Below are 576,716 nucleotides of genomic sequence, written 5' to 3'. Positions count from 1 at the left end.
TCTGTATGAAAAAAGTCTTACTATTTAATAAGACAAGACTGTCAGAAGAAGAGATGTAAGAAAATATGGATGATACATAGACACATACACATAGATTCACATAAAACAATCTTACATTTAAAATATCGGATGCTATTAATCAAGTAAATGAAAATGGCATTTTTCGTCTGTTTTTAATTTTGTTTGTTTAAAAAATGAGCTTACCAATGGGACTAAAGTATACTGAACACATAATAATGCTAAAACTGCTATGAGCAAATGGTGGGAGCTGGCAAAATTTTTCTAAAGAGCACTTCGATGATATATATCAAAGGTTTTAAAATAGTTATGCCCAATAATATCTCTCATAAAACTACTTAAAAATGCCAAGGGTGCAGATCCAAGATTTGTATATAAGGCTGCTTCATACAGTATCTTATTATTTCTAATAGTAACAAAAAAGGGCTTTATATGTCTAACAGGAGAGAAATAACTTTGACATACAATAATGTTATTTAATAATTATTAACTATCAGCATTAAAAGTACTTATTCACTAATAAAGTTGCAACTGAAAGTTTTATCACCTTCTACCACTAATTAGATAGAATGGCAGAAAGGTAAACAGTTGAAAGAGTAAAGGCTTTGAAATCAAACAAATGGGAATAATCATAAAAATATTAACATACTCATTGAGGAAACTTAGACAAATAATGCATTTGAAGTGCATTTACAGGGATCAAAACATCATAGTACTCAAACGAAAGGTACTTTGTTATCATTAATCACTATGATTACCAACAACACATACTATAAAAGAATATACTAAATGTGTTTATTTTTATTGTGGTGAATTAAAAAAGCTATAAATACAAAAATAGAGTAAGAAAATGAATCCCATGCACACAGTTCTAAATTTGAATATTTTCAACAAATGGACACTCTTGTTTCATTTCTGTGCCCAACACTAACACACACACTGGATTGTTCTGACGTAACCTAGACAGTATTTTACTTACAAGTGCCTCACAGTGCATCTCTAAAACATGAACATTCTTGTGTTTGTAACGTGGCCGTATCATTACATCTAAAACAATTATCTAAACTCATCTCATGTTCAGTCGGTGTTCAAATTCCCTATTGTCTTGTTTTTAGTTGTTTCTTTGAGTCAGACTCCAAGGATGGTCCATAACATTGACATTTTACCTTGTTTCATTACTTATATATATAAATATATATTCTATATATAATATATATATTCCCACTTACTTCTTCTATGTCTTTGACATTTATTTGAAGAAAATGGATATTTGTTCGAGTTTCCTAGTCAATTTCTTTCTTACTTAAGACATGCGGTGTCCGAAAGATTGCTCCGTCTCCTTATTTCCTGTGTGTATTCAACCTTTTCCTTTGGCAATAGCAGTTCATAGACGGTGTGGTTCTTCCACCAGCAGACATAATGTCTGACTTTCCCTTATTTTATGAAATAAGTGGTCACTAATTATTGCTTAAAGCCATTCTTTCATTTGAGTGGCTGTATTTTAATTCTCATTTTTCCTTACTTATAAGCTAGAATATTATTAAAAAGAAACAAACTTCTCCCATTTGTTTATCCTTTGTTAGAATTGAGAGAAGCAGGCTGAATGCTAGATTCTTTTTTATGTATATTCTAGGATTCCAAATACTGAAATAATTTCTTAATGTTCTCTAAAGGGAGTTGATTCCGTGACAGAGCTTTTTTTCTAATCCTCAGAGACAGACTCTTAATCATGCTCTATCCGATAACAAACCTGCTGGCTGCCCTTCAGCGGAGGTCCAGGCAGCTCTGCGAGACTCCAACCTCAAAGACGCAGGTACCAGCCGTGCAATCAATGCTGGTTCTTCAGAAGCCCAAGAACCATTTCTGCTGACCCCTCTTTATGCGTCTGAGTTTCAATAACTAAAACTTTCCCCTTTTGTTTCCCTTGTCACCGTTGCCTTTTCCTATTACTATGCATGTGATAGGTTAGTGTCTGCATTTTCTTCCACTTCTATGATTTCATTTTTAAAATATGTAAATCTCAGTACAATTTGGAACTGATCCTGTGAAGAGTGCCAGAAACGGAATCAATGTATCTGTTTTTCCTGTGGTTAAATGGTCCAACATTACTTATTAAAACATCCAGGCTTTTCCTAGATGTTGTTTGTTCTTACAAATGAACTGCATAATCAACATGACAAGCTCCTGACAAACGCATTTAGTACGCGATAAAAGGCAGTATTTAAATCAGTGTGGAACAGACTCATAGTTGGAGCAAAAAGTTGCTGCGGTTGAGACTCTCAAAGCGAGCCAAGGTAAGCAGAAAGGTAGACAGCCAGCATCCTTTATTCCCTGTTCAGAGCACCAGTCTCGGGGTACTCGGTAGTGCCACCTGCAGGCGGGGACTAACAGAAGCGAGGAGGCAAACAAGTGTCACTAGAGGCCCAGACTGCAAATCTAGTCAATAAATCAACTAGTGGGTTTTGAAACGGAGAGACAAGAGTTTAGTAACTGGCTATGTACAATATTTACAAAAGAGCATTGCCGTAAGTGGCATTCTGCATATACGTTTTCACATATTTGTCAGTGCATTTTAAGACAGATTTCCAGAAATGAGATTGCTGGGTCAAAGGATAAATGCAGAAGATTGCCAAATTTTCCTCTAGGGAGGTCTACCGTTTTGCATTTCCAATAGCCATGTTTGACGGTGTCTGTTTTCCCTCAGCCTCATCAATATACAGTCAAAGTTTGGGATATTTGCAAGTCTGATTGGTGAGAAAGAGGATCTCAGTTTAGCTTTAACTAGCACATTTCTTTTATTATGGAAAGTTGTGAATATTTTCATATATAGGAGCAATTTGCATCTCATTTTCCGTGAACTCTTTGCTCGTATCTCTTTTGTCCATTGTTCTTTTACTTTTCTCCCATCAAAAGGCTTTTATATATATTAGGAATAGTAACTCTTCACACTGACCTAATTTTGAAACACCTTTTCTGATTAGTCATTGTATTTTTAACTTTGCTTATTGGATTTTTGCAATGCAAAAACTATTTCTTAATATAGTTAAATTTATCAACAATTTTTCCTAAAGCATATAGATTTTAACTCACAATTGGAAAATTTTTCTCTCATTATAAATTTCCCCATGTTTTCTTGTTTTATAATTTAATTTTTAAATTTATAGCTTTAAACCAATTCAAATTTATCTTGTCTACAGTGTTAAAAATGGACACAATTTTGTCTATTTTCTCTATAGTTAGTTATCCCAACACTATTCATTAAAAGTTCATTTCTCCAGTTTAAATAGTGCCTTTATCATTTATTACATTTCTGTACAGAATAAGGTCTATTTATTCCCTACTCTCTCTCATTGGTTTTCCTTCCATTTGTTCACAACAGCATAATGCTTTAGAAACAGAGACTCTGGACAACGTTTTAGTAACTTACAGTCGCTGTCTCTGGAATTTTTATGTGTCCTAATTATTAACTGCTCTGCTAAATGAGTTTTATCTTAACTTGCCAAATTCCAAAAAAACATAGTTTTTAAATATTATCCTTTGGAAGTTTTAATGTTATAAATTACCTGAGGGAAGATTAAATTCTATATGACATTGGGTCTTGCTGTCCAAGAACACGGTATGTGTTTTCATTTGTTCAAATAGACACACACACATTTGTTGGACTTAAGTGTCCATTTATGTTTTCTATGTATTTATTTTCCCTTTCACTCATCCCTATCATCTTTTTGACTATTGATTTTATGTTTGTATAACCTGATATCACCCAAAAATTATTATTTGTAGTTTCCCCATTAATTCTATCAGTTTCCCACATATATCATTTAACCACCTGCAAATGGATGTCAACTCCTGCTTTCCAATTCTTCTGCTTCTAATTGTGCTTTTCTTGACAATTTTTATAAGCTAATAACTGCAATAAAAATGTTAAATAGTAATAGAGTAAAAAAAGGAATTGGAATGAACTTAAGTTTTTTTTCTAGCGCATGCCCCTTATACACATTAGCATTTGAAGGTGTTCTGTTGAGTAAGATGTGTGTGGCCAAATACAGTGCCCTTGCAATTATGACAGAACTGCAAGCTTATCTTAACCTAAAGAAAGATAAGTTCTTAAACAGTTTTGTAATATACCTGAGATAAACATAAGTTGTCATATGGCTCATGAATCTTTAGTTATTTCCTTCAAAACAGTTTGAGAAACTTTGTAATCAATGTAATTTCTATGCTTAAAATACTTTATGAATACATATGGCTTCTTAACCCAGAAAATTTCTTGTTTTCTCTATTTTTGAAAAAATTAAATTCTGAAATCATAGAAATTTGTCATAAATTCATCATTCAGCATGTGCTTCAGCCAAAAAAGTTGCAATGTTGCCTAATACTGCTTACGTGGTAATATGGTGGTAATGGTGATAAAATGCACATCATATATGCATTTAACCTACACAGGCTTGGAGACAGAGACAGAAACAGGGGAAGTACACAGTGACAGGAGCGGGGAGAAACTGAGACTGGATCACAGATACAGAATGACAGAGACAAAAAGGATAACAGGGTGCACACAGGGCAGAACATTCCGTCTGCTGCTCTGCTCAGAGGTTTCTCTTTCCCTTTGTTCTCACAAAAGGGCATGTCCTCACGCTCCGTGGGGGTCTGTGGTCCAACTGTAGGTGTCATGCCTATGTCTTGGTAAATGTATATTGCTGCATACATCCTATACATAACAGGACACTCTGTTAAATGGATACTATTTTATGTGTACTTCAAAATCATTTTGAACATAGGACTTTTACCTTACAGGTTTATTTTAGAGCCCATTCTTACCATACAATGGAACCCCTCCATCAGCCCACTTATGTGACCCAAAGTCCAAACAACTGCAAAAATGGATTTTTTAAGATCCGACTTTTAAACTAAGGTTAGCCTTTGTCTGTATTAGCAAAGGCAAATGACAGTGGCAGCTCTTGACATTAAAGAATGTGCATTCATATTTAGTCTCCTCCACCTAGAATAGTACTATTCTTTAACCATTCAGTAAGCGCTGAAATCACCCGCATCATCAAACTTCCATCACTCATTTATTCATTTTACCAGATACAAATGTATCATTTTAATTAAACACTTAACTCCTTTAATCGTAAATTCTGTATATCAGGTATTCTTTTCCTCAACTTTATCACGAGAAAGTGGGAGAGATGAGCCAGCTAAAAGGGGCAGAGCAACACTCTGAATAGCAACCTTTTTGAATTGGAAGTCCATACTCTTTTAGGAACTTGCTTTTACTGTATACATCAAGGAAGAACAATATTTAAAGAGTGACAGAACATTGTTTCAAAACTGTATCTTTATGTCTGTAGTTGGTATCACACTTACTTACGATTTAAATGTCCTCATTTATGAAGTAGATTTAAAACTCTCCTGCATGCATTATCTAATAAAACATCAGTATATTTCTTTGTTGTTGTTATACTTGTCAGACATCCATCAGTTATGGGTGTGTGTCTGATTGGAAAATCTTTCATTTCAAGAAAATGTGAAATGTTTCCATGGAGATCAGCTTGAGATAGCCCAGTGACGAACTTCTTAGCTATAATTTCACATTGGTTTCTATGGTTTCCAGATAGGGGAAGAAAATGAAGTTGCAGATTTTTTTGTAATGTAAAAGGTTATTGGAAAATAAAAGATACTGCTCAAATTAATGTCAACTCCCCAGGAAAGCAACTGCTGTTACTGCAAAACATGAAAAACTTCATGATGTTGTACAACTATGCACTTTTCCATACTTGTAACGAACAAGGAACTATCATGGTATTTCAACAATTTCCACAATTAGCAGAAACTAATCTCAGAAGGAGTGAATTCATAGTTGAAATCTCTTTTTAACGAGGTTACTAATAACTGGTTTGCAATCTCCTTTGCATTTTTGTATCTCATCTTTAAAGACATCACACAGTGCATCTGTTAAATCAGCTAAGGACATGAGTGAAGACTCACACAGAGATATCTCCTCATTCATTATAGCTGAGATCAGAATTTATAGTTTTTGACAGTTCTTGTCATTGTTATGATCTTATGGTTGTATCATGAAGCAAGAACTAGTAAACACTAGACCTGATATTTAAATCTGACTGAAGTGCCTGCACATATTAGACTGATCACACACACACAGCCCTCTGGCCCTCTTGTGCAGCCCGAGTTTTACTTACCAACCCTTCCCTCAGTTTGCATGGAGCCACCATTTATTCACCAACTGACCATGGACACTTGGGATGAGCTGGCGCCGTCTTATCTTAGAAAGCAGGTGGAATTCTGAGTGGAGCGGCAGCAGACCAAAAGCCTAGCAATGTGGATTCTGTTTCTACTTCATTTTTAAGTGACTTCCATGTTACTGAACCAAACCCATGATAACCTTGGGTAAACATCTATTCTATAGGATATATGAGCAGCCTATGGACTGAACAGAATTACTGTAAGTTTCACATGAGAAAAACATCCAACCCTTAATAACTGTTACAGCACACAGAATAAAAAACTAATTATTCATTCTTCACTTACTTTTTATATATATTCACAGTCCAGTAGGAAAATGTAGCTCTTGTACCTCGGTTTTTCCAAAAAAAGAATAGTATGTGTCAAAATGAAGTTCTTCTTCTCTTCTGACAGCAAGGTAATGTATGCAATTGCCAGATACTATTTTCTTTATAATAATAATATATATTTTTTCCAAGAAGTGTGTACCAAAAGTTAATTTTAAGACACACAGAGAACAAAATACCTTCCATCTGATGTTTTACATATGACTGTGATCAAAATATAATACCCAGTGAGAAAGTTTAGAAATAGTAAAAGATTCAATATCTAAATTTATTATAAGAAAGCAGTGGCCACAAATTTGGTAACAATTTTATGTATATATATGTGTATATATATTCCCTAAAATAATTGTGCTCTTAAAAATATATGTGTGTATAGCTATGTGTTTATCCATATAGATTATACATTACATATACACATATGCATTCTCTCTCTACAAACACGCACACATACTTAAATGTACATACATAAACTTAAACAGGTAGGCCTTAATCCTCATTTCAAATCAGAAAATATTCAGAGGGAAGGTAAGAAAGAAACTGCTCTTTTTAAATACTCATACATACCACATGCATTCCCTATCCCTACTTCATCGCTGACACTCTCTCTTGATGATGTTTTCCCTGCTGTGGTTTTCACAACAATCTCTAATGGCTCCCTATCTTCTCTGGCTTCAGCTTGAATCCTTCTCCAGAATGCCCAGCCTTTGTGCTTGAAGAAAGACTAATAAGACAGTCTGGTTTGGAAGTAAAGTAACAGGCTCTAAAGTGTGACTCTTGGCTCCACTGTTCACAAGTTGTATGTTTGGGAAAGTTTCGTATCACTTTAAACTTACGGTTTATTGGTATATAAACCCCTATGGCCCCACAGAGAGTTTCCTATTAACAGGTGACTGTGGAAGACAGAAATCAGATTTGCATCTACAAAACAGCTGACCTTACCTGAAAGGGAGCAGCTTTCAAAACACAGCCTAATTCCAGGGTGGCCCTGAAGAAGAGGGGAAATCTGCCTGGTGGGCAGTATGTTAAATAGTGTATGTAGTTGCTCATTTGCTTGGAAGAAGAAATGGCCAGAGGTACAATCTACACCACATGATGAACAGCAGCTGAAGGCTTGGCAGGTTGATCAAGGAATGAGAAGAAATGCTATTGGAAAATTGGTGACAAGAAGTCTAGAAAAAAAGACTCCTCTAAATAAACACAGAGTGAAAAGATGTCCATGTATCATCTAAATACTCACCAAAAGGATACTGAGGAGTACTAATCATCATGTGGACAAAATACCTCATGCTATGGCGAACACTCCATCTCAGCCACACTGAGCTTCACAGTTGCTCAGAGACAAAATGCTCTGGACAGCAGGCATGGAGGTTAATGTGTGGGCTCGACAAGGTGGACTTGCACTCGTAAAGACTCGTCACTGTTGAGTGCCCAATCTACCAAATGGACAGACCAATACTGTACCTCCATTTGCAGGATTCCTTGGGGGAGGGAAAGAAAGCAGGTAGGCATCAGTGCCAGGTTGATTTCATTGGACCGTTTCCATCATGGGAAAGGTGTCACTTTGTTCTCATTTGAATACACAGTTACTAACAATGTAGATTTATCTTCTCTCCCTGTGAATCTTCTGTGAATATCATCATCCACAAATTTGCAAAATGATTTATTTAACACCACGGCATACAACAGAGCGGATTCTGACCAAGAGACTTAATTTGCGGCAGTGATGTTCAGTAATGGGCTCATGTTTACGGGAGTCGCTGACCTTACCATGCTTCCCATCACTGACTGAGTAGTATAATGACCTTTCGAAGTTTTAGTTGCAGTAATGGCTGGATAGCATCACCTTGCAAGGCTGAGGCAATGTCTTCTAAGATGCTGGATATGCTCTGAATAACCAACAAATACATGGTACTATTTTTTCCCAAGCCAGATTTATAGGACTCGGATTCAATTGTGGCCAGTCCACAATTACCCCCAGTGATCCACTACAGAAATATTTTATTTTCTGTTCCCATGACTTTGGCCTTTGCTGCTGTACAAGTCTTAGGCTTCCACTGTAGGGACCACAGCGATGGTTCCATTAAACTGAAGTTGGGAGTGTCACCTTTCCATGGGAAAGAGACTTTGTGTCCTCTTTGGGAGATAAAATTAGTAAGCTGTTTTATGAGGAAAAGTTGCACCTTGTTAGGTGAAAGGATTTTTTGTTATCATCTTCATTTGAAATATAAGCATGATTAGAAAAAATATACACTGATGTCAGTTTACATTGACAAAAGGTAGATTACTATGGCTTCTAAGTGTCAACTTAGTTAATTTAAGCATTAGTTCTAATTCCCATAATTAATCCTATATTCTATAATGCTCTACCATAGTAAACCCTAATATAATTCGTACACAGAATATATAAAAAGCTTATACAAATAAGCAAGAAAAACAACTGAATAGAAAAATGTAAAAGAAACAAACAGAAAAGTCACAAAAAATAAAAAAACCTAACAGGATATTCAATCTCTTCAGTAATCAAGGAAATACAAATTAAAGCATAAGCTATTATTGCACACTCATAAAAGTAGCAAATATTAAAATGATTGAAACTTCTAAGACTGGGTTTGGATGTATAGCAAGAGTAAATTGTACACACTGCTTGTGAGAATGTGAACTATTCTACCCATTATAATTAGCAATACTTTTAAAGCTATGCATGGCTGTTCCTTAAGACCTACAAATTCTATTCTTGGGAAGAACCCTAAAGAAATTTTCACATAGTAAAATGGGTAAGAACATGTAATGTCTTTTATCTAGAGAATAATGATAGCAATACATAATATATATGAGATCGAGGAACGACACAATTACCATGAAGTCAGTCATTTAGGAGGAGTTGGTCTTCATTGTGAACTGTGGCTAGTAGTCTATAAAATAATCCCCAAGGATCCTTGCTTTCAGGTAATCAAACCCTTGCATAACCTCCTCCCCTTTTGTATGGCCTTGGTTTAATAATTCACTTCTAGTGGAAAAAGAAAAACTCACTTCTAGTTGTAGAGATGATGAAATGTCAACTGAAAGATTAGGCTACGAAAAGACTGTGGCTTCTTGCTTTGGTACCCACTCTCGCTTTGAGGAGTGCCAGCTGGTACACTGTGAGCTCCCCTATGAAAAGACCCACATAACAAGAAACGGGTATTTCCAGCCAATATCCAGCGAGGTCCTGAGGCCAGTCGATAGCCAGTTAGAGAGTTTGGATGTGGACCCTGCATGAGCTGTGCCTTTAGATGATTGCAGGCCTGTCTGACACACTGACTGCAACAGTGGGAGATCCTGGGCCAGAGACATCCAGCTAAGTCATCCTCAGATTCTTGACAAACAGAAACTCTGAGCTAATGCTTATTGTTTTAATCCACAGAGTTTGGGGTGATTTGTAAAATAGCAGTACGTAACTAACTAATATGCCCTCTTATAATCATTGCAAACCTACCGTGGTAAACAAATTCATCATTTCCAGACTAACAGAGACTCGGAGTTATTTAAAGGCACCCATTAATTCAACCAATAATTACTGAAGGCCTAATCTCTCAGGTTCTGTTATAGGGATGAAGTCGTAAAAAAGACATCCTCAGTCTATGTTTTTATGGAGTTTTGCACACAGACAATAAACAATAAAATATATCTTGTGCCAGCTGATAATAATTTCCATGGCGATAAAGCAAGGAAGCAGGATAGACAAAGCCTGGCCTAGAGTAGGGCCTGCAATTTTAGAACGGGTAGCCAAAGCCTTCTCTAAAAAGATGATGTATGAACAAGACCCTGAGAAGTGTGACAGAGTGTGAGTACTTCTGGAGAAGTGCATTCCAAACAGAAGGAAAAGCAAATGGAAAAGTCTTGATGCAGGAGTGAAACTGACCACCACAGAAATTTAAGGGGCCTGGGTACCTTTTGAAGGATGTTAGCTTTAACTCTGCAGTGAAATAACAGTGGGTTTAGAAAAGAGGAGTGATCATTAAGCTAATATTTTAAATGATCATTCTGGTCACTGTGCTGCTGTGCTTAAAAAAAGACTGTGTGGCAGGGTAGAAGGGGCAGGCTTGGGGGGACATCAAGTATAGAAGCAAGGAGACCAGCTACAAAGTTTTTATACTAATCCCAGTGAGACATGGTGGTTCGGACCAGGAAGAAAAAGATGAAAGATGTGAATAATGGTCAGATCATGAATATGTTTTAAGGAAGATTCAATAGGAATCACCAGGTAATTGACTTAATTCATAAAGTACATGTGTGTATATCCACTGAAGGATACCTAGTATAAATCATTAAGCCAACAGAACACACGCTATATTAATTCTATTTTCACATATTTGTTACTCATAATTCCCTGTGATCTATACCCACTCTTAAAGCATTGTTTCCAGACATAAGGATTGCTTTCAATGACTTTTTAAAGGTTTCAAATGTATTTTAATTTTTAAATTATGCCATAGTTAAATGAACAGCAGACTGCTTAAATGACAGGTTGATTTTGAAACAATTCTGTGTTACGGCAACTGGGATGGTTACTGATCATTCCACTTTTGGGGGGTGACTCTGCCAACAGGGGACAGGTTCCATTCTATTCCAATCTGTGTGGTTGTAAATATCCATATAACAACACAGAAAGTGGTTCCACTGGCTAGTATAGCATTACCATATTTGTCATGAAAATCTGGGGGATGGTTTCCAAGGCTGTGTTTTGCCCTAATTTGCTGAATGCTTTGATTCTTGAGACTTCTTAGTATATTTCTAGTCAAGGGAAACATCATGAAGGTGTGATGGGATTGCAGTTGATTGCAGATACTGGTCGATTTCCTTGTAAAAAGACCTGAAAAAGAAAAGGATGAGCAATGAAATCTGATCTGCATTCTTTTCCTCTTTCCTTGAATGTTTCTCCCAACCACCTCTCCAAGTGTGGCGAGGCATGTGGGTTTTATATCATGATGTCTGCATTTGAGACTCAGCTCTGCCCCTGTGTACTGGGGCAGTTATTTAACCTCTCTTTGCCTTAGTTTCTTCAGCGGCAAACTGAGACAATAATGTTCAACTCCAAGGGGTGTAGTGAGGATTACATGTGATAATCCATAACAAAAATAACCACAAAAGTAAGCACACAATATGTGTTAGCTTTTCTATTCTTTGCAAATAGCCAATGGCTTGCTCCAGAGAAACTCCAAACTCATCAACATGGCTGATAAAATGGCTAACATTCCCAACTTGTCCCACTAATCCAGTAACATGCCTATGTCTACAATAAACACTAACTTCAGTCAGAATTATAAAGCATTCACAGATTATGTCATATTCTGCCTCTTTTTCCTGCTCCTTTTCTCCCTTCCTACTAATCCCTTTCTTCTGTTCTTTGATTCTTCCGTACGTAAAGTTTTTCTTTCCCTGCACCTTCCTGCAGGTAAAATTCTACTTGTCCTTTAAATCCCAGTCTAAAACCATGGCTTCTGTGAATTCTTCTCCAAAACCTCTTTAGGCTAGATAGGCCTCCTCTTTTCTGGACTACTACTCTTCTTAAAACCCTTCTTACATAGAATGATGCACTGGCATATTATTATTATTATTGTATTATTTTAATCTTCACCCTAGGATATGTTTATTGATTTTAAAGAAAAAGGAAGGGGGTGGGGGGGGAGAGAGGAACATAGATGTGAGAGAGAAACGGTGTGGGGTGCCTCCTGTACACACTGCAACCAGGGATCGAATTACAACCTTTTTGTGTACAGGACAATGCACCAACCAACTGAGCCACTCTGCCAGGGTTTATTATTTTTAAATATTTATTTTGTAGATCAGTTTTGGGTTCTCAGCATAGCTGACTGGAAAGGACAGAGAGTCCTCATATACACCCTGACCTCACACATGCATAGCTTCACCCTCCTACACCAGAAGAGCACATTTGTTACAATCAATGAACCTACACAGCAGTCCTTGAACAGATATGTCTTTTGCAATTACTTTCTCCCAGCTTGTGGCTTGTCTTGTCATTCTTTTTAGGAATTATCTTTATATTCTCCTTCAGTAGACTGCAAGGTCTTTGAAAGCAAGAGATCTAAGTTTGCAAAACCAGTCATGGACACGAAGCATGGAAACAACTTTTCTGAATCAATATGAAATATAAATAAATTAGGTATCTTCATGAAAAGTTAAACACTAAGAACAAGTTAAAAACTGCAAAATCAAATGTACATATCATAATAGCCTTAATAATTTTATTTGTAAGCAGATAGTTATATCTGTTTAAAGATACATACAGAGAGAAAGATCTAGAAGCAAAGACATATGGAAGAGATCTGTCAGGGTCTCTTCTTTGTGCAAGCTGTCAGAAAGTGCTCTGTCTCTAGCAATGACATATGTTAACGGCAGCCCAAATGCAAGCAACATGGATACAAAAGGGCCTGAGGTCAGTTCTTGTAAACTTGTAACTGTTCACCACGATTTGCCAACTCAAATGATTTTACTCCCAACTTAGAAAACAAGACCGTGAGGTTCTCTTTTATTTCCCACCAGATGGTAAAATGGTACTCTTCATGAGTAGACCAACAGAGCAAAAACAGAACAAAACAAAACAAAAAACCACAAATGCATTTCTTTTGGGTTTCAAAATATTCAGAGTTTTTCCTGTTAATCACGAATCTCTCCACCAAATGACACCAAGGTTTTAATTTGTACTGAATTCAGAGGGTAGGTCAAAGGCGAAATGGGTCAGTGTATGGCAGGGGTAGGCTTAACCAAATGCAAAAACCCTCATTCCACACATCGCTTTCAGTCTTTAAGGTGACACGTAGCCAGAGAATGATGTGCGGTAACAGGGATCTCTTATGGGTCATTGACTCATGTCCGCTGCTTTATGACAAATTGATTTCATTACGCCTATCCTCAAAATGTTAAGTTGAAACTCATAATTTGTCTCTTGTGACATTGATCACATCCTTTGGCTATTCCCGTATCTGAACATCTTTTCTTTGCTATCTAGCCTGAATTTTCTTGTACCAATAAATGCCCATCGCTTAGAATTTTCCTAAGAACGCTTTCTGACATTTGTAGTTGCCATTTCACTGTATAATAATCAAAATTCAGGCTTTTCTTTCTTTTGTTTTGTTTTTCTTTGCCAGCATCAGCTACATCTGTCTCTGTTGCTTTGATACCTACCTCACATTTTTGTTTTAACACACACTTAAGAGCTAGGAATCCACCAGTTAGAGAAATTTTCCCCATTGCGGAACTCCACATAACTTACCACAACAGTAATTTTTGTGTTATTGGAAAGATCTAAGCCTATTACTAAGAGAACTGAAGCAATAGGTTGTAATAGTCATACGGAAGCATGAAAAGGGGAAATTCACTAAAAAATGCAGATAAAAAAACACTTCCTAAAGTAGATGCTTTCTGATGAAAACAGACTACAAAAAGATAGCAGAAGAGAGATATCTCTAGGTAATAAGAACAAAGTTAAGGTCCTCTCATGACTGTGGCAATAAAATAAAAGAAATATGCACTGAATAAATGTAAACAGTTCAAAGAAGCAGAGTAACCTATGAGGATGAAAAGGAAAGATTGATTGTGTCGTCTATTTTGTACAGTAATTTTGAAGCTCATTTCAGGAAAAATAACTACTACTAGACTTCAATCTAACTGTGATAAGGAGGTTTATAGATATGAAGATTCACCAGTAACAATAGTAATTTCAAATCACTAAAGGCCATAAAAAGAAGTAAAGCAGTAATACAGAAAGAAAAGTAGTATTTATTGAATATATGTCAGACTTTTGCACATCTGCAAAAATGATGTGAAATGACAATTATGTATCTGCACTTTACACAAAAAAGACAGATGACAAAACAAGACAGGGATTCAAGTCCTTTGAATCTAATCCAGTGCACTTGTCAATTAAGTCATGTTTTTTAAAGTATACTCAATTCTGAGTACTGGAAACAAACAAAACAATAAAAAACACCCAGTGGTTGCCAGAGATGGCTCTTTATTTGAAAATGGTTCGGTTCAATTTACTCTACATTTATTGAATAACAACTGTGCATCAGGGCCTGGGGTGGGTGCCACCGGTACCATGCCTGCTCTTGAGAAGCTTGATAGAATGAGGAAAGGAATGGATCCCCTTTCCTAAGGAAATGGGCTAGAGATGGGCATAGTATGCCCTCAGTCCACAGAGGACCAGGTACATTTCCACCTGGTCCTCTAATGCTCCAGTAATGCTTTCAGAGGACATGAAGCTAAGCTGGATTTTGAAGGATAATTAAGAAATAGAAAACATGAAACTGGGAAATATATGTAGAGGATGTAACACAAGCAAAAACGCAGAGACTGAGTTTTAGAATGGGGCAGGCCATCCGGTAAGATCACTAACTCTGGTGGGTTGTAGGTGTTGAAGCAGCAAATGCCCAGGGATGAGCCTGGAGGGATGAGGAAAGGACAGTCCCTTAGGACTCTATATGTCTTGCCATGGCATTTGGACTCAATTCTGTAAGTCAGCTTTTCTCATTGTTGAGAAAACACCACTCAACTGCAGCCTTTTCTATGAATTAACAATGAGAATTCTTAATTGTTTTTACTTTCATTATATACATAAAGAAATATAATGAAATAATGTGAGACCTGGACCATGTAGCTTGTTTCTAGTGCCTGTTTTTATTTTTGTCCTGCATTTTTATTGTACTTAGTGCACAACATTCCCTCGTCCTGGGGCTGTGAGAAGAATGGAGGGAGCTTTTATATTTAAATCGTGTGTCCATGCCAGAGACCAAATGAAGAATTCGACAAGTCAAATCATGCCACAGTTCACTATATGCCCCTGCAGGCAGTGTTACACTTTCGAGACAGTAAGAACTGTCATATTGAGTTAATATTGCGTATTTGAATTTTCTTTGTTGCACGGTTTGGTTCATTTTTCATTTGAAAATATGTTTTGGTTTCATTGTTGTATTAAACATAAATAGAATGAATTTTTTATGTTCACACATATATGTGATTTTATAATATAATAACTTAAAATGGTAAGTGATAGGAAATAATTTGTTTTCCCCTTAAAAACGCACCATATGTAATCCAAGTTTGAGAAACACTCTTACAGATAAGGAGACATTACCAATCAGTTAAATCAGGAAAGGTGTGGGGTGGGGACAAATATGGGAGGAAAAGCACTTTACAAAGATAGTGGAGAATGGGTAGGAAGACAACAAAAGTGGCAGAAAAGTTAATAGGTCAGCTAAGTGTTTGCTTCAAACATTCGTGGAAAAGATGATGAGGATCTGAATTAAGTAATGGTAAAAGACACGGAAAGGAGGCACAGTTATAAAAGTTAGAAAATAAAATCAGACTGATTAGGAAAATGAGTTACTCTAAGTAAACTGAACATTCCATTCACTTAACCTCTGGGCTAAGATTTGGCCAAAAACTCTGTCTCAGATTCTATTAAAAATCAGCAGCATTGACACCATAGCTTGTAGCTAGCTCCAGGGAATTAGAGGTTGGGTGAACTAGGTAGAAACTACGACAAGGTCAAAGCAAACATCGTTGAGGTGCTCCAGGATTAGGTAGGTGTAGATACTTAAGTAGAAGGGTAGGGGATCCTAAAAGTATTTACTAAGGGGAAAAATCAACTTCATCCAATCTAAGTATAGCCTAACATTGACCTGCTTAAGCTTTGATATAAGGCCGTTTATATAACTTCAGGAAGAAAATAACAAACTGTGTCCTACTTCTCAAGTGTGCCCAGATATTACTATGCAGTATGTCACAGGGAGGTGATGGTTAAGAAGGGATCGAGTGAATGTCAGAATTCCCTAGCCTGTGCACTACTGGCATTCGGTCCAGGTTATCCTTTGTTGTGGGTGACTGTGCTCTGCATTGCAGGGTGTGTAGTAACATCCCACCTCTGTGCACTGCATACCAGGAGCACCTAACTCAGTTGTGACACCAAAAATGTATCTTCAGACATTGCCAAACATGATGTGAGAGCAAAGTCATCCCTTGTTAAGAACCACTGTTGTATACAAAACAGTGTCCCCTGTCAACTTTTCCCACAATCTTTGAAATGGGATTGTTCTATTCAATACAGAAGGTTTAAATTCTTAGAGCACACACTTTCCCATTCCCAACCATCAGCATTTTTTTCCTAATCTCAATTCTTAAAAATTTTTGCAGTACAATTTGGATGAATTACTTAATCTATCAGAGCATCTGCTTCCTCATCCACAAAACAAACCAAAAAAGTGGAACTAATTTAGCTTTTCCCAAACCTGTCTGATCCTGCGTCCTCTGGAATCAAAATATAGATTCCTGGGCTTCATGTCAAACTTACTGTAATGGAGAATCCAGGGAAGTAGCCTGAGAAACTATTTAAAAACAAGTTCTCAGGAAAGTCTTCCCATCAGACAAGTTTATGGAATACTTCATCAGATACTCTCTAAGGTCCTATCCGGCTCTTTAACACTCTAGACCTTTCCGAAGATAAAAGAAATATTTTAGGAAGGCCATTTATTCTATTAGGCCACTGAAGAAGTACAGTAATAACTGAATTCACCATCATGGTAATTCAGAAAGCAGTACCTGAGTGACCTGAAAGAGTTACATGGGCCCCTTGGGAATGTTAGTTAACAGAAACATCTGGCAATATTTAAAAGCATTAAAAGCACTACTTATATCGGTATTTGGCTGTATAATGAATGATGCATGTTGGAAGCTAAGGCTCCTATGCTCCATAACTCAATTGTAACACCTTCATTTCCACCTGCTTTTATTTCTACTCTTCTTTTTACAGCTTCTGAATATCGACACAAAATAGAAACAAGAAAAAGGCAATCTTCTTGAAATGAAAAGGCACAAACCTGCAGTGTCTTCCATCCATTTATGTATTTCTCAGAAGACTAGGCTGCTCAAGAAGGGATTAAGTGTACACAGTGCAAAGTGTCTCACATCAGGACTACTTAAGCCTCCAGCCTTTCCATATCAGGAAATATGGGAACCCTGCAAGAAGCAACGCAGCTGGTGGAAATGCCGAACAACGGCTCTATTTCACATGTAACGGCTTCATCTCCTGAGTCAGTAAATTGATGGATGGTGCAGCCATTTGCTTAAGGCTGTGTATTATGTCACTTTATTAAGCCTAAAAAGTTACAAAAATGGACGCTATCTGAACTAATAAAAAGGCAGATTACCGTGGTGAATTGTTATGCTAGGAGGGAGAAATAACAGAATGGACACCTTGGGTCTTGATGTCCTCAGATGGCAAATGTTGCCTGAAAAGTGATGGGACAGGAATGTGTCCTCTCCCTCACATTTCCCCCCCAAAGTCTAAATGAACAGGCCATTTGTATCTTCGGTAGAATGCTGGCAGTAGTCAATAATGCCCACCCTGGGAATAATCACAGCACTCAGTCAGGCAGTGTCTTATATGGACCTGATCACATTAATGTGGATCACTCATTGAGTACCCATTGTATTTTCTTCAGTCACAAAGTGCTTTCAGCTGTACCATTTTCTCCCTCTCCAGACTTTTCTCCCTGTCACATTGCAAGTCAGTGGCATTACTGTGCAATAATTCTTAGTTTGTTTTCTATTAAACTTTAACAGGCCCAGTAAATTTCCTCACGAGAGTAACCACAACAGCCCTCTTTCTAAAAATGAACACATTGCCTGAAATAACAGGGTCGCCAATTCCCAATGTTTGAAATGGATGAGAACGTAAAAATAATATGGACATCTGCTCTGTGGAAATTGGCTGCATTCAGTGGCTCATAGATTGTTGCAAGTCAGGTCCAACTAGAAGGGTGAACCCAGCAAGTCAAAATATCTGGATAAATGCACATTTTTTACAACCTAATTTTGGAAAGGAAAGAGATCATGGATATGGTAAATTCTAGAAACTTTAAAAATTTTATCCAAAAAAATGATACAGAGTCATTGAAAGACATTGAAAATGTGAATTACATGGTCCAATTTGCAGTTCAGACATTACTCTGGTATGAGTGTGGGGAAGGTTTTGCAGGGCAATGCTGCAAATGCTCCACTGAGAAACGGTAAGGACTTGCACTTGAACAGTTCATCCAGCAAGGTCTTAGAATGAGCCAGTCCTTTATTTCTTCAGTTACCGTACTTCTGCATCCAATCCTCAGCTCTGCACAGCCAAACCACATTTCTCTTGTGTGGGCCTCAAATGGTAACAGCCTCAGAGAATCCACCTCATGCCAATGGAACTCTCAGAACCTTATATATCAACTAAAATGTTGGATTTCAGTTTATTAATTAAAAAAGGCTATTCCATTCCAGTGACTGAAATACACAACTCATCTCTCAGCTTTACTAGCTTCACACTCATTCCAATCATAACGTGACCTTTTATCAGTACTCCCCTGGACACATGTCTACCTCACTAGCTCTGTTTGATGTTAACAGGTGTTACTTAAAAAAGAGGGGGCTTCCATGTTATCCAAGTTTGAGAAATATACAGGTAACAAAGTGAAATTTCTTCTTTATTGAACTATTTTTCAAGCCTCTTTGTGTTAACATACACAGTGATTCTCTGAGAAGGATGGCGTGTCCTGCCTTCCAAACTTAGCTGAACATGCCATACTTCCCCCCAACCCCAGGGCATATCTCTGTATTAGTGTTTTCCAGAACACACTTTAGGGAATACCAAAGGGTGTCTGTTCTCAAGGCTGTAACATCACTGTACTCATTTCCAGTGGCTTAATAGTTCCAGGAGGTATTTCACAAACTAATCACGTCCTTGTGGGGACATTTAACGCATGACTCAAGGAGTATAGAGTGGTAACAACACTCATAGGAGAAATTAACTCTGGTCTTCATTATGTGATTCTAATTTCTGCAGTTTTAATATTTGTGCAGATATTTCTCTCCTCTCCACATCTACCTTTACTCATTAAACACTCTATGAATAGAAAGATTGCATAGTTCTTCAGTGGTCATTACATTTGAATCAATGACTTCAAATTGCATAATCTGAAACTTTCATTAAAATCTTGAATTGAAAATGTACAAGCAATTTCTGCCTTTAATCTTAGTATGTCACTGGTAGATTTATGCATCAGCGTTTAAAATTAAAATGTTTAACTTCTAGATATCAGATACATGTTAATTTTGAAAGACACATGTAATATAAAATATTTCCATTTTTCACGAAAACTGTTTGCTGTTTCTAACCAGAAGTTAGGTTAGTAATGATCTACTCCACAGTAACTATTGCTCAGATTCCAAATTCAGATGAAATATTTAGCGCTGCAAAATAATTCTTTTTCTCCTTGTTTCTGAAGTCTACAGATTTTTCATTTCCAACTTGGACTATCTCTCCCTCCTAAACTCTGCTCAAAATATAGCTGTAAATGAAATCTTTATGAGTAAATTTTTTGTTGTTGTCATCACCTGGGCAACTTATGGAGCATTTCCAGAGAAATTCCACTTGATGAGAAGAGCATTTTAGAGCCCTGAAGTAGTAACCGTGATAGCTTTGCAAATTGCTTTAGAAGACAGTTCTGCGTTTCAGTGTAATTGTTTTTCTTTTCACTTTCATAACTTGTAGAAACTTTTAAAAAACTTTTAACAAGATGTTGGTGTTTTACCTTTTTTTTACTTCCGATTTAGAATCATTATCTGGAAGTGAGGAAGATTTGGCTAGTGGGGCTGACTTTGGTAAACTATTTTTTTCTTTGTAGGTACCTCAGAAGAGAAAGAGACAGGATGCACTTTGCCAAACCTTGGGGCAGAGTGCCTACTTTAGTGAACTGATTATTTAATGTTAGTTTTTAGGTTCCTGAGGGAAGGATGTTAAAGAAGAAAGTAAGTCTGAAAAGGTTACCCATCTAAACACATCTGAACAGAAATTCAAAATGCAGATTCTTGTGCTGAAATCCTAAGATTTCCAATTAAAATTCTACTATCAAAGAGGTTATCTTCATTTCTCTTTTTTAAAATGGTGTCTAAAATTTCATAGATGAAAAAGGCATTCTTAAACTAAATTAGCATACTATAACCATTTGAATATTTCTTAATTGGAAAAGTATGATTTCTATGCGAACAGGCCAAAATTTTGATTACACATACAATTTATATAGTTTAGAACCATTGCTGATAATAGAATTTGGGCTTCTTCTTCCTTTTTAATTCCTCACTGAGGATATGTTTACTGATTTTAGTAAGAAAGGGGGGGGAGAGAGAGAGAGAGAGAGAGAGAGAGAGAGAGAGAGAGAGAGAGAGAGAGAGAGAGAGAAACATTGATGTGAAAGAAAAACATCTTCCCATACGTGCCCCAACTGGGGATCAAACCCACATTCCAGGTGAGAATCAAACCCGCAACATTTTGGTGTTCAGGACAATGCTCCAAGCAACAGATCCACCTGGCCAAGGTGCTGGCGACTTCTTTATAGAGTTAATGTACCTTATCACATTCATGTAATCCAAGTCATTAGATCTGAAAGAGCCAGGCATTACTTCAAATTGCCCTTTAACATTTCCAGTCATCTTTTGGTCACCATCCACTGATGACTTGATATTATAAACATATGATGAGCAAGAACATGGGTAGGAATAGAAGGATGGAGAGAAGATAGTGACCATGTAGATCCAACTACTCCTTTTCTAAATTCACTTTCTAATTGAGGGAGAGGTGAAGAACCAAACCCATTCATATATATATAGATGGATTCTTCTAAGGCATATATATATAAAGAATAGGCATAAGTTATAAAAGAGGCACAGAGATCTATATTTAGACACAAGTGAGAGACCTGAATCCTTTCCTTTGCTCTAGAGTCAGGAAAATAATTGAGAATAGAAGATGAATAGCTTCCTAAGAGCAACAGGATGCTCTTGCCAGAAGAAGGAGGAATGCATAGTGAATGGGGAAAGAAGATGCCCATTATACTGAAAGAAAAATTTTATCTAATTTAAGGTCCACTGGGAGTGAAGAAAACAACGATTTACTCCTCAAATGACAGGAGCCAGTGGATTAGATTCTCTCTAGTTATTTCCATCTCCAATGTTTTGTTTCTATATTAACAGTTTCCAATAAATGTGTTGCACTGGCCCAGAGAAGTCAGTGCAAGGAGCAATCAGTATTGTGTGAGGATGGGTTCATGTATATTCTTCTTTCTGCTACTTATTGAAAGGGTAAAACAGTAAGTTACCCTTTCAAGTTTTTTGAATAATGAAAAGACTCTCTAGGAAACCCTAAATACCACTGCAGTTATTTTGTTATTTAAACATGATTCAATTAAACTCCTATTATGTAACTGCATTCTGCTAAAAATGCTAGTGTTCTATCCCAAAATGCTCAATTAGCAGGAGAGACAGACAGATAATCGTAAGGTTTTAGTGTGAAAAACGTTATAACAGATATGGTATCAGGATCCCACCCAAAGAGCTTTTGAGAGCTTCCTTGGAGTAGTGAGTGAATAAGCTAAATTCTTAAACAGGCATAACCAGATAAACAGAAATGGGAGTGGAAAGGTTTATGAAGGGCTTTTCTGCAACTATCAAGGCTGAAATTTAGTTTTTCAAACACTTCATCTTTGAAGATGACCTTCAGGTTCAATCATGTATAAATCAAGAGACTCTAGTGTCAAGTTTGTAACAACAGCACATGTAATGGTAGCATGTAGGCATCACGTTGAAATAAAGCCCCTGGCCTTTTGCCAATTCTATATTTTCCTTATTCTTGAACATCATATTGTAGTCATAAAAACCTCTTTTTAATGTTACCAAGAATAATAGCAGATAATCCACACACTTGTTTGAGAGCAAATGTACCCAATTTTTATGAATGAACAGGCACAAAATAATCAGAGTTGAGTTAGAATCTAATTGTTTTTAGAATTAATAATATACAAAGTGAAGCCATTTCCCACACTTACTTCAGAATTCATAATGTTGCAGTATCACCTATAACTATGTAATTTACATTAAAGAACCAAAGAGAGTAACTAAGAAAATCTTGGAATTCATTACGGGAAAATAAGTAGTAGCCATGCTTCAGCCAGGACTTCTCTTATAAACTGAAAAATGTGCACCTTTTTACCAACACTCCCCCTTCCCCCAACTCCTGCTCCTGGGCAAAAACCAATCTACTCTATTTCTGTAAGTTCAGGTGTTTGTTTGTTTTTTATTCCACATATGAACAAGATCATGATTATTTATCTTTCTCTGTCTGACTTATCATACTTAGCAGAATGCCCCCCAGATTCTTCCAGGTTGTCCCAAGTGGCAGGATTTCCTTTCTTTGCTATGGCTGAATAACATGCTATTGAATATATACACACCACTTTTCTTTATGGACTAATTTGCCAACTGACACCGGTTGTTTCCATGTCTTTGCTATTGTAAACAAATCTAGAGAAGTGGGTCATTGGCATGGCCCTTGGAGAGAGTCTCCCGGTCCTTCTCAATTAGCCATCATCTCAGTCATATCTTGGCAGGTGATGCATGAGAGCCAATTTATGTCTCTGCATCATGGTAAGTGCCAAAATGTACAGATAATCTCTGTCTATTTTTTATTGATGAAAGGTTTATATACTTTTATCCCCATAAGTACAGGTAGTAAAGCTGATAGTACATGGAGAAAAGAATAGACATTTTACCTCAGCAAAATAAATAAATAAATTAGAGTAACAGCTGTATATAAATACAAATCTGTTTCCTAGAGTGTTTCTGATTAAGATTTCAATTTATAATAATGTGGCAGGATACATTAAAGTATATATATTCCCAAAGCAGAGGTTTAGTGATGGAGGAACCCAAGTAAGCATCGTTCAGCCAGTATTTATTCTGAGGTCTCTTCCCCAAAAGATGATTTGGAACGTCAGTGTTCAGGGTTTCACGCTGTGTGAAGACCAGCAACCGAAGTCCAACACTCTCTAAGCAGGAAATTTATCTTCTTACAACAGAGATGCCAAAGGGCTTAAGACAGAGATGTCTTCGGGGAAAGGGTGGGTCAGAAATAACCCATTTTGCGGAAAACAGCAAAAAAAAAAAATCTTTCAAAACTTGAAAATATGTAGAGGACATAGATTTAAAATGATTAATATTTTGGAACCACAAGCTAGCCCTCCTGCAGGCTTGCAACCCACTTCACACTGTCCTGATGGTCTGAAAACCTTCACATTGAGAATATAATCCAAAGACCCTAGAGTCACAGAAGAATGAACTTGTATCTCAAATCTCAGAGGGTTTCACAATTAAAAGTCTAAGGAAAATGCACAGCTCGTGGACAAAAGTACCAAATGCAAAAGAAACAGGTCATCACAAGCAAGAAACCAAACGAAGTAACAGAAGAAACCCACTCATAAGTACATCAGATAATGGAATTATCACAGACCGTCTCCAAATTAAATTACACTTGCCACATTCAAAGACTATTTAAAAACCTTAATATATATTCTGTTAACTAGAAACTGTAAAGAATGACCAGGGATATTTGAAAAGAAACCCACCTGACAGGTGATACCTCAGAGTGGTTTTAATTTGCATTTCTCTGATGATTAGTGACATCGAGCATATTTTCATATGTCTACTGATCATCTGTATGTCCTCTTTGGTAAGTGTTTATTCAGGTCCTTTGCCCAATTTTTAACTGGGTTTTTTTTTTTGATGTTGAGTTTTGTAAGTTCTGTATAAATTTTGGATATTATCTCCTTCTCATGGGTTACATTCTCCCATTCCATGGGTTGTCTTTTTGTTTTGTTCATGTTTTCCTTTGCTGTGCAAAAACTTTTTAGTGTGATATAGTCCCGTTTAGTGTAATATAGTCCCATTTAGTGTGATAGAGTCCCTTTTGTTTCCCTTGCCTAGGGAGATATATCTGATAAAATACTGCTATGAGCAATGTGTTGACTGTTGGTGGGAATGCAGATTACTGCAGTCACCGTGGAAAGCAGTATGGAGATACCTCAAAAAATTAAAAATGGATCTGCCTTTTGACTTAGCAATTCCACTTCTAGGAATGTACCTGAAGGAACCCCAAACGGTAATTCAAAAGAACATAAGAACCTCTATGTTCATTGCAGTGTTATTTACAAGTACAAGTTGCGGAAGCAGCCTGCGTGTCCATCAGCAGATGAGTGGATAAAACAACTATGGGGCATTTACACATCGGAATACTACTTGGCTGTAAAAAAGAAAAATGTACTCTTTGCGACAGTATGGATAGACATGGAGAACGTTATGGTAAGTGAAATAAGCCAGTCAGAGAAAGACAAATACTGTATGATTTCACTCATGTGGAATCTAATGAACAAACTAACAAGGAAAACAAAGACAGACTCATAGAGAGCAGGATGACACCTAAGGTGGGGAGAGGAGGGAAAAGAGAGGGATTGAGCAAAAAGAAAAAAGGATTCATGTGCATGGGCAATGGTGGTGATTGCTGGGGGGAGGGGCGTATAAGGGGACTAAATGACAATGGAAAAATACAAAATAATAAAATTAAATTAAATTTTATAAAAGAAAAAAACAACAAGAATTTCTATAAATATTAAAATTAAAAATACAGCAAATGCACTTAATGGCAGTAAGTCACAACTAAAGAGAGAGTTAGGCCCGCCTTGCAGACACTGCTCCGGCCTCGGACCTTTCAGCGTCCAGCCATGATCAACCCCACCGTGTTTTTCGACATCGCTGCCCACGGTGAGCCTTTGGGTCGCATCTCCTTCAAGCTGTTTGCAGACAAAGTTCCAAAAACAGCAGAAAACTTTTGTGCTCTGAGCACTGGGGAGAAAGGATTTGGCTATAAAGGCTCCTGCTTTCACAGAATTATTCCGGGATTTATGTGCCAGGGTGGTGACTTCACATGCCACAATGGCACAGGCGGCAAGTCCATCTATGGGGAGAAATTTGATGATGACAATTTCGTTCTGAAGCACACAGGTCCTGGCATCTTGTCCATGGCAAATGCTGGACTCAACACAAACGGTTCCCAGTTTTTCATCTGCACTGCCGAGACTGAGTGGCTGGATAGCAAGCATGTGGTCTTCGGCCAGGTGACAAATGGCATGGATGTTGTCATAGCCATGGAGCACTATAATACATTTGACTTATGCTTTATCTTCACCACCAGACCATTCCTTCTGTAGCTCAAGAGAGCACCCCTTCACCTCCATCTGCTTGAAATGTTCTATAATCTTCGTGCTCTCTCTGCAGTTCATTTGGTTCCATGTTTTCCCTACCCCTTCCAAGTCTAGCTGGTTTGCAGAGTTAGGTTCATGATTATGAAATAAAAACTAAATAACAACAACAAAAAAGAGAGAGTTAGTGAAAAAGAGGGTAACCAAGAAGAAATTCCTCAAAATTCAGCAGAGAGAAACAAAGAAAAAATATGAAAAAAGGGTTTTGATGTGTTCAGACGCCGAGGAGAAAACTCAGAATCACACTGGTGAGTGTAAATGGTAGCAAATTACAGTAAAATATGTCTTCCAACAGGGCCTCCTAGATATTTCTTCCTTGTTTTGACCCTTACAACCACTCTGGCTTAATTTCTCAGTCACTCAAGCTGGCTGCAAATCAAACACAAGAAAACTGCTTGGAAGGCAGGTGAGTTACTTACAGAGCAAGCTAAGTGTTCTCTTAGCAAGGCCTCAGCTCTTCCTCAATCAGAGTCTTCTAAGTGAGTAGGAAAAACTTTCAAAAGGATGCTGTGACAGCAGAAGCCAGAGCTCCCTAAAAAATAGCCCTTGCTTCTATGTGTTCAACTGGCTTGTCAGCAGAACCAGTAGCAGGGGGCCACCTAAATGGCAGCATCTGGAGTGCAGTATAGTTTCCTGCTGTTTCCCTGCTGCCAAGGTGTCCATTAAAGAGCTGGCACAAATTCCAGATGCACATTAGAAATGGCCTTTACTAAACACACAGTCTCCTCTTCCTTCCATGTATAGATTATATTGCTTTAATTGGCCAATCACTCCTACTGTGTCCTCCTTGTCCCAGGACAGGGGAGAGAGCTGAACTGTTCCTGGATGTGTTATGGCACTACTGTTTCTTACTAAGAAATTGTGAAAAGAATTACAGTTGAAAATGCATTTTCCGAGGGCTCTTAGTTCCTTTTAGTTTTATGTCTGAAATTTGAATGTTTAGACTCAATATCCTAGATGTTTGAAACTCAAAGGTTCATTGCTTTGCTTCAGGGAAATAATGGATCTCTGCTGGCCAGTATGATGAATTGCTTTTTGTTACGCCCTTCTCAGACCTTTGGATGTATTAGGGATTAAAAATCAAGAGAGCCCAGGAGAAATCAGAAATTCTAACTATAGGTCAGAATTTTTTGAGAAGAGTGAATTATAAGAGACCTAAAAATTTCATCATCCATTAAGGCACTTTACTGATCTCTTTAATCACAACTGTCATCTATTCATCTATTGTCTGTATCTTTTAAAACACTTTTGCAAGACTACAAATAACCACGTGAACATGGTTGATCCTGGACGTAGACCCAGGAAATTCTGGTCTCAGCTCTGCAATTAGTATGTGACCATGGGCAGGATGCAAACTCTTTTAGCTTCATTTTCATCGTATGTAAATAAGGATAATAACAATTATTGTAGTCTAAGAATAAATGGTTTATAAGAGGTTTCATAGGAGTAGGAATACAACAGGTAACAGAGGAATACAGTGTCCAGGAGAGAAGAACAAAAGGGCTCTTAGCTATATAATTGTGTGCACTACACTTTATTAACAATGCTGACCCTCTGATTTTTTTCCATTTAATCATAAACTTATTGAGAATAGGGACTCTTTCATTCATATTTGAATTCCTAACATCTATGGTGTATCTTATAAATAAAAGTTCTCAATAAATGTTTGCTGAGTGAATACATTCTGATAGAGTTAAGTCAAGATAGATTTCCAGCTATAGGGCCATAATAGAGAAGACAAGGGAATGGAGGAGTACAAGGAGAGTTATACAGTTTCAATTGTCATATCAGTTAAAGGGAAACATACTTTTGCCCACCCCGTATATATAAACTGACTGTTTCAATTTCCCTTTCTATAAAGGATATAACTTCATAAAGAGGGAAGGGAAGACATTTCCCATTCTTTTTTATTTTGTGTGTGTGTGTGTGTTGTCTTTATGTCAGATGGTCTTAGAGCAGACTCAAGGTAGAATCCTCTCCCTACTAATGGTAACCCCAGTGGTCTAGTTGGTCTTAACATTTTTCTTTAATATATTTTCCAGAGGACTACAACATTTAAATTGTCATGCATTAAGTGAGGCCTCTCGTATTGCTTCTATCAGAGCTCATGAATATGATCATTATTCAGCCAAATTTAGCCCCTATTTAAATATACTTGATATGCGCTTACATAGTAATCTCCCAACCCTTGCCAAGTCTATGAACTTAAGAGGCAAGAGATACAGCACAAGGCAGGTGTGGAGTGTATGTTCTATATGGTCTCTTAGGTGGAAACCCAAAGCTTCAATTAGATAAACCAAAGATGGAACCATCAGACAATTCAAATATCATTTATATACAAAGTTGCATCCACACATGTGTGTATATATAAACTTATATGCAATTTAAGAACATTTATTTAGAGATTTAAAAAGAAAACACTGCCACATTAAGTATATATGCTGGCTGTCAGATAATTCTGATTCTGAAATGCTGACATGGAAAATTCTGAAACAATACAATGTATTTTTTTCACTTAAAAAAATGCCATAAAGAGTAGTCAGCTACTTTAATTGCTTGAGTGCAGTCATCACATACACACACAAAACAGACAAATGACTGATGACACCAGCAACAAAGGGAGTCTCTGTCCAAGTTTTACTTAAGCAAATATTCCAGTTCCGTGAGGAAGGTAATTCAAACTCTGGCTGTATATTGGGGAAGACGGAAAGTAGTGTGAAATTAAACACATGGCCAATGACAACACACTCGGGTCAGCCTCACGACTGAACTGAAGTGATCCGAAAAGATTACTTTTCCAGACCAGTTTCTCTTCTCAAACTGCTACTATGTCAGAATTATTTAGCATTTTCGGATTTTTAAGTGTATATACTAAGGCAATGAGTATTTCCTAGTTTCCTCTTTGTTTAGATGCTATCCATTTTTTAATTGTTATTCAGGTACAGTTGTCCCTCCTTTCCCCCACTGCTCTCCCTTACCCCGCCCCCCACTCCCACACTCAATACCCCCACATTGCCTGTGCCCATGAGTCATCTGTTTGTGTTCCTTTGCTTGCCCCTTCCCCTTCTTTCCCGTTATCCCTCTCCCCTCTCCCCTCTGGTCACTGAAAGTTGTTCTTCATTTCCAAGTCTTTGCTTCTGTATTTGCTCATTTGCTTGTTTTGTTAATTAGATGCTATCAATTTAATATCATTGATGTAAAGATTTAAAAAGAAAATACTGCCACATTAAATATAGAGAGATTATCAGATAATTTTGATTTCAGAAGTGCTAAAATGAAAAAAATTAAAAACAATAAAGTTTTTTTTTCTTTCACTTAAATGCCAAAGAACAGAATAGTCAGCTACGTTAGGTGTTTGAGTGGAGTGGCCACAGTCCAGTACCTGATCTCTAACCTCACAGAGATTTATTATTTATTTCCAGCAACTTGTGCAAGTTGTTTAGGTTTCAGATGTTCAAATCGTACTGTCCAAACACAGAGCTAACCTGGATTTTTGCTCTCAGTCTCCACATTTTTAGGAATTCATGGACAGCCCATTAACAGTTTCCTTCTAGAAAATCAGATCCAGAATTGGTTATTTTATGCTTGCAGTGTTTAGTTTTCAGTCAAGATGTTCACCCTTTTAATGATTTCAATACTTAAAATAGCCATTATTCCGTTGTAGGAAGGGGCTTGCCATTTTTACAAGTGATTCTCTTGGAAAATATCATCTTCCTTACTTGCCTTGGCAGCAATACACTCATAACGCATTCATGACTCTGTGTTGGATTTTCAATTTGCCTGACCTTTTATTCAAAGTCGGAGAAATTATACTAACTCCCTGTCTGACTACATTCAGCACTATTCCTGTGTTCTAGTGTGGTCATACAACTAGTGGTTACCTCCACTCTTACTGTTGGTAGGTAACGGTGGTAGCTGATTATAAACCTGCTTGTGGCAAAGGAACCATTTTTCCTAGGGCCGATCCCGACTACAAAATAGAAACAATTTAAATATATCAGAAGTTTAACTAAATGTAAAATTTTCATTTTCACCACTCAATTCACACAGCAAGTCATTAATCAGAAACATAAGGAACTATATCCAAAGACAGTTTACATTTACTTTGCAATATAAATAAAGATGCACTATTCAATTTTTCAAATAGATAACTGATGCTTCCATGGCTTTGAAATAAAATTAGGTTTCTATAAATTTTAGTATTGTTTCGATACCTCAACTATATAATTACTGCAACTGTAAACAATATATGTGTCACTGACTGATACTTAAACTTCAAGTTTGAGAATCTGGTTAACCAGATTCTTTAATATTATTTAAGATAATGACTTAAAAAAGATGTTATATTCTTCATAGGGAGGTACAAATATGACTTCCAGTATGTTATGAAAAACATACCTTATAAAACTGAATTTTGCAAACCAGAGCATCAGGCTTTATGAAGCCAAATTTTAGCATTTTAGTTATATATTGTTAAAAGAATCATTTCTATTCAGTTTGGTGTTCTAATGCAAATGCAGAAAGTCATTGTATTTTAGGACAACTTTAAATCTTTCATTACGGAAAGCATAATGCCCAGTTTTCAAAATTTTATATTTCCCTGAAGTATAATGCACATTACTGTGCACTACTTTTATTAGCATAATATTTTACTGTTCAGTGATAAATATGTTGTGTAAATGCTTTTGTCTAATTGGGCAATACTGCAGTGAAGAACCCCTTGCATTAGGTATGGATGTATATTAGGAAGCTCCTGAATGTCTTTTTTCCCCCACATACAAAATAATAGCTGTGATACCAGCAAGATACATAGAGACCAAAAACCTTCCATTATTTATGATGTCTGCAAGAACAGTAGATGAGGTTCAATGGGGCAAAAATAAGACAAGTTATAATAGAACTTTAGAGGTAGATTTTGGCTCAACATGAAGAGGATTATAAATATTAAAGCTGTCTTATAAGGAAACAGCCTTCCTTGGGAAGTAGTGAGATCCCTGTTATGTGAGGTGTTTGAAAGAGGCTTGATAACAGTGGAAAATTCAAATAATAGGCAGGACAATGGTCAATATTATTTCCAAGTTCCCATCAAAAGGTGAGACTGTTATGGTAAAATGAGCAGCCAGAGGGGAACAAAGGCAGGGAGGAAGAGGGATATATGTCTCACCCACTGACTCAGCAGCCCTTGAAATTCTACATATCATTTCCATTATCTTGGAAAGAAAGCCTTTGAAACTGTGCTTTCATCCCAAGGCCTGAAAGGCCCGAAAGCCCACAGTGCCTACAGGGAGAAGTCCATTAATACCTTTGGGTATTCTCGTCCCATCCTGGAAAGCTGGCACCACCTTTACCTGTCAGTCAATGTAACTTCTTCCGCTGCCCCCCTCCTGCCAACTATGTAAGTTCTCAGAACAAAGGCTCTTGCTCTTGCCACCCCTGCTCTTACCTTTCTCCCCTAACTCAGCAAGACCCATTCTCTTCCACAAAAACACATCACCAATACACCCCGTTTGCACCATAAGACACTCACTGGTCTATAATTCTTTACTGCATTGGTGAGAAGAACCGAGTTTCTGGGAGTTTCTCCCATATGACCATAACTGGCAATTTTGTAAAAGATTGTAGAATATTTAAATTTGAAAACATTTATCTGAGCATGTATTTTTTGTGTGTAAGGAATTTTCCTGTGCTCCAGAGATAAAACGGTGAATAAGACATACATACTATTCTTATCTCACAAAGCTTACATTTACGCCCTTTTGGAGAAACCTGACAATAGACAATGACAGACAGGTTGAAAGCACATGCCCTGATGCTAAGAGTGTGGGGCAGTGAAGGATTATCTGCCGGAAAGACAAAAGCTCATGCTTGCAGCATTAGGAAATCTGAGGGGCAGTGGGAAGAGAGAAGATGCTTTTAAAAGAATTTGCATGTGTATAAAATAGCAATGTAGTCATGACCATGACCACAAAAACAACTTCTGGGGACTCATTTCGCCATCTCCTGTTAGGGTGTTTGGACCAGATCCTGCTGGTCGAGAAGGGCCACTACAAAATCTCCAGCTGGAGAGGAGTCTGATAATGTATAAGTGCTACAGAAAGATAACTGTATGCACAACACGAAAAGGGGCAGACCCAGAAGCAGGATGAGCACCGAAGTGAACTCCCACAAAGTGGTTAAGAGTTTAAGGTATTGGCAATGGGAATGAAGAGAAGGGGAAAAGATCAAGAAACATTAACTGCTCCTGAAATCTGGTGACTGGTTAGTTACAGAGAAGAAAGATAAAAGAGTAACTAATAATGTAAGAGGGTTCAGCCAGAGGGGCCCCCAAAGAAGGATTTGTAATGGGGTCTAGAACTCAGGATGTCCAGGAAATATTAAAAATATGGGATGTCCTCACCCACACAAGTCTGAACTAGGGGATAGGATACATGGAGCAGGGCCACTGAGAGTTGTTTTGCATAGCAACAGTTTTGCAAATAACCCCTGGAACAGTCATTTAACATATCTATAACTTTTGACCAGTTTCATGGATATGTTAAATAGCTGTCTCCATGCTTTGAGCCAGGGAGATGGGAGTGACTTCCACCCAGGATGTAACGGGCAGGCAACTTGCCCTGGTTGCAGAGCCTGCGTAAGAGCTTGGAGATGACTGGCTCCACACCACAGGGCCACACCTGCCCGGACTTAGTATGGCAGCCCAGAGAAGCTGGAAAAATATGGGAATGCTGGCAGGTATAGCAGATTGTGGGAGGATTTGGAAATGGGGCAGTAGATGAAGATTGGCACTGGGATTTAAACCCAGGAGCGGCAGCCATGACAACGACCATGCGGCTTTGTCAGGGGAGAACCACGTGGCTTTGGGTCTCCCTTTGACATGCAGCTTAGGAAGCCAGAAAGCAAGATGTAGCAGCTATGCAGAGCTCTCTCTTAGCAGTTTGGAAGAATGCAGGAGAGAAGCTGCGGGAAGGAAAGGGGTGAAAGGACTCTTACTGGTGGGCCATGAGAAGGTACAATGTGGTTTTGGATTAAGAACTAGAGATCCCTATGGCACAGCTGATGGTGCTGGGACCCAAGGGAGGCCTACCAGCCAAGCACGATCTACTGGGAAGAACTGGGGACTACCTGAGCCACGGACCTCTATTTCGTTTCCTGAGATATGGTACCCTGGACCAGAAAAAGGGGGAAAGGAAGGACTGTTTGTGTTTGTGGGTGTTTTAAGGGAATTTGGGATTTTAATGAAGACATTAAGTCATTACTCTTAACTCTGTATAACTTTTGAATAAATAATTCCTTTTCACCAATCTCTGACATTGAGAACTGTAATTCCCTGGTGGCAGTCAAGGTGAGCCTAGTACAGGGGGACCCCAAGAGAAGCGGAGGTCCATTCGGTAACATTGTATGACCCCTTCCCCAGTGGCCAATCAAGGAAAGTCATGGGAGACCACATGTGCAGTAGCTTTAAAGTAATACAACTACTTGTACATGCGCAATAAAAGCCTGCCAAAATTATCCAGGAAATATCCACCCTATAAGAATAGAATCCCTCTAGTCCATGAGGTCAATCTCTGCTTGGAGTTGGCCTGCTTCCATGTTCTTTGCTATAAACTCTGTGTGTTCAGTTCAATTCTTTGTCCCCATCACCAAGAACCCAGTTACCTGTGCCTACCTGTGAAAATAATGCTTCTTGGATTCCTGCCTCCTTTCTTCAGCCAATTCATTTCAGCAGCTGAAGATGGTGCAATTAAACAAGCCCTTGGACTTCTTGCACCAGGAGCAACTCAGTAAAGATGGTAAACCTCACCCTTCACTTCCTCTAGCAAAGCAGAAGAGGATCTCCAAGAATTCTATCCCACAGATCCAGGGTTTTTCCTGAGCACCATACAATTGCTAGTTTAAAATTAAGTACTATACACTGTCTTCCTTTTTTTAACCTTCACATTAAAACAAATAATCTGTAACAAATCACAGTAGGGTAGCCTTAGTCAACCTTATTTTTAAGTTGACACCCCAATTTCCTCTTAGCATTTTGCTCTTCCACTGGATGCATATTAAATACAAATATTTTAAAGGTACGGAAAGACTGCTTCATTGTCTAGAGTGAATATGATGCATATATGTGTTAGTAAGCTTAGCCATGAAGAAAAGGGAGTCCTATATAGAACTAAAGATGCTAAACTATCTTAAAAATGCATTTTATGGCAATAAGAATTTTTTTTTTGGAAAATTTACTCCAAGGGGGAAAAACCATAAATTTTTAATATAATTACCCTACCATTAAAAGATACTTGTTCCAATGCACAAGGATATCCATCTGCTAGTCTGAAAAAAAAGGTTATGTAGTAGCTTACTTGATGTCTACATGATTAAACATCAAGAGTTTCCAGGACCCTCTGCTTAATGTGTCAAAATACACTGATTTGGAAGTGATATTTTCCTGAAGTTTATCCTCAGGCAAGGTAAGAACAAAGTCTGAAAAACATTTTGGTGACTAGAAGATGATGTAGCGTTTCATTATAGTTTAAGAAAATATATGTCTTAGCTTATAACACAACACCATAAATTAGGTGGCTTAAGGTAAGGCATTGATTTCTCACAGTTCTGGAGGCTGGAAAGTCCAAGAACTAGGTGCTGGCTGTCTCACTTTCTGGTGGGAGTCCTCTTTTAGGCCTATCCTCAGTGTGTCTACTGTGGTCTCTCCTCTTCTCAAAAGTATCTTAATCCCATCAGGGAGGCCCCACCCTGATGACGCCATCAAAAGGTCATTAACCTCCCAAAGGCACCCAACCCCAACACTGTCATATTGGGGTTAATGTTTCAACACACGGATTTGGGGGAAATATGAAAATTCAGTCTATTCTGTACCTGGCCCCCCCCAAATTTATGTCCTTCTCACATGAAGTATATATTCATTCCAACCAAACAGCCCACAAGTCTTAAACTGTTCTACTATCAACTCTAAAGTCTTCAGTCTGAAGTTTTATCTAAAGATCCCCTAAATCACATATGAATGAAACTTGAGTTGTAACTTATCCTGAAGCAAAATTCCTCTCTGGCTGTAAAACTGTAAAATCAGACAAGTTATGTACTTTCCAAATATAATTGTGGGACAGATATTGGATAGATATTCTCACTCTAAAAGAAAGAAATAATAATGAAGACAAGGGAAGATGGGTTCCAAGAAAGTCTAAAACCTAGCAAGGTGATTCCAGCAGATTTTAAAGCTCTAGAATAATCCTCTTTGATTTGATGCTCTGCCCTGAGGGCCCACACTGGAGCCGTAGTAATCCTGTCTCCACGGTCTGCCCTAAGGTTATCCAGGGTGGTCCTTGCCCCAGGGCTTGGACTGAAGGTCATTTGGTCTGTTGAAACCAAGGCAGTAGCCCATCTCTGAAATACTTTTGGGACATTTTTCCTTCTTCTTGAAGAATACTGCCCCTTAGCAGGAGAATAACTTAATCATATCATCCTGTCAAATCCAAGGAGCCTGACAGTTTTCCTTCATTTCATCCCATCTCTGGCCCCTTTAATTCAAATTAGTGTCTTTGTCATTTTAAAGATTTTTGTCTACTTCTGAATGAGATGCGGAGCTAATGAATAGTAAGGGCAAAAGAATGACAATCTCACACTATACTGCTCTGTGAAAAGTTGAGGAATAAAGATAGAACGAAGGGGGTTCTTTTAAACCCAGGAAATAAATAATTGTGGTTTAGACTAGGATAGTTAAGAAGTGGCAGGATTATGAATACACTTTCAAAGTAGAGCTAACAGTGTTTCTTGATTGGAAGGTGGGGGTGATGATAAAGAGAAGAATCAAGGATAAGCTCATGTTTCAGCCTGAACAAGTGAAAGGGTGGTATCCATGGGAGAGGGGCTGGGAAAATGCTGAGGAAAGGGCAGGAATTTGTTTTTGGATATGTTAAGTTTGAGACGTCTATTAGTCATCCTATTAAAAAATGCTGAGTAAATGTTTGAATGTGTAGGTGGGGAGAAAAGAAAGTTTCAGCTAAAGATAGGAATTAGGGAGCTCTGCTACAGTGACAACCCTGTGCCCCAAACCTCATTGGGTTAAAACAACAAATATTTATTTCTCACTCACATTACTTCTTGATAGCTTTATGGGCTTCATGCTGCACTTCTGTTTCTGTTTTCTCCTTCAGCATCCTGGCAGAAGGATATACTAATCTTATTTTTTATGAAAAACACAAGAGTGCAAATTGTTTACACAAAATGTTTCTGCTTAAAACTCGCCTATTGTTGCTTCCATTCACATTTCTTTGGCCTAACCCAGTCAATCACATTATCAAGCCAGAGAAAGGACATATACTCCACCTACAGGGAGACAATGTTCAGTGCTAGTCACACTGCAGGAGAAAAGAATGCAGTCTTGTTACAGGGACACAGGGGATGAATGACTGAGTACAATGATGTAATCTATCAGATATTGTATAAAAAGTATTTAAAACCCAAAACTAGATGAAATCACTAAATAGGTGAATATAGCAAAACAGACATTATCAAGCACTGGGCTCTGCATTATTCTGTCATTAGAAGAGTGACTAGATGAGGAAACACTGATGAAGGGGGTTGAGAGGAACCTATTGGTAAAATAAAAAAGAATAATGGGGTCAACTGGAAGGTAAATATAGAAAGAATTCAAGGAGAAAAGTGTTGTTATTTGTGTAAACTATTAATAAGTTAATAGGAACAAATGACTGATGGGTTTAGCAATATGGAATCCCTTCGACGTAGACAAGGAAATTTCAGTGGAGAAAAGGGGAAAAGTAGTCTAAATACAATGGTTTTAAGAAAAAAAATTGAAGTACAATTAGATAAAGTCAGTATAGCTAGCTCGTGAAGTATTTCACTTTGAACAAAGAGGAGATAAACAGGTCAGAAACTGAAGGGGGAGAGAAAAGCAGGGAAGGGGGGAGAGAGAGATGGACTGATTGATTTCAGTAATAAGGGATAATAACATGTATGTCCTCTGATTGGGAATGACTCAGTAGAGAAGAAAAACTAATGCAGAAGATAAATGGAGAAAATTGCTAGAACAAGGTCCTTGACTAGACAAGAAGAAAGGGATCCAAGGTACAAATGGAGGGGGGCTCTCCCCAGAGTGGTATACAGAGAATTCATCTGTATTATAATCGTGAAGGTATACTACGTGGGTACAAATGCTAGCAGGCAGATAGCTTGAGTTTTCTGAAGAAATTAAGAAGCAGTATACTAGGAAAAGCAGAATAGCTTGGTAGACCAAGATATTGTAGGGTGTTATCTAGCCATATGACTGAAAGCAAATTACTGCACTTCTCCATGTCTCAATTTCTTTAATGGTAGATGGAGATAATACTGGAGCCAACAAAAGTTGAAAAGGTTAAAATGACATGATGTTATCTACCTTCCCCCAATAAAATATAAGCTCCATGAGGACACTGATTTCCACCCTTTCTTCTTCTTTTTTATGTTATGTCTTTAGGGTTTAAGTAGTCAAGACTAAGGAGGCACATAACTAATAAATAAACATGAAAAGTACTTACATGGTACCTGGAATATAGTGCGTGCTCAATAAATGTGACCTATTATTATTGTTACCACTTACTAATTTTGACACCATTGTCATTCATTGATTTTGTGGGCAAAAGATCTCTCCCAAGGAACACTTCCTTGTGGATAAAGTGGGTATCCAATGGGGGAAAGGCATGTGTGAGAGATGTGATTTAAAAATCGAATTCTCTAACACTTACTTTGACTACTTCCAGATTCTTTCTGAAGACTATCCGTGAACAATTCTAGAACCTTTCCTGTCTCTATCACTTCTGTTTATATTTCTCCTAAAATGATTTACAATGTCTCTTACTCTCATTAATTTTCCTTTCTTGGTGCACAATAGCCATGCATTTGGCAAATCAGGTTATTTTCTGAATTCTCTATGGTATCAGTATTTTCTCCTGTTAAGACCACAACTATAGGTAAAGGCATGCAGACCTTGAGTTTCATTATTTGTCATAACTACCCAACCAAAATGTCTGGTGACTAGAACAAAAAAAATAAACAAACACAGTATATCAAGTTCAATTATGAGTGACCTACTTAAACAGTTTCCTACTGTTACACTCAAATTAAAAAATGTGCTTTTTATGCTAATGCATTAAATGAAGCATATAGAATCAGTAGACATTTTTAAATATAACTTATGTCTTGCATATTTAATCACATCAGCTGATGATCCATTGAATAAGTTGATGTATCAATTAGTTCCATCAGCATTAAAATATTTGCTAGTATTTTTAGCATCGGATAGTTCAGCCAATAATCAATGGAACTAAATTTTCACTGTAATATTTCAATAGCACCTTTACCTAGTTTATTTATTTGTTATACTCCCATTCTTTTCAAATAATATTTAAGGTAGCATGTATGTGTTCTGATTGTACTAAGTTTTCATAATTGCATATATTAAAACACATATCAGATGTTACTCTTGGATTGTAAATGCTGGAAATATGTATACTCATTGATATAACTCTTTTGACAAAAAGGATGACTTTTACCATGAAGAGCCTAGAAGTCATTCACATAACAACCCAGAAACAACAGCTGAATAACAGATGTTACTATCTGCAATTCATTTAAAATTTATATGCCACAGACTGTTATTAGAAATTTACTTACATCACTACACGTAATTCTTCACCCTACCCAAGTAAGAATTTAATAAGTTGGATTAGATTCAATGAGTACCCATGGTTATATGGCTTGAATATGGTAAATCCAAAAACAAAACTCGGCTGTGACTAAAGCCAAAAAGCTTTCCCTAAGTCTGTGATTATCGTGTCCTATGTATTCACACCCCAACTACAGAGCAGGTTGTGTGATGCAGAAATGAACGGCGCAGTCCCTGCCTCACAGTCTGGTTGGGGGACAGAACATGAAACCACATACTGTGTGTGAGTAGCTCTTCTAGATGGCAGTACAGATAAGGCTACGTAGTCAACACTTACTGGTGAACACCTACTGAGTCAGGGGAATCACCACCTGTCATGACACAACTGTCACAAAAAATAAGCATTAAAATTAAAGCAAAACCAATACTAAATTAATATTTTCCTGGTTAATGAAATACTGTAGAAAACTAAGAAATTCACAGAAAACATGATTTATCTATCTTAGTGCAAAGCAAAGAAGTGTGTTGACCTAAGTCAGCCCATGAATGACCCATAGAACAAAATTCTTTATCCTCAGACCTGTAGAGAGACTTAGGTCTTAGGTGTGGAGGCGACCATATCTAACAAGCACCATGCTGACTCAGCTAAGTCACCCCTGGGGTGTGTTCTTAGTATGTGGATTCTAAACTTCACAAGGTGTTTTCTTTTTTAAACTGGGAAGCAAAATTAAGTTGAGGCTTATACAGAAAAACCTTACAAGACTCCATTTCATGACCTGTAAATCCAATCAATGCTCAAAAATTAGGAGGTTGGTTACCTAGTGTACAGATTATTGAAGCCATTTACTTCTATTCTTTTGGTTGCTTGCTTCTCCTCTGAGTAGTCAATTGTCTACCTGCACTTCTACCGGATAAGACCCAGCTATATAGAAAAGTTCAAAAGCAAACAACTAAACAAGACTACTGAATCATAGAATGTAACAGATGGATATCGTGCCTCTCCAACTTGTTATGTTAGTGCTGGTTAAAACCAACTATTACAAAAAAAAAAATCTCAAAACAAAAATCAGTTAAAAATGTGTACTCTCAAAGAATGCTAAAATTGTTTACAGAATGAACAAATTACACTGCATTATCTGTCAATTTCATTAATCTACCACTGCTTACCATTGCTACAGAAATCGCAGAATGAGCTGTCTCTGGTGGGCATTTCACTGTAATGCTATGATCTTGGAACACTGAAGAAAAGTACATAAAATGATGTAGGATTATAAGTTTATCCCAACCAAAGGGGGAAAAAATCAATTGTCATCCAAAGGAACCACTAAAGCTTCTTCATTCCTGTCTTTCTCTACTAAGCATTAAGAGAAGACATCACTGTCAGACTTTTATTTTTTCTCTCTGTAAATCCTGAATTGGTGTCTGTAAACTGGCCAGAGTATACTCTTTGGAGAATTACTTCTATTGATCCAATTAAAGTGTATCCTACTACCATTCTGAAAGTTCAGGTTTAGTAAACATATCCAATGCAGGTGACACTTGCTGAAATTTTAAAGAAAATAAGATTATTGTACATTTTTCATCAAAAGATTTTTTTAAGTCTGTCTTTAAAAGGATGGCAAAAGACAATTCTGATTTTGACAGTGACATCTTAAAATCGAAGTAACTTTATGTGAAAAGACATGGTGTCTATAATTTTTATATCTATCATCTAATCAACAACATGAGTTTACAATAAAGAAACAGGGATATTTGAGGCAGGAAGAGGGTATGCAATTTCTCAGTGTTAGGTCTGTTCTTTGTGATTCTACTAACTGGGCAAGTATTTATTAAGCCCTAGCCTAAAGGATAGGTTCTGTAGATGATTCATAGCTTGTACCCTAAAGGTACGGGTTTTATTTCATTTGGAGGGGGACAGCTAAATAGCTCCTGAAGAATCAGACTCTTGAGTCTTTTATTCATACATATAACATTTGAAGTGTTTTAAATGATACTTTTATCAATAATTTGGATCACTTAACTTTCAAAACTCAAATTTATGTGCATAGGTAATTTATCACTTTATCATTGCTATGTTTATCTTATTTTTGTTCCTCTTTCATTGTCAATACTACTGCAGTTCAAGAATGAGCTGTGTCAGATAAAGATGCTCTGAGTCATCCCAACCTACCCTAGTTCCCTATATCCTCGGGGTACTTCCAAGCTAAGCCTCTTACTACTCCTGAGACAAATCTTTTTAAAAGAAAACAATACATTAACAATCTCCTGGGCTCTGCTGAGGTACACACTACTTGGTGACCTCTGCACACACACCTGACCATCATTTGGAACCATTTATCAACCCCATACTCTGTTAAAACCCCTGATTCTTTTTGCCTATGAGTCAAATTCTAGCCTATTCTCAGTTTTCTGATTCTTTTTTCCTCCAGAACTTCCTTAGTGGGAGTGGAATTCCATTGTAAACTTTGTATTAGCCTCAGCTAATGTCTGAAGTCTTAATATTTTGTACTAATTAATTATCCAGGTTTTGAATAGAAATAGTATCAGGAAATACACGACATCTTATAATTCTAATGTTAACAAAATAATGTTATTTTGAACAATGGTGATGGTTTTAAATAGATTTGTGGGTAACTCTTGACTAACCTTCAAATTTCCATTTGTCTCTTTTACTTCACATTGGATAGAACTGTCTAGGAAACGGCCTTGGGACCTTCCTCAGGATTCCTTTCAGTTTGTTAGCTAGGACCAAGCACTCTCTTTCTTCAAAACTAAACTCCCCAAGGGACTGGGACTCTCAAAGATCTCCAAGTGCTGGACAACAGGTTTTCTAATGCTAACTAAGTAACAGCACCTAAGCCCAAACTGTCCACTTCTTCCTACAAAACGTCACTTTCACATTCGCTCCATTTAAAGAAAGCAACAAGTGTTGGAATCCCTCTCCTGGAGTCCAAACCCATGGAGCAAATAGCTGCACTATTATTCAAGTGTTCCTTTCCACAGGACACTGAAAGAACAGGGGACCTCTCTATCTGCTGGCCCTCCCGCCTTCAAGTTCCAGCTTATTGGTTACACCCAACTCTTTACTAAGCACTATGAAAAAAGAAGGTATTATAATTAACAGCTGTTTTCAATTCTGCCTTTATTATATACTGATGAAATATAATATAGTACAAATGTGTACAGAACCAAAGAGCATCTTAAATTCCTGAAATATTTAAGTTTGCACAAAGATCGAAGTAAACATGCCTAACTAATTTCCAGAATTAGGTTTCCACCTCTGTAGTAAGAATTCCTATTGTGTCCTTGAAAGATCAAGGATGCTTTAAGATGGTAAATACTTTTGTTCAGATTATTCCAGGTTGTCAACTAGATTACCTAAGACCTTGACCTTCAGATGCTAACCAAGAATCTAATAAGGGGTCCACACTGACCCAGACTAAATGTAAATTACTTCTATTATTTGAACCAGGTATTTTTGCAAGATGTTCTCAAAATCGATTACTCCCATTTCAGATTCCAGGAAGCCAAGGAGAATATGATTCATTAGGCATTGGTATAACGGGATTGCATAACCCAAGTGAAGTATTTGGCAGTGAAGTCACCCAAACCAGATCGTAAATGCTCTCTTTAACATTCATTGCTCTCATTTATCAATGAGTTAGATTCACCTTGGAAATCTAGTTTAGTGAATTTTCTAATTTCCCCCACTCCATCTGACAGATAAGATTGAAAATGAGTAAGTGTGAGCAGACTGAGGAACAACCGAGGCCCCAAATTATGGACCTAATACTAACACACAGAAGCACCTTTGCCAGGAAGATCGAGGGACTTACACGAAATTTGCCTCAGGAAGCTCTAAATGCAAGATTTGTAAGCATAGGTCATTAGAGCTTACAGCAGATATAGTTACACTCAGAAAAGTGAGCTCCAGGCCCAATGTCAACAGAGTATAGACTGCACTTTCCTGGAAACCTTTTAATAGCCAACAACCATCTGCGAAGGAACCTCTGTAAAGAAAGTTCAGTCTGAGGTGGTTTCCATTTTGTGACTAGAATAAACCAGGCAGGTGTGGTATGTCAGTGTCAGCCTAAAGCAGGGGTGTCAAACTCATTTTCACCGGGGGCCACATCAGCCTCACGGTTGCCTTCAAAGGGCCGAATGTAATTTCAACTCCTTAAAAATTAAGGAGTAGTTACATCTGTACAGTCCTAAAGTTATTTTGGCCCTTTGAAGGCAACCATGAGGCTTATGTGGCCCCCAGTGAAAATGAGCTTGACACCCCTGGTCTAAAGGGCCAGTGCTTAGGTGAGGAGCAGCACCCCAGGAGCCCAAACAATTGTTGGGGTTATAGTAAGTTGTTTAGTCTGCATGTTCCATGAAGCAGGTCTACTAGTCTGAAGGAGATATACAGGACTAGACAAGAAACTTAGGCTGAATATGCAGGACATTTCTTGGAAAGGTGTCCTTCATTATGACAAGAACATGTTTATTTAGCTAGTTTTTATGGCTTCTTTCATAAAATGTCAAATGAACACCGGTTTTACAAAAGTGCTGATGTTGAGAAAATCATGCATACTAGAGAGTTTTCCAGGTTTTCATCCATGGTCTTTTTGGGCACAAAACTCTAATTAATTATCAGTCAGGTAATCACCAACTCCATTATTGTCATTTCATGTAAGTTACTCAAGAAACGATCTATTTGAGAGATTCCTACTTTGAGTCAGTTCTCCAAAGGCTAGCCACAACAGTTTCTAACCACAGGAGAGGCTGAAAACTAGGCTGTCACATTTGCAAAGTGCCTCATGCTTGAGTTATTTTGTAGAGAAATTGTGGAAAAGGAAATTGGAGGACTATGGGGCTTGCTTAAATTATCCCCACAACTATCTGTAGTGAAATTACTGGAACATCAGGGACTGATGAGCTGAAGAACTTAGTCTTATAAATTTGGGAAAGGATTATGCAATACTTGGGGGAGGGGTGGTTCTGGTAGGGCAAAACATTAGGTTTCCAGAATTAAAAGGTACCTGCAATAGTCTACCTTCCACTCCTTCATGCATTGGTAGGATTACTTTTATCCTACCAATAGGATAGGTATAGTATAGTGGTTTTGAATGACCTATAATAAAGAAGATTCCATAAACTTCTTTTGTGCGACAAATAACTTTCTATTTCATTATGTTCCATCTTAGAGAAAAGGTAAATAGTCCGTTTCGCTCCTAAAATGAAGAAATTGCCCAGATGTCACAGAGGGGTTTCTTTCAGTCTTGTGATTCTATGGATTCTAGCACTTAATAATCTTGACAACGCCACTGAAGTCAGGTCTCTGAGGAGATTGGGCTCTGCTGGTAATTTCTTCATTCACTATTCCTTACATCCTTAAGAAAAAGTGCAAATCAAGCCAGAGAGTTATCGAAAAAATGTCATGTTGCCCTCTAGAAAATCGCTGCCAGATAAAATATTTTGGATACATTTATACTAAAAAATTATTCATTGCTTATCTAACATTCCGATTTAATCAGGTATCCTGTATTTTTCCTTGATAAATCTGGCAAAACTACTCTAGAATAAACTGACCTTAATCTCAACCAGAACTGCATAATCTTAGTATTGGCAGGGAATTTAGATAAACTCCAACTCAAGCTTCCACTCAGTTATATTGAATAAAATTAACAATAAGACTATAAACACAACCTTTACTTGGGCACTTCTAGGAACGGAGGTTTTAATACCTCCTGAGCCAAAGCATCAGATTTTCAATTACAAATTTCTAGCATGTTCCACCTTTCCTTTTACCTATATCTGCATAGAAGTAATTTTTTCTAGTGGTTCCAAATATGCTAAGTGGAGTTAAGAGAATCTGACTTTCAACCCATTTCTACTTACTAGAGATGATGCAGTTCATATAAGACCACAGCATGCATCTAACTTCTTGTTTTCATATGTTAACATCATGATATCCTTACCTAGCTAGGATCCTGTCCAACCTTTCTTATTACAGATAAAAATTCTCTACTTTTTTGTATTTAGCACTTTGCTCAAATTGCAGCTCATTCTGGGCTGTTTGCTTCCTTCGTGATACTTTGTGGTAACTGAGTCTCCTTTCTTCTTTTCTTTAAACTTTTTAAAGAAAAAACTGTCATTATTTTCACATAACTTGGACACATTTTTTCATGTTCCCAGTGCTTTGATATAACAATGTTCTTGTTTATTGGCCAAAATTAAACATGTGTTACTTACTTTTAAAAAAGATTTTATTTATTCATTTTTAGAAAGGAGAAGGGAGGGAGAAAGAGAGGGAGAGAAACATCAGTACTTGCTTCTTTTATGTGACCCACAGGGAACAGAACCCACAACCCAGGCTTGTGCCCCTGGAGTTGAACCGGTGACCTTTCACTTTTCGGGACAATGAGTAACCAATGGAGACACACCAGTCAGGGCAGTTACTTTTTCTGCTCTCCAAGAGATAAAGTTGTTCCCAAAGAAATTTGAGTATTTATTAGAGTTTATACCCCCCTCATTTAAAAAAAAATCAGAATGAGATGAATGAGACTTTCTAAAGCTACCTTCCCTATTGAACCTTTTGCTACTTTTGAGCTCTCTGTTAAAAAAAATATCATCAACAGACTCCTTCTAAAAAGACTCAAAATACTAATTAAATAATATAATTCCAAAACTGCTTATGTGTATGTGAGACTGTTTTATCAGCTGCAAAGTTATTTCACATCTTTTATTCCATATGCTATACAATTCCATAAGGTAAATACATCAAGAATACTTATTCTTTTTTCATAGATGGGTATTCTAAAATTAAGACTGGTGAAGTGCACTGTTACGTGGCGAGCAAATGGGAAATATATGGGTTGAACCCAGATTTTAAAAACTTGCAAATCTAATACGTTAATGATGTTAATTTTTGTTTTATTCTTCTTTTTGTCCTGTTTGGTTCTCCATTTACCTTCACACAATGTTTTCCTTTCTCCCATATTCTCAGGCACTTTGTGGATTTTCATAGTTAATAGGATGTTTTATATACTGTCACTCCTTTCTGCTTCTAATACATGTTACTTTAAGAAAATATATCGGAAGGATATCCTTCCATGTCTCCATGTAACCTCGAAGTATTTCAGTGGATGGGAAGACATAAGCCCGTAACTATCCTTGTAATTTGTTCACCTGGGGTCCAGGTCTTTTTATCCATCTCCATCTTCCTAGTCCTTGGCAGAGCATATATGTGTAACCCATACATTCACATGGACATGCACGTGTGCATGCACACACGCGTATCAGAGGCATTGTCAGTGCCTTTGTAATTTGCCTAAGAAATAACTGTTTGGTTCAAATTCATTTTTCTTGTGGCTGTGTATTCACCTTATTTCTTTTGTTGCTACTGTTTGTTACTTGAATTCATACTGGCTTTTAACGTATTAGTCTTTAATTATCCCCCTTTAATTCATGCTTATATTCATATAGCCAACAAAGTCCAGTAACAATAAGCATGACTGAGGGCCTCTAAATGGAAGGGCAAAGTCACAATGCTAAAGACTGACTTCCATAGGATAAAAAATAAAATCAAATAAATACCCTTCCATAGCTTCATGTAACCAGCATGAGTTGGTTTCATTTTTTTGTTTTTTTTTCTTATTTTTAATAAATGTTTACCTAAATTATACAGATTCCCTCTTTTCAGTATTGAATCAGGATAGCATTCTGTCCAATTATTATAATAAACATTTATGTTAGTTAGGGTAGCCTATTGGTTATAACCAAACACTCCAAAATATGGTATGAATTAAACACATTAGCAACTTATTTCTTACCCAGTTGAATGCACTGGGGGGTAAACAGTGAGACTGACCTACCCCGTGCAAAATATAGTCTCAATTCCAGGCCACCGAAAGGACCAACGAGCATGGAGGCACACACATAAGAAGCATTATTTCTCTTTTAGGTCTGTGAGTAGCATGAATCACTTTTGTTCCCATTCCATTTGCTGGCACTCAGTCACACGGCCATGCTTTTTAGTTAAGACAGCTTGGCAAATATCTACCAGTATAACCAGAAAGAAGATTAGAACATGAATTTTGGTCAGCAACCAGCAATCTCCATTAACAAATAATTGGTTGAATCTGAATTTTGAAATCAATTTGATGATATTTCCTTAGTCGTATGACAAACTTAAAAAAATACTCCGTATTTGCCTACCTCTTGGTCTGTCATTTGATACCACACTTGTGAAGCACTGCTTACTTCAGAATTAGACTTCCATACTGCTTTCTCCCATTCACTGGGTAAGTTTCCCTGTGTGAGGTAATATTGGATTCTACTTTCTTCTAGGTGGATCAACCAGGGAAAAGTGATCTGTAATGGGTCTCTTTAACCGTTTCTTCCCTGGATGCAATTATCTTGTGTGAAAGTTAATAAATGCATAGTTGACTTGAGCGCAAACTATAGAACATTTCTAAAACAAAATGTTCCCTTTAGGAAATGAACTATTTTTTTTAATCAAAGCACCTTAGAAAAGCTTCCCTCTTTAAAGATGTGTATGTGAAGTAAGAGTTATGACTCATACTAATAAATGATGATGTGTTATAATAAGGTTCTTGACAATTAATGGTTTTGCAATGGGATGCTGAGCTAGAGTTCCCCCAAAATGGAGAAAATCTACATAGCTATCTCTTGGGGGATGAAGGAAGCGACCAGAGCCATTGAGACTAATTTTGCATATCTGAAGAACTTAGCCAGTGTTTTAGTAATGTTAAAAGCTGTGCCTCTCAGAACCAAGGAGATGGGCGTGACTCTAACCCATAATGCTATGTAGCTGGAGGGGCTTGTAGCACTTGCAAAGCGACTTTGAGGTTGCTTCTGCATCAAGGGGCCACATTTGCCCAGACAAACAATGGCAACCGAGAAAGGAAGAAGAAACCAGACTGCTGGCAGGTGTAACCCAGGGTGGGAGGAGTCACAGATGGGGTTACACAGGGAGACTCATGGCTGTATTTAAAACCCAGGCATGGCAGCCATGCTGGAGCTGAACCATGCAGTTTGGGGGTGGATAGGGAACTCTCTCTCTTAGCCACGCTCTCTCTCTCAGCCATGCTGGAGCTCTGGTTCATGAGGGAAGGAGAGTAGGAGAGCCATGAGAGGTTCTCTCTCTCATGCACTCGCTTCACCATGCAGCTAGGGAACAAGTCTCTTGACCATGTAGCAGCAATGCAAAGGTCTTGGCCACACAGTTTGAAAGGATGCAGAAGGATTCCCCCACCTACCACGAGGATACAGTTTGGGATTAAAAGCAGGAGCCTAGCTATCTAAGCACAGATGACTGGAGGAAACCAGGATACAGATGGGAATCCACCCAGCTAAGCTGCTGACTTCTCTTATTTTCCTGATAGTACCTCTGACTGGCCTGGTTTGGCAAGATGGGGCAAGACTGTGTGATTGTGGGTGTTTTTTTTTTGTTTCTAAAGCGAGTGAGATTTAATGGCAGAATTCTGCCATTCTTCTAAACCTGTATAACTTTTGGATAAATAATTTCCTTTCCTTTTCATATGACTCTGGTATTGGGGATCACAGTTCTTATCGGCGGCAAGCACTGGAACCCAGAACAACAGAACCCAGTGGTTCTGTTACAGTTTCATAGAACACAATGTAAGATTTGTCAATATTTTACATCATGTATTACTGATGAGATAAATGAGATAAATACTATTAGCATTCGTTATAAATGCACAGTAGTTTAACATTTTAGATGCTAGTGAATTTGTATGTGTTGGTAACAAAAAATTCTAACAATCCTATCATTCTTTTTTCAGTATATTCCAAGAAATTGTATTTGCTTTAGAAAATGTCACTCAGAAGCACACAAATTATTCCAATAGTAAATATTGCCTGCACTGTTAATTATTAATTAACAATCCCACTTGTTAATAATTCTACTATAGCCTCTCTCTTGTTATAACGTACATTTTGTGAATCTCCTATCTGCCTTCTAAGTGCTTGTCCTCAGTGATAAGAAAAGCCTTGGAAATTAAAGACTGTCTTAACTGCTGATAAAATCAATCTCAGCAAATTAAGGAGACTATGTTCTGCCTTCACCTCTAACTACAGAAATGTGGATTTAATTCTGCTCAAGTGGTGAATTAAGAATTTACTAATCTAGCCCTGGCCAAGTAGCTCATTGGTTAGAGTGTCATCCCATACACCAGGGTTATGGGTTCAATCCCCAGTCGGGGAACATGGAAGAATCAACCAATTAATGCATAAATAAGAGATCAACAAATTGATCTCTCTCTCTCTCTCTCTCTTTCTCTCTCAAAAACCAAAAGAATAAGAACTTACAAATCTGCCTTTCTTGTTCAGGAAGGATGAAATATATAATCTTTATATTTTCTTTTTTTTCTTTTTAATTGTTAATAGTCTTGATTTGTCTGTTAACTTTTATTCAGAAATTTTTTTAATTGTTATTCTATTACAGTTGTCCCAATTTTTCCTTCTTTGCCCTTCTCCACCTAGCCTATTCCACATTCACACAATCTCCACACCATTGTCCATGTCCATGGGTTATTCATATATGTTTTTTGAATAGTCCCTTCCCCTTCTTTCTACCATTATCACCCTCTCCCTCCCCCTCCCCTCTAGCTGCTGTCATTCTGTTCCCTGTTTCTATGTCTCTGGTTATATTTTGCTAAAGGGAAGCCTAGTGCACTGCTGCTGGGAACGCAGACTGGTACGGCCACTGCGGAAATAGTATGGAATTTCCTCAAACAATTAAAAGTGAGACTGCCTTTTGACCCATCAATTCCACAGCTGGGAATATATCCCAAGCATCCTGAAACACCAATTTAGAAGATCTTGTGCACCCAATGTTAATAGCACCATTTAAAATAGCCAAGTGCTAGAAACAGCCTAGTGACCATCAGTAGATGAGTAGATCAAAAAAATTGTAGTACATTTACACAATGGAATACTACGCAGCAAAAAGAAAGAACTCCAACCTTTTCTGACAGCATGTATGAAATCAGAGAATATTATGTTAAGTCAAATAAGCCAGCTGGTAATCTTTTCATTTTCTATTACTAAAACTGTCCTTGCAAGAGTTATTTCAACAAGTGTCTTGTGATATCACAGCTTCTGAAAATATTTCAATGACCTGTGAAAATAGGCTTTTACCTCTAAAATGTCTGTAATACAGACTAGTTATCTTATTAGATAACACTTCCTTTCCCTAGTAAAAATATTTAAATTGACATTTGTGTTTGGGAAAGGTAACAAATAAATACTTGTAAGTTTTGTCAAACCACAAGAAGATCAGTGACACTTTCCTCTTCTGTCATGCAATGGAGTAAAGTCAGACTCGTGACTGTTAGATTTTTGATATAAGTAAAAGTCTGAGAGTCTGTCTCACTGAAAACAAAAAGTTGATGCCACCAAAGTGGATATGGAGGCTCTCCTTATGTCCTCTACCAGTGTTGACCACCACCGGTCAGTCCACTGTACAATAAAATGTATATACCGCATACAAGGCTAAAATGACATTCCGCAATTACAACAATATGTAGAATTACTGCAGTCATAAATGCATGTGACAAAAACCACAGCTTGATACTCAATGTCCTTATGATATAGTCAAACCTTAGATCATATTCTTCCATTAAGCTTCATGCTTAATCTCTGCCTTTGTTAGCAAAAGCTTCATCATCTCTAGCCTCCAGTTTTTTGCTTTGGTTGTTCCCTTGCCCAGAATGCCATTTTTGTCCTATTCCTTTCTCTATATCTACTACACTTTAATGGCCATCTTAAATGTCACCATTTTCAAAAAATCCACCCTTCCTTAAGTAATCATGTTCTGAGTTCTCACAGTGTATTAGAAATTCTTAAAATGATCTCTCTGTGTTATAATTTAGTATTTATTATATCTATTATTATATTGTAATCACTTTGACTAGATGATTACTGTTTGGTTCTTTTTCAGCCCCCTGCAATTCCTAACAAAATATACTATCCACAGTAGGAACTCAATCAAATGTTGAAAACATTATTTTATTTTGAAAAATATTTAATTTTAAAATAATATTCTATTTGCATTAGGATGGCTTTTCACAGGCAGAAAATAATACACTGTGTAGTTTGGTAAAGAAATCATAAATTGTCACAGTATTCACTTGAAGAGAATATTACATATCTCACCGATTTGTTTCACTATAATCCCACTGCATGCGGACAAGAACCACTGTGTACAGTAGGAGGCATCCAGATAATAAGAAGTTGCCGCGCTGTCACAATTTAGTGGTTGAGATCCTCCTCTGAAGGCCTTGTAGCTTGTTTTTGAACCTTTTAAAAGTGTATGGTAGAATCCAGACTTGGCTTCATTTTGCCTTTTAGATTTAGTGTAATGGAGACAAAGAGTGATTCAACCTTACCTCTGACAGCGGCTCATGAGTGGGAAGTTAAAAGAAAAGACAGACAGGAAAATGGGGATAGAAGGGAAGCAACACATTTTAAACCTCAATTATACAGATTAAATAGTGAACAAATAATACGTTACCTTTCTTTGCTAGAGTCTATTTTGTTTGACATGTGTATGGATGGGAAATAGAAAAGGAAAGGAACCAACACTTATTTAAATGTTTACCAAAAGCCAGGCATTCTCCTAAGTGATTTGCATGAATTATTTTATTTCATTCTAACAACACTTTGTAGTACAGTTAGAATCATGATCCTCTTTCTGTTGATGAGGAAATTGAGACCGAGGATTTAAGTATATAACTACAAGGTCAATAGCCAAGACAAGGTTCACATTTCAGCCCATCAGTCCCCTAAGTCTATGACCTCTCCACTACAACATGCTGAATAAACTCAGTATCGACATTTTCACTGTACATTTTTTTCTTCTGACATTCTTTAATTGGGCAACTTTAATTCACTATATAACTACAGGTTCTAAACATTCTGAATAATTACCTAATCAAGGCATAATCCTTGGTCATAAAGCAAATAGCACTTTATGAAATACTTTTCCCCTCTTGAAGAAACATGATGAAGTTGAAGCAAAAGAGCACAGAAAGCTTAAAGTCTGGTCGCAGAGTCAGGCTCATTTAATTTAAAGAAAAACAAGATGGGAAAAAACCCTCAAACCAGGGCAGCTGGAAGAGGCTGGATTTTCTAATCACGTCCATGGATTGGAGCTTTGCTGTTGAGAAGAGCTGTCACCCTACCAAGACCTCCTTCAAACCCGTTTTCTCCCTCAGCTTCAGAACTTGCTTTGTCTATGAGACATTTGAATAACTCTTTGAAACCTACGCCTTTCTTAGCAGAAAATAGAAAAGACCTGATTAGAAATTTAAATTTCAGAAACATTCAAAATTGCAAAAGAGATTTCTTCACAAAGTACTCTGCAGTGGCTTTGGGGAGTCTTGTTATGCCCCTTAAAAAGGGAAACTGCACCAACATCCGTGCACGAATGGACTGTCTGAAAGCATCCAGAATGGCTGGACAAGTTTGGATGAGTAAAGAGAAAACTTGTATGTCCTTTCTCAATTGTTCAATGCCCCTGCATGCACTCAGTAGCCTTTATTGAATTAACTGATGTATTCATCTTTGGCACATCCAGAAGGCAGAAAGGATCAATTTGTCAACATTTTTTTTGTTGAAGATCCACTATGTTTAGAGTACTGCAGTGAACTTTATAAAGGACGTTGTAAAGAACACTTTGCACAGAAGACAGACTCCTAGATTTTAAGCAACTTTCAGTAGAATGGAAAAGCAAAATAACAAAAATGTGCTCATTACTAGATTCATGTACTCTGACAAGATACACATATCTGTTGTTATCAAAATGTACCACTGATGGCAAATCCGTCTCATCTGTGCCACCAACACAGACCCTCTGCCCTGTGCTAACCACTTCAGACATACCATTGACGTGGACGGCACACATTGTGTTTTAATTACCCACTTGGCTCTCTTTCTTCCCCAAACACTGAAAGTTTCAAAAATAGAGACTGTGATTTCTACCTATTAATGTATATTTGGTGCTTTATATATTACATATATTCAATAACTATTTTTGAATGAATGCCTGATTAAATAAAATGTTTTCAGAGTTACTTGGCATGTTCACAATCACCCCAAAATTTTGTCCTTTTTAAAACAAAGCCTTTTAAAAAACATATTAGCTTCTTTTGGCTGACAAATGATACAGTTTTTTGTAATAATAGGGATTTGAAATGACCATTTGTCACAGAAAAAAAAAATGTAAAATGATGGTGATTCGGGAGCTTCCAGATCCACCTTTGTTCATCAAAAGCCCTTTTTGTGATACCACTTCAGGGTCACACCCCATTCATTCTTTCTTCATATGTTCATTAAGCAGCTGTGCTTAGAGCTGGAAGTGGAGTAGCACATCAATCTCAGGAAGTTTATAGCCCAGAAGGAGACAAATCAATAAAAGCAACAAAGAAAAATTACAAACCATGGTTAAATGCTAAATTAAAGCAGAGTTGTGACAAGAAATCCCAATCTAGTCCCAAATAGGAACTAGGATGATCAGGGCCAAATTCCAGATCTTTTCCATCTTTCCAGATCTTTGCCTTCATTCCAACAGACAATTGCACCATTTTTTCAAGGTTGACTACTAGGTACTCAGACTAAAATAATCCTCTAACAAATCTGATGATTTGCTTCCTGATAAAATATAATAGCATTTAAGCAGTATATCTCAAGGAGTAGTCTAATCTAAGGTAAAAGTTCATTTTATTCAATAGTCTATTACACAAAGTACACCAGAATTAATACAACTGAAGCCTGAAATCTGATTCCTAACAAGTTCTTCAAGTAGGCTTTATGCACACTAAGGTTAGGGCCACTACCTTATTCTGACCTTGTTTACTTAAAACCACCTCTGCATTGCAAAGCTGGTTGTTTAGTTGACATTCTTTTGCTCTGAATTCAACTCATATATGGATTATCAATTATTTTTAACAAAGTGTCACATAACCTCAATAGAAAATCATGAGCTAAAAGCCATGACAGGCACTTTGAACAATGCACTAGAGATAATTCAGCCATTCTCATCAAAGAAAATAATAATCAGATAACATAGATAATTTCTTCTGACAGAAATTACTTTTCTAGAAGAAAACATGAACTATATTTGGCAGCAACAATCTTTGAAGTTTTCAGTAAACCCCAAACTAACCTTAAGTATATTTGCTTTTACATGTGATAATCTATATGTAAACTAAGACAAAACACATTAAGCAGAAAGAGTGATCAAATGCAGTCATGCTTTCAGTGACATGGAACTGGATCTGGAATACGCAGATCCGGTGGGCAGCTCTACCATTTACTTTTTTACATTAAGCAGATCACTTATCCCATTGGAACATCAAGATCCCTCATCCCTGATATCTGGACTATAAACTATACCACACTTGTAGAAAGGAGAATGATTTGAATAATGAGCATAAACAGCATAAACTCTGAAGTGTCCTTCAAATGTATAAGTTCAGAATTAATCATGTGACAAATGTCAAATACTGGGTTTGTAACGGCACATGGGAAGAGTCTTTGTGGATTAACTATATGATAAACTAAGCTTAGGAAACAGAAATCATGTCTTACACTCCTTTTCATTGCCCAGTGTTTAGTGTACTTTAAGTACTTGATTCCTTCAATTGCTTTTAATAAAAAATATGGGAGCTTCTGTTCCTCAAGGACAGGCCATGACCATGAACTGAATTCCTTTCATACACAATATAGAATATGACTCAAAAGTGAGAGGGTTTGACTAAAAGAGCGCAAAATGCAATGTACAAACTATGAGAAAACCCTAAGAAAACAAAATATAACATGAAGAGAATACAGGTGGGATGAGAGCTGTGGGACACAGGGTAGGGGAGAAGTAACTTATTTTCTATTGGTGAATTTTTTTCTCCCTCCATGACGTAGATGAATTTTAGCTCACTCATAGGCACAGGCAGGAAAACAACAGCACCATGCAAATTCACATGGAAATGAAAAAATTAACTAGATAAAAATAAACAAATAAATAAATAAATTGAGATTATATTTAAAAAACTGCCTTCCTTTACCAAAACTGCCTGCCTTTTATTTTCCTTTATAAAGATCTCCAGATTTTTGTAAACAATTGTTTTTTTTTAAAAAAACAGACAATATCTATCTCATATAAATTGCTATAGAAAAAGAAATGATGCTACCCCACTGATTTCATGGGTCTAGTAAAACACAGCCTCTAAAACTAAATGAAGAATGTTCATAAATGCAGAGATAAATTATTAGATAACTGAATACAATGATACATTAAAAATCACAGCTTAGCGATGAATAGAACTGGTGAGATCTTCACTCCTGCTTTTATGTAACAAAAACAAAAGTTGGACAAACAGCACATTAACAATTTTCTTTAACCTATCAGAGAACTGTGGTCTTAATACAAACAACAAATCCAAAACCTGGAGAGAAACAGGTGCCTGCAGGGAGAAACAAAGACCAACATTTGTTTACCTGGTACACATAAGACCCTATGTCACGTAAGCTGGTTAAGAAGGGTCCACCGGAAATATTTAACACATCCTAAAGGCCAGTGGTGGGACAGCATTAAAGTGTGAAGTCCCTGAGGACCTAGAGACATAGGAATGTGCTGCGCTTTTACGGTTTTTGTTCCAGGAAACTCCTGATGCTATTTGGGAAGATCAGGAAAAATCCTCAAAGAGCTTCCCCGTGCTGCTAGCTGGGAGAGGACAGCAGAGCTACTTTGCAAATCCCATCCAGACACCATCATTACTTCTCCTGCAGAACAAAAACCTTGACCTGCAAGGAGAAAATTAAAACAACAACAACAAACGCCTGTACCCTGCGTGACCCTGTACCCTGGTGGAAACCCACTCCAGGTGGCAGAGAGAACTGCAGCCAAACCCAAACTCCACCACACGTCTCATGTCTTCACAGGGACACAAGCCTATTTAATCTACAGGGCGAAGGGCAATAAAATCCAAGCACTGGTGGGAACACACTGAAGCTTGGGGATGGCAAAAGGATTTAAAACAAACAAATAAAAAAAGTTCTATCTCCGGGGTATGGGATGACACAAGAATTTGTGCTATCTCCGTAACTACATGGGGAGAAGGAACAGGAAGAATCGTGAAGACCTAGGTTCAAAGTGCCAGCCTAGAAAAGACTTGACTTAAAGTATACAAAAATCACAAATTTCCCTAATCCTCACCACTACGCTAATGAGCATAAAGTCAAATAACATGAAATACAGCAGGACACTTGATTAGGTTAACGCACCCTCCACACTACAGGCTTAGCAAGAGGAAAGGTGTGTTACTTTCTTGGCTCACAGTAAAAGCAAAACAATACAACAAAGCAAAACAAACAAGACAAACCTTATATCAGTCTCTACTTTCTTATATGATATTTTACTTTCAACAACAATAAAAATCACAACGCATGTGAAAAAGCAATGGAAAAAAATGATACAGATAGAACAATAATTAGATTAAGATTCAGATCTGATATGACAGATTTCTGGACTATCAAACGGAATTTAAAATAATTATAATTAATACATTTCAGGCTAGAAAAGCGAGAAAACAAGCAAGACTGGACAGATAATTTGAGAAGAGGGAAAGAAATAATAAGAAAGAATCAAATAAGCAAGGGTTAGACATATGAATAAAATAATAATAAAAATAAAGCAAATAAAAATTTGCTTCACATATCACCCAAAGAAAGAATCTGTGTAACTGTGTAATTAAGGTAAGATCAATAGAAATTACCTTAATTTAAAGGCAGAGAGAATGAAAATACAAAACAAAGCAACAAAAGAATATAGCTATGACATAAGAGCTGTGAGATAATATCATACAGATTAATATGAGTACCTGGACTCCCTGAAGTAGACGGTGTGAATGAGGTAGAAAAAATATTTGAAGAAATAATAGCTGAGCAATTTCTAAAATTAGTGAAAGATGCCAAATTACAAATCTAAAACCTTGGAGGACACCACCAAGAAAATACAAAAAATGTATTTTTCAAACAGCTAAAAACAAAAGTTACAAAGAAAATCTTGAAGACAGCCAGAGAAATAAAATATTTTACAGAGGAACATGGGTAAGAATTACAGCAGGCTTCCCATTAGAAACTAGGCCAAGAAGATAACCAAGAGTAACACATAAAGGTGAAAAGTATACAAAACAAGCAGACAAAAATTTGTCAACCAAGAATGCTATACCCTCGAAATACAATCTTCAAAAATGAAAACAGGGAGGGAAGAAAGACTTCCTCAACCTAACAAAAACTGACACTCATTGCTAACAGGCCTCTATAAGGAAAAAAAGGAAGTTCTTAAAGTAAAAGAAACATGATACGGGGTCAGAAACTTAGATTTACACAAACACATGAAGAGCACTGAAAATGGAATAAATAATGGTAAAACGTTTATCATGTTTTTATTTGTGTTAAAAGGTAAGTATTTCAGTCAATGATAGTGCAAATATAGTATGTGTTTAATAGTATATGTACAAATAGCACAAGGAATGGGAGGGAGGAACTGGGAATATTCTATTATAAGGTCCTCACACATGAAGTGACATACTGTACTATTTTTAAGTGTATACTATAAATATTAAGAAAAAAACATAACACAGAAAGGAAAGGAAGGAGGAAAGAAAGGAGAAGAAGGAAGGGAAGGGTAAATCATTAAAAAGAGATAAAATCAAACAAAGAACAAATGTAATAAACAGAAAGCAGCTGGCATGATGGTAGATTCTGATCCAACTATATAGAGAGTCACTTGAAATAAGAATGGTTTTTATAAAGCAGTAAAATGACGGGTATTACCAGATTGGGGGAAAAAAGCGAAACCCAGTTAATTGTATGTTATCCACAAGAAAGCCAATTTAAAAATTAAGTCTTAGATAGTCTAAAACTAAAATGATGGAGAAAGGTATACCATGAAAACAAAACACAAAAGAAGCTGTTGTAGCCTTTTTAATTTCAAAATAGTCTTAAGGACAAGGGTAATTATCTGATATGAAGAGAAACATCACATAATTATAAAGGGGTCAATTCTCTGAGAAGATGAAACAATTCTAAATGTACATGAACCTAACAAAAGACTTCAAAATACATAAAATACAGACTAATAAATCTGAAAGGAAAATATTAAAATCCATAATTATGCTTAGAAACTGCAACACTATTCTCTCAGTAATACAGAAAAAAATTAACCAGGACATCTTTAAGTATATAAATAAATTTAAAAGCACTATAAACCACCCAGCCCTAATAGAAATGTATAAAATAATTCACAAAAAAATAGAACATTACACACTTTTCTCAAGAGCACTTGAAACATTAAAAAATATCCTATCCCATATATTAAACTTGAACAAATGTTCAAAAAAATAAGAATAAAACAAAGTACATTTATAGACCATAAGGGAACCAAACTTAACCCTCGTAACAGAAAGATACCTGGAAAATCCCCAAATATTTAGAAATGAAGCAACACATTTACAATAACTAATAAAACAAAAGGGAACTTCCAAGAGAATTTTTTTAAATGATGGACTAAAACATAATAAAAATAGACATATGAAAATACATGAGAGAGCTAAAGCAGGGACTAGAGGGAAATTTAAAACATTAAATGCTTATATTTAAAAAATATATAAAAATACATGAGAGAGCTAAAGCAGGGACTAGAGGGAAATTTAAAACATTAAATGCTTATATTTTAAAAATATATAAAATCAGCCCTGGCTGGATTAAGCTTGGACTGGGAACCAAAGGGTCTCCGGTTCAATTCACGGTCAGGGCACATGCTTGGGTTGCAGGCCAGGTCCCCAGGATGGGGTAAGCCAGAGGCAACCACACTTCTCTCCTTGTCTTCCCCTCCCCTTTCTCTGAAAATGAATTTTAAAAAATCTTAAAAAAAAAAAAATATATATATATATATATATATATATATATATATAAAATCAGCAACCTAACTTTCTACCTTAGGAAACTAAAGAGGAGAAAATTAAATATAAAGCCAGCAGAAGAAATGAAAATATACATATTAAAGCAAAATCCAATAAAATTAAAGCAGAAGACAATAAAAAAAACAAAACAACAAACCACAGGTTCTTAGGGAAAATAGTAAAATAGAAAAACCTATAGTAAGTTTGACAAAGAAAAGAAGAGAGAAGACACAGATTACCAGCACCACAAATGAAAACGGGGACATCAGTACTGACACAACAGTCCATCCAAAGACAGTAAGGAAACACTACAAAAATCTATACCCAGAAATTCAACCACTTCGATGAAATTAATCAATTCCTTAAAATACTCAAACTCAAAACTCACTAAATGCAAAACAGATAACCCAAATAATCCTGTATCTAGTAAACAAATATATAGGTAATAAAACTTCCAAAAAGAAAACTTCAAGCCCAGAAATTTCCACTGGTATGTTCTACCACACTCAAAGAAGAAATAAAAGCAATTATACACCATCTCTTTCAGAAAATGAAAGAGGATTCTAGTTCAATCTATCAGGCCAGCATTATCCTAACACCAAAACAAGACAAATATATTTCAAGAAAATACGATTCTAGACAAATATCTCTCATAAGTATAGACAGGAAAATGATTAACAGGGATTTGTAAATCAAATCCGGCAATATATAAAATGGATCACACATCACAACTAAATAGAGTTCATTCCATTAATTTAAGGTTAATTCAATACTCAAATATTAATCACTGTAGACTAATTATTAGTAGACTAAATATGTAAAAACATATGATTACCTCAATAAATGTCAAAAAATTCAATGAAATTCAACATCCATCCATAACTTTAAAAAAAACTATTTTAAGCAAACTAGGAATAGACAGGAACTTCCTTAATTTAAAAAAATAAACACATGAAAACTTTCAGTTAACCATATAAAATTACGAAGGACTGAATTTTTGTCCTTAAAATCAGGAAAAAGATAAGTATATCTTCTCTCACCACTCCTATTCTTTGTGGATTGGAAATCTTGCTCAATTGCAATAAGACAAAGAAAACGAAGTAAAAGGCATACAGATTGGAAAGGGAGAAATAAAACTGCCTCCATTCACAGACACGTGAGTATCTATGGAGAAATCCCCAAATAACCTAAATACAAGAATCCTAGTACTACTGAGTTTAGCAAGGTTTAAAGACAAAGTTTAATATAAAAAAAGTGAATAGAATGTCTACATAGAATCAATGAAAAACTGAAATTTTAAAAAGAGTATCCCATTTGAAACAATGCCCCAATATTTATATATAAATTAGATTTTCCAGAGAAACAGCGAAAGAGAGAGAGAGAGAGAGAGAGAGAGAGAGAGAGAGAGAGAGAGAGAGAGAGAGAGAAAGGGGGGCGGAGAGCAAGCGCGCGCCAGACAGACAGACACAGTAGGTGAAATTAAGATGCCAGGTTTTGCTTCTAGGCCTGTAAATTGATTTTGCAAAGCAATATAGAAGACTTTTAGTGAAACTGTATGTAACTATGACACACAAAACTCTCTTCTAGTGTTACTTGGTATTAATCATAAGAGATAAGATGAGTAAGATGAGGTATGTGCATGACATGGAAGCCAAGGCAACAATCAGAAAAATAAAAGTAGACTCACAGAGTACAATCAATAAACCATAAGAAAAAACAGTACTGAGTTGAAACCTATTAAAAAGAATGAAATGATTCAATGTGCTTTACTTAAACTAAAAACATATTGACACCTACATATATAGAGTAACATTATAAAATTTTCCAGTGTACATTTAACTCAAAATCTAACAGGAGTATGAGTGGAGAGGAATGTCAGTGGAAAGGAGAAATCAAGTAAAAGAAGTGTTTATGAAAAAATAGAGAGAGAGAGGTCTTGAACAGATTGACATCAGAGAAGTATAATTAATTCTCACAACATAAGGGAAAAATGTGTTTGTATGTGTCCATGCTTCTCAACATTTTTGCAATGTTGTGTCCATATATATTATATCTGAACTATTGCTCCTTCCCCAAGTGACAGTCTGAAATATGAGGACGTCAGCAGTCTTCTGAGCATGTGCTTGGGATTACTGTCTTTCTGCCCATCGAAATGGATACAGCACTCCTTGGGGAACATCAAAGGATCATTTCACCACTATATTTTCCCCTCTAAAGAGAGTATTATTTATTTTTCATGATGTGTGACATATTGCCAAGACACATGTTGTTTTAAATTGAAAAATATGTCAAGGATCATAATTCATTTTTTTGAACATTATGAAGTAACAATGTTTCCTACTTTATAATAACCATTTGGCGACCATGGAGTAAGTGTATCTCCTGGTGTCTGTGAATGAGCTATTTACAAATCCTTTGAAGATCTATTTTCTACCACAACATGCCCCCATTTTTAACTCTTTTGCAAATAAATGTTGACACCTGTATCTGCATGTTCAATTTCTTTCCAGGTAAAATACTATTGGGAATTATTTAAGGGAAGAGTGTCATCATAAAGCTCTTTCTCCAATGGAGGAGGTAAGACATATAAGAGTAACTATAAGAAAAGAGTATGTTATAAATGACATGCCATTTTTTGGAGGATGAATAAATTATTAAAGAGGGGGATCAGAGAAGCTTTTTGAGAGAAATAACATTTGAACTAAAATTTAAAGTTATGGAAGATTCAGATTTTCTGAGATGGAGAGGCAAGACATTCCAAGTAAAGAGAACAACAGGAGATAGGAAAATAAAGAGCATGCAAAGGCAGTGCAAGTACTTTAGTTCACACACTGTACTGTGCAATATGGGAGCTGTATGAAGTAACAGCAAAATTAAGTTGAAGGGCAGATCAAAGAATTTGAACTTGGGTAAAAAGTAATGGCCTATCAGAAACAAGTTAGGAATATTAATCAGTTGCATAGGAAAAACTTGAAAAAACAGAATAAAATGGTTATGATAACAGTCCTATTAAGACTTAATGAAAGCCTGAAATAGAGATGCTAGGAAAATGGAGAGGATGATTTTCTAGGAAATGGGAAGCAATTGGGTGATGGAGATAAGAAATATGTTAAAGTGCCTAATTTTGTTAGTCTAAGTGACTGGTAGTATCCTTTTTTCATTAATAGGAAGACAAACAAGGAGAAAGATCAGGTACAAAATAATATATATATTGGTCTCTACCTCTGGTTCTTGTTTATATTTGGTATTCGACCCCTATTTCTAACACAGAATTTCTAAAATCCTTATATTTTCCTGAGTGATAGGAGTGTCTGACACAGTTCCTAAACCCCTTGGAATGACTGAAAGAAACACCTCTGGTTCTAGAAGTTGATTCTTAGTGGGCTTCTGGATGGGAGGGGTCACAAGACCAAGTTAGATTAAGAATCTTGGAACTTCCATACCAACCCCCCCATTCTCTGGAGAAGGGAGAGGGACTGAAGTTGACTTAATAATGGATCACGGTGAAGCCTCCACAAAAATCTCAAAATTACAGAGTTTGGAGAGTTCCCAGGTTGGTGAGCATATCTGCCTGCCCAGAGGGAGGAACACCCAAAGTCCACAGGGACAGCAGCTACACCCTTCTAGACCTCTCCCTGCATTGCTCTTTGTATCTATTCATCTGGCTGTTCATTTTCATTCTTTATAATGTACTTTGTAATAAAACAGCAATGGTAAGTAAACTATTCCACTCTAGCATATTATCAAACATGAGGAGTGTGTTGTGGGAACCTCTGAGTAGTAGCAAAATCGGACAGAAGCTGTGAGTGACCTGGGGATCTACTACTTTTTAAATCAACTTCTGAAGCTGGGGGCAGTCCTCTGGGACTGAACCTTTAGCCTATGGGGTCTATGCTAACTCTGGTTAGTGTCAGAATTGAATTGAATTACAGGACACTGAGTTTATGCTGAAAAATTAAATCATGCTGGGAAAAAATAGCCCATACATTTGGTATCCAAAACAGTAATAGAGAGGAAACAGGTGAATTTTTCCTTTCCAGAAATCAGGTTGGGCAGAAGATAAACAAATACATTCTGGATATAATGAGTTTGAAGTGCCTAAGATTTAAAAGGAAATGTTCAAAAGGCAATGGTATTTGTTAAAGTAATGCTAACTGCTCTAACAGGAAAACCTTGGCATCTAAGTGGCTTCACACAAAATGTTTATTTCTTGCTCATGAAAAGCCTAGTCAGGGTGCACAATAGACGGGAGGGTCTTTTCTGCAGAACTTTGGGAGCTTTGGCCGAAAAGTTTCTACCGTCTTTAACACATGGCTCCCACTGCTTCTCTGGGCAGTGAGAGGCATACTCTTAAATACAAAGAATTCATAAGAAAAGTTGAAGTTTCAAAAGAGAGTAAAGAAAGAGTGGAGTCAAAATACAGACTACTAGAAATCATATACTTTTTGCACTAAGTTTCAGGAGAAAAACTCAAAAACACTAAACATAATGGAAAGGTTCAAGAAGGAAGAGGCAATAAATCTCATCAAATTATGAAGAGCAGGACAAAGTAGAGGAAGATGGAGAAAAACTGATCAGAATTGATAACTCTGAGATGATTATGTCATTTTATAATCATGTGAATTTAATAGCTCTTGGAGGAGAAACCATATGAAAAATGATGAAAGAATAAGTAAACTGTGAGAAACTTCTGTCCATGTAGATATAATCATTACAGATAACAGTTTAAGAAAAAAGAAGTGTGCACAAAAAAAAAAATGCTGAATGTTGAAGATATGTTGTTTGGTTGGTAAATTGGAATTCCATGAAAATATTTTCAGTTTGAAAATAAAAATCCAGTTCAAAAGAGGGGTAGAGATATGTAGCTATAAACTGTAGTCTAATAAGCAAGGTCCCAGGGAAGGTGAAGAAAAATTGGGAGAATAACAAATAAAATGTCTAAGAAATCTGGAAAAAGCAATTAGTGGACAAGAAAAATATACTCACAAAGAATATGTGACTTGTTTATGAAGAAAATATTAAAATGATTGAAAATAAAAATATGCAAAGATATATACATATTCTGGGATACTCAACATCATAAAAATCATTATTTCTAAGTCAAACTATAATGTAATATTATCCCAATTTTAAAACGCCAACAGGTGTTGTTTTGTTTTGGAGAGTTAGATATGCTGCTTCTAGAGTTCAGATGGTAAAATGAACAAGCCAAAAATTTGGGAAAAAAATTTGGGAAATGTATTTTAAAAGACAAGAAAAAATATGTGAATAGTAGTCTTCTCAAATGTTAAAATGTGTTCAGCTACAATAACTAAATCAGTGTAGTGCTAAGCATGAGTATATAATGTCAACAGCATAAAAAACTCTGAAAGTAAACGATCTGTTTGGAAGCTGTATATATGACAAAGGCGACATTGCAAATTCATGTGGAAAGATGGAATTTTTAAATGAAAGCTGTCAGGACAACTAGGTTGCCGGCCTGTATGCCTTGACCCATCTTTCTTTCAAAGCACTTCACTCTAACTGCTCTTCTAACCTTTTTCTTCTTCACCTTGATTGTGACTCTGCCTCACCAGTTCAGCAGCACAAATTCTCCATAACTCAAAAGACTTGGGTATATAAAATAAATGTCCATAAAGTTTCTAAAAGAAACCAGGAAAAAATTAAATAATCTCACTTAGAAGGATTCTGTTCACTAAACATAGATTTTTTTTTTCAAAAAGAAATGAATGGCAAAGTCCTACAGGCATATAATATCAAATGACAAGCAAAATACAAAAAATTAATGATGACCAATATTACAAGCAATGTACAAATCTCCAAATCCTTCAAAAAATCCGTCAAAAATGGGCAAGTATATAAACAATTAATTCATCAAAATGAAAATATGAATGATTCTTAAACGTGAACAAATTCTCAATCATAATAAGAGAAATAAAAGTCAAAAGTATAATGAAAACATCTGTTTCCCTCCTCAATAGATTGGTAAAGACTCCAGAAATCAAAAATACACTGTGTTGAAGGAGGATGATGTTAGGAAATGGGTGTTTTCACATACTGCTAGTGGAAATGACAGTGTAACTTACAGGAAAATTTGGAAGCATCTATCAAGATTAGAAATGCATGTGATTTCTACCTTAAGGTATATCTGCACACCAACACAATGGTATGTACGAAGCTCTTTGATGCAACATTGTTTATTACAGCAAAATTAGCAAACCAAATGATCCTCGACTTTGTAAACATCCTATGATGAAAGTGGATTCCTTTTACAATCATAAAAAAATGAAGTAACTGTTTTGAGATACACAAATACATCTTTTTTTCTCAACCACAGTTTACATTCAATACCATTCCGCACCAGGTTTTGATGCACATCAAAGTGGCTAGAAACCATGAACTCTACAGAGTGGTCCTGCTGCTGCCTCAAGCACCCACCTGGTCCCATACTCCATATCTCAACATTACTGACTATATCCTGTATGCTGTAATCGCGTCTCTGTGGCTATTCCGCAACTACAAATCTGCGCTGTTTAATACCTTCACCTTGTTCACCTAGACCCCAAAACCCCTCCCCTCTGACAGCTGTCAGTCTGTTCTATGCAACTGTGAGTCTGTTTCCTTTTTGTTTATTTTGTTCATTTAACTTCCACATATGAGTGAAATTATATGGTTTATTTTAGCCTATGTCAATTTCCTAAATTCTGTTTTACATACTTTCCCCAGACTAATGACTATTATGATGAAAGTGTCGATCTCTTCATTGTAAATTGAACTACTGAAAAATACATTTAATGAGTGAGATTTGAAATACACCTGTAGTCTTTTTTTTAATAAAATATGAATTGAAAACTTTGGTTATCTAGAATTTTCTGTATTCCATTAGTGACACAGAATGGCAAATGACACACATGCAAAAAATGGTATTAAAGAATTCTATTGCAAATAAATACACATTTTCATCTTAATCCCTTTATAGTACTATAGAAGGAGCAATCTGCTTCAGAGTAGAAGTTCCCAAATGCAAAAAAGATTCACTTATGATTGGTATTAAGGGAAAGAAGATAAGGACAGCATTACTTGAAGAGCATTTTCAACAATGATTGAATCACAAAGGAAAGTCAGCTCAACTTTGATCAAAGATCCAATTAATTAGAAAACTGTTCTCTAGGCATTCTATTTAACCATGTTTTTACTATGCTGAAATATAGTTATAAAAAATATCTGCACTACATTTTCCAAAACATTTTATTTCTTAACAGATCATATTTTCAGTAATGCCCACCACTGGTTATTTGGTTATCAGCTTTATTGATGCTTGAAGGCAGTTGTGAGTTTAGTAACCAACCTTAGAAAAAGATTTGAAGTTTTTCAAATTGTTCCTGGCTTCTAATTCATACTACATTAATCTGCTCAGCTCACTGTAACAAAATACCATGGGCCGTGTTGCTCAGACAACAGAAATCTCTTTCAGAGTCCTGGAGGCTGAAAGCCTGAGGTCAAAGTGCTGACAGAACCGGCTCCCAGTGAAAGCCCTCTCCCTGGCTTGCTGTGTTTCCTGTCTCATTGTGTCCTCGCACAGAGCTCCAGTCTCATCCTCTTCTTATACTGATTGTAGTTATACTTTTTCTAATAAGAATTTCATGGTGGGAGTTCCAACATCATGATCCCTCTAAAGTTAAGCCCCACCTCCTAATAAATCACACTGGAGGTCAGGATTTTAATACATGAACTTTAAGGAAACAAACATTCATCCCATAACACAGACTCTGCAATTATATTCAATATGAATTCAGCACAGAACTTTAAGCACATTTCCATGCATCATCTCATCATAACAACTGTCACTGTGCACAATATTACTGAATATTTTTTAATGTTCTCATATACTGCTATGCATGGAACTCACCTAGGGGACCCTGTGCAACACAAAAATGAAATATAACCCAAACATACAAGTATAGATATAAATGATTGAAAGCAATTAACTTGGCTTCTCTATATATGAAAACTATTGGCAAAAAAAAAACTCTTCCTGTATAAATAATCTTATGAGGATATTGAAAAGTTAAAAAACACCACTTTAAATCAAATTCCTTTGCAAATGCATAACTAATTCTTGATTATTATATGCCTCTGATCTCTTTTGGATCTCTAATGTAATCATCAAGTCATATTCATCAAATATTAATTGTTCACTGTAACCATACATTGGTTAATAAAAATCAAGAATGTATGATTTTGGGAATACAATTTACCACAAGGATGAGATGGAGCTCTTAGAAAAATAATGACAATTAAATACCCAAAAAGGGTTTTTTTTTTCTTTTGTAACATTCTGTTTCATGTGTTCTTATACTGCCTCATGCTGTTTGTTGTCAAATTTCAGAAATACCAAGTAACAAGGTAATGTATGGAGAAGAACAATAATAATAATAAGCCATTATTATTATTATTAAATGAAGAAAGGTAAAGGAGGTCAGAACTTCTCATTCTGAAAGACTGAGGTGGAAATATTACAAAGAATACACGAATAATGTAAACATGGGTAAATCCTAGAGGGCTAGAAAATAAATCTAGAAAACATTACCCTCTTTGAAAGTACATTACTATGTTTTACAGATGAAGCAAAGCAGCCTGCCAACTATTAGAAAAATAATTTCTAAAAAATTTATATAAATTTATACATACTAGATCAGCATCAAATTATGAAGGAAAGTTAAAAGGTAGAGTCACACCTCGTCAGCTTCAGAACTCGTCAAACACTGTACTGATCGCATTCTGACTAGAAAAAAATGTTTCAGCACTCAGCGCTGGCTTGGGAGTCAGCGCTTGCTAGAACTTGCATGACTCATGATGCTCCCTCCCCCCTCCCTACCCCCTGCAAGAGAAAATGCTTCATCGTTGGGTACTCTTCATTTAGGCACTTGTCACCAGTTCTGGGACAAATTAATGACAAGTACTGAGGTACCACTGTATGTAGGTCACATCTCTATTTTATGGCATTTGATATCATTCAAAATAATTATGCTGCCTTAGAGGTAGCATTTTCAAAATAAAAAATCATGAATGAACTACTTATGTGTCTTACATTGAAAATAACTTAGATAATTTATAATACTATATTATACATTATGTTATAATACATGATCTAACATAGAAAATATGGAAAAATTCAAACAATACAATATTTCAAGAAACCACTCAAGTCAAATTTAGTTAGGTGAGTTAATTAGCATTCCTTATTAGATGAAGAGTGTAAATGGAATATGGTCATAGAAGTCAAAACACCTGTTATCTATGTTAGTTGCTCTCCATTTTATAAGGAAGATCGGACCTGTGTCATAGAAGATTATCTATAATTCTCTATCAGACCTCAGCGGTCATACATTAAAGCATGTCTTAGTTCATTATCCCTGCATAGAGGACAAGTAAGGAGTATCTTGTGATCGCACAGACATGTATTGATGCTTTATTGGTATTCATGGCTTCCCTCAAGTCTGTGGTAGCCTGGAGATGCTAAGCCCTTATCATTCAAACCTGGATCACTGGCAGCTTTCCTTTCATTTCACCTGGGAAAACCCCAAGTGTCACAGCTGGAAGAAATGGTAATATGCTCAAATTTCCCTCTATTCCTTATCCCAAGTGCTGACAATTCTGAATGGCATCTGGCCCAGTCCCAGAAATTTTATTCCACGTTGATTTTTCCTTTCCTTTTTTTTTTTCATTTCAAAATCTGTACCCAAAATATCACAAGATCAAGTACTGAAAGCAATGCCAATGTCCCTGGACCCTCTTTTTGAATCAGGTTTCTAGAGCATTTAGTGCTTTTTTAAAAACATCAACTGATTATAATTTTTATGCTTTATTTTGAGACCACTTTCTCATTTTAACTCCTTTGAGTCTCTATGATTTTATAAATAGTGTCCTTATTACGGTCTGCTTCTGGCTTTCCCCACAGACGCTGTCAAAAGTACAGGAGAAGAGCAGCCTATTTTTGTGCTCTCTTCAAGAGCTTTGTTCCCTAGCCCTCTGTCATTTTGAGTTTGTTTCAGGGCTGCGGGCTGCCGGATGTTTTGATGTCTCTCTCCACTAACTAACTTGCTTTTCCACCTCTGAGCTGCAGTTTCTTGTTTACTGCCTTCCTGGTTACAGTTCTTGGCTTTCTGCTTTAGTCTGTGTGTCAACAGAAATCTCAGCAACTTCCTGTGTCATTTCTTGCCCCTCCTTCTCCACAGATTGCTTTTCACCAATTTGTCTTTTCAAAGACAGCCTGTCAGCAGTTCAAAGTGTGGATTCTATCTCTGGTCTCCTAGGCTGTTCATTTTAATTATTAGTAAGAGGCAGCAAGGCTGACATAAAAGTTAAGGGACCACCTACACTGTGTCATTGAAAAGGCACAAGGATCAAGGCCTGTTCAGAGTGCCTGAAATTCCAAACGAGAGACTTCCGTCTCTGACTTCAAAAATTTTAATATTTTAGGAGAGCTTACTCAAATTGCAAATACTCTTTTCTGGTTACACTTTGATTATCTGCATACACTAGAGTGTTGCTTATCCTATTATATACCTTATTTTGTATTGTACATTGTAATTAATTTTATGTTTCTATGCCCACCGCATGAGACCGTCAGCCATCTACATAGGAATAGTGTTCCAGTCCCTGTATCTTAGGACCTAGGAAAGTACATGGTGACAGCAGGTCTAAATCCATGGTTGTTGAGTCAACAAACATAAAATACAAGTGGAGATGTCAGAAACTTACACTTCTAATGAATTCATTTTAACTGTAATACTAACAAGTAATAATTAGAAAATTGAGTCAGTCAATGAAACAGAAAATCCAAGTAACAATGGCTTAAATATGACATAGTGAATTGTTCTCATGTAATGAGAAGTCCAAAGGAAGGAAATTACTGGTAATCGATTTGGAAGTTCAAGGATATCATCACTGAACTCTCAGTAACATCTTAGCCTTTTAATGCTGCAAGATAGCTGCTCCAGTTCCAGCCACCATGTGTGAGTTTCAAGAATGGGAAAGGGCCAGAAGGACGATAAGGCGACATCTATATCAAGAAAGCAAAACCTTCCCAGATAGTCTATCAGATTTCTCTTTATATTTCACTGGACATAATTATGGTAAATTGTCTCCCATAGCAACAAGAAGGATGAGAAAATGGGGGGTATATATTTTCTCTTTTGCTTTCCCTTTCTCTGTCTTTTCTTTGCCTGCAACAATATCGGGACTTCTCAAATAAGGAGAGGAAAATGAATTATCGAGTGAATCACAATAAATCTGTCACAGAGGGGTACTGAGTATATGAATACTGGGAAAGTCAATGTAAATGAAAATGTAAATGTAAGAGAGTCAGTGTAAATGAGAGAGCATATGATGTCAACTAACGGTTGCCTCACCATCCTGCCCTGTAAGGCTGACAGGGATCAGGCATTTTGATCTATAAACTTCAGAGCCTGATTGAGGCACAGGCTTCACAGGAATTCTAATCCCATCCAGCTTCCTCATGGGCTTCATAAATAAAGTTTTCCCAAGCATTTTCTATGTGGCTGGCACTGTGATACAAAGAGTAATATAACACAATACTTGCCTTCATAGGCCCACTTTAAACCGAGTTTTGCAGTGACAGAACTGAGCACAGGATTTTGCAGTGCTAAAGAGGCACTAACTCGGACTGCATGTGTCCTTGGGGAGTGGGAGTTTGGTTGGGAAAGAATTGTCCTACAAGCAAATGGAGCACACCATGTGTGCAGAAGGATGCTAGTGGCACACAGCATTAGTGCATAAAGGCACAAGAATGGAAAGTAAAAAGAATTCTGGGATGTATAATTTTTTTTAGTGGCACAAATTACAGAATGAAAAGAGTGATGACAATGGTAGTGAGGTAAATTACAAGAGAGGTAAGCAAGAACCAAAGGATTATTTTCAACAAAAAAAGGCACTGAATGGATTTAAGCTGTTATTAGTTCTCAACTTTAGGAAAATTATCCTGTCCCACTGAGAAAAAATTATTGGAGAGAAGTAACATCTCCATTGGATGGAGGTAACATTGGAGAGAGAACTCAGTTAAAGGACTATTCCAATTGTTCAAGTGAAAAATGAAGGCCTAACCCCAAAAATCAGAGGATTTGGAAAAATAGGGACTGATTCCACAGACATTACATAAGTATAAGTTAAAGAACACATTCAAGAAATATTGTTTGTGTGTGGTGGGCAGGCATGGGGAACAAGTGTAGAGATGGGGCAAACAATAAGAGAGGAAATCTAAGATGACTCCTATTGCTTCATTCATTCATTAATTCAATGATAATTGAGCCAACCTTCCTGAGAATAGTGTGTGTTTGGGGTAATGTGCCACCTAAGTAAGATATAATCATACACGTACTTGTTCATATTTATGCCTATACATCTAATCCAAGAATAACAGGAGACAACCTCAACTTTCAAGAAAGCAGTCATTCAGCCATTGAAACTGATGCCGCTGAACCAAGTGGTGCTCAATGTACTCTTGAATCATGGCTGAACAACCTACTTCCTAGAGCAAATCTCAAGCACCAAGGGAATAATATGAAACATCAGACTTTACAAGCAAAACACAGGCCTGATCCTACAATGTTTCCATGAATCATTAACAAAATGAGAAACTTATTACATTGGCCTCTATAGCAATTGAAGAATAAAAGCTATTATCTAAAATATCAGGAAAAATTCTTAAAATCATAAGGAAAATAATGCAGGGTTTACAGAGCCTATGCAAGTAATTGAATATTTGAATAGAATAGCAAGGCAAGTAAGAAGAGAATATGGCTCCAGGTCCAGAGAAAACCAACAGAAATGGTTAGTAGCATGCAACAGTTTCTATAATTAGCCTTTTATTACCCTGCTTTTATATTTTGCATAAAGGTGACTTAAGGTTCACTAACCCAATGGTCCTTGTCACTGCTGTTACCAGCTCAACCACACTACTAACAAGGAATTTCTTAATGCACTGCCTGGAATGAAAAAATTATATAAAATAAATGCCCAAAGTCATTCTGGTTTCTGGACAAAAAGAACATCGCTATTAACGGATCTACCTCCACTTTTTCAAAAGATTTGTTTCTCTGTGTTTATGCATTAGGAAATTATTTGACCTTAAGAACAATGAAAACAACAACCTTGAGTAAGCAGAAGAAATGAGTAAGTATAATTAAAACAAATAAATTGCAGAGTGGTTATGAGTTTACTTTATGTTAGAAAGACCTTGATTAGAATCTTGGCTTTTGCACTTACCAGGTTTCTTAATGTTTCTAAGGCTTATCAATAAAATAGAAATCCTAGCACCTAGTTCACAGAATTGTGAAAGTAAATGTTCATGAGGCACCCAGCCCCAAATCTGACCTAAGGTAAGTCTTAAATACGTATTAACGCAGAGAATGAGTTCACAATATTCTGTGAAGTAGGATTTGCATTTCCGTTTTACAGAAGAGACTGAAGCTCTGAGAAGGTCAGTGACTGGTCCAGGGTCATGGTGCTAGTAACTATGAGAACGAGGAATCAAACACATCTGCTATGATAGGCTCATTGCTCTGATTTTTTGTTTGTTTTCTACATTTTAGAAGATATCCTTTCCACAAGCCAGGATTTAATATAAATATTGTGCTTAATGTGAGGCTTCAGAGTTAAATGAAAGAGCATACAGAAGAAAATGAAAGTAAATTCAGTCTACTGCAAACAGCTCAGTATTATAAATCAGCAAATGATCACGTTTAGAACATAGAACCTATGCTAAACAGTTACAACTATCAAGATAATTCAGTGTGGAGAAGAGACAGCAAAGGGAAATATAATTTCAATAATAAAATTTACAGGAATGTAGTTTAAAATATTATGCACACTTTCACTTTGTAAAGATAGTTTAATGGTTCCTAAAGAACTAAAACTTAAATGCAAGGAAAAATGACAGTTATGAAATAGGTACTCTGCTGCCAGTGTTGAATGAGAATCTGTGGGGGTGGGGGTCATTTACAGGATAGATAAGAACTCTATTTATGATTAAGGAACAGATTACATTATTTTTGCAAGTTCTGTGGCTATGGGGGGCTGCTGGGTTGTAAGAAATCGTCAAAGCTTGAATTATCTTTTTCACACCATGAATATTTCAAAAACAAAATGTAATGTCTGAATTTTCATGTTTAATTATTAAAGTGTCCATGAGTTTACCAAAAAAGAAACCATTCACAGCAATTTGTCACTTAACAACGTTATTACTAAGTTGATTATCCTGTAATATTTTGACTCAGTATATAATTTCACATTTACTATGTAACAGTATTTGTTATTAACTTAAAAAAGATTTGAAACTATGTATTCCCAAATTCTGCTTTCAAGCTGACCATTGATTACAGCTACACCAATGGATAAAGGCAAGAAAAAAATTTACTTATATTTATAGATAGTCACACACCATACTAACCAAATCAAACTAGCATTAACAAAGTGCCCATCACCATCTAACAGCAAAATGAGATTCTAAAAACAATGTCTAAATTTCTCATAAACATGATTTCTCATAAACATATGGTGTGATTGTATTCACACCAGGGGGCGATCTTAACACTGAAATGATGGATGACATTTTACAACACATGGTGTTTCAGCTGGCCAAATTGAAAGGTTTTTCTAAGCATGTAGTACTTTCATCAAGTGCTCATCTCCAAAATATTTGTTAGCAATACACACTCTTTTGCATTCAACTGTTTACCTTAAAACTATCTTTAGGTGTACCAAGTAAAACATTTTCTGCTGATACCAAGTATCTTATTTTGGAAACATTTTCCTATTTAGCCTGGTATCTGTCTTACTCTTTCTGTTGTTGGGATAATTCTGAATAATAGATTGCTTAAGAGTACATACTACTTTTAAAAATGGTCTCATTGTCAATTTTACTTTTTACAAAATTTCCTACCAGAACTTCAACTTTCTTTTTCTTTCATTAAAAAAAAAGGAAGGATTTTGAAAGTCATCCAAAATTGAAATTTATAGTGAAATTCTAATCTGGACAGTATGGGCCTTTTTCATATTTTCTCATTACCTGGTAGAAATTCTGAGGTTCAAATGCTCTCTTCCAAAATTTCAAGATTCGGATTCCTAAAAATATAATTAGAAAATCAGTGTGAGAATTCAAGAAAATAGAAAAAGACAAAAGGTAAGTGTGGGCTAAATTACTCACACATGCTCACACATGCAGGTGAATTACAAATGATGTCTGCTTAATAAACTTAACACATAACAAAGTTGCAAGGAAAGAAGCACAAGTATGTGAAAAGAAGAGGACGGAGCTACGAGTCTGTCTACAGTGGTAAAGAATGAGTTTATAAACTTGTCTCAAGCAATGTAGATGAGATAACTTTTTTTCTATCAACTGCCTCCATGAGATACCCTCTACCTATGCCTAAACTCCAACAGGGATGGTTCTAGCCAAGGTTCACCCCTCTACTGTCTGGGCCCTAAATCAAGTTAACAAGCATATGAATGTCTCAAATCCTGATGATAGAAAAAATACATTTTATAACAAGAGTAATGGTATAAAGTAAAAATGTCCCTAGAGAAAATAATACATTTATGAACTATTTTAGACCAAAATGTACATGAATGATGGAAAGTCATACCTATCTAGAAACATATTTTAACAGTTTTTGAGGATGTAGGGAAAAAGGAAGGAAGAAACACAGGATGAAAAGAAGATGCACCACAGAGGAGAAAACTTCACAGAAAGAGTACAAAGGCTGTCCAGAAAAAGTCCACCCACTGTTAATATAACGGGAACGGTTTGTGCGACATCGATGTAACTTGGCAGCCAAGGAGGGTGGCCTGGAAGGTGCATGTGTGAACAATGATGACTTCACTGTACTAGTTGGTGGAGTTGGTAGATGCCATTGAAATGAGCACTGTGTGGCTGTCACATTCAAAATAACTGAGCAAACAGAGCAACAAATCTGCATCAAATTTTGTGTTAAGCTGAACATTCCTCCACAGAAACTATTAGGATGACTCATAAGGCCACAGCTGTGGGTAACTGGTAACTGGCAGCTATTATCATGGCAATGTGCCTGCTCATACATCACATCTGGTGCAGTTTTTTGGTGAGACCTCAAATCACCCAGGTGACTCAGCCCCACTACAGACCAGATTTGTCACCCTGCGACTTCTGGCTTTTCCCAAAACTAAAATCACCTTTGAAAATGACGAGATTTCAGACTGTAGATGAGATTTAAGAAAATATGACAGGGCAGCTGATGGTGGTTGGGAGAACTGTGTGAGGTCCCAAGGTACCTACTTTGAAGGAGACTGAGGTGTCATTGTCTTATGTACAATGTTTCTTGGATCTTGTGCAATAAATGTCTATTTTTCAAATCGCATGGCTGGATACTTTCTGGACAGACCTCATACGTTAGCAGAAGAGTCTACTGACTACACCATCATCTGTGTTACACCTGGGCCTTTAGAGTGAAACAAGTACTGAGAGGTTCATTAAGGCAAATGCAGCCTTGAATGGTGAGAGGCAACATCTCATAGGAAGCAATTTGGTACATGGTAACAGCTATGTAAGTTTTTATCAACAGCAAACTCAGAGAGCAGTGGTATTTGGTTTCCACGTGATTCATCCTGTTAGAAGCAGGCTCTGAGCCAGTTGCTAAAAATTGCAGATAGACTGTACTCCCCATTAGGACTGGAATGACTGCCAGAGAGCCACCAAGTGACCTATATTTTAAATCAGGTCTAGTGCCACCTGAATGTAAAGACAGTAACCAAGAAATGGCAATTTTTTAAAAAGGTTTGATAAATTGTATGTTGGGTATGAGAGAATAGGAAGAGTCAAGGATGGCACAAAGGTTTTTGATCTGAGCAACTGAAAGGATAGGTTGCCATTAAGCGGGACTGGGAAAATGGAAAAAGCAGATTTCTGGGGTAAATAATTATGTTGACTTTGGATATGTAAATTTGGAGATGTCCATTAGACACACCTAAGTGGAGCATATAAACATTTGAGTGACTGTATTAGTGTGGAGTTTAAATATGGAGATCAAGCTCTAAATATAAAAGTCAAGCATTGTCCACCCATTGATAGTATTTAAATCCATGAGATACAAGTGAGTGCAGACAGAGAAGAGATATAGCAAAAGACTACCCCAGGATAGGTAGACTCCTTGGTGGCTCCATCATTCCTGCCTCCTGGTTGTTGTGTCCTTGTATGAATCACATTCTCTGCTGTGTAGGCAGGACCTGTAACTGGTTTCTGACCAATGGACTATGTGACAGGATACATATGAAATACACTGTGTGATCACATTATTACATAAGACCACAGCATCCATCTTGCTGGAGATTTCCTTCACTAGCTGACTTTTGTGAAGCAAACACCTGTGTTAAAGAATACACTTGGCAAAGAACTAAAGAGCAGTTTCTACCTGGCATCTTGTAACGTCTCCAACCTCCAGCCAACAAGAAAACAAAGGCCTCCCTACTACAGCCACAAGAAAATAAATTCTGCCAACAACCTGAGCAAGCTTGAAAATAAACGCTTCCATAGTCAAGCACTCAAATGATACCCCAAGCACCAGGTGACACCACGACTGCATCTTGGAGAAGACCCAGTTAAGCTGTACCCAGACTTTTAATCCAAAGAAACTCTGAAATAAAAAGTATTATTTGGAATCACCAAACTTGTGGTAAATTGTTATGAACCATCAGAAAAGTAATGCAAGCCCCGGGTTACTACAATATTTAGAGGCCAAGGAGATACGGAAGAGCCAGGAAAAAAGACCAAGAAAGAGAGGCCAGGGAGGTAAGAGGAAAGCCAAAAGGAAGACACTCCTCTGAGAGGCTTGTCTTCAGCTTCCTCAGTGAAATCTGAAAGAGATAATAAAGAGAAAAGGGAAAGTTGAGTCTGCTGACATATAGGTAATATTGATTGAACAGGACTTGAGAAAGCAAGTGGAAACATCCCCATTTCAACCTTTGGGTCCTCAACTGTGCCCCTTCCTAGGAGAAAGCGATAAAAGGCAGTGATTCTGTATGGAAATTACTAGATGCCAGAAAGGGTTCAGTTCTTTCTGCTCTAGATGTCATTCACTAACAATACTAGTCCATGCACTCAAAGAGTTAGAGCCGTTTTTTAGCAAGGATGAATTTCCCTGAAGGTTTTTTTGAGACAGAGGGAACTTGTAATCTAGCCAGCTAACAGGTAATGACCATTAAAACAGAAAAGAGAAGCCAGGTTAGTCACCTTCATTCCAGCCTCCTTAGGAGGAGGAAGAGGTAAAACACGAAGTGAAGTAAGTGACGTACAATGCCGCTAGGCTCCTGGGACACCCAATTAGTGCCAGAGTTGTGTCACTTTACTATTTATAAGATTCTGAAAGTTGGGATTTCAAAACTGTCTAATACTTAATAAAAGTCAGCTCATTTTAATTACTAAATTTTTCATTTGTTATTAGACATGTTTGTATTGGCGTTTAATTCACTTTTTAATCAATGCAACCAAATCTAATAAGCGTGCATTATGTGCAAGGTTCTGAATTGACTAGGTATAACTCAGGGAAAGATGCTGCCCTGCTGCTTTTCACCTATAATTTGTATGCAAATAAAGCACTATGACACAATACAAGACTCTATTATGCCCTAATGTGATTAGTATTCTGCTTTTATCTAGAGTGATCTAGAGTGAGCATTCTCTTTTCCTAAAATGCATTCAAATCGTTTTTCTCCCATTCACTCAATGAAGTTGTATTGAGCATCGAGTTACATAGAGGGGCAAATTGGATAAATAATGGACAAGTATTTAAAGTTCCTGTTTTAGGAATCTATCCATTTTGTCCAGATTGCTCAATTTGTTGATATATAGTTTGTTCATAATATTTTCTTACAATCCTTAGTATATTTGATGTCAGGTGTTACTTCTCTTTCATTTAGGATTTAATTTATTTGGGTCCTCTCTCTTTTTTTCTTGATGAGTCCAATTAAAAGTTCGTCAGCCTTGTTTATCTTCACAAAGAATCAGCTCTTGCTTACTCTAATCTTTTTACTGTGTTTTAGAGCCTATTTGGTTTATTTCTGCTCTGATCTTTATTATTTCCTTCCTTTTATCCACTTTGGGCTTTGTTGTTTTTTTTCAAGTTCCTTTACATATAAAGTTTGATTGTTTATTCTAGATTTTTCTTGTTTCTTGACATAGGCCTATGATGCTATGAATTTCCCTCTTAAGACTGCTTTTGCTGTGTCTACAGATTCTGGCTTGTTGTGTTCTCAACCCAATAAATTCAATAGAAAGGAAAAAATATTTTCCTTTTAATGTTAATTAACCCAAAATTGAAAATAAAATCTTAAATTAAAAATAATAATAAAGTTCCTGTTTTATAAGAATATTATCCAGTATGTGTCCCTTTTCCTTTATGTCCTCAATATTCTTTGTGTGTGTGCGTGAATGTATACAATTGACCTTTGAACAACATAGGGGTAAGGACTGTCAACACCCAAACAGTTGAAAAACTGAGTATAAACTCTGACTCCTCAAAACAGTTAACTGCAGTTGGCTGGCCCTCAGGATCCGCAGGGGACTGGTTCTGGGACTCCCTGCAGTTACACAGATTTGCAGATGTTCAAGTCCCTATATAATATAATGTGGAACAGTGCATATAGGCTGCCCTTCATATCCATGGATTTTGTTTTAGATCAGTGGTTAGTTGAATCCATGAATGAAAACCCCTCAAATACCGACAGCCAATAGTATTTATTTTAAAAATCTACATATAAGTTGACCCATGCAGTTCAAACCTGTGTTGTTCAAGGCTCAGTGTTGTGTGTGTGTGTGTGTGCTTAACCTAGCAACACTGCTCTGCCTCTTGCACCATCAATCAGCTTTTCCCCAATTTTGCTCCATCAAAATGCTAAAAGATAAAATAAATTGCTCTGTTTCAGTTTGTTATGTTTAGCATTATTAATTATTCTCAGTAAAGTCTTGGCATTGTTAGGCAAAGAAAAGTATAAGACTAAATCATGGCATGGAGAAATTTTCAACTTATGTTATTATTAATAGCTTTTCTATTCATCTTTTTCCTGCCTATCCTCACTTGAATATAAACTCCTCCATGAAAGAGATTCTTATTAGCTTTTCACTGATACACCTTTTAGCACACAGTATGTGCTCAATATGCATTATTTGATTGATTAGTCACTACTAAAATAATTGAAGTAGCTTACATAAAAATTAAAATCACAGTAGTTCCTCAAATAGCATCATTTTATTCCAAATCATTTTGTTATAATGTTGGTGAGAAAAAAATTGATTCCAGGCTGGAACCACTGTCTGTGTGGAGTTTGCATGTTCTCCCCATGTCTGTGTGGATTTTCTCTTAGTACTCCACCTTCCTCCCATACCCAAAGAGGTAGGTACACAGGAGAATTAGCATGTTTAAATTGCTCTGTGATGACTGTGTGTGTGTGTGTGAGTGCACCCTGTGATGAAAGGGCATCCTGTCAAGAGTGGGTTCTACTCTGGCTCGGTGGCTCAGTTAATTGGAGCTATATCCCACACACCAAAAGGCTGCATATTTGATTCCTGGTCAGGGTACATAACTAAGTTGTGGGTTCAATCCCCAGTTGTGGCATGTACAAGATGCAACCAATTGATGTTTCTCGCTCACAACAACGTTTTATTCTCTCTCTCTCTCTCAAATCAATGAACATATCCTTGAGTGAGAATTTTTTTAAAAAGCCCTGGCCATTGTGGCTCAGTTGGTTTGAGCATTGTCCTATAACCTAAAGGTTGCAGGTTAGATTCCCAGTCAGAGCACATAACTAGGTTGTGGGTTCCATCCCCACTCAGGGAATGTATGAGAGGCAACCAATTGATGCTTCTCACTCACATTGATGCTTCTCTCTCTCCCTACCTCTTTAAGATGTCCTCAGGTGAGGATTAAAAAAAAGTGGGTATCCTTGTGCCCTAAGCTGCAGGGATAGTCTCTGGCCACCCATGAATAAGTGGGTTGGAAAATATTTATTTTACTTGTATCTTTCTTAAATGTATGTATACCTCACATTTACAGTACTTTGTTCATAAATTTGTTAATGAGTCAACAATATATATTAAATAGATGTCTTTAAACAGAAACACACATTAAACAAGGCTACATATATACTGATTGGTTCATGGAAATACTGTGAACAGAGATTCAAAGGAAGCCAATCCTGTTTTCCCCTAGTGGTAATAATTTGCTTTCTCTAGCTCATTAATGGTGATGACTTCATAGATCACAATTATTTTGAATAACAAAAATAGACTGTATTCTTCATCATTATATATATTAAAACAATGATTTTACATTGATACCTCCGATTCTAATCCAATACCATAGGACTCATTTTAGCCTCCTCACCTTTTCTTACTTATACTTCTTTCTGCAACTGGGACAAACCCGTATCTCATTATCTAAAAGATATTTATTTGTTAAAATGTAGTATATACATAAAAATTTTAGTATACATAGTGTATGTATAAAACATATGCTGTGTTAACCCAATCCTGTTAGAAATACTTTTACTAGCTACATTTATGTACAACATTTTGTCTTTAGCCATAAAGCATTCAGTCAAGTTTGTGTTTTTCATAGTAATTTCAATTAGCTATTTTTATCCCTACTTTATTTAGTGTGGTTACATTATTCATTTATAATACAGTTTTATTTTTTAAACTTTGGATTGTATTATTGCTTTCCCCATTTCCTTAGGTGTTTTAATTGCACATTTGTTTATTTGGGGGATATAGAAAACATTACTATTAATTCCAAAGTCAGAGTTATACAAAAAGTTATAGAAGTGTCCTTAATGATATATTTTATTTCAACTGATTCTGTGTTATTTACAAATTGTGAATTTAAATGTTTTCCATTTCAATTCTAAAACAAGTATGTTACATGAAGTTCTATGTAATTACAGGTTTTCATTCAAATGGAATGAGAAAACTGAAAAATAAAATAATCAAATGCCTTATTTGTAGGTAATTCAAATGAACTTTTCCTCTTTAAAACTATTTTAATCACATAAATCACAAAAAAGCAAGATATGCTGAATAGAATGTAGCGATTATTTTTAAATTTAGACCACTAATTAAAATGTTAGTTCCCGTCAATAGGTATCAACATACAGCTTTTTAGGTTTTTCACATTTACTTTAAGATAACTAGATACCTAAAACATTGAGTTTTTAAAATTATTATTGACCTAATAGGTTGAATTTTTATGATAAAAATTGATTTTTATAAAAGATGTTTGGATGGAAGGAGAAAAAACTATGTTAGTGGTATGTCACCTAAAGTTTAGTCTTGGTTCTTCTTAATTATCAACTCTCAGAGAAATATGTACAAATTAAAACCACAATGAGATATCATCACACCTGTCAGAATGGCTATCATCAACAAATCAACAAACAAGTGTTGGCAAAGATGTGGAGAAAGGGGAACTCTTTTGCACTGTTGGTGGGAATGCAGATTGGTGCAGCCACTGTGGAAAGAAGTATAGAGATACCTCAAAAAATTAAAACTGGATCTGCCCTTTGACCCAGCAATCCCACTTTCAGGAATATATCCAAAGAAACCCAAAACACTAATTCAAAAGAACATAAGCACCCCTATGTTCATTGCAGCATTATTTATAATTGCCAAGATATGGAGGCAGCCCAAGTGTCCATCAGTAGGTGAGTGAATAAAACAACTATGGAATATTTACAGAGTGGAATACTACTCAGCTATAAAAAAGGAGAAAATCTTACCCTTTGCAACAGTATGGATGGACCTACAGAACATTATGCTAAGTGAAAGGAGCCAAAGAAAGACAAATACCAAACGATTTCACTCATATGTGGAATCAAACGAACAAACTGAACCAAACAAGCAAAATGAGACAGACTCAGAGAGAGTAGGATGACAGCTAAGGCAGGCGGGATATTGGGGGTGGAGGGACTAAGCAAAAAGGAAAAAGGACTCATGGGCATGGACAACAGTGTGATGATTATGGGGAGGCACAGAGTATAAAGGGACTAAATGGTAATGGAAAAATACATAATGAAAGACCTATCAGTTTAGTTTTTCTTTCACATAATTGTATCTATAATATTTTAAAAGTATTACTAAATTTAGTAAAATCTCTGCAACAAAATAATACAGGATATTTCTCTTCACAGTATATATGGAAGAATGTCTTAGTATAGATTCTAGGAAAATTCTAACAGTACACAGTAGTCAAGATACCTGGCAGATGTGAGAATATTAACAGGTAAATTCTACGCTTGCTCTATCCAAGATAACGGCCATGAGCCATAAGTGGCTATTTAAATTTAAATTAGTTAAAATAAAATAACTTCATTTAATGAGGCAGGCATTTCCATCATTGCAGAAAGTTCTATTGCATAGTGTTGTTCTACACTGTAAATTCCATGAGGCTAGTGGCTATTTTTCCTGTGCCAGCACAGTGCCTTAACAAACAGTAATCACTCAAAACATATCTGTGAAAGGAACAACTAAGTGTAAGTTAGTATCAGGAACAAAATCTGTCAATAAATAACAACAGATGTTTATTATAAAATTTTATAAGACATTGTAAATAACTTGTATATGCAATAACATGCAGTCATCAAAATAATAATATTCTTACGATGGAATATTATAAAGCCAACTAAGAAGTATAGAGAAAAATTAATTACTTGGAGAGACAGTCATGTTCCATAGTAAAGTCAAATAAGTCATAGTAATATTTTAATAAGAAATAATTATGAAACTATAAATATCAAGAGTTAGTGAAATCTAGTTATTTGATTATATTTTTTCATTTTATCAATTTGCTCTTTTTAAAGCTTTTATATTATTGTGTTCTACTTTTCTCATACGAAAATGAAAGAAAAATGTGTGTTGTTTGTTTTTAAAGTTCATACATGTAACTTATAAAGCCTACATCTAGGATTGATTCCTAAAGAAATTAAGAAATATTGCTTAGCAAAAATAATTATATGTTTTACTTCATTACTAAAAAATCAAAGTTTTCTCTATAAGAATGTTCAATACTTATTCCTAATTAAAATAAATAAAGAATAGGGTAACAGGAGAATAACAAAATATGCTAATCATCACAGAAGAAAACAAAACAAAGGCATTAAAACAGGCTTTTGAACAGTATTAAACATATGGCAAATTAGTCACGTATATTGTGCTACTTTGATTTATGTGCTACTTTGATAATTCAGTGAGAAAAAATAAGCTGAAAATTACCTAGGCAATCTGATCCTAAATCTGTTGAAATTATATCATATAGAGACAACAGAAAGTTTTGTTTGGACAGTAAATACATGGACCCAGAGAAATAGATAATTAACTATATTTATAATGGATTTCTCTAGGTGTCAGAGTAACAATACTTCTGTTCACATTTTTATATAGTTTTGAAACATTCACAGTTATGTTTGGTTTATCAGAGAATATAAAATATTACACCAAAAATAGCCCCAAGATCTGAATTATCTGCTTCTTCCAATTGTCTACAGATCACTGTGTAATCGATGGGCCAGGCAGAGGATGTGACTTCAGGACAGGGATTAGACAGGACTTCTTTCCAAAGCCATTGCCTAACACCACCTGGCTCAAACATGCTTCTTTCCCCGTACTTGCCTCACTCAGCTCCACTGACTTTCACTGCTCAAGGTCACCTTACATGGATTCACTGTTTGCCATGTTCATGTCCCCTTTCAATCACAAAGTCCAATTTCCATTCTTTTTGTCTCCTCCCAATAGTGCTAAAAATGTTGAACAAAAAATTCTTTCTTGAATAGAAAGTAAGTTCAGTTTTTCATACTAGCAGACACCCTTTAAGTAGAAAGGGCAAAATTAATAGTTGAAGACCTAAGTACTGTTAGGGAAAAGAGATATTTTGGATAATTGAGAAACATCTTGAGACAAAGTTATTGAGAATATTTTTTACTAATCCAAAGTCATCATAGCTGCAGTGTGTGTTTATGTATTTGTTTATTTGTTTTTAAGAGGCAAGAATCAGTAAGGGATCTATTCAATGGAAGAAAATCACAACTATAGTAACTCCAGAATTTCACAAATAAGGTGAAATGAAGAAGAAAAATAGAAATAACTTGAACAATGGAGATACAGTTTGCTATAACTGTGTAACCACTAAACTTCAGGCAATCAGAGGTAGAGAGACTGAAAACGTTGTCAACATTATACCAGTTCTTATACATGGGCATGACAAACGTAGAACAGAATATGGGAGATAAGGACATGATGAAAAAGCAGGCAGCCAAGTGGTTAAGGACACGGGAGCAGAAGTACAAGTTATTTCAACATTCTAGACCTCAGATTCCCCTACTGTAAAGCAAGGATAATAACAATACTCACCCCATATGGCTTTAGGGGGGATAAACTTATCCCACATTCTAAGTTTAATAAATAAGTACCGGTTGATTTGGATTGTGAAGTGGAGAACATTATTTCAGTGGAATCCATCTTATTTTGTTTACAAACATCACAAAAACTGAATTTCTATTTAAAATGTAAACATTAATTTGGAGTCACGAATGCTAAGTCCTAATTGAGGTTCTTCTACCTTGAGATAAAACTGTGGGCATACCATTCTCTGTTCTAAGCCTGAGTGGTGTACTGGGTAAGTTTTACACATTCTCTTGCTGCTTTCAAATTCCTATGATCTATACAGCTGGGAGAAAAAACGTGTTTTAATCCTGCTGCTTACAAAATATTTTCACAGCAGGAACTGAAATAGTGGAGCTTTTCAACATATTTATGTAACAGCTAAATTAAACAAAGGGAGAGTACAGTTTCCCAGTGGGAGAGCTACAGAAGTAAAAACTGATCAAAACAAAGAGTTCTCAGAAGGTATGCAGTACAAAAGTTTCAGTGAACAGAAGAAAGGCCCTGAAACACCAATCCTGGAGTGGGAAAGAGCAGAGGGAATAAGAAAGAATAAGAGAAGCTGCTTTTTTTCGCTTCTTTTTCTCTGCATTTTCCCTCCCTTATAGTCTCATTGAGAGATGGAATTTTATTAGAAATACTAATAAAACATAAAGTGAATTCCACTGATACGGTTATACCTTTTCATCTCATAATCTAATTTACTACTATTTATTAACTTAAAATGTGGTATAACTATTAGTAGCTAATGGGGATACTTATAACATTTTTTAAAATCACATGTCTGCCCTTAAGGAGTCTCTTTCTCTGAGGTCTGTCCAGAAAAAGTACAGCCATTGTTACTATAATGAGAATGGTTTGCACAACATCAATGTAACCTGGCAGCTAAGGACAGTGAACTGGAATGCGCATGCGTGAACAATGATGACTTCACTGTAACATTCAGTGGGGGTGGTAGACACACTGTTGAGTGAGCATGTGTACTGTGTGACTGTTGCATTCAAAATGACTGAGCGAATAGAGCAATAATTCTGCACCAAATTTTGTGTTAACCTTGAACATTCCTCCACAGAATCTATTTAGATGATTCAGAAGGCTGCAACTATGGGCAACTGGTGATTGGCAGGTTCATTATGGCAACACACCCGTTCATGAGTCACATCTCCTGCAGAGGTTTTTGGTGAAACATCAAATCATCCAGGTGACTCAGCCCCCATACAGCCCAGATTTGACACCCTACAACTTCTGGCTTTTCCACACACACACACAAAAAAAACCCTTTGAAAAGGAAGAAATTTCAGACTGTTGGAAGATTCAAGAAAATGTGACAGGGCAGCTGATGGAGACTGGGAGAATGTGTGAGGTCCCAAGGTGCCTGCTTTGAAGGGGACTGAAGCATCATTGCCCTGTGTACAATGGTTCTTGTATCTTGTATTTTCTTTAATAAATGTCTCTATTTTTCATAGTACATGGCTGGACACTTTCAGAATAGACCATATATACACACATATACATATATATATTTTTTGTATGTATTCTATCTAGAGAATATAAACATATACAGGTTATATATAGAATGAAATACATGAGATTTACATAATCATAGAATAAGATACACACAGTAAAAAATTAAAAGTAGAAAGTACTCAAATACAAAAATACCCCTTCTAACTCCAGGATCATAAATTCATATAATTAGCAGGTCCAGGAAGGCCAAGTGAATAAATGCAAAAGGCAAGTTAGATACTGTGCCAAAGTGAAGCATGATTCTCAGAAAAGCTGTCTACTCAGCACCCATGATTGTTCTTTATTTGGGAATGGGAGCTCAGGGTTCTAACTTTCTAAACAGAAACCAAAATCTAGATATTTATGTGAAATTCCTTTTTTTTCGGGTTGGAAACTATTTAAAATATTGTGTAAATCAGACAGATACACCACTGAGGTGTATACATTCTATGAGCTGTTAGTTTACAATCTTTGGTTTATTAAATGTTGTAGAAAAACATTTGTTGGCACTTTAAGATACTTCATCTGTTTAACATGCTGTAACATTCTTTTCTCATAAAAACTCCAATTTTGACAATTTTATGGGAAATTTGAGGATCAGGGAAGCTAAATAATGTCTACACAGCCACATAACAAGATTTGTTTTCAATCCAGGTTTATCCAACTCCAATGCCCACACCCTTTCTCATATAAACACTACTTTTATCAAAAAAGGATGTGTGAAAAGAGAACTTTATGTTAGACCTGAGAGAGTAGGTAAGATCCGGGCAACCAAAGAGGTGATAATGGAATGGTTTTAGTTAGAGACAATATATGAAGACCAAAGGAAGGAATGAGCATGATATTTTTAGAGAATAGCTTGGAAACTGGCCTGGTCACAGCAGACATTTCACATCAGGCAGACCAGGGAAAATGAATTATATAAAAGAAATGATAATATTTAATTTAACCTTCACCACAAAACAGAACAATAAAAGCTAGTAACCTTAAAAAAAATTGCTTTTCTCTATTACTTGCTAATCTCCAGTGTCAAACAATGATCAGTAACACCCTTTTTCCTAAGAGAAACTGATTTTGATGATAATTAAAGAGATGAAAGTCATGTGGACACATGAGAAAAATTAATGCACTGGGCTCCTATACAGACATACAAACACAACCCCAAAATACAGCTATTCTCTATTTCAAACAGAAATTGGTGTCCTTTCTAGATAAATTATCCATAAATTACATTCTTAATTTCATCTAAGGATTACTCAGTTTCCCTATAAAATATCTTACTACAGCATCCTAAAGAACATTATCATATTATCTACTCCACAGAGGAGGCAAAAGGGTACCTTGATCACTGTGAAGAAACTAATCCACATTCTTAAATAATGTTTAGTTTCAAACCACAAATAAAGACTGATTCCTTTAAAAATCCAAACTGCACTATCTCCATTAAAACAGTCTTCCTTTGTGGGAAATTTAGAAGTGATGTCAAACATGAGTAAGGTTATTTATCTTTATTTATCTTGAACTAGCCTTGGAGAGATGGCCCTATTGTTAGAACTTCAGATATTTATTTTCTGCAAAAGAAACTAGAAAGCTGGTTTTATTAAATGTAAGTATCTTAAAATGTTTTATTTTAGTTCAATTTTAAAAATAACTTATAAACCAAAAAATAATAATAACCATCTACACATCCTCCCTCCCAACCTGTAGTCTGTAACATCTGGGTAAAGATCGCAACAGTGAGCAAAACACAAGAACCTCCACAAAGACTTAAAGTCCAGTGAAAGACACAGAGACATTATTAGGCAATTGAAGTTGAAATATTAAAAAGTTGTAAAAGATGATTTGAGAACAAGACCTTGGTAAGATCACCTCAGATTTAAGGAAGCAGGGAGACTTCCCAATGCCATTCAACTGCACACTGACGACTAAAGAAAATGTAGGAATCAGCTAAGGTTGGTGTAGAGTTGGGTAGAACTGTAGCAATAATGAAATAGAATAAACGGCCTTTACATGGAGGGGAGGGAAAGAGAATGCTAATTACATTTGGGAACTGGAAATGTCACTTGTTCGTTATCTTTACCATACCTCTCTCCCCTTGCCCCCAATTTCCCAACAAAGTGAAGAACTATAGCAGCATCACAGTCACTGTTAGCTAACTATTGACAAGGAAAAAGAGCAAAGGAAACTAGACATTAAGCTTAATAAACTGGGGATGTGAGCCTGCTCCCAACAGGAAGCTGCAGCTTTTCACACCCCAGGAGATCACAACGTTGCTCTGCCAAGGGGATTAACACTCCTCCCTTCCCACCTCCTGTACGGAGTGTTGGGGAGGCAGGGATAAGTGCTGGACCATTGACCTCTCAGTCTAACTAGTGGGTGTGGACCTATCAAGCCTGTGAAAACTGAGGAAGTAGACTGGCTCTTTTGAAAAAGCACCTGGTTCATTCCAAGCCCAAGCTAATATAATCCCAGAAGAGCAAACAAACTCTGTTTCTTGCCCAATGACCCTCACTCGTACAGTGCACTCACCTGTTCCCTCCATAGTCATGTGGTCCTAGCAGCCACATGGCCCATGGAAACACATAATAAGCTAGCCAGACTCTGTGCTGGACTGTAACATGGAGCAGAGACCCTGGGCAGCAGCCTTTATTCTGGCCCTACTGAAAACAAGACTGGACCGTCTCCATAATGAGACAGACGGAGATGAGACATTGGCAAGTCAGGAAGGGAACTCCCTTAACTTTCCATCATCAATAAAGTTTACCACAAAACTCCATCCTCCCATATGGGTCTTAATTTCTTTCCTCACAACCCTGCAAGAACTCCACTTCCTTTTATAACAGTAACATCACTTATATTTTAAGATATTTTAATATACTAACTCAAGCAGCATGTGGGTTTCGAGCATTTTTATTCATGAAAAGATTAGCTCTATATTAAATACATTCTAAACGTTACAGACGAGGAAAAATATAGAGATTTTTCTAGAGCTTTAAAATACTGCATCTTAAAGTTAAACCTGGCCTAATTATTTGGTTAATGCAGGTTGGCACACCTCAGAAGAATTAGACTATTCTGGGGACAGGAGACTTTTTCAAACAACACAGTTCTGCTTCCCCAATTCCTGAAGACAGGGTGTGAGAGTGTGTGTGTGTGTGTACACAGAGGCATCTGTATGTTTGTCTGGGTTCCAGGGGTTATAAAAACTGATAATCAGAGCCTTAGCCTTTAGCAACTGACACAGAAACGTCTTCCTCTTCAGACATACCAGGAAGAGGCTGGAAATCAAGGTAACTAGTCGAAACAGTAACTAACGTGTAGAACAGGACTGACCCACTTTTATAAAGCCAATTCACAAACATCATTGAGTTTTCCTTATCACAAATTTGAGAGATGAATGCTGCTCACAGTGTTTGTGTGATATTCCTCTATTATTCATCCAGTAGCTGGTGGAGCCAGAACCTCAAATTTAGATCTGCTGACTTAAGGTGGAAAAAATGTTCTTTTGGGGAGAGTAGTGCATTTTCCCTAATGTACGTGGATGAGTGTGATGAGGAATAACACAATATTCAATGAAAGGGCTTCCTAAAAGAGTCAAGGTTGCTAAAGGCTTTTATCTCTTACCAGAAATATGGTCACTTCCTGCCCATGAGCTGTCTTCAGCTTAACACCCAGACCCAGCCCTACCCAGCTTCCTCCTTTCTCTCACTGCCCTCACCACAGTACAGCTTTCCCATTTCTCCCAATCCCGACTCAGCTGCTCCTTCCACTCCTTCTTTTTTTGACTCTTGGGTTCCTATCTGAGAGGAACATAGATTTCAGAAGTCAGAGATCTGTGTTCAAACTATGAATCTGACATTTTAGAAGTGCTGTGATTATGGAGAAGGTTTTTTTCCTTTGGAAAAAGTACTGGGTGACAAGAATGAGCAAAGAACTCTTCATTAACTATGATCATCTAAGAGGTCTGTCTGATAGTTATTATGATAATATTTTATGTGTGAACTGATGCTTTTGTACCCTTGATTCCCATATCTGGCTTTCAGGAATACCTATCCTGGTTTGTTTGTTTGTTTGTTTTCTATCTCGGGAAGGTAATTCTTCATAGACTGTATCAATAGAGCAAGGTATGGGGATCAGGAAATGAACTCAGATGACAATGTCAGAGTCTGAGTCCATGTCTTCATCTTCTCCACTCTGTGTTTAAAGTGAGATAGCAATGCTACCTATCTCACAGAGCTTTGGTGATAACTTAATTAAGTATGAATTAATTAAAGTAGAAACTTGGAATATGGTAGTAGCTCGATAAATTTTGCTATTATTTGTTAGTAGAAGTATTATCATTCCCTTCAATATTTAAGCCATAGCCAATTCTGCTGCTCAAAGTATCAGGGGACTATACTTGATGTTTAGTGGATAAATGCACTGAAATATTAAGGACAATAAAGAGGAAAATGTATTTGTTTCAAATTAAAATCCACTTTGTATTCCAAATCAAATTTAAGCAAGGCTTCTTTTACTCTGTGAACTTCAGCTTCTCCATCTTGGTTTTTTTTTTTATTGAATGTATTGGGGTGACACTGGTCCACAAAACCAGCTCAGATTTCTGTGAAAACTAAAGTCAATCCATAAATGATAACCAAATCCAAGATTCAATTTTATGTTTTATGTAAGTGAGCAACGTAGCTTGGAGGGAGAAAAATGTCAGAATTTGCTTAAATCTGTGATACTTTTAAGATTCACAAAATATACTAAAGGCAAGGCTCAGATATTTTTAGTTACAGTGAAGGCACAAGAAGATCCCGAAGGAATGAAGCGGAGAGTAGAATTCACCCCTGAAATTGTCACTGGCAATGTATTTTTCCAGTTGTAAAATCTAATGTGCAAAACTAAAAAACAACAAGCTGAAACCTATCTGGTCTTCATTTTATATTCCATTTCTGTAACTACCAAATAATATATAACCAATCATATTGATTCTATTTTGTACGGGTTTTTTTGTTCCAAGAGCAAACTGTATCTCAGCTATATTAATCATATTTCAAAATAAAGTTTATGCTTTGATATGTAGGTTTTATATAGTCCCTGATGCATTCGGAAAGCACAGAGTATTTTTTGTCTATGTAGATCTATATATGATGCTTTAAAAATACCAGGAAAATAAATTGGCCAATTGCCTGCAAATCTTGCAAATGTTTTCTGGAAATTTCTCTCAACACTGATATTTGTGTGCATCTTCTATTACTGACACAGGAAGTTCTATACTTTTCTTCTGTTATGTGGTTGTTTATACACAGAAATAACCATACCATTGTTTAACCAAAGTGCTCCCTATCTAATATATATCTGTGGTTACCAGCTGGTCTGAGCATTCCCTGAAAATTACAGGCTCATTTCTGCTTCCCAATACCTCTTATGAAAAGTACTTCAACTCTCTCCTATGCTTCAAGGACTATGGCTGGAACCAAGGCTGCACTGCCTACTAGTAACTACTGTACTGCATATAGAGACATCTGCCAAAAAAGTGTGTTCCTAAGCATTCATTACTAATTCTTCTTTGTAATTTTCCCCTTTGTTTTGCTTTTTTATTGGGCATTTTGTAAATTTTCAGATGTCATGAAACAAGGAAATTAAACAAGGAAACAAAACAAGGAAATTAAAGACAGACATTTTTAAATTCAAAGGCAAATGTAAAATATTAGATTCTATAATGTTTCTTTTGGAGAATACATTGCCCACTCATTTTTCCAAGTTTCTGGAGCCTTTTTAACCTTCTACTTTTTTGTTTCATCTTATTCTCAGCTGTCCCAGGAAAGAGCTCCGACTTGTTCTATCTTTTTAATCCTCAGTATTCTAGCTTAATTCTAGGCCCCAAACACAGGTCATTTTTAACTGCCTACATGACATCACCTTCATCCACAGTCCAAACATCCTCTAGATTAAATTTCCTAAAACACCACTTTCATCATGACACAGTGCTGCTCAAGGTATTTCTGTTGTTCTAGTGACTATGAGAAAAGTCTGCATGTGTTACTCTGATGGGCTTCCAGGCCCAGAAAATAGTGTCACATTTTAGTTAACAATCTAACCCCTATGGCATGCCTATTATTTACGTCAGAATGAGTTCCTTCGCATCCCCCATGCAATACTGCTTATTCTGCCTCAGTGCTTTTCCTGATGTTCACCTCCTCTTTCTCCCATTGCTTCAGCTGTCCAAATCCTATCCATTCTCCAGGGCCAACTGAAGTGTCATGAATCCTATAAAAATTTTCCACTGCTCCAGCCCACAAGTCATAGTACTCCCTGAAATTCTGCTATACTTACCATCTGCTGTACTACACTGTTTCTCCTTTGGAACTAATGCAAGTCCGAGTACAATCATAAACTGTTTGGTATCATGGATATATTCCCTATAGTATTTTTCTTTCCTATTACCTTTTGTTTGTGTTTTTTTTCACTGCTGAAACACACTAGTTATACAAGGACACAAAGCGGACTTAATATGGTAATCTTTAACAAAGGGAGTTTACAAAATACAATTCTGCTAACAGTACTAATGCCCAAAGATAAATTAATGACTGTCTAAGAGATACTAACAGGGCAAATCTATGTGCTGAAAAAAAGGTTAAGACCAAATTTTTATAAGCAAAATAGTAGGTTAAATATACAAACTGCTAATATTGAAATAATCTTTTGGTGACTCTATAAAGAGAAGACCACTTGACTTTCATAGTTTCAAACACAATTTTCTGTCTTGCTGTCTTAAGAAAGCTTTTTTATTTTCTAAAATAGGAATTGAAAAAACAAACAGGTAGAAGACAGCAAAGCAGTCATGTCTGCCAGCTGTGACAGGGGTACCCAGAGTTATTCAGAAAGTATATGAGAGCCCAGGTGAAGTGAGGAGGGTGCCCACAGAGGAAGTCTCCTTATGATGGAGTATCAGAGTCTAAACTCAGTGAAAAGGGCATCAACAGGAAGGAGCAATATGGAGTGAGCTCTGAGTTGGGAAAGCATCCAAACAAGAGAGAGGAGGCAAAGACTAACATAGGTATTCAGAAGCAAGTAGAACAAGTAGTGATCCCTAAGGAAAGGTGGTCTGACATGAGATGCCAGTACTTAAGCAAGATGAAGGAGGAGTCCGTTCATGGGTGTGGCCTAGTGGGAGGTGTCAAGAGCTCCAGGGTGAGAAGGATCTTCTTGCATGTAGTCTGGTCAATCAGGGAGAACCAAGAGTTTAAATGGAGTGAAGAGGACATATGTAAGAGAGAGCAGCCTAGCACTGGATGTCAAAGTCTGAGCAGGGTGAGAAGGTCGTCTCTGGAGAGTGACTTTGAATAGGGTGTAAGACCCCAAGTGGAGTGAAGAGGACATCCAAACATGGGGTGTCAGACTTGGAACAGGGTGAGAAGTACATCTGTGTGGTGGACAAGTCAAAAGAGAAGATGCAACACAGGTGCATTAAAGATAACACACAGGGTCCTGCAGAAGTAAGGCCTGCTTAAGTGCGGTTGGTAGAGGAATAATATCAGTGTAATAATTTATATTTCTAATTTGAACACTTCACCTAAAATATCCTACAGTGTGCTTGAGTGTGATACTGTTGTTACAGAATTATATGCTTATGATTCTGCAATAAAGGATTTTATAATGAAAAAGGAGCATTATTTGTACCAGGCCCTGTATTTCCTAGGAGAAACCAGGAAAACCCAGAGGACATTCTCCTGAGTGAGACAAGCCAGACACAGAAAGAGAAATACTGTTGTGCATGATCTCACTTATATGTGGAATCTAAAAAGTGTCAAATCCACAGAGATGCAGAGTGGAAAAGTAGACCAGACCTGGGGCCGCAGGGAAGATGGGGAGATGTTGGTCAAAGGACAGAGACTTTCAGTTGTAAGTAAGTTCTGGGGATCTACTGTATAAAATGGTGACAATAGTTAATAATATATTTCATACTTGAAATTTGCTATGACAGTAGATATTAAGTTTCACCACAAAAAAGAGGAAAAAATGTTAACTGCAAGGCATGGATATTTTCATTGGCTTAACTGTGGTAATCACTTCACAATACACACGTATAAAATATCATATTGTACAATTTAAATGTACACATTTTTTAAACTTTTCAGTCATACTTCAATAAAGCTGGAAAAGATGTAAAGGATACTACAAAGTAAAGAAATACTCAAATAATGGAACATACCCAAAGAACAGAGAAGCCAGCTTAAGTAGGGTACTGCTGTCAAGTCAGGGACAATTCGAGCACAAAAATACCACTGAAAGCCTTTAGCTTATATAGATAAAACATAACAAATTAAGAAACAGATTTCAGAGGAATAGGATATTTACATAGTTCCAAAGTACTCTTCCACAAAATGTTTATTACTTCCCACAGGGAAAAGCATTGCTTTAGAAGTGAAGAAATCTAGCAGACACCACCTTAATCAAATAATCAAAGTCTATCACTAGTAATAAAATGAATTGAAAGCATGCAACACCTGACAAAATGCAATGAAAACAACAAAGCATTCTTTCTGTGGTTTCCTGTCAAAGATGGCTCCTCTGAGCATAGTCATGAGAAAACATCATACGAATTCCTATTGAGGGAACACTGTGCAAAGTAATTGGCCTGCAATCTTCAAATGTGTCAAGGTCATACAGGTGAAAGAAAAAATTGTGGGAATGTTCCCAACTGAATACATATAAAAAAAGACAAAATAACAAAATGTGGTATGTGATTTTGAACTGGATCGTTTCTTATAAAGAATGCATTTGGGAAAAATGACAAAATGAATAAAATTTGAGACTTCTTAAGAGGTATCAAAGTTGATTTTTTTGGTTTTGATGGTGGTACTGTGATTATGTAAGAGAACATCCTTATTTACAGGGTTTAAAAACTAAAATATTTAGGGATAATAGGGAATCAAATCAGTAACTTACAAATGGTTAAGGGAGAAAATCATTATTTGTACCAGACTTCCAATTTTTCTGTAGGTTTGGTATTCTGTAAGAAAATTATTAACAATAGATAGTTTTAGTCCTTACAAACCCGAAGAGTCATAACATTTTCAAAAAAATAAATAAAACACTACCATAAAAATATACATATTTTTTAACTTTTCACCTTCCATTACATTTCTGACCAAGTTTTTATTCTAAACATGTGTATGATTTTAATAGTTTACTTTTATTGCACTTTTCAATTATCATTTATCTCCCTTTATACCCATTTCCACCATAAAAATACACATTCTTGATGTAAAAAAAATTAGAAAACATGGGAGTACTTCAAAAATTTGGGCCAGCAACCAGACACAACTTTTAATAGTAATTCCACTCCTACTGTATAGAAAGATTCCCTTCTGAGCCCTAGTGCACTATTGGTGGGATTGCAGACTGGTGCAACTACTATGGAAAACAGTATGGGATTTCCTCAGAAAACTAAAAATGGAACTGCCCTTTGACCCAGCAATTCCACTGTCAGCATTATATCCTAAGAACCCTGAAACACTGATCCAAAAAAACCTATGCACCCCAATGTTCATAGCAGCACAATTTATAATAGACAAGTGCTGGAAGTAACCCAAGAGCCCATCAGTAAATGAATGGATCAAAAAACTATGGTACATTTACACAATGGAATTCTATGCAGCAGAAAGAAAGAAGGAGCTCCTACCCTTGCAACAGCATGGATGGAACTGGAGAGCATTATGCTAAGTGAAATAAGCCAGGCAGTGAGGGACAAATACCATATGATCTCACCTTTAACAGGAACCTAATCAACAAAACAAGCAAGCAAGCAAAGTATAGCCAAAGACACTGAAATTGAGAATAGGTTGACAGTGATCAAAAGGGAGAGGGGAGGAGATAATGGGGGAAAAGGGTGAAGGGTTTACAGGAACAATTATAAAGGACTCATGGACAATAACAAGGGGGGATAGAAATGGAGGAGGGAGATGGGGAGGCCTGGGGTGGTGGGGAGGGGTGGGGAAAAAAGACAGAAAACTGTACTTGAACAACAATAAAAAAATAAAAAAGAAAAAAAAAGAAAAAAAGATCCCCTTTCTCTTTCTAGTATCATGGGCACTATTTATCAAGAGAAGTTCTGAAGAAATGATTTATCAAGAGAAGTTCTGAAGAAATGACTGGTACAACTGACTGAAAGCCATACAGAAAAAATTTTATTGTAAGTCCCAAAATAGTAGATGCAAAAAGATCTCTTTGACAATCAAACCTCTCTTCTTTTAAACTTTGTGGATCCTCAGGTCTGGGGCTCACATGGGAAGCAAGCAAGCAATGCTTCTCTCTCACATCAATGTTTCTATCTCTCCCTTCATGTCTCTCCAAAAGCAATGAAAAAAAAAATGCCCTTGGGTGAGGAAAATAAGCAAAGAAGGAAGAAAGGAAAGAGGGAAGGAGGGAGGGAGGGGGGGAAGGAGGAAAGGAAGGAAGGAAGGAGAGGAAGGAAGGAAGGAAGGAAGGAAGGAAGGAAGGAAGGAAGGAAGGAAGGAAAAGGAAATGATTCCCGGCTTGCCTGACTTATCTTCACCACTACTACTGCCACACCTAAAAGGTAAGAGACTAATAGATGACAAAGAGTGACTTCTTTACTCAAGTCCACCTGTATGTCATCTATATGACACCATAAACTCTGCCAATGGATATGTAAATCTGATAAATTACCCTAAACCATAAACCATTTAAATGGGTCCAATTGAACCTGGGTTATAATGAAACTTTTAATTAGGAAACTTTTACAATATCTCAAGAAGAGTCCTGGCAAACATAGTGCCTGGGGCTACTACTTCCTCTGTTTTTACAGTACAGTTTGAGCAAAATATCTTGTGAGCTTAGCTTTTTGCAGTGTAACATGCAGATTTGTAAAGGCCCAAAAGATATTAGGTAGAGCCTAAAATAAAGCAATCTTTGGAATGCCGTTAGATATAGTAGCCTGCAGAGTAGGTAGGATAAGAATCAAATAGTAATTGCTGGGTCAAAGGGCAGTTCCATTTTTAGTTTTCTGAGGAAATTCCATACCGTTTTCCACAGTGGCCTCATCAGTCTGCATTCCACCAACAGTGCATAGGGTTCCCTTTTCTCCGCATCCTCTCCAACATTTGTTTGTGGATTTGTTTATGTTGGCCACTGTGACTGGTTTAACTGGAACATAATAAATAGAAGAAAAAAGGAAACAAAATATAACCAGAGACATTGAAGTTAAGAACAATCTAACAATGGTCAGGGGGGAGTGGGGAGGGGACAGTGAGGAGAGGGGATTACAGGAACTACTATAAAGGACACATGGACAAAATCAAGGGGGAGGGTGGAGGTGGGGGAGGGAGGGGGGTTCAGGTGGGGTGGAGGGATGGGGAGAAAAGGCACACAACTGTAATTGAATAACAATAAAAAATTAAAATTATTTTTTAAAAAAAGAATCCAATAGTAAATCCCAGTCATTTTCTTAAATAGTACCATAGCCATGGGTCTTAACACTACTCTGTCTTCAACCATCATTATTACTGCATACCTATACTATTCCTCATTACTGTAATGAATGTTGCAACAGGAAAGAGACATTTAATGAGCAGAATATTGATTAAATGGGCTTAATTTATTTTGAAGTTCATACTTTTATACAAAATAAGGTAAGGTTCCTCTTATTTTTGATAATCAGTGGAAAAATAAATTCTACCTCAAACTTTTGATTAAAAAAATCATAACATGCATTATATTTTCATACTCAAGGTTGAATCCTAGATAAAGCCGCTACCAATCCTGAGTATAATTAAATCAACATCATATCTGTATTAAACTTTTTGATTCTAGAAAAAGTGTTTAACCATTTGAAGAACATTACTAATTGCTTTAAACTGCTTTAACGATTTCAATCATTTATTTTCCCCATGCTTACTGAAAATTATTTCATAGATTTGATTGTGGTATACATCTAGGTCATTTAATTTTATTTTAAAATAATCTCTCTGATTTGGTCCTTTCAAAATCTGTTATCTTTCCATATTATTTTTGTGCTAAATTTTTCTCTAATATTAATTCTTATTTACCAACTGATATAGTATTAAACATCTAATTACACTGCCTTCAATTTTTTAAATTATTTTCTGGGTCTGCCTTAGTTCTTTTGAGCTGTTACAACAGAACAGCATTATCTGGGTGGCCTGTAAACAACAAACATTTACTTCTCACAGTTCTGGAGGCTGGTTGTCCCTGATCAGGGTGGCAGCATAACTGGGTGAGGGATGTCTTCTGGGGTGCAGACTTCCTGTATCCTTATGTGGGGAAAGGGGCTAGAAAGCTTTCTGGATTCTCTTTTATAAAAGGACTAATCTTATTCATAAGGCCCCACCTCCAAACACCTTCATAGCAGGCACTAGGATATCAACAAATGGATGTGGAGGAGACACAAACATTAAGACATTTAAATCTGCTTTCAGAATGAACTTTCCAGCATTATCTTTTTTCCTTTCCCTATATCACCCTGGAACAGGATTATCACAACTAGTTTGGAGTTTTCTTATCCCTGCCTTTCCTCTTACAAGTACCTAAAGTATAGAATGACAATTTCAGTGTTACACAGTAAAAATCAGAAAAGCTGGGTGTCTTTGTTTTTTGTAATTTAACATTACATAAATGATATAACGTCTTGTCCACAACTGTTGCCATGTATTGATATTCCCATCTCAGTAACTGAGAAATATGAAGCTTCAAAGAGGTTCAATAACTGGCCCAAGGTCAGACAGGTAATAAGAGTCATGATCCAAAACTTTGTCTGCCTATCCTAAATATGTATGTTTATGTTTGGTAATTTTCTGTTCTATAATGACATCCTTAATCATTTTGCTTAATAGAATATTCTAATTTTAGTTATCTCAATTTTTGAAGTGATAAAATACATTCTGTTTAGCTATGCCTCATGATGGACATCAGAAACTAAGATAAATATAAAGATGAATATGATACAACCTTTTCCTTCAAGAAATTTCCTGTGTAGAATAAAAACTGCAAAATTGGGCTTGATAATACAGGAAAGAGATTGTGCTCCCCCTACCTCCCTTTATCTCAACATTTAATTCTTCCACTGTAGGCGGACCATGGGATATAAGAACAGGCAATAAACTGTTGGAGAAATTTGGTTTTGGGTCACGTGCTGTCTTCATTGGCCTGGTCACAGAGAAATAGGTAACAAAAATGTTACCTAAATGAGGCTTTTTCTAAATTGGGTTTCCAAGTCAAGAGATTTCTGTTCCATATTGGAATAAATGTACTGAATCCACCAATAGGAACTTCACCATTCAGACATCCAGTGTCTATAAGGCATGGTGAGATGAAATTTTCAAAGGACTGGAGTGAAAGGTAAGGATTTGGGGACAAAAGAAGATTTGATTCATTCCCTAGAAAGAATCTACAATTGTCCCAGTAGCCATAGAGAAATTGTCAAAACCGACTGCAGGGGAGCCTAGGGATGTAACTAGTTCAGCTGCAGGGACAAGGTTAAAAACTACTCTGCCTTAAAAATGACTGATGTGTCACATTCTTTGTTAAAAAAAAGTATTAAAAAATCACTCCAGAATTATATGAATAATAAAGTCATGGAGACTATGAAACATTTATTTTCACAACAGATATAATTATTAGTCCTTAATGGTCAATATATAATTATATTCATTATAATTATTCACATAATTGTAATACCTTGATGAGCATAAGCTCAGAAATTCGATTTATTTTGAAAGAATCCAATGCAGAATATAAGTTAAGTTACTGCAAAGGAGTGCTGATTTATAAACAAAAATGTTATGATAGAAACTAAAACAAAAATGAAATAAAGCAAAAAAAAAATTAACTAAAGTTTCTTCTCAAACAGGAATAGGCAGTATCCCAGTACCTATTTTCAGCCCTTTGGAACATAAATAGGTGAAACCAAAAGTTCAATATGAGGAAATGCCTTTTCACAGATTTAAGGAACACTTGATTGAAGAAAAAAGAAAACCCCTATGTGTACATAAAGGAGTCCACCTACTGGACAGTACTGTAAACTGGTGTGGAAAAAAATATCACAAACGTGTTTTATACTCAAGGCAAAATTCTTCTCTGCAACTGGAAATTTAATAGGCTTAAAAAAAATCACTTAGCATTACAATCCTAACAAGAGGTAGGAACCATGAAGTCTTTTTAAGTGTGCTTCAAATCTAGGAGGACTAAATACAAATCAAACCTAAGGAAAAAAAGAAGGAAGAAAGGGAAGGAGTGGGGAAATTAATCCCATCTCTTCTTAATCTTCCTGTTGCATTTTGTTCATTGTTTTTCCCTTAGAAGCATTTTCGGGAAGGAATAAATTTTAACATTTTCCATAGAAAAATATTATGTATTCATTATTTAAGGGTATTAGAAAAGAAAATAACACTGATTTAAGAAGCAAAACTTCATTCTAGTCTTAGCCAATTGGACATCAATGAGAAAAGAGAAAAAGGATAAGCCTGCCTATATCCTTCATCTGCACACAACCTACTACCCTACCACCCAGGGTTCAGAGGTTTCATCTAAGATCTGTACACAAACCCACTTCACAAGTATCTTGTACAGATATAAGGCGATCAAGTCTTATCTCATAATCATAAGGAGCAGGCTAGCAGTCTTTCCCGTCTCTTCCCTATTCACCTCACCCCAGCAGAGTTAATCTCTGCCCCCTGCAAGCAGTTTAGAGAATAAAAACAAAGGCAGGACTTGGCCTAATCCAGAGCTTTCTTTGCCACTCCTGGACATGGCTCACTTGTATTTGGAGCTATCTATCAGGCCCGAACCAGTAGGCAGCCAACCCCTGCTGATGGCACTGATGCCCAAAATGGAAGGCCTGCTCGCTGTGCTGACATCACTCTAATGACTCAAACATCTGGAAAACAACATTTCACAGTGATGATCAGCGCTTCCCTGATCAGCAATAACTCACACACTGCATACTCTGCATTAGCAGTCAAGAGCAGCAAAGCGGTGTCCCTTAGAAGGTGCCACCGGAGCTTAGTGCTTTCCTTCGAGACAAAGACTCTGGTATCTTAGAGAGATACCTTCAAGTAATAGATTGTATTCCAGTAAGAATTCAATGCATTTTTCTGGGATTACAGGAAATCAACCATACTTAAATCCTGGTCTATTTCTAGCTTATTAATACTAATTTAAGAATATAAGTAATTAAAAAAATAGATTTGTTTCAAATCATAGAAGTAATTACACTGCAAGTCAAGTAACAGTGATGGAGAGGTTACTATATTTCTAAAGATGACAGACTATTGATTTCTTCTTGAATTATCATATTGAAATGTTATTATCTTCCCTATTTTCTCCTGTTTATACTTCTACCAATTCCCATTGCTATCTCTTCCCCTAATTCCCCTGTAGCAGGCAATCAAGACAGGCATGAGCATAGTAGGAAAGGATAGGCCAGGTAAGAAAGGTCACCAGGACAGAAAGCCCCAGGTGACTAGCAATGGACAAATGCAGAGTGGGGCCTCACCCCAGGGTGACCTTTCCTCCCCTAGCATATCTCTGGTCACGGGGTTTAGATTCCCTGACCTTTCATATTGCTGGTCATGCTGTTCAGATCCTTTCTTGACCTTTCTTCCCCTAGCATGTCGCTAGTCCTATGGTAGACCCCCTTAGAGGAGAAACAAGGGGTTCTGAAAAGAGCCTCAAAGGACTCTCAAACAAGCCCCTGCACCACCCACCACTCCCTTAAGAAGCAAGCCCTCAAGACAATGAGGTTCTGACCCACATCAAATAATCTCAGGAACAAAGCCTCAGGTCTGTTGACCACAGAGACAGAGTTTTGGTCAAACTAGAGATAACATCTAGGCCTCAGTTGTGTTTCAGCTCCAGCCCAGAAAAGCAGCAAAACCAGACACAGCAATGTCATGGATGATATCAGAACCAGATGCAATAACTAATGACTTCCTCTCCTAGTGCCCACCAATCAGTAGAGACCACAACCCTGAAAGGACACACCTGGAAAAGATGATGAATATTCTATTGAGGTCCTCCCCTGGGACCTCTCCTAAGATCTGCACCATTAGAAAGGGGATAAAAACCCTCAAGATGGAGGACCCAGTGCAGCTTTCTCTCTAAAGCACACCAGTGCCTTTCCCCCCTCCTTTCCTCAGGTATGTATATCCTTGCCTTTCTTTTTCCTAAGCTGCAAGGGCCCTTCTTTTGCCTCTGTAATTGTTTCCTGAGCCCATGCACTGCAGCTGGCTCACTTCTTCCACTGCTCACTTCTTCGACCTCTGTGATTTTCTAAATAAACTCTTGCTTGTATTTAAATCTTGGCTCTGAATTCTCTCTTAGCCAGAACTCAAATACTGAGGCTGCTGAACCAAGGTCTAACATCTGGTGCAGTTTTGCCACCAACTCCTCCACCAAAACCAAAAAGCAAGCACCAAAAGATAATCTTTAAGGTAAGTGAACAACTATGTATGTGTACTTTCTGGTGTCCTTACAATGATCATGTATTAATTAATCAAACAAACCCAGGGAGAAAGATCCATCTGGGAGAACTAGTTAAACCACTCATAAAAGTTTCCACATCTCCATTACCTGCTATGCTTATTTTCTGCATTCTCTCCAGCTGGGACTTAACATTCTCCTTTATGAGATCTGGCCTTACACCTGGAAGTGACCTGCTACCTGCCCCCTGGATTTAGATTCCATCACTAACAGTCTTAGCAGTAGACTCCCCCACATCCATCAAGCCTGACACAACAGTACTACTTCACTTCTTCAAGTCAGGGATACTTTGCACAATTTAACTCTCTTGTTTTCACTGATTGAATTCTGTTTTCCAATGTTACTCTGGTGTGTCAGAGCAGGCTTCTCTTCTCTTTGAGAAACTACATAGGTATGACAAAAAGGTCAAATGGACATTCAAGCACAGGGTAATAGTAACAAGGAAAGACTGAAGTTTAATTTCACGTAAAAGGATGCCTTTTGAGGAGTAGTTCATAATGAGGGCTGAAAGTCACATCCCCTTATCTTTTACATTAAGGATATTTAAGACAGGCATAAAGGGGCTCTGAGCACAAATAGTGCTTAGTAAATATTGTTGACTTATCCCAATTCTATAAACACACACATAAAACAAGAAATACATCAAAATGTTAACAATGTTTAATTCTGAGGAGTGAAAATTTGAGTAATTACTTTTCTGCTTTTTTCTATGTTTTTTTCCCCATCGTTTCCTCATTAATCTAGTCTGTGTTACTTTTATTATGAGAGAAAAAATGATTTATACAAAGAAATAAATGCCAGAAGCTTGAACGCTAGGAAATTCACCTAAGCACGGAAACCTCTAATCCACAGGCAACTGAGCTCAGCTCCAGAAACAATGGATCTAGCTGAAGGCAGTAGGACAGCAGACTGAAGCCCACTAAGATCTGAAATGAGTCCTGAAGCTTTAAGTTACTCTGTATGTCTGAGTAGAAAAGTAGCCTAAGTCTAGGCCTTCCTTAGCATAATACATGATACGTTTTCATAATCATAAGGATTTGGCTTCTGTTCTACTACAGATTAGCTACTAAAAGCTGAGTCTGGCAACTGGCTGAGAGCTGTCATGTATTTGACTATGGGTATACTCCCTTTACCTATCCCAACAAAAAGAATGCTGCTCTGAAGCAAATGGAACCCCCAGAACACTAACGATGCCTTAGTCACTCATTTCCTAGATATTTACTCAAATTTATCTTAGACTCTGGATACATAAAAGAAAATTGGACCATGTTGCTTGCCACAGAGATCTTACATTCTGGGAGATGTAGGCAATAAACAAAGAGATAGAGAAAAATAAAGCAGGGGAAAGGCGTTACCTTAAGCAGTAGAGGCAGTGCAATTTTCTCTGACGACCTGTAACTTAAACAGAGACTAAATGAAGAAAAAGAGCAATCCCTGCAGTCATTTGGACAAAAGTCATTCTGACGGAAGGAACAGCAAGGGCAAGGACTCTGAGGTAGTTCTCCCAGCAATAAGTAACAGACCAGCTGGAGAATAGTGAGTAAAGATAAAAACTAGTTAGTCTGGGGGTCAGATAATGTAAGCCTTTGGGTCATATAAGGTTTTTTGATTTTACAAGTGTAATAGAAAATCATCATAGGGTTTCTATTCAGAAAGTAGTAGCATATTTACATTTTTACATTTATTTACATTATCCAGACACCCATGGCTCTTTCTGGCCATGGGTGAATGAATATGAGTAAATGGAGATTAGAGTAGACAGAAGGGGTAGAAGAAGGATAAAGTAAAGTCTATGCTAGGGATGATGGTGGGTTGAATGAAAGGGGTGACAATGAAATGGATAGAGGTTGTCAGATTCCAAATAAGTTTCAAGTCTAGAACCAGCAGTTTTCCTGATGTAAGATGTGAAATGCAGAGTGACATCAGGGGTAATACCCAAGTTTTTGACCTGAACAACTAGGTGTCACCATTTATTTGAAAGGGAAAACTATGGGAGAAACAGATTTGGTTGAGAACAATCTAGAATTCAAGTTTGGATATGTCAGGTTTAGGCAGACAATTAGATATGGATCTCAAGTTCAGGAGAAAGATTCAGGCCAAATACAGAACCTGGGGAGCCTTCAGTATAAGGATGGTAATTAAAAGATCACCAAGGGATCTCCAGGATGTACCTAAAGAAAAGAAGAGGTCAGGGACAGAGTCCTGGGGATACTTCGATTGTAAGGTCAGAATGAGGAAAAGGCTCCAGCAGACAGGACTGAAAGGGAACAGCAATGAGACAAGGAGAAGATGAGAAGAAAAATGTCCCAAAGACAAATGAACGGAGTCTAAAAGAATGCACTTTGAATAACACAGCTATGTAAAGTTTCCTGGTCTTATCTCTGACCTTGAAGTCCAAGAACAAAGACGTCAACTTACATTAAATTTTTTTTCCATTACTTTGAATTCTATGTAGCAACTAGTGAATACTATGCCATCCCATTATGGGTTAATTTGTTTAGCAGAGAGTCCACTCTTGCTTCTTTCCCTTTTCCTTCTGCCTGTGTCACCAGGGAATGACACTGGATTCAACAAAAGCTGAAGAGACCACAGATTTTTCAGGGTAACACATCCTGAAAGCCAAGCTGGATTGTGAGCACTGTGAAAGCAAATTAAACTGCAGGCATATTATTCTGATGCAGTGAAGAGAAAATGCAGCTCAGATGTAAGTAGGTTTCTTTTGTTCCTGCTCTGTGCAATGGATCTCTTACGTATTTGTTTATTTCCTTACTCTTTCACCCTATTCAGTTAAATTTATTTTTAGCTATTGTTGGGCATCCTTCAAGAGAGGCAAATACTCAGGACTATAATGAACACATCCAAAGGTTCCAAAAAACTGCTTACTTAACACATCAATGTCAACACCTTTCCTCCCAAGAGAGTCAAGGACTCCCTCTTGCTAATTCTATAGTATAGACTAAAAAGAAAAAAAAAGCAATGTCACACACGTTGTCAAACTTCACTGATATTTTCAACAACGTTAAAATAAGTTTCTCAGGAATGTCACAGGAGTTAATATATAGGTAGACAGTATAAGTGCACATTTCTAAAATCACTGGCATGTATCTTTGTTTATTATCCATGATGTAATTTTTGATGCATCTTACAAGAAGTATTTACTAGCCTGGCCATAAAACAAGAACTGAAGCACCCAAGTGTTAGTAGGCAGCTAGATATTAATAAATAAGGAAGCAAAGAGAATAAGACATCATTAAGCATAATGACTAGGGAACATAATCTTGCTTCATTAGGAAGCTAAAGCTTCACACACTCAGGGGATCACAGGAGGAAGAGGAGAAGAAATTCTTATGCTGGGCATATGCCCAGTAGAAGTCAAGACGGCACAGGCGGAGATTCTTCTACTATGAGGCATGCACAATAGAAGCCAAGATGGCTACCACAAAGGCCTATTTTTCTGGGCTGAAAAAGGATCAGATTAGATAAGGGGCATAGAACCCACAGAAGATCTAGAAAATGGATTGGTCTGGGGAAGGACCCAGTGAAGGCTTGGGAATTTGACTGGTTAGTTTGAAGAGGGCCTGGTCTACACCAAGTCTGAGATAATATAACCCAAGTTTAACAAAGAGGCTCTCTCTCTTGTGCAGTAACAATCACTTGCCCTGTTCACTTGCATGTTTTCTCCATAGTGGCCCTCTATGTGGCCCTTGCAGCCACCTGGGGCCCGTGGAAGACCACGTGGGCCTAGGAACAGTGCCAGCCAAAACACTGCCAGAAAAAGAGTAAGCTAAGCAGATTGGGACAGAAAAATAGACTGGACCAATGGCACAAAATGTCTGGACACTGACTCTATCCCTGGGCCTGGTGAAGACAAGACTGGACTTTTTCTGTGGTGAGACAGACAGAGATAAAACACTGGGAACCAGGGGTAGCCTTCTAGTTCTACACGAATAAGTCTTACAGCTAGAACCACATCCTCCCATATGTGGGTCTCTTGAAATGCTCTCCTTATGACTCTATGAAAGAACCCCATTTCCACCAGCAAGACAAGCACATTCATTCCTTGCACAGGAATTACTTTGGGGACCTGCTATGAGTTTATATGGTAAGCACAGCTTAGAGCACTTGAAAAGGTGATTTACTCAGTGGTGCTTGATTCTTTCACCCCAAACCTTTGCCTTCTTCCCCAGGTGAATTTTTATTGTTAAAAATTAACTCATTAGAAGGGGAGAAAATCAAAGTAGCCTCTATATCTTTGGAAAAATAGGACAAGAATAGGTCATTTGTTATCCCCAGACCACTAGCTATTTTTGTAAGTTTTGTTGCTTGTTGTTGCAGAAACAATTTTTTGAGACAAATAGACAAATAAGGTTAGACAGTGCCAATTAAAATATTTTTGTGGGATTTTGTTGTATTTATACTTTTTAATATGTAATTTAAAATATTCATTGCCTTACCTAAATTTATACATAAAGATTTTTTAAAATTAGGGACCCCCAAATTTTATGAGCTCCAGGCTGCACCAAACCCACATCTTTCTGAGATAAAAACTGATTGTTTAAAATCACAGAGCTGGGAAAAAATGGTTAAAACTCGGCTTAAAATTAAGGCTATTTGGTCTCAAAGAGTTCCTTCTACAGTACTATCACCATCTTAATCAATTAAATCTCAGTGTGAATGAATTCTACCTCCTCTTGAGAATAAGTAATTTGGAAGGGAGAGAAAAATCTATGAGGCCTCTGGAGAAGAGGGTATCATGAGGCACACAAAGAGAATGTTAGAGATACTGAAGATAAACTATTCCTACTTCACGGTTTGCCTAGACTTGTGCCACTGGTCTACTGTTATAGGGCTAGCTTAAAAGAATTATTTACTGAGTATACATGAATATGAACTTTTATTTTGTCCTTACACTTGCATTTCTATAAATTCGACTATGATTTCACAATCAGCCTGCTCATGAGAGTGTCTGATTGGGAAAAAAATATCTGTAATATGTCCTTTGTGGAAATCTCCACTCAGACGTACCAACCTACTTTTATTTTTAGATGCCTTATACTATTGTGGTGATTGTGCTATTGGTAAACATACTCAGTGACAATTTCATGACTTGTATACTCAATAAATGCAGTAAATAATTAAAGCTAGTATTAGGCATGCTAATTACTAAGTCTACAGAATTGTTTGCTAAAACAATTACACGAGTAATGTAAAAAGGTTACAACAGGCAGGTAGGCAAGCTAATCATACTTGAGATTTGATCATTTTTCTGAAAGATTCACAGTTGCTTTGCTACTAAAGCTAGTGGGAAAAACTTCCTGAGGGGACTGTTTTCCTCGTTCATTTTGTACTGTGCTACTACCACTAACAAAAAAATGGACTGAAAACACAAGGTTCCATAATAGGAATAAACCTCAACACACCTAATATGTTCTGAGCAACTGAATTATTTATTTTTTGCCAATAGCAAGCAACAGGCAGCTTTTGTTTTTATTAATTCAGTTCAGCTGATATGAGTAGACAGAACTGAAAGAGGAGAATGTACTTTATCATCTGTAGACAAATTTCAATTTTCTCTTTCAAGTACAGTTGAATGCATTTTCTTTGCAACCCAAAGACAGAAGATCTTGATTACTGTTTCAGGAATAATCTCAGCCTTTGTGTGAAGAAGATAGGGAAAATAAATAGTCTCTCTGGATGATATGTCAGCTTGGAAATTACAAAACAAGATATATTCTTGGAGGTAGGGAAATTAAATTAAGGTAAAATGGTAGAACCATTAAAATGACAATTGAAGGCTTATTTTGTAGGTTATGGCTGCTTCCCAATTGTCCTTTGTCCTTAGCCTCACCCCAGGGGCACAGACAACAGAACCAGAAACAAACAAGGTCAAGACAGGGGCAACTGTCTGGAAATGCAGGTCACTCAGGCTGTGGGCGCCGTCATTTACTGCAAGCTCTTTTGTAAAATTAAGGTTCGAATTCCCTTCTCCCCTTCCCCTCCAACCGCTCTTGTTTCAGTGGGGTGTGTCCAACCTTTTGGCGTCTCCAGGCCACACTGGAAGAAGAGGAGTTGTCTTGGGCCACACATTAAATACACAAACACTAATGAAAACTAATGAGCAAAAAAAAGGTTTTAACTAAACTTACAATTTTGTGTTGGGCTGCATGTGGCCTGTGGGCCACAGTTTGAGCACCTGCTTAGACGAAAAAGGAGTTAATAATTCTTCAGCTTTCTTCTCAGTTTTACCAAACTAAAAAAAGATCAATCCAACACTAGTTCAGTTGGAGTCTGTCTTTCTGGCTGAACATTCACCCTCTTGAATATTAGGAAAAGTTGTTTCTCTGTCACTTGTACTTTATCCCCACATTCAAAGGGCAAATATCACTTGTACTTCAATTAAGAAACAGAGTAGTAATCTGTGCCCAGTTTAGAAAGCAGCCCATTCATTGTTGCTCTCTCAAGTGTTCTGTTTTCTCAGATGCCTCTCAGGATAGCCCTGGTGGCTGCCAACTCAGCACTGCTCACCCATCACCACCCACACTTCTAACCCTCCTCTCCCTCCACTGCTCAATTTAAACAGCTCCCTCACAACTTATCTGATAAATCCTTTTGCAATAATAGGTGACTGTGGTTTCATGTGCAAATTTACATAAATGTAAGAGTTCAGGCCTCCCATTTCACAACCCACTCCACCTTGGGTACTACTTTAAATCATAAGATCAATGAAGATGTCCCAGGCCTCTTTTTTTTACACCTCACATCGAAATCCGACAGAGCTGACCACATGTAGTGTGAGCCCTGACAGCTGAGTTTTCTCTCCCTTTTTTAATGCAAGTGCCTGATCTAAGCTCTGATTGACAAGGCATCCACTTCAAAGAGGCACCCACTTCAAACATGGCTATCTGGAGTAAACACACTGCATTCCACAGAACGACATAAACAGCTAGGCCACACCTCAGCTGCTTCTGTGCTAGAGATACTGATTTAAGTAACTGACATTTGGGCTACTTACTTTCTCTCTTCCCACGCTTTAACTTCTCATTCTTAAGTTTTAAATTCACCAATACAGTAAGCCCTCAAAACCCAAGGCCCCCATGCTTGACCCCAGTAAGAGCAGAACCCCAGACTTTTTCCCTCTCATCTCACTCCCAAGAACAAGGGGTGAAGAAGGGGCCCTCACTTTCTTTTTGTCAATTCAACAATCATATAACTCCCTGAAATACTCAGGCAGAAATGAGGTTGAAAGGCCAGACATGTTTTGATAATGGATCTTATAAATAAAAGGAAACATCAGAAGTGGGGAGGAAGTGTTGTACAATCCTCACACACCAATATTCTCCAGGATTCTCTTCTCTTAAACCATTGGGCTTAATATTAAGCTTCAGCAGCTCAGAGAGGGGTGTGGCTCCCCTTTCCCCCAAAAATGAATCTTCAGCAGCAGCCTATCATGAATTTCTTGCTCCCATTTTCAGTCCCTATCCTGCTATAACTTTGGTCATCTCTGGGACTATCTTTAGCAATTCTAATTTTTCAGCCCAGAATCATTTAAAATAGATCAAAAATCACATTAATTTTAAAAAATTGTAATCATTCTTCATCTAAAGTTGAAAATTTATTCCCAATTCTATTTTATGCCAAATTATGATCACATATTATCTAGCATTTCTATCAGAGGTCCTGTAATAAATCGAATGGCTTAAATTCTGTAATAAAATTTTAATATTCTAGAGATATCCCAAACTTGAAAATAACTTCCTTAAAGTATTGAATTCCACCGCAAAATTAAAATCCAAAGATTAAATCACCATGAAAGTTCAAATACAAAAAACAAAAAAACACATTTAGGTTCAGAGCAATTAAAATCTACAGCCAAATTCTCATGCCTTGTGCGCTACAGCTCAAAGACCTTAAAATCAGACTGTTTAAGTGAAAGTCCAAAACTCATCCTGATGAATTTCTTCTTTTACTTGCTCTCAGTCAAAGGCATTCTTCATGCCTGGAATGGGAATAGTTCCTTCAGAGATCATGAAATTATATCATGTCAAAGACAACTTTTTACTAACTGTATTTTAAAGAATCCAAAGAATCTGGAAAAAGATAAAGTTGAATCTATATCATAATCTATGACATTAATAAACTAAAAAAAATCAATGTTTAAATGTAAAAAGAAAAAAGAAACCATAACAAATTCATTTTGTCTACCTATGGTGTCCATTCAATGCCAATGGGAAACACCAATTTGGACCAGGAGTCCTTCTTAGTAGATATTTTCTTTCTCAGGGTCAATACTTCATAAACTTTGAGCGAGAAAGGCATTTCTAACTATGATTCAAAACCCCTAAAAGAAAATGCAGTGCTGAATCTAAAGAACAAAATAAACAAAACTGAAACAGATTCAGACACACAGAACAGACTGATGGTTAACTGAGGGGAGGCTGGTTGGGGGACTTGGTAAAAAGTTGAAGGGATTAAGCAGTACAAATTGGAAGTTACAAAATAGTCATGGGGACGTAAAGTACAGCATAGGAAATACAGTCAATAGTACTGTAATAGGTATGCATGGTGCCAGTTGGGTACTGAAAATACGAGAGAGAACACTTTGTAAAGTACATGATTATCTAACCACAATGCTGTACACCTGAAGCTAATACCTAATAACATGAATAGAATCTAAAATTTAAGAAGAAAATTAAAAAAGAAAATACAGTACTGATATATTTTACTACATTAAAAAAATAAGCACAAAAGATAAATGACTCAGGGAAAAAATATCTGAAGCTAACATCGCAGGCAAAAAGTCTATTTCCTTCTGAAAAGATCAGCTACACATTGAACAGAAATAAATCCCTAAAAGCACCCTAGAAAATGGGCAAAGGATGTGAAAACCAGTTTACAGAAAAAAGAAATTCAAATAGCCCTTATACAAATGAAAAGATAGTCAACTCATTCACATCATGTTCTTAAATAATAAAACAAATTAAAACAACACTAAAATAACATCTTCCACCAATGAGACCTGCAAAAATCGAAACATTCCATAATACTCTGTGGATGAGGCTATGATGAAGCACAAATCTCATGTTGTAAGAAAAATGCAAAATGGTAAAAGATGTATGGAATTTGGCAGTATATGAACAACACGACATGGATTCATCTTTTGATGCAGCAGTTCAACTTCTAAAAACTTATACTACAGACATACCTGTTAAAAATGACAAGTATGTAAGTTTACTCATTACCGCACTATCTGTAACTGCAAAAGAATGGAAATCACCCAAATGACCATCAACAGGGGACTGTTTAAATAAACTGTGATACATTTTCATACCAAGATATTAATACTATGCAGCTGTAAAAAAGAATGAGAAGCTCTCTACATACTGATGTGGACATATTTCCAGAACGCTTGGTTAAGTCAAAACAAACAAAAATCAAGTTGAAGAACGGTGTACAATTTGCTTTCTTTTGTAGAGGAATGGAAAAATTAAGAATATATATTCACATTTGCATGCATTTGTATTTAAGGAAATGACCCACGAGGCATACATAGTATATAGGACCTACTAAATTACCGGTCGTCTGACTAGAGCCAGGCTGCCTGGGTCTTTCTCTGTCACTTAAAATTATTCAACCTCTGTGAGCCTATCTACAAAATAGGAATTATATGAATTCTTACCTCACAGGGTTGAAACAGGAAATAAATGAGAATCTTTGCAAAGTACACTGGATAGTACTAGGCACTTCCTAAATATTATACAAGTATTCATTAAACAACGAAATAAGTAAAACCTGCATGGGATATAACAAGCAGCAAGATTTGTCAATGTCTACTTTTTTAAATATTACTTTAGTTTTTAACTACTTTTAACTTTGGGATGCATGGTTCAAAATCAATAGTAAGTGAGAATATATACTTAACAAACCTGGCCCACGCCCATGAAATTTAAATACAAGTCATTCCCAGATCCCGGAATGGCTGTCACTTCCGGTCAGATTTTGCTTGCTGAAGCCCCTCGAAGCTTGCCTCTGACTACAGCCCAGGGCACGAGGACTTGCCTCTACAGAAATGCGTGTTCGGTTGTATAAAAACAGCCAGGTTCACGGGCGCACCATAGTCCGAAGCTGCAACGACGCACCAGAGCTGAAAACACGCGGTCAACGCCTAGTCCTGATACCGTCCAAGTGTAACACCTCCCACTTTAGCCACGCCGCAACCAGGCCAGAAATTTTACTCCGCAAACCCTCGACCGCTCGGAATTCTTCTGTTTTTTGTTTTCTCTTTAGTCCCACTCTGTTTCCTAGATTTGGGGGAGGGAGGAGGGTCTGATAGTTAACGTCACTCTTCCCCCCCCCCCACCAGAGATAAAAAAGAAAAGAAGTAAAGCAGCAGGAAAAGAAAAATATTTACTCCTAAGTCCTGGAGAAGATGTTGAAGGCTGTGGCTTATAAACTACAGAACCCCAGAATTAGACAGACTTACCAACGACGTCACGGACAGCACCCAGCAGAAGATGGCACAGGATAAACTGTTAACTTCGCGGCCTGGAAGGGCAGAGTAAAATGGGCACTTCCGGTGCGCAGCTCTCCTTAACAAGAAAGGAAGGGGCGGGACACGCAAGCCAGCATTCTCTTTCCAAATGGACCAATCAGGTAACTCATGGCCACTTCACACTGGAAGAAGTGCGAGAAGCGTTAAGGGTGGTGTTGTTATATATGTGCCCCCACAGTGAAGGAAACTGCAACCAAAAAATAATTGTTCCCACTCCTCGACATGTTTAGTAGTATCTCTTGTTGGGATCTTTGCCTTCCATTTTGCAGCAACCATTTGTCAAGCTCACTGGCTGTTTCTCTTAGTTGCATCTTCATCCCAGTTGGTCACAGGGAACTTTGAGGTTGGCTGTACCTGCAAGGTGAGCTACAAGTCTCTATGACATCTACTAAGTGTATATGACCTCTACTAAGAATGCCAGTTTGTTAATTATGATCACCATATTAAGAGTGTATTTCCCAAATTAGGACACTTAAAAGAGAAAGAGGGCAATATAATTAATTAAAATTATGAAAATGTTTGAGATGTTATATTGGTGAGTTTAAAGAAAGTGCAATAATTATCTCTAAAAATAACTATATTCAAGCAAAAACTTTAACAAATGTCTTTAAACTTTAAAAGTAACGTAGAATGAAAAATTTTGGCATATGTTGATGTATTTCAAATAGTATTCCCAGTTTTAATTGTCTATAACACTGGGTCATTAATGTTTTTCTGAAAAAGGCATTTTAAATATGGTATTATTGTTTTTAGTTTTTTTTAATTGCCTTCCATCTTCTCAAATATATATTTGATGATTGATAAATGGGAAATTAAACACCTCAATTTAATCTTCACTGTAGATAATAATGTTTTAAATTATGAAAATAAGCTTGAACAAATTATACTTAAGACAAAATATCATTCTCATTTTTCAAATATGTATATTTTTCGGCCCAAATATTTCCATAAGTACTGTTTTTTGTCTCTCTTCAGAGTACAGACCTTCAGCAAGTATTTGTATGAAATCAACTTCCTAACAAGTTTTTCATTTTTTATGATTCTTTTGAAGGTTTTGACAAATTTAAAGCACTTTACATATTCAAAGCACTTTAAATTTCATTTTATTTCTCTAAGAATGTGAATGTATTCAGTTATAACAGGAGTCCCATCCAAAGAGTCTTCATACAGGTTAATATGTTCCAAGGTACAATTACAGAATTTCAAAATTCAATCTTATACATCATTCAAACTCTAATTGAATTTCTTAAAAAATTCCTTGATTTTGTCGGGTTTATTTGAATGTTTTCCACTATCACAAGGTTTTATTTCAATAATAGCAATCTGCAAAATCTTTAAAATATGAATTTTACTTGCACAATTTTTGAATTGTATTAAAAAGTTCATGATTTCTCACACAATGCAATAACATTTTATACATTTTACTTATAAAAAGTGCAGTATCTTTGTAGACATTTGGAATTTATTTACAAAATATTTTTAAAGAATCAAATATTTGTAAAACCCTATTGAGGGGCAACAAAGAGAGGAAACGCATGCTATTATGTTTGAGGATTTTCCTGGTACTCAATTCTCTAGTTTTATCACCAATAGTTTTGTAGTTTTGTTACCAAACGCAGGTGTAGCTGCCTGCCCCAATGAAAGCCAGACTCATGACCCTGTTGCCAGTGGAAAATGAAAGCAGTTTTATTCAAGTGTCCTCCACATCAGAAGATGAGGGACTCTTGTCTCAAAGTCCATTTTAACATCTCAGTGCAGACAGGGGGTTTTATAGAGAGGAAGAGGGAAAGCAGAACAAAGAGACCAGGGGAGGGGATTGAAGAGTTCTCTTAAGTGCAGACCAGCACAGTCCATTCTGATAAGGATCTCCAAACTGGTCAAACAATGGCCTGGTGAGCATCATCCTGGTTTTAAGGTTGAAGGTCAACAAATCTCCCAAAGCTGAAGGTCTAAGTCTGTATTTTTTGAAGTTAGTCCCTAGGATTCTTGTATAAGCATGCTGTTTATCTACAAGCTACATATTAGTCAGAGTCAGCATTTATAGAAACAACATCGAAAAAGAATGGTGGGGTGGGTTACAATTTCCCACTGTCACAGTTTTAGTCATCAAATTGTTACATATAACAATATTTGTAAATTTTAACCATTGGGGCTTATATGTCGATTGCAGTTTGGGTGCATTTACGAATTATGTTTACACCATAGCTAATACCAAAGATCTAGTTATTTCAAAGATTTCTCAATAATAATTTTTATTTTTTTACTATGATCTTGTACTCTGTCCAATAAATATTTACACCATACCAGGAGTAATTTTATTTTAAATATAATCCTTTAACACAATATAAAATAACATTCACAATAATGGCACATAGTTTACTTTGGAAGAATGAATTTTTAAGTTTTTGTTTGATTTCACAAGTGGAAAGAAAAAATTGATAGGCATATAGAAGTAACTGAGGAATGTGGGGAAATGGATGGTGCATAAACAGGATTTCAAGGCGTGTTCATTGACATTATCTGTGCACATCTCATGGTGTTTTGGATGTCCAGGTAAATAAATGGATTCACTTGAGAACGGATGTTTGATTGCTGTGCTATGTGTCTGTGACTGTCACATTGTACTAGTATTATTTCCATAGGATGACAATATACTACAACCAATGGAATTTAGGAGAAAACTTCAAAAGTAATATGTCTTGATCAAGAAATGTTTCAAGTCTAAAATAACTAGTTAGTTATACTAGCACTTACAAATGCGTTTATGATGCTTACTAGGCTTCACAGCCGACAGCTTGACCATGCACGTGATTTTATGACACACTCTACTTCATGCTTCCCAGTGAATTTTTTTTATTAGCTTTTAAACAGATGGTTTTCAGGTTATTTCACAGAACTGACAATTTCATTTATTTAGATTATATGAACTGCTTGTTTATATAGACTACCTAAATTTCTAAATCTGCACCTCAAAACTAATTTAAAATTTTACATGTTTCAAATTGCCAGTTAAGTGGCTCAGTTGCCAGCCCACCATTAGGTCTCAAAACAGTTAGCTAAATAAAAGAACATTCAAGAGGATGGTGTAATATCAGCAGAAGGATATAATATCTTCACTGTCACAATTCCAAAACTCGAAGTCCTTGAACTGAATTGTGCTGCTATTTTTGGCTAAGGTTGAAGAAGTCACTCTGTCCTGATAATTCTTTTCCCTGGAACCTGAATGGCCTCTAATTTTTATGTCCTGCTGTGGGAAGTACATGTGACCCATTTTTTTCAGTCTTGTTTCATGTGTTATAAATGTAAAGATATGCATCCTCTATGGATTTTATTGAAGGAAACATGATTCTTCCTCTATAACCTCTTTTCTAGGTTGGTGTCACAAGTCAAAGAGAAATAATAGCTTTGGTTATTTTTCATAAGCTGAAGTTCTGTACTGATTATGAAGCTAAATACGCAGACTGTTTCATGTTTAATATATCAATGTGGAGAGTCTAGGGAGAACATATGTAAATTCCACAGAGGTTTTTTGTTTGTTTGTTTGTTTTGGTTTTTTAGTGAATGTCAGCATTCATTAAATAGGCTACTGAATAATATTAATGTATGTGACAGATGAAAGAGGGTTACAATTCATTGACAATCCTCCAAGGCCTGTGACTACTCACTCGCCTTGCACCTGAGCGGACTCTGTAACTACTCTGACCGTATAGAATATGGCATGAGTGTCTTAGTGGTGCCAGTGTGTATGATGGGAATTGATTGACTTGCTATTTCCACTTCCTGTCTCTTAGAATGCTTGCTCTGGGGAAAGCTAGCTGCCCTGTAAGAAATCTTATTTCATGATTCATGAGACTGCCGTGCTGTGAGAAAGCACAAGGTAGCCACAAAAAGAGAGAAATGCTCAGACAGCTCCCTTGGTTGCAGCCCCCCCAAGTGCAGGCATCAGGGCTGTGAGTGAGAAAGCACTGCAGTGGCTCCATCATCACCTGGCATGACTGTCACTGCATAAGCGACTCCTGGGGAGAACCACACAGGGGAGCCAACAGGACTATGAAAAAGAAAACAGTACGTTGTTGTTTTAAGTCACTGAATTTTGGGAAAGTTTATTAAACAGCAATGGATAAATGGATAGCATACAGTATTTATTGAGCACTTACCTTGAGCCAGGTACTTTTCAACTCATTTAAACCTCAAAACCCCTCCTGACATAAGTAATTATCCTTATATGACTGATGAGAAAACTGAGCAGCAGCAAGATTTAATAGTAACATCACACACTGTTAAGCGAAATATGAATCTAGAGTTGCTAGGCCACCACTAAGCTAGCCTATCTCTGGGCAGTGAGGGAGGCACCATACTGCCATCTTACATATCTCATGTCTCTCAGTTTATAGTACCCCATTTACAATACTGTGCCTGATTGCCTGACTAATAATTTATGCCAACATCCATTAAACTCATGAAAAATATTTTCAGCTTCATTATATCAAGTTGTATATAAACTCTGATGACAGTATAAAGATAAAATTTGAAAGTAAAATTAATACCATTGATATAAAAATAAATCTATATCATGAACATTCAATTACTTATATAGTACCAGCCATTCTTCCTTCAAAAGAGAAAAACAAAGAAATACCAACTCTTGAATAAGAGCCACTCGTATATCATCTTTTATCCATACACTATTGCCAGCATGCATCATGTAGTCTTAAGAGTAACATCGTTAGCCATGCAGAAGCTTTTTATTTTGATGAGGTCCCATTTGTTTATTCTTTCCTTTATGTCCCTTGCTTTAGGGGATGTGTCTGTGAGGATGTTGCTGCGTGGAATGTCTGAGATTTTCCTGCCAATGTTTTCCTCAAGGACTTTTATGGTGTTACAACTTATATTTAAGTCTTTTATCCATCTTGAGTTTATTTTTGTGTATGGCGTAAGTTGGTGATCGAGTTTCATTTTTTTGCACGTAGCTGTCCAGATCTCCCAACACCATCTGTTGAAGAGGCTGTTTTTGCTCCATTTTATGCTCCTGCCTCCTTTGTCAAATATTAATTGACCGTATAGACTTGAGTTTATTTCTGGGCTCTCTCTGTTCTGTTCCATTGGTCTATGTGCCTGTTTTATGCCAGTACCAGGCTGTTTTGATTACCGTGGCCTTGTAATACAGTTTGATATCAGGTATTGTGATCCCTCCTGCTTTGTTCTTCTTTCTAAAAATTGCTGCAGCTATTCGGGGTCGTTTATGGTTCCATATGAATTTCTGAAATGTTTGTTCTATATCTGTGAAATATGTCATGGGTACTCTAATAGGGATTGCATTGAATCTATAAATTGCTTTGGGTAGTATGGCCATTTTGATGATGTTAATTCTTCCAATCCATGAGCATGGTACATGCTTCCATTTGTTTGTGTCTTCCTTAATTTCTTTCTTCAGTGTTGTGTAGTTTTCTGAGTACAGGTCTTTTACCTCCTTGGTTAGGTTTATTCCTAGGTACTTTATTTTTCTTGTTGCTATATCAAATGGGATTTTTTTCCTGATTTCTGTTTCTGCAGTTTCATTGTTGGTGTACAGGAATGCCTTTGATTTCTGAGTATTGACTTTGTATCCAGCTGTTTTGCCAAATTCATTTATTAGGTCGAGTAGTTTTTTGGTGGAGTCTATAGGGTTTTCCATGTACACTATCATGTCATCTGCAAACAGTGACAGTTTCATTTCCTCCTTTCCAATTTGGATGCCTTTTATTGCTTTTTCTTGTCTGATTGCTGTGGCTAGGACTTCCAATACTATGTTGAATAGGAGTGGTGAGAGAGGGAATCCTTGTCTTGTTCCTGATCTTAGTGGGAAAGCTCTAAGTTTTTGTCCATTGAGTATGATGTTGGCTGTAGGTCTCTCATATATGGCCTTTATTATGTTGAGGAATGCTCCCTCTATTCCCACTTTGCTGAGTGTTTTTATCAGAAATGGGTGCTGTATCTTATCAAATGCTTTTTCCGCATCTATTGATATGATCATGTGATTTTTGTCTTTGCAGTTATTGATGTGATGTATTATGTTTATTGATTTGCAAATATTGTACCATCCTTGCATCCCTGGGATGAATCCCACTTGGTCATGGTGGATGATCTTTTTAATGTATTGCTGGATGCGGTTTGCTAATATTTTGTTGAGAATTTTAGCGTCTATGTTCATCAGCGATATTGGCCTGAAGTTTTCTTTCTTCGTTGTGTCTTTGTCTGGTTTTGGGATTAGGATGATGCTGGCTTCATAAAAAGAGTTTGGGAGTCTTCCATCAGTTTGGATTTTTTCGAATAGTCTGTGAAGGATAGGGGTTAACTCTTCCTTAAATGCTTTGTAGAATTCTCCTGTGAAACCATCTGGTCTAGGGCTATGTGTGTTGGGAGTTTTTTGATGACTGCTTCAATTTCGTCTGCTGTTATTGGTCTGTTCAGGTTTTCTGCTTCTTCTTCATTCAGTTTTGGAAGATTATATTTTTCTAGAAATGTGTCCACTTCATCTAGGTTTTCAAATTTCTTAGCATACAATTCTTTGTAGTAATTTCCAAAGAGAAACAACAGTATGGGAACACATATTTGCTAATGATACCTCAGACAAGGGCCTGATCTCCAAAATATATAAAGAACTCACACGACTCCACCCCAGGAAGACAAGCAACCCAATTAAAAAATGGGCAAATGACTTGAACAGACACTTCTCCAAGGAAGACATACAGAGGGCCCAGAGACATATGAAAAGATGCTCAGCATCACTAGCCATCAGAGAGATGCAAATTAAAACCACAATGAGGTACCATCTCACACCAGTCAGAGTAGCCAACATAAACAAATCCACAAACAAATGTTGGAGAGGATGCGGAGAAAAGGGAACCCTAGTGCAATGTTGGTGGGAATGCAGACTGGTGAGGCCACTGTGGAAAACAATATGGAATTTCCTCAGAAAACTAAAAATGGAACTGCCCTTTGACCCAGCAATTCCACTGCCAGCATTATATCCTAAGAACCCTGAAACACCAATCCAAAAAAACCTATGCACCCCAATGTTCATAGCAGCACAATTTATAATAGACAAGTGCTGGAAGTAACCCAAGTGCCCATCAGTAAATGGATGGATCAAAAAACAATGGTACATTTACACAATGGAATTCTATGCAGCAGAAAGAAAGAAGGAGCTCCTACCCTTGCAACAGCATGGATGAAACTGGAGAGCATTATGCTAAGTGAAATAAGCCAGGCAGTGAGGCACAAATACCATATGATCTCACCTTTAACTGGAACATAATCAATAGAAGAAAAAAGCAAACAAAATATAACCAGAGACATTGAAGTTAAGAACAATCTAACAATAGCGGGGGGGGGGCAGTGGGAAGAGGGGATTACAGGAACTACTATAAAGGACACATGGACAAAACCAAGGGGGAGGGTGGAGGTGGGGGAGGGAGGTGGGTTCAGCTGGGGTGGGGTGGAGGAATGGGGAGAAAAGGCATACAACTGTAATTGAATAACAATAAAAATTTAAAAGAAAAAGTAACATCGAACTTAAAATACAATACTAGATCACAGATAGCCTGCTTCTGAAGTGTTTATAGCCAGGAGTGGTAAGACATTCCTGAAGAGGAATGCATGTTAATACAATTGATACAAAAAATCACTTCTTAAATTAAAAGTGTTATTTTTCCTTTTATATATCTTATATCCTCAGTGTATTTCTGAAATCAATTTTTATTTCACACCTTTCTCTCTATCTCTACATTATTCTTATATGATAATGTAAAGAGCAATTTATATTCCAAAGAAGTCATTTCTTGCCAATTAACTAGGAGAAGTGGCTGATTTAGTTCATTTTGTTTTACTGCCTCAAAACAAACAACATTCAATACAAGTAGCTAGATAAGCAAGAATTTGACTGTGTCCAGAGCGGTACAATACTAAACATCTATGTTTGTGTGCAAACAAGTCAGAAATAAGAATAACAGCAAGCTTAAATTACATCATATTATATTAATTGAAAAAGACTCTTCTCATTTTGTCCTCTTCATTATCTAAACTTCTTTGCTGTGTCCCAAAGTTACCTTGTAATTGTATAAGGTTTGAAAATTGATCTAGAAAGAGTAGAGTGGTATCCCTGCCTTTAAGAATTTCATGTCATTCTATCCCTGACCCACTTTAAAAACTGTTGTGGAACATTTCCCAAAATACTCATCACTTTTGTTAATTTTTCTCACCCTTTTACTTCCTCGATACTATCTTTTTCTTCCTACTTGCACAGTAGGAAGGAGTTTGGTACATGTGAGCATGCCGTAAGCAATGCACTAATATACTATTACTAAAATAAGATTTTCATAGAACGAGAATGGAATATCAATGTTCTACTGCTGAAACCAGTGGAACTGAACCAATTCTATCCTACAATTACTTATCAGAACATTTATTTCAAAACAATTTGTATTGTCTGAATAAGATATATTTTGCAATTCAAAGTACGATTATTTTCAAATATCATAAATTTGTTTGAATACTTAAATGACAAAAATTCTCAGGGTAGGTATAAAGAGAAGAGGAGTTTTCAACCATGATATGAGTGTGAAGCTGATCCTTTTAGTTTTCTATGTATATTTTCTTATCAAGTGGCACGTAAGGAAAGGCAGTCAAAAACAAAAAAGTTGTATTATTATTCAAAAATATACAATTTTACAATACCTTTGAAACATATACATCCGACTCTCCCTCCAATTGCTATCAAGTGAATGTCAGAATTATTATTATAGATTCACGGTAATACCTTTAGTTGAGAGCATTAAAAATGGTTGTTTTATTCATAGTACACAATCTTAAATTGAAATTGTATGAAGTAATTTGTTTTGCCTTCTTTTAAATAATTAAATGTTTTTTAATCAAAATGTATAAATAAAGTGAAAGATACTGGCATGCTGCTCTTTTTGGCAATCAATGAACTTCAAATTATCTAATAAACTAAACCTACAAATTGCCAACAACTATGCCAGGATCTTCAGTTTCTCATCAGACAGTGAACATATTGAGTTTAATCTTGTTAAATTTACAAGATAAAAGTGTGAACTTGTGATCAGAGAGCATAGTCTATTTATCTTTATCCAAATATACTCATTTTACAAATAAAAAAATATATGTTACCAAATAATCATGATTTCCTACAAAAGATAGAAGAGAGATGTGAGAACCATGTGGAAATGCCTCAAAGTAATCTGAGCACGGAGAAGCAGATACGGCATCAGTGAATGGGGACGCTGGTGCTGTAATTTATAGGAAGCCATCAACAGTACAAGAGTAGGAGAAAGGCAGTTGAGGCAAAGGATTAGCTTGAGAAGCCTGCAAGGTAAGGTCATGTACATTATGTTTTCATTTCATGTCATCTCAGGTGACTAGATCATAACAGATGGAAGGAGGGGATGAAGGTGCCATTAGAGCTGGGTTGTGCTGGGCCATGAATGTCATGGTAAAGAATTCATATTATATCCCAAAGGTGCTAGAGATCCAATAGAGATTCTAAGGCATGTGTGAAATGAAGAGAAATATTCTGACATCAGCATATAGAATGGGCGGGGCAGGAGAGATGAGGCCAAGGAGCCGGAAACTAGGCCACCACTTGAGCAGAAATGTGAGGAGTAATTGTGTAAAGGAAAATGGATTACATATCACTCAATCTGTACAATGAATGCCAGCATTTTAGATCTGCTCTTTGGAGAATGTATTTGAATAATTCAGTTAGTACAGTCTCTACAGGGCATTTTCAATTCTATCTATGGTTTATTCTTAGAGTGGCCAGGTTTTAGTCTATTCACAATGCAACCTTTTCCAAAGGAAGAGCAATTGCTTTTCCCCTCACATTTGCTTTTGTTCTAAAAGAAACATTAAACCTAGTTTTTCTTATGAGTGAAGAATATATTGCTCTCATTTATCAAGGAATGTTCTATACTATATGATGCACCAGTTAGAGAATTATGCGCTTGAATATACACAAAAACAGAATGATGCCCTTACCCTTTTCATTTTGCATGCAGAAGAGAAAGCAATTTTTGTTCTCTTCTCTCCGTGGCACTGGGAGGAACACTATAAATGTGGAGGGACGGAGTTTTGACACTGCACTACATTCTATTTACACTAAGGAGAGAGTAGGCAAAATGCAGGAAATTGAAGTCAAGGAAGAAATGAAAATGCTAGAATGTTGAAGTAACATGCCAATTGAGATATCTCCCTCTGTTAAGAATATCCATATATCAACCTGTTTAGTTTTCAACTAACGAACGAACATGGGGCATCTTGACAATAAGTCTTTTATAATCAGATATATGGGCCTTGCTTTATACATGATGCCACTGATTAGCATTTATCTTAATGCTAATGATGCAGATTCATGAATTTGTTTGCCTAGAATGCCGAGTTGATGAATGTTACTGAAGGGTTTTCAAATGAGAACATAATCCAAACCAACGTTAAATGGATGACATTATTTTACATTCTCCAGAAGAAAATGAGAAGGATAGAATTTAAGGACTCACATGATGGATGTATATCTGACATCAAGTAAACACATGAGAATAAAACAGCAAGAATTTTATGCAGCTTTTCTTATGAGAGAGATTAATTTTCAGAATTCGCAGAGGATGATAATACAGATTAGGCACCATTGTAAACAAGTTCACAATTACTGAACTGCCCCAGGGTCTGTTTTCGTAACCAAGCAGCCAGCATTGAACTTCTGCTTCCAATTAGTGAGAAAAAAATTAACCTTTAACTATTATACCCCCAAAATGAGCTATGTAGAAATTATTCATAGATTAAAGCAAATGAATCTAGTATAGTCAATTGATGAAATCCACTTTGAAAAATCATAATACCCCTACATATTCCATTAACTTATTCAATATTTTTCTTACCTCTCTATTTAAGCTTATATTTGAGAATAGTTTTGTTCATTTGATTTTGATATCCACTTTTTTCCACCCTAGCTGTACTTTTCTAGTATCAATGTTGAAAATAAAAGGCAGGTGCTTTCTAATTCGGTTCAGTTGGAAACAGGTTCTTGTGATGATGAAACCTTCAGAAAATTGTAAAGGCACATCGCAAATCACTACACAATAAAAGGTATGTGTACCTTAAATATGAAAATGTTAACAGAATTGTTCCCACTAGAATAGGACATTGGCTTGGTCAGTTTGGGCTGCTATAAGAGAATGCCATAGACCTGTGCATGAACAACAGAAATGTGTGTCTCACAGTTCTGGAGGCCGGAAGTCAGAGATCAGGGTGTCAGCATGGTTGGGTGCCAGGTTGTGGACTGCCACCTTCTCATGGTACCTTCACGTGACAGAGTAGTGGAAGAAGCAATCTCTTAAAACTCTTTTAAGAGCATTAACCCCTAATGAACTCATTCTAATTATCTCCCAAAAGCCCCATCACCTAATACCATCACATGGGGAGATAGGGTTTTAAAATATGCATATTAGGAGGACACAGATTTTCAGCCCGTAACAAGAATTTTATGTAACTGAACAAATACAATTAAAGAGGGAGAGCACTTAATAATATGTCATAAAAGGGAACAAAAATAATACTACATACACTATGTATTTTATTAGTATGTATTCATATAGTAATGTGTGTGTGTATGAATGTGTGTTATGGAAAATCTGTGGTCTTTTTTTCTATCAGGTACCTTCTCTTTTAAATCAAAAGCCTGAGTTTTTCTTCAGAAAACAGTTGTTTTAACACAAGGAGGACTACATTCAAGATGTTTCATGGTATATTATAATTTTTTTAAAAAAACCTCATTAAAAACCATCAGAGTGTTCAAAGTGCTTCATTTCCCAAAATAATTATAACTAATATTCTGAGCTAGATATTAAAAGGTATAAGCTCACATATTTTTATGTTAGCCTCATTCAGTTTCTCAGAAATTTACTTTGTCTCACAGGTTAGGATTAAATTATAGATTGCTGTACTGTATTAATTTTGACTCAGAAAAATATATATATATTTCATACCCTTTCATTTAATCAAAACCACATAGCTAAAGGTTTTTATTGTGCCACATCAGATATCATGGGTTTTATAACTTTTCTTCATCCATTTCACCCACAAAGATTCTTCCTGATTGTGAAAACTTGGCAAAACTATCTAGATGACATTGGTCATGCAAGGAAGAAGAGGTAAGTGAAAACTAGGAGTGCTCATGGTAGGGACGGGGCTTCAAAAGTGAAATGTGTCAGACAAAATGCTGAGACCAATTTAAAGGAAGGATACATATAAACAGAATAAAAGGTTCATAAACAAAAAATATTCCAAAGGTATTTGTTTATTGTTTTAAATTTAAATAGAAAAATTCATTAAATGCAATGCTTGTATTTTAATGATTTCAGAGTTTAGCTCCAACACGTCTTAAAATATATAAATATCTATGAACAAATTTTGTATAAATTTAAATCCTTATTATTTTTAAATACTCATTCTCCAGTGGAAAATTGAAAACTGAATTATTCTACAGTTCTATGTTCAGATATATATTTTGTTTCAAGAAGCAAAGAAAGTTTATTACCATGTATAATAAGTCTAGCTTTGAGAACCAAGAGAAGTTTGCTTAAAGAGACAGCATTAGAAAATCATTTCCTGAAGAATTATTTTAAAATATTAAACCAACATTTAGTAATATTCCTCTTCTGAAAACAAATTTACAAAAACAAATTATAATGGCTGTTCTTCTCACTATAATATATCATGGTAATACTCTTACACAGAATAAAATCATCAATTTCAGGGGGTTAAATGTCATTTCTATAAGTTCACGGAGTGTGTACTTTGTAAAAACAAAACAGAAAAATAAAATAAAAACAAAAAACAACACTGCATTTCTATAAAATCAAAATACTCGTATCACTTACCAACTTTTTAACTGTTTTAAATGCCACACTTTATTTGTTATTTTGATTGAGCAAGAATAATGAGTTCTGAAGATAACAAATTCAGTTTTCATGATACAAAAAATATGCATTATTATAATTCTCTACTTTCATAATCAGGAATATTTTCAGTTGTACAGTTGATCAAAAATTTATGTTATTTATAGGGCAGGCAGGTACCCTTTTATTTCTCAGTATGCACAGCACTGCAATTGAAAAACCACACAAAATACTTTCTTTTTATTTCTTCTTCAGTTCTCAACATTTGTGGCATAAAATTGTTCAGGGAATTTCATTATTGAAGGCAAACCAGTTCAAAATTAACCTCCTATTTACTATTTACTGTGACCATTCAATGCCTTAGAGCATATTGCATATGACTTTTCATGAAAACTAGATTTTGATTTAATTTACAGTGAAACTTCCTTAAAACCATAAAACCTGACCTGAAAAATAATTTGTATGTATCTTAAAGAATGAAAGCTCTGATTTATTGTACATTTGAATTAGAAAACTATGCATAATCAATAAAATGACAACAAACATGTACCACTATATTAGCAAACATCTACAAAGATGAAAATACAGACTATTATTCACAAATACAAAAGACTGAAAAGGATATGCCAGTCAAGGGTTAACTAGAATAATATTTATATTTTATTATGATAGTTTGTTTTCTTTCCCCCAAAGGGAAGTGTTTCCTATTGACCGTGTTATCACAGTTTTAATCCAGGTTCAATACTTGATTGCAATGACACCTGGTATATGGAAGGGAAAACCACAAAGTTCTGGTTGTCCATAAAAGATATCAGTAAACAATACTCTGGTCAACCCCTGGTCTAAATGAAATAAAAATAATAGTGATTTAGTTTATAGTGATGAAATAAAACAATTTATAATTGACTCAACTTCTCTGAAACCCCTCTAACAATAACATAATGAAAACTTGGGGAAAACGAGTGAAAATCATAAGTAATGAACAACAAATTAGGATAGTTTTCAAATAGGAAACCATTTGCAATAATAGGAGAGAGGAACTTGGCTGGCACATATCCTGTATAGGATACACATGTCAGCAAGTGTGATGGTCCTGAAACACCCTGCACAGGCTGTTTGAAGCCATGAGATGGACCATGAGTAGTAAGAGAAGAACCAAATCTGTCTTTGTAGAATTCCAGTTATATGAAGTCTGTCCAGAGGGTATCCACCCATGAATATGAAAAACAAATATTTACTAAAGAAGATACAAGAAACACTGTATATAGTAGGACAATGATGCTTCTGCCTCCTTCAAAGTAGGTACCTTGGGACCTCACACAGTTCTCCCAATCACTATCAGCAGCCCTGCTGTATTTTCCTAAATCTCACTGGTGGTCTGAAATCTCTACCCTTCCAAGGTGATTTTAATTTTGGAAAAAGCCAGAAGTTGCAGAGCACCAAATCTGGCCCGTAGGGAGAGTCACCTGAGTGATTTAATGTTTCACAAAATAACTCTACAAGAGATGTGATATATGAGCGGGCACCCATACATCACGCCCAATAAATAATCTTGGTAAATAATTAACCCAGCTTGTCAATCTAATCTGATTTTTCTCTCAAAACTAGAGTTTACATGTTAAAACTTTATTTTCTAAGTATTCTTTACTAGAATCCACAGATTCAGCTCCCGTATAAACTTAACAAATAGCCTGACCTTGAAATCCTGCTAAACTGACAAAATCCAGACGGTCAACTTAAGGCCACTCACCATAAAGATCCCTACCAAGACCAGCAAGGACACCGGTGGTCTGCATGTCCAAAGCCCCACCCCTCATCTCTTTGTTCTGCTTTCCCTTTCTTCCCTCCTCATGAAAACCTCTGCCTGCACTATTTAAAGTGTTCAGTTGTAACCGTGGTTTAGTATCTCCCAGCTAGTGATCATAGGAATGTATTCTGTAACAAATCAAAGTCAACCCTGTGCCTTCACCACTGGCGGAGTTTTTATTGCAGTTGTGAGGAATGCTCACTCCAGCAGTAAAATCATAGATGTCTGACTGCAGCGAATTGAGAGATAATAGAACAAAAGGAGCAAACCTGAGCTAGAACCCTTCCAGCCCCTCCCCTTACTCCTGCTTCCCTCTCTCAAGAGAAACTGCATGTCTGTACTTCCTCTGGGAAGTTTTCCAGGCCCAAACTCCCACCAACTCCGTTTAAGAATCGCTGGCTTAACCAGAGATGTTAAGATGGCTTTTTGAGGACAGGAGTCCTCTCCCACCTCTTCTCAAAATGCTGGTGCTCCAATAAATCACCCTCCTTTTCACCAACACTTGTCTCATGGGTTTGGCTTTCCTTGGGACGGGCAGCCAAACCTGGGTCCAGTTTCAATAGCATGTTGATTTTTATTATCTGTCAAGATTTTCAATAAATTGCCACTAATCAGGGATCAAACCCAATCTTTTTTAGTAATTTACACAAAACTCTCTCTAATCCAGCCCCAGCAGTTCCTTCCAGCATTAACAACTCTCACTGCCCTGCATTCACTTTCCTGCTTCTCCCCCCGAACCCTAAACTATTTGTAGTGAGAGTTCCCCTTGAAGTTCCAAATCTGAATCTCTTTTCATGCTTCATGTGGTGCTTAAAATGTGTTGTGTTGTTGGTGGGAGCAGGCAGAGGGGATAGAATTCCAAATGATTCTACAAAGATCAGCTCAGTAATATCTCTGTGCAGCCTGTCTGCCATCGCTTTCTTCCTCTCCATCATGAAATTACAAAATTATGTAACTTTTCTCTACCCTCCATATCAGTGCCATGTCGAGTAATATTAGAGCTTGATGCAAAAGAAAACAGTATTAGTACTGATCCCATCCTTATTTAAAATTTGCATATTTGGTTTATCATGGATTTTGGCATGAATTTTGATTTTTTTTTAATATTCTTTCAAAATGTTGTTTATCTTGCTTATTGAGTTTTTTGGTGCCTCAAATATTTTTGTGCCTGAGGTTAATGCTCATTCCTATCACCCTAGTCTCGGTTCTATACTATATGGCTGCAGCACTTACTATGCAGAGTTATTTGTCTACACGTCCATCATCACTATCAGACTGTGACCACCTGTAAGGAAAGAAAACAGTTTTGTTTCCTATGTACATCTAAAAATCAGCACAGTGTCCAACATTAACCAGAAACCCATCTAGTAAAGATGAATGAAAACCAAACAAGAAAAAGAATCAAAATTTTTTAGTCTTTAAGGAACAAAATCTTCCACAAAGAAGAAAATATCTAATCTAAGTGGAGAAATGTTATTTCTTTTAAGAAAACCTTAACTTGAGGCAAGCCATGAACTAAAAGTAATTAAGCAATGCCACTAAAATTAGTTTTACCCCATAAATATCTGTTTGCAGCACAAAGTATCAAGTGTATCTGTTCCAAGAGTATGCTTGTATTTAGGCTATATGAGAACCAGAGAATACTAAAATGGAAAGAAATCTTAGATATTTCTCATCTCACTTTCCTGTTATAAGTAAGAAACGAAGCCTAGAGATTTTAAATGTCTTGTCTAAAACCACACCAGAGTAGATAAAGCGTCAGAACTTGAAGTGAGGTCACTCATTTCTCCACCTGGTGCTTTTCCACTAGAGGGTATTCACAAATCTAGAAGAGGGGGCACTGGAAACGGGGGAGCAGGAAGTAGGGATTTTTTCTAGGTCAGACAGAATTACCAATTCATGGATAAAATAAATGACAATTATTTTATGTATTGCTTGAAACACAGCCACTGCTAAAGTGGGGTGATGGGGAAATGGCCCTTTAAATTCTTTCCAGCCCTGTGCTCTTATCTTTGTCACTAAATTTTCTATGATTCATTTCCTTCTGTAAAAGACGGTGACTCCTCTCTGCCTACTCTAATTCAAGATGGGTAAGGTCTAATTTAAAATACACATTATTCAAATACTCCGTATATGCACAAATGCAAGGTATTTTTAACTGTGGATTAATCATGTAAATACATTATTATACCTAGTCATGCCTGGAGGAAATCAGAAGTAATGACATAGCCCTTATTGTCCAACTTGCAGTGGAAAGCTAGAATATAGATCTTGGTACTGAATAAAACAATTCTGAATTATATATTTAAAAAAATAGAGACATGCAAAGGTAGTCCTCTCAGCCAGAATCCTTCTTCACAAATTGCCAGGACTTTGGGCTCTCAGAGTCTAGTGAGATTTTCTAATGGTAAAAAGTGGCAGGTCCATCACAAGTGTTACAATGAATGTAGCTCTGAGTTATTAGAAAGATAGAAATGATGACCAAAATAAAAAATATAACCTTGAATTAATTTGATGGAATTCATTGGGGGGAAAATAAACTATGCATTATTATTATTATTATTATTATCATGTACAAATAAAATAATTCCTTTTTCTACTAATGATTAGACTTTCTGGTAAATTTCTTCAAATTTACAATTAAGAATCCATGGCTAGCCCTGGCTTGTGTGGCTCAGTAAGAGTGCCAGCCAGGCAAACCAAAGGGTCAGCGGTTTTATTCCCTGTCAGGGCACATGCCTGGGTTGCAGTCCAGGTCCCCTCCCTGTAGGGAGCACACAAGAGGCAACCACACTCTGATGTTTTTCTCCCTCTCTTTCTGACTTCTTTCCTCTCTCTAAGACTAAATAAATAAATAAATAAAATCTTAAAAAATAAAAGAATCCTTGGTTAATTTTGCCCTTTCTCTTTATTTGGTCACTTGATTTATTTAAAATCTTCTTCATGTACAAAAATAAGAAAAATACTATGAGTTCATTTGCATCTCTGGTCTACAAATCCAAAATCATTTCTTTTTATCCCTTCAACATCTGTGAAATTTATCAGGGCAGAATTTATTTTTTAAAAATGAAGACAATGAAATACTTCTTAAAAATTGGCCAATAAATAAGCAAGGAGTATGTTCCTCACCAAAGAAATAAGGTCATTTCATTAGAACAAACAACAATCATAACTTCCAACGACAGTTTCAATCATTGTTCTCAAGGCTAGAAATCTATTCACATTCATGAGATAATATTTGATAAGCTTTTTGTACAAATATTCTTTATTAAATATATACATTTATACAAATTTTACTGGGCCTCATATTACAGATATCAATTTGTAAATGAGGGATTTGGATTGGGTGATTTTGAAAGCATAGTTCAGCCCTAAAACTGTTGATTATTCTAGGAATTACCTAGAGAGATGACCAAGAAGGAATTCTCAGATATGACTCACAATATTTGGCATTTACACATATTATAGGTCTCAGACAAAACCACTCCAAATAATTCAATAACTGAAAAACTAATGTCAATGAATACAATTTCCTTTCTAAAAAATAAGAGCTCCTGTTTGCAAGATGGCCATTTCTCTCAAAATGTTTCCCCAAACTTCCAGAACACATTCATTTACAAAACCCAGGTGAGAGAGAGAAGTGTAAAAGAAAAACCTGGAAGCAATGCAACAAAAAATTGACTTAGATTTAGCAGCATAAGAGAGCTGCCTGAAATTCAATTAACTTGTTATATCTACCTAATGAAAAAGAAAAGTTAGTGCATGAAAATCTTGATAAACTGTATTAAAAGAGTTAGCGGCATCCTACCCCTTGGCTATGGGTTGGGTTTTTTTTTTTTCTGTACTCCATTCTTTTGCTGCTGCTCTTTTAACTCTGAAAAGCTCACCTCAGTTATGAAACTGTGCAAACCTTTCCCCCAAATAAACGTGAAACCGCCCAGAAATACAGAATTATGGACACAAAACCTCCCCAGAAGTTTAGCATTTCACTAGCTAATACATTTCACCATTCTATGTTGGGAAAAGCATTTAAAAAGGCTTTGTATTGTGTTCCCAATTCTGATGATTCTGTGATTCTGATCACATTTCAGACAGGTAATCTATAAGTTCTTACAGCGCCTAGAATTCTACTTTCAGGCACAAAGTGCTTTTCACTTACTGAAAAATTGATACCACATTTTCATTATATTTTGATGTCAATCGCTGAAGTTGTGCTAATGTGTACTTATCTCAAAAGTGGCTATGTGAACAATATACCTGTTATCTCTATCTGTATAGGAGACAAATATTTTGAATATGTTTGCAGACTCTAAATAATTTTTCTCCATTAAAGGATGCAGTGGCTTCTGCTAGTTTATGGTTCATTAGCATGCACTGACTGTTCTATTGAAGTAATATTGCAGGTAATGCTGAAGGAGCTTTCCTAGAGAGACAATGTCTAGCGTAGTGTCTGGGACACAGTAGGCTCTGAATAAACATATGTTGAAAGAACACATAACTGAATGAACTACTATCAAAATAATTCATACAATGAGTTAAACTTTGGCTCAAAGCACAAATTTTCAAGTCAACTGTTAAGTCCTGTTTGGCCATCGTAAGACAGGGAACGTATTTTCCCCGGTCCCTGTATTTCTTTTCAATGAAGCAGAGGTTTCACTCCATTGGTCAGAATTTGCTTTCTTCCAGCTTCCTTTTTAAAATGTTCATTTAACAGGAAAAGTCCTTTTCTTGCAGATACTAAGTAAGAGGATCTCCAAAGGTCACCAGATATATCTGCTAAACAATTCTGATTAAGGGCAATGTCACTGGGAAATTGAAGGTGGTTGGTTGATATTCATAGTGTATATTTAAAAATGCCATAGTTTGTTTTCAAATTTCAGTGCATAAATATGCAACCACATATTTCTAATAGCCCTATTTCTCTTGTATCAACTTTCCAAGATGGTCTGTATTCTGTCTAATTTGAATGCGGAATTGATTCTATTTAAATCATTTTCTGAAATGAAAATTGGCTCATTTTCTCTTCACTGAGGAATTAATTAACTCTCCCAATAACTGGCTTGAATTTTTTAAATGGAAAAATTACATAGCATTTTTATTTTAGTAAAGAATAATTGTTTATCTTTAAAAACATTTAAAAAGACATTCTCCATTAAGTTCATCATATTTTAGGAAACTACTATAGCAAAAAAATTACATCAGACTTTCTGATTTCTCCATAGTGTCCTTAGATAAATAAACAACCCAATATACCATGTTAAATGCCCCGAATGTTACTGGAAAGAGGATGCGAGCATATTTGTCTATTTTACTTGTGCCAGATCCAGAAGGTGGTGGAGCAGAGGGAGGAGTGGTGGCTGACAACTTCCCAGAAGCCCCTATGGTATTAACTGTGGTCTTAATTCGCTCCAGTCTTGATCCGAACACATGATGAGAAAAAGCAGATCCAGCTGAAGCTTGCCGGGGCACAAACCCAGTTCTACTAGGAGTAGAAAAAGTAGCAGATGGAAGTGCTCTTGCAGCAGATATAGTTTCAGCTGCATTTGCATGGCTGAATGGGTTTGGACTGGAAGCTAAGTAAGACTGCGATGTGGCTTCGGAAGATCCTTGGACAACCACGGAAGATCTGTTCGAATGGTTTCCTACCTCGGTTTTGATGCCAATGTCAGATTCAGAGTGAACCAAGGCATTTGTTCTTTTCCTCATGTTCAGATTGGCATTTGTGTTCTGAAAAGGCACAATAAAAATTGCATTGGTATGTCATTTTATGGAGATGTATACAAAATTTAAATGTATCAAATAATTAAAATGAGTTGTGTCCATAAAATAAACATTTATTAATATGTTATAATCACTCATCTCGATGTAAAACCTTACCAAAAAGAAAGTGTATATATTTGAAATGCTGAATCAAAATTTTTTTATTTCAAAATGCTACCCATTCTTATAAGTAATTAGAATTTAAATCTATTAAAAGAAAATTAGGCTTTTAGGAGTATAAACTACAGTTACACTTGACTTTATTTTAAAGGTTCATGATGATAGCAATACAGTTCAGTTTTATCATGAATAATATTCTGTGATATGTTGTATACATTTCAGTGAGCTTTGCATATGGTTGCTTTATAAACAGGAAGAACCTCATCTATTCTTGTGTGTGGATTCACAATAATAATAACCATCCATATGTGCATGACATTCCTTAAAAAATCCAAAAGCTTTCATTTCCAGATCCCTGGGATTTATTTTCATAATCTTATATAGGCAATTATACACATTATTATAAATCTAGAAATCCTAATGCATTTTAGATTTTACCACAATAGTGAAAAAAACAAAAAAAATCTATTGTAAATAAAATATTGTCCTAGACATATAAACATCACTATATCATTGTATGAATATGAGTCCAAATTATTTACCTATAAAAATGTTTAACTTAACATGGAATTCCGTATTTTCCATCAAATTATGTTATGTGTAGAACAAGACTATATTAAAGGCATGAAAAATATTAAAATTAATTCTTTGTATTTTGACAAGCATAATAAACAACTGTATGGCCAATGTAGATTGTCCACACTAATGAAAGAAAGCAACTGCTCAGATGATTCCCCAAATAATCATGTCTGTCTTTAGATAATGGTTTGATTTTTTTTGCAAAAACTTCTGCTTTGTAATTAAGCTCATCCTAAGTCAAATTAAGGGTATGTAGTAATTACTTTCTATGCCTTTTCCACCTATAATTTTATGAAATAAATAATGGGGGAGGAGATGCAGAAGTTGAGGAGAGAGGGAAGGAGAAGAACGCCAAGTGTGTGATTTTAAGAAGGCAGCCTACAAGAAAGTTCACAGATAATATTAATACAATTGAGAGTTTACAGAGAAATACTTATTCTACAAATATAATCTTTTCTCAATACCACACTCATCAAGCAGGTTGAAAGTGTTTAATCCATGTATTATATGTTTGTGAATTATGAGTTCAAGTTTTCTGAGAAAGAAAATAAGCCTCACCAAAACGAGAGGGTCTGAGAGGTTTAGAGAGTTCTTCCTGTCAGCCTGGAGTACTGTTCTAAGTAGGTGGTAGTTGAACTCATGAGCAATTGTAGTCTAACATATGGCACCTAATTTAAGTGGAGACAATTTAAACCAAAATTGACATCAACCTAAAAGTTAAATTACCATTATTTACCCTGAATTTTACTCTACAAAGCACATGCACACATCCCTTAATTAATCCTCAGGGTTTGAGTCCCTTTTTACAGAAAAGGAGAATCATTAATTGATTACCATTAACTCTAAAATGTAACACGCATGGTGAAGAATATAAAGAAGTGTAAGATATTCACAACATCTAAAAAAATGTTACACTGTCATTGGTAAGGTAAAATGAATACCCACACATATGATACAATAAAAATATAACAACTATACTGAGAAGAGAAGAGAAGAGAGTGAAATTGCACAAGCAAGAGAGAAATACATATTTTAAACTATGATCAGATATTTGCATACTGCTTTTTCCTCACCGAAAGTTAGGTCATCAATAGTCTTTAGAAGTCCTCCTTTTTCCTAAGCATAAATTCTAAGAATTGGAGACTTCCATTTCTGGCCAAAATGGAGCAACAGAGACTGAATTTACTCTCCTGCATGAAATGACTAAGAAAACTAGACAAAATATGTGGAAAAAAACCCTATTTCTGAAAATACTGGATATTAGACAACATAGTACCAGAATCACTGACAGACTCCTGAAATCAAAGTGGCTAGAGTTCATAGGGAAAAGTAACAGAGAAGTATATGGCAGAAAAAAAAAAAGAGCTCCAAAAATTTGAAGAGTCCCATTGAATATTTTGCTAAGTACAGATCAGATAGTAAGTGTGGGGTAACTACTGAAGGCTTCAAAAAGAACCACCTGAAAGGATTAGAAGCAGTATCTGGCATACACACAAAGCCAGGGATAGCGCATGTTTCTACCAGCCAGATTGGAAAATTTCAACATTCACATAGCATTTAGCAGAGTACTTAGAAGTGCTTTGCAAAGTAAGGCTGATCTATTCCTGCCTAATGAATCTTTTTTTAAATTAAATTTTTATTGTTATTCAATTACAGTTGTCTGCCTTTTCTCCCCATCCCTCCACTCCACCACAGCCAAACCCACCTCCCTCCCCTACCTCCACCCTACCCCTTGATTTTGTCCATGTGTCCTTTATAGTAGTTCCTGTAATCCCCTCTCCCCACTGTCCCCTCCCCACTCCCCTCTGAATCTTAAAAGTTGAATAAAAATAGCACCAATTCATCCTCCCTCTCCACATTTATGCCCCATTTTGTATCAGTTTCCCCTTCTTTCCCATCAGGAGCTGGAGCCTATTATTGCCCTACAGGCTTCCTTATGACTTTCTTTGGCCAACACATTTGGTAGAACTGATGGTCTGCCACGTCTGAGCTTGCTTCCACTCTCAGAACACTGCTACCAACACTAGAGCAAACTTAGGCCAGGCTGACGGAGGAATCTTTTAGAGCAGAATCAGTTATCCTAGTGAGGTTGTCCTGAAGCCAACAGCTAGCTGACCACTAGATGTGTGAGTTTGTCCCAGCTAAGAGACAATGAACTGCCCAGCCAAGCCTAATCAAGGTCAACGGAACTTTCTAATTCACTCATAGGGTTGAAAGCAAAAATAAATTATTGTATTCCACTTAAGTTTTGTCATTGTTTGTTATGCAGCATTTTTGTGGCACTAGATAACATATCTAGACCAATTAAATCAAGGGTCCTAAAGGAAGTATTCCCAAACCTCTTATGAGAAGTTCCCCAGACATTCTGGGACAATTAGAAGGCTGGCATGCCAAGAATTCACTGAAGACCATTAGGGGGCCCCATTGCCTAACTCCACATGCTAGTTAGAGAACCATGATATTTTGCCTTTCTCAATTCCATTCTTAAAGAATAACAATACTTTAAAACAAGAAAAGTTTTTAGTGATCAACTTATTCCAGTTCCTCATTTACGGTAGAGAAAAATACGAGTAGAAAGGTCATGACTGGCTGAAAGTTATACATTGTTACATGGAGTATCCTGCCATGTTGTACAGGCTCTTCATGCATAGATGTGGAGGGGGCATTAAAGAACTTAAACTAATCCTATCCACTTGAGTCACTTGAGTGTTTGTAATAGTCAATTATATTGTAAAAATTATTCAAGACTTGGAAGTCAGAAATGAGTACAGCATGTTTATTCAACGTTATAATGAAACATTATTTAACAAGTCCATGCAAGGATTATTAAGTCTCTAGGAGAATTTACTTGAGTTTAATTTTGCTACTTAATTTTGGATTTGAGCCCTAACACTGTGAAGTTACCAAGTTATCTATTAACTTGTGGGTTATTGTCCAGTAGAACAGACCACCAAAAGTTATGTGTTGTCTTGTAGGATTTTAAACACTTCTGTACTTAACCTAGAGACTTCATTCTAATATTCCCTTTTTTAAAAAGTTACTTGTAGCTATTACTCAGAAAGATTTTAAACCAGTTTCACCATTTAAGTTGTTCCCTCATTAATTAATGAGTTGAACAAAACTTTTGACTTACATTCATTCCATATTTATATGTCATATTTTTGAAGATTTGAAAATTATATTCTGACAACATCTACAATTAGACAATTTATAAATATCAAATAAATGTAAGGATAGACTTAAAGAAAATGCCTGGAGAGAAAAGTTATCCCAAGTCAAAAGAGACAGGATCAGTCTATGGTGATTGAAAAAAAGAATCAATGAAGGAAGAGGCTTGATGAAAATGGAGGGAGAAGTGGGGAGATCCAAGATAACAGAGGAGTAAGTAGATGCTACTCTAATCTCCTCTCAGTATCAATCTGGAATTACAACTAAATTGTAGAGAAAGCATCCTAAATAACCAACTGAACACTAGCTGGAGGGAAGCCTTATATATAACCAAGGGCATACAGAAGAAACCACTTTACCACAATGTGACTGGTAGGGAGTGTGGAGATGTAAGAGGACTGGCTGGGCTCCCACAGGTGGCAGCTGAAGATCAGGAGGGATATTTTAGCAACCAGGAGCTTCCCCTCAGAAGTGTTCAGTCTAAACCATAAGCTGGGCTCCCCAGCCTGCAGCACCAGAGCTGGAAGGGAACACAGATACCATCCAGCTGTGAAAAGCAACAGGAATTTTCTCTGCCAGAGAGAGATAGCTGGAGGCACACAGAGCCTTGTAAAGGGCCAATGCACAAAATTTCATTTGCAGCCACTTATCCTGGGCTCTGACAGAGGGGGTGCAGAGTGGACTAGAGATGCTTGAGGAGAGTCTGGGTTTGGTGGCTCTTGGGAGAGAACTGAAGGAACAGTTGACAGGATCTCTGTGCTGAGTCATTCCCCATACTGCAGGAGCCATCTTTCTCAGGAAGATCATTCCCCTCCAAGAGGCATCAGCTTGAGAAGTAAGAGCTCCTCCTCCAGGTATTACTCTGCCTCAGCCTTTAGTGCTTAAGCCAGGCTACAGATTAGTGATTGATTGTATTAACAGCTGATCAGTCCAATGGCTGATTAGTTTAACAGCTAAGGCAGAAAACGCAAAGAAGCAGCCAATATGTGAAGACAAAGAAACATACTCCAAATGAAAGAACAAGAGAATTCTCCAGAAGAAGAATTAGATGAAATGGAATCAAGCAATTTATCAGATAGGGAGTTTAGAGTTATGATGATAAAGATACTCAAAAGCATGAAAGAAGATGTAGAAACCATAAAAAAAGGACCAGTCAGAAATAAAGAATGCAATAGCTGAAATTAATAATGCACTGGAAGGAATAAACAGTAGGTTAGATGAAGTGTAGGATCGCATCAGTGTTTAGTAAGACAAGGCAGAAAAAAACACCTAGAGCAGCAAAAAGAAAAACAAAATTAAAAATGAGGAGAGCCTAAGAAACATTTCAGACAACATGAAGTGGCATAACTTCCATATCATAGGAATACCAAGAGGAGAAGACAGCAAACAAGGGATCGAGAACCTATTTGAAGGAATAATGACCAAAAACTTCCCTAATCTGGTGAAGGAAAAAGACACGCAAGTCCAAGAAGCTCAGAGAATTCCAAACAAGTTAGACCCGAAGAGGCCTACACTGAGACATATCATAATTAAAATGACAAGACTTTAAGACAAGGAGTGAATCCTGAAAGCCGCAAGAGAAAAGCAGGTAGATACATACAAGGGAGTGCCAATTAGACTGTCATCTGATTACTCATCAGCAACATTTCAGGCCAGAAGGGAATGGCATGAAATATTCAAGATGATGAAAAACAAGGACCTGCAACCAAGACTACTTCACCAGCAAGACTATCATTTAAAATTGAAGGAGAAATGAGGAGCTTCGCAGACAAGAGAAAACTAAAAGGGTTTGTTAATACCATAACAATACTGCAACAAATGTTAAAGGACTGGCTTTAAGAAAAAGAAAAAGAGAAAGAAAAAAAAAACAGAGCAAAACAGTCTAACAATAAAATGGCACTACATACATATCTATCAATAATCATTTTAAATGTACATGGCTTAAAATGCTTTAACCAAAAGACATAGAGTAACTGAATGGGTAAGGAAATAAGGCCCATATATATGTTGCCTCCAAGAGATACATCTCAGATCAAAAGATACACACCGACTGAAAGTGAAGGGATGGAAAAGATATTTCATGCAAATGGAAAAGAAAAGAAAGCTGGGGTAGCAGTAATTACATCTGACAAAAAGGACTTTAAAACCAAAGCTATAGTAAGAGACAGAGAAGTACACTACATAATAATAAAGACAACAGTCCAACAACAGGACATAACCCTAGTAAACATTTATGTACCCAACATAGGAGCACCTAAATATGTAAAGGAAATCTTGATAGATATAAAATGAGAGACTGACAGAAATACAGTAATAGTCAGGAATTTTATCACACCATTGACTTCAATGGATAGATCTTCCAGACAGAAGATCAACAAGGGGACAACAACCTTAAACAAGACACTAGATCAAATGGATTTAATTGATATCTTCAGAACATTTCACCCCAAAGCAGTGGAATATACACACTTTTCAAGTGCCCGTGGAACGTTTTCTAGGATAGACCGCATTAGGACACAAAGCTAGTGATAATAAATTTAAGAAGATTGAAATCATTTCAATCATATTCTCTGACTACAATGCTATGAAACTAGAAATCAATCACAACAAGAATACTGAAAAACAAGCAAAGACATGGAAGCTAAATAACATGTTGTTAAACAATGAATGAGTCAACAACGAGACCAAGGAAGAAATCAAAAGATACCTTGAAACTAATGAACACTAGGACACAACAATCCTAAATCTGTGGGACACTGGGAAAGCAATCCTAAGAGGGAAATCCATAGCATTACAAGCCTACTTCAAAAAAAAAAAAACAAGAAAAAGCTCCAAATAAAGTCTAACTTCATGCTTAAAGGGACTTGAAAAAGAATAACAAACAAAGCCCAAAGAGAGCAGAAGGGGGGAGTAATAAAGATAAAAGCAGAAACAAATGAAATAGAGGCTAAAAAAATAATATAAAAGATCAATGAATCCAAGAGCATGTTCTTAAAAAATTAAACAAGATTGACAAAAGTTTAACCAGACTCATCAAGAAAAAAAGAGAAAGGACCCAGATAAGTAAAATCAGAAATGAAAGAGGAGTAATAACAACTAACAGCAAAGAAATACAAAGGATTATAAGAAAATATTATGAACAACTATATGCCAACAAGCTGAACAACCTGGATGAAATGGATAAATTCCTCGAAACATATAATCTTCCAAAACTAGATCAGAGAATCTGAACAGCCACATTACACCTAGTGAAATTGAAGCAGTAATCAAAAAACTCCCAACAAATGGAAACCCTGGACTAGATGGTTTCATAGGGGAATATTATCAAACATTCCAAGAAGAACTAACACCTCTGCTTCTCAAACTATTTCATAAAATTCAAAAGGAGGGAAGGCTCCCAAACTCATTTCATGAACCCAGAATTATCTTAATTCCAAAACCAGATAAAGACACTACAAAGAAAGAAAATTATAGGCGAATAGCTCTGATGAACATAGATGCTAAAATCCTCAACAAAATATTAGCAAACTGAATATAGTAATGCATCAAAAAGATCATACACTATGATGAAGATGGATTCATCCCAGGGATACAAGCTTGGTACATTTGCAAATCAATTAATGTGATTCACTACAAATCACAAATCAAAATCACAAAACAAAATGAGGGATAAAAACCACATGATCATCTTAATAGATTCAGAAAAATCATTTCATAAAATCCAGTACCCACTTATGATCAAGACTCTCAGCAAACTGTGAATACAGGGATCAAACTTAAACATAATGAAGGACATATATGACAAACCTACTGCCAGCATCATACTCAATGGGAAAAAAATACCAACGCTCCCCTTAAGATCAGGAACAAGACAGAGATGTCCTCTTTCACCTCTCTTATTCAGCATAGTATTGGAAGTCCTAGCCACAGCGATCAGACAAGAAGAAGAAATAAAAGGCATCCAAATTGGAAAGGAAGTAGTCAAACTGTCTTTATTCACAGATGCCATGATTCTGTACATAGAGAACCCCAAAGAATCCACCAAGAAACTACTATAAATCAATTCAGCAATGTAGCAGGATACAAAATTAATATCCAGAAATCAGTTGTATTTTTACATGCCAATGACAAACTAACAGAAACAATAATCAAGAAAATAATCCTATTCGTATTGCTTCAAAAAGAATAAAATACCTAGGATAAACCTAACCAAGAATGTAAAAGACCTGTACTCAGAAAATTATAAAACACTGAAGAAACAAATTGAAGAAGATACAAATAAGTGGAAGTACATACTGTGTTCATGGATAGGAAGAATTAACATCATTAAAATGTCCATACTACCCAAAGCAATCTATGGATTTAATGAAAATCCTATCAAGAGTCCAATGACATATTTCACAGAACAAGAACAAATATTTCAAACATCTATACGGAACCACAAAAGGCCCCCCATAGCAACAGCAATCCTGAGAAAGAAGAACAAAGGTGGAGGAATCATGCTACCTAATGTCAAACTGTACTATAAGGCCATAATAATCAAAATAGCATGGTACTGGCATAAACACAGACACATAGATCAATAGAATAGAATAGGGAACCCAGAAATAAACCCACAACTTTATAGTTAATTACTATTTGACAGAGGAAGCAAGCACATACAATGGGCTAAAGATAATTTATTCAATAAATGGTGTTGGGAAAATTGGACAGATATATGCAGAAAAAATTAAACTAGACCACCTTCTTATACCACAAACAATAATACATTTGAAATGTCTCAAAGGCTTAAATGTTAGACCTGAAATCATAGAAATCCTAGAAGAAAACATAAGCAGCAAAATCTCGGACATTGTTTGCAGAAATTTTTTTATCAGATATATCTCCCCAGACAAGGGAAACCAAAGAAAAAATAAACAAATGGGACTTCATAAAACTAAAAAAAAAATTGCACTGCAAAGGAAATCATCAATAAAATAAAAGGACAACCCACAGAATGGTAGAACACATTTGCCGATACATCTGATAAGGGGTTAATATCCAAATTTTACAAAGTACTTACAAAACTCAACAATGAAAAAACAAACAACCCAATTAAAAAATGGGCAAAGGACCTGAATAGAAACTTCTCCAAAGAGGACACACAGATGGCCAATAAACAGACATATGAAAAGATGCTCAATGTCACTAATCATCAGAGAGATGCAAATTAAAACCACAGTGAAATATCGTCCCACACCTGTCAGAATGGCTATCACCAATAAACCAACAAACAACAAGTGTTGGCAAGGATGTGGAGAAAGGGGAACACTTTTGCACTGTTGGTGGGGGTGCAGACTGGTGCAGCCACTGCGGAAAGCAGTATGGAGAGAACTCAAAAAATTAAAAATGGATCTGCACCTTTTGACCCAGCAATCCTACTTCTGTGCATATATCCGAAGGAACCCAAAACACTAATTTGAAAGAACACCCCTATGTTCACTGCAGCGTTATTTATAATCTCCAATATATGGAAGCAGCCTAAATGTCCATCAATTATTGAGTGGATGAAACAACTACGGGACATTTACATAATAGAATACTACTTGGCATAAAAAAGAAAATTTTATCCTTTGCAACAGTGTGTGTGTGGATGGACCTGGAGAACATCACGCTAGTAAAAGAAGCCAGTCAAAGACAAATACCATATGATATCACGTATATGTAGAATGTAATGAACAAACAACCAACCATGAGAATGGGAACAGGATCAAAGACGGAGAGCAGGAGGACAGCTGGTGGGGGAGGAGAGTGGGGGTTGGGGGGTTGAGCAAAAAGGAAAAAGGACTCATGGACATGGACAACAGTGTGGTGGTTGCTGGGAGGAGAAGGGTATTAGGTGACTAAAAGGTAATGTAAAAAAGGTACAATAAAAACATTTAAAAAAAAGAAAATGGAGGGAGCAGTATGAAGTGTGCCACTGGGATACCAACTGAATACAAAGATCAAATCATCTTATTTCCAGTTTAAAATTACCAGTGAACTTTCAGAGCGTAAAGACTATCTTTTTTAATCATTGTAGGGTAATGAGCACAGCAGGCACCTACTTCATTTTTAAAGAAATTAAAATGAAATAGATACAGTACAGAATCAAGATTTTTTTAAATTAAGGAAATTAAAGAGGAAATGTAAAAAAAGACATTCAAGGAGACTAAATGGTAATGGAAAAAATACAATGAAAAGTAAAGAATAAAAATGAAAAAAAACCATTCTATTTGACCTACAGATTGTTATTATTTATGGGACAGATTTCTAGCCTATTGTAGATAGTGTCTAGGGCACAAAACTTATCTTGATTCAATCCCAGGTGTGACTATGAGTACCTACAAAGTCTCAATACTCTATACAGCATAACTTATAAAAAAGGAAAGCAGAAAGATTTGACTGATTTGAGGCTTAAATATTTGCTCTTTGCCAAGCAGCCAAATGATACTCCAGTTATTTTGCACTGACGTCTAGAGGTCTACTATGTAAAGAATCTGTCATTTTCCATGGTGACGAACCACAAAAGGATTAAGAAATCTGCTGACCTATCTGGCAAAGGACTCACAAGGAATAATATTCACACAGCCTTCGAGTTTTGAAACGACACATGCGTCGGTGAAAGTGACGTTCTGTTTCATGCAGCATGCGGAGATGTCCCATCAATATTCTGTAGACACGCAGTGGTGACAAACGAGAAAAGTACTTCAGCCTCAGCCTCATTTGAATTTTAAAAAATTATTTAGTTTGAAATCACTTTGTCATTAGTCACAATAGCCTGAAGCAAGGCAACTGGTGGGATAGAGCTGTGAGGTGGCAGATTCAAACATTACCAACAAATTAAAGCAGCAACAGGCAAACAGGAGCAAATCCAAGCAATTCGTCAATTATGACTGTGATCTGACACAATTTCTAAAGGAGTATTATCAACTGCAAAAAAGAAAATTCACTTACACTTATAACTCAAGCCACAACGAGATAAAGTGACTAACACGAGGTTTGTAGAACACAAGCTGCATTCATATTGCTCAGGTGAGAAGGTAATGAAGTTTAATAAAATGTAATTTAACTCTCCTAAATTAAAAACAAACAAGGCTAATAATGAACAGGTTTATCTTCTAGAATATCAATGAGTCTCATACAAAAAAAATCCAATAATGTTAAGACATTTATTCAAGGCCATTTTGACAGGGCTTCAGGGGTTAGCCACACATCTTATTCAATGAGGAAATAAATGAGTGAGGTGGAGCAGCTGAAACCAGCCCCCAAAGTAATGATTAACTGAGGACTACCAGTAGTGGTTAAAAAATAGACGTGAAAAACACCCTCTCCAAGAAAACATGCTAAATATTTCATAAATTGTTACCAGGAGACTGTATCATACATTAAACAGCAAAATGCAGTAATGAAGATGCTGATTTCCACATTTATTTATTCCATTTCCTCCCAATGTTAGCTTCTAATTCAATGTTTGTATTTCCACAAGCTATAGAAATGTCACTTTCACTATCAGCCACTGAAATAAGAAATTCACGTCTTCAATGTGGAATTACCAGAGAACAAAGTCTTAAAGAGTTCATTCATTTCCTACTTACATATTTAGAAGTTGAAATGTAAAATATTAGGATTTCTTGAAGATAAGGGATTTTGTGGTTACTTATGTTATAGAGATTCCTAGTGCTACTTTTTTTGGTCAGTGCTTTATATATTAAATATATGTCTCTAGTAAAAGAAATCTCTTTGTCCGAGACTTCACTAATCAGAGCTGAAGTTCTAAGTTTGATCAAGTGGACTTGACCTAGTGCTACCTGGATTTACACTCACCATTCCTGCAAACCTAACCCTGGAGAGGGTAGAGGGCAAAGGACACGCCATTCACTTTCTCTCTTATAAGAATAAATACTTAGAGTTAGTTAAAAACTCAATCTCATGCTCTCTGTGCAGGAAACCTTACTCATTATTTATGCAATTGCTAGTGGTCACAGTTCAGAAATTGCAAAACATTGTCTACATGGTTTGGACTGTGGGTCCCCAAATTGGACAGACTCGAATGCCGAATTTGCTACTTATTAGCCATGACATATTTGGCAAGTATTTAACCTCTCGAAACCTTAAAGTCCTTGCTAAAATAGAAGTAATAATGAATAAAGATAACATATGTACAAAACTGAATACAATGTCCAGCACACAGTAGGCATCGAATGAATATTATATGGAAATAATCCAGCAGAGGATAAATAATAAGATTAAGGCCCCAAAACAAAAAAGTGTATCACTCATAAATCATTACAGGAAACAAAATTTTAGAAGACATTTTCTATATATCTATTAATATATTGGCATCATTCTGAATAATAATAAAAGTAGAGAACCACTGAAACAAAAGACAGTCTGTGGTGAAATCAACCACAAAGAGGATATTAATGGCTGAAAAGAGAAATAATTATTAGTAAATACAAAATGCACATATTTGAGGAACAAATCAAAATGCATATCAGAAGTGGTAAAGGTGGCAATTAACAGTAGAGTAAATCCTATAACTTAAAGTGTAAGACAAATATAAACCGTTCTTCTATGAAAAAAATAGCAATAGCAAAATCAGCAACAATAGTTAACTTTTACTGAGTGGTTCTTCCGTACCTGGCACCCGGCTAACATGTTTTTAGCCAGCTAGCTACCACACGCACATGCCATGCTCCATGTGGGAAACATGAGAGCCATAGTATCGCAATGTCCAAATAAACAATGTGGATTATATAAGAAGGGTGTTTTGTTCATTATTATATCAGATTACCAGGCAGTCTCTGTGACTTTTCCAACTGTCAGTGAAGTCTAGAAACTGGTAATCAGGCAAACAACAGACTGGAAGAACTTTTGTCATCCAAGGTACGGGATAATAGTCACTCCTCATCATGCCACGAAAAGACATACCTAGAATATTGGCTCACAATTAGAAATTTGGCAAACCCAGCTTGGCTGACACACTTTCTAAATATATTGGAATATTCAAAAGAATTGTATATGTGAATATATTTGTCTGGCATTATGGCGTCACTCTTCTTTCATCTCTTATTTCAATTACAGTAATCAAAATTACTTTCCTCTACATACAAATTGAAAGCCAAAAATGAGGCGATGAAGGGCATCAAACTGGAGATAGTAGAAAGTAACAAATGTCAAAGAAGACAAAAAAAATCAAAATATTAAGAGGTTTTAATCACTGCTATAGCCTGAATTGTGTACCTTCAAAATTCGTGTGTTGGAGTCCTGATGCCCCCCGCCCCCATGTGGCTGTATTGAAGATAGGATCTTCAAGGAAGTGATTAAGGTTAAATGAGGACGTCATAAGGATGGAGTCCTGATTAGAAAGAACTGGTATATTCATGAAAGCGGAATACATCAGAGAGCACCTCTCTGTGTCATATAGGGACACGGCAAGAAGGCAACTATCTGCAAGCCAGGAAAAGAGCCCTCACCAGAGTCCAAACCTGCTACAACTTTATGGAAACTTGAGCTTGAATTTACTAACCTCTGAAACAATAAGAAAATAAATTTTGGCTCTTAAGCCCCCCAACCTATGTTATTTTGTTATGGCAGCCTTAGCAAACTTAGACAATCAACTTCAGTAAAAATAAATTTAAAAGACATATTTTAAAATAGTGTTATGTTAACTAACCTTTTCATAAGGAAAAGAAGAAACAAAACCTGAACAAACTTGCAACTTTCTCTTTTCAGATATTTTCTCTTTGTTTCTAGTCTGCTCTGTCCTCTCTTCCCCACTGAGGGACTATATTTTTCTGGTAACTAAAGCCTAGATAGAGTCAAGATAAAAGACAGGCAGAAACTGAGATGCTTTGGGCAAGAATTAAGCATTAATTTATTTATAATATTTTTAGTTGTCTTTGATCAGTGAAAATGCTTTCATATCCACTAGAAGCATCTACAGCCTCTGCCTAAACTGTCCAAATTGCCTGGATATAACAACCTTCCAGGATACCTTGAGTTACTTTCAGTTTCTCTGCACGTTCCAGTTTGGACTTAGCTCCAGGTCCTTCTTTAACTACCCAATATTTTTCCCTAAGTACTTTCGTCTCCCTTCAGATTATGACTTTATGTGTACCTTGTGTGTGTTTATGTGTGAATGTATGTACATGTGTTTTGGATTTCAGAACTTGTATTTATTTAAATATTGGGGAAATGTAATTGACATAATTTATAACTTTTTCACACTTTATATTAAAATATTTTTAATTTTTAAGAGCAGAGTTAATATATATGTAGATATCTGGTAAAACATTGTAAGAGAGAATCTTACTAGGTTTTTAAATTCCTAATTTAGGTGGCTAAATAAATTCATTTTCTTAAAGCATCTGCATTGTATGGAAATGAGTTTTTCAGTTTCAAAACATTCAGAAAATTACATTTAAACTTAGCAAATTCTTGTACAATGTTTCTCTTCTTAATATAGACTTGATATGATGTGATCATAATGAAATTGTGCTATGATAAATAACTATCCAGAAAGATTTAGATCCATGCCAGCATTATAGGAGGCTGGCACAGCAAGTAATCTGAGTCACAATTTTATCTGCATCAGCAAAGGCAACAGGGGGACTGTCTAAAAAGCAATAATTTATCAAGACCAGATCCTCAGTATATTTCTGCTGGGAAGAAGATTTCACAGTCCAAGCATTATCAGCCACAATCCCTTGTAAAATCATAGCTGTGCAGCATAAGGAGTCTTTGATGAGCCAAGAACCTCACCTAAAGCAGTCTGAGTTACTTTGCAATATTGGCCAATGATTGCCTACTGAATCAAAACATTTATAATAGCTTTAATAGATTTATTTTTAGAGGAAAAAAGCTCAAGTCCTATGCTTTACCTCTTGTTGGAAGTAATAGAAGGTCCACAATTAAACTTGTAACCCATGAAGGACTTACTGAAGACATTGATCTACCCAACTAAATCATTCATTCACAAATATGTATTGAGTGTTCAACCTTTAAACTTATTTTGCTAGGCATTGGGAGCACAGATTGGAAACACAGTTCTTGAAATATCTTGCAGGAACTATAACAGTTATAATAATCAATAAATGCTATAAAGCAAAATTAGAGAAATTAAGGAATACATTACCTAGCCTGATGGCTAGGAAAGCCTGTTTGTGAAAGCGACACCTGATCTGTAACTATTAGAAATAGGCAACTAAGTCTTAAGCAGGTGAAAGAACTGTGGGGAAAGAGAAGTGTCTGCTGGTAGTGGGAATGGTTTGCAAAGATTTCTCTCAGTGGTATAAAGATAAGGAAGGCAAATAATCTTTGTCAATTACAATTTGAGATTGCTTTCGGGTGTTCTAAATCTGCCTTTTCTCATCTCACTCTTGTATTTCCTTTTGAAATGGGCAGTTAAGTCAATGCTCTACACTCAGGGACTACTCTAACATAATTAATGTCCGATGCTAGCACTTGCGAGGCAGAAATCTTGAATCTATCTCTACAATGTATTGAACACTTACTGTAGACCAAGCACTACACTAAATGGTTTCCACAATAGCCTCACATATTTCTTGCAACTACCAAGGAGATATTATTGATATTCTAGTTTTTCCAATGAAGACACTGAAGCCTAGAAAAGCTGGGTACTTCTTCAAAAGGCAGATAATTAAAATGAATGAGCATCATGATTTGAATCCCAAACCCACACTTTAACCACTTCAGGAGGCTGTTTGTAATAGCAGATATATGTGTTAAAGGGATTGAAAGAATGCAGAAAAGAATTTACCTGAAATATATACATAGTAACCCAAACCAAGTAAGTGACATTTACAAACGTTTTAATTTTATAGATTTGGATTTGATTTATTAAGTTTCTATTATAACCTAAAAACTGTATTATTCTTTCAGTCACATTGTCTCATATATAACACACAAAAAACTTCTGATTAATCCTTCCTTACCAGTATAAGTGAAAATTGCTCTAGAATTTTTATAGATTGTTCTTGTTACAATTCATTGTAATATTCTTCCTATTTTGGGGGGTATTTGGTTGTCCTATGTGCTTGTAGATATTAGTTTGTTTCCTAACTATGTTCTACATTCAGGCATAAATAAATATTTACAAATAAGTCTACATTAGATAATTGATTCTACAGAAAATTTTATTTTAATAAGAAATACAACCCAGCTGAGGAAACTTCTTTGAGGAAAACTAGTCAAGTTGTTTTAAAAATGAATCAACATCACCAATCAAAATCTTCATTTTCTATATGATAAAAAATAGTTTTATGATGTTCTTCTGTTAGAGGGAAGCTGTGCCCCAACTTTCTTTTATAAATTTTCCCTTAAGTTTGAATATAATCCTTCAAAGATGTTTAAAAGTTGACTTCAAATAGATGGTAAACCTGAAACATTTTTCCCCTGATGTATAGGACTGTGCAATTTCAACTTTAATTGTAACCCAGGAAAAGTATCAACATAAGCACTAGCTTTCGTGTTTGACTTGAGAATGATTCTTAAACATGTAACTATCTACAAATAATTAAAGTTAATGAGGTCCAACAATGCATGTGCCAAATTATGTGTAGTGTGAATGTGTGTGCACACGGGCATGCAGCAGAAGAGGACGCATTAGGCCACCTATTGGGTATGCTCTGATATGTTCAATCAATCCCTTTCTGCACTCTTTACAAACGGGAGCACAGTCAATTGGTACAAAGCCTATGTTGAATTACCCTGTTTAAACAATTCATTACAAATCTACTCAATCTACAGTAAAACAGCACATAAAGTCAGCAGAACAAATTGATATTCTGCCATGACACGGGTTGGTGGCTCTTGTATTGTCAAACAGGCAAGCCTCCAAAGAGCCGAAGCCACTTTGGTTTCTCTCCAGGAAGTAATTTGACTTGTCCTGAGGAGTAGTACCGTGTTATCAGCTGTAGTTTCCAATGGGGCATTATCAAAACCATTCAACATTTAACAAGGCTCTCCTGCTGAAACAGCTGTTCGTCTGAAGTGAAATTGTTAAAACTTTATCTGAGCCTAGATAATCTTACTTGAGCAAGAAAATAAGGTATGAGACTAATTTGCATGTTGTACCACTTTAAAACAAGAAAGCCAATTTTGCACTTCAGTAAAGGCAGATTGCAAATTTAGCACGAATTGAACCAGTAGCTGAGTTGCAATTTATGGCAAGTGGCTCATGAGCACATTAATGTACATCACCAAGATAACTGCTTCAGCCAAGCAGACCAGAAACTAGGAGACACAAATATCTGCTTAGAAACAAGGGAAATACACCCTCTATACAAGTCTACAAAGAAATCTTAAAACCCAAAGCTACCAAATACCTATCCTCAGTATTATTCTTATATATCAGTATATTAGTGGTTAAAAAATGATATCAGAATCATAGGTCCTGAAATCATATCGATTCAAGATTTTGACTCTGCTAAATACTAGCTATGAGACTTTGAGGAAATTATGTAGCCTCTCTGTGCTTCAGATTTCTCTTGGGTAAAACAAAGATAATACAAATAACTACTTCTTAGAATTATTTATGGAGTCGTGTCTGTAAAGTACATAACAGACTACCTAGAATATAGTAAGTGATCCATACTTGCTTTATATTATTATTATATTGTTGTCATTTCATATTCTAAGACAGATATGTACATAAATCCCTGTAAGGTAAAATATTGCTATGTAAGTTTCCATAAATTCTGTAATCAGATATTCAGTGTATTTTTCAGCAGAAATGAATGGTAAAGGAATACTGTAAGTGTCCATCTCAGAAAATGTTGGAAATATATGGGAACCCTACACTTTTTGCTTTCTCCAAAATTCATCTCCTTTTCCATTCCTAGGAGAAGTTAGTCTGCTCCGTTTCTTGGAGCAATGCTAAGCACTAACTAAAACCGGACTTGCCCAGATCTGCCAGGTGAGGAAGAGATAATGAAGGACTCCAGTTTAAAACCTTTCCTTCTGGGCTGATGGATGCTTGAAGACAGGAATAAAACCAGGAATCCTATAGCTGCTGTTATATTTAATTATATTAGCAATTTTTAAAATGTTTGGTCTGTCTCAACATATTATGTACTTAAATTTCTGTCAGTTTATAAAGAAGCAAATGAAAATATCATCTCCACCAATCCCTTGAACTTTGACCCTTTCTAGTTGCTATTCTCTACTGCTGTCAACACGGGGGGAAATTATCTACACATACTCTGCCATTTCTTCATTTGTCATTTATTCTTCAACCCATTGTTCTTCTATTTCCCTCCCATCTTTCCCTTGAAACTCTGTGGATTATTCCAACAGGATTTTTTAAATCTGTCTGACATTCTCTCATAGCATAATCCAGCACTATTGATCGTTTCTTTCTCCTTTACAGTTTTTCCCACAAATGCCACAATCTAGTACTCTTCACCTTATCTGTCTCAGTCTCCAGTGTGGGATGCTCCTCCTCTACCTAACCCTAAATGTTATCTTTCCATCGGGTTCAACTCTTACACATATCAATTTTCTCAGTTTTCGGGTAAACAAACCATCCAGTGGCTTGAATTACCATCTTTACTTCAATACCACAAACTCAGTATTTACTTCCCAAATTTTTCTCCAACCTGGAGACCCATATGTCTATCAGGACATCATTCAGATGCACTAGAAGGACACCAAATGTTTACTTTGTTCAATCATCCATCTCCCCATTTATTTATTCAGTTATTCAACAAATGTGTATTAAGAGCCTAATTATATGTCAGGTACTAATCTTAGCTCTGATGATACAAAAGTGGGGAAAAGCCCCAAATTTCTACCCTTATGACACAGTCGTGCTCCTATTCAAAGTCTAATTTATGTACAAATATATTTATATTCAATGAAACCAATATATTTATCCAAATAAATATATCCCTCCTGCTGTATTTTAGATCTTAGATACCAGCATGCTATCTCGCTACCTTTCCAAGCCACACAACTTCAGCAATTCTTACTTCCTTCTTCCTTACTCTTTTCACTAACCTCAGTACTTTCCAAATCTACCTATTTTTCTATCTATTGCCCCTGCAGTGGGACAGTTCTGAGGCATGTTCCACACATACCCTGGGAGAGTCGCTGGCATGATGAACATGCCATGGCAAATCTGCTCATTGATCACAGTTTATTAGATTTTCTTCCTTTCCATCCCATTTCCCTCACAGTGCTTCTTGAGATCACCTCAAATATAAATTGCTTGCACACTAGTCCTTGCAACAGTGTCAGCCTTGGAGGAAAGCCAATGAAAACACCTGTATTCCAGCCTCGATGTCTTCACTTATTTCTACAAGTGTGAGCTCTACTGTCTTGCTGGGTCTTTGCACATCTCTTCCCACTGCCTTCTCTCTTCCACTGCCTTTGTCTCCCTTTCATGTTCTCTAAGATAGTACTGAGTTCCTGCTTCCCCTGTGAAGTGTAACCTGGCATCACCACCACCCTCATCAGAATCCCTGCACCCCAACCCCCAACAGAGACTCTAATCCAGATTGCTATTTCTTCACACAGCTTCTTAGGCTTTTTCCTAGCTCAGCATGTAGCACACTGTGTACGTACCCCTCCAGATAACACATTTCTGTAGGGCTACAATAGAGTCTTACTGTTTTCCTTCCCTTGCTGACTAGCACAGCACTAAGCAGTATTCAAAAAAAATAAGTCAAATGAATAAGTAATAAATAAATGATGAGTAAACTGTATTGAAATAAATCAACACCAAAATCATTCTCTCCTGTACACTCAACAAAGCAAAAACAAGCTTCACACAATGTGTCTCAGGAGGCGAGTAGTTTGGCAAAGCTATATAGCCAAAAGCAGCACTTTTAAATCCACTTGCAAACCAGATGACAGTCATTTGTTCTACCCAGATTATACTTCCTGGGCCACTACAGTAGTTAATGGACTGTTTAATGAGTCGATCCTGGAATATTAACTGGTAACCAGAATTAAATGCTTTTCCTCTCCTATTTCATACATCTGCTTGTTTAAAGGTATGATTACATTTTTTAAAAGCACCTAAAACATAAAAGTATGACTGAATGATTTCTGCTGAGCAGAAGAGAGTCACCTCCTGGACCAATGTCCCCCTTCCCCTTTCCCCTGCTTGCTGCACAAAAGCATAAGGCCTGTGGGCACCGAACTGCCTCCCCAGGAACAAAGTGATGAGAAATGTGAACTTCTCCTTCTTCACATTGCTGGAAACACATAGTCTGTGGCTGAAATAGCTTGTTTAACAAGGGCTGGATTTTTCCTCTCAATCATAGTTCTAAAGCTATCAGTTATTGAAAAGCTGATTTTCAAAGCACACACTAGAACAGCTTTTCTGTACAGCTGCAATGCTATTTAAATCTCCCATGAATATATCCACAAACCCAAGAAAATTCTAAGCTGAAATATGTCTCTTAGAAAGGACATAGTAAAATAAGACCTTATGGGGGAAATTTAAGGAAGTGAAATCTGGCCATTAATTTTAATACAAAATTATAACATCAGGCATATGGCTTCTATTCCCTCACGCTAGAAGAACACCTGAAATCACTATGTGGAAGGTCGGACTGCAAGGCTCTTTTGTGAGACTCTGACAGACCTTAGCAGTCTGCTTGGAGTCATTCTTTAGTAGACCTCAGAAATGTGGATAAATGCTGCACCTTCTTCTGTGATGAGGTTGGAAGTGAATGTAGAATAAATATTAAAGACAATGCTTTGGAGAAACAGATCCATGGAAGACACAGAGCATCCTTGGCAAGAACTAACTCTTTACCCCAAGTTTCTGCTCCACAAATATCTCAAGTCCTATCTGTAGTACTATTGTGGAAGAATTACCAGCAGCCCCACTGGTGATCTCGGCAACACTGATGTTATGCTTTAATCTCACGTAACCAGCCGTGTCATTCTCCTGCTGTGATCAAGCAGTCCCTTTGCAACTGTTTGGGTGCCTCTGTAGCATTTTATGATGCTGAAACTTCTTTGCATTTCATCAAAGTGAAAACTTTTAGACTCTAGGCTGCTACATTGCGATCCCAGTTTCCTTCATTTAAGACATTCAATTTCATCAAATTACCTACCAAATGAAATTATATTGAGCATGAATCACTATTCTAAATGTTTCAGAGCCATTCACTTGGAGGCTGTGGATGAAAATAACTTGACTATACTTAAGAATGTTCACTGGAATCATTGACCAATGAAAAGCCATGATGAGAATTGTTCTGCGCCCCATCAGGCATTGTGTAGCCATGTCGTTCATTTCTACTATCTCTTAGCTCCCAATATAATGGGCTTTCCGGGCTGGGGCTAAATGAATGCTTGTTAAACTACTGATTCACTTGAAATAAAGAAATGCCATGGTATCCCATGGATATGATAATTGTAAGATATAAGACAAAGGGGTCTACACAGCCTCTAAACCTATTGCAATGCCTGCCACAAATTAGATGCTCGACAGATATTTGTTGAATGAATAAATAAATGAATATGCCTAAATTGATATCCTATTATTTATGGAAAACTTAGTAAACACCTGTACATTGAAAATTCCACACACACGTCTCGAGTCATCATTTGACCACAAGGCATGAATAAAAAGCTCAGCAGGACCAAAGAAATATGGGCTCTAATCCATATCCTAAAGCACTGTGCAATTAATAAATGAAAATGTAATGCCATTTTGAGTTCTAGTTGTGCTGTGGGAGGCTGCTGGTCCCTCGGTTTTAAAATACTCTCCCAGCTTACTAAAATTAGAAGTCTCTTTCTCACGTTGTTCTTTCCTTTGTTTCCATAGGAAACAGTGACTTCCAGGCATCCAAGATGACACAACATAGATTGCCAAATTAAATGCCACGCTGCAGTTGCCAAGGAGATGATGTATGTCATTCCTACAAATAACACGTTGTTCATGCCTTCATTTCCTTTATCTAGCTTTTTAAGATTTTCTTCGCCTGAACTGAATTCAGATAATGTTCACTGTGAAATGATGGAAACATTGCTTTTTTTAAAAGTGTTTACCCCATTTCCCAAAGCACTTGATCTCATCACACACGCCGTCTGTGCAAGGTCTGAGCATATTTTATGCCGATTTTGGAACCAGTGATTCAGCAGTTTTCACTGGGAAAAAAAAATGCATCCTGATTTCTGTCTGCTTGCGTTCTAAGTAAAGGTCCAATTAAGTCCACACCTGGCACTAACATATTCCAGTTTAAAATGGCCCACCATGAAAGCAGCTGCACTCAGTTGAATTTACATAGGAAGGAATGGAGTAAACAAGCAAAAAATGAAAGATAAATGAAGGAAGGAAGGAAGGAAGGAAGGAAGGAAGGAAGGAAGGAAGGAAGAGAGGGAGGAAGGGAGGGAGGGAGGTGGTGAAACATGTTTATTGAGCACCTACGGTATGCTAGATTAAACACCTATAAGATAAAGATAATTCAAGAAATTTAAGATCTTGATGGACATCATTCAACTGGCAAGAGTTTAAGTATTTCAACTCGAGTATGCCTGGTTTAAAAGCATGTGCTTTCCAGGTGTCCAGTGCTACATAACAAACCACCCTAAATGGCCATGGCTTTAAGTAACAGCAATCATTTTAACATTATCTTTCATGGGTTAGGAGGTTGACTGGACTCAGCTAGGTGGCTTCCATTCAGGGTTCCTCATGCAGTTTCAGGCAGAGTGGATGGGACTGCAGTCACCTTGAAACTGTCCTCATTCACACGCCCGGCAGTTGATGCTGGGGCTGTCAGCTGGAACACCTTACCTGTGGTCTGTCCATGTGACATGGACTTCCTTACAGATTTAGGGCTGGGTCCAGGAAAGGGGATCCAAGTGGGCCAGCCTCAAAGTCACATAGCACCACTTCTACTGTGGTCACAGGCCCACCCCAATTCAAGGGTGAAGGAACATAGTCTCCACCTCACATCGTAAGAAAAGCATGTGGATGGCCAGCGGGGCGAGGGTGGTCTTACTCCAGCCATCTTCAAAATTGTTTTCTGGTACAACACATTTTTGGCAATATCTAGTAACACCTCAACTGGCCTGAAATTCAGGTTTTCCAAGCTCTGCCTGGTGGAGTAATTAGGAAGGAAACAGTTAAAATGATCAGTCTAAAAAAGAGGAACGGAATAACTCTTAATGTCAACTTGATGAATTGTGGAAAACTGAACATGGAAATTAAACTTTGTAATGAGCTTCTGATTAAATTTGGTGTGCATTGTCAATTTCCAAAGCATTCAGATATCATAAAAACCAACAGCACTAAAATTGTATTGTGGCATATTCATATATGTTATACTACATAACATAACCAAAAATTGCTCTTATCTAATTCAGCTTTTTGGCTCTTTGAGTATCTAAATAAATGGGAGTTTCCTATATTAATTACAGGTATACCTGCTCAGCATGGGGCATGCACATGTGGAAATTGTAACACCAAATGAATTGTTATTACGAGGGGTAGCATAGGTCACTTGGAGCTCTGTTCTTTTCATCTTAATCTAATCCCTAAAGTCAACATATCAGAAGGCTTCTGGCTAATGTCTTTATCTTCTTAGCACTCTAAAATTGTTCTGATACTGAAAATAGTTAGACCAGGACCTTGAACCCATCCAGCTGATCTGAAATAGCCATAAGACCTCCATTGGTCATTCAATTTGTACTTTAACCATTAAAAGAATCACATTTGTTTATCCACTGGAAATATATCAAACTGCTATTACAAATAAAGAAAAACTCAGCCAGAAAATAGGGTATTATTGACATGAAGAAAGAACACTATGAAGTAAATACAATAATCAGATTATAGAAAGCTTTCAAACTGGAGAAGAACATTATGGTGAGCTAGGGAAAAAGCGGCAACAAATTGAGTCCCATTGCCTGCATTGCTGAGAGTGCATGATTGTGCTTACTGTACTGTGCTGGCAGATTGGCCGGAATAAACATACATAATGCTCACATTTAATGCAGCTCTTTCTGAGATGAACGGCTCTATAATGAATCAGGCTGTGCTACAAGGTACTATCAAGCAGAGTACCATGATCCCCAACAACAGAGGTGGCCTGTCCACTGTTGGAAGATAACAATTGGATTTGTACTTCTCTCTCACCCATACAGTTCCAGCATCTATTCTCATTCAGACCAACATGTACGATGAAACTTTAGGATATCCTCGATCGGTGCTTCACAAAAAAACCCTAAGAATTACATTGCTCAGGAAACACACAAAGCAGATCCCAGCAAGGGACATGGAAGAAAGGACATCTTGTTCAGTATTTCTCCTCACGCCTTCATTCTTCTGATATCACCCCACATGTCCCAGCTCCAAATTTTACATCTTTCTGTATCTTGGTTTGGTTTTTTTTAAAATTAGAAAGATAGTCTGATAACAAAATTCCTGAGAGCAAAGCAGCAGTGTATTTGTCTCACATTACAGAACGATTGTCCCAACCTTGTGCAAACACTGCAGCTCGATGTGGACTTGAGATCCTTTTTTCTTCTGTTTTCTTTAATTTTATGTGTCTTGGAACTTTGACGCCTTATAACACTATGATTTCTAATACTGAGTAGCTAAGCACTCTTAATGGCTACAAACTAATTGGAGAATAACCAGGAAATTAATTATAGACAATAATTATCTCAAATTGTCTCATGAGATTCTGAAACCCCCTATTGATTGTAATTTTAACCTTTAATTCTATTATTGTATACCTATTATAATCATCTACATCTAGGTTACTATTTGGAAACATTTAACTTATATCCTTTAGCAAAGTTTTAGTGCTAGAAGACTGATATTTAATATTTGCTTCATCATCAGGGTGATGATCTGGACTACCAGTCAGGACAAGATACTTCTGTTCAGAGCAAATGCTACACTGGGACAGTAGGCATAAACTCGGGTAGGTACAGCCAAACAAGGAAAAAGTCAGTCTTTCATTATATATTAATTGAAAAAAATAATTTCCATTTTGCTAGGCATTTGAAGATGACAGGAAAGAATATGCATGTTTCACTGAAAAGGTGATTTTTAAATCTTTCCATGTTCTATCTCAATGATGCTTCAATACGCTGCTTTAAAGTATACATAATAATGAATTTGATAAAATAAATTTGGCCTTGTACAAGGGGTATTACCCATCCCAAAGGCACAAAATGATGTAAAGTTTTGAAAAGTAAAGGTAATTCACAAAGAAACACCATGGAAAAATAAGTAAAAAAGAACTTAAATATTGAATGTCACTAATGGAGAGAATTTTTTTTAATTAACAAAAAATAAAACAGGATTCATCTTATAAAATCTTATTCTATTTTAATGAATTGCTCAGGGATACTAATATAACTTTCTGTCAGCAGATCAAGTCCCCATTGAACACAGTCTATTTTGGTCCAGAAAATATATTCTTGTTCTGTGGATAATAGGTAACCTCCTTGGTGCCATTTTTAGATCAGCCCGTTAGCAAATATTAAGCAGAAAGCATGTTAACATTTTTCAGGATCAGCTAAGGCTTTAGCAAAGTGGCTTTCTTGCTTGCAGAAGTAGCAACAGTGAGCTAGGCACAGGGGAGAGTGCCTGTTGAGACTCTGCCTCTGCACGAGCCTCAACTGCTTCAAGTCAAACTAAAATAAACTAACAAAACAGTTCTACTCAGAGCATTAAGATGCCCGCAGAGGATGTGCCCACATCAGCCCCAGGCATACAAATATAGCACCAAGGTTTTGACATCCTCTGCTTTAACCTAAATCTTTGTCTTAAAAACAACTAACTAATGAATTTTAGCATGCTAGTCATCACTATAATTACTGGGGCAATTTCTTATTAATTACCTTTTTGCTATTAAAAAAAAAGGCAATTGTAAGTAAAATCTAGGCCTCGTCTTTAGTTCAAAAGATCATTTTTGACCTTTTTAAAAACCAGTTTAGACCAGCAAAAATGGTGTTTTCACTATGGCTCAACCTAATAAAACTGGGCTTTTCTCTAAACAAACACAAGCTCATTTCTTCATAGAAGGAGATACCGGTGAAGGTCAAGTGCTTAGCCCATGCTGTTTGCTCATGGCTGCTGCCACATTTTTTTAGTTTAGGATCTGCTCTCAGAATATAACTGTCCAGTTACTATGGCTCTCCACTTCTTGTTTACTTTCCAGGAAGCACCTTTCAAGTTCCAAGGACACTTCCTATTCTCTTCGTGAAGGCACGATGCCCTTTGTCAGAGCTTCTACAATCAAACCAGCTCTCAGAAGGGTATCAATTAGATCCTTATCTCCCCCCATATAAAACCAGAGGACATTTGCTTGTGTTCCAGGGATAGCCTGAACAGCAAACTGGAGCATGACTCTCACTTCCCGCGGAGTAGCCCCTCTTCCTCAGGAGGAATAGATAACCCAAACAACCAAACTAAGAATCCAAGGCATAGCCAGTGAAAGAACTGGGATAGTAGTTGCTTCATGTGGGAAATTCCAAAGAAGCCAGGTGGCTTTGGGTCAAGAACAAAAGTCACACAAATTTCCTTCAGTAACTCCACAACTCTGTGTGGGCCTCAAAAAGTCAAAAAGCAATGCTGAAATGGGTTATGAAAGTTTTCCCTGTTTTTGTTATCATCTAGGGCTTCTAATTAGTAATATGAAGCAGAGACCACATTGCCTTCATTAACTCTTTCATTCAGTCACTCAGTCAACAAACTGGGTGGGTGTTTACTGGCACCAGGTTCCGTGATAAGCCTCGATCTTAAACTTTGTATTCTTCAAAATGTTTTTTTTTAGATCTGTCCAATATACTAATCCCAGATGTTCAGAAGTGCTTATAATTGGTTTTGCTAGACACAACAGTAAATCATATTGTATAAGAAGAGTTGTCCTTCTGTTTTTTGGATACAGAATCCTCACCACCTTCTGTCAAGTTCTCTGAAAATGTCAATTTTCAAGTGCCAAAGACCTGGCCAAAGAGAAGGTGAAGATGTGCTAAATGGTGGAACCTTTCTTCCTCTGTATCTCTTCTGTTTATCTAACATTTTCATCAGATAGTATTTTACTTTCAAAGGACCCCTTGGTACTCACAATAAGTTGATTGGGCTTTGGAAAACATTTCAGGGAGTCAAAAATGAATCGTGCTCACAGAGAAACGAAACCCCACCCTCACCCTCTCACCCCATTCCCTTTTCTGAATCCTCTTAAGACAGTCTTTTCTCTGACTATGGAACCCACAATTGTTTTCAATTACCCAAACAAAAAGGAAGTAAAAATAACTCAAAAGGTTTGTTTTAGCCAACCTACCCCCCCAAAAGAGAAAGGACTTGAGAGAAAAGGAAAATTCACTGGACTACATTGTTGGGGAATAATGAAACTTGAGAAAATGAAATAACCGCAGAAGTCATCTATAATAGGACATATAAATTATAAGAATTGAAGTCAAAGTTCAAGAGAGAGAAATTGAAGGAGGCAGAACAAAATTCTATGGAATAATTATGTAAGAGAAGTGTGAAAATACAGGATCACTAATAAGGGCAGCAAAGGCGATCTTGGGAAAGAATAGGCTTTATTATTCAAGCAAAGAAACTAGGTAGGGTAAGAAGCTTGTAGAATATCAAACACTAGAAAAATATTAAGAAAAACATATCATGCCATACAATCTGAGTGGAAAGCGTCTTATTCAATTGACCAAAATACATATGAATTTCCTTCTACCAAAGACATTTTACACTTAATATTCTCTAATTCATTTAAGTAAAATAAGTAATGCCCAAACTGATGTTTCTTGGAACTTTTAAATCATCTGAGGCTTCGTGAAAAGCTGGAGATTTCGTGATGTATATTATGTTGTGGAAAAATTAGCCCCTCAAAATAGCAAAATGGACATAGGCAGCTTAGCTAAATAAACCATAAGGGATGAGTAATCTTACTCAGTAGCTCAAGAAAAAGAACTTGCTGGAAATGTAGCTAAGCATTGAGGAAATTTGTTTCAAGTGGCTGTATATTTTTGAAGATGACTATTTTTCACTCTAAAAAATAGTGCTGGTCCATTCACATTGCTCACATGGATGGGAAAAAAATTACCCAATTAATAAAAAGTTGAAACACCATAAAAGCCATTTGATAATAAAATCTCCCCAGCGAAAGTGTATGGTTACTTCATGTATTGCCTTCCTAAGCAATTGCACTTCTATTTCAGTTGTATGACGAATGGAATCAATCAGTAGGTGTTTCTTGAGCATCTGTTAGGTTCTTAGCTATTTTGTGCCAGATTTGCTAGAGAAGTAATGGAGTACACACAGAAGTAACAAAAATTCCAACCACACAATAATAGCTTATTAATTATAGGGCGATTGTGGAATGATTCTTAAGCTAACCATAAATATCACAAACCAACTAAAGAAATTTACAGTAAGAGCTGGCTCACTTCCTTGCTACTCTCCTTTATCTGCCAACCATCAAATATAAAGGATATCGCATGGCCAGGCTGAATTCTCCCACAAGCACCTTCCAAAGGTTAGCATGTGTCTTTACAAATCCCTTGGTTCCTACAGAATATTTGCTCCCCTTGTTTATCTGACACATGACATCATATACATTTGTTTAGGGCAAAAACTATCTCTTGAATTTCATTAAAATTTTCCCCACAATCTTCAAAACATTCTTTGGAATATATGTTGTAAATAAATAAAATAAATTTAACATATCGATGCATGTAGGATTGGTTATTGCAAACCAAAGAATAATAGCAATACTTTGAATGTTTTTTAAATATTTAACATGTCAAAAATTGACATGTCAAAACTATGGATTGGTCTACAGTTTGTTGAAATGGTTGCACTAAATCAATTGGTGATTTTTACCCTTGACAAAAATCCATATCTATTTTAGGCAAAGTTGGAGGTAAGGAGAGGGTGACTAATTGCTTGTGGCTTTGGCTTCTATGTAAACTGAACTACCAGCTAAGGGATACAGCTTGGTTATAAGTGGGATAAAGTGTCAAAGCATAGCTTGCATTTCTAGCAATATAAATATTAGCACAATTTTTAGAAAAATAGGATTGGGATGGGTAGTAAGCATGCAGCAATAATCACAGTGAATTGTAAGCAGTTGTGGTAGTAGGTTATAATAGATTTAACTCTTGGGTCAGTTATTAGCAGCTCTGTGATTTGGGACAAATCGCTTAGGCCTCTTTGAGCCTCAATTTATTCATCTGTAAAATAGGATGAAAACAGAACAGGATTGCAATGACAGATATATGAGTTAATACATGTAAAAAGTTTAAAATACTATCTGCAAGGAGGTGGCACAGGTATCAGTTGATATTTTTATCACTGTCGAACAGTATGGAATTTTGCTGAATAGGTGAACATAAAATAACCTGAATATTTATTTTGCTCTAACTTGGTGAGCCCAAAAACAACCATCCTCTCTCTAATCATTTTTTACTAAATTAAGTACATGTTAAAGAGTATAAAGCAAACTGGCACTAGTTATAGGAGTGCATGAGTTTGTAATGACATAGATCTTTAAATTAGAAGGGAATTCACTTATAACCTTCCCTAACTTCATCATCTAAGTGATAGAGAAATAAAACCCCAAATATTGGGTTATATGATGAAAGCCACCCTGGGTAACTGAGAGTGGGGATGGAATCCTTTTGGGCTTACTTGGTTTCTCTAGATGAGAAGCAGCGCCATGCATCTGAAAGTGTCCAAAACACTTCGCCAAGACTCATCTTTATCAACCATAAACTTAAGTATATAACAACACAACAATTTCTCCCAGGTTGTGTGTGTATATATATGTACACACACATATATATAATAACTCATATGTATATGTATGTAAAGCAACTATATATTTATATATACACATACATACATATATATGTATGGCATCTAGTAGCACTCAATAAATAATGATGATGATGATGGGGATGATGGCAATATGCTACCTCTCCAAATTCTATGCACTATATAAATATTTTTATAGCTTATCCTTTGCCATGATATTTGTAAACAAATAATACATGAAAACAAATGAACAAATTTACTAGTAATCTGTATCTCCACCATACATACACACTCACAGGCACACACACCATACACTGTATTATACTAGGTTCACAAGACGCCTTACTTCTTCCTTGAACAATAGCTAATACATCTAGCCTTCCTAATGTAGCATTAAAATCATGGCATTTCCCTTCTGGATGAGGAAACAGCCTAAATTTTCAATTATAATGCTAATGTTGGCATTTTTCTTCCCATGTGATGTTATTACCAATAATTACCACAATATGCAGAATGGTATTTCAATAAGCTACTAAAATTGATTGCTTCTCCTCCCTTTGTCAGCTCAAATGATATCCTTTAATTTGTCATTTTTTCCATTTCAAAGACTACTTTGAAATCTCAACTCTTTCTGATGTAATTTATCATTACTCTCTCTACCTCTCCTTCACAGTGTTTTGAACATATATCATTATTTAATTATTTGAAATTAATTATATAATATCTGCCTCCCTACTCTCCTCAGATCTACAGAAGGAGTGAGCACAGTATTCCCAGTGTGCTGACACTTAATAGAATAATAGCTCCTCTATAAGTAATAGATTTCCACTATGTAATTGAATATATAGATTGGCGTTTCCACAGACAGGGCTAAGGTAGCAGTGAAAATCTGAGTATAACTTTACATTACTATAAGCGCTCTTGACTTATTGTAAAACCAAGACTCAGACCACACTTCTATCCACCAAAGGTAGTCACGCACAAGATCGATCGCCTGTCTCCTTCCTAAGACTTTGTCTGGAATCCATAGTGACGTGTATGGTGACTGGTGCACTGTAGGTGCTTGGTAAACTATTGTTAAATGACTAAGATTTGTTCACATACGTTAGCAACATGACATTTCTTCATGAATCCACACGTGACACATAAAAAAACCTATCAGATAAAATACATAGCTGGAGATAAAACACAATTCTGATATTCTTAACACTTACGTCATACAGTTTAATAATTGTACAATTAAACAATTACTCATTGCCTAAAAAAGCATTAGGACCTACAGAACATTCTGCACTGAAAAAGGTATGGGTTTGGGAAGGTACAGTTTATATAAGACCTAAGGAATGTCATTGAACTACTGTCAGAAACACACCTAAGTGTCGAGTAAATTGACAACACTGCTTCACGTCCTTTTTCAAACTGCCAAGAAAAGAGAGTTTAAACTAAGTTAAGGTATGAACAAATAATGACAAATGGAAAAATGAAAGGTTTTCCATGCTAGCTTAAACTACTTAAAAACCAACATTTCTAAGAGCAGCTTTGAGAACAATTGAAATAAAAATCTGAAATTGACCTAGTTTGTACACCGCCTTGGAATGGAATGAAGTTTGTATATTACCAAGCACTGGGAAATGGTTGTATTTAACAGTGATGTCACACACAGTCACTGATATCTGTGCAAATGATGTGACCAAAACGACCAAAGGACAGCCAACTATGTTTTCTTCACAATGTACAGGTGCACTTGTACATTTGCTTAGGCCTTTGGTTTTGCTTTCTTTTGCTTTCAAAGCGCCCTCCTCAGTTCCCTCTTGCTGTCCACCAGCTGAGGGTAACTGCTGACAAGTGTGTCTCAGAATGCTACGAATGACCATCTGCGGCCCCACAGGCTCGCAGTGACCCCGCTCTAGCTCACTGCTGAACGTCTGCCTGAGGTTCACATCAATCCAGGAAGGGAGAATTTTATCGGGCTGGCCAAAAGGTTCATCTGGTTTTTTCCATAAGATGGCTTTAGTAGTCCTAGCTGTCTTTAACTTCATTTGGAACAATTTTGTTAGATTGTATTGTGACAGCTGTCATATCAGCGTGCATTTAAAAAAATCAAAATTGGTGAATTTTTGTGTAGCCATTTCAATATTGAACGTGGAAGAAAATATGCAACCTTTTTGGCATATCGTGTTTTATTATTTCAAGAAAGGTAAAAATGCAACTGAAACACAAAAGAAAAAAAGATTTGTGCAGTGTATGGAGAAGGTGCTGTGACTGATTGAATGTGTCAAAAGTAGTTTGCAGTTTTGTGCTGGAGATTTCTCGCTGTATGATGCTCCACGGTTAGGCAGACCAATTGAAGTTCATAGCTATCAAATTGAGACATTAACTGAGAACAATCAATGTTATACCACGCAGGAGATAGCTGGCATACTCAAAATATCCCAATCAATAAAGTATTGGTGAAAATGAAAAATGTGTCTTTAATTTTACAGAAAAAACTAAATGGTTGTTTTGGCCAACCCAGTGCATAAAAGACAGATGTTTTTGGAAATGGGTGCTAAATATTTTGGTTTTTAGAGGCACCACACTTGCTCCTGTCCAATTCCTATAGCTGGCACATTATCATCCATCATTAAACAACTGTGTCTATTAAATACTACACTATGTGCTGTATGAGGAAACAGAATGAAGCTCTGATCAATTTTATTAAAGAGCTTGTCACCTAGCTAGGTAAATATAGCAATCACATATGAAACATTTCAAGCAAAACCCTTCAGGATATTATAAATCATAAAATATGTGACATATACTTTAAAGGTTGAAGATGCTTAAAAAATAAGAATAAAAATAGTCATCGTTATTATTTACTCAGTACTAAGCACGGTGCTCTGTACTTTATATGCATGATGTAATTTAATTCACACTGGAAGCTTTTCTGGTCTCCAGTTTGTAGATGTGGATCCTTGAGACCCTATCCCTCAGATCCTCGAGATCAGTCGGGATGAGCCAAATATGGAACATAAGGCAAGAGTTTGATTTTGAAGGATGGATAGTAAAAAAGGAGGTTCCCCTGAGTGCTCTTACATTATGGAATTCAAAATGTACCTGAAATTATTTATATATTATCTTTTTATACTGCCTGTTTCTTAAAAACTTCAAGCAGATAAAATATCTAATTCTAGAAATATGGATGCTTTAAAATTGAAAAGTTCATGAAGAATAGTTACAGTGGAAAGAATAGACAAAAAATAGGTAGATGGGGAACAAAAGGTAAGCAGTGGAGAAGTACGCACTTGTAGTTTTAAAAAATGGTCATCATTATCTTGGGATAGGAGAAAATGTTCTACTAGGAAAATTTCTACTCATCTAAATTTGAGCCAGTTAGCTTCTTCACTAAATGTGCATCTTGCCCGTCTCTATCCTGGTAAATGATGCCATCACCAGCCATCTCAACCTCCATTTCCCTCACCCCAAATTTCTCATCAGTCATTAGGCTGAAGGCTTAAAATATAGGGTTTGCGGGCTCGACCCTGCCACTCACCAGACAGATGACCTTTGGCAGATTACTTGATCACTACTCATTAATATTCTCACTAGTTAAGACACGGATAAAAATAGAACATATATAAATTTTAAGAATTAAATGATATATAGAGATACAATCTGTACAAGTTGTTATTACTGGCATATGTAAAGTATTCAGAGTATTTTGCTATTGTTATTTATTCATAGAAATATTAACAAAAGACTGTGTTAGTCTATTTTATATATTTAACATCTTCTTTATAGACATATCATCAATTAAATACTAAAAAGTACACTTTCAGAGGACAAGCTCTGAACTCAGACACAGTTGAATTAATTTAAATATTGAGTTTACCATTTCTTAACAACTGTAAGCCTCAGTTTCCTCATCTGTAAAATAGCCCTTGTGAGCTCAAAATTACTCAATACATTAAAGCATATCACATAGTACCTAACACATTTTAAGAGCTCAGGTGATGTTAATTATTATATCACAGTTTTTTCTCAAGATACAGTATGCACATATTAGTACATACTTTCTGACTGAACAAGGACCATAGAATATATTGCATTCTCAAGTGACTTTTTAAAACATGATTTCATTAAGAAATCTTTCCTTTGTATTTTATAGTTGCTTAGATTTCAAAACATTCTACTAGTCCAAATCACCTGCATTAGTGAAACAGTAGTCACTCTAAGAACTAGTAAGGGTATGGAAGAGTAAAACCACAAGAACGGACCTCAGCTCAATAGTGAAAGGGTAGAGTCGAAGGCAGAAAGTAATGCTGAGCCGAAAGAGAACAGCTGCTTTTGCCTCCTGAGATGCTCAAAGACATACTCGAGCTGCCCATCGCTGCTTTAGATGCTGCCAATCAACCTTCTTTCCAATTTTCAAAGAATAAAAATGGTCACTATAAAGCTCTGCCAGGCCATTAACAGTCTATAGGTCTCAGAGAGTAACAATGAATTAAACCACTACTGAGGTTAACCAAAGGACTAACAAATTACCAGATGTCATATAGACTGTGAAGGCAATTCCAAAGGTGGAGTTTAAACGCATTTTAAACAAAAGCAACATCAATCGAATCAGTAAATAGCCATACAAGTTAGAGCACGTATTTGAATAAGCACATGTCACCTATCTGATTAGAATCTTTACCGAAACTCCAAATCTATGAAATTCTTAGGACATTTCTTTCCAGTAACATCTTTGAAAATCTTTCTCTTAGCATACTCCTTCCCCTTCTTGTTTCCCTCTCCTTATTTATCTTTTTTTCCTTCTCACTCCCTCAATTTTAATATGTCTTCCACCTTCAATTTGATGCTGAAGCCATACAAAGACAACTGACACTCCAAAGCTGCCTGTGCTGTGGCAGCAATCTGGAGTCAGGGGGATGGTTAGGCCAACCCATTAATCACTGTCTTTAGAACATTGACATTGTTCAAGTAAACTGCTGTGGAGACCTAAGTTATCACACATACATAGTCCCACTTGTAGAGGACATAAAGCATATGCTGTATATTTTGACATTTATCATAAAATTCCTTTCCAACCCTTAAATTCTCTGACCCTATGCCCTGTACAAACAAATTGCATCTTCCTGACTTTGATTAGTCCATTTGCACACAGCACTGGGCCCATGCTGCCAACAGGAGTTACTGAATCAAAGTAGACTTAGACAGTTGGATGTGCTCATCCAAACACTTATCATCAGTGACAATTGCTATAGTCAATATGGTTACCCACAGAACATACATGCATAAGTGCGTAGCCCACGGACACAGACAGCACTGTGAATGCCTGTGAGGAGCTGGGTGGAGGGGGACAAAGGAGGGGAATTGGGGGACATCTGCAATAGTGTCAACAATTTAAAAGAGAGAGAGAGAGATTTCAAAGAGTAAATAAAATAGTATTGGTTTCAGTCTCACCTTTGGAAATCCTGCAGAATAGTTCTACTTTGATTAAGTAGTCTTTTTAAGTATTTATAATATTCCAGTGCAACAATAGTGCAAGGAGTCTCAAAACTTTGCAAAAACGAAAAAGAGAACTACAGCAATTCATTATAAATAGAAATTATATGTATGATATTATATACTATTATACATATAAACAGAAATTATATATATATATATATATATGGTCTCTACATCCAGAATCTTTGAATGGGAGTAATCCTGGGTCTAGAGGGAGTTCATAAACTATGTGGGAAACTCAGTATATTTTAGAATTTCAGCATTACTAGAAAATCGTAAAAGAAATATGTTGTTTTAAAACTTGAAGTTAACCACTAGTAATATAAAAGTATGATACATAGCTTCCAAAGTACATGAGCAACAAAAGAATAAGGAAAATTTAGCAATAAAAATATATTACAAAACCTAATATTAAGAAATTATATTTTAATATACTGTATTATAAGCAAGCCAAATAGAATTAAAGGGAAAGGTATAATATAGGGCAAGAAAAGGTTATTTTATGATTAAATGCATAGACTGATATGGAAATACAGCAGTTATGAATCTTTATATGTTGAATATCATAATATCAAAGTGTATAAAACAAAAGCAGTTAAAATCCCACATAATCATATTATTAGTAAGAGGATTTTTTATATCTTTTTTGGTATTTGAAAGATTAAAAAAAAAGAGGTGGCTGATTAAGAGGGAGAAATAATATTATTTTAAGTAAGTTGATTTCATAACTAAAAACCAACTCTTTCACACAGCCATCAAACACTTACAAGCTATCAGCACACTCAGGGTGTAAGAAAAATGTCAATAACATTCAAATCTGTACAGTTGACATTTCTGAACTAAAAATAAACACTGGAGCTAAATAAGCAAATGAAATCCTATCGGGAAACTTCAATATTTTATTCCAAATAATTCTTAGCCTATAGAGAAAACCAGAAACATAATTGTAGAATATTTAGCAAATAACTATGATAATATCACATATCAAAAGATGCATTGTAATTGGACAATAGTAAAAAAAAATAAAAAACTATAATTGAACAATAGTTTTTTAAGTTATGAGTATGGTCAAAGCTATATGCAAAGAAATCTCATTGTAATAAAGGAAAACTTTATTATTAAATAAAAAGTGAAAATAAGAATGAAACTCAAGAAGCAGGGAAAAGAGTAACAGAATTAGCCTGCAGAAAGGTGGAATTAAAATAAATTATGAATGATTAATTAGAAAACAGAAACAGTAAATAAATAACATATCCAGGAGTTAATATTTTTAAAAGAGAAACAATAAATAGAATTCTTCTACCAAGTTTTTCTAACTAAAAATAGTATACTAAATCCATTCTAATAATTCTGAAAATCTCGATAAGGTGAATATCGATAGAAAAAAATGTAAGCTATCCAGACTTACTTAATGGGAGAGCAGTAATTTTCCTACCAGCTCACAAGCCATTCTAGGAGAACCACTGCCCAAGGCTTTGTAGGAGCAGAGTTATAAACTTAGGACCCAAACAGTGAATCCCTGCCGGGATGAACACCAAACCTGATTTGTTAAACTCTCCTCTTCTCCTGGAGAACTTACTTTCCCTGACCACTGTGTTCTGAAAGGAATCCCATCCTGCTCACACTGCTTGAGTCCTTCCTTCAGCACTGTCATAGTGCTGTTACCCTGGACCACACCAAGCATTTCAGTTCTTGTCTTTTTAAAAATCACCTGTCTCCCTTTCTCTGTCCTACATACTTAAATGTAAGCTCCATAGTGTAGGATATTCTGTTGGGGATGGGAGGGTATACACATTTGATTCTCAGACCATAAACAGGGTCTGGCACCTCATTGGTTTTAAATGTATATTTGTTAAATGAATGGGGAAAAAAGAAGGAATGAATGAGTAAGTAAGAGAATGAGTTATTACTTATAGAAAATAAAGCTGATAATTTATACATACTTTGATTTGGGCACATACAAACAAAAGAAGTTTCAAACTACCATTTCTGGCAACTACAGTAAAACTATGTATAAGTGACCACAGACACTTTGCTGATCAAGAAAGAAGCAGGAGCTGAATGAGGGAGAGTGAAAAAGAGAGAGAGCGCAGAATATCCTGGGAGGACAAGGGGGAAGGGGAGGACTTCCTGTTTGCTTTCTCATTTTCATTATGATCTTGCTATTTTTGTACAACTGAAGTCCATAAAGAACAGGTCACTTTAATTTTTTTTAATCACAGAATCACTTATGCATCCAGTGTAAATTACAGAAGCTCTTGTTAGGTTTCCAGATCGTTTTGGCTCTGTCCCTTTACAACAAGAATTCTTACTCTTGAATGTAATCAACTATACCTATTGGTCTTTCTTGGTTATTGATTTTATTTTCTCCTTTAATACAAGGGCACAAGTCCTACCTAGCCCCATGGGGTAGTTCTAGTATAGAGCCATAAGAACCTCTGCTTCACTTTGTTCAATGTGTTACCATCAGTAGTTAAATCGATATTAATTTATTTAAAGGAGGAGAGCAAAGGGAATTAGACATTGAGCTTAATGAACTGGGGAGCATAAGCCTGTTAGCTTCACCAGGAAGCTACAGCTTCACACTTGCCAAGGGGATTAACGCTTCTCCCTTTCCCCTTCCATTACAGGAATGTTGAGGGGCACAGGAAGAAGTATTGGACCAAAGAGGCTTGTCAGTGTAACTAGGACGTAGGCCTATCGAAAACCCACAAAAATTTGGAAAGTAACTGTGTATTGATAAAGCACCTGGTCCATCCCAAACCCAAGTTAATATAATTTTAGGAGAGCAAAATGTTCTCTCTCTTGCTCATGACCAGTACTTGGCCTGTGACTTGCACATCCTCTCTCCACAGCCATGTGGTTTCAGCAACCGGGTGGCTGATGGCTGTGTAGATTCACATGCAGGCTCCAGGTGGGAGCCTGAATACCTCAGCCCAGCGACAGATCACAGCCAGGAATGCAAGCTAAGCTAGCTGGATGAGAAAGACGGGGCCCGAACTAGCCTTGGCATGGCACAGGATGTCTGGGCATTGACTCTGCTTCTGGCCCTGATTTACCATGGTGGGATGGAGGGAGACGGGGCATTAGAAACCCAGGGGAAGGCTTCCACGTGAATAAACCACTTTGCCACCCCACAATCTCCTGTGTGTGGGTCTTTGGAACACTTTCCTCGCTGTCTCGTGGAAGAGCCTAATATCATCCACAGCAAATGAACTCTACTAAAACACATTTCCGACCCACTCAAAGATATACATAGGTCCCTCTAATTAGTATACAGAAGATGTTGCCCCTTTCTGTCAAAAACTTTTAATTTTGAAAAGAACTTCCAAACAACCAGCACTATCTGGCTCATCCAAGGCTGTTTAATTTTTAAGCCATTAATCACAGTTTTAAAGTTTAAACTTATAATTACCATTTCATATTTTCCTGGATATTTAAATGACTTACAAATTGCTATTTTCAAGTTCTCATTTTTTCACTTGGCCATGTAAATTTGACCAAAAAATTCAAATTCTAAATTGAAGGAGATTAAGTCAAATACCTGCAGAGGTGCTTCAGGATGCTTTTCTTTCGACACTGGACCAGCTGGAATTTCCTGGAGGGCTTTTGATTTCTTCTTTTTGGCTTTTTCCATTTGAACATTGGTAAAATAATTGACAGCAGCAAACTCAATAAGGGCAGAAAATACAAAAGCAAAGCAGACAGCTATGAACCAATCCATGGCAGTAGCATAGGACACTTTAGGCAAAGAATGCCGCGCACTGATGCTCAGTGTGGTCATGGTGAGGACTGTGGTTATTCCTTCAAAGCAAAAGAGCAAAGAGACAAAATACTTTACCATCAACTCTATGTAAAAACAAGCAAACAAACAAATCTAGGGATTTGGTTGTGGTGGGTGGGGTAACAGACTTTATAATTCAAACTAAATCATCTTTGATGGAGGATTCTAATCCAAGGGGTTCAGTAGAATTTGTATGGGCTTTTCCATTGTGACTTGGATTAAGTTATGAAAACTCATTGGACTTCGTTTGATATCTATCTGTTGGGTTTGCCATAATGATTAAAAGTGTGGAAGGCACCGGCACGTAGCATATATTGTATCTGAGCCAACATACCCAAGAAGCTCAACACATACACCTTACAGGAAGTGCTGCTCATTGACGTATTGATTCTCAACCAAGAGTGGAAAGTTGGAAGCATGAAAAATCAGAGCATCAGAATTCCTGTGGTAGACATGGCCCACCTGCTATTGAGCATCACTACCAGAAAAAGCACAAGTTGTAGATACTTATGATCTTTAACCAAATATTACCTATTGAATTAAAATAATTTATTAGTTGTGAAAGACCTTAATTTATACAAAACAATAAAGGTATACTCCTGAGAAAAATAGATTTCTAGAACAATCTGGTTTTAAAAATATTAGACATCTATTAACCATCAATATGTGGTTAGGAGGAAAATATTTACAAGAATAGAGGTATTTTTCTTCCATTAGTAGGCTTCTGAAGTATATCACCTCCAAGAAAGCCTTTTCCTCAGCCTGGAAAAAGATTACTTCCCATTCTCAATGGAAAAATTCCAGTTGCCCTTGGAACTGTAGAGAAATGAAGTATTACAGATGTCTATTTTTGTCTATCTTTATGTCTAATCCATGTTATCTAGTTAATCCTGGAAATTCCTGAGAGGATTTACTATTTTCATCTAAGCTCACTCTGTATAATGCCTATGATTGCTCCTTAATTGTTTGGGGATGATGATGATGATGATGACAACAATAATAATAACGAAGGCATCTAAACTACGTATTCCGATCCATGGCTATCCCTCGCTGAAATCCAAACTGCATATGTTAAACTGAAGAGAGTAGGAGCCTCATGCAACAATAAAGAAATAATATTTTGATTTAGGTAGAAATCATATTGTCTTCTCACCTCAGCATTATAGTCTGCTGTATATTTCCTAATTGTCCCATGCACATAAGCCTTGTTCCCACAACTTTATTGGGCAGAGCCCCCGTGAGAGCAAGTGTCAAACATTGCTTCAGGATTTACCATAATGTATTACATAATGCCAGGCACATGATAAATGCACAGTAAATAAAAACTCATTTTTTCCAGCTCCTCACCAATCCATTTTCTCTCCGGTCCCTTTTGAATTGTCAATGTTTAGAACATGAAAAATTAGAGCAACTGTGCAGTATATGAGCTATAGATCTTAAAACATTTTATGAACTATACAGTGAATAGAATTTGACAATTTGCTTGTATTCCCCTCCAAAAATATTTTGTGATATTTTTAGCATTATTAGTATAAAATAGATTTTAAAATGTGTTTATTTGATGAAACATATAGATACCTAAATCCTATGAAAATGCAATATTATGAATTTATTGGACTTTGTTTCAGAAAAAAGACCTAAAAGGTAAGGCCTCCTTTTAAAATCTCAGAAAAAAAATGACACCATTCCCATACTGGCTAGGAGATGTATTGAATAAACCCTAAATTAATTTTGAAAAATTTTAGCTACAAAGTTTGAAGATAAATCAGCTTTTTTTATTCTTAATATGTTAAGTTTAATGGCCTATTAAGTATTCAAGAATATTTGACAACTTTCTTAGGTATATTTTCTCTAATATCATAGATATTATATGGAAAGTACTTGGAAATAAATTTTGAAGAATTCAGTTTAAATAAATAATACTAACAAGAACTCAAAAAATTCTACCATAATGTTATAACAACAACAACAAATCCACGTAAATCATATATAAGCAACTTTGAAATGTTGCTTTGTACATTTTATTTCTTTTGTAATAGAACACTTTATCCTGAGGACCAAAAATAGTACTCTTCATCTTCTCCTGCTATTGTATGGTTAGTCCTCATTACCTTATTAATTCAAGTAAGCAGAATATTGAGCTATGAATCCCCAAATTACATTCTGTTAAGGGGTAGATCACCAAGGGGTAGGTCACCAAGATTATGAAGATATTAAATGATGCTGTAGGTATCAATGCAAAAAAAATGTTGACTATGTGGCCACTTTCTATTCCCTTTATTTTAAACCAACTTGCTTTCAAAGTTTGTAAAGTGTATAGTTCATATTTTATGACTGTTGGCAAAATTGGAAAAACAACTGGCATAAACAATTGACTAAGTGTTTGTAGCACCCATTCCTTTAGACATTAAAAAGTTCTCTCTGCCTGGAGTTCAAATTTAAAGAACTCCTAGTGTGAGTGTGACAGGGATATTCTTATTCTACCTGGTTTAAGTGGGGCATTTGGTCAAATAAATACCAGTGGAATAACAAACAGAAGCCAACCCTTCAGATAAGAAGCCATGGATTCCCTGCTGCATCTAGGAAGACAGTGCATCTGTTTAAACGGCTTAGCTGGCACTTACCCTTGAACACATTTCAATAACCATAGAATATTTCTGACACATTCAAGTATCAATGCCAGTTCCTGTTTTTAGAATGCTGAATATGCAGCATATTGATTGGCCCAGGAGCTTGGAGAGGACATCTAAGAGTAGGTTAATGCTGTCCACAAGTGTAAAATTCCTGCTGCCCACTCCTAGAAAAATGAACTAGGAATGATTTAGATATACCAGTTGGCATTTACTCAGGTTTAATGTTTTACTATATGAGAATAGTTAGAAAACTCAGAGGTATAGAACTTTGGATATAGAAGGCCCTTGGAGAGAATTTAGCTCACTCCACTTTTCATATTTAAATTGATTTTTTTTTAGTTTTGCCTTTGTATGATCTCTAGTGTATACCTGACCCAGTAAATTCTCTTCCTGAATAAAGAGGAAAACAAGAATGAAGGAAGATAAATACCAGCACAAAATTACTTTTTTACCTAACTCTCATGTGAAATAGATTGCTAATGCCCCTCAAATACTTAAAACTTAACTTTCTCAGGAAAATACCATCCTAAGAGCCTCATTGAACAGTCTAATTATTACCATGTTGGCATATCTTAGTTTTTGGAAGACTTCATTGCTGGGCATAATTTACCTGGTCAATCGAAACCAGTGTGTCTTGGCACATGAGCACAAGACAGAGGCAAATGTCACATTTCGAACTGAAAAAGCTACCCACAAATTATCTTCAGTGCATATCCACACACTCTCACTCAGCAGCTCTGAAGTTTTTCACAAGCCCCCGTATCTTCTTATGAAGGTCAAATGTCACAGGAGAAATGGCAGAATTCCCAAAGTTAGAAAGAAATTGTCTTGGGTCCATCACTTTTAAGTGTGTAACTTTGTACAAGTTTCGTAATCTATTTGAGTCATTTTCCTGATTCATAAATATTAATAACACCTACCTCAATGAGTTATTGTAAAGATGAAATAAGATGACCCCTATCAGAATATGATAAATCTTACAATCATTACTAATAATATTACAAGTATCTTTAATATACACTGATGAATTTTCTTAGTGTCTTCTCTGGATAGGAAATGTTGGGTAGGTACAGCTGTAGTCAATGTGATCCCTCCCCACAGCACTGGACATTTCTACTGTTTGGGGGTATGTTAGACCAAACAGTGGCTACCAATTTGTAGCCAACCAAGAAAGCATTCAAAGCTTATCAAACAGTGACAAAATACAGAGAACATTCACGTTATAGTGTCAAGTAGTAATTCTCAAATGAAGATAAATAATATTCACGTGTGGTGGGCAATGTTCTGAGTGCTTTATCCAAGTTAACTCAATCCACACAGCAACCCTGAGGATTTCATCCTGTTTTAACACATGAGGAAACAAGCAGAGGTTCACAGCTTGTTTGGAGGTTCACAGCTAATAAGTGGTAGACCTTGGGGTTAGAACCTAGGCTGCCTGGTCCCAGAGTCGACTCTATGACACTATCACCTCTTCAACAGAGGCACCAATAATGGGTCAGTATTTTCTGTTCTAGTAGTTCTTTAGGGCCATAGAAAAATGAAAACAATATGTATACAAGTGATTTTATTTTTACTTTTCAATGACTATAGTTCCTGAAATGTTAATATGATTTGTAGAGCAGCTAAGGGACATTGATCTGGGGCTCAGCCTCAGCAGGTACTTCCTGTCCAGTCAGGCCACTTCTGCACATGAGGTGTAAAAAGGTTAGTATGAGCACTACATGAGATAAATGAGATAACTTAGCCCAGTGCTGTTCCTACACAACAAACAATGTTTTCTTTAAAAACAACACAAAATCAAGGAAATCAATTCAGAACAAAATTAACCACCCCTACATGTGTGTCAGAGGTTTGGGAGAGTAACTAACAGGGTCGAAGTGTACCCGGTACGAATCCTACACATAAATCTAAATTCTCACTAGTCTGTGAAGAAGAGATGCATTTTCACAATTTTATGGATACAGAAAATAAGTAACCTATTCGAGTTCTAAATCCCAACCTATCGTAGCCCAAAACTTAGATTTGTTGTTTGCTCTCTTTCACACCTATTTTTCAATGCCTATAATGTGCCATTATTCTATAACTGAACCCTCACAGCTCTGTGAAGTAGTTTATGCCATTACACATGCCCACCGCCTTCCTAAGGTCATATCCTGCTCCCCGCCCCCCACAGCTGCCCCTTCTGTGTGTTTCTCCAGGAGGATTTCAATACCTTTTCTAAGATAAAAGGTATGTGTGTGTTGGGGGCTGTCTATGGAAAACATCCCCACATCCACATCCACTGAAGACACCAAGATAACATTTTATCAGTTTTCTAATAGGATGGGGAGGTGGGATGAGAAGCTCCCACCACCCTCCCTAGGTCCTTCTTACAAGCACCCCTTCCGCTCTTTGTGATAAGGGCCATTACGCCATGGCTCTGATCCTACCAAGTAGAACAGCAGGGAAGACTGACGGATATCCCTTGTGAGAACTGCACCTCCATTCCAGAGAAATTCTGATTGCTTTCCTTCCCATACCACTACTGAACGATTTTGCTACTCACAATCAACAGGAAAAAAAGGGAGAAATATATTCAATCAAATAAATAGCATAACTAATTTTATTTAAAAGCCCGACTGATATGTAAAAGACTTATTTAACAGCTATAAAAATTTAAAACTTGTGTGTTCTGGACGTCATATAGTTTAGAGTATAATATATGAAAAGCCACTGTAAAAATAAAAAAGTATGTTGTGTTCAGAAAAAAATGTAGATAGGACATAACAATGAGCTAATAAGCTAAGCATATAATAAATACATTCTGACTCAATGCATTTAAACCTTTTGTTCTTGTTCATTAAAAAGCAAATGATTCTTGGCTTTCATAGTCATTCAGCCATGAATTTTATTTGCTTTATTTTAAGCTCCCAGTGTATTTTATTTTAATACCTACATATAAGTTTAATTCAGTTACACAGCATTAGGCTAGGAGCCCAAGACCACCACCAAAAGTGAAATTATATCCAGATTCACACGTGGTCTTTACCTGCCTGGTCTCAATAAGACGAAAGTGGCCCAGAGGAAGGGATGAATTGCCCATATTCCCTCAGGCCTTATTACTTTGTATTGGCTAGATAAAAAAATGAAAGCTTATATGATTCTTTACTCAGCATAGCCTGATATATTACTGTTTAATATTTTCTTAGAAATGATATCTAAGAGCTATTCCCCTGAAATCACAAGCAAAATGTAATGTGAACAAAAATACCCAAGAAATAAATTGCAATTACCAAATACAGTCCTGGCTGGGACTGATTCCTTATTTATCCAGAAGGAAACTTGCGAAAGAATCACTGTCATAATACACGGAATGTACGTCTGAATCATAAAATAGCCCATCTTCCGTCTGAGGTGGAAGTAAACTGTCATAACAATGTATTCACCTACAGATAAAACATGACGAAAATGCGTTACTGGTTCTGCAGCCGGTTACTCAATGGCTTCACACTCATAGTTCAGGCTAACAGAAAGCGTTCCAGGCAAAGCAGTGATCTGTTGTACACAGCAAACAAACATGGAGAAATATGTTCTACATAGTGGCTAAGCAATTTAAGAAAGTAAGTTATAACTCTTGAGAAATTTTTACAGTGCTTCTTATTTTAAAGGGCTAGTAATGTGGAAGAAATTAGCTTTCATTTTCAGCATCTTTTAAGAGAAAATTTAATCTTTTATCCAAAATCAGTAGGAAATAGATATATACACACATATAAAGCTTAAATTTTAAAAAAAATGAAATATACATATATACATTATATATATACATATGCTGCCTTTCAGACTTACTTTTAGGAAAGAGCTACATTTCTAAATGTTATTTATATAAAGAAAAAATAAAATGAGACAAATATAACATAGAGCCATATACAGGGTCCAGCAGAAATAAGGCCTGCTTGAATGTGGTTGGTAGGGTAATAATACGGGTATAATAATTTATAGTTTTAATTTGAACATTTCACCTAAAATGTCATATGGTGTGCTTGAGTGTTATACTGTTATGTTGCAGAATTACATGGTTATGATTTTGTAATAAAAAGGGGTATTATTTGTGCTGGACCCTGCACAACATCCCCAAATCCAAGAATGTCTTACTGGCACTTAGATAAAATCTAAAAAGCGAATAAGAAAAACAAACCATAAGACATCTGGTAGCTGTTGTTAAATATGTTTAATGTTCAATCTAAAGGGAATATATTGAGAGTGACTTAGGAGTCAGTAGCCTCATTCTCAGACTGTACAACCCGAGATTCAGAAGTCTCAATTCCCACTTGTTTTCAATCTCACTTGCAGGCTAATAACTGAATGTTTCAAAAAATACTTTTTCCCTGCCAATATTGTATATGTAAGAAATACTTTCAGAACAAGCAAATAACTTTTGCCCTTAAATAAGGTAAACATTAAATCCTATAATTCTTTCTATTCACATTTTAAAATCAAATACAGACTAAGAATTATCAATGATAATCATCCATCCACCCACATGACAGCTTTAACATTTACCCTTAATGTATTTTATAACTAAGCTTTATATTTTGCTTTTACTTTGTAAAGCAAGATTTTAATAAAAAAAGATTTTGGGAAAGAACCACAGAAAGAAGAAAATCTCGTGTCCAAAAATCAGTGGTCAGACTTCCTGTCTCAGAATTCTGTTAAAAATAATTTTAATATAATTGATTACTGAATTTTTTTCTGAAGAAAACCATCTCACACCTAAGTAATTCAGAATTTATTTTAATCTAAGATTATAGGTATAAATTTAAAAATTCTGAACTGTGATTTATGCATCACTTGTACTTCTGAAATCTTTCTGTTGTCCCATGAAAACACTACCAGAGGTGTCCAACCTTTTGGTGTCTCTGGGCCACACTGGGAGAAGAAGAGTTGTCTTGGGCCACACATTAAATACATTGTGACACATGATCACAAAAGAATCTCATAATGTTTTAAGTAGAGCTACAACTTTGTGTGGGGCTGCATTCACAGCCATCCTGAGCCGCATGCAGTCCGTGGGCCACAGTTTGGACACCCCTGATAGATTTTGCCATGAAAAAGCTAGGACAAAACCCCATTGCTAATGCTAAGTAACATGTTGACTTTAATCATTAAACATCTCACCCGTAATGGATTTGATGGTTTCACTTGATACAGTTTGCCCAATCAAGTCATACTGAACTAAGCTGGAGGACTCCTTCGGAACTTCCACTGACTTCTCAGGACCTTTTGTCCAGGTATAAATCATCTCACTCTTCGGGTAAGCATCTGAATAAGAGCACAGGATGTGGTTAGAGTCAGTGTTCCTTTGTCATCTGCACTGATCAGTGGGCAGCACTCAAGAATACCACACTTGTTCAAGAAAGATGGAATAAATGAAAACAATAATTACTATGATTTATTTCAACATGTTTAAGATTAGAACACCATAGAGATTAAATAAACAGCCTTACATATGTATTGTTTTTAAGCCAAAAAATTGGAGAGACTAAAGCAACTAAAATGCTATACCTGCATCCATGCACATAGATACGTTTCCATATAATAAGCAGTTGAAAAGCAGAAATAATAACCTCCCCCCCAAAAAAGTAGTCACACTACTACTTATTTCCATTCCAACTCAATTCCAAGGCTTCAACAATATTAACTTCTTCAATTCTAATTCAGCTCTGCCAAATAGAAACATACGAAATGCTGCCTATAATACAACAACAAGAATAACAACAAAAATAAGTTCTACTGTTGGGAGAGTTCTGCAGGAGTCATCTATTCCAGACTCTGCTTTTGGGCAATACCCATGCTGTTTGGGAATTGTGTTACAGTGGCAACGGGCTATGCTGTGTGTAAAACTCTCCAGGGAAAATAATTACACAACCAGTTCCACTACCTTTGAACCCTTACAATCAGGACATTTTCCCTTCCATCTTTAGCAATCCCTCCCAGCAGCAATTTAAGCCTGTTTTCTATCATTCCATGTTCAATGCAAATGGAGACCAGCTGCTTGCTTATCGGTCTACCCAGAACAGAGAGCTTGGCTCACACACAAGTAAGTTCAAAAGAACCACGGTAAGTTGTGTACTACCCTCCACAAGCCTCCCTAAAATGGCTGGAGCACAATAGGTCCTCGGTGGAATTGTTTAATTCTACAAAAGGAGTTGATACCTATGGAAACTATTTTTACAGATGACTTAGCAAAACAAACCATGAGGCTTGTGTTGTAATTCAGCAGTATACCGATATGCGTGACCATTGATTTCCTGAAGTATATTCAAGCTTAATCATACCTTTAAAGTCCCCAAATACTATGTTCCTGCCCATGGTATTTTAAATCAGGTGGCCTTGTCTGGCCTAGCCTACCTTGCTAGAATAATCATTTTCTTAATAATTCAATATTTGAGGCCGGAGGTGGGGGGTGGGTGAAATGGTTAAAGGTGATCAAAATATGTATCCTTCATTTTAATTCCCAGCCCCTAAACATCAACTTCCAAGGAGCAATTTCTTGATTTGAGCACGTCTTTATTGAGCACGAACTATTTTCAAGTCACTCTGAAGAGTGCTTTCTGTGAGGACTGGGGATGGAAGGGGGGTGGGAGGTGGGGAGGAAACGAGTGGGAAAGATAAACCCCGAGATGTGAACGATCTGGGTGAAATCTCAATTACAATAGCACACATAGATTTTAATTCCGGCCCCAGAGAGATCGCCTTTCCCTCTACGTATTTTCTGTTTTTACCTTCTCTCAGTAAGTCACTGGTCAGGGAGCAAGTGACTGTCTTTAGCTGCAAGTTAGCCCATGAATACTGTGCTTACCAGAGGTTATAAAAAGAATGCTGACTGCTGATTCCCATTAAGTTAAGCAGTGAGCAATGATAACAGCAGGCAAGTTTCACAATCAGTGAGACTAAGAATCTGAAGCAATAGTAAAAACCAGCATCTATTTTTGGCAGATTCTGATTAAATCAAGTATTTGAGGCAGACATTAGAAGAGGCAATCAAATTTTGCTGCCATCTCAGAGAAGGGTGCTTAGGGGAAAGGAATTCCATATTCTTTCTTACACAGTCATTTCACCCCCTTGGCCTCATCCCCACAATACATACCAAATCCATCCATCTCCCAGCTTCTGCTCTAGTGCTCTCGGGGTCTAAGCCACTGCCATCTTTGTACTAAATGAATAGTCTCCAACTCTTCTCAGCTTCCGCTGGAGCCTCTCTGCAATCCATGCTCCATAGAAGAGCTGGTGTGAAACTGGGACATGTCAGTCACAGAAGCCACATTCCTTATTTAAACCTTCCGAAGGCACTCTGTTACCTGGTTCTGTCTACAAATCAGACCGCAGGTCTACTATGCCTTTGTCAGGCTTCAGCCACTTTGAAACTAACAATGCTGCTCATATTGTTCTAATCTATGCTCTGTCAAGAAGCCCTGAATCTTCTTTGGCCTTTTATTTTCAAGTCTGCCAAAAAGGACTCTGCTTGAGACAGAACAAAACAAAACGAACAAAATTATTTATACTTGCTATGCTACACCATCAACCAAGGAGCTCAGAGTTCCCTAAACTCCACCACTGATGATTAACCTATTATTTATGAGTCAATCAGTCTACCTAGGCTATTGGTAGAAGTAAGTTTTTTTGGGGGGGAGGAGGATCATTTTTACTTTTTTATTTAAATATATTAGATAATAAACAGTCTCCTAAAAGTCAAATTTTGGACAGTTGTTGTCATGGACAAAAATTTAAATGTTGGATTAAGGAAAATCATGCAAATATATAACTATAAGCTTACATGAGATAATCATTAATTCTAACAATATTTTATTGTAACTTACAACTCCCAAATTTCAAAGGGCATGCATGGCCATCCATGGGGAAATCCACCAATCTCATGGGACACTCCGCACTTATGGTGAGTCTATGATGGAAAAATATGATTGGAATCAACTTTTTCTTCAAAAGTAAAATTATAGATCCCAAAATGAAGGAAAGGAGGAAGGAAGGAAGGAGGGCAGGCAGGCAGGGAGGGAACGAGGGAGGGAGAAAAAAGATAAAAGGGGAAGAAGGAAGAAACGACTACCTCATTGTGTATAAAATTGTGCCATTTCTCATAATTCTAAAAAGCTTATTTGGTGCTGTCATATTATGTGAGACAGATTTCTTCCCATTCCTGAAGAAAGTGTCAGGGGTCCATACTTTTGTTACCATCATGTTATTCAATCTCAAAATTTCAATGGGCCCGTCGTATTTTAGCCTTTTGTCAATCCATGTCTGTCGGAAGAACACATCCATCGTGTACTCCTAGGGAATTAGTTCATGACACATTCAAATCACAGATGATTACACATAAATGTGCAAAAAGTACATTCAATTCCAGCCTCTTTCCCACTCATGAAACAGACTACCCAAATTAAAACTAAATTAATAGGAGCAGAAATTTTCTTAAATCAATGGAACAAAAGTATTCTCAGCAATGAAAGCATGTTATATCCATCTTGATACCTTAATCGTCCACATTTATTAAATTACCATACTTATGAATCATTCAGAAATACAACTATAATTTAATAAACCTACCAGCACCAGGTAATTACAGTTGTACTTTACTTTAGACCTGGCAACAAAATTAGTTAATGTGTAACAAGTATCATTACATAATGAATCATAAATTTGTAAGCATCTCTTTAAAACAAAGTAAAACATATGGAAAGAAATTTTATATTCATAACATTTATGAAAATTACTCTAGGAGCCTAGGGTTTGCTCTGCAAGGGAAAGAAATGAAGTGGGCCATTGGACCTTGAAACAAAACATATTTAATACTAGAGAGCACAACTGAATGAATGACTTTATCCTGACTAGAGCTTGGTGTTCTAAGTTCGTTAAACATGAGAGAAAGCGAGGGAGAGGAGGGGGAGGTGGGGATGGGGCATGAGCAATTGAGCCAACATGGAACAGTACATGCAGTTAGTACTATAATATAAAGTGTCATACCAAAATTAATAACAGGCACTAATTTATTCTCTTCAATAATTTTCTAAGGAAAAACCATGACATACGAGGTTGTGCCATGGAGACGAGTAACAAGAAAGCTCTTTTCTTTGTTGAGAATGACAGCAAACCAAAAAATCTCCAACATTAAAGCTAAAACGCAAATTCAATGTCTTACTTCTTATAAAACTCTGTGTGACTCAGCAAAAATACATACTAATCACCTTCTTTCCTGCTTCTTTCTTTAAACCTCAAATAGTACATGAAATTTCCCAGTGACCTACCATTTCAACATCAGAAACAGGTCCAAAGCTGGTGACGTATATGTCAGTTTTTACTTCTGTAACGGGACCTAACAAGTATGAAGTAAATAAGTGTGAAAAACTAATTGCCAATCTTACAGGTAACATGGACTTTGATAATTCAAGAGTAAATACAGATAGGATATTTCATATTTTTATAAGCATCTTAATTTTTCAGTAAGAGAACGCATCTCTACAAAAAATGCAGACAAAAAAACAACAAAACCAGAAAGCAGTGTTTACTTACAAGCAAACAAAACAAAACAAAAAAATAACTGATTACTTACCATGAAATTGTGTCTGCAAAGATACATCACCCCCAGGCACTGTCAAGACAGTGCAGAGAACAAAAGCTTTAGCCTTTGTGAGTTTTTTAATAGTCCATCCTCCAATTGGCCTTTTAGTAAAGAAGTGAGCTTGTAAAAAGAGGGAACTAAGCCATAAGGAAAGGAGCAGAAAATACATAATGGCTGTAAGAAAGGCACCTTTGGACAGTTGAGAATACTGGTAAATAACTTAGGCACAGAAATCATTCATCATGTCACCTTTAACAATAGACAGGCCATCCGCCCCGTGACTGGGATCAGAGACAAGCTCCCGAATGAATCAGATCTATTCATGCTCTGCCACCTAAAAGCTGTGTGATCTTGGGCAAGTTACTTAACCCCTCAACTGCAGCAACCATACTTGTAAAGCAAGATCGTTGATAGGAATCAAATGCAACTGCTCATATGAGACTCTGAACACAGAGAGTCTTTCACGGAAGTACTATTAAGCAGTAGCTTCTCTTTGCTTGTGATAATGGCCACTACTGGGATTCCTTCCTAGACTTAAATAAGACTGTTCCTTGGATAAGGAACAAATATGCGGGTGTGTTTGGCCTCATGACCATGGGCTGTCACAGATTTTAGACAAAGGAAAATTTGCACAATCTGGATTTAGCATGATGTTTAAAATCACGAATTCTGGACCTCAAATTTGGCTCTAAAACTTTTTTAATTATTTCATCTTGGCCAAGTCATGTATCCTCATAGGTAAATGTTTTAATGAGTATTAACTGAAATAATAGGTGTAAATCCCTTGTCCCAGTCTCTAGGATATGATGTCCTCAATAACAATAGCAGTTATCAGTATATATAATATAGCTTTTTATTACTAATAAAGATAAAAATTGTTGCCCTCTTGAACATCATTTTCTTAAATGACGGTTTATAATACTGTATGACCAGGGGCTACACTACATACTAGAAAAAATAACATCTGCTATCAAGACGGACTAGTCCCCTTGGATACTGGTTGGGCAAATGGATGTATGCCAAAAATGGCAAAGAGAAGTTGGTGTAGCTTAATGCCCTAGGTCTAAATCTATCCTCATAAAAATTAATCAGAATATTTCTCCCTCTTTAGACTGAAGACTGAGCTACAGAAAGAAAAATACTTTGAAGGAAAACAAGAAAATTCTTTCTTGAATAAGTACCCTAAGAAAAATATATCCTTAGCAAATAAAGTCAGAGGAAAAAGCTGATCTGTCATGAGTTTTCATTTTTAAAAAATAACATCTTTGGAAAACAGAGAAAGCATGAGAAGTTAATTGAATTTTTATTGAATGAGCAATTTGCAACAACAAAAATAGAGTAGTAATAACTCATGAAAGCCAAACTGTTCCATGCATAGATAAATAATCCAAGAAGCAGGTAATGTGTGTTGTACCTTGGAAGATGGAGATTTTACTCCAAGTGGTTCAAGAGTGGAAGTAATCATTCTGCTAGTTTCTTAAGAACAATTACTAATGTATGAAAAACACTGTTTCACACTTTGAGTCAGGACAAGCGGAGATAAGTTACTTAGAACAATTAAAGTTGAGTACTCCAGACAACTGGACTGTTTGACAAGACTCTTGAAAAATCAAAAGTTACTTTGAAGATCGATTTAGGGCAGGGGTTCTCAAACTCTTCTGGATCAGAGCCACCTGGCTGCCTTGTGGAAGCGCAGATTGCTGACCCCGCCCCAGACTTGCTGATGAAATAGGTCTATGAGGGGGCCTGACTATCCGCCTATCTCATAGGCTCCTAGGTGATGACGTTAATTTTACTCTAGTTTACAGAGAGTGTGTATTTGTTCTTTAGAATAGTATTTACCAAACTGGGCCCTGTACCATAATATGAATACCATAGGTGTTGTATGGGGATGGGGAGAGTGTAGGAGAGGGAGGAATTAAGCCAATGAAATTCTTACTTACAAATTTATTTCAACGTGTGTGGGTTAATACTAATTCTTCTTGTAGTGTAACGATTCCATTTGTGTTCAAAATTTCAGCCTTGGTAGTTGTGACATTACTAAGTGTTTGCTTTATGTGACCTTCAAAATCTTTGGGATTGAGTGAAATCCTAAAATCACATGATTGGTAAAGTGATTTCATTCAGACGTTCATTCAGTAAACACTTATTGAGTGAGCACGTGCTGTGTACCACGTTCCTGCTGGGCCCTGGTGCTAACGGTGCTAAAGGAGACTCACGGGTTCCCTGCCTCACGGTGTTAATGTGATATCGGAGGAGTCAGACTATAATAAAAAATAAATTAAATGGAAGAATACTGTCATTCAAAAGGGAACAAAAGAGGCTGGTAATCGTGTGAGAGACTGGGAAAGCCACTCTTGGTTTTTTAGCCACTCTTCCAAGCAGTGATTTTTAAACTGAGACCTGGGGGATGAGCATAAGCCACTGAAAGAGCTGAAATAATTACATTCCAGGCACAGAGAACTTCAGGGGAAAATCTCAGAGGAGAAAATATCTTAGTGTGTTCAAGGACCAGGAAAAGGCCAGTAGAGTTGGAGCAAAGCAAGTGCAGAAGAGAATGAAAAGAAATGAAAGCCACATAGAAGAAAAACTAGGGTGAGTGGACAGAGATTTACCCCACACTCTAAAAGTGGCATATTTTAAGCACCATATTTATAATATATGTTATAATGACAGTTGTTAAAACTACATGGAAAAAAAACTTGTAGAAATCGCAGTGACAGATGGGAGACACACAAAGAAGTTGTTATGGGCAAAATATGGTCTTCCCAAATTTATCCATCGCAGTCCTAACCCCTACTACCTCCAACTGTGACCATATTTGGAGTTAGGGTTTTTAAAAACAGAATTAAATTAAAATGAAGTCACTAGGGTGTGCTTTAATCTAATGTGACTTGTGTCCTTATAAGAAGAGGAGATTAAGACGCAGGAACTCACAGAAGAAAGACCGTGCAAAGATGGAGAAAAGATGCCATCTACAAGCAAGAGATAGAGGACTTACAAGAAACCAAACCTGCTGACACCTTGATTCTGTTCAGCTAGCTTCCAGAATTGAAACAAATAAATTTGCTGTTCTTTAAGCTACCCAGTCTGCGGTTCTGAGTTATGGCAGCCTGAGCAAATGGATACAGAGGGTAATCATAGTTCCTGTGTTGTTTCCCCAAGCTTTTTCTCTCTCATATTAAGCATACGTCTGCCCCTGCATATGAGTTGTAATCAAAGCTTGATTCGTATCCCCTAATCATCAAGGGTTTGAAGTAAGGAAATTATATGATCTCAGTTATATTTTTTACAAAGTCACCCTGGCAGTTGTATGGGCAGCAAATTTTAAGGAGGCAAGAATATGACAAAGGCTCTTAGAAGAGGCCATCACTGGCCCAGTTGAGAAATGATAGTAGCCTGGACTAGGGGTGGAGCTGAGGGGATGGAGGATGGACAGATCAAGGGATATATTTTGTGTAGAACTGCTCACAGTGAATGGGTTTTCTCCATTCAGAGACATAATAATTCTGCTTATTGAAGGCCCACTGGCTCTTTCCATATGCTATTTCATTTAATCTTCTCAACACCAAAGGTGATATTATCATGAGAATTTTGTGGATATGGAAACTGAGCTAAAAGAGAATATATGTTCTATGCCACAGGCAGAATTATAACCCCCTTGTATTGACTCCAAAGTATGTCCCAGCTTTACTACACTGATTATATCATTAAATAATAAATCAGTAATTAATTATGTATATAATTTTATACCTAGTATAACAACATGCCACACCTACATTTCCTGTTTTGTTCTTCAGTAGTTTCTGAACTGTGGCCCTGCAGCTCTTTCTATGCCTTTGTTCTTATTATTATTACAGTCTGCTTGAGCCCATCTTTCTCCCATTAACAGCAAAGACAAAGCCTTAATCCTCTTTGAAGTTCCCAACTGTCATAGTGTTTTGCAAGTACTAGGTGATGAATAACTCTGTGTTTGATTGTGTTCCTAGTATCATCACAGTAGTGATTTCAAAACCTCCCCCAAGGAAAAAATTACTGAGATTCATTTGTTACATCAGCTAAGCTAAAAATATTTCCTGATAAAAGCAGAAACTGCATCTTATTTATATTTGTATCCACCCTCAGAACTTACCCCAGGCCTTAAATGTAATAGGTTTCCAATAAATCAGTTCTTGATAAATAATGGTTGCTATGCAATTAAGAAAAATTCTTAGAGATGCTTCCTCTAACACTACTGTTTAGGATGTTCAAATCAACCTTACTAAGAGCATAATTACATTGAGACCAGATAATTTTGAGCTTGGAAGGACAAGCTTAGGACAAATGCATATAAAACCATGCTCTGATCATTTTACATGCATTCATATAACATCAAAGATGTGTTATACTTTAAAAATTCTACATCTTTGGTAATAGGGAAATGTTTTTTGGTACCAAAATGTGATGGACACTTTTTAAGGCAAACAAAGTGAACTTTAACAGTCTTTGAAAGAGCCCAAACTACCAAGATCAATTTCAGGGTAATACTCTTATTTTATTATGGGTCTAACTTGCTTGGAAAGTAGGAAGGCAATTAACACTGTATCAGATAATTTTCCACTGTTAACTACGTTAGCTATATAGACCTGGTCAAAGGATATACTATTTAATTTCTTTTCCAATAAGTGTCCAATTTGCTGTCACACCAGGAGAAAGACGTGAGCTTTTTGGCTGCTGCTGAAACTAGGCAATGCTTGTTCTGCACATTGCCTCCCCAGGTGTGCACTCGAGGGGACATTAAGGGTTTTTCAGCACCTAATCTATGCATCCAGCTTCCTCTTACAAAACAGTATTGATGCCTCTCCAAAAACCAAGAAACTTAAAGTGTTTAAGAACAACAGCAGCAATAACAAGGAATTTCAAGTGAAATCGTTTTTTAAAATCTCTAACCTTGTCATTTAGAAAATATAGAAATACTAGCCTTCATGCATATTAAACAAACAACAGATAGCCATTGATATCACAGAGAAAGCAGAAAACTATAGAGTTTTACTGAGATGATATTATGGATTAGTGTTTCCTATACCCTGTGATCCTTCTAACAGTCCAGGTCAATTTTTCAAATAAAGAAATTAAATAAACATGAAAAAAATTTTAAACAATAAAATATGGGCAGAAGATGAAATGCAATTTGCAGAAAGAAAATTCTTATAGGCAATAAAGATTTATTTTAAAAGCTGTTCAACCACACTAGAAATTAGAAAAATTGAAATCATTTCAAAATAAAATGCCATTTCCAGAATTTTATGGCAAATAGATAGGTAGATGATAGAGAGATAGATGATAGGTAGGTAGGTAGGTAGGTAGATGGTAGATAGATAGATACAAAGGATTTGTGGATCTTGAATCTCATGTTCACTGTAAATGGGAATTTGAATTTGTAAAACTATCACAGAAAACAGTTTGGCATTATCTCATCAAGTTGAACTCCCACTTACACTAAGATCCAGAAAAATCCATTCCTGGATATATATGCAAAAGAAACTCTTGCACATTTAAAGCAGGAAATTTGGGCCAGAACATTCACAGCACTACAGTCTTGGAAACAAGCAAAATGCCTGCTGCCAACAGAGCAAATGAATAAACTGGTTCCTCTGCATTGGGACTCTCACGCAGCCGTCAGAATGAATGATCGAGAGCAACAGGCAACAACAAGAATGAATCTCAGCCATACACGGCTAAGTGAAAAAAGCATCAATGAATTATGTATCATATTCAAAACAATTCATTTTTAAATTAAAGTTTAGTTTTTAAAAACTAAAGTTGAGGTAAAACAGTATTCAAAGAAAATAAAAGTTGTTTCCAAGGTTGTGCTGTTTGGTGATTTCACTGCTGTGTTTATTATGTAATGACAAATGAAGGAACAAACAGATGAGTGAATAAAATAGGTGTTGTGTGTGAACCAATAATGAGAATGTGTCATGAACCAATGATGATGAATACAAAATGCAATTCTGTGCACTGAAGTCTTTTTAAAATAAATTTAAAATGCCTAGAGAATGATAAAAAATGTGAATTGACGTATTTTTTCATCTAAAGGAAAACTAATCCAGTGAAATGTTATCTAAATATCCACCCAGTTACTAATAATTTATATCTAGATTTTACAGTGCCTATTTCAGGAAATGCCAAAAGCATTTTCCTATCCTTTCCCTAAGGAAAATGCAAATATATGATAGCACCAGTATATCTTTCTTGTTAAACTGAGAGCATAAGAAAGTAAGTTTGTGTTCTGGGTCCTATAGTCTTCGTTCAACTCAAGGTGATCATTTTTCCAGTTATCCCTCCCCTCCAATCTGATATTAAATTATCCTTTAATAGTACACAAACATATTACAATATTCCCAATCTTAATAAAAAAGGCAACCTTCCCTCTTTCCCTTCATTTTCAGCTGTAAACGTCTGAAAAAAAAAAAAAACCCAAATCATAACACTATACACATTGCCTCTAATTCTTCCTTTTCTATTTACTCCATCATCCATTGTAATCTGGTTTTCATGCTCAGGACCCACTAAAATTCCTTTTGCCAGTATCACTAGTTTTTCCCTATCACCATTTTTGTTCCCACAGACTTTTTAAAAAAAATCTTATTTTTCCCATTTAAAAAAAAAGAAAGCTCTTTTGATTTTACTTTTCCTTCCATTTATCATCCAGTTTCTTTGTTCTGCTGTACAAATGCTTAGGCAACAAACTTCCATTCCCTCTTGAACCCACCCAGAATTCATGCCCATCACCACCACAGCTGCTCTTGTCCAACTTACTAATGTGACAGACATTGCTAAATCCACTGGGCAATTCTTTGTTCTTATCTTTCTCAATGTACTCGAAGCATGAGATGTAATTGATTAATTCTGTCTCCCTTTTGAAAAAAAAATTAACATGCAATATACACACGCTCTCTGAGGTTTTCTTCCTACCTCAAAGGCCACTCCTTCTTAGTTTTCTTGGGACAGAGATTTCTCCTCCTTTTCCCCACCATCTAACATTGGAGATTTCAGAGCTAAGATATCTGTAAATCCTTTCTACCCCCCTTAATTCCTTGATAATCCCTTTAATTTGTGGCTTTAAATTCCATATATATTGACATACTCATCATCCCTGCCTTCCAGGCTCATGTCCACTTAACATCTAATAGGGATCTCAAATTCGCCATATCCACTTGCAAATTATTCACCCACACCCCTGGTCTGCTTCTGCCACATTCTTAGCAACTTCATTTTTCTAGGTTTTCAAGTCAAAAACTTTGGAGTCAGATTTGACACCTCCCTTTTTCTCACTTCCCACATTCTAGTTGACATCAGTAGACTAGGACTTTGAAATATAACCAGAAACCAACCATTTCTTACAACCTTACAAATTTCTCTGCCATCAACTTGGTCAAAATGTTCATCATCTCCTGCCTAGTTTATTGTTACAGTCTCACCGCATTTGCCCTTGACCCTGACTGTTCTAAATACAGCAACCAAGGTGAACCTTTAAAAATTAGCCTTGGGTCTTCCCTCTGCTGAAATCCTTCCAATCACGACATGACTCTGAGTCAAAGCAAAGTTCTTACCAGCCTGCAGAGCTTTCCACCACCTCATCCTTACATCACACTGATCCCCTCCCACTCCTGAGCCCTGTTAAAGTTCACTGCATCAGCACTGGCTTCTCCACTTAGTGTGACTGCACCGAGAGGCTCTTCTAACCAATAAAACTACACTCAAATGTGACTTATGTGCTTACCTACTTAGGATCATTGTTCAAATATCACCCTCTCATTTGAAGTCTTCCCTAACTACCCTATTTAAAACTGTGAACCCCTCTCTTGCTTTATATTCTATATTTTATTTCGGCTTCCTAGTTTCTAAAATGCCAGCTCATGAGAACAGGAAATTGCATCTCCTTTGTTCACTAATGTATCCCCAGTACTATTCTAGAACAATGCCTAGTACATATTATAAGATTAATGAATATTTGATCAAAACTTAATTAAATGAAATATCTCCATGTAGCCAGTCCTAAGCCTACTTAATATCATAGATTTTGAGAGGTGTATCATCCATCCTTCTTAATATATTCCATTCTCTTGAATTCTGTAACTCATACTCTCCTAGTGCCTGTATCACCTTCTTTCTACTCTTTCTATCTCCTTTGATAATTCTATACACATTTTCTACCTTTCCTCAACTGTGAATATTCCTCAAGGCTTGGCCCTGGGCTTTTTTCTCTGCTGTTTTCTACATTTTTATCTAGATATCTATTTTCACAGCATTATATGCTGATGACTCTTTTGTATATATCCAGAGAAAACTCTCCTCTGATATCTACACAACTAATACAGGCACTAGGATGTTACACATGTATCCTAAACTTAACACGTACAAACTCTTGATTTTATCCCCATACTGACTGTTCCTCCTGTAGCCCTCCCTAGGTTAAATAACACCATTCTCTGCCCAGTTTTTCAAAATAAAAGTTCAGGCATTATTTTTGGTTTCTCCCTTTCCTTTACCAGCCATATGCAATCCATACCGATTTCTTGTGTAAGTCCAAAATGTATCTCACTTTTATCCACTTACAACACATTTACTACATCTCCTCCTTATTCAAGCCACCATTAACTTAGTGGAGAGAACTGAAAAAGAGCTTCGTTGGTCTCCTTTCTTCCAATATTGCCTCACCTCTTTATCCAAGCCACTCTTCAGTCGTTAGCCAGAAGGGTCACACTACAATCTAAGTAAGGCATACTGCATCATTCCCTCCACCTAAAAAACTCCAATGGCTTCCAAGTTCACTAAAAGAATAATCTAAGCTCCTTTACAGGATCGTCAAAGGACTCACCTGATCTGGCCTCTGCTTACTACCCCAAGCTAGTCCTGTGAGATGCTTCCTCTGCTTTCTGGCTAAGACACAATGAACACCCTTCATTATCTAAATCACACTCATCTATTAACTGCCTTAGGATCTTGGCACTTTTTGTTTGTTTGTTTTTTCTTCATGAGAACAACTTTTGCCTATCCTTTTCATGTCTGGCACCTTTAGGTCTCAACTTAAAAGACTTCCTTGATTATAGCATCTGAAAGAGATCCTTCACCCTATTTATTCTTTGTGTTAACATGCTATTGAATTGTCCCATAGTATTACCTCTATTTTGTTATTTGTTTCTTTGTTATTTCTGTCCCTCTACACTGCTTAGCTCTTAGTTTCACCAAGGCTTGTGTCTGATTCAAAATCATATCCTCACAACCTAACATTGCTCCTGACACATAGTAGTCTCTAAATATCTATTGGTCAACAAATGAATGAATGAATGAATGAATGATTATGACAAATCGGAAGAGAATGAAGCTGTGCTTTTCTGTTGCCCTGTGGACGTGGGTTTTTTTTCCTCTTTCTACATATTTTTAACTATATCCTCTGTTGATATTTAATTAATAAAGCTAACACATGACATATTAATTTTTAGGTTGGGTTGTAGCTTATTTGAAAACATTGTAAGGTTATTCTCATTTGTGTGGAAAAATTATTCCAAATTTACCTAAGTGTATACACTTCTCCATGATGGCTTTCGCACTTTAAAATGTTATTAAAGCTTTAAAATAAAAGTTCTCATTTTGCTCCTTTGGGGGAAAATGTAGTTTTGCTTATTTTAATGACCTACTTACTTAGGAACAAGAAAAAATGTTCATGAAAATTTGACTCTTCGCAAACAGAAGGATGGAAGAAAGCCTTAGAAGTAGATGTAGCAACATTAGCAGCCTGACCAAGGATTTAAAGACGGAGGTGTGAGTTGTGGTCTTATCATTCACTAGTTCAAGGGTTCTTGGGCAATTCATTGGACCTTTACTCTACCTCCTTTCTAACAGAAATGATGCCTGCCCCGCTTATCTCTTTGTTTTGTTGTAAAAATCTCATTAGACATGGTATGTGAAAATATTTTCAAAACTCTAGAGGACTCTGTGCATGTGAAACCCTGCTATGCTAGTGAGCAGCCTTGCAAAACTGATGCATCACTCCCGTTCCAGAGAGGTTGTAAAAGATGATCTAAGGCAATCACCGATAGCAGAAGCATGTGCCAAATCAGGTGCATCAAAAGACTGAGATGAACGAAATGTTGTGTAACCCTTCAATACATGGAAAATGGGTAAGGACCGGCTTCCTGAACTATTTCCTGGCGGTCAGTACCCCAGCTATGCTTCCTGCAGAAAGCATAAAACGGTGTTGAAAGTGGATAAGCGCACAGGGGGGATACTTTTCTAGCTCTTTTGTGGAAGGGTTTACTGCTGTGCCACTTCTAAGCAGGTAGAAGCTACTTCAGGATGCTAGCAGACTGATTTGTCAGAGGCTGAAAGAACTTCGCCCCTTCAGAAGTCCCAATCTAGCTCTTCACACCATGCCTCCTTCCTTCTCTTCTCACCTTTCCCCCTTTTTTCTCCAATTGGAGAATGTGGGAAACAAGGGAGAGGAGATCCTGGAGGGATGAAAAGGAGAGAACCGTTTCAGTTCCTTTTAGTTCCCCCATTGCAAGCTGTGCTGCTGAGTTAAAAATATGTAATTTAGTTTCTAAATCTATTTCAACCCCTGCCTGGCCTACTGAGCAATCACAAACCATCCAATTTCGATTCAGATCTTTGCTTTTAGCTTTCCTTTAAATGGAACACAGCTAAGTTGTATAAACAGATATAAAGTAAATGCTCCACAAAGAGTGAAAGTAGGATTAAAGGAACCAGGAAGTAAATCCATATTTTTAGCACACTGGTCAAAACCTGAATTGTTTTCATTTTATTTTAAAAATGCCAAGCTCTCTGCAAAGCATGAAATGTCAGAGAAGGAAGGGATCAAACTTGTGGCATCCAAGAGTCTATGCTAAGAATAAATTATCTTATTATTTTCAGTGAGTTATGTTTCATTTACAACATCCTGTAAACAGATCACACATTTTCTGCAGGTGAGAATTACTATTCCTTTGTCACATTTGGAATACTATGCATTTACAGAGGATGACCCACTTCTAAAAAATGAATCACACTTACCACAAATATTAATGAGCAGAGCCAGAAAACTGTGCTATAGTAAATTTTTACTGATTAATCAACTGCTAACACTTGAAGAAAGGTGAATTCAACTCCTTCCTTTAAAGATATAAAAGTGTCTCCAGGTGGTAAAGCAGATCACTTGGCAGTGACATGTAAGATGACTAATAATGCCTTTGAGACATTTCAGCAGTACTGCACCTAACCAAACCCCAGTCATGGCTTACACAGATTGATTTCCCTCATTTTATTGCCTGTGTAATACTATGGGAGAGGATACTTGGTAAAAAGGATCCACTTACAGTGGATCCCTTCTTCCTTTTGCACGATAACTTGTGTCATAACCAACTGGGCAGACAGTATTTTAGTTCTCAATATTTAATAACAAAGCCATATAGTTTCAATTAGAAATTTTCACTTTTATTTATGTTCAGATACATCGGTTATTTAATGACTATTTTAAAAATATGTGATTTGATACCCCTGCTATTTTTTATTTACTTAAAATAAGTTTAAAATCTTTATGAGCAGGTAAGTCCTCTTTTTATTGATATGATATAAATGGTATCACATCACGTGAAACATTCTCCACAAAATTATTTTTGATCTAAAGTGATCATTTCCCAGGCCCTTAGGAAAGACCGTGCATTGACACATGACTCACTTTAGTAAGACAGCCTCTTTCCAAATCTGCATAAACGCAATGGCTGTGCTGAGCGTCCTACCCCCCCGAGAGGTGGTGTGAAAAGAACCAGAAGAATCTTTCATCCTTTATCACTGACAACACACAAAGACTGAATTAATACTCTCAATGGTTCCCCATAACCTTCTCAAAAAAATCCAGGAAAGAGTGGTTTGGATCAGAAGACCTGGCCTGATTCCAGCCTATCCTTTTTCGTATGCTGGGTCCCTGTATAAATCTTTCCCTTTCCAGTCCTCAGTGTCTTTGTTAAAAGAGAACAAAACTTAGACTCCAAAGAAGCATCCAGTTCTACTTTATTCAATTCTATTTTTTCTCCAACAGATTTTGTAACCCGGGACTACACTCCTTCTAGATCATGTCTAATTCTGTCCTATGTCTCAGAAATGTTCTGCTCCTTTTCACTTTCTCCATTTTCCTATCATCTTATCTCCACATATCCTCAATAGGAAGCTTACATTTCTCCATGCTTGTAATACATATTATGTGATACCCATCACATAGTAGGTGATATCCTCCCAATCTGCATGGGTTTATCTTTTAAATACACAACCTGAACTGGCTTCACATCATGCCTCTGCCACTTACTGTGAACTTGGACCACTTACTTAATTCCCCAAGCCTTAATCTCCTCATCTGTAAATTGGGGATAGTAGGAGCTTTCTGCCAAGGATGTTGCAAGGGTTGCACGGTAATGCTTACAAAATTCTGATATATGTGGACATTTAAATAAATACATATAAGACTAGTTGCCATTGTTGTTAGTATTAAGACTATGAGAATATAAAAGCTCCCTTGAGACAAACCCTATATCTTCAACTCACTTCCGGAGAGGTATCAAGCTCAGTATAATGGAAAAAACAGGGACTTGCTCGTCAGAAAACCAGGGCCCACACTTCCGATGAAGTCATTGCCTTCCCTGAGGTTAAGAATTGTTACTTGAGATTTCGTGAACCTAGTGCCTAGGACAATGCCCGCCACAAAGATTCTCATTACGTAAGCAAAGGGAATATGAATATTTAAAAAAGGGCAACGGTACTGTTATGGATGCACTTCTAGTACACCTTTTATAAACACAGAATCCCGCAGAAGTAACACCTGCTTGACTGTGGTTGGTAGGGTAATAATATGGGTGTAATAATTTATAGTTTTAATTTGAACACTTCACCTACAATGTCATATGGTGTGCTTGAGTGTGATATTGTTATGTTACAGAATTACATGCTTATAATTTGTTAATAAAAGACTTTTTAAATAAAAAGGGGTGTTATTTGTGTTGGACTCTGTATTTATTAAAGGAAGAAATAAATACTTCTGACTGCAAAGTCTTAGGAAGGAAGCAAGTGTCCCCTCCCCAAGTAAATTAAAAATTCTTCCCACTTTAGGAGAGAAGAGGAAAGGACTGGGTTCTCTAGCAGAGCAGGCAGCTTCGTGCCCCAGATTCATGTCCTAGGTAGAACAAGGCCGAGGTTTTGGCTGGGGCACTGATACCACGTGACAGAAAAGGAACATCGCTCAGCTGCTTCAAATGCAACCTGCTCTGAGTGAGATGACCAGGTTCAGGGAAACCCCATTCTCGGGGCACAAGGAAAGGAGCAGGGCAGCTAAGCCCCGAGTTTCCATTTTTGACTCTTCCCCTCCAACCTCCCCCACCCAGCAGTCAAGTACCGGGAGGTAATTAATGTGGGGGAGAAGCAAAGCTTCTGAGGGGGCAGGGACCTGGGAAAGTGTGGTTGGGGGCGGTCTTCTGTCAGAGGTCTAATCGAAAGAGAGGAGGGAGGGAGGGAGGGGTAAAGAGAGGGTGGGAAGGAAAGGGAGAGAAAGAGACAGATTGATTTTTCATTTTACACGCGAGGCATACCTAATGATATTCCCACAGACAGACAGACAGGCAGACCGAGAGAGGGACAGACAGGACACACTTCAGGTTCATACCCCCAAATCCAGGACGCAGCCTGTTGTCATAACCATCGAGTAAACTGTCCAGGATGCGGGTAAAATTTTCCGGGCATAATTTATCCTCATTTTGGTTCTGTCCTGGGGATTCGTTTAAACTGCAAATGCAAGGGGAAAGAGAAAAAAAGCAGGGAAAAGGAATTATTTTAAGAATCGGAGAACAGGTGGAAACATTATCTTCTAGGGAAAGAGTCGCTTGCCCCAAGCTAAAGGATGCGGAGCTGAGGGATGAGGGAGAGAAAGGGTCAGGAAAGACGCACCCGGTGCACCCAAACCCCAACACCCGAGCTCTTCTTGCCCCCTTCTGCTCTCCGCGATTATGCGGTCACCAAAAAGCCTGGCTCTGGCCCCTGACCTTACAGCGAAGACAGGAGGGTCCGGTTTGCCCTGGGAGGGGTGGGCGGCCAAAGGGGGCTGGGAGCCGGCCACTTCTCCACCTACCCCTTTCCCCCCAGTACCCCAGAGAACTCACCAAGCCTCCAGGCACAGGATGTGCAGGAGGGCGAAACTGACCCCGAAGGACGTCGCGATCGCGGGTACCTTCTTGGCAGAAACCATCTTTGCAACATGCCATACTTTAAGCCTGATCAGTTTTCCAGGGTCTCCAGATGCCCTGAGCAGGGTGGCAGGCGAGGGCAGAGGCTCTCCACTGCGTGCGCACACGCGCTCACACTAGCCCGCGCTCAGCCAGCCCGAGCTGCGGTGGGCGCGTGTGTGCACGCGGGCCAGGGGGAGGCGGAACCTGCCTTTCCTCGCCCCCTCCTTTCCTCGCTCAGCTCCCAATGTGGATGGAGAGCTTTGTATACCGCTCAACACCCTTTCGTGCCTGCACCCTGGAGCTCCCGGGGTTGAGAGTGGTGAGCTTTCAACGAAAAGCTGAGCAAGTTTTTCCCGACCTTTAACTCTGGGTAGCAAGATCAGGGTCTCCCGCCCCTCCGCGAGATCGTGGCGCCCCCACACCCAGCGCATCCCGGCCCACAGCACTGCTCAGCTTCCACTTCTCCCTCCAGGTCCCCCTCCCTCCCGCTGGGATTTGGATCCAACCAATGAAGCCCCTCCCTCCTAAGGTTGTTCGAGGACCTGTTTGCACCCATTTCCATAGCTGGAGGCGGAGAAAGGACGGAATGGCAGCGATTGCAGGGCGAAGGGGTGGGAGACCATGGTAAGGAGAAGGGATCAAATCTGGCAGAAAGCAACCTTTGAGACTCTCCTCTTCAGGTGCTGGAGGGCGGCGAAAGAAACAAGATTCTTCCTGATTGAAGGGGTTGCAACTCACTGAGCGGACTCGCAAACTGTTAGGAAGTGGACTTTAGGCTTATTCTGTAGTCGACGCAGTTCCCAGGCTGGTGCGGTGAAGGTACCGAATTTCTTTATTATACCCGTCCCCACCTGGCAAACACAGGGCCTCCACTGGGCTACTCCATCCTTTCCTGAAAAGAAGGGAAGAGGTGAAGCAAAATCACCACATCTGGTCAATCACTTTTACTTTTTGTGACACTCAACAGACACAATTGAATTCCAGAGGTTTACTGCTTGGGGTGGAGGGATGGCTAGGGAGAGAGGAGAGATTACGAAAAACAAAATGCGGAGGGAGAGGAGGGAGGCAGGGAGGGAGGGAAGGAGGGGAAAAGAAAGAGTACACTTACGAAGGTGTTAAACTTACACCTGCAACGTTCTTCTTTAAAGTTAACGCAAGTCTTTGATTGCTCTTTTTCATAGCATTTGAATTGGGTCCAAGTACACTACTCCCAAACATCATTATGTTAAGCTAGCTACATTTTATAAACTTATCATAAAGATTTATATCTGATTTGATGGGATGCAAATAATACAGATCGCCCTACTCCTAAAATGTTAGGATGGACACTTCAGAGTCCACAATGACTATGAAATTCCTCGAAAATGAATGCAAAATTTCGTATGTGTGGGAGTATGCATATTTCTGTGGGATTGTTCATAACTTTCATTAGAGTTTCAAAGAACATGGACAACCATAGCAGGGACTAAAGTTTTAATTAAAAAAGATGAGACATACAGCCCTGGCCAGTGTTTGATCCCATACATCAAAATGTTGAGGGTTCAATTCCTGGTAGGAATCCATGCCTGGGTTGCAGCTAATGCCCCAGTTAGGGTGTGAGCAAGAGGCAACCAACCGATGTTTCTCTCCTCTCTCTTGCCTCCCTTCACTTCTCTCTAAAATCCAATAACCATATCTTTGAGTGAATATTTTTTAAAAAACACATATAATAGAATACTCAAGCAAACAAGTGAGCAAACATTTGTGACCAATGTGTGATGTCTCTATCCCATTTGATAACCTTTTCTATTATCAGTTTCTATACATTATTATATTGACCTTGAGTCTCCTTTGAGGGTATCCATTGTCAATTTATCAAATGACCAAATAGGCACACAAAAATTTTGTGTGGTAGTAAAATGAATAATTTTAAAGTGTTCAACCTGTTCTTTCTTTCCCTTAATTATTTCTGGTAAATATTGAACCAATTCAACCATTTGAAAAGGGTAATAATGTACCCTGGCTGGTGTGGCTCAGTGGATTGAGCACTGGCCTACAAACCAAAGGGTTGCCCGTTAGATTCCCAGTCAGGGCACATGCCTGGGTTGCAGGCCAGATGCCCAGTGGGGGGCACATGAGAGGCAACCACACATTGATGTTTCTCTTCCTCTCTTTCTCCCTTACCTTCTGTCTAAAAATAAGTACATAAAATCTTGAAAAAAAAAGGAAAAGGGTAATAATGTGAATTACTGCTTTAAAATCTGAAAGTTTGTGTATATCAACCAGTTGAAACATTTTGCTTTCAAAAATATAGAAGCTATCAATTGCTTTTAGGTTAATGCATTTCTTTGTCCCCTATATTTAAAATAAGTAAGAAGAATCTCTTTTATGCTCTCTAGCCATACCTTTTCTTATTGGTATTAAAACAATGCTTCTACTAAAATTCTACCTGCTGGCCTATTAGTATTGTCTGGTCATAGATGTTTATATTCATTCTTAAGGCGTCTCAAAACTGTGTCTGTTGTATTAATAGCTACCACATAAAAATAATAATCCAGGGTACACTAATAGATTCTATTTAAATAACTATCTCATGATATCAGTTGATACTGCCTTCAAAATAAGTAATTATTTTTATTTGACATATAGTTAATTCATTTAGTTATGTCAATGTGCTTATTTGAAAGATAACAAAATTTGGGCAATATTTGTATCTTATCTGAATAATTTTTATACATAAAATTTGGAAATTCTAATACTATAGGATTTTTTAAATGATTAATTAAACATTTTTATAATTCTCCATGGTCAAGTTAAACATTGAAGAAGTACATGTATACTTAATACTATTCAAAAATACTCCATTAATTTAAATTATAATAAAAAATAGTAGGTCTCTAATACCAGCTTTTATTTCACTCATCTAATGTTTTATAATAAGACAAAAGAATATATTTTAAGGGCCTGGAATCCAAGTAATTAAATTTAATAAATACTTTGTACACTCATTTGCAAGTGGCTAATAATGTATAAAGTGGTATTTTATCTTTTAGACCTTGAATTCTGGAATGACTTCTCAAAATAATTTTACAAGAACTATTTTATAGCTGATTCCAAAGAAAGCCATAATTCATGTGAGTGTGTGTGTGAGAATGTTCTCTAAACTTTAAGTAGAATACTAAATATTAGAAGGAACATTTCCTTAAATATATTTGCATATATGTATGTGTATTTTCAAAGTTTTTGGAAAAAATACTATTATCAAGTAATAGATTTCTTTCAGCACCTGATAGTAATGATTAAGAAAGTCAATTTATACATTACCAGTAGTTCCCCTAATCAAACATATTGTTAAATTTGTTGCCAAGTTCCTACTTTGTGATGAACGTCTTTTATCTTTATTTTTTAGCTTAAACAACAGAAGTCAATTTCCTTACATTTCTGGAGACAAGAAGTCGGAGATCCAGGTTCAGTAGGGGTGTTTGATCTGAGGCCTCTCTCCATGGTTTATTGATGTTCATTTCTCTGGATCCTTCGATGGTCTTTGTGTGCACGCATATCTGTGTCCAAATTTCCTGTTCTTATGACAACATCAGTCATATTGGATTAAGACCCACCCTAAAGATTTCATTTTAGTCAATTATCTTTCTAAAGTCCCTGTTTCCAAACAGAGCCAGATCTTAAGGCACTGGGGGTTAAGACTCTGGAGTATGAATTTGGTAGGGGAGACAGAGTTCAGCCCATAACACTGCTGATCTCCCTTCAACTACACAGAAAATAAAATGAAAGTAAAATACATGAAATGAGTTTGTAAATTCATTAGGCTATAAAGGCATAAAGGATGCACAAAGATGTGATTACTGGGAGCCATGGTCCATCGGGGATGGACCCCATCTTCAAAGTGGTCCCCATCTTTGAAGACTATCTGTCATATATACTTTTTTGTATGCCTGAAATATTTCATAGGAAAATTGAAGGACATTTCATAAAAGTAGTGTGATAGTTAATTTTATCTATCAACTTGGTTTGGCCACATTACCCAGATATTTCGTCGAACATTATTCTAGGTGTTTCTGTGAAGGTATTTTTTAGATGAAGTTAACGAAGTCTTTAAATCCAAAGACTTTGAATCATGTAGATTATTCTCCATAATGTAGGTGGGCTCTTGTAATTAGTTGAAGGCCTTAATAGAAAAAAGACTGACGTCCCCAGAGGAAGAGGAAATTCTGCCAGCTTGCCGTGTTCAGACTTGAACTGGAGCTCTTCCCTGGGTTGCCGGTGTGCTGACCTACCCCAGAGATCAGGTCATGGACATGCCAGCCTCCGCGAATTTGTGAGCCCGTTCCTTAAGATACATAAGTCTCTCTCTCTCTCTCCCTGCCTCTCTCTCTCTCTCTCTCCCCCCCTGCCTCTCTCTCTCTCTCTCTCCCCCCCTGTCTTTCCCTCATTCCATTGGTTCAATTACTCGGGAGAACCCTAATCTATCACAAGCAGCATGGGGATACAAGACTAAATGTTTATTGAAACTTTTAGATACAAGTATAACTTAATCACTATGTTATTCAACAGGTTAGATATTTTCTCTTGCCTTTCAAATGCCAATAAATTGTTCCCCCCAAAATAGTATGAAATTATTATAGAATTTTGAAATTTACCTTGTTGTTGTTGCTTTTAGGATGGCCAGTTCTTTGTGACAGAGGTAAGGACTCATAATATGTGAACATTTATAAATGTTAATATACATGAGGCATAATTTTGGTTCTAAATTAATCACTACTATATTTTTTAATTTTATCTTTTTGATTTTTTAATTGGCCAAATAATACATGCTCATTGCAGGAGTTTTGGAGATTACAAAGCACTAGCAAAAATGAAACAAATTATGTACAGTGAAATTATTCAAATAAAACTATTTTTGACTCTTTTTTTAAAAAGGGGGGGGCACAGAATGCTAAGCCTTTCAAGAAATATCACCATTTTGTTTAGAACCCTTGGAAAAAATAATAGTGAGTGAACATATTTGTCAATTGAATAAGCCCAAGAAGCAAAGATGGGGAATGTATTGTATGTGTCATGCAACTTTATTGTATATATTTTCATTTTATCACTTTTACTAGTCATATTGAGATTCCTACTTCAAATATGTACATTAACAAAAGAAAACTAAATTAGCCTATAAAATGTATTTATTTTCATGATTTGGTCTAGGTACATATATTTGGTTCTTCTAATTATTTACACAACAAAAACATTTAAAGAAAAGCATAGTGGCAGGTATTTGTATAACTTTTTCAGTATTTTAAAATTCTCAATACAGATTCTCAGATCAGATTCACACAAAATAAATAATCAAACTGTCGCAGGTGTACCCTGGCCTGCCGTCAAACCCACACAGCATCTGCAGCTCAGTTTTCCTGTGAAGACTCGACATGGCACCACGGTAATGTGCTTGGTCCTTGGAAGATTACACAGCCAGACTGCTCTTCATTACCATCTGGTGGCACTGCATGGAGTGGCATTAACCATAATTTTAAAGGAGAGTTAAAGGAACTGAATGTCATACTTAAGAACAGAGGGAAGAACTGCACTGTTATTGATGAATGTTAAAAATGTGTGAGATAAAAATAAAAACCAAAGAAGAATTTGGGACTTCCCTTACAATAAAAAAGTGCACTATATAAAGTTATTTATTGGGAACAACTTACAATGGACAAAAGTTGGATGTCTAATAAACATGATTTCTGAGTAGTATTAATTCCAAATCATAATTGCTTGTTTTACAACAAAAAAATGCAATTTTTTTTATTTTAGTGATAAATTAGATGTAACCATTTTTCTGGATTTATTAAACCATTCAGTCATCCATGTATTTCATTTGCCAAAGAAGTTTGCCAAAGAAATACCCCTTTTTTATTTTATCTACCCGATAAGCACTTATATATCCTTAAAATGTTAGCTTAAATGGTGCCTTGCTTGTGAAGTCTGTCTGTGCCCTCTGGCCAAAGGTTCTACTGTCCATGCCTCTAGGCTATTGTTGCATTACTCCAGATCATTTGCCTAGTGGTTTCTTTCTTTTTAAAAAATTTTTAAATCATTTTTTATTGTTATTCAAGTACAGTTGTCTACAATTTTCCCCCGCCACCCCAGCCATCCCCACCTCCCTCCGTTGATCCCACCCCCCCTTGGTTTTGTCCATGTGTCCTTTATAGTAGTTCCTGAAAACCCATCCCCATTTTCCCCCCATTATCCCCTCCCATCTCCCCTCTGGTTACTGTCAGTTTGTTCTTAATTTCACTTAGAGTCTGAGTTTCTAAAGGGTGGGACAATGTCATATTCATTCTGATAAGTATTTAATATATATTTATGTAAGGAATGAATTCAGGAGGTTCACTGTTATTTAGGAAATTGCTTTAAATTTCCTAAAATCAATGGAAACTTTCACATTTCTGGCTTACCAGATAGTGAAACAAGAACAGAGTTAGGTTTTGGAGAAAGTGACTGTCCACAGTGAGCTTTCAAATATCCCACTCCCAGCACAGATCTGCAAAGGCCCAATAGAGCCAAAGTGATCACCTAGTTCTAGCACATCGTTTTAAGTGTGAGACAGGCTCAGAAAGGACATGTGACTTCCCCAAGTTTCTACTGCTAATAACTACCAGACTCAGATTTGAATCCCTCTCTTCTGACACCGTATCAGAGAGATTTTCATTTTGCTGATTTAATCCCTGACTTCTGTCAGGAGAAAATTTAGTTTTAAGAATTTAGTTTTAAATTCTTAAATTTAAAGAAAATTTAAATTCTTAAATTTAAATTCTTAAATTTTAAGAATTTAAAAATTTAGTTTTAGTTTTAGTTTTGGACTTTGAGTCTAAAAATTGAATGCCATTTCAGAGATCTGAATTCTAAACTTGATCCATAACAACCCACATATATTTACATGCAAGTTAGGAAATCATTAATTACATTACAGGGTAATATGAGAGTATATTTAAATTTTTCAGGCGCTTGCATTTTGTGCCAGCAATCGTAGGATTTACCCTCAGGAGATGAGCCGTGTCTGCCAGGGTTGGGAGCACAATGAGCAACAAGACGTCCATCACTTGTTTAACTTTCATTTTCTTTTATTTTTTTAATTGGCATCTTCTCTTGAGGACATGCTTATTGACTTTTTTAGAGAGAGGGGAAGGGAGGGAGAAAGAGGGAGAGAAACATCTACATCAGAGAGAAACATCGATCAGTTATGCGTCCCAACTGGGCACCAAATCTGCAACCCTGGCATGTGTCCTGATGGGGAATCGAACTCCCGACCGTTCGGTGTACAGGATGATGCTCCAACACACCGAGACATGCCAGCCAAGGCACTAACTTTATTTTTCATTTACAGTTTGCATTTAGCATTATTTTGTATTAGTTTTAAGTATACAATCATACACTTCACAAAACAATGGCCCCAATATTTCAATTACATAATTATTGCAATATTGTTGACTACATTTTGTAACTACCAATCTGTACATCTTAATCTCTTCACCTCTTTCATCCAGGCCCACAACCTCCCACCCCTCTGGCATCCATCAGTCTGTTCTCTGTATCTTTAAGTCTGTTTCTGTTTTGTTTGCTCATTTATTTATTTTACTCTAAATTCCACATATAAGTAAAATCATGTAGTATTTGTCTTTCTTTGTCTGCCTTATTTTGCTTAGTATAAAACTCTCCAGGTCCATGTATGCTGGCCTAAATGGTAAGATTTTATTCTTTTTTTTTATGGCCAAGTAGCATTTGGTTGTGTAAATGTACTATTAATGTTTTATCCATTTATCTAGTGATGGGCACTTGGACTGCTTCCAAATCTTACCTATTGTAAGTAACACTGTAATGAACATGAGTGAGGGTGCATATATTCTTTTGAATTACTGTTTCGGTTTCTTCAAATATTTAACCAGAAGTAGAATCACTGGGTGGTAAGGCCATTACACTTTTTCATTTTGGGGGGAATCTCCACACTGTTTTCCATAGTGGCTGCATCAATCTGCATCCCCACCACAAGTGTACTAGGGTTCCCTTCTCTCCACGTCCTCACCAACATGCACTGTTTGTTGATTTACGGTGATAGTCATTCTGACAGGTGTGAGGTGATATCGTCACTGTTTTTCATTTGCATTTCTCTGATCAGTGATGATGAGCATCTTTTCATATGTCTTTGGCCATATATATGTCCTCTTTGGAAAAGAATATATTCAGATCCTCTGCCCACTTTTTAATTGGGCTGTTTGGGTGTTTTGGATGTTGATTTGTCTGAGTTCTTTATAAATTTGGGATATTAACCCCTTATCAGATGTTATCATTGACGAATATCTTCATAGATTCACTAGGTTGTCATTTCATTTTTTGTTGATGATTTCTTTGCTGTGAAAAACCGTTTTCATTTTTTGTAGATACATTTGTTTATTCTTTCTTTTGTTTCCCTTGCCTGTACACATACATCAAAATAAATATTGCTAAGAGAAATGTCAGAGATTTTTACTGCCTATGTTTTCTAGGAGTTTTATGATTTTGAGTCTTATATTTAAGTCTTCAATCTATTTTGAGTTTATTCTTGTATGTGGTGCAAGAAGGTGGTCTAGTTTCATTTTTTTTACATGTATCAGTCCAATTGCTTGCAATACCACTTATTGAATAAACTGTCTTTACCTCAGTGTATTTCTAGCCTTCTTTGTCATAGATTAATTGACTATATACATGTGGGGTTTTTTCTGGACTCTCTATTTTGTTCCATTGACATATGCATCTGTTTTTACACCAGTACCATAATGTTCTGATTCCTATGGCTTTGTAACGTTGTTTACATTGGGGGGTGTGATACTTCCAATTTTTTTTCAAGATCATTGTCACTGTTTGAGGTCTTCTGTGTTTTCATACAAATTTTTGCATTATTTTTTCTATTTTTCTGAGAAACACAATTGGAATTTTTGATAGGAATTATATTGAATCTATAGATTATTTTGGATAGTATGGTCATTTTAATGATGTTAATTCTTCCTATCAATGATCAGAGAATATGTTTCCACTTACTTGTTTCTTTAACTTAGTTCTTCAATGTCTTATAATTTTCCAAGTATGAGTCTTTTACCTCCCCCATTACATTTATTCCTAGGTAACTTTTTTTGCAATTGTAAATGGGATTGTTTTAGTTTCTCTTTCTGATAGTTTATTATTGGTGTATAAAAATACAATCAATTGCTAAAAATTTATTTTGTATACTTCATTGAATTCATTTATCAGCTCTAATAGTTCTTTGGTGGAATCTTTGGAGTTTTCTATGTATGGTATCATGTCATCTACAATAAATTAGAGTTTAATTTCCTTTCCAATTTGGATGCCTTTTATTCTTCTTTTTGTCTGACTGCTGTGGCTAGGATTTCTAGTACAACGTTGATTAAGAATGGTGAAAGTGGGCAACCTTGTCTTGTTTCTGACCTTAAAGGAAATGTTTTTATTTTTTGCCATTGAGTATAATATTGGGTGTAGGTTTGTCATATACAGCCTTTATTAGGTTGAGTTGTGGTCCCCCTATTCCCACTTTGCTGAGAGTTTTTATCACAAATAGGTGCTGGATTTTGTCAAATGCTATTGTTCTTTGTGTTTATATTGTGTATCACATCAATTAATTTGTGGCTATTTTACCATCCTTGCAACCCCAGAAAAAATCTCCCTTGCTCATAGTGTGTGTTTTATGTTAATGTATTGCTGAATTGGGTTTGCTAGTATTCTGCTGGGGATTTTTGCATCTATGCTCATCAGGGATATTGGCCTATAATTTTCTTTCTTTGTAGTGTCTTTATCTGGTTTTAGAATTAGAATAATGCCTTCCTTATAAAATGAGCTTGTGAGTGTTCCCTCCTCTTGAATTTTTTGGAATAGTTTGAGAAAGATAGGTGTTAATTCTTTTTAGAATGTTTAGTAAAGTTCACCTATAAAGCCAACAGGTCCAGGACTTTTATTTGTTGGGAGATTTTTGCTTACTGCTTCGATTTTGCTTGTTGTAATGGGTCTATTCCGGCATTCTGTTTCATCTTGATTCCATCATGGAAAATATTAAGTTTCTAGGAATTTATCCATTTCTTCCAGATTTTCCAGCTTATTGGCATATACTTGTTTATCGTATTTTCTTTCATCCTTTGTATTCCTGTGGTGTCAGGTGTTATTTCTCCTCTTTCATTTCTGATTTTATTTACTTGGGTCTTCTCTCTTTTTTTCTTGATGAGGCTGGTTAAGGGTTTATCAATCTTGTTTATCTTTTCAAAGAACCAGCTTTTGGTTTCACTGATCATTTTTATTATTTTTTAGACTCTATTTTCTAATTTCCACTCATATTTATTATATTGTCCCTTCTACTCACTTTGGAACATGCTTGTTGTTCTTTTTTTTTTTTTTAAGTTCCTTTAGGTGTAAGTTTAGGTTGTTTATTTGAGATTTCTTTTTGCTTGTTTGTTTCTTTGAATTTCCCTCTGAGCTCTGCTTTGACTGTGCCCCATAGATTTTGGTTGGTTGTGGTATCATTTTTATTTGTTTTGAGTTATCTTTTTTTCTTGATCTCACTGCTAACCCATTCACATGTTATTCATCCTCCATGTATTTTTGTGTTTCTCAGTTGTTTTCTTTAATCACATATAAAAACATTGCATGTGATTTCTGGATTTATACCATTGTATTTGGAGAATATGATTGAATTTATTTCATTCTTCTTATTGACAAGTGAGCTATCCTGGAAAATATTCCATGTGCACTTGAAAGAATGTATATTCTGATGTTTAAGGGTGAAATGCTCTGAAAATATCAACTAAATCTATCTAGTCTATTGTGTCATTCAAGGCCGCTGTTTTCCTGTTAGTTTTCTATCTGGAAGATCTATCTATTGAGGACATCATTGTTAATACTTTTGAGGAAAATGGATAAACTCACTGGTATAATTTCTAGCACTGTGGATGTTAAAGGATATACTTTAGGAGGTATTTGAGATGCTCTAAACACACCTTGTTTTTAAATGCTGACTTTACTTATATGGAATGCCAAACCCACGTGATATTGCTATAAAAACAGACGACACAGTCTCTTGAAATGTCTTAATAAGATATGTTGATTAAAATACTGAACAGTTATCTTACTTGAACATGTCTGATGCCACATCATCCACTTTTTTCAGATTTAGAGACTGGACTTCTGGAGGGAAAATGTTTTGGCATCTGTAGGCTCAACGTTTATAGTTTCCATAGTTTGGGCATTTCCCATAGGTGGCTGGCATGTAGTGATTTGTAATTTCTGCTAAGGCCTACATATAAATAGTGGGTGAGAAGCCAAGGAGCAGGCCGAGTCAGTCATCTAGCATCTGGCTAGAGAAAGCTAAACCAAGGGCAGGTCTGACTGAGGCCAAACATAACCTAGCTTTCTGGTCCCCGGGGAGAATGTCCCACATGCAGAAACACTACTGAGGTGATTAAAAGAAAAAAAAATGTGGGTTTTGGGAAAGAAGTAACCATCTAATAAGCTTTTAAATTTCAGCAAATGCTTAAAATGTAGCAAACTTGCCAGGTGAGCACAGTGTCTGAAAAGGAACCACTTGATGCTAAAAGAAATAAGAATTCAAGAGGAAGGAGTGAAGCATTGCAAACATTTCAATATCCATGAAGTAGAGATGATCAGTGGCCTAGCTTACCTTATAGTCAGCTTCTAAAAGCTTTCTGAAGAAACGAGAACTAAAAATGCCTCTATTGTTTTGGGGTTTTTTTGTTTTTCAGTTACTGGGACCATTACTTAACCCTTTGTAAGTTCTCTAAAATCGGGCAACAATGGCTCTGCTATTACTAGCAAATCTCTTTACAGAAGTCGGAAAGATGGCGAGCTGCAACGTATGAAACTTTATTAAATAATGTCTTCATTTAGTTTGCCCTCTATTCCCATGTAATTACAGCCAACTCTCAGCTTTTTAACCCTTTTCCGTGACCATAAATGTTCCCTCCTTTCCCCTGTATTCCTTTCTTCTTTCTCTCTATTTTTTCCTTCTTTTTTAAAAAAATTCACTTGAAAGTTGGAGGTACTTACTTAGGGAGATGTTTGATATTATGTTTTTCCAAGACATCTAATAAAGAAGAAATGATTTCTTTTTGTTTTTCCTTTGTTTCACATAATTAAACTATTTTTCTGACTTACTTTGAAATTCTTTGATTATGGAATCTCTCCAAATGGGTTGTTTACAACAGAATTATGATGGACAGAATGTTTTTACCTCCCCCTTTCCATATCAAATTATGACCTTAATTTTAGGTTGGAACTGGGTTTCAAGAATCTTATGAGACCTACTGCTCACAGGCAGACAGACAGATCTTTCATTATGTAATACTAAAAGAGTCTGGCTTTTGGGAAAGATATTTAATGTATTACATTATTTCATTATTCCAGAGTATATATTCCCTCAAAATTTGCAGTAACAAAAAATTTAAAAATATAAAAAATATATTATAGTAATCATAAGGATAGAACTCGCTTACTTTTGTGGATCTGGTAACATCTATTACATCTCTACTTTGTCTTACTTCGTGAATACAAAATCACTCCAAAATCAAATTGCTTCACTTACTTTTGATTACAATGACCTGAATTATGATAAAGTGTGTATCTTGTAGGCAAACCATTTCTAAATAAGGAATTATGGAGACCAAGCATTGAAAAGCATTATATGTGAATTCAGCATAAGATTCCATAACTAACATGTCCTTTTCAACTTATTTGACTTTGCTTGTAACACAAAATTCTGCCATGTGTGAACTCAAGCAGCAACATAGAATAAGTGGTACATACTGTCAATGTAATAGGGTGATATATTTAAACCCAAATATTCTACTAGCTACATCAAGTATAAAAGCAAATATAACAATTAAAAGATTAAGATTACCAGATGAAATAATAAAATAAAGCTCAAGTATATGTCACTTAAAAGAGAGTAACTTTCAATGTAAAGACAGAATTTTAAGGAAAAGTATTTCACATGTTATCACTATATGAATGTCAAATAAAGTAAATTTTATGTGCAAGGAGCATTATTTGAGATAAAGGTGAATGTCACATATTGGAATGATGTCAACTCTTCAGAATAATATGATTCTGAATTTGTTTATACATCAACTCATAGCTTTGAAAACATTGACAAAATGAAGATTTCCAACTATAGTGGGGGTTTTAACATGCCTCTCTTAAAAACTAGTGGAACAGACAGATGAAATATGTAGTAAGTTTATGTATTAGTGATTTTAATAGCACTGTTAACAAACAGGTGACATAGGAGAAAGCTATGCTTAACAACTGCAGGGTACATATTCTTTTCAAGTGGTGTGCAATGTTACCCCACGTTGGCTATATGCTAAGGCATAAAGCAAATCAAAACGAACGTCAAGGGATTGGAATCATACCAAATGTGTCTTTGACCACGGTGAAGTTAAGCTAGAAGTCAATAGCAAATAGATTACCAGAAAATGCTTCTAGAGGCTGGAGAACCATTGAGGGAGATGAAACAGGATGTCAGAGAAATGGGTGGGATCTAGGTGATGCGGGGCTTAAATTACTAAGGCATGTGTATCTTAACAGCATTGGGAGAGCTTTAAGGATATATCTTGGGACTGATATAATGAAGTTTGCATTTTAAAATGGTCATTCTGGCTGCAGCTGTGGTGATGGTGGGGTAAGGTAAGTGAGACCAGAGAAGCAGAACGTGGAGTGACCTGAGTCTGGAGACAGGGGCCAGCCAGGGAACTCTTATAGGTGAGGGTGGTTTTCTGAACTAGAATAGTGGCAGTAGGTGTAAAAAAAATGGAAAGATTAGAGAAATATTTAGATGGCAACATAAGCACTGCTGTCATTTGTGGACAAGAAATGACTCCCAGGTTTCTGTCTTGGTAAAATGCTGAGTTGTGGCGCCATTCACTTCAATAGTACAGAACAGAGGAGGTACGAAGGTAGGAAACTGGAGATAAAGATGGTAAGAACTCCAAGGAGATTCTATAGCCATTAAGTTCAGAACAGTGTTCTCAATCTGCAATGTACATCTGAGATTGTTAATGGTAAATAAAACCATGTGAATAGATGAGACTGTACAAAGAAAAAAGAATAGGAAATCTAGAAGAATTAGAATTAGAATCTGAAGAATGCCACCTTTAAACTTCTGATATTGACTATCATTTGGAAAAAATACAAATTGTATTTTCTTACACCTGGAGTTTTTAAGATACCACAATTATAATATCTTTACCCTACAGTTTTATTTATGTAATTCTAGGAAATAGCACCTAAAATTAATGCACTTAACACTATTAATCAACACCACCTACTAAGCTTAACATATCTATGTTGAAAACAGTATCAATTTTAACTGAAGAAGAAAAAATAGACCTTGAGAGTTAATGAGTTCAATCATACAAACCATGGTTAAGACAACTGAGGAGAGGCATATGACATGGGTGGCCCTGAAGGTCCAGATGGCATCAGAGGTCATATACCATTAAGCACACCAATTCATGTCATTGTAGATTGCTTCCAGTGGTGCTCTGGAATTTGATTGTAGAAGTGGAGGTTAATTGATTGAAGTGATAGAAGTTGGAGGGCTTGAGGGCTGGTCTCCCAGAAAGGACAAATGAGCAGGGACATCGTGTATTGTCCAGAGAATGGTTGCCATAGTATATGATTGGTGGTCTCTAGGCTGGAGGTAAAACAAAAGAATGAGAAGAGGTGATGGTTCCCATTTGGTTAGCAACAGTAGGTTTTTGTCCAAATTTAGTACATTTTTAAAAAATGAATGTGTGTACTTTGAAAGCTTTCTTTTAAAGACTTTGCCAAGCTGTTCTCAAAACAAGAAATTTGGATGGGCTGCCCAAGCACTTGAGGATAAACTAAGAATTCTTCATCTGCCACAGCTGACATTTAAACCCGGTTTCTGCTCACTTCAGGAAAAAGGTGGCTGTTCTGTCCCAGGTCCTCAGCCATTCTTAGCTTTGGTGCATATTTGAGGAAGCTTTGTTAATGAGTGGTACAAAGTGTCTTGACCTCCCTTTGATAAGTAACATTTCAATGCAGCACAAACTGCATTGTCTCTTCCATAAACCCCACAAGCATCGAGTTCACGCCCCTGCCTCTGACACAATGGTTACTACAGAAATGAATTCTTCCTGGCCTCTCACATGAGAAACTAAAAGAAGGGGAGTGCTTAGATCTGGAAGTGTCTGTGAGGTCAAAATCTCTCACTGAAGGAATAGCAGAGGTAAGATCCATTTTTAAGAATTTCCATCAGAATACTGTGGGACTAGACTTCAACTTGTCCTTGAAATTTACAGTATTCTGAACTTGCTCTTCTATTCTTCCTTATCCCCCTAGACTCAGTCTCACTGGAAGCTTACACCTGAGCCTAAATCCTGTTGTTATTCTCTTTGGCCAGGGAGTGGAATCCACCCATGCATAGCTTTCAGATTCCTGGGTTAGGGTTTGCATTCTTATAGATTTTCCCGGTACAACTCTCTGTATACAAGCTTGGACATTTGACTGCTTATTTGCTCTTCATCCTCATAAGGATGTGCCCCAATCACCTGTCTGAACACACTGTTCTTGATGTTAGATTTACTAAGATGCTCGGTATCAACCTTCACTGAGACACATTTGTTGTTTACACTTCCTGATAGCCGTGTCCTCCTGCCAGCACCTGGATTTCTTTCTCATATGTGGGTCCCAAAGTCTCCTTCTACTTTCCAGTGTCTTCTAGGCTCTGCCACATCATTGCCGCCGACTGGGCTATGCTTACCCTTTCCCACTTGACCCCATCTGCCTCCTGTCTGAGGTGTTCAACAGGTATGAAGACTCTCAAGTCAGCTCACAGTCAGCTAAACAATATAGCTCAATGCTAGGACACTGAACAGTAGTCGTCGGGAGCAAAGTATTTGCCTTCATTTTTTTTTTAATGTTTAAGACACAATCAGACGATCATATTAACAGAGCAATATTCTAAAATAAAATAGAACCAAAAAACTCCAGAACTTTTCATAGACTATTAGAGCATAAACAACTTTAAAGATTATCTAAATCAATTCCCTGTCTCCTACTCTGGTGTTCCTTTAGTGATTACATGGTAATTACTGTGTTGCATACTAATGAAAGCAATATGGTAAGCAATGCAGAGATCATTTTATTTTGTTAGTGCAAGTAAACATGATCAATTAAAATGTTGGCTCATTTCCCTGACACCTTTTATTGTTGTGAAATTATCATTCCATTACCATATTACACTTATAATGTAGCAAAGTTTCTGTATCTTCCTCCCCAAACCTTGAATTTTATTGGCTCTAACCTAATCCCGGCCTCCCCAATTTTTAGTTGTTTCTTTTTGGGAATATCTCTTCACTACACTGGGCTTCATTTTCATTATTTGCAAATAAGGAGAATGATAGTGCCTGTCTTATAGAATTGTTAACAAGGATTAAATGTGTTAATACATGTAGAAACAATCCCAACAGTGCCTGGAACAGAGTGAGCACTAACAAAGTGTTAGCTATATTAAAAACTCACACATTCAATTTTTAAACCTGGCACTTTTTTTTGGTATTAATTCATTGCCACTGATGGAGAAAAAGTCTTCCTACAGCTAGAGGTAAAAAGCTTAAAAGTGTTAAAATATTTGGGAGTTAAAACTTTGGTGTAAGTTTTAGTCAATGTGAAAATGAGGGTGTTAGATAATTTGTAGTTTCCACGGAGGATGTAGTTCCAAGGTCAAGGTACCTAAAACATTACAGTAAGTGCAACTGAGTGGGGAAAGTTAGCAAAATGAGGATGCTGATGTCGGAGAGACAAACTTTAAAGACTTTGCAATTTGTTGGAGGAGGTCATGGAGAGGACATGACTGTCAGCTGAGCCTCTGAGTTGGATCCTGGCATTTGGAGGCTCCTCACCCCCCTCCCCTGTCCTTGGAATGTACCCCGAGCCCACCATCCCCACCCTAGGAGCTGTTTCAAGGACATAGACTTGAGAGAATAAGGTGGTATTGAGGTTGGCTGGACTGAATACATGACTGAACCCAGTTAATCCTCTATATAAATTTACGAGATTCTGGCCAATGTGGATGGAGATACATGAGTAGTTACTCCAGTGGCAGCTGACAAGAAGGAGCCACTATGAGAATCAAGCCAATTTTGTCATTGAAGGCTTCATGTTATTGCTGCTCCTCGAATGAACTCCACTGTGTGATCAGGGTTCGTCTGTCTTTCCTGCTTGACTGCAGACACACGCGGAGCTTGCAACTGTGATCCTGCTCCAGGTTGAGGGGGCTGCACTAGGCATTAAGCCCAGCTGTGAACTTTCTGGGAAGCCTGTACTGAGATAACTGGCAGCAAGACAGATGTAGGGCTGAGCCAAGGACTTCCACATTTTGTACTGCTTGCCTGGGGCTACAAACCAGATGCAGGATGGATGGATGAGGGAAAGGTCCTAAATGGGGCCAAATGGTCATGCTTGACGGGAAAGTGCAGAACGTACCAGACACGAGCCAGACTGTTCCCAGGGAGCTCTGTCTGTGGGCGCACACACCTGATCTCCACGGTGAGTATGAGCCGATCACTTGTGGATATGACTAATCCATGCTTCACTTTGTATTTTTCACACTGGTCCAGCTTTGGGACAGCTCATATGGTTATAGTCTCTAAGTGAAATCCATTTCTCCGGAAAGGGAAAAAAAACTTCCCCTTTTCAAGTTTCATGATTTGTGCTTAAATCCAATTTTACGTGTTTGAGAAACATGCCTCAATTTTCCCCCCAGCTAGTTATGATTTATGAACCTCTATCTGAAGATCTCCCAATCATTAATGTTGATTTTTGTATCTCAAAACACAGGCAAAAAAATAAACAGAGAATGATGTAACAAACATCCAGAGGCTTTATTAAACTCTAACATTTTGTTAAAATTGATTCAGAATTTATTTAATAGAGACAAAACATTACAGATATTATTGAAACTTCCTGAGTATTCTACCACAGCTATCCTTCCATCTCTAAAAATTACCATCATATTGAATTTGGTGATTCTTTTCCCACGTCTATTTATGTGTTATTATTATTGCATATGTTTTCAAAATAAATGGCATTATTTATTATGCTTTTAACCCCTAATATACAGTATCATCATGTGATTTTCTTTTTAAATGAACATGTTTTTGAGATTACTTGTTTTTATACACTGTCATGGTAAGTAACCCTCGCTTCTAAAACAAACACCAGACAGCAAAATAAGATAGAAGTTTATTTCTCCTTCCAAGGAGGAGGTCCAAGGGAGTGTGCCACTTAAAATCTCTGATAGAGTCCCTCCAGGTAATGACTCAACGACCTGAGATTCTTTTATCCCACGGCTCCTCTTAGAGCCCTGTCCTTCTAGTCTCACTGAAGTTGTGAGAAAGAGGGAAGTACGCTAGATATTTAGCCATCTTGGCCAAAAAGCAACTCCTAATACTTCCCTTGACATTCTATTTCTTAGAACATGTCACACAGTCACTCTAACCACAAGGGACTTTCTGAGACGCAAAAACAGCACCAAATGGCTTCAGAGCATTAATTAGAAACTGGTGCCATTAATCGTCGTCTTTAATTTGTAGAGCTGTGGCTGCTGCTTATCAGTGTACTATATGAGCAGTGGGTAGACATGCACTGCTTTTACAATGTGTTAACTCTCTGCTTAATAAGAAAATACACTGAGGTTTCTCCTTTCATTCATACACCCCTTGTATATCTTTATTCCATTCATTTATTAAATATGTATTTTTATGTCTGACAATGTACCAGGATTTCTGCTAGATATTATTCCTAGAGGAGGGCACAACTGAGCAAGGAAAATATATCTACCTAACTACAGAATTATGGAGAGAATGTTCAAATAGAGGTTTAACCAAATGCTGCTGCAGCTGAAACATTAGCGATAACTCCACGTTAACATTCCCAAGGATGGGATGGGCAGAGAAGCTCTGTAGAAATAGAATCCAGCATGAATGCTTGCTTCTGTTTATACAGAAAATTGGAGCAGTTCAGTATTAAGTATCAAGTAACATAAAGAGGGAGAGATTCAATGAAGGAAAAATAATAGAAATAATATAAGTAAGAGGTAGGGTCATGGTTTCTTACGTCCTCGGGAACAAAATGTGAACCAGGCTGCAAAAGCCAAAAATTCTTTAAAAATGCTTCATTCTTTGCCATAAAAAATTCATATTCTCGGATGCTGAATAAAAAGTCTATTATATTTATTATTTTTCTTTTCCATCATTAAAAATGTTCTAGCTCTTTAAAATAATTTAATAGAACATTTTGGAAAGTCGTAATCATAGAGTTGATTAGTAAAGTGACAGAGTGACATTTTAGTGAATTATAAAAGTGCTTAATAATTTTCTGAATAAAAAAGGAATAATCAGTGCCAGAAATGTTCTTTTCTGTCCTCTAGGTGTCAGGGTTTTGATTGTGCAGACAATTTAATGAACACAGTGATAGTCCTTGGTTGAAATGAGAATAGAATCAGTTTTTGAACTAGGTGCTAAAATGACTGACATGTTTCATTGGGAAATTTAACTTTTAATAAACATCACGAACTGTTTTTAAAGAAGAGATGGAGAATAATGGAATTGATGCTTCTTTTTTGACTGGTGAAAGGGATAATGATTTATTTATAGAGAGAGATGTTTGGAGGTAATTGACCTAAAATTAAATGGACTAGATGTGTGGCCTCCTGCACATGATACAGTTTCTATTTATCTCACTATTTCCCACCTTAAAATGAGAATATTGGGTTAGGTTGTTAAATTTCCTCCTGATGTTAACATTCAAGAAGCCTAAAAGAGTGTTTGGCAATGTGGTTTTGATATGACATAACTGTCAGAAGAAAGTATTATAACTCTGGCAATGATGTGACATTATATACATCTTCAGGAATACTTTCCTAAGTATAAGTGATGCTTTGCTGATGCCTGCATTACTCGCACATTTACTTAAGCTCCTCGGAAAATTAAAAATGAACGTTTCCTTAACTGAGTACTACATACAGCATAACTTCAGAGAAATATTGAAGAAATATCAGATAGACTTCTGGGAGAATCTTACTCCTGGCAACTATTTTAGGAAGCCACCTAAGGGCTGACTTCAAAGAAACTAATAAGAAACAACTGGAAATAAATAAGAATATATAAAATAAGAAAGTGTAAATATAAACAATAAAACATAAAAAAGCTTCAAAATCCAATGACGTATTTCTCATAGCCGCTCACACGCACGTACACCCAGGCTCCTGTTCGATCACCACGTCTGCAGAACATTGCCATGACACTTACTTTCTTGGTGGCCTACTCCGGCCTCGTCACTGTGTCATGAAGAGCACCAGATTAATCCATGAATCAAAATTGCTCACGCTGTTGTGAAAAATGTTGTTGGACACTGCTTCGGAGCCCGCAGATTGTGCTTATTCATCCACAGGTTGCTAAAGAGAGATTCAACATCAGGATAACTGGTTATTCTCTCTTTGCACTTAAATAATTAATTTGTTAATTGCACATTTCAATTACTGACTTCTCTCTTCTGAAACTGAATTGCTTATCCTGTTGTTCACCCATGTTTTTATTTTGGTTTTTCTTTCCATTAGAAATATGTTACCTTTTCCTCTTTAACAAAGAATTAGTTTTGTCTAATCAATTGTTGAATTTGTAAATGTTTCTAGTTACTAGGTATGAGATAAATGCCACAACAAAATAATGTAATAATATGAGAGATCTAAAATTTTAGAATATGCCCTGGCTGGTATGGCTCAGTGGATTGAGTACTGGCCTGTGAACCAAAGGGTCGCCAGTTGGATTCCCAGTCTGGGCACACGCCTGGGTTGCAGGCCAGGTCCCCAGTAGGGAGCGCGTGAGAGGCAACCACATATTGATGTTTCTCTCCCTCTCTTTCTCCCTCCCTTCCCCTCTGTCTAAAAATAAATAAATAAAATCTTTAAAAAATAAAATAAAATTTTAGAATATATTTTTCTTCATTTTGTGGCTATTTACTGAAAATTTATAAAATTTGTAAAGTAAAATTCATTTTCTTTGAAAATAAACTTTCAAAATCATCTATTCTAATGTTGGTTTAGTTAAAAAAATTAATGAGATTGAATCTAAATAATTTGTAACTGAAGCTCCAGACCTCAAAATTCATTAATTTGGGGGAAAAATACTGCACTTCTTACCTGACTAATGGAAGATTCGTTGACTCCTCATATTGGTTGATCCGTCAGCAATACTTGATACAGTTGATCATTTCCTTTTCCTTAATGTACTTTCTTCCCTGTTTCTCAGGACACCTGATTCTCCTGGTTTTCGTCCTACCTGCTGTTTGTTCTTGGTCTCTTTTTCTAGTTCCTTTCTGTAGATTCCAACCTCAAAAATGTTGGTGATATTATGAGGTTCACGGCATTAAATATTCTATTTTATTAGTTTGCTAGGGCTGCCACAGCAAAATACCTCAGACTGGGTAGCTTAAACTATAGAAACTTAGTTCTCTCAGCTCTGGAGGTCGGAAGTCCAAGATCAAGGGGTCAGCCTCCAGAACTGTGAGAAATTAAGGTCCTGAGGTCTCTCTCCTCGAGATGGCCCTGATGCTGCTGTATCTTCGCATGACTTTTCTGTGTCCCAGTACTCACGGTGTCTTTTCCTTTTTCATAAGGACACCAGTTATATTGAATTATGGTTCTATGCATATAACGTCATTTAACTTTAATTACTTCTTTAAAAGGACTATCTCCAAATACAGTCATATTGAGGGCAGGGCTTCAACGTGTGAATTTGGGGGAACACACAATTAAATCTGTAACAAATCATCTACATGTGGATGACTTTTAATTTTTATCTCCAGCCAAGACCCCTTTCTTGAAATGGAGTTATCCACGTGGGTCCAATTTACATGACCCAAACTGACTGGTATAACACAAACCCCCTTTTCCACCCAGAGTGTTTCTCCACATCCTCGCCCTCCTAGACAATGGCAGCCCTTCCATCTGCTCAACTCAGAGACTACACAGTCACCCTTAATTTCTCTTTCCCTCACACCCCATACACAATCTTTCAGAAAGCCCCGTTCACTCTTGCTTCAAAATACACCCAGAAAATGACCACTTTTCACCACCTTTACTACTACTATAATTTCCCACCTGGATTAGGACAAAACTCCTTCCACCTTTACCCCCTAGCAGTCTGTATTCCAGAGCAGCTACAGTGATTCTCCTAAAAATCAGATTATACTGTTCTCCATGTCAAGTCCTTGCACTGGTTTTTCACCTTACTCAGAATAAATCCTTTAACTCTCTACCCCGTCTCCTGCTGCGTGTTGTCTCTCCCTCTGCTCTTGCATCGCTGGCCTCCTTAAACAGGCCAGACACATTCTCACTTCAGTATCTATGCCATCGCTGTTCTTGCCGGCAATGTTCTCCCTCAAAGATCCTCATGCCTCACTCCATCACTTCCCATAACCCTGTACTCAAATGTCACCTTTCCAATGAGATCTTCCCTGACATCTTAATGTTTTAACAAACACATTCCTCCCCAGATTCCTTTTTCCATTCCCTAGTTTGCATTTTATTTCTCCTATCACAGTTTTAATACATAGTATGGTTTACATATTTTCCTTGCTTATGGTCCATCTCCCTTACTGGAATATAAACTCCATGATGACAAGAATGCATTTTTATCAGTTCTGTTCACAGGTATATACTCAGTACTTAGAACAGTGTTTGGTTAATATTAGACATTCAATAAATGTTGCTGAACTTATTTATGCATTTACCCAATAATTCAAAAGATATTTGCTGTGTATCTACTTTGTGCCAGACACAACTATAGATAAGAGGTATGCATTGGTGAATTAAAGAAAAAGTTTGTTTTCCTTATAAGGCTTCAATTTAGTGGTTTTACCATAAGAATGCATGAAATAATAAAAAACACAGAAATCTCGGCCGCAGAAAATGCTGAACTACACATATCATGAAGTGGGAATAGAAATGGAAGTCATTCATGGAATGAATGAAGGCCCGCGAGTACCTCCGTATTTTTGGCTCTTCTCCAGGTGTGGAGATCTTTGATCATCTGTGGTCTTCACGCAAGTGTTTCACCCTGTCACAACTCAACCACTATCTCTGTTACTTCGGTCGGTCTTCTGGGAGAATTCTCCATTATCCGTTCACCGACATTTGGATATCTCACTCACTACGCTCCACATTTTCCCCATCAGAGGAACAGAGCAGTTAATGATACTAGCTTTAGATTTTGACTTTGTGAGCAGGAATCTTGGCTCTGTCCCATTAAGCTGTGTGGCCGACAAGAAGTTTCCTTTTCCACATGTTGTTCTTTTGACCAAAATCTGAAAAATGAACACAATATTACCAAAGTTTAGACATGTTATACGTAAGGGGCCAAGTCTATAAAGACTTAAAACAGTACTTAGCACATAGTAAGCACTAACTACCCTTTACTTTTTCTTTTTTAATTCATAGTTTCTACTTGAGAAGTATGGCTTATTCAAAGTATATGCTTCTTTCTGCTTTATTATAACCCATTAACTTCATGACACATGCTGCAACTCATAAATATTTAATTTCTGGATGTTTTGCCTATGGCTTCGGAATAATTGCTTAACAATTACTTTCAGTTTCACTGAATTTAACCTAAAAATTAGAGAAGAATTTGTTTTACTGGCATATGTTGCTTGTCACTTCATTTTGTGTCTTAATTTCTTCTTTCTTGTGTTGATGTTTTGTTTTGCTGTAGTAATCTTCAAGTAATTCTTGCTGAGAGGATCTGTGGGGGCTACTCTTTTGCAGTACTTTTATATCTAAACATAATTTTATATTGCCAAAACAACTGAATGCTAGCTTGTGAGAGTATAGAATTTACACTTCAAAGTATTTTTCACTCAGAATTTTAAAAACATTGCTTCACTGATGTTTCTGGTGCACAGGTTAATAAACTTGTGTTTGTTTTTCTCTTGTTAAAAAAGAATTTCTGGTATTAAATTTACTGTAAAATGACAAATTATTCTCTTTTCTATGTGGATAATATAATTTCTTTTTCTCTAGAGAAAGTTGGGGGTTTTTTTCTTTATCAAAGATACTTTGGAAATTCACCAGAATATGACTAATTAATACTGTTTAACATTCAATGAGCTTGTTCAATCATAAAACTAATAACTTTTGTCATTTCTGGGACATTGCTATTTCTTTTATTATTTGCTCTCATCCTTTTTTATTTTTTCTTATGAAACTTCTGGATCTCTTTTCAATGACTCTTTATTTTGTCCTTTGCAATGCAATCTTGATAATTACTTCATTATATCATCTGCCTTGTTAATAACATTTTCACTTGTGTCTTTCAATATGTCTATCAAATTTTCTTTTTTCCTTTAAAATTTTTATTTATTACATTTCAATTTCCCAGAACCCCAGTTTTTAATTTTTGTCATGACTTTTGAATTTTGTTTTTGCCTAAGAATTTATTCTTTTTATAAGGTATTCTGTATACTTAAATCTTTCTCAAGCTATTATACTTGCTTTAAAGTGGTCTTACTTTCCATGAGAATTTAATTTCCTGCTTGTGGAATTTATACTTTTTTTCTTCATGTTATTGATTTTCCTTAAAGATTTGTTACCTTTGACTATATGTATACATGCATACACACAGATATATATAGATATATACATATATATATTCATATTAAATGGTATTTTATTTCTTAAACCCAAATTAGAATTGTTCTATGCTATGGTTATCACATTTCTGATTCTGAAAGGGAAGGAACCCTGTAACTTTTAAATATTCCACCCAATATTTATTCAGCTTTAATATATAGAAGTGACTTTATGAATAAAGAAAGTATTTGTTGCTTAAAATGTTGGATGATTTAGGTTTTATCTCCAAGAGAAAAAAGGTTTTTGTGGATTGAATTTCTTTACTCAGAAATTATTATTTTTTAAAAATTAATTAATTGCACCTTGCTACATCATTTCAGTGATCAGGTTTTCCAAAATTTTCTTCAAATCCCTCTTACAATAATTGGAAGCATTTCAGTGACAATGAACTAAAAATGATACATTGGTAACATTTGATCTCCACTTAGTAATTGTGAGTATGTATTCAATACAGGGCCGAGAAGAAAAAAAGTTTCATTTTCCAACAAAATCTCCCACTTTCTTTTTCTAATCTGGTTCTTGTCCAGCTGCAAGTTGGGACATATTCCTTTCTTCATCTTCCTTCCTTCCTGCAGTCCTCTCATCACCCACTCCCGTCGCCACTGCAGACATGATTCTATTCAGTTCTCCCTGCAATACCACCATTCTCTTCACCGCCATCGGCTGTAGAACTCGAAGCCTTACTTGAGTTTTCACCCACCCCGACTCCTCTAAGTTCTTACCCCTGTCAGTCCATGGTCTAGCAGAAAGTATCGACTCTTCCGACGTGTCTTCCCTGACACTCCACGGTAAAACGGGAAGTTCTCATTTCTAGCCTATTCTGCATTGTAAACTGGTTATTCGGATGTGTTTATCCTGTTAGTTAATTTTATCTTCCACTGCTGTATAATTCTAAGCATATTTTTGAATAAAAGTTTGAACCCTGATCACCTGGCAATTTGTAACACTTTTATTATCCAGTTAATCCCCAGGCACTAAAAACTTAGTTTATGAAACGAGTAAGATGAAAAGTACTGGTGTAAATAATATCTACTAAAAACCAATGCTAAAATCTCTACACATTGACAGAGTTATGAATGGCATTTTTTAAAATGACAGTCTAAAGCAACATGTCACTGGTAACAACCTTAATCGCCACTCTCCTTGATTTTCGCCTTCCCACAGCACCACGCTGGTCAGCCAGAGGCCGCAGCGCCAGACACTTCCAGTGGGAAGAGTGACCCTTCATAAGTTTCTGCTTTGGGCGCATAGGTCTGTTGTGCTTAAAGAAAAAAAAAATCCTAATTCTAGCTTGTTCTAAAAATGTAAGTAGCTCATAATGTAGGATAAATATTAAATGCATTTAATTACATAGAAGAATTTCCAAAAATCATACAACTACCTCAATAGAAGTTAAACAAAGTATTTTATGATGGCAAAATTTTTCCATAATTGTGTACTGCTAAAGAGTATAGGCTGTTATTAGACTATATGAATTTGAATTCTATCTCTATCATTTAACTTTTGGCCTTGGATAATTAATTAACTTTGTTTCACAGTTACTTCATCAGTAAAACAGAACTAATTATAAAATCACACTTTGCAAGGTCTTATAAGCACTAAATATATTAAGTGTTTAAAAAAGTATTGGTAAAAAACAAGCCCTATAAAATGTTTCTTATTCTTACCAATATAACATTAGGATTTTTAATAAAAGCAATAACTTGAAATCCCTCTATTAATAAGACAGAGTATATAATTTAATATACGAAATTATATATTTGTCTAGGTAGAATCCTCTTTAAACAAGAAAAGAATACCCTTGTAATCACTTAAATAGTGGAAATAGTAGAATTCATAAAAATGGTAATTTGAGAAGTAATTCAAAAGAAGTATAAATATATAAAATAATAAAGTATGAATTCATTTAATATAATTTACAAAAATATCATAGCATAATGATTAAAAGTTAAAAGTATACTTGGCATGACATATGTTTTAACCTTAACAGTTCACATTAGAATATATGAATTAGAAGAGCTAAAAAATACCAAGTAATAAAAGACATTTTTTTGTGTTAGCAGCTAAAAGTCTGTTAAATAACTGACTTTTATATAGCTGGAAACAAATTTTTTCAACTAATATAATAAAACCACAGAGATTAAATTTATATGCAAAAAATTAAGTGAGACCATTTCCATTGACACAGATAATAATGCCACTTAAGTTAATTAGTAAATTTACTGTAATAATGTTTCATAAGATTTTATAATCAATCAATTAATACAGTACTTAATCTATAAGTTAAAGTATGAAAGCATAACAAAGGACATATACATGGTTTGTTTTTTTTTTTCATTTTTAGATATATTTTTATTGATTATGCCATTACAGTTGTCCCATTTTTTCTCCCCTTTATTCCCCTCCACCCTGTGCACCCCCTCCCACTAGCATTCCCCCTGCCCCCACTTAGTTCATGTCCTTGGGTCATACATATAAGTTCTTTGGCTTCTCCATTTCCTATACCATTCTTAACCTCCCCCTGTCTATTTTGTACCTACCATTTACGCTTCTTATTCCCTGTACCTTTTCCCCATTCTCTCCTCTCCCCCTCCTTGCTGATAACCCTCCACGTGATCTCCATATCTATGATTCTGTTCATATACATGTTTTAAAAGGTGACTACCTTATCAAAATTCAAACTGCACTAATAGTGATTGTGATAAAAATTAGATTATATCATGTTATATCATGTTATAAATGAAAGTTTGTACTTCAATCTGTTGTAAAATGAGTAAGTTGTTGGGATCCAATGAACAGCATGATGGTTATAGTTAATAATATTTTATTGCGTACTTGAAATATGCTGAGAAAGTAGATCTTAAGTCTTCCCATTACAAACACACAGATGTTCACTATGTGAGGTGATGGACATGTTAATTAACTTGATGTAGTAAACATTTCACAATGTATATGTATATCGAATTATCATTATATGTATTATATAATTGAATATGTATCCATCTTAATCCATTGTTGTGCATGTAGTCAGGTAAAGATTCACTTTTTTGTCCCTAGTAGATAATAAATTGTCCCCACAGCTTTTATCAAATAGCTTATTTTTTCCCATTCTTCCTGGAAGCAAGGAATATTTTTATGCTTTTTATTTGGCTGTACTATTTTCCGTCTCTCTGCATGAATCCCACTATTTCACGGGCTGAATGCACATGGTTTCAATTTCTGTAATATCTGTAGTTCAGTAGGTCTTCGTGTCTCAAAGGCAAGTGCTGCAGGTCCTCCCCTTTGGTTTCCTTCTTCAGAAGTTTCTTCTCTTGTCCTTTTTACTTTTTGTTCTCCACTCTTGCATTTGAGTTTTAGAATTGGTTTCTTAAAATCCACTACAAATATTGGAATTTTCATTCATATTGATTATATTCCTTAGAGTGGATAAAATTCACACCTTTATAGTCATCGAGTCTTCCCAGTCTCAAATATGGTACATTTTCCATTTATCTAGGTCTTTTTTTTGTTCATCCATAATGTTATATAGATTCTTTATAAAGCCCTTACACATCTCTCTTTTCCATTATTCTTGGATATGTTATAGTTTTGACTATAGTTATTGTAATGAAATAAGTTTTCTTATTATGTTTTCTTATTGGAACTACTGTGTATAGTAATACTGCTAACGTATATTTAAGTGTTGTTTGATCTTGAGTCCAGCAAGCTGGCTTAACTCTCATTATTATTCTTATATGTTTGGAGATGCTTTTGGGTTTTCTTTTGAGATAGACTTCCTTTTCCATTTTTCTATCATCCCCCAATATGAACTGTCTCATTGCAATATTATACTTCTGGTATAATGGAGAATCTTCATATTTTAATGGAAATGCTCCTTTATCAAAATTAGTTAATTTTCAAGTATATGGTTTAAAAATAACTTTATAATTATATGTTCATATCTATCAACATTTTTCTTTAATTTTTTTTCTTGGCCAATATATAGCAAAGAAAAAAATGCCCAATATTCTCTTACTAAATGCTGAATGGTTATATTTATGTACCTACTTATTATTTCTATGGTTTCATTTTTTACTTTTAAGTCCTTAATTCAGCTGAAACTTATTTTAGCAAAAAGTATAGTGAAATGCTTACACGGTATTAATTATTTTCCAAAGATAGTTTTTTATTATTTACTGGAAAACCTTTATTTATCCATAACTATGAAACATTAATTTAACTATATGCTTAATTTTTTATACAGAGGTTAATTTCTTGGGAATTCAGAATCGAGTTAGGGTTAGTACTTATCCTTTATTTATGGTAAAGAAGCTGCTTTATAGTACTTCCAAACAATTATTATCGCCTTTCTTTCATATACAACCAACCTAATACATTCATTCACATTAGATTTAAGCTGACTGGAGGCCAAATAATAATGGACTAGTTATGACTGCAGAGTTGCATACTTCCTAGGCACACAATAGATGCTCAATAAAAAGACGCAAGAATGAATGCAAACGAACTTTAGTTATATTCTTAAACTACAAAATTAAATACCTATTGTTTTGCTTCAACAAAATCTGTATTAGTCCTCTCTTTAAGGAATACCACCTACGTGTGTTAAAACTACATGGTGTCTCTGACATAGCTCATTAAAAACAACTTTAGCCCACACATTATTTGCCGGGACTCAGCAGTTACAAGAAAAAAATAAATAAGCAGGACCAATTTGAAAGTAAAGCCATCCTTTTCAAGTTTGATCCTAATTCAAAATAGAATTTAAAGTTGCTTTCTACATTCTAATTAATATACGTATCCACTGAGAATATGCGTAAGAATATGTCTTGATCTTGAGACCCCTCCGTCCCAGTTGGGTGATAATTTTCACAATCCTCCTTTGTCCCTCTAAGAGTTATCCAAAGGTAGTACAAGTAGGAATGGCCAATGTCCCTCAGAAACAGCTTTAACAAAAAAATGAAAATTGAGTTGAATCTTGAAGGAGGGAAAGTCTTAATTAGGAGGATTGGTTTGGGGGGAAAACAAGCAACTTCACAGAGGAAGTATTGTCTTTTCCAAGCCGTGATGAATCTCACACTGGGTCTCGATCCGGTGATTTTTAAATTTTTCCAATTTTTACTTATTTCTTATTTCAAATGTATTCATTTCCCAAGTAGTTACAAAATTATTCAATACAGCTTACACACACACTATATATATATATATTCAGTGCAACATATCTGTGTTTAAATTAGTAAAGTGTGACAAAGGAAAATTAAATTTAGAATTCCAAGTCATCAGGGAGAAATGTAATATATCAAAATGCAGTCACTAAGATCTTATATAATTATTAAAGCTGAATTGTACCTACATTCTGAGATTCCCAGTGGCCAAAGAAAATAGAGAAGTTGATGAATTTTAGGATTCTTATTGCCAATAAGTTACAAACTATTCAGGAAATGAAATAATTCTCAGAGTACTAGGGTTTGGGAAAATTTTTCTCCCATAGTTCTTCATACATAAGATACTGATTGATAGGATAGCCTTTATCCTCAATAATATCCAATAATAGATGTGATAATGAATGTCTTATGATTTTTTGTTGTGTGATTCCATGTAGGTGAAAGGCATAATTTAAAAGCCAAATTTAGTGAAAGAGATCTGCACTAGGGCAAACTAAACATTAGAATTCAAGTGCACAAAGTCAGAGATGGTCTTCCTTAATGCAAGGATGAAGTCTTGGCTCTGTGGCAGACATTGTTAAATGAAACCCTGGTTGTTATTCAAAAAGAGGTTTTGGAATTCGTGACCAACTGGAAAACATATATCCCAATAAAAGCTTTGTAAGTTCAACACAGTGAACACCACAGTAAATACTTCTTTTATGAATTAAATTTGCCTAGCAAGGCTGATAATTTGTAACCTGTAATGCATACTTCAGTTGACAAATTCCACATGGAATGGGACTCTGCATGCTGTCTTTTTCACTGTTGTATCACCAGCTTTTAGCATAGTGTCTCGGAGTAAATGTTCAATGAACATTTGAGGAAAAATGAATGAACAAATGAATGACATGAACCTCCACACATCTTATTCTACAGTCCAGGTTTTGCAAAGTGTTGTGCAGTATAGAGAGGTTCTTTGCGTCACCAAAACCCTGAAGCATCAATCTTCTTTTTTACCCATTAAAAGGTGATCCATATAAATTAAAAAAGTAGGCCTCACATGCTTTTAGGAAAATTCAGAAAACTGATTAAGGGCTAACATTGTCCCCAGAAGAAATAACTTGACTGTTTAAGGTTGTTGTGAGGCTGGAATGATAAAATAAAATTAATGCAGATGTATAAAGTCAAGATTTACATCTTTGTAAATGTACAATTCTTTAGGCACCTTCCAAAAGTCTCTAAGTCCTGAACTTCCCAAATATTTGATGCCTCCATAATACCATAGACCCTTGCACTAACCTTCTCTCCATGCTAAAGTTCCTTTTGCTTGGAGGTGCTATAATAACCCTTCTGTCTTCTTGTTTTCTCTACCTGTTTCCTCTCATTGGGGTATATGGTTCAAAACACAGGGTAGTTAGTTCCATAGACTCTGGCTTAAAATTCTGATTCCACCATTTATTAGCTGTTTGATGTTAAACTAGTTACATTACTGTTTTTTCCCAGCATTGTTATCTATAAAATGAGAATAATATATATTACATTTGTATGGTTTATAAAGTTACAAGTGATAATAGGTAATGTACACAATAACCAGCAAGTGACAAATGTTCATTGTTCTTATGATTATTCTACCAGGACATTCTGTGTAAAACCTAAATCTGACCTTGACCATTCTTACTTAAAACCTTCAGTGATTTCCAGAGGCTCAGATCTGTATAGTGCAGTATGTAATTTTTACTTATCATCTAACTTCAGCTTCCCTTTGCACCTCCATCACCCAGCATCCCTACCTCCCTCTGTTTCTATTCTGCTCAGCTTTTCAGGGGTCAGCTATCCCAGTAGACCACAGTCTTTTAAGTCTTTAGGTTTTGGCACATGCTGCTTCCTTCTTTTGGCATGCCCCTCCCTCCTTGCTTTGGCAGAAACATTTCTCTTTCTTTGGAAACCATTTCCTACTTCTCCCTGATAGAATTAACAGCCATATGTCACCATAGCACTGTCTAGAGATAGATATTTCATTTACCTATAATTGCGTGTGTCTCTCTCTGATTTGTCTGTGAATTTCTCTAGGACAGGAATCCTCTTTAAGTCATTTCTAAGTCCCAGAATGCCTATTACATAGTAAAGATGAAATATATACTGTTAAATAAATGAACAAACACCTAGCACAGGGCTTCCCGCCCAACATGCGCTCAATAGCATTTGTCGAATTGCACTGATTGAATTTAATTTAATTCAAACAACTGTTGCTCCCACAGAACCCTAATCTACTTGCAAACAGAGAGCAGACCCTTTGGGTGTTTCAGGGTCCTTCTGGGTTACTAAATACGCTCTAACATGCTGGCAATTTAAGAAAGAGGTTTTCCTCACTAGAATCTAGAAAAAAAAGTGGAACTTGGGACTTGTAGCAGAAAGGGCTATAGAAGAAGGATTGCCTGCCCAGAGATGCTGTCTCATCGCTTGTGTCATCCCCCCGCCCCCACCATCATGCCTGGAGAGACGCGAAAGGGGAAAGGAGGAGGAAAGAAAAGGGATGAAAAATTTGACCCGCCCCTGCTCCTCTCCCTCCCACAGAGAAGGTCTGCACTAAGACAGACAGCCTAAAGCGCCGCCCAGGGGCACCAGATTCTTGGAGTCCTCAAATAATCCGTCCCGTCCTTTCTTCCCTTCTTCTCTGGCTTTCCCTCTACCTTCACTTTTTCACTCCTTCGTCCTTCCCCTCACACACACACACACACACACACACACACAAACACACACACACACGCACACACACGCACACTGGGGACCAGAGAACCGCCCTGCTTCCAAATTCCCTGTTCTAGGAGCCCCGTGACTGTCAACGAAAGGTGCCAATCACAGGCAGCCAGATGCCTGCGAGTTGAGTTAATAAATAAATAAATAAATAAACAAACCCCACAGGTTGAGGGAAGAGAGGAAAGGAACATAGCAACCTCCAATCCGTATACACATGCACGTAGAATCCCCGACAAGCAAACAGCAGGCTATCTCCGACTACTCTGAGGACGACGGGCACCGCAAACAGGAACTTTAAAGGGTTTGAAATCTGTTGCCTGTTCCACTAGGAATATTGTTTGCAAGGCACAAGGTGTCTTTTGGTAGTGAGCACCCTCTGCGCATGCGCAGGTCCATTCGGGGGAATTACTGCCCTGCCGCCGACTAAGTTGCATTCCTTGAATCTTCGCCGAAAAGACAATTCTTCAATCAGAGTTAGTAATGTGGAGAGTACAAAATCGGGAGAGTCTGGGGCTTCTCTCTTTCCCTGTGATGATTGCCATGGTCTGTTGTGCACACAGGTGAGCTGTTGTTTTTTCTTAGTGCTTTTCTTGTTGCATGCTTGCTGGATCATGTAGCTTCTTACTGGGGGGTAGGTGTGCCTGTCTATTTTTGCTGCTCGCAGTTTGTGTTCATTCTAAATACGGTCCCTACTTCTTCCCTTCAGCGCCAATGAGCCCAGCAACATGTCATACGTGAAAGAGACAGTGGACAGATTGCTCAAAGGATATGACATTCGCTTGCGGCCAGACTTTGGAGGTAAAGCTTCATCCTTTTTCAACCTGTAACCCACACCTAATTCTCCTCTACCTTCAAAGATAAATGTCCAAAAAAGCGTGTAATTTTCATAAGCGTACACTACGCCTTACGTCCCGGACACACACATGCACGCACACACACAGGATCCCCCAGTCGCAGGTGGATGAAACCCCAGGCAGAGCCGACCTTCCCGGGCCCGACACACCCTCCGCATAGTCACTGCATTACGCGTGTGCCCACACCTGTTTTTCCAGGCTGTCCCCAGGAAGGAGGGGTGGGGGTGGAAGGAGCCCATTCAGAGCGTAGTAAGCGCCGAGGAAGCCCCTCTCCCCGCCCCAGCCTGTCGCCACTCTGAGAATCTGCGTCCCACCTCCCCGGCAGGGCCCCCCGTGGACGTCGGGATGAGGATCGATGTCGCCAGCATAGACATGGTCTCCGAAGTGAACATGGTGAGTGGCCTCAGGACGGGCTCTGTGGCCCGGCTTACGCAGATACGAAAAGGACCGGTCTGCATGCCCTCTGCGTTTCATTGGCGGTCATCTCGCCCCGGCCCCGGGAGTCCCACTCCGCGCGCTCTCCCCACTCGGACGCACACGCACACGCCCTCTTGCCCCTGGTTTGTATTTTGAACACACACACGCGCGGGCTACTGCGGTGTTCCGAAGGAAACGTGCACGCACTATTCGGGGAACGACTGGTGACTGGCAGCCGCGGATCCCGCGGGGCGGAGTCTGAGGGTTACTTTGGCCGGGTTCCCCCCCGGTGTTCCGAGGCGGAGGGCACCCTCTGCCGGCGGTCGGGCGGCCTGCACGCGGTCCTCGGACCGCGGTCCGCAGCCTCCTTCTCGCCGCGGCCAGTCCCGCGGTCTCCGGAGCTCGCGAGCTGGGACAGACCCAGCATCGCCACCAAGCATGCAGGCACACGGCGAGGTGTCAGAGTGTCCCATCCCTCCTTCTAGGCTCTAGCACGCCGTGTGGCAGGAGCAACAGGCTGAGATAACAGCCCACGCTTGCTAATCCGAAAGTGCTCAAACCAGCTTCTGGGGGGCCTTGTATCGTTCCCACGTAGGGGTTGATTAATTTGCCTTGCGGCATCCTGCAGATTTAAGATGTTTTACCCTAGAAACTTCAGCACGCCGAAGATGCTTGATGATTAAAGGGAAAGGTGGAAGGGAGGGGGCGAGAGTAACAGCGCAACCCTTTCATTTCAAAGGGTTAACATTCTATTGTTTCCTTTTTTTCCTCCTCCCCTTTCTGAAGCTGTTGCAAAAATGGATTGAAATCATAGCTGTCACTTTCTCTATTGGCTGCTCCCAGCTATTGTGGGTAGCAGTTTTCTAGTTAGAGTTTCTAACTGTTGCTTCTGCTAAGGCAGAGGGGAAAGCCTGTTGCTTTTCTAGAAACAACCACCTAGGGAACAGCTAGACCTACGTGAGCAACATGTCATCCCCCCTGCCAGCCCACGCTTGCGAAAAAACATTGTGGCAGCAAAAATTTAGACACCCTGAATAATTTAAAGGCTAAAACTTTTAAGGATTTTAGTCATTTATAGCTGTAAAGGCTGTTGAATTGTCTTTTTATTTCATTACTAGGGTCTCATTATGTATTAACATGCTAAGGTTTCAGCATTTTTTAAAGATTAGGGAACACATGTTTATAATCTATTGAATATTGCTACAATAAAAAAGTGTGACTATTAAATTTCTGTATTTTATAGCTGTAACTTACACAGTTTTATTATTTTTCTTTTTAAAACTGATTTTTCAATAACAGTTAACATACAATATTATATTGGTAACATAGTGATTAGGTATTTGTATACCTTAGGAAGTGCTCACCCCAATACTAACTTACCTGGATTTACATAGCTTATTTAAATACTATTTTAATATAAGGTCTCTGATTGTTGTATGGAAAAAAGAAAACCAATTTTTAAAAATTAATGCACAGTGAATATTTTCTGACTTGGCAAAGATTTTTAATAGGCTGCCTTGTTTATAATATTCTGTTCACATACATGTCACTACAACAAAGTACCCAAGACACACTACTGATACACATGTATAATAAAATAATGTGTACATATACAAATCATACCCAATCGATGTTATTGCAGCTAAAAAAATTAGAAAAAAACAAGTTGTTTGTATCAGGCAGGTTAATAATAATGCTTTTATTTTTTACCTTGTAAGTAGCCACATAGATAATTTATAAAATAGGAAAAGAGTAGGTAAAGTTCAAAAGACAAACTGTGCCTTTGCCCATGGTCAATCTTCTAAAGAGCATATTACACTTGTCAGAATTTTAAAAACTGGATAATTCTGTTGACTATATTACAAACACCTTTCCCGGTGTTTTTTTTTTTTTAAATTTTGAACGGAATTACGAAGTTGTCATTAACCAAAACAAACCACGACCACAATAACAACAAAAAGCTCCGTATAGCCACCTTTTCAACTGAATTCGTACATAAGCTCAGGAAAAAAAATTGAATTTAGTTGGAGTGCCCCTGGAAATAGCTCCTGATGGTGGGATAATATGGTTTGTTTATTCACTGCAGCATGTGATCATATACTTGACTTTTAAAAATATTCACCGAGCAGATAAAGCTATGGAAAACACATTCTACTAAAATACCCATTACTTTTCCACAATGGTGTTAGAGATACATGGGAAAATAGGTAGCACTGAACATGTTAAAATAATAAAACTTGATTTACCTATTTTTTTTGTTTTTCATTTTAATGAGAGCTATCAATAAGACCCAAGATTTCTTTGATCTTTGCTCGTCTATGGCAAAGCATTAAAATAAACAGATTGAAAATAGCTACAAGAAAAATGGAAACAATGAGGAATTTTAGGATTGAGGGTTTTATGTAAACACAATCTGGATGGTTAGCCCTGGTTAACAGAATGGTCTATAATCAGCTTTGGTTTTTAGATAATGTAAGTAGGGGTAAAATGTTTATGGGAAATAAGACTAATTGTTTCTTATATTAATCATGTCTTAGTAGCCTGATAGGAAGTAACTTTTGAGGTTAATAAAAAGTAAGAATGGACAAAGAATATAAAAATAGCTTTTAGGAAAATTCAGACTGACTTCATTACTAAAGCATTGCTCATCTTTATAGTCTTATTCATTACCATTATTATCCGCCCATTCCACAGCTGGAAAAATGATATGATAATTTTACAATACATTAATGGATTTGAAACTAGGTTCTGTTAATTTTTGTTATTTTTATAATGAAATATGATTCCATATTAGTTTGTAGACTTGTCTGTTTTAATGACTAACATAACATCAAAAGTATTTTTGGATTCATATACTTCAGGATGTAAAATATTTTCCCAAATAAGAAAATAAAATAGCTTTTATAGTCCAAGATCTCTACTATTGAAAATTTTAGTTACTAAGCAGTGAATGCAAAACCTCTGAGTAATATTTATACATAAAAAACAAAACTTAAGAGCAAGGCTTTTGAGGAAATAATATTATTGACTGAATTAAGGATTTCTCTTCTGGCATCTTGTGTATGTGACAGTGACTATATATTATTATTTTTGAATAACCATCTTTAAAAACACTGTGATTTCCATTTATATTATATTAATCCCTTCAAACCTCTCTTAACAATTCCTGCCAAGCCATATATTTACACACACATACACACACTCCAGAGTTACTAAAGATGAGCAGGAGGCCGCTGGGACAAAAAAGAGACAATAGCCCCAGAAACTGCCTTAAAGTAACCCAGTAAAGCACAGATAGTGATAAGCAAGTCATCTCTTTGTAGAATTGAATATATTGGGAAACATGATATTAACTACATGCAAACAAATGGTTGAACTCTTCTACTTCAGATTCCAAGCACTAGGTGTTCCTTCCTATTGAAGAGGTGGCTTGTGATGAACGAGTAGGAGTTCCACCCACAGAGCTCCCTGTTTCTGATCAAAAGACCCTCTGGTCCAAGTGACCACTCCCAGAAAACTTTACTTCTGTTCAGTCCTAACTTAAAGTAGCCATCCCCAGTAACAGATAACTAACATGTACTTAATGTTTCCTTCCTTCCTTCATGCATGGATAGACGCAACAGTGAATGTTCCTAGAGGCATTATGAATAACAACAAAACAACCAAAAACCCCTAAGCTCAACTAAAATGAGCCAATTATTTAAATAATGCCTAAGAGAACAGCAAGTATAATTTACCAAATACTCAGTGTTGTTCAAGTCCACTATTTTTGCTGTTGTTATTTTAGTATGTGATTCCAGGTTTCCGGTACACACTTCAGTTCTGTCTAATTACCATCACCTTGGTAACACAAAACAGTAACCACCTATCAGAATTCCTCCCCTCCCCACTCATTTCTTTAAGTTAGTGTTTCCCAATCTTTCACGTGTACCTGAATCACTCTGAGACATTAAAATGTTAAAATGCAAATTCTGAAGCAGAGGTCTGGGATGGGGTTGGGCATTCCTCTAACGATTCCCAGGTGATGCCATTTGCTGGCATGTGCACAGCACTTTGAATAGCAAAGGCTGCAGTGGGTTGTTCTAAGATTTAACATTATTAAGAAATGAACGTTTTTCTCTTAAATTTCTCTAGGAATGGTATTATTCCAAGGTTCAAAGTTAAGTTTAAAGCTAATTTCTAAGTAGTTAAACAGGTAGCTGTGTTCAAAAGGAAAATTTAGTTGAGTAATTGATGACAAGCAACAGGACAAAGACAGGAGCCTGGATGATGGAGCTTGACTTAGACTAATAAGTGGTTCTCCTACTTGTGAGTCAGCCAACCTTAAATGATGGCTATGAAAATACGGCCAAGCACCGTCACTCTGACAGTGCTGTACTATGCTGCTGCTTTACAGAGCACCAGTGTCTGCTCTACAGAGGAGAGAGCATTGCAGCCTGTTTTTACCCGCACTGAGGAGCTAGCAATAGCTCTGTAAAATAGCCTAAACATACTCTCGCTGCTGTCAGTAAATTCTCTGGGGTTATGATAGAATTTCTTTGCAATAGAGCAAATAGGTCAGTACCACTTAAAGGTAGGAACAGATATCAGCAATTAAATAAAGATATAAATTCATTTTTCTCTTACATGAGTAATCAACTAGGTCTCACTTTTGGGTGCCAGGTTACAAAATTGTACCATCTTCAGAAGGTGAGAGAGGAAAAACTTACCTTTGCCTTTGTGTTGGGAGATGACAGAAAGATTGTTTTATACGTTAAAGCCACATCAAAGCACTCCTATGCAGACTTTTACATTTTTTAGTTCACATTTGAAAGCCTATGTTCTTAGGACTAGGTATTAAAATGTGTAATACAATGAAAATAAATAGTAACATTTGTTAAACATATCCTATGTATCAGGTATGGTTATCAAGTAGCTTTTACTTTTTACATTAGTAGCTCATTTAATCCTTGAGTTAAGACTATGTGATTATTATCACCCATTAAGAAGGAGAATTTGTGGTTGAGAGAGGGAAACTTATGTTGAGAGAGGTTAAATAACTTGTTCAGAAATTATAGAGCTGGTAAATGGCAGAGCCCAAATTTGAAACCTAGCAGACTGACTCTGGAGACTGGTTCCTATCAACAAGGCAACTAAAAACATATTTCTAGAATTTAGCTTTGGGACCGTGAGTGAGTCATTTGACTTCTCTGGGCTTCGGGTGTCTCCTCTGTAATATTAAGGTAAATAACGTGATTGCTACCCCTATTTCTAATTCAAATATTGTATGATATAAATTTAGATATTTAAAGAGTGTAGGCTGTCAAATCACGATTCTTCCTCTCCATCTTATTCTCCAGTTAGAGTTCATCTTATTTCCCTTTATTTTCCTGTTAGATGTGTCAGCTAACAAGCGTTTACTGAATTCCCGCCGAGTGCGAATGAAGGTAGTCTCCTGGGAATATGACAGCAATATTGTAGGCAGTCCGGGCTTCCTGAATCATCATTATAATACTTGGTCATGGCATTATCTTCCATTTTTTCCCTCGTTAAAAACATTCCCAAAGACAGCAATGAGAAATGTTGGCTCACTTGTCTTCAAAAGGAGACTTAACTCATGACTGGTTTATATTATATTGAATATTGAAGCCAAGACCAAATTAGGACTATTTGTGTCCAGTACTGTCTATTGTATTCAAACTGGAATCATCGCTACACTACTGACAAACTAATACTTTTTTCAACACTTAATGTTAAACAGAAGGAAACCGTTACTTTCTAGGATCTGATTACCCTAAAAGAGTTACCCATCCCACCTAAAATCTTTCCATCAGAAGGTCTGGTAGCAAGATGTTTATCTCACCTGAACATCACTTAGTATCAATTCTGTGTTTGATGCTTTTTGTCTTGGCATGCCCCCCCAAATCATGATAGCTCCCTCAAAACACACATGAATGAAAACTTGCATTATCAAGATAGGTAAAACATTACAAAGAAAAATGGCATTTCATTTTTCCAAAAGACTTGAGTTTTTATACCTCAAATGGCATTATTATTCTTGAGGGTAATTGAAGATGGATAAATATATGCTTATAATTGATTACATGTTCATACAGAGTTTCTCCATGAACTTTTCTGAGCACTGAATCTTATTTTTTCATGATACCATGATGAAGTTTCCGCATTTTAGAATAGCCCTGTTTTTAGCTGATTTCATGAAAGCTGACTGCTATCTATTGAAGGAAGTTAATTGTCAGTAGCAAATCATCTATTACTTGGCACTTGACAGAAATGTTCCAGAAAGGGTTTATAGTTAATGCCTATCAGAGGTGATGACTTAGGAAAATCAAGAGGCTGGCCACACAAAAAAGTGAAAGATACATGGGTTTTCTTTCATGAACCCAATAACCCCATTTTAGAATTTTCATAGTCATTGTTTTTCTGCCAGTAATTTTTTTCTGCTGCCCTTTTATCAAGTGCCTAAGGTATTCCCACCCTTGCAGCTCCCATAAAACCCATCATCATATTGCATATTTAAGGTCAAAGGCCATTTTTCCAAGAGCATTCATTCAACTACATTTGTGAGTAAAACAGATGTAATCTCTGTGGGATACAGTCTTTTTTAAAAAAAATAGTTAAAATTTCTATGTCAGAGTGTGAAGATTTCCCACCTTTGAAAGGTTTTGAAACATCCATAGTCACTTTGGTCTTGGGGTATTTCAGTTCAGTACGAACTCACTGATCATTCGTCTCTTTTTGTGGCCTACACTGGGCTCTAGGGATGGAAATATGACTAAGACATGCTCAATACTTTCAAATATTTCACAGTGTACAAAACAATGTATGTAAAAAATTACTTTAAGACAACGTGTTAAATGCTATCATAGAACTATATAAGTCTAGGGTCCTATGGGTGCACGGAGGGGTGGTTTCTAAGGCGCCGTGAAGGGCTAATGCTTGACACGAATCTTAAAAAGGCAGAGTAGGTAGCACCATGTACCGGCTGCAAATGAAGGAAATCTTCCAAACAGAAGGAAGGGCACAGGCACTGGCAGGTGTGCCTGAAAACAGCATGGAGTGTTCTGGGAACTACAGGTGACTCACTATCGCAAGAACTTAAAGGACACAAGGAAGATTGTCAAGACATAAGACAGAATTATAAAAACAAAGAGTAAAACAATGTTATTGAGTGTTCTCACTTGTGTAAAAAGAAGCTTCTCTGTAAACATATATTTTTATATATGCACTGACAATTTATGGATGAATATACAAGAAATGAGTAATAATGTTTTTCTTGGAAGTGAACCCAATACTAGAAGTATAAGTTGGAGGGATGCTTACAGCCCTTTACATGTTCTTTTGAATTGTTTGCTTAAAAAAATCTTATACATATTTTACACTTTCACTTTCAAAAGGCAGACGCATGAATTCAAGTGCGCGTACATGTGCACCCAGAGAGAGAGGGGGAGGGAGAAAGAAACAATGGTGTTGGAATCGGTATGCTGAGGAAATGAGTCCTAATGCTGAAATACAGAAAAGCTGCTAAAGATTTGAGCAGGTGCTGTGTTTTGCATTTCAGGTAGATCGTCCTGGTAGCTTCGTGGAGGATGCTTATAGCACGCTACGATGGGGGATGGTGTTCCTAGTTAAGAAGCCAAGAGAGTGTCTCAGAGTCCAGATGAGAAATGAGAAATGCTGAAAGCAGAACAGTGTGCTAGGCAGCCCTAGCAGTGGAAAGGGGGGGGGCGATATTCAGAGGCAAATCAGGGCAATTTCGTGACTGGTTAGGTAAGGGAGGTTAAAGAGGAAATGAACCTAGGATACCCTACGGACGCCCAAGGTGCATGAAGGGCACGTGTGGCACCACCCGCCTCGGAAGGAAACAACAGGTAAAGCAGCACCAACCGCCTTGTTCACCACTGAAGGGGAGGAACTTGTTTTCAGCATTATAAAAAAAAATCAGAGCGTGTTGTATAGGTACTTTTGGGAACATTGAGGTAGAATATTACATGTTAGAATTATCCTGAAAAAGACTAGTTCCTTGGTGACTTTCACGGTTCTGTTCACAAATAAAGGAAATTCTATAAGGAGAAATCCTCAGGCCCCAAAATGGGGTGGCTGAAGGGGGTTGGTTAGAGATGCTGAGAAAGGGCGCTGGCCAAAGACAGAGAATAGGTGCAGTCAATTTTAATCTCTAGCAATCTTGTTCTTTATCTGGGAAGACCTGGACCCTGACAGGATTTAGACCATACTTTTTGACTTCCGCCAGAGAAGTGACTTTATACCCTGTTTTAGTTGCCTTTATAAAACCAGATATTGTAGATGGGGAAAACTGATATGGGTGGAACCCGCTTACACAGCATCTGCTCTGTCTCCACCATGTCCCTAAAATGATTCAGAGTCCTTCTGGAACATTGTGTTTCCCTGCGACACGGCGTGAAAGCAGTGTGATTTCTTGTAGAAATCGTATGTGGGGATGGAGTGAAACTGGGCCTGACAGACAGCGCACGTGAGGCCAACAGCATGCCCTGAGAAATGAGGCGTAGCTGCCAGGAAATTAAAAAGTGACTCCCACGAGCTTTGCAAGAGAACTGAAACATTTGAATGGCCTGGGGTGGGGGATGATTTTAACCAAGAATTCAACAGAGCCCTGTCCCCCACAAATGGTCTTCTGGATAGAGGATACCTATTTAAACAACAGCACATTCAGCAATTGTACTATTTAGTTTTGACAAAGAAGGCAGAGAAACACCTGGAGAAATAGATTTAAATTGAACAGAGTTCTTAGGTAGCTGTAAGCAATCAGCAAATGCATCCCTTTCTAAACTGAAAAGCATTAGAGGTTTAAGGCCCTTCCCGATACAACAGAAAAATGAGAGGACAGATGTCTTGCTCCTGGTGCTGTGAGGATTAATCAGGCAAGTTGCTGGGACTGACTCCTGCTTGAATGAGTGGGTTTATTTGGGATCCTTCCTGAAAGAGGGGGAATAGATTTGTTGAAAGCTAGGGTCCCTGCCTACTCTAACCCACTGTGACTCATGAGGACGTTTTTCTTCTGATCTATTATTTTCAAGGCAATGATATACAATTCTGTAGTCAAGAGAAACAGTTTTGTGGTTTTCAAAGAGACAGTTCAATGACATTTATTTGAAATCCTACCTGTGCCTGGAACATTTTCTCATGTCAGAGGCCATCATTTCTCCCTCCTACCACCTGCGATCCTCTCCCACCCAAATGCATCTAGAGCTACTTCAAAACCCACAGGAAGTCATCTTTCTTCTATGGAGCCGTTTCTGCAGCCACACCAGAGAGAATTCTGCCAGAGAACATGTCTTTTGGGCATATAAAAAAATCAAGACTCTGAAAAAACAGAAGTCCCAATATAAACAATGATCATTGTTCGGCATGTATAAGGTTTTTATTTATTCGTGTTGTCTTTTCTCCCCACACTATATAAACTCCGAGAAGTTTAGGAGTCTATTTTTGTGCTCTGTATGTAACTCCATGCATATAGCAGGGACTTAATAACAATAACATTGATTAAGATTATAAAGGAATTTTCTAGTCATAAAAAGAATAATAATGGCATTTTAACTATTAATTCAGAAATGAATACTTTCTCTGATAGGTCTACCTTATATCTTCATCTGTAATTGTTTTTGTTGATCATGAATCATGAGCTGTTTCCATAGAAATAACTTTATCACATGACATAGCTCATTTCATTCCATAACAAATGTCAATGCATATATATATATACACATACATACATACATACATACACACACTTCTTGACTTACAATGGGGGGTATGGTCTGATAAACCCATCCTCAATTGAAAATATCATAAGTCAAAAGTGATTTAATACACCTAACCAACCAAGCATCCTAGCTCAGCCTAGCCTACCTGACACATGTTCAGAACACTCACATTAGCCTGCAGGTGGGCAATTATGTTGAGTTTTATCCTTAGAGTAATTGCCTTCCTCTTCTCACCAAAAACAGGGGACACAGATGGGCATTTCATAGACATGATGGGATGCAAAAGTCCCATCACACAATATGTAAAAAATGGTGGCAACACAGTGCACTGTAGAGTAGGGGTTGTTTACCCTGTGATCTCATGGCTGGCTGGAGCTGCGGCTTCCTGACGTTGCCCAGCACCAAGAGAGAGTATCACCTTGCATATCAGTAGCCTGGAAAAGATCAAAATTCAAAATCTGAAGTACTGACTGAGTATTTCTACTGACTGTGTACTGCTTTTGCACCATTATAAAGTAGGGAAATTGTAAGTCAAACCATGGTAAGTTGGAGACCTCTGTATATAAACATGTATATACACACACACACAACAAATTTTTATCAGCCTTAGAAAATAATGATTGCCTTCCATTTGCAAAACATTGTCTCCATACTGACACCCAGACTATCATTATTTCTGGAAACACTTAAGAAATTATTAAAGAATAAATTGATTGATGACTATAAGCTGAATGGCATTGAAAAAGAAGGAAGTCAAACATGAAAGGTAGTATGTGACAAGGGGTTCTTCAGCCAATCCGGAGAAGTTTTGAATGAGATAAGTTAGATTTTAAAAGATGACCAAGGAACTTAATCAAGTTTGAAAATATAGTCAAAAACACATCTAATCCAGAAATATATATATTTAACACATATATACATAATATATATATCTTTCTATATCTATCTATTTATTTATATGTCTAGTCTTTTTTGCTTCTAATTGTGTCCTTGCAATTACATGGGAAGTTTACTTTCAAATGTCAACTTTTATCTGAAACGCTCACATCCACATAGTAATTTGTAATAACTAGTAACTGTGTTAAACCAACTATTACATTACATGGTGATAAAAGATTCTTTCCACTGACATCACAGCCCCCTACCCTGTTCCCCACTCTATCCTCAACACACACAAGTCAACACATCCCAAAGAAACAACTAAGAAAATACAACAACTGAGTTGAGGCTGAAGAGAAGAGAGAAAGAAGATTCACTATAAAGGTTAATAATGTTGCTCAATGAATACTTTTGCCTTAGTGTGGTAAGAACTGACTTTTAGAAGTTTTAAAGTTGGGAATGAGAGGAGGACAGGATGAAACACTTGGAGATTAGAACATATTCACAAAACTGGAAAACCATATTCAGTCCTTGGTGAGTTATTGGCACATATCGCTTACATCTATGCCAACACCACTTTGGGGTACACCCCACAAGCCGTGTTGTCATGCAGTTTGAAGGGGATTTCACAACCTGGTTCTCTGAATTTGTAGAAAGGAATGACTTCCAGGATACACAGCTGGCATCTGTCCTACTGTGTTCAAAATCGCTGTTTTAGAACATAAGCGTATATTGATGGATTAGGCTTTTGTATAGTCACCATGCAGCTGTTCCACATTTCAAATGATTTGCACCTCTGGTTCGGCAAAATGGACAGAGATATGTGAACCCAAACTCAAACAACGCAAATGCCATTATCCTTTTACCAATACTATTCAATCTGACTGAGAGGAGGTTTGTTTCTGAGTCAAAATATGGAAATATTTTGGTAGTGTATATAGGGACCATCTGCATAAGGTGATTTCAGATTAAACGGGAAGCCACCAGCTTGAAATGCCATCATTAGATCTCAGTAACTTCAGCTTTGATTCTGCTAAAGTGCAAATAACCCTGAGAGAGGTGCCAATAACAGTAGTTTTCAATTCCTGTATTTAAACCGGAGTGTGAATGAGTGGTTGAATGAGAAAACAGGTTTGCTTAAGGGACAGAGATGAGAAAAGGGCATGAGGAGAAAGGGAAACTGAAGTTATTTTGTACTTTTGCCCAGAATCAGCAGTTTTCTGACTTCAGGACCTGATATGACACAGCTACGAAAAATGGCTAAGGTGTGCTGAGACAGCATTGTTCATGCTGATCCTCTCTACACGAAAGGCATTTGGCGTGATTTGACAGTAATGCCCAATGTTTTGTAGCTCAGGATGTGAAATCAACCAATTCACCTCCGTTCTCTCTAGATGTGGCATCCGTGCTGACTGGGCAAGGGGACGATAATGGCTTGTAGTTTTAAAACCTGATGAATCTCATAGTTAAATACAGTGTCCAGTGGGCAGCAATGGACAATTTTTTAAGTCCAGATACTCCCTATCTGGCAAATTTAATTCTAGTTTTTCCTATTAAGTACATTCCCCTTGAATGTACTTCTGTTGAGTTACATTTGAATGATTTTAAATCACTTTGAAATATCAAAATGATGTTGTATCCTAATTTATCCTCTGAGGTATAAATCTTCTGACTCAAGCCCTTTAATTCTCAGCTCCATGTAAAGTAGAAATAATTTCTGTTCTCCCTATTTCAGGGAGCTGTGAGAATCAAAAGAGATAAATCATATACAAATATGTTCTGTGTAGATGATGTATAATCTTTAAATTACCATATAAATTTTAAGTGCTGGTATTTTTATTATTTTTTATTATCTTCCAGGTTTTTAACGAATCTCTTCCTTTTTCACGCCAAAACATCAGGAGTAACATTCGTATCATTCATAATCAAATATAGTAGTATTTTTACATGGTATTGTCATAGTGCAGTTGCAATTCACATTACTTCTAATTGGAAAATTGTTCTGTGAGATGAAAAAAATGAAAAGAATTTCCCCCACCTTGTCTCCTGATCATGTTCCGTTGGTTCTCTGAGACCTCGCAAACATAATGTTTCCATCCACTATGGTCCTCCCAAAGCTCTCTAAATTTCTTATTTTGCATTACACCCTGGTACGGAAGAAATGGGGTATGGTTTTCCATGAGGTTAGCCTAGGGATTAGAGCCCTGGAGTTGACTTAGTTATATAGTTTTAGTTCTAACCCTTCCACTTACAGGATATGTTACCTGAGCATTAGTTAAGTCTAATCACATAATGTATTATCCAAATATGCACTTCTGAGAGTAAATGGAAACACTATTAACAATACCTGCTACAAGAAGTGTAAGCCAGTATAGTCTGGGGAAAGCCGGGATTTATGGTCATCCTTTGCCACTCAAAGCTCGAATTTCTTCATCTTTAAAATGGGAATAAATGATGTTTTCTTCTCAGGTCATTGAGACAATGTGTTGCCTGACTTGAGGAAAATATTTCTCCTCTTCCTCCTTCTTCCTCTTTTCCTCTCCTTCATCTTCTTCTTATCCTTCTTCATTATTAGCTTATTTATTGAGTACTTACTGTGTACCAAGAACTGTTATTAGTGCTTTCTATGTAAATATTAACGATAGGGTTAGGTGGAGTAGATGAGGTAACCTAAAAGAATTTCTACAGTAAAGTTTTAATAATCAAACAAATAAAAACATCATCTATTAGCTCACCTTTGCGCACCAATTGCTTTATAAGAACAAAGAAACTTGCTAGGAATTATGAGGGTTATTAAAAATTGTAGGGTTTACTTTATTTGTTCAAGGAACAGGCAAGAATCTTAATGAGAAGGTAAGTTATGAAAAGATAACTGTCTTCATGAGATCATAATTGATCAAAAACCATACTCACTACATGGTATTATAGATAAGAGAATGCAACCAAGCCAAGATGTCTAAGAGGAGAAAAATGCAGGTGGAAAGATGGTGGATATTCCAGGCAGAGAAAATAGTACTAAGGAGTCTGTTGAGGTAAGATTACCAAGCATACTCAGAAAGAGAGAGATTAATTAATAGTATATGAATCTCAAAGTCTGGAAAATCCACTTAATCCATAATGACACATAATGAAGTATGTAGGAAAGTTAACTAACTTTCCCAAAGCTACACAACTATTGAGTGATAGAGCTGTGACTTGCACCAAGGTAGACTGGCTCCACAATGTATGGGTAGGAGTTAGGTCACTGAATCAGTAAGATCACAAAATGTCATTACCTCTACCGTGTAAAGAAAAGGAGGTTTCAAAGACTAGGAAATGTGGTTAATACTTAGCAAAATGGGTCCTAAGAGGAAATGCATTAGCGATTGATATTATTTACCTCAGAGTTAAACTTGGTAAAGATTAAGTTACGGCTTGATTACTGTTTTCAGGTTTATGAAAATGTTTCATCCATTCACTGATTGAAATCACATTGGAACAATTGTATGCAAGGTGTTACTTAAAGTGCTGTGTTAGGTACTTACTGGAAGTAGGAAGAAAGAACAGATCTGATGCTCCTCCTAGGAAAACTCTTGAACAAAGAAAGAAAGTGTACATTAGACTTAAGGAAGAACATCTTGACTGTGATGAGTGAGATGATACTGGAAGGCGCCACAAAGAGTACCTGGGAGGTGTTTATCCTTAGAACACTTTAGAACAAGAAAAGATAACTATGTCTGTCCTAGTTGGCTTACACAGCTCTTCTGTCCAAAGGCAAAAGGACAAGACAAGAAAGCACATTTCTCTTAGGCCCTTCCTGGTTAAGGAATTTCACATTCTAAAACTTTTACTTGATATTTACAAACAATCCATCGTAGGATCCCCAAATCCCCACATTTTGATCACCTTTATGGTCTATACCATTCAAGATTACAACCACACACCCAGAGAATGTGGCAGGGCACTTGGCTGGGCTGTCATTAATTCAGTCACTCTTTCTAGAACAACTACTTTATTGACCTTACAGAGCACAGGACTCACACTTATAGTTTAGAAAAAGTTGCGTGTTACTAACTTCACAGTAGTTAATACAGAAGAGATGCAGGAGACATTAAATTCTCAAGTGCCAAGGGTCTCCTGTAGTGACATCTTCTTGAAGACTGTCTGGTAAGTGCCTTCCACAAAGGGGAGGCTAAGTTAAACATGTTGAGTTAAATTTATAATATAATGCATTCAGTTCAAATCTGTGTATACTTCTGTATGTAATCCAGGAAAAAAAAAACAACCCTTAACATAAAGAACAAAAATTACAATATAATGAATATATACCATATATTGGGTACCAGAATAAATACTTGACATCAGTTTTTACTAGAGCCACAGAGATATAGGAATATTTAATATCCCAATTTCACAAATAAAGAACTGAGTCCAAGAAGGTTGAATTGTGTTGGAATTGTGTTGAAAGCTTAAACCCGTTTGACTCCACAGCCAGATACGTAACCCTCTTTTAGGCTCTGAGTCCCAGTTCCAATGTACATGTGTGTGTGGGAGGGGTGTTCCTCACACATACAAGCAGCTGTCTGGATACCAGCTGGGTGCCCCGCCGTTCAACTCAATTCTGACACCATCCAGAGATAGGATCAGGTTCCACAGGTTAAGGGTTCAGTTCAACAAGACTGCCCCTCCACTTCAGATTCTATTTGCAAGTCCAGGGTGCCTGTATTTATTATCAAAATGACTATAAATCAGTGGTTTCCACAATGTCCTTTCAGGTTTCAATTCTTTTTTGCTACAGCAGTTCTCAGAACTCAGAGAAACATTTTACTAACTAGATCGTTGGCTTGTTGTAAAAGTGAACTCAGGAGCAGCCACAGGGAAGAGATACAGAGCATAAGGCATGGGGAAGGGGTGCAGAGCTTCCAGGACCCCTCCAGAAGCTTCACCCTCCCAACATCTCCCAGCATCTCCCAGCACCAACCCAGAATCTCTCCAAACTCTGCCCCTTTGGGTTTGTACGGAGGTTTCATTACATAGGCATGATTGACTACATCATCGGCGATTGGTGAATTGTTACGAACTTCATATTCATCTTCAGCTCCTCTTTCTTCCCTGGAGGGCAGGGAATGGGACTGAAAGTTCTAATCCTCCCTGGCAACCATCCCCTATCTTTAGGTGCTTTCCAAAGGTCACCTCATTAACATAACAAAAGACAACTTTACCACTCTCTTCACTTGAGAAATTCCAAGGGTGTCAGGATCTCTGTGCCAGAAAAGGGGAGGTATGGAGGGGAAAAGGCTAAATATATATTTCTTATTATAAATCACAATATCATGCCCACTTTCTCATTTTATCCAACAGGGTTTTTTTTTTTTTTCCATTTTAGAGTTAACTCTGAATTGTGTTATTAAGAACAACAGATCTTTTAGTCTCTAAGTGAGGGGTAAGCAGAATCCTTCCCAATGGATTGAGTTTTGAATTTCAGGCCTCAAACAAGCATTAGCATGGGGAATAGATGGTGTTCTTGCTCTGGTTCAGCGGGATTACTCTCCTGGACAGAGCCGTCCCATCTTGTCATGATCAGAGAGAGAGAGAGAGAGAGAGAGAGAGAGAGAGAGAGACTGTCACCAGAGGAAAGGGTTGCTTGGATGCAGCCCAGGTTCTTGGTTCTCCCTCCATGAAACAGGCAACGTAACATTTTTCCTGTCAGGTTTGTTTGCAGGAGTGATTTGTTTGTTTAAGTCCAAGATGAACTCAGAAAACCTAAAATCTGTTATTTTTCAATCCACAAGATTTCCTGCTGGTGGAAAAAAAACTGCCCCAGTCTAAGATGCTATGATGGGGGCACGGCTGGTTCCAGCAACAGGAGGGAGCAGCATGAGGACGCTTTCTTGGTGGGGAGAGAGGAAGCCAATTAGACAACCCATTTCAGGGTAGAGAAGACAGAAAGGGCTCAGGTATATTTAGTTCCTTTTATTTTTCCCACTGAACACTGAGAGAAATCAAACAGGAATATGTAAAGGTCAGATCATTTCATCACTGTCCTTTCAGAACTGAGAAATTACATTACGAAATGCAGATGGCATCTCAAGGTTAAAATAGCAAGTTATTATTACCACATAGCTTACAGGAGGTATTTTTCAAATCTCTGCCACACAGAAGAACATGTATTAAAAAATTTAAAAACCTCTGTTTCTTTTGGCTTGATTTAAATCATGACAGTAGAAATATGGCAATCACTTAGCTTGCTTCCACAGAAATAAAAACCAAAAGGATTTGCTGCAGAACAACAGTACGCTTATAAGGAAGGAGACATTCATGGAGCACAGTTTAGGGAAAAACAACTTGCATGGAATAAACTGTTGTTTCTCTATTTCAGAAATGCAGAGTTAGGCTATTCAAGAGACCTCTAAATGGTGCTAAAGCCGTTACAGGCTTTCACCTTTAGTTTATGTTGTTCTTTGTGGGCCTAAATAAAGCATAGTACTGCTACTCACCAATACAGATCTCGCTGCATTTGTTCATCCCTTACAGCTAAAGAATATGTGCCCTTAGGTCTCAGCGGGAGATTGGCAAGGACAGGCTTAACCATACACGTGCATTCACTGCAGGTTGCTGTCCCTCGCAGGTTCAGGCACACACAGGTCAGGTCAAGTCAGAATTTCACTACCCATGGGTCCAGGATATTGCAGACTCCCTGGGGGTGGGTTGGGGTGGGTGCAGCACAAAGTGGAATTCAGGAAAAGTTATAATTTTAGGCATAATGCCTTGTGGGTTTTACTGAGGTATGAAAATATGTCATTTCAGAATGACTTTCATAACTACAACTGTCAGACTAGTATATTATTTAGTAAGTTCTAAACCCTTTCACCTTCTGATTTTATTGGAGAGTTACTAGAAAGGAAAACCCATGTCAGCCAGCATATATACATGGGAGATATATATACACACACACACACATATATAAATTATATATATAGTTATATAGTTACATATGTATCACTAGATATAACTATGTGTATAACTGCATACACATACACACACACACATATGTAGTTAGTTAGTTAGTTAGAAGTTCCCAAGAAGATTTTTTTGCATGTGCGGAAATTCCAGATACAAAGGGGAAAATAAAGGCCAATTGGAAACAGTTCAGGGAAGCAAATAATTTTGATGAATAAGAGTTTATAGATACCTGCTTATTATCTTTGTTGGACAGCTGCTTTGCAGATGGCTTTCTATAAGTAGACATTCAGTACCAAAAGAAAGACTATTTTCCCCCAAATTGTCTCCTCTGCATTCAGAAGCAAATTAACAACCAATGTTCAACACCATCTCCCGACTCCTCACATTCTCTTCTCCTCGCTTTAGACAAATGAAGGAAAAACAATCACCAACTCTATTTCAATATCATTGATAGTTCTCTCTTCTGTCTTTCCATCCCTTACATCCTCTCTTTCCCTGTGTTTCCTTAATCTAGTAGTTAATGGAGACTCACTGGCTACCATCTGTTCAGGAAAAGCAGCTTGGTGGTAAACGAATGGGTTGGTGCTTGGCCCAGCCCAGGTTCTGGCTTTGTCTTTGTGAGTACTCTCTGTTAATTTCCTTGTCTCTGAGTGTTGGGGCAGGAAAAATAAATGTCACTCAAACTCACAGAGCCTGCTTCTGTTTCCTCAAGCAGCAGGGTATAGTTTATGTCAGCAGGAAAATAAATCTTTGGGGTGGCCCTTCCACTTGCTGAGAATAGCAGGGAGGAAGAAAGAGGTGATTTCAAAGGCTCTACCAGTTATTCTGTGGTGCTGAAAGCAAGACCCAGAAAAAGTGAAGTGGCCCTTTGTTTAAGGGACATGTTAATGAGCTTTTGGAAATACAAAATATGTGCAGAGTTGAGAAGGGAAAATTCTCTGACCAATCATGCAGGGAAGCTGAGGCCAGAATAGAGAATAGAGGGCCAGCATAAAGAAGAAGAGTAGAGAGAGAAAGAACTGGAAACTGGATGAGAAGTTGCAGTTCTCAGCAAATAAGGCCTAGTGTTGGGGTGGCTGAAGGAATCTAAAACAGGGATTTTGTTATTTGATACGCTATGTCTCATTGCTGTGAAATAAGGCATCACTGATTTCTCTGCCTTTTCAAAAAGTCTGTTATTCATTCAATTGCTTGGTTGAAGTGTTTATGAGGTGCTAAGTTTCAGATCTGGGTCAGCATGAAGTGTACGGAAGAAAATAGTCATGTACTTAAGACCAGAATGATAATAAGAGTTTAGAAGAAAGAAGAAATTAGAGCCAGAGGTGACTGTGAAAACGATCTGGACATGCACAAAAATTCCAGGGAAGACGTGGGACTTACAACAGTACATGATAAAGGGCTTGGGTTAATTGATTTCAGTCTCAAAGGATGCCAACTGACATATGGTTATAGAGAATTATTAATAGCACCATATGAGAAGCAGAAAATCCAGTGCCTAGTAGGTGCTAAATAAACCCAGAACCCCTTCTTTTCACAGAAATAATACAGAGACAGTGCCACTATGGGAAATATGGGAACTTGCATTGAGGGCACAGAAAGACAATCTATGGCAGTACAGCATAATCATTGTTTCCTTCCCTCATTTCCTACCAGACCTCCCAAGAGGCCTAAAACCTTGTGCATGAATTCTAAATGTGCATATTCTGATACGGAGCTGAAGAGGTGGGGAGAGGGGCAGTCTGGCAATTCTGTCCCTGTAGTACTTGCACAATTACTTAAAAGCATATGGACCACCAATTTAAAGTTGTCTCGCATACAGACTCGGAAGCACAGAGCTACGATAGCCACAAAGTTCCTTAAGACCTAGTTTGTGCTGTGGCCTTTTAAATACCAGCAGTGTTGAAGTCCCAAAATAACAAAGCAATGCTTCAAACTCAGAGGCACGCACCCTATTCCTGGCCTCTTGCTGGCTCTGCTGACGCTTCTGTTTGTGTCCTGTGCCTTCTAACTTTCTGTTCAGTTCTCTATTTTTCCTCTCTGACTTCACCTTAGCATTATAAATCTTTCTGTCAATGTATACATCCCTCTGTGCATTATCTTCCAGAGCATCCAGTGGACTTAAACACCATAGGTCTAAACCAGCTATCCTGATGAAAGCAGACAGCAGCTGCCCTGTGCCACCTTTGTTCCTGGGCCTTGAGGCCCCTAGCTGGGCACACTCCATTTGGCAAACTATTTAGAACAATGAGGAAGTCCATAAGAAGATAAGCACGTTGACAGAAATTCATAAGGTGAAAATGAACCCAGGGAGGTATATGAGAGAACCAGACAGAACAATTGCATTTGTGAAATAAGCAGAGAAGGCAAGAGAAGGGAAGGGGGGATCAGAAAGAGAGAGAGAGAATGAGTCTGCAAGCAAGTGTGCTGGGCTGTGCTAGGGTGAATTTAGTGGGTACGGTTCATTCTGATGGAAATCAGAGGGAAAAAATTAAATGTAAGGGGGAAAATAAGGGAGAGTAGGTAGGTTGGGCTCCCCTGAAACAAGAGATTGAAATTTCTGTTTATCGGGTTATACGGGAGAATGTTCTCAGGAACAGCTCCTGTGGGGGAGTGAGGGGAGTAGCATTAGTCAAAGGAAGAAGGAAAACCTTGGTAAATTTGAGTCAAGATTTAGCTATTACAAATATGTAACCCCAAGGGGAACTCGGGAGCTAAAATGATCCTTCAGAATTATTTGGAATTGAGGGATGTGGCCTGGGTCTTTATACTCCACCCCCACCTACTCACTTCAATATCAACCAGCCGTATGATGTAGGCTGTCCCTGAGAAGGAGCCGGGACCCTGACTAGAGAGAATGTGTCAGCCAGGGCAATGTTGGGCAGAGACTCCCCTGAGAATTATCAGCCGCCACGCCCAGCAGCTGGAGGAAGGAGTGTTTCAGTCCTGTGACGGGTGTGAGACCTGGGCTGAGCATCACGCCATCTCTCTCACACCCCTGGAGTCACAATGCAGGTGAAAATGATGTTGACCTGAAGTGAATTTCTCTCACAGACTCTGGAATTTAGTCTCGTACTATTCACTGATTATTCCATGTGCATTGGTCTTGTCTCTTAGCTAAATCTAAACTTTTTCAGTTTTATATGTATATATATTCCCTTAATCATTCCTTGGGCAGAGTAATTGGCCAAATCACAAATAGATCGAAAAACAGACTCATTGTCTGTGGTGATATAATTCTGAAGTAATAAAAACTCTCATTTTTGAGAAGACAAAGAAGACTTCATAGGAATGTCTCCTGAGTGAACGGGCTCTGTAACAGTTAGAGGCAGTCCTCTGTCTTCAAAATGTGAACGAGAAGGTGAGGGACAGCAGGGGAGTACAGGTGAGAAAGTAAGAATCTACTTGCTCCAGTGGGAAGAACCCTTGGCTGGAACCTGAAGACTAGCTTCTGTTTCTTGCTCTCCTGTGACTTACTATGTGATCTTGAAAAAAATCATTTGAACTCTGTGAGAAACACTTCTTGCTTCACGTAATGATGAGGCCGGAAGCTGTTGGCTTCACCTTCCTGAATAGCAGTGGGTGTTGGAGGGAAGGGCTCGATAAGGATCAACAGATCATGCCTGCTGGATATGTTTACAATCTAAAAACTAGTTCAAGAATAGTTTTATTACAAGTTTATGAAAGAAATTTCTAAAAATTTTAATTTCACAAATTGTATAAAGAAATAAAAAGATGGTTTTTAAAAATCAGTAACCATAATAGAGGAAATATACTTCATTCATAATGGTAGACCCTGAGTTGTTACATTGACTTCTAGATTCTTCATTTTTTAAAGTGAGGGCCGGGGTAATTAAAATGATCTCTCATGGATGTCTGGTTTCTAAACTTCAGAAATATGCATCTTTTCAACCAGCATTTTCATTACCCAGAAGAAATAAGATACTGATACTTCTTGTATCTGTTAAATAAAGTGATTTAATTGTTTGTGGAAAGATAGGAACTATAGGTGTATATGTAGCATAAACTCTGGAACAGAGGTGGTTTGGAAGAATTTCAAAATGTTTAGGGAAGGGAGGTTAACCTCAAATAATTTCAGACTGCCAAACTTAATTATGGGTTGGAATGAAATGTTCTTCATTAATGCAGTTATCCATTTCGTTGAGATTGAAGGAGCTCAGGAGTGGGCTTTTTAATTGCCTGTTTTGGTGTAGAAAGCACTAAAGTGGTTACCAAGCAGACACCATTTACATGGGCATGCACTTTGTCTAAATATTGTTCCCAGCGCTAATTACATTCCCTAAATGGAATGACTTATTTGTCTTTCTTCTTCCTGATCTTGACTTAAGCAAGCCCCCCCCCCACCCATGGCAGATACAGAGATGCTGTGTAGGAGGTGAGATGTCTCAGGGTAACAGACCTGAACACCCCAACAGGCACTGTTTGCCAGGTGGGAAATTTACCAGCCATGGACCATGAGGCCCTGGAGTCAAACTGTCTTTTCATACCTCCTTCCTCTTACCTAAGCTTGCCCTTTACGGCCCTGTGTGGGTGCCTGGGGTTTTCGTATTTTTGATACCTATTACTTTATTAAAGAAAAAATAAAAAACCTGCCTCCAATATTAGATATGAAGCCTATTTATAACCATATTCAATCCACTGGGAAGGCTTAATCTGAGTCTGTTTAAGGGCATTTTGCTCCTACAAAATGCAAAGGCTTAAGTCCAAGAATAGGTTTTTAATAGTGAAATTTCTAGCATTGGTGAGTCTGAGGCCAAGGTATTCAATCATCCATGAACATGTATGAAGTAGATTCCACACGGATGGCATCTATGATCCTCTGTTGGTATATCTACATTCTAACTCTTATTCTATCCGTGACCCAGTCTGGGAAACAATAGTGTCATCCTTTTCATTCAACCTGATTTCTACCCTGAATCCTTATAAGTTGATTAGACACAAAGCTATAGAAACATAGAAAGAACCATTCTCTTGGAAATCTTTAAATGTCTCTTTCTCCTTTGGTGAAGAAAATTTAAAATCAATTATTTTCATTGTGTTTTTTGGGGAAGCTGCCCTCTCTAACTCAGTTTGGAAAGCATTTCTTCAAAATCAGTGTTTTTGCCTCCCTTGAGTTTACCTGGACTAATAGATACTGGATTTTGCAACCTTTCATACCTGGGTTTGAAGGAGGCTTCCCCAGGCCCAAACATCTCAGGGGATTGATTGTATGAGGCAGGTAGGGTTTCTACTCACATAAAAAGCCATGCTAGCCAATCTTTTTCTTTTTACTTTTATCATCCAAGTCAAATATGAACATGGAGGAAAACCAGAGGAACACACATCAAAATGAACAAATTAGTTGGAATGAATTCCCCAGAAAATTACAGCCTGGGTATAAATTGGTAAAAAGGAAGATTGCTGCTCAAATTAATTCACAGAAGGACTGAAAGGAAAAAAAAGGATTGAAATGGACATCCTGATATGGTCTTTGCCACCACCGACTGGCTGAAATGAGCAGGGGAAAGCAGAACAAGGGAGAGGGAGAGAGACTGAGAAATGGCTTGTTAAACCATAAGGCATGGTCCACAATATAGTTCTTCATTCTACTTTTACATCACCAATCACAATAAAGGACAGATAAAATGGATTAAAAACCTAGATCTTTCTCATTGTACTGCTGATTGAGCCTTTAATCTGATAAAAAAGGATGTGATTCCTTTAATGACTTGGGCACACACATTTTTCTGTTAAATAGCAGACATTTGCTACTTTTTAAATAGTAAGTGATCCACTGAATTATTATTAAGAAGATGATTATTATTGTTTAAAAAGAATTTCTTTAGAGTGTTGAGATCAGATGCAAAACAAAGGATTAAATATGAAAATCTCACACAAATTTAGAAACCATTAGCAAAGAACCCGGAGAACACAATTCTAGAACATTTAATGCTTGCACTGCAGACGAATATATTTACAAAGTAAAACAACTGGAATTTTTTTCTGAGAAGGTAGGTTGTACGATGCACATCCGGTACAACTTAAGGCCCGTGAAGAATAAGCTCACTTATGTAATCTGTCACATTCTCTCACACCCACCCTGGCTAACTACATCATAATGAACTTTCCAGAATCAGTCCACATTTTCTCCTCATTGCTTAAATGAGTTGCAAGTCTGAGACATCTCCTGAGAGGAGTATGTTTACTTTGTGCAAATATGAACAGCGATTTGGCAATGGTCTAACTCAGCAAAGTACAGTCACCAATGTGGAATAATCACAGCCTCTGAGCTATGCATGAATTTTTTTTACACAAGTATGCCACCTAACGGAGATTTTTACAGAATAGCAAGGACAGAATTGGGATTAAGTAGGCTCCTGATAGGGAGAGACTTTAGCTAAAATGGGCAAGTGACAAAATAGTGATAAAGGGCCAAACTCTGAGCTAGAGCCTAGCGGCTGGAGACCACACAATGCATGGCACAGAGGTCCCATGAAAATGTGAAGTAGTGAAAACCACCGCTTGAAAAAGCTGCACAGAGCTGTAGTCGTGACAGGCAGGTGATTCATTCAGCACATAATTTCATATGGCCTGTGAGGTTAAAGAAGGCCAAGGATTCATGAGATGCTGATAATACCTACAATTTCTATTTAGAGAAGATGGCATTCATTTCTGTGCAGAATGGTCCATCATCACTCAAGAAACTCTTATTAATCACTGACCTGTACAGAGAGGCAGGTCACTGAACAAATAAGCAAATAGAATCTATTGGGAAAAAGTCTATATGGTTTCTATAAGTGGAAATCATGCCTGACTAAACAACCTGAATCCTCTCAGGCATAAACAGGTTTTTTATAAAATAAACAAATGTCTTGTAGACAAAGAACACCACTGGAAGTAATTTAATTAGACACGGAGAAAGCCTTTGACAAAGCAGACCTCAGGAGCTATGTCACCAGAGGGACTTTCAAAACACTGCATATTCATGCATCCACATTGAGAGATGTGTTCCTGTGTCCAGCACGGGTTGCATTACCCAGCAGCCTTCAAATTGTGCCCTTGGACTTTCACAGATGAGCCCCAAGGATGATGATGGTGGAGGGAGGTGATGAGGGACCTCGGTTCAACAAGGCATTTCCATATTTATTTTACATGTTGCAGTTCCTCGTAAGGTTTCATTCGAGTGGCTTGAAAACAACTCTATTCGATTGCCTTTGAAATACCTTCTACTTCTATGAAGAATCTGAAATTGCCATTCTGGTCTAGTCCAGTGCATCTAAAGTTTTATTCACTAAAGAACTTGAGTAATCTTTTCAAACAGAAAATAATTTAAAGCAGGAAAAAGTCATGATGATAAGTGACATATTTTCTAGTTAGAAAACAAATAAAATGCTAGGGCCTACTAAAAACCGATGTTGAAACCCCTCTTATTAAATGATTAATTAATTAACATGGAGTCCATGAGAAGATTGCAACATCTAGCTTTGTAACCAAGTCTAATATATCTAGGGGAGAATGTCCATTCATTTGGCATGAATATTACTTTAATATTGATGCTAAGCAAAATTGGGGAGGAGTGCTATGAACTAATTCCATCTTAGGGTGAGTTCTCTACACTAGGGGAGATGTAAGACTACTCCAGATAGGAGTCATTTCCCAGTTTTACTCACCTGTGAGGGAGGGGTGAGGAAGCATTCTTGCTTTGTTCTGTGTGGCATCCGGTGGGAAGACAAAGTCTTTTGACTTCTCCATTTCCCATGACAAGTTCATAGATGTTATTGCTATTAATGTAGTTTCTGAGTATCTGAGGAATAATGAATATCTTTGACCTAGAGGCTTTTTAATAACAGAGGCTTTGTGTAGTTCTGAAAATATTTTCCTGGTATAACATAAAAACCTAAGGGAAAAAATAAGAAATTTCATGCTACATAAAACCTGTCACACTTCGAGGCCAGTGTTCAGTCTCTGGTAGTCAAAATGAGTTGTGGAAGGGCAACTCGTCCCTCCAAAATACACGTTTAAGAGATCGCATCCAACTTTATGGCTCTAAGGATAACCTGTGTGCTGACGCCATCCAGACGCAGAGCTCTGCCCCTGATCCTTTCTCCACACTTTTAGTCCCTTATTCAGTTGCCCGCTAGTAACTTCTTATTGTGGAAATGAGCAATTCTCAAATGAACACCGTATTCCAAAACTGAATCTATAACCCTTTCCCCAAAATCAACATTTCTAGTATTCTCAATTTCTGTTAATGCAACAACACAAGCACCGATATATGGAGTCATCTTTGATGACTTGGGTTCTTACTACTGTCTCACACTGTCTCCAAACAAATGCACTCGAATGACAAGTCTCTGGTGTCAGCCCCTTAGGGAATGGTTTACAATCTCTTTCATGCTTTATAATTCATGGATTTTTGTCAGAACAGGCTTCAAGGAATAAGTATGACCTTCAGTGGTGAACTTCCTAACATATATCCTACATAGGTGACAATCTGTAAGCCATGTGCAATATCACGCAGAAAGTAATGGAACTGGAACATAAATACAGGCCTGCCAGGCGCTGAGAGTAAGATCCTCTCAAGGTCGCCATCACATGCTGAATCTCAGAGCAAGTAAACAGTTTTATTGCCATCAGAAGTCAGGGGAAACATGGAAATATCTCAGCTTTGCCTTATAACTGCAGATTGGAAACAGCCCTTTGAAGATTTCTGCATTGACATTGGTGAGAATCATTTGTTCTTCTCTCAGTAGATTTAACTCCCATATGTCATTTTTGGTTATAATAAATACAAGCAAAGAATTATAAAGAGAATTGGCAGTTCTGTAAAAAGCATACTAGGAATTTTCTTCTTTTGGCCTGATATGTAGTGTAAAAACCCACTATGGTCTCTCCTGAAGCCAGCAACATGCTTGGTATCATTCAGAGTTTCCAGCTTTAATGTCATCTCTGCAGGGGGCAGACCAGCAGGCTCATATTGCAGGATTCAGCAGCTTCCTTGAATTTCCAGTATGGAAATGGCCTTAGAACAGGGGTGTCAAACTCATTTTCACCAGGGACCACATCAGCCTCACGGTTGCCTTCAAAGGGCTGAAATAATTTTAGGACTGTATAAATGTAACTACTCCTTAACTATTAAGGAGTTGAAATTACATTAGGCCCCTTTGAAGGCAACCAAGAGGCTGATGCGGCCCCTGGTGAAAATGAGTTTGACACCCCTGCCTTAGAATGAGTCGTGTAAGCCACATGAGATGACACTTTGAGATGAATGTAGAGTGCTGCCCCTCTCCCCATTTGCAAATCTCCCCATTTGTCCTCCCTTACATTATTCATAGTTGGTTGGATAAATCGTGTCATTATTCATATTAAGCACTTTGCTGTTAAGTGTCCAACTCCAGGATTTTATGATTTCCATTCAAAAAGCAATGTCCCGTGGTGAATCTACAATAAACATATTTAATCTTCTATCCTATCATTAATGAAACAGAGTATTACTAAAAAACAGCTATCAAATCCATTTGTTTAAAAATATTTTGCTAGGAATAATGCTCCATATGCTCCTACTTTTCAAAAGGTTTTGACATGTGATTTGAATTTCCCTTCAGGCCGGAAGTCTGTACGTCTGTAATTGAACTGTCAGCTCTTCCAGAGCAAAACTCAATTCCAAAAAAAAAATGACTATTTCATTATTTTTACCTAGCCATTCATTCTAAGGAAGCTAACAAAGGTGAACTACAGGTATCATGGTTTTATCCCCTTGAATTATTTGTCTCTTCTATGAAAATAATTCAGATAAAAGTTTGAGGAGTCAGAAGAAAGAGCAAGCAAAATAAAAGAGTTGACTAAAACTGTTACTTTTGGTTTGTTCAACTCCAGAAAGTGAAAGAAAACTGAACAGGCTGAGACACTGAGGCACTGGGCTTCTTTAATCCAACTAAGAAAATAACTTGTTTTCCCGCTACTAACTGGGTGGACTATCTGCACTTATCCAAATAGTGTTCTGAAAACGGAACTGAAAAAATAAGTCATGTTAGTGAGCAAGGTGAAGCCCAAAATGGCTTTGCTTCATGCAGAAGCTACAGAGAAAGCATTTAAGTCAGTGCAAGAAAATGTCTCATCTTCAAAGTCATTACTCTGGGGAGGTGGTCTTAGATTCTGATGTATCAACCCATGGTTTCGCCCCCAGATTCTCATCACTGCGCGACTACCTCGTAAGTGTTTTCTTTTGATTCATTTGGTAGTGCATGCTGTTCTCCTCAGGTGAATGTGTCACATAAGCCTTGTTTCAGCTTAGCCTTCTCCACTCTCAAATGATAATACCCAATCTTATTTTTCATTTCCACGTTGAATTCTGCATTCTGTACCAGTGATGGATATGATGCTGCCAAGGTACATCAGAGTCATATTTATCTTCTCCAGGGAGACCTATTGAATTATTTAGTATCATGAGGTCTTTTCATTTTTGCCGTCTTCTACCTACCCTATTGGGTCCTGAAGTCCTGGTGTGGCCACTTCCAATCTGATGTGACACAGCCGATAGCATTTGAACTGCGTCATTAAAGGGGCACTTGTAAGCCATTTATACCAGATTCCACTAAGAACAGAGGAAAACCAGACAGGGTCATTTCCTCTGAAGGATTTTTTCAGTTCAGAGCTGTTCCCATCAGATTTCCCGTGACTCCTTCAGGTCAAACTTGAAGCTATGTCTTTTTTGACAAGCCAGAGAGTAATTTATTGTTTGGATTTTTGCTGACATATGGAAAGCTGTTTCAACCAGAAAAACACTAAGCCTTTCTCTGGATTTTTCGGCCTCCCTAAAATGCTGTTTGATGGTATATCTATTCTAAATGCCGATTTGTGAAAACTCAGTAAAACAGATAAGGCATTTTATTTTAAATTAGTTATAAGACAGGACTAAAGTTGAATATTTAAGTATATTCTAAGAAGATATAAAATTTTACTTTAATTCTTCAAAAGAGGAATTTTCTCTTTCCATAACACTTAGGAGATGTCTTATTACCTTTCTAATTAATTCTCTTAGAAATCTTGTAATGGAAAAAACTCAAAGTCAGGAGACTCAGTGTTTCCAAATCCTTTCTGTCTTGGTTTCCTCACCTACAAGAAAGACACCTTCCTTGGTTGATGTCTTCAAATACTAACAGTAATACATTGATGACTGAAATTTGTTAACCAGTATCTGTGATGGCATGTGTGGAGAACATCGTACACATTTGAATAAGGTGGAAAACATCATAATATTACTTGTATTAGCTAACTGTTCCCTATACTTTGGCAGAGTGAATGTAGGAGTATACCAGGATTCCCACACTGGGAAGCCAGCAATAGCTTAAATAAAAAGTGACTGCAGACCACATAAACCCACCATCACCAGATGGAATGTGCTTTATTATGACCCCATCAGTGCCATTGGCCACCCCAACACTACCTGCCAGGAAGGAGGGAAGTGCAATGGAAATAGAAGTAGGAGTGAAAAGAGGCAGCAACCATAATCAATGGTTCAAATATCTTATTGTACAAATTTTATTAAATATATCTGATCAAATGAGGGACCTGAGTGAGGGACAAATATCATATGATCTCACCTTTAAGTGGAACCTACTCAACAAACAAACAAGCAAGTGAAGCATAACAACAGACATTGAAATTGAGAACAATCTGACAGCAACCAGAAGGGAGGTGGGAGGAGATAGTGGGGGGAAGGGCCGAAGGGTCTTCAGGAACAACTGTAAAGGACACATGGACAAAACCAAGGTGGGGTGGAATCGGGAGGGAGGTGGGGATGGCTGGGGTGGGGATGCCAGAGGCAAATGCAGACAACTGTACTTGAACAACAATAAAATAATTAAAAAAAAATAAACCTGAGTGCCTATCAGCAAATGAGTGGATCAAAAAACTATGGTACATTTACACAATGGAATTCTACACAGCAGAGAGAAAGAAGGAGCTTATACCCTTTGCGACAGCATGGATGGTGGAGAGCGTTATAAGCCAGGCGGTGAGGGACAAATACCATATGATCTCACCTTTAACTGGAACATAATCAACAAAAGAAAAAAACAAACAAAATATAACCAGGGACATTGAAATTAAGAACAATCTAACAATAGCCAGAGAGCAGGGGGAAGGAGACAGTGGGGACACCTGGACAAAACCAAGGGGGAGGGTGGAAGCAAGGGAGGCAGGTGTGTTTGGCTGGGGTAGGGGGGAGGGGTAGGGAGAAAATGCAGACAACTGTAATTGAACAACAATAAACTAATTTTAAAAATAAGTAAAATAAAGTTATTGGTGAAAATGAAAAACAAAATAATAATAAATTCATGGGAAGAAAAAAAGAATGAGGGACCTGAAAGTTTCAGCTCCATTAGCATAAAGGTATGTCTGCCTCTGGCCTGTGCATTCGCTTTTTCTCTTCCTGAGTTGTTAGGCACCCGTTTGGTTCTCTCTTTCAATAATAGCCCTTCTTTAATGAGGCCCCTTTTGTATATCCTAATTAAAGTAGCACATGCTATCACTCTTCCCTTCCTCTACCTTGTCTCCATAGCATTTATCAACCTAATATCATTTATCTATAACTTATATTGTAATGTTAATAAGTAAATAAAGTTGTTTATTTACTTGTTCGCTTCCCCTGCTAGAAGGGCAGTGCATTGTCTTCTCAAGGACACTGTTTCACTCAGCGATGCATCCCCAGAGTCTAGAACAGTTTTTGATATATAGTAGGTGTTCAATAAATACTAAATGAATTAATGAATGCATTACCTCTCAAATACTTGTGAAAGCCAATGGGATGAAGGCGTTTGAGCACGGTGTGAGAACAGCAAGGTCTCATTGTTATAAAGACATTAGTGATTTGGTTCTGGCAGCTCTAGAAGCCTGCTTCTTCACAGAAAGGATATTTAATTGGAAAATACACAGGAAGGATTTTGGCAGTGCAAGGAGAGATTTGGCTGGGTTTTAATTAAGAATTTGTTAAAATTGGCTTGTACTCTGTGAAGTGATTTGAATGCCGTTCCCATGGTTTTACCTCACCACTGGGAAAAACTGGTGACATTTGAAATGGCAGTGGATGTTGGAAAGACAAATGGCATATCGAAGCCCACACACCAGTGTGCCATGCTGCCTAAAACCAATAACAACCCTCTTAATAAAAACAATGTTTCATCTCACGCATAATAAAGATTGTTCCCTCAAACCCAAATGCACATTGCCTCTTTCAGACAGACATGTGATATTTTTCCCCTTTAGCAAAAATTGGAGAACTATTGAAGCTATGCAATCCCTCCATTCTCCCAGGATAGCTAGGCAGCTCGCTGCTCACAATGACAGCTCCATTCACAAATTGACATCATAAAAACATGAAGGAAGATTAAAAAGTATTGTGCAGAGAACTTTAAGAAAAGAGAAAAATAAACTCTTTGAATACTTTAGAATAGAATCTTCATGAGTGGTGAACAGCAATGTCTTAAAATGTCCCTGTTTACAGTTCTTGATATAACAACGTCAAATTTTTGGATGCTACCAAAGCTCGCCAATCTTTGGATTAGCCAAACACAGTGAATGATGCCTGCAAACTGAACAGCTAAGGGTTGTTCTGCTTTTGAATAAGTAGATTAGAAAGTGAGGGATGAAAGGATGGCTCCTATCTGAAATCTGTAAAAGAATTGAAACCGTTGATGAACCTGGGATCAAAGAGCTTCTTGAGCCTGGAAAGACTAGGTTAACCTTACTAAAAATTGATGCTGAAAGGCAACATATGTTTACTTAATTACTGAAAAAAAATTTCAATGGGGCTCTCCACTAAATTTAGATAATAGATTCCAAATGTTGTGTTATGTGTCTCTCCTGTGTGTCAGGGTGCGCGGGGTATGTTAAGAGGTTGAGACTTACAACTCATCCAAGTGTCTTCTGTTGTGAGTTAACCAACTTAATGAATGAACTGTAAGATGTATGAATGAGCTGTCAAGGCCCTGAGAGCAGTAGCTCAGGCGCCCTGAATGAAGAAGCCCTGGGTTTGGGAAGGTGAGACAATTAACAGGGAGAGATGCCAAGCTATGGCTTCCTCCAAAAAGTGATGATTTTGCCATGTTTGCCTTTTTATCCCTCTGGGGTTTTATTCTTATCTAATCTCTTTAATTTTGCCTTCTCCCCTTCCATTCTATTTGTGGAAGACTCAGAGACTCTCTGTCTGTAGGATTAATTTAGATCAGCTTTGGACCAGGAAGCTTAGCATGGAACAGAACACCACTCACCCCAAACCAATAATTTCCTTTTTTGTTACATAGGTTAGGCAGCATCACCAGTCTTCCCAAACCCTCTAGAAACCTTGGTGTTGCCATCAAATCCTTTTCCCCTCAGTTACTGATTATCTATTTTTGAAACGTTTCTCCAATTTGTCCTATTTTTACCTCCTACTTGATGCCTCCATTCCTCCTCTTCAAAAATGAAATTATTTTCTAGTTATTTCCATGTATTTGGCTCAGTCCTCCAGTTGATCCTCCAACGCAGACGCCCTGCTAGAGATACCATAAAACATATATGTTTGTTGAAAAATGTCTGCTGCTTCATGGGACATCATGTAAATTCTAAACTCCACAATCAATATTCAATAATTTCCCCAATTTGACCCTCACCTACTTTTCCGGTAGCATTTTCTTTTTCACTGCAGGTGACACCCTCAGTAGCCATACTCTCCAGCCACATCTTTCAGTGCTAAAGTACTTGTGTGATTTAAATATACTTTTCTGACTAGAAAGGTCTTTTTCTCATCCCTGGGCACCAAAACCCTTTATATTACCACCCCTTTAGAGCCTTCCACTGTCTCCTTAGGAAAAAAAATCTTCTTGTTTTCTATTTCCCATAGTACAGTTTATCTCTAACACAATCCCACCTCTCTCTCTTTCTCTCTCCAATGAAAATTTTTATATATGTTGACTATATTCCCTACCTCCAATTTCTCTTCACACGTCTCCTTTTGACCCATTCAAATTAGACTTTCATCCCCACTACTCCACCAAGACAGCTCCTCTGGGTCCATGGAAAACTCTCAATTGCTATAACCCATGGTAAATTCTCAGTCTTCTTATTAAGTAAGGATATTGCATTTGCCCTTGTTGAAATATTTTGTCCGTTTGCTTTCCAGGATACCACTCATTTTAGGTTTCTCCTTTCCTTTTCAATTCTTTTCAGTTCCCTTTGCTGGTTTTTCAATATCTGTCAACTTTTAATCTTTGGATTATCCCAGGGTCCATTTTTCAAATCTTTGTTCTTTTCAACCTACAACCTGAGTGAATTTACACAGTCCAATCGCTGTAAATACCATCTTCACTTTGAGGACATTCCAAGTCAGAAATCTCAAGTAAGAATTCCAGAATCGTATCCAACTGCTTACTTGACATCCTCATTTAGATGTCTATGTGCATCTCATGTGTAACATGCTCAATTCTAAACTCCTGATTTTCCAGCTTCCACTGTGATCTAAACTTCTCCCAAAGTTTTTCTTGTTTTAACGGGAAGAAAATCCATCTTTGTAATGGTTCAGATCAGATCATCCTAAAGGGATTATTATTCTTGATGGCTCTTTCACATCCCACATCAGGGCCATTAGCATGTTCTAAATGCTCTGACTTCCTACTACGTTCAGAGTCTATCATTTCTTCTCACATCAACTATATTGAGAGTCCTGGATTACGGCAAAAGTTTTTGAACTAATTTCTCTCCCTCTGTACTAAATCCCCATAATCTATACTCAGAGCAGCCAGAGTGATACTTGTAAATCCCAAGTCAGACTATGTTTCTTCTTGGCTGACACATTTTAATGACTGTCTTTCTCGCTCAAAATAAAATTTCAAAGCTTAACATGGTTTTAACAAGACCACTCCCCCCATACATACTCCTGTGGCCCCAGCCACACCTGCTTTCTTTCTGTTCCCAAACATTCCATGCATTCCCTTGACAAGGTCTTTGTAGTAGTTTTCTCTGCCTGGAATGTATTTGTCCAGATTCCTGGATGATTTTTCCATCTTCCTTCCTTCAGGTCGGGGCTCAAATATTTTCCCAGTGAGGACTTCCCTGAGTATCCTGTATAAAATATCAATAGCCCACAATCCCTTAGCAGGTGCCCAACCCAGCACTCCTTACCCTCATTATTTTATTTTTACTTTATCAATAGAACTTATCAACACCTGATTTATTATATATTTTCTCCTTTATGTGTTTTGTTCCTCTTTCTTCAATAGACAATGCTAGCTCCAATAAGGCAGAGATTTTAATATAGTGGGTTCTCTATTATATTTCCAGGGCCTAGAAAAGTACAAAGCATATGGAAGGCATCTTATAGATATGTATTAAATGAACTCTTTTCCTTTTGAAAAATTCTTAACTCTCAAGTCAACTAGTGGAAATATAATATGTATATAACCTGTTTTTAACAAAGCATAGACTTCCTGTTCTATTTTAACTGGGTGACAAGGTAGGTAGGTGATAAGGATGATGAAGCTGAGGTTAGAATATCTTGAGAACCATTATGTGAGTGTAAATTACCTTAAAAAGCTCTATGATTTAAAGAAGAAATGAAGTTATTATAATCTCTTAGTCATCAGTAAAAAAAAAACAAGTAGACATGACAATAAAAAAAAGACACATTGACTAGATGAAAACAGAGTAGTGTCCTCCTTTGAAAAAGCTTTGAGGTTTGTATTTAAGTTATGCCCTCTCAAGCAAACTTCACCTCTTGGGCCTATTTATTCAATCGGGAAAATTATGATTACACTGCAGTGTTTAGAAGTAGTGGCTTCCTGTGGCTGTACCATTTAAAGACCTGATGACATTTACCATAGAGATTACACAGGGATTACAATTCTGGAAAACACATTGTTGAGTGTTTCGTTTGGTTTCAGAGTCTACAGAAAAAGTTAGAATTTAATATTTTATAACTCACAGCAGGTGATATATTCAAGCTAAACATGTTTAGCAGCAATTCTTCAAGCTACCAAAGGCCAGTAGCACCAGAGGAAAAGGAAATCTTAGTTTGCTACTGACTCTCAGCAAAGTCTATACTATTTAAGCAGCATTATAAAGGAATCTGCTATGTTAGTCCTATAAGATTGAGCTAGTACAACTTTCACTATGTGCTATTCTGTTTGGTAATACTTCTCTAATCTCTATATGCAAATATAAGTTCCATGATGATCAAGCAATGCTATAAATTTAATCTACTCATATAGTCTGGGTTCCTAAGAATGACATTTTTGTGGCACTTGGTTATATACTGTATCGCATAAAAAGAATACAGATTGATTTGATAAGCTGGTTTCTGTTTTCTCCTGTGATAGATTTCTTGAAAACTGTATTATTTATGTGTTGTCACTAATTTAATTAAATGAACATTCAGAAATTATACAGCCAATTTGGCAGTACTTTAAGTGAATGCAATAATTTATCTGGCATTGTTAATGTGATTTTAAATGCTGACATTGTCAGCATTATTGAGTATATACTGAATATTTCTGTTATTCAGCATACTTACAATGTTTTGTCTCTTTAATTTAGACAGTTATTATTAAAGCCTGCACACTGTCACTTATCAAAAAAGACTATTGAAACACAGATGCTTACAGTTACTCTCCAGAGTGTCCAGCATTGGATTAAGTACAGACTCTTTAACGGCAAGAGCAGTCTTAACTGCCTATGCAGCTTCCCTTCTTCTTCTCTGCTTTAGAATTACGCAGGGACAAGGAAAATAAGCTTACCCATGAAGTCATAGGAAAGCAAGAAAAGGGCATAACCCTTCTGCTACCATTCAAAGGTCTGGAAGTACTTATAGCCCTCCTCATTAAAAAAAAAATGGGTATATTCCATAACAGGCAGATTATGACAAACTCCCTTAATTGGAAACAGTTCTTTCTTATTTATCCCATTCACTTGAGAAAACACTTCCAGTTAAGCATCTTCAATGTTATACTGAGTATGCAAACATATAACAGATAATCCAGTCTTCTCAGTGGGAATGAAGCTCAGGTAGCATAGTGGGAGAGTGAGTGGAGTAGTGGATGTAAACCCAGTAACACAAGGGCAATCAAGAAGAAAGGACACTATAGGATGATTCGAAGACTATGGGAAAGTTGGAAGTGGTGATCTTTTACCTATCTATATTTCAAAGACTCTGTTTCCAGCAATTACTTTCTTTGCTATTATTTGCATGTTGAAATTTGCATTACATTTTGTTGTTGTTGTTGACACTATTTTTGCCTTTCTGTTGAACCACATTCTCTTGCATTTAAACTGCCAGGATATAAATTTGAAAGTTTGATGCTCAGGGGAAGAATACATTCATCTCTTCTGGCACTCAGGCACCATCTAGAGTCTTGTTGGTGCCCGGAGGCCCTTTACCACAGACATATTCTGTTGCTTAAAAATAGGTGACTTAAGCACACTATTTATCTGATATGAAGTCAGCAAGCAGCTAGAATATAAATAGAAATGTCACTGAATATCATGAGATTTTTTTGTGGGTAGATAGATAAACATAGATTAATAGGACTCTGACTCATTATTTTCTTTGGATTATCATTCATTTTAAACTATCATTGGATTATTTCTAAATAACAGAATATGTATAAGACAAGTGCAATTTTCTTCAGGTATAATTTTATAAACAATGGTGCTCTTGCCAAATATTTTTAATTGAAAAATAGGGCAATGAATGCTTCTCATAAAGCAAAACAATCTTACAAACAAATATGCTTAAAGTATACAGGCACACCTCAGAGATATTGCCAGTCTGATTCCAGACCACTCACAATACAACAGGTCACATGAATGAAGCCCTTGCCCTTTGGTGATCTGAAAGGCCTTGAGGATAACCATTTGGGTCAGGGAATAACAGCAAACATGGCTGCAAAAGGGGTGGAAGCCACAAGAAATCTCTCTGAAATGTTCTAACAGTGGTTGTTTTCGTGGGTCGCCCTGTTGAGGTCCAGCTTGCAGAGTCGTGGTGCTTTCTGTTTGGGGTTTGGTGGGGCTAATTTTACCATCACTGACTTGTGGAGGGAAATTTCCATGTCTTGTCAAATGTGGGGAGAAGATAGGAAACCTGCCAGGAGGACCAGTCCCATCCTGGGATATGAAAGAGCCTGCTTCAAACACTCCCATCCAGCAGGCTGCCCTCCCGCTGCCCTCAGGGAAGTGGAAAATTAGAACTGCACCCACTGCACAGCCTTAGTGAGTGCTCTCTCTTTACTCCAAAAGGGATAGTGCAGTTGAGGGGAGTATGAGAGTTTCTTTTCCTGAATGTTTGTGTTTCCTCGAATTCATATGTTGAAGTCCCAGCCCCCCAATGTGGTGGTATTTAGGGGTGAGACTTTGAGAAGTAATTAGGTTTAGATGAGCTCATGATGGTAGAGCCCCCGTGATAGAATGGTGTCCTGATAAGAAGAGGAAAAGTGACTAGAACTCCCTTTCTCTACCGTGCAAGCACACAGCAAGATGGTGACCACCTACAAGCCAAGAAAGGGCCCTCACCAAGAACTGAACCATTCAGACTTTGGTCTTGAACTTCCCAGCCTCCAGAACTGTGAGAAATACATGCCTGTTAAGTCAAAAAAAGAGTCACATGAATTATTTTGGTTTCCCAGTACCTATCTTTATACTTTATAAAGATAACTTTATAGTATAAAGTTATCTTTGTACTATATTGTACTCTTTTAAGTGTACAATAGCATTATGTCTAGAAAACCAATGTACATACCTTAATTAAAATATACTAAAATATTCTAACCATCATCTTAGTCTTCAGCATAAACTTTTTGCTGGTAGAGGTTCTCGCCTTGATGTTGATGGCTGCTGACTGATGAGGGCAGTGGTTGCTGAAGGCTGGAGTGGCTGTGGCAATTTCTTAAAATAAAACAATAATGAAGTTTGTCCCTTAATTGACTCTTCCTTTTGCAAATAATTTCTCTTACCATGCAATGCTGTTTGATAACACTTTACTCACAGAAGAACAACTTTCAAAATTGGAGTCAGTCCTCTGAAATGCTGCTGCTACTTCATCAACTAAGTATATATAATATTCTAAATCCCTTGCTGTCATTCAACAAACATCACTGCATCTTCACCAGGAGTAGATTGCATCTCAAAACACCACTTTATTTGCTCATCCATAAGAAACAACTTCTCTCCGTTAAGGTTTTTTCATGGGATTGCAACAACTTAGTCACATCTCCAGGCTGCACTTTTGTTTCTAGTTCTCTTGCTGTTTCTGCAGTTATGCCCCCAAACAAATCTTGAATTCCTCAAAGTCATCCATGAGGGGTGGAATCAACATCTTTTAAACTCCTGTTAGTTGATATTTTGACCTCTCCCCATGAATCGTGAATGTTTTTAATGACAGCTAGAATGGTGAATCCTTTCCAGAAGGTTTTCAATTTACTTTGCCCAGATCACTCAGAGGAATCACAATATATTACCACTATTGCTTTACAAAATGTACTTCTTAAATAATAAGAATTAAAAGTTGAATTTACTTCTTGATCTCTAACCTGCGGAATGGATGTTGTGCTGGCAGGCATGAACACATCATTAAACTCATTGTACGTCTTTATCAGAGCTGTTGGGTGACCAGCTGTATTGTTGACATGCAGTAATATTTTGAAAGACATTTCTTCCTGAGCAGTATTTCTCAATAGTGAGCTTAAAATATTCAGTAGGCCATGCTACAAACAGATGAGACGTCATCCAGTCTTTGCTATTCTATTTATAGAGCATAGACAGAGGAGACAGCAAAATTCTTAAGGGTCCTCGTATCTTCAGAATGGTGCAACAACATTGGCTTCAACTTCAAGTCATCAGCTGTATTAGTCCCTAACAAGAAAGTCAGCCTGTTCTTTGAATGTTTGAAACCAGTCATTGACTCATCATTTCTAGCTATGAAAGTCCTGAATGGCATCTTCTTCTGATATGAGGTTGTTTCATTTATTGCAAACCTGTTGTTCAGTGTAGCCACCTCCCTTAATTGTCTTAGCTAGATCTTCTGGGTAACTTTCTGCAGCTTCCACATCAGCACTTGCTGCTACACCTTGTGCTTTTAAGTTGTAGAGATGACTGATGGCTTCTTTCCTTAAACCTCATCAACCAACCTCTCCTAGATTCAAAATTTTCTTCTCCAGCTTCCTCACCTTTCTCGGCCTTTGTAGAAATGAAGAATGTTAGAGCCTCACTCCAAACGAGGCTTTGGTTTAAGGGAATGTTGTGGCTGGTTTAATCTTCTATTCAGACCGCTGAAACTTTCTCCATACCAGCAGTAGGGCTGCTTCACTCTCTTATTCTTGTGTTCACTGGAGTAGCACTTTCAATTTTCTTCAAGAACTTTTCTTTGCATTCACTACCTGACTAATTGTTTGGCACAAGAAGCCTAGCATTTGACCTCTCTCAGCTTTTGACATGCCTTCTTCACCAAGCCTAATCATTTCTAGCTTTTGATTTAAAGTGAGAGACATGTGACTCTTCCTTGCACTTGAACACTTGGAAGCCATTGTAAGGTGAACAACTGCCTGAATTTTACTGTTGCTGTGTCTCAGAAAATAGGGAGGACTGTGGACAGACAGAGAGACCAGGGAATGGCCGGTCAGTAGAGCAGTCAGAACACACACATTTCTGGAGTCAGTTCACTGTGTTCTATGGGCCCAGGTCATGGCACCCCAAAGAATAATGGTAACATCAAAGATCACTGACCACCGACCACTCTGACAGTTATAATAATAAGGGAAACATTGGAAATATTGTGAGAATCACCAATGTGATACAGAGACACCAAGTGAGCAAATGTTGGGAAAAGTGTGCCAATGGACTTGCTCAACACAGGGTTGCCACAAAGTTTTAATATGTTAAAGAAGAAAAAAAGAAAAAAAGCAATATCTGCGAAGTGCAATAAAACAGCTGTCCTGTAGTTAAGAATGCCTGTATAAAAGGGAACCAAATTAAAGAACACAATGTGTTCTTTGTGCAATGTGCTCAAACGTACCGATGAAATGTGTGTCTAAAAGCCGTGTACAATTAAAGAGTTTAAAGTATGGTAGAGCTCTTCGAGAACTGATTTTCCCTTGTAGCATGTAAGGCTAATGTTTGATTTTTCTCACATTAAACTGTACAAAATGCCTTCTGAGATGCACTCAATAAAGAGCCAGGGAATTGTCTGGGCAGAAGTGTGGGAGGCAGGGCATTTTTACTTGTATAATGGGGATACTAATATTACATCTCTCATAGAATGCTCATGAAGATTAAATGTTATAATGGCTATAAAGTGCTTAGCATGGTGCTTGGTGCATAAGAACTGTTCAAGAAATGTTAGCTATTGTTCTAATATTGTTACTATTATTACCAGGGAATACACAATATGCTAAGTCCAGAGGCAGGAGTAATTCGCACAGGGAAATCTCAAAAAAAGGTGATATTTGAGCCTTATCTGGATTATGAATATAGAGTTATTCTGTAGAGATAGAATGCAGATATGCCTGGAAGAATTACAATAACCAACGAGGATGCAATTGTTAATTGAATCTAAAACCACTTATCTTTTTCTTGCACAGCACCAAAAGTAACTAAATGGCAGATGTGGTACTAGGAAAATCTCAGGATTATCTCAGCCTTTAAGGGCAAATCACTTAAAATATCTGTTACTGAAATGAAGGAATTTCCTTCCTTTCTTGCCAAGGTCTGGTGAGGAAGAGCTATTTTTAGTGGAAGTTTCTTCCAAAATTAAAAATGGCTTCCATGAGGATTTTCGCTGCCAATGTGAGGCTGTACAAGTATTTTCTGTTTCACTGAGGAACCACTAGCATTCAGAATTAAATCAGTTAAAATCAGCAAGAAGGGAAAGCTGCTGGGATTGCTTCTGCTACTGCAGCAAATCAGAAGAATCCTGTGATTTTTTCCCCCTGCATTTTCTAGCCCAATAAAAGCAGCACCCAGGAAATTCTACAGGTACCAGATGCATTAGCTTTTGCAAATATTAGGAGAATGTAAACTTACTCTGCAATATACACAATTGGAGACACATACATGATGCTATTACACTAATTAATTTAGTGGTACATTTAGAAATAAAGCCTGCTTTCCAACTAGAGTGTTCTCATGAATAGGCAGTCTACGCTTTATCTTTCTGTCACAACAGGTGAATCAAATAAGAGAATCACATGTTAAATCCTCTCTCCAAAAATAATAAACGAAAGAATGAAGCTTGCATTTCATCTCCTAGCCAGGATGTCTGTGATATATAGAGCACTCTTTTAGGTGTTGTTTTTATGCCTATTGTAGTAACAAGAGACTTTATTCTTTTAAAGATGTATATTCTTCTCAGAAATTCCTATTTACCACATCGATATGGGGTCATATGAAATAGTGTTAGAAAATAGGGTAAAACAGTATAAGTAAAAAGAGAGGGGAAACAAGAGATTCCGTACATTTATGCAGGCATCTACTGGCAGTGAATATTTAAGAATATTGAGATTAGGATTTCTAAGAGTTTAATTGCTATCTCCCTTTTCCAAAAATGTAGGAGTCACTGAGGCCTAGCAAACTAGTCCCCCCTGAAGCCCACCTGGGTCAGCCTGGAAGTGTTTCATGTATAGCTACAGATGAAAAGCCAGCATCCAGTAGATTCTGGAATGAGTTTTACTTCTGTAATCTTCGTGTGGTTGGAAGAACTCCATATCCTTGAGTGTTCACAAAGCCATAAACTTGCCAAATCTTCACTCTGTTTTTCCAGTCTAATGCTGACTTCTCTTGTCCCTTGATTTATATTCCAGTTCCCCAGGTGGGACTGATTGTCTCCTTTGACAGTTTGGCTAGGCTTCCGACCTCTTATCTCAGCCTGCTCCTCCCTTTCCCTAGAGGCTGGTCTCTGTCCTTGTTCCTTCAGCCACTTGTCTCTGGAAGTCCTGCTCCCATGAAGCTCTTGACCCAATGACCCACTTGACCGGAGGCTCCTACTACTCTGTCCCTTGAATACGCACCAGCTTAGACCAAACAGGAGTTCCATATATTTTTTTAAGTATGTACTCCTGTCTGCTCCCTTTGCGAGTGTTCCTACAGGTGAGCTCGTTTACTAGCACCAGCATGGGCTATTATTGATGGCCAGCCTGAACACTTAGAGGGGGTTGGTGAATTCATTTCCAGCCAGCCATGCGTGTTGATGCTAAGACTCCCAGAAGCACCCTTCGCTAGGGAATTGCCCTAGGTCCAATGGGATTCTTGCCTGAGAGGTTACCTACCACCCTCCCAGCAGTCAACATAAAAAGGGTAGCACCCTGGCCTCAAGGTGGGGCCAACTCTGTGGTGTGATCTGGGCGCCAGGGTGTGGGATAGACAAAGGCTTTTCTCCACCAGAGATAACATACTTGCCTAGCTGTTTTCCCTATCAGACACCTGCTTTTCCTGCTTCCTTTCTGCCTGCATTCCCTTAAAGGATGCCTTTCCTAACAAGCCCTATTTTAGGTTCGGCTTCTAAAAGGGCAGACCAAAGACAACTTTTCTCCTTAGCTCACTGCTGAGGCCACAGGCTTGTGACCACATCATGAGTTCACCACCTCTCATGTCATAAATTAAGCTATAAAATCACCGCAGTGTGGCACATCATCTGCCAAGCCAAACAAGCCTGCACTCAGCCTGCTTTTTTTACTCCTGACCTCCCACGGCCAGTCCCGGAGCATCACTCTCTCTCTACCCCTGCCGCAAGCGAACCTTGCATGACACACAGCTTGTTGCATAAGCCTGGAAGTACAATGGAACTCCATCAGAAACTAAAATGTGTGCGAGTGCCAAAAGCCTGTATATTATTTGGATCTTGATTGAAAAAAACCTTGAGTTTCTGGAGAAGGTTAATATTTACTCCATTATTGCTTAGCTTGTTGGGAGCTAATTTCTGTTTTCAATACAGTGGTTCTTTAAAAACATCAGGCCACAAACTATTGTAAGATTTATACACAATATACATGGTACAGGTGACCTCTTTGCCACCCACCTGGAGCATGGAAGAAAAATAATGAACTGAGTTTGTAAATGAAATATCCTTAGAAGAGCTGGTTTTTCTTACTACATCTCATCTGCATTATATTCCTTAAAAATGCCTTTGAGGCAAATATATTTTGAGTAGAATGTACAATCAGCAAGTTTGTATTATTTACAAATTGCTAAGTATATCCTGTCAAAACACTCACTAAAAATACTTCACATTCTCCCAGTCACGCTAAGAAAAACTCTATCACTCAAGGAAGAGTTTGCCTACAGAACATCACACCTTCTAAATAAAGTTTAAGGGAAACCATGTGAGACACTTTGCTCCACTTTCACCCTTTGCTATAAATTGGCTTATCAAGGACCTGCAGAATCCCTTTTTTACAAGTCTCATTAGCTCGTGTTTGTATTCTGATGATAAATATTGCCCCGTTATCAGTCACTGACATTTAACAGATACATGGCTGACTGAAGGTATAGGCTCTTCTATCTCTTATTGTTTCCTTCACACTTCACTTTCCCCAACTTCTTACCATTTTCATCCAAATCGCCACTTCCACACCATAGGTTTTTTACTATTTTCACTGAAATAAGTAACAATTTAAATGCTTTCTAAAATACCATCCTCCAGCGAAGCTGTCAGGTGAGCGAAAGAGCACACTGTATGAATTAGGAGGCCTGACTTGCATTCCAGCTCCGTTTTTGTTCTTCCTGCGCGTCATCTGGGCTGTTTCTTAGTCTTTCCTACACTCTCTACTTGGGCATCTGTAAAATGAGAGGGAGAGAACAGTGAACCTGAAGATATTTTTGAACTCTTACACCTTAGAATACTATAATTTCATTTCTGGGCCTCTCCTCCTTGTCCAATAGCCAGCTTTTCTTACAGGGATGACTAATTATTGGCATTGCCTCTGGCCAAAATGCTTCTCCCGGACCTTCCTATGCTGCAGTTCATCTTTTCTAGCCTGAGGGTTCAGAGTCCTATTCCCCAGGGCCCTAATCCCTGCACAGAAGCGGCCTTGTCCACTCAGTAAAGAACTAGGGCCCTGTCCTACTACAAATGAGCCCTACATACATGGCAAATGGCAGATGTTTCCCGTTTCTCCTGTGCAAAATGGAACTAATAATAGTATTTGATCAGTTAGGAAATGTAAGGAGTTAGAGGCTGAGAGAGGAGTGAGTGTGAAGTATTAAGTGTCATAGAAATGTCGTGTATTATGATAAATGAACACATTAGCATAGACTGCTGTGTAATCTCTCCTAGGTACTCTTGTTCTTTTTAATAAGACCTTCAAGAGAGAAATTTCTTAATCAAAAACAATGACCCTGAAGGTCTTGCGAATACTCTGCCAGTCTGGAGTGGGAGATGTTTAGGCTAAAAGAGGAGTTTTATGGCACCTCTCCAGCCATACTCCAATTCACGGTCTTGTGGGTGAGCAAAAAGGGGATTTTCTGTCCTCACAGATCACACTGCTCTAGCTATACTTAACAGTACTGTGCAGCCTGCTCCATATGCAAGATCGGTGCATCCGGTGGACGATGCTTATACTTTGAACAGTATCCAGAAGCGAGAATGAAAAAGAAGGGGACTTAACTCTAATCCTGTAAGATTATGTTTTATAATGAATGGGGATCCCAGGGAGTGGGATATTGTGAATTAAAAATCATCCCAGCTTAAGATGACATAATGCAGTCTTTGATACCTCTGAAAAACTGTCCAAAACTAAGACCCAAAGTATTTAATGGATCAGTTATAACCACAAAATCAGATTTTTCTTTTCCCAAATCATTATGGGAATAGAGCAATGAAGATATGTTTGTGCAACTAGAGAGACACTATTCAAAAGACATGAGGCCTGCCATTTAAATTCATAGAACCTGTTTCTTCATTTACAGAATTAAGCTAACCTAAGCGGTTGGCCGTATCGAAGATTCAATGACATAATGCATATTAAAATAGCTTACATCAACTTGACACAATGGAGGTGATTAGTCCAATTCACACATTTATTATTTGTATCTTTCTAATCTCTGAATTTTATGTAACACGTCCTTACTGTGCAGTGCTGTAAACATTCAAATAAGTTGTGTTGTTTTTGTGTTCATGGACCATAGCTTTATACTTTAAAAGTATATCACCTTCATGTTTCTCATACTTAACGATTAATGAATTTTCAATTTATTCCATTTTAATACATTGAAAGTTTTAGACAGGAAGTACAACCGTGGCTTTTCCCTAGTATTAAATATCGGAACCCATGAAAATCCAGTCAATACCTACTGGCTATTGTGTATTTGCCTTGCCTTGTCATTAACTGATGGGACAAGAGTCCTTCTGACTAACAGGCAGAATAACCTCTGGAAAAATCAAATTTAGCTTCTCTCAAGGCTTTATTATTTGTTTGTTTTGTGATCATATGCAAGGTTTACTTCTCTGGGCTTCATTATCTTCCACTGTGAAATAAGGGTCGTAATGTTTGCTTTGTTTACTTCCCAAAATTATGAAGTAGCTGCAAATAACTAGGCAATATGTGAGTTAAATAACTATCAGAATTGATAAACTTTCCATTAATAGTATAAATGGCATTGCTATATTTGGTTTCACTCAACTTCAGTCATCTGATATAGCCTTTATGATTTTTTACAATTGCTAAGGCTCACTTGAGCTCTTATGTAATATTTTATATCAATTCCTTATTGGTACCAAAATTAGTTTATTCTGTAAAATAAACTTAAATCACTGTTGTAAATGGAAAAACAATGTCATTTAAAAAAATAAGAGTGAACTTTAAATATAAATTTGAATTAAAAATTCTAGTTTCATGCTGCTACCTGATATGCCTCCAACCTGCTCCCTTTGTAAAAATCAGAGACTAAGAGATATTGCAGAGGTATTGAAAGATATTCAGAAAGAGAATAACTTTCTCACTGTATTATTCTCAGCTATTTCCTAAATGACTTAAAATTATCTGGTCTCCCCTCCGTAGGACATGTCCCCGATTCGGATGGAGATTTGTGTTTGGAGTCTCTATCCCTGGCGTTGGCATGTCACCCATGTTCATGACCCTTAGTTTCTTACTTTCAAATAAACATGTTAGACATAGTATTTCTAGTTCTTTTCCATCTGATTTCTTTCACTTAGCATGGTATTTTCAAGATCCATCCATGTTATTGCAAATGACAATATTTCATGTTTTTATGGCTGAGTAGTATTCCATTATATATATATATATATATATAATTATATATGATATATGATATATATTATAGATATCTATCATATATAATATATTACAGATATAATGTATAATGTATATTATATATATACAAAGATATACACACAAACATAGGATTCAGCAGATGTAACGCCTGCTTGAGTATGATTCATAGGGTAATAACATGGTATACTTCATAGTTTTAATTTGAACATTTGACCTAAAATGCCATATGGTATGCTTGAGTGTGATGTTGGTATGTTACAGAATTACATACTTATGATTTTGTAATAAAAGATTTTTAATAAAAAAGGGCATTATTTGTGCTGGATCCTTTATACATCACATCTTTCTCTAATTATTGGTTTAATGTAGTTTGTGTTCATGTCTTTGTTATTGTGGTTAATTCTGCAATGAATATAAGGGCACATCTTTCTTTACAAATAGGTGTTTGCAAAATTTGGGGATAGATATCCAATAAATTTAATTTAAACAAAAAAATAGTATTTCTAAGGCCTTTCTCTTCCCTTAAAATATTCTGCAGTCTATTTTACTTATACATGCAAAAGAGATAGTACCTCATTTAGTTAATATCTGATAATATCTAGATTCTCATTTCTAGAAGAACACTCTTGTTCATCACAATGTTCTGTCTTTATAAATAAGGTAATTCTCAACTTTGATTGACATCAGCAATTTAAGAGAATGCCAGTTCATGAGGAAATCAGGGAATTCACTTTAGTACTGCCTGCAATGGGAGACTACGTGCAAGAGTATGTGATGTTATCAGATATTCATAAAAAATAGGCTGCCCTGACCTCTCCTGCTGAAGTGCTACAGAAATATCTTGGTTAATTGTATGCTTTCAGAAAGGAAAAGAAAAAGTATAGAGTAGCCCATGTTCAACAAGCTTTTTGTAAGCACACCTGAATGAATACAGCACTAGATGAAAGAAGGGACTATTAGTCTTACATTAGATGGGATCTCAGCGATTTAATAATGACTTGAAACTCAGGCCTTAATAATGTCCTCAGCTCTGAAAAGCAGGCCATTTAAATTGGTGGGTGGCACTGACCTATGCTACCCATCACATGGTTTAGCCTCTGGCTGTTTTGAGACCATTGTTGCATGTGTGCACACACCCTTATATGTTAATACAAGGCAGGCAAAGCTTGTGTGACTTCTTTTTAAGTTTTAATAACTCGCAGCTTTTCTTAATGTCTTATTTTATTAAATATATGCTCTCATATGCCCTGACTAGTGTGGCTTAGTGGACTGAGCACCAGCCTGCACACTGAAAGGTCACTGGTTAGATTCTCAGTCAGGGCACATGCCTGGGTCGAGGGACAGGTCCCCAGTTGGGGACATGCAAAAGGCAACTGATCCCTGTATCTCGCACATCCATGTTTCTCTCCCTCTTTTTGTCCTTCCCTTCCCCTCTCTCTAAAAAAAATGTAAATAAATATATGCTCTCATAAAGCCAGTGAATATACTACACTACCCAATTTTCTCATTGGTTATCCTAATAGAGTAACAAATGTGCATGAAAAGCTTTACATTTATGGCCTGGGGTTAGAAGTTTGCTCAGGTGACCTGATCAGTGATTAAAGTAGGGCAGTCCTTCCTCTGATCTTCCCTGGGTCTTCTGTCAAGCTGTATGTTGTCCATACACCTCTACCACACTGCTAGCTGCTCATCCCCATGCCAAGATGCATCACCTCCTTGTTTCGCACCAATGCCTTCTAATACCTGGCTTACCTCTCCTTTGGAATTTCAGTTCCTACTCTGAAAACCTAAGGGTCTGTTAGTGATGCTACCCTGATTTGCCTTTACTTTACCATTCAATAATTGTTCTAGGTTCCTCCTAAGCTCTACTCATCTATTTCATTCTCTGGCCAATGACATACTTCACTAGACAGTCTGCACAATCAGCCGCTTGCTTTAGGTCCTCAACCAGCTCACTCTGTCTCCCAACCCAAGGCTTCCAGTTCCTGAATTTAAGCTTGAACTTTGTATTGCCCCAGAAGGAAAAACTCTCAGCTGTAAAGGGAAAAAAAATAAGAAAAGAAATACAGTTTGATTCCTTTAAATTAATACTGATTATTATTTAATCAAAAGAAATTCTTAGAGTAAGTCATCAATACAAATGTAAAGTAGCTATGATTTCTTTCATGGAGGATAAATTAAATTAAAAGTTGCAAAGACAAACATCCATAACAGCTTAAATAAATAGACTGGGTTGGACTGAAATGTCACTCCATTTCTATTTCAGCCTTCTTGTGGGAATGCTTCTGACAATATGTGGTTTTGGCTTTGCAAGGCAAACACAGGAGAAGCCATTTTTTGTCTTCCAGATCTTCAACTGGTAACCAGTATTACCTGTCACTACTGAATTTGTTAAGCCTGATTATTGCCTACTTTTCCATATGCCTTCAAACCAGGCTTACTCATCCCTGCAGTTCAAGGTGAACTCAATAAAAATAATACAAGGTATTCAAGCATCTTTGATGTAGGACAAATAGTCTGTGTGTGTGTGTGTGTGCGCGCATTCAGATGCTCTGAATAACCAGCTTGGAGATCAATAATTCTTCCCTAGAATGAGTTTATACAGCTGATGAAAACACTTGACACAAAATAGAACTATGTAATGGTAGGTATGATTAGTTTGGAGCTTCTCATACTGCCAGATTCTGAGCTTCTTATACCTTAGACTCGTGCAACTCTGCTTCAGGTTCTAAAGCCTTTAGAATGAGTCATGAAAACCTAGCTCAGGGAAGAGGCCCCTTATATATGAGGCAGGGTCAGTGACCCTCTCCTCTGTTAATACCTTCAAACTGGACTGTGCACTTGAGTTCTGCATCCACAAACCAATTTCTTGTTTCTCTCTTGACTATACTCCAAAATTACCTCCCCTTTTAACTTCAACTTTGATCAGTCTTTGGGAATCTTTGGGTTCAAGTTAAGAAAGGGGGCAGCTGGAAGGACCACTTACTTGCTATGGGACAGGGGGCAAGTCATTTAACCTGTGAGTCTGTTCTGTTCATTTGAGAGGGCTATCAGTAACTTGTTACATGATTTTGACTATGACAACTCATCCTCAGTTTTATCTTCTCTAAAATAAGGAAACTGTACTTGTCATCACTAATCTTTAAAAATTCCATCTAGTCTAATATTTTTATTCTTTGCAGATGATTTTCTAAAAAACATACCTGTGCTAAAAGTTTGTCAACTAATAATAATAGTATTCCCCATTGAACAACAATAAAAAAAATAGTATTCCCCCCTTATGACACTGAAGGCTTAATGAAAAGAACATATTACATATGTTCATATTATATATATGGCATATATATAGTCCTACATTAGATTTTGTGGCTTTTGTCATATTTTAATCTATAAAACACCTTTATATCCCCAAAACAAGTAAAAATAAGATTCACAAGTAAACAAAATTCAGTTCATATTGATGTAACATTTAATTTTCTGTGTTCAATTCATATCTTGCTTATGACAATAAAATCCTTTCTATATTAGCATTTGACAGAGAGATTGAAGCAGTATATTGAGCTACAGTAAACAATAAATTTAGAACAGCAGGTTTTTGTACAAATGAAAAAAGTCTCACTTCTCAAGAGTTCTTGTTCTTCAAGGGAAGGAAAGATTATATTGAATGACTTTAGTTACTGTTGCTACATTATAATCTAGTCCAAAATCTAGTCTTAAAATAATACATTTCTAAATTTCTCAAGATTCTTCGAGTTGGTAGTCAGGCAATCTTTTGGTCATCTAATTTGGAGTCACTCACATGACTGCTGTCATCTGACAACTTAGTGGGGGATGACTCCATTCACATCTGGTCTTTCGGACTGGCTATGCCTGTCACCTCCAGGTGTGGCTGGACTCTCACCTCCACACCATGGGAATCCAAGGTTCCAAGGAGGCCAGAGCAGAAGCTTCAAGATCTCTTAAGGCTTAGAAAGAGTCCGCAGCATCATTTCTGCCACATTCTATTGCTCAAAGCATCCCAGATACAAAGTGAAGAAATAGACTCCAGTTTTTGATAGGAGGAATAGAAAAGTCACATTGCAAAAGAGTGTGGACAAGGGAGGACTGACTTATAGCAATCTGCCAAGCCAATGTACTCTTTCCATAAAGACAATGTAGGGAGATCTCTTTTATTCACATGGACTTAACACCCTTGATTTCAAATACTGTGTTCAATGAAGAAAAGATTTTATAATCAGCTACATCCAAAATATTCAGAAAATAGTATGAATAGTTGAGGATTCTTGGTCAAACATTCACCTGTTTAAAGGTAAATTTATAGTCTGTGGGGAATAGTTAATGGTTCTTTTCAATTTGAAATGAAATTTCCTTACCAAAAATCATTTTTATTTTCCTTAAAGAAAGTTATTGGCTACATAATTCCTAAGATATTTTACCTAAAGCAATTGATTTTTGAAAAAAGAAAACCAAATCTTTAAGACAGTCTACTATAGAAGATTTGTATATAAAAAAGGCAAAAGTCAGGAAAAGGATAGTATTGCTGCAAATTATTAGTTTATAAGGAGAAATGGCAAGCACTCAGGTTATCTGAACTCAGAACTTCATGGATACAGTCAGGAGTTATGAGAGTACCAGTAAGGGGCGTGGGAAGCCAAGCTGCAAACTAGAACAGAAGCTCATGCACGGCCTATGGAGGGAATACAAACATTCCCGTACACAGCAGACTGCACCACTCATAGTTTGTTGGCCTGTTACCCTGGCCTGTGTCACAGGATGGCTTGGACTCCACTGGAGTGTCTCTCATGATCACTCAAATAAGACTGTCATTTCTTCCAAGGCAGTCCTCCACATGGTCTCCAGTGCCTGGGAAGCTACTGGAGTGTGGTGCCTCAGTACTGCTTCTAATGCTTCCACAGGAGTGGTCACTCTGCTTCTCCTAAAGGTTACCAGATTTCCCTGTGTCCTCACGGTGCTGTATAATATGAAAGTGGGGGAAGGTTGCTTTCCCCTATTTTGTGCCACAATTTTCATCTGAGCCCATAGATTCTACTGTTCATACTCACATATCTGACAAAGCACTTCATAGATTTACAAAGTCCCTTCGACCTCTGCCTGCCTTAATCTCTCCATCATACTTGAGGATGGCATAGGATAACTGTATTAGTCAGGGTTCTCCAGGGAAACAGAACCAATATAGGATACATGTAGATATATACTAGAGGAGATATATTATAGGAATTGGCTCACACAGTTATGGAGGTCAGGAAGTCCTCCATAACTGTTTAACAGTAAAAGAGAAAGAGAGTATGGGAGGGAGGGAGGGAAGGAGGGAGGGAGAGAGAGAGAGAGAGAGAGGGAGAAAGAGAGCAAGAGAAAGAAAGAGGAAGAATTCCCTCATTCCTTTGCTTTGTTGTTCTCTTGGGACCCTCAATGGATATGATCATGCTCATTCACATTACTGAGGGTGGATCTCTTTACTTAGTCTACTGAATCAAGTGCTAATCTCTTCCAGAAACACCTCACCAGCATATGCAGAAACTACATTTTAGCAGTAATCTGGGTATCCATTAGCACAGAAAGTTGACACATAAAATTAACCATCACAGTGATAAAGCCAGGCTATTGTTCCCATTGACCATTTTTCTCTCTGTTCAAGCAAGCCCTAGAGGACACCCCAACCGCATGCCTCAGGTAACTTTCCCCCTGGAAATAAACAGGTAAAATTCCCCACAGGAGAACAGACTTGGGGGATAGATGATCTGTTGAGCTCACCAGTTCTTGAGACATGATAGGATATGATATTCAGTTTAAGCTCAGCTGGGACTCAAGTGATATGATATAAATAAAATATTTTTGTGTTAATATTTGATTTTTAGAGTTTCCCAGAGGAAACCAAATCCTAGATATCTGGTTTAAAACCATGTGAATAGTAATCCTATACCATCCCATAATATTATGGAACTTTACTTTGAGTAAACTTTCTGAAAGTACCTTGGGGAAACAGCACAGTGTGGTGAAATGAGCTTGGGTCAGACAGATCACAGTAAACTAACACTCTCTCAAATTAGTATTAAAGATTTCCGACTTTTCTCATCTGGTAAATGAAGATAATAAATCTCAATGTAAGATTATTTGAGTGGTGGAGGAAGATACCATGTGTAATAAAGCATCTAGCACACCATTTAATAAGAGGTAGGAGATTTTTGATACCAAGAAACTAACATTGTTTTTGTAACCTAGGAAACTGAGAGAAACAATTCCCTTCTATATGATATGTATATTAAAATGGTGATTTCTATGCCATGATATTATATGGAAATATTAATTTCAGTATTATTTTAATTATTATTTATTGTTGTTATTAAATGGAGTGAGGGAGGATAATAGATATGAAATAACATATGATATCCCTTCCATGAAAACACTTTAAAAGCAGAAAAAACTACTCTTTCTACCTTAAGAAAAACTTCAGGCATTAGAATTCATTCAGCAGACATGTATTGAACAGTAATAGGGAGGACGTACCATAGGGAGTATGCTGATAGAGTGGAGAAAGAGATATGAGTAATCTTAGGCCTTGTGGAAGGGATGCAAAGTATAGACGAATATAATACTGCAGCTAAGAGCCTGAGATAGGAACATCCTAGTCAAAATACACAACTGGATGTGGGCGATGGGAGAAGCCTCTCTAAGGAAGTGACGTCTAAACTGAGCCCTGAAGAAGGAGAGAGATCTAGCAATGTACATATCGGGACTAGTAGGCTGGAGGTAGAAACAATGCAAAATCCCAGGAAGAAGAGCCTGGTGGGTTTGCATGGCCAGGCTTATGGAGAGGGAGGACAGTGGCAGGGATGAGTCTGGAGAAGCAGGAAGCAAGCAGGGAAGGCAGGACCATGGCGGCCTGTGCCTTGAACCACCTGAAGAGGTTGTTTTTTTCCTCTACCTTTGTGTCATTGAGAAGGCTGGCTGCTATTACAAGGACCCAAAAGCAAAGAATTCTTATTGAATTTCATATTTAACAAATGATATATTATCCAGTTCTTCCCGATCATCTACCTGATCAAAGACGGATCATCATTCCATCAACCTGCTTATTTTTCGTAAAACCAATGAACTGTAATCTCTGCTTGCTATAGCACCTGCCTTTGCTTGCAAAAATAAGAAATACTGTATTTTGAGAAAGAGGAGGCAATAGAGTTGTTTTACTGCTCAGACTCAGGGGCCTTTTCCAGACCTCAGTTGACTTCTTCCCTCATGTGAAAAACAGTGACTCCACATGCTTTTCTTTTCTCCTTCCAATTGCTAATTCTCCAACCTTTTGCTGTTGTTGTTAAGCTTTATCCTCAAGCCCAGATGACAGGTGTGATCTGATCACTCCAGCTTTTGTTTCTGACACACAGAGACATGTTCCTGTGATTCACTGTGAATCACAATGGTTGAGAAACATTGGAGCAGAGAGGAGGTAGAGGAAATGTCTTAAAAAACTTAAATGTTTTTCCCTTTGGGGATCTCTAGTCTCCAGGTGCTTCTGTATTTCTGAGGTTCTGAGATGATGTAGTGCACTTGTTTAGATATTATTCCCAAGAGAAGAATTCATCACCCTCTATTCCTATCCCATTAAGTCCCCATTATCTGCCTTTTCTCAATAGTACATGGGTTTATGGGCAAAGCCTTGACTTGGGAAGCAAAGGTGCTGTGCTCCAGTTGAGCTTCACCTCTAAGTGTCTGTCTGAAGTTGCTATTTGCAACTGAATGAGACTCTTTTCTCTTTAGGAATATGAGAAAAATTATTTCTATTTCTTCACAGAGTTTGGGTGGAGCATATATGAAAAGATATATTTGTTGAAAAAACATATAGCATCAGGAGGTTTAAAAGAAAAAGACTGAAATATACCATATTTTACACAGGATGGAGAAAAAATAAATAGCTTAATGATTTCAATGCTATTTATAATCACATAATCAGATAATCAATAATAAGATGTGATCAATTTTGTCTGGGAAATAGAATACAATTATTAATATATACTATGGTTACCTTTTATACTATTAAAATCTGAGAAGATAACAGGAATTACATGGAAATGGGTATTATGAAAATATTTTGTATTAGTAATTACATTTAGTAAAGTAAATTCTAGGCTCTATATCCTACCTGTTTTCCCATTATTTGCAAGTAGCAGATTTAGGGCAGAAACCACACTTTTTCCTTGGATAATTCTAGAGAATAATATCTGGCCAAAGTCATTTTAGTTTTATCACATCTGTGACTGTTCTTCCTTCAGTAGATTATCTCATCAGGAAACTGCTAATGTTATCAGACTTTTTTAGTTGAACAGAAAAACAATTACTGCTATGATTGGAAAAGTTATTAATGCCATACATGACCCGTCTGAGGGATAGGAAATTGAAAATAAGTTGTTTACTTTTATACCCTGTTAGCAAAGGAATTTGAATGACATGCTATTAATTTTATGAAATAGAAAATGTCTAATACAATCAATTGTAACCAGCCTTTCCTACAATAGACTTATCCCATCCCATCTACTTTAGATTACAAAATTGCACAACAATGGTTTTACAAAGCCATCTTACAATGTTTCCTTTTAGTCATCTGAAGTGTTCAAATCCAGGAATTTCGTAAAACTGGAATCAGATGTTAAGAAGAAAGGGTAAAATGAGGAAGTTGGGTGAAAATCAGTCAGACTGACTGATGAGATTTCCCTGGTGACAGGAGATAAACACAACATTGGAGAAATTGCTGAGGTGTTAACAATAGCGTGTTGGATTATTTTGGAGTTTTTCCAATCTCATCCCCATATCCTTTCTTTCCCTCCAGAATTGAGTACAGAAACACTGGCTAATGCTGACCCTTTCTATTGATCTCAAGGTATTAGGAAAATAAAAAGCAGTCTACCTTACTAATTGATGAAGGACATAAGCATGGAAATAGCCAAACTTTACCAAGAGACTTGAGAAACATGAGTGTGGATGGATGAGAAAGTCTAGACTAGGGTAGCTGAGGATAAGCTGTCAATCCCGAACCTGCCGTGCAGTGTGAGGTGTGGGGGCTTGGCCTGGGGTAGCCTTTTTCCACCCAGCACTTTTCTACTCTTTCTTCATGGGCCACCTCAGGTATTGCCTCTTCTATGAAGTGTTTTCAAACAATCTTCTTCTTGAAGAATATAGGCTTCTAATACTCTGGTCCCACTGTGCATAGCTCAGTAATAATACTAATTGCATTGTAATATAATTAGCTCATTTATCTTATAAGGCAATTTTGTCCACCAGGGAGTATTGGGTAGTGTCTGGAAATATTTTTGGTGGTGACATCTGAGGAGAAGGCTGTTTGCTACCAGCATCTAGTGGGATGGGGCCAGGAATACTGCTAAATATCCTACAGGGCATAGGACAGTGCCCTTCAACAAAGAATTGTCCCGCTCAAAAAGTCAGTAGTGCTAAGATTGATAAGCCCTATAATAGCTCACTTTTAAACTCTCGTTAAATATCAGAACTTGTGCTAGGTTCAGAAGGGAGCGATAAATAGCAAGATAGTAGGGTTGAGTTATTTGTTTACATAGCTGTCCCCATCTCCATATTAAAGTGATGATATTCTTCAAGCAGAAATCATTCTTGTGACTCTCTCCCACAATGAGCATCCTGGCCCAGTGAGTGGCACCACCATCCATTCACTCTGTTTCTCCAGTCTAGAAGCCGCCATGGTCTGAGGTCATGTTACAGACATCAGCTGGCACTAAGTGTTTCTGACATTATTCACAGTTGAACTGTAGTCATTGCTCAGTTATTTCAAATAACAATTAAGAAATACAAAAGGAGACTAGCAACACACTGCAGGTCTTATCATTATGGTATAACTTCTTTAAAAATTAATGAGTGGATCAGAAAACAATGGTACATTTACACGATGAAATACTACACAGCAGAAAGAAAGAAGGAGCTTCTATCCTTTGCAACAACATGGATAGAACTGGAGAGCATTATACTAAGTGAAATAAGCCAGGCAGTGAGGGACAAATACCATATGATCTCACCTATAAATGGAACCTAATCAACAAAACAAACAAGCAAGCAAAATATAACCAGAGACATTGAAATTAAGAACAAACTGACAGTAACCAGAAGGGAGTGAGTAGGGAATAATGGGGGGAAAAGGGAAGGGTTGTCAAGGAATATGTATAAAGGACACATGGACAAAGCCATAGAGGGGTAGGATCAAGGGTGGGAGGTGGGGATGGCTGTGGGGGGGAGTGGGGGGGGGAAATGGAGACAACTGGATTTCAACAACAATTAAAACTAGCTAACTAAATAAATAAGTAAATTGGTTTCACAGGGAATTGTTCTCTTTTTTAAAGTTTGATTAATTCACATATAGAAATTTCTGGAGACCTTTTCCTTAAAAAGATACATGTTTGGATTCCATAGGAGAGAAGCAGAAATGTTTCTTATTTCTGGTGTTAAGAGAATGGTGTGATAATTTACCTGTATTACTTTTAGATGCATATGGTAAACACCTCCGAAATAGATTCTACAAAGTCGCCTCTTCTTTAGTCAAAATCCCCTTTAAATATGAACCTTCATAAAGCACCTCTTCCATAAGATAGTAAAAGTTAAGTAATTTTCATTGTATTTTGCTATATTTATTATATTTATTACATTATATTTATCATATAATAAATTTATTAAAATTTTATAAATATAAAATTTTTGTTATATTTTTCCCATTATTTTTCTGGTAGTTGCCATCAGTAATTAGCTAACTATTAATTTAAAAGGGGAGCAAAGGGGATTAAACATTAAGCTTAATAAACTGGGGAGCATGAGCCTGTTTGCTTCACCAGGAAGCTACAGCTTCACACTCCAGCAGATTACAGCATTGCTCCACCAAGGGAATTAACACTCCTTCCTTTACCCCTCTGGTATCAGATTGTTGAGGGGAACAGTGAGAGGGGGGTAGGTGCTTGACCATGGAGGCCCCTCAGTCTAACTCAGGGATGTAAACCTATCAAAAGCCAGTCAAAGCTTAGCAAGTAATTGGTTCCTTTGAAAAGCACCTGGTCCATCCCAAACCCAAGCTAATATAATCTCAGGGGAACAAAGAAGCTCTCTCGTACTAGCCCAGTAACACATTCACCCGGGGTGTTCATGCATCCTCTTTCCTTAGCCATGTGGCCTTAATAGCCACTTGGCCAATGTCCACATGGATTCTATACACAGGCTCCAAGTGGGAGCCCGAACACCTCGGGGCAGCAATGGATCCTAAGCAAAGATAGCCAGATGCTGAGAAGCAATGGACTGAACTGAACTAGCATGACGCAGGCAGGATCTCTGGACATTGACTTTATTCCTGGCCCTGATTTTCCATGGTAGGACCAACAGACATGGGACATCAGAAACCCAGGGGCAGTCTTCCACACAAATAAATCATCTTGACACCCCACAGTCTCCCATGCATCGGTCCTTGGGATGCTTTCCTCGCAGCCCCATGAAAGAGCCTGGTTACCAGTGGCAGCAAGGTCATCCATCAGTCTCTAGAGTAATCAATGGGCAGCGGTCCCTCTAATCCACACTGTCCTTCCTCACCCCAAATGAACAAAACCAAACCAAAAACGTAAACCATAAACTTGTCTTGTAAAGTTAATTCCTTGCTATTGCTATTTGCTTGATTGTGGAAATTACAAAGCTGTAGGCAGCCATTATTTGCATCATTATTTTTTTCTGAAAAGGGAAGGGGGAAAATCTCTCATGTCTCACTTACTTACCACAGTTTTAGATTATCACTTCGTTGAAATAGCCTAGAAATCTGGGATTTAAAAAAAAAAAAGTTCTTAATCAAAGTGTCAGTAGAAAATTGGAGGGAGAGTAATTTCTATCTTTTAATGTGGATGTATATTGGAGTTGATAAGACTTTGCGATGTCACAAATGTGGACCAATGGTCACGGCACAATCTCTCTTAAAACATGAGATTAGGTAATTCTAAAGGACAACTCTATGCCCTAAAATTGCCTAATAGCGTTAAATAAGATTTTCATGTGCTTTTTAAAATATAGATAAGTACAAATGGAAAGAACAGCTTTATACATTTGCCACCATTTCTACTTTATTTGGAAGCTTTGGAAAAGTAATTACCACACGGCCTCCCATCTGTCTCCCGTGCTTTGCAGTGTCCTTTATTGGCTGTGGGTGTGGGCAGAGTGGTGCCATGAAGGGAGGCCAGGCTAATGCAGACAAGCAGGCACGACTTCTAGTCCAGCCCTACCTCCTTGGGCTGTGGTTAAAAAAATACTGTGGAAACAAAAATGTTTAAACCATTGTTTTAAAAAGTCAAAATGCAAAAACAAATATTTAATTCTAATTCTAGTTAAGGCTTTACTGTTTAATTAGTCTAAGTGTTTTTTTACACATGTAGAAGGGCCTGAGCTTTAGCTTAAAAACTGTATCTCCTATTAGGATTAAAACTTCTGGAGTGCATCTGCTGAACTGGTAAACCAGGCCTGCTAGGAGACAAGCTGAATGAGAATTTGAGAAGATGCTGAGAGAGAGAGAGAGAAGCCCAGCAGGAAAAGCCTGGCAAACAAACAAACGAACAAAGAAACAAAGAAAACCCTGATACAGCCTAGGGTTTGTCTGAGCATTCGGTAAGGAATAGAGCTGCTAAATGCAAATGTAAAACTCACTCCACTACAGTGTAGAGAGACATGGGGCACAGTGCTTTGGAACCCCTTTAACAGAGTATTTAGCAGAGTTTACATAAGTAAGAGAAATAAATGCAATTACTCATTGTGATAAAACCCCAAACAACTCTGGGAACTTGGTTGCCCAGAAGCGATGGTGGTGCTAAGCAGGTGTTAGGCAGGTGCTAGGCAGGTGCTGGTAACCTGACAGACCAGGCAGAAATACCAGGACACCTGGCAGAGGTGGTGGTACCTGACAAGAGCAACCACACTCTGGGGTGCAGCAACATGTGAACGATTCTGCAGTTCCCAGAAAAAAGGACCAGGGCACGAAAAGGGGGAAAGTACTATGCTCGACAAATAATGGCTACAGCTAAGGAGCCTGGTTCACAGTGCACGTGTAAGAACTTCCCGGGGACTTTGTGCACATGTACGGTGTACAGTTGTGCACATGCGCACGGGGCACAAGAGCTCCTGGAACTTGATGACTACTGTGCTGGGCACCGTTTGGACCTGCAGCCTGCTGAGGCCTGGAGGAATCACTGGGGACACCTGCAATTCATGAAATTCCTCAGCGGACCCTGGATGCGTACTGCTCTTTTCGTCTTCACATTCTTCTTTCCTTCTCATTAGCTGCCACTGCTGACTTAGTCTCTTTTGAAATATCATAGATGTGGATATTAATGTATTCTTTGAAAATTGTGCTTATTTTTCAATGGAAGTGACTAGTATTTTGATAAGTTAATGAGGACTTTTGTTCCAAAGATCAATCCCATGCATCAGATTCTGTAAGCCATAGATCATCCTTACCTAGAGTTTAAATGAGAATAATTACTTTATATTAACTTAAACTTCACCTCGGAGGGAAATTGATCTGATAGACTAACCATATATTTGAGGAATAACGCAAAATCTTTCCAAATAATAAATGCTTGCAGTAATGACAAATATTTCATTTTGTGTTTTGAACCTATTTTTATTCCATTTAAACAACTTTTGTCTTGGAGTTCTGGAGCTGAAAATACCTCCATATGTCAAATAATCTGTCCTCCTGCGTTGACACAGATGGCGGTCTAGCATACTTTAGTGTATCTTCAGGGGTCCATCCCTATATGCTCAGGTCAGTGTCAATATAAAATTTCCCTGCCCTGGCTGGTGTGGCTCAGTGAACTGAGCACTGGCCTATGAACCAAAAGGTCATCAGTTCGATTCCTAGTCAGGGCACATCCCAGGGTTGCAGGCCAGGTCCCTGGTTGGGGGCATGTGAGGGGCAACAGATCGATGTTTCTCTCACACATCAATCTTTCTCTCCCTCTCTTTCTCTCTCTCTAAAAATAAATCAATAACATTTAAAATAAAATAAAATTTCCCATGTACAGAGAGAAAATACAGCCTCCTATAACCTATATGGCTCTTAGATCCTAGAAGTCCTTTTGGTATTCTGTTGTTCCTCTGTTTTGCCTTCCCACTGATGAGAATGGACACTCCAAGCAAAGTAGATAGTGAGACCAGCCACACTAGAAGGACAAGGGCAGTGAAAACAAGACATGCCACTGAAGGGAGATAGACCCACCAAGTCTATCCCTGTGGAAATTTAGTGGTTTTGTTAAGGGAAGAAGGCACAGGCACAAATAAAAATAATATAAGTAAAAGGCCGATTGTGGTAAATTTGTGTGCTAGGCAGAATAATGCTTCCTCCCCTGTTTCTTAACCAGTCCCATGTCCTAATCCTTAGAATCGGTGAGTGTGTTACTTTAGATGGGAAAAGAAACTTTGCAGATGTCATTAGGTTAGGAACCTTGAGATGGGGAGATAATCCTGGATTGTCCCATTAGGTGCAATCTAATATCATGGATCCTTAAACATGGAGAATCTTTCCCAGCTGTGATGAGCAGGGAGGATCGTCAGAGTCAGAAGTCGATGTGTCTATGGAAGAGCATCAAGAGAGGATGCAAGAAGATGGATGCAACTGTGCATGCTTTGAAGGTGGCGGAAAGGTCCTTCAGCTGAGGAATATGGCATCCACTCTCTAGTGGAAAGACAAAGACATGGATTCTCCCCTAGAGACTCCAGGAAGGAGCCAGCCATGCTGACACCCTGCATTTAGCCCAGTGAGATGTGCTCAGACTCCTAACCTACAGAACTGTAAGATAACAGATTGTGCTGCTTTAACTCACTAAGTTACTGGTCATTTGTTACAGCTGCAATAGAAAACTAATATGGTTGGTCTTCCTTCTTTTGCCCTTGACATTCTATTCTCAAAATGATACTCAGAATAATGCTATTAAAACAAACAAACAGGAAGCAGTTCATGTCCCTTTTCCACTCAAAATTCTCCAGTAGCTTCCCATCTCAGTCACAGTAAAAACAAAACCCACATAATGGCCACCAAAGCCCTACACCATCTGTCTCCTCACTTCTTGTCACTTGGTCTCCTACCCTTCTCCCTCTCGCTCTGCTCCAGCCACACTGACTGCCCTCCTCTACTTAGACTTCATCTGGTCTTAGGACTTTGAGATTGGTGTCACTGTAACAAAAAATCTCTTTCCTCAGATAGGTGTATGACTCATGCCTGCACCTTTGTTAGGTCTTTGTTCCAATGACACCCATCAAGTCGATCACCATGACTACAAATATATTGGAATCATAGCCATTCATTTCTACCCCACATGATGTATTCAATTGTGTTATTTGGCGGGGGGGGGGGAATCACCACCCCTTTACACATGTTACACAACACCATTGCACATCTATCTTACTTATTTATATTGTTCTTTATCATTCCTTCTTCATTAGAATATAAGGTCCATTAAGGCACAGTTTTTTTCTATTTTATTCATGATTGGTTCTCCAAAATGTTGCCTGGCACACAGTTTGTGCTTAATGTATATTTACTGAACAAATATATAAAAATGATGTTATCATTCAAAGAGGAAATAACTTTGTATATTATTCTTTTCTTGATGCCATACTGACATTCATATTCAATGTAACCCCAGTATGTTTTTTTAAAACATCAGATGGCTCTCTATACATACTAGGACTTTATAATTTTTTATCTTGTGTTACTTAGGCTCACAATTAATTTTTCTCCAAGATGTCTCAGTTCTTCCAACTTATTTCTCAAAAAGCTTAGCTTCTTAGCCTTGGTACAATGTATGAGTGTCTGTGATTATGAAATTTGTTTTGCAACTGTTCATGTCACTAATTGGTCTCTTCAGATTGGGACATACTTAGCTGTATATGTGTTATCTTTCCACAGCCTCTTATTAAATTCAAATGCATTGGACACCGTGGTTGTAACTTATTTCTCTATCACTAACGATTAGCATGGTAACCTGGAATACAGTGTCCTACACATTCTAGAAAGATGTTTTTCAAAATAAAATGTTTTTCAATTGCATTCCTTTCTTCCATTTCCCTGTATTTACATTTTAACTTCATTAAAATTTTCCAAGCCTTCCCTGGAGTCAAGTCTCACTGTCTCACCCCAAATCAACATAGCTATCATTTACTTTGGGGCTTTATGCACTGTACCTTAGTTTGAAGAGCTCGTTACTGTGTCGGCATTTTATCATGAAACTGTAAGAGTGGATGTTGTCATTCTCACAGAGGAATAACTCCACACCCTTCTGCTGTCTGCCATTTGGAACTGTTTCTTTTCCAATTAGGTTTTCTACCAAATGTTATTCTTTTGTTTATTTTGTTTCAAACAAGAGTCCTGATGAAGTAGCGTATTGAGACTAACTTACAACATAAGGCTGAATATGCTTTATATTTCACAGCATTCAACAGGACGAGGCTTCAAAATGAGCATTAAACATCCATGATCTCACATGAATCTCACATTAGTATAGAGGCTGGTGTGGGGTAAAAATGGACTGACTCACTATTACTCAGGTTTATATAAATTGCCTAAGATTAAATCAGTGTTGAAGAATGCTACTGCAGTGTTATACTGTATGATGACACCCCAGTATTGTGATGCCAATGTGGAGTTTTCCCAATGAACCACGTTCTTTTTCTATAATAATCCAGGTAGATGTCACCTAGCCTCTTACACTAAATGTAAGAAAGTGTGACTCTTTAGAAGAAACCCATTCCATTATTGGTGGTGTCTTATTTTTAGGCAGCCCTTATACCCAGGCGGAGAAATCTACATTCTAGGGATTTCCATCCACTGGTCCTCCTTGTGGCTTCTGAGGAGACACAGAATATGTATGTATGTATGTATGCGTATGTATATAGCTATGTAGGTATGCAGGTATGTATTTATTCAGTTATCTATTTATTTATAGTTTTAAAAATCATTTTTATTGAGGTATCCATTTACATGCAGTCAAATTTATATTTTTAGTTTACTATTCTATGTTATTTTACTTTATATTTTTTATTTTTCATTTACAGTTGACATACATTATATTAGTTTCAGGTGTACAACCCAATGATTAAACATTGATATAACTTATTAAGTGATCATCTTGCTATCTTGTACCCACTTAACACCATTAATAGTTAGTACAATATTATTGACTACACTCCCTATGCTATACTTTATGTGACTGTGGCTATTTTGATTACCAATTAGTACTTTTTAATCCCATCACCTTTTCAACCCATCCCTCAAGCCCCATCCTATCTGGAAACCTTCACAATTTTTTCTATATCTATGAGTCTGTTTCTGTTTTGCTTGTTTGTTTTTTTGGTTTTTAGATTTAATCATTGTTAGGTATTTATTGACATTGTAGTGTTCATATTTTTTTATCTTTTTTTCTCCTTCTTCTTAAAAAAGACCCTGTGACATTTTGTATAATACTGATTTGGTGATGATGAACTCCTTTAGCTTTTTTTTGTCTGGAAAGCTCTTTATCTTTCAATTCTAAATGATGCCTTTGCTGGGTAGAGAATCTTAGTTGTAGGTCCTTGTTTCTCATCACTTTGAATATTTCTTGCCACTCCCTTTGGCCTGCAAAATTTCTGTTGAGAAATCATCTGACAGTCTTATGGGAGCTCCTTTGTAGATAACCATCTGCTTTTCTCTTCCTGTGTTTAAGATCCTCTCTTTGTCTTTAACCTTTTGCATTTTCATTTTGGTATGTCTTGGTGTGGGCTTCTTTGGATTCATCTTGCTTGGAACTCTGTGCTTCCTGGACTTCTATATATATTTCCTTTAATGGATTAGAGAAGTTTTCCATCATTAATCTTTTACATAGGTTTTCAATTTCTTTCTCTCCCTCTTCTCCTTCTATCACCCCAATGATGCAAATATTGGTATATTTCAAGTTGTCCTAGAAGCTTCCTATACTATCCTTATTTTCTTTTTTTGGATTCTTTTTTGCTTTTTGCTGTTCTGATTGGGTGTTTTCTGCTCCCTTATTTTCCAAATCTCTGACTTGATGCTCTGCTTTATCTATTCCACTGATGATTCCCTGTAATGTATTCTTCATTTCTGATTGGTTCTTTTTTTTTTAATTTCTTTACTTTTAGAGAGAGGGGAATGGAGGGAGAAAGACAAGGAGAGAAACATTGATGTGTGAGAGATACATCATTTGGTTGCCTCTCCCATGCCTCCAAATGGAGACCTGGCCTGCAACCCAGGCACGTGCCCTGACTGGGAATCGAACTGGCGACCTCTCAGTTTGCAAGCTGTCACTCAATCCACTCAGCCACACCAGCCAGGGCATGACTGGTTCTTTTACATGTTTTCTATCTCTGTTTTTATGTTTCCTATGCCTTTGTTGAAATTTTCACTGTGTTCATTTGCTCTTCCCCTAACTTCATTGAACATCCTTATAACCAGTGTTTTGTACTCTATAGCTAGTAGATAGCTTGTCTCCCTTTTTTTTAGTTCATTTTCTGGAGTTTTGTTCTGTTCTTTCATTTGGGACGTGTTTCTTTTTCTCCTCATTTTGGCAGCCTCCCTGTATTTGTTTCTATGTGTTAGGTGGAGCTGCTATGTCTCCTAGTCTTGGCACAGTGACCTAATGTAGTAGGTGTCCTATAGGGTCCAGTGGCACAGCCTCCCTGTTCACCTGTGCTGGACACTCCAAGTGTCCCACTTCCCCATGATGTGGGGTGTACACCTTCCTATTGTTTTTGAGCCTTGAGAGCTGTTGGTGATCAATGAGAGGGATCCACCCCCAGGCTAATTGGCTGCAATGACTGGCTGCAACCACCATGAAGGATCAGCTGTGCAGGGACCCAACAGAGCAGGATTTAATTTAGTGGGACTCATGACTGCTGAGTCTGCCCCTTGAATGTGTCACTTGTGGAGGTGATTGGTTGGTTCTTTGAAGTGGTCTGAAGTTGTCCACCAGGTGTGCTGGCTCTGTGGTCTCCAAGGAGGTACAGGCCAAAGTCAGCCACCTCCCGTGTTCTCCCTGGGGCCACCTGGCATAAACTGCACAGTTATCTGTAGATGGCTGCCATTTGTGCTGTGCTTGGAGGTGCCCACGAGAGGCCAAGCTGTGAACCAAGGCCAGCTGCTGCTAGCGCCAGGCCTAGGGTCACTTGGAGGTACAAGGTTTGCTGAGGCCAGATGTTGCTTGTTTGAGAAATTTTAGGAAAGTCTGAATCATGAGTCAAGACAGGCCATTAGTACAGAAAATCCACTAGAAACAGCTTTAGTGGGACCACAAATTAGGCAGGGCAGGTTCTCAGGAAATCACAGGAAGGGAAGTGTGGGGAGAGAGGTGGGTAAACAGTGATAGCCAGGTTAAAGTAACAAGTGTGTGTGCTATTTCACTCCTTTTCTACTTTCTTTTCAATTTGGATAAATTATATTAATCTATCTTCAAGTTCACTGATTCTTTTCTTGACTGTGTTTAATTTATAAGTAATCTCATCAAAAATTCTTTATCTATCTTAATCACTTCTGCACTTCTGTTTACTCACCTGTAAAATAGAACCAATAATATTAGTTTAATTCCTAGAAGAACCATTTAGGGTTGCTGTTGAAATTAAATGAGTTAACATAAGTGAACATAAATAAAGCCCTTAGAACAATGTTTGGTACACAGCAATCTATAAGAATTAGCTAATATTTGTGGGATAGGAGGAAAATCTATCTGGAGAAAAAAACAAAAGTAGCTATCAGTGATCCCAAATGTTCATGGCTTGTTTTTAACTTAAAATTTCATCAAAGAGTACCTTTTAGATACATTATTTTATCTTTGAAAATGACAGAGAAATCTAGAAGAAATTAATAAAATCTGCTAAAGGGGGAAATTTTTGTGATCAGTTATATTAGTTTTTGTTCGTATTTTTCCATTTATCGGGAAGCCAGCAATCGTGTTTACAACAACCCAAATCTCCTCTCCTTTCCAATTTAAATGACTCCACTTTGAATTCACTTCAGATGCATGATTTTTTAATTTTATATTCATGATATGCTATTCATTTCCTCTGAACTTGCTCTGTTACCACTAACAATCAGAACCCTCTAAGATGAATTTCAAAGACACTTGAAAATTAATTCTGCAAAAGGTTGAGGAGGCCACTGAAATTTTTAAAGAACACTTTTAGCTTAGATGTCAGTAGTCATCTGAGTTAATATCCAGGCCTATTTCCCACTTTCTGAATAATAAGTACATCCATGAAAGAAATAGAAAAGATCAATAGAGAGGAGGAAACTGAAAAACTTTCTGAATAGCTGCCTTATGGCTTTATGGTGAAATAGTCCTAAAGTCATCAGGTAAACACAAATCCTTTAAGAATCTTATTGATATAAATTGTACATCATGGATTTTGAACATTTTATTACTTCTTTGATAAAAAAGCATTATGAATTTTAGAGATTCATCTAGAATAATAACTATTAAACAAAAAACTAAGAAAATTTTTTGTCTAATCAACTTTTTACAAATCATCTACTGCTCTTGAGCCATATTATCATATTAACTCATTTAAAATTACACATTATAATCATTGTGATTTTTGCTTTTGGCTTGTATGAAGAGCCTATTTAGTAGATATTGGTTTTCATTATAGGAAGTAGTAAAATAATCACATCATTTCCTTATAGGTATTATCTTAACAGTCTTTTTTGACAAATAAAAAAGTCAAAGTATTCTTTTTGTAACACACTGGATCAATACTTAATAGTCGAGACATTAAAGTAGATCATAAAAAAATAAATGATTTCCCACAGAGTTTAAATTACCTGCCTTAGCTATTATCTGGAGAGATTAACTCAGCTGCTAGAGTAAAGCTTGATGGACTTTTTAAAAGGCATTTGCTTCCTGAGATGTCAGCAGTTAGAAAATTGTTTATGACTTTGAGCTACTTTTAGAGTACTAAGATTGTTGTGAGGACTCAAATGAAATAATATGTGAAAGATTTTTTAAGTACTAAAACACTTTACAGTTGTGACATGTTTTTTTATGTAGGTCATATTATATCATTCACATTTTTAGCAGAGTACTGACATAATCACATTTATTTTAGGATGATTACTATGAGTGTAGTCTGATGGGTGGCCTACACTGAGGAGAGATACAGGCTGGATGACCAGATAGAAGGCTATTTTCAATAGAGATTATTGGCTTATGAGTGAGTCAATGTGATAGGAAAATACAGGCCAAAAATATAGAGATGGGTAATGTAGGTGATCATTAAAGTTTCTTTTAACATTGACATTCTTGACTAGAATGATTAAAAAAAAAACAGGAGGTCTATATGGAAAACGTCCAACCATTGTTAATATAATGAGAATGGTTTGCACAATATTGATGTAACCTGGCAACCAAGGAGAGTGGACTGGAATCCACATGCGTGAACAATGACAACTTCACTGTACTAGTCAGTGGGGCAGTAGATGCCACTGACTGAGCATGTGTACTGTGTGGCCACCACATTCAAAATGACTGAGTAAGTAAAACAATGAATCTTCATCAAATTTTGCATTAAGCTTGAACATTCCTTCATGGAAACTATTCAGATGATTCAGAAGGCCACAGCTATGGGCAACTGGTGATTGGCAGCTTCATCACAACAATGCACCAGCTCATACATCACATCTCATGCAGTTTTTTGGTGAAACGTCAAATCACCCAGGTGACTCAGCCCCCCTACTGCCCAGATTTGGTGCCCTATGACTTCTGGCTTTTCCCAAATCTAAAATAACCTTTGAAAGGGAAAATTGAGATTCAGGAAAATAAGATGGGGCTGCTGATGGCAATTAGTAGAACTGTGTCAGGTCCCAAGGTACCTACCTACTTTGAAGGGGACGGAGACGTCATTGTCTTATGTACAATGTTTGATTTATCTTGTATCTTATTCAATAAATGTCTCTATTTTTCATAGTGCATGGCTGGATACTTTCTGGACAGACCTTGTGTGTCTTGTCATCCGTAAACACGCAACTTTATAGGATTTTATCTGAAATCCACAAACACGTAAACTGAATGTAGTGTTGGAGAGAGTGGCAAATGCTAGGTAGCCTGGAGTCTTGGATGCGGTTTGAATTGGAAGAGTAACGATGTCTTAATATTGTAAAATCAAGGACTGCAAGGTGGACTTACAGGTGAGGGCAGGCCTCGGCTTTGCGTGAAAGCCAATGAAAACATGATAGACTAGGTTTTAGACACTTTTGCTTTTAGAGGCTGAAAGGATAAATAAGGGGAGAGATCAACCAGGCACTTTGCCTGGAGCCCTGAAGCTCAACAAGGTGGTAAATTTAGAGAGTTAACTCTAACTTTAGGAGTTATCTGCATAGAGAAGATGAATGTGGGGTTTTAATGTGGAGTGGTGCTTATGTGGGCTGTACCTCTCTAGGTCTTTATTATGTATGGAGCACTGGTCCCCAACGCTAGTGTCAATGCGTACGGATGTGGATGTGAGCTAAAATGCTGCAACCAGAACAACAGAATGGAAGGGTTAGCACTGTAGTGGAAGAAGGAAGCCAGGGGTCAAAGGTTAAGGATCAACAGAGTGATGCTTGGCGCCAAGAAGGAGACTGCAATTAGCCTAGGGGAAAAAGTAAAATTAATTAATTCAGAAAAAGATGCGAACCTGGGAGGTGAATAGGATGAGGTTAGAGGCTCTGGACTATTTCTGAGACTACAGCAGGTTGTCAGGAATCTCTTTTTAAATATATTGGGCCAAATGCGATAGTAGGAAATATTTACCCAGGTAATCAGCCCATCTTTCATTTTCACCTTCTTTCTTCTCAATATCTGAAATAGATTCTTAACTGTACAAATCTCCAGAGACACTGTTACTCTTATCTATTCTTATCACTAGATAAAACCTTACATAAATAGTGGTAACTATTTTCCTGAACACAAACAAAGCTATCTTTTCTTAACTGAATTATAAGAGAAAAGATGCACAAGCCAAAGTGTACATCTTTTGAATAATGCTATTTTTGATATGTCTTTGTTAACTCTTTGCTTAACCACAATTTTTTTGAAAAACATGTTAATAAAACAAGTTACTATAATCAGTAGCAAAACAAAAGAGATACTCTATTCCAAAAGGAATTAAAGGAAATCTGTTTTACAAGTGAGAAACATTTTTATCCATGGTAAATAAGTTTGGATTTAATTTTCATCCAATTAAATAGTTTACTACATTAATGAAAGACAGGTTTGGGAAACCATATCTGCTTCAATGCTTTAGAGTGGTGCTTATTAACACCATCAGTTCTGTCCGTGGGACCTAAAAGATGAAGCAACATTAATTCCTTGTTTAGAGAATCAATTGCCAAAAATGTGAAAATACATGAGCTTAAATTTATTCAACAAATATTTACTAAGCTCCCGCCATATGCCAAGGACTTTTTAACCTCCATTTCTTTGAAGTAACTGGGTGAGTTTTAACTATGAGGCAAGTACATTCAGATTACAAGTGTAAATGAGGTTTACAATAAAAAGATATGGTAATGTAAAGCAAGAGTCTTTCACTTCTACAAGTTTGAATTGGATCTAGTTACAGATATCTTTCACTGTGATCTGGCGAAAATAATGATGAATTCATCTTCAGTTGTTTTTCAAGAGATTGTTATCTCTGAATACTAAACTAGAATTTCCAGGTAAAAATCAGTTTCAGTGTTGGTATGTCATTTTGTAGGTCTATGACTTAAAATGTGGGGGTATAATTGGCAATTAAGGAACAGTTTTCACTTCTCACAAATATTTGGCATTATTAAGATTCTGGGGGGAGGATGGACAGTTCGAAGTGGGTTGTGTCCAAAGAATAAACAAGCCATGAGGACCACAACAGAAAAGCACATTTCTGAGAGACACTTATTCATGCTTTTAAAGGTACATATCAGAACTGATTTCAAATTAAGATAAATCTTTCTTGATGTCACTTTAGGCTTTGGAGAGCAATAGAATTCTAAACCTGAAATTGGTGCTTAGGCTGCCATTCCATTGCCTGTCAAAGATCTACCCCTCGTATTAAAAATCCAGTGCAATCCAATAATCCTACAGAGTGTTTTCTTATGTTTAATTTGGAAAATCACTTGACATATTGGATGTCCTAGTTTCTCTTGTTTTCCTCAGTGAATAAAAGGTAGTATTTTATCATATTGTTATTACAAGGCAGAAAATACAGGACCTTTGGAGGGACTCAGGCAGGTCTTATTTTGATGATCATGTCCCCCTGTAGTACTTTATGTGATCTTGGCCCAGTTGTTTAAGTTTTTGGTCTCATTTGTTAAAAAGAAAAACCTCATAAGCTTGAGGCTGAAAAAGAAATAACATATAGAATGTAAATAGTGTTTGTCAGTTTCTTTCCTTTTCTGTGTTGAGTAGCCAGTATCCATAATTCATCCATTCATTTATTTATTCAATCAATAATTTCAGTTCAGTCAGTGAATACTGAGCATCTACCCAGTGCCAAACACTCATACTGGGGATGAGAGGTTGGGGGAACAGCAGTGAGATATTTTTTTTTAAAAACCCACCCATATGGCACTTATACTTTTATTTGTGAAGTGTAATTGTATACTTATTAAGAAAGTTAGTATTGTGCTTGCCTCTGAAATTGTAAACATATAATTATAAAATTATCTAAGCTAAAATTTCTATATCTTTCTTTTCTCTCTTCCTTCCTTTTCTAAATTTAGCCCTTCTATCTTCCCTTCCAACTAGGATACAATTTCATATCTTCCTCTATATTAAGTTTGGATGAAGTTAGAGGATTTATGAGGAGGGTATACAAAAGTATGAATTTCTACCCTCAAGAAGCTGAATGTTATAACAAGGAAAAAACACATAATTGTAAGTAATAAGCCAAGCCACGTGATAAAACACAATCACACATTAGATGATAAATGCTAATATGGCCAATGAGAACAGAGAAAAAAGTCGATAGAATTAATCAAAATCAACTTCAAAATAGAGATGCAATTTAAGACAACATGAAAGGATTGGTGAATTTTAAATGCATAGCTATGGAGAAAATAATCATGAATGGACATTTTTTTTCTCTCAGTTCCTAATGCCCAGTTCCTTAATTAGTATTATTACCCTAGTTGTACCAGATTTCATTTTAACAAAACACCTTATTGATTTAGAAAAGCACAACATGGAACCTAAAGTGTTTTGTTAGATTCATCAATAAATCCAAATCTTCTAAGCATAATTTTTGAATACTCAATTTATTCAGCTGTAAATGAGAGAGATCCCTATAGTTCTGTTTTTCAATCACAAACAGCATCCATTGTGTCCTTAGACTGCCTCTGGCCAGGTAGAGTCCACCATCTACCATCTATGCCAGAACACGTTATGTGTCCACAGCTTTTTGGGAAACTGCTATGCCTACCAGTCCTCAGTTTCTTCTAGCTCAAGTTCATCTATCTGAGTTCATCTATCGTTGTCTATCTGAGTTAGGGATGCACGTGCAGCTTGCAGTCATTCTTTGGTTCTAAAATACTCCATCCCTCTCACCAACAGCATGCATCGTCCCCTGCCATCTGTCTTTACCCTCATCTGCCATGGTTCCTTAGGCAGCTAAGCATTCCAGGGTATATACCAAGAGAGCTTGTCTTAACCTCTTTAGTCACCATTTACTTCCTGCACAGGTCGTTCTTAGAGTACTCTCTGAGCGCATGCAGTGGTTGAGAAGAAATGGTTGTAACAGAAGGTGTGGAACTCCAGCTCCGGTTCATTTCAAAGACAGTTTCTAAATATTAGGGAAGGACAGCCCTTTCATCTCTGATCTTGGCAGTCCCTCTACACCAAGTTTAGGTACTAAAAGTGTCAAGGAATCAAAATGTTCATCCTCATCCCTACCTATGTTTTTTGTGGCCATCTGCCTGGCCGTGATTCTGGGAATGCAATATTAGGTATATTGTCCAAGATTGTGCTTTTACAGTTATCTTCATCAAAGAGGCAGATAATTGAATGCCTGCCCAGATTTTTGGCATGTGGCTTTTCTTCTTTATTAGTTTGTGGCATTATTGCCAGTTTTATGTCTACTTTCATATAGTCACAGGTATTTTAGTGAGAATCCTGGAAGACATTTATCGATTCACCTCCATGGCTGGCTGAGAAATTTGTCAAACTTCCATTTTAAAAACCAGCACCAGCTACATAATTTGAGAGGCCCAATGCAAAACAAAAATGAGAAGGCTCTTTTCCAAAATTCTTGAAAAGAGACCATAAAAACAGAGTGTGACTGCACAAGTCACGTGCCCATGAAGCTGACACTGCTTAAATTCTTTCCATCTTTGGGTTTGATGCCATTGGTGGCATCACTCTTGGCATTGCTTTTCTCTCTTCTAGAGCTTCTCTTCTCCTTGACGGGGTTCACTCCTCTTTTCTTCTTTAAGCCCCCTAAATATGGGTAGGTCCAAGATTATATCTTTAGTTCTCTGACATTCTTTTTCTCCTATGTAATTCTCAGAAACCCAAACTAATTTAATGATTTCAATCACTCCTTTCTGAGGATGGCTCTAAGCTTAATCTCTCCAGGTGTTGTGGTTCTCATATGTTTGAGATACAAATTTCTAATTACAAACAGATATTTATACCGACAGCTGATATGCCTATAATGGAATCCTTCGCCTTATGTCTGAAACTGACTCCTTCATATGAATTTTATTTACTCTGATTCTGAATATTCCTTCTCTTTGGCACCACAAATCTACCACAAAATCAACCTTTGATTTTTTTTAATTAAATTGGGCTACTAACTTAATATTTTCCTTATTTTTTTACTTACTCTTTCTTATCATATTGTCTGAATGCTTTAAGTTATTTAAATCTCTCTCTCATTTTTTTTTTTGGTGAGGGAAAGCAATTAAGATAACATAAATAAATAATATCTTGACAAAAATGAGTTTGAAAATAGATAAAAAACATCAATAATACTGTTTTAAATGTATGATCGGCTTAAATCATCTGTATTTTTTTCTGAAATACTTGAGAAAAACTTACAGACATTATACCCCTTTCCTTTTTAGTATTTTATTGTACATTTACTAGGAACAATGTTGTATTTTATAACATATACCTTTACACATGTTTTTTCTTAGTACCGGATCTACTAAAGAACTATAAACTTCATGCACTTGTCATATGTCTTTATTCTTCTTACTGGGACAATCTCAGCCTTTCTTTTTCTTCAAGACCTAAGCATTTTTGAAGATTTCAAGGTACTTTTTTTAATAGGATGTTACTTAATTTTTTAAATTAAAATATGCTTGATATATAACATTATATCAGTTTAAAGTGTATGACACAATGATTTGGCATTTGTATGTATTACAAAATGATCACCACAAAAATTTATATCATCTTGAGATCATGGGTGATATACTTTTTATTTTTGGTGTTAAATTTTAGGAAACATCCTGTTAAAAATTCAACTCATAATTATTTTCATATAATGCTTTTCTATATTTTAAAAAGAAAACTAATTTTACAGTGCATAAATAATGAACTGGAAGACTTTTCTTGACATATCAAGATTTTTAAATCAAACACAAGTACTGTGTTAACAGGATGTCATGAAACAAAGTTACAACAATAAGAAGTTTCTCTGATTATTTGAAATAGAAATATCTTTTCTCACTTCCTGTAAGTTTAATCTAACTTCCCATTAACGCTAAAACGAACCACCTGGTGCTATGCTTTTCTTTGCATTACACGTTCCAGCTTCACATTCTGTTTACCCCATTTGGTTCTCACTGTGAATGACCACGTTTGTCGGGCTGTGGCATTTTGCCAAGGACAACCTCAGAACATTTTCTACATTTAACCAATATAAGCTATTCATAGCATTTACGTTTTGTCTTGTTACGTCGACGAAAATTAAGCTTCAACCTTCAAAAATATTTGTGCAAATGGCCTGTGATTTTTAACTGTTAGTTTAATTTGAGCATTTTATAACAAAACAAATTGCTACGGTTGGAATAGTCTAGAGCTAGTTACCTGACGCAGTATTTATGGGCTCCACAAAAAGAAAGGTCTGTTTGGTTTTGTTTCCCTAAGAATTATTTTCTGTTCTGCTGTTGAAGTATTTAAAAGTTTACTCCTATCCCAAGACATTCATCTCAATTATTTGAATTGACTCCCTGCAGATAGCCCTTAATATAGGATATCAGTCACTTACAAAATAGTGCTCAACCCACAGCAAAGATGTGTCAAAACCATTTCAAATTATGGACACACAGGGAGTATCATTACACTGTAACGTTTAATGCGATGCTCTATCTTCATTTACTCTCTCTACTTACCTGGTGTCCTAAATAAGCAGGGTTGCCATGGCTAAGTATTTAGAACATGTAGTAGTAAATTAGTTTGGCTGTTAAACTAGGTGGGAGAGTTAAAGGTGTACCTTTATTAATTTTTCCTTGGGATACCTGTTAGATATAATGGTTCATTGGTCTTATGTTTTTACTGTAGTGATGGTGATGCAAGCAGAGTAAAATGTAAGCTGTTGGAAGGCTCAGAAACTACCCACTTTGAGTACAACAAGGTCACTAAAGATTTTTGTATTTTTATCATATGAGAGAAGCAGATCATCTAAGTTTTTAAATTTATTTTTTAGTTTTATTTTTTCCATTGCCATTTCTCCTCTCCTATTCTCCCTCCCCGCCTACAATCTCCTCACTGTTGTCCATATCCTTGAGTCCTTTTCCCTTTTTGCTTGATCCCTCTACTCCCTAAACTACCCCCCCATAGCTGTCATCCTGCTCTCTATCTATAAATCTTATCTCTATTGTGCTTGTTAGTTCAGTTTGTTCATTAGGTTCCACATATGAATGAAATCTTTTGATATTTGTCCTTCTCTGACTGGCTTATTTCACTTACCATAATGTTCTCCAGGTCCATTCATGCTGTTGCCAAGGGTAATTTTTCTTTTTCATGGCTGACTAGTATTCCTTTATGTGAATGTCCCATAGTTGTTTGATCCACTCGCCTACTAATGGACACTTGGGCTACCTCCAAATCTTGGCAATTGTAAGTAATGCTGCAATGAACATAGAGGTGCTTGTGTTCTTTCAAATTAGTGTTTTGGGTTCCTTGGGATGTATTCCCAGAAGTGGTATCACTGGGTCAAAAGGCAGATTCATTTTTAATTTTTGCGGTATCTCCATACTGCTTTCCACTGTTGGTGGAATGTAGGTCCTCTGAGGTGAGTTATTTTTTAAGACCATGGTCTTCAAAGCATGCATGGGACAAATGGGGTTCAGCCATATGAAAATACCTAGAGTCCCCAAATGACACGCACCATCAGGCCTCCTGGTCTTTGCGCAAGTAAGTCCCTGCCCTGATCACCTTCAGCCTTTCCAGTTGCTGGCAAGAGGGCTGGCTTTTGCTTGCCGAGCATTTGTCCAGATCCAGTTCTGGCACGTCTTTCTCTGTGAAATTCTCTTGAACATCAAAATGTCTTTATCATCTACACATTTCAAATCTCAAACCCCTACTTGGTATTTTACTTAAGGGCACCTTGGAGCTCAGGAAAAGACAATGGTTTTGTAGTATCTCTGGTTGTACCACATAATACCACAGGATTTATTAGCTATAGGTTTAGTTTTTGGTTTTAAGTCTCCAGGAAACATCCTTCCCATAGGATGTTTAAATAAATGATTCATAAAATACTCTTGGTTTATAAAATAACATTTTTATATAATTAGGTTAGATTATGAAATATGTTGGGAGAAAATTATTTAGACTACATAAGCTCCAGTTTTCTCATTTGTATGATAAGGGAAGATACATATAAGATTAGAAATATTTTAGATAAAGAATCACTAGAAACATTTTAAATAAAGTTTCTGGCATACAAGAGCTATTAAGTGAATGATCACTATTATAAAGTCATCCACCTGATAATCCAAGTTTTTGTTCCCCTTTCTTATGAAATTCTTAAAGACATAGTCTAAAACTTACCTTACAGTCCCCACACCTAGAACAGACCCTGGAACCCAGGGGATATTTAACAAATATTTATTAAAATAAAATATGTAAGATATAAAATATTATGACATAAATAGTTAATTTTTATTACTGACTGGTGGACTGGGTCCCAAAAGAGATGTTTTGAATTTAGTCTAGATGTTAAAACCTATGTTAATAGGGATGAAGATGAGTTCATAGCAAAGTTCATAGAGTTCAAATGCCAACAAGTTGAAAGGACATTTAGCCCTTTAAAATACTAGTTTGCTTTCACTTTTGCCAACCAATTTCAGTGAATATAAATGGAGACATTTACAGAATCAGTGCAAAATTCGTTGACTAGAAGGGTTCGACCTCAGGTCCTGAAAAGCCATGCTTCTTATCACTTTATCACTCTTTTTTATGCGACAAAGGGTTTTATATTGTTCTCAGTGTTATTTTTTGTTTGTAAACATGAATTAAAACCCTGTCAAAAGTTTTATTGATTTGCCAGTTATTATAGCGAGCCCTCATATGCAATAGAAAATACTTTATCCATAATAAAATTAATATTCAGAATTCCATATTTGAGTTGGTTATGTATATGTGACCCCTGATGAAATACTCCCTGAACCCTTCTTAGGAATAGATGTGATATATTATAATTACTAAAATACTCATAACTTCAGAGATGCATGCACACACCCCCACATACACAACACATTCACACAATGTGTGTATATATGCCAGCGTACTCATATGTGCGAGTATCTCCAAGTACCTTCAGAAATAAGCATCAGCGACAGCGTCAACAAACTGGCCAAACAGAAACATGCCAACTGGATGATACATTTCTCAGCCAAACACCTGCCTCTTCCCCTAGCGACCACGATGTGTGATGCAGGTAGTTGTCATGTACCCTGAAAAAGAAGAGGGTCAATTAAACTAGATATGGACTGCTTCGGAGATGAAATGAATTAATAAGAATTTGATTTTAAAAACCCTTCATTTTCTCAGTTACACTGACAAGCTCTACACACATATGAAAACAAGTAACTGTAATTAAGAAAGTGTGATATGGATACACAAGGACACGAATCAAAGGATCAAAAATCTAAACATATCTACCTATGTTTAAACATATTCAAACATATCTACCTATGCATGCATGAAAATTTAGTATATAACAGTGATAGCTTCATAAATCAAAGATTGACTAATCTTTGTCAAAGATGCTGGAAATTAATTATACATATGCAGTGATCGAAGATGCTATTTTATTCATGCTATACCTTAAATAAGGCTCAGATGTACATAAAACCAAAAGTAAGTCATTCAAATTTAGAAGAAAATAGGGGTAAACATATGACTTCATGAAAGAAAACATTTTTAAACAAAATACAAGAATAAGACAGTCTTCTGAATTTGAGCACCTCAAAACCAAACCTTTAACTTTAACCTAATACACCAAGAGTAAAGTTAAAACACAAAACTCAAATTGATGGAAGATTTTCAAAGTGTATGTAAACACATATAGGATTACTATCTGTATCACAGAAACCTACTCGCAGAAAATTAGCAAATATAAAAAGATAGTTTGCAGAAAAGAAAACCCATGTGGCCAATAAGCACCTGGAAAGAGGAAATGTAACTAGTAAACAAGGACATGCAAAATGAAATAGTGAGACATCATTAAATATCCATCATAAAGGCATAAATTAAGGAGCCAATGGATATTGATTAGAAACTATAGAAACAGGAACACACATGCCCTTCTGCAGGGAGTAGTCAGTGATAGCAGCCTAGTACTGACAATATCGGGTATAGTTGGAGATGTGTATAGTATTTGGCCCAAAGGATCCCACTTCCAGCTCTCATCCAAGTTAGCTGGAATTCATAAGCACAAGGAGATACGCATTAGAATGTTCACTGCAGCACTGTTTGTTTAAGAAAACATTAAAAACAACTGTAATATTTGTTATGGAAGGATGGCTAAGCAAATTGTGCCATGCTCGGAATTAAATACTTGAAGTCACTTAGAATGAATAAACTAGAACGACCATATATCAACATATGCAAACCTCAGAAATTTAATTTTGAGCAAAAAAATATTTCAAATGATGTGTAATATATGCTATGGTTTGTACAATGTTTGAAAAGTTGCAAATGAATTATATATACTTCCAGAATACATATTCATAGAGTAACAGAATAAAAGCATACATGTAAAAGAACAACATTGAAATCACCTTATACGTACTTTGGCAATGAAATTTGGGAATGGATTATGGGGGTGCTCAAGATTCTTCAACTAAATTGGTCATTGTTTAACCTAAAAAATCAAAATTAAATGTAACAAGCTGTTAAGATTTAATAAAACTGGTTGAGTTCTCAGTGTACATTAATCACACTAATATTCTGTAACTTCAGTTTCTATTTAAAAGTGCATTCTCTTTATAAAAGAGCTCACTGCATTCCCTTTGCATGTTAGTGTTGATTACATGGTTTAAAATGTTGATTTTCAAAAACTATACACATAAATGTACACTATGAAGAAGAGCAAAATATGCTACCTCAAAATATGCTACTTCAGCATATGGATCATCTGGAATTAAAGTTACTTAACAAACAGCAGAACAGGAACCCTCTGACCCTCCCTCGTCCCCCTGAGAGTGGGGAGTGGATCTCCCTGTGAAGTTCTCTTTCCTGGACCAGGAGGATAGAAGGCATCCTCACCACCAGAGGTGGGGAATTCAAGGCTGAGAAAGCTGTGTAAACAAACTTTGTTACTTCGTCATTAGTTTTCAAAATCCCTGTTTTGTAAAATCTTCACAAATAATTGTTTCTTTACCTAAAGGATATAAAAGCTTCCTGCTTTGATCACTTCTTTGAGCCTCAAATTTTGGGGGTCTCTGTACATACAAAATTAAAACTGTGTTTCTCCTATTGATCTATCTTATATCGATTTAGTAATTACACCAACCATAAAAAATCCTAGAAGGGGGGAAGAAAAATTTTCCTCCCCTATACACTGTATCACATATAAAGACATAAATAACATCAAACTGAGATGTACTTAAATATTTGTCTATAAAAATATATCTTGTACAGAAATGGATTCCATTTCAAAGGATGAATACACAAACCAATTTTCATCAAGTGCAACATATTTAAATTATTTTATGTAAGTGAAATAAAACATTTGTTTGGAAGTTTGAGATGCTTTCCTTATAACAGTGAATTATAAAATAAATAAATATGCTAAAAAAAATACCAAATCAACGTCCTTAGATTTCAATACATCTCAGATTATTTATTATCTCAGAGTTAATTCTTAATAATTAATGTGAATTTATTACGTAATATCTTATAAATAAAATAAATAAATAGGTACTTCTATTCCTTGGTTTTGTAATCTATTCCCCTAATGACTGTACCTTTAACTCTTCTCCAGACTGCTGTTTGGGTTCCCAGACTCCACACGCAGCCTAGAGCAGAGCTCCTGAGGAAGCCCTGCCAGCATTTACTATGTGATCATCCTGCCACCATAATATTGCCCAGGGCTGTACTTCCAAAATCACTTAACTGGACTTATGCTTGGAAACTTGGAATCCTCAGTGGTCAAGGAAATGCTTTTCTGCAGAGAGGTTTAAAATTTTAGTTGACAGTGTTGAATCTCAACTTGCTGAATTCATTCCAGGTGAAATTACTTTCAGATGGGTTCTTCATTTTTCTGCAGGAAAAGTCTTCCTGTTGCATTTTTTGCACTAGGCAACTGCCAAGAGTCAAAAGGTAATTCTAAGATATCATGGAAGTAGCAATTTCAGAAGGCAGCTACTACCCCTATGGCTGGAGAAATACGGAAAGGGGTTAAAATTATTAAAATTCAGACACATGGAACTGAAACTCAGGCCTCTGAGGGGTGGGCACTGTTGAGCTCCTGTCATTCAGGGAACCGAGATGGAGCTGGTTCTGCAAGTGTTGAAAAAAATCGCAACAGCTGCTGTCACAGGACAAAATTGTCACTGCTGGGGTGAAGAGCCCTTGCTGAGGTAAAGCTCCTGGGAGTCATAGTGGACAGAGGCTCACAAGACACCCATAGAAAAGAGCGCCCTCCTTTCTTCTCCAGCCTTGCAGCCTCCCTCTCGCTCCCTCTACCGGCAGAGCCTAAGAAATGAACCGACGACAGTGAAAGGTGTGTAGTGGAGTTACAGTCCCAGTATACAAAGTGGAGGCTGAAACTGAGAAATAATGTAATAGCTGTCATACTGTCTACAGTAACGTCCAAAATTAGAAGGCCATAATTCTACAGTAGTCTTGAAGCTGATAGATGTACAACCCAGAACTTCCCTGATGTCTTCAAATTCTCTAACTTTTAGACATCACACCCCCCTGTTAGGATTATTCTTCAATAAATCAAGTATCTTTTATTCACTTTTTAAAAATAAAATTTCTTGACAACCATTTAAAAATTACTATCTGGAGATGAAGATGAAATAAACTCAGTTCCTTTTGTCAACGAATTTAAAACCTAAAAAAGCAAAATAGGAACATGTATGTATAAGCCACTAGAAGAATCAAAAGCCGTGTAATCTAACTCTACCAACTGAGGTCATGAGGGGTTCGGAGAGTTCAATCAATTCTTTAAGCTAATTGGTAGAGGGGGTCAAAAGGCCAATGGACCATTCGTAAAAGAACTTATTGCAGCGCCCTCGTGGTCTTGAAGAATGGGTAGGGTTTTAAAAGTGGGTATTGGCGTAACAAGGGCTTTACAGACAGGAAGAATGACGTGTTAAATCCGGACTTGCAGGGAAAATAAAATATACATTTGAAAATGGCAAAAATCATCACATTTACATGGGCTGTGATGTTGACGTGAGCATATTGAAAGAGCATTCTGGAGAGGAAATTAAGAATCAGAGTATGAAGCCTTTTAATGCTATGCTAGAGAAATTGTTATTGTTTAGTGGATACGCTACTGGAAAATTATGAACAAATAGATAAAAATCTCACAAGGTTAAGCTGACAGCTGTGCACAGGTTGAGTTAGAGGAGAGAGAACATACTGGCAAACATTGAAGAAGATCAGTAATGAAGCTGAACCAGTAGAAAGAAGGGAATACGGGACCTGAACAAAATATATATATATTTCTTTCCATGTGTTTTTTTTCTACAGTAAGCATTCATTTCTGTATAAGCTAGATGAGGTGCTAAAAATGTTTTCTATGTAGGTGGTTAGCCTCTGCTTCCACATTCATTATACAGCTGTCCCTTTCCACGTTATTTTTAAGAATTATAAAAATAGGCCAAAATCAGATATAGTTTGAATTAAAAAGTCATAGGAATAGCTCCTTATATTAAATCTCATTTCCTAGTCATAGCATCTTGTATGGATTAAATATTTATTATATTAATTATAACAGCAGTGGACTGAAAGGCTTTATTTAGGTCAAGCATATAAGTATGATATCAGGATGCTCAATAAATAAAAGACCAGGATTGTGAAAAAGATCATCACACACACAAAAATATGTGGATTTATAAATCATATATATATATATATATATATATACACACACACAAATATACATCACTGAAATCATGTAATTTTAGAACATTTGGATATACAAATTAAATTAGACTCAACTAGTTTCTGTGGCCAACACCCATGGAAATAAATAGGAAAATGTTTAGAAATTTTTTTTTTCTTTCTTCATTACTACCACAGTTTATGAAACTCTATCTTGTTTTTGTCATGAATTAATTCATCAGCCCTTCAAGAAATTTGGCATCCGGTCTCTTTCTCCTCTCTTTCTTGCACATTTTCTCATTATCCCTTGGCTCATTTGCTACTCTTCAAGTAAACTACCTCATCTAGACTAAACTCCATGTTTTCCTTTTAATATCTTTCTTTGCCTCTTACAAACTGTATAATCTTGACACTAGTTATTTCATCTGTAAAATAAAATTTAAAATATCGCTTCTCACTGTGATCAATTAAAGATGCATATTTTAAACTCTAAAGCAACCACTGAAAAATTAAATGGAGATGAGTAGTTAGTAATTCAATAGTGGGCATAAAATAGACTGCTAAAAATTTATCTCATCTAAAAGAAGGCAGAAAAAGGAAAAAACAGAGGATAAATAGGAAACGAATAGCATAAGGTAAATTTAAACCTAACCATATTATTAATTATATTAAACATAAACCAGATGTGAAAACTACCACGAAAAAGCAGAATAACATGCAGATAAGTTATGTAACATAAAGATGCACACTTTAAATACTAATAAGAAAGCCAAAGAAGTTAAATTTTGAATTACATGAAAATGAAGACCCCACAAATCAAAATTATGAAATTTAGCAAAAGTAATATTGAGAGGAAATTTAAAGCTTTAAATGCTTTCATTAAAAAAGAATAAAGATCTTGCATTTATGATCAAGCCTTCCATCATAAGATGCTAGGAAAAGAAAATTAAATCAAGTTAAGTATAAGACAGAAAATAAAGAGTAAAAAGAAAAACCAATGTAATGGAAAACTTCTACCCAGATTAATCAAATAAAAAGCTAAGACACATTATTAATACTATTAATAAAAGAAGAGCTGTTACCTCACTTCAAAAACAGTATGCTGAGCAGAAGAAACCAGACACAAAAGACTGCACATTGTATAATTCCATTTGTACGAAATTCTAGAAGAGGCATATTTAACCTAGAGTATAGAAAGCATATTTAGTAGCTGATTTTATGTACAGGTTTCTTATCTTATTGAATTTCAGGGAGTTATCATGCTTCAGAGTTTTTGCCCTTCTGGAATATTTAGATATCACTTGCAGGGAGCCAAAGACCTTTACTTCCTGGGGTAGAGGAGCAGTGCCATTAATTAGTTCTTAGTATCACCATGTGGGACTCCTGACTTCTTTCTCTCTTGGTCTTGCCAGGCACTGGCCTTCTCTTCTATTGTTCTCAGTCTGTATCATACCAGTATGGGCTTGATTAATTATATTGACTGGCTCGGGTAAATTGCTTATAGTATAAAAGTGTATGTTGGTGACCTACTGGTCGCCTATTTCTTGTGGTGAAAGCTAAAAGGACTGATGAAAAATAAAGTATTGTCAGCAATATAAGTATGCATATTTAACCACTGTTGTACTAATGCACCACAACAACAAAAGCTGCTGTGACTTTTCCCTGGCATTTGGGAAAAGAGATTGGAACAACCCTTCTTAGATCAGCCATTGAATTCATTATTTCCTAATGCTGGTCATGAATTTCCCAGGAAAAGAATATGCTTTTAATGGGTAACTAAAATATTATAGTCTATTTCTCTCATCTCTCATAAATATTTATTCACTATTGACATGATGGCTTTTTATAGCCAAAAAAAAAAAAAGAAAAGAAAGACTGGTTTGTCATATTTTTTCAGAGGAAACTCATATGAATAAAATCTGTCTCACTTCAATAGAGGATGACTCTTGAGGCTCTATCACTAAATTTCCACTCACAGCACAATGATCAGCTACTGCAGAATAACCGCAGCATAGCAACAGCGCTAGTGTGTGCTGATGAAAGGTAGACTATCTCCAGATAAGCTTAATACATCCCATTACATTATTCAGAGTCCTAAGAAGAGCTATTAGTGGTGTTTGGACTTGCCTTGAGGATATCTTTGCCAAAAGGCAACTTGCAGGTGCACAGTGTCAAAATCACTTCATAGGCAGTAAGTTTTTGACATCCTTTATTTCCAAATCCGTCATTTGTCTCACCTATCCACATATCTCTCTCTCCCCTTCCCCACCCAAAGATGCAGAAATTAAATATCCTCGTCAATTAGCTGCAGGCCCATAACAGATTCTGCTCTCTAAAGCAATCATCATAAAAGCGGCATGATGACCATCACTAGCAATGCAGACACAAGTCTGAAATACATAGATGTTCTCTCCATCATCACCAAACAACATAAACCAAATACCCACATGTAAACTCACCCTAAAAAGAACCCAGGTATTTCAAAGACACATGCAGCCATTGCCTTCAATTTCATTATTGCCTGTCCCTACAATGCTAGGGAGGCGGTGGGAAAGCTTGCTACACTTTGGATACAGGATGTAACACACTGAAAGGACCAAAACCTGGAGTTTGATGGTCCCGTTTACAGATTTGTATTATGTTACCAATTCTCTGTGAACTTGTGCCAACTACTGAAGCCTTAGGTAAGGTTGGCTCTCAGAAAGGATTTCAGGACCCTGGGTGTCTTCTAGCTGATAAGTACACTACCTGGGAACCATTACGGATTTCCCTGGCAGAGCAAAACAACTTTCTTATAGCTCGTAGAATCAGAATACCATATTTACATGTAATGTTTTCTTTTAAAAAAAAATTACAATTTAGCTTGAAAATAGCTTCTCGACTTGTGCAAGAGAAAAAGTTTAGTGAGTTTTCATATATTTAGAATGTAAGTTTACTTTATTTGCTTTGATTTATTAAATCATATATTTATTGGATATTTAACTATAGTAATATTGAAGAAGAGTGAAAATCAATTAACAAAACACCACATTAGGCTGATTTCATTGGGAAAGTGCCATTCAGATTGAATTTCTTTCTTTTATTTTACCTTTTGTTTTGTTTTCCTTTTAGTGATATGAATAACTGTTTATGTGTTATTTGCTAACTTTATCTCTGGCTATCCCCCTCTTGATGTGAGAGAGCTTAATGGTACAGCTCCCCATCTTAGCATCACCAATAAAGTTCCCCTGTGCCCTTGGAATATTTAGAATCTCTACAAAAACATTACCTCTTTTTGGTTTATATCAAAATGCTTTTAAAAAGGCTGAGAGACCATTTTGCAAAGAGAGCATTTTTAATGTAGTTTAAAATGATGACCCAAGCCCAGTCATATATGTTCTCTACTCTTGAAGAGTCCATTAAAAAGAAGATTCTATAAGTAAAATTTCATAGCAATGAAAAATAGAGCCATTAAGGAGCCAAAAATATCAACAAATTTCTGGAATACAGGGAAGTACATAGATAAGGGTAGCCCGGCGAAGGCAGATGGACACAGCCACCCCTAGAATACGTCCTGAAGACCCTACTGTTGAGTAGGTAGTCGGCGCACTTGCAGAACCCCAGACAGGCTCCAGGTCAAGAATTGGAAGTATCTATATTGTCTTTAGGAAAAATCTCATCTTGCCCCACAAACCTGATTCTTCTGCTCAGAACATGTTTCTTTTAGTGTCTCAATATCTTTCTGTGTTATTTCTTCCAAGTCCCAGATCAGATACCATTCCATCAAACAGATGTTCCTAAACCACTTTATTCAAACAAGAACTATCTCTCCCCATTTCTTCAAAATCATCACTCTGTATCTACCATATTTTTTAGACCATAAGACACATTTAGGTTTTAGAGGAGTAAAACAGGAAAAAAAAATTGAAGCAAATGTGGTAAAATATTTAATAACATAATATTTCACCAATGTAAATGTAAGCTACATTCGGACTGTAAGATTTTCCTCCCAAATCTGGGGGGAGGGGAGTGCACCTCATAATCCAAAAGTATGGTATTTCACTCTGCTTTAATTTTCTTCATAAGACCTAGTATATTATATCTTTATGTTATAACTTGTTCAATGCCTCTCTTGCAAAAGAAAATAACCCTTATACGAACTTGGAATTTGTCTGTTTAGTTGACTAATTTGTAAACCATTAATAATAATTTATGGATGATTAATTGAATGACCAAAACATGAATATGAACTTCTGTCTATGATCTCCACCCCATCTGCACACTTTCCTACAACAGTACCTAGAATAACTGGTACCTAGGTATCCATTCTCAATTTGACTTGTGAGTAAAGGAGGTTTTCTAAAGAATGAATAAAAGACCCAAAGCACCTGCTGCAACTAGTATAGATGTCAGTGCTTTGGGCAAAACAGGGTTTCCCAATGTAATGACTGGATTCCCATCTATTTACCAAAGTCCACAACCTGCCAGTCAGCATATTTCCTTCATCCATAAACACAGTGATCAACCAGACTTGCTGGTAGTAAAGAAGGCAGGCGAGAGGACAAAGACCAAGCAGAACACACTGAAACAAAGCCCAGGAGGTGCACGGCACAGCTATTTGGAGTTCCAGGAGACAACAAAAGAAAGAGGATCCTCAATAAAACAGCTGAATAACATTTTCCAGAAATGAAGAAAAGCATGGATCCTTAAATTCAAAGGGCCTAGTAAACATAAAAAAAGAATGGGTAGGGACAATAGTGTGGTGATTGCTAGGGGGAGGAAGGTATAAGGGGACTAACTGGTAATGGGAAAAAATATAATAAAGGTTATATATTAAAAAAATAAATGATAAAAGTAACACACATGGGAATATCATTGTGAAACTGTAGCACACTAAAGATAAAGAAAATATTGTAAAAGCCTCAAGTGAAGTGGAAAAATAAACAACAGCAATTTAAAAAATTGGTTACCACAAACAAATGAGAATCATATTGGCATAAAGTTCTCTCCAGCAACATTCTAGCATACATAGACAATTGAGTTCAAAGTCTTGACAAAAACTAGTTTTAAATCTAAAATCCAGCAAGTTTATCAGTAAATAAAGAGTCACATAAAGACATGTCAAGATTTTCAATGGCTCAAAGTTCATAATAAACCTTTACTTAGAAGATCGCTTGAGAATGTTTATCAGAAAATCAAGAAAATATATTTTTAAAAAGAAAAAATTATTTGGGATCCATGGATTAGTAAAAGCGGTAAAGAAAAATCCTATGAAGGCATCTTTGTACTAATGTAAAGAAGAACTAACCCACATGGGATCAAGCAACCATAAGACTCGATGCCACTCGGAATACGTATCTGAACATATCCAGAACACAAACACAAAAGAATAAATGCAACCCTATGTTCATGGCGGCGTTATTTACAATAGCTAAGATATGGAAGCAACCCAAGCACCCAACAATAGATGAGTGAATAGAATAGCTGTGGTACGTATATACAATGGGCTATTGCTGAGCCATAAAAAAGAATGAAATCTTATCATTTGTAACAGTGTGGATGGACCTAGGGGCTATTATGCTGAGCAAAATAAGTAAGTTAGAGAAAGACAAATACCATATGATTTTACTTATATGTGCAATCTAAAGAACAGTATAAATGAACAAAACAAGAACAAACTCTTAGATACAGAACACAGACTGACGGTTGCCAGGAGGAGTGGTTGGGGGACTTTGCGAAAAAGTTGAAGGAATTGAGAAGTGCACACTGGTACTTAAAAAATACTCGTGGAGATGCAAAGTACTGCGTAGGGAATATAATCAACAATATTGTAGTAACTAAGTGTGGTGCCGGAGGGATACTGGAAATATCAGAAGAGCACTGTGTAAAGTGTGTGATTGCCTACCTGCGAGGCTGTACACCTGAAACTAATACAAAATGATATTGAACGTATACTGTAACTAAAAGTTAAAGAAAAAAAAAACAGAGTTCTTTGGGGTTAAAAGGGAATGGTATTAGAGAAAGTAAAGTCATTGAAATTTCAAAAGAATTTAAGATCAAGTTAAAAGCACAGAATATAAATTTTAAAAAAGAAATCTATAAACTTGAAAAAATGTAAATTAAAACCAGTGTTTTTTTGGAAAAACTAACGGATTTCATGCAGTTAAGGAGTCAAAAGCTAAAACACATTAGGGATATGGTTTCATCCCACATCTTCCAAACACACACACGCCTGTGCATGCACATGCAGTCTGGGAATAGAAGTGTTCACAAAGGTACACCTAACACGCAGCAAACTAAATGGGACCACTGCTGGTGCAGGGCTGAGCAGGGGGCCCTGAGGCATTCCCTGGCGCTCTGGAGACTGACTCGGGATCAGGCAGGAAGGAAGCCCCATCACACCGCACTTCTTGACTCCGCATTGAGATCTATTTTCACAATCGTGAGAAAGAGATGTTATTGTTTTGTTTTTTAACTTTCAGACGAAATCTGTGGACAAAGCACAAAAAGACTTAATTATGTTTATTGACTGAAATGTAAATGTTAGCAAATCAGCCCTGATGAGGGAGAGCAAAGCTACAGCTGACAAAAAATTGGGAGGTAGGTTCTAAGCGACATGAAGGAAAACACAGTATGTAAAAACCCTTATTTTACAAAGTGGAGAGCCAAGAGAAAGCCTTTAGGAAATAAGTTATAGAAATATAAGAACATATTTTAATTTCAAAGATTACCAATAGAAGAAAACAATCCAAAGTTACGTTGTAGAGAAAGGAAGATGTGTGAGCTAAATCTTAACCTATAAGATCAGAAAGCCTTAGATAGTGTTTCAATTGATAGATTGAGAGAAAAAATAGGTATATTATTTAGAATTATGGAAGTACCTACCAAAACTAAAAATAGAAATGGTTAAAAGTTTGAAAGGAAACAGAATACGGAAACTCCTTCCCTAATATTTTAGTATTTAAAAATGTACATAAATTCTTTTGATAAATTCTAATTAATTTGAAATAAAAATGTCCAAGAGCATGCAAAGACAAAAAATTAAAAAGTAAAATAAAAATATGCAAAGACCTTTCCGTCAAGTGCCAGAGTATTAGAATGAGTCATCATGCTTTAAAAAGAAAAAGTTATGACAAAAAAGTAAATATATTGTGTAGCTTTTAATCTTAATATAAGTTCAAATTTACAGAAAAGTTGCAAGAATTATACCAAATATTTACCCCATTTTTTTACATTTTACCCATTTCCGCTAATGAATAGTCGTTCCTTACAGACACACACACACACATACACAAACACTCATTTTTCTAAACTGTTGGAGAATAAATTACAGACATTATGCTCTTTTACTCCTAAATACACCAGTGAATATTTCCTAAGAACAAGGACATACCCTTACATAATTACAGCACAGTTATCAAAGTCAAGAAATTGAACATTGACACCTTGCTGTTACCTATTCAAACTTCACTTTCATATTTCCTTAATTGTTCCAGTAGTGATTTTTATAGTTGGCTGTATCTTTCCCAGTCCAGCATCTGATGGAGGATCACAGACCTGAATCGTGTCTCTTTAAGCTGGAATAGTTCATCAGTCTGTCTTTCATTATCTTGACATTTTTAGGCGGTAGACAAGCCATAGAACAGACCATCTTTCAATCTGAGTTTGTCTGATGTTTCCTCATGATTTGATTCAGGCTATGCATTTTTGGCAGGGCTGTCGCAGAAATAAGGCTGTGTTCTTACTGCACCCTGCCAAAGGCACAGAGTATTGGTTTGTTCCACTGCTGGTGACATTGTCTTCACTCATTGGGTTAAAGTGGATGCCCTTAGGTTTCCCCATTACAAATTGGAATCCTGCTCTCTGGAATGCTGAAGAATTGTTTGACACTGTGTAAACATCCTGGTTTTCATCAAAGTTTTATCCACTAGTTGTAGCAGGTAAATATGGTATTTCACATGAGAAGAAGGTAAAAGAAAGATTTCAGGAATAATGATATTTTACTTTTATTTCAGTAATCAAGAAATCCCAGTCAGTATCTCACCACTTCAAAATAATTAGAGGGATATTTTTAAACCAGTAATGTTGATTCTGTATATGCATTGCTGTTTGTAATTTTTAAAAATGTGTCTCTTCTACATTTACATTTAGCATTTTTAGGACATACCCAACAAAAGGTTAATAATCAGTTGTTTCTAATCATACACCACTGAATCTTTTCAAAGCTGAAAATAAAGGTTATGCTAGTTTTCGTCTGTATTTTGTAAAGATTGGTGCTGTTTATCCTATCAGTACAAGTTCTGGGTAATTGCACCTCTATTTACTAATAATTAAGGAGTGGGGTTATATCGCATAAAATATACACAATAAAACCACCCATGACTAGCTTGGTTTGAAAAAAGGAAGGTAAAACAAGATAACAGATCAATATCACCAATATATGAAGATGAGAAAAATAAAATAATTGAAAATAAAATATAAGTTCTCAAGTACAAGTGGTAGAACAATGATAAACACCTTTGGGAAAATGGCTAAAAGTACATAAAAATTTAAATTATTTTATATAAATAATTGTAATAGACTTTTTAAAGTGGTAAATTCCCTACAAACTTAAAACTGTTACCAATAACAAAAAATTTCTCTGCCACACTTATTAATAAGTGTGATTGGACATTCTTAGAAATTTTGAATTTAATCTTAAAATAATGATAAAAAGGAAAGATTTCTGTTTTCTAAATGTATTGCACGTACGTGGAAAAGAACAGAAAGGGACATAACTAAAAAGCTTTGGCAGAAATGCGATGACGGACAGTGAAGACTGGAATACATAATGGAGGTAATGAGTAAAGGAAAAGGAGAAAAAAGAACAAAACACTATCATTCTGGAAAATCTGTAGCATGACTATTAGACTTTTTAAATGACAATGCTGAGATGTCAGTTTTAGGGGGGAAATGTCCAGTTCCACTTATCACGATCAAATCCAGGCATGGCAGCACAAGGCACGCAGGAGGCAGCTGACCAGCAGGTGGACACTGGAACAGAGAGATCAGTGCTGTGAACACCAACTCGCCTTTCAGGCAGGTGAACCTACCGCTGTCCAGATGCCTCCCAGGGCCAGCGGAAATGGGAGGAAGGCTCGGCCAGGCACTCTTTTGAAACAGTTTAGTCAAAGTGTAGACAAGAAGGGAAGCCACTGGAGACATTTCAAAGGTTGGAAGAGAAATAGGTGAATGCACTATTCTCGGATCTGATGTCACCAAATGCCTAATGATTCTCCCTTCTTCATAGCTCTTTAATCTTTCTCTTTTCTCCATCCCCACAGCCTATTCCTTGGTGCGAGCCTGCATCATTTCCCAAATCAGTCACCTAGGAGTCTCTCTGCCTCACGTCTTTGGCCTGCCTCTCCCAAGCCCTTGTCTGCACTGCTGTGCTATGAGAGCATCGTCATAAAATGTCCAGCTAACCAATGCATTCCCCTGATCAAAATTTTTTGCTGGCTCTCTCATGCCTTCTGATTTAAATATAAATTACAAAATAGGCATATTTACTACTCAAAATTCCCAAGTCCTCTATGTTATTAAACATGCTGATCCTTCTAAAAATTCTGGATGCTTTGCCTGCAACATTCTCTCCCGTTTCTCCCCTGGATCATCCCTACTCATCCTTAAAAACCTAGACCATCTTTCACCTCTGCAAGGTCTTTCTCTCCCCTGAAAAAAATGTGCCTCTCCTGTGTACTTAGGTAACCCTCTGGACCCTCTCAGCTAGGAGAATAGATGAATTCCCTTATTTAAATTTAAACGAGTTTGAATAGGATTCCTGCCATTGAAATTAGAGGAGGCCTGACTGATTCACCATGAATGACTTAAATCAATGCATCCCAAGCATTTAGGATATAAGTGTAACTAAAATATTTCAAAGACCAACCTCCTTTCACTTTACCTTTTATGCATTCCAATTATTTCGATTCCTTCATTCCCTGGTACACCTGGTTTCTCTACAAATATTGATAACTTTTTTGAATTTTGATAAGGATTGTGAACTTTTCTGTCATTCTCCCTATAGGCTCCGAATCCTTCATGCAGCCCTAAAAGTATGTCACTGGGATAGGACAGGCTTAGAGAGAAGGGTGCTTCTACAACAGTTTCCAAAAGTAAATACAGACAGCATCTCCAATGGCCATCCGGCCTCAGCCAAGCAGACAGGTAACAAAAGCCTCCAGGCAACATGCTCTATTGCGGGTAGGGCCCATATCTCTGTCTTTGTGCTTTTAACTTACCAACAACTTACACATTTGTAGTATTTATACTTAGGACAACTAAGGAAGCTTTATAGTCATTGATACTAGGTACGATATTTTGAAATCCTATCCTTGAGGAAGTGAAGATCCCTGGGGCGTTCGTCTGTCATTTGCATCCTGAGCACCTGGGGCACTTGACAAAATACAGACTCCAGCATCTCCGGCTCTGCGGGGTCAGAGGTTGTGAGGGTGAGAGCTAGGAAATTTTCTTTTTAACCAACTCACCAGTTAACTTAAGTCAGTAATTGGACATTCCAGAATTGAAGTTAGCACATATTTTCAACCACTAATATAGATGAATGTCTATTAGGTTATTAATGCTCCACTGCATTGTTCTCTGACTTTAACGTGAGTATGAATTGCCTGAGTCATGTTAAAATACACACACTCAGTAGATATGAGGCAGAAGCTGAGATTCTGCATTTCCAACAAGCTGCCAAGTAATTCTGAAATTTTCGGGCTGTGTACAGCACTTTGAATAGGGTGGCTCTAGTGCATTGCACAAAATATGTGAAAAGATCAACAAAAATACATACGCAGTAGCCACTCCCCCTTACCTGTCGTTTTGTTTTCTGTGATTCTAGTCACCCACCGTCAACCATGTTCCAAAAATGGTAAGTGGAAAATTTCGGAAATAAACAGTAAGTTTTGAATTGCACGCCATTCTGGGTAGTGTAATAAAATCTCACTCTATAATGCCCAGGCTGTGAATTATCTGTTTGCCCAGCAGATCCACACTGTGTACGCTACCAACCCATTTGCCACTTAGTAGCCCGTGGTTATCAGATCCACTGCGGTGGTACTGCAGTGCTTGTGTTCCAATAGCCCTTCTTTTACTTAATGATGGCCCTGAAAGTTAAAAGTAGTGATGCTGGTGATTTGGATATGCCAAAGAAAAACTGTACAGTGCTTCCTTTAAGTGAAAAGCAAACTTTTTTGACTTAACAAGGAAAGAAAAGAAATAATTTTATGCTGATGTTGCTGAGATCTCTGATAAGGATCTCCTATCTGCGAAATTGTCAGGAAAGAAAAAAACTAGTTTTCATTTTTCTCTTCCACCTCAAACTGCAAAATTTATGGCCACAGTGTGTGATACGCTGAGTTAAGATGGAAAAGCATTAAATTTATGGGTGGAAGACATGAACAGAAAATGGGTTTCTATTGACAGCAAGCAATGTGTTGCCCCCCCAAAGTATGAGCTTATGGAAGATGTCAGCAAGAAATCCTATGAAACAAGAGACACCAAGCCAATATCTGCAAGCAAAGGATGTTTACCCACATTCAAAATAGCTTCAAAATATGTTTGCAAAATATAAAGATTACTGGAGACACACACACACAGTCACATAATTCTTGTTACAGAATATTGTTATAATTATTCCATTTTATTATTACTTGTTAATCTCTTACTGTGCCTAACACATTAAGTAAACTTAATCACAGGTATGTATGTATAGGAGAAAACATGGTATCTCTCAGGTGTGGCACAATCTGCAGTCAGAGGCATCCACTGAGGGGTATTGAAATGTATGCCCCATGGGTACGGGGGAACTACTACAACTAAGAAACATAAAGAAATCACCAATCTGGGCTATGGGAAAATAAAAGTAGGACAACACTGGTAAGAGTGGCACATGGACACCCAGGCTGCATTGGACTGTAGAGTTGTAGAAGACTACTATTTTATTTTCCTGGCAGCCAAATCAAATAAGAAATAGCACACTCTTATAAGGTCCTGGGATGCATAAAAAGGTCTGATTAAGCCTTAAGGGGAAGCACAAATTCTGTGAGCACTATAAAATGTAGTATATATTGTAATTCTATAATAAATAAATGTTTGCCTGACTTTGTCTTACTTTATCTCTTTTATCAGGTCTGAAGGCATAGCAGGGAAATGTAACTGAGAAAGCATAGTTCAATTGGAGCCAAAAATTTCAGATCAAATTATGCAACTGTCTGGTGACTTTGCTTCATACAAATGTAAAATGTGTAAAGCTAAAGAAATGCGTAAGGATGCCTTCCAATCAGATTAGATGTTAGGTAAATCCAGAAATTCCCAAAAGGGCTCTTCAACTTTTCGTGCTTACCTTGGGGAAAAGGACAGAATTGTCTTAACAATGACCACTATTGTCAGATGTGAGGTAAAAATAGTACATAGGCCCTGGCGTGCAAAATAAAATGGGTAACGAGATCACACAAATATGAGTTATTTAGCACTGACAATTGTGTTTGCCATTATTATTTTCCATTAAGAAAGAACACCTTCCCTTTCCTTGACTTTGGGTCATGTGTAATTAGCACTTTGATTTGTTCTGTATGATTAAGAGATCCTTGGTTCTAAAAAATACAGAACCAATTTAAACTAGCTTATCAAAATAAGGATATTCTATGTGGATATAGAGGCACATCTGATATTCAAATTATTTAACAACTCTCAAATCGCAGACTTTTTGCCAAGGGCCTGAGTATTCCTTCAATAATTGCGAATCAAATGTTTCATCTTTGATCCCTCCGAATGCCTGTAAGAAAGATATGTACAAAAATGGGTGCTGCTACCAATGGCTCTAAGGAGAAAAAGACTGGAGGGCGGGTGGAATACGTTTAAAATCTAACACAACTTGGGTGCCAAGCAGTTTGAAAGAGCTACAGTCATACACAGTCTGCTATGGCTGCGCGAGTGTGCTCAGCTGCGTTCTAGTCCTGTGTAGGGATGTCCTATCGAACCAGGGCTGGGTCTGTAGTGAGCGTCAGGAAAGGAATTCAACCCGGTATTGAAAATCTATTAGGACTGCTTCTCCATTTCTCATAGCGGCTCCTGTCTACCAGCTCTCTTCCTTCTCTTTGTCAATTAGATTCTGCTTCTTAGTCTCCATGATAGTTAGATGAAGAATATATATAAGTTCTCAATACGGAATTACAGTTTTTAAATTCAAATTCAGATTTTCAGGAGAAAGTAGCTGGTCAAATAATTTTCTCGTAGTCCAGTCGAATGTGGCTAGGAATACTGAATCATATTTTATTAAAATGGCTGTTAAAGATTCAAGTGGTCATTATGCACATTGTATTTTATGTACCATAAAATGTATATCTTGCTTTATTTTTATTTACGCATTTTTCCTTGATTCATTCATAGGCTGTATTATTATCTTATGAAATTCAACAATCTTTCTTATTTTTCTCAAGTTAGTATCATTTCTCAAAAACACTTGATATCTTCATTAATAGCTTTTAAGCCATGTCTAAAGAGCCTTTAATCTTGGATATTTTGCTTCTTCTCAAGGGATGCATGCTCACCATTAACTTCAAAGAGAATTCAAGTAAACACAAGCAACTATCACACTGAACATCATCCCAAGACCATGTGTTAATAGGTGACTAAACTTTAAAAGGTGGATCTGCCTCTGTAGAGGCAGACTTCATAATCACCCCCTCGTTGCAATGACTGTTTTGCTTTTCTGACTCATTTATCAATTAATTCAGACAATATACCTTGAGGACAATAACTATGAGCTAAGCCTCAGTTAGACACTAGAAAGAGTGGATGAGCAGAATAGAATTCTGCCTCTAGGGGAGCTTACAGTATAAAGGGAAGACATTCAGAAAACAGGTAATATCAATGAGTGTGATGAATACAAAATAAAGCCAAGCACATAAGAAAGAAAATTCTGGTCTGAACAAAAATCTTGACAATAAATAGGAGAGAAGAGTATACATGTGATGTTTATTCAGAAGCTATAAATGAAAGACATCACTCTTTGATTGTATAAAAGTGTAGAGGTGAAGGATGATGAGACAAATTTAAGGATGATACCCAAGTAAAGTGACAAGCAAGATGGTGCCTGGGATGGGAAAGGTAAATAATTACCACTGGATTGAGTGACTTTTCAGTCTCCTTTATTAGCATTTGTATGTATATTATAGGATAAATTTGTTTCTTCTTGATCAATTTCCTTCTATTCAAATGATCTCCACTTCATACTCACCTGGTCCTCATGGAAAATGTGATTTCTTTGACCTTGTTGCTGGGAGCCAGAGTCACAGATATGTTTTTCATTATAAATTAAAGGTGTGCTGTTAACTGCACTTAGAAAGTTTATACCAATACCTTTAGCAGCAGTATCCTGGTGTGACTTCTCTATGATGTTATGGAATAAGAGCGGCAAGCTAAAATGCTTCCTCCACCTTGTGGCTGGGGGGTCAAAACAGGACACTAGGAGGATGTCACCAAAAATAAGGATCCGTCCCCCCACTCTCATTTTAACTTGTCAATTCAGTGAACAATGCCCTTCCAGCAATGCTGACTCCAGGCACATTGCGAATTGTATAAGATGCGTCTCCCATGGTAGCTCTGGTTTTCTTTGCTTGTATTGTTTTTAATCCCTTTTAGGGGATCTTGTAAAATGTCAAGGGTTTCTGCTGATTGCTCTATCTTGACAAGAGGCACACATACACACAAACACTCCAGGTAAAGATTGCCAAGTAAACTGTAAACCATAAGGACAAAAAGACACAATACATTCATTTTTTTTAGTGTGGTTTTCCCTAGAATTTTACATATCCTGGGGACACCGCATAGCATACGGATGGAGAGAACATTATGACGATGCTTTGACATCAGACCCTAAAAGCAGTCACCTACTTCATTGTGGGGTCAGACTGACCGTGTATCTTGGTGTTTGTATTACGTGCATATTTTCAAAAAATATCATTGTATTTTGGTCAACAAATTCAAAATGTACTGCTTAGATGCCAGATGGGTGAAGAATAATGATAATGACAGTAAATCAGCTCACATCCATTGAAAGGCTTAATACCTGCTACGTCTTGGTTTTTCCTAGGCCAATAAGCTTGTTCCTGTCTTGTTTCTCCCTGGAACCTCATTGAGAATGCAAACGTTTTATATCTTGTTAATTGTTGCTTTCTCAGCACCTACAACTATCTCTACTGCATAATATTCACTGAATACATTTCTCTGAGTACATGAATGAATAGTGTTCATTAATTTTTATGTATATCTATCTTTTCTCTCTGGTCACACTGAAGGCAGAGACATAATAAATTCTACATTTCACATAGGACCTAAAATTTTAGAATTGAAAATTCTGAGTACTAAAATATTACTGATAAGCTTGCCTGAATGATTGACTATGTTAGTGAATATCCGAAACAAGTAGAAAATAAAATAAAATAAAACAGCTCTAGAATATGTATTACTTTCCTATACAATCCATAATAAAGTACCACCAACGAGGTGGCTTAAAATAATAAAAAAATTTTCTCTCCGATTTCTGGAAGCCAGAAGTTTGAATCGAGATGCCCGCAGGGCTGCGCTCCCTCTGACGGCCCTGAGAGAGAACCCACCCGCCTTTCTCCCAGCTTCTGGGGGCTCCACATGTTCCTTGGCCTGTGGCTCCGTAACCCCGAGTTGGCTTTCACGTTCATATCACTTTCTCCTCTAACGACTGTATCTGCCATGCGAGTCTCATATAAGGACACTTGTCATTGGCCTTAGGGATCACCTGAAAAATCCAGAATGATTTAAAGATCCTTAACTTCATTACATCTGCAATGTACTTTTTTCCAAGTAAGTTTACATTTACGGATCCTGGGAATTAAGACAAGGGCCTATCCTTTGGGGGCCACCATTCAGCACCTTGTAGGAGGGAGGATGGTAAAATAGAGCATGGGCAGCTTGGAGTGGGGCATACCTGCATTGCAAACCCAGCTTAGACATCTACCACTAGACTTTAAAAATCCCTCAATCTGTCTTTGTATAACTATATCTGCTGTTATGTATAGCTAAGAGTATTATGTACAATAATGTATTGCAAGTGAATAGCAAAATAGCTGGTCTATTGTAAATGTTCAAGAAATGTTCCTATTCCCCCTCACTTCCTAAGCATCTGACTGAAAGTATTTAACTAGTGCAAGGCTTCCTTCCGAATGCCTGTTGTGACTTTTACAGTATTTTATTGGCTATTTCTTTTGTCAAAGTCTTCTCAGGGATTCTATCACTGTGGAATCTCATAATCAAATTTATTAAATAATGTACTCATAGCTAAATAAAACTAAATATGGTTTACTTTAGAAATTATAACTAAGCTTCTGTTCTTAAGAGTTTGAACTCGACATTTATTTTTTAGAAATATAGAGGGAGTTACAAATAAAAGGGATCGGTTATTGTTCTCTGGTATTGCTGGTAGGAAGAATTAAATGGATTTTAAATAATCATGTGTCATCTATGACACTGTACAAAAAATAGTTTCTATGAAATACCAGGGGCACGTTCCTGAATTCTTTATTTTGACAACGCCAAAAATCTCAGAAGATAGACTGTTTGTAGAGCAAAATTAAATATGAGTATTAATGAAATTAAAGACTTCCATGAAGGGACATAATCTAGACTTTGAGACATGTAGAACTTCAAAAAATCCTTATTTATATGCCAAATCAATTAACATAAGCTTTGGCAAGGGAGGCATTCATAGTTTCACACCTAGAAATAAGGTTGTTTTCCATACTATATACTGCTCTTCAAAAATTATATGTGTCACCAAGAAATCATGCTTCGCACCATTTAATCAAGTTATTCATTGATGCAAACATCCAAGATAGTTGATGAATGCCTGCTATACTCGGGACATTGTGCACGACATGGTGAAAAAAACATAAACACTGCCTTCTGCCGTCCTGTAAGGCGGAGTCTAGGAACGGGTACAGACAACTAGATAAATGCACTGTGGAATGCTATGTTTGATACTAAGACATAGGTTCGGCATAGAAGGGGGAGGAAGTGAGGATCCAGTGTTTAGCAGAATGCCTGGCAAATAGTAACTACTCAAAAAACCAGTTGGTAGATAAATTAGGGATCATCGCCATGGGGTAAGTTTCAAACAGTAGACCTAAATCAAAAATACTAAGATCCTAAGATAGGCACTTTCAGGTTGTAAAGAGAATAGTCAGGTGCCTATTAGTTGAGTTGATAATACGTGGAGAAGTCTCAGTATCCACAATAGTCTTAGCATCCACAGAGCTGGGCTTCACTGAGAAAGAGAACTGAACAAATCATTGTCTTTGCTTTATCTGTAAACACATCTGATTCCCCTGCTTCCACCAGCAACCCTTTCTGGTCTTTTCCCCTTTATACCTCTTCTTCTCTGTGTGTCTCTCTGTTTTCCCTCCATGTTACTGAGTCCCCTTCTGTGTGTCTCTATGTTCAACTTCATGACAAAGACTCTACTCAGTTCAGAGAAAACATAATGTACAGAGTGAATATTCAAGGACAATGTATAGCCCACCGCCCATCTTTACAGGTTCTTTCTCTGAATCATAGAATTGTGGTAAGTCAAATATGTATAAAAAATGGTAACTGTGGACATGGGATGCCCTCAGAGGACTATTTCATGTGCAATATAACAATCATAAAAGGAATGCCAGTGGTATCGTGAGAACAATGTAAAAAAAGCAACCTCTTGGGGTATCTTTATTAATACTTGCAGTGGTAATAACTACTATTTGTTGAATATGTAGTTATATAGTAAGTGCTGTGCTAAACCTTTTTTATATTACCTCAATGAACTCCAATCTAATGGTGGGAAAACTGGACCTCAGAAAGGTTACGTGATTTGGTTACAGAGTTAGTAGAAGGAAGAGCTGGGATTGAATTCTAGTTGACTCCAAATCCTATACTCTAGTTGTGATACTAGGTGACCACAGTTTCTAAGAGTCTGGCCCCACACTGGATTTGGGGGAACTACCACAGATACCAGCACATCATGCTTAACCCAGAAACGGAGTGCTCATGTGTACTGCATACAGAGAAGACCAACCTATGTGCATGTGACCAGTCTGTCATGTTACGAGCAATCAGAGCCCCAAGTTCCTCCGTTGGCTGTTTACCTGGCCATGATGAGAATGATTCAGTCAGTTCATATCAACATACTTACATCTACTTAATACTTATTCGTGTCTATGTTCTAGATACTGTGGGCATGCAAAGATGAGGCATGGACCACAGCCTCAAAAATATTTTTAGCCCTTTGTGTCTGGAGCAGGGTACACCTAAATGGGCATGTACGGTATTTTTTGGACTATACAATCCATAAGACGCACCTAGGTTTTAGAGGAGGAAAATAGGAAAAAAAATTTTGAAGCGAAAAATGTGGTCCTGCTCCTACCTCCTGTGACCCTGCTCCACCAGCTCCCTCCATCCCCACCCCCGCCCCCACCCAGCGAGCCAGGTAAGCTACATTTGGACTATAAGACACACTCCTGTTTTCCTCCCAAATTTGGGGGGGAAAAGTGCATCTTATAGTCCAAAAAATATGGTAGTTAAAGGGAAAATGAAATTGGAAAAGTATGGCAAAAAGACTATGGACAATCTTGTTTAGGAGTCTGGCCCTCTCTTGTTGGGGGTATGGCTATTACAACACATTTTATCCTGCCAAATGGATCTTCCCTGAAGGATAAATCAGGGAACCACACAAAGGCTGCCATAGTCACTCCACACTGGACTGTGGCATCATTTGCATTCGTGTGCAGTTGCCGTGTGGCGAGCCAGCAAGTGTTTTTCACCCCCTACTGAAAATTGGGGCTCATGGCGCCTGTCCATATCTAAATATTTCAGACATGAAGAACACCGATTACACCCATATATGCACACGCTTACACCCAACAAAGGGGTGGGTTGAGAGAGAGAGAGATGATGATGTGAGAACAGAGGGGATTTTTATTGACTTGTCTTTCATCTTGTGGAAGAAATGAGCATAATGTAGCATGTCTACTTAAAGATCTCTAAAAATGATTTCTAACCAGGTAATACTGCAAAATCAGGGAATGCATATGTAACATAATGAATATTTAAATGCAATGGGAATTTCAATCCTCCTGAAACTAAGGTATTTCAGTGGCAACATCAGAAGGGGACTGACTCCAAAGGACTGAAAGCTGTTACCATGGCAACTCCCAGGCTGACTCATTCATAGAGGACTCCTTAAACTTGTGACATGAGAGAAACTGCTGGAGGATTTTTAACACTGTACCAAAATACACATTGCTCTGAGCAGATGAGAAAATACAGTAGCATAGCCTTTTTTTCCCTGAAGCTCTCTATGACGTTTTGATAGAGGACCCCTCCTGCCCCTCAGTGTCTCCCACGTTCAGGGTGGGGACATAACCCCAGACCAAGTTTGGAAAATTGGAGGGGACTCAAGATGCTCTTAAGAAATAAAATCCTGCATTATGCTTGAAGATATCACTTTAGTGGAAATTCTACTTGCTGACCCTTGATTTTTCCTCACGTCTGATTTGGGGATTTAATTCTCAATATGCTTCAGAGTCACATGAGTTCAGAGTCACAGCCAGAAGTCAGTTGGAGGAACAGGAAAACAGTACCAGACAGTAAAGATAATAGAACTCTCTCTCTCTTTCTCAATCTCCCTCTTTTCCTCATTTAGTATTCATAAAAATGTGTTTTTATAGGTGACGCTAGGGCATTTTTAGGCCTACAATCCTTTTGCTGCAGTGGGAAGAGAGTACAAAAGGAAAATGATAAAATAGGAAATGCCATAAAGGGAAACAGGAACAGACTTTATAGGACTAACGAAAGCATAGACGTTGCTCATTTAGGGATCTGAAGGATGCGTAGGGAATACTCAGGTCACTGTTTCTCAAATTATGATCTGCAAATTAATAGCATAACACTCTCCTTGGAAGCATCTATCAAAAATATGGATTTTAGGACTGTTTCCCTCAGAATCATATTTAGTAGCCCAAGTAGTCAATTACGTACATCAGTGGGAGAATCATTGACCTAACCATCCTGCTCATTTTACCAGATAAATGGGCTCCCTGTCTGGAAGTTTGATTTGCCAAAGATCATCCATATGTTTAAAACCCCCTTCTCCAGATATTCAGGTTATTCTCATTAGCAAACCAAGTTTACCATATGAATTTTTTAAAGGCAATGTATTTAGAAAAAAAAATAAATGATATAAAACTAAGAGTATGACTAACTTAATACCTTTTAAATATGTTTAAAAGAAATGTGTTAGAATGAGACTCCACAATTCAATTAGAAATTTGACTGTCTGGGTTGTACATTATTCAAGGCAGTTTCTTTTTTTCTTGTCCATTTTTTTGGTAGCTGATGCATAACTTTGAAACATCCACCCACCTCCCTTAGTGGGTGGATAGGGCCCACTAAAAGGAAATAATATAGTTTAAGAAGTGAGTCTTACTTGCCATTTACATCTTGCACTTTACACAACAGTTTTCTCAGCTAAAGATCGGAATTTTGTTAATATGCATTTGGGGGGTTATCTATAAATTTTGATATTTATACTATTCATCCTCAACACTATCCCATCCCTTGAATGATACAGATGAAATGTCCTTTAGCCAGTGGAAAAAGAAACACTGATATGCACTAAGCTTCTGTCCTAAATCCTCATCTTGCTTCAATCTATAAATTAACTTTGATAATTTACTTAATCTAGTAGCCACAATGTTGATGAGGACTCATGAATCTGTCCTCCTGATCTCTCCATTGTCTTACATCAGCTACAGTATTTATATGTTGACTTCAAGCACTTCAAACTACTATCCAAACCAAATCATCCACTTTTCCCTAAGTTTTGGTACTTTTCTAACACTTTCATTCCTTTCTGCATCACCCATATCTACAGCAACCAATTTAAGTCTATTCTTCTCTTTCCTTGTAATGTTCTATCTCTGTTTTCTCTTCATACAACCCCTCCTCCTCTGCCCCTGTTCAGACTCATAGTGTGTTTCACCTCTACTAAAATTTTAAATTATTTTAGGTGTGGTCATTAATAACTGTGAGTTTGCTGTCATTTTTACTGTTCCTACTGTTGATCTTCTTTTTCTTAGGTAACTCCCTTTAACATTTCATAAAAAAAAAATTAAATTGTTTTTTAAATGGGCTGGCTGCCTGGCGATTTCCCCCACACTCTAGTCCATTCGTTGACTCATTCAACAAGTAGTTTTAGAGCACCCACTAGACTGCAGGCCCTGTTCTCAGCACTGAAAAATCACAAGATAGATACACCCTCATGGAGGTCATAGTCTAGTGGAGGAAATAGAAGAACACCCAGCCAATATCCCTGTACAGTGATACAGGCTATGGTGAGAAGGTGCTGTGGGAACATAGGAGGGAACTAACCCAGACTTTCTAACTTCTGACTAGGGAAAAAGTTATAACTCAGCTTTGAACCTGAGGTCTGTACCAGTAGAACTAACCAGGCCAAGGGGCAAGAAAGGATAAATGACTGTTCTAGTCCAAGAAGACATCATAGCAAGAGAAAATACCTCAGTTTCTCATTTTGAGAAACTGAGACAGGGTGGCTGTATGACAGAGTAAGAATGGAATCAGATAAGAAGTGCAGCTGTAGACACAGGAACAGAGAAAGCACATTGTGTGCCTTTAGGGAATTCATATTTTTATCCTCATAACATTGAGGAGCCATTGAAAGTTGAACCTTGGCAGCAAAATAATCATAATGCAATTTAAAAAATTGAAATACCACTTTACCTGCCACACAAAAAAAATGAACTGGGGAAGAATAAGACTGAAAGCAGAAGGCTAGTTAGGAGCCTATTGAAGGAAACCAGGTGAAAAATGATAAAGGCCAAACTAGATTACAACAACTGTAAACAGAATTAAGAGATATTTTTATGAAATAGTTAATGCCAGGTTTTATTGATTAATTTAATGTGATAAGTAATGAGGAGAAAAGAGTCAAAAAGATTCCTAGCTTCTGAATGAATCAACAGGGTAGACGATTGCATCATTCACTGAGAATGGGAGTGGAAATGGAGAAGGTGATTTAAAGGTCTGTGGTCATGATTCTGTTTTGGACCATGGATAGTTCCTTCTCCCAGCATCCCATCGTCTCAGTGTTAGAAGCATGGAAGGGGGTTATCGTAGCCCCTACCCTCAGCCAGTTCATGCCCGCCCACTTCTCCTAGAGTGTTAAGAGATTCTTAACCGGTAGGCACATGCCTGGTTTGCTTTTCATCTTACTGTCACTTAGAAATAATTTCTAGCAAAGGAAATATGGTTGCTACCACAACTAATGATTAAAGAGGCTTTTCCTTGGACATGGTAAAATATTTTGACTGTGAAAGCCATTCTACCAACAGAAAATTATTTTCCTTTCTGTACTCCTCAAGGGTTATTATGAAACAAAAACTGTTGTATTTCCCTCAGCTAACATCTGAAAAATTGTCCAGGGTAGTGATGAACAGTGGATTGTATTTGGCATCCCATGGAGTTGCTGTGGCACATAGCTAAGAGCATGGCCATGGCCTTCATTGCTATTACCAGCCAATGAAGGGGAGTTCGTGGATAAAACAGCAGAGGGTACTGAAAAGTCTCCATTAGAACTGAATGTTAATGATTAATTGGCATCCATAGAAAAGCAAGGCAGATGTCAGTATTAAGCAAGAGAAAAAGGCCATGTCCTAGGATGAAAACCTTTTGTGCGTATAATACATGCTTAAACCATTGTGTGTTATGTGACACAGCAGAAAGAATGAGGAATTTAAAGTGAGACGGAGTTGGGTTCAAAACACAGCTCTGACATTTCCTGGCAGGGTTGCTTTGGGCGTCCCTAAACCTCAGGGTCTCCTCTGTAAAAAGGGGTATTAATTTCACCTTCATAGAGTTGTTGTAAGGTTTAAATAATATATAGAAAATACCTAATAAAGTACTGGTCATATCACTTAATGTTCAATAATAGGCAGCTCTTATTAAACTTGATAACTTTGCTAAAGAAAATAAAAATATATGTTATGCACCGCATTGCTCTTTAACACTGCATTAAGCTACTTTATGTTCCTTATTTATTCAAGTATAACTTAACAGTTTTTTTAACTATTAATACATTACTTTAATTCATCATTTCAGCAGACTTGTGGATCGTTTTCCTGCCTGTCACACACATATGGAGACTGATTTTCAAAGTAGTTGTCAGATTTGCTCCAAGATCACAGAATTAATGAATAATGAACTTTGAACTAGATTCCAGCTCTCTGTTTTAGCCAACGACCTAGTTGATAGCTCAGTTTGTTTTAGCAGGGTGTTAGCATGGAGGTTTTATTCCTAGTTGGGTCCAGTCTGCATCCACATAGATATGCATGTGTAGTATAGGGCCAAGGATGCTGTGAAGCTATATAAGAGGGAAATTAAGTTTACCAGCATTATTAGCTTTAGAATTTATAAACAATTTTTACACTGTCAAAGAAATTCCTAGAGTTTGTTTTTTTCCTCTTTCTCTCGCATCACACGGCATAACATTGCCAAGATCCTTCTCTCCAGCAAAGTCTGCCAAGTCACTTTTTAGCCAGATCCAATCAACGACCAACAGAAGTCTGAGCAGATGCCCAATGAGTTTGAGCCCCTAGAGATAGTCGATATGGATATTTACGTGGTTCTCTGGTTCTGTAAACCTAACTTTAATCTTCACACTTTCTCTAAGTTTGAATTTAGTTCAATATTTAGAAAATAATGTAGCGAAGGAGTAGCCTATGGTTTTATTTTTATTTACTTTAGCAAGTTATCATATTAAGTTCCACAGCATAGCATCATATGTAATGATGTAATACACACCAGTGTTTGTAACCTATCTATTGAAAGACAGATTTATTGTAGCATTACTTATAGTTACAAAAATTTTTTAAACAAATTTCAATGAACATAAAGAAATTATGATTAATATCCACATTATATATATATAGTACCATTGTAGTCATAAAATGGAATGAACTATAACTCTCTACCTTTTGAATTGGAGGAATTGCTGTGCTGTGCAATTAAGGGAAGAAAAATTCACAGAACTGAATATAATGCTATTTTTTAAAACAATGACAAATTTCCATCTATATGTTTATATACTCCTAGATAATTGTATGAGTGTGAGCAAACATACAAACTGTTGCTACCAAATTACTAATTGTCTAGTGAATGAAAATAGGATGAAGAATAAGAGGTTGGAAAGCAATAACCAAATAAACAGATGAATAAATGAATAACTGTGGAAAAAGGTAACAAATGCTCATAATAAAAATAAGTAGCATATACAGAGTACTTACTTCTTAAGTATATAGAAATGTATTGTAGCCACCAAAATTTTCATAAGTGCACAGGATAAAGTTGACATTTGGGCGGCATAATTTACTACTCATTCTATTCTGAGAGTTTCTTGGGGACTCCAAGAGATCATTACCCACAGTCTCTTTAGAATGATAATGTGATGGAAGTTCGTCTTTCCCTTAGCAAGTCTGAGAATAAGATTCCCGGGACTGACCTAAGGATTTTTTCCTGGGAAGGTATTTAAAAGCTCTAAAACATAGAAGAAATATTTGATTACTGAGAGAGATATCACTGCATCCACTAACAACCTCTCCTTTTCTACCCTATTAATTTTAAGTTAAGAATTCCTAAGACCTCATTCACCTCCAACAAAACAGTTCCAGACTTAAAAATCTCTGCTATTTATTGCTCCATTTGAAACTCTATACACATTGTAAGATCACCAATCACAAGAGGAAAATCACCTTCCTGGGCTAGAAAATGATGACAATTTTTTTAATCTCTTTTAAGTAGTGTGTGTGTGTGTGTGTGTGTGTATTGATAGAATCTTGGTTTATTTCTAATTCTCATAGTATCCCACTTAGCTCACGTGATAGCTCGTCATTCTCAAGTTTCCATGCATACCACATGCTGGTTACAATTCTAGTCACGTATTCATAGTCAGGTCAGGATGGTCAGACTAAACCAACACATTCTGTACATTTCACTAGATCCTCCAAGCAGCTGGCTCTATTTTTGCGTTTATTTAGATTTTGGGGAAAATGGAAATACTGACTTTTTCTGTACCTCTAGAGCTAAGAAACTTTGAAAAATCTAGTGTGTCTTATTGTTTAAAATGTTGTTTAATTATATTATTTAAATGTCAGTGAAGTTTATGAATTATCCTCCTGATGAATCCATCATCAATCTAACAATTTATTGATAATTTTAAATATTGACTAACTTGCAAGTGAGCTTGAAAGTTTCACTGAATAGACACCCATTTTTAAAGCTTTAGTATAAATAGGCTTATACTTCCAAAGTGTTGGAACTATCAATGTAATTTCATTTGATATAATTCAAAATGTCTATTAACTCTTTGTCAAAAGTCACTATTAATTCATTTGTAAAAAGTAAGTTTGCTTTTTTTTAAAGGTTTTATTTATTTATTTTTAGACAGAGGGGAAGGGAGGGAGAAAGAGAGGGAGAGAAACATCAACGTGTGGTTGCCTCTCATACGCCCCCTACTGGGGACCTGACCCACAACCCAGGCATGTGCCCTGACTGGGAATTGGACCGGCAACCCTTAGGTTCACAGGCCAGCACTCAATCCACTGAGCCACACTAGCCAAGGCCATTTGTAAAAAGTAAGTTTGCTTTTAATGACATGTGTTTTTACCATCTCCTAGAAATTTATCAATTTCCTATATTAGTGGGAATTATAGACTCATTAATCCAGAGTGGTTATAGAATGGAAATTTTGGATTATTAATTATATTAGCTCACTGAAAGTCCCTATATATGTTATCGAAAGGTGTCCAATTTGGGGGAATTTAAGAAAGTTTCCACTAACATGCTTACTGCTGACATCAAGTGCCCCCAAACAGGCAACACTACATAATTCACACTCAGCTAACATCTTCGAGCACCTGCTATCTACTGTGCGCTATGCTAGGGCCTAAAAATATAAATTTTTGCCCTTACGGAGCTCAAAATCTAGTAGGACTGAGAAACGATTACAAAATAAGCACTACAATCAAAGTAGAGGAGTGTTGCGGAAACTCAAAAGATTGAATGACTAATCTTAGAATCAAATTTCCCAGGGGTTCTGTCCCCTTCTCACCTCGCACTGTCTCCATGGTGAGCTATTCCATTTCCAGGGCTTCATCTATCACTGTGACTCACATAGCTGTGTTCTCCCTGAGGCCTGTTCAGCCCATAAGGACTTACTTGGCACCTCTATGTGCAAATGCCACAGACATCCACAACACAGACCAGTCCAAATACATTAGTCATCCTCAGCTCCAAGTTTTTAATTCTTGCTGTTATCTATCTACTCACTTAGGTCAGAAACCAGGTGGTCATCCTGGATGCTCCCTTCTAACCTCCCCATCAAAAGGTCACCAAATCCTGCCCTGTGTTTGTCACACATTTTTCCCTCTTCACCTCTCCTTCAGTGCTGTGTTAAGTCAACTCTGGCTCAGTTATCTGTTATGTAGGTTGATGCCAGAGCTTGCTAAACTGATATTCTCCTACTCAGTAGTCTTGTCTCCTTGAGTAGGCAGCTGCCAATAAAGAAAAGTGGAACCACTCTGATTTCTGTATGTGAATTGGAGGGACTTTCATGCAGGGATCTGGTTACACAGGTGACGGAAGAACTAAGAGGACAGTGGTACTGCTGGGAAACAAGCAGGGTTGAGTCTCACCCACTGGCCTATGAGTTGCTTGAGATAGATAGAGGAAATGCATTACTCAACTTTTTCCCCTCAGCATCTGATATAATGCAATCCTTTCAACACAGGAGTGGGCAAAGAGTAGATTAATACTGATATATAATACAATAAATAATAATACAAGAATAAACTTGTGTTTTACACACTTATAGCTGTAAACCTACTTTTGCTCACCCCTGTATAATAAACAATCATTAAATATTGACAAAATGAATTAGTCATTCTAATAACCTAAGATCTCTCAGATGTTTCTAGGAAACTATCCCTGCTTCAGGCCCAACATTTCAATATATCTTACCATGGAAGCAAATCTATTTGAGAATCTGATTATTTAGATTCTAGAATATAAGACACATAAACTCCTACTGAATGAAATAAAAATTTTATCATACTATTTTAAGAAATTGGATTCACTGTATAGAAAAATGCTTTTATATTTTTAAAGACAGTGAATCTTTACAACTTCTAAAGTAGATACAAAATTACAAATGCTGAAATTTTTACATATAGTACAGTGTCAGCTTCATCTAGTGAGACTTTCTTTTAAGTTCATTACTTCAGAATACAAGTGCACAATTCAGGTGTCATGTCAATGTTGTGTGTGTTTCATTTATTACAATGGGCCCACATGATTTCCTTAGGTGATTCTCGTTTTGCATAGACCAATAACTATCAATGTTTTTGTTCACCAACAAAGTTGATTAATTACAAAATTGTTTGGAACACAACAAGAGATTGATAAAAAAAAAATCTGACTATACAGATGGATGAACCAAGTGGAGTTATTTAGGATGAGACAGAGGTAAAAAAGATTAGGTCTTCTGAGGCAGAGCACGAGGCTACAGTGGATGAAAAAAACCAAAATAACTAAGAACATGGGCTTTGGCAACAATAAGAATGCCCATGTTTTAAAGATGTAGCAAAACATGGCTAAGGAGTAAGCACAACATATACAATATGAACAGTTAACATAATACTAGATGATGCTAAGAAAAAGTTTAGAAATTAACAACAAAGCTAATGATACAATGATGAATTTCTGTTGTAGCTGTACATAATGGTGTGGGGGGGAGCTCTGCCCGCAGGGACCCCTGGCTGCCACAGATGAGAACAAGTCTACCAAGACATGATCTGCTTGGGGAAGAAAGGTGGCTGATCTCTCAAAGGAGAAGGGCCAGGAGCCTTTTCCTCAATGGGCTTTTATGGGGTTCAATTTGCACAGGAATACAGGTAAAGCTCATCAATCATTGTCAGGCAGTAAGGGTCAAACAATAGATAACAAAGAACTCTGAGGGCTTATTCTGAGTCAGGATCAGTTAGCTAAAGGGCTATAAGACTTTGGGAAACAAACTCATTTCAGGCTTGGACCCTTATCATTTAAATTGAGGGTTTTAGCAAAGCAGGTTTCACAGGATTTTATGCATTCTTTCTTAGACCTTATTGCCCCAGGGAACCTGCCCTTTCCAGCACAGGACTGCACCTCCCTCTGTCATTGTTTCAGGCTTAAGTCAGGCAGGGGAAGTAAGGCAGCCAAGAGATTAGGAGACTTCTTGCAGACAGAATGAGGACTCAGGCTATGTCAAAGCTAAGGGGCAAAGGTCCATCACCCCCTTTTTCTATAGCCCCCCAAGTCCTTCCCTGTGGGCCTCTTGGTGACCATGCCTATCTTAGGTCACTCCTCCCTTGAGGAAACTTACCCATCATTGGCTAACTGGTCAGGCTCAGGGCCAAGCAGGGTAAAGTAAAGTGGGCAGGGGTGGTGCCCCTGCCAGGGAGATAAGCTTTGTCTCCTTAGTGGTGTAGGGTCCCAAGGTCTTTGACTCAACCTTATCCATGGGGGGTTACAGCTTCTGAAACCAGGCAGGGCAGTTCCCAACAATGGTGACAGTGATATGCAAAATATTATTTTAAACTAGAGATTCCATTAGAAACAGGTGTTGTGTGGTTCATTTCAGTTACAACTTATATTGCTTTATTTGTCAGGCTGTTCTTTACTATTCTTGTTTTCATGAGATCCAACTTGTGTGGATTTTTTTCCTGTCCTTGCAGGAGGTATTACTTGTTGCCAACACATTCGTTTAGTCTTCAGGTTACTTTTCTTGGTAATCGTCATTGTGTTTGATAGGGAATTGTCTCAACAGGAGTAAATGTTTTCCTTCTGTCTCCTTGCTCTCTTGGTTAACAAAACCAACATGTCTTCCCAAGCCTTTTGTAATCAGTTATTTAATATCTCTGGATCTCAGATTTCTCATAACACCTCTTTTTTTTAAATCAGAAGATGGGCAAGATGATTGCTTTTCCTGGGTTTCCTTAACATGTGTAATTATTGCTTAATGAGATTCTGTTATGGATGTTGAGCAGCACCATTAATATGGCTCGTTCTGATTAGAGGAAATAAAGATGGAATCAACTTAGCACAAGGAAAGTGGGGTTTGTCATAATGAGACAAGAGAGCTCATAAGAGGGTAAAGTATTGGACATGTCCAAACCTCACAAGAAATAGAAATAGGAAATAGAAAGGCTTCAGGGACTTGGTTGTTCATTCTATAACATGCTAGACTCTTCCTCATATGGCTATTTTCTGCACCTTTATTTTTTTCCTTTCTTCCTCTACAGACTGGCTTCTTCTTTTTTTCATAACCTCACAGTAGCAGTGCAGCCCTAGTAAATATCATGATCTTTGTACTTGGTCTTACATCTCTTGTCTCAGATCCTTTATCCAATAGAAAATTTCTGGGAGAGGACTCTGATGGGTCCACCTTATGGGTTTGTTTGTTTGTTTGCTTGTTTTGAGCCAGGTATAAGTTTGTTACCTGCCTGTGAATCAGATGCTCATAAATCAGACATCTACTCTCCATTCTCAAAGAGGGATAGGGCAGCATTATGTGGTGTAGAACGTGGCCTTCGTCAGTCAGCAGGGGCTATAGGCAGGGCAGTTTCCATCCCGGAAGTGATTGTAGAAGTGGTAGGACACGATGCACCGCTTTACTACATTCAGCCTTTGGGAAAAGCAGCCTTGGCTTTGCAAACGGCAGATCTCAAGGTCAAGGAAGCTGGCATAAATATACCTCAGGAAAGAGGGATTTATATTTGGTACCCCTAATAATGTATATTCAAATGGATGAAAAAATAAAATACAAATGTGTGCAAAAGCCCTAGTTCTTTTATATGTGTATAGACTTTTTTTTCAAGAAAATTTAAAAAAGAGGGATTGCTCATATGATCCTTTTGAGTGGATGCAATATTACAAGTTGTTAACACAATATTTCTTCTCTTCACGAACAAATTAGTCTGAAATGTGCTGACTGTGGAGGCAGCTAACGAGGGACTCTCACTTTTCCAACTGATATAAAGTCTTCTTGGAGCTCATTCTGGTAAAACACACCTCAGTACATTTGCCTAAAACACACAACTCTTTATCCCTACTCTGATGCTAAAATTAATGGATTTTTTATCAAATGATTTTTTATGGTAAAGATGCAAATTATAAATGATCTAATCCCCATTCACAAAGGTTTGGGGAATATATTAAAATGTTGGGTTAGAGATATTAATATACATACTTTTTATGATGAAAAATGATAAAATATTTTGAAAATTTTTACTGATACTAAAAAGAAAAATATTTTTATCTACTACAGGGTTTCTTAACCTTGACATTATTGACATTTTGAACCCAATAATTCTGTGCTGTGGGGGTTGTACCATGCAGTGCATTGTGGGGGGGCATCCTGGCCTCCTCTCACAGATGCTAGTGGAACACACAGCGTAACTCCCCACTGCAACCACCAAACTGTCTCCAGACATTGCTGAATGTCCACTTGGGGGCAAAGATTGCCCCGTGTTTAAAACTACTATGTAAAATAGATGTTATCTTTACTCTTCGAAGGACTCACTTTTTTTTATTATATATATTTTCTTCTTTCTTTAAACATTTTTAGATTTTAAAAGTATGTCTTTTTGGAGCTCAGTTGAGCACTCCAATTTGCTATCATCTATCTTGCTTTTCCTCAATGAATTAAATTTTCTCATGCCTGAATTAGCCTGACCAATTTCATTAGCAACCTCACACCCATTAATCCCATTCATTTGCCTCGGTGTCAAAGAATCCCCTAAGGCCCCTAGTCTCTAAATATGTAACACTTCCTCTCAAGGAGTAGCTTGCACACTTGAGAAAGCTGGTTGGATGCTTGGAAACACACCTGGAAGAAAAATGATTTCAGTGTTTTTGGCTGGAGTATTAATGTCTTTGATTTCTTTCTGAAAAATTATTTATTCTTCCTGGAGTGCTAGCACTTTGGACTAATGAAGAATTAATTGAAAATCTGTTGTATGAAAGGAGAAAAATACAGCACTTTTAAGCCTTTCATTTCTATCTAAAAATAGGATACACCAAAATGATGTCATAGGTGTTATTATATTCAAATGTCACTGCCCATATTTATATTAAGGTTTAAAGAGAAAGAATAATCTATTTAAGGTACAGCAAGTTGTCTCTCAGACATGTAAATCACAAATTCTGTTATAGAGGCTTTGCCCATCTCACAAGGCTCTGAGAATAATTGTGAGGGCAGGTGTGAGGGCAGGTGTGAGAGCAGGTGTGAGAGCAGGTGTGAGAGCACAGAGCACTCTCAAGGAGAAAGGGATTATTATCATGCGTGTGGTATAATGTAGACAGTACCAAGAGGAAAGAGTTCTATGTTTCAGGTCTTTCCATAATGTTCATCATTATCACCACAATTATCATTAACTTCAAAAGTTTTTATTAAGGTTATGAATCACATATGTCTATATCTCCATTTGTCATGAAATCAGGTCAGGTCCTAGGTGAGAATAATAACCCTAGACATGCATAAGAAGAGTTCTGTGGGGTACTTACCTCTCATCTCACACTTCAAATGCAACATATGAGCATACATAAATTTTCACTAAATTACTTCTTATTGGAAATCGGGTGAGTTATTGGTTTAATTTAGAACCATGATGTGACTTTTAGTCAATATTTATTGAAAACAGAGCGAGTTCTGTAGAACAAAGGTCTTACTGCATGTATATAGTTCTCTCTCCACAGAAAACAAAAGTTTCCAGAAAGAGAAGGAAAAAATCTACACCCCCTGCACAGGAGCCCCCCACACACACTTAACTCTCCACAGAGGTGACTCATGCTTGCATTGTCCTCCCTTTTCACTCTCCATTGTTTACTTACCATAAACTCATACTTTAATTACAGAGTACATGATTAGAGTTTTATTTTGTCATTATAGTCCTGTAACTTTACAGTAATGAGTATTTGCCCATTACACATTAAAATGGTATTGCAGAGAAGGTAAAGTAAGAGTTTTACTTTGTGGTCTCATTGTGAGAAAACACTTTGTAGCACTAGAGACACTGGAAGCTCTAAGTATGGAAACATGTTCCATGGCTGACTGTGCTGATCGCCTTGGCAAAATTTACAATAGCATGTCTTTGGCTACTTATTAATTTTCTTACACCAACTGAATTACAAACAAGATCCCAGCACCAAAACTTACAACTGACCACAGACAATTGCTTGTTTTCGTGGTCAAAGGGGTCCTTCTGCATACCAGTTCTTTCTTAAACAACTCTTTAAAAATAGAAATGCTTATGAAAATAAATCTGTACATTCCAAGTAATTTGTAAGTATGGTCTAAATCTTTAAAGAACAATGATCACTTGTGAAGATGACATGTTTGTTCATCATATTACTGGTTCTAAGTACCATTGTAATTTTCCCTAGTAATGCTCACAATAAGCCAGCAAAACGCTATTATTTTTATTTTTTAAATGAGGCACTTGTGATACAAGTTAGTCATTCATGGTTACACAGCTCTATGTGTGGTAAATCTTAGAGTCAAGGTATTTTGGAATCCAAGGTCTAGAATTTTTCTAATTCATTTCCTTCTGAAAAGGCACGATGTTAAGCACTTGAAGAGGATACAAATAAGAATGGTAGCAATTGAAAAGAGAATTGTGTATAAAACTGTGGGTTCCATTTTTTTTTGTAATTAAAGGTAAGGTTGAAGGAGGTTTCAGACCTTTAAAAAGAATATTGCATGATTAATAGCAAATAGCAAGTATCCTTGTCGAACAAGAAAGAATAGCTTTGAATTTTTGCAAGACGGTTTCTGACTAAACAGTATAAGCATTCTTAAACATAATGGTTGAAGGACACTGGAACTCATTATCCAGAATAAGTCTTGTGTTACCTTTTAGGATTTTTCAGAAATACATAGATATCCATGTAGGGATCTAGCTGAAGCACAGTTTGCCCACATGTAAGGCATGTCGTGAGTCAGTGATTCTCAACTAGTGCATGTGGGGTACACACCACTATGAACAACACATTGTATCAGAGTTATGTGGTGTTTTCTTAACTGCTACTATTCTTAGAGTCACTATTAACACATAACTGCCATTTAAAAGAAAAAATGCACCTTCTCTTTTTATTATATTGGGACCTACATCTTAAAGACTTTATGATTTCATTGCTACCATTGAGTTTTTTAATGGAAAACTACCCTTTGTATCAACAGATTTCTTTAAAAACTGATACCCACTAAAGATTGAAGATAATCATTCCTCTCCTATAAGTTGGATCCATTTATTCCGCTCACATTTTTCTGTCTCTCACGGCCAGGGGAAACCTGGGAAGAAAGAAAAGTGCAAGGGGACATCTTAGTGTAACTTTTACAGGAGGTGAGGAACCAAACTCAAGTGCAAACCCAACTCTGACCTCAAACAAATTCCTGAAACGAAGAGGAATGAGGATAAGAGAACGGAGGAGCAGGTCCACCCCTGGAGTTGTTCTCAGGGCAAATAAACATCTCCATCCAAATGTGCTTTATAAACCACCTTTTAGGACTGTTAGACAAGTTGACATTTTCTAGAAAGAGTCAAATAATGGTACTGATAACATTTATAAGACAAAAATCAGTATTTACTCAAAAGGCATTCAGAATTTGCAAACACCCTCTCCTTTTAAATGCATACATTTTAGTTATTATTTAGCAAGCATTCTCCTCCAGAATATGGAGTACTGTAAACATAAAATCCAGAGGTCTATTTTTGTAAACATGGATTTCTGGGTATAATTTTCCTTTATGACCTTTTGTTGACATCATCACCTTAACTTCAAACATTAAAATTCCATTAAATATCTTTGCCCTATATTGATGGAAAAGGTTGTGCATGAATTTAATTATTGCTCTAGTACTTGTAACTTACTGATTGCCTTATACTTACAGGTGCAAATTTTAACATATTCAAAAGTAACCTCTTAGGAGACAGCAAGACTGTGTCTCTGGTCATCGACAATACCACAAGCTAGCATAGCTACGTATCTTAACAGAAGGTGTCTGATGATGATGATGGTGATGATGATGACAATGGTGATGGTGATGATAGTGAAATTCTATTTTTTGGTTTCCTTTATTTCACAGGATTATACACTCACCATGTATTTCCAGCAGTCTTGGAAAGACAAAAGGCTTTCATATTCTGGAATCCCACTGAACCTCACACTAGACAACCGAGTAGCTGACCAACTCTGGGTGCCCGATACCTACTTTCTGAATGACAAGAAATCATTCGTGCATGGGGTAACGGTGAAAAACCGGATGATCCGGCTGCATCCTGATGGGACAGTTCTCTACGGGCTCCGGTAAGTGGCTTGGTGTTGTGTGTTTTACTGTTGTTGTCAGGTTTTATGTTTTTTCTTTTGGAAATGGGCAGAGGGGAGAAGCAAGGAAGAGAATATACAGAAGCTTTTATCTGTATAGTGGAATTCTATTAAAGACCATAAAATTTCTTTTGGAACCACTTGAGCTAAATGTAGGCAAGTTTGTCCATCAAAGGTAAGTGAATTATTTACTCTGAACTTTAAATAATAAACAGGAACAAGAAAATGTCATTGCCAGACAGATTTCACATCTAGGTTACTGTATAAGTTATATATATTTTGAACCAATTGCTTCATTATCTCAGAGTCACCCGTACTGAAGTGAAATGGGTTCTAGGTATTCAGTGTGCCTACTTAATTATGAAGAGGAATGGGAAAACAATATATTAAAGAAGTAGGACAAAAATTGTGGTGACTTTGGAAAGATTTATAGTGTTTTTATTCTCTTAAGTCTCTGTTTTAGCTTCTATATTTAGGTATATGATTCATATTGAATTGACTTTTTTGTTTCCCATGAGGTAGGAGTTGAGGTTCCGTTTTTCTATGTGGCTATGCAGTTATTCCAGCATCACTATGGAAAGAACTTTTCTTTTCCCATGGGAATGTTTTGGTGCCTTTGATTGAATAAGTAGGAGTGTATTTATAGGCTCTATTCTCTTCCATTGTTTTATTTGTCCATTCTTAGACAGTATCAAAATATTTTAATTGCCATAACTGTATGTTCAGTCATGAAGTCAAGTCCCCCAACTTTTTTACTTACTATTTAAGATTGCTTTGGATATTCTAGGTCCTTTGCCTTTCCCTACTGAAAAGACTGCTGGGATTATAATGGAGGTTGCATTGAATCTATAGGTCAGTTTGGGGAGAACTGACGTCTTAAAATTATAAAGTCTTCAAATCCAAGAACATATCAACATTTAGTCAGATTATCTTTAATTTATATCAGCAATATTTTGCACCAGAGTGAGTTTTGTTCTACCTCTTTATATTTTTAAGAATGAAGTATTAAAGAGGTATGATAGACTTACAGAGGTCTATTATTAACCCTAATACAGTTAAGGGTTTTTTAGGTTATAATTTTAGGCTAAAATTCAAGTTAGCTTCCAATTTTATGAAATATCTGAATTGTGACATATTATTGTAGGATATGTAAAATAGTAGGTCTTTAACTTTTTTCCACCTTTTGTGAATCCTCTGAGAAGCTAGCAAAAGCATATATCCACAAACCCAAACTGCCCCCCAATTTCCTATTTCAGAGTCTTCATCAACCTCTTAAAAATCCCTTCTTACACCAATAACTCCAAGGTAAAACTCTAGTGAAGGACCAAAGTCTTATAATTAATGTCTGTACATTCATCCATACCCCAAACATTATGCAAGTGGAAAAAATATACGTGATAAAACTTCTGAAGTTAACCTAGAGGTTGGTTATTTTAATATCATTGATGCTCTCGCTTTTCAGACTTTGCTCCCTCTTTTATTAAATTCTTCAGTCTTCCCTCTCTATTGGCTCCTCCCCTTCAATTTCTCTTTGTGCACCAGCCCTTTGGTTTCTTCTACTTCACCACCCACTCACTCCTCAATCTCCAAAACCAGAGCAGCTCTCATCCACACTCCCCTCCTAAAACAGCGCTTTCAAAAATTACCAACATGATTGCTGAATTTCAATCTATACTCTTGACTTCTCTGAATAATTTAAGAGTGATGATTGACCTTGACTGCAAGATTTCCAAGATCCAACACAATTGTTTCATTATTCTCATTCTTCTGTCTTTTTGCTATTCAATCAATGGTTTGTCTTTTGCTTCTAATTGTGGCCAACTTGTTGAATTTAACAGCTGAAATATCTAAAATACCAAAATCATTGAGTACAAAAGAATATTTGTAATTGCTTACTGAGAATCTGTATCTGGATGCCCTGCCAGTTCCTCCTGACATGATCCCCATTTCGTATTATCCGTTTTTCCTAAAACCAAGCCCAGTGCCTTTCCTAGCTGCTAACAAATCATCATCATCCCTGACAATAGGCATCAATGCAGCATCTTTGACTTTATGTCTCTTTGGTCCCTTGTCCAATCTATTGCTTCTACTGTATCTCAACCACCTTTATTTCCAAACCATTCTCATCACCTAAATAAATTTATAATTTCACTATATGTCACTTCCTAGCCAATTTCCTGTCTCAGTTTTTCCCCTTTTCATCACTGATATCTTATTCATTCTACAGTGCATGTCAGATCATATTACTCCCACACAAAAAATAATTCTTCACAGTCCCCATAAAAAGTATGTTTCAGTCTTCTGTGTGGAATCTAAGAACTTGTATAAATAACCAAAATGTCTTTCCCACATTGTGGCCCATTACCTTCTTCTACAAAATCTAAACTTTTGAAAACCACTTACTATTCGTTTAAAGATCTCCAGGACATTTCAAATTTAAGTATGTCCCGAATATTGCATGTATCATATCTATACTAAAAGAACTACTTGCTGTTTATTGAAATTCAAATTTCATTGAGCATGGTGTATTTTATCTAGCAACAGCATGTTCCTGCTGAAATGCCTTCCCTTCTCTATTCCCAAAGACTTTCCCCCGCTTCACTACTTTCTCCTGTCTTACTATTTTTTAAATCCTTTCACAAATTCCTTTTGCTCCATGAGGATTTTTACAACCTTTCTGACCAGATAAAAACCCTCTCTCATTTGATACCTTACTTCATTTTAATCTCTTAAAGGCCCAGGAGATTTGTTTGTAACTCTCAGGATATTTTTTCTGTGTCTTAGAGTTATTTTTCTGTGATGCAAAAAACATTGTATATTTGTTGAAAATGTAAATTATATTCCCTTAGCTTTTGTATCCCCTCTCTCAAACCAAATAAATGTTTGAAAAGTTGAAATGAAAATTTGTAGGACATGGTCACCTGACCCAAGATAGTTGTAAGCTACAACATTTCCTGTATCCAAGCGATGGTTTTTAACCAAAGAGCAATCATCACAATAAATGACTAGATGTATTCTGCCTCTTGCCCAAACATGCTCCAGCTGGCTGCACACACTGATTCTCTCCAAGGCCTAGCCTTGCGGGTGCTGAAACATTCTTTTACCTTTCCCTGAAAATGGCAGGCATGGGATGACTTAATTCTGGAAGACATCTAGTGGCAAATTTAACCTCCCTAAACTGCCCTTTCTTTTGCAGTTCCCTCCTAACCCTTGCTTTGGTTTTCCTTTCAAAGTTTCATAATGCTTCTTTCCTGCATCTCCCATCCAAAGAAAGCTCAGGGCTGGATGGTTTTGAGGGTCCATGAGAATGAGAAGTGAAATTCATAGTGAAAACCCTTCAGCCAAATACTGGCTCACACTGACAGTCGGTAAGTGTGTTACAGAGTATGTATGTGGACTTGCGTGCATACACCGTAAGCATATGCAGAGTAAGACAGACATATGACATCATTTTAACTAATACTGATTGCAATTGTATCATGGAATTTAACCAACACCCTAGTATGTAATAATTGAAATGACATAATGCATCAGTCACTATGCTAAATGCTCAACCTACATATTTAATCATTAACACAACACTATGAACTATGTACTATTATTATGCTACTTTTACAAATAACCAATACTAGCAGATTTAAAGTAACTTTACCTTTCTCATAATTTATTGCTTTTTAAAAGCAGGTCCAAACTGATATACACGTTATAATTGTCTGATGAATTACCTAAAATCTTTTTTACTCTAAATGTTTTCTATTCCCTTCATTTCACCTGGTAATTTTTTTAATTGTGTTATTTTTTATGATTACATCTTTTCATTGCAAAGGCGTTCTTCTGTTTCCCCTATTTGAGGCTTGCTCAGATTTATAGCAGTTATTACGTCATGTTTTGGCAAGACTACTATGTAAGCTATAGATACATATTATGTACTTCTGTCAAGAAACACAAATGCTTGGCTATGTCTTTTTTGTGATCTGAAAATTGATGAGCAGATTTAGGCATTGACAACCTGATATGTCTGCTATAATCATCCCATTAATTTACATGGAATTGTAGTAGTTTGCTAGCGCTGCTGTAACAAAGTATCGCAAAATGGGTGCTGTGAACAACAAAAGTTTATTGTCTCAGTTCTGAAGTCTGCACTGTTGGTCCCTTTGGAAGGCTGTGAAGGACAGAGCTGTTTCAGACCTGTCTCCTTGGCATGTATTTAACTTCTCCTGATGTCACTTCCCATCTCCCTCCTTCTCTGTGTATCTCTGTGTTCCCTTTCGATGAAGACACCAGTCACATCAGATATGGGCCTACACTAATGGTCTCATTTGAACTTGATTACAACTGTAAAGACCATATGTCTAAATATAACAAATCAGGACACATTCTAAGGTACTGGAGGTTAAGATTTCAATACATGAATTTAGAGGGATACCATTCAGCCGTAGCAGTAACAATTTTAGCAGCCACTGATCATCTTTGCCTAAATCTCTTTAGAGTTTGCAAAATGATATTCTATTATTCCTTCTTTATTTATTAACCAAATTATTCTCGAAAGAGCTCTTCCTCATCAACTATACAGTAATGCTGAGATAAAGTCGGTACAGTGAAGGTAGATCAATGTTTGATTGGCCCCCTTATGTAGCTGGTTTCAAAATAAAACGTTGTTTCCCCAGAAGCCCCCAAATGTGCCCCCTGCGGTTTGGCATTTTGTTGTTTGTTTGTTTGTTTACCATTGTGAAGTCACATGCTGTAACAAGTATGCCTGTTTCCATCCACTGTAGCTATTGTTTCCGTTGGTGCTCATTTTGTCTTATCCTTGGCCAGTGGCAGCCCCTTTAAATTGGCTCCTGAGTTCTTTAAACATGACATCAGTGGTCGTTGACAGCTTCCTTGTCTTCCGGTGTACCAACTTGTACATTCTTTGTTCCGGAAGTGAAGAAAATACATCATGAGTTCATACCGATGTTTCTATCTCAAGTTTAGAATGATAGGTCTTTTATTCAACTTCTTTGACTTAATATTTTGTTTCTTTTCCATTGAAAATGTTGATTCTTAATGTGTTAACATGTTTATTTACTTTATTCTAGTAAGTAAGTATATATGTGTATATCAGTATATATAATATTGATAGTAGCTTTTAAAAATAATACCAACGTTATTGTTACTAATTGTGTGATTACTGAAAAGAGGTTAAGATTTCCTTGCAGTGCTTTTTGTCTTTAGGACATACCTCATTATGGACATTGATTAGAATTACTATGTCTTAAGCTATACTTTAAGTTTCAGCTTAGGAATATTTCCTTACTACATGGTTAAGCTACTACTTCACTCATTTTTTCTTTTGGTTTGGATTTTAAATTTAATTTAACTTAATTTCATAATTATTTAAACATTTGCATGGTTCTAAAGTTAAACTGTAAAACAAGCCCTACTTCCTTTGCTCTTCCAACTGCCTCCCATTCCCTTCCTCCCCTAAATGTAAGCATTTTCATTTGTTTTGAGATTTTCCTTCTAGTTTAACAGACATGTATGCATGTATATTCACACCTTTGCTAAAAGATAGCACTGTTTACTAACTAGTCTTTACCTTGTGAAGTGATTTTGCAAGCCATGGAAAATGTTGAAAGCAGAGTTTTAACAAAAATCTTCCCATTTCAGCTTACACCCTTAGTACTTGCACAGAGCAGCTTATTACTGTCCTGTGTAAGTATTTCTCTCCCTGCAGTTCATTTCTAGGAAGACAGTTAACTGTTCTTGTATGATGCTTTTGCACACTATTATAGAAGTGAAAATATGAATAATTGCAGAGGGTGCACAGCATAAATGAGAATAGCTCTACCAAATGTGTGATTTCTTAAAAATTTACACAACTTTGTCAGGCTCTCTAAAACATACTCACGACTCCAAATTCCAAAGAGAATCTTCTAAGCTTCTGGTTTTAGAAATTCATCTAATATTCACCAGAAACTTGTGCCCTGATGGGGATGAGAAGTTCCTATCATATTTGCTTACTGAGCTTTACTCTGAATCAATTTTTTGATGTTCTTGGCAGTGCCAGACCATGGCTTGTACGCGAGAATAAAATCAATATCTACACTTATTGAATATAAAAGAAAGAGAGAATTTTCCACTACTCCTTGGAGGATCATCTCATTCTGTCTTGGTTTACGTGATAAAGCAAAGTAAAACGTAAAGGCAATCATCTTTATAATTCAGATCCTCCCCCCGAAAAAGGCCACAAGTATTGATTTTAAAAGCAGTCTTGGGCATCCTAAATGGTTTATATTAGCTCTCTACAATGATAGTACACCCCTGAAAAACTATTTCTGTCTCCCAACAGACTTTCCCTGTGCAGAGGCAGTTACTATTATATTCAGGAGTCCTGGTCAGGTAGCACAGGAGTTGCTGTGAAACACGTTGGGCCAAAAAATGTTGTCGATTGCAAAGAATAAAGATGTGGGCTGGTACACATGTGAGAAGGAAGACTGGATGATATTGGTAAATGTCTCCTGTTAAAAGAAAGAAATTTTTGACTTCAAATAGAAGAGAGAAAAAAATAGACCTTGCATAAAGAATAGGTAGTTTACTTTATTTAAAAAAAAAATGCCTGGAGACTCCCTTTACAATTCCCCCACCAAAAAGTCACAGTATTGCTGTTCCTTTCACACAGCAGTTGACTTGTATTCTAGAGTTACATCAGCGGAGTACAGGAAGAGCTACTTAAAATGCCCTCCAATGGAAGGGCTATATTTTTGCCTCTCAAAGCCATTATTTTTAATGTTTTTTGTTTATCTATGTATGAAAAGGTTTATGATAAAGTGATGTTTGTTAGGGTCTCCTTTTAGGTAAATTTGATATTGTGATTAATTCAAATACTAAATGAGCTATTTATATAATTGTGCAGTTACAATAGCTATTGTGTGGTCACATGATCTGTGGATGTGTCACTGTGATTGAATTCAGTAAAAAACAGCAATCATAGTTTATCTGACAAACAGCTACAGCTCCTTAAATTCTTAACCTTGGTGAGTCTCTGTGGAACAACACCAATGTGAACTCTCAGGATGGGAGAAAATAAGAGAGAAAATGAAAGAAGGAGGAAGGGAGGAAGAAAGGTAGGAAAGAAGGAGGGCAGGAAGGAAGATAAAAGGGAAAAGAAAGCAATGAAAGAAAGGAAAACCAAATATCTTAGATGATATGCTATGAATCTTAGATTCTACTTAGAGTATTACAAGCAGCACCCACTTCCAAGAAGATATATTGGGTTTTTACAACCATCTGTGATTTTTTTTTAAGTAATCTTCTCCAGGATCCTCAATTTATTCCATTAAACCATCATTTTCAACTTTGGCATTTTAATACCACTTCCATGATTTTTGCCGCAAATGTATATAACACTTTTATTAGCTCTGTATGTGGGAAACCATTATTTAAAAAAAAAATTTTTAAAGTAGAGATTGAAATACATCCAAGCTAGAAATTGTATTAAAAGTTAAAAATGCTTATCCATATTCTATCTACAGTGATCTTCTCATTTATAGAACTGTGACAACAATGTTACCTATCTTACGGGGCATTATTAAGATTAAATAAGTTAATAGCAGCACAGGACAGCATTCCAGATGCGTTGTAAGGGTCTGATAAGCATTGTCCTGTCTTCTCTAAAATTTGTGGCATATGCATTACACAAAGATAATAAACACATGCTCACGACATAATAATGAGCATTATCAAAATAAAGGCCTGTTTTCTTTACTATCCTTTTGAGGTACCAAATTAAAGCTAGTGTCCCATTCAGAGTTATGTATCCCAGATTGTGAAAAGGCCACCTCAGAAGCCACCAGTTGGCTATATTGCAATTCAACTTCTAATTTTTTATACCAAAGGAAAGCCGGAGAGTGTGTCTCAAACCTAAAACTTCACCTCAGTTTGTCTGTTACAGAGACTACTAAGCCTGCTGTGTCACCTCTTATTACATATTATACCACCATAATTTTCCAGACGTGGAGCAGTTGATAGAGCGTGGTGCTTGTGCATCACGCCTACCCCACAATGTCATGGAAGCAGTAATATCACAGAAGATTTCTGGAAGGATACATACCATTAAAATACAGTCAAAACTTAGTCTTTAAGGCTACATACTTTAGAAAAATATTAACTTATTTTTTATATCAACCCATTAGTCTCATCAACATTGACAGTTTTATTTGCAGTAAATCCAGCATTGCTTTATTATATCTAAGGGAACTGATGGAACAATGAGTAATATAATTTGCTGGAACTAATAGCTTCTCCTTCTTAGTGTCTCAGCCCACAAAATGTATTTTGGGGAAAAAAATATTTTCCTATGTAACCCACTCCCGCCCTACTCCTGTCTGGCACAATGAGTGTTGTTTATCCAAGTAAAGCACGAAGTGTTCTTGCTGGAATACGAAGTTCCATCAAAGGAAAATTAGTGCTTAATTTTCTGTATCTTCTAGGAAATTTTTAATTTTGTCTTTCCTCAACCTTGTTTCTTCTTTTTAATAAAGATAAGGTTGGAGCTGTTGAGTAAAACCAACTTGTAATGAAATCACATAAAACTGGAGCTAGTAGAGTGGCCTGATCCACTTTTTTCTAATTGCAAAGTAGTGGGGACACTTCAATAACAATAACACATGATGCAAATACGATCTTTACTTTTTATTAAATCCTCCCGTTCATACTCATGTTTTCAAACTTGTGTAAAGTTGCTTAAAATAGTTCTTTGTACTTCCCGCATGTCAAATGATTACTAAAGAGGGAGAAATGTATTACTCTGGAATCTAGATTATTACATTTTGATAACTAAAGTGAAAATCCTAAAGATAAATGAATAGCACTTAAGTATTATGAATATATATTATTTGCATATTTCTATCTTCTCCATGACAAAGTGGAAAATACCAGAAAAGAGGCACTTTATCTCTTTAGTTTCAAGAATATTTTCTCTTCAGGACTGATAACCATAGGTGCCAGGGACTACCAGCTTTTCAATGTCTGTAAAAACATTTAAGACATGAAAAGCAAAAATGAATGGCTCCAAAATAAAAATTGAAGACTCTGAGATTAAAATTATAGTTATTAATTATATTTCTCTAAATGTGACATTATGTCTACCAGTCCCTTGAAGATTAAAAAAATGATGTTGTATTCCTCCAGAGACAGGCAGGCTGATGGAAAGAGATAAACCTGGGCTTTAGAATCCAAAGAACAGGCACCACCATTTGCTGGTTTTATGCCTCAGGACCAGCTACTCAACTTCTCTAAACCTCAGTTTCCTCATTTATAAAATGTCTGGAGTGATATCCATCTTTCTTTGGGGTTTTTATAGGAATTAATGTGTGTGAAGTGAGGAGAGTGCCTTTGTTCATTTGTTTTGTTTTTCCCTTACCCTTCTCTCACACCAGCCTCCCCATTACTCTGAATGTTCAGACAAAGCTTAGGTGAGTACAGACATCGGAGATGCTGCACATGGGGCCCTGGCCCTAAGTGTGAGGTTGATTAATGGATCACTAGTTGTATTACAACTCCAAGTTACTACATAGCTAACAGAAACATTATTCATGAAGATTAAAATCATAGATGTTGGAGGCAGACCATCCTGGGATATAATCATATAATTCTCCAATAATGTCAGCTATATGACCTTGGACATGTCAATTAACCCATCTATGACAGAGTTTCTTTGGAAAGATCATAATAGAACCAATGGTGCATGATTGTTGAGATAATTAAATGAAAAAAATGCAAAGTGCCTGTCACAGAGTAAGCACTCAGTAAATGGTAGTTATTTCTATTCTCAGGGACCTCTCTGTGGGCTAATAGCTATGTCTTTAAAGTGTTGTTCCACTTCCTTGGGAGGTGCTGCTGCTTTCAAGATTAGATGGAAATGCTCTTTCATGGCCCTTATAGAATCACTCAGATTACCTTTGATGATATCTGCTCCTAGCCCTTTAGAATCTTCCTAGGTTTGTTCAAGCTGGACAATGAAGAGGAATTTCTTTCTTTTCTATGCTCTGAGTTTTTCGAGTCATTGGATTAGTGGGGCCAGAGAAGAATAAAGCCGTTATCTTCATACAGGAAACTGTTATTGCTCATTATTTTCAAGTATTATGTACTCGCGCCTTTTGTGTCGCAGGATAATTCTGTACCAAGGAAACCATGCAAGCAAAAAATATAGAATCATTCTTATTCACCCCCATATAAAAAGTGCAATGAGGAATGTCACTTTTAGAAAAAGAGTCTTTGAAGATTAGTCTCCTTTGTGTCTTTTATCTAGAAATACACAGCCAAATGAGATACTGACAGATTTGGTTTCTGCTAAGAACTTTAAGAAAATTAGGGGCTACAGTTGAATGTAGCATTTATGGTTTAATATAAAGTAGAGTATAATGAGTTACTTTTTTTCAGGTTCTACTCTCAAGTTCTGTTTTCGCCTTAATTGTCAAAAAATGTTTAAATGTTACGGCTTCCTGACTGTGAGAAGGATGGACCATACTCTTAAGTCATTTACTTTTTCAAAACTGGATATTTTAGTTGTTTTCAATATCTGAAAAGAGTCAAAAAGAAACAATAGCGAAAATTATTAGCTTACATAGTATATTTTAAAGAAAGTGGAAAATTAATGTTCAGCCAAACAAATGTGGTGCTCATAGGGCCTTCTATCTCTGGAATATCCCAGAATCTGACATGGTGCTGGAGAAATCTTTCTCCACTGACCTTCAGCAGCTGCAAGAACAAACTGGGGGAGTGTCACGTAAATGCTCACTATTCTGCGCACTGCTTCTATTCTCTGGTTGCCTTTCCTTTTCCTAACTCTCTGAGGGGGATCAAAAATGGCCTTGGGATCAAAAAACCCTAGAACCTGAATCATGGTGCACCCAACAGGTCTTTGGGATCCATCCATTAAGATAAAATCATGATATCAATCAAAGTTTGCAATGTAAGGGGATATCAACTCTATAAGCCAGATCCCAAGATTCTCCAGTGAAAATAAGAAATATAAGTTATCCATTAGCTTATCAATTAGCTCATGCTTTCATTTAATATTTCACTCTACTAATATCATTGAGAAACCACTGCACAGAAGGTAGCATGTTAAGTGCTGTTACAACAAAAAATTAAGATCAGTAAACAAAAAAAAAAAAAAAAGGGAGGGAGCTGCTACTGTTTAGAAAAAAAGAGAGTGAAGCATCTTGTTTCCGGTGCTCCACTCCATCTATCACCCAGCACACAAGAGACTAAGAATATGAACACCAAACTGGAGACGAGTTCTAATTCTGGCTGCATAGCATACTGCCTTTCTTCTCTTGTTTTATATATATATTTTTTCTGCCTTTATTTCCTTGAATATTTACTTAATGTATCAGACTTTCAGTTTCCTCACCCATAGAAAGCCAAAAATAAGTGTCTGTTAACACTGTTAAGTAATGAGATATATATGTGAAACATTTAGTACAGTGCCTTGTACATAATTAGTGCTTATGAGTAGCTGCTCTTTGTGATTGTTGTTATGATTACTATTTTCTCACTGTAAGATTTCACAGTGTTTATTTTATCTCTGTGTTTGGTAAATTTTGTTTATTAGTTCATCTCCCAAGAAAATTACCCCTGAAACATTCTGAGATAATGCAAACATCTATGACCTCAGCGTAGGTCAGGATAGTAAAGATTTCACTCCCAAACTTAAAGGGGGGTGTGGCTATACCCATATCTCATATAGAGGCATTTAGTTCAGGACTCTGACCCTGATTGGATGGTCAAGGTTCCAACCTTTTCCTTGACTCTACAGTAAGATGCAATCTAAGGTGGTGACCAGACGTGGTGACCCAGGTAGGGAACCAGGGCGGTAACTCATTACACACCTAGATATTGGGAGAACAGAAGGCATAGTCTGAGCACATAAATTTGCTTAGACCCTATGACTAGAGGCACTAGTAATTTTACAGCCAAAAGTGCATGACCTTACAATGTTGGAGGCTATGAGAACCCATTCGTAGCAATATGTGAGGCATTTCCTAGGATATCCCCAAAAATTGTGAAAAAGATTTCCGAAGTTAGCATTTGGGGGAGAATAGGGGTGATAATCATGTGTGCAATTGATTATTGTCAGTGTAGTACCTTTTAAACTCCAGGATAATATGATGATGCAGGAAAGCAGAAGTAGAGATTTATGGTTTCATACTACAGAAATAAAGCATGACATTAAGAGTTTCAAATAAAGAATCAGAAACATTGTCTAGCTTTGTAGAATTCATAAGCAAATGATCCAGTAGAATCTCATATTTATCAAGTGGTAACACCCACATTATAGAGTTCCCTCGATATTTAGAAAGGAAGGCATTTTGTTTCTTTTGTTATTGTTGTTCAGTTACAGTTGTTCTGCTCTTCCCTACCCCAGCCCCCACTCCCACAGTCATTCCCCCTCATTGTCCATGCCCATGAGTCCTTTACCCATGTTCCTTTGCTTGCCCCTTCCCCTTTTCTCCCCCATTATCTCCCTCCCCCCTCCCTTCTGGTCACTGTCAGTTTGTTCTTTATCTCCATGTCTCTAGTTCTATTTTGCTCATTTTTTAATTTTGTTGATTAGGTTCCACTTGTAGGTAAAATCACATGGTATTTGTTTTTCACTTTGCATAGTGCTCTCCAGTTCCATCCATGCTGTCTCAAAGGGTAGGAGTTCCTTCTTTCTTTCTGCACATTTTTTTTCTTACGTGCACTGGGCATTGGGAACATTATTTATCTCAGAAGTTAAAAATCTTATTTCGTGGCATAATGAGCAGATTTAATGTGGAATTTTGTTATAATTATCTGATCTTTGTTTTAAACCTTTAATGTTGTTCTTGTACATAATACAAAAGTTGTTGAAAAATTTAAGTCATTTCTTCTCATCCACATTCTTCCTGGACCTGTGATCTGCTACTCCTCTAAAAGCAGCCCTATCCACTTACTTCTGCACAGAGCCCCACCACCACTTGTTCTACCAAACTTTGGAAGTGAAGTGCCATGTAAATACCGTCCTTTTTCTCCATTGCTGCTTCTAAGTAGTTGAATCACTCTGTTCTTTTCATGTCTGTCTATACCACCCTCTTTCTTTCCCTGTTCACATTGCCATGCAGCCCCAAGAAGTTACAGCTACCTTTCTACACAATTCACACAACTCAGTTTTGTTTTTTCATCTTGTTTTACCTTCAGTGCAGCAAATTAGGCATCTAAATAAATAATAGTATGGGGCCACTTAACTTCTTAGTTCATTGACTTCCAGCTTCATTCATATCAAACGCATACAAGAAACTCTACACTTTGTCTACCTGCTTTTTTACTTTAATCTCTTCACCTAGAGTTCCACAAGCTCTCAACTGGAAGGAAGTTCTGTCATAATAGTTATTCCAGTTCTTGGATCCTTCCCAGTTCACCCACATGAGACTCTTGTTCAGTCAGAATGCAATGGCTGGCTACTAAAATGTGGTTCCCATGACATTTTAAGAGCTTCTACCAGCTCCAGGCTAGTGCCCACCCTTGGTGGCTCCAATAATCTGTTTCCTTTTTATCCATTCCTGGACACAAGTAGAATATTGGAGGAAACCACTCTTCATCATCTACTCTCTCTATAACCCCATCACTCGACCAAAAGTCATTCTGTTAGTCATTAGTCATTTTATAACTACCACATCTGTCACCTGTCTTGTGAGTATGGATTATCCCTCCAACTAGATTATCAGATTTTTAAGGGCAAAGACTCTATTTTACACATTTATCTATCTTTTTAAGAGTACCCTATTGCAAATATGGGATATTGTCTTAGAATGAATGTCTGGCTAGATGAACAAATGAATGGTTGGATGGATAGAGAAATTATTGGAGTTCCTCAAAACACAATAAGAATATTCTTGTTGCATCTTACTTCACCTCACTGTAAGTCATGAGCAATAGTGGTAGAGCAGCTTTTAACATCACACCGAAGCAAGGTCAAGCCCTGCTCAACTCAGTCCTTTGCTCAATTTAATCGGTTCTCTTTTAACAACTTTTATTACACTCCCATGAGCTAGATGAGACTATAGAAGCCAATTCAGGTTCAAGGGTCAGATAAAATGATAACTCAGCTGTGGTTACTTCGACTTGGTTTTACTCTTCAATCCACAAAACTTAAGGACACAAGACAAGCATGAGTGGCCACGGCTCCCAGCTTCCTCCCTCAACCTTCACAATGACACACCTGAAACTTGGTGGCCCTGATGGTCCCGACTGAGGGAGAGAATCACGAGATGAGACAATATCAGACATGCAGGATTTTTTAATGTTACATCTTTTACATTGAGTAGTTGGAAAGCAGATCAGGGCTTAGAGGTCCACCTTGTTACCACAAAATGATTACTTTGCTATGTTTCACTTTTTATTTCTTCCTGGGCCATGACTTGGGGCAACAGACCTAACATACCTGCTTGCACTCCTCTAAAATAGGTATTTAATTATTTTTAATTTGGCTTATTTTACGATGCCTCAGGGAATATTCTGCTTATATTTACAACATTCTTTTCATTTTTCTTTGCCAGGGAGTTATTTTCTCAATGCTCATCTCTGCACTTTTATAAAAATGACCAGTTCTTAGAACAGGAAAGTGAACAAAATCCTCCAATTTTTTTCACTGCACACCTCCTCAGGAGATTATTCACAGGCAGTAGGTCATTGTGGAGCTCTTCTGGTCTTCCCAATAAAAGGTGACCTTCCTTCTCTTGGACCTTTTGCTTCCTTCAAAATAAATTATTAGAAAGAACTTAAACTACTGCTTCTTGGAAAAATGTCTGTACCACCTCTCTACCATGAAGCAAAAGGTCACAGCTTATGTGAAATCAGTCATATAATGAAATGAATTAAATTTCAGCCTCAAATCTAAAGGTCAAGATTTAATCTTCCTGACATAAGATGTATGGAACCATCCACTGCTCACTCTTCTTGTAAAAAATAGTGTTATTAAGGGAAGCAATGGAATCATACACCACTGCACTCAAGTTGTAGTTCTTCCTATTGCCTGTGAAACTTGGGAGTTTCCAGTACTGCCAGTACTTCAGTTTCTTCATCTGAAGATGCTAATGACACTAATTATGTCACAGGATTTCTATATTATGTATGATTGTATGTAGAGCATCTGGCAAATAGCAAGGGTTCAGTACATGACAGTTATTAAGCCCATTTTTTTAAAAAAGTAATCTTAAGGGATGGAAACAGTGATCAGAAATTGGCCTGCAAATTCCAGCTCATAAGTCCTGGGGCAGAATTCCTTCAAGCTAATAGCAACAGATGGCTCCTTTCTTCGGGATCTGGTCCTTCTGTTCAGATGTCTCGTGCAGGAGTACCACGCTTGGCTATGCTGTACTTACCGCAATGAAAACACCAAGCAACACTCAAAAGTGGCCATGACTGGGTTATATGCAGGTTTTTCCAGCAGCTCCTCAAGGGTTTATTCATTGTCTTTTTGAATACTTACTGCATGACTCCAAAATATGGCACTGACACTAAGCACACCTCTCAAAACTTTTTAACAAATAGAATTTCCATCAGCATTTCTTGAATGTGCCTTCAGTGTTGCAAACCAAAGGAACTAATTGGTGGGAGGAGCGTCTGAAAACAAACATCACTAAAACAAACCTAAGGAGTCAGTTCTGAGCTCTCTCTTTTAATCGCTGTGTTTAAAGGATCTTTCAGTGGCCCGTCAGAATGTTAATAACTATGCACTCGGCACACCAGCAAGCATTCTAAGGATGAGTATATGGACCTCAGCTGCAGAGAAGTCCCTATTTGTAATTTCTAATTTGGCTAAAATTGGAAAGGCTGGTGTAACATTTGAGAAAACATTTGAGTAATCTCAAAAGTGCTTTAAAAAAAACGAACAATTCAAGGAATCTAGAGATTAGGAATAAGAGGCATCAGTGAAACTGGCCCATGTGTTGTGCAGGGCTCAGGAAATTAGTTATATTTGTAACCAATTTATTTTTCTGAATTTTTAAAGGACACCCCACCTATCTTACACTGACAGTTACACACAAACAATAATCGCGGAACTCAAAAATTACCCATGATTGTAAAATAACTTAGAAGAAGTATCCCATTAAGCAATAACGTCATCAACTAAAGAGGACAACGTTAATTCCATTATAGTATAATAGGTTTCCCTACTAGAGGGACCCGTTAGCAATGTTGGTGAGCTTTCCAAACTATGAACTATTATATCCTGATTAAATCCTGGCTCCAACTACATTCCGTCACCGACATTGTTACACTCTCTCTACTTGGAACCACCACCGTTTCTTGCTTGAATGTGCCTGCCCTTCTTCCCTGAAACAGCGATTCTTTGGGGTCGCAGATACTTCTGAGAAGCAAGCATAACAAGTGATCTTTACCCTCAATGAAAACAATGTGCATTCACATACATTCACATGTATGAGCATATGCACAGCTTAGCATCAAGTTCATGGACCGACCCAAATTGAGATCCCCCCTTTAAGTTGTTAGCCTCTCCCTCTACTTCTGTTTACATGCACAGCACCCATGGTGATGCTTAAAATAGAAGTTGGGTCATGTCATTTGTCTACTAAAGACCCTCCTAGGACTTTTCACCTCACTTAGAAAAGAATCCAAATGAGACAGCACATAATCTGGACCCAGGCTACCTCCCACACCCCATCACCTACCTCTTCCCTTCAAACATCACTCTGGTCACAAAGGCCTTCTTGCTCATAGATGTCAGGCTGAGTCATGCTTAGGACCCCGTTCTCATCCCCTCTGCCTGGAAGGCTCTTCCTCCAGATGTCCACAAAGCTGGCTCTTTCACCAGATCCCACAATGCCAGCCAATCACAGAGGTCCTCTGTCATGCTCTCTCCTCCTCCCCTGGTCTGTTTCTTGGCTATCAAACTGTTTTTCACATCGTGTACTTGTTTATACTGTGACTCCTGTCTCCAAATACCAGATCGTCAATTCAGTTCCCTGAGTACACAAATCTGTTTTGTTCCCTGCTGTTATCCCGCAGACTAGACAGTGGTTAGCGCATAGTGAGCACGCAGGTAGTATTTGTTGGATGAAAGTGTGAATGCGATAAAGGACTTAATAATAAATATGACACAAAATCGACATCTAAATGAGTGTCTTTTCCCAGTCAAATTGAATGTTTTTTTAAAAAGAAGCTGACATTTATTTGTCTTCAAAGGTAGTTCAGAATTAGTTTACAAACCACTAAAAGAAGTTAATTTTATTACTTTATAAATTTTTTAGAATTTTTAAAATGCAAGATGATATTTTTGTACATAACCCATTGTATTCACCAGGTGTGTTTCTGGTTGATTTTTCACCCCAAATCTAATTGACATTCAAAGGGAAAGGTGCATTTTGGGTGCCAAGTTGAATTATGCTGTGCTTGTTGGACCGTGGTCAATAGTCGTTTCCGAAAATTCTTACATATCAAAAAATGTTTTTACTCTTAGAGTTCATTGGTTTGTCAGAAATCCAATATACTTTAGAAGGGAACTCAAGAAACCTTTCCCTCTGTTACCTCTTCTACAGCGTGACATTAAAAACTGGTCCATGAAAGTTTAAAAAGCTATAAGCAAAGTATATTATTGAGTCAAGATAAACTTCATTAAATAATAACATTTCACCAATTAACACATTTAAAGATCAGTGGTAGTACCCAAATAAATTATTCAAACTTCTTTTGTGCTGAAGTTCACATGTAACTTCTTTGTTTATAGAAATTCAAACAAATTCAAAATCCCCTGCCTTGTGTTTGGGGATTATGATAAATGTCCATCTATATCAGGCACATACCCTATGTAATTAATCTCTAAATACCCATTCAACAAGCTTTCATGAAACACCACTATATGATGGCAGCATTACCAGTTGCTGGAGATAAAAAGTTGATACATATAGATGCATTTTGAAAGAGAAATTTTGAGAAAGAAATAACTTCAGTACCAAGTATTGTAGGAGTGGAAATCTACAAAATGGAATAGCACCAGAAAGGAAAAGGAGCCTAATTCTTCCAAGGAAAATGTGGAGAAGAATAGAGATTTTTGATGAAGGTGATATTTTGACCTCGGTTTTAAGGGTTGCTAAAAAGGTTACCAAAAGAAAATGTCAGGAGAAGCTAACAGGTACCAGGGCAGTGGAGATACTTGGACCGTCTTGGCAGTGGATGGAGAATGTAACGTATGAGTCAAGTGCAGGAGTCGAGCCTATGAGGGGAAGTCGTGTCCTTATACATAGTGTTATAGCAGTGATGGATAACCCAAGTTTAGAAGATAAGTTCATGACTGTCTCAGAATTGTTTTTTAACAAGGCACTTTTTGGAAAGAATGCACAAGATGGAGCATAGGAAGGCTGAGGCTGTGTTGGATTTTTAATAGCTGATTGTATTTCTAAACTGGAGTTTTGTTAAGGAGCTAGGCATTTGGCTCCCCAAAATCACAGAGTCTGCCTCCTGTACTACCCTGGATTATGAGTTCCTAAAGGTAGAGTAGCTGGTTGTATTCATCTTTCTTTCCCCAGGACCTAGCAGAGTTCTTGGAACTATAGTAACTCAATAAATAATTTTTGACTGGAATCAGACTGCTGTGTTGTTTTATTAATGCAGTGAGATTCCAAGCACTGTTATACAACTCTGTAACACAAGGAGACAGGCTTAAGCCTTCACTGGTGCCCAGTGGCCCACCTTTGGTAAGAAGCAGCTATGCTGGAGCTCATGATCCAAGATAACTGCATTGCAAAGATTTAAAAAGATAATATGTCAAAAGCTATTAGCATATATTGTGTGTGGGGGCTCTGCCCACAGGGCCCCCCTCCCCGACCGCCACAGATGAGAATAAGTCTACCAAGACATGATCTGCTTGGGGAGGAAAGCAGATCTCTCTCAAAGGAGAAGGGCCAGGAGCCTTTTCCTCAATGGGCTTTTATTGGGTTCAATTTGCAAAGGAATACAGGTAAAGCTCATCAATCATTGTCAGGCAGTTAGGATCAAACAATAGGTAACATACAAAGAACTCTGAGGGCTGCTTCTGAGTCAAGGTCAGTTAGCTAAAAGGCTATAAAACTTTGGGAAACAAACTTATGTCATGCTTGGACCCTTATCAGAAAACTGAGGGCATTCTTAGCAAAGCAGGTTTCACAGGGTTTTATGCATTCTTTCTTAGGCCCCATCACCCTGGGGAATCTGCCCTTTCCAACACAGGGCTGCACTGCCCTCTGTCATTGTTTCAGGCTTAAGTTAGGCAGGGGAAGTAAGGCAGCCAAGAGATTAGGAGACTTCTTGCAAACAAAATGAGGACTCAGGCTATGTCAAAGCTGAGGGGTGAGGGTCCATCACCCCCTTTTTCTATAGCCCCCCAAGTCCTTCCCTGAGGGCCTCTTCATGACCATGCCTGTCTTAGGTCATCCCTCCCTTGAGGAATCTTACCCATCATTGGCTAACTGGTCAGGCTCGGTAAGCAGGGTAAAGTAAAGGGGGCAGAGGCGGCACCCCTGCCAGGGAGATAAGCTTTGTGTCGGTAGTGGCTTATGGTCCCAAGGTCTGTCACTCAGCCTTAGCCATGGGGGTTTACAGCTTCTGAAACCAGGGAGGGCAGTTCCCAACAATATTGTATACTGGTTATCATAAGTGCATAATCCATAATAAGTAAGCTTCTCTTCTTTGCCAAATCCATTAGAAATTCACCATCAATTGAACTGATTTGGATAGAGTGGAATGGGAGGGGTTGTGTAGGCAGTACTTACTACCTTAGCTCTTGAGTAAGCTGCCAGAAGAGGTACCATATGACACATTCCATTACTTTCATTACTCAATGTCCCCAAAGATGGGGAAAGCACTTCAGTCCACCTTGTTCTGCTCTCTCTCCTCAGCAAGACAAAGCCAGAACAAATCGCTCAACTATAGAGGTAACTTTGAATCCCTATTTAATATATTACCCTTGCTAGGTTCAGTGAGCAGAACAGTATGAAGATACCTGACAATATTTCTCTGAAAAGGCAGCTGGGACCATCTTTGGGGAAATTGAGTTATGAAAATAACTGACTGTGTCATACGATACATCTTCCAGCAGCTTACTCAGCAGCTAAGGTAATAAGTACTGCCCACATATTACCTGCTCACCCTATTCAACTCTCTCCAAATTAATGCAAGTGATGGTGATTCTAAATGGATTTGGCAAACAAGAGAAGCTTACCTACCATGTATTGTTCAATACTATAAACCAATATAAAATATGTGCCAATGGCTTTGGACATATTTTTTAATCTTTCCAACACATCTGATCATTGTCAGCACTTTCCCTCCATTTGCACTTTTGAAAGCTATTGCAGCCATTTTCAAAGGCTTTTAAATCTCCCTACTTCAGATCACAGTGAACATATTCTTCTGAGAACAAAAAAGAGTATAGAATTAAAATTCTGAGAGGTTAAATTGGGCAAGGCCACAAAAGTAATAAGAAGTGGGACCCAGGATTTAAACCCCAGCTAGTCTGATTCCCAATTTGCTTAGTTGTCCAACTTTAATTTTTTCAACTTTTATTGAGATAGAGTTGACATATAATATTGTTTAAGATATGCAACATAATGATTTGCAAAATACATTGCAAAATAATTTCCCTGATAAGTTTAGTGAACATCCATTATCTCACATAGTTACAATGGTTCTTCTTGTGATTTGAGCTTTTAAGATCTACTCTCTTGGCAACTTTCAAATACACAATTACAGTATGGTTAGCCATAGTCACCCTGCTGTACAGTACATCCTTAGTACTGACTTATTTTACAACTGGAAGTTCCACCATTGGACCAACTTTATGCGTGTTCCCTACCCTCGTCCCCCACCTCTGGCAGTCATCACTCTGGTTTCTGTTCTGTGGGTTAATTTGTAGGGATCTTGGAAGAATGCAGATTTTGAGTTAGGAATGCTATGTGTCTAAGGTAGCGCCTGAGACTCTGGGACCACATTTGAAGTATAAATCCTAAACCACTCTGGTTCTAAACCATTGCACGGCACTGTGGGCATGGAAAACTCAATGTGGGCCAATGACAGTGATAGATCTTCAGCTGTAAACTCAGCGGGTGCAGGACCAAGGTCTAACTCGGGCATGGCATTTTTCCTGGCCCTGGCACTGTACATTTCATTCCTAGAATTTTCAGATGTTTTAAAAACAAAATTCAGGTCTTTTGGAGGCATCAAACTCCCAGCAAAGAAATTATGGTGCACTCCTTCTTCTTTCCCTCACCTGGAGAGAAAAAGTCCATGTGGAAGACAAGTTGGGGAATGGAAGAAAAAATGGTCTGAGAGGCAGAGAACCATTACAGAGCTAAGTCCCCAAGCCAATATCAGCAAGATTTATCAAGGACAGGGAAGACAAATAGCCCTCAAACTTTTCTTCTTGCAGTTACTACAAAATGCCTAGCTCTTCCACACCTCAAGGCTCTTTGGTCATCATTTCTAAAATTCTCTTTCCCCAAATCACCTGGCAAATTTCTTCTTATCTTTCAGTTTTGAGCTCAAATATCACCCTCACCAGTAATGACCATCTTACCTAAAATAGATCCCCAACACTTATTTTGCCCCAAACTATCCCATAATATTCATATATGCAGGAACTCTCTTCTTCCTTACTCACCAGTTCCAGTCACCTGCAGTCATTCATGAAAAGTATGGCTCGTGGAACAGGGTTCACAAATATTTGTTAGTTACATATATGAAAGCTGAGCATGATGAGACTAAGGAAATGCCAGTGTATTTGATAATTAGTAAATTCTTAGCACAAATGCACTGGAAAGATTATACAGATAATATATCAAAGCTAGTTAGGTGTGTTTTCAGTAAGGTGCTGGAAGTGAAAGAACACTTTGATGGAAATCAATTTAATGTACATGCTTTTTCAGAAGATGGGCCATGACAGGACGATGATTATGAGGACAGGACCAGGAAGCAGGGGACCAGGAGGATTAGTTTTAGAACCTTACACATTTGAGTGTTTCTGTGAAGAAAAGAGGAAGGGCCCACAGCATGTGAGAAGCTGCAACAGACGAAAGGGTTAAACTGCCAAATAAATAACAGAACTGAATTTCAATTATTTAAGTAAAAACCCAAACAAGTGATGCAGGGAAACTCCCAATCACACAGAGAAAATGCTGATTCATGTACTGAAAAAATAAAAAATTATAACATGTAGTCATTTAAACATTTTGAAGCACCTAAATTACATAATAAACCTATAATATTACCAAGTTATAATTCACATTTTCCTTTTGTTGTTGCCATCCTTGAATTTTTTTCTTTTCTTTTTATTTCTTTTTAAGGCTCAAGAGTTTTAAGGCACACCAGAATCAGGGTAAGATATAACTGCATGCTTGAGAGAGGTTCTTGAAAAAGAGACACTGGGTCCCTGTGTCTTTAAATGCCTACTTCTATACCAGCCTGATGGCAAGTGGCGTGAAAACCAAAATGTGTCCGCGCTAAGGAGAGTAGCACCTGTGCTGATGACTGTCCCCTGAATGAGCTTTTGAGAGCCACTGCAAACGTTCTTGAAGGCTCTTGAGTCACCTGATTTCCAAGCAAAGCAAATATATCATTTTGTGAAAAAAGAAGAAAAACCAATTCAGTCTGACTGAAATTTGAACAGAATAAAAAAATGTAAAAAAGAAAAGGCTATTTCAAAAATACATTCCAGTCTATAATTCAATTACTGGCCATTATATATTTTTTCTTTATGACATCATTGATTGTTTAAGATGTTCATGCTGCCTGATTCCATAAGGACTTAAAGTGGCTTCTGGATTCAAATAAATTTTGAATAATTTTAGAAATAAAGCAGAACAGATTTTATCTTAAGATATCATTTTAAAAATATATGTATAGCAGTTTTGAATTACTCATTTATAATTAAATGTGTTATGTTTCTCCCTCCGCATGGTGGGCACCTTGGAATAAAAGATTATACTCTCCAACTATGCACTGTAGTCCCACAAACAGTAGCTTCTGTGATATATTTACTTTGTTGTACAACTTTTAAAAAATCAAGGTGGAGGAATATAAAATTAATGTATTCAGTTGTCAAGAGACCACATCAATATCAATTACAGCTAAACTTTGTGGAATGAAGTACTAGGGTGCTGTTCTAAGTGACTTACATGTATCCACTCATTTAATCCTTATAACAATCGTAAGGTAGGTACATTCTTTTGATCCCCATTTTAATAGATGAGAAAACTGAGATAAAAAGCATGAAAACAACTTCAACTTTACATGTCTGAAAAGTAGAGAAGCTAGAAACTCAAACCAAGGTGCACAAGCTTCAGAGCCGACATGGCTCTCCACCTGTGAAGACATTTGGAGCCAGCCCTCTATGGACAAAGGGCAGTTTTCGTCCTCCCCACAGCACTATGAGACATGCAATGCTGTGCATTTTACAAAGGAATGAATTGGGACTCAGAGCTGGGCTTCATGCAATCGGTGAGCACAGGCAATTTACTTAGTCTCTCTAAGGCTCCACATTCTCATTTGTAAGAAGGGTTAACATCAAGTATCTCTTAGTTTTGGGGGATGATTAAAATAGAACATATATCTAAAATGCTTGGCAAGTAATAGATTCATAATAGATGCTTAATTGACCTTTTATTAAGAGTCTTACCTAAATCTATCCCCCCAGGAATGTCTTCCTCCAGGACCTGGAAGCCATTCCTTTAACATATAATCACCGAGAAAGACAAGGACCCCATCTCCCCATCTCCATGGGAGGGTAAGAACCTACCTTCCACAAGTACCAATTAGGGAACAGATGACCCAATCCCATTAAGTAACCTTACCAATAATGTTGCTAGAATTTTTCCACTAACACTCCAGGGCTTTAAAATGTCTTTCACCTTTTGTTTCGATGGATTTGTGTTCAGTCTGTCTCTTCTACTGCAAATGTCTTGAATTGAGTCTTCCTTGCCTGTTTAAAAATCAACCAACCAAAGTTTTTTTCATAATGAAATAATTTACAGTAAAAAAACATTGAGTCTAAACCTACTTTATCAATATAATTTTGTGCAAGGGGGATGCTGTGGAAATGGGATAAAGTATATATATACACACACACCCCAATATACATATATTTGTATATATATTTATTTTTACTACATATATATTTGTATAGTGGATTTAGATTAAACTAGCATCCCATTTTATAATTCTTCATTAGAGATTTAGAATCTTCATCACTTGATAGTGATAAAGCAAGATTATGCAAAATGTGATTGATATCTTGGTGCCATTTTTATGACCTAGAAAAGGTCAGCAGCTTCTTTTTATCATCTAAATTCCATGCAAAATGCATTACTTCAGACACAATATTCAAGAATGAGAGACAACAGATTATTATTCTGAAAACGACAGCATTAAACCACACTCTGCTTCTCTTTAAATTTTCACCAGTTTCATTAACTGTAAAATGGCTTGTGCTTTGATTCTAGCACTCTCATCTCAACATTATTAATACACTGTTTTACGTCTGGCAAAACCCATGTCAAGCTGATTAAACCAGGGCATAAGTTCAAGTGTGGAATAGAACTGACGTCACTTTGTCAGATGGTCTCCTGGTCTGGAATCAGAAAACAGCCGGAGCCGTGCATTCCAAATGTCACACAATAATACACATACTTTTTAACCATCTTCATTTTTTTCAATGGCTAAACTCTATTTATAATAAGTAGTTGTTTCTGCCAGTCTGTTTGTTTTGCCTTTTCCATCTGCCCTTTCTGTTATTAAAAATGAGTGAAAATACATAAAGATATCATTTGAAGTTATTTTATCTCTTCTCCTCATTCCGGAACTGTTCTATCATTTTCAAATTTTTCTTTTGCTTGATTTATTTCAATAACACACTGCGAGTTCTATGTTCTTATGGTAAATACTGTTTTCCCCATGATGAGCCATCGGGTGGGTGTTACTCAAACCAGCACACCAATGTACAAAGTTACTAAATAGACGTGTATTCTTAAACACTTAATAAGATAATTTATCCAATACCTTCTCAGTGAAAGCATTTCCAAGAGTAACTGTGGGACTCAATGAACATGCTCTAAAGAGAGACGATTTGGTGTCAGTGAGAAGTGGGCCATGACTGTTAAGACGCGGAGCACTTAGCGTGTAAAGGATGTGAAGCTCCTGAAACAGCCACAGCCATGTACTAGGAAATGGCTTGGGCCTGGGACAGAGGCCTATCTAGACTTTAGGAGCCCCAAAGCTATACAATTTAATACACAACTGTAAGGCCCCTTCTAGGGCCTTGTAAAGGGCTCAGAGAAAATGAGAGGCCTTGAAATTGAAGTTTCACTAGCATCACAGTAAATCTGCCTCTTGACATCATGTCGGCAGAGGTGGGTGAGGTGGGTGGTGATTGTGCCCTACCTACATAAATCACCGTCCCAAATTACGATTTCTAGTTTTAGAATAGCCCCACCACTTTATGCTTAAAAATTAAAACTGTCTAAATGTTCATAAGGATTAAAATTCTGATAGAACTGTATACATACAAGGACTCGCACCTCCTAGTACAATACAGTATTTGCTTATATATTTATTCAGTCATTCGTCTGTTTTTTTGGTTTTGGCAACAGTGCTACCATTATGAACTGACTAGGTTCAGGCACTGTCTTGAAGACTCTACTGAATTATTTTATTTAATTCTTTTAGCAAAAAGGGAAGAAACGTGATTTTTAAAATTTTTATTATTGAGAAATTAAGACTTAGGCAGTTTAGGTAATTTGCCTAAGGTCACCAATGATTCAATAGTAAATTCTCTCTGTTTGATGCCAAAGGCTATAGGCACCCCTTGTATGGATCCCAAATGCAATACTGTTTTTGTGGTATAATGTAAACAAGAAAATTAAAGGCAGATCATTGTAGACATTTGCAGTTTTGCAGAGAGCTCAAAACATATATAAAACAGTACTGAACATTTAAGACTTTTAGAATAAAATCAGTGGTGTTAATGGCCATTTATTTACCAAATACTGTATCCTAAAAGATTCCTCCCAACACACACTGGAATGTAACCTTGAGAAGCAAGGGCTATGGACCTATGAGACCATGAATCCTCCAATATTCTTCTCACAGATAATTCTTGAGCAGAGTAGATTATTTGTCAGACTGAACAACTCATATATGAAATAAATATAAGTGAATGCTCACAGGCCAAAATGAATGGTCAGCTTTCCTAACAATTCCTTTTGAAGGACTTTGAGCAGTGTTCAGAATCTATCTGTTGGAGCTTCAGTCTTCACCAGTTTTGTACTCTGGTCATTTCATGCTTCTGGTGGAAGCACCAGGGAGATCTGGCATCAATCTGGCCTAGACTCTTGGATATCCCCTCAAAGGCAGACCAGGTACAGTGCTGAGAGCTCTGTGTGCATGCAAACAAGGGAGCAAGATGCGTACAAAAAGAATAGTGAAAGAGAGCTTCTCTCTCCCCCAGAATAGGCCAGAACACTCCCCAAAGACCCCCTCAAGTTATGGACTCCAGAGGACAGAGGTGTCCTAGGGACAAAAGGTGTGTAAATAAGGACTAGAACAAAGTTCAGACGTGTTGTTAGAGTTCTAGGGAAATACATGCCCAAATTCATAAAAATCTGAATATATAAATATTCTTAGCAGCATAGTGTTTTTTTAAATAAAAATTGGAGTACTTCCAATCTATGAAATTATGGTGTGGCCAGAATAAATATGTTCTTTTTATTTCTGTACCTTGTACAAACACTGTACATTGTGTGCACTGGAGAGCATTGCCTTGTGTCTTTGTCCTCACACCACTAGAGTGTGAGCTTCTTGAGGCCAATATTTATGATTCATTCTTCCTTTCAGCGCTTATGTGCTTTACACACAGACTCTCTCAGCATGCACTTGCTGGGTTACAGAAAAGACACTGAGGCACAGTGAGATTTAAGTTATGTGGGGTAGCAAATCAGTAGCAGAAACAGAATTAGAACAAAGTTCATGAGTTGTTGGCAAGAGCTTTTTTAACAAACTACAGTAACACCTAGCTGTCCTCTGGAGGTGGCCAGACACCAGTGAGAACTACTGGAGTTCCCCGGGGCATCTAGCGTTATCAAACGGTCAAAGTTCTGTGTTTATATTCTACTAGCTTTCTTTTGCTGCAGAGCCTAGGACTGGCTATCGGTATGCTTAATCTACATTTGGTTTTGTGTCATTTGAGTACATTTGTTCATTGGATTTTGTTTTTCCTGGGTTACTTTTTTTTTTTATCAACTGTGTTTTCCAGGCTCTGGTCCCTTCCACCCTGCCCCCAATTCATTAATGCCAACGTGGCGCAAGAAATAAGCCCATCTGCTAACGCATTTTTGTTGACCTAATCGAATGGCTCATTAGATCTGTTGATTTGTCTTAATAATCACAACTAAATCTGATGAAGATGAATAGTGCTAAATTGACCATTTCACCAATCAAATCATTAGTGCTGTTGTTATATTACAGGCTCCAGGTCCATAACTCTATTATAGTGCTTTCCAAGTCAGATTATAAAATGTCTGAATATAAAAGCTGTGATCTCCTATGGAAATACAAGCTTCTTGAGGTAAAAGACCACATCTTGTCACCTTATTGTTTCAAAGCCCTAGTAACCTAGACTGTAATATATATTCAATACATTTTTTGAGGAAAATTAGTAATATTACTATTTCCTCATTTACACTATATCATTCAGTATATAAGCCTCTTGCAGTCTAGTGAATAATTTTATTCATAAAAACACCTGTGATATTTTTCTATTCTGAGTATGTCACTCACTGTACCTGACTATACTGCCTGCATTTTGTAAAGCATACCCTTCCCAATATAAAATACCACCATAAATACTCTTTAATCACAGCATACCCTACACTCCCCCTCCTTCCCTTCCCAGCCCCCCATATAGATGAAACTGAATATCATGAGGAGGTACTGGGGAGAGGTTGTCTTGGGGTGAGGAATATTGCCAGACATCAGCAGATCAAAGGAAGTATTCCATAAACTGATATGTTTCCTGGTCAATCAGTTTAGAGTCTAATGGAGTGAATTCCCATGACTTAAACAAGAGATCCACAGATGTTTAGGAATATTATACCAGCAGAAACACTACCTGCTTGCTCTGAAAGAGACAGACAGTACAGCTGCACATGCTCGCTTTCATAAGTGAAGCATGATTTTGGGAACGAGGCCCGGGGTCCGATCTGTGGAACCTGGAACCACCAATGATTATCTGGAACCACCAATGATTATTCCCAAACTTTAAAACTTAATGGAGTTTGGTCTGGTTATATTTCTAAATTTCTTAAGGCCAGTGACTCCTTGTTTCATTCCATTGTCTCACTTTTTGAATGGAAGCATCTGCAACTGTTTGCTTATGCATGTTTCACCATTATTATTTTGGGAGCAGATAACTTGTTCTTTTAGTTTTGCAATAGCACAAAGAGAAAGGATTTCTTTTTTATCAAAGACAGATTATACCCAGAACCTCACCCATAAAAAACTTGGGTAATTTAGATAATTAGATGATGAACTTTGTTGCTGATGAGACCCAGATGAGATTTTTGGACTTGAGTTGATGCTGAAATGGGTTGAGACTTTTGGAGACCTTGAGATGGGATGACCATGAATCTTTGTGGGCCAGGGAGCAGACTATGGTATGCTGAGTAATGCCCCCCACCAAAGAAGTCCATTGCTGATTCTTAGAACCTGTGACTATGTTACCTTACATGCAAAAGAAATTTGTAGGTGTGATTAAGTTAAAGATATTGAAATGGGTGTATTATCCTGGATTGTTCAAAGGGGCCAAAATAACCACAAGGGTCCCTATAAGAGGGAGAGAAGAAGGTCGCAGTCAAAGTTATGGAGCATGAGAAAGTCTCAACCAGCCATTGATAGCTTGTAAAATACAAGATGGTTATTAGCCAAAGAGTGCGGGTAGCCTTTAGAAGCCGGAAAAGACAAGGAAACCAATTCTCCTTTAGAACCTTGAGAAGAAAGACAGACCTGACAACATCTGTATTTTAGCTCCCTGACCTCCAAACTGTAATGCAATAAATTTGTACTGTTTTAAGCTACCAACTTTTTGGTATTTTGTTACAGAAACAATGAAACAATTAAAAACTAATGCAGATAAAAATCAGTGTTATAAGAAAGAATCCAAGAACCTAATTACCAAGATTTGTCATTCTAAGAGGAATGAGAGTGACAGAAAGAGAATAAGATACTCATAATTAGACAGTGGTATATTTGTTATAAATCTTGCTTAATGAAACATGGTGATGTCAAAATCATGAGGAATGTGGAGCATTATCTGAAGATAATGTAAGAATATAGCTTTGGAGTTGTTGCTAAATGTGAATTCCAGCTTGGTCGTGATCTTGGAAAAGCAAATTAATTTTCTTTATTGTAGCCCAAATTTTCTCATTTGGAAAGCTGGGATTTACATCCCTACCTTATAATAATGTATGGATTGACTGAGAAAAATTCTGCAAATTTAGCATGCAGCCAGCTCATAAAAAGTACTGTTTGAATCATACTTTTTATCCATTCATTCAGGAAGTTTACTTATTATGGGGTAGGCACTGTTTTGCTGAGGACAAAGCAGTGTCCAAAAAAGGTAAAAAATAGCCCTGTCTTTGTGGAACTTGTATTCTGTCGGAAAGGTTATGTTTTAAACAAGATTTGAGTAATTAAAAATATTATGTATATTACATCAAAATAAGTGCTCAGGAGAAATATAGAAAAAGGAAACATTGATGGTAGCTGGAAGCATGTTTATTTGTAGATGGCAAAAACCCAGTACTGAAGGAAAAGCAAATGATGCAGGAGAAAGAAGAGAGCAGGGTCCTTGTTTTAGGTGAGGAACTGGGACCCACCACACAGGTACAAGTTTTGGTCTCAGATAGCAGACACATAAAGCTCATCTGCTGTTAGGAGACAAGATAAAGTCTATGGAACAAAAAGAGATGTTGGGTGTATGTGGTCTAGCAGTGTGTACAAGTTCCTTTATAATGGCTTCTGTTTTCTAGGCCAGTAGGTCAACAGCTGAAAGGAAGAGCTGGAAAGAAATGTTTAATGTTGAAAGAATGATCTAGAATAGCTATATAGGAGAAAGGAAAGATGCCTAAACTAGGTAAAGAAAAGAGGACTGGACGTGGTTGGTGTGGTTCAGTTGGCTGGAGCGCCACCCTTTATCCGAAAGATGGCCTGTGGTTACCTCTTAGGAAAAGGCAGTGGAAACACCAGTGTTTTCATGCAGGTGGGTTCAGTCATATTGAAAACGTGCTGTTTTTTAAGCTGGGTCATGGGTACACATGTATTTTATTATTACTCTTAAAATGTACAAATTTATTACAAGTACTTTAAAACATATGAAATAATTTGTAATAAAAATTATAAAAACAAAAATAATCTATATATAATAGATCAAAGAGGAACAACACCAACCCCATATAGCACATGTCCTTATTTTCAGTGGCATGTGATAGTTTTCCTCTGTCTACTCCTGTCTTTTGGAAGAATATTAGCATCTGCTGCTTCATCCTATTTTATATTGCCTGGCATAAAGAGTGCCCCTGTAGCCTTGAAGGAATCAATATGGGTCCTCCCATCCTAATCCGACCTGTACTACCCCCACTCACAAGAAACTGTCTGTCTCTTGTCTCCACACCCTCATCACCCTGACTTAAAACTAGCTTCCATTCACTTAACAAGTATTCACTGAGTATCTTTTTTGTTCAGTTTTTATTTCATAATCATAAATTTTACTCTGCAATCCAACTAGACTTGGAAGGGGTAAGGAAAATATGGAATTCATGATCTGCGGTGAGAACACAAAGATGATAGAACATTCCAAGCAGATGGGGGTGAAGGAGGGCTCTCCTGCTCTACAGAAGGAATAGTGTGGTGGTTGAGATAAAACACGAGTCAAATTTATCAGAATTGTGCACAGTCAGTAATGGTGATCTTGCTGGTCTTGCCATGCCTGGACCCATAGCTGTCACAACATCCACGCCATCTTTCATGTGGCTGAAAACCACGTTTGCCATCCAGCCACTCATTCCTGGCAGTGAAGATGAAAAACTGGGAACCGCTTGTGTTGGGTCCAGCATTTGCCATGGACAAGATGCCAGGACCTGTGTGCTTCAGGAAGAAGTTCTCATCATCAAATTTCTCCCCATAGGTGGACTTGCCACCTGTGCCATTGTGACACATGAAGTCACCATCCTGGCACATAAATCCCAGAAAAATTCTGTAAAAGCAGAAACCTTTATAACCACATCCTTCCTCCTCCCCAGTGCTCAGAGCAAAAACGTTTCCTGCTGTCTTGGTCCGCAAACAGCTTCAAGGAGATGCAGCCCAAAGACTCGCCAACAGCAATGATGTGGAAGAACATTCTAGGGTTGACCATGGCTGGGCACGGGAAACTCAGGGGGTTGGCGGTGGCATCTGCAAGGTGCTGACTGCCTTGTATGGGTAAGGAAGGAGTCATAGGTCTGAGATCTCTTCTATCCTATGTAAATAATCCACGTTGAGTTTCACAAGTATATAAACTCTTGTAGTTGTCGACTGCTTCCTATGGAGAAAAAAGACAGTTGGAATACATCCTGAGAACAGAGCTCGGGAAAGGAAAATAAGCACTGAGTTGACATGACTGTCTCCATGAGGTCATTTTCTTTGAACAAGGCAAGCACTTATGTTCCCAGGAGTGGTCTACATGGCCTCCTAAACTAGTGTGAAGAATAACTCTTTCCCAGTAATGGAGAAGTCCAATCTTAGAAATCTCCCGGGAACCATCAATACCGTGTTAAGGCTAGTTCCTTTGAACTGACCATCCTTTTACAGAAAGAAGAGCAGACCCAGCTGCCTTCTTGGGTGTCCGCCAGTGCGAACAGAAGCCCAGGGTTCATTGGTACCCAGTATCACAGCTCCGCGGGTCAGCCGGGGCACTCACGCACTCTCTAAAGGGACAGTGTCTTGGGTCTGTGAAGTGGGCATGCGAGGCTTCAAAGAGAAAAAAACATGAGGCTTCTGCCTCCTCTACCTCCCATGTGGACACCCTGTGAGCAGGCTTTCCTGAAGAAAAATGTTGGTTCTCTAGGCTTTTAAGTGCATCAACCATATTCACTCCTTGGCAAACTACATAATTTAAGAAGATAAACAATCCCAAGCACTTCTAACTAAGAAGAAGTTATTTTCTCTGCCCACCCCCCACATCAGGGCATTCAGTGACTAAAATTCTACCTCCCCGTCCCCTCACTGCGGGAAATGGTTTGTGTGCCTCCACTTTGCAAGGCCTTGTTCAGAGAGGAAAAGCGCTCTTAAGTTTCACTTCCTCTGGTCAAGTGCCACTAACGGCCCTCCCTCAGTCCCAGCAGGGGTGTCTATCATTTTTATTATTTCACTCAGTGTCTGAGTTTCTTCACCCCCAATTCCACTTTTTTGCTGAATATCCAGACATATCACACAAAGATGATGGGGTAGGAGCAGGAGAATGAGGAGGAATTTTTGAAGCAAGCGAAAAAAGGGAGACATAAAGAAGTGGGGATACCTGCTTCTGCTGTTACAACCATCGCTCCTTCCCATCAGGCACCAATTTAACACAGAGGTGCCCCGGTTGCTGGGGGCAACCTTCATTTGCGACACACCGATGGCACACAGCGTGTTTTCCTTCAGTGGTCCCACGGGCACGACACCAGATTGCCATGCATATTGATTTTTCTCTCATCCCATCGAGACATCACAGCTGCCCCCTCAGAGCGTAGGTGGAGGCGAAACCTCCCTCCCGAGCAGGACAAATGTGCGCTCACGGCACTGCTCCCAAAACAACTCCCATGCTGCTCTCTCAGCCTTCTCCATTTGCTCTTTCTGGGGTTGAGAAAATTAAATCAAGGTCCTCAGAGGACCTTAGGCAATTCTGAAGAATAAAAAAATAAACCAGCTGGGTTAAAAACAGCTCAGTAATTTCTCTGCACTTTGCACTCTGCTCCTCTGAAACTATGGTTGTGCAAGAAGCTGAGAGAAAGAGAAAATTTAATCTGGCCTAGAGATTTAAAGGCAACAGATGCGTCTGACTTTAAGTGGTAAATCACTGGATCCTCTTTATGGTGTGATTAAATTATCTGAACTGGGTGCTTACATAATTAACATGCTAACGCATTGGGCCTGGGATTTGTGGTTGCATGTGGCACATATGTGGCCTGGTGTCTCTTCACAACTGGCTGCATGTTGTCATTTTTCAAAATTAGAATGACAGGCGGGGGATATGGTGACAAACAGCACTGATTGGACAAATGTGTTAACATTTCCAGGGCTACTAAGTCACCGTGATGCTTAGACCTTAGACCACAGGTCAAACATTATTGCTCGGGTAATTTTACTCTGATTAGAGGGAATCTTCAAAGCTAATTCTTGCTCACACTGTCCTCCCATGAGAAGTCCCCAAGCATACACATCAAGAAAACTACTCCACTAATCAAACACAACTCCCTTGGCCCAGCTGGGGCTTTCATCATTGATAAGTCAACAGCCTCAGACATCAGTGAATGAAGTGAGCAACTAGTGGGTTTCCGGGACAGCTTCCTTGTATTTTCTTCCCTCCTCACTTCACATGCACACAGATACAAATATGTACACACATGGGCACACAAATGCAGTCTTATCAGGTTGCGGGTGAATGAAATCCCTGTTGTCATAAACTCTACTTTTAATTCCAAGGCTTAACCTCCTTGGAATTAAATACTCCTGAGAGAGTTAATGCAATTTTATACTGATGGGTACCAGATTTTTTAAGAGAATTGTTTTTATAGAAAGAAGGTACCAGGATTATAATGGGATGGGGAGAAAAATGTGGCAGAGAAGATAAGAATCATCTATTTCTCAATTTTGTAGGATACATTCAGCTCAAAGGACCTATGATTATGTCACATGTTGAGATTTGGTGTGTGTCACTCTCATAAAACATGTTGGCTTCTAAGATTTATGGGACATTTTGATGTCAAAGTATTCAATTTTCCCTTGACTTTATTCCTTTAAATTGATTTTGTCCAAAGCAAACACTTCAGCATATCTTGATTTCGCTTCAGATTTTAAAAGCAATCTAGTTTAAGGTTTATGTGAATGTATGTTCTGAAATATCTCCCGAAATTCTATAAAATGTTGTATAAAGAGGCTCTGAAGGTCATGCTCTTACATTTTGGAACTGCAGCCTCTAAGTTTTTGCAACTCCAGTTACCATCTAGAACAGAGGCTAGCATTTTACTCTACCCCCATTCCCTCTTTACTCTTTGATCTTATGCAATTATTAAATAAATAAAAAGTAATGAAGAGAAAAAATATCTTCTATGTAGTGCTAAACCAAATTCCTTAAGGAAATTTTGCTAAATATAAGGTATTTGGTAGAGAGAAATAACTTTACTGATTTGTTCAGTGGTATCTTTACCATTCAACAATATTTTGCTCAAATTATCTGTGGATGCTTAAAAAGATGAGCACAGCGTATACTCCCACAGTTAGCCAAGGCCTTACAGGCTTAACTATGAAAGAACTATGGGGATTTTCCTCATAAAATACTTTACAGTTGAGATTTAACATCACGGGGTAAAACAAAACAAACCAAAAATACAAAAAAATAGTGAATTTCTTAAAATAATGAGTTGACTTTAAGACTGTAGGCTTTCCCAAAATATAGCCAGAGACATTGAAGTTAAGAATAATCTAACAATAGCCAGGGGGGAGTGGGGAGGGGACAGTGGGGAGAGGGGTTAGGACACATGGAGAAAATCAAGGGGGAAGGTGGAGATGGGGGAGGGAGGTGGGTTCAGCTGGGATGGGGTGGGGGGATGGGGAGAAAAGGCAGACAGCTGTAACTGAATAACAATAAAAATTTTTAAAAAAAGACTGTAGGCTTTCCCTTTGCTGGGATGGGGCTTGTTCATCTTTTTTATTCAGACACTCTGGTGGGAAAATATAGTTAAAGAAAAAACGATTGATTAACCTGGAGGGGGTGAAAGAATGAAGGTGAAAATGCTTGGTGCTAAGATTTTGCTCATTGTTTGTTTTAAAATTCATGGAGGTTCTAAACCCTGTCTATAAATAATTTTATATTAATTTATTTTATTTCAAATTTACTTGGGTGACATTGGTTCATAAAGCTATCCAGGTTTCAAGTATACAATTCAATAGAATATCATTTATATCATGCATAATGTACCCATTACGCCAAGCAAAGTCTCCTTCTGTCCGCATTCCCCACCACCTTTGCCCACCTCCACCTCCTCCCACCATCCTTTCCCTGCGGCTAACACCGCACTGTTGTCTGTGTCTCTGTGTGTCTATATACATGTGTGTATCGTATATACACGTATATATGTATACATACATATATACATAGGCATACAAATATATATATATCCCTGCATATATATGTATTTGTATGTATATGTACATAAACACACACAATTTATTTGCTTAATCCCTTCTCAGCAAACATGTCACGGGTGGCAATGGATTTCTCTACATGGGAGCCTGATGGTGTTCGATCTCCTTAAACACACAAGGGTCTGACACATTTTTCAAAGTTATACCCGGACCTACTCACCTTTTGCAACAATATCTTGAGACAATAGCTAATACAATATCTAAAGTTCATTTATTTAATCCTTATTTTAAAACATAATGAATATTATCATTCAGAAATAAATATAATAGGCAATGTTGTTTTACTGCTTACTATGTATAAAGCATGTGAGTTTTATTATTGCACTCACCCATCACAACACTAAAAACCTAGGTTTTCTTATTTTTATCATTTTACTGAGGAACCCAAAGGATGGAGATAATTAATCTGAAGTCACAGAACTAGCAGGGAGCAGTCAAATATATGACCCACACAGTCTAACTCACAATTATCCACACAGTCAACATATAAACATAGGGCCAAATCATATACATTTTAATACATTTAGAGAATAGGTTTCATTTTATTGAATTATTATTGTTATTATTTTCCAGATTACAACAGAAAAAAACATTTTCTGAATTTAAAATCTTATTCAGAAGTCTGAAAGGCATTAAGCCACCACATCAATGTGTTCTGAGAGTTGATTTTCAATTTTCCCAGCAATCTGTGTTATCTGAGCTGAACTCAGACCTAACTACTTCTTGACCGAGAAGGAAGGGAACAGGTTTTTATAAAGAGATGATTAGAGTTTACTAGTGCACACCAGTGACTTTGACAAGATACGTCCAAACTCGTAGCATTGTGGCACAGCTCGCACAAACCCCATGTAAAGCTAGCTCGCTTATCTTCCCAGTCGGTCCATCAGCTCGATAACAATGTCACATTACATTTCACTTGAGTTCTCTTTCTATTTTCCTTAAGATTCCAACTTCTGATTTTGTTTACTTATTAATATGTGAACTCTAATGAGAAGACAGGAAATAGAAAACTATGCCAAGATAATGGTGCTCCCAAAGCTGGCCCCTGTTATTTATTGTTGCCATAATATTCTGCATTTTATGCCAATGAGAAAAGCAGATGAATCAGAATTGACTTCTCTGTCAAAACTGATTTTCAGAAAAGTGTCATACAATTGGATGGAACTTCCACAATTTTCATAGTTTACCCCCTTTTAGCTCTGTAAATAACTGACTAGAAGTTAGCCAGCTGTCAAACTGTGTTATATAATCTGGATATTACAGGTATTGAAAGTCTTATGATAACGTTTTTATGCAAATATGCAGTATTTTCAGAGAACTTTATGTAAGCATTCACAGAAGCCTATCGTATGCACTGATTAAATACGAACTAGTTCCATGATATCTGGAAATGCCTCCTTTCCCTCCACATGGCCAGCTATTTGTTTACATTTGTGCAAGCTTTTATTCTATGTCAGGCCCTGTAGCAGCACATGGAACAGCAACCCATTTTAGCCCAAAAGGTAGTCAGGTAAGTTGTAATAGATATTTAATCTAGAAAGATCAATCTGCCAGGAAGTTGAGTTCACTGAAGTTATAGTCTGCAGATACGTTTCCTGGGTATGAATTCTTCTAAGACCTTAAGAGAATTACTTAACTCCTAATCTGTTAAGCCTATGCATTTACTTAGATAAATTGAATAATGACTATATCAAAGGGGTGTTTTGATGTGTACACCAATATTCATAGCAACATCATTCACAGTAGCCAGAAGGGGGAAACAACCCAAATGTCCATTAACAAATGAACAGATAAAATGTGGTACAAAAAAATAATGGGATAGTATTGAGCTATAAAAAGAACGAAGGCCTGGTGCCTGCTTCCCCATGGATTAGTATTGAAAACATCATGCTAACTAAAATAACCCAGCTACAAAGACAGATATTGTATGATTCCAATTATATGAAGTCTCTAGATTAATCAAGTTCATAAGGACAAAAGGTAGATTAGATGTTACCAAGGGCTAAGGAAAGAGGGGACCAGAGTGTTAATACTTAATGGGTACAGAGTTTTTGTTTGGGATGATTTAAAATTTTAGGAAGTAGATGGTTGTGACTGTTGTACAACATTTTAAATGCATTTCATGCCTATAAATTATACATTTAAAAAGGCATCAAATGTTGGCAGGAAAATCTCAGACATTCCACGCAGCAATATCCTCACAGACATGTCCCCTAAAGCAAGGGACATAAAGGAAAGAATAAACAAATGGGACCTCATCAAAATAAAAAGCTTCTGCAAGGCTAAAGAAAATAGCACCAAATTACAAAGAGAACCAACAGTATGGGAAAACATATTTGCCAATGATAACTCAGACATGGGCCTGATCTCCAAAATATATAAAGAACTCACATGACTCCACTCCAGGAAGACAAACAACCCAATTAAAAAATGGGCAAAGGACTTGAACAGACACTTCTCCAAGGAAGACATACAGAGGGCCCAGAGACATATGAAAAGATGCTCAGCCTCACTAGCCATCAGAGAGATGCAAATTAAAACCACAATGAGGTATCATCTCACACCAGTCAGAATGGCCAACATAAACAAATCCACAAACAAATGTTGGAGAGGATGCGGAGAAAAGGGAACCCTAGTGCACTGTTGGTGGGAATGCAGACTGGTGAGGCCACTGTGAAACACAGTATGGAATTTCCTCAGAAAACTAAAAATGGAACTGCCCTTTGACCCAGCAATTCCACTGCTGGGATCATACCCTAAAAACTCTGAAACACCAATCCTAAAGAACCTGTGCACCCCAATGTTCATAGCAGCACAATTTACAATAGCCAAGTACTGGAAGCAACCGAAGTGCCCATCAGCAAACGAGTGGATCCAAAAACTATGGTATATTTACACAATGGAATTCTATGCAGCAGAGAGAAAGAAGGAGCTTATACCCTTTGCAACAGCATGGATGAAACTGGAGAGCATTATGCTAAGTGAAATAAGCCAGGCGGTGAGGGACAAATACCATATGATCTCACCTTTAACTGGAACATAATCAATAGAAGAAAAAAGCAAACAAAATACAACCAGAGACATTGAGGTTGGGAACAGTGGCCAGTGGGGAGTGGGGTGGGGACAGTGGGAAGAGGGGATTTCAGGAACTATAATGAAGGACACATGGACAAAATCGGGGGGGATGGTGGGGGTGGGGGAGGGAGGTGGGTTCAGCTGGGGTGGGGGAGAGGGAAGGGGAGAAAAGCCATACAACTGTAATTGAATAACAATAAAAATTGAAAAAAAAATTTAACCTGGATAAATAAAAAGAAAAAAAAGGCATCAAATGGCAAATTTTATGTTGTATATTTTACCACAATTTAAAAATTAATAATGTCATATGTCAAAGACTCATTGAATCATACACATTAAATGAGTGAAATGTGTGGTGTGTGAATTAAAATCAATAAAGCTGTTAAAACACAAACACAAAATAAATTATTCTGATGTTCAGGTGAACGTCAGAAACTAAAAGTGTGAGGAGGCTGACAGGGCTTAGGGTCCGTCTGCGCAGAGAGGTCAGCACGGTGTAGGGTGCGAGCTGACACTGCCGTGGTCCCGTAAGTTGCTCAGGTTTGCCTCTTACTCTTTCCCTGCTGAGCATGCTGTATATTCTTGTGGCCTTCTCATTTCTACCCTATAGATGAGTCCAGCCACAACCCGATGGCCTTAAACCAACTAATTTATTAGGCTCTTGGTGTTGCTGGTGTCACACATTACTCAGAGTTGAGGAGCAGGCTGGCTATTGACACCTCCTGTCCCTGGGGATGTGACTGTGCTAAGCTGAGCATGATATTGCTCCCATTTGCCTGCCCTTCCCTTTAGTGACTCAGATATCATGTCAGGTCACAGACGGGCTTGACCGCCACATCCAGACTTTGAAAGCATTAATTACTACATTATTTTTAGACCTCTCCATTTCTCTTCTAACTGAAAAGTTGCTGTATACTTTCTAACCTTAAAGTTTGTTATTTTCACTAAAGAAAGAAAAAGTCCAGGGCTATTAAATCTAATCCCACATTTTGCAAGTTTGGACTCAACTGTATCCGAAGTTCTTCAGTAATCCATTGCTGTTTCTAAGTAACCACGTCTCTGGACATTCTGCTTTGTTGCACTGTTTCTATACCATGCAACTGCAATAATACTGTCATAGTGCTCATTGCATTGCACAATGTTTAGTGTATTTCCAGCTTCCCTAGTAGACTATGACCTTCATATGGCAGGGACTGTGTGATGTTCATCTCCTCACTACAACCACAGTGACTGGCCTGTAGTAGATACACCAAAAAAAAAAAAAAAAAAACCCAAAAACCATGTTTGCCAAATGAAGCAATAAATTAAAAAATGGACCAGTGAATGAATAGCAATGAAAGAAATGGTAGACAAATTTTTCACTGATTTACAAAAGAAGCATTTCAGTGAAAAAAAAGTATTCAGTTTTGTGACTAGTAAGAAATTTACAATCATCAATGGCATGTGCAGAGAGCTGCAGCACCCCTTCCTCGCACCCCTTGCAGCCCCTGCAGGTACGAAAACCCTTTCCTCTCTGGCTGTGATATATCTTTACAGTCCAAAATTTGCAGTCTTTTTAAAGAAGAGCAAGGCATTGCCTATAATGATCAGCATAATTTCCTGCTATGGCATAACAGAAATGTATCAAAGTCTGGCTGTATCTACATATTACCAGTTCCCAAAGGCTAGTTTACTTACTCAAACTATAAGTCAGTTGATGTGCCACACACCAGGAAGGGAAGAATGCAGAACTTCCAATTAAGTGACTATTAACAGTAGAATCCTGTTACTCTTGTCTAAGAAATAACACATATTAAATATGTGCTCCAGATTTTTGACCCAATGCTTGACTCAATTCCAATAGAAAATCAATGTAATTTATTTGACCTTATAGCTTGTATACTCAAGCCAAGAGCTGACATGCACATCAGAGGCTGTAAAGCATAAGAACGAACCAAAGCTGAAACTTATATAATGATAAATTACCCACATTAAATGTAGATAGTAGAAGGGAAGTATCTGAGGGATCTACAGATTTTCTATTTCATATGAACATTTGTATTTGATTCTGATGTCTGACCATTCCATTCAGGGTAACTGTTTTACATTATGGCATTTCCCCTGCATTATTTTTGTCTGCTGCTTACTCTTAAAAGCTCTTGATTTCGACTCCTGAGTTAGATAAAATTTAACACTAGGAGAGGCGATGTCTTCATACAATAATGATGTAGATTGAACTGTAAATGTTGCGTACTACTCATTCACTCATGATGAATTTATTAAAGATTCATTGAGACTTAACTATGAACCAGACACCATGCCAAGTTTTACAGATATAGAGAGAATGAACATAGTTTTGTCCTAAAAGAGTTTACAGTTTAATGGTGGGAGACAGAGGAGTAAATAGATACTTCTAGAACTTGATTAGCAAAGATAAAGATAATCGCACAGGGGTAATCACTGGAGCTCTCATTCACTCTCTCTCTTCACTCCCCTCACTTTCTCTCTCTCTCTGGCTGACTCACTCTTGCTATTCCCTCTTCTCTCAATTTTCTCTGCTTTTCTATCTTTTTCTCTCTCCTAGAACAATTTATGTTATAACTTTTTGATTTATAATTCAAAATGTATTTTGATATGTGGAAATATTTAATAATACTTAACTGAGGCTGTGAAATTTTCCTACTGCTTTTCTCTGCTTCATGGTGGTTTGGAGGAGACTGTTTATTAGCTGACATCCTATGGCTCTTATTTCTCTTTTCTTCTACTAGTTTTGATTCTCATCTTCTGGTCATTGCAAAATATATTTTTCTGGAGCCAGCAATAACAATTGCAGATAGTATTTTGTGTGGTTTACAAAATTTCTTCACTGAAGAGAGCTTTTTCTTTTGGTCACAGAAAATAACAGTTTCTAAAATCACTGGTGCTTTCTTTTGTTCTTTAGAGAAGATGTCGAGTTATTCTCTTATTTTGTGATTCTTTTCTACTTCAGTAAGAATCTTAATTTTCATGGCTTTTTACCTTTTTTTCTCTTTGTCTCCAAGACTTCAAGGTGGTTCTCCTTCTGCAAAAATTGTGTCTTATGAGACTCCAGACTCTGGTCCTATACATATATGTACAATCTCCTTCTTTCAGTGCTCTGAGCTACAAAACGTCTGCTCTCAACGTTTCCTCCCTTATGATGGGACTTCTTTTGTCTGGACTTCATACTGGGTGTGTTCCATCACCCTAGGACCCCGTTGCCCTCCTCGTCCTTCCTTGCAATCTCCACCTGACTCTAAGCTTCAGCATGGACACAGCCCCTGGCTCCACCAGTGTAGAAATATTTCTCAGGCAAAATATGGCTACAAAAGTGTTCAATGTCATATATTGTATTACCTCATTTTTACTATTAAGTTGAAAAACTCTTCCCTCAAAATTGGTCTCATCCTAAAGGACAGTCACATTAACAACAGTATTCTCCTCTACCCTCAGTATATTCCTAAGCCATCAGTCAACAGAATGTCTCCATGGAAGAAGGACAATTAATATTGTGACAGAGACTTGTAGAAGTGCCCAAATATCTGTTCGTCCCTTTATCTTCAAAATAGAACACGAAGTTTTAGCTAGGCATGTAACATCCCTAGGTACAGATTTCTTAGCTTCCCTTATAGTAAAGTACCGTCATTGAACATGTACTAATGGATGATATATAACCAAAAGTGTCATGATGTGATTTCTGTAAGGATTCCTATGAAGAACAGGGGCACCCTTATTCAGCTTCTTCCTTTTTGTTGGATGTAATACCAACATAACGGCTGGAGCTCAAGCAGCCTTCTTAAACTAGGATGTGGAACTCCCACGTGTCAGGATGGTGGAGCAAAACCATGGAATTAGTATGGGCCCTGATCATTGTGGAGCAGCCATATCATTTTAGCAATGCTAAATTCCAGATTGCATTTAAGACAAAGAGAAGCAAGTATAAGTGATTTTTAATGCACTGTTATTCAAGGTTTTCTGTCATTCTCATCCAGACCTAATTCTAAAAGCAAGCAAGGAATTGGGGGAAATTACAGATTAAATAACTGTTTCTGTATCATCTGTAGCTTCTAAATATAGTACTAAAGTCACCTCATGTAAGTGGCTCTAAGTATAGTTCCATTCAGAATCACCAAAAATGTTTCATCTATGCATTGAATTGTAATACATATATTCTTCATCTTCTTGCTGCCATAATTGATCCCATATTGTGACACTTTATCTATTACCATAATTTCTTCTAATTTTGTTTCTTTAAAGCTCATGCATATTTTGTAAGGTCGAGTCTTAGAAACCTTACAGTTTATGTTTCTACTGAAAATGAATTACTTTTTCATCTATTATTTTATAATTAGTTACATTCAGTACTGTTGCTGATTAATAAAAGTTGATTCTTTATCCAGCAACTTTACTAAACTCCCATATTAGTTCTAAAAGTTGGCCTGTAAATAACTCAATTGTGTTTAAATTGTTCAGCGATGGAACATCATTGTAAATTCAGTTATTTACTGAGCAACATCCAGTTAGGCTGAGGAGGGAAAAAAATAAAAATATAGATAAATAAATAAGATATAACCTGAATCAATAAAAAACTAATACACTTTGATGTACTATAAGGTATTATTTATCTGCTATTATAAATGAGCATAAGAAGAATCAATCATAACCTTACAAGAATTATTAATTTTTATTTTTATTCCCCATATATTTCAATAAGCTGATCAACTTAATTATTGGAATTTTTTGATCAATGCAATAACTTATCCCAGGAAGTAAGTGTACTGTAGTAATTTTGTTCACACTAGACAGATGTACAAACACTCCAAAATGTTTCTTGGATTAAGAATGAACACCAGCTCTTTAGAAGCCTGCTCAGTCAAATTCTACATTCATATTAGATGACACATCTTCTCTCACATTATTCACACGAGAGCTTTGCAACTACATAAGTTATTTCAAGTGGCTGATATCACATTCTATTAAATCTTTTACCTTCAATGAATGGCTCGTGTGGTTGTCTGACATTGACAAATGGGAGTTCAATATGTTAGTAGTAAAGAAGAATAGTTTCTCTGAGTTAAAAAAATGTGAATAAATAGGAAAAGATCATGAATAAATATCACCCTTTGAGAAGAGAGATGAAAAAATATGCCCAATTTTATGAGAAATTTCCTCCTTTTTACAGTTTTAAACAAGTTTCTTCAGGGTGATTTAATTGTTTGACACTCTTCAATTCATTTGAAGTATATTATATTACTTCAAATTACATTGATAATAATTTTACTGTATCTGATATTTGAAGGATGCTCTAGAGAAGCGGAGAGGGTGTAGATGGCCTGTGCCTGAGACCAATCATGAAGTGACATGCGGTTGTTGTAGATTCCATTAGAAACAAGTCATGGTGTTGTAGGAAACGTGTGAGGGGAAAGGAATCCCTGACCTCCTTAAGCAGCTCTCCCCAGAATGAACCTCAGTGACGTTGCTGAGCTTCAGATGAACCACGATGAACTCATTCAACATCAGTGCGCTTTGTAACGAGCCACTCTTTGCTGCCATTTTCATCCATATGAATGATTTATTATAATGAAAACTATGCTCAGAGCAATATCTAAACCAAGAGTCAAAAATCACTTACAACTTTCTAGTGAGAATTAGAGAAGTCCAATAGCAAATGGACTTATGATAAAATAACCTCGCTAGTAATTGGCGAGTTAACATTTCATACCCATTTGATTGAGTGCCTTAAAAAACACTTACAATGGTATGTTGGCAATAGGAACACTCACGCATTACTGAAGGGACTATACATTTGGGCCAACCACTTTCATAAGCAGCCAAGTCATATCTAATACACTAGATTTATGTAATCTTCAACCCAGGAATCCTAGCCCTGAGTTTATATTCTCACACATGTGTTTTAAAAGAAATGCCCATTGCAGCATTATTTTAATAGTGAAAAATACTGAAGACAATCAGTTTTCCAGCAACAGGAGAATAGAAAAATAAAATGTGATAGAGTCACACACACACACACACACAAATACATTACACTGCAGATAAAATAAACAAGCTATAAATGTATGTGTCAATATGGATGGATATTACTAAAAACTCATTATAAAGGGTATGTACAACATGGAACAATTCATATTAACTGCCACCTAATCTCATCTTAAGCAACGTGATTTCCCAGGTTCCCACAGACCAGCAATGAAGAACAATGTCCTAGAACCAATTGCTTACTTTTCTGATGTGGCCCACTGGGAGCATTTCTGCAGCAAAGATAGCCCTTTTCCTTTTCCTTTTCCTTTGCTTTCTTTCTTCCTTCCCCTTTCATTCCTTTCTGCCTTTTCCTTCCTTTCTCTTTTCCTTCCTTCCTTCCTTCCTTCTTCTTTCCCTTCTTTTACTTTTTTATCAACAACAGCATTCCACATCTCTCTGACTTGTAAAAATGCTTTAATTTCCTTAACTCTTCCCAACCCTAGTTAGAGCCATCCCAATTAGATTGTAAGTTCTGAGAACTGAAACTGTCTATTTTACTACAGGATCTCCAACAGCGCCTACACTAGTACTTTTTGTTATGGGTGTGTGTACATGCACATGCAAAGTGAGGAAGAGACCTGGTATTTCTTTTCCAAAAATGGAATATGAAATGTGGGCAAAAGGCAAACTGTGTGTGTGTGTGCATGCGTGTGCATGTGTGTGTGTGTGTGTATTCTGAACCTGAGCCCACAGAGAAGCTTCAGGAGTCCAAACCCCTAGAGCTGGAGACAGAACTGTGTAGAGGGGCACATTTGGGGGCAGTAAAGACTCCATGCATAGAGTTTATCAAGTTTTCAGGCAAATTTTTGCCCCTATAATAATTGAGGAAGCACTGATAGATGTTTTTCATGTTTTTGTTTGCTTTGAGAATGAGATAGGATTAGTTCTGTGAAAAAAATCTGTTTCTTGTTTTCTTTGGCAGGTTCAAATTCACAGGTATCTTTTTTCATTTTTTTTGAGACAAGATTTTAAAATGGGCAAGAAGATAAAGTATTTGCAGAAATGCTGGGTGTCTTAAGCACAGAATTAATAATTCTATACTAATTATAGGAAGTTAAATAACCTCAATAAAATACAGTTTAAGTGAAGTGAAGGTAAATGTACCTTTTTTTCAGATGGTACACAATAGAATTCTATTCCATTTATATGGTTATCATTGCCCTTTTTAATTCTGATTAGCTCTGTCAATCACCATGAAGTCTTTTGGCACGGATCAATAGTTCATGTAAATCTTATTAGTTCACCCTTCCCTAGAAGTTTCTACAAGCAAATGCTTACGCAGTGGATGTGAATATGCAACCATAAGTAATGATTATCGAAAAATATCAAGTACAATACATCTAACTTCCGACCCCCATCTTCACGTATTGGGTGAGAATTCAGTCTCCCACATCTCCAGGGCTGCTCCTAGTCCCCTGGTGTATATATAACACTGCAGTGATTATCCCCATTCACTCAGCAAGCATTCATTGAATACCAGCTATTAAACATAGTACTGGGTACTTTGGACACAATGGGAAGTAAAGCAAACAAACAAAATAATATTTATTTTTAAGAGTTTATTTTTCCAAAGTGGGAAAACAGACAACAAAAGTTAGTAAAATAAGTGGTGGTATGGACACAGACTACTCTCCTTCTTTCTCAGTGGGGAGAGATGTGAGATGTAATAATTTCTTTAATTTGGGAGGGGTGTTTTTCATTCTAAACTAATAGGCCCCTAAAATTTCGCTGAGGTGGTAGCTCCCTTGATATCCGTGGGTCTTCCAGTCACTTTCTGGAGGGCTTGTGTCTCACCAAAGTCACAGAAGAACTTCCCACTTGCTGCTGATGAACACGATGCTGTAAAATAGGACCAGGTGGAGGTCAGCTGTGGGCTGTGGCAGCCCCAGCCTCAGTGAGTCGCACAGAATGGTCTGGTGTTGTAGCATCTTTTGGAGTTGACGTTGTACCCTGCCATGTTGCTGAACAGGTATTCAATGTCCCTGGTGAGGGAGCATAACTATGGGCAAGGCAGCATACTTCACCGAAGAGCAGTTCACAGAGAGGAACTTTCAGATGAGCCCTCTGGTCCTAAAGGAAGATCTGTGTTATGCACCACAGCATCCACTACAACCTGAATCAGTACTTTTTATTTTTATATAAAATATGAAATAACAACTATTTTTACTGAGGATAATACCCTCTAAGATTATGAAACTAATAATTGGCAGAACTGAAACCAAAAATGTGCTTCTTAACCCTTAACCACTATCAGGGGTGTCCAACTTTTTGGCATCTCTGGCCACACGGGAAGAAGAATAGTTGTCTTGGGCCACACATTAAATACATTGCAACATGTAATCACAAAAAAATCTCATAATGTCTTAAATAAACTTACGGTTGTGTGTTGGACTATGTTAACAGCCGTCCTGGGCTGCATGTGGCCTGCGCACCACTGGTTGGGCACTCCTGCTACACTATAATACCTGGAAAAAGAAAAAAAAAGGAATACTTAGTCCAGGTTCTCAAGGAGGATATCAAGACCAGACATTTAATGAAATGCAAAAAAGGACAGTAACTTCTACGTATTTCCAACAAAATGGTATTTTCAGTCTGATGAATATTTCTACACTTTATCTCCTCCCACCTCAAACCCAAGGACTTCTTTTAGCTTCAGGGTTATGGCTGAACTAACATGTCTCTCCATCATAGACATGCCTTTATGAAGTTGCCTCTCAAGACAGGGAACCCTGGGGAATAAGAAGATCCTTCTCCAGGTCAGGAAGTCATTTGAAAACCCAAGGCCCTTTCTCCACCCTCTGCAGCTGCCAATATTTAAATAATATCCAAACCTCCTCTGCCTGCCAAGGTAGCAAACAGATGGCACAATTCAACTAGGTTATATGAAGATAGTTCACTTGCAGAGCTCTGCAAAGGTCAGGCAGGGTTTAGGGAAACCAACATCCAAACACTGCAGTTTCTGGAACTAACAATTGTAGGAACCCTTAAACTTAAAGAATGAGGTGAGGGAGGCAGTTATCAGAGGACCACCTGACACCATGAAGGGAGCCCATGAGAAGGAAACTGAAGTAATGGATACTTCACTGCCCTTTTACCCTCCCACCTCCTGCTGTTACTTCCCATTGGGCAGATCCAAAGGAAGACAAAAGGGCCCGTGAGCCCTCTGTACAGTTCACAAAGGCTACCACCCTGGGACATGGAGGACAGTGGACAAAGCATGGAAGTTGTATTTAAATGGGGCAAATGGAAAATACCAGACATGCTTTCTAATTCTATTACACTATACCACAGATATCATCAGTTTGGGTTTAGATTTCAGAAACATAGTTCAACCGGAGAAAGCACCTAGAGCTTTCCTGTTGCCAGTATAGGTACATGTGCCCAGAGTGTGGTGGGAGAGAGAAGGGAGGAAGTACTGGGGAGATAAGAAAGAGCAGAAGGAGACTTTAAATGCTTAACATGTTATATGGAAGAGAAGAATTGAGGTTAATATACACTTAATTCAGGCACAAGTAGCTGATAGTTGTGGTTTTTTAATGGAATTATCCTTGACCAGAGATATTTATGTAACTCTGTAATATTACATAATATTATGTAATATGGGATTTTTTTTGTTTGTCCTTGGATTACAACCCATAAAAACACTTTATCGGTGAGATCAAGTTATAATGAGATCCTTCTAGAATGATGCAATGGACAGAGCAAGGCTTTGAGGCAGACTTATCAGTGTGAAATTGAGAAAATTATTTAACCCCTTGAGTTCAATTTCTTCTCCAAATGGGTATAATAACAACAGCACTGCGTTTAGAGAGTGCCAGCCCTGTGCTGGGGCAGCAGGGGTTCCCACGTCCATTACACAGGTAAGGAAACTGAACTTAGAGAGGTGAGATAGTTTACCCAGGGCTAGTGAATGGTGGAGGGAGGGTGTGAATCAAAACTGCATGACTTCAAAGCCTGGATCTTAATCGCTATGCTCAGCTCTAGCTTAATGGGCTTTTGGAAACTTAAGTGAGCTAAATTATTTGAAGTGTCTGATTCAAACCTGAGTATGTATGATGTTCAGTGTTTGCTGAAAGAACTTGAATGAATGATTGAAACGCCTGCTGAATGTCCGTTCAGTATTTTTATAGTCTATTTAATTTTTAAAAGGCCCAATTTATGAAAAGGAAAGGAGCTAGAGAAAAAAAGTACTATTTTTGGGCACTGACTGCAACGTATGCATTGCGTCTGCGCAGTTTATTGAGTGGTTTACGCGACATCCAAGTGTCAGATAATTCCATATTAACTGCTGCCAAGAAAATGAGTATGTCCACGCAAAATGAACTTTTGGTGACCATAACGTCTGTGGTAACCTGAAAATCATGCCCCCTCAACACTATAGTCACTTCCTAATCCCTGGGCGCTGTGTTACCCTACATGGCAAAAAAGTGGATATTACCTTATTTTGCAAAAGATGTTAATTTTGCAAACTAAATTAAAGATCTTAAGAGGAAGAGCTTATCCTGGATTATCGAGGTGAGCTTGAAATGCAACAACATGCATCCTTCTAAGAGAGAAGCAGAGGGAATTTGAGACTGGCACACCCAGAGAAGGCAGGGTGAAGACAGGGGCAGATGCCAGATTCATAGAGCCACAAATTAAGGAAAGCCTACCTTTAGAGGCCACCAGAAACAGGCAGAGACAAGGGACAGATTCTCCACCAGAGCCTCAGGTGGGAGTGTGGCTTTGCTAACATCCTGATTTTTGTATTCTGGCCTCCAAAACTATTAGAGGATAAATTTCTGTCCATTTAAGCCACCAAATGGGTGGTTATTTGTCACAACACACCATGGACTCCTGTCAAGAGCTAGGTTTGTAAGGGGAAAAAGGCTTTAAGGACCCCCATACCTACCAGTGCCACCCACAGTTAGAGAACAGAAAATCTGCGACTAGGAATAAGTGTCAAAATGCTGGACCAGAAGCCAAAGCTCTTGATTCCCCACCCCTTACTTCTTTCTAAAGCCCCATGGGCACTGCTGAGACTTCAAACACTACTGGAAGATTCGTATCAATTTACCAACAATGAAGACCTTTTTTGTTAAAACGGCAGTGGACGAAGCTTAGTAAAATTGACTTTCTCCATAAGAGAAGTTTAAAATAATTAGCTATTTCAAAAGAACCACGGTTGTGAGCAAATAGAAATGTCATGTGCTTCACTCAAATCACAGTCGTGCTCTGGGTTAGTCATTTGACTTCTTTGGTCCTCAGTGCTTTCATCTGTAAAATGAGGAGGTTGAAAATATAGTTATAGCTATGGTTTGTCACCAATGGTCTAGCAACCTATGACTCAAACACTAAAAACTGGAAACGTTCTGCTTTTATGTTGATAAATCACTTTCTTATTGCTGTAAATGTACGTAGAAGAAAATCAAACTACTGGATGGCAGTGGAAATTACTCTATTGTAGAGCGCTTTTTATTATTGGACAACACAGAGTACCAATGGAATGGTCACCTGAGAAGTGTAAACCCTGGAGACAGACAAATTCCATTATTTGGGAGACTGGATTAGCTTTCATATTGACCAGAGAAATACCGGGAGCTCTCTGAGTACATGTACTGTGGCGTTTACACCGGGCCGGGAACATCACGATGGATGCTCACGTCCACTGTGAAAGCCTACTGTTAGACCTTTATTTCTAGATGCAGACAAGATGAAGAAAATTACAATTACTGATAAACTTTGGGGCATGGTATCCATATTCGACTCTTTTGGAGTTTCAATAACAGTTTTCCATGGCAACAAACTGATGATAGTCATAACTATAGTTAGCACATTTTATTCTTAAAATATTATACCCAAGTTTCCAAGTATCTTTAAGCCCGTTGTGTAGGTTATAGATTTTTCCAACAATTTCCTATAAAGTAGCAGGTATTAATCTTCTAGTCTACAAAAAAAAATGAGGAAGCAAGCTGTAAACTTGACTGTAAATTTGGGTTTTGCCCATGGTATTAAATTGAAGTTATCTCTCACCTGTCACAACAGCACCAGGGTCAGGGTCCCTCCTGGCACTTTGAACAGGTGTCCAGCTCTAAAGCCCCACAGCCAGGGCACTTTTGTCCACCCTGCGAACACAGTAGTCATCAGCTTGGTCCTCAAAGGTGATAAGCTAACTTCTGGTATTTCATTCATTGAGGTGACCAGAGACTCATAATTGCAAATTAAGATAACTATTTTTAACTTTTATTCTATTAGACATATTTTAAATATATACCTATTTATCTAAGTTCATTGTTCTCAGCTTGTGAGGAAGAACTTTCCTACTTCTCCTTTTTTGTGGTACTGGTCTGTCCCTCATCCTCTAACAATCCTCCAACTGACCATCTTCTCTTCCCATTGGGGCCACCTGTGATCACCCACTTTTGTGACTTCAGACATCACAGTTTTGCTGAAAACTGTGATCTATCATCTGAACCCCAAATTTGATTACACATCTCCCCAACTAAACTCCCTGCGTGCATTTCAGATTTAGTGCTTCACATATAGTTTCAGTTCTAACATGAAACTTATGAATCTTCGGCTGCAAACCTGCTCCTCTCAACACAATACACTCTGCTTTTAGTACTCACATCTATCCTGTTTTTCAAACATGTTCATCAGACACACTAAGCTCCTCATAAATATCCAATGGGTCATTAAATCCTTCAGATCTACCTCAAAATGCCTCTCAAATTCTTTTTCTTGTCTTCATTCCTACTTCCTCTGCTGTAACTCAGATCATCATCTTCTTTTTTTGTTTCCATTACATTTCTTATCTTCCCATTGTCCTTCTCTGTTCTTGACTACTCTCCATGCTGCTGCCAAAGTCACTTTATTTCAAAGTGAAGTTTTGGGTGGGAATGCAGACTGGTATAGCCACTGTGGAAAACAGTATGGAATTTCCTCAAAAAATGGAACTTCCTTTTGACCCAGAAATTCCACTGCTGGTATTATACCCTAAGAATTCTGAAACACCAATTCAAAAGAACTTATGCACCCCTATGTTCATAGCAGCACTATTCACAATAGCCAAGTGTTGGAAACAGCTAAGTGCCATCAGTAGATGAGTGGATTAAAAAGCTTTGGTACATTTACACAGTGGAATACTATGCAGCAGAATGAAAGAAGAAGGAATTTCTACCCTTTGTGACAGCATGGATGGAACTGGAGACTATGATGCTAAGTGAAATAAGCCAGGTGGTGAAAAACAAACACCATATGGTCTCTCCTCTAAGTGGCACCTAATGACCAAAACAAAGTAATGAGTAAAAGAGAACCAGAGACGTGGGACAAGAAACAGTCTGACAGCTGCCCAAGGAAAGGGGGGAGGGAGGGAAGGGTGGAAAGAAGTGGAAGGGAGTAGTCAAACAATATTAATGAATGACCCACGGACATGGACGACTGGGTGGAGATGGACTGTGGGAATGGGGGCTGCCAGATGGAGGAGGGCAATGGGGGAAAACTGGAACAACTGTAATAGAATAAACAAGGATAAAAAAGAAAAAAGAAGTTAAAAAAAAAAACAAAATAAAATGTGTTATGCAAATGATAGCACCGAGACATAAAATCAAATTAGAGTCGTGAGCTGTTCTGATATAATTTGTTTAGGAGGCAAAAACAAACAATTCAAGAAAACATAAATCACTAAAACCAACACTAAGAAATAATATAAATGAAGAAAAGATGTTTTGGATCTTAGTCACCTATATAATGCATCTTTCCACTTACTCATTACTGTGAGAATGGCTCTTTCCACATAATAATTCATGTTTTAATAAAGCCTATTTTCAAAAAAAATTTTTTTAAAGAAGCTTCATTATATTACTCTCTTCCCAGAAACCTCCCTGAACTCCAAGAACTTCCAATGATTTGGAGCAAAAACTCTAACTTCCACACTGGACATGTGGGGAGGTTTTACAATCTGGGCCCAACCTTTTCCAATCTTTTGCTGCTCTTTGCCAAACACTTAGTACTACACACACTGAACTGCTTTAACTCTCTCCTCATATCCAAAGCTTTTCAGGATTTTACTTTTTAAACAAATTTTTTGTTCACAATATATGTTACTTCATAATAAAGCTCTTATTATTTAAAGAATGGTTAGTTGCTCCTGCTCTCAGTTCTCAGAGCTTTCAGTCCTTATACATGTAAGTGCCAGCTCACCTAGTTGGACTGCAATTTCTCCATTTATGCCAGTTCACACCACTAGACTGTATTAATGTACCAATTTCTGAGTACAAAGTTCTCAACAAATCTGAAAAGTGCAGTCTGGTATGCAGTACATTTTAGAAATCACATACTAATTCCATTTTACAGTGTTTAAAAAAAAACTATGCTTTAAAAATGCTCCAGATAGTAAGTTTATTAGACATTTATGGCTTATAAACCTCAGAGAGGAGTATTTAATAGCCAGACAAGAAATTGCATTTAACTTCATTAATGTACTCTTGGAGAATAAACTCCATTGTCTGTGCTTTCCCCTGAAAAATTCCCATTTTGAAACCAACGGTTGCTACAAAATATTAGTTGAAGAGTGATCTAATAATAAGAAAATATTGAACATACAACATCATCTACATTTGGTTTCAACGGATTTCCTTGAGAGTGATGAATTATTCTGAATGCAAACTGTGAAGTGGTTCCTAAGAATTTAATAAAACTTAAAGTCCTACAGCATACTGCAATGGTTCCTCACTATGGACTACGGCAACAATTCCATCATTTAAGGTCTACTATGCTTCCCCAAGTTCAAAAACATTTGTAAATGCTCTAGTTCATTACCTTGGCTTCATTTTTTTTTATAGAAGTCTGATTCCTACTCCTTTTATAAGATTTTTTTTTTGTTTTTCCTGTTTTGTGATACTTCTTTTGGTGGTAAAATTACTGGCTAAAGCTTAAGTTACCAAATTCAAAGCATTTGGAAAGAAAAACAAACCTCCCTTTATTAACATCGTAGATCTGAGCATGTGTTTTGATATGCCACACACACACAATTGAAATTCTCCCTTCACTCTACGAGCATATCTAGATCGGGGCATAGATTTTTATGTTGCTACATTTCCTACTTTCAATCTATCCTTATGAATCAAATAGTCATTGACAACCTGAAAATGAGGACTATGGGTAAGGTCTTTGGAAACACAGAAAGGAACAATTCATACTGACTGAAGAAAATAGCAGATAAACATTTTAATTTGGAAGGCAATATAATTAAGCTGTATTACTTTATATTAATCAATAAATGCAACAAAATATGAATCCTAGGTTGCATGTGATATTCTAAGACACTTTAAAAGTAAATAACATTAGCTTCAAAATAATATGTGAATGCATAAGCAGCAGCCAAGACAACAGAGAAAATAGGTGACAGGTAAAGAGACACAGCCAGACACAGATAATTAAAGATTAACTTGCTTATTAATTTACAAAAGATTGAAATAGAATTCCACATGTGGTTAGACTTTTAAAAATGGGATTGAAAATTTTTCAATGGAATGAGAATTGAGATTTTTAATTAATGTATTGGGGTGACATAAGTTAACAAGATTGTATAGGTTTCAAGGGTACATCTCTATGATACATGATCTGTATATTGCATTGTGTGCCCACCACCCAAAGTCAGAACGTCTTCCATCACCATATATTTGACCTCCATTGTCCTTTACTGCCCCTCCACCCCCTCCCCGCCGGTAACCACCATACTGTTCTCTGTGTCTATGAGTTACTTTCAGTTTTATATCCTACATATGAGTGAAATTACAGGGTTTTTAACTTTTTCTGTCTGACTTATTTTGCTCAGCATGGTATTTTTAAATACATTTATTATTTTACGTTCATTTAAACTAAAATATTATAGAAATGGCTAATATTTCATAATTTTTGTATAATTAGATATTCACACAGGGAAATAATGATAATTATTTCATATTTTAAACTGAAATAAACAACCGAATCAAAGAACATGTAAATTATTTTGTAAAGTATAGAAGAAAATACAATATCATTTTTAATTAAAAGCAATTCAAAAAATGAAAGTTATTAGAAGCAAAATATGCCCAAACATATTGACTTTTTATAAGACAAATGCAGTAAAATAAAAATAACAGAATGATGAAAATTTAACAGGTAAACATAATTGATAAACTTTCACTATTAAAAATATGGAGAAAACCAAGATTACTATATATGGCAGTATACAGATTCTCTTTAATAAGTGAAAATAGTACACAAATGGAGGAATACAGAAAGTTAGCTAGTCTGGGAAAAATCAGCCACCATTCTACTAAAAATTAAGTTCCTGTGAATAACTTTGAAGAGATACTGCATTTTTATTTTTTTAATTATTTTATTGTTGTTCAATTATAGTTGTCTGCATTTTCTCCCCATCCCTCTCCCCCACCCCATCCAATCCCACCTCCCTCCCTTGCTTCCACCCTCCCCCTTGGTTTTGTCCATGTGTCCTTTACAGTAGTTCCTGAAAACCCTTCTCCCCACTGTCCCCTCCCTCCTCCCCTCTGGCTATTGTTAGATTATTCTTAACTTCAATGTCTCTGGTTATATTTTGTTTGCTTTTTTCTTTTATTGATTATGTTCCAGTTAAAGGTGAGATCATATGGTATTTCTCCCTCACCTCCTGGCTTATTTCACTTAGCATAATGCTCTCCAGTTCCATCCATGCTGTCACAAAGGGTATGAGCTCCTTCTTTCTCTCTGCTGCATAGAATTCCATTGTGTAAATGTACCATCGTTTTTGGATCCTCTCATTTGCTGATGGGCACTTAGGTTGCTTCCAGAACTTGGCTATTGTAAATTGTGCTGCTATGAACATTGGGGTGCATAGGTTCTTTTGGATTGGCGTTTCAGAGCTCTTAGGGTATGATCCCAGCAGTGGAATTGCTGGGTCAAAGGGCAGTTCCATTTTTAGTTTTCTGAGGAAATTCCATACTGTTTTCCACAGTGGCTGCACCAGTCTGCAATCCCACCTGCATTTTGATTTTTTCAATGATAAAATGCATATTCTATACTTAGAATATGCATGGGAGTAGAATGGCTGAGATGAAGCCTCAGTGTATGTTTTACTTTAGTAGACACTGGCACACTGTTTTAGGAAAAAAACTGAATTAGCAGTGGTCCTGCCCAGTTAGCAATGAGCCCCATCATGTCTATAGCCTTATTGATTCATATTATTTACCTAAAGTATTGTTTGGACTGGTTCGGAAAGGCTTTGAGTTTGCAACTCCTAACAGAAAAAGATCTTAGCACATTGATTCACCTGAAATTATAAGCATCCAATTTTCAGTAGTAATGACTGTTAAGTATTTCAGTTAAAAAAAGATGAACTTTGCTAAGTACAGTGAACCCATCTTCTCAGGAGCAAGGTTATCTCTAAGTCAAGAGCAATCGTCATTTTTCATATTCCCAGGGATGCACTCAGTGGATGCAGTCCTGTGCTCAGGAGCCTTCCTGCTGCAGCTCAGCCCCAGTGCCGAGACCGCCTGCTGAGCCGGCCTAATTGGCCTCGCTCACTCTACTGCCACAGGGCTCCACACTTAGGCGGAGGCAATCATCTCTGCACACATTGCTACTGCAAGACTCTTCCCTCTTCTTGTATTTCACTTAATAAAATTAGTCACTACACATGGTGGATTAGCAGCAGCAGCAACAGCTCAGCTTCCCCAGATTCACATGAGTTTATTCTCAGCGGAGAGATCAAAAGGCAATTTATTCAGTTGCTGGCCTTGTTAGGTTGCCGTCATCCCACCCTGCTGCTCCGTCTCAATAGCTTGTTTGTGATTATATATTATTTGGGATGTTTAGTCTCACTCTTGCAGACAGCTGCTAGAGTTCATTTCTGGAGTCTAAATATTCCTGAGCTAGTTTAAGAGCAAAAGGGAGCAAGAAAATAAAAGGGAAAAGTTTTTAAAAAGTGGGCCACAATGGCAAAATCTTGACTGATCATGAATCACCTCTCCAAGTCCCTATATTTGCCAAAGTGATTATCAGGATATTTCTCTGACAGACAAGAGCTGTGTTTTCCAATAGACTGTATCAATACAGTGCTTTCACATTAATAAATTGGAAATTCAGTTTTTTGAGAGTTGCTGATACATTGTATTGATCTAAGGCTACAACTAGAGAAAAGGCAGTAGCTCTGGATGTCTCTGCCAAATGAAAGCTGCACAAGAGGAAAAGTGGGATGGTGCAGCGCCACAGTGAAAAGAGCTGAATCCAGAACCATTGAACCCTAGAAAGTAAAAGTGCCTTTCCTTTCACAGCAGCAGAATACTAAGGGGGATCCAAAGAAACCAAAATTATCTTCTGGAGGATGGGCCCCTTGTAGTACAGGCTTCCCTCTCTGGGTGAGTGTTCTAGGAACCCATCTTTAACAGTGTACCAGTTGGCATTGTTGTGAGAGGCTGCATTTGGCTTCAGTGAATTTCTTTTTGAAGACCTTTTCAACATGTTTGCCCATCTCATGGTGGGTGATTTAGGAGCGCATGTCCACACCTCGCTGAGTGTTCAGCAGTTTTTGATCAAACACAACATGACCCTCATGCCCCGCCCTCCCTATTCACCCGATCACATCCTGAGTGACTTCTTTTTGTGTCCCCATTTGAAAAGGTCCTCACAGGGAAATGCTTTGCCAATGTGGAAGAGGTGAAACAAAAAATGATAGAAACGCTAAAAAGCCTCAAAATGGACAAGTTCAAAAACTATTTTGAGCCCTAACTGCTGTGACCCAGTGGTTGGAGTCTCCTCTCATAACCAAGAGAGTTGCGGATTCAATTCCCAGTCACAGTACATGCCTAGATTGTGGGTTCATCCCTGGTCCTGGCACGGGCATGTGTGAACCCCAGACCAGATGCATGCAGATCCCCAGTCTGGCACGTACAGAGACAACCAATCGATGCTTCTCTCCATCACTGTTTCTTTCTGTCCCTTCCTCTCTCTCTCTCTCTATCTCTAAAAAAGCAAATAAAAATGTCCTCAAGTGGTGAGGATGGAAAAATACTGTTCTGAGCAGTGGAAAAAATGTCTTAATAGGTGTATTGTATCTATTAGAGAGTCAAATAAAGAGTACTAATCAAATACAGAGTACTTTAAAGGTGCCTGAAGTTTAAACATGTAAGAATAAATATGTAGCTTTTTATAAATAAATACAGGGTTTTTAGGTCCCCCCTCATATACAGGGAGCCTAGGCACATAATTTAAATTTTCGATGACTAACTCTTCTCACATGTAAGATGGGCATCACAATCATTGAACCCTGTAGGACTCTGGTGGAGGTTAGGGGGACCAGGCCTTTCAAGAACATAGCATGATGGACCTGGCATGTAACATCATTCACCCACATCAGACGTCATTATTACTGTGAGAGTTTTCTCTGCCTTTTCTCCTTCTCCCCAGTCCCATTCCTGTTCCTCCTCCTCCAGCCTCCAGTTCCTACAGAAAGAAACCACAAATTATACATTGTCATTAACATGACCTATGCGACTAGACAGTCACAGAAAGTCCAGATCTGTGGACTCAAGCCCTTTTTCTGTACATGATGAATCAGCAATTCCTCATTTCCAGCAGACCAGTTGCAGATTTTGCAGTGCAGAAAGCTGGCACTTTTCTTCCTGTGTTTTAGCTCTGCAGCATCATTTATAGTTTTACAGGTTATTTTCCAAGTGAAAGAAACTGAAACTTCGTGCACATTGATTTCTTGGGGTGGGTGGCAACAATACAGCTTTCATGCTGAAAATGACATTTATTTTTTCTGAAGGTAATTTGCGCTAGGGAGAAAAGTGCTAAAATGTTGTAGGATGGAATGGGTGTTTTCATTTTCGCTCCCCACCCCTTAGAGCATGTTAGCCAGTTGAAGTGGTTATTGCATTTTACTGCTGGTTAGGGAGGCGGGGGATGTCTGGGTCCTGCGGTCTTGCCCACACCGCTGTGGGAGGAGACCGCCTGTGTATCCACCTCACTGTGAAGGTAGCAGCGGGCACACTGCAGGGATAGTCTCACCGTGACTGTTCATATTCTTCAGGCTTACACCACTTTTTTAGAACTCCCACCAACAATCTCTGCTCAGTTCTCTTACAAGAATGTTGACAAATAGTTCCTTACCTTTTTCTCTTACATGCAGGAAAGAAATTCTTCTCCAGAAAGATCACATCCTCATCCACCTAGAAATGCCCACAGGTTCCTGAACTTGACCTCCAACCCTTGTTTTCAGTCCGTAATATGTGAATTACAAAGACACTAGTTAATATTTGTTTAACATATGTTTCCTTTGATTACACAAAGAGACAGAAATTATAGGTCTGGCTCCTTAAAAGTTTTAAATCTAGTATTTTCTGTGAGAAATGTCATAGGTTAGACTCATTTTTGTAATTTTTTCCTGCATCCATGAAGCTAAAATGTAAAATGCACTATTTCCTGATATAACTAATAATAAAGATATTTCAAGTGGCCAGTATTAAAATTGTTCAGATAACCTATCAGTTTTGCTCTAGGCATTCTAAGTCCTCGCTTGCTCCGAGAAAGATCAGGAAATTCTGATGTTCAATTATTCACCAGGTAAAACATTCACATAAGAAACCGACAACTATCCTTTGCTGCCTGGAAAGCTTTTCAGGGTGTCTGGACTTTAGTAAGGGGTTGTAGAGAAAGGAGGAACCAGATGCACACATCTCTAGGAAAGCAGGGAAGTGAACAGGCACCAGCCAACAATACACAGACATAGGTGCCAACAATATGGCGCTGTCCCGCGAGACCCCAGTAGAAAGGGATGATGCACCACAAGGAAAGCAGCTGATACAGTCACAAGGGTGATGATACAATATTCCTAAGTAGTTAGATTGTCCTACCGGAGCACTGTGTTCAGTTTTAATCGCATATTTTTACATTGGAGAAATTGAGGAGCATTATGCGTACAATAGTGTTTTTACTAAAAGAATAAAATAAAAAAGGCAGCATAGAAACACTCTGGAAGAATATCCAAAAAACTATTGCCAGTAGATGCCTTTACTATTTAATTATAAATATTTTTTATTGTTCAAATTTCTTACCATATCTGCATACTATTTTATTGAAAATAAAAGATATTTTAAAGTATATTTAAAGAAATCCAAAGCCAATTTGTTAAGAACAATAATAAAAGCAAGTGCTTTTATAGTGTTTAGTATGTACCAGACAATAAGCACTTAATATATAAGTACATTTATTATTTAATCCTCATAATAACCTTAAGAAGTATAAACAATCATTATTCCCATTTTATAGGTGAGCAAAATGATACACTAAAAAGCCAAATATAACTTGCCCCCACTCACACCCTTGGGAAATGGGAAACTGTGATTGGAAGCAAAGCAGTGTCACTCAGATTCTAGGCTCTTGAGCAAATATACTATAAAGTAATAGAGTTAAAGGAAGAAAACAGAGATGGTGTGACTTTTATTCTTATGCATATAAGACATTTAAAAGGGAAGATAGGTTTACTCATTGTTTGTGTCTGCAGAGAACCCCATTTGTAATATATGAGATCTAATTAAAGCAGAAAGAAATGGAACTTTATGTACAAATGAACTTGACTGTCGGTTAAAGAAACTTTGGAATGACAAACCAGGAAGGTGACTTTGAAAATACGTCTTTTTAAAAATTATTTAAAATACCTCTATAGAATAATCGTGGTAATTCAATGTACCATCCCCCCATTACCACTGTATTCTTTGCCAAACTTGGTCTCTCATTCTCAAATTCCATTTCTTCAGTGTTATTTACAAATTGTTCTCCTCCAACAATCAAGTATATTCAAATGGATTAAGGGAAAATATCTTGAACACTACCCACCCTTTTTTATTACAGTAACTTTCATTTGATTGGCCCCATTACTCTCACAAGGATAAAATTAAGATGATTGAACAAAACATAAAACAAATCATTAAGGTAGTTTATGTGAAATGTTTGCAGGAAAACTGATAAAAAGATTTTTGAAGCTCACTTTTTTAGGACACAATTTTCCAGTACATAAGGAAAAAGCTGTAAGTCAGGGGTTTTTTAAAGAAATATCATAATGACATTTCTTTAGTAATATTGCTAATGGACTGGTAATTGAATACTTTATTGAATATGCTGGTACTCATCAGTAATGTGACCTATACAATGAATAATATCCCTGAGCTTATTAAGATTGAAGTAGCAAATGAGCTGACAATTTTTACAAAATATATATATATATATATATATATATATTTATAGCTGTTTATATATATAGGCTATTGTACTGAAAATGGAGGAAGGGTACTTTATCTTAGCAAGAAGGAAAGTATTGACACTTTAAAGCAATTATTTTGTAAATGTGATAGATCATTTTCTCTTCCAGCTGTGCGTAGGGACTGTGATGGGGCCTGCCATGTCTGCACCAGAGAACCTGCGGCAGAGACTCTCCCTGCCTTTAGGGAGAAACGAAATCGGGAGCAGCTTTCCCAACAACCCTGATGACCTCTATGCCCACCCCATTATATACTCATATCAAGCCATAGTTTTATAATATACAGTTTTATGTAAAACTCTACAGAGTTTTATACTCTCTAAAATCATACATGACATTTTCTCCTCTTGCTGAACATATGTGATCGATGAAGCTTTCCTCCTGCAAAATAGATTGTAATTTCTGCACAGTGTCTCTCCCAATAGCTCTATTGCCATCTCCTTTCTCTTTTCCTGAAAAAGCATATTAAAATGCAAGAATCTGGGAAAGACATGACTATATAGATAATTTCAATCCTTATTAGTATATGCAAGAGTAAATCATAAGCAAAATCTATTATTTGAAATATTACTTGTAGCAAGCCTTATATATACCTCATCAGTTTGGAAGAAGTAGTTTGTCACGACACTATGGGAGAGAACTGACATGGCGTGCGTAACCAGTCTTCATCTAGTCTGGTCACCAGCTGGAACGAGACTCCACTGCCTGCAGGAGAATGATGTTCTCTTCCCTTTCTACCTGTCTTGACTCTAAGAGGGAATCCTTGGGAGCAAATAGAGGCAATTGTTTCTGCTGTGTTTCAAAGCTCAGACAATGTTTAAGTATCTGATCTTGGAAGTCAGACAGGCCTGAGTGTTAGTCCTGGCTCTGCTGCTTGTTAGATGTGTAATCCTGAACAAGTTACACATTTGTAACTTGAAACTCTTTGAGCTTCAGTTTTGTCATCTATAAAATGAGGCCAATAAAATAGTTTGAACCATTAACTGTTATTGGTAGGAGAAAGAGCAGTTATTTATCATTGTCTGGCATGTTTTCAGCAGAAATCTTATTATATAAAAGCTCCCTCCTTTCTCCTAACAAATGCATCAATCCTTCTGAATAAATATTTGTGCAAAACTATTTTCCCAAAAAGTTATCAAAAGAGTTAGGTTTATTCTTTTCAAATATTCTCTGAACATTCAAACATCTTCTGCACAAATAATTACTCAGATTCAGTGAAACTAACATTAATTTGTTAAAAAACCAATCAGCAAGTCAATCCTGGAGCCTTTGATGCCTGAAATGAGTCTTGCAGTAAATTTAATGAGTCTTCAAGTAAATACAATGGACATTCTAGGAAGAGATTACTAGCATGACCCAAGAGGCACGATAGTAGATCTGAAACTTGGGTATACATCAGTATCACCTGGAGGCCTCAGCCCCCATGTTTCCGGTTTAACAAGTTTCAGATAAAGCCTACGAATTCATCATTCTTTTATAATTGACTTAATGATGCTGGCTTGGGACCACACTGTGAGAACCCCTGATATAGGATGACAATTTGGGTGATTGCAGGGACTGTGGTTTGTCGTTGATGAAATAATGCAGTGAGCACATATTAGATATGGGCCAGAAAAGAAAGAAAGGACCCAGATTGTGGGACAACTTGGACTTCTTCTGAGATGGATATAAGTCCAGTTGAGGCCCAATGTAGAAGGATTAGGGCTACAGGAATAGATGTGGGAGAGGGAAGCCTGAAACCTGGTTGGTGAGTTAAGGAGTTGTAATAATCCAGGAGAGAGATGATGAGAGACAAGTCAGGGTGCAGAGCAAGACAAAACTTGCTAGACAGAACTTGAGTATGTGGTCAAGGAATGGAAGGAACCTAGTTTGAAGATGCTCTTCAAGGACTTTCGATAGACTCACAATCTATAATCAACTACATAAACCATAAAAGTTCTAAATGTATGTTAAGATCATTTGGAATTACTGTATTTATTTAAATCCATAATAAAATAGAACAGGTTTGAAATAACTTAGTTGGTGTCACCCAACTACTGGCCACTCTGACAACCTTTTTCTCTTTGGTAAACAGTTCCCAAATAAAAATCATGATAGTTAACGTGCACTCAGTGCTTGCTCTGCATTAGGAACGGCACTACGTACACCCAGTATTTACTCCATTCTCACCACACTGCATAAAATGGGTGGTACAGTTAGTCTACTTTACCGATGAGAAGGCCTTGCTCCCAGGTTAAATCATTTCCTGTTTCAGATATCTTCCATTTGCCCTTCCAAATCCACTCTCTGTTCTTTTCCACCTGCTTTCTGCCCAGGACGCTGACCTGGGTGGACAAGCTTCCAGCTGGGTTTCACCAGTGGGAGAAACTGGCAGAACAGAGGGGGTAACAAAGTCAAGTTTTGCCCCCTTCTTGCTTGTTGTATCACACTGACTTTGTTTTCAGCAAAATGTTACAGAGCCTCTGCAAGCAGCCCTGTCTACACAGCTTTCTCCTTTCTGGTTCCTGGAACCAATTCTTCCCTATTTGCCTTCAGGTTTAGGTGTAGTAACAGCTATTGTGCCCCTGAGACTGGGGCACTGCACGAGCCCTCACCGTTCCCTTACCCACTGCTTACAGTTTGAAAATTTGTCCCTCTCTGAAACCCTCTTGAAATTACTTTGGGCAATCACAGAACACACCTAAAGGGTGGGAGAAGTAGGGATCCCACAGACCCATTCTAGGCACCAGGATTCTAGAGTGTGGGGTGGGGGAAGGGGAAAGGAAAAGGAAGACTAGTTAGAAGGGTCTTCTCTCCCATATTTTGGAACTGAGTGCAGACAAGGGCAAAGAATGACCATCTGGTTAAATGGATTTCTAGAAACCAAAAAAAGCTGAGTTTGAAAAAGACTAGTGAAAAGCCATCTCACTGGCCTCTTGTCCAGTTTACCCTAATTAGGAAAAACAAAAGCCTCTCTACCCAATTCTCAATACCATCATGTGACGGCCATCGTTTGCTCAGAAACAGAGAGGGTCTACAGCACGGTTATTATGAGGATAACATGGGACACCCCTTGGTTTTCTCAGCCTCACACCTCACTCCCACGCTGGCCCCTTTCATCAGCAAGGCAGCAGTTAAAATAACGTGGCGAACAAAACGACAAGATGAGACAGGACAGAGCCGAGGTTTCTGTGAGGTTTCTGAAGAGGCTACTGAAGCTAACAACCTCGTACATGCCATAGATGGCTTTTTCAATGTGGAAAATAGAGTTAGAGGGTAACAAAGCAGCATTCTAGATAATACTGTTTTATTCTCTCACATTCATGTCCTGTTCGGTTAAAAGAACTATAATTTCTTGCAGTGTGTAGTATCGCATTCCTGATTAGAGAGTGTCATATATAGTGAGATGTAACTAAAGCTACTTACTGTGCATGAAATCATCAGAAAAAAGGGTGGATGTTCAACACTTTCCAGAACTGGTTGGAATTGTTCATCTGAGTTCAGGGAAGAGTGCAGTCAGAGCCCAGATGCCAGTTCCACGTGCTTGTGTCCGTTTTTGTAACAAGATAACAAGCCCCAAACCCCTGTCCTAACCACAAATAAGCTTAAGTTATGCACTTGTCATTTTATATTTAAATAAAGTAATTCTTAATTTAGAAATCAAAGACTATAGAAAAATTCCTCTAAAATTAAATATAAGATCTTAAAAACATGGCAATGTGACCACCATTAAGAAAATAATAGACGAGAAATTGAGAACAAATGAAAGTCACTAGATGTAACACACTTAATGTTTCTTGGAAAATTGTGAAGTGAGAACAAATACCTATACAATAAAAAAAGTTTAAAGATTCAGAATTTAAAAGAATGACAATTTACTAATCAAGAATCGATTTCCTAATGAGTTACAATATTCAGCATATGTGCACAAAATAACATGATATTTTATAAAATCCACTGGGATAATCACATTCAATACATATATGGTCAAAAACAGTTCAATTTCTTTTCCAAGAAAGTGTCTTGTTAAATTGGAAATGAGTGGAACACCAGCGCACTATAAAATCTAGATCTCTTGCCTCTAAGCCCCAGGTTATCATTTTAGTAAATTTCTGTTCTCACACATCGCCCAGAAACTATTAATAAAATGGCTTAGTTCCCATGCTCGTACCCAACTTTCTGTCTGCTCCCTTGGATTTAATCAAGTGCATCTATTCCAGGTCATGCCCATACGCAACTGATTGAAATGGACTGCAGCCTTGGATGGAACTTCCATTGCTGCCATTGATGTGATCAGTGCAGTCCCCACAGCCAAACTGTTCATGCAGCGACAGGCATCCATCTCGGAGACGGCCACATTTAACAACCCCAGCATGCCTCTGTGCATTTACTTTCAGCCAAGACGAGTCTGACCCTCACATTGGGCAGGAGGTTTTCCTAGACTAGACAGTTATCCCAAATTAGATAATTCACCGTGTACATAAAGATGAACATGGCAAATGGGGGGAAGGACAAAAATTGTGTGAATAGTGAGCAAAACAAACCTGAAGTCTAAAACAAATAATTTTCCCTGTAATATCTGTAAGATGCATTTGTGTATTAGAAATAGCTAGTGTTTATTGGACCATCTTGAGAGCAGGCCGCTGTTCTAAGTTGTTGTGGTGTTGTTGTTGTTGTTTTAATTTAGTGTCTCATCAGTCCTCTTAACATCCAAATTTTGCAACCAGGCAAATTTCCCTCTCCAACTTTCAAAGGCTAGAAGAGTTTTATTCTCTCAAGAAAATGAACCAGATAATTTGGACTCATGACCTCCCATGTGATGGGGCCATGGTGGGTGACTAAACAGAAAGAAGAGAGTGAATGAAATTTTCCACCGTCTCATACTGGGACTCCTAGTTCCATTCTCACACCTATGCTCGCAGGCCATTGGCGTCACAGGGTACCCTGCCTGAGGAGTTGTCCCTGAGAAATTTCAGAGAAAAATGAACTATTTTTCTGAACCCAGAGGTCAAGTCTTGAATGTGGCCATCAGCTGCAAAGCCATGCCCATGTTCTAAATGTCCATGTGACAAATAGCAATGACATTTCAAAAAATACAAAAACAGCAAAAAATTTAATTGAGGCAATTAATAATCAAAGAAGACACAAATTGTACAAGAAAGGAGATACAATTATAGTACACTCTTTGGCTCTGAGTATACAAAATTTATATAAGCATAAGTACACAAACACTAACCTCTAATGTATATATAAATAAATTATGTGGAAAAAATAAGAGAGGTAGATATAAGATAGATATTCAACCACGATGAAAGGAAGACAAAGAAAACCAGATAGTGACTGTGGGATTTTTATTTATACATACACACACACACACATATATATAAAATTGATGGTGTTCTGGTCTTATTCACTGTAAAGGTTAATTCAATGAAGTTTGGGTTGGTTTCTTTCTATACATTGGCATCCATCTATTACTTGTAGCTTGCAAGAAGAATGTAAGGATGGGTTTTTTTTTTCATTATTTAAATTCCCAGAAGAAATATAACTCTGCTATGCACTTTTTTTTTTATTAACTTACGGTTTCTTAAACAAGCATCATTAGAGCAGAACAGACAGTGAAACATTTAACAGAAAGCCAGTTTTCATTGGGGCATTATCAGATAAAGAAAACTATTGTATTAGTCCAGTGAATTCTACAAAATCATCCCAGTTGCATCCAGCGAGAAATGGGGTCCAGTCCGGGCTAGGGCTGGGGTGGGAATTTAGACAAAATCCAAGAGTTGAGGCAACTGATAATGACACTACCCTATGGCCAGATGTGCCTTATTATTTTATGATCTTTTTCCCTGTATTAATTTTCTCTCTATTCTGTCTTTTCATGCTTCTTTGTTTCCTATCACTCCTGTCTTCTCCCACGCAGTTAGCTGGCCAAATATACCTATTTAGCATGTATTATATACCAGGGCTCATAAAAAGTGTGTACATATAAACTCATTAATCCTCACTATGTGATGGGTGTTATTTCCATTTTAGTGATAAACTGAGACTCAAAATGAACTCCCCAAATTCACACAGCTGGAAATCCCACATTCTTCATTGTTATATTGTACTTAATTGTTACACATGGCTTCACAAGGAATGCTTTGAGGTACTCTTGTCAACTCCCTCCCTGATACACACACACACACACACAAGCTTCTCTTCTCTGGTCATTCAACAAAACCCAACGAATTCCATCTTCGACTAGTTTTCCCAAATTTGTCAGACTTTGCCTGCAATGCAATTATTAGTCTTCCAATTTGCCTTTGGATTCTTAGACCATGTCTACCTTCCAATGCAATGTGGAGGGCTGTTACAGGAAAATAAGAGGGAAAAGATTTGCTGGCTCTGAATTCAGCCAGGTGACACAGCTGTTTTGGTTTTTAGCCTCAGGGTGCCTTTTTCCTAAAGCTTACCTGTGCTTTATAAGCTGATGTGGGCAGACTGTTGCTCCTAAAATGAGGAATAATTCCTGCCTATTAGCAAGTGAGTTTACCTCCAGGAAACCACTGAAAGTCAGTACAAATCAGAAGAGTTCCGGCAGGAGCCTAAATTAACCTGCAGGAGCCTTTCAGCGCTGCAAGCCGTGTTATTACCAAACACAACAAGGTCAGCCCAGTCACGATTTGGGCTCTGCTTCTAAAGTGGAAATGATTTTTGAAAGAGAGCTCGCCTGTTGCTTTATGTTGTGGGGAAGGAAAAAAAATATCAAGAAAAGGTGACTAATCAAGTGCTAGAAGACTTGAAAACAGAAGTTTTCTGATTAACAATGCAAAGCTGGGATCATGTCTTCTTGTATTTGTCAAAGTGGGGAACATAAAATCCTGCTAACCTATTCAGCTAGCTAAAAGGTTTCCATGACAACTGTGGGAACTGGGAACATTTGGTACTCTTATCTTCAAAAATAACCTTTCAGTATAAGCAAGAGATTGTTAAAATCACTAACCCACCTCACCTTTCCAGTCCAAGATAATTAACTACCTGACCATTATCTCGGTCTCTTACTACCCTGGAAAACTTGCAAATGGTCCTTTTACCCCACAGCATAGAAATAAAGATTCAGGTAACTAGCCCAAAATAAACTGTGTTTAATCTCAGCAGGTTACAGCTCTTTTACGTTTCACCCTCATTAGTTTTCCCAGAGAAAAGAGAGCTTACTTCTTCCATCCAAGGAATTATAAGTATAAAAATTGTTTCTTCTCTCCTTTTAAAGTCGATCAAGTTGAAAATAGACAAACAGTTATCTCATAAACATTTTCTTGAAAAGCCAGCAACTCATGCTCATAGTAGATAATATAGAAAATACAGAAAAAATCCTAAGAAAATAAAAAAGCATCCACTATCTCACAGTTCAGAGAGCCTACCTGTGGTTTATTTTGACATATACCCCGCTAATGTTTATGTCATACCTCCATTTATTTTGTCTGTTCATTTTTCAAAAACCTAAACTGTTCTGTAAGTTGCACCCACAGAGATAAGTTTGGCTGATGGGGGATTTAGAGCAAAAACAAAAACAAAACACATACTAGATAATGACGTGGGGGCAGTGCCTCTAAGACTGACTTCATGAACAACCAAATGAATACTCAATGAACTTAATTAATCCTCAACTGAAATTAACCCACCTCACATGTGCATTTGGCATTTATATTTTTCCAAAAAGAGGCTCTGATTGGTCCGCTGGCCATCACCCAACATGGAGCATCTCTTTCCCTGGCTTACTCAGTTCTTGCCCAGATCATGCATTTAGCTTCAGGTATCAAATTGGCAGAAATGTCACTGGTCCATTTCATCCTTCCTTGTGAAGAACAAAATCTCAAAAGTCCTTTATACATGATAAGGATAAGATTATGTACAATCTTATATGTTTTTCCCCAGAGATTTATCATCATCAATGGAGTTTCAGGAGTGAAAGAGAAGGAATGGTCATCCCAGGTGCAAGGCGTAGGAGGGTGATTATGAATAAATTAAACACAATAATTAATAAATAAAACCAACTAAAATTCAACCTGCTTTTTATTATCACAAGCTTCCAGCATTCCAAACATAAGAAATAAAATACCCCTCCCAAAATTTTTTTTGCTGGTCTAAATTCTGAACATTTAGTGAAGACATTGATGGATTTTGCTAATATAATATATATATAAGCTTCAAGTTACCACATTTTAGTTACTTACATTTAATAAACTTTGTAATTTACACGGGACTTAAATCAAAGGACTCCCTGTGCTGTCCATAACACAGATCAGCTACACATATTTCTCCCTCTTAAAAGGTAGTTCCACTCGTTTGCTGATGGGCACTATGGTATATTTACACAATGGAATTCTACGCAGCAGAGAGAAAGAAGGAGCTTATACCCTTTGCAACAGCATGGATGAAACTGGAGAGCATTATGCTAAGTGAAATAAGCCAGGAAGTGAGGGACAAGTACCATATGATCTCACCTTTAACTGGAACATAAGCAATAGAAGAAAAAAGCAAACAAAATATAACCAGAGACATTGAAGTTAAGAACAATCTAACAATAGCCAGGGCGGGGGTGGGGGGTGGGGGCGGGGATAGTGGGAAGAGGGTATTACAGGAACTACTATAAAGGACACATGGACAAAACCAAGGGGGAGGGTGGAGAGGGGGGAGGGAGGTGGGTTCACCTGGGGTGGGGTAGAGGGATGGGGAGAAAAGGCATACAACTGTAATTGCATAACAATAAAAATTTAAAAAAAAAAGTAACATCGAACTTAAAATACAATACTAGATCAACTCTGAACCACAAGTAGTTCCACAGGGTTCGGAATCATTCCAGCTCACTTCGCGCGCCACGTATTCGACTACGTTCTGTACGTTTCGGCCCTTAGCCTGACGTAAATGGTGGTAGCAGAATGGTTGTACAGATGAAGAAACAGAACTTGAGTTGCTTCAGCCTGTCATTCAATGTGCAGATCGTTTTCTGAAATAAGGAATTCAGACTTTTGGTAGTGTACTTTAAAAATAGTACACTTTTATTTTTCCTGTTTTTTAACTATAACATTTATTTTTAAAATATACTTTAGTCTATTTTCCTTATCGGCATGTAATCATATAAAAGGTTTAAGATTAAAAAATTTTGCTATGCATATTTTTTTCTGACAATTATTACCATTTGCTTTTACATTTCATGATTTTTCCTGGAAATAATTTTGTTTATAAAGGAGGAAGGGGAATTTAAAGTGATTCATTTTAGATGTCAAGTACTGCGCATATCTCATTATCTATCATGTTTTAAGCATTTAATGATATTGTTTCTATTTTAAACACTATTCTACTCTAATAGTATTCCTTGATCTAGCTGTACCAAAATTTATTTAACAATCTATTATTGGACAATTAGCTTATCTCCATGTTTTACTATTATAAATAATGCTGTACTGGATATCTCTGTACAAATTTTATTTCTACTTTCTGACTTTACCTCCTAATTTGATGGGACTGGTTAGGCAATAAACAGGGCCGAAAGCAGAGCCGGAGCACCACAATCGATTTTCCACAAACCAGGTGATGTGAATCATCGCTGCGGTGAATTCCAGCTTATTCAATAGTTAATTATCCGCAAACTAAATATCCATAATTTGTGTGACCTACCTACAGCATCCTACAAAATAAAAAGAAACCAAAAAATCTTATGGTGCAGGGTCTTTAAAAAGCCTTAAGAATCTTCCCTTTTCTTTAGCTGCATCTATTATTTATGTGCAGAATTCTTGAACATTTCCATCTATCATATTATGCAGAAGCTTTGCAGAATAAAATCCTCCCAGGCAGCTCCTAGTCATTTGGGGCATCCTAATCTGCTATATTTATTCATGTTTCGATGCACATGCTAAATAAGAAATTGGCAAAATGATGCAAGGGGCTATGGATATTCAGCTTTGTTCTTAAGCTCGGAGTCAGGCAACATTTCCCTGGGTAGTTTATTTTCTGCTAAACTTGCATGCAGAATATAAGGAGAAGCTGATGTGCACCCACACCAAGGAAGCAGCCCTGCCCTAAAATCACAATGCAGTGTACTAGGGAGAGGATTGCTCTGTGAGAGACAGGGCGAAGTCATGGTTCAGAGTTGGCTCCACTGCCAAACCACCTGGGTATGAATCCAACTGGCTGGTTGCATGACCCTGGGCTACTCACGGGCTGCACTAGGCTCTGGGGTCAAACAATAAACAAGTTTATAACATCTGCCGGATGGAAACTTACAATTTAAACACAGAGTCAGACAATTAAAAAGATCATTGTATAAGAGAATACAGAGCGAGGCAGTAAATCTGCCAGTTATTGTATTATTAATGGCAGCGATGTTACCTTCCATAGTAGATTAAATTTTTTTGAAGGTAAACCATAGATACACACATGAACAATGAAGTTTGATTCTCTCTCTCTCACACACACACACACACACTCCGTATGTTTACGTGTGTGTACATACCCACAAGTACACTGCAGACAGATTACCTTTGCACATACATATAACCATAAACATACATATACATATTTACATGTGTACAAACATTTATGTACATACATAAATACATTTTCCCCCCTCAGGAGAAATGGATGGATGATCCCTCCGTCTCCCTTTACTATTTGGCCCTCTTCTTCACTGTTTTCTTCCTCCTTGCTCAGCTAAGAGTACCCAAATTCTACTTCTTGGCAGTTTTCTGTCCTCTGCCAAGTTTACTTAACCTCACTAAACCCGTTTCTTCATCAGTAAAATGGAGATTAAAAACAATATAATCTCATAGTAATTTATGCAGACGAGGGGAGATAATGTATATAAAACGTTAAGCACAGTGCCAGGCACGTGGTTAAGAATACCATTCATGTTAGTTGCTTTTACAATTAGTTCTTGCTCATTATTACCTTCCTTCTGGAATCTTACAATTATACGAGAACATTTTATTGAACACGCGGAAAGTATAAAAGTATCTGTACATGGAAGGGATTCCTTTCATTGCTGCCGAAGAACTGTTAGATACAGCAGGCTGGCTCCAATTACTGCGTGTTGCCTGGATAAAGAGCTCTTTCCCCCACCTACCCTCACTCCTCCTGTGTCACATGACCCCAGTGCTCAATTCCAGCACGTAGGGAAGGCTGCTATCGACACAACTAAACCAAATGCAGGCTGGCCCATGTCTTAGGCACATAGGCAGGCATTGCTCCTGCAGGAAATGTAAGAGACAGTACACTGGCTGCTCTCAATGCAGAGTCTCACCAGTGGAGAACTGAGAGCATGGGCTTTGTCCATGCTGGTTCGTGAGAGCCACGGTGTCTCACCGCGGCCCCCCCCCCCGCCCCCCCCCGCCCCCCCCCCCCCCCCGCCCCCACCAGTGCTGCTGGCCACCCACATTTAACAGTGTGGAGCTGGGCAAATCCTTCCTTTTGGACTTACCTGCTGTCTAAATGGCCATTCCCATGGCTAAAGGAGTTGCTTTTTCTGCCATGGGAAGGAGGTCAACGACTGGATTAAGTCCATTTTCAAATTTTTTGCATGTCATACTTGAAATAAAGCCTTTGAAAAGTCCAAAGCTGGAAGTTTGACAACTTTGTTCCCTGGATCTACCTGACAACTTCCTTTTACACCAACGAGGGGTTCGTATCCAACTCCCTGGGCAAAACAGGGAGGGAGAACTTCAGGGAATGACTCCATGAAACACGGCAGGAGGAAAACCACAAAGTACAGCTCACATTTCCGCTCTACATCTACAGCGAGTTAGACTTGGTGAGAGAGCAATAGAGAAGCAAGCAATCCAGAGTAGTCTGGTCCTTTGTAAGGAATCTGGCCTCTAGTTCAATTGCAAATGTCGCACTGCCAGCACAGGGAAGAGGTGAAGGGTTAGATTAAGAAAAACAGTCTCTAACAGTGGCCAAGGCCATATACTTTTTTGAGAAGAATTTTATTGAATTTATTGAGGTGCCAGGTTAATAAAATTACATAGGTTTCAGGTATACAATTCTATAATATTTCACCTGAATTCTATATTTCACCTGAAATTCTATAATATGTTGCATTGCGCTCACCACCCAAAACCAAGTCTCCTTCCTTCACCATGAATCCCCTTTACCTTCTTCTACCTGCCCCTACCCCCCTTTCCCTCTGGTAACCATCACATTGTTGTCTGTGGCTGTGAGGTTATTCTCCTTAATCCCTTCATTTTTTTCGCCCAGCCCCCCAAATCCCCACCCCTCTCACAGCGGCCAGTCTGTTATATGTATCTATGAGTCTGCTTCTATTATGTTTGCTTATTTTGCTCATTAAATTCCACATATCAGTGAAATTACATGGTACTTGTCTTTTTCTGACTGGCTGATTTTACTTAGCATAATACTGTCCAGGTTATTCCATGCTGTTGCAAAAGGTAAGATTTCCTTCCCTTTACAACTGAGTAGTATTCCATTGTTTAAATGTACAAGGGCTTTTTTTATCTACTCATCTACTGATGGGTATTTGGGCTGCTTCCATATCTTGGCTATTATAAATAGCATTGCAATGATCATAGGGGTGTGTATATACTTTTTAATTAGTGTTCTGGGTTTCTTCAGACATATTCCCAGAAGTGCAATTGCTGGATCATAAGGCAGATCCATTTTTAATTTTTTGAGGAAATTCCATACTGTTTTCCACAGTAGTTGCCCCAGTCTGCATTCCACCAACAGCGTACTAGGGTTCCCTTTTCTCTGCATCCCCGCCAGCACTTGTTGTTTTTTGATTTATTGATGATAGCAATTCAGACAAGTGTGAGGTGATATCGTACTGTGGTTTGAATTTGCATTTCTCTGATGTTGAGTATCTTTTCATATGTCTATTTGCTACCTGTATGTCTTCTTTGAAAAACTGTCTATTCACATTTTTTTGCCTATTTTTAAATTGGTTTATTTGTTTTCTTGGTGTTGAGTTGTATAAGTTGTTTTTATAAATGTCAGATATTAATCCCTTATCAGATGTATCATTGGCAAATATGTTCTCCTATTCAATACGTTGTCTTTCCATTTTGTTGATGATCTCCTTGGTTGTGCAAAGACTCTTTAGTTTGATGCAGTCCCATTTGTTTATTTTTCCTTTTGTTTCCCTTGCCTGAGGAGATACATCAGAAAAAACATTACTACAAGAAATACCTGAGATTTTACTGCCTGTGTTTCCTTCCAGGATTTTTATGGCTTTGAGTCTTACATTTAAGTCTTTAATCAATTTTGAATTTATTCTTGCATATGGTATAAGAAGGTGGTCTAGGTTTAATTTTTGCATGTATCTGTCCAATTTTTCCAACACTATTTATAGAATAGACTATTTTTACCCCATTGTATATTCTTGTTTCCTTTGTCATATTTTAATTGACCATAAGAGGGTGGGTTTGTTTCTGGGCTCTCTATTCTGTTCCATTGATCAACGTGTCTGTTTTTATGTCAGTACCATGCTGTTTTGATTACTATCAACTTGCAGTATAGTTTGATATCAGGTAGTGTGGCTATTGTTCTTCTCAACTTTGTTCTTCTCAAGATTATGTGGCTATTTGGGTCTTTCATTGTTCCACATAAATTTAGGGAATATTTGTTCTAGTTCTGTGGAACATGCCATTGATATATTGATAGGAATTGCATTGAATCTATAGATTGTTTTGGGTAGTATGGCTAAATTCAGTAAAGTGGCAGGTTACAAAATGAATATCGAAAAGTCAAGTGCATTTTTACATACCAATAATAAACTATCAGGAAGAGAAAATAAGAAAACAATCTCATCTACAATTGCATCAGAAAATAAAATGCTTATGAATAAATTTAACCAAAGATGTGAAATACCTACACTCAGAAAATTACAGGGCACTGAAAAAAGAAATTGAAGGAAATAAGTGGAAGACCTTACACTCTTGAATCAGAAAAAAATTTTGGTTCCTATTCTCCTTCAGCTACTTACAAGCTAGTGACGTGGGCAAATTACTCAACCTCTCTGAGCCATGGCTTCCTCAGCTGATAAAATGGATGATAATGATAGTTCTAACTTCACAGATTGTTTTGGAAACTAAATAATAATAAAATATTGGCATACAGAAGTAGAAGAGGTATCTTCTTCTCCTTTTAAGGGAAATGGACGGAGGGAGTTTTAAGTCAAGAAAACTTTATTTTATCTGTGTTTTGCTGTGCCAAGCCTGTATTATTAGGCTTTCAAGATGAGGAAAACCACTAGATGCCTTGTCTGATATCAGCAGATCATTTTTGTTGTGCAAAATGCACATTTGCAGGCCGCCCAGAAACTGACAGAATGAAGCCCATAAAAGATTCATGCACATTCTGCAGTTACCTCCTGGATAACACTTCTCAGGGGATTGATTAAGGAATTTAATTTAAACCAACAGAACCAGTAGTATTTCTGCTGATCCCTTGTGTAACTGTGTTAGTGAATATAAATATACATGGACAGGCTTTGGGTACTCTGTGATTCTTACAATTATCTAGTTCAAAGGAAAGCAAACTGATTACCATATGCATGAAACTGAGAATGAGCAAGTTCGGTTCTATATCAGCAGTAGAAGGAAGAGGTGGTTTTGGAAAATGAATGTCTCACTACTTTTATTTGATGTGTTTTCAATGCTTGTACAGAGAAAATAATCACTAAAATACGACACATGGAAGCAAATTGAGTGTGTATTTTTCTTCTCACATTGCTGTGTTCAAACTTTGAACAAAAGGAGTGCTAGCTAACATAACCCTTTCAGTAATATGCACATTCAAGTGATTAAATGTTAGGAAATAAAGGAGTCAGAATCCTTTTCTTGTGTTCAGTCATTATGACATACTTAAAGTAATAATTACATCTAGTATTATATTGAGCAGCAATGTGTTTTTCTTTTTCTACATCTTTTACAGAAGATTAATTTATATAGTAAATAAAAAACAGAAATTCTCTGCTTGAAGTGTAGGTTGGATGTCTGACATTCTGACCTTGCAGCCTCCCACCAGTCATGAGAAATTATGCCTGAATGGACCTGTATAATTCGAGGACTCAAAACAACATAGTTTGAAAACAACTAGTGTGATGCATTATTTTATTATGCACTTTCATACCATTTTCCTTTATCCTCACAAAAGCCCTGTGATCTTAACACCCTCATTTTACATATCAAAAAACCAAGATTCAGAAGTAACGTATTTTCCAGGATCACTCACTTTATGATTATCAGCATTTAAACTCAAGCCCAAATCTTCTTGCTTCAAAGGAGGGTTTTGTTTTTTTAAACATTGTCACTACTGATGCTTTCAGCTGCATAATTCTTCATTCTCTGAGCATCATGGGATTTTTAACTGTATCTGTGGCCTCTACCTACTAGAAGCCAGTACTATATGACCCTTGAATTGACAACCAAACGTGTCTCAAAATATTACCCAAGGCCCTATGGGCTGGAGTGGGGAGTCAAAATGGCCCCAGGTGGAGCACCAAGGCTCCTACTCTGGAACCCCTAAAAGGATGTATAGGATTCTAAATGTCCTTGAGTTTGAATAGGAAAAGTTTACATATTCATTTTCACTAATCTCTATCAGAAATTTGACATTTCTTTCCATGATAAATGTGGGCAGCAGACTTCAGTGAATTATCACTACTAATGACTTTTAATCAATAGGAAGCTCCAATATACCAAGTTTTATATCTAAGTCCAGTTATTGCATATATTTCAATTTATCATTGAAAATTAGGGTAAATTACTATAATCACTACTTCAGAATTATGGTAAATATTTGACCCATTGTCTGATCTTATTCAAGACCTTACTAAAGAAGCATATATTTACTATATTCCTTATATTTTGTTAACTGTATTTTGAAATGTTTTCATTTGTAATTCGTTACTTTTTTGCATCTATACATTTTCTGAGAAGGCATTCCTAGGTTTAACTTGACTGTTAAACCTAGGAAAAGGGCCCATGATGCAAAAGGTTTACAAATCCTTACTCTAAAGTTCCTACATCTTATGACCTTACATTTGAGAAGACAACTGGTAAAGTTGTTTAGTGGCTAAAAGCACAGGCTGTATTCCACCTGCACTTAAATTACTAACTGTAATATTAACCAGATTAAATGACTCTCTAAACTTCAGTTTCTTCATCTGTAAAACAAGAACGATACTAGGATCTACCTCTTATTAGCTTTCATAAGGTTAAGTACAGCGCCTGGCACATAGTAAACAGCTAATAACTCAAAGTTCTTATTGTTACTGCTTTGGCATCTTATAACATGGCAAAGTTTAGCTATAATTGTCTAGTACGCATTTAAGCACAGAAATATTGAAATATATGCAGGGAATAATAAAATGCAGTAGCCTCTCTTCTGGCTAGTGGTGGTAAGCATTTTCTATTTGCAGAGGATATATATTACATTTATTTCCTTGAAGATGCATTTAAATGTGCTCAAAATTCCATTTGGCCCTAGGCGCTGTGAGAATGGAAGCAGCATTTATTTCCCAGGGCTGTGCTCGGTGGGTAAGAGAGCAGTCGGGACAATGACAACAGAAGCAAAGCGGGAATTGTTGGACTGGGTGGAGTTTCCATCCCCGGGTTTCTGCCTTTTGCCTGCCCCTCAGTGCCAATTACCAACAGACCCCTGCTGGTCTCACTTTTCCGTTCCTGCTCAATTCTCACTTGAAAAAATTCCCTTTCTCCTGTGACGCCAATTCGTGATAAATGCTCACCAAGGCATGACAATTTCCATTGCCAGACCATCTGGCTACTGGATATTCTACCATGGTTTTCAGAGCCAAGAGCTTCACCAGTTGCTCTGTTTCTAAGGAAACAGAAGCTATGGTGACAATTCGTGACTTAGATGAACTGTCTCACAGCTCATTAGAGATGGCCTCTGGGCCTGAGCAAGCACAAGCTGTACTTGTATTCCTTCAGCCAGAGACCTGGGTACTATGTTGTTCGTTTTCATTATTCATTGTTCTTATTTGCATCTTCCCTTCTGAATCACTTGGGAAACCAAACTGAAGTGTGTCCTGAGCTTAGAGAAATCTTTATTTTACTTTCTTTCTCTGGGATGGATGGAGGGATGGATGGATGGAAGGATTGATTGATTCAATCACTCAGTCAGTCAGTTAACAGACAAATACTGAGAATTTAAACATCAGTCACCTCCATGCTTAAACATTCCAGGATAACCCACGTGTCTTTGTTTATTAAACAAACAAAACCCAGTGATGTTCAAACTGCAGCCACTCATTAATGAGTGAAATCAATTTTGTGTGTGGTGACAAGCATTTTCACAAATAGAATAGAATAGAATAGAGCAACTATTCTAAGTATTTAGGGTAAATGTTGCCTCACGTGTCTTTTCTTAAATACTCTACATGTCGTATTGAGTTGGAAGCTAAAACACGGGATGTCTTAGAGAGGGAAGTTAAGAAAAAGTTTCAAAGCCACTGGCACCAGAGGCCCTTTAACCTACCTCCCAGCTCTACTCCAAATGCTACATCAAAAGGCTTCAGTTCCGCAAAAGCACACATTCTCTTGTGGCACTAGACCCTTGCACGAGGTACTCTTGCTTGCCCTTCTGACACTGCCCACCTCACTGCTCTTTGCCCTACCTACCTCCAGCCTCCCCCAGGATGCCCTTCTCACTTCATCAGCCTGGGTGGAGTCCCCTTCTAGCATACATACATTTTTTTAAATCCCTTTCTTTCTTTTTTTCTTTTCTTTATTTATTTATATAAAAAATTTTTAAATGTTGTTCAAGTATAGTTGCCCCCACTAATCCCCCGACCCCACCCATCCCCACCACCCACCCTTGATCCTACCCTCCCTTTAGCTTTGTCCACGTGTCCTTTATACATGTTCCTTGACGATCCTTCATACATATATTTTAACTGATTTAATCTTTCATTTTATCAACTATATGCTCCTTTTAACTGTATTAAATTTACTGGAGTAACATTGGTTAATAAAATTATACAGGTTTCACGTGTACAATTCTGTACCCATCATCTGCATATCGCATTGTGCACTCACTACCCAGAGTTAAGTCTTCCATCACCATGTGTTTGACCCCCTTTACCCTCTGCAACCTTCCTCCCACCCCAATTACCCTCTGGTAAACACCACACTGTTGTCTGTGCCTATGAGGTGGTTTTTGGGGGTCTATTACTCTTGTTTGTTGCTTTCAGTTTAATATCCTGCATGTAAGTGAAATCATATGTTCTTGACTTTCATTTGAATTATTTCATTTAACATGATGTTCTCAAGATCCATCCATGTTGTTGAAATGGCATTATTTCATCTTTTTTAATGGCTGAGTAGTATTCCATTGTATATGCGTACCACATCTTCTTCAACCAATCATTGATCAAAGGACACTTTGGTTGGGTCCTTGTCTTGGACACCATGAATAATGCTGCAATGAACATAGGTGGGATATATACATAAAAATATAATCTTAACAAATAATTTTTTCAAGTTATGGGGTAGCGAGAAAAAGGATTGCTGGGTCATAGGATAACTCTATCCTTCCTTGTCTGAGGAACCTCAATACTGTCTTCAACTATATGCTCTTGAAGATCACAATTACATATAATCGGTTGTTGTAGTCACAGCTTTTAAGTTCCACAGGTGACTTTGAAGAGTGGACAAGCCAGAGAAACAGAAATGCCACTCAGTGTGGTCAAAGTGTGAGATGCTGATTAACAGTGATGGTATGCCAGATAACTTTAGTCTAGAGAGCAGATACTAAGGGACATTAAGTGACAATAACATTACATAGTATTGGATCACACAGTGAGAAAATTATTCCCATTGAAAATCTTACCCATCTTTCTAATTACAAAAGGGAGAAAAATATCTTTGGTGCTTTAAAGGATAGGTTTTTTTTTAAAGAGTAAAATTGTGACTCTCATACTCATATAAAATGAACATGTGTGAAAGATTGAACCCATTTGGCTAATGAGGGAACCAGTAAGATGTAGCAATCAGGTCAAAGGAAGGTTCAAAGACACCACACATCTAGGCAAATCACAGATGCCGACATAAAATTACAACTAGCTACAAAATGGGTCTATTCACAGGGCAACAATCAGTTTCAATTCACTTGACACAACTAATTTTTGTTTCTGTGGGTGAGAATTACTTGCATTATCATCATTCTCTACAATTTAAAGAATAATGAAAGGCTGAGATAATATAGAAGGGTTATCTTTTCAGTCCATTTCAAAGTCTTTCATAATTTTCCCCAACTGGCACAAGTCTTTTATCTCCCTCCAACTATTACTAATCTTCTTTGTAACAGACAGACAGCAAGCCCTCTCTCAGAGCACCTGGCATGCAAAAATGACTGGCTAGAATTTAATAATATTGTTTTATATTTTATGATCACTTTATACTTATCTTGTGTTATTTACAATAAAATAACCATGTCTTTATTCATGCTAGTGGTATAAATTTTTGATTAAAAACTTATTAATATAATGAGTCTACTACTGGAAAATAATGAGAAAATTACAATACCACAGTACAAATATTAGGAGGTCATGTGTTTGCTGGCAGAGACAGACAGAGCCAGGCTTTCTGAGATCAAGTGACCATAGATAAGTTATTTAAACTCTCTATGCTTTAGTTTCTAGATCTGTAGAGGAAATATAATAATAGTATCTACCTAATATTGTTACTGTAAGGATTAAGTTGGTTAATGCTTAGAATAATACCGACAGAGAGCAAATACTCAATGCCTGTTAGTTGTCACTATTATCACTATTATTTGACAGAAGCTGCAATGATACTACACAAACAGCTGTAGTTGGGGAACACTGCCAACTGTAACAACAACCTGGCTGTAGGATTTTGCCGGTTGCCACTCTTGAAAGTGTTACTGAAGGACATCTAACTTCTGAGAGTGTTTCTTTGCTAGCTCACATTATCTGTACCTCATATTTCTCTAATTCCTCCCAGCTTTCCTACAAAATCTCTTCATTAATGTGTAAATCCCATTGGCCTTCAGTCTACTGAACTTCTTCCCAAAAATGAGCTCAATTCCCCCCCTTTCTGAGCTTAGAACCTGCTGTCCATCACTATGACGCTTCATTTACATGTCTACTCAACTTCCTTGTCCCTGCCCCATAATATCTGTCTAGAAAATCCCCAACTCGGATTAAAGCAATTACCCCTTCCCCGTATGAATAATGGAATATGACTGAGAGAAGAAGCCTGACAGTGACAGCTAATCAGATTACGAATACATAACCAAACTTTAAGAAGGCCTCAGCACTGTCCAGCAATCTTCCTACTGCATTTTGTTATCAGTTGACTATTTGATGCTCTGAAACTATTCACATCTTTTCTTCTCTCCTCACTATCCACCCCATCTTCTCACTTTAACCAATTTTTCTTGCCAATATTTCACTAAGAAAGTGAGAACAATCAGAATAGAACTGTTACAATTTTCTACCAGTGGCAAATCTACCCACCTTCTGAACATATCCCCGCATAAATTGACACCCTCCAGTTATGGTGAATGAAGTGCATCTGCGTTAGTCATCTAAGGCCGAGAACTCTGCTTATGTGTCAGCTTCCACACCCTCCAGCTACTCAAGGACTTTACTCCTGCGATTACCCCCTCTCTTTCCTGCATCACCAAATTTCCCTCTTGCATTTAGACTATTTCGTACAGCACACAAGCATGCTGTGATACCCACTTGGACCCTGCACACTCAAGCTCACTAGAGAGCGGCCTTCACTTCTTCAGGGTGCCCTCCCTGCCACTCCACGAGTCAGGGTGATCAATGAACCCCCATCTTGTTCATTTCAGTGGAAAGTTATCAATCTTCATCTTACTAGACTTCTGAGGAACATTTGACTCAAACTCTGTTTCTTAAAGCATTATATTTTCTTGTTCTGAGAATGCCACACCCTGTAACCTCTGATTGTACTTTCCTAACTGACCTCTTCTTCTCAATTACCTTTACTGGGTTTTTATCCTCTACCAGATCTGTAAATGTTGGATTCTCCGTGAGTCCTAAACATTTTTTAATCAATCAACAACCACTTACGTGGCTTGTAATATTATATAAGTGCTGAATATCTCCAAATTTCTATCCCTAACACTGACCTCTTAACCACAGAATTAATTATTCACCTAGTTATTTAAAACCTCCCCTTCAATGTCAGTAGGTATCTCAAAATCAGTGTGTTCAAAACAGAACTGTTAATGATCCTCTCTGCATTAATATACAGTTAGATTTGTGTACCAGAAACATGCTGCCTTAAATAAAAACAAAGTTTATTTTCTCTTACATAAACATCCAGGTAGGTGCTGATGTCAGAGTACAAACAGGGTTATCGTAAATGTTTGGAAATAAGGCATTTTTTAAAGAAATAAGAAATTATTCTTACCGGGGAGAACCTGGGAATTTACCATTCAGGTGGGAATTCTGGAGCATCAGAGAACGGCCTCTAATGAGGTCTCCTGGAGTGCTAGTGTGAGTAGACAAGTTGGATATTACAGGGGAATCTGGGAAAGCAGAGATATTCAGCAGCCAGTGTGGGCAAAAAAGTCAACAAAAATGTGTTGTTTTTGCTGAGCTATCACTTCTGTAGGTCACAGCCCAGTACCTATGGGTGGGATTATAGCCACTGTTGGTTAATATGGCTAGCATTCAGGAAAAATAGTTGGATGCAGAGGAGGCAAAAGCAAGTACAAAATTGCATCTACCAGCACATATGTATACAGAACAAGCAGTGGGCCAAAGAGGACACTGAGGACAACGCCATTGTTTAGGGGACAGACAAATCAGAGGGAGCGCATTAAAAAGGAAGAAATGGGAAAGTCGAAGAAAGGGATGAAAACAAACAAACAAAAGAATACTACAATGTAAACAAAGAAAATTGAGTTTTATGAAGCAATAAGTCATCAACAGTGTCTTGTGCTCCAGAGACATTCGGAAAGGTAAGAACTGAAAGGTAGCCTTTGAATTTGACAGTATGACATCAGTGATGATCTTTGAGTGCAGAAGGTGAAGTGCACTTGATCTTTGCAGTAAAAGAAGCATGTAGACACTATTCCAACAAGGGAAGGGAAGGCAATAGCTAGAATTGGGAGCATGGCCAAGAGAAGAGTTTTGTTATTGTTATTTGTTGTTGTTGTTGTTGTTTGTTTGTATATCTGTTTGTATTGAAAAGTCTGGAGTATGTTCATAGGGTATAATGAAGGAAATATATTTCAGCAAAGGGCAAGTAAAAGATAGGAAAAACAGGATAGGTAATGGACTAATTGCGGTCCTGGGCTGGGGAGAGTGGGTGGGATTGTGGAAATAGTTGAGGATTTTACTTAAATAGAAGGGTAAGGATAGGTATGTAAGCAGTGAAGGTGAAGGGAAGAGGATTCACTTTTCTTGTTGAGGTTATCTGCTAGGCAATGCCCTACACATAGTTGCTGTCATCTAGGGAAGTGAACAAGAATAAAGGACATTTGGAATAGTTGCTTGAGTTCAATAGGAAAGAGAGTTCACCAAGACAATTCATTAAGGGAATATAGAATTGAATGTAGGTCATGACTGCAGTTGACGACCATAAAGTTGTAGTGAAACTGTCCTAGACAGCTGTGCCACATTGATCAAAATACAAACATGGACTGTCAACTTGTTCCCACCAGTTCAGTGTTCTTCACAACGGTGGAGTCAATCAGGGTGTGTCAGTTTGCAAGAAATAGAAAAATGAACTAGGTCTAAATAAAAGTGAGTCGGTCCTCCTCACACAATGAAGTCTAAAGTGCAATAGATGGTGTGCACGTTGCCTTAGCAGCTCAAGGTAATAAGACTGGTCTCTATGCAACTCTTTTTGCTTTTTTGACCACATTTGCATTTGCCCCAGTAAAAAGAGAGTGGAGGAGGGATGGTGCCAATGTCATCAATGCCTTTTATTAGGACAGCAAAGTCTTTCCTAGAAGACCCTGCAAATCTTCTACATCTCACTGATGCTCCCAGAGTTTTCCAGATATTCAAGGAAAGGCTGGCAATTGGTTTGGTGTGTGTCAACAAGCAATGTCTACTCTAGAATGATTCAAAGGAGTTGAATCTAGATGACAAATGGTTCAAATCATAAATTGTATGATCTAGACAGAGGGAGAGGTAACAATACCTTAACCAAGAGACCTCACTTAGCAGCACAAATATTAATGTAAACTTATGCTAAGAGCCTTTTGATCTGAAGCAATGAGGGGTACATAATATCCCCTAAATGACAGTCTTACCAAACATATTAAGCCTGAATCTAATCCTGATGATCGGTAAATTAATCCAGATTGTGAGACAGTCTACAAGATATCTGACCTGAACTCTTCAAATGTAAATGTCTGGAAAGGAAAAGAAAGGGGGGCAAAGGACTAATCTAAGCTAAAGAAACTAAATAGTCATGGCAATGAAATACAATGGCTGGTCCCTGATTCAATTCTTGACTTAAAAAAAAAAAAAAAGCAGAGAGAACCAAGATGGCGGCGTAGGTAGACACACTGCGCCTCCTCGCACAACCAGAACTGACAGAGAATCGAATGGCAAGGGGGTCCAACACCAAGGAAATAAAAAAATAAACATTCATCCAGACCAGTAGGAGGGGCGGAGACGAGCACGGGGCGGAGAGGACTCGCGTGGCTGTGGCAGGGCCGAGACTGGCGGAGTGTAGGACAAACGGCGCAGGCAGTCCGAGCACTAGCAGACCCTGCGACCCCACATTCGCGCACAGATAAACCAGACAAATGGCGGGGAGCAAAGCAGACTGTGCAACCCAGGGCTCCAGCTCGGGGAAATAAAGCCTCAAACCTCTGATTGAAAACACCTGTGAGGGTTGGGGCAGCAGCAGGAGAGACTCCCAGCCTCACAGGAGAGGTCGTTGGAGAGACCCACAGGGGCCTAGGGCGTGCACAAGCCCACCCACTCGGGAACCAGCACCAGAGGGGCCCAGTTTGATTGTGGGTAGAGGAATGAAAGATTGAAATCCGGAGAGTGAAGCAGGCACCATTGCTCCCTCTCAGCCTCTCCCCCACATACAGCGTCACAGCGCAGCAACCAGCATTACCCCACCCCAGGGAACACCTAAGGCCCCACCCCTTAAAGTAACAGATGTGCCAAGACAAAAAAAAAAAAAAAAATGGCCTAAATGACAGAACACTTCAAAGCTCCAGAAAAAATACAACTAAGCGAGGAAGAGATAGCCAACCTATCGGATGCACAGTTCAAAACACTGGTTATCAAGATGCTCACAGAATTGGTTGAATCTGTTCGAAAACCAGATGAAAAAATGAAGCTTATGCTAAGAGAAACAAAGGAAAATATACAGGGAACCAATAGTGATGCGAAGGAAACTGGGACTCAAATCAACGGTGTGGACCAGAAGGAAGAAAGAAACATCCAACCAGAAAAGAATGAAGAAACAAGAATTTGGAAAAATGAGGAGAGGCTTAGGAACCTCCAGGACATCTCAAAACGTTCCAACATCCGAATTATAGGGATGCCAGAAGGAGAAGAGGAAGAACAAAAAATTGAAAACTTATTTGAACAAATAATGAAGGAGAACTTCCCTACTCTGGCAAAGGAAATAGACTTCTGGGAAGTCCAGGAAGCTCAGAGAGTCCCAAAGAAGCTGGACCCAAGGAGGAACACACCAAGGCACATCATAATTACATTACCCAAGATTAAACACAAGGACCTACATCCAAGATTACAGTATCCAGCAAAGTTATCATTTAGAATGAAAGGGAAGATAAAGTGCTTCTCAGATAAGGTCAACTTAAAGAAGTTCATCATCACCAAGCCCTTATTATATGAAATGTTAAAGGGACTTACCTAAGAAAAAGAAGATAAAAAATATGAACAGTAAAAATGACAGCAAACTCACAGTTATTAATGACCACACCTAAAACAAAAACAATAGCAAACTAGGCAAACAACTAGAACAGGAACAGAACCATAGAGATGGAGATCACATGGAGCGTTGTCAATAGGGGAGTGGGAGGGGGAGAGTGGGGGAAAGGTACAGAGAATAAGTAGCATAGATGATAGGTGGAAAATAGACAGGGGGAGGGTAAGAATAGTGTAGGAAATGTAGAAGCCAAAGAACGTGTAAGTATGACCCATGGGCATGAACTATAGGGGGGGAATGTGGGAGGGAGGGGGTGGGCAGGATGGAGTGGAGTGGGGGGAATGGGACAACTGTAATAGCATAATCAATAAATATATTAAAAAAAACCCAACTCAGGTTGCTTTTCTCATTAAGCCACACAAAGCTGTTACCTGATTATATGTGTAGCATGTACTTGAATAAACATTCATGGCCTAATATTTTTTTCTAAAAAAAAAAAAGCAAAACTATAAAAGAGATTTTGGATAAGTGAATAATTTTTAACATGAATAAAATTTGTATACCCCAGAATTCAGATAGTGAAGTTCTTATACCTACTTTTATCCTAAGCATAGGTTGACCCATTTCTTTTGTATTGCTTCTGACTACATTTTTTTATTGGAGGGAGAGAGAAGAAAAGAGAGAGAGAGAGAAGGAAACATAGATGTGTTGTTCTTCTTAGTTATGCATTGGTTGCATAAATAAGGTATTTATCATTGGTTGATCCTCGTGTGCATCCTGACCGGGGGTCGTACCTGCAACCTTGGCATATCAGGACGACATCCTAACCAACTGAGTTACCAGGCCAGGGTTCTTCTCACAACATTTTAAATTGACTTAAAATGTTATGGGATTCCAGTGTTTTAATTTGGCCTGTGAATTTTTCTGTTCCTTGACCTCTCAGACATATGCTTATTAGTGTGCTATAATATAAGTTACTGTGGCACCGAGATACTTTCTCATGTGACACCTGATCACATAGTGTGCTTTTGCACGAGCTTTATTCTTCCTACCTAGAATGCCGTCCCCATGCATATTTCCTGTGAATAACTACTTAAGTTCTAAAACCCAGTTCATACTACTACACTTTCCGTCTCTGCTCTTTGTTTCAGCACTGCACCCCGTGTTAGGCAGCATCTAAAATGGTTCTCAATGCTCTGCATCTTCTGGTCTTCACACAGTGCGTAATTCCTTTCCCTTCAGTGTGGCTGCATCTAGTGACTCACTTCAAATATACGGAATGTAGCAAAAGTGATATGATGTCACTTCTGAGATTAGGTTTCAAAAACACTCTTGCTTCTGTCCAGCTGGCCCTTTCTTGCTATTTCTTACTTGTTCCCACGGAAGCCAGTTGAGAGTTGCTCTACGGAAATGCACATGTGACAAAGAAAAGGAAGAGCTCTAGCCAACCACCAGCAAGGAACTGAATCCTCCTAACAACCATGTGAGTGAGCTTGGAGTGCACCCTGCTTACTGAGCCTTCAGATAAGACCACAGTCTCAGCCAACACCTTGACTGCAACCTTGTAAAAGGCCTGCGGCAGAGGCACCAAACTACATTAAGTCCAGATTCCAGATTGTAGTTCACGAAATGTGTGAAATAACAAATATTCTGTTGTTTTAAGTGGCTAAGTTTGAGGGGGTAAATTTTATGTAGCAATAGCTCATACATTCCCCATATACACATATACTCCAATGCTAATCACAGGGCACTGATACGCTGTCTACGTAACCATGAGATTATTTGTACCTTAAAGATATGACTTCTATCTTAGTGGTGTCTCCCTGGGGTCTAAGAGCTCCTGGAATATATCAGGGTCATGTCTGAGATATTTAGTGATTTGTAGATTCCTTGCGGTAATTTAATCATAATAATAATCGCAAGTAAAAATTGAGTTTTTGCCCTTAAAGGCAATTTTTTAATGCTTTACAGGCATTGTTTTATCTAATCTTAATATAAGCTTCTTTTAAGAAGAAGGAAACTGAGTCACAGAAAAGTCCGTTGTAACTAGCCTAAGGTCAATCAAGGTAACCAGCTGAAGAAACTTGGCTGTGAACACACAGTCAGTCTAGAGTTCACATTCTTAATGACAAAGATTAGATCCATATCTTATATTTCTAATTATTATATATACTATGTGTACATTGTACATGTTTTGCTTTACATGCATTCACCAGCACAGTGCCTTACATGCAGAGGGTTGATAAATTCGAGTGAATAAGTGAAGCATCAGCACCAGGGATTTTTTTTTGAGCTGAGCTTTTCTCTTCAGAGCTGAGGAGACATGCACATGGCAGTGGAGGAATTCTCTGCCTCTCCCTGAGGATCTATTATCTTCTGTGATGATGTGAAACGGAGGCTGTCAGTCCACAGAGACCCTTGCAATTCCCCATTCCGTCTTAGTGAAAACTAAAAACAAGCCCCATTTGCAAGAGTCTTTATTTCTGCCATTTTTTCTCCATTTTGAAGCTATTGTTTTAAACGAGCTCACTCAGAAAACAAAGTTCATTATCTCTTTGAAATAAGATCCAACGGATCTATAGTAATCTCATTACATCACAGTTCTAAGTTAAGCCTGAAATGGTGGTAATCACAAATCGAACACTTCACTGCTATTGCTGTTAGGGGTGGGGGCAATTTCTTACAGATTATATCAGACTGAATGATGTGAACAACCTACCCATTCCGTTCTCAACCTGCAGCCTGCATTGTGGGGAAATTAGTTAAACTCCACCACACAGAGTTTCTTTTTTTGTGGGTGCCATGAGTGTATGTTCGTGATACAGTCTTTCCTATAAGTCAGCTGGGCAACTGCTCGGCTAGCTGCCTACTGAGCAGCCCGGCACCAAGGAATAGACAAGAGTCACACACAGTGACTGTGCTATTCACTCAGCTTTTATTGAATGCACGTTCACTCAAAGTAGAACATCAGCATACATTAATGTCTTATTCACATTCTAACAATCTAAGAGAAATATAACACACACACAACAATCAATGGGGGATAATGAACCTGAGTCCCAGAGTCCCAGTCTGCAGGTCTGGGAGACAGCACGGTGGGCAAGGGAGTTGTCAGCGTCGTGCAAGGAAGGGTCTCAGGAGTCAGGTGAGCAGCAAGGCAGACGAAGTCCTCAGTCCAGCAGGGCAGAGCCTCTGGTGGCCGATGCCAAGGGAGATCAACATGGTGAGGAGCAGCACTCTGGTATGCGGAGCTCAGCTGTCTCAGCAGTGATCTGGAGCCTGCCTCAGTTATACCTTCAAAGGGATGTACTCCACCCTTCTGGGTCTTTTTGATAAATGTCTTGACACCTCTGATGCCAAGTATGGAATTTTTCCCAGGAGCCCGTGGTTGGTGCATGGCTCTTCTGCTTGACACTTCTAATGGCAAGTGGGGAATTTGCCCAGGAGCCTATCTATGGGCGGTCCCACTCTGCAGACACGGCTGTTCTGACCACGTGTGCAGATATCTTAGATGTGTCTCCTTGCCAGATGTGTCTAGTGTGACTTAGGTAGTTTCCCTCTTGAACCAAAGTCTCATGACTGACTGGCAACCATCTTGGTTGACATGAGTGACTCCACTTTGTTTTATGTACTTTATGTTATTTTGACCAGACTAATACCATTTTATTGGTCCTGCTCTCCACAATTGGTCTTTTATCTGTGCTTACTATGGTAGATTGTCTCTAAAATAGAAAGTGCCTTATTTTTAGGAGTTTAGTCTACCAATTAGCAGATTCTACTGTGAAAATTATGGTGAAACACTGGGTAAGCGGTGACAGTCTGAGTTTATCAGTCTGCGGGACAGTTTATCAGTCTTACTGACTCTACACATAAACTAGGTAGGAGAGTTAAGCCATGATGAGAGAGAAATAGAGAAATGACCCCGAAACCCCGATCCCACCAGTGCCTCTACACTTTCAGCTTTGGGACTTTTATAGAAGGCATTGCATGACCCAGAAGTAGCAATGAGATTGCAATTCATAATGGGAGGCTTCACAGAATGGGATTCAGTTGTGCCGAAATTAAGATCCAGCAAACGAGATATATAGCCCCCAAATGCAACAGGAAAGGCTGGACTATTATCTCTACTTTGCAATTTTGTCTAGAAATAAATCTCAATAGCACATAGGGGCCGGAATGGGAACTTACAGTCTAGAAGATGCTAGATTAAAATTAATGAAGTAAGACGATAGAAAATTAAACATTTTAAAAAGTAACTGGAATTATGACTGAAACCATTATACTATTGTTGCTTAATATCTTCAGGCAAAGCACCATCAGGACTCTGATAAATATAGAAAATATATGTAAATATAGGAAAGATATTTGGTAAGATTTTTGAACAGTGTTTTTTCTGAGGTTAATACTTATTCTGGAAACAAGGGCACTGACACATTTCCAGGGACTTCCCATAAGGCCTACACTGTCTGAAATATTTATAGTAATGACATTTTACTTATATACACTGAATTGGGGGCAGGCTGAGCATATCTTCCTACCTGACAACTCTTCACATGCAGTTCTTATAAAATTACTAAGTGATTTTTCAGGGGCCTTCTGGGAAAATTAACAGACACTTTTACATGTAAAAGATACTTAGATACAGATGTAGAGGTAGATATGGATATAGATGTAAATATACATGTTCTGACCTAAGAATGCTAAAATCAGATGAGTTGTTGACAGATATAGAGGTAGATATACATGTTCTGACCTAAGAATGCTAAAATCAGATGAGTTGTTGGAGATTTGACCATTTGTTTAAGATAAAGTCATGGGTGCCAGTTTTGTTGTCCTTTTTAAAAAGTAATCCAGGGCGTACTAAAGTCAATATAAAGCACAGAAAATTAAGAGACTGAGTCTTTGCTATCTAAATAACCAATTGCACAGAAGGTAAAGAATAATCTTTCACACTGTAGGAAAAGGCACTAATCAATACATCAACTAAACAAATGCTTCATGATTTAGTCAAACTTTGCTGAAATTTTAATATATGTCATAACTTGTCAGACATAGGTGTTATAAATACAGGCAATTAAAATTTACTTTCAGAACTCGTCCTTCATCTTGTTCTTTCACATTCTGGACCACACTTGCAGGGCACCTTCGTGCAATGCTTCTTTACCCAGTGATCTATGTGGGTGAAACCATTTTTATAATGACACTAAGATGTTAACATGAATGCATGCATCATGCTCTCTTACAATGAGTCGATATACACGTATTACTTTTCTGTTTTAATTTCACATATGATAAATATTGATGAGATTTAAAAACGTAAATAAAGAGCCTCCCAGACAAGAAAAAGCTATAGGAGTTCACTGCCACCAACCCAGTATTACATGAAATGATAAAGGGTTGAAGAAGAAGAAAAGGAAGATAAAGGAAGATAAAAGAAGAAGACAAAGAAGAAAATATGAACAACAAAATGGTAATAAATATGTATCTATCAACAATTGAATCTAAAAGACAAAATAAATGAATAAGCAGAACAGAATACAGAGAACATTTTCATGGGTGCCAGATTTGGGGATGGGGTTGTAAAAAACGTTGAAGGGATGAAAAAGTACAAACTGGCTGTTACAGAACAGTCATGTGGATGTAAAGTACAGCATAGAGAACATAGTCAGTAATAGTCTTATAACTATGTGTGGTTTTAGATGAGTACATCTAAAATCACTTTTATTGAGATTATCACTGTATAAGTTATATAACCTCTCATCACAGTGGTGGGGCAAGATTTCTTTGGATGGAAATAAAAGACTGCCCCTGTGTCCCATCTCCAACCATCCTGCTGTGGAAAAAGTCCAATTTTGTCCTCATCAAGGCCAAAACAAAGGCCAGTGTCCAAAGTTTCTGTTTCATATTAAAACTAAGTCCTTTGGAGCCCACACGCAACTGCTAATCAGTCTCAGTCCCCATCCAGGTGGCTTAGTGCTGTTCCTGGCTGTGCCACTGTACCAAGCCTCTGGCCTGAACCTGGCATTGGAAGGCCACACAGGCAGCTAGACCTGTGTGGTCGGTGCAGAGTGAACATGCATATGAACAGGGCAAGTGCCTAATCCAAAAGGAGTGGGGGGAGACGGAGAGAGAGAGAGAGAGAGAGAGAGATGTCTTTTAAGCTGGGTGATATTATCTTAGGCCTGGGACAGATCAGGTGCTTTTTCAAAATAACCAATCAACTTCTCAAGCTTCAGGGGCCTCTGATGGGTTCGCCTCCCTATCAATCCCTTCTTTTGTCAGGCTCGATTAACAGGCCTCTGTGGTCACCATTTTAGCTCCTATTGCACATGCCTCATAGAAGTACCTCCCCCTATACCATTTTGACTTTACTGTTCACGTGCTTATTTCCCCCCTTGGTCTGCCCAGGAGATTGAAAAGCCGGTCTTTCCTCCCTTTATGAGAGAGGGGTGTCAATCTCCTTTGCGAGGCAACACTGTGCTCCCCTGGGATTTGTGTGGAGCTGTAGCTTCCCGGTGAAACAAGCTTATGCTCCCCAGTTGATTATGCTTATTATCTGATTTCCTTTGTTTCCTTTATCAATAACTAGCTAACTACCTATGGTACCAATTTGATCAGGAAACCTGTATAAGTTTGGAGAAAGCAAACCAAAGTAGAACAAAATGCATGCTTGCACTATACTTAATACTGATAAATTAGAAAAGATATAGCTGTTTTACACAAATCCAAAATCATTAAGCTAGGTCCATTTACCAAAAATTTATCTTAATTAGGTAAACTTGGATCCATAAAATGATTCTGTGTTAGCTTTGATAATAAAACATTTTGTTTAAGTCTTGGATATTTAAAATGTTAAAAGTACAGTTTCTCTTATTTTGGGAGAATTTAAAATACATTGTTTATATTAGGATTTATCTGCCCAAATAAATCTATCAGGACCAAGCTCCTTCATATTAAAAAAAAATGTTGTAATCTAATTTATTAATACTCTCATAGTGAAAGGTAAAGTCCTTTTTGAATTTTAGACACAAAGACACGGTGCTTATAAATTCAGATCTACACTTTGCCACAGTCAAAAGTAAACACAGAAACACAAAAACTCATGCTTCACATACCAAACAGCTGCTTTCCATTCCACTGAGCACAAGATTCTTAATTGACTTGAGCTCAAAATGGACAAATAGATAAAACAAACAAAAAAGACTAACAAATGAGACTCTCTGTTGTCTCTTTTCCAACAGAATATAGAACTCTAACTCTATAATCCATTAACCTACTTACAGAAATCATTACATGGTCAGACCATGAAACCAATTCTCAATCACTGCTGTCACCAACAGAAAGTAACATATTGGCCATAAGCAAACTGGAAACAAAAACAAAAATCAGTAGAGGGGAAGGAAAGATAGGAACAGAGCCAGCAAAGTTATATTCTTGGGTTTCACCTTCAAATGAATCGATAAACACATACTTCATCTCCAGGAACGGAGGAAAGATATACCTGAGCTTAAGTTGCCAATAAGATACAGTATTCTGGCAACACATTTTACCTGGCTCTCTTAGGTAAATTCATTAGTCATCTTATTAGATGACCACCGACCCTGTAAGAGGGCAATCACTTTAAAAGGATAAAATCATCTAAAAGTATAGAACAAACGTGTGTTGAAGATTTCAAATAACTGATTAATGAGAGAACTAGTTAAGATGTCACAACCAGTTCAAATGGAAATTCAAGATGGATATACTAAAAAGGCAGAGCACACTGGAAAGAAATTACAAACAGATGCAAACTGACAAAACTGGCCACTGGCCACAAAGTAATAATCAATTACCATTGCAATTCTATGGATAAGAATTTTTGACCTTGCTGTCATTTTTCTATAATATACAGAATTGCAAAACATTTCTGAGACAATAAAAGGTCAGATTACCTAACCACTAGACAAAGACATTTAGTAAACTAACTGGTTCATTTCAAAATCTTTCATAAATTTCCCTACAAAATGAGAGAGAAAGGCCTTCCGGAATTACAGATACAAAGAAACAGTATTTATAAATACAGATCTGTACTTTTGCTACATGTCAAGAATAAACATAGAAACACAGAAGTCATGGTCATGATGTGTTTCCCTGCTCTGATGTAACAGAGTTCTCCTCTGACCCCAACACAATTCCCAGCATGGAGGGATACTGATGATTTGGGAAGATAATACACGAAAATGCCCAACGCTACTTCTTCCATTCTCATTTTTCTATTTGTTGTATTAAATGTAGCATTGAAATTTCTCTGTTGCATAAAGCAATTTATTTGTAGAAAATTCAAATGTTCAATTTAAGACCTGATTTTTAAGAGGGAGAAGTTAATGTGCACTTCCATCAGTAGTACCTTCTATTTACATAAGTGATAAGTTCTAAATGTTGTCAAATATACCATTTGCTGTAAGATTATTAGTGATTCATTAGTACAAGATCCATTAAACTAATAAACCTCATTCATATACTTTTCAAAATATTCAAATATTCAAAATTCAGGAATCCATTACTATGAGGCATCATGCTTTTAAACCCAAATTATTATGTATAAGGATATTCAAACTTTAGTTCAATTAAGTTTATTGCACAATATTTTTTAACTTTTTTTAATTTATTGATTTTAGAGAGAGAGAGGAAGGGAGGAGAGAGAGAGATCAATTTGTTGTTATTTATGCAGTCATTGGTTGCTTCTTGCATGTGCCCTGACCAGGGATCAAGCCCTCAACCTTGGCACATTGGGTGAATGCTCTAACCAGCTGAGCTACCCAACCAGGGATGCATAATATTTTCTTAGTAAATAATTCGAATTTAAGAATAAGATTTATTGCTCAATCCCTTAAAAAGGACTCCTGGACAACAATGTGATGATTGCTGGGGGAGGAGGGTATAAAGGGACTAAAAGGCAATGGGGTAGAAATACAATAAAGATTGAGTCAAAAAAGAGTAAGAGTTATTGACTACAGAACTTTGAATTTACTTCATAAAGTAATGGTTTTCACCAAAATGTAGTTCTAACTTGTGCAGGTTTGGGGATGATGGGACTTCACCATTTGTTCATTCATTTAAATGGTCAAGGTACTAAAACAGTCTCTTATTCAGAGTAATTAATTACCAGAGTTAATCGGACCATTCAGGTTTCCATAAATCTAAACATTGTTACTATGAATTTTGTCATTCTTAAGAGTAATGGTCAGAAAACCACTTTATGTTTGACATAATACAGGCCAGGCTATAGATATCATTTCCCTTGTTAAAGAGAACATAGTTTAAGTTTCCCAATCCATATAGACACTTATGTATCATTTTTGAACAAAGGATATTTAGAGGTTTCTTGTTTTGTTGTTTATTTAATTTGAGAAAAGTTGGTAGAAAAGGCAAGATAAAAAGAAATGTACATTTAGGTATTTCTCTTTTCTGTTTTTAAAGGTATTTGGGATTTTCTTTTTACTCAGGTGTGATGAGGCCAACCTAATCAGGAGCCAATTGCCACTGAAAAAATAGTTTGGTCTCACAGTCTCAGAGAGGAGGGGGCGCACCCCACACAGGGCCACATGGGGAAGCACGGTGGGTGGGGTGTTGCTCAGGAAGCCCAGGGAGCTAGCGAAAGGCAAGAGCAAGAGCATGTTTTGTTTGTTTGCTTGCTTCTATTTCATGCTTTTTATTTTATTAAGTGACATTGGACACTCAGTGTTATATTAGTTCCGGGTATACAGAAAGTGGGAGATATTTTTATAGCTTAAGAAGTGAACCCTCCCTAAGGCCAGCATCTACCTGGCACCAGAAATGCACATTTATTTACTCTGAGTTTTCAGAGACTAAAACTTGTTTAAAAAGGAAGGACTACCCAAAAAGCAGGTAATTCATAGAACGACTGCGAATTATGTAATTTACTTGTACTTGACTTTGAATAAGCCAATCACAGCCCTCTTGAAGTATAACTATAAATTATGTATTTGCATACAAAAATGAATGCAAATATCGCTAAGTATTCATTATTAATATTAAATGCAGAATAATGGTAGTTAAAATTATACTTTAAATGTTGAGGGTGTGCTATTTATATATTTTTTTAGTATATGTGAGAAAAACATGTTACTTCCTATTAGATGATATTTTTAAGTTTCTCTTCTTTATGTCCATGTATGTGTCAGTTCCTGGATTATCTAAGCAGTCCTTCATTTTTCTTCACTTTTCAAATTGAAAAATCAACCAAACATGAATTAGTCATTAATAACTGCTTATGAAGTTAGTGTTCTGATAATGCTGATGTAAATTTGATGTTTTAATGATTTTTTTAAAAAATCCTCTCATGCCACATAAATTTTTGCTGTTCACATAGAAAAGTCCAGTCTAAGATGAGAGACAAGTCTGACGCAGATGAACCACGGAAGGCCCCTTCCATTCATTCTCTTGGCGAGGACAATCCTGATTATGTTCCTGGAATAGAAACCAACTTTGTTTACCCTGAGGCCCTGCTCTGTCTGTACTCTCGGAAGCAGTGGAAGAAAGAGTACCCCTACCTATGTTGACATTTGGACCGTTTAATGTAAATACCAGTATTATAACCACTTCTCTGTTGGGCTCTATAGCACCTAAAAATTGTAACAGATGAGAAACCCGTGACATCTGGCTTAAATTCAGCATGCTTTGAGCAGCGTCATGGTCCTAGAAATTATCCAACGGACTACAGCCTGTGGCTGTTTACTTAGCAAATGCACCCAAGATGATTTCTAATAAGAAATGGAATCTGGATGGGGCTAATGGATCTTTATCCTAAACTTGTATTCTAAGCAACTTTGGCATAGCTTTTTAATAACCGCACACTGGTCTTTTTCTGTCGTTTTTAGAGAAGTAATGATTTCAGTGGTTCCTTAAGTTGCATATTAATTCCATTCATTTACACTACATTGGGCTGGAAGCTGGTAAATGAATCACTCACTGAGAGGTTATTTCCCTGGTCGTAGAGACCATCTATTCAAGCAGTCACCCAAGAAACAAGTAGTCAAATAAATAAATGTATAGTTACAAGTTGTGATGAGAAATGTGAGAAAGATATTATCAGTTTCAAATACCAAGATCTATAGAAGATGATAGATTTCTTGACTGAAGGGACTCATTTCATAAGTTGAAGGCATAATGAAGGGACTCATTTCAGAAGATTATAATCATGCCCACTATTAAATGCCTATTAGGTAGAGAGTCAATGTGAGGAAGAGAGAGATTTTGTATTTCTTTCCTTTTTTTATGGTAATTCTGGGATGGGGGACAGGAAGGTGGCTACACACCATTCAAAACAACATTTAAAATAAGAGTGTAAGTGGGTTACTTAGGACTTCTCTGCTTATCTGAGACTATCAAATTGGAGAGTAATGGACAGATTAAAAATAGGTTAATCTGTTGTTTTATATGCTTTGTCTTTCCTTAAAGAAGGAAGGATGGAAAGATGGACAAAGGGAAAGGAAAGAAGGGGAAGAAAGAGGAAAAAGGAAAGAAGGAAGGAAGGAAGGAAAGAAGGAAGGAAGGAAGGAAGGGAGGGAGGGAGGGAAAAAGGAAGGAAGGGAGGGAAAAAGGAAGGGAGGGAGGGAGAGAAGGAAAGATGAAAGGGAGAGAGAACTTTCAGAGATTACTACAATTCCATCTGCATCTCATCCTTTCTCTCCTTCCCCTACCACTTCCTCCCCCAACACAACTACTGTGCCAAAATTGCCATGTGTATCATTTCAATGCCTATTTTTGTATTTTACTACACACACACGCAAAAATGCTCTAGTGATTTCTAAAGAAATAGAATTTGGTCTTGTAAAATTTTAAATATATGTAGTTTTTTGTAGGCATTCTTTCCGTGTTTTTTTTTCACAGAACACTATGTGAGATATACCCATGTTGATACATATAGAACTAGTTTATTCATTTTAACTTCTGTTAACTTGCCCATTGTATCTATTTTTGCTTTGCTGGAGGGTTGGGACCCTTTCCTATTTTTGCTATTACAGGAGTGCTTGATGAATAAACAGCTCTACTGTCTCCTTGCTGCAAGTGAGTGGGCACCGAGGTACAGAATGGCTGGATCCCACTGAACCACCCAGATTTTACTTATTTAACATTGTACTTGTAAAAATGAATAGAAAAGACAATTATATTTTACAGCTTCATTTCGGAAATTCTTGTTTGACAAAAGCCCTAAACTGAAATCATATTTTTGTTATTATTCCAATATTTGGAATGCTTCATTATTAATGTGGAAACATATAAAATTGCCTTCCTACTTTGCCTTTTAGAAGTCATAATCACCTCTCGATTAGCTTAATTTTGATGGTATTCATTATGAACCCAAAAAAAGCAATATAAGTTTTATTTTAGATTTTTATTTCTATAATTATACTTCAAAAAAATAGCAGTAAAACCATGAAAACAGATGTCAAAGGACTTATTAAATTCAACATACATTTACTCACTTAATTAACTGAACAAGACAACAGGAAAGTTAATCTATAATGGAACTCTCTTCACTCTTGCCTGATATTTGGTAAAATTTATTAATGGTCTTCTTTTAATCATAAAATTATACATCACTATGGATTTTAGTTTCTAGAGAAAGAATAGTTCCAAATAAAATTTGTAACTACATGTCTTAAAAAATACTTTACCATATTAGTAATTGAAAAATTAAATTGAAAGTATCAATTTTCATATATTAAAAAACAGTATAACATCCAATCAAACAATAATGTAGGGAAATTAGTACTTTGTTGTATTATAATTTTAATCTTTTAAGAAAGTATTTTGGCCATATAGAATGTAAAAATCAAAAAATGCATATCTTCAGATATAGTAATTCTATTAAAAAGTAAAAAAATGTATATCTTCAGATATAGTAATTCTGTTATTATGTGTCCATTCTAAAGAAAGACTCCAAAATGTGGAAAAAGCCATACAGTCATGAAAATGTTTATTTTAGTGTATTTTAAACTGATAAGATTGAAAAACATCTAAATGTTCAACATAAGGTATATTGTTTTCTACCAAAAAATTTGCCATCCTGATGCCAACGAAATAAATGTTATATTCTTAAGAATTAAAGGGAAGAAAACATAATCTTGAACATGGTTATAAATATGCAAAAATCCAATAGAAGGGGAGATTGAAAGTAAATAGGCCCCAGTAATAATGCTTGCTGTATTACAAGTAATATTTCTCCACTACTGTCAACATATTTTTAATTTATTAATTATTTTTTTTAAAAAGAACGATGTGCCCTGCTCTCATTCCCGTAGGGAGCTCGAAATTCTGCACAATGTATACACCTGCTTTGTTTATACTTGTTTTGGGTTTTGTTTTTCTTTATTTCTTAATAGCTTATTTTTATTGCATTTTTTCCATTACCATTTATCACTCTTATATCCTCTTCCCTCTCCACCCACCCCGCTCCCCCAGCCCCCACAATCACCACACTGTTGTCCATGTCCAGGGGTCCTTTCTCTTCATTTTGTGCTCAATCCCACCACCCCCAACCATCCCACCTCCTTGTAGAGCCATCAGCTTGTTCTCTCTCTATGGGTCTGTCTGTATTTTGCTTGTTCATCCAGTATGTTGATTAGATTCTACATAGCAGTGAAATCATATGGTGCTTGTCTTTCTCTGACTAGCTGATATTTCACTCAGCATAATGCTCTCCAGGTCCATCCATGCTGTCACAAAGGGTAAAATTTTCTTCTTTTGTTATAGCTGAGTAGCATTCAACCGTGTAAATGTACAATAAGTGTTTTATCTGCTCATTTGCTGATGGACATTTGGGCTGCTTCCAAATCTTGGCTATTGTAAATAATGCTACAATGAACATAGGGGTGCTTATGTTCTTTCAAATTAGTGTTTCAGGTTTCTTTTGGATAAATTCGCAGAAGTGGAATTGCTGGGTCAAAGGGAGTTCTATTTTTAAATTTTTGAGGAAAACTTCATACTGTTTTCCACAGTGGCTGTTGTATTTCCAGCAATGAAGAAGGGTTCCTTCCCCTTTCTCCACATCCTTGCCAGCACTTGTTTATTGATTTATTGATGATAGCCCTTCTGACAGGTATGAAATAATATCTCATTGTGGTTTTAATTTGCATTTCTCTGGTGATCGGTGATGTTTCTCAGTGTAAAGCCATGTCCTAAGACGATGCGGCTTTAATGCTACCACTCTTGAACCTTACGTCACTCACTCAGGAATGCCCTTCCAAGATTACTCTGATTACCCTTTGGTAAATGTGTCAGCTCTTTGTTCTGGAATAAGTCATCATGTGGCAAAGCAACAGAGCATGTTTGCACATAATAAAAAATAATAACAACTGTAAAAGAGGCCATATCTGTATGTTATCTTCTAATTCTGTCTGAGTCCTTGTTTAACTATTCTGTACTTATTACCAAGTCATAACATTCAGTTCAAGGTAAACATTTCCTTTGACGTTGATTTGGACTTCTACTTCAATTCTAAGTCCCTGCCCATTGTTTAAGAGCTTGTTGATATTTTAATTCCTCACAATCTGTCCGCTGTAGAAACTCCTGATGATCGAGCTGATGAGAATAGAGATGCTCTGATTTGGAGGAAGGAGCCTTATTCTTTAGGTCCCCTAGCACATATTTCATCCAATTATACTTAGGAAACATCATACATTGTAGGAATGTAATACCTGCTCTTATACTTCAAAGACATATGAATGAATCTAGTGACGTAATTTGGGGAAACAATAGCCTGTCTTAAACTCAGCCAGACATCTACAGTACAGCGTGATTGAGGTATCGGATCTTTGACAAGGATCTATTAGTTACTATTGCCTCATTGTTACTTCTTCTTCTTCTTTCCTGTTTGCTCTCCCATCCCTGGCCACTCTGATTTATGAACTGCTTCTCATATTCACAAAGTAGTCCATGAATCACTCCAACCTGATAGAAATGAATAAAAATGGGCCCATTTACACAATATTTGGCATGTAGCTAATTACCTGAAAATGACTGCTTAGAATTGCACTGAGAAGAGTGTCATTAACACTCAGCACTAAGAGGACAAAACAGAGGGGGTAAGAAAGCAGAAACCAAAAGCAAAAATAAAAATGTAAGAGTAGTATTGATTCTAGTGTGTATTTTTAAAGTATCACCAAAGAGTACCTAATGATCTTACAATACAGGAATGGTAAGTCGTGGGGTGTCTGTATAACAGAATCGTGAGAATCTATTAAAATTGTGTCAATGGAAAATAACAATGACTTAAGAAAAGTCTTACCTATAAGGTTACCCAAAAAGCAGCAAATGAAATTGTTAAAAACAGTATAACTTCAACTTTATTAAGTGATATACTTAGAAGAAAAGAAATTAATAATAAGGTTGTAGTCATGAGATTATGGATTATTTTTATTCCCTTATCTATAACTTTCTATATTTTCCAAGTGTTTTACTATGACTGTGTATTAATCTTAGAATGCATTTATATTAGTAAGCTTCAGTGTAGGTATGTATTTGCTTAGAAGCATATAGTTTTAAAATAATAATAGCCACAGTTAACTGAGTGACTTCCATTGAACTTGTATGTGCAAGTAACAACCTTCTTCTCTTTCCCTGTTCCCCACTGCACCCCACCTGCCTGATACCTGTTCACAAATCAAGGCTAAGGCATCTTTGGTACAAGTTGCCACCAACTGAAAGTGTAGGATTGAACTCTTTCTCTCCTGAATGATGTCCATGTTTTCTTGATAATGTAAATCTTTCTCTGATATGACGGATTTGGTTTTCTAGCAAAATGGCAAAGATCGTCCCAAACGAAAGATAAGCATATCCTATCTAGCCGTTTTACGAAACCAATAGACAGTGGTTCTATCATGTATTTTCTGAGTCATGACAATATTAAAATAAACAAAATAATTTTGACAGCATAAAGGTGCAGTTGGATATTTTTAAATACTGTAGTTTCAATGCTCAGAATATTGCCTGATTTCTGATATAAGTGCTCTATCATTTTTATATGCATTATTGGGTGGGTAAAGGATTGTCCTGAATTACCGATAACTAAAAGAACACTGAAAACATATAATAAGGTCAACTTTAATTTTTTTATTTATTTTATTGCTTGTGGGAGAAATTTTACTGAATCAATAGTCCCCTGCTTAGACTGGCCTGAATATAATAACTGGAGAGAAAAGAAACCTTAGCTCTTTAATCTAGAATAATCTGAATTAACATCCCAGGGCTACCATTTACAGATTATGTCAATTTGGAAACATTTCCTAATCCCATCAAATGTCAGTTCCTTTATCTTTGAACTTGATGTATAAAAGACATCAACATAAAAAGGTAATTTTACATAATATGTTAAATAATACATGTGAAGTAGTCAGAATAATGGCCATCTAAAGTTACCTATGTCCTAATTCTTGAGACCTATGAATATGTCACTGTGCAAGTCAAAAGGGACTCTGCAGATGTGATTAAATTACGAATTTCGAAATGAGACTATCGAGATGGGCCCAATGTAATCACACATGTTCATATATAAGGAAGGCAGGAGAGTTAGAGGGTGAAGAGATGTGGGGACAGAAGCAGTCATGGGAAGGGTGTTCTTCAAGGATGGAAGAAGAGGGTGTGAGCCAGGGAATGCAAGCAGCCTCTGGAAGATAGAAAGGGCAAGGAATGGAAAAGGCAAGCACAATTTGGTTATGTCTGGCTTAGAAGTTCTGAATTGAATTCAGAACTCATTTTTTGCTGAATTGGTTCAATGTATAAAATACTGTTCAATGAATGCTGCCAAGATATGAAATGCAGCCCATTTCCAAGAATAAAAATAAAATATTTTTACAAGGATTTACTTGGGGTGGGGGGTTTGCTTTAAGTAAATAGAGAAAGATATATTATCATAGCATTGCAAAAATCCTAAAATTGAATTTATAGTGTGACTGTTCTTAATTTTTTTCTCTATTCCATTATTTTCCTACCCACACCTACATTCCTCTTAAATCTCACACAGCAGTTTATCTTCTTTGGTTTTCTTATTTTTGTCTCATGCTCTCAGGATTTCACCTGCAAATAGCAAGGTATTTTCTTAAACGTAGTAGCCTACCTAGAATAAAATTCGATGGCAAGTATAAAGGTAATACACCGTCTTTACGCCACTTGGTAAGTGTTGGCTAAGGAGAAAAAATCCATGTACTCTTTCATTACGACTTAGGCTAACCATCCATCTTTTCTCATCCGTTTCTTTGGGTGATAAACCTCACATGGATTAAGGATACAGTCTCAAGGCCAAAGAAGACATTCTTCAAAAGAACTTGATTAAGTAATGCTGATATCAACCTTATAATTGTTACTCACTATCAATCTTACCAGTCTAAGTAGTGTGGTTAGAATTCAGCATATTCAAGCTTTTTTTCCCTCTATATTTTAATACAGATTCTATTAAATTTTTACAGTTACATTCTACAGAGATCAGGTTTAAAACCTAAAAGCTTATCCCTATAAAATTGAAATCCCAACTATAGGTATGTAATTTGTTCATTTATTTAAGTTCACATTCTTATTTGCAAAGTGCTCTTTATATGTTCATGTGTGAACGTGTGTGTGTGTGTGGTGTGTGTGTGTGTAGCTAGATTTTAAGCTGCTATGGGCCAGAACCTCCGGCATCCTGTTTTGGCAGCAGTGAGGGTCATGCTGCCCTTAGACATCAAATATACATGATTTGTAATTACTGTGACTCTTCCAGTCAGTGACCGTGCAGAAAACACCTTCATGAATGAATACTACCGCAATATGATTTCCGTTCATCCTCAAGTATCATGGGACCACGGTTTCTAACAGCCTATTATAGTGTTCTGACCTAACCTTCAAAATGTCAATAAATTGGATTATAATGTAAGCCATTCTAAATGTCTTTGAAAGAAGACAGATGAGTGTTATGCTATCATGAGTCTGCACCCCTGGGAAGTCTACATTCAGAAAAAGTCAGTTAAACTTGCATGTGAAAAGTTAAAAAACAAAATTCAAAAAACCCTTCTATCTTGAAGGTCTCAACCCATCCAGTTTTGGGATCTTTAACACCTTTGATTCCATAGACTTAGAGCATCAGGCTGCTCCAGCCTCAGTGTGAGTACATTTCCATGTGGATCAGTTAATGAATTGCAGAGGTGGCTGACTACTGCCGAGCAATTAATTCGGCAAGGTGAACAAATGGAAAAACAGGGAGGGAGCAGTCATTCTTCGAGATGTTCACTACTACCTCTCACCCAGAAGACACAAGAGACATCCAGGGACATCTCACTGTTTGTTAGTGATCCTGGGATTCTTTCTGAGCATTGTTTTTTTCTCATAAAGAGCTCAACGCATTCAGCTCACTCAGCCGTAAGCATTACAAAATCCAGAAATGCCACACCCTTAAACTAGCAGAGACCGACGCTCCGTTGTATAAACTTCCACGGGCCACAACATGGGTTTATGAGCACCTGCTTATATAGGGATCCTGTCTGAGTCTCAGTGATCCCTCCCTTCTCAGGACCCTTGCGAGACTCGGGGGACCATATTTGCAAGTCTGTGGCTTTCCTTCCAGCCCTTACTAAATAATTTTGAGAGGGTTGGCACCTAATCCCAGTTGGGCCATTGAAATACTCTGGGGAAACGGGAATTTGGAGCGGATAGATGCCAGGCCAGAAGCTGTTTCGCTAAACTAGTGTCAGTGCTTTCCAGAGGAAGTTGAGCACTTCCTTCGATTTCTTGGAGCTGCCTTGATTCCCTCCCTTTCTGAGTTACAATTACTCAACATTCCTGGGCATCACAGTGGGATTTGAGACAAGACAAGTTAACTGGTCCAGTAGATCATAGTTGAAAAAATATCAAGTCATAAGCAAGCCTCTGCTGTGACATGTGGTTTCCCAAGGTAATATCAACCAGATTTCTTAGGTCCATTGATTGCTGAATGGATTCACCATAACAAATAACAATAGTAAGTTCAGTTATGCTTTCCAAAGTTGTTTTCTTTTTCATTACTCACAACTGTAGGACCCATACACATGAGACAGTAGTTATTCATTTACACACAAGGCTTTGAACGCTTTTCAAATTGCTCTGTAAAAACTCCAGAGCCCCACAACATGTGAATCGGTGGTTCCGTGTAAGGTTTCAATGTGTGTCCCGATTTTGATATGATGGGCTTAACTAGCCAGATGCCACGTGTCTGAAAAGGTGAAGACAATTAAGTGAGATATGCCAGCCAGTGGGATTCAATGATATTCTCAAGTATCTCTAAAGCCCTTTAATAGTCCCACAAACAATACTTAATTCTAATTTTGGGATAAAATAGTATAACTACTTAAAATTATAATAAGAAACAAATGCACTGCATTGTATCCTATGTACATTTTCATGTATTCAAGACCACCACAGTATTAACTTATGCAGCCAGGCTAATTTATGCAGAGCATGGAGCATTTTTATTTTGAAGCAAGTCAAGCTTCCTATTAATCCATCATTGAGCACCTACTAGAGATCGACTACCTATGAATGTACCTGAACCATTTATGAAGGTGTTATTAATCGTAGAGATGGTTACTTGACACACAGGTTTCATTTTTCATCTAATTCAGGGTAGCCTATGGCTGGTCATGTAAGATGTTTAGAAACAAATGTTTTACTATTAAGATTCTTCTCAATACTATACTAATAAGATACAACAGAAAATTATTGCTGCTGAGGGAGATTTAAGAGCCTAATTATAATCCCTGGTTTCAAATTTGTATGCTCATTAAAACACATGTCAACACTTGAACTTATAAGGTAATTTTATATTAACAAAATACTGTTTTGTTCCTATTTCATTTGTATTTTATATATTGAGCTTCTGTGTAAGATTTGCTTCATTAATGTTTTCCTCAAAGGAAAAGAAAAATTATCATTGCAGTCGAGTTTCTCAACCTTGGCACTCTGACATTTTGAAGCACAATTATTTATCGTTGGGGGCTTCCCTGGTCACTGCAGGGTGCTTAGCAGTATCCCTGGCCTCCACCAACTGGATGTGAGCATTAAGCCCCCACCATCAGCCTGACAATCAAAAAATGCCTACAGACATTGCTGGATGTCCCCCGTGGGGAGAATGACCCACTGCCGTGGCCGTGGGGTCACAGGGCTGGCCATACATTAGGAATTCACAGATCACGTTCACATCTTCACAGTTTCTATTCATACGCAGCTGTTAAACAAATACTACAGTAAAGCAGATAATTTCTAAAGTGTTTTAAAATATGTATCGTATTGTCTTATTAAGAGTGTTTGAAACACTATACAGGCCATAAAAGTAATGTTGTGCAATTGTATTTTCAGAAGACAAAAGATGTGCAGACATAGTTTAAGTGAAAAAATTAATCAATTCATGTAATTTTGAGAGCAGAAAGCAAAAAGGAATCTGGTAAAATCCTACCATGTGCTAAATTCTGCAATACAACTAGTCTTTCAATTTTTTAAAAACACTTTGAAGGAATTTTTTAAATTAAACTTGAAATTCATTTTTTGCTCTTGCCTATTGCTCGAATACATCTGATTCAACTGACCAGCATCCGGTCTGAGAAAGGCTTCAAAGGGAATGTCCCAGCGTTCATCCTGTGAACTTGCACTTTTCATGAGGAAAGCCACAGAGAATTTGGAAAGGGCTTGGGTTTTTTGTAATGACGTTTTTAAGAAGAAGGTTCCTGTTAGGTTGACACACATGGCCAAAATAATAACTCACCTGGGCAGCCTCAAAAACGTGGGAATGAAGAGTACTTTGTCAAATTTAGACACACTGTTGATGGGAGTGTGAATTGGCACAACCTCTCCCAAGGGCAATGTGGCAAAAGTTAAAATGCGTTTACCTTTTTTCTAGCCATTTCCTTTTTAGAAATAGCCAACAGGTGTCGTGAGACATAGTAAAGTGTGCCAGAACATTCAGAACATCTTCATTTGTAAAAATAAAAGGCAAGAAACAATGTAAATGCCCACCGAAGGGTGAGTGGGAAAATAAATTATGATATTTCATACAACTAAGCAGTAAAAATTTTAAGACAGCTTATTATTTACTGTAAAACCAATTCCAAGATGCATTGTTAACACAAACAAGCACAGTCAAAAAAGGTGGTAGGCTGCCATCTAAAAGCACCTTCCCATCCCCCGCAAGAAGATAAAGTGGGGTCTGAGGCTCATGGAGTTAAATTAAATAGCCCAAGCTCGCACCACTAGTCAGTAGCAAAGAAAGACTCCAATTCAATCTGCTGGCCTTCAAAAATGTTAACCACAAAATATTTATGCCCCCCGGTAAACATGATTCAGGGCTGGGAAGCCTGGAAATGGAAGCCATCATCTTTATGATGTGAACTTTTCTCTCTCTCATCCTGACAGCATCACAACCACAGCCGCATGTATGATGGACCTGCGAAGATACCCTCTGGATGAACAAAACTGCACCCTGGAGATTGAAAGCTGTGAGTTCCTTGGACAGGGGAATGAGAAAAAGGGGGGTTGCTAAATTCAACCTTGCGCTGAATAATTGGTACTAGGATGTTTTCAGCTATACGATGCTGCCAGCTTTTTCAGGGTTTTCCAGGCTAGTGACATTCTCCCTGCTATTGGTGGCTCCAGGGTCATTTCAATGCAGTTAGATTTTTGAACCATTAGGAAAAGTCTATTTAGTTTAGCTAGATGATTTATGAACTCATGTTTTCTCATCAGAGTGGAGCGTCTCCCAAAGTGTTCTAATACCCAAGATGCATTAACAAGAGAGGAAAAACGTTTTAATATGTAAAGACTTTGCGAGATCATTTTTGACTTAATCTGTCGACCTGAAGGATTGTAAACTGTCATCTTTTAGAAAAACACGACGGTGGTCTCGTGTGCTTTTGTCTTTCTTCGTAGGAAGAACAAACCTTCATGAGGCATGTGCATTGGGTCAGAGACTCGATGTGTTTCAGGTCTAATGACCAGTTTTGGTTTGTCCTCTTGGGCAGTTTTTACTTGATTGTTTTCTTAACAATTTGGGTAGTTTAGTCACTAGTATTTAATCTGGTTGATTATCTTTGTTTCATTGTTTCACAGCCATCAACGAGCAGACAGTTGAGTCCATTTATTGTGAATACCAGGCCCAGGCCATTTCCTGGTTTTTAAGGGGCACAGAAAGTAGCTAATTCAGAGCATTGCAATACCACCTAACGTCATGCAAGCAATAGACAGATATTTATTTAAATCATCAAAAACGCTTCCCAAATTTAAACATCAAAACAGCAAAAAGAAAAAAAAATGGGGGTGTGAAATTCAGGTGACTTCATAGTACTATTAAAGAATAAATGGACTCCCAGTTATCTGATTATTAATCACATCAGTTTTCTGGTTGTACCAAATAGAGACGTAGAAATAGATAAAGATGCTTATGTAGATGTAGGCGTAGATTCAGACATAGACGTGGCTCTACTAAAACTAGACTCCAGAATAAAGAAAATCCGTGAGCTATTCTTTAAGTAATATTATAATTTTAAAATCATATAGGTAAGTCGATTGCTAAGTGTTAATATGTGAAAGGATTGATGATGGCTTTTGGTTTAAATGCCAATGACAACCGAATTCAAAAGACAGAAATAAAATATGAACCCGATTATTTCTTAATGGCCAGTGATATTTTATAAATAAGGCAGAACTTGACCTAAGCAAGTAAACTATCACCTTTGGAGCTGACACGGAAAGAGGTTAACTCACGGGTTTCTTTATGTGGGTCGCCTTTTACCCTTGATACCTCTTCCACTGATTGTGAATTTTTACCTTTACTTCTGTTGGACAGCAGTAGGATAGGACATCCTCTCAAAATTCAAAGATCTTGTGGTTACATCATTCATTTTAAAAATTCATGAATTTGACAAGTATAGAATTTATTCTGTGTTGTAAATTATCAAGCGCTAAAATTATCACCATTTATTTTCTCCTGAAATGTATATTTTATTTTACAATACATATTGAGTTTTTTCAATTATTATCAATTCTATTTTTCTTTAAGCAGGCAATTTACTTTACTCATAGTTAGAAAATAGATAACTTTTAGGTCCATTCATCATACCACATAATGACTAAAGCAGAACTATAAATGAGGCAGAAACAAAACATAACTTTTGTGGGGTGGGAATGGGGAAGCACAGACAGCCAGATAGTCCAAAATAATCGTAGAAGAGGTGCCAGGCAATAGTTTGTGACTCAGGCATGGGGTGACCATTGAGGCAATTTAGTGAGGTGCGGTCAGCCATCTGGACCCATGGGTGAGGGAGAGAGTAACTAGGACCCTAAAGTCAGCTAATATGTAGGATTGCAGACAGATGGTGGCCATCATTAAAGCGACCCAACGGCAGGTCACAGAACTCCAGTCCCTAAAGATATTTACCCAAAGCAAAGCAGAAATTCAGGTCTGTAATAATCTGTGTAATGAGGAGTTTATAATGGTGGGAACCCAGAGAAAGGGGGGAAAACACAGAACTGCCTTCTACTTGCCAGACCAAAGCTAGGCATTAATAGAACCCACTGTAACATAAGTATCTCTGATAACATCTGAGCGATGATGTATCTGAGGCTTATGGAAGTAAAACAACGTACCCAGGGCGACAGGGCAAGGACAGTGGTGACGTGTGGATCCAAGCCCAAGTAATCGTACTGCAATAGAATCCTATGATCAACAGGCGAGCAAGGAGCAGAACATCAGTGATTACAAGTACAGCACCAATCGGAACCACTCCCAGCTACGCTGAGGATACTGAATCAACCAATGGCTGGTCTGTATTAACTGAATCGTCCCTAATAAAGGTTCACAGAGCCCAGAAGCTGAGGCAGAATTAGTTTTAGGTCAAAGGTCAAATGATTGCAACTGCAGAGAGGATCAGCCTGTGGATGCAGGAAACCAAATAGTCCTTAATTCCACTGATGTTAACCTAAGAAAAAAATTGGAAAGCCTCAAATGACAACATTGTTTAGCTTCAATATTGTAGTTAAAAATGTGTCCCTTTTTAACAGTGGATAAATCAATGTAAAGAGATCTTAAATATTAAGAGGAATAACTTCAAGCAACGAAGTAACATATTGGCAATAATGTGGAGTTCAAGTGAGCATCGCTTGTTCCTGCCTAAGTAAATAATCAATACATTGTTAACTATTAATAAATACAGAATCCATTATTCATCTATTTTAACTCTTTACTATGAAACACGTGTTGCATTATCTGCTGAAACAGCTCTCCCTGAATTTATGAAGACTATAATTGAGCTTTCGAGTGATTACAAATGAGAGGCTGCAGCGTCTGTTGAGGAATACGAATGATAAAGTAGACATTCTGCCAATGTAAGGTTGAACCGATTATACTTTTGTGAACAATTGAGTAGAAATGTTACCTACCTTACATAGTGGACTAGTTTGTATTCTCTTCCATCACAACCCCAAGGATCAAGAAATGTTTTGCGTGGATACATCCTTCGAGAAAAATTAAAGATGATTTACCTTTCTTTAATGTCATCTAATCAAGTAAAATTGGAAAGGGCATAAAGCCTTGTTATCTTGAAAGTCTAGTTGAACTTGAAGCAGATTAATAGCTTTATGGCCCTGGGATTCTATAAAAACAGTTAATGGCATACAGAAGAATCAATCAAGAAATTTAGTATTAAGAGGATTTAGAATTTGAAGTCAATCAAACTATCACGGGAAGTTTTGATAGCCACAAGATTCCTGGAGATACAGAAGGGCCTGGGATAACAATCAGGAAATATTTGGGTGCCTTTTCCCATCTTCTGCAGCAACCATTGAGGCAGATCTCGACCCTCATCTCACCCTCTGGGTGTAAGCAGTGCCACTTGTCACTACAACCAAAAGCAGTAGAAGCCATATCAGGCCTGAAATCTCTCGGTAGACTCACCCATCATCTTTAAAACTTCTTTATATCTTCACCATTCTAAGTTAGCCCTCAGTCTTTCAGAGGAAGAGGCGCCCCTACTTCCTTTATAGCCTGACCCTAGCCCCTGTGTTCAGGATTCCACCTTTCTGCCTCCTCTGAGAATTCATTCTTTCAAGTTTACATATACTTCCACCCCCAATCACTAGATACTTAATCTCACCCTCTGTACTAGCTCTTTATTCACAGTTTAAAAACAAGCTTAAAACTCTTTTCATCACAAAACCCCTCTACTCTACCCCTATACATACCCATAAACTTTCCCTAATCTCTCTACTCCTTTTTTTATTCAAGCTACTTGAAATAATGGTCTATATTTGTTGTCTGGTGCCTCAACTTCCTCTTAACCCACTGAAATCTGGAATCTGTCTACCCATCTCTCACCTGCACTGACCCTGTTCTCCGAAAGGTCAAAATACCCCTCTCTTTACATGTCATCTTTATTCCCATGACCTCCAAATATATATCTGCAGCTCAGATCTCTTCTAAGTCCCAGATGGAAGAATGTAGCACTCTTCTTGGTGTATCTATTTTTACGTTTCAAAGGCATTTTAAACTTAATTTGCTCAGAACTTAACTGTCAATTTTTCCCTCCCAAATGAGTTTCCTTTCCAATCTCCTCAGTCTCACTATGAAACCAGAATCCTCAGATTAATTGTTGAAATCTCCATTACATTCTTTCAAACCAATCTATTGTTAAGTACCATCCATTCTACCTGCAAGGTGTTTATCAAAACCTTCCACTTCGCTCCAACCTTACTGCAAACAACCACCATTACTTCTTACCAAGTCATTGTACAATAGCAGTCTCTTCATTGATCTCCTTCAACTCATTGTCTACCCAGCAGCCAGAGTGATCTTTGCAAGCTATACATTGGATCATATTACTTCTATACTTGAAAGTATTTAAAGACACACATTGCACCAAGAAAATTTTCCACACTTTCTTTTGCTATTTTATAATTTTATTCAAAATCAGCAGTTAGTTCTACAATAACCATTTGTATATTTTTTAAAGTGGTAACAGGAACGTAAGTAACCAATGTATAAAGCTTGTTTGGCAAATCTTCATCCTCACTGTGTCTTCTAAACAACTGCGCCCACATATGGTATGGGACATCCCTTATTCATTTGGCCCAGATGGCTTTGTTGCGCCTGGTGTCAATGCAAACATCTGGAGTTCCCATCTCCTTCATGGCAAATTTCCAGAACTCTTTGAGAGCCCTACAGGCATCCTTCTTGCAACCCACTCCATGGATGCGTTTGTGAGTGTTGATGGTGTATTCGCTGGTCACTACCTCACCGATGGCAGAATGGTCCTTTTTCTCAACACCCTTTTTATAAGGGAGCTATTGTGCTGGGCCCAGGTTGGAAAGTTCCACACTTCTTAATTTGACTTTCAACCTCCTATGTGATCTCCGTCCTTCAATGTCTTCCTTCTCATCTGCAGCCATCTTTCCCTTGCTTACTTCACGGGACTACATCACAGATTCTGTTTCTTGTAGATCCGTCTTTCTCCAGTCCCATTATCGTGTGGCTAAAATGTTTTCATCTGTCATGGTTCTTTTTGCTTTTCTCTTCTCATCCTTCAGCTCTCCCCTAAGATGGCACCTCCAATAAGAGGCTTTCCTGAGAATCCAATCTAAATTACAAAGCCCAACTTACTTTTGTTTCCAAATTCTGTTAATTTCCCGTGTAGCATTTAGTAGTATTTACATGCTGATGTATGTATTGTTTCTTCCCTCTGTGGATTATAAACCCCATGGAAAACAGGATTATTGCTTTGTCACAACAATAATTAAAACTTAGCCTAGTACTTTATAATAAATGTTTGTGGAGTGAATATATGCTAAATGTCTTCACTCCAAATTTTCAAGTCTTCAATTTTAGAGATAGAAATTTGGTTTCCACTTTCTCAAATAAGATTTAAGGCAGGTTTTTTTTTTATGTGCCATAAAATATTATTTCATTTTTATAATTTTCTATTCATGCTTTAAGACTACCTCAAAATTTAAATTGTAAATGTGTCAACCAACAGCCAAATATAGGAAAACCTAACATTTTAATTACTTTAGGAATTTTGATAGATTGGTAAATGTGATAAATTTCTATGATTTTTTTTTGTTTCATTTGAGTCACTATCTACATCCCTCCTATCTGAACCACATCAAACAAAGGTAACATTTAGTAATACTTGGTTCTTTCTTGTTTTAAAAAGAAATGGTTTGTTGCCCTGGCTGGTATAGTTCAGTGGATTGAGTGCTGGCCTGTAAACCAAAGAGTTGCTGGTTCAATTCCCAGTCAGGACACAAGCCTGGATTGCAGGCCAGGTCCCCAGTAGGGAGCGCACAAGAGACAACTACACATTGATGTTTCTCTCCCTCTCTTTCTCCCTCCCTTCCCCTTTCTAAAAATAAATAAATAAATTTTTAAAAATAGAAATGGTTTGGAAACTTTTAACTTAGACATTGTCTTAATGTATTTAATTTAGTGAATCATTGACTCAATCTATCTCTTATTCTCAGGATATTGTCATGTTGATTGAAATGTCTTGGGAGTAACAACATATACACACAATGTCAAGCCATAGTCATGTTTGATGATTTCCAAAATAAAATTGGTGTTTGTTCACAAAAATAGCAATAACTAATAAAACTGTGTCTACCTAAATAAAATGGCCTCACTAAGCCATGGAAATTTTTCTGCAAAAATGTGATTTTTTGCAGAGTAGCAATACAAACTTATATTTTTATTTATTTTATGTATATATATTTATATATAAATATTTATTTATTTACATATTTTATTTTTTATTTATATAATGCATCATATTAACACACAGAAGTAAAATCAAAATAATTATAACATCCAGACATGAAACAGGAGCAGTTCAACAAGAGTCTGCCCTGGTAAAGCCACAAGTGGAGAATTGAATCCAGTTCTTAATGCCATATTAAGGTAACTTCCTTTAGAGGAGGATGCCAAGGTATCTGGGAAGAAAATTTTAGGGAGTTGTCATAGCCTTTGCTAGATGATTTAAGTACTACCATATAGAAGAAAAACCTTGGGTTTGGTGTTGCTTGGTGTATTAGTCAGGATTCTGCAGAGAAACATAACCAGTAGGACATATGGAGAGAGAAAGAGATTTTTATAAAGAATTTGTTCATGTAATTATAGAGGCTGATCAGTCCCGAGGTCTGCATAGTGTGTTGGCAAACTGGAAAGCTGATGGTGTAGCTCCAGTTCTAAGTCCAGCAGGCTTGGTATCCAGGAAGAGTCCATTTAAACTGCAGTCTGAAAGCAGGAAAAAGCTGATTATCTCAGTTCAAGGCAAGTCAGGAAGGAGGAATTCTCTCTTACTGTGAGCATCATCAGTCTTCTTGTTTTATGCAGGCTGTCTACTAACTGGATGAGGCCTGCCCACATTAGGGAGGGCAATCTACTTTCCTCCGACCACCACTGTTGTTAGGTAAATGCTAATCCCTTCCAAAAATACCTTTACAGGAGCAAAAAGAATAATGCTTGATCAAATGTCTAGGCACTTTGTGGCTCACTCAAGTTGACACTTAAAAGTAACCCACTCAATGCTAGATTTGAACCCATTCAATTCAATTCAATTCAACTAGCATTTCTTAACTGGTTGACTACATGCGTAATGCTTTGTGTGCTAAGTGCTGTAACTGAGCGGACAGGTGAGCAGAAGGTACAGGAAGGTAGATGCAGAATTTAAGAAAAACACTTTCCCATGAGCCAAGGTATCCATTCATGAAATAAGTCCTTTTAAGGAAAGACTTCCCCACCCACAGAGACATTTCAACCAAACTGGAAATGGCCACCTACCAGCATCAATGTAGAAGACATTCCTCATTGAGATGTCAGTTAATTATAGAACCTTAAAGATCTCTTTCAGCCCTAAGATCTAAATCTCTGAGAGTTTATTCAATTTAGTTATATCACTAGTAAGTTGCTTTGTGTGCTTGCTAAAATAGTCACTCCAAAGTAATCTTGATTTATACATGGTATTAGGATATAGCAAAAATATTATGAATACATGAACATATAAATACAAGAAACATGAAATAGGACAATTACCAGCAAAGCCTTTGAATCATTCTTGCTTTACTGCTGCCTGCCAAATCATTAATTCTGATCTGAAATAATTTAAAAATAGCATCTACAACATGCTGCCCACTTTCTATTCACGGGTGCTAAACACCAAAAATAACAGAAGTAAATTGAACTTCATGAATGATTCATGGCTTTCCCTACTTTATATCCCCATTGTCAAGGAAATTAGCACCATTGGATATCTCCTTAGATAAATTTGGTTTTGCCATATTCAGTAGACTACTTAATGAAAATGAATATTTCACATTTATGTTCATAGAAATGTTAATGAATTTTAGTGCCTGTAGCTTTTTGATGAGCAGAGGAGTGGGTGTAGGGAAGAAGGAAATACTTTCTGAATCAATTTATTTCTTTTTCCAGTCTGCTTCTTTGAAACTGTGAAAAAACACTCTTTCTGAAAAGTCTCTGATCTTTTTAAGTTACAAAATACGAGCCAGTGAGGGAATGGAGTTCCATTTATGAAAATTGGTTCTGCAATCAACTTGACTATAAAGTTAGCCTTATAGCTGTCTACTTCAGGCCTATAAGCAGCTTAAGTTTATGTCCCATGCGTGGGTGGATCAGTGGCTGTGTAGATTGATAAGGATATCTCAGATTTACAGCTTTAGATTTCTGGAAATTTCTTCTCTCCTTGGTGGTCTGATGGGTGATCATTTTGCTGCTAGCTTCTTAAGAGGAAATTAAAACAAAGCTATCGTTTTGCCTAAAGGTTTTACGTAGTAGCCAAACACTTAAAGAGACATTTTATAATGCAATTCTGCTCTTCAAGAACTGAATGCCCTTGATAGACTGACGGCTTTCATTCTCTTGGGATCAAAACTTGACAATAGTAATAGCTAATATTTATTGATTATATATTATGGGCCAGACATTAAACAAAGATTTCCCATTGAATTTTACAGAGAAAGAAATCAAAGCACCAAAGTAATTGTTTAATGTCACAAAACAAGTAGTCCACATGGGATTTGAACTCGAGCAACCTGAATCAAAAGTCTAAGGTTTAGCCTATATAGTATAGCCTCTTCAAAGAACTTCTCCACAGCATCCTCATGAAACCCTTCTCTTTATCTCTCTCACTGTGTACGAGTCGAGTGATGATCAGGTATGCTCTATGTGAATGCAAAACACTCACCCAAGGACAAAGCAGGTTTTAATTGGTCCAACTTCTCTCTACTGAATCTGTTTCAATTCAGTTTCTCTGTGAGCATTTATTTTCTAACATTCTTGCCAACTAAACTGAACATTGATATATTTCAAGAATAACTGTTGTTTCACCAGGTAACTTCTATAATTGCAACAGATGACACAGAAGAGAAATCCTTTATCTTCTAAATGGCTATAGCTACTATTTCCCACATCATTTCAGTATTGCATTAGGCCTGGCCGACGGCAGTGGTGCTATAGTTTCAAAGTCCATTCATTCCTCTAACTCTATCGCGTGAGCATGTATGATCTTGGAAATGGACATATTCTCTTGACTTGGATTGTTCTGTGCACCACACCCATACAGGAACTATGTGATGATATACATAGTTACTTTTCACTTAGGTGTCAATTCCAACATTTAAATTGCTTTATTCTTATCTTTAAGATCAAAGCTTTTTAAAGGAGGCTTTTAAAATATACCGATAGCATGACCGCATCCTGGACTAAAAACAGAATTTGTGGAAGGTGCCCTTGCAAAGCATTTTTTAAGCTCTCCAGGTGATTTCAATATGCAGCCGAGTTTGACAGACACCGCTTTAAGGCAGCCATGCTTTGAATTTTTGCTCCTCTCTTTTTCTAACAGACCCAGTTCTCTAAATGGGAAGCAGAATAGAAAACGAAATGAGAGAAGAAAGTACAGCAGAGAACAGAAAATAGCATGATTTTCAAAGAAAGGAATCATTGAAATGATCAAAGGAGAAAATTTAAACTACCCTTTCTTTTATCCTTTCTGGCAGAAGGCTCTGGGTTTTTTTTTTCTTTTTATTTAAAAGTACATGTCTTGAAATAAATAGGTAGACCAGTAGATGCTGCTTTTCATTGGCATTAAGTGCTTCAACTAGATATTCAAATCCATATAATAACAGGTCAAGTTGTTACAACTCTATTTTAAAAGCCCCAATATAAATACCACATATTAATATGGATGCAATCAACGAAACACTTATTTGTATAATGATACTGTCTGTGGAAAATGGAGTTATCTACTTGGAAGAGAAAGAACATCAAACGTTCTTAGTAACATTCTCTATCATGTTAAGTCAAGAAAAAAACTAGATAAAATTTACACCTGAATAAATGAATTAAACAGGAAAAGTTTAATCAGACTAAAATCAAACACGGTCTATTTGTTTCACCCATAAAAATCATGCACTAATCATCTTTATACTGGTCCTTATCTCCCCATACCCTGTCCCGTAGGCACGGACCACAGTCATTTGATCGTGTAAAAGGGCAGGTTTGTCACGGAGCTCTCACTAGATGTCTTCACTGATTTTAAGAAGATTGTATTCTCAGCACTTAGATTCTGTAGACCTACAATTCAGACCAAAAAGAAGTCACTGAGTAGAGCCAAGGGGTTGCCTGCTCTTACCTTAGAAACTGTCAGAGTGAAAACCCATCGCTTACCAGCTGTGCTCCCTGTGATGCTTGTCAAAGGTTCATGCGCTTAAGGGACATTCACGTGCTTAAAGGAGTTTTGTTAAAAGGCATTCCGGTTTAATGAGCTTAGCCTGGGGCCTGGGAGTCTGCATTTCTGATTTGACCTGGTGATACATACCCTATTGACCCATGAACCACACTGGGTAGTAAGACTCTGGGATAAGTAAAAAACAAACAAACAAAAAAGTCCCTGGCTCACCTGTACTCCTCAATCTACTTTCCCAGACTATGCTTCCTACTGAGATTTAAATAATTAGCTAAAAGCCTTTGTTACAGTTTGCTCAGCACTTGATTCAGGAGTTTTGAGTCTTAAATCGACTGAGGTTGAAAAGTCATTTTCAAGTGAGCTGAATGACTCCAAAACACTGTAATCTGAATAGCTTGGATTTCTTTAAATACCCATGTATCACCTGTGGCTTATGCCTTTGTGTGGGGGACATTCCAGATGCAGTATGTCATTAGTACTCTGAAGCCCACCTTAAAAATAATACGTGGGCAAATATTTCATATGTGGAAAGGATTTAATTTAAAAAAGGAAAAATAATGTAAGATATTCTAATGATCTTGACTCTCAGTCCATTAACGAGAGGTTTTTAGTGGAAGGGGCATATTGCTACACCTCAGCTAACTAGACTTCTGGGTTGAATGAGTCATTCTGAAAAACACAAGTTTCCCAGACTTTATTTTAATTATTTGGATGTGAATCTTACTCGATAGAGAAGTCCAAAAAATAATTTATTCTTTTTCGATGATTCTGGGATATAATGGAGCATTTTTCATGGCGTGCTGGAGCTCCAGCTTCACCCGAAGCAAAGGCAGATGGAGGGGATTTGCACTTTGAGCCTCCTGGTGACCTTAAGACCTGCTTTTCTGTGAGTGCCTTTATAGAAGGAGTGATGAAAGCTCCTTTCTTCATAATTAACACGTCAACAAAAAAATGTCCATCTCTATTCATTTAGGCATATTTTTACAACTCAAGACAAAGGTGTTTTCCTGGAATAGTTCTCATTTTAAGTAAACTAATCTCTTCTTTCGAGATCATTATTAGCTCTATCATAAATCATTAGCTTCAAATTCTCAGCCATTGTCCAGATCCTCAGTGCTCACCTCCTCATCACTGTCTTCATCCTGGTTGCCATGGTGATGGGTATTCAAGTCACCTGCTTTCACTCAGTATCCATTCCTGAGTTATAAGGGTTTTCTACATATCATACCTTACCCATACTCTTCCTGCCATTATCTTATCTCTTCTTCTTTAGATCTGTGCATGCTACCTATGGCAAAACAGTACCTTGTTCTTTTAGAGGGAAGGTAGTTTACATAATTGTCATCTAATATTAGGTTGGAAATATTAAGTGCCTCCCCCAAGAAATGCAAAATGATACTCTTCCTATTGTCTTCCTGATTATTGACTTCAGACCTTTTATCTAGCAACATAATCAGAAGGTCAAGCCTGACTTCGCTACATTTTCAGTTTCCTGAGTAGTCTGTACAATTATAATAAAACTAAATTTTCTTCCTTTGTTGCATGAACTTTAAGAAGTATCTGCTACTGTGATGCCTTTACACTTAGTCTTCTAAAATTTTAATTTGAAGAGAATTTCATTCAAAAACAACATTAAAAACTCTATATTTTGTTCCATTTGGGACATAATAATAATAATAATAGCAGAATTTCTGGGATATAAGTAGCAAAATCTAAAGCCAAGCCATGCTGAGATAGAATGTCTCAGATGCTATGTTCACGTGCCAAAATTTAAACCATGGAAAAGGCAATCCACCTGCATCAGGCAAGCTCACCTGGGTCAAGGTGAGCTATTTGTTGAGTATACCTGCAGGCATGAATGCATGCAAAAAGTTTAAAATGACAAAGATGTCACAGGACACCAGCTCTGAGAATTACACATCAGTCCAAAAGAATTCACATGGGCAGCATCTTTCTGTGGTAAGTTTTTTCTTAGACAATCCAGATCTAATTTTTTAACTAACGTGAAGTGGAGGAAATGAACATGGCAGGAAAAAAAGACCAAAGACAACATCTGGTGTGCAGAAAAATAATCTGTATGCATGCTGGGTTCACAGAGAATTAAGACAGGAGATATAGGTAAAAAGAAGCTAAACAGACAGAGAGAGATTAGTTAATCTTGAGTTGGCAGGTGACAAGAGTAAGGTGACATGAGATCCAAAGTTATATGGTTTTAGAAAGAAGGGAGGGAGAATAGCCTAGACGGAACAATGAGGAGCATAGAGTCACTTAAAGGAGCTCCCAGGCCCAGCACCAGAGGTGTAGGGGGAAAAGCAGCCAGTACATTGAGAGGGCTGCTGGGTAAGCTGTGTTTGTCAGGGAGAGCAAGGCTTCAGGGACAGTACAAAGTGAGGACCAGGAGGTCGAGGACAGAGAGGAGTTTGCTTCTGCCAGACTGTGGATTTCGTTGGGGTGGGGGCAGGCAGTAGGAATCATGGAGGGGTGGGAGATGTGAACAGAATAAGGGTATAGATCTTTATGGGACCTCATTATGACAACATGCAATGTGCCTAGCACAGTGCTTAGCACATTTTAACGACTCAATAAACTGTGGTCACAACTATCATCAAAATCAAGGGCAATCAGATGTTTGTTCCCCCCAAAACCTGAACTGCTCCAGCTTCTGTGTGTTGAGTGCTGCTGTTCTTCAGTTTTGTCACCCTTGTCATCACTCTGTGGTTGCCACTGTTGCCGTCAGTGTCCTCTTTACTCTCCCTTCTTCATTTCTAACCATGACCTACCATCTCTTGCATTTTACCTAAAAAGCCACTTTCTGTGTATCCCCAAGCCATCAAAGCTCTCTTCTCCTCTGCTCTTGAACTGACTGATGACGGAGTGCTGGGGGCAGCTACTTGTCTCGCTCTCCTTGGCTCTATTCGTCTATTTCTAGGTTCTCAAAGGTTTCCGATTCTTCCATTGTATACAAGTGTTTATTGTGCGCATACCATTTCTGACACTGTCAGAACTTCTAGGCCAACAGGATGACTATGTCACAGTCCCCCAAAGGCTGCACTCCTAAAGTAGCATTTGTGCACAAGCAGTAATGCCATTCTCAAGAGTTTCAGATTATTAGAAATGAGATCATTGGCCAGCAGCTAGAGAAACCTGCTGTTGATATTTTAACTTAACATTGAAGTCCAGTGCACTGTCTTATCAGGATCACGGGCGAGTGGCTTAATTTCTTTCAGGCTAACTTGGGATCACTTGAAGAGACTCTGTGAGTGTATCTTTCTTCCTGTCATTGGCAGCTTAAATACAGCTGCTGGTTTCAGCATACTCCTGTGCATCTCATTGTTAAACAGACCACTTTCCAACACTATTTTCCGTGCTGCATGAAGCACCATGCAGGTGATCAGCTCAGCCTGCTTTGCAGACAAAGAAGTGATGTGACAAAGAATTTAACCCAGTCCTTCTCCCCAGTTCTCAGGAAGGAAATGTTTATTATTTGTTGCATTTGAAGAACCGTGACAACTGTAGATAAAGTCTCCATCTCCTTAAGGGTGGAAGAAGGGGGAGGGGGTCCGTCTGTTGGTACATCTTTTAAAAAGTGTCCTTTCATGGATTGAACAGTCCAATCTCTAGCTTGGAGTCTGGGGAATCATGCAGAATATCAGAAAAAAGGTACTTGTTAGTTATTCAGACACTCATACTTTATTCATTTACTACAGTCCCTGGAGTCTTTACCATGGCTTATGAATTGTTCCAGAAAAAACAAAGCTCCTGCACAGATGTACTTACAAGCTATTATAGGGGAATAAAAATAACCAAAACGACATCGCTAACATAAAATGTAACACAGGAGCACCATACGCTGTGGCAAGTGCGCAGCAGAAAAAACCGATGGAGCCTTGGAGAGGTGCGTGTGGTGAGCATGTGCAGACACACACGCACACTGTTTTTGATGGGGAAGTTATGAAAAGTTAGTAATTTTACAGGGTGTGTCTCCACTCCATGAACCTGAACACTGGCACTGAGCTGTTGAGAGAGCTGTTCAGTACCACCAGGACACTCAGTAATTCTGAACGGGTGGCTCCTGTCTTCTTCCCCGGCTTGATCTACAGCCCTGACTCGCCTCAGTGCAGTGCATTAAAAGGGTCTGCTTTTTGATCTTTTTTAAATTTTTATTTATTTATTTATTTTTCAATTAAAAGTGACATTCAATGTTATATTAGTTCAGGTGCACAGCATAGTGCTTAGATGTTTGCATACTTTATAAAGCGATCTCCTCGGTAAGTATAGTACCCACCTGGCACCATACACAGTTATTACAATTTTTTGACTATATTCTCAGAAAGGTCCCCACTTTGTTCCATGGAGTCTCAGCCCCACAGCGCAATGTCCTGCCTCAACCACTGCCCTTTATGACGACAGGCCGCACTGGGCCAGGTCTCACGGAGGTAGGCACACTCCCGACCACCACCACGTTTCCCCTCAGGGGTTACAGAAATGCTCCAGTGCTCTGGAAGCTGCTTTTACTGAATCTTTGCTGATCTCCGTTATTATCCTCCATAATAACCTCCATTGTTTGCACTTGGCTAATTATGAATGTGAGCTTGCTTAGGGAATAATAATGCACCTGTACATGAAATGCTTTCAAACATTTTCATTTGAGTCCCACACCAACCTATAGGGAAGGCAAATCAGAAGGTTGTCACGACTCCCATCGTGCTGCTGCCATCACCAAGCTCAAGAGAAGGGAAACGAATATGCCAAAAACACAGGGTGAGAAACTGGCTGGGCGCAAACTCAGTTATGGACTATGTGAGTTTAAAATCTGTCCTCTTCACCGTAGGAAATGCTGCTGCACTGAACCAGGTTCTCCTGAAAGAGCAAAATAAGACTCTCTGGAGAACTTCGCGGACTTTTTTCATTCTCAAAGGTTTTTATGAAGGCTGAAAAGTAACAGATTACTAAATAATCTCTAAATGGATTTTTAAAAAATACTATGGTTTTTCCCAAAGCACTATCACTCTGTTTATATGAATGCATTTAGTTGAACTTTAATATCCCCAAATTTAACATTTGAGATTTTCTTGCTAGTCAAGGTTCTGCCAAAGAAACATAAGAGCCACTCAATATGGTCAAAATATTAAAGACTTTAATATAGGAAACTAAGAGCATACACAAAAGATTGGAAAAGCTGGCCAGCAGAGGTCAAAGAAATCAACCTCTACAATTTCAGCCTTAAGCACCCAGGCAGGGAAGGCAGAAAAATACTCAAAGATCTCTGGGAAGCTCCCATCCATTGCCTCTCTCTCTAGAGCAGGCAGGGGTACTCAAGAACCCCCAGCAAGTCACTGTAAATCTCACGTCTGCTCACACCTCTCCAGCAAATAACGGCCTCTACTTCACCATCTTCTAAACCTGGTGCCAATACCTCTCTCTGGAAAACTCTAACCTAAAGCAGGAAATTCTGGAAAAATTGTCCCTAGCATCTCTTCAGTGGTACTTGGGATGGTGCTACCAAGCTGCCAGAAAACAAGCAACCTAACACAGGCATGTCAAAGTGACTGCAAAATCCCATGTTTCATTATTTTTAAGTTTTCTGAAGCACAACAGAGAGGCCTGTGTTTTAACTGGTGTAGTAAAAGAGAAGACCACACAGCCAGGGAGGGTAGCTCACCCTTCATCCAGCTTCTCTTCCACATAGTCAATAAATATTTGATAGACTTTTTATGTGCCATGAACAAAACAGACATGGAGCCTACATCTCAATAAAACTGTGTCCTCAACTTTATTGAATTTGCATTTGGGGAAGAATTCATGTGTTCTGAAGTCATTCACCAATTAGGAGAATGGCAAGAGTTAAGATTGCTTCAGACATCTTAATGACTAACTTTGCAAAACTGTCCAGTTTAGTCAGAAAAGCAATCCAACATACCCACACACCATCAGATGTCCTTCCTTGATTCATGTGCTCTCAGGAAACTATGATGATAACCCACAACATTGGTACAGCGCTTTGTACTTATCAAAAGGTGTTCTCTGGCATCGTCTTGTTTGACCCTCACAAAACATCTTGCAGCTGTGGACAAATAATTTTTCTGTTTTCATTAATAGAAAATTAAAGACATAGAAAAGGGAAATAAATCATTTATATAATTATTGACCAAGTTAAACTGGAAACTAGTTCTTGTCTCTCAATTTAGGGTCCTTCTACAGCATCCCACTGCCTCTTTTGTAATAAAAGAACTGAAATCAGCACTTGCTATCTATGAAATTATGGAATTAAAAAGACCCTGGCCTTCTAAATTGATTTTCTTGCCCCCTTGTAATTATTTTTCCAGCTTACATTCTGAACTGAAGTGTCTGAAAGTGCCTTCTTTGCTTAATGGAACGATGAGCAAATCTTCCTTGCACAGAGCCCTTCCTTCATGAACATCCTCTGCAATAAATAGGCCACCTGGTCACACTATTATCTATGAGTAGTTTATTAAGTCAGATCTTCCTAAAATGTCTGTGTCTGGCAAAAATCCTTTTACAGAACACAAGCTTTTATGACAGATCTTAGAACAAGAGAGGATACTCAGGTTTATTTAGGCCGATTCTCTCATACAGAGATGAGGAGAGTGAAATCCTATGAGGCTCAATGACATTGAGGTCAAAATCACCCAGGCAGTTTCTTAGAAGCAAACCTGTGTGCAGAAGTCTAGTTTAAAGGCTCAGTGAGTTATTGTGCCACCATATGTATGGCGTGGAGGTCTATTAAAAAATTTTAAGACTATTCTCTGGCTTAACATCAAGTTGGGCAGACATGAAACAATAAAAGAGGAACCCAAGGCAAGAAATAATTGCTAAATAATGGTCTATAAGCTATAATTGCTGTAATTCACTGAAGAAATAGATCAAGAATTTATTTTTAATCTCTACCTCATTACACAAAAGATGGGAGGCACTTTACAAAAAAACACTTCCAATGCAAAAGGATTAAAGTTAGCAGGTGTGCTGACCAGGGCAAAAGAAAACTATGGGCAGAAAAATAACAAAGCCATACCTGTTCTCAGGGGTAAACTATACACTTGAACGAAGTGGACCCAGAAGCATCAATAAGTCTTCCAAGGCAAAGTAAACACACTCAACTTATGAGGTTCAAATTTTCCATAAGACGAAACCTAATTTACAATATTATTTCTCCAGTACGTATTCAGAAAAAGAGCTCTGAGTTTTCTCTAGTCTTTTCTTATACAATCCATCAATGTGGGCCATTGGCATAACACCAAAGTATAGTTCAGTAAAGCAATTCTATTTAATCTAAAATGATGTCGCTGAAGGATCCAGCAACATTGTGGTCTCACTCAATCCATCATCATTCAGGGTATGGAGAGAAATGACTTACCTCACCCTCAAGTATTTTTTCCAAACATTGTTCATGACAATATTGAAAGTGAGGAGCTCAACATTGCAATATCTGGCAAGGGCCTATGGTGTGGATAGTCTCTCATGTTGGCTGATGGTTGCTCCACAAGCTTGGAGAATCAACCAAGCAGAGACGAGTGTCATTAAGGGCGTCTGTGAAAATGTAGGAGCCTAATTGTCCTGTTTAATGCCTTTGTTCAGGGCTGAATAAGGTCAGAATCACACTACCCAAATTAAAAAAGGAGGTGGGGGGATTGTTCTGGGTCAAGAGTAGAACAGATCTGAGATCAGGGGTTAGAGAATTTAGGAATGGCTTCCTGACAGAGATGGAACTTGAACTTGGACAAAGAATAAAGATGAGGAAATTTTAGACTGGAAAAAACCCACATGACCACATGGTGGAGAGGTTGCAGATGGAGACTAGTAGGTTTGCCATCAAAATTTGTGAATTTAAAATGCAGCAACAAGGGAGAAAATTTAAGGAGAAAGCTTGATCTTGTTATGGAAATATTGCCAGTAAAAAGTTTTTAAATTTAATACGACAGCACTGGTTTGATAGGATTTCCAGCCATTGAATCCAGTAAATAGACTTGTTTTGATGACCTTTGCTAATTTGTTGAGTGCCGTGAGAACCCCCCGCAGACTTTCTAATAGTTCCAAAGCTGAAAATAATGACCTCACTGAAGATTCTGTCAGCTGTTCTGATTCAGAGAATGGCTGGCAGAGACTGATGTCTCTGGGTCCACAATGAGGCTCAGAAATTGGTAGCCTGGTATGTCTCATACACACCAGAAGACAATGCCTATGCTTACTAGAGACCACACATGGGGTCAGAGGGAGAAAAAAAGACTACCTCTTTTTATGAAGATTTTAATTACATTAACGTTGATTGTAGGCTATGTGCCAGGAATCATGCTTTGCACGCAGTACGTATTTCATATCGTCCTCACAACCTCTGCACTAGATGTAGTAACAAAGGCTCAGAAACTGTACGTAACTTGCTTAAAGTTACACAGCTAGTTAATACCAAAGACTTTGAATCCAGGTCTTTCTGATTCAAAAGTTCGTGATTATTTTTTTTTAACTTCTGATTCCACATAACATAGATTCTCAGCTTTTGGAAGCTATTGCTTTATATTGCTAAGCACTATTTATAAGCACTTTGGTTGACAGCATAAAGCACAATAAAGAAAAGCAAGTCCTAGGAGAAGAACCGTGGAATGTCAAGGATAACTGAGGACCTACAGGATTATTACCTCAATCCTCTAATTCAGGATGAGAGATACCAAACATAAGCAGTCCACGGGTGTGCTGCTGGTTGAAGGAGAATCAGGCCATCCAGTTCACAGTGCTCAGCACTGCCTCCTGCTGTCTTCTCTGGGGCAGGTCAACAATTGTAGAGATGAGAAAAGGACTGAACCTGGCTATACCAAAGGAAACCTAAACGCTTCACCATATTTGGTCAGGCACCACCATGGTATCATACGGTTAAGTTACTAAAAGCTGTGTTAACAGAAACATCCTGAAGACCAAGGGGATATTAAAGGGTGATTGTTTGTCATCTGGAGGGGAAAATATCAACATATAGAGAAAGTTGTAACTAAGTCGAAATCAAACTTACTGATCTGTTTTAGGCCACCATCCCTTTCAGTTCGGCAATCAGCATTAGCACAGCTAATTTTCATGACTGTATTTAAAATTTCTTGAAATCTTCATAAGTGTCAGTGAGGTATCTTCAGCTTGTTACCACCATTCAGCATTCTGATTAATGAACCCATCAATCTATGTGGTGTCTCTTAGTGCCTGATCAATTACCAACACAATCATAGTTTACATCTGACCTTACCAATATATATGGCCTCCTTCCTTCCCTGAACAATTAAATACCTTCTCTTGAAAACATAAGTAGTTTTTAGAATTGGCATCCAATAATCAGAAATGTTTGGTTAACTAGTTAATTATTTTAGTAAACGATTCTGTGGTCTGGGTGGTGCCTGGAATTGTGCTAGATGAGAGCAGTGAGTTAAAGTACAAAGTTTCCTGTCCTCCCTAATGGAGCTTCCAGGCAGGGGAGGGAGAGAGGCAGAGACTTGCACCATTAAATGTAAACATTGAAAAAAAAGTAATATAATTCATATATGCTTTAAAAATTAAAAAAACTAATGAAGTGTATATATGATTTAATTAAACATCTCTTTAATTTTGTAAAAAAAAAAGTCAACATTTAATGGTGCTATTAAAGGGTAAATTAAGCTACTTGTGCTACTCAAGCATAAATTAAGGGAATTGGATTTAGGCAGGTCAAGAGAGTTTCCTTGAGAATGTGTCTATTGTTTAAAGATCTAAAGAATGCATAAAAAGTTAACTAGGCAAAGAAGGGAAGAATGCACATTCCAGGCAGACAGAACTGTAAAGACAAGGCCTGCCAGACGGATCTTGGCAAACATGAGGTTGCAGTAGCAGAAGAGAAAAAAAAGACCATGGTGTGAGTTGAAGCTGGAGATGTAAGTAGAAGACTTACCTTGTAGGATCTTGAGAGAGTTGTATTTTTATCCTAAGAATGGTGGATCACTGTACAATTTTTGAACTGAAGAAAGGAGGAGTCACGTGATAAGATTTGTGTTTGAAAAATCACTCTGTAGCTGTAGTGTTGAAAATAAATGGATGCAGGTGGAGAAAGCAAATAAACCATTTTGTCGACAATAGCAGAATAGACCAGGGTGAGAGGATGCTAGTTTAAACCAGGATGAAAACAGAAAGAAATACATGGATGCGAGAAAGAGCTAGAAGGTAAGAATCAGCAAGACCTGGTGAAGGGTTCAGTGTGAATGATAAAGATGGGGGAATGCAAGGTTACTCCTGCTGTCTCCTGGGATTTTTTTGGTAATACAAATAGATGAATAAGGATGCCATTTGCCAAAAATGGGAAGAAGGAGATGTCTAAGATTCTGAATGAGAGCCAAGGAGGAGATCACATGTTGAACTTTGGACTTCTTGGTGTATGACACAGGTGTAGAGCACAGAGAGAGGTCTGCCTTAAAGACACAAATTTGTGAATCATCTGAATATTGTGATGATAATTATAGCTGAGGGCTGGGTGAGTGTCCCCAGGCAGGTAATGCAAAGTGAGGAATGAAGAGGGTTTAGGAGGCCTGAGAAACTCCAGTATTTAATGGTTGGGCAAAACAAGATGAGATTCGAAAGGAGACAAGGAAGGAATAGCCAGAGAAATAGGAAGAAAACCAGGAGTGTGGCCATTGCAGAGGCCAAGGAAAGAAAGTAAAGTAAACCTTGGGTCCAACATCTCTGACCTGGAAAAAAAAAGAAAATATATATGTCTCATTAGAAAAATTATGCAGGCTTCTAGTCAAGATTAAAGTGGAATAGAGGAAAGAGCATGGAGTTTGAATCCCAGCTCTGAGGCTAATTCTCAGATATTAGGCCTCAGTCTTTGTGATGTATTTCTTTCATCAAAATCATAAAAATAATGTCAGAATATGTTTACACGTGCACCTTACTGCTCTCTCACATACAGTGGTCTTCGTTTCTGTTAGTTTATCAACTTTGAAAATACCTTCTGACTTTGTGTTTATGAAAATGCTAAGGATAAAATTACCTATACTTTTACAATATATTTTTGTTTATTTCTTCATACAGTATAAGAAGCTCACTTGCAAGATGGCTGCAATATGTTTTATTGGTCTCCACTAAACTAGTGCCTGAAAAAATTATTACTTAATATCAGTTCTTATTTTCTCATTATTTAAAATATTTCCCTCTTGAGCTTAGATTATAGGTATATATAATAAGATTTTAAGACACTCATTAATGAATATATATCTCAACCTATTAAAGACAGGATTTTCAATATATGTTTCCTTAACTACTTTAACTTTATGTGTATATTTTAATATATCTGGCTTTAATTTATTACAAAGACAGTAAGCCCTACTGGCCAAGCCCTCCATAGCATATAGATGCTCCAAATATCCCGGGGTTTGATCTCAACTTTGCTAGGAGGGCAGATGTCATTACATTGCTCTGTGCCTCTTTTGCTTCATCTGTGAAGTAGAGACCATTGTACTAACCTCATGAAGTTGCCGTAAGGAAATGTCTAACACGTATAAGTACTCAATAAATGTTAATGCCTTCTTGACATCACAGTAATAAAACTTGCCGCCTAAAATTGTAACAAATTTTGACTCTTTTGAAGCTGTTAACTAGCATATGCGTATATGCCATCCAGAAAGATGATCACATGTTTCTCGTTATATTCTGAGTATTAGGAACCCTGATGGCATCGATACCAAGTAGACTCTAGGTTTACGGTCCCCTCATAGCCTGTGAGCTGAACGTTTCCTGCATGATCTGGCAACGTGGGCAGTTCACTGCTATGCGATTTGAGAGAAGAAATTTGGTTTCTCCTGCACTAGTTTTCCGGAAATGTGGCCCAACTGCGAGGCTTTCACAGAGAATCCCTTCAGTAATGACTTGTTGAGTGAAAAAGTAAATGAAACGGAATGCGATAAAAGTTCCTTCTCATATTTTAGGAAATATGTGTAAATCAGACATTATGCTGATTTTGCAAACCTCACAGCTCTCTGGAAAGTCAGCGCTATTCTGTGTTCTGCAGTCATTCGTTAACTCAACAGATACAGCGCCAGGATGGTTGAAAACCGAATCAAATCTATACGTCTCTATGCCAGAGAGGAAAGTCGTGAACCAGATAATCACAAGATTATGTCCAAACCTAGCCACTAAAGTAACCTCCCTCATTTAATCCTCATCCCATCCTTCCATTTTAGGCCAAATATGTCTATTATGTGTCCCCAACAAAACAATATCAAATCCATTCAAACCAATTCCCAAGACAAAGTATTGACTCCCTTTCTTTTAACTGTATCATATAATTTTGTCTTTTGTAGGATACCATTTTCTTCTGAGCGCATAGATACATTTTAACTTCCGTATTGCTTGATTGACATTTTGACAAACACAGTTTTTGGTTTGTAGATTTGGCTTTGCTTATATTGGGTGTTTTGTTCATTTCTTTCCTAGTAGTGAGTGTTAATGAAGAAAAAGTAGAGGAAGGTCAGAAATCTTTCCTATATACTTCTAGATCCAGTTTCTTTCCAAAGATTTTAATCAAGCCAGGACTACTAAAAAGTATAAAAATGTAATCAGGAGTTCCATCAAAGGTCCTTCTCCTCCAGTGTTTTCTCTGGCAGCGAGATCCAGACACACGGCGGGGGGTTCACATTAAGTGAGTCCTTTGATATTTCCATCACAAGTAAGTACATAACTTAATTATTGCTAACTTTAAGGTGAATCAAGATTGGTCTTTAATTAATTTTAGTTAATGGTTTGAGAAATCTTATTGCTATAAATGCCTTGAATTTGTCTTCCAATGTTTTATATAAAAGAATATTCCCTTTCCCACATTGATAGGTGAACTGGTATAGGAGAAAATTTCCATCAATTACCTTTGCTTCCTCCGAGTAAAATGGGAATGATAATTCTTACCCTGAAATACCATTGAGCCTGTACATAGTCAGCATCCATTTTCTATTTTTATTTTTATCAGTAATGCATGTACATGCTTTAAGAATGCATTCATTTTCCAAGGCCTATTATAAAAACAGCGGTCCCCTGTCCCCTGCTAACCCCACCTGATTAACCAGAGGTAACTGATTAAAACCCTTTAGTTTGTTTTGTTCTTTGCCTTCACAGTTCTAAATACAGCACCACTGGTCATGCTACTTCTTGCTTTTTCAGATTTGTACATTATTCGTCTTGTTCACATGCTCCCACATCCCCCACCATCCCCACACACACACATACACTTCTTTCCCCCGAATCCTTCTGACATTGATGGCTAATGGCCAACCAGTATTCACTAGTAGTTACATATTAAAGATCTCCCCTATAGACTGGAAAATAATGACTTCCTTGAGGCTCCCAAGTGAAACCTCTACTTTATAAGCCCAGCCCCACCCTGACCCCCCCAGGTAGTCTCCTTCCACAGTTTGACAATAAACAGAGTGATGCCTGACACAGCAGGGTGCCTTCAGCATCGCCCAGTGTCCAGTATGCCTTGGTTTATGGCCTGTACCAGAGCAGTTCATAAATGTTTAATATTTTTAATATAATCCCTGGTTATATGGCAGTTTTTGGTTATACTGATATTCAATATTGACATTATTACAACTCTGAGAACATTGTTCACAGCTGAGCTGTTGGGTATGCTAAGACTGAATTCACTCCCCTATACAAATTTGCTTCTTCTCCATTATTAAATTATCCATTAATTCTTTGCTCTAGGTGTACATCTCTTCACCAACACACAGGTCTCTATCAAATTAATCTTCCTAGGGACATCGCTCCAAGAACTCTGTGTCCTCTCACTCCCGTTGGAACAAATTGCTCTCCAGGTCTGCCTACACTGCTGGCATCGCTGGACCTTCTTTCCCATCACCTGAGGGACTTTTTGTCTGTCTTTGGCATGGAAGCCTCTTTTCTTGAATTCCACAGTATCATCTCCCTTAATTTACATCCTGAGAGTGGCTACGGGGATGGTAGTTTTTTGATACCTTCAAGGTATGACAATGCCTATATTCTCTCCTGACATCTTATTGAATTTTTATGTATAGAAACTCCTTTGTAAGAAATCATTTCTCTTCTCATTTTTGAAAGCATGATTCTAGTGTCTTCTAGCTTCTGATATTGCTGTTGAGAAGTCCAATGCTATTTCTGATTCTTGAATCTTTATATGTAAACAGTTCTTTTCTTTGCAGCATTTTAGGGTATTCTTTTGCTCCATAATATTCTAAATGTTATAATGATAAGTCTTATGGTGAACCATTTTGATCATGTTAAGTACCAGATAGGACTTCCAATCTGGAGACATCTAGAATGTCATATAATTGGAATCATAAGTGTTTTAGTCCACTTGGGCTGCTCAAACATAACACCATAGACTAGGTGGTTTACTGACAACAGAAGTTTATTTCTCACAGTTTTGGAGGCTGGGAAGTCCAAGGTCATAATGCTAGCAGATTCAGTGTCTGGTGAGGGCCCACTTCCTATGTCATACAGCTGTCTTCTTGCTGTGTTGTCACAGGATGCAAGGGTCAAGGGATCTTGTTCCTCCATGTGTTCATGGCTTGATTGCCCATTTCTTTTTGGCACTGAATAATATTCCATTTATGGATATACCACACATTATCGATTTGCCTATTAAAGGGTATCTTACTTTCTTCCTTGTTTCGGCAATGACGGATAAAGCTGCTGTAAACATTCGTGTGCAGGTTTCTGAGTTAACATAAATTTGCAACTCATTTTGGTAAACACCAAGGAGCACAATTGCTGAGTAGTGTCATGTGTGTAATTCTGTAAGAAACAGCCATCTGTCTTCCTGAGTGGCTATTCCATTTCATATTCCCACTAGCAATGAATGAGTTCCTTTGCTCTACATCCTTGCTGTCATTTGGTGTTATTGGTGTTTGGGATTTTAGCAATCTAGTAGGTATTTACTAGTATCTCACTGCTGTTTTAAGTCTCTAGTGACATAGGATGTTGAGCATCTTTTCATATATCTGTTTGCCATCTCTTCTCTTTGGTGAAGTGTCTGTGCAGATCTTTTGCCCATTTTTTAATTGGGTTGTTTGTTTTCTTAACACTGAGTGTGAAGGGTTCTCTGTATATTTTTGACACCAGTTTTTTTTATCAGATATGTGTTTTGTAGCACTTTATTTTGAGATTATTTTAATAGTAATGCATTTGCATAGTTTAAAAATGAAAACAAAATTAAAAGGTAAATATTAGGAAGTCTCACTCCACACAGATTTTCTTCTAAATTCATTCTTTCTCTTTACAATTTCTTTATTTCCATATTTATGCTTCTGGGGTCCCTTTATGTAAAGATGTTTAGGTTCTGTCTTCCAATATGTGGAAGGGGTTTACCCTCCACCAACAAGCAATACTCCAAATACCAGCTGGATGTGTGTCTGAGAATTCGACTCATTTCTGACCCTGTCCACCTGAAGACAGCATCGGATTCCACATGTAAATGGTTCAGTCAGACAAGACCACCCTCCACTTCAGAGGCCAACCACAAGTCCACATTTTTACCTGTGCTTCTAACCAACTGACTACAAATTGATTATGGGTGATAGATTCGACTTCCAGTCCTTTTCTTCTCCCTGGAAATCAGGGGATGGGACTGAAAGTTCTCACCCTTCTTTCGTGGTTGGTTCTCCTAGCAACTAACCCTTATCCTTGGGTGCTTTCCATAAGTCACCTCATTAACATAAACCCAGTTGTAGTGGAAATGGACTTGTTATGAATAACAAAATACCTGTTTCACCTTAATGGCTCTGAAGCAATTTCTGGAACTGAGGACCAGAGACCAAATGTTATAACAAAAGATGTTCTTTTGCTCTTATTACTCAGGAAATTCCAAGGGTTTGGGGATCTGTGAGCCAGGAAAGACCAAATATATATTTATTATAAGTAATAATATCATAAGCAAATACAAATATACTTTTTAACAAAAGTGGCATCCCATATACATCATTCTGCACCTTGATTTTTCACTAAACAATATATCATGGGTATTTTGCTGTAACTTAACATAGAACTCTTCCCTCTTTTTTTTTTTTTTTTTTTTGGTACCATTGCCTGATGTTCCACTGTTTGGATACACCATGATTAAGTTAAAAAATTCCTGTTGCTGGACACTTGTCACCCTCACTTTCAAAAGTACCTGGTGTTCCCAACTGCAGAGATTTTCTCAGACTCCAGGTGAAAATTGGATGCTTTTTAGCTTTCTGCCTTTGCCAGTGTAAGATCTGGTTTTCTGGAACATGCTAGAACAATTTCCACTTGGCCATCTGCTTTCTGACATCCAGAGTTCCTTTTGTTCAGCACTTAGTAGCGTAGAAGTATCATCTTCAAACTCAGGGAACATTTGCTTGTGTGTCTAGATGTCTTCGGGTGAGTTCACTCTCATCTCATATGCTTCCGCTGCACTTGTCCTGTCTTTGATCACATGCTTTCAGAATGAAGCAACTCGCTTTTCACAAATGAAAATGATCTTAGAACTAAAGGGTGGAGGATAGAACTGTTGACATTGCCAGAGACTAAAACAGAAAAACAAAATTGTCTAAAGATTTGCTGGGGGCATCGAGCAAGGCAACACATTGCTTTCTCTGGCTTTCGCCTCTCTATCTGCAGCTATAACTATTACAATACCATTTCTGCCTCTCGATTTCAACTCAGTAGGCCTAATTGCTGTTTTCTTAATTTATACAAATTGTTAGCACCATTAACGCAGATACATCAAGGGCCCTGAGGGAGCAGTAATGCCCTCGCTGTACATTTAAATTGATCTAGTCATTTGGTTCATCAGCTGAGTGAGTCACAAAATGGACTTCTGAGAGGCTGCGGGACAGCGATCGAGTTTGGGCTCTGTGGTCACACAGACCCCTCGGCTATTCCACTTTCTAGTTGTATCACCTTCAGCAAGTTACTTACCCCTTCTCAACCCACCTTTTCCCATCTACAAAATTTCTAGGTTTGTTGTGAGGATTAAATGCATGTAAAGCACCTAGTATAGGGCCTGGCACATAATAAGCATGCGACGAATGTGACTATTATTAATAGCACATATCACACTGCTTGGCAGCTAGTGGACACTCAGTAAATAATTATTCAATAAATGAATTGAATGAACACTTTCTTTTAACAAAGAGACTGAATTTGATTAAGTTCTGGATCCCCAACTGGTGTATGAAATCCAAGAATAGAGAAACCTTGTCTTTGCCATTCCTTTTATCTCTGGGAGCCAGACGAAGTGCCTGGATCATAACAGAAATTGACAAATTCTCATTAAATAAATGTTCCGATAAAGGAATGAGCAAATAGAAAAAAAAGTTTTTTAAGGCAACTATTGAGTTTATGTTTTTAGGAAAATCAGTTTGCCATTATAAGAACATCTTCTGTTCCTCAAAATATGGTCTCCAAACATACTCTTCCAAAGAGCAAATTTTAGGCAAAGATTTCGTGACTGACCACAGCCAATTAAGTGCTCACTCAGTCCTGTCTGTCATGCCTCTCCAGCTGCATTTGTACTAAGGACAAAAGGAGAAATGGGAAAGTGCTCTATTTAGTAGTTGGAAAGTACCTGTCCCAGGTAAAATGGCCTTCGTGCTGCTTGCGTGATGAGGGTACTGGTGTGGTTTGGCAGGCCATCAATCTTAAAAACGCCTTGGGAAAGGAAAAAAACTGGTTCTTTCATCCAGGTAGCTTCCATCATGTAATGTTCACTAGTAAAGTCACCCAGAGAAAAAGGAGCCATGCAAAAATAATTTACAATTGTCTGTTGTTCTTCTGTGGATACAAAACCTGGTAACACTAGATTTAAAAATTGGGTTGTTTTGTTTTACAGCTTTTTTTTTTGTCTTTTTGATGTGCCTTAAGGCTAAGGAATGATTACAATAGGTTTGTCCCCGTTTTGTCCAGTCCCACATGACATTATATATTATGATCACAATATATCCTACCATACATTATGTCCAATCCTCCCTGGCACCCTCCAGGGTCAGTAACTTGTTGCGACTTCTGTTTCCCAAATGCAAAGATGAAGAAAGCATGAGAAACACTGCAGGATCACAAGATACAAGCCCCATGCTTTCCAGTTCCAAAATTCATGCTGCTTAATACCACTATCTCTTGTAATGAAATGCTTTTATCATGCAATTATAATGAAATATCATCATAGGGACTGAAATAACTTTAGACATTAATCTGTCAAACCAAATGCCCTAAACCAACTCAAAATACACAAACAGGTCAGGAAGTTTCGGGGTAAGAGTATGGGAGTTACAGGTAGCAGGACCTGAGAAAGAACGAGAGAAGAGTAGAAAATAATTGTTATAAATAGAAGTAAATCAAGAGTTTCTGTGACAAGTGGTCAGCTGATTTTAAAGGTCCATTCACACATGTGGTGGATATTTGTCACTTTTTGAATACCCAGCACTCTTACGTCTACATATCCCCCCATCTTATAAGGCAGAGCCTATCTCTTGCTATCAAAATTGAAAGTACCTAACATTTATTTTCCCAAAACCCCTTGCATCTGGGCATGAGACAGACCTTGGTTCTACTATTTACTCATGTTCATTGCAAAAATCAAGCCAGAAATTAGTGATGTAAACAGGAAAAGAACACGGAGAATCCACCATGGCAAAAGTAGCCTCCTAACAGCAGTTGTTGGAGTGATTCTGGTGGCCTGTCTGGTCTCCAGCAAGAATGGTGTTAATGGCAGAAGTCGTGTCCAGGGCAGCAGCATTGGGGGTCCGTAGGACCCGTTCTATGACCTCCATTTTGGTAATAACTTCTGGTTCTGTGACTTCAGAGCCTGGTTCTCTGACACTCTCAGGGTATCTGTGAGCTCCCAAACATCTTTGAGGAAACTACATTGTATTTATACTAGCCCTAGTTAGCTCCAAATACCCACAACCAAGAATCCTGACTGAAACAATATATAAATAATAACAGTAATGATAATAATAACTAAAATAGCTTGAGAGCTTATGATATGACAGTCCACTCTGCTAAATGTTTTAAAGCATGTTACTCATTTAGTTCTCGGCACAATCCAGTTACTCCCCATGTTACAGATGAGGAAACTGAGAGATGATGAGGCTCGCTCAAAGACGGAGTGCAGAAAGTGGCAGAGCCGAGACTTGAACACACGAGTGTGACTCCAAAATCTATTCGCTCACTCTCTAAACTCGAATGTATAATTTAGGCTCATTTGTACTCATATTTTTAACAATGTAAATGTCTATAGATAGTCATTTTAGTCAGGGTTCTCCAGAGGCACAGAACAAATACAGTGTGTGGAGCAAGAGATTTATTGTAAGGAACTGGTTTACCAAATTGTGAGGGCTGGCAAGGCTGAAATCTGTAGGGCAGACCAGGAGGCCAGAGACCCAGGGAAGAATTAATGTTGCAGCTCAAGTCCAGAGGTAGTCGGGAGGCAGAATTCTCTCTGTAGGTGTCTGTATCCAAATTCCTTCTTCTTATAAGGACATCATCACATGGGATTGGGATCCATACTAAATATTTTTTTTTAATTCAGTTACCTCTGTAAAGATCTTATCTACAAAAACATTCATGTCTGAGGTCCTGGGGGTTAGGACTGTAATATATGAATTTTGGAGGGAACATAATGAATTAACAATAGTAATAACAACAGTAATTTCAATGCCACATTTTGGAAAACACTTTAATGTAAATGTAATCTCAAGATCTTCTGAGTTCGGGTGATATGCCTAGAGGTTTTTTGGAGAGTGAGGGCAGGGTCTCAGTTTTTCAAAGACCAGTCCTGCCCATAACTATCATCAAAATGGTAACCATAATAGAATTGGTAGCCGAGGCGCCCTGTGTCCTGATTAAACAGCTGAGGTCAGATGACGCCCAGCTGCATGGACATTTTAGATCGTGTTTTCCACAAAAAGTCCAAGAACTGGTTGCACTACAGTTGCCCGGGCCTTTAACCCACTGGGAAAATAAACTGAATAAACCGCATCATGGTACAGTGAAATGGCTCCTCAAAATAGTCCTCCTGTTCAAGACCTGATGGCTTTTGGCTATAACCTCACAGGCCCTGCAAAGGTTTCAAGCCTCAAGGGGCTCAGGCAACACTGTGAGGTCTGGAGCACACCACGTCGGTCATTTTTTCCATGTGTACGTGTTATTGCGTGGTTTCCAGTGAAGGTGAGTGCTGTTAAGAGCCACCTCAACCCTTCCATCAGGAATTCATTCAATTGCAAAGAAACCTCTTTGCATTTGTAAAGTGCTTTGTGCTTTCAAAGGGCTTGTACATGCATTTATTCATTTCATCTAAATCCTCCTTGATTGGCTTAAAACTTAAATCAGCTTCCCAACGTGACTAACCATCTTTGAGGACACTTTAGGAGCAGAAAACACGTGGCCCGAGGTGAGGAGATTGCTCTCAGAGCATTCTGTAAAATCAAGGCACCATTTTTACACAAATTCACAGTGAGGCTACTAAGTTAAATACTTAAGGGAATTGCGGGGATCATCCCAAGATTTTCAATCACTTACTGTTTACTTTGTTTTTAGCACCATTTTCTATACGGCTAGCTCTTTAGTCCAATTTCACCTTTTAAGATTTTCACAAAAAACGTGCCTCTATTCCCCTTCTGCTTTTCTGTTCATAGCCAGGCTTGTGTATTCCCTTTAAAGAAATACTGAGGGCAATTTATGGTCAAAAGATCCTAAACTGAGAGTACTTAACACAATTATATGGGGACTGAATATTTCTCCTTACACAAGGCAGATGGTTATTTCTTTAAAAAAAAAAAATACTAGTCATCTGTGTTTCTGCCTGAGTGCTTTCTGAAGCAGACATGAAGTAAAAATGAATTTCTATTTTGTTGCAGTCTGGGAGCCTGTTACATTGACCAACTTTAGGGGGGTAAGAGAAGATCACCTAATTTGTTCAAATATAACCACAGGACGTACAACAAAGGCATTGGCTGTTCCAATGCTCTGCAGGAAAGCTTTAAATAAATGAACACATGCAGCATAATCTTGAGAACCCGCTTGTTATTCTGCTGGTGGAGTCTGTAGCTACGGAGACATCTGTGATGTGGGATAAGAAAGATCTTTTTTTTTTCCTGAAATACAAAAAGTACAGAGAGTAGAAGATCATTTTTTAAGATATAAAATGTAAGAAACAACCGTATTCTTTGCCCATATGTTTTTGATATGATTGATTGCGGGAATACTGCAATTCAGAGTTGATTATTTTTTCTGTTTACTTTGTGTTCAAAAATAAAAATGAAATTCATTAAAATATGTAAGGAAATAGCTAATTTCATACAACAAATGTGGAAGGTACTGCCTGTGTTAATAGTAGAACGTGCCTCTAACCCTGGATTTGATCTAATTATGGTGTGTAGTCATATTTCTGATGAGTGGGAGTGCAGATAAACCCTTACTTCAAAAGATACTTTCTGCTATTGATTTGATTATACAGTTCTATGGAGTAAATCCTAATGCTTTTACAGTTAGTCCTACAAATAGTATCTCTCCCATTTTAAAATGAAATGTCTACCATTACCATGAGGAGCCTACTGTATTTCTTTTGAGTCTGAATTTAAATAGTCAAAACTGTTTTCAAATACTACATGTGGTATTACATGCAAAGTAAAATGGATATTTGTGTCAAGAATCCATACAATAAAGACCCAAAAGTCACTTTTCACATGGCAATTCAAACTGCGATGAGATGGGAAATAATAATAATAATAATTTTTATTGAGTGCTGGTTATGCACCAGACAGTATTCTAAATGCTTTGTATATGTTAATTCATTTACTTCCCACAACAACTCTCTGAGAATAAGTATTATTATTATTTCTCTTTTATAAATGAGAAAGTGAAATCCCGGAAATGTTAAGTAACTTTGCAAGGACCCAACAGCTGGTGAATACCGGAACCAGAATTCCTACCTCATCCATGTTGATGCAGAGCCTCGGCCAGGAACCACTGCGCAGTGCGGACACTGGAGAAGCTCGTGGCAGGAAAGCAACAGGGTGCATGGCACGGTTTGTCGTGCCTGTAACATTAAAGCACAATGAAATAAAACAAAAAGATCAAGAGAACCCCAAGTGGGGTATTTTGGAGGGCTTAATATTAAAAAAAGTTCTCCTGGGGACTTCATGAAAACATGCCAATGAAAATATCTTATAAGCTTATAACAAACTAGCCACAGGGATGGGATAAAAAATATTCCAGATTCAGGTGGAAACAGCAGCATTTGCAAAGGATGCATGGCAAAATGAAACATGGGTGTTTGAGGAGCTGAGGCTGAAGTCAGAGTGAGGGGAGCCTGAGGGAGAAGAGAGGAGGTGCTCCACTCAGCGTTTTGTAGACAGTTAAAGGTTTGATTCTGTGTCCTAAAAGAAGTGACAAACCATTGAGAGAATTTGTGTGGGGCAGGGGGCTGTGGGACATGAACAGAGGTGCACTTAGAAATTGGCCACCTGGCTGCCACTATGGAAAACACTTTGGAGAGATACAGAGTGGTAGCACCTAAAGAAGATTTTTGGCCAATGCTACTGCAGAAAATACTGGATTCTGTATTAAATGAGTTAACTTTTCTTTGGATTCTGTATGGCCAAAAATGATGAAATCAGAGTTATTGGTGAAGACAGAGAAAAGTTAACTCATTCAAGGATGCTCCCATGTTAAAATTTAAAAAATAATAACAAATTAAATATTGGAAATTGGAGTAAGATGTCAAAGACGACTCTCAAATTTCTGACTAGTGCAACTGTGTAGATAATCGATTTACATAAGTGGCCCTGCTGAAGATATTGAACTTGAGGTGGCCTTAGTCATCAACTGAATTTGTCAAGTTCACAGTGAGACTATGGGTCTGAAGCTTACAGGTGAGCTGGACATAGACATTTGGAGACTATCAAGGTAAAAAGCATTATAAAAGCCAAAGACATTGATACTAGGACCTAGCCTTGGGAGAATATATGTTTAAAAATAATTTAAATTTAAGACAGAGCTCCCAGATTAAGTAGGAGCATGAGCAGGAAAAAATGGTGTGAGGGAAGCCAATGGAGTAAGGTTTCAAGAAGTAAGGCCAAGAAAGCAAGGTCAAATGTTGCTCAGAGGTCAAGTAAAATGAGGACTGGAAAATTGAACATAGCAAAAAGATAGTAAAAGTCATGGCTATATTAACAAAAACTCCCAGAAGTCAGACTGGAGTAGAGTGAATAGGAAATGAGGAAATGCAAAAACTATGGACAACTCTATTGAAATTTGGCTACAAAAGAGAGAGAGGAATGAGGGTAAAGCAGGAGAGAAATAATGGGATAAAGAGAATTACCTCAGACATAAAATTCAAATCTCCAATGACAGTATGTCAGAATCTGCCCACATTTCTAAACTATTGATCACCTACAGAACTGTAGTATTATCAAAGATATGAGGAGTTTATCATTTATCATTAATTTGTATAGGGTCTTATCATAGATTCATATGAGTCTTGTTTTTCTTTCATATAGTAGTTCATTAACCTGCCCATGATTTTCACTACAGAGAAGCCCTATCCATCTGGTTACTCAGAAGACAGAAAGTGCATACAGAAGTTGAGGTTATTGTCCATCTCTTGCTTAAAAAGTAAAAAAGGAACCTTTATTTTAAGTCTCCTAAATACCAGTCCATGGCCTGTTAGGACCTGGGCCACATAGCAGGAGGTGAGTGGTGAGCGGGCAGAGCTTCATCTGTGTTTACAGCTGCTCCCCATTGCTCTCATCACTGCCTGAGCTCCACCTCTTGTCGGATCAATGGCCGAGACATTAGATTCTCATAGGAGGATGAACCCTACTGTGAACCACACATGCGAGGGATCTAGGTTGGTACCCCTAATGAGAATCTAATGCCTGATGGTCTAAGTTGGAGCTGAGGCGGTGATGCCACTACTGGGGAGCGGCTGCAAATACAGATTGTCATTAGCAGAGAGGTTTGACTGCACAGAGACCATAGTAAATCAGTTGCTTACAGATTCATATCAAAACCTTATCGGTGAGTGGCAAGTGACAAGCTGCATCTAGTGGCAGACTTTAAGTCAGAATCCAACATTTATTTTAGTCCATGAGTGGCCCACCCATTATTTTATCTACCACTTCCATCTACACCTCTTTCCTTCACTGCTCACTTATCCCAGTCACAGTTTTGATAAGCCCACATGCTAACCCTAGCATGTGGTGAGTTGTATAATTATTTCATTATATACTACAGTGTAATAATAATAGAAATAAAGTGCACAATAAATATAATGTGCTTGAATCATCCTGAAACCATCATCCCCCACCCTGGTCCACAGAAAAATTGCCTTCCACAAAAACCAGGCTCTGGTGCCAGAAAGCTTGGAGACCACTGACTTAAGGCGTAATTATTTAAAAGTCTTCAGGCATCAGCCATTTGTTACTATTTTTGATTAAATATTTATTAAATACAGTCTGTACTAAATAATGTGTTTGATGTTAAGAACATAAAGGTGAAAATACATAATCCTTGACCTCAAGATGTTCATCTAATGACAGAAAAGGAATGCATGTGAAGAGATTCCATTAGTACCTTGTAAAATTCTGTAAAGAGATATGTACAAAATGCTGTGTAGAAAGGGTATATGAAGCACCAGACCGAAAAAGGAGGGTGTGCACCTGAGCGTGCACCTGTGCGAGCACCTATGGGGCTCAGTGATGCATTATTTCATGGAGATGAAATCCCCTGAACTAAGACTTAAGTAATGTTAACAGTTTACATTATTGAGAAATTATACTGTGCCATGTAAAATGGTAAGCAATTTACATCTGAACCAGTTTATTACACCCATTTTAAAGATAAATAAATGGAGGCAGAAAGTGGTTAAGCAACTTGTTTGTGATAGAACTATGCAATGAATGTGAGTATTGGGATTCAAACCCAGTTTCCCTTCAGAGCCTGTTTTCAGTACCCCTATGTCATTTAGACCATACACCACGAACCTCATACAAGGGGGGACCCAAAAAGAACCAGAATTATCCTCTAAAGGGTGGGCCCCTTGTAGTACAGGCTTCACCCACTAGCTATTCTAGGAACCCATCTGTATCAGTGTACTAGCTGGCGTTGTTTTGAGAGGCTGCGCTGGCTTCAGTGAATTTTTTTGAAGACTCTTTCAACCCGTTTGCCATTTAATAATGGCTGATTTACGAGCACACCTGCCCATGCCACACTGAGTGGTCAGCAGTTTTTGACCAAAAATGGCATGATCCCCATCCTCACCCTCCCTATTGGCTTGATCTTGCCCCAAGCGACATTTTTTTCTCTTCCCTCAATGAGAAAAGTCCTCAAAGGGAAATGCTTTGTCAATGTGGAAGACTTGAAACAAAAAACAGCAGAAGCACTAAAAGGCCTCAAAACTGACTAGTCCAAAAACTGTTCAGAGCAGTGGAAAAAATGTCCCGGTAGGTGTATTGCATCAAATGGAGAGTACTTTGTAGGTGACTGAAGTTTAAACATGTAAGAATAAGTACACAATTTTTATGAATAAATTCCAAAGGATTTTTTACCCCCCTTCCCCCATAAAAATTTCTAATTTCATGTATACCGTGACATCAAATTAGAAATTTGCCAAACTGTGTGTGTGAGTGTTGGCGATGGGGTAATGGGGTCAGGAAGGGCAGATCACTGGCCTGAAAATTGTTCCATCTCACTCGTCTCTGCTTTCTAATTTCACTCTGATTGCAGGATGATGAAACAGTTATCCCAGGGTTAAAAAAGAGGTATGACCACTTTCCCAGATTACTTGTAGGAAATCCATAGGCAGAAAAGGGTTTACTATAATATAATCTATTATTCTGGTCCCCAGATTACCAATATAGAATAGAAATAGAATGAACAACAGGTTCTGTCCACTTTAAATTTTGGTAAAAAGGGACTGAGGGTAATTCTCTACTTAGGTTAATAAGTCCAATTTGAGAAAACGGCTAACAGAGAAGCAATCCTTCTCCTTCCATAATGACGACTCCAAGTCAGGCTCCATCGGACCACGCGGCAGCCATGACGCGGAGGGCAATGCGGGTGACTCACAGCGCGGTGGGCTGCGAGGAATAAACAGAGATCAGAAAGGAGAAACAGTGCTCACTTTGACAGGGGCAGATAGACATTAAGATCAGTCATGGCTAGCTTCCAAAATACTGAATCGGGACAGAGGAAAATTCTATCTTATGAGCTGGGGATCTCAGTGACCATCCTGATATCAAGGGAGGAATGAGGTTAATCGACTTCTCACCAATGCCACTCTTACCTAATCACTGAAGACACGAAAGGTCCAAACTGCACACATCAGGAAAGCAACCTCCCAGAAGCTTTATCCTTAGGACCTGCAGTGGACTAGATAGGCATGCACCCCCCAAATTCATATATTGAAATCTAATCCCCAGTGTGATGGCATATATGGGATTAGTGTTCTTAGAATAGAGACCCCAGAGAGTCTCTTGTCCCTTCTACCATTTAAAGACACAGCAAGAAGATGACCTTCAATGAGCCAGGAAGGAGGACTTAATCAGACACTGAATCTGCTCATACCTTGATCTTGGACTTCCCAGCCTCCAGAACTGTTAGAAGTCAACTTTACTGTCTATGAGTCACCCAGTCTATGGTATTCTGTTATAACAGCCTACGTGGACTAAGACAGGGCCTCAACCAACAGAGGAGGGTCTAAAAGAAGCCGGTATTGCTATGGATTTTTGTTGTTGTTGTTGTTGTTGTTGAAAATTCTGGAGTGAGGATTTGGAGGAGATTATCTTTCAATGGACCAAGGTCATTAATGAGATAGTAGAAACGTGGCCAAGGGACAGGTGGGAGGAAGAATACCTCCAAGTATTCAACTTATTTGATGGGTTTTCTTCAGGTTGTCAAGCTTCTGGGCTTCTTGAAATGACAAAAACGAAGTACAAAATAAAGGAATAAGGAGAAATAGAAGGAGAACAAGATGGTGCCATGGGAGAGGAGCAAGAATGTTATAGTAAAATGATGAAGGCAGAGTAGAAATTTAAGGAGCAAACTAAAGCATAAAATTAAGTCTAGACTGCAAATTAAAAGATAATGTAATTAAGAAAAAACAGCCTAAAAGCATAAAGTTTATTCAAAATAAACCTAAGAAATAGAAGGGAAAAAACCTAAAACCAGTCTTTTTTTAAAAAAAATCAAAACATGAAAAAAGAAATATAAAAAATTAAAGGTAAACCCAGCATAAATAAAAAATGTAGAAGACCTAGAGCCAGTGAGATAAAAACTAGAAGCAGAAAAGTCAGAGGGATGAAAGATAAAATCTAAAACAAGTATCTCCAAGTTAAAAGCAATACTTAGAAGTTGAGCATAAAATTCTTTTAAGGACTGTTTAAGATTTGGGTTTTTTTCCTTAAAACAAAATAGAAAAGAATTTGCGATAGAAAGTGAAGACAAGAGAACAACAAGAATTTTAAAGAATTAAGCAGAACAAACTAAAGTGGAAATACAGAAAAATAAGTAATCCTCATACACCATGGCAACAAGAAATTTTAAAGTAATATTGAGATGCTAATTTGTACCTTGGCATATGTTCTATGCTGAACAATAAGCCAAACAAGGGAAAGAAATGAACTAGTAAACGACACTCTGAAAGTGAATCCTTGGTTCTGGTCCATCCTTTGAACTCTTCAGTCCTAAAAAAGAAAAAAAGGAAAGAAAAGAGAAGAGAAAGAAGGGAAGGGAAGGGAAGGGAAGGGAAGGGAACGGAAGGGAAGGGAAGGGAACGGAAGGGAAGGGAAGGGAAGGGGAAGGGAAAAATAGACACACCTCAGAGATATTGTGGATTAGATTCCAGACCATTGCAATAAAGCGAGTCACAGGAATACTTTGGTTTCCCAGTACATGTAAAAGTCATTTTTATACTCTATTGAGTGTGCAATACCACTAGGTCTAAAAAAACAATGTACCTACCTTAATTTAAAAATAGTTTATTGTTTAAAAAAATGTTAACAGTCACCTGAGTCTTCAGCGAGTCAATCTTTTTGCTGGTGGAAGGTCTTGCCCCAATGTTGCTGAAAACACAATGTCTGTGAAGCTCAATAAAGCAAAGTACGATAAAATGAGATATGCCAATATATTGTTCTCTACTCCACAGCTCAGCCTCTCCAACTACTTACAATAAGAAACACAGAGTCTCAGCCGCTTAGGTACAGTGAATCCTAGGTAAAAATGCAAAACATACAGAGTCTGTGTTTTTAACTTGGTTTATCCTTTCAATATCCTCCTACTTTTTAATCTATTATTCATTTATTAGTTAATTGCTACTGAATTGCAATTAATATAACTTTATCATTTCCAATATATCTCTAATTTTAAAAGGAGGCCTGTTGGAGAGGTACTTTGGATAAGGATCATTTCTTCCCATCTTGGGTTTTAGTGACTAGCAACACCAGAAAGATTCCTGTTAGATGTCTCCCTTGTGTCCCACCCCTACCACCCACCAACACTCCCCATATCTCTCCACCCTTCTCTGTGTTCAGGGAGGTTGCCTTTCATGGACAGTGCCCATGGGCTTGCTAACTTTAAGCCTTCAGGTTAATTTTACCAATGGGAGGCATGAGCAGCATATCAGAGGATGAGAGGAGAGAGAGATCAGGGTATTTATTCCTGTGCCTCTCCCACTGCCATGGATTGACTCCATCCCTCTACCAAGGCCACACAGCTGCTCCCAGCAGTCTTCTACAGAATCAGTGCCTCTGGATTGTGAGCACAGGTAACCTGCTCTCTCCTCTTGACCGGCCTTTCATCCTAGGAGTGGTTGTTAACTGGTGCCCTGGCTGCTGCTGGCCCTGGGAGGCTTAGCTGGCTGGTCCTTGCTGGTGTCTCTTAGCCCTGTCACCAAGGTTATAAATAGCCCTTTTCCTAACTCCTGAACACTGAGTGTGCCATTTGTTCTCTGCTGGGACCCTGACTGACACAGCAGGTGAAAGTATGGCATAGGTAAATTTAACTTTGGCAGTCTGCACTATAACCTGCAGGTCCTCACACTACCCATGGGCTGCCCATAGGTCCCATTTTGACATTCCTCTGAGGCCATTGCATCACCCAGAATGTGTCTGACTTCTTCCTTCATCCAAACCTACCTATACATTGAGCCATTTTTCCAAGACCCAGATCTCTTCGGTGTGCATGCAGGTGAATCCCTATAACTAGTCTCTGCCAGAAAATAAATCCTCTCTCATCCTGGTAACAGGATGTTCCCCAGTGGCTTTCAAATTACAATGGAATGAATTAGTAAAAAAAAAAAAAAAAAAAAAAAACTTTAGCATCTCTTTTCTTCCATTTTTGTCCCCCATCCATTAATTTCTCTATAAAGACATTCTCATTATGCCACCAACTGATTTTAAAACCCTCAATTGCTTCTGATTGTCCGAAGAGATAAATTCAACCATTTAAGATTCATAATCTGACTTCAAACAAGTCTTCAGCTTTATCCCCCATTCCATAGAGCTCTGGCATTAGGGGAATGGCATGAAGTGGGAGGGGAAAAAATTCAGCGTCACACCTATTTCCTCCTTGTATTCTTCATCATGAGAACACTAACATCACATAGCAGGGGTGGACTCCTCCATGAGAGGGCTTTCGTAGTTTTTCTTTGACTTCAGCTTCTGCCATAGTGAAACGTCGCCAAGTTTACACTGCCATGGAAAACAGTACTTTGACTTACACTTCACTGTTATTTAACTTGTTCTATGCGTTTTCAAGATTCAGTTTCTATTGCTTTTTAGACTATTAACATGCTTTCTGAGATTTTGTGACATTAGATTGTCACAATCTGAGTGGGTTATCCCTCGGGGTCCCAAGGTTTCGTGGTGTCTCCCGAAGTCAATGCTGCATTCCTTCTGCAAAACCCAGATATACCCACCATGAGCATTCTGGTTTCCCTCCTTCTAAGCCTCTTTATTCCCTTGTCTGAAATGTTTTTTATCTTCCTCTCCACTTATCCAAATACTGCTGGCGCATGTCATGTGCTAAATAATTAGGAGGCATTACCATTAGTCTTACCTGCCACTCACCACTCATTTCAAGCGCCATTCGCTAGACACCTTACCGTGGACTGGTGAATTTCTCATACACAATATTATTGCCCATGTCTCTTAATATAGGTCAGGCCCCCTGATTAGACCATAGTGCCTTTAGGGAGCTACCTTGTCTACTAGTTCTTTGTATCCCACATCAGCACACCACCCCAGGAATTGACAGAAAATAGAAGCACAATAAATAATTTATAGGTGAAGTCAAGTTTCCTCTATGCACGAAAGGCAGCTCGAAGAAGGCAGACCTCTCAACCTGACAGAAAAAGGATAACTTCCCTGTACTTCTCTTCTCTGCTCACAGAGACCCTGTAACTATTCCCGTAAGGGAAGTGTTGGTAACTGACCTTCTACCTGACTGAAGTCAGTGCACGCAGGGAAAGTCTGATCAAGTCAATGTTATGTTTTCCCTAGAAACCTTCCCTGGGCTCTTCTTTCTGCTAAATCCTTTTGCTGTTCCACTGACCAGCAACTTCCGGCTCCCGTCCTGTCTTCAGCCTTAATCTCCTCACTGTTTATCATGTATTGTCACCAAAGTAGGTAGGACACAGACAAGGTTGCAAGAACAAACAAACCCCACAATTCGCTGGCTCAGACACTCGTTTCTCTCTTGTGTGACAGTTCAGAGGTAGGTGTGTGGCCCAGGATGACTAAGTGGCTCTGCTCCAAAAGGATGTGCAGAGAGCCAGGGTCCTTTCGCCTTTTGACTGTGCCCACCCATATAGCCAGGGCTGGCCGATCATACTCACATTCTAGGTCACAGGAACTGGGAGAAAGGAAGTGGAGGACAAACAATTTTCTTCAAACAGTCTCTGTCACCCAGGGAAGGTTCTCTTCTCACCCTCTGCCCAGGTTGCCAGCCCTGGTTAGCTGTGGACATCAGGGAGGCAGGCTGTGCTCTGGGAGTGGAGGCTCCAGGCTCAGTGTCCTGCCACCACCCCCACCCAGAAACCGAGAGTCCTTAGATGTAAAAACCCAAAAGCGTGGACCACGGTTAATACCTCAATCCCAGCTTGTGGGTATGATCAGCCTAAATATGAGTTAATATATAAGTATCTTGCAATTGAAGGTGTCCATTATTGCCATGTTCTCTATCTCCAGTACCTTGGCCCTGTATCGAGTTGGTATTGTCTACTCTGCAGCAACCAGGGGCTCAGGCTGAACACCGTAAGCCAGTGGTTCTTTGACAGCAACACTTTAGTCCCCTGGGGGACATTTGTAAACGTCTGGAGAAATTCATGGTTGTTATAACTAGAGAAGAAAAACGCTATTAGCTAGGGATGGTGTTAAGCACCACACACATACACCACCATGACAAAGAAGTGTCCAGCACAAAATGTAATCATGGGGGCAAGGCTGAGAAGCATGCCCTAGGACAATGCTATTCCTCCCGGAAGTCTTATAGGCAGCCCAGCCCGAGCTCCCAGCACAGTAGATTCTTGTATTTGGCAGTATGTTTTGTTTTTTTTTAATTTATAATTTGGCCTGTTTTCCTCACCAAACATTGCTTTAGACCTTTAGTCTATGTTCTCAGAGATGTTAATAGTCTTAGTAATCTATGACCACTAACATTGTTTAAGTTGGTCTTTTTGAGAGAAATAAAATTTTATTATCTTTTAGGGAATGTTAAAATTTGCCCTCAATACTAACAGAGAATGAATACAGGCAGGCAGTTTAGTGAGCAGAGCACAGGACTGGGGACCAATTACTGATCTTGTTCTGCCATTTAACCAGCTGTGTGGTCATGAGCAGATCATAGCCCTTCCGAGCTTCAGTTTTCCCGTTTATTAAACTGAAGAGTTGGACTCATTTCATCACTAAATTATTTTTTTGTTGTGTCTAGTTCCCAATTGCAATAATTACCTTTTCACTTCTCTTTTTTCATTTACATACACACTCACACACACATCCGCATTTTTACAAAAGAGGTAATTTCCTCAGTTAAATGTACATTCCCTAGAATTAGACCAGTAGCCGTTTGCAACAATAGTTATTAAGCCAACAGGCAAATCTACCCATATCCTTATTGAATTCCCTTTTCTAACTTCAAACTTACTGTTCCTCATCTTAATTGTGTGAGTCCAGCCAAGTCGTACTCTCTCTGGGCCTGTTTCCACTTGGCAAAGTGAGAGAGTCAATTTCCAAATTCCCTTCCAGCCCTGATACGCTTTGCTTCCTCAGAACCTCTTCCAGCCTAACCTTGCACCTCCCCAAGCCGGTGTGATGAGGGGTGTGTGAAAATATAATAACATTCACAAGCGAAGACACCAGCATTTCATAATGTAACAGTAGAAAAAAATGCTTATTTACAGCTTCGTGAATAAGGACTGACCGTGAACACGCAATAAAGAGTGGTTATTGTGGGGCTTTATCTTTGCAGCCCTCGTTTTCCTTTTTTTACTATTTTACAATCCACACGAAAAGAAACAGAGTGAAAAATCAAATTTAAAAATAGATAATCATGGAGATGCTTCTCTTTAGTTTCCTAAGTAACTCTCCTAAAATGATTTCCTATATCATAAAAAAGACACACATAATTTTATTTTTGTCCTCAAGTTATGCAAAAATGGCTGTTAAGGATTTGGTAAGCAAATCCTTCTGTATCCTGGTAATTCTCCTTCAGTTTAAGGATATCTCATGGGAGGCTTCAGGCAATGCTCAGAATAATGATCAAGTAAAGCTTGAATTGGCTAAAATTAAGGTTTCTAGGGGAAGAAAAGTCACGGTATTTGTGACTCTGGGTTTCTGAGAAGTTGCTGTGTACACCAGCTCACCAGCAGGTGTTTGCTGTGTTCGGAGGCGGGTCAACACCGGAACGTTTGAGACAGACAGCAGCACTTAGCTGCTTGTCTTTCCGGGGCCCTCCCAGAAGAAGCGAGCAGTCGCCTTGAACTTGGGATCCAACATCTCAGGATCACCACCAAGCTGCTCGTACGTGGATCAGTATAGTGGACAGGAGTGAGTTCTCAGGAGTTCCACTATGGAGTAGACAAAACTTTCTTCCCTGTTCCAGCAACTAAATTAAATCCACTTTATGTGAAGCAGTGAGGCTATTACTTTAGCAATCTGTTTAGGTGACTGGTTAACTAAACAGCCAGAACTTGTTGGACTCAAACAGAGACAGGTTTTATTTTTTTCTCTGATCCTGGCCCTCCATGTGCTAATGATTCTCCCTTTTCTATCCTTTCATCTGAAGCCAGTTCCCTAACTCTCCATCCACGTTCAGTCATTTACCAACAAAACTCAGTTCTGCCTAAAATTCCAGTCCCATTCTCTGCTTTTAACTTTGTCATACGAAGTTTATTATATTCATGTAGTCCCAAAATAAAATAAAATTCCAGTCCCTTCCGACCACCACCCTGCCGACCCTGCAATAGCCCAAAGAATTGAAGTAGGGGGAAAGGAGAAGGGGTCTGCACTCTCACCTGCCTTCCTCTCTCCGACTAGATAGTGGGAAGGCGAATGTGCATCAAAAAAGAAAGTGGCCTTTGCTTCACAGCTGAGTGACCTTAGTCCTGTGCCAGATGGTGCTGCTTCCCCAGGTAACCCAGTCTGACCAAACGTGCCCTCTGCGTGGCAGGCATCCGAAGACCACCTCTCCGGTTGGGTTTGTGAGTGAGTGCTGGGGAGGTGGGCTCTTCCTCACTACAAATTTCCCTGATATGAATATAAATGGCTACGACCCCCAATTACCATCCTCCCACCAACCCCCCTATACACACGCACATCCAGTCCCTGGGAATCACCAAACCTCTTTCTGCTGGGCCCACTTGCCCTGCAGGCAGCCCTCTTAGATGGTCCACTTGAGCCACTGGATGCTTGACCTTTCTAAGCAGTGCAGGGCAGGCTGCTGCCCTGTTTTCCCTTTCTTTCTACCTGGTCCAGCATCCTTTTCCTGCAGGCACAGGGCATACCAGCAAGTCTGTGCCTATGTGAACAGTCACAGCAGGACGGAGGTGCAAAGTTTTTTCTTACAGGTCTCCAAGAAGTTCTTTAAGTAGTTTGCTCTTTTCTTCCCCTGAACAGGTAAAGAGAGAGCCATAACTTTCCTGAATAACTATCAACTCACATCCTAACAATTATCACAAGTGGTCCTTCCCTCCTATACTTTCTCTCTCTCCATACTCCCTTTCTCTCTTCTTTCTTCCATTCTTTTTATTTTGGCTGGTATGGGCATGGTGATCAAAATGACAATGTCTACTGCCTCTCCCTACACCCAGGAAGAGACACAGAGTCCCACCTGTTAGTGGTATCTTCGGAATGTAGGGTAATTTGTACCTTTCTGGCCAAGTGTTGGATTCCATGACCAATGGGGGACAAAGGGAAAGTCACACTTGCATGAGTTTTACTTCCACATCGCCAAATCATTGGGCACATCACGGACTCAATGACTGGGCAATACATCTGTGTTCACACAAAGACCACAGTCTTAAGAGACATGCCTACGTTCAAGATCCAGCTCTGCCTCTGAACATGTTATGTGGTTTTAAGGCAAATCGCTCAATTAAGGCTCAAGCTGCTCATCTCTAGCATAAGGACAATATCAACCTTGTGAAGCCTTGAGCTATAACTTATGAAAGTGCTCATTGAGACACATTATTTAGCCCTAACCAGTGTGGCTCAGTTGGTTGGGCATTGTCCTGCAGAGAGAGAGGCTGCTGGTTCAATTCCTGGTCAGGGCAACATGCCTGGGTTGCAGGCACTCATGCAAGAGGCGACCAATCAATGTTTCTCTCCCTCTCCTTCTCCTTCCCTTCCCCTCTCTCTAAAAGAAAGGCAATAAAATCTTTAAAAAAGACACATTATTTAATATTTTCATTGGACTTACAAGCAGCATTGTGAAAACAATGTGCAAGACACTGGCTAAGTAAGTAAGGCTTGGTGTCCGGCATCAAGGAGTTCACAATCTAATATAGAGACAGACACATAAAGACATAATTACAATAAAATGTGGCAAGTGCAAGGAAAGACACATACAAAGTTCTTATGAGGTCAGGTTGAATTAAGGGAACTGTGAGGCAAGATGTCTAGGAAGATCTCCAATTTAATTGCCTCCTATTCATTCTGTTGGCAAGAAAAGAATTCCTTCCCTGGGGTGACTGAACATGCGGTACCTGACGATGGATGGAAGACATCGGCAGCAGTTCATTAGTCATATAGGTGGCTCTGTAAGGTCACATGAGGGGTGTGCTCAGGAGCAGAATGAACAATCAGGGTCTAGGAGGGAGGCTTTGTAGTATCAAGAGGGTGAGGTGCCCCTGCCTTCCACAGGGAGGAAGTGTGAATATAATTGGCTTGTTTGAATAACTCCACAGGCTGTCAGGGAACTGAAACCCATCACTCAGGGATAAGCAGGGTCTGTGCCTGGTCCCCATGATAAGGAGGGTTATTTGTCTAGGGGACCTTACCCATAGCAACAGGTCAAGTTTCTCCTGATTTCACCAGACGTCAAAGCAGCACATAATATTGAGTCTTAATTTTAGGTCTTACACCACAGCCTTTTGCAGCAAACATCATCTGAACTTGGTCTAAAAGACTGACCACAAGTTGCATGAGTGACTGGCATGGGGTTGCGCTCATGGCGTTCCAGTTGAAACAAACGGCATTGTTGAAAGCAAATTTCTTCCATGCATCTCGTATGCAAGACCTTTAGTCATTTAATGCCGCTGAAGCATACATTGTGAAGTGGAGGGTAGAAGGAAAAGAAGCTGGATGGACAGAGAGAGGGTGATCATAAAGGGTCATGGGGTCAGGGCAGGAGCGTAGACAATATTCTGACACTAAAAGGCATTCTTCTAAAAATGGTCAGGGGTCCAGGAATCAGGGAAAGACCATTTAAAACAAGTTACACTGTTCTTACCATGTGATATTACAATATGCTACTGATGTACATTTGTAAACCCCTGGGACTCTGTGTGTTACTGCTTCGATCTATTTGAACCTGGAGACATTAGTCTTTTGGGGTTTTTTTTTTCCCAGAACACCAATGAACTATTCCAGGGAATGAAATTTTAAAATTACTGACATAGGTAATGAGGGATCATTAAAAGATTCAAGGTGGGACTGACATGGTCATATTTGTATTTAAATGAAACACTCTGGTAGATGTGTAGAAGATAAATTTGAAAGGATAAAAATTTGAGTATTCAGTGAACCCAGTCAGAAAGCTGTGGAATCAACTTGGAAAAGCAAAAAATAAAAAGGAATAGAAATAAGGTAATAGATACAGGAAAAAGAAAAAATTGAAAGAAGGTCCTACACATCAGGTGAAATAAATATTTCAGTGGAAGAAATAAGTTACGCTACAGTCAGAAACACACACCAAAATCTCACTGGCCAACCACAACAAAGGTTTCTAACCCATTTACACAAATGACTATTGTATGTTGATGGGGGTGGGGCTGTTCTGCTCCACAGATGATGAAGACTCTGTCATCTTATAGCAGTGCCATCTAAAAAAAAAAAAAGAACTTGAATCATTACAAAAAGGGAAAAGAAGATGGAGATTTAGACACTGGCTTTGATCTGATGTAATACCTGTCACTTTGGCCACAGCCTACTGACCAGAATTAGTCACAAGGCCCTGGCTAATTGCAAAGGGCCTGGGAAAGGTGGCCTTCCAAGTGCCTGCAAACAGGAGTAAAACCAAGTGTTGGTAATCCCACTCACTGTAAATGAAGAACAGTCAAGGATGTTTTCCACACGTGACTACATGGCTGATAGTACCATGTACTAAGGGTGTGATGGCACCAGAAGAGGGGCCAAGTGTTTGGGAGATGAGATGATAACTCCCATTTTTGAGCACTTTGAGTTAAAGCTTAACTCTTAGAATTATACCCTGGGAATAAGATTTAGGAATCATCATCAATACTTAAAACCAATAGTGGAAGTACTACCCAACAAGAGGAAGATGTTCCCTAAAGAACATCAGAGGTTTTGAGGTGCAGAAAACCCCAAGAAGAGGACAGAAGAGTTCCCTGAAATGTCATTCCAAAACCCAAGGTGAGGGTTTCTGAGAAAAAATAATCAGCAACAACAGACACAACTAAGGCGAGTAATACAAAGGCTAAGAAGGGCGCACTCGACTTGGCAGTGAGGAACTCATTAATTTTGCAAGTAAGTGAGATCGTGCAGTATTTTTTCTTTTTTCTTTTTGTCTGACATTGCATTTAGCACCCTGTCCCCCAGATTCATCCACATGGCCTCAAATAGTGTACCCCCTTCTTTTCCAAAGTGGAGCAACGTTCTATTGTGTGCACATATATTGTCTTTAGCCATTCAACCTCCGACAAGCACTTAGGTTGTTTCTCTGTCTTGGCTGTTGTGAATAACGCTGCACCGAGCATGGAAGTGCTAATATCTCCTCCAGCTCCTGATTTCATTTCCTTTGGATATAGGCCCAGAAATGAGATTGCTTGGATCATAAGGTACTTTCCTTTTTAAATTTTTTGAATAATCTTCATAATGGCTGTAGCAATACACATTCCCACCAACTGTGCACGATGGTTTCCTTTTTTCCACATTCTCACCAACACTTACCTTTGACTTTTTGATAACAGCCATCTAACAGGTAATAGCTTGTTGTGTTTTTGATTTGCATTTCCCTGATGATGAATGATGCTGTGCACCTTTTCATGTACCTGTTGACCATTTGTATGCCTTCTTTGGAAAAGTGTGTATTCGGGTCCTTTACTCATTTTAATTGGGTTATTTGGATTTTTGCTATAGAACAAAATATACTACTTGTATATTTTGTATATTATCCCCTCTTTTGATAAATGATTTGCAACTATTTTCTCCCATCCCATAGGTTGCCTTTTTACTCTGTCAATTGTTTGATTGTTTCCTTTGCTGGGTACTTGAAATATTTCCTAGTCTTGCAAGTTTAAAACCACACTGGGAATGTACTTTTGTCTTTGTCGAATTGCGAAAAAGAAGAAAAATAAGAAGAACCTATAGCAGCAAATTTTCAGGAGAGGAGTAGACATAAGCTAGGTTGACATGATTTGGCCAGTGAGAGGGCAGTGAGGAAATGGAAGGGGCGAAGAGAGTGAACCCCACGAATCATTCACTCATTTGTCGAGGGTTTGTTAAGGACTTACTAGTGTGCTTTCTTCTCTTGAGATTTTGCTTTAGTGGATAAGTGTTACATCTCTTCCTTGCTGTTCCTGTAACATTTTGTACCTTCTTTTATTTTAGCACTTTTAATATCATACTTTGTTTATTTCTCATATGTCTCTTAAGACAATGAGCTCTTTGGGGATAAAGACAGGGGAAAGGTTTTATTGATCTCTTTATTCCAAAAGCTCATCACAAGGCCTGACATAGTAAGCATTCAATCCATTTTTTAATTAAATTATTTAATCCTTGCAACTCTGTGAAGTAGTGACGGTTAGCCTCATCTCACAGAGGAGGATGTTGAGACTCAGGGTAGCTACAACTCACCAAACGTCACAAGCCGCAGGTGGCAGAGCTGAGACCAGAATCCAGGCTTTGGATCCAGGTCTCTTTCTCTTCCGCAAACCAGGACTGCTTTGACATCTTTTCTCCTGGGGTGATGGATTCAAAATGACTTATTCATTGCTTTTCAAATGCCTCATTCTATTCAAAATCACCAGTGCAGTCTGGGATGTGGACAGCAGGACAGATCAAACCTGGTCGGCAGATTCCCACAGTGCCCGCCGAACGTCCCGTCGTGACTGGGCCGAGCCACCGCACACTGCACTCTATTAAGATTAACCACATGAAATTGCTACGTTATGTCCAAAAAAGAAATTGAGTATAAGCATTTCCTATGACTTGACCTAACAGGGGATAGTGCAGCTCTTTCTCCAGTACGAAACTAAGAGTATGGTCCAGTAATATACATTAACTAGTATGAAACTAAGCAGTATGGGGGGGAAAAGATTTGGGAAAGACTAACAAGATTTGTAACCACGTTCCCTAAACTTTCTAAGCCTGATTTCTTAGTCATCATAATGGAGGTGATAATTTCTTCCGAAGTGGCTGTTGTAAAGATTGAATGATGTAGTCAATGTGTATAAAATGTCTAGCTTAGATCCGACCCAGAAGTGGCACTAAGTAAATGGCAGCTATAAATGGCAGCTACTTAGGATCACAAGAGGACATGAATGCTTTTGATATAAGGTGTTTATTTAATCACTAGTATGTATTTCCAGGGTTTATTCTGGATCAGAATATCTAAGTTGCTATGTGCATTTTTTATATTATTTCTTTGGAATTTCTAGTGATAAAGCATATTACTTGCCTCAGAATTGAAAGGTCCCCTATTTGAACCACGTAACTGTTGCCTGCCAAGTAATGACTGTTAGTAAAAGATAATCTTCCCCAGGGAAGTACTAACCAAGCAGTACGGTTTCAGGGGAAAACATTTACATGAAATTGCTCACAGAATTCTCAGGAGCATTGACTGCTCTGAACTCTAGCCAAAAAATCTTCTTTCTGGCATGAAAACTACTAACGAGATATGGCTGCTCCAGAAGCAATCTCGGTAAGTGTCCGGCATTACGTTCACTCCCAGAGTTCTCTGGTCAGCAGTCTGTGGCCTAAACCAAATTGTCTCTGAACATAACAGCATTATTTTGTTTTAAAATCTATGTTTTAGCAACACAAACTTCTGGAAATTGAGCACCCGTCTGTATAACTGAGAAACATCAAAATGGAGATGCTTTAGGGAAGAAAAAGAATAATAGTTCAATCTACACTTAAATCCCCAACCAGTTGTTTCATGGGAATCTAACTCTGTATCTTCTTGATAGAATTGTAATATGGCCCTTGGATATACTATGGAAACTGGATATAAGACTTGACTTCATGATCTCTGTACTTTTCTCTCAAAGATACAGCTAAAATGTGTAACAATTTCAGTCTACAAACTAAAACGTGTCAAAATGCATTCTTTGTTTTCGACAATTTAATTTTAGACAGTATGGCTCAACCCAGTAACTTCCATATACTCTCTTAAATTCTGCAATTAATTTCTCAGGCACTTGAGGTATAAATGCAGTAAAACAGGGATTGTTTTCATCCTCCTGCTCTTCCCACTGGCATTGTCAGTGAACTCAGACGGCATGAAGGTAAATGCTACCAGGAGAACAGACGACATGCGCCTTAATCAATTCATACTTCAGCTGTGACACACCTCCCCTGGGGCTGACTCTCAGCTCTGGAAGTGCCTACAGACACATCACTCCAGAGGGGTGAGGAGGGGTGTCTGACTCTCGTGCTTCATCTGCTGGGTCCTGGTCCCGTGGCTGCCCTCAAGGTACCTCAGAGGTAATTTGTCCTGTGAAATCGGGTGAAATCGGGTCTCGCCACAATGGTGACTGGACATTCTGTGGGTGTTGACTAAGCTCCCAGTCAACTCTCTTCAACTGCTAATGTGGCCAAGACTTTGCTGGGTTCTTGTCTGATTTCCTGTGCCTGTTGCATCCTTCCAATGAGGTAACCCCAAGATCTCTTAGAGTGCCACGTGTTCTCTCCCACTGCGAGTCTATAACCACTGTTATAATCCCACAACAAGCTCAGGCAGAGCAGTGTTTGGCACTCCCCAGCCCTAAGAGACCTCACTGCCTATCCTCCAAATGGTGGAACAGAAAGCCTTCTCTATAAGTCTTGCTCGCCTTCAGCATAAGGCACAGACACTGCTCATATCCAAAACCTTAAGAGGCTCTCTAGCATCAGACCCCGACCCCAGAACCCAGCTCGAAGGGGCAGAGGCAGACACAGGGCTTCCCAAATTTACATATGACTCCTTCCCCTCTACTTATCTTTCCCCTCTTCCTTTTCTGAAACTGTCTTTTAGCTAGTATGTGTGTTGTAGGAGTTCAGGGCGAAGAGAACTCTTCAGAAAGTTTGCATGTGTCGGCATCCTTCTATCTGACGCAGTCCAGCATCTCTTAAACCAAAGAGCCAAGAATTCTCCATGCTTGTTATTTAGGTTCCCCAAGGGCCCCTTTCTCCTTCTAAGCCAGAGATGGGGATGAGGCTCTTAGATTATAAGTGAAGAAATTCTACTTGGCATTTGATTACAGAACAGTTCACATTTTCCTTTCCCACAAGTATTATCTACAGAGAATGAGACCTAGGCATTATTATGAACCACTTGTTACATCACTCATACAAATGGTTTTAATATAAACCCTTCTACCAACCACAGCATTCTATGGCTCCGGGCCAGGCTTTTTCATCCTCAGCACTGGATGTCTCCTGTAGACCGCTGGCCTGGTCACTGCAGCATGTTTAGCATCATCCCTGGCCTCTACCCACTAAGATGCTAAGTAGCACCCACCCCCAATTTCTGACAACCAAAAGTAGCTCCAGATGCTGCTGAATGTCCCTGGGTGGGGAAAACACCCTCGGGTGAGAACCACCACGACAGCCCCGTCCTGAAGCAGCCTGTCATGCCTGACAATGCTTCTAAGTATTTTGACGACCGTGTGCTTCTAAGAAGCACTCTGTAGCTGTAACTACGCAAAATGACCTTTCTTTATCTTCCCTATGAGTCAGGGAGCACAGATTATTATCTCCATTTCCACAGATAGAAACTCCAAAGCATTCAGCTTTCCCAATCGGGTCATGGAAGTCTGTACTTTCATTTTGCCCCTCTGAAAAATGAAAATGATAATCTCTGTTTTTCTTCCTTGGCCTGAGATCAGGCATTAACTAGAGAGAATTGCCCTTTTATAATCACTGTTCCCAAACTTCTACACCAGGCAGCTTCAAAGATAAATTTATATTTGCCTGTCTTTCTATCTCATGGACATCAGAAATAAAACCTTCAACATAAATAAAATGGCAGCAAGGCACATGTTTCATCAATGTAACTGCCAAATTACACAGAGTAAAAAATCAATTCCAGCAAAAGCAGTAATAATTGAAGTTGTTTTTTTCCATCATGCCCAGACACAATGCAATTTTTAAGACACAGATATTAATGTGCCCGACAGGCCTACCACGATAACCTTTGTGACACCAATCTAGCACTTGGATATGAGCGCAGATAAGCTATAGATACAAACAACTATAAACTGTCATCTCTACCACATTTTATTCACATGGATTTCAGAGGCCAAGAAATTATACTGGAACGTACAATAGTTTGTGAGTTACAAAAGTACTTGGCTTCTCATTTGCCAAGACTAGCTAAATTGATCCTAAAAATATGGAATATTTTAAGATGGCTGAGAATCACCAGAAAAATCTGTCTTGTTGGGAAATAAAATACACCTGTTTTAACTATGAGCGCTTGCTACTACCTGAGTACTGTAGATGGGATGCACTGCATCTGTGAAAACCCGGGCAGGGACTACAGCACTCTGTATCTATAAATGGACGGCATTAATCAGGTTCAGAAACTGAATTGAATGGGTCTCAATAAATGTCATCTAAGTGTGAGTGAATAAGGGATCTGAGACTAAAAAACATATTATACCTAAAAGAAATTAGGCACTATGCAAATAAATTAGTAAAATTTGAAAGTAAACTCTGACCTGATAGAACGATAATGTTTAATTTAGTGTATTTTATTGCCACCAGCTGCATAATCTTAGTAACTGAGATGTAGAATGAGCCCACACCACTTGCTGCACAGAGGCACTTTTAACTCATTTGCGTTGCTAAAATGCATTATACTGTCCTTCCCTAGACGTTAGTGAAAAGATTATAACTTAAGCATGAAATATAGCAAAACAGGCAATTTTTTATAGTTACTTTAGTAATCAATTAGAATTTCATGTATTTAAATAGAAACACATTTCTAGCTGGAAATCTGAGTTTGTGACAAGGTATATTAATCACAATTGTTCTAGTGTCATTTAACATAAATAAATTTTAAAATAAAGCCTTCTGATAATCAGTGATCCGAAGCTAAAACTGTCACGGAAAATCTAAAACTCCTGCAAGTGAAAAGGAATAAATTTTCAGACAATATCCTGCGTCTCTGCCTGTGAATCTGGAAGGTCTTGCGCGCCCCCTAGAGGTTACTTAAATAATTTTCACAGATTTGAAGTTTACTCTCCTAAAACATGTTTGGGTAAAACATTAAAATAACTTATCGGCGTTTTATTTTTTAAAGAATTACATATTCATAACATAAAGGTTATGGAATAAAAAATTACTCATAGTCCTAACATTTGGAGGTAATCCTATTAATTATTTTCATATATAGTATTACTTAATACATGCACATACATTTTTATGATTTTTTTCTTAAAACATACTGTAAATATTTACTATGTCTAGTTTTTGTGGTTTTTAAAAATTTTAATGCATTCCTCTAAAATGCGTTTTATTGGAAAATTATTATTTCTTCTTATAAGAATTTCTTAGTGAAAAGAAAAAAAGGGGGGAATGGGAAAGAGGAAGAATTTAAATAAAATTCAACAAAACTCAATAACCACTCAGGAGTGGATCCATAGGAAGGAAATCCATAATCTGTGGAGGCAGCTTGATTTCTCTAAACACAAGTCAAACTAGACACCACTTTTTTGTTTGTTAGGATTGCAAAATATTATGATATTTTTATGGTAAAAATATCATAAAGATATTATGAATAATATTCACATTTCAGATATAAAGTGGTCATTAACATTAAGTTATATAGCTGGTTATGTAGGTTAACCCTGGATTAGACTATTAATCTAGGGTTGCAGGCCAACAATAACATTGCCGAAGCAGTAAGGTTAAAGTAATACTGCATTTGAATTAACTGGGTAATTGCCTAGGTTTCCTTACACTTGTTCCTGATCTAATTTCTCCTCCCCAGTAGTTTACTCTTTAGAAAATAAAGCCACCTGTGGCATATTAAGTATTTGTCAAAATTAGATGTGACTTTTTCTCTAAACTAGGCCTGATCATACTTTTTCAATTCTTTTGAATAAAACAATGATGCACATATTAAATAGTGTGGGTATTCTTAAATAATATATACTGGTAATCTTAAAGCAGATTTTAAAACAATCTTAAACTACATTCTGATTTTGACATACCAGATTAGATTCCCTGCTTATAGAGTTAATTATTTTTTTTGCACGTTCAAACGCTTAGAGAATACAGGTGTGAAGGACTTTGCCCACAACCAAACAACTGTTCCATGGTGGAGAGGGGTTTCCATCTTCCCTTTCATCTGACGCACAAACTCCCGCAGAGGAGATATTCAATCACAGTAACTCCAAGACCTCATCTGAGGCAAGTAGAACAGAAAGATCCTCTCCATTCCATGACAGCAACATTAAGCAAAAGTCTGTCTCAATTTTTGAGCAGACTTCTTACTTAACTTTGTAAAGAGTACATGTTTTATATGGTTGCAGTAGTGTGAAATTGATCTTGTTGAGAAAGTGGCACCCAGGTCTTGGCAGAACCATGGAACAAGATTTAACAGTCGCAATTTATTCCCAGCTTTTGCCCAAGTATGTTTTTAAAGGAGAAGTGGTGCAGGAAGTTCAGATGGCTGTTAAATGCATAGGCAGTATAAGTGGGTTTCAAGACTATTTAAAAAATGTGACCATAATATTCCAGAAAAATCTGCTCCATTATTGTTAATATAAATTGAAAAAAGATGGATAAGGATTTTCTTCTGAGACATAAAATATTCTCTAACTGACTTTTAAGACAAATAAAATGTAGATGGCTGGTGGTTGTTTGTTTTGAAAAAATTTTGTTGGAAACAACTGTATAAGACAAACATTTAATAATAAGACTTTAACATTTCCAGGTGTGAATATCTTTTTTCCAGCACTGATTTTGGTCATAGAGAAACAGTGATTCTTACCGTAACCAATAATTTTCCTAAAACATTTGCACCTAGTACATAAATTAATGCAATATAGCCCCATTATCATTTATTAAAGGGAGTTGAGCACGGTAAAAAGAAATGTTATTACCTACACACTTAAACTGGTACACCACATGGTCACTGGTGTCGAAAGAATGGAATACAACATCCCATTGCTCCAGAAGGTGAGAAAGGTAAATTCTAAGAAACTTAGACTGATGAGAGTGAGTCTGGGCAAGATTCTAGCCTTGGATCCCATAGACAGGGAATCAATAATCTATGGAGGCTGCTTGATTTCTCTAAACACAAGTCAAGCCAGACCTCACTTTCTTACTTGAAAGGATTGCAAAATCAGTGCCTCAGGAAAATATGAAAAATACAGAGACACAGACTCGAGGCTAAAACAATGAGGCAAATATTACATAGATTAATGATGGTGCTGCCCTGAAAAATGCTGATTGGACATTTGATGTCAACCTACAGGGGCATTGCCAAGAGAGTGTTGCAGGACTCTGTCTCTGTCTCTGCCAGTCCACGTTTGTCTTAGTCAAGAAGATAATGATGAAGGGCATGTTTATCCAGTTTGGAGATAACACGAAACTAAAAGGGTGGGCAAATAAGGATAAAAAAAAAAAACCCCACACAACTCAACAGGCTAGAACAGCGAGTCAAATTGAATTAGATAAAAATCATTGGGGACAATATTAGGTCCTATATTCGAGTCCAAAGGAAAAAATAATAGTGAGGCCATCCAAAGGCTAATTTGAACTTGTGCTGCTTTAATAGAAAATTGATGGCTAGAATAAGAAAAGTCCTGATCTTTGCTAGTCACCCACGCCAAGAACGTCATGAGGGGAATAAAGCGTGTAAAAATCCTATCAGCGTGGGGCCAGAAAAATGGTCAGGAAGGTCAGAGTAGGATCGGACAGAGGCTCCGAGAGGGCACCTGGGCAACCCCAGGAGACAGCTGTTACATGCAGCCCCACCTGGCAGGCAATTTGGTTTGGAGAAATCTTAGGTAGCTGGCTAGTTTAGAAGTCAGGATGGGTCACAATTAGGGTCAAGAGATCTGAGGATGGCAGTAGGATTCCCACCAGCAGGAAATTTAAGAACAAGATCTATTCAAAATCAAGAAAGGTTAGAAGGAGATCTTAGGCAGTGCACTAGGGCGCTGTTGGCATCCGGGGTCCAGACAAACTATTTCACCATCAAGCACTATAGGCCCGATGCCTACATGCTATGAGTTTCTCAAGGGTCTTAAACAAATTGTTGGCTCCAAGATACATAAAGAACACTACGATGTTAAAACTGATATAATATTAGATTGTCAAGTCAGCTGCAATCTAACGCTTCTATGGTGACATGTAAATAACCCCTGACATGGAATGTGAACGCATTTTAATGTGCTTACACACTGTGCGAAGGTGCATCCAAAAGTGTATCTGGACTAGGCCGTGTTAAGCACTCAGATATGAAGAACAGACTATAGAAAAGTCATTCTGAGAATTTACATAATGGCCAAACATAGGGGATGCCAAGGCATGACTGGAATGGGAGAAAACCTGAGAACCCTGGCCTTGTTCCTGGTGCATCAGGTCCTGGGCCTGGCTGGAAAGAAGGACGTCCCTTAGAGGATGCTTAAGAAACCAGAAAAACATGTCTGGACTCTAAGATTCCAAATCTGAAGCACGTAATGTAATTCCAAATCTGTTGCTGCCTAATTCCTAAATCAGTCAGGAGCGACTCGAGGACTGCAGCCGGATCACCCGTAGAGGTGAGTCAACACAGGGAGCAGAGCCAGATAACTGGGAGGAAGAAGAGACCAGGTAGACACGACCCCTTCTCGGTTTGGGACTCCACACTTCAAGACGCGTAAAAGCAAACTGGAAGCTACCGAGAAGACTGCGGATAGCCTTGGAAAGACCAGAGCCTGAAGAAGGAAAAAATGAAAGGGATCATGAGAGGTCTCCTCAAAAATGGGGAGGGAGTGCAGTCCCCCATTTAGAAAAGATACCCGGTTTGTCTTCTATTAACACAAGGGGTAGACAAGGATTAGGTGGTCAATGCTCTCCAAGAGGATGAATTTTTACTTATCGATAGGACAGGCTTTCTAACGATTACCTAAAATCCCAATTAACTATTGAGTTGACTGAGAAGGAGTGAGGTGGCCACCGCTAAAGACTGGGTGACCACTGGGACGGCGGGTTGTCCGAAGCCCAACACTGAGGGGATTGTCGCATAGATTTGTACTTCAGGGTTTTTAATACTGTGAGAATGCTTTTAGAATCTGGCTTCCATGGTTTGCCTGCTGCTTCTTAGGATATCTTGGAGATACAGATATGGGTGAAAAGGAATCTGAAATGGCCTTTAGAATAAATGTTGTAACAGATATGGAGCCACCGGGAAGATTAGATCCAGTTGACTTTCTTATCAGTTGCTGAGATGCACAATTACAAATATCTAATAACCTTGTCGTGTAAAAGACCTTCACACCTACAGGAGGGGAGGTATTGACAAATCCCTAATATTCCTGCCCTTGTATGGGAGAACTAGGAGGAAATGGGAGTGGGAGACTGCTGAGGGCATTCCATTGGGTCGTTTTCTAACCACAGTTGAAATGCTCTTCACGAGTGTGACTCCAATTTGGTGCCTGCAATGACTGATATAAGCAGGAAGGGACCGTGCTGGCTCCCGCAACAGGGCCAGCCACTCCCCACTCAGCATTTCTCGTTTTTCCAACCACGAAAAGAGAAGGGGAAATCTCTGCCCTCCCAACATTTGAACAAAAGCCCTGGGATTCTCCAGGGCTGGACAAACTTGGGTCACACACCTATTTTTAAGGGATTAATTTGGCCAGAGGACTGCTATGAACTGTTGTCTTAGTCCTGACTGTGGCCTAACCCTGAGCCAGTCACCACAGCGAACCACCACACGGCCGGTACTTTCACAACTGGCCTCAGCTCATCAAGCCCCACACCGTGAAACCTGACATAGACTATGGCTGCTCCACAAAGGTAAACACATTTTACTGAGGCTCACTCATGGATTAAAAGCTTAAATTTCTACATTATCTAAAACCCAGTTAAGTATGATTTTAGACCATCTTCCCAGCTCTATTAAGCACAGCGGGGAGTAATTTTTTTGTCCAGATTAGAAAATGCATCCTAAATGGAGTGTTTCGAATAGCAAAGAGGCACACTAATATCCACATACTTCTGCATTTATACGAGCTCCATGCATCTTTATCCTCTGACATCAACTTAATTTTATCTGTACTTTCTGCACCACTAAGAAGTCCCCAGGGGCTGAGAAGAAAATTTGAGAGCTTCTATGTAGTTATTGTTGCTAGGTAACAGCATCCTTGGAATCCAAGTGTTCAGGCTTTGAGACACTGTGTGAAGTCACGGGTTCATAAAGGAAAACCTTTGGTAAATAGGTTGTTTAGGTGTGAGTATATTGATGTTCTCCCTCTATAACAAATGTTCTTGTGTAACCTTTGAAAAATAGTGTATTTCTAGACCTCTATTCTTTCCTTTGAATCCAGCTGTTATTATTGTTCCCATGAGGACCCAAACTTCTACCTGAGATGGAGTGTGCATTCTTTTTTTTTCCCCAAATCATCCATAATTATCTCAGTGCCTTGAGCACTAAGCCTAACGGGTTTTAGTTAAACAAAGCGCAAGTAGCCTTGAGTATCTGGACCCGGAACACGGACTATATAAACTGGAATACTAGTAAACTCTGAGTTGATTTATAGCCATATTCCAGCTCTTTTATGGTCCATGGCCTTGAAATGTTCTATCACTCTTCAAGTAGGAGATGCTGAGGAGTGCCATTTTGGCTTGCCCACCACCTTCTCACCTCCCCCCCCCAAACTGCAAACCATCTCTGGACTCTCAACTCGAATTGTTGCTTACATGTTTCTCCCCTAGGATTTTATCAGTCAAAAACCAGCTTGAGGTTATAATTTAACACCTACTTAATCCATAAGCATAAAATTAACAAGCAGCTATTTCCCTTTTTTGGCGGAAGAGGGGTGCCCAGACCAACCTGTAAGCCCCCTGTGAATAGAATCATCTTAATCAAGGAATAAATCTAGCTCAAGAATGTTGCCAAATAAGTTACCTGTATCAGGTTACTGATTTGGAACAATAAATTTAGAACTTTAAGCAGCAAACAGTATTCGCTAATTCATTGATTCAAAAATATTCTTGGGGACTCTGGAGGGGTAGCTCTGTTGGTTAGAGCATCGTCCTGATGCACCAAGGTTGCAGGTTCAATCCCCGGTCAGGGTACATACACAAAGCAATGAATGAATGCATAAATAAGTGAAGCAACAAATCAATGTTTCTCTCTCTCCCCCTTCCTCTCTCTCTCTCCCTCTGCCACATTCTCTTAAAGTAAATTAGTTTTTTAAAAATTCATGAAATACTTGCTATAGACAGAATCTGTTCTAGGCATCAGGAATTTTTAAGGATGAATAAGTGAATGTCCTTGCTTTTAAAAGTTTAAAATATAATGTAGCATAGTATAATAATAACGTACAATGGAGATGACAGAGGCAGAGGTAAACACAAAGTTACATACATAGATGAACTATTTGCATTATAAAATCTACTGTTTAATTGACAGGACCCCATCAGGAAAGTAAAAACGACTCAGGTTTTCCAAAGGGACTTTAATAGAGAAAATTGGTTACAAAAATGGGAAGGGCTGGAAAAGCAAAAGGGAGAAGAGAAAGAGGTCACAAAAGCCAGAAGCTGCTAACACCCTTGAATCTGCTGTGATCTTATTCAAGATACTGCTTCAGGTATTTGTGGACCTGCCTAAAAAGATGAGGCCACTTCAGCTGTGAGTCTGGAATCACCCCCACTGCTCCAGCAGCAATCACGAGCAACTACAGCGCCACCACATGGCCAGAGCCAGAATCAAGAGCCTTCCCTCCCCCTTCCACCTTCTAACCTTTAGCCACTTCTTCCAAAGGGCAGCATCTAACACAAAGCCAGAGACACAGGGAGCCCAGGACCAGGAGTACAGAACAATGTATAGAAAGCAAGATATGAGGTTCAGAAACATCACATGAATAGTTGGCACAAGCCACAACAGAGGTTTCACTGTAAAGCTCTGGCAATCCTGAGCAAATAATTCTTCCCTAGAAGAGAGAGTGCATCAGTCCAGTTTCTGTTGCAGATACCAGAAGTCCATTTGGCTAGCTTAAGCAGAAAGAGATCTAATGCAAGACTAGTGGTGCTTGAGAAGTTGATAAGTACAATAATAGGCTCCAGGCTGGGCCACTGGAAACAACTCCCAGGTCACAATACAGATTGGCCCTCCCAGGGGACTGAGAGCTCCACCACAATCGGGAAGCTGGTGCTGACTTGAGAACCACAAAAGCTAAAACCAGAACTCCAGATCCCTACACTACATAAACCGTACCAACAAAATGAGTGCCTCCGACACCAACTCTGACATCACTTAACGCCATCCGATCCAGGAAACATAAATCACAGCCACAACCTTAGCTGCAAGGGAGTCTGGAAACATAGTTTTTATCTTTCCTGGAGGAGATGAGGACACATGCTAAAGGAAGCAAATCCACACAGTACCCGCCACAGAAGGCATTTGGTGAAATGTATAACATTTAGATGGCATTGGCAAGCTCCAGAGGACAAGAGGCATGTCAGTTTTATTCTCTTCCCAGGACTTTTTCACCACCTGACAGTCATCACTCAATGAATATCTACTCGCTGAACGAGTAGAGACATGTACATAGCCTTCTGTGTTGTTGTCAAGTTAAGGTTGGAACTACAAAACCAGGAGTCTTGATGATGACAAGCAAGAATGCAATATCCTACAAACATTTATTAGGTACTAACAGTAAGCTAGGAGCTGGGTATAAGCATAATACTAGATACTGAGGTACAAAAAGGAATGAGAACCAGTCCCTGACCTCAAGGAACTCAGAGCCTGGTAGGAGAAAGACAGAGAAGGCACATAAAATTCAACATGGTTCTGTGCTTTGTTCAAGGCAAACACATTGTCTAATTGATAAAAAGCAATTGGGAGCAGGAAACACTGCGAGTAGTTGGCTTGGGTATCTGTCTACACTTCTTCCTACACTCACTTACGGCTACCTAATCACTTTATTCTTCTCAGCTCAGTTCTACCTTTGCATGCTGAAGTCTTTGAGGATGTCATATTATAGTGTTTGTATAGATTCAACTTTGCTCTGTGAATTTCAGTATTTTTGCTAAAATGAAGTTGCTTATTAAGTAAACTTTATGAAGTCAGTTTCCCACTGACTTCATCCTACTTTTGTTATTCGCTCTACATGTTAATCTCTCTGCCAGGTAGGCCTGCTCTACCCATCTGGACAAATCCCCTGCAAAGCCATCTCTTATTCCCTCAGGTCAACAGTTTGCTGAGACTGCTGTTAGACCGTGAGATCCTGAAAAGCAAGGCTAAGCCTCTTGTGAAGCACTGTAGGTCAGTGCTGTACATCTTTAGTGCCTAGAGTAGCGCTTGACACAGAGTAGGCACTCAAAATGCATGTACTGGAAGGCTGGATGTAGTTTCCATTGATTTGCCTTGCCAGTTTAAATATAGCAATAGTCTGTGCTTCAGCAGGAGTCCTGATGGGTGTCTAGGAAGATGAAAGGTTGAATCCAGAGCTGTCTGTGGCGGCAGAGAAGAGTCAGCAAAGGCCACATGTTAGAGCATTCAGGAGTGGGAAGTGAGCAAGCAGGCGCCTCTGCTGGGTGGCATATAGAAGCTGTCTTCTGTGTGCCCTGTGTTTACTGCCAACTGGAAAGGGGACAGCCAAGGCCATCAAGCTAATGACAGAGGCATAATGAGGTTAAAAACTGTAGGTGAATCCAGCCCCAAACTGGAATAAGGACCAAGGTTGGTATTCAGGCTTTGATCTATAAATAATGTTTCTCTCCACAGACAGTAACTAGATACTGGGTTTAAGACCTTCCTCCTTAACAAGTATTTACAGGTCAAGTATTCTGTGTGGGCAACTGAAAGAAAACTCATGTTCAGTCTGGCTCTGAGCAGAACAGCTATTCATTTGTGAAATATGAAGAGCGTGTCACGAGCCGGCCTGAATGGAAGACCACCCCAGCCCCATATAAAGATGAGCGAAGGGTATGAGATGGGCTAGTCTAAATTCCACACTCAGATCGAGTCAGACAAAAAGGCAACTTTAGATTTCGGATGTACTATCTGGCTCCTTAAAAGGGGTTTGTTGTTGTTGTTGTTTTTAACTAAACTGCATTTATTTTGATTCCATCTATCTTTTTGAAAAAGCTTACTTCTCACACCATCTTCCTGAATGGATGATGCTGGGGCATTTTTTCTTCCATTAAAAAGGTCCCTAGAAGAAATTGCTCCCAGGCCTGGAATCAGCACTTCTTCTTCCAAGCCAATTGGTTTGTTTGTACCGCTTGGACACCGTGAATTTTTTAGCGGATGTTGTGTTGCTAGAAAGGCACTTTCATAGCTCTGAAGGGACAATGGTCCAGATGATCCTGAAAGTTCATTTTCTTCCTCCTCAGAGAGCAGACTCAGCAGATGTGAGCTGAGTGATAGAAGCTCAGACTGGTCCCAGCTGCTGAGCTCCCAAGGCTAGGCCTCTCTGACCAGGCCACCGCCTCCCCCAGGACTTTCCGTCATCACACAGTCACATAAACAGACAAATGTCCACCTGATCCTCTAAAAGGCCCAGCATTACAAGGCAGGGTTCATCTCTACTGAAATCTTGGCCACAGTGCACTCAGTCCCCCTCTGACGAACCCAAGCTGCAGAATAATGAGAATTTGGGGAAATGTGTACTCCACTACGTCTCTGCTGTTATTTTTAACTCCATTCTGCATCTTCTCCATGTCTCCATCTTTCACACTGGTGCTGTGTATATGAAACCTCATTGCTCACATGTAGAAAATATACAGGATTCTAGAATTGCCTTGTTTTTAACTTAAAGCTTTGACTTGTTAATATATTTTCATGTTTCAAGAATTACAATATGAAAATATATATAGTGTTTCATCCCCTCCCATTCCTATCATCCATTAACTTAGGCCCCGGAAAGGAAATCACTGATACTAGTTTGTTGTCTGACCCTCCAGAGTTTTTTGTGCATATACACATACAGACAAATATATTTTTGCTTTTCCCATGTTTTTCACACACATGTTGTTGGCATGTTGTAAACATTATTGATCTGAATGAACTTTAGTTATTTTTTATTAAAAGTGTTTTGGGAGAGTTTTCCATATTATATATAAAACATCCTCTTTCTTTTTTATGGCTTCATAATAACAGCACATTGACAAGCCATCATTTAGTTAACTATTTCTCCATTGAGGGGCATTTATGTCGCACACATTTTCCCCCGGTCTGTAGTTTGCCTTCTCACTATCTTCAGTTCAGAAGTTTGTATCAGATTCTCAAAAATATGTTAAGAATCACAGTCTTACAGACCTATCTATACCCAAACTTGGTATAAACCTCTAGAATGCCAATAAGTGTAGACCACTCTAAGTCCAGTGAGTAAAGAGGGTCTCAGACACTGGGGGTTACTTACATCTAAAAGTATATACCTTTTATTTCTATGTCTACACTTGGGTCGTTGTGAAATGGCTTACAGAATGTGGAAGATTACCCTATGAAGAGAGGAAAAGTTCTTGGACCCAGAAGGAGATGATTTAAAGAGAATTAAAATTAAATAAAATAAATTGAATTATATTACAGCAAATAATAGCTTTTGTAAAGTGGCAAAAGTAAAAAATATAAAACAGTAGTGAGTTTAATGAGTTCAGGGTGAAGAATTCTTTTAAAAAGCTTTTTGAAGAGAAGTTAGAAATGTTTAAAGCAGCAAAGTTAAGTCAGGTTTATTTTCCCTCAGAAAAAAGGGAAAAATAGCTTAAAATTTTTTACATTCTTGCAGTGATATGTTGATGAGGTCCTGATATTCCACTTCTAAATTTTAAATATACTTTTTTGCCTCTCCAAAAAATTTTACTGGCTTTCATCATAAGTAAGTCAACATAATGTTGGCTACATTATACTTTTGAAATACAAACCCTAGTAATTCTAATGGGAAAAAAAAGATGTAATGTTTTTTATTGAAGGTGAATATAAATAGGAAATGAGCTTAGAAAGATCTTTGTCTCTAGCAGGTAGAAAGGGACAAATGCAGTCTTCAATATACCTTAAATGATTGTTACATTATTAAATATATGTTAAAATACATTGTTTTCATGCAAGTCCCTCTTAAATAAGACCATAACCCAGTTGGACCAATGGCAAGTGGGAGCAGAAGTGAAAGGAGGAAGAGAATAGGCTTCGGGGTGGACCCCCTACTGCAACATACATTCCCCTTAAATTAACTAATGATCACCACCACAAATATTAAGGTATGAAAAGATCATCAAGAATTCACATAGTTCTTAAACATTTCACCTACGTATTAACAATAATAAAACTATTTGAGTAGAAGTTTGCCTGATTTTTTAAATGTATTTTTCTAAGTCTCCATCATCTAGCAGGTATGTATAAATTTGGTCTTTCCTTATACATCCTTTCCCCTTTCTCTTTCCCTTCTAACAAATAGGTGCTCAATTATTATTATACTGGTTATTAAATGATGCATAGTAAAAATCTATGCCCAGACACCTGGAATCCAGCCACCCTACCCCCAATCTCACCAAAAAGTACCCATTGGTAGACATAGGAGAATAAACATGCAACAGTGATACCAGATATCATTGAATGATCGCAGAACTTAGGTCCACAAAGCTAGATGCACCCATCTTCTCAATGCAGCCACCAGCAACCCATCAAAAGTAGCACTCACCATGAGACCCATGAGGAATCCTGATTTAAAACACAGTCATCTTACCAGAACTTGCTAGAAATTTTCTCTCCAACTCCAAGTCTTCAAAATGAATTCCTACACCAACTGAATTCTGTTTAACTCTGCTATATTTCTTGGTTTCAGATGGTTATACCACCGATGACATCGAGTTTTACTGGAATGGCGGAGAGGGAGCAGTAACGGGAGTCAATAAAATTGAGCTTCCTCAGTTTTCAATCGTTGACTACAAGATGGTGTCCAAGAAGGTGGAGTTCACGACCGGTGAGGATGTTTCCCCCAAAATAAGTCAGGAGCACTGTGAAAGAATGAAGATGGTTTCAACCAAGTGATAATCTGATTTTTTTTTTCAACTCAGGGTCATATCCACGACTGTCACTGAGTTTTCGTCTAAAGAGAAACATCGGTTACTTCATTTTACAGACCTACATGCCTTCCACACTGATTACAATTCTATCCTGGGTGTCTTTTTGGATCAACTATGATGCTTCTGCAGCCAGAGTCGCACTAGGTAATGCATTCTCGGTACTGCAGAGAGCTGGTGGAATGTAGCTTTAAACAAATAACCAATGTCTGGAATTATAAGCAATGGTCTTCTCTCATACAAGCCAAGGAATAAGATTAGTATAGAGGACACATGGGCAAAGCCAAAGGGGGGTAGGATCAAGGGTGGGAAGTGAGGATGGCTGGGGTTGGGGAGAGTGGTGGGAGGAAAATGGAGACAACTGTACTTGAACAACAATAAAAAATATGGGGAGAAAAGAATGCTTGATAAAAAAACATTTAAGCGCAAGCACATACAGAGTGAATGTTTTACATTGTAATACTTTTTTAGCATTTTACCAAAATTAATAAAAAAGAAAACCTTGGAGTATGTTCAATATTACATAAGTGCTTCTTAGGGTATATTTTTAAATCCTTACTACATTAATTTTTACTCACCGTGTGATGATTTTCTCTTCAGTCCCTGATTGTTACAGTGGAGGACATTTATAATACATTATCAAACGGATTTGAAGAAAGCTAGATGTCGTTACTATTAAAAAGCTATGTCGAAAGTTGGGAAATTCTCTCTCTTGAACATTAACTGAAATTAAATCATATTGATCTGAGTCTCCCTGAAGTGGAGCTCACGCGCTTGAGGAAGGCACAGACAATTCATCAGCTACGTTAATGATCTGTGATCAGCACAGAGTAAAAATGGTTTCCTTCCTGAGGGAACAAAATTCAGAATTAATCTTGTCATGGCTGAGTAGTTGCTGCGAGCTGTAAGGCTATTTTTGAGACTAAAGGCTTCCTTGGAAAGTTAGAATGTATGAGGTCTGTTTGATGAATCGGAGCATGGGTGGATCTGTCTCATTATTTTATCATACAGCCATTTCAGTTTTCACTTTCTGGGGCTTATTCTCACACACACACAAATATAAAACAGCATGATTTCTGGCTAATATACACACTTCTTCTCTTCTGAGATTACTGACCGGGGCTAGATGATCAGCATACCCTCTCATACCTAGATTAATTGTCATCGCTACAGCTTACTTCTAACACCTGAGTGCATAAGGCTCACAAAGCCAAGTACTGGCGTCCCTGATCAACCTTTGAACATTCCAAGACTACAGAAAGTAAACAAATAGTGTATCATATCATACGCATGTATCTGCACGTCATTTGAATGTGAACATGCCTATGTGTATGCTGTGGTTAAGGAAAACTCACTGGATGAGGTCCACTGCAGAGAATGACAACTATAAAGGTCATAAATTGTGGTTCTCCTTACACATCAAGCCTCAAAGCTATTGATATTTTAATTAGAGGTCAGCCTATAAATATGCTGACTTAGCCTGCACTTAGAAATGTAAAACCTGTCATATTTTCACACTTGTGTAAGTACAAAAGACATTCATTGAGTAACCCATCTTGCACAAAAAATTTAAACCAAGGAGTAAAAGCAGAAATGCCACAAGTGGGTTTGTACATGAACTGTTCGTTTCTGTCAAGGACATTAGCTAGAATTATATTAGTTGAAATTTAAAATTTTATTCAAAAGTAAGACTGCTCAGGATGGCATTTCCTACCAGTGTGGCACAACTGAATTCATCACTGATCTAAACTAATTCAACTTTTTGTATGGTAGTCTGGACTTCCTACTTCATCTGTCCCCCTGAAAGTTAAAGAGTCAACTCAGGAAATCTATCTGGAATTATCTGACCAGGCAAATGAGTGCTAAGTTATTTTTTCCCTTTTCATTTTCTACCTTCCCTACACTTCGCAAGCTTTCCTTTTTTCTGTATTATTCATTTCATATGTTCTGTCTTTAAGGGCTGCCATCAAGTTTCAAGTTTTCAGCATTCTCTGCGTTTACTTTAAAAGCTGTTATTTACCAGCTCCTTGCTTTTTTTGCCCCTAACTGGGTGATCTACAGCAAAATAACTAATCTCAGAGTTTCTCTCTATTCAGCTATAAAATTGAAATGACACACCTGCCCCATCACACTCAGCAAGCTGTTGTGACAGCCACATAATTCATAACTAATGTTTAAAACTGTAAAATGCCATACAAATGGGCAATATTAGTATTACAGCACAAACCATCTACATGAGATTCCAACTTCTTTTACACTTCTTGTTTTTTCCAATTATCACTTCATCAACACCAAATATTTATTATGCAGCCACACAAACATTATGTGGTTAAGAATGCTATATTTAACAAAGTAGATAGTGCAAAATCTTCATTTTAAGAACTTACAGCTGTAAACTTCTTTAACAAATCCACGCTGAATTATTTAGGATGGTTTTCTTGGCTCCAGGGAATGAACTCATTCTAGGTTCTGGGATCAAGAAACTAGAGGTAATATTTGAAAATCCAAAGCAACAACATGTTATTATGTCTTAAAATACACCAATCAAATGCTTAATGCAAATCATGAACTTTCTTATATGCTTCTTCTTTTAGTGTTGTCTCGCTATCGATTTATTTTAAAATGTAATACTGACCTTGTGACCTAGGTGTATTATAGATTCATGGAGTGACGTCGATTTTCTCAACGTGGTCACCAACTTCCAGCAAGGTAGTGGCCGCTGTGGGGATCCGTATCACAAGGACAATTTAGAGGGGAGATGAGATGCTAAAAGAGGGAAGAACGTAGATGTAGCATGTAATAAAATGAGGAGTATTTGACCTCGGACAGTAGGCATATCAATGGGATTTTGATATGCCTTTCCAACTACCTGTCTTTTTTATTCGTGCATTATTTTTAATGGTTTTTAACTCTCCCTTAATGATGCATTTCATTTTATGATTTGTTCATGAACTGTGTAGGGGCTGCAACTTCATCTTGCAAAATGTCTGCCTTCCTGCCCAGCCAGTGGCTTACTGCCTTATTGCCATCCTTCTGGGGCCTCAACGTGGGAATGACATCTGTCCTCTCAGTCTTACAAAGGGCAACTTAACAAGTGCAGTCAGCTAAGATGTGTCTTTCTGTTTTATAGGAATCACCACGGTGCTGACAATGACAACCATCAGCACGCACCTCAGGGAGACCCTGCCAAAGATCCCCTATGTCAAAGCGATTGATATTTACCTGATGGGTTGCTTCGTGTTTGTGTTCCTGGCTCTGCTGGAATATGCCTTTGTGAATTACATCTTCTTTGGAAAGGGCCCCCAGAAAAAGGGAGCGGGCAAACAAAACCAGAATGCCAACGAGAAGAACAAACTGGAGATGAATAAAGTCCAGGTAATGTATTAAACGTTCCTAACAAGACTCTTCTGAAATGTATCAGCAGCATGGTGCTCAGGGCTCCCACAATAGAGCAAAAAATACATATATTTTAGTTTATTTTTAATAAACCTCAAACAACCCTTCATTTTCCATATTTGAGAACTGAGGATAGAAGGTAGGTGGAAGTTTACATAGATTAATAATGTACCTGGGCCTAAAATTCAGCCTCAAGTTCGTTATTCTAAGCTATGTAGTTATAGAACAATATGCAAAGGAATAATTCCAGGTCTGCTTGACAAATAAATAAGAACTAAAGTGAATGAACTCTGTACTCTGAAGTGGAAATGAGACAATACAGCACAGTGGTTACAACCACAGACTGGAATCAACCTGCTTGGATTCAATTCCCAGCTCTGCCACCTGCTGGCTTTATAACTTCAGGCAAATCAGCCTGTGTAACTCCTCATTGAGTGCCAGCTCGCAGCATCTTGTCTATAAATGGAGGGTATTATGGTATCACAGTTATAACAGTTAAATCAGGTTTCTTTTTTAGTTTAGCATTTGAAACAATACCTGGAACATAGTAAGTACTCAGTAAGTAGTAGCTATTATTATATATTGTACAAGATATTGTCATTCTTTTTCTTTTGCTTTTTATTGGGAGATCTTATGACCTATGTTCTCAGGGGATGGAATTAAATTAAATTAATGCTCTGTTTATTCTTTTATTTATTTATCTTCATTGAATTTTTCCCATTATAATGCTCTGCTTATTCTTTTAAAACATCTCTGTACTCTCTACTTCTATGCCACTTTCACTGGAATTAGTTTAAAATTACGTACATTAAAATACTGCATTCACTACAGATTGTTTTCAAGATGGCACACGGATGACAACCCAAATATTCATTCATTTAACCACTGTTCCGAGCACCGGGTATACTGCTCTGGATGAGACAAAGTTCCTTGCCCTCAGGGAGCTTAGGTTCTAACATGGGAAGACAGGCACCATACACGCAACCCAGTGTTACAAAAATACATTTCAGTTAAAGGTACATTCTAGGAAGAAAGTAAAGCAGGGTAATGAGGATGAGAATGGTTCAGGTTCAAGGGAACAGGGAACTTGGATCAGGTGATCAGGAAGACCTGCCTCTGTGAGGAATTATCATTTGATGTGAGACCTAAGAGAAGAAAAGCAGCAGCCGTGCCATGTCCCACTAGGCTCTGAGGCAGGAATTGCTTGATGTCTTGAAGTACTGAGAGAAGACCAATGTAGCAAGAGCACCGTAAGTGAGAGGGAAAACACACTAGTATGAGATGTGGCTGGAGAATCAGGCAGAAGCCAAATCATGAATCTTCCAGGTGTATCTTCATGCTCTTTAGCAGGATCTCAAATCTGGACAAACACTGCCAGGTAATTAGAAAATGATAAACAAAGAAAACATACAGGCTCGACCACATGGTCAAACTTCAAAGCAATGCATTCAAATAAATTTTACTCGACTGTGAAACACTATGCTCGATGCTGACGGAGAAAAACTAGGCATGACACTTGCCCTTGAGAACTCTCTCATCTCGCTGGGAAATACTCATATAAGGTGGCTGGATTATAAAAGGAGACAGTATAGCATTCATTTTGATAACCACGTCTGAAAGGAAGAAGCTTCCCACTGTGTGACTGCAACCCTAATAGCTTTCTAAGTATTTTAGCCATAGTGTTCAAGGACACCTCCTTTGTGTTGTCATCCTCAACTCACTTGCCCAATCACCCTACTAGCTGGCTTTCCGCATCGCTTAGTGTGTGCTAGCTGACACATCTTGGGGGCAGGCCCTACATAGATAAGGCGATACATTCAACGGTTCCACTGGTAGGAAAACTCAGAAGATGTGTTCTACATAGACACGCAGAAGATAGGAACAGTTGGGAAGGCAAGATGGAGAAAATGGCTTTTCAATTACTAGAAAAGCAATGTACTATAGAGAGATAATTAAATGGAAAGGTCAAGCAAACTAAAATCTATTTATTCTAATAAAATAAAAAGGTTATAAAACAAACTTTAACCAAACATTTTGGGCATTTACCGTGACTCCACATCAGGATATGAGAAATTTTCTGCGGTGGTAAAGGAAAAATAAAGGCAGGAAGAAAGCCGCATTTATTATATCATATCTAGATGTATACAGCATATTGCGCTGACGAGGACTTAGTGACTGGCTAATGAATAATTTAAAAGTTCTCATCTAACTGATCTTTATTTCATCAACAGTTTGTTTGCATAATACTGAGCTTAAACATAGTAAGATTTCATTGTATCTCAAACCAGGAAACTTTTATTCCAGAAGAATAGAGTTTTGTTTTGTTTTTAATTTGAAATACAGGAGAAAACAGAAAAATCTCTCAATTGTCAAGAGATGAAATAGTTAAAGAAGAAAAAATGTGTTTTTATCCATGGAAAGCTAGACTAGGAGTCCACAAATGCTTTTCACAGAAATTTAAGTAGACAAAATTGTGCCAAAATTCAAAAACAAAACATGTTAAGACATGACAAAGCAGTTAATAGCAGACTAACCCTCCTATAGATTAAAAATTATTAACCTTGAGAAGAATTTTTAAACTCTGTTTGTAGACATGGAAAAGTAACGAAAAACCAAGCAAAAACTAGCGGGAAGTCACCCCTCAAATGGAGGCAACTACACTTCATGAAATCTGTTTTTACATCACTTTTTCCCTGAGGCCGCTCCTCAATCTGGGAAATGTAGGACAAAAGAACTTAAAAAAAACTGTAGCTTTTACTTTTAGTGGTCTGATGAATCAGAGCATGCAGTTTAGTATTTCCAGAGTTCCTGAAATTTCCAGAAAGAAGTAAGCTACAGGAGAGAGTTAAAGTCTGAGTATAAGCTTCCCATGAATCCCTGGCTAATCCTTGAACTGCAAATGTATAGGTAAAATGTCAAGAAGTCCAGAAGAGAAAAACAGTTGGAAGGCTGAAAAAGCAATTAACAGAAATTTTACCTGTTGTTCTCCGTATGGAAGTCAGAGTTTGGAGTTTGAATCCAGCCATTTGGGGCCAGTTGGTAAATAAATTAGGTTTTTCATAAAAACCCCAAAAGCATCATGCCTCAGGAGTAAAAACTAGGTCACAAGAATAAAAGATTTTCCTTGGGTTAAGGGGGAAAAATAGATTTACCCTAAACAAAAAACCAAGTCTCTACACATTCTAAGTGATCCGTTAGTAATTTAACTGCCTGTGAAAACATTTTTCAGGGAAGATAGCAGAATCCAGAGTCTCTGTCATGCATCAGCAACATATCTAGTCTATAATAAATTACTAAACATGAGAAGAAACAGGAAAATATGCCCATAGTCAAGAGAAAGAAAAAAATTAGTCAGCAAAAACAAACCTGCAAAAAGCCTTAGATGCGATTTAGAAGGTAAGGACTATCAATAATAACAATAACTATAATGAATACATTTAAAAATTCATAGGAAATAGCCCATAATTGGAAACAACCAAACTATCTTCTAACTGGTAAGTGGTTAAACAAACTGTAATCCATCCACACCATGAAATACTAGTCCAACAAGACGTAATGAACTGTTGATACCTGCAACAACTTGGATGGCATTCAAGGGCATTATGCTGAATGTAAAACGCCAATCGTAAAACAGTACATGCTGCATGATTCTATCTGTGCAACACTCCTGAAACCAAATTTCAGAGATGAGAACAAATCGGGGGTTGCCAGGAGTTAGCAGTGGGGGGGAGAGGGGAGCAGGGCCCAGGTGTGATTGCCCCTAAAGGGATGATAGCGTGAGGGCGAGCTTTGCTGTGGGGGAACAGCTCTGTATCTTGATTGCAGTGGCAGTTACGAGAATCCACACATTGATAACATTAAACAGGTCTGTACACACTCTACGCCGCTGTCAGTGTTGTGGTTTTGCTACTGCACAATAGCTAAATAAGACGTAATGAATAGGAGAAACCAGGGGAAGAGAACGTGGAACCTCTCTGCTATCTTTGAAATTTCTTCGAGATCTACAGTCATTTCAAAAAAAAAAAAAAGTTAAAATAAAGACCAAAGGAAAATATTTTTAAAATGCTTGAAGAGATAGTGAGTCTCGGGGGAGGGGTGCAGAAAGTAAGAAAAAGAACCAATGGAAATCATAGAATCAAAAAATTATTAGATGGATTAGAACCATATTTTATACAGCAAAGGATCAGTGAAATTGAAGACAATATTGGCCTTCTCTCAATTTTTCCATTGTATCAACTCTTAGCATGCATGCTACTACCTCAAGAGATGCCTCAACTGACCCCTCAGTTGGCTTATGTTTGGTACCCTCATTATCTATTTGCACGGTATCTTGTGCTCTTCTTCCATAGGACTCACCACAATTGTGAGTACATGTTTATTTCTGTAATTATTTGTTAATGTCTGTCTCTTAGAGTTCAGGCTTCCCAAGAGTAGGCACTCTATGATGTTTATTGTTCTTTCCGCAATGGCTAGAACAGAGAAAATACCAAATAAGTTCCTGTTGAATGAATAAATGCTAGAGGGGCCTCCATTCAAGATGAGTTCTTAGGTAACGCGCAAGGTATTGAGTGTTACATATGTCTTATAAAATCCTTTTTTATAATAGTAAGAAAAAGAGAGATAGTTCCCTTTAGTTCTGCCCCTGACTTTCTTGCTGTTTCTATCACTTTGATTTTTAACATTTCTTGAAACATATTTCATATCAACCTCTGCTAGTCTTTGTGAATCACAGTGTTGTGTGACTTCAGATCGATATACTCGTCAAAGGAGTATTATGGCTAAGATTGTATAAACTTCTTCACATTTATATGGAATAAATAATACATTGTTACCATCTCAGGCAACATAATCATCCCTGCAGCTACTTAGGTTTTTTAGATCCATTCGTCCTTATCCTCTTCTAAAACTAGGGGCTCAGACAGACAATATGTCAATAATTATACAAATGTATTACTTCATCTGTTCATTGTAGCATCTCCAGCACTTAAGATAATGATGCCACCACTGTGGTATTTTAAAATGCTACCTCCTGGTTAAATATAAAAACTAGAACACGACCTTGGGTTTTTCCTTGTATTTCCTGGTTGAATCGTCCTTTTCCGTCCCTTTAGATCCTTGTAAACAGTTGAATTCAAATGATATATGTGCTGTGGTCCCAGAGAATTTTCATCTGAGGGATCCCTAATATTTGCCTTGGTTCCCTGGAGCAAAGAGTGGCATTGATCATTTATTACACAGTACTTTTGATAGCTTGGCTGGGCATTCATGTCAAGGGATAGCTGTACCGAAGCCTCAGAAATGCTTTCTTTGTCTTGATTTATTTTTCCACCAGCTGCACTGAAGCACCTTTTTATATGAGTACAGATGCTGAATCCAGACATTAGGAGAGTTCCAACCTCCAAGGTGATAAAGACTGTAGATTCATGAACCCCTTGGGCATCATTTCAAACTAGAGATGGTATTTAGAGTTTTGAAAGACACATTTCATAATACAACTAGGCTGTAAAACCAGGCTGTAAGGAAGCCACTTGGGCTTTTGGACCACTTTTATAGTAACCTGGAACTTACATGGTTGTGTCTGCAAGCCACAAGGCCTGACCATTTGCCAATAAATCCACCTAAGATTAAATGCATTTTGCATGGATGGTCTGTGATCAGAGACTCATTCAAAAACATTCCAAGTCATGGAGGACACGGCTGGAATCTGCCAAAGATTCATTCCAAAAGTACAGTTGTAATCCCAACAGTTAAGAAATATTTCCCTTCAAATTACATGTTGATACTCCAACCTGGGCTCTTTTCTCCCATTTTTATTCTCTGTGGTGAGTCGTCTGCATTTTAGACATCTACGCTTTTACACAAATTTGTAAATGTGAATTAGCTTTGTATTGTGACTAATTCCAAGATACAACGTGCACCATGAAAGTACACAGAGCTCTCCTGAGGTCTAGCCTGGAATAGCTGGATATCTCTATCAGGCAGCCTTTGCCCCAGGCCCAGGACCCCACATCCCCGCTTCGCCCTCCGGCCACTAGGGCACGGCCCTCAGCCTTTGATGGAACTTGAACTACTCTGACATAGCATCTGGGATTCTGGAGAAATTTGTGTTGGCAGCAAATGATCTGCTTTGGCCCTTAAATCCCTGCCCAAATCAAATCTGGCTTGTTTCACTTTTTGTTCTCCAGCCTTTGCTTAATCCTATCTAGTTTCCAGAGTCTGTAGCAGTCTCATTTTCCCTTCCAACCCTTCCAATATTCTACAAATACGCCCCCCCCCCTCTCTCTCTCTCTCTCTCTCTCTCTCTCTCTCTCACACACACACACACACACACACACACACACACACACACCTCATCTATTTCTTTATCTGTTTGTCATTTTCTCTCTGGTGCCCAAAGCTTATTTTCATCTGTACCCAAACAACTAGGACAGTTTTGGTGAACAAGAAAGGAATCAAACTTACTGAACTGGCTTCAGAAACAAAAAAGGAGAGAGATGCTTTGGCCGACGTAGCTGAAGAGCCCAGGCATGGCTGTCGTTTCACAGGTGGCTGGCTGTACACAGATGTTCACACAATGTCACTAGCTGGCGTCTCTCTTCATCTCTTAATTCTGCTCCCCTCTCTATTGGCTTTATTCCCAGTAGACCCTCTGTCCTGGTCATCCCACAACTCCAGAGTTTAGGGTTGTGTCAAAGCTCAACAACCCCCGAAGAAAAGTCTTTCTTATACCAAATAGTAACAAGCAAAAGTCCTAGGATTGAGTCATATTCTCAGGAAGAAATCAATCCCTCTGACCAGGAAGATGAAAAAACATTAAAGCTTCAGGTCTGGGGCACATGCTGGTCCCTGAAGAACACCTTAGTCACATGCACCAAAGGACAGTCAGGGTGATGTCATCGGAAAGGCGGAGTCCTATCAGGGATGTCAAAGCAATAGGCTTTCATCACAACCCACCTCACACTCTTTGCCTAAAGGAAAATATCCAGACTCCTTAATGTGGGCCGCAAGGTCCACCACAAGCTCATTGTGTTTTATTCTTCTGCCTATCATGCCTCCCTCTCCCCTTCACCAACACGCACTTGGCTCCAGAATTAAAACATAGTTTTTCCCAAAGGGCCATGTTTTCACTCTTTGGAAACTTTGTTTGGCTTGTTACGCAGATTCACATCTTGACTGACGTCTTCCCACGCTCCTCGGGTGGAGCTGGTGCTCCTCCTCTAGTATAGCCCTATGCTCAATGCTTCCTCTTTTTTTCCACTTAACAGATATGTGATGAGTTCATACTATGCAAACACTCTGTGCACCGGGGATACTGTCAGCTCTGACTAAAACAAAAGCTCACATGTGGGTGGGCCAGACCCACAGTGAACAGCACACACGCAAACACACATCTAATGCCAGGTAATGATAAAGGCTGCAGAGACAGAGCGGCCTTAAATGCAGATACGGCATCTTCCGTCTTTGGTGTTGCAATGCCTGTCACTGTGCCTGGCACAAATCAGGCACTTAAATGTCTTAAAATAATAAGTGAGTTAACAAATTAATTATAAAACCAAAAGGCATGCTCTTAGACTTCATGTGTAATTGAGAACTATTTTCCTATTATACTCCTATGTTTTGAAAAAATGTTGAAGCCTTTTCAAAATGAGAACTGTTTGGTACCTTTCAAAATTAAATATATGTATATATATATAATATTTTCTAATGAAGGACATTTATTTTTATTAGGACAGTTAGTGGTTACAATATGTGTGTTAATAATAGATGCCTTTCAATTTGTGTGTTGACATTTGAAGTGGCCCGAATGTAGCTTTTCCAAGCTATTTCCTTCTCCTGAAATCCCTCTATTAGAATCTAAGCTAATTGATAATTCCACTCCACCTTTAGTTCATAATCTGCCCCAGTCAAGAGGAATAAAGTATAGAAGTGCTGATTGTCTACAGAGCCCCGGCTAAGGCACTAAAGTAGAAGATTCTACCTGATGAGATACCACAGTCAGCGTTCTCAAACCCCAAGGCGTTCCCACACACACCGACATTACACAGTCTGAACATCTCCCCTTCGACTATGGGAAAGGAATCTGGCCAAAATCACTCTTTCCTATACCTGAAGAACAAAACATGGCTGATGAGATTTGGGGTGAATATTTTAAGGGGATTCACTGAAGACGAATCTGAAAAATGACCCTTACTTGCATTATTCAGTATTGAACGAATTTGCTGGTTATAATGCATTTTATATTTAATTTCAAGAGGCGTCATCTCAAATGCTGGCACTCCCTAGTAACCACGGGTGGAGGGTTGGCCGTCCTAGGGAGAACAAATGACTGACAGCAACAGCGTGAACGCGGTGCAGTGGAGGAGTGGGATGGGCGGATTGGAAGCTGTGGCTGCGGAGCTCGCTGCGATCAGCAGGTGAAGGCAACCACTAGCCTGGACAGCTTCATTCTGCGGACTGCAGGCTTCCGGAGGGCAGCGCAGTCTGCGGCCAGCAGCACTGCTCTCGGCTCCCTGCTCTGTTTTTCAGACTCACTTCCTGAATATGAATCTAATTGAATCAGTTAGCAAGCAGAAAATAATTCTCTGTTTGCAAGTAAATTGAGCCCGGAGGTATTTCTCAACAGGGCTTTAAAACTGCCACTGAAAACAAGATTATATTTTATTCCAATTACACTGAAATGAGTTCTGCTATGTTTATATATTGAACATATCCAGAACAATTAAGTTCAGTGAGTGGTAACATTTTTCACCACCTAAGGCACTGTTTGGGGGATATTGGGGACAGAGAGGAGAGGGTGAGAAAGAGAGAGAGAGAGAGAGAGAGTGGAATAAAGAACAGGCCCAAGCTAGAAAATGAATTGTGTGTTTCTTAGAGTTCCTGTTGAGGGAAGAAATACAGCCGTCAAATCAATAAAGCTTTAGTCATTTGAAAACCCACCTCGCGAATTTTACACTACCCTTTCTATCACTCAGCGTTCTCCAGAGAAACAGAACCAATAGAAACAGAACAAACACACATACAAAAAGAGATCTATTTTAAGGAATTGGCTCATGTGATTGTGGAAAATGGCAAGTCTGAAATCTGTTAAGCACGCTGGAAACTTGAGCAGGATTCCTATGTTATAGTCTTGAGGCAGAATTTCTTCTAGTTGCAAAACTTAGGTTATTCAGATATCTTGGATATTGTAAATAATGCTGCAATGAGTGTGGGATGCAGATATCTTTTTGAGTTAGAGGGTTTTCATTTCCTTCTGATAAATACCCAGACGTGCAACTGCTGAATTGTATGGTGGTTGTATTTTTAATTTTTTAGGAACCTCCATACTGTTTCCCATAGTGGTAATGGTTTTCTCCATCACAATCTAAGCACCGATAGTTCAATAACGTGCCTATCATGTTCACTACTATCTTCCCAGGACCATGCGTCCCCAGAATGTAAGAGCCAGAGTTGAGCTTGATGCGCGCTGCGCTGTAGAAAGGAAGGAGAGGATCCCCCAATCCAGGTCTTTGTGGTAAAATCCTAGACATTCCTTATATGTGAGCCCCTCCAAGATTTGCCTGTGGTCAGAAAGCCTCAAGGTTAAGTATCATGACCTTCAGGAGGAAAGATCAGAGAAAGGCTCAGCAGGCAAGGAGAAGGTAGACTTCATGGTCAGAGTGAACAAAAGTATAAAAGCCTATTGGAAAGAGAACTAAAAACCTGAGTTTGAAAGAGGTCATAGTGTTTGTCTAATAAAATACTGAGAACCAGTAGAAAGAGTGGGGTGGGGGAGTCACAGGGTTGGTACAGGAGGATACCAGCTTAAGAGGGCTAATTAGTCAAGATCTTCCAATTTCCAAGATATGGGACACGATGTTCTATTGCTGATAGACATGCTGATTTCTTCATCAGTGGCTGGAACAGTGCTGACACATGGTAACCACGCAATAAACAGTTAGTTACTGAACAAATAAATGAATGAGTGAACTATAACATTTAAAACATTTATGCATAATCCACCTGAAATGACCTCTTACAGCACAGGAAAGATGCCTCTGTCACAGGGTCTGGGGTACGGGTGAAGCATTAGCAAGTCCTTGGGGCTATGGATCTTAGGCTTCATTCTCTGCTCCCATTCGTTAGTCATCTAGAGCTTGCATTTTGACCATCTCTCTGAGAGAGGGCTTGTTTATTGACCACCTTGAAGTGTTAATAAAAAGTGTGTGCATTTTCTCTAAATGTAGGTTCAGGGACACTCTAACCTAAAGAAAAGTAAAAGAAAAAGAATCAATAATGTTGGTGTGAGGAGTGAGGTTGATAGAATACAGTCATGGCTCACAATACTGGACAGACTTACCTCCCCAACCGCCATAACCACCTAGTAACTGCAGGCCTTCCCCTCCAACACAGCAGGCTCAGTGTGAACATCCTTACCTAGGTTGCACCTGCTCTGCAAGCAGATCACAGGGAGAGAAAAACCTGGAAGACACAGAGCCCAGCATGCCTCGCCCATCAGATAGGCGAGTGGCCGCAGTGGCAGGGGGGAAGGACAGCAGAAGCGGAAAGCATACTTTCTCTCCTGGGGATCGTAGGAAAAGTGCCTTCCTTTGTGGCAGCATGAGGAGTAGAGAGTGATTTTCTCACTGAACGGTTATCCAGCATCAGTGTGCTTTAGGAAATATATTAGCCTGTATTAGCCTACTAGAAATCCAGTATGTTGGCATTTTCACTTGCCTCACTTCCTCCTGCTTCAAGGTTTTAAAATCTTCAGTGTGTGGTTTGTGTCCAAGTCAGATGTTGACATTTTCTTACTAACTAGACAGCGCTTGACCTTTGCGGATGGCGAAGCAATGCCCAACGTGGCTCCTTGCTGCTTCCGAAAAAGCAAGGGCCATTTTCTCTGTAGATAGTACTTTTTGGAAAGCTATAGATATTAGGGTGCCTTGGATGTTTTTAAGGTTTGAGGCAAAGTGAAAATCACTCTTTTCCAAAGAGCAAGGGTTAGAGTCAACCAAAAGCTTGCTGATGTCAGCAGTGGTGTGGTTACCACACATGCACTTTACCCAGCAGCAAAGAGCTCGAACAATGGAGGATGAAAGCACACCTCAGAAGTAATTTATGAGCACACCATCTCTCTCTCTCTCTCTCTCTCTCTCTCTCTCTCTCTCTCTCTCTCACACACACACACACACACACACATAGAGTCTGTAATGACAGCTTTTAGGATAAAACCTAGACTGTGTAGGAGAGATACTGGAGGGGACCAAGAATTGTTTGATGACACTTCCACTTTCCTAACAATAATGTTGTTTTAACTACATCATGGTGGGTAGTTGCAAAAATGGATTCATCATGTCACATGTCACACCACTATAAGCTATTTCTAGCTCAATGACAGAATATTTTGGGGATTTACACAAACTAATAAACTGCATGCAATTTATAAGGGCATCAGAGTCTCCACCAAGGTAGACCAAAATATCTTAATAAAATGTACGTTGTTTGCCATGACTTCTGTGTAATGAGGAGCATCTGTATACTTCACTGGCTGATTCTAAATTTTAGTGACTTGTTTACTTAGAGAAATTTCACAATAATGTAACAATAATGCATACAGTACAGATCAAGTGATTCAGTTTTACTACTATTTTTTCAGTATTGTTACGTCTTCTGCCTAGAATATTCTTCATACTCAGACTGTCGAAAATGGGAAACAGGCCCTTAAGATTACCTAGTGAAAGCCTTTCATTTATGATGAGGAAACTGTGTTTATAATAAAACCAGAATGAAGAAACAGCTTTCAATGCCCACTCCTTATTCTGTCTTCTACCCATCCTTTAAGACCTAATGCAAGCTGCACCTCCTCCATGCAGCCTTCCTTGACCTCTAATGATGTATCACTTTCATGAACCCCTAATCATAGTCCATACTGTACTATTTATCATTTGGTTAAAAATTCTCTTCACTTCCAGTTTTATGTCTTACTCTTGTATCTCTAAGAAGTATTAGCTAAAGGACAAAATTCATGTTTTATGATTCTCATGACCGGAACACCATGGCACTTGGCAAAGTCATGTCCACCACCTTATCATCTAATGGAGTTGTCCTTCTTTAAACAAAGGTTGTACTTTGCTCTTGTCACTTCAAATCCATCACCCTCTGCAGTAGCCTAAACTTTCATACACATGACTTTCTCAACCATAGACTTAGTATGTGTGTGTATATAGTATTCACTCTCACACACACACACAGACACATCCCTGACACATGCTGTATCTGGAAAATAGTATGCACTCAATGTGTCTTTTTGAGAAAGAGAGAGCTCTTGATCAGGAAAGGTACGCAGCTACACAGAGGAAGTAGGATTTAAATTGAGCATTGAAGAAAACATTGATTAACATGCAAAGAGGAGGGAAAATTATATTTGAGACAAAGCGTGTGCTGTGTTTTGATCCCAGATTGGGCACTTATTCTTTGTTTAACCTTAGGCAATTTGCCTCAGCTCTCTGAGCCTCTGTTCCCCCATCCACCGAACTAGGAGACTATCATATGGTGCATAATGTTGTTATGAGAAATAACGGAAACAAATGACACAGTGGAAGTCAATAATAGTAGTTATTAACAACAAAAGTCAATTATAATTTGCTGAATAAGGGAGCCAGAAGTGCCAGAGAAGGCACAATGGATAGCTCAGTTAGACTAGAGCAAAATGCTTCACAGAGGGAGATGATGAGAGATGAAAATAGACAGGGCTGGGGTGGGGGGACAGATTCAGCCAACATTACTTTCCCATTACCTCGAAGTTCAGAGCTACTGACTGCATCACTAAATTCACTGTGAGATGTAGTGAAGGCCAAGGACTATGAAGTAGCCCTTTCTCAGTAAAAAGCACAGGAGCTCTGAATCAGACAAGACATGGGTTGTAACCTAGCTCTGGCATTTCCTAGGGGGTAAACTTGAGGCAGTTGGATGGTGTGTTACACAAGTAATATGTACAAAGCATCTGCCATGACGCTAGGCACAATGGTGGACACCATTAATCTTAGTTCTCATCTGTGATGTACCTACATCGCGTCCCAACCCTGGACCTTTGCTTTCTGTCTCTCCTATTTCCCTTTGCCTCCTTCTATGCTTTTCTCTCTTTCTTCATAACCTGGTTTTTGCCTGCCTACCTATATACCTTGGACTTTCAATAAGTGTTTACTAAGAATAGTCTTATTTGAAAGCATTTACGGAGCATTTACTATAAATTAGATACTGTGCTAATGACACTACATTCAGACACAGCTGCCTGTGTAACCCTTAGAAGTACGTCAAACTCATTTGCATGAATGAACCGGGTCTCCTCCCAGTAAGTCAATTTGCAAAGTATATCAGCTTGAAGTTAGACACAGTCATATTGCAGGCCAAATGTGTTCACATTTCTTGTAGTTCCAAAAGTGTGTGTGGCGGCACAGCATAGAGAAGAACCAGGAAATCTCAAATAGGAGTCACTGACATGGCAGGAAGCAACAGTGAACGATGGTGTAGAAGCCAAGGTTAAAGGATAGCCAGGAGTATCCTTTTGACCAAGAACCCCACTTTTGACAATTTAGCCTGAAGAAGTAATTATGGATATGCACCAAGAGTCAACTTCAAGATGTTCCTTGCAGGCTTGTTTACATAAACTACAAAAGTAAAACAAGTCAACAGATAACAATCAACTAATTCAGTTATGGTTTATCCATAACAGCTGTAAATAAACGACATCACAGAGGAATATTTATTAACATGGAAAGATGACCAGGTTATACTGCTAACTGACAAAAGCAGGTTGTAAAGCAAAATACACCCGAGAACTTGTGTTTGTAAATATACATGAATAGAAAAAAAGAGTGGAAGGTTGGGAAGATGTTAAAAATAATGGACACTGAGGTGAGATAGGATATTTCCTTTTTATTTGTTGTTTCCTGTTTCTAGTTTTAAAAGTTTCCATGGACCACTTTTGTAACAAGAAAAATACCGTGACATGTTATTTGTGTATATGTGAACATAAATGGATTCAATAAATGCTAGTTACTAACAAAAATAATATATGAATACAAATATATATATATATATATATATATATATATATATATATATATATAGCCTATACACAAACATACAAGTGTCTTGTGGGTGGAGACAAATGATGGATGGATGAATGGATGAAAACAGATGGTAGATTAGATACAAGAAGGATGGATGGATGGATGGATGACAGATGATACATAGATGACAGATAGATCATAGATAGGTGATAGATAGACCGTCTCCAGATCCAGGAGGCACTCAGAGCAAGCTGTCCAGTCGACAGTGTTAAATGGGCCCCCGCGCAGTGTCATCAGACACAAGTTAATGAAAACCAGTTGTGCCTGAGCATGTCCTTTCCCTATCAGGTCGACGCGCACGGCAACATTCTCCTCAGCACCCTGGAGATCAGGAACGAGACGAGCGGCTCGGAGGTGCTCACGGGCGTGAGCGACCCCAAGACCACCATGTACTCCTACGACAGCGCCAGCATCCAGTACCGCAAGCCCCTGAGCAGCCGCGAGGCCTATGGGCGCGCGCTCGAGAGGCACGGCGCGCACAGCAAGGGGCGCATCCGCAGGCGCGCCTCGCAGCTCAAAGTCAAGATCCCCGACTTGACTGATGTGAATTCCATAGACAAGTGGTCCCGAATGTTTTTCCCCATCACCTTTTCTCTTTTCAACGTCGTTTACTGGCTTTACTATGTACACTAAGGTCTGTCCGAATGGTTCATAAACAACTACTTTCCTCTTCTCTTGATTTTTAACCCCACAGGTCCCCAGCAGCGATACTGCTGTGCTTTTTGAGGTAAGAGATTCAGCCATCTAATTGGTTTTAGGTCTTGCATATCAATTTTATTACTGCACCATGTTTACTTCAAAAAAAAAATTTTTTTTTCCCCAGTCTACTGCGGTCCAGGTTATCAGCTCTTTCAGAGCTCTATTAATTGCCATGTTTACAAACACCACACACACAGACAGAAGCTGGATAGGTAGCTCTTGAGCAGTCCTTCCTAGTTGCCCTGGATTTTATTAATTTCGTTTTTAATAAAGAATGAAAAGAGGACTCAGCTCTCTGTGCAAACCTCTTCCTGGTAAACTGTAACAATCTCATACTGCCAAAAAAACAACTCAATTTCCAGGATCTCAGAAGGAAAAAAAAAAAAAGCCATTGACAAGTTACAGATTTCCAGGAAGAAAAGAAAACAAAAAGGAGCCTAGAAGAGGAAGGAAGACCCCCCTCCACTCCCAAGTCCCCCCAGTTCTCGAAAGCAGAAGGGGTCTCAGCTCCATGGAAGAGGAGGGAGGGATTGGCAAGGGCTGGTGGAGGTTATGCAAACCCAATCTGCCAGCTTCACCTCTCCATTAAACTGGATATTTGGAAGAATACTTCTTTCTCAGAATTCCAGGCTGATTTAAAATTAACGTTAGAATCCAACCCGATAACCATGGAAGACATTTTTCTTTTCTTCTTGAGAATAAGAGTATGGGGGTTAATGACTTTTTTCCTTTGACCTATTTCAAATGAGCCGCCCCGATCTCATTCATTAGCCTGGAATCACTTGACACTGTGCCATGAAACCATGTGCTCACATTTCCCTGGTTCCTGCTCCAGAGAGTGTGAGAGGAAGGGGGATCGGAGAAGAGGGCTTTGAAGATGGGGATCGTGAGCAATTTTTGCTTGAGAAAAATATTGCCCTTTCCATGAGGAAGGCAAGACTTATGTGCTGTGAAAAGGGTGCCTGGGCAGTTACCTGAAGTGCCAAATCTTAAATCAAATAGTATATATTTCTTAGCCTTCCAGAGAGCAGTGTCTGATGGTGACCGGCTAGCTGTACGGGCCTCAGCTAGCGCCTTGTGGCTCTGCTCTCTGAGCTCTGCATTCCAAAATATGAAGTGATTGTTTCAGGAAATGCACATGCACCCATTTTGGTGTCATACTTCTCTGAGGCCAGATCTTTATTTTAAAGAAAATCTGAAAAGAGCAAAACCACAGCTAACAGCAACTATGACAAACTCACTGGGCCTTTAAACATTTACACCAGCCCCTAAAGTAAAGACCCTGTCTACACTCACTAATTGCCATCAGCATTGCTCTGCCTTATCTCTGTTCATAGATCACTTTGGTCGCAGTCATCAGAGAAGGGCCATCTATCTCTCAGTCGCCCAAAACGCAATTCTAAACATGTCAAACCAGCTGCAGATGAGATCCGTCCCATTTTATGTCATTAAAGCCCCATTGCTTTGTTTGTGTGTTTGTTTTAGTTTGAGCATTAAAGAAGTCTACATGTTCGTTTGCAAGGTTGACTGAAACCCTAAGTTGACCAACCAGTTATGGAGGCGATTGGGACCCACTCCTTGGAGATGAAACAGGGTTGAGGAAATAATAGGGACGATCTGGCTTTCTCCCTAAGGCTGTGATCAGGGTCCATGTTTACAATAACATCAGCTACTGGAAACTGTAGCGTTAATTCAAAGGTAAGGCTGAGGTCCTATTGATGAGTCCACGTAGAGAGAAAGTGGTAAGATATTTTTTTTGAAAGCAAGAGGAAAAGGTTATCCCAGAATAAATGAATGGGCAAAGCTAACAGATTATATATATTAGTAAAAATATAAAAACTCTGCTTTAACTGGGAAAATTATCTCAATGACTTCATAAGAGATGAGTAGAAATGACTGAATAAGAAAAACCTAATTTTCATTTAGGTTTTGATTGCATGACCACAGTTCCCTGGTCGAGGACATCTCTAGCTTCTGGGGATGAAGCGATCCATTTTGAAACTGAGTAGTTCCTTGGCAGGGTGAGACATTTGCCATTGTAAAATGACCAAATAGGGTGGAAAGCGACCATACCAGTGACCGGTATTCCCAATGACCCCCCAGGAACCACTAGATGTAACCAATAGATGTAGCCATCTATTTTAAACACAGAAAGGGAGACTTTTGGCTAATGCTTAACAGAAATGAATCATTCTGATGTCAAAAATCTTTAAAAAGCTTTTAAGGATGAAATGCTACATCAGATAGAAAGTATCTGTACTCTGTGTTCCTTAACAAAACAATTTTTCTTTATTTATCTGTTTAGATCATTCTTCTTGGAAAAGATTGAGGTAATTCAAATTTTCTTATTATTTTTATCTTGCCTTAAAAGTCTAAGGAATTTCATGCTTTTAATTTAGATGTATCTTTAAGGGAGAAAAAGAACATTTGGAATTCTTCTATCTTAACCTTTGTAAAATGTAAAATTTGTAAGCCTGAGGATTCCGTCAGGCATGAAATGGTGTCACCGGATGCCCTCCTGGACGATGAAGGGGTGACGACCACCATCCTGCAATCCTGTTAAGTAGCTCTGATTTCAGAGGCCATGGCAGCCAGAAAAACTGAGAAGCCGCCATATTTCTGGTGGATGCCTTCTATTCCCCACTTCTTTCTTCTGGATGCCTCCTAAGCAAATTCTCCCCGCTTTGGACCTCACCCACTCTTCTTCCAGGCTGAAAAATGAATGGAAAAAAACCCTTTCCTCTCTGCCTCTCTCCCTTGTTTTGTCTGAAATGATGTACATAAAACATGAAAGTTAGACATTCTTAAGCGCCCTTGAACCAGCCCCTATTCCTGAAAGATTCAGATCAAGGTTTACTGTTTAACTATTTGGTTATTTTCTTTCTGCCAAGAAAATAGCCATAATCTCGTTCATCACTGAAGTGGCAGCGGAGGCTGAAAACTGCATGGACTCTCTTATGCTATAGGCACGTCCAGGGGACTCCAAGCTCACAGTTCTTAAACTGTGACATACACTGTGTCATAAACTTAGCCTGTGAGATCCAACATAAACCCCATCTTTCACTCGACAGTGATGACTACACACTCATTTCTCCCACTCATGTTCTTTGGCTTAAAATATCAGGGGTGACGTGTGTATTACACTTATCAGCTTTGTGAAGCAAAGACCCAGGTAAAGACATTTTTGTGGCTTGAATTACCCAAGATTATTGCCTCCATCCTCTCTATTGCCAAATAGAAACAGCAGACTGGTTGGTAATTCTGCTGACTAAATGTTATGTGTTTTCATACATACCATCCTTATTGTGTATTACAATCCATGAAGGATCTTGAAAATGCCAAGAGGAAAATGTGGTGCAGAGAATAAAGCTTGGTTTATGGATCCAAGACAGGTTTTCCTTCTAAAATCAATGACTACTTTATAAATATCCATTTAAAAAAGGAGCTTGGTTAAAATTTGCCATGTTAAACAAAGAAAAAGATATTTATAATGCTAAAAGGAAACAATCTCCAAGATTTCTTATATGGACAATTTTGAATAGTACTTACCAAAGGGTGATATGCCACAATTTTTTTTCCTAAACAAAGTGTAATCATATATGCCAGAGGAAGAAAAGGGTATGTGCGGGCGAGCCTTTGTCCATGTTGGCCCAATCAGCAGGTACTGGGATGAGGAGGACAGATATACAAAACTATCTCAGTTTCTGAAAGCAAACAAGTAGACACAAAGGTAAACTTGGTAACGGAATGTAGAATATCATGTAAACTTCCTTGTAAATTCTGTACATATTTCATCGAACTGTTCCCTGTTGCGTGGTGGTCCTCAGCTTTGGGTGGACATTTGAAATATCTGAGCATTGTAAATAATGTAAGCTTCTAAGGCAATTGCTTTTATTCATGAAGTGAAATGACTAGTGATTTGGGCCCAACCCAGAATCTGTTTCACTCTTGCTCTCTCTCTCTGCCGTTTTCTGTGTGCACCTGTGTAACTCCGCCAGGTGTCTGTGCTCACCGCCTCACGCCCCAACCCACTGAGAGGGACAGTAACTGCCAAGGAGGCTGCAGGCCTCTGGGGCTCGGGAACAGCACACCAGCAGAGACAGAAACAGGAGCGAGCTGCCCTTGGAAATGTGTCCTGAAAAGCGGACGTGTTTTTATGTCATTCGTGGCTATTTATATATTCAGATACCAAATGATCTGTGCTTTTTGGAGGGTAAGGAATGGAAGAGATGATCAAAATCCACAGGTAACCCAAAGCTTCATTTGCACCAATGGCTTTAGCTTCTAACTTTTTTCCTTCCATAATGTTTCCCAGAACTTCTAATAAGAATAGAAGTGGATGGATGGGTTTGATCAGGGTCAACAATCAAATGTCCAAATAATGGGAAGGAGAAAAGGAAGAGATAGCAAATGACATTGATAACAGCAGCTGGCTGATTCACTTCTGAAAGATCCAAAGGTAACCATGTCACTCTTTTTAAAGGTAAAGAGAAATACTGGGAATTAAAACAAGAGTTTTTCAATTGGGGGCCTAAGGTATGTTTGATATATGCTAGTTAAAAGAGAATTTGATAATTCAATATTCTCAAATATATTTCTCCCAAGTCCTGGTATTCCTGAAAAAAATCAGAATGGTGGGATATTATGCCATAAGATGTGTTTCCATGCAGCCTGGCAGTCCCGGAGAGGGTGGCAGTGTCCACAGAAATTCATAATATCCAATCAAGCAGGGACTTAGATTGGTTGTTTCTTAGTAATATCTGAGAGTGCCCAAAGTCTTTCTTAGAGGTAAGAACTTGGCAAGACAGGGCTTTCTGTGCCAGCATTTTAAACGCCAGGAGGGTGCAGGGAGCCACCATTGTGAGACATTTGGGTTCTAAAATGTGCCATCTAGGATCCGCCATCCACTGAATAAGAAAAATGGTCTGTTGAAACTAATCAATTTCTAGGTTCAAAATACATTATGCTTTTTTACTTTAATCTTGTTTTATCTAATTAACTGAAATCAACTACACCCAAAGATAATTCATTGTTAGAGGCTGCAACTAAAAGCAGACATTTGAAAGGGAATGCTTTTTTAATAGAAGAATTGCAAACCAGAAAATACTAAGTTCCTGGAAGGGTAAGGGAAAGAGTTTGTAGTGTGTTTTTAGTTCTCCAGTAGCAAGAACGTCCTTACTCGAACTCAAGACATCTAACAGTTGTTTTGTTTTTCCTAATCAAAAACTCCTTGGTACATCAAGGGGCTCACAACCATCCCTGACTGGCCCCTAGATACCTCACGCATCCAACCAGCATTCATCACAAAGGCTTCAGTAGGAATGAAATGTGGGAAAAGTAGGTGTCATATTTCTGACCGAGCTGGGGAAGAAAACCATTCCACTCAACCACTCTATCTGCATTCTGTCTGCAGACAATAGAAAAAACAAATCAGTAAAAGACAGGCCAAATAACTTTATGCATTTACATTTGCCTTAGGTATGTATACAGGGTCACAGATTCAGTAGCTTAAAACAGCCCCAGTAGGAAGCTGAAGAACAAGTAAGAACAAGCAGTATTGCTAGCTGGCTCCTGCTTTTCCCTGGATTTCCTTTTGAAGAGAAATGGGGAAGGGGGGACACTCTCCAATATAATTTTGATAAGTGAAAATTATTAAGATATATATGTGTGCATTTTGTGGGGTTGGCTGTGTAAAATAGATTACCTCTCTTGCGTAATTCCTTCCAGCACCATATAACCATCCTGCCTCATGCCTTAACCCAATGAAATTGATTCATTTACTTTTCTTTTTCTCATTTCAAATCTCATAAGCTATTTGTCCGTGAATAGCTGAAAGCTTTGGCTTTTGTGAACTTATACTGCACATCTTCAATTGAATCTGCAAAAAAATAATAAATTTTAATAATGTCCTCAAATTCCTACTCCTATTGTCTTTAAAAGGTAGCTTGTAGCCCCCTCTGAACTACCTTGGGTTACTTTTCTTTCCTGCTTTTCCATCCCTTATTTGAAGAGCACATGTCTTTACATAAACCTTCTCTTTCCCAGCATAATTTAAACTAACGTGGAAATAAAAATTATTAGCTCAAGCCTAGGAAAATTTACATTATCTACACCAATGTTTGATAATACCACCTCTTTACATTATATAGTTGTAATATGGTGAATTCATACAGTACCAATTCTTTTTCATCAAACTCATTTATTTACACCCTCCTTTGGCCTTAACTGTATACCATTTTTAAATCTATCATTAGTCCTCCCAGAATGGCTTATCATTCACTAGCACACCACTCATTACACACTATCCTCTAGGAACCTGACCCACTTCATCTTTTCTGTATCTTATTCCTATTACAGATCCTCACCTCTATGCATCACCTTACATAATCCCCCCTGATTTTCTAGTAGACATTAACAGATCATAATGTAAACTGTCTAAATCGCCCCTATAAAATATGTAGAACATTTTTCCTCTGGATAGCACTTCTGTACTTAGAGAACAGAGAGTTCTCCAAACATATACCAAGCAATGCACAGCCAAACTTTAAACATGAACAACCAATGAGCTTCTTGGTGGAGAAGAGGGAAATTATAGTGGGATAGACAACATCCTTGGAATCTGGAGTGCCTGACCTTGCCTTTACATTGGCTCTAGCACTGCCCAGTTGTGTGACTTTGGGCATGCCATCAGATGAGTTCCAAGTTCCCTCCCAGAACTAAACTTCAAAGGAAGTTTGTTGGGTTTTTTTTTTTTTTCACTTGGATAGGAGATCCCCAGAAAGATGGAGAAGCACCACGGCCTCTGCTAACACAACCCCAGAAATTTAGTGATGTTTCTTGTGGCACGTCTTTGGGAGTAAGCCTTCAGATTGTCAAGTGAATCGAAATCACTACTTTTTCATACTCCTTTCAAATGTATATAGAACAAGAAGTTAAATTGGAAGGCAAGTGGCAAAAAATTATTTTATGACTTTAGTAATGATCTACAGTCAGTATTTCCCTTTAAGAGCATTAGAGAATCTCAGATAACATGAATCAGTATGGCCTCTATTTGTAGATCTCTCGAAAGTGTCACTTGGTCAGGAAAAGCCAGGAAACACCCCTTGTGAGTGGAAAAGCCAACTTCTAAGTACCACCCGAGCAGAATTGCAATCCCCTTCAATGATCCTCCCCAGTCCTGGACCCCATCATGGTCTTGTGTCCATTTTGCCTTGATGATCCAGGCTTTGATTAGTTCAAAAATGAGTGGAAAGTAGGAGGAAAGAAGGATTTTCACTCCCAACAGCTAGCTACTATGTATGCCCAAGTAAACAGTCTTATTCTTTTAACCTTCTCCTCCACCCCTCCCCCAGCTGCCACACTAAAGCCTTTCAGTCTTCCCTTGAAGGAAAATGTAGAAAGAATAGGTAGCACAGCAACTAATAGCCCAGAGTGTGCCCTGATTCTTTTTAGATAACATCATTGTTAGAGACCCTAGGACCCTGTTTTCCTAAGACAGAAAGATAGTCCCAATGGTGTGCAATTATCAATAGAGCCACTTTGCACTCTCAAAATTGTCTATTTGCTTAATAAATTATATAGTCACACTAATAATGGGCTCTCATAATCCCCATGCCTGGAGGATATGAGAAATATTAATAAGTTAATATTAGCACCTTGGAGAAAAAAATGTCTTGGCTCCCTATGAAATCTTAAAGAAGTCTGACCTCGGTGTTCTCCACCACTCACGCTTACCTTATTTCTCCATGTTCCCCTTACTCAGCTATCAAGCAAGCTAATCCTCAGGTTTTCCCTACCTGCCACTGCAATAACCACACATCATCTCAAAATGTTCTTGTTGCTGTGCTCAAAGTTTTACATTTTATTCCCATTGCCCAGATGTTCCTCTTCCCATACCCTTCCCCATGGTGGATTATGAATCAGGCCAACATCCAAAAAGCTAACCATGAGCAGCCCTCCCTCATCTGCTCACTCTCCTGCTAGCCCTCCCGCAATTCTTGCGACCTCTTCATCCAATAATAATAGGTATTTTGTTTGTGCATTTCCCAGCACTCCTGCAAATAGATGTTCTTCCTCCCTAAGTAAAGTATAAGGTCCTTATGGGTAAATGCCCCACCTTCTCATTCTTTTGTATTGCCCAGTGCAGCCATTGTTCTGTACGAGGTAGGTCTGTAAAGGCTGATTAAACCGCCCACATTAGTAATTGCAGCCATAGAGAAACATGTTTCTCTTGCGGGCGATACTTCAGCATTACAGATAATACTTTGTGAGGCTGGTGTTCCCTGCACACTCGCCCTGTGTTATTTTAGCTCCCTAGGGCCTATACCTACAAATCTCTAAACAGATTTGAAAAATGCAGTCAAAGTTGCATTGAACCCCAGTTGGGGTCTGTGGGAAGTGGTCACTGAGAGCTTTTTTTTCCATTGCTTATCACTAAGTGAACGGAATGCTAATACCACCATTCTAGATTCTACCCGTTCCAACAGAATTGAACTTTCTATGCTAATTACTACTGCTTTTCCTGTATGGAAAAAGGAAAAATTCTGTTTAAAGTTTCATTTATCCTCCATTTACTTAAATTTGCCTTACTACACACCTTTTGAATCCAGACTTGTGGGTGTTTATGCTTAAAGCTGAGGCTACACTGTATAATTGGGACAACTTGAAAATTGAGAGAATACTCCCAGAGAGCACTGCACACCGAATTTTATTTCTGCCAAGAAATAAATAGAAGGTTTAGAACTATCTCAGAGGAAGGGGCAGTTCTTAACATTCACACTGTCCTTCAAGACTGCATACACGGATTCACAGAAAAATACCTTTTCTCCCCACCCCTTTCAGTTGTTAACTTTCCTCTTCTCCTGTTACATTATTTACACATTAGCATAAGAAATATATCATTTGCAAGCCTTACCTCAGAGTGGCAACCAGCCACCAAACTTTTACTAGATAATGTATTTTTGTACTTGATATCCCCCTCAAATACATTGAATTGCAGTGTTTCTTCTTTTTTTTTAAGCTAATCAACTCATATTAATCTGTTTCCTACATCTGTTTTAAATACTCACTGGATAAAGCTTGAAATAATTTATATTTTGCAACAATGCCCCTTAGACATGTTTAAGGAAGCCCCTTGATTATTCCAACTCCCTGCAGCATCCTGGGAAACAGAATTATACACACAGGTAACATTTCCCATTCAGAACGTCCGCTGCCCTTCTAAGGAAGGAATGCTCCTGACTGGACACACACATGCATTGGCCGTGTGGCTCAACTCCTTATTTTAGAGAGGACTAGTAACCCTCCCGATAAAAACTACCATGTGGCATTATTACAAAGTCATTAGATTTCTGGAAATCCCAAATGATAAAAATGTTTACAAGGACCAAGTTTTTGACATCTTTAAAAAAGCTTTCGATTTTTGACCACCAGACAGCATTTTGTGCCATTGTGATTGGAACCTAATGGCTAAAGTGAAACAGTGTTGTCGGTCATTTACAGTTAATGGAAATGTACATTGGAAACTCTACTATGTGTAAATACAAATAAAACTGTTTTTGAGAGACATGCATCTGGGTTAGGGTGGCCTGCTTGAAAAATTCTCTGGGCGATACATCATGTCTGAATAGTTATTTCACTCCTTTAACTTCACCCAAGGAGACCTGGGGCAAAGATCTTCACACAGCGATGCTGGAGGTTTGGGAAAGCAGGACTGATTAGGCTAAAGAACAGGAAAATTACTATCCTGCCAGCAATGGAACACCTCTTTGGCTACCACCTCCCCTGTAACTTGATCCAATCCAAAAATCAGCTAAGCTTTCCAAATCAATCTCCTGCTATTTTTAATTCATTGCACCCTGTACTAAATGGCTGGGACTTTCAAAAGCAGGTGCTACGTATATAGAGAGAGAAATTCATAACTCCCGTTGCCTCTCAAAATCCGTTATGCTAAACTCACCAAATACATTAGAAAACGTTAAATGTTTTATTCCTTGTGTTTTTAAAACTCCACTAGTCAATTTGCTGAATTGTCTAGTCACCCTCCTACCAAACACAACTTAGCTCATTCATACATATCTGGACTAGTTAGTATTACAGTTCTTGTAAACTCTTTCCCCTCCTTACTTTTCAGCAGGCAGAACTCCTTTCATGGCAAAGAAACATAAATCACAATATTTTAATGTTCTTTTTGCTTTTTCGACATAAGCATTTGCTTTCTTATATAAACAGATACTTTTGTATATCTACCAAACCCAAAATAAAGTTAAATGGCAAGAATAAGTATTTCTGGAAACCTATAGAAATTTTAATAAAACGAGACAGGTTCAACAAATGTCAAGAAAGGTGGACTCCTTACTTTTATAATTCAAGTTTCTATTTTGTATTAATATATGCTGCATTTTCTGATCGAAACTGCTGTTCTGTCTAATGAAACTTGTGGTTTTCTGTACCTGCTTTTTACATTTGAAATCAAACTTTCATAAAGTGTGCTTGAGTGTACCCTTTCTGTTAGGGATTTGATTAAACTATTCTTGCTGTTTCATTAATTTCTCTTCATGTGCCTCAAGTATGTGATGTTATGTCTTTGCTATCTCGGAAACTATCTGTGGACCAAATCCATGAATCTTGTAGACTGTGATTTATACACATGAAAGAAGATTTTCCCCTAAGCAGTGAATTCGTGATTAAGAAACTGTTCGGCATCCTCCGATTCCTTTTACCCTTCATGGCCTTTTTTTTTCTACTCTTAGTCATTCATTGAGTGATCGTGTATTCTTGTACAATAAAATCAATTTACATGCAATCAGGTATGGACACAAGACACCCTTGTGCCCTCAATTTCAGGACTCACAGATGCCCTAGCAGTCACAGGACTGTATTTCACTCAATACTTGTGTTAATGATGTGGCTTTGCTATAAAATTAGTTGCTGTTCAATTTACTTTGCACTAGATTTTCAATGTTACAGCGAATGAAAGAAAGAAACACATTTGAAGGCTGATGTCAAAAACCATCAGCTACACCTACAAAGCCGTTGTGCAGCTTCTAAAATGTAGTTATTGCTGTAAATATGTACTATTTCTGTTAGCTTGTTTATTCCTAAAACACAAATAAAACTTTTTTATTAAAAATGCCTACATATAAAAAGCTTACTTTGTACTATGTTTAAAAACATGCGAGAGTTCAGACATATCTTTTTATAACCTAAAATGTTTAAAATTATGGATCTATCATTTGAGAGCTTTTATTGTAAAATTTAATACAAAGCAAAATACCTTTTCTTTGGAAGAAATTCTCTGCTGTATTATTCAACAATTGGGGAAAATACCAGCACTTTTCCAGGAGCTTATTTCTGTACCACTTTGACTTTAAAATATATATATACATTTGTAATGTATATTACGAATGTGTTACGCACACACACACACACATATAATTTAAAATAACACACCTTGCAAACATTTCAACATCTGGAGTTTATATATTAGAAAAAAATGAGGTCCTCTCGTATTAAAAAAATGCCTAAAATAGACTTTAATAGCATCCATTTGTGAGGTGCATTATGTCAAATTTCTTTTAAAATCTTCACTGTAAACATGAGTTGGCCTATGTGTCAGTCTTTCTATAATAGTTTAAAAATTTCCAACCTCTAAACTCATTCTCTCCCTTCAGAAATATGTTGACAATAAAACAATGAACATATTAAAGGTGTGAAGCTTATTTATCCATTAATTGGTTGTTAGCATACAACAATCTTTCAGTAAGTCTGAATTCCAGTGTAAGGAGGACTAACATCCATCCGGCAAAATAACTGGGAATCTGCACTTTCTCAGCCGATCTCTGGCCTGTAGAGTTACCAGGAGTTTTAGAGACTTCCTCCACTGGGTACTGTTTCTAAAAGACCATGTTATACAATTGGAGAAATAAATGGCCATTGGTTTTATTTAAATTAGAAAAAGAACAAACATATTTATAGCATGTTTACAGTTTGCTGTAAGGGTTACAGATAAGAAGAAGCTAACATTAGGTAGGTGTGTATCTGTGTTGTCACTACTATCGGCCCAGGATGTGGAGAAATTGAAATCCTTATGCGCTGTTGATCGGAATGTAACATGGTGTAGTCAATATGGAGAACAGTATAGAGGTACCTCAAAAATGTAAAAAGAGAGCTACCATATAGTCCAACAGTCCCACTGCCAAATATTTATCCAAATGAATTTAAAACAGGACCGTGAAGAAATATTTGCACTCCTTTGCTCATTACAGCATCAGCCACAACAGCCAAGGAGTGGAAACAACTTAACGCCCATTGACGGTTTCATGGATACAGAAAATGCATGTACACACAACGGCATACTAGTCAGTCCTGACAAAGGAAACTCCGCCACGTTAGACCAGTCATCTCCCACCCTTTGCATCTCACGGCACACATGAACTAAGTACTAAAACTCTGCAGCACGCTGAAAAACATTTCTGCTGATCTGACAAAAAATAGGTTTAATTTTGATTCATTCACACCGAGTGACTATTATTGTCAGCTGTTTCATTTTTTATATTTGATAATCCAAGAGAAAAGCACCCTGACTGGTCAGGAATGGCACGTTTTAAAAACACTAGCAGCACACCAAGTGAAAATCGCTGCAGTAAACCATGAATGGCCCTCGAGGACGTTACGGTAAGTGAAATAAGCTAGTTACAGATGGAAAAATGCCATCTGTAAGTGCATGATTCCACTTACAAGTAGCCAGACTCCTGGAGCAGAGAGCGGAATGGTGACTGTCAGTGGCTAGGGCCTGCAAACTGAAGAGCAGCAGACTCTTCAAAGCATAGACTTTCAGTGACACAAGATGAGAAAGTCCAAGAGATCTGCTGTACAGTAGTGTGTATAGTTAATATTGTACTGAATACGAAAGGATTTATTAAGGGAGTAGAGTTCTTGTTAGGTGTTCCGGGGAGGGTTTGGTCACAATTAAAAAAAAGAAATGCGAAGTGGTACAGCGACTTCAAAAAAGTTTGGTTGTTTCTTACAAAGCTAGACTTACTATACAATGTGATTCAGCAACCACACTCCTAAGTATCACTCAGTTGATTTGAAAACGTGTCCACGTACACCCTGTGAGTCTTCACAGAAGCTTTATTCATAATTGACATAAAGTGACAACCACTGATGTCCTTCAATGTGAATGGATAAACAAACTGTGGGACATCCATACAATGAAGTCATATTCAGAGATAAAGGAGTAAATGAGTTACCAGGCCACAAAAAAACATGGAAGAAACTTAACTGCATATTGCTAAGTGCAAGAAGCCAGTCAAGAGACTACATACTGTAGGATCCCAATTATATGACATTCTAGAAAAGGCAAAGCTATTTAGACATTTTTTTTAAATCACTGGTAGGCTGGGGTTCAGAGGAAGCTGTAAGGGGATGAACAGGTAAAGCACAGGGGACTTTCAGGGTATTGAGCTATTCCGCGCAGCGGATACATGACATCAGGCATTTGTCAGACTCAGCACTGTTCCACGCAGAGAGTGAAGCTTAATGTGCGCAAATTTAAAAATCATTTGAGAGTCAGGGGATCCCAGCAAGGAGTACGTACTATGCTAAAAAAATCAAACTGTATTACAGTACATAAAACCACCTCACTGAAGGGAGTGGAGGGAAAAGGTGCTGAGCTAAGTAACTTTGAAAATGAGTGCGGTCTGTAAAAGCAAACGGAAAGGGAAATTCACTTAAGTCCTTCCTAGAGGGTAAAGTGGTTAGTCCCATGGGGTACAGATTAACAACTCATACTGCTGCATATACACTGGAACGGAAGGGCTGAGCAAATCGACGGTGGGAGTGAGGTTTCTCGCTGCTGGAACTTGAATTTACAGATAACGGAGGGAAGCAGACTAGAATGATCTGTGGCAACGGATTCCAGTTGGAGACATCAGGATGAACTCACGTGTAGTTCAATATGTAGATGGTTATATAAACAAGTATTTATAGATATGTGTATGCACACAGGGTAGTTTACACATACACGGTTTTGATTCCGTCAGCTGAGAGGGCCTTAGAAAAACGACGTCCCAACAGCAATGAGCACACCTAGCTTGCTATCCAATACCATTCTTCAGTAAAATGAACCAGGGTATCTTGGAGAAATGGCTGATTCTTGGACTGGACAGAAAATAAATGAAATGAGCTTAAAGCATCTTCTATGGCCAAAATTTTAAGGAAATAATACAAAAGTAAATAAATAAAACCCACTCCCCACTGATAGTGCCATCTCAAAGGGAAAAAGAAACCAACCGAGAGCTCCCAATGACCCAAGGTAACACAATTTTGCATAAAATTACTATTGGGTTATAACCTAAAGTATAAAATATCCATGAGCCCATACTATCCAAATAAATGATTAAGTAAATTAATAACCAGGAGAGATGAGACAAATTTGAGCAGAATTCCAGAAGATCTGTATTTATGGAGATACTCTGGCTTCAAGGAGGGGGAGCACAACTCCCACTCCCTACACATAGGCTACACAGAGTAGCTTCCTTCCAAAGAGTACGGTATAGAGAAAGGAGAAATGAGAGAGTAACTTTACAATGAAACAAACCTACCAAACACTACCTCCACTAAGTCAACATCACTGAAGTCAACGTCATCATATATCCTGTTAATAGTATGTACCTGGACATGATGTAACATAACTGGCACTTAACCTCTGGGATCTTCCTCCCCAAAACCTATGACCCCAATCTAAACATGAGGAAAACATTATATTCCAATAGAGGAACATCTTAAGAAAGATCTCACCCACACTCCCCAAAACTGTCAAGGTCACTAAAAACAAGGAAAGCATGGGAAATTATCACAGCAAAGGAAGCTTAAGGAGACCTGACAACTAAATATGATATGGAATTCTGGAACAGAAAAAGGGAATTAGGTAAAAACTTAGGAAGTCTGAATAAACTACGAAATTTAGTTTAAAATAATATACTGATAATAGGTCTTTAATTATAATACATATACCACACTAATATAAGACATTAGTAACCTGGGAAACCGCACATGTAGTTTACAGGATCTCTCAGTACAATGCGCTCAATGTTTTTGTCAATCTGAAACTGCTCTAAAAAAATAAAGTCTATTTACAGAAAAAGACAAGCTACAGATTGAAACAAATACAAGACATATATATATGAAAATGACTGTATCCAGGCTATATAAAGAATGTCCAGAACTCAGTAAGAAAACAATCTAATTTAAAAATAGGCAACAGATCTAAACAGACACGTCACCAAAGTCACACAGGTGGCAAGTAAGCACCTGAAAAGATGCTCAGTATCGTTAGTCCTTATTAAAACCACAATGGGATATCACAATACATACACCTATTAGAATAGCTGAAATGAAGAGTGACTGTACCATATGCTGGAGGGAAGTGGAGGTTGAACTCTCAGACTGGGGAATGGAACGTAAAATGGTAAACTCACTTTGGAAAAGTTTGGCAGCTTCTTGAACAGATAAACATTAACCCACCATATGATCCAGCCATTTCGCTCCTCAGGATTATTCATAGGAAAGCCTATGTCCATATACAGACAGACACAAGAAGTCTGGAGCATTCAGTGTACTGTACTAGCCAAAAATTTAAAAAACCAAAATGTCCATTAACAGGTGGATAAACAAACCATAGTAAAATTCTACAACAGAAAATTTCTCAACAATAACAGGGATTGAACTATTGTTATATGTAACAACATGAACTCAAAATAATGCTGAAAGGAGCCAGATCACAAAAAAGAAAAAAGTCCATATTATATGATTCCATTTAATGACTCTTGAAAATGTGAACAAATGAGAATCTTTTGTGGCAGGAAGCAGATGAGTGGTTGTCTGGGGCAGAGGGGGCGGGCACAAGAGCAATTACAAAGGAATGAGAGGACACTTTCAGGAGTGACGGATATGCTCACCACCTTGACTGAGGTACTGCTTTCCTGGGTGTGCATACGGGTATATCAAAATTTATGAGATTGTAAACTTTAAATATGTGCAGTTTACGTTACATCAGTCAGATTTCAATAAAGTGTTTAAATATGCTAATGTAGTGACAGGGGACTAAGAAAGAACAAGACTTTTTCCTTCTCAGAGGAAGTACTGCACGGAGGGTTGACATTCAGAAGGGCCCTGTATCAGCATTACTCAGCGCTGTTACTGGTCCATGATGACATAAGGAACTTGCACAAGAAGAGAGATCAACTACCTCCCTAAGCACACTATTTAGTTCAGCCAATATTTTTTTCCATAACCACAATTTCCCAGTGAAGAAAGCAGGATACTGATGAACATTCCAGCACCAGCTCGCCACCTGTCTGACCTGTCACAAAGCCCCTGGGCTGGCGTCAGTCTACGGACGCACTTTGAGAGCAGCGGACATGCACTAACCTCCCTAAGCCCGTCCTCATCTATATGAGAATAGGAACAGCTGCTCCAGACACTTCACATACTGGTCTGATGCTCTAAGGAGCTACAAAGCTTGCGACTAGCAGGTACCAATTAATTACATATTATTGAGTTACGTGGAAAGTTATTTGAAGTAAAGCAATATAATAAAAGTGCACTTTTTTGTTTGTTCAGAATGCTTATCTCTAAACTTGACTGAAATTAAAAATGATGTTTGCCAATAAACATCCAAAACTGTTAAATTCATTATTAAGAGTTTATAACAAAAACTGATACATATATAATCGTAGCTGACATTTTAATAATAGTATATGCATTATACAATGACATATATTCTTTTTATAAGCTCATATTCTCCCAACCAGAAATAAAAGTAGCAGTGTTATTGCATTTTTCCTATGGTTTAGTACAAGATCTGTTTCTAGAATTCATAAACTCAAAATTGTTCCCAGATTTATTTTTTCCTATTCATGGCTGAAGAGCTTTTCTCTAAGAATTTTTATATTTTATAATCTTTCCTTTGAAATACTAGTAAGATACGGAATCTCCTGAGTTACACACACAGCTTATACATTCCTTGGAAGTTATTTTTTTTAAATATCACAAATTAGTCATATATATTCATAACACATATCCTTGATATTCACATAATTCTTTAAGCAAGATTCAAGTTTATTTGTGCTTTGTATATTTATATTACTTTAGAGCCTATTTTTAGTTTTCAGTAAAATTCTATACTTATAAAGATCTCTCAAATAATAAGTGAAGCAGAACAGTCATTATGAAAACATAAACTGCTATTACAGTTTTTATCTTTAATTTTTTTATGCATTTCCTGTCGACCATGTAATTTCCTGTTCTTTAGGAAAGTTGATAAATTTTAATCTTTGTAATCTCAATACGGCTGCTTTCTCAGCCTGGCATAGTATATTGCAGGTTTTCTGAACACACCAGTATTTATTCTGATATCAGTTGTGGCAGCGTAATCTGATAATGTTGGTATTCACCATTTCCAGTTATTTCAACTGCAGGATGACCTTAAAAACAAAGGGAGAAGGGGAGAATCAGTTTATACCAGAATGACGCCAGGATCTGCTGCATGAAATGCTTTGCAATCTCTGAAGTGCCTGGAGAACTGATAACAAGTGTACTGCTCAGTAACTTACGGCACTTGCCTGCTGAGATCCGTGGTTCAGAACCATTTCACATTCATACCAGGCTCCACCACACATGCCATCAGACACTGAGCCCCACCCAAAGGCAGGCCAGTACCAGTTTGGTGACTGGGCATGTGGACCAGTCACCAAGGCACCCAAATGGCTGAGCAACTGCAGAGTATGGAGGGAAGCTAAAGTAGACCAGGGTTTCAAAGAGTCAGAGCCAAGGAGACTGGTTAGCAAGAGACTAGTGAGAAAAACTAGTCATTGAGACTCGATCACTAGAGAAAATGCTGAGCAATAATGAACGGAACATACCTAACAGAGATAACTGTTTCTGCTTCTTCCTCACAGCAGCGGTATCTACTCATTATTTTTCTTATTAATTAAACACTAGTAGTGGTTACTGTTATTTAGCCATTCCTTTGTAAATGTAAAGTTTTTTAGTCATTCATTAATTCTATCTTATCTCAATCTGATTTTGCCATAACTTCAAGGTATATTTTGTCTCTTGTAGTTAAAGCAATTTTCTATTATTTGCCCAGTTAAATAAGATACTCTTTTCTTCAAGATCATACTATTTTTTAATCAGAAAAACTTTGTAATTAACTAAAATCATAGCCTCAAGGTGAAAAATTAATTTTTATCATTAATGGGCACTGGAGCAAAACAAATCTAGCTGTTAGAACAGCACTATTATTCTTTCAAAAATTAACACTTGATAAATTATGCTCAAAACAAGTAATTAAAATTACAAGTTATAATTAATTTAACATGTATATCTAAAGGTGCAGAACATAACAAAGTATTTTCTGTGCTTGACATAAAATATCAGGAAGGAAAGAAATATTAAAAGTGAACTATGAGTTTTTCTTACATGGCTCTAATGGTATCAATCAAAACTTAAACATTTTAAACCACATAAAAAATTAAAACAAATACCTTATTAGCTGCTTCCAAGGAATTTATTAGATTCTGCAGCTCTTCTTTACTCATTTCAATAGAATATGGTTTGACTTCACCATTTTCTTTTATGTCGAGATGAAGGTTTAAAAGTGGCATCTGTAATGTAGCAATCTTGTCGCTGGAAAGTGCAAGCTATTTAAAATGAGAAAAACAGTAATTAATAAATGCTACACAGGATTATATTAAATATGCATCAGAGCTTATGAACGATACATTAAAAAAAAAGTATTCTTATTTGCTGTCAAGTATAGGGAAAGGTGGAAGAAATAAAAAAATTAAACCCATGCCAAACCAACATGCATCTGAAGAAGAGAAAGAGAAGGTGAATAAAAGAGAAAACGTAGGCTAGGAAAGAAAGACAACCAGTCAACAGCAGCCCAAAGCTAGAGCAGCTTATGGCCGGGAAGCACATACACATCCAATGGGTCTCAGATATAATAAAGCCTGTTCTTTATGACCCCGCTAACCAGATTCTCCTTTAAAAATGTTTTTAAATACTATTTTCAAACACACACTGTAGATGTTTCCCTGGAGATAGAATCATATTTACCAATCTTGGGAAGACTATGAAGTCTAGAAAGTTCTAGCCAAAAATATACGTTAAATACATACATATGGCTCCACTCTATAACACCTTAGGATTTACAGCCCCAGTTAATTAAATGTATCATTGTAAAGTTCTTATATGTCATTTGATTATTGATAGTATAATGATTGCCCAGTTAATACAAAAGATACAATTTTAATTACCTTTGATATCTTTATGGGACATTGTATTCTCAAAATAATAGAAATTTTAGGTGCATAATATTGTAAAAAATAAATATTTCTTTCTATTCAAAAACTGAAATAAAGACATACTCATAAATAGATTCTCACCTTTAACTGCCAGTCAAAATCCTGTAGCTGTGCAGAGGAAATATCAACTATTTCTTCTAACAAAGCCTGCTTAATTTCATCTTTTCTACTTTTTAAGCATTTCATGATAGCTTCTTGATGAGATGAGTTCACTTCATTCAATTGCTGAGATATCTATAGAAATAAATGGTTATAAAGTAAGTGAAAGGGCTTTTCTGTTTAAAATGTAAACACACAGCTCTACTCTCCTTTTACGTACTGTTTAAAATGGTAGTAAATGAGGGGAAAAAGAAATACTTCTGTCACTACGAAAAGAGTAAGATGAGAATGCATAACCAGCAAACTAGCGGTTTAAATAAATTTTGTGCCAAACAAAAAGTAAAAGAAAGGGCTGACTGATGAAGAGTATGAAAGTGAATACTTCTGGAGACCACTGAAAAAAAGCTGGAATAGCTATATTAGTATCTCAAACAATGCAGCCTTCAAGGCAAGAAATACTACAAATGCAACTCAATGGAAGGATACCCCATGACCCTGTAATTTCACTGCAAGACGTCTGTGCTAGAAGAGCTGGCCCTCCCGGGTACCAGGAGACACGTATAAAATGCAGCAGCCCTATCCACGGAAATGAAAGAGGCCATGCCCTAGCTGTTCATCAGTAGGAGGACCAAAAATAAGTCCTTCTAATTCCTACCATCAAATACTATATGGAGCTAAAATGTATAAACTAGATCTATATTAATCCATATTTATGAATCTAAAACAATGTTACATTAAAAATTACAAATGGGTACGTTATCATTTACAAGTTACACATTGAAATGACTCAAATCACTGTAAACACTTCAAACATTCATACAACACAGAACCCAAAACATGCATGCCAACTTCACAAGTGGTGATCTCTAGGGGGAGGGCGCCATACCCAGGTGGTATTTACGTGTATCTGTAATGCCTTGCTTCTAGAACGAACACACAAAACTGAAATACATAGAGCAAAATGTTAACAACTGTTTACCTGTGGTAATGGGAATATAGGGGTCAACTATTTAAATTTTGGTTTTCTTCTGTATCATTTAAATGTTTCACAAGTTAAAAAATACAAACAACCAAAATCAAAACTACAAAAACCTAGACTTCCAAAATCAGATTTTCTAATTACAATAATGAGGTTTTTCTTAGTTGATATTTACTAATGATGGCTCTTGTATTACATGTGCCCTAGTGACCAACTTAGTAAAAACTCTGAATACTAGTTATTTATTATAACGTATAGAAATTTACAGTAAAGTTACCTCTTCATCAGATAAATTTTTACCAACTACAGCTTTGAAAAATTTGGTAATATCTTCTAGAACATGTATCCATTCTGTGGAATCCCACACACTCTGATAATCCTGGTAGAGAGGATAAATTCGGCCACAAATGCCATCAACTATTTTGTGAAGAAGCTAGAGAGAAAAAAAAGAAAGAAATGTGATTATGCATAAATTATAAAACAGATTTATCTCCCTCGTAGCAAACAAGTGTTGTTGGGAGAAGCTCCTGTCATCTGAAAGAGCAGCTGAAGTTGAAATGCAACTAATTTTGATATATTTTTATTAATTAAAAGTTAAAACTTCACTTTTGTGAAGTTCTTTTTAAAAAAACTTAAAAAAATACTTTAAAACTTTTTTTAAAAACAGTCTATCATATTGTCCTGTTCAGAAGCTAAAAAATTATATAGATACACTGTTGTTTTTCCAATGTTACCAAAAGGAAGATGTGAGTATAAAAGTTTCATCCTGGAATTCCTTAAGACATCCTATTTATACCAGAAACAAAGTCTACACTGCAGATCTACAAGCGTCATCCCCTGCCCCATTTATCACAACATTCATACTTCCTTCTTTTGGTCCATTCCAAGAAAGCCCTCATTATCTTCCTTTTCCTTTGTTTACATTCCTTTTTCTCTATCCTACCTTAACATCAGCAATGGAAACCCTAACACTTACAGAACTGAACACAGTAATTAAGGCTGGATTTGGAATGAAACTGGCTAGCCTGAATCCTAGTTCCACTACCTAACTAGTTTTGTCAAATTATGTAAAAGGTCTCTGCCTGTTTCCCCATGTGTAAAATGAGGATAATATCAATACCCTCAGCATGTTGTTGTATGGAATAAATAATACACGCAAATCACTGGGCACATTGCTGGCTTCTACAAAGCACTTAAACATTGCTAGCCTTCATTATCATTCTACTTATTATTATTAATTATCACTGTTTACTACTATTCTTCCTCCCCCTCCTGCTTGAACTGTGTCCCAGGCCTTTAACACATTTTAACTGAGTACCTGCCATGACTGCACTACTCTAGGCAAATGGTTAACATGGTACACTTTTCCAGGATATAGCTGTCTTGTAAGAAGAGTAGTTCAACCCAATTAACTTGGAAATGCATTTTAGCAGCAAGTCTTTCAACTCTTTTTCCCTGGGCCACATTCCACTTCCTTTTAAGCAGTAACTCCTTCTCTATAACACCACACGTATCAGAATGGAGATGGGCAACTGGTGACCCGGCTTCCAAAAGATGTCTCATGCACTGTATGAATTTCCTCATTTCTAAAATCCAAGGAAAGAGTTAAGATGGTTTTTCTCCATCCTGGAAGGAATTAAGTAAGTTAACTCCCTTCCATCCACCTCACCCCAACCCTGCCCCCACTTTCCCCATTGTAAATGCGACAGAGGAAAAGGGAAGGCCAAAATGTGGAACTTATTATTATAGCTACCTACCACATACCCCTCTATCCCATTATGTAGGCTAAGCGCCCACACCCACCCTTCACCCAAAGCAAATGGGACAGAAACGGGACTTATGAAAGCTGCCTGTCACTGACACTGAAGGCCAGCCTACCACAGCTTGGGATCCGATGAGTGCCCCACTGATGAAGCTGAGTTTATGTACATTAATTGATTCCTTCCCTCAACAAACACTGATTGAAGAACCACCCTGAGCAAGACACAACTCTCAAGAACTAGGGATACAACACGTCACACAAGCATCCACCCTGAAGGAGTTCGGAGTAAGAGAGAGACCGTAGGCAAGAGGACCAGTGAAGAAGTGTTCCAGGAAGACTTCAGAAGGCCTGAGGTGTCAAGGAACAAAGACGGTGGAAGTAAACATATTAACATATTATCTACGTGTTTCTGCTCTGAAAAACTTTCCCTTGCTCTGTGTTGCTACCTTTCCCACAAACTCACTACTGAATAACTCTTGGTTCCCTCACTAGCCAGAGAGCTCCACCAGGGCCCAGGCTGCATCTCATTCACCGTTTTCCCTTATCCCACCAGGGTACTCAGCGCATGGTGGACGTCCACGAAAAGCTGGCTGAACAAATGATTGGGGGCTTTTGCAGATCCTCTGCAAGCCAGGTTCTTCTTAGACTGGCGGTGCCAGCGAGTGTATCACCTCTAGTGGGAAAGGCCACCTTGGTACACCCTGCCAAGTTAAGGCGCCCAGTTACTGGAGGCACCTCCCATTATTTCCCCCCCCCCCCGTCTCCCTCAAGGGGGCGGGTACGCCTCGGTCGGCCACCACGGCATCCCCAGCACCCAGCACTGCGCCTAGCGCATAGGTAGCGTTTGGGAGCTAAGCGTTGAATGAATGAGTGAGAGGAAGGTGAGAAGCTGCAAACCACCGGCTCCAGGACTTAAGCCTGCAGAGACTACGGGGCGGCTCCGCTCCCCGGCCCGGGGTCACTGGGTCCCGAGCCACGAGAAGGAGCAGACTGCCCCGCCCCGACCCCAACCACGGTGCGGCGCGGCCCCTGGGAGTCTGCGCTCAAAAGTGCCCCGAGGGGCAACTCCCACGCTGCGGCGCGGAGGTGGCGCCCCAAAACTCAGCCTCCACAGCTCTCGGGGAGAAGCAGGGGACCGATCCCCCCCAGAAGTCACGCCCCTTGCCCGCCCTTTCCTGGGCTGCGAGGCGGGCCCCGCGAAGGCGTCTAGTTTGGACGCGCCGGAACCGAAGGCCCGGCCCTCCCAGAGACCCGACCCCGCGCTGCGGGCGCCCGCGCCCTCCTCACCCGTGGGGCCAGCTCAGCTGGAAGATTCTGCAGCCGCCACAGAGGGGTCCCCTCTTCCGGCTCCATCCCTGGGCGAACTTGGGTCCGGGGTCAAGTGGCAAGGCCCGCTCGCTCCTCCCCCACGTGACTCCGAAGGGCGGAGACGGTGGCGCTCTTGTGCGCACGCGCAGAAGTACAGCCAACCCTTTGCTTTTAAGAACGTTTTTCTGCCCGGTGCGTTAGTGGTTGAACACCGTTGTATCATTACTTTAGAGGCAAATTTGCAAATTTCTCAAAGCAGTTTAGAACCTTCTTCAGAGTTCCGCTGAACTTTTTGCGCACTCTTTGGAAAGCCATCTAATAAGGGTAACCATATTTGGGGTGTACCGAGGGCCACTGTCCCAGAGGTGTGACATACATCTTTTACTAAAGTTTCCAGATTTGGAAGGAGAATTAAGGGTTTATTGTGTGCGAGATTCTTGGTATAGATTACTTTAAGAAGGTACCGTTTTCATCTCCATTTCCAAGTAACAAATAAGAGAAAAGCCACTTAGGTTTGTCATATTTAGCAAGTAAAATTTATGGGTGCCCAGTTAAATAAGAAATTTCAGATGAACAAGGGATAATATTTTGTTGTAAGTGTGCCGTAATGATTGCATGGGGCATACTTATACCAGTAAAGTACTGGTTGTTTATCTGAAACTCAAATCTAGCTGGGTGTCCTGTTCTTTATCTGTCAATCCTAAAAGTCACTTTCCCGAGCTAAGAGGCACAGCCTGAAGTTAAAGTCCGTCAGACTCTAGAGCCACACTCAAGGCTGGACTAACCCTAAAACCCGAACAGCTTTCCTGTAATTTCTTTCGTGATTACAGCTATTCCTTAATCGGGTGCTGGAGAATTCAGCGGTGGGAAGACAGTCTCTGCCACCCAGAAGTGCACAATAAGGAGACAGAAACAGGAATTACAATCTAGTAGCAATTTAATTTTTACAAAGGGGTGCAAAGTGATGAAACATACCACAGAGGATAAATTATTATTTTAGTCTGTTGTCTACACAGGGAAATTACTCATTAGTGGCATCCCTTAAGGTATAGCTCAAACGCTCTTTCTCTACTCACTGCCCCACCTCTTGGAGATGAAAGCAATTTCTCCAGAAAAAAGCAATTTCTGAATTTTATGACTGTCACTCAAAATATTTATCACTTTCTAGTTCTTAATATCAGTAAATATGTACAACACGTGTTGTTTTACAGAAACATAATTGTCTTAAGACACTTTGACTTCGCGCCAGTAATATTGAATAAATGAGGAAGAATCTGGAAAACTACCTAATCTGTCTGTTAATAAGTCTACGGAAGACAGGGCCTATTTTCTAAGACAAAATTAATTTCATATATTCTAATAGTTGCACTAAAATCATCAAGCATCAACTATATGTCAAATAATTTATGTGTTTTGTCTTACTAATCCTCACTGCAGTGTTGTGTGTTGGGCATTATCTCAGCTGTAAAGATGGGGAAATCAGCTTGGTGAAGTAGTATCAACCTTGTCCAAGGTCACAGAGGTAGTAGTTGCAAAGTCACTGGTCAGAGTCTGGAACTCGTGGTCTCTCTCTTGCTGCTTCACTGGCCCAGAAGAAAGGCATTGTAAGGCAGTATGACTTACCTAATGCTATACCACGAGGTATTAAATAGAGCAAACAGGCACAGCAAGCAGGACATAAGACTTCAGAGGACAAAGAATTATGTCCTGATTTCTCTTTCAAACAATACTAGATACCAAGAAAAAAAAATTTCCCCCTTTGGAATTCAGTTGTAATTAAATTTAACTTTTAACAAATATAGATAAAATTGTTCACAAATTGAGAAAAAAGAGATTGGCATTTGGTTTTTGATTAGTAAGAGGATGTTCTTATGTGTGTAATCCAAGTTTTCAAATATATTTCTGTCACTTATAGTCCTATTTATACTAGTGTTCTAGTCCCCACCTTCCAAATATTACTTGTAATGATGGTTATAAACATGAAGATAATCATCTTAAGTTCAAATCCCAACTCAGCAAATGATTATCTATGGAATGTTTTAGATGAGCTGTCTCCCTCTCTGTGTCTCTGATTCCGCATCTGTAGTTATAATGATAGCACAGAATTTACAGAGTCATTGTGAGTTCATATATGTAAAGTTCTTATAATGAGTCTAATCTGACACCTAGAAAACATTATTAGATTCCTTTCTAAGTGGCCTTCTTTCCTATTTCCTGGCCAAAGCTTAGTGGGTTCCAGAAAGCAGGGTTCTGGACAGTCTCAGCCTTGAGAATGTGAACAGCCTCTAAAACCTCTGTAGGCTGCTGTATAGTGCTGTGCAGGCAATGCAGGTCAGTGATAGCAGTTGGAGAGACATACTAAGATTTCAGAAAAACTTCACTGGGTCTATTTGCTGAGTCAAAACTGGAACGCGAGCTGACCTTTTGTGGAATTGTTAATATGCTGCTTCTTTCTCAGGTTATTTGATTGGTTTTTTATTTGTTTGTTTGTTTTTGAGGTGGAAGGAGGAAGGACGAAGGAGTTTTGTGCACCATGCCTTGGGAGAGTCACTCACTCATTTTTTAACAATTATTGGTTAAACATCTACCGTGCACTAGGCTCTAGGACTGCAAGCAGAGAACATTAACTTACCGTCTAGTTGTGTCTGGCAGGGGCCAGTCCTCAGATAATGAACAAATAAGCAATTAAGATAATGTTAGCTGTTGAGAGGTGTCTTGAAGAAAGGAGACAGGGTAGTGTAAGAGAGACGGATGGTAGAAACATACTTTAGATTGGTTGAGGGGTACCTCGCCAAGAAGTGACACTTATACAAAGGCATATAAAATGAGAAGGAGACATTGAGGCAAACATCAGGGGAAAGAAAGTTGCTAGTAGAACATAGAGGTGCTGAAGCAGAAGAAAACCTGCCTTATCCAAGACAACAACCAAGTGGCCTGTGTGGTCGAACTGTAGCGAGCAAGGCAAGAGACGTAGGGATGAGTACTGATAGTATCGGGGGGCCACTTGTAAAGTATATGATTGTCCAACCACTGTGCTGTACACCTGAAACCAATACAAAATAATACTGAATGTAACTGTAATTGAAAAAAAATTTTTAAAGATTAAAAAGTAAAAAGAGAGGTAGAGATGATGTCAGAGACTTAAGCAAACATTTTGAACTAGTTTGCATTTTTAAATGGTTATACTCAGGAAGACAGATTTACTTTGGAAAACGGGATCTCGGGGGCAAGAGTGAAAATAGGAGAACCACTTTGGAGGATATTCCAGACTAATCCTAACTAATATAGTCATTAAACTTCATATGACCTCATTGGCATCCACAGATGATAGAACTCTAGGGCTTAGATGCTGGCTGGTGGTGGTGGGAACCACATACAAATGGAAAGACTCAAAATAGATTTGGAAGCTAAGATCTATAGAACGTCATGTTAGGTTGAATGCTTTTGTAAGCTACAGAGATGTAGATGTAAAATTCAGACTATAAGAGAAGGTGAAGCGTGTGTTCCCTGATTTAGCATGTGATTTTAGGCCCTGACTGAGGGATTGAGTCGCAAACTATAGCTGCCACAGTAGTGAAAACTTTCGAGGAACTGTGTGGTATAGTGGTTAAGAGCACAGGCTCTAGCATCAGGAAGACCTGGGTTCTGAGTCCACTTCTGCCATTTACCAACCACATAACCTTGGGGAAATCCTCTATATCTCAGTTTTTACTACTAAAGATGGGAATGAAACTACCACCCACCTAACAAAGTTGTGAAATTCAAATGGTATAATGCATACAATGTGGTTAACATAGCACCTAGAATGTAGTTTGCCCAAAGTAAAAGTTTACTGTTGTTTTTTAGCTACTAGCAGCAGTAGTGTGGAGTCCTGGGAACAAAGTAAATAAAATACATTCACATGTATATATAACCTATGCTAACAGGTCTGGTGAGGTGCCTTGATAAGGAAAACTAGAGAGAAACGGAGCTGATTCATCCCTGTAAATTCCCATAAACCTTGAGCAGGGGAGAGCTGGATTGTACCAATCACTCAGGCGTAAACTGAGACCTATCATAATCTGGGCATCGTGGCACAGACTGCCATTTGTACCCCAAAATCTCTTCTCTCTGTTACAGGTTGAATTCTGCCCCTCCTAGAATTCATGTTAAAGTTCTAAACCCCACTACCTCAAAATACGACCTTGTTTGGAGATAGGGTCTTTATAGAGGTGATGGAGTTAATGTAAGGGTATTGAAATGGGCCTTAATTTACTATGACTGGTGTCCCATTAAAAAGGGGAAATTTGGACACAGAGATACACACCAAAGGAAAGTGACATAAGAGACATAGAGAGTTGGTTTCACTCTCCAAGCCTAGAAGAGAAGCCTGTAACAGATCCTTCTCTCCCAGCCCTCAGAAGGAACAAGTCCCGCTCATGCCTTGACTTTTGCTTTAAAACTAGCCAAATCTCGCCTGAACTGATCCTCTTCTTCCAACATCTTGCTAAACGCAACCAATAACAACCAATATACACTGATGACAATGCATGTTCCAGTCCTGTTGCCTAGAATTATAGTCACAGCATGTATTCTGCCTTTGAAATTGTCAAAAGCACTTCACAACATGAAAGCTAGCATTCGGGCTGCCCACCACTAACCACATGACCACATGGTTTAGCTTCTGGTGCAACAGCCTTTCACTCACCAATTCCTGTATTGGTCAGAGTAGGCCAACTAATTTAACAATACACCTAACATATGCTCCCTTCGAATTATGATAAACTAATCCTCTTTTTTTATTCCAGGGACATTTTGGGGTAAAGAAAGAGCAAGTATCCTTCTCAACTGTGAAGAAAAAACTTTGTTCTTTTGTTGCTGTTTACCAGATGCCATATACCCTCCTCATTATTTCTTGGCCATGATTTAGGAAACAATTCTGTTCCACGGGGTTACTCCGGGAATTTTTATTCTGCATCATTGTAGGTTGAGTCTTAGTAGTAAATTTTAAATGATAACTTTCCTTTGCCCCCAAATTCTGGGCTCTCTACTTTCACCCATGAGCTGCCAGTATTAGCTTCACTGATTATAATTTCTGATAAATGTTTGAGGAATCAAGAAAAGCTACTAATTCATTATTCAGAGTTTATGGCATCCTTTAATAAAGGAAATTGCCGGCGGCCTCCCATACCTATTCTACCAGTTCAAACCTGCTTTTCGAGTTATCTTAGAACTTAAAGTTGACTAATTTGTTCGCCTTAATTAAATGTTACAGTATAGATGTGCTTAGTGATTTGCATTAGAATCTATATAAAATTGTTCTTGTTCATAAATTGTTGAGAGAAAAGGACCTTCAAGTGTAAGTGAGTTTAATTATTATCTTATAACCATACAAGAAATATTTAAATGTCAGATTGGCTTTGGTTCTATTGCACTGAAAGAAGTTATGAATAGCTAATTCGTAAAGATTTTGGAGGTACTAGGTTTGCTCTTGTCTGTAAAAACACTGATAAATTTGGCTGTCTAGGAAAACAGTTTTTTGGGAAGTCAGTAGGACGAATCCCTCGTTTCATTCTGGTAAACAAATTTAAGAAACTGAAGGCCTGTGTCTTTCTTTCCGAGGTTTATACATAATTAAGAAATCTTTTAACACCTCTTTATTCCATCCGAGTTCTCCATTAAAGAGATCTTTGAGATAAACAGACATTTTGATTTTAAAAGGGCAGTGGAGATAACTCTTATGTGAAATAACACAGAAGAGTTATTTCAGTGCCCCGCTAGAGAATACAGTATCTTTAAAACTCTGCAATTGCTCTGTGAAAGTGAAATACTTGAGTGCACTGCAATTTTGGAGCTGAGACATAATGCATTGTAATCTACACAATATCCTCAGGGGCTGGCAGTCTTTTCTAATGGCATGTCAAGTGCGCAATTAGTCTTTCTGATGAAGGTTCTGTGCCTGTAAGACCTCCCTTCTCTCAGTCGCCACCTCTTTTAATCACCGCACTGAAAGGCTCCACATCTGCGAGGAGTTAGGATTTCTGCCAGGTCCTTCATCAAGGAGATAGCACATTATAATCACCCCAGGAAATTTTTCAGTGATGATTTTTCACTTTAAATATGCTACCCTTTTTGTTTTGTTTTTTTAAAAAATAGCTTTGTAATTTGCATACCATCGAATCCTACCATTTAAAGTGTACACTTCATTGGGGTTTTGTAAATGTATACAGTTGTGCAATCATCCCCACAATACTAGTTAAAATACAAAAAAAAAAAAAAAAGTAGCCACAGCATATATATGTGTATGTTTTTAAAAGGTCCGGAAAGTTGCACAACTCACGTCGACAGCTTCTGGAAATGGGACTTGGAGTAGTGTTGAATAGGACTTTAGTGATATCTGCAATATTTCATTAAAGAAACAAGAGATTGGGGGCACAGACTCCCAAATGGTACCTGTAATGAATTCCACATAGTAGAATAATATAAATCTGCTTTATGTTCTAGATCTTTTAAATGTCCAAAAACAAAACAGAAATAAAAACACAGGTCACGTGATAGGCCCATGCTAGGAGTGCAGGGTGATCAGACTCATCCCGGTAAAGGAATTAGCAGGCTTTGAAAGATGGGTTGAATATTCATAGGCAGAAAGAATGAGCATAGCAATTTAGTCATAAGGAATTAGACAAATCAGAAGGGTAGATAATAAACCTAATGTCAGAATATATCCCAAAATGAGCACATTTTTAAATCAAAATTTGATACCATGAAAAAAGAAATTTCTATATACAGTATTCTGAGGAATATTCAGATCCAGAGCAAAGCAGGGAGATTGTTCTAAGACAGCCCTTCTGTTGGCATGTTTGCTAAGTTATAGAGCAGAGCAAGATGAAACAACTCAGATAATTACAGTGTTTTAAGCCAAACTAACCTCAGAAGGCATCTAATCTCACTTCCTCCTACAGAAGAGGAAACAAGCCACCAGAGGTCAAGTCCAATGAAGACTCTGACCATAGCATCGAACTCATCAGAACACAATTCAGTAGGTCTAACCACGTCTGCCGTTCTTCTAGAGTAAAACAGAGTCACCCACTTGACACGCTGGAGTGTTAGGAGTGTGGAAATTACACCGTATGCTCTAAGTAGTAAGTTTTCAAAATCCATGGGTAAAACACAGACACTTTTGGAAATTCATTTTTGTTCAATCCATCTTGTTCTAATCTATTTATATGCAAAGAAAGATTATTTTTAAAAATCAAAGAAATTTTACCATAGATTAAATTAGGCAAATTTTGAACGTATAAAAGGATAGCACAAGCCCTCTTAGGGTCTGTCAGAGCTGATTTAAGGGAAAGCATACATGCACATAATATTTTTAAGATTTCTTATAAAAGCCCTGTGTCAAAGACAGCAAGTGAATCTTATGCAAACAGTAATAACCCATCAAGGGACCAGGTGAAGGACCGCTCAAATCCTGGCAGGCCTGTGTGGCACGCTGCACATCATTAATGCCCACTTTTAGGAAAAGAGACATGACAAAATTTAACATTATAAAGGGATTCATTACCAGGCTCCTTTAATAATGAACTTCACTAGCCTTGGGAAATAAAATCTGCTTTATGGAACATCAACAAGCACATCCATTTTAAGAAACATTATTTTGGTAAACAGGAAAATAAATATTTGTCTTGCTCTACACTCGCTGGGCGTTCCGTAAATGTGTCTCTCCTAGATGACAGATGGTCCAAATTAGCCTGAACATTAAACATTATGTCCTGGGTAGACTTAAGCAATAACAGTTTTCGGAGGAATAATCAATGCCAGTTTGTGTCAACAGGAGCAATTTTAGGCCAGCAAGGCAGTTAGCCCCTTGGGGGGTCCAGCCAGTCCTCTTTTCTGCCTGTCTGATCAGCAAAGGCAATTGTTAGGACATTTTCTAGAGTCTTCCCTTCAGGTTTAAACGAACACTTCCACAAATGCCCTGAATTTCCAATTGGGAGCTTATTGATTGGGGATGATAATGGGGCCAAGACCAAGCACAGCACACGAAAGCAGGAAAGACCTGCCTATCCTTGCCCTTCTGTTCTGGTAGAGCTTGTTTACGCATCTGACTCCCTTGCATTCCAAAGGCCCTGGTTTGGCGTATCTTTTTGAAAACTCTACTTATTATTTGTTCACAGGGGCTTTCACAACTGTCTCGGCCAACCTGGGGAGATCGTACTCCAAATTATAATCTCAGCGTCCAGGGGAAAGGAAGATACTGATTTTGTCTTAATTTTTAATGTATATGGACAGTTTAAAAGTAACCCCTGCACCCACTGGTGATAGTTAATGTTATGTATCAACTTAGTAGGACACATTACCCAGATATGTGGCCAAACATTATTCTAGATGTTTCTGTGATGGTAATTTTTTAAGTGGGATGAACTTTAAATCAGAGGACTTTGAGTAGAGCAGATTAATATCCATAATGTAGTTGGGCCTCATCCAATCAGTTGACAGGCTTCAGAGGAAGACTGACGTTCAAAAGAGGGAGAATTCTGGCAGTAGATTGCCTTTGAACTTGAACTCCAACATCAGCCCTTTCCTGGGTCTCCAGCCTGCCCACCCACCCGGCCAATTTTGGATATACCAGTCTTCACAATTGTGCCATCCAATTCCCTAAAAACTTTCAATCTTTCTTTCTCTCTCTGTATATTTATATACATGGTGTTGGTTCTGTTTCTCTAGAGAATCCTAATATACCACTGCTGAGCTTAAGAAGTAATAGAACATCCTCAGCATGTTTGATGGCTACTGTGTGCCCCTCCCTGGTGATACTGACTTCCTATTGTGATTTTTCCTGATAAAGGAGATGCTTGCCCAGCAAAATCACTCAAGGAAGAAATTTGGCACTTCACCCAGTAGATGGCAGAAATGTCACTACATTCAGGATGGGAACTTGCACTAGGCTTCGTGAAGCACCTAAATTAATGGAGTAATGTTACTTCCTATCACTGTTCAAGTCATGTATCATCTGTCAGAGCGAAAACGCAGCAGCTGGAATTCTGCCCGTCAGCCTGCCCAGCTAGGGCTCTTCTGTGGAGTCCAGCCCCCTCTGACTGACCCCATTACAGCAGAGCAACAGCATTCCTGAGGGCCACACACCTGCATTATTGGGTGGGGCTCTGTTCCTTCTCATTTTTTAGCAAAAGGAGGCGGCTTTGGCCTTGTGAAGACTCCGGCGTGCATCCCTTCCTTTCCACACCGCTGCCAGGGCCTTGTTTCAGGCCGCCTTTCCACCTTCCTCACTCTGCAGCGTCTATGCTACCCACTGCTTTTGGATTAGTACAACTCTCCTTCTCCCCAAAAACATTCTCAGCGGAGTCCCGATTCTCCTTCTCTCCTTTGCTATCTACTCTGCACCGGTCACACAAAAACTAACAGTCTCAAACATGCCGTCTGTGCCAGTGTACTTGTGCTTTTCCTCTCATGTTTGTTTTGTATTTTATTAGAGGCCTTTCCTTTATTTTTCCATCAGGACGTTCCTTCTCACATCATAAGGCCCACTCAAATGACAAATCTTCCATTACACTTTTTCTAGTTCCCTTCTCCCATGAAAATAATTAAATCCCTATCTTTTACACACCCATAACATCTGATTTTTTACTCCAAAGTAAAAATTTATTCTATTAGCACTTTACAAACTGGTATTAAGTTTCTGTTGTAATATATTACAAGAGAAGATCAAATATGACTCTAAGTGAAAGTTTTACTGTTCACTTAGAATTATCCAACTCCTACAAAGATTAAGATTTTTTACTGGGTCAATCAAATCAGCTGGAATTTTTTTTTGTTTTAGAAGCAGTTCCTATGTCTCCCATGCTAATCAGCTACTGGAACACTGCCCCACTAGCTTGCCAGACTTACCTAGGCATGACTGACCCCCCTCTGTGGACACTGCAGGGCCTGATAGAGACATAGGAAGGAGAAATGGGAGAAACAGGTGTGAAAAAGAAGGGCGAGTTGCTTTGGTACCGAGATGACACTGCCGTCAGGCGTAGGTGCTGGCCAGACTCTGGCAACACACACCTGAAGCTCAGCAGAGGGCAGAAAGCAGTCTGACGTCCTTAGCCAAGAGCCTGAAACTAATCCATGCTAATAAATAAGATTACCAGAACGTCATCAGAAAGACTACTTACCTACCTCTAAGTTAAAGGAAAAAAGCAGATGAGCCAGACAGGATTCTTTAAAAAAAGTTTTTTAATTTTAAAACACAATTTTTGTAAAAGGCCGGAAGAACACCAGCAACTCTCCAACAGAGGAGTTCCCAGTAGAAGGGAATGGTCATTAAAGTCAGTTGTGACAACAGACAATGGGAGGGAAACAATTAAATTTGGCAGTTGGAATTGTGACCTCTGATAACTTTCAGAGGAGAAAAGATAGTGAAACCAGGCTGTAGAGGCTTGAATGAGTCAGCAGATGTTTAAGACAGGTTCAGGGAACTTTGGTAACGTGGTAAGGAGAAAGATAAGATCAGAGTTTGATCTAAAAAGACAGCAAAAGCAAGAGAAAGATTTGTCTTTCTTTTTTCTCTTTTTTCCCCATGAACTACCTTCTCTCTCTCCCTTTCTTCTTTCCTTTTTCCTACTCCTTGGTCTTCTTAGTATAGAGAAGATATATATTCATCCCTAGATTAAATATTTGTAGAGTGAAGGGAATAATCCAGTAAAGAGAAATAAAGTAGTGATTTAAAGAGAGGGAATAATGGATAACATAAAACCCTTGGTCAAGAGCTGGTGGCCAAAGATATGAACTTCAGAGAGAAATAGAACTCCTTTCTCTGAAGAAGGGAGAGCCACTTACAGAGAAATACAGAAATGGAGAGAGAGGGGAGAATGAATGGGGTTCACACATCAGAGTGGCCTGGATCCAGGGCAGTGTGTCTCCCAGTCACCAGTAGTGAGTGAAGGTGGTGCAACTTGGAGTGTTCAGTGCCTAGCACTTAGTGGGTGCTCAATTAGGAGAGGGCGTGGCTGAGAATGTGATAAAGAATCACTTAAACAGAAAGACTGTACATCAAGAATGTGGACTCCATCGAGTTGACCAAGGCTTTCAGAGGAACCAATTGACTTGTTTTCATAACATTCTCCTGCAGCGCTCCGGTGATACAACCTGGAAACGTAAGGGAAGAAAGCAGCTGGTGAACTGGTAAGGTAGGAAAGGGGAAGTGGAACCGAGAGTTGACCATGATCATGTAGGACGCCCTTTAGATATGGAGCCAAAAATGTTAAACCATCATAGAGATGGGAGACTACTGAATCAGGCCAAAAGCCTCGAATATCTGTAAAACTCTCCATGCCAGTAACATGAACATGACATAAATCCCAAATACGATAGCCCTTTCACCTCCAGAGTGTTTCCTCTGCTGAAACAGTCTTATCCTTATTCACCTTTAACTTGGCTGACTTCCCTTCATTCTTCAGATTTCACCTTAGATATTACTTTCTCCAGGAAGTCTGTCTACCATGCCTACGTTGCTTTCACAGTACTGAACTTTTCCCCATTGGTTAAAAATGTCTTATTATTGCTCTTCTCTCTGAGCGGGCTTCAGAGAGTTGGTGTTAGAATGCCCAATGGCACGCAGAGAGGGAGATGTTCTAAATTGGAGATAATCAGACAAGAAGTATGCGGTTTAGGCATCCTTCTGGATTGCGATTAGTCCCCCACACCATAAAAGGAGACCTCCTCCAGAGCAGTCAGCTCCAACATGGAACTGAAGTCCACTGAGCCATCTGCAAAATGCCACTTCTCTTGGTAGTAACAGTGAGAGCTTGAATTAGAAGAACAGGAAATCCTGTTAACTCCACAGAGCCTCAGTCTTAAAGAAGGCAAAGGGTTTGGCTGGATTTGGTACCTTGCTATGTCTTATTTTCTCATATTTCTTTTCTGGCATCGAGTCAAGCAATTTGGTCCTCTATTGCATTTTTGAGCATCTAAATGTTTAAAAATGTCAAGATGTCTGAAATTCACAACACCTTATCTGCACACATAGGTGTGCTTTGAATGTGTTATTGAACTGCCTGAGAAGAGTGTCGGGGCTGGGAAGCCAAATGAGGTTTTCACAGGGTGACTGAGATAGCACGGAGAAGGATGCGAGGCTGCGGTTGCAGACAGTGATCTTAGGGGCCCAGGCCTGGACTTTCTACCTCCAATGCCAACGTGATGGAAATTAGGTAGTAAATGAGACTGCTTTGTGCACTTCACTTTGAACTTTGAAATCATTATTCTCTATTTTGATATTTTTGCAAAACTCTATAAGATACTTGATCAAAGACAAATATTTCTTGAAACTTAGTTACTAAAGTATGTAAGTGAGAGATAGATAAAGCAAAGAAAAATGTACAACTTACAATAGACTTTTAGCAGCAACCCTATAAAAGGCTGACAGTGCCTTAGAAGACATCGTTAAAGGAATATCATGCTTCGTAACGGTCGATTCCAGGTGCTCAGTTACCGGACACTGAGGCACATAGGAAAACCTTACCACCCTGACACACACATATTATTTTCCCTCCCTGTTAGGGCCAGATCTAAGCAATGGTGGCAACAACGCATTCTGGAAATGAGCAATGACCAGAATGATTAAGCAACTTGAGTCTTTCAATTGCTCAGGCCAAAATCTTGAAATTATCCTTGAATCTTCTTTTTCTTGTAACTCACAAATATATGAGCAATCCTATTGCTCATAAATTTATGAGCTCTTCCTTTACTATTTATTCAGAAGCTGACCGCTACCTTCAGAGTTACCATCCTGATGTAGGCCAAAATCACCTCTGCCCTGGATTATTAAAATCACCTCTTGACTGTTCTTCCAGCATCAACCATTGCTCTTAGAGGTTACTGTCAACAGTAAGCCTGGAGTGATCTTGTTAAAACATTAGTCAGACTGTATCAGTCTTCTACTCAAACCCACCTAAATGTTTCCAATTTACTCAAAGTCCTCAAAGAGAACTGCAAGGCCTTCCAAGACTTTACATCTCTGATATCACCTTGTCCTACTTCCCACTGCCACTACATTGCTCCTCCAGTCATGGTGCCCCAGCCACACTGGTGCTGTGTTGTGCTGTCTGTCCACCATTCAAGGTGTAGCCCTGCCTCAGGGTCTTTGCACCCAATGTTTGTACCCTTTGCCCAAAACGCTCTGTCCCAGACACCCCCAGGGTCTGTTCTCTTCCTTCCCTGTGCTCTTTGCCTCAATGATACTTTCTTGGTAAAACCTTCACAAATTGAAAGTCATCCTCTCTCCAATTCTGACACTTTCTGTTCCTCTTCCTTGCTGTCTTGCCCATAGCACTTATTACCATCTGAGATATTAAATATTTGACATCCATCATCGAGAGCAGGGTTTTATGTTGGTTTTGTTTACTCCTATATTCCCTGTACCTGGAACGGTGCGTGCCACATATTGGGTGCTCCTTGAATTCTGTGAAAGAGTAAGTGACTGCACAAGCAGAGACACAGGGTGCTCTGCGTGCAGAGGGGTTGAAACCAAGTATTTGATTCATTCACTTTTCTCCAATTGTAGAATTGACTTGTAACCAAAGTGCCTCAATTTTTTCCTGCTTTCTAAGACCACTTTATCCCTTAACATTTAAATTAAACAACTAGAACTTCTTCTTGCTTACAAGTTCCTAGAGAAAAGGTGGATGGTCACTCCTGCCCTCAATTTGTGCTCTCCCGAAATTTGCAATCCCAGCTGGTCACATCGCATCTAAGTTTGTCCTCTTTTCTCTGGCCACCTCCTCCCAGGCATTCCTGTTGAATTCCCCAAACATTATTAATAGAGCCCAATGGCCATACAGACTTCTATTAAAGGTTGGAGGATAAAAGCACAGAGACTTTCATCACATTTTATGTGTTGGCATTCATAAAAAATGATAATATTTGTACACCTTAATGAGGTGAACTAAGTGATTTAAATGGGGCTTGGTATAAAATTTCATTAGATCTTTCTTATGTAACAGAACTGTAATAAATTTTAAAATTCAAAGTATTGAGGAAGATATTAAAAACATTGAATTTACATTAAATTTCTTTATATAGCATTTAAAATTTTTATTGAGTATCTTTTGCTTGTTTAGCTGAACATTTTTGTTGAGATGTAATATGAATT

The 576,716-nt window shown here is 37.8% G+C and overlaps 4 protein-coding genes and 1 pseudogene across 5 annotated transcripts; 2 read left to right on the top strand and 3 right to left on the bottom strand.

Annotated features, from left to right (window-relative positions):
- Window positions 1-11,158: 11,158 nt before the first annotated feature.
- Window positions 11,159-108,140, bottom strand: COX7B2 (cytochrome c oxidase subunit 7B2). 2 transcript variants are annotated; one of them, XM_045182970.1, is made up of 4 exons: window positions 108,089-108,140; window positions 94,371-94,434; window positions 73,539-73,594; window positions 11,159-11,463 (listed from the first exon to the last, which is right to left on the bottom strand). In XM_045182970.1, the coding sequence occupies exon 4, from the start codon at window positions 11,402-11,404 to the stop codon at window positions 11,159-11,161; it is 246 nt and encodes an 81-aa protein (XP_045038905.1). In that variant the 5' UTR covers window positions 11,405-11,463; window positions 73,539-73,594; window positions 94,371-94,434; window positions 108,089-108,140. The 2 variants fall into 2 exon arrangements, with proteins under 2 accessions (XP_045038905.1, XP_024429261.1); XM_024573493.3 differs by lacking the exon at window positions 94,371-94,434 and adding an exon at window positions 96,468-96,590 and having other exon boundaries at window positions 108,089-108,130.
- Window positions 25,256-25,741, top strand: LOC112316776 (peptidyl-prolyl cis-trans isomerase A pseudogene; annotated as a pseudogene).
- Window positions 108,141-132,441: 24,301 nt separating the features above from the next.
- Window positions 132,442-198,561, bottom strand: GABRA4 (gamma-aminobutyric acid type A receptor subunit alpha4). Its single transcript, XM_024573768.2, has 9 exons — window positions 198,374-198,561; window positions 197,881-197,999; window positions 183,877-183,944; window positions 182,682-182,902; window positions 182,437-182,519; window positions 179,735-179,878; window positions 177,853-178,005; window positions 171,708-171,967; window positions 132,442-132,975 (listed from the first exon to the last, which is right to left on the bottom strand). The coding sequence occupies exons 1-9, from the start codon at window positions 198,457-198,459 to the stop codon at window positions 132,442-132,444; spliced, it is 1,668 nt and encodes a 555-aa protein (XP_024429536.1). The 5' UTR covers window positions 198,460-198,561.
- Window positions 198,562-231,434: 32,873 nt separating this feature from the next.
- GABRB1 (gamma-aminobutyric acid type A receptor subunit beta1) lies at window positions 231,435-550,155 on the top strand. The gene is made up of 9 exons (XM_024573757.4): window positions 231,435-231,645; window positions 231,792-231,883; window positions 232,265-232,332; window positions 348,002-348,222; window positions 455,398-455,480; window positions 520,621-520,758; window positions 520,853-521,005; window positions 523,989-524,233; window positions 538,654-550,155. Exons 1-9 carry the CDS (start codon window positions 231,566-231,568, stop codon window positions 538,996-538,998), a joined length of 1,425 nt encoding a protein of 474 aa, XP_024429525.1. The 5' UTR covers window positions 231,435-231,565; the 3' UTR covers window positions 538,999-550,155.
- A 2,025-nt stretch (window positions 550,156-552,180) lies between these two features.
- Window positions 552,181-562,702, bottom strand: COMMD8 (COMM domain containing 8). Its single transcript, XM_024573730.4, has 5 exons — window positions 562,565-562,702; window positions 559,793-559,948; window positions 558,519-558,671; window positions 557,616-557,771; window positions 552,181-556,553 (listed from the first exon to the last, which is right to left on the bottom strand). Exons 1-5 carry the CDS (start codon window positions 562,628-562,630, stop codon window positions 556,533-556,535), a joined length of 552 nt encoding a protein of 183 aa, XP_024429498.2. The 5' UTR covers window positions 562,631-562,702; the 3' UTR covers window positions 552,181-556,532.
- Window positions 562,703-576,716: the final 14,014 nt, after the last annotated feature.

The sequence above is a fragment of the Desmodus rotundus genome, chromosome 4 (assembly GCF_022682495.2).
Source record: "Desmodus rotundus isolate HL8 chromosome 4, HLdesRot8A.1, whole genome shotgun sequence".
Taxonomy (NCBI): domain Eukaryota; kingdom Metazoa; phylum Chordata; class Mammalia; order Chiroptera; family Phyllostomidae; genus Desmodus; species Desmodus rotundus.
The sequence above is the reverse complement of the archived record's forward strand: the minus strand, read 5'-3'. Positions and strand labels throughout refer to the sequence as shown.

Bases quoted from the DNA above. Each gene is read 5' to 3' on its own strand.
- COX7B2 (XM_045182970.1), bottom strand. From the start codon at position 11,404: ATGATGTTTCCCTTGACTAGAAATATACTAAGAAGTCTCAAGAATCAA.
- GABRA4 (XM_024573768.2), bottom strand. From the start codon at position 198,459: ATGGTTTCTGCCAAGAAGGTACCCGCGATCGCGACGTCCTTCGGGGTC. The intron at 179,879-182,436 runs GTAAGTTACAAT...GCTCTTATTCAG, and splicing joins CCCTTTGAAATTTGGGAGTT to ATGCTTACCCGAAGAGTGAG. The intron at 178,006-179,734 runs GTGAGATGTTTA...TTTTATCTGTAG, and splicing joins AACCATCAAATCCATTACGG to GTGAATACATTGTTATGACA.
- GABRB1 (XM_024573757.4), top strand. From the start codon at position 231,566: ATGTGGAGAGTACAAAATCGGGAGAGTCTGGGGCTTCTCTCTTTCCCT. The intron at 232,333-348,001 runs GTGAGTGGCCTC...TTTATTTCACAG, and splicing joins TGGTCTCCGAAGTGAACATG to GATTATACACTCACCATGTA. The intron at 521,006-523,988 runs GTAATGCATTCT...TCTGTTTTATAG, and splicing joins TGCAGCCAGAGTCGCACTAG to GAATCACCACGGTGCTGACA.
- COMMD8 (XM_024573730.4), bottom strand. From the start codon at position 562,630: ATGGAGCCGGAAGAGGGGACCCCTCTGTGGCGGCTGCAGAATCTTCCA. The intron at 558,672-559,792 runs GTAACTTTACTG...TTATTTCTATAG, and splicing joins AAAATTTATCTGATGAAGAG to ATATCTCAGCAATTGAATGA. The intron at 557,772-558,518 runs GTGAGAATCTAT...CATTTTAAATAG, and splicing joins ATTTTGACTGGCAGTTAAAG to CTTGCACTTTCCAGCGACAA.